Raw genomic sequence first — 420,000 nt, 5'->3', positions numbered from 1 at the left:
GTACAAGGGAACCCTGAAGTCCACCACATGCTTCCTCCGACACATGTGGAGACAGCCAGTGGCTCTCTTCTCACCTGGCAGCGAGGACTCTCATTGGTGAAGCGTAACGCGTGGGAGGTCACGCTGCCTTCACCATTTCCTGCCTTTCGCTGAGCAGGCGCCCAGACCTGACCTGTAGGCGTCGCTGTCCACAATGCCAGATTACCACCCACGACTTCCCTCCACCTAACTCAGCCAAACGAGTTAGTATGACGACCGGCCCAAGCCGTAGGGCAATGCTGACTCCGGGAGTCGAGACCGCAGCCTCTTGCATTGGTGACGAGCGCAATTTCCGCTACGCCACCCGACCGCGAGCAGTAGACTTTCTGAGTGAAATTCCACCTTCAGAAAGTCTAGTGCTGTTACTATACCACTGTTTCTATTGTTTTTGTTCTGTTATAATATATATAATTTTTTTTTTGATCAAATTTTTTATTATTATTCACATGAAACAAGACAACACATTAAACACAATCACAATACATAATAACTTCACAAGAAAATAACAAAAACAATAATAATACAGAATAACAATTTATATAGACAAAAAGAAAAGAAAACAGAGTTCAACCTTCTCATTTCTAAATCCAAGGGGTACTATCTAATAAATGGTCTTTCCCAGTGTTCAGCCCCGATTCCCGGCCGTGTGACCTTATATTAATAAAACGTACATCTCCAATTCACCACAAGGACCACTTTTTGAGAACACGACCCGAAAACAGAGCAATGAACCTTCATGAAAAAACAAAAACCTGTAGAGGTGTTCCATAGACTCACAGAGACCGTGTAAAAGTGACCAAACAGTGAAGAAATAGTTAAATAGCTGCCCCCCCATTAAATCCCCAGCTAAACTCAAGAGGACAAGACAAAAGACAAGACAGACAAAACATTTCCTCCTCCCCCTCCCAAGAGACCGCCGGACCCCCCCGATCAAGCACCCCAACCCCGCTCAGCCGCACACGGCGGTCCTTACCTTCTCAGCTGCTGCGAACCACAGGTCAATGCCAGCCTGTCCTACCCCAATCACCCGCGCCGTGGATATCTCAAGATAAATCACATCCAATAGTGTTAGGGACCAGTTAATCACTGTAAGCTTCTCAGGCTCCTTCCATCTCATTGCTATTAGCTTCTTCGCTGCTGTGACACCCGCCAGGACAACCCTTTTTAGTTGAACGGACGCAGGTAGTGTCGTTATATCGTTCAGGAGTAGCGTAACAGCTGTGAATGGGATAGTTAAGCCACACAGGTCTGAAAGTTTGTCCGTTATTGACCTCCAGAAGCGGGCCACTGGTGGGCAATCCCAATACATATGCATATAAGTGCCAGTGGCCTTTTGAGAGCACAAAGTGCACCGAGAGTCGGTTATCAGGCCCATAGCAAATAGCTTCCTAGGTGTAAGATAGGTCCTATGAATATAATAAAAATTAATTTGCTGGTGATTGGGGTTGCGGGAAGATAATGCCACATTTGCCCAAACATCATCCCAGTCAAACTCTGGGTCCAACTCCGGGATATCCACACGCCAGATTGTATCCAATGATACATTTTTATACGTGGACTGAATTAAGAGCATATAAAAGTCTGAGACAAACCCTCTGGATGTCGTCCTGTCCACTATGAGCCTGAGGAAGGGGTGTGGGTGCAAAGCTTGAGCCCACGGCACGCCATGCGCCCTCAGTGCTGACCTTAGTTGAAGGTAAAGAAAGAAGGACTCGCCGGGAAGATCATAAAATTCTCTTAAGTCCTGAAACGCACGGAGGCCGTTCTTATCATAAATATCCTCCAGAGTATGCACTCCCCTCCTTTGCCATTGAGGAATATTAACCGGCTTGTGCCCAACAAGTAATTGCTGGTTATTAAAAATTGGAGAGTCCAGGTGCCATGGGCATTTAACCCCACACGACCTCTGTACATTACGCCACGTTTGGATCACGTGAGTTATGATCGGTCCATACCTCAGCCGGCATTTCGAAATAGAGACAGTGGAGTACACTACATCCTGCAATCTTAGCGGTGAGACCGCCGCCGCTTCTAAGGAGCGCCACGATACAGCCTCTACAGGGTCTAGCCAGCACATCAGAGGTCTCTGTGAAAAGGACCAGAAATAAAGCTTAAAATCAGGGATTGCGAGGCCCCCATCTTGTTTTCTACGTTGAGTAGTAGCCCTTTTGATTCTCGGGCGTTTGTTATTCCAGATAAACTTAGATACCATCGATTGTACCTTGCGCCAGTGGTCTATTGGAGGGGGCAGGGGGAGCATTGAGCTAACAAAATGTATCCTAGGCAGAACGTTCATATTGATTATGGAAGCTCGGGCTTGAAGGGAGTTAGGAAGGGACGACCATCTGTCTAGATCCTGGCGTATTTTATCATAAGTACCCGTGAAGTTGTACTTAGTAGTTTGATTCAGCGTGGGGAATATCTCTATGCCCAAGTATTTAAAATGTTCTACTATGAAGGCGGTTAGGTGGCCGAGCGGAGATTGCATTCGTCACCAGCCCCGGAGCTGTGAGCTCGATTCGCCTGTTCGAATCCAGCTCACAGCTCCGGGGTTGTCACCAGCTTGGCTGGCCGTCTGCACTGATACAATTGGCTGTATCAGAGGGTGGGAGAAGCTGGCGGGGTGGGTCCGGGTCGTTGTAAACAGCGACTCCTACAGTTCGGTCGGGGCGCCTGCTAAGTGCGGATTGGACGTGAGGGGGATAGTGTGGTCCTCCCACACGCTACGCCCTCTCAATGAGAATCCGCGCTGCCAGGTGAAAAGAAGCTGTGATTGGCTGGACGTGTGTCGGAGGAAGCACGTGGTAGCCTCCACTCTCCCAGATGATCTGACTGTGGGGGGTAAGTGCGCAGCGATCAGGAAGGGACTGGGAATTGGCATACGACTAACATTGGGATGGGAGAAAATCGGAGGAAAATGGAGGGGGAAAAAGACCAATAAAAAAAATAAAAATAAAAATGTTCTACTATGGGGATATCAGCTGGTAGTCGTACCGCCTTGGCCAGCTCATTAAGAGGTAGGCAGGCTGATTTGTTCCAGTTAATCTTAAAGCCTGACATTTTATCAAAGTCGTCGATTATTCTCAATAATTTTGTGGCCGACCGGGAGGGGTCGTCCATAAAAATCAGCAGGTCATCCGCATAGAGAGCAATTTTGTGTGGAGTATTATTGACCATTATGGGGACGATGTCCTCCGATTGCCTAATAAATTGGGCCAAAGGTTAGAGGGAAAGCGCGAACAGTCCTGGGCTCAGAGGACAACCCTGTCTAGAAGATCTGGAGACTGGAAAGAGTGTGGAACAGTTTTTGCCTGTCAGTATAATCGCAGACGGCGAGGCATACAGGACTTTAATCATATGAATAAAACTCTTCCCAAGACCCATGACCTCAAGTACCTTCCACAGGTATGACCACTCAAGTCTGTCAAACGCCTTCATGGCATCCAAAGACAGAACTGTGGACGGAGTTGTATTGTCTTTACTGTTATCGATTACATGCAACAGCCTCCTAAGATTATCTGCAGCCAGACGCCCCAGGATAAAACCAGTTTGATCGCAGTGTACCAATACCGTCATAAATCTCTGCAGGCGGCGGGCCAGCACCTTGGCAAACACTTTTAAATCGGCCCGAGAAGACTCAAGGGCCTATAGCTACCACAATCATTGGGATCTTTGTCCTTCTTGAGAAGTAAGGAAATCAACGCCATGTTGACATCTCTTGAGAACTCCCCTTGCTCGATAGCATAATTGATCATATCGAGCATCAATGGACCCAGTTGGTCCCAAAAAGCTAAATACACCTCGGGTGGAATACCATCCCATCCTGGTGCCTTGCCCCTCTGCATTTCAGCAATCGTCTCCCTCAACTCCATAAGAGTGATCGGTTTCCCCAGTTCCTTGGCCTCTTCCTCAGAAATGTGGGGTATCTCAAGCCCGCCAAAGAACGATTCAAATTTAGAGTCGTCGAGATTAACCTCTGAGCTAACTGTGAGTAAAACTCTTTAAAAGTGTCGTTGATCTTTTTCGAATCAGTAGTGATTGTACCCTGTCGCGTCTTGATCGAGGGGATATCCGAGAAATGATCATTCAAGCGTATTTTCATTGCCAATAGATGGCTAGGCCTAGAGCCGTGAAAGTAGTAATTTTGCCTTGTCCTATGTATCAAGAACTCAGACTGTTGTTTAAGTATGGAGTTTATTTCCTTCTTGACTATCTTACGTTGTGTGTTTAGTCGATCACTATAGTTAGTTTGCAAAGATGCGTATAGATCCTTATATAATGTTTCCAGTCCTTCTAGTTTTTTTGACCGGGATTTACGTAAGTTGGAGGCGAAAAGTGTGACATGACCCCTGATAAATCCTTTCAATGCGTTCCATAGGACCCTGGGGTCATCGACCGTGCCAACATTGATCTGCAAGAATTCAGCTAGTTTACTCCTGAACTCAGAGCAGAAATCATCGTTCTTTAATAAGGTTGAGTTAAAACGCCACCTGGGAGCTCTCGTGGAGAGCCTGCCAAAGGTTGCCACAAGGAAAATCCCCTTGTGGTCCAAGAGAGCCAGGGGAACCAATGAGACGTCGAAACTATCAAACAAATTAGGGGATGCGAATCAGGCCATGTGAGCGGCGCGGCGCGGGCGGTTTTGACGTGAGCGAGGAGTGGGTTTTAAAATGAGTCGGCGCGACGTCCGGAGCGAGAGTTCTCCTCCGCTCCAATCCACTCCAGGCCGCTCACAGTGGTTTAACACTGTTGATGTAATATATACATGCAGTACAATGCCAAAGCAACAGATGACGATGTACAAACATGAAGGCCATTTTCAACCAATGAGAAGGGTGAACCTGTGATATCCTGTTCAGGCTTTGTCACTGTAGAGACGCCCACACTCACTCCTGTTAAAAAAGTATCGACGCCATTGTTGTTGACGTTAGCTTACATGCTAACGTTAATGGCAGCGACCATAGCATTGTGGCTCGGCTAGCCTATCATTGCTTAATAGAGCTAGTGAATGGATAAACAACGTTATTTAACATTGCAGAATGGCTACAATTACAATGCGGCTCAATACAAACAATTGTTAAGGGGCCCAGGGGGTGTAGACTGTTGTAGTTTGAGCTAATTTACACCATGCTCCAAAAAAAAAAGAAAAAAAACTGCCGAGCGATCTGGCGCGGGGAGCGGGGAGCGCTCGATTCAAGGTGAGCGGGGAGCATGCGGAGAGCGACTTGGGGGCGGGGTCAACATGAGCGATTAGCGGAGCGGACCAAGCTTTAAAGAGCGAAGAGCGGATTTCTCGGCCGCGCCGATCCGCTCACGTGGCCTGATGCGAATGCATAGTCTATTCGAGAGAAGGTTTTGTGTCTGGCAGACAGGTGAGAGTAATCCTTGAGGGTGGGATTGGATAAGCGCCATAGGTCTGCGAGCCCAGTGTCCTGGGCCCACATCCTGAGGGCCTTAGATGACTGTTTTTGGTCGCTAGTTTCAGAGGATCCGGACCTATCCATCTCCGTATCCCAGCACGCATTAAAATCGCCACCCACAATGAGAGCGTATCCAGTAAGTTCCAACATATTCTTCGTGATTGTATTATAGAACGCTGAATCAAATGTGTTAGGGGCATACAATGCTATTATTGCCATCTTCCTATGAGAGAACTCAACTTTTGCTATAGTAATCCTTCCCTCCGTGTCCGACCACACATCCAGGACTTTGATATCAAGGTTACGTCTTGTAACTATGACGACTCCTTTCGTCTTATCATCGGCTGAGGATGAGGAGATAACGTGATATTGTCGATTTGCTAGCCTTGACACATCACCCACCAATAAATGAGTCTCACTAAGGAGAGCAATGTCAATATTTCTTCTCTTCAATAACCAAAGGACACTGGCACGTTTGTGTGGGGCGTTAAGACCTCCTGCGTTCCAAATTAAGATATTCAGTTTAGCCATGGTCGAGTTTGTCTAAATGCGTAGAGAACATACCAGTGCAGCCAGGCTGAGTACACAGGCGCTGATCCAGGCGGGCCCAGACGGTCAATCCCAGGAGTTCAGAGGAGGAACAATTACACACATATAAGACAACAGCACATAAAACATAAAAATACCACCCCAGTTACAACCCCCCCTCCTTCTACTCTAAACCCTAACCCACCCGTCCTATTATAAGCCCTCCTATACCCACTCTCCAATCCCCACCCTATGCCCCATCCACTAAGGATGGTCATCTTCCTATCATTTCCCACTGGAGTCATGGATCCAATAAGACGCTCCCCACTCCAACCCCCCTCTAGATAAACCCCTGATTAAACCCCCACTAGTCCAATAAACACAAATAATAATAAAAATAAAGTTCAATAAAGATATCGGTCGAAAACCACCTGAGCCTTGGCCCTAACATGAGATAACCATAATGGAAAAAATAGCCATTATTATATAATAACTCAACATCACACCTGCAACCATCTATTTCCGAGTCTGCGCTTCAACGTCGCAATGTTATAGCACAAATGGATAAAGGAAAATTCAAAACAAAATTAAATTAAAGCATACCAGCCGATAGTCTAAGGCAGGATCGGGTCACAGGTAAATTGTGCAAAATTGTGCAAACAGATGTCATTTAAACAACGACAATAATAAGAAAGGGAAAAAAGGGGGTTATGGTCAAAGCACACCTGTAACAGCCCCTCTGATCAGGCACAACGGCTGAAATGACATAACCTATGTAAGAATAGAATTAAACACATTCATTAATCCGGGGATGGTAATAGGCAATACCTGACACAACCTGTTATCATATATTGTTTCAATAAAGATATCGGTCGAAAACCACTGTGAGCCTTGGCCCTAACATGAGATAACTATAATGGAAAAAAAAGTCATTATTATATAACAACTCAACATCAACCCTGCAACCATCTATTTCCGAGTCTGCGCATCAACGTCGCAATGTTATAGCACAAATGGATAAAGGAAAATTCAAAACAAAATTAAATTAGAGCATACCAGCAGATAGTCTAAGGTAGGATCGGATCCCAGGTAAATTGTGCAAACAAATGTCATTTAAACAACGACAATAATAAGAAGGGGAAAAGGGGGTTATGGTCAAAGTGCACATCTGTAACAGCCCCTCTGATCAGGCACAACGGCTGAAATGACATAACCTATGTAAGAATAGAATTAAACACATTCAATAACCCGGGGATGGTAATAGGCAATACCTGACACAACCTGTTATCATATATTGTTTCAATAAAGATATCGGTCGAAAACCACCGTGAGCCTTGGCCCTAACATGAGATAACTATAATGGAAAAAAAAATAGTCATTATTATATAACAACTCAACATCAACCCTGCAACCATCTATTTCCGAGTCTGCGCATCAACGTCGCAATGTTATAGCACAATTGGATAAAGGAAAATTCAAAACAAAATTAAATTAGAGCATACCAGCATATAGTCTAAGGTAGGATCGGATTCCAGGTAAATTGTGCAAACAAATGTAATTTAAACAACGACAATATTATAAGAAGGGGAAAAGGGGGTTATGATCAAAGTGCACATCTGTAACAGCCCCTCTGATCAGGCACCACGGCTGGAATGACATAACCTATGTAAGAATAGAATTAAACACATTCATTAACCCGGGGATGGTAAAAAGCAATACCTGACACAACCTGTTATCATATCTTGTTTATATATATATTCAACCGATCTTCTCCTACCGGAGCCCAAAGCTCAAAACAGCCTGGATATAAAAATAAAAGCATACAAGAAGTTAGTTAAGGACCCGATCACCGTTGAATTGTGCGAGCCGATTACACTTAAACAGCAACAACAACCAAAGTGCGTAAATATTAACGGGTCTCGAATGTCTCAGCGCAGACGATAGACGCAGCCCGCTAGCTAGCCCGAGGCTAGCGCGATGAATCCGGATAGCACGTTAGAGTCTGTTATGCACATTGTTCAGCTAGCTCGCTAGCTTCCATAGAGGCGACGCACAAGTACGACCATGAGGTCAGCATTAGCAAGTAACAGAAGACATTGGGAAGCCCCGCTAGTTGGATGGGCAGTGGGCAGTTAACATGTCTGGGCATGACAGCAAGTGTTGTGAATAGCCGGCCCTAACAATGTATTCAGGCCCACATCGCCAAGTCACTCACCCGATATAGTTATCAAGCTACAGTCTCGGGTATCCCCTCGAGATATTCCTTCGCTTTAGCCAACGACCAAAATGAACGCCGACCATCGACCTTATCCAACACAGATAATTTCGCGGGAGCGAAAAGCGTGGGCCTCAGGCCTAGTTTCCATAGCTTGGACAGGACCACTTTGTATTCGCCTCTCTGTGCTTGAACCTCCGGTGTAAAGTCTTCGAAAATGGCCACTTTGTGATCGCCAAGCCTCAGATTACCCCTTCTGGCACGAGCCGACCGCATGATGAGTTCCCTCTGCTGAAGCCTGTTCAGCTTGACTATGATGGGCCTCGGCTCCTTGTTCACGCCAGGAGTGGTCCTGCCCGCTCTGTAGGCCGATTCACAGACGGGAGGGTTGGGGAAGACGTCATTCCCCAGTATTTTTTGCAGCAATTCCGGCATGGTCTCAGAGAGACGGCCTTCCCCGTTGCCCTCCGGTACTCCAACAATCCTGATGTTGTAGCGTCTCTCCCGGGACTGTATTTCCACAATCACTGACTGTAGTTTGGTAACTTCAGCCTGCCTAGCCAGCAGGGAGGACTCGAGATCCGCCATCTTCACGCCCTGTAATGATACCTCCGTCGTTAGCTCGGCTAATTCGATAGCATTAGCCGAGGAGACAGCGTGCAGCGACTCCATCTTGTCTATCAGTGGGACGACCGCCAACCTTATTTCTTCTGATATCTCTCGATGAAGGTTAACACAAAAATCCGCCAGCACTTTCTTTTGTGTTTCAGCGAAGCGTGTCTCAGATTCTGCATGGAGCTTGGTCATGATCGAGAGCACAGCTTCGCTTATCTCCCCGACACCGGGCGATGGTGCGGCCAGGCCCGGTGGTGGTTTGCTGGCTGGGGCGCTCATGGATCTGGTTTCCACCACCGACATCGCAGAAAGTCGAAAAAAGTCGACGACAGTAGTTGAAACACGACGACTTAGCAACCAGACAAAAAACAAATAAAAATAAAATAAAGACTAATGGGGAGAAACGTATATTCTGCACGGTAGAAGGGAGCTCACGTGAAACACGTCTACTCCATGATCGCTCAGCTCCGCCCCCCCTTATAATATATATAATATAATGTCATTTCTATAACAGCGTTCATATATATATGGACCTGTCCCTTTTCTATTGTTATAGTCTATGTCAAAGAAGACATTGCAGCATATCAGCATATATCTATAATGTGAATAACTTCATTCAGTGGGCTGATCAAACTGTAAGAGGTCCATACTGTATAGGCTGAGCTTAAATCTTAAAATATAGTATACTGGTGATAAATAACTCAAAATAGACATTAGTTTCTAGATGAATATTTTCAATTTGCAGCATAATACAGGTATCATTCATTAGATCGGTGCTCTATGTAATGGCAATGGTGTGAACTACAGTTTTATTTCATTCACAAATATCAAGCAGCTTAATTTCTTTTACGATGAACAGGGCTCTTATAGGAATTTCGAACAACCCCCTTCTTATTGAGACTTACAGGTGGTAAAAAAAAACGCTCAGGAAGAATAGATTGGGAAGACAGCGTTCCCTGACCTCATCTTGTGGGATACATCTGCGCCATAGAAGACCGAACACACATTCTCCCAGTAACATCTTACCAGGAGATACATTTAAGTCAATGATAATGGTCACAGCATCTTATCGCTGATTGATGTATCATTGAATGGCAGTCTTAACAGTTCTATGTATGTCTTTGTGAAGGCCAACCCTAGCCTCAGGTGAAGATAGAAATGCACAGTTCCTTTACTACAGTAAAAGTAGAAATACCAGATAGTACTCTCGTAAAAGTAAAAGTTCTCCATAAAAAATTTGAGAAGTATTCATTGATTGATTGATTGATTGATTGATTGATTGATTGATTGATTGATTGATTGATAGATATTGAATGTACTTAAAGGAATACGCCAACATTATGGGTGCTTACTGTCTTCTCCTAGATACCAATTTCCTCTCTGTGCGTTCAGTAGAAAGTTATCCTCCAGCAGCTATTTAGCTATTCCTGCTGCAAGCTATAGCCTAGCTTAGAACAAATGAATGGAAGCGGATACTGACTATAGCCTAGCTTAAAACTTCAGGAGAGGTGTTTTTGGCCAACAGCTAGGCTGGCTAATCTCACAAACATCCAAAAACTCTAAACAATTTTGCACACATGAATTTAGTTTTACAGTTATTGAGAGTAAATTAGTTTGAATAGTTTGATGTCATCGGGACATTGAATCATTGTGTTAATTACAGCTCAATGAAATGATAAGGTAGCAGTCCCTATAAGACAATATATTGCTATTTTTCGTCATGGTGCTGTAGTTTTTTTTTTTTATTATTTATTATCTTTCTTCCCCTCCTTTTTCCCGATTTTTCTCCCATCCCACCCTTTCCTGGTTGTTGCGTACTTTCCCCTACTGTTGGTCCGGGAGACCGGAGACTGTCACATGCTTTCCTCCGACGCATGTGCAGCCTGGGGCAGGCCAACCTGGCCGCGCAGGTTCTCACCGGGGAGAGTGTAGCGTGTGGGAGGCCACACTATCTCTCCTCAGTTCCAACCCTCGCTGAGCAGGCGCCCCGACCGAACTGTAGGGGTCGCTGTCCACAACGCCCAGGACCCACCCTTCAGCTTTCCCACCCCCTGATACAGCCAATTGTATCAGTGTGAGAGGCCAGCCAAGCTGATAGCAACGCCGGGAACTGGATTCGAACAGGCGAATCCTAGTGTCTCCCGGTGTTGGTGACGAACGTAATCTCCGTGCGCCACCTGCCCCCCCCCATGGTGCTGTAGTTAACACAACACAAGGTTTCAATGTCCCTGATGACATCATTGTTGGCCTTATTCAAACTAAGGCCCAGTCCACACGAGCGCTGGATTTAATATAACCATGATAGTATGTGCGCAGTTGCACTGTTCGGCCACACACAATCGGGGATTTGCTACACTGCAACCCCGGTCTTTGAAAACCGGAGTCCAGGGTGAAGTTTTGCGGTTTTGCGGTTGCATGTGGGCATAGCAACCAAGGTTATTCCCAGTGTTTACAGCAGAGCTGTCGCAATTATTTCCCATGTTCACGGCAGACTGTCAAACAACAATAGCAAGTTAGCAACCGAGCGCGGGGTAGAGAGATTAGAGCAGAGCCAGCTACACCAGTGTTTACAGCAGAGCTGTCCCAAGTAGCGTTATATGAAAATGATTGTAACAAACTGTTCGAAACGTATCGTCTGTGTTGAAGAGTGTTGTGATCGACTGATGTCTGTTGTCGCATTCCTGACCTGATGCTCAGAGTAAACATGTAGCTGCGGCTAAACTAAACTCATGTGTTGTCAAGTTATTGTTATAAGGAACCCAGTCCAGACTGCACCCCCTTAACAATTGTTTGTATTGAGCCGTATTGTATTGTACCCATTCTGCAATGTGTTAAATAACGTTTGCATCCATTCATAGCGGTAACGTTACCACATTACGTTAGCATTTACGCTATATACTATACATAGATATAGCCATTCACATTAGCATGTAGCTAACAACACCGGCAGTCTTTTGTGAGACTAAACTATCCGCTCTTGGTGGTAAATTGTGTTGCTGTTGGTTTTGTTTCATCAACAAATGAGAGGCAGAACACACAGTGAATGTATCCATTTGTGTTTGTTGTCCGTTTTGGCATTGTACTACATGTATCGGTTGCTGGTTTTTCCAGCCGCCGTGGGTACGCAATTATATGCGGTTGTTCACCTGTGTGGACAGAGGTTTATTTTTTTCAAACTTCGGTCACATTAAATCCAGCGCTCGTGTGGACAGGGCCTAATTTACTCTAAATAACTGTCACACTAAATTAATGTGTGCAAAACTGTTTAGAGTTTGTAGATGTGTGTGAGATTATGTGCAAAATAAATCTGCATTGTTTTTTCGGTGAAGTGCCCCTTTAAGACAACTGTGGAAACATTACTTCATACTACATACAACTGCCTAATTAACCTGTGTCCAACACAAAGAACCTCTAGGCAAAATAGCCCATCTTTACACTTTCTTGTTTTGATCTAATGTGTGGGCTGGAGTTGAGTGGGGATAGGGGAGGGGTAGGAGTTGAGTGGGGATAGAGGATAGGGGAGGGGTAGGAGTTGAGTGGGGATAGGGGAGGGGTAGGAGTTGAGTGGGGATAGGGGAGGGGTAAGAGTTAAGTGGGGATAGGGGAGGGGTAGGAGTTGAGTGGGGATAGGGGAGGGGTAGGAGTTGAGTGGGATTGGGGAGGGGTAGGAGTTGAGTGGGGATATGGGAGGGGTAGGAGTTGAGTGGGGATAGGGGAGGGGTAGGAGTTAAGTGGGGATAGGGGAGGGGTAGGAGTTGAGTGGAAATAGGGGATAGGGGAGGGGTAGGAGTTGAGTGGGGATAGGGGAGGGGTAGGAGTTGAGTGGGGATAGGGGAGGGGTAGGAGTTGAGTGGGGATAGGGGATAGGGGAGGGGTAGGAGTTGAGTGGGGATAGGGGAGGGGTAGGAGTTGAGTGGGGATAGAGGAGGGGTAGGAGTTGAGTGAAGATAGGGGATAGGGGAGGGGTAGGAGTTGAGTGGGGATGGGAGAGGGGTAGGAGTTGAGTGGGGATGGGGGAGGGGTAGCAGTTGAGTGGATATATAGGGGATAGGGGAGGGGTAGGAGTTGAGTGGGGATAGGGGAGGGGTAGGAGTTGAGTGGGGATAGGGGAGGGGTAAGAGTTAAGTGGGGATAGGGGAGGGGTAGGAGTTGAGTGGGGATAGAGGAGGGGTAGGAGTTGAGTGAAGATAGGGGATAGGGGAGGGGTAAGAGTTAAGTGGGGATAGGGGAGGGGTAGGAGTTGAGTGGGGATAGAGGAGGGGTAGGAGTTGAGTGAAGATAGGGGATAGGGGAGGGGTAGGAGTTGAGTGGGGATGGGGGAGGGGTAGCAGTTGAGTGGAGATAGGGGATAGGGGAGGGGTAGGAGTTGAGTGGGGATAGGGGAGGGGTAGGAGTTGAGTGGGGATAGGGGAGGGGTAAGAGTTAAGTGGGGATAGGGGAGGGGTAGGAGTTGAGTGGGGATAGGGGAGGGGTAGGAGTTGAGTGGGGATAGGGGATAGGGGAGGGGTAGGAGTTGAGTGGGGATAGGGGATAGGGGAGGGGTAGGAGTAGGAGTTGAGTGGGGATAGGGGAGGGGTAGGAGTTCAGTGGGGATAGGGGAGGGGTAGGAGTTGAGTGGGGATAGGGGATAGGGGAGGGGTAGGAGTTGAGTGGGGATAGGGGAGGGGTAGGAGTTGAGTGGGGATAGGGGAGGGGTAGGAGTTGAGTGGGGATAGGGGAGGGGTAGGAGTTGAGTGGGGATAGGGGAGGGGTAGGAGTTGAGTGGGGATAGGGGAGGGGTAAGAGTTAAGTGGGGATAGGGGAGGGGTAGGAGTTGAGTGGGGATAGGGGAAGGGTAGGAGTTGAGTGGGGATAGGGGAGGGGTAAGAGTTAAGTGGGGTTAGGGGAGGGGTAGGAGTTGCTGTTGTTGGATATGTACAGATAGTCACTTGACTTTATACTGACACTCACCTGATCGTTTATAGATCCAGATTTTGCTAATTAGATTTAATTGTATTGTCATTGCACAGCACTAGTACAGGACAACAAAATTAAATTGGCGTCTAACCAGAGTACAAAGTAACAAAGTAGAGTGCACAGCAAACAAATAAACATGAACGCTAGTTGAACATCTACAGAAATGTCTATTGAGATTCGACTGATACACAGAGACACTCACTCATAGTCAGCCGATATTAAAGGGGAACTATCTTATAAATGGCCTTTTTGAGTGTTTAGCATTGTTTCCTAGCTATGTGAACTTATATTAATATGATCTATGTCTCAAAATTCTCATATTGGCGCATTCTTCCAATTCTCCTCTCACAATATTCACCCTCACTGAACTGAGTCATTTGAAAATGTGCGCGATATGTGATGTCAGAAAGACACCGCTGCATGTTAATGGAGAGGTGCATGATGAGCTGCACACAGTTCTGCTGCCCAGGCTCAAAACGGCTCGAGATCTTGAGGTAGAAAAATGCTGTTTTTGAGGACTTGATTAGAAATACAAAACAATGAATAAAAAAAATATATATATTACAGAGGTGTTCCATAGACTCACAGGAATTGTGTAAAAGTGCCCAAATAGTGAAAGAAATAGTAAAATAGTTCCCCTTTAAGTTGTGTGTCAACACTGGACAATAATGCTTTGGTGACAATCAAAGGGGTGTATGATTGTCAACAGACGGTTGAGACGTAGCTTACACGATGTGTTGTTGCAAAAAAGTAGATATGTTCTGCCAGTCATGTTACATAAAGTTGGTAATCTGTAGATGCTTAGTAAGTACACTCATGTTGAGTGTCATATTTTATATACAGTAGTTGATGTGCTATTGAGGTGCAAAAATGCACCAGACAAGTGAAACTTAGCTGAACATCTACATCGTTTGAGATTCAACTGATGCGCAGTTGACTTTATGGTGACACTCAACTGATAGTCAGTGTCAAAATTGGACTATATTCAAATAAAGTGTTACCATATTTTCGTTGAAATGTAGTGGAGTAAAAGTACAAAGTTCCACAAAATGAAAAGACTCAAGTAAAGTACAAATACCTTGAAATGACTTTTCCGCCTCCATTGGCCATATAATCCCAGCCAAATATACGAGCATGTCAGGATGGCGTTATATATGTACAGTGTCTTCACCTACAGGAGGCAGCGATATGGCTTGAGGTTCAGACAGGCTGTACTCCAGACTGTGTTCTCTGAAAGAGGCATGAGGCAGTCGTAAATCTGAATGGACTGACGCAGAGCTGAAATGGAATGGATTGGTACAACGTTAGTACGGTTGCAGTGGTGCCTGGGGGAGAGAGAAGGATGGGAGAGTTCTGTAGATACGGCTGTGGGGAATGTGCTTTTTCACGTTTTACACGGTGGAAAAAAAGTGGTGGGACTCGATTAAAAATGTTCATCAAATTAATTCAAGACTTTATAGTTAATTAATCAAAATTAATCACATTTTAATCAATATTTGATGCGAAAAGCAAAAAAATTCAATTCAAATGAATTTTGGTATACGAGTGAATCAATGAATATACATTATACGTTTAAGCAGCAAAATCCTGTATTAGCTATACTACACAGACCAACAGATCAATGCAAATTCAAGCACTTTCGAGGTAAAAGTAAAACGCAGTACTTTCAAGTACATTCCAGAACAGTTGACCATTGGAAAAAAAACTCTTGATTGATTTAAATTTCTCTTATTTAATTCTTTTTTAATGAACAAACCAGACTAAGAAAAAAAGTTATTTGCGATTTATTATACTTTATACTTATAGCACATGCATGAGTCTGGTCTCCTTTGAAAGGTATAACATTCCTACACAATAAAGAAAAATCATCATGCGATTAAATGCATACATTTTTTTAACTTTTCATTCTTTCTGTAGTTAATTAGTTCAAGTTCTTTAATAGTTGTCATACAGAAGTACAGAATACTTTCATACAAAATGCTTCTTACTGTTACGCTCCAGAGACTGTGCTAGACAAGATAGTATCAAATAACATAATAACATAATATAGCATGAATTTAGAAGAAGAAAATGAGGTCACAGTGTTCGGTATGGACATATGTACAATGTTCTGAGTTACCATATAATATACAATACACAATACTATGCAGTGTACTAATGTACAGTACTATCTAGTGCAAAGCAGAAATGGGATGAGGTACAATTTTAGGTACAATTTACAGTAAGGTGTACGAGTTGTAGTGCAATCCTTCATCCATAAATATAAAGTGTGGGGAGTGGGTGCTACAGTGTGTTTGTTTAAAGTGGGTGTGTGCTATAAGTGTGTGGAGTGGGTGCTACAGTGTGTTTGTTTAAAGTGAGTGTGTGCGTGTGGATGTGTGTGCTATGTGCGTTTGGTGGTTGTTGTTGTGTAGTGTTCATTCATTGTTCGTTTAGCAGCCTGATGGCCTGGGGATAGAAGCTTCTTCTGAGTCTTTCTGTGCTCGCCTTGAGACTCCTGTATCGCTTGCCTGACCGCAGCAGTTCAAAGAGGCAGTTGTTCGGGTGACTGGAGTCTTTAATGATTCTCTTAGCCTTGCCCTTGCAACGCTTGTAGTAAATGTTCTGGAGGGTGGGGAGCCCCCCTCCAATTGTGCGTTCGGCTGAACGTGTCACTCTTTGTAGTCTGCTTTGGTCTTGTGCAGTGCTATTCCCAAACCAGGAGGTGATGTTGCCGGTCAAGATGCTCTCTATTGTACATGAGTAGAAGTTCTTAAGGATCTTCTGGCTGACTTGGAACTTCCTTAGGCGCCTGAGGAAGTAGAGGCGTTGTCGTGCCTTCTTCACAACACTGTTAATGTGTGTGGTCCATGTCAAGTCCTCGGATATGTAGGCTCCGAGGTACTTAAAGCTGTTGACTCTCTCAACCGGTGCCCCGTCGATGCTGAGGGGGCTGTAGTCCTTGACCCCCGACCTCCTGAAGTCCACAATCATCTCCTTTGTTTTGCTGACGTTCAGGGAGAGGCTGTTTTCCTGGCACCATCCCGCCAGGACCTTGACCTCTTCCAGGTAGGCCCTCTCGTCGTTGGCAGAGATCAGGCCCACCACCACTGTGTCGTCAGCAAATTTGACGATTGTATTGCTACTCCGCTGAGCCACACAGTCGTGTGTGTACAGGGAGTAGAGGAGGGGACTCAGAACACAGCCCTGGGGGGCCCCTATGTTGAGGGTGATGGATGAGGAGGTGCAGTTGCCTGCTCTCACCACCTGGGGTCTGCCAGTCAGGAAGTCCAAGACCCACTGGCAGAGGTCATAGCCCAAGCCCAGGTCCCTGAGCTTGGCTATGAGTATGGAGGGGACTATGGTATTGAATGCCGAGCTGTAGTCGATGAATAGCATTCTCACATAGTTCCCCTGCCTCTTGTCCAGGTGTGATGCTGCTGTGTGCAGCACATGGGATATGGCGTCCTCCGTGGACCTGTTGGGGCGGTATGCAAATTGCAGGGGGTCCATGTTGATGGGGAGGGAGGAGCAGATGTAGCCCTTTACTAGCTTCTCGAAGCACTTCATGGCTATGGAGGTGAGAGCTACAGGGCGGTAGTCGTTGAGGCAAGCAGGCTTGGATTTTTTGGGTACAGGGATAATAGTGGACTTCTTCAGGCAGGTGGGGATGACAGCCTGTTCTAAGGACAGGTTAAATATGTCAGTGAATACTGACTGCGATAAAGTCCCAGCCCTATAATGTGTGTCAAACTAAATGAATGTGTGCAAAACTGTTTAGAGTTTTTAGATGTGTGTGTGAGATTATGTGCAAAATAAATCAGCATTGTTTATTTTTTTTTTGATGAAGTGCCCCTTTAACTTAAGACAACTGTGGAAACATTAATATGTGTGTGTGTGTGTGTGTGTGTGTGCGTGTGTGTGTGTGTGTGTGTGTGTGTGTGTGTGTGTGTGTGTGTGTGTGTGTGTGTGTGTGTGTGTGTGTGTGTGTGTGTGTGTGTGTGTGTGTGTGTGTGTGTGTGTGTGTGTGTGTGTGTGTGTGGGTGGGGGGGGGGGGTACATCACACAACCACTTGTGCAGCTTTGGTATATAGCCGAGGTGGTAATCTTGATGAAAGTTATATGGCGACGTCTATGATCATGATTCATGATGATGATGAGACAGAGGTGGATGAGAACAAGGACAGTGATGACGGAGGATAATGATAATTGTGATGTTATTGCAGTGCAGAACATGTAGACTGCAGTGAACAACCATGGATAAAACATGTATTACTCAGTGACTGAGTGAACAACCATGGATAAAACATGTATTACTCAGTGACTGAGTGAACAACCATGGATAAAACATGTATTACTCAGTGACTGAGTGAACAACCATGGATAAAACATGTATTACTCAGTGACTGAGTGAACAATCATGGATAAAACATGTATTACTCTGTGACTGAGTGAACAACCATGGATAAAACATGTATTACTCAGTGACTGAGTGAACAATCATGGATAAAACATGTATTACTCAGTGACTGAGTGAACAACCATGGATAAAACATGTTTTACTCAGTGACTGAGTGAACAATCATGGATAAAACATGTATTACTCAGTGACTGAGTGAACAATCATGGATAAAACATGTATTACTCAGTGACTGAGTGAACAATCATACATGGATAAAACATGTATTACTCAGTGACTGAGTGAACAACCATGGATAAAACATGTATTACTCAGTGACTGAGTGAACAATCATGGATAAAACATGTATTACTCAGTGCATTAAAACGGAAGTTGATTCCAGAGGCCATTGAGTATAAGTGGCACCATCTACGATGATGGAATGCAACTGACCTGAGGTTGACTTTCAGAATAAGCTTTTAAACCATTGACTCTCTCTTGCCTGAGTGAGGCCCCCCCCCCCCCCACTGCACACACACATACACATACAGTGTATTGATTGCTGTATTGTGCCTGCTTCACCAGACAAGCAGCAAGAATCTATCTTGAGCTCTGTTATGTGTCCTGTGGAGATACGTCGAGGCCCGTGTTCCATACCTCAAGCCTCCCAACAATCTTCTTTTCCCTTTATCCTGGTCAAGGTTGTGTGTTGGGTGTGTGGGATATTTGTGGATATCCTGAAGAAGAATGTTCTCAGTCAACCGAGGTCAAGATAATATGGTTTATTATCCAGACAGATAGAAATATACATAGTACAAGAGAGAGAATGGCTGAGGGCTTCGCCCCAGGTGATCAGCTGAAATGACCCAGGTGAGAAGACCTGGATTGATCTCGGGAGGAGATGTGGTCCCATTTGATAGGTCAAATGGGGGGGGGGGGGATACAGGTTTGGGGAGAGGGGCACAGGATTGGGGAGAAAGGGGGGGGGGGGCACAGGATTGGGGAGAAAGGGGAGGGGAATGTCTTATTCCACAGAGGGGGGGGGGCACAGGTAAGGGGACACAGGGGGGGGGGGGATATCTTTACATGAGGACATTATATTATACCACAATACTCACTTTTCTCTATTATAATGTGGGTGAGATTAATGTATAATATACCAGGATTGTTTGGAACAGGTAAAAGTGAATAGGTATGGTAAAAGAATGGGACCGATGTAATCCATCGGTTATCAGAATGAATAAAATAGAAAACAATTAAAATAATGAAAATTTTGGCCAATGTGATCTGTTGGTTGGCATAACAGTTTAAAATAGTATTATTTATATACATGATTCATGACATGATCGACTGGACTGCGGTCTGTGTTATTTTAATATCAGAGATGTGGGAATAGATATCACCCTTTTCTTTTATTAATCTCAAAATACCTATATCAATGATTGGTCCTCAACTCTGATATCAAACAACAAATAACATAATCATTAGAGGCTATAGCTGTGCACATATCTTGGCATACCTTCAGTCGTTCATGTCGTGACTCAGGGGAGCTAATGTCATGGTTGTGCATACAGGCATAGTAATAAACCAATTAAATACATGTGAACACTGTCTCTGTGTGGTCAGAGTGCACAGGGTGAAAAAACAAAATCGTGTGCATAATTATTAGGAATAGGATTTACACATAAGCATTAACCTAGTGGCTAATGTGTACAAAAACATTTTAACAACCGTTAACCTAGTGGTTAATAAAACTGATATAAAAGGTGATTATGATAATCGTTATGCATTGTTCTGTGGTGCATACTATCAATGGTCAAAACAAACTTGGTGTCTTGGAACAACCCAACTGGTTCTGCCCTGTTTAACAATACCATTTTGCAATGTGACTCTGTGATCATTTCTCATTGCCATTATAAAATTGGTTAATGCAATCTTACTGATTGTATTTCATCATATTCCTAGTCAATAATTTTCCAGATACATATGAACTCTGTGAAACAGTTCTTGTTTGTGAATCTGACAGTTAGTTAATGTAATCTTACTGATTGTATTTCATCATATTCCTAGTCAATAATTTTCCAGATACATATGAACTCTGTGAAACAGTTCTTGTTTGTGAATCTGACAGTTGCTGTGTCGTGTTGATCATCTGTTCTCGGTCTGTCGTGTGGCAGGGCCAAACAGTAACACAGTCAAAATTAAATACATACATAACAATGTGGACAATGTGTGTTCAGACGTCTCTTGGTCCACAGGTCTCTGATGATGTGTCTCTTCTTGACGATGCAGTCGGGAACATTCACTGGTCGCCGTCCATTCCCTGTCAAGGGTCACCTGTAGCAGTGGGGCGGTCAACTATAGTGGCCTTGCAGACTCTTTCCCTGGAGTCTATGTTGTTCTTCACCACCATCACATGTCTGCCACTGTGCTCACGCTTGACCTTTATCAGGCCTAGAGACATGGCTGTAGGGTGGTCTTGAACGTGCTGTGTGGTGGTTGGTCCCCCCGTTCCTCATCATCGCGGTACTAGAGGGGCGAGGGTTTGCTGGTGTAGCGGCCTGTCTGTAGGATGCTCTCTCTCACATGGATGGCAATCTGGTCATGGAAGTCCACCTTGATGGTCGGGGCTCCATCTCCTTTCTGTAGGTGATGGGTTTGGTCTGCCGTGTTCTGCAGTGCCGGGGTGGCGCAGCAGGCGCAATCTCGTTGATGGTGATTACTCTGAACTCGTAGGTGTCTTCTCTCAGGCCGTCAAAGGTTGATCTCCTCTTCGTCAGTGTCTCCTTGGTCAGTCTCCTTTGTGGTCCTCTGCTCCACTTCCTTGGGGATGGCGTCCCTGGGTGGGCTGGGTTGGATGGCGGCTCTCTCAGGTTGTGTCGTCGCCCTGGTTGTGCTCCCCTTCGTTTGGTCTGCCATGGGCCGCATGCCGTTCGTGGTTCAGGTCACGCGTCGTCTCACTCCTTCTGTCCTCTCACCAATTTGTGATCTGAGGATGATAAAATTGCCTTAGAAAATTCTTCACATAAATGATTCACCGCCTTTCTGCTAAAGAAGAAAATCATTTAGGGTTCATTCAATTCATTGTGTAATACCATCATGCATTTGATATCGTTTGGATCCGATCTTTGCATGGAATCAGAAACATTTCTTTTTATCTTTATAATCTGTGATGTCAAATTGAAGTTGACCTTACCTCAGGCCGCGTACGATGGTGTGCTTCTTCAAGATACTTACCTCGCCATGACTTCTCGGTTGTTCTTCACGTCTCAGTGTGGCTCGTCATAATTTAGCATGGGGAAAAACATAAAATCTAGGCAGCCAGTTAATTTTGCATGAAAAACAATCATTCGTTTTGTCATCTAACCCTAACTAACCTTACTGTCATGCACTCGTCCTAATAGAACTACCCTACACTGTGGCACTCAACACTTTGATGAATTGTTGCTCAGCTGATAGAGTTGTGCTCTTCCTGATGTCCTGTCGCACAGAATCTGTGAGTCGTTTTGGATAAAAGTGTCAGCTAAATGATCAATGTACGTGTATACCTTGTACATTTAGATAATTGTGCTCCAATTTTGATGGTTGATATTTGCAGTCATGGAAAGACTTGAAATTGCAAGGAGTTAGTGGTTGTAAGCAGAGGATAGAAGGAGGATATTGCAAGTGAAGTTGTTTTCATCATTAATCTTTCATCTCGGGCACTTCTACTTTGTCTGGTTTTATTCAGAATTCATATCTCTAATTCGTGTGCCTCTTGAAAAGAGATGATGAAAACAACTGGTTAGTAATTGTTAGTATGGGAATTAGGTAGACTTTCATGACTGCAACATCATCACCTGTGTTTATACTATAATAAGTTGAGTCTCTAGGTGTGGTCAGAGTCCTCTCTGGCTATTTGCATTGTCAGGTGAGTCCACCAAGCCTGTGGTCAGAGTGCAGGCATTTGCATTGCTTTATCATCAAATCACTTTAAAAACTATAAAAAGGGTCTCTCACTGATCAACGTTTGATTCATATGCAGTCCAGCTGTCTGGGTCATAGCCAACTGACTAACCATTCTTCACTGTTCTCTGACGAAACTCAGTGGAGTAGAGGCTATATTTTAGACCGGCATGCCACAGATTAGATAGCCTATGGGAGAACGGAAAAGGCATATTAAATAATTAAATATGGAAAATATAATATTTAATATTTAATATTCAAATATTAAATACGAAAAATGTAATAATTATGTGTCCAACATATTCAACATTTGAGGCTGTTAAACTATAGGTGACAGCAAGACAAGCAGGATTTGGCAGTAGGCTAGATTTGATGGGAAATATTTGTTGTCTGCTTGTTGTTGAGTACGTTGCACACCCGCCTAGACCAAATGATTACAAGTTTCAAGTTCAAGTTTTGTTTAATTGGACAGATATAATGTACATTACAGTGAAACGCTTGGTTCTGTATGAGCCCCCTGAGATACAGTAAAAAAGTAAAAAGAATAAAGGCAAAACACTATACAAAATATACAATGTACAAACTAAAGTACAACGTGAAGTACAAAATGCAAACAATAAAGTACAAATGCAAGCTTTTTAAAATGCTAGTTTTTTTTAAATGCAAAAAATGCAAGAATGAGGTAAGGATGTCGTGCAATTTTTTTTTAATAAATAGATATAAAATATGGATACACGGTGACGGAATAAGCCGATTTACTGGGTGTGCAGTTGTAGTTGTTTTTTATGATGATGATGGTGATGATGATGATGTCTAATAATAAGATTGTATTGTAATATCCGGGGGCTGGTCCAGAGTTGAGTGGGAGTGTCGTCCGCTTTCCCAACAGGAAAACGCTGGAAGAGAAACACGGTGCCACACAACCGCAGCAGAGAGGAGGGTACGCGTCCTTCACAGCGGCTACATGAGGATTGATGAGGAATATGACAGCTTGTTCACGCGCAGATGGACGCTTAAATCGCCATAGAAGAAGCATGGATACTGCAAATGTTTTGCTTTTGATTTAGGTCGGCAGACACATACATCGCACTGTTTTACCACTTATGTTCTAGCGAAATCGTCCTACTGTGCTGCCCCTGATCCATCAATCCCCCTCCGCCGTCCCGTCGGCAGAATGGACAAGGCACCACTCTGCAGTCCTCCGCATCCCGGGACGAACAACAGAACCAACTCCGTCTCTCTTCCTTCGGAAAGGGGGAATTCAACGAGGAAGATCGGGCGGACGGGGTCGCACAGCCCCGGGTCAGCCTCCCTGGGCAGCTCGGTTGGAGCTGGAGGGATCAACCGGGGAGGTTTGTTGGGGAACAGTATGAATTTGCAGCAAGCGCACAAACGCCAGTTGGAAGGAGTGCTGAGCAAATACACCAACCTAATTCAAGGCTGGCAATACAGGTAAGCTACTACTGGATGGAAACTGGAAAACTCACACACCATTTCTGCCATCACATCAGATGTCAATTGCTGCGTGTTATTATTATGTGCCCTGTCCACGTTGCACTTCTAACCACGTCACTGGGGGGGGGGGGGGGAGACAGACAATCATACACAAACACTACCACACACATTCTTGTGTAGGCCCTTTTCACTGACAACGACCTTGTTTTTTGTGTGTCTTTTTATGATGGTTGATGTTGGTTTTTGATAACATCTTATTTTAATAACGGGACCAACATGGCTATTTTACTGTAACATGTTCTGTAGTCACTGTGTGGAGTAGCTCAGCTGAGAGTGTCAGCAGACACAGCATTATTGTGCAACCATGATCACGCAGGAGTTCTAGCTGTCATTATATCATTACAACACTGAACACTCATTTCCTGTCTTGTTCTTTGGATCCATTCCGTCACCCAGAAGAAGACACTGGACGAATTGTGAATTTCCTCTTTAATTAAGGTGACACGAGTGAAAGAGGGCTGTTGTTTTGGGGTGAAACATCTGGAGGTGGTTTCCAAAGTCTTCATATCGGTATGAGAGGCTAATTGTTGCCAATTTCACCCCCCAGTCGCCAGATAGACCAGGCTGTGTCAGTTAGCATAAATTATACAGGCATTGCATTGCACGCACACACACACCATGCATACACATACATAACACACAAACCCTCACGCATACACACACACACCCACACAGGCATACATACATACACACATACATACTCGTTTGCAGGGTGAAACTGACAGATGGTGTCCTATTGTAGTCATATATTGTAGCAGTGAAGAGGTGACGTGAGACAGAGCGCCGCTAGGGACAACATGCCCTCACTGGGCCCACAAGGCCGCACGTCATCACACTTTTAACCTTGGAAGTAGTTTAAAAACACTATCCCTAACCTTAATAACCACTCCCACTACCTACAAATAAAAAATGAATGTAAACATTTTCTTGTGAGCCGTGGGTTTGCAGGCCCATTGAACGTGCCGGGGCAAACAGTGTGGCCTGGGCAGGAGGCCAGTGTATATGTGGGATGATGCTGAGAAGGAGAGGGCGAGGCAGCAGCCAGACAAACAGAAACAGATATAGCTTTGCTGTTTTTCTGCTGTCCTCGGCCTCTCCTGCACCAACCTCAACCTGCAACAGCCTGATAGGCTGGCAATCCTGCCTGACACACACACACACACACACATACACACACACACACATACACACACACACACACATATGTCGTAAATTGTGCACAAGGCAGGTAGCAATGCCAGGTACTGATGGCCATTTAACTTATTTTTTTACAAAGTTAAATGCATCAATCTGGTCCACTTTGAGAGCAAAATAAAGAGGCTAGATCTATGATGAACTTTGTGCTCAAAACACAAAATCAACTAGACTCAGGGTTCCCACGGTACCTGGAAAACATTGAAAACATGGGATTCATTTTTTCATTTTCCAGGTATGGAAAGGCATGGAAACTGAGCAAAAGTGACCAATTACATGGAAATAGAAACAGTTGTCCTGGAAAATTTTATTGGATGATGTGTAATAAAATTTAACTATTGAGCACAGAATTAACATGAGTTTATAAAAACCCTTTACATGTGAACAGCTTTTACTGTAGATAGAAATGGATGATCCCATGTTGTAGAGCATGCTCTTGGCATCCTATATGGTATATTGGATGTTGGAATTTGATGCAGGCAACTTGGTGAGCCAAGGGAGCCTTGGCATCTACAGTGAAACTTGAGTGAAACTTCTTATGCAAGTTTATCCTCAAATGTAAGTAGTTGTGTTTTAACTGTGTGGTAAACCTGGGTTTATCAACGTTAGTTAGTAAGCAGTGCAATCTTGCTAACTAGCTAGCCAACGTTAGCTCTCATAACGAGCCAGTTAGCCAGCGCCAGGTACAGTAGCTAGCCAACGTTAGCTCTCATAACGAGCCAGTTAGCCAGCGCCAGGTACAGTAGCTAGCCAACGTTAGCTCTCATAACGAGCCAGTTAGCCAGCGCCAGGTACAGTAGCTAGCCAACGTTAGCTCTCATAACGAGCCAGTTAGCCAGCGCCAGGTACAGTAGCTAGCCAACGTTAGCTCTCATAACGAGCCAGTTAGCCAGTGCCAGGTACAGTAGCTAGCCAACGTTGTGGGGCGGCGTGGCTCAGGGGTAGAGCTTGTCCAATGATCGAAGGGTTGGTGGTTCGAATCCCGCTCAAGCCCATGTCCATCCCACTGCCGTTGTGTCCTTGGGCAAGACACTTAACCTACTTGCCTCGTATGAATGTGTATGCATGTGAATGAATGTTGGTGGTGGTCGGAGGGGCCGTAGGCGATGATTATTTGCCACGCTTCCGTGAGTCTGCCTCAGGGCAGCTCTGGCTGCAATTGTAGCTTACGTTACCACCACTGGTATAACTGTGTGTAAACGAATAATGGACTCTGTAAGCGCTCTGGGGTCACTGGGGTGTCACGAAGAGCGCTATATAAATCCAATCCATTATTATTATTATTATAGCTCTCATAACGAGCCAGTTAGCCAGCGCCAGGTACAGTAGCTACCAACGTTAGCTCTCATAACGATAGCCAGTTAGCCAGCGCCGGGTACAGTAGCTAGCCAACGTTAGCTCTCATAACGAGCCAGTTAGCCAGGAAGAGAAGAGGCCGCGAAGATGGAAGAGGAGGATGACAGAGGAAAAGGGAGAACAGTGGAGAGGAGTTGAGAAGAGTAGGAAGAGAAGACAGGAGCGGACACGAGGGGAGGTGTGGAGAGAAGAGGACAGGATGAGATAGGAGAGGAGTGGAAGAGAGAACATATATCAATCCCAGTGCTCATGTGTTCCAGTTCAATAAATTGTTGTTCATCTACAGCTTGTTGCATTATTTCATGCATTGATATTATCAATAAGACATAATCTCTAAGCATTTACAATGTAGACTTGACTGGCACATCTTTTAAATCAAGTAAGTAGTCTGGTGTCCTAGGGGGTTGTGTGTGTGTGAGGGGGGCCTATAGATCATCACTTAATATGGTACCTGGAAAATCAGGAGGTAGTATGGAAAAAAAATGTCAAGGCAAGCGTGGGAACCCTGAGACTGCAGTGCTTTCTCCCTGCAGCCTTTTCCTCCGGTCAGTCTTTTACATTAAGCACCCCCCACAGCCCAAATGAAATGATAATAAAAAAAAATAAAAAAAATAATAATATTAAATTTATTTTATTTTATTTACATTTTTTTTTAATTGTCTAGCGCCGCTGCTGAATACATATAGGGGAAACACTGAATAGCAATCCAAGCAAATGGTGATATAGGGATTTGGATGTTTTGCACTCATATGTGTGTGCACTGCAGACACACACACACATAAATTGTTATTGGTATGTGACTGGACTTTCAGGAAGTATCTGAAACAGCACCTTAGGGTTGATAATACCTGTCCTGATTCTGTTAGAAAGTGTGTGTGTGTGTGTGAGAGTGTGTGTGTGTGAGAGTGAGAGAGAGGGAGAGAGAGTGGGAGTGAAAGCGAAATATACATACTTGTAAATGTTGTTTTGCCAGCCTTTCTATTCTAGACCAGCCTCTGAAAGCAATGAAAATAAAGCTTAACTCTGAGGTCATCCTATTAATGCTTTTACAGAGGGATACTTTGCATTTCATTGGTGTGTCCCTGGATGTAGAAAGTCAAACCTATCTTTGCTAGACTACTATAGTATAGGCCTAGACTCCCCCCCCCCCCCCCCTATATCACAATATCTGAAAGTCTGGAAGGTATTGAAGGTCACATTTTGTTTGATAATCCAATTGATATTCACCATTGGACTGTAAGTGTGATACAGTATCGTAATGAAAAACATTTTTAATTGGCGTTCTCTAATATTTCAAAAATACCTTTGTGAGAAATCTGACCTAATGTTTACTTATTATCATTAATTTATACAACCAAGATAAGTCACTTAATTAAATGCTCAATAGTGAGTTTTACTTGCTTGCCAGCAATAATTCTACAAGAGTAGATATTAGCCAACATGTTTCTAATGGTTGATAATGTAATTTGAGAATTAAACCCTTTGTATGCCCGCTGCTTTTTCTCAGCTCTGAAGTGCTGTAATTCACCTAGTAAAGCATAGCTATCGGCAAGAATGAAACAATAGCTAGGTCTATGTATAGCCTGGTTTGTATTAACCCTGCAGAGCCCAAATATAGAAAAACATTAGCAATTTTTTTTGACCTTATATGTTGTTGTAGGAGGCCTCTGATGCAGAAATGAAAGGGTTTTCAAACATTTTACATTTTCGTACGTTTTTAGGGAAATGTTGTAACATGGCAACATTGGTCCTAGCTGACAGCAGAATTTCTGTATTTGTACTCACATTGTCTGAACAAATATACAGAACAACTAAAGGTTATTTTGCAGGGTTGATTGCTTACTTAGCCCCATAACAGTATTTAACATGAATAATAAACACACATCAGTCATATATTTTTATGAATAGACATTTATTAAAAAAAAAAAAACGGGATAAGATTGTATTTACAAAACAGAATTGTGTCTTAGCCATGTTCTAGCCTACTAGCCTCATTCGTGTGGGTGCACACCCTATTGTAATCTATACTATTTATTTATTGTTTATTCCGCAGATTTTTGTCCAGTAACTCCTGCCAGAGCTTTCACACCACACACAAGTGTAAGGTATCAAAACGATCGGCTTGGTCCAACTCAAGTTGCTATTACTTTTTGGAAAGTTTCACTGCACCGTTTGACTTTAAACAGGACATTTTGGTCCATAAGGAATGAATGGCAGAACATTCTAGAACATTTGTGGTTACAGTATGATGTCATAATAGAACATTCTAGAACATTTGTGATGTCACAGTATGATGTCATCATTGATCACAGCGAGGATGATGGTGTGCCAAAAGATGTACATGTACCAGCGGCGTGATTTCATGGCAAACTTAAAACGAGTCCAACAAATCCACCCCCCCCCCCATGAATTTGTTGTAGGCACCCACAATGTAAGGCCTCTCAACCTCAATGTAGGTTTTGTTGGCTTTGTCCCAGCGTTGAATCTTCTGCACAGCTTCTGGTCCAACAAAGGATGACACAAGTGTGACCGCCCTGTTGTCATGCCATTTGACAGCACAGATGTTGTGTTCCCCCTCCACTCTGTTATCAAAGCTTCCTCTCCCCTTTTTTTCAAGCTCTTGTCGTCTTCAATATCCAGACCAGAGAAATCAGTATTGGGACTGATAAAATCTTTTTTCAGCCAGCGATACCGGTCACGGGACACTGTGTGTTTCTTTGGTTGGGGCTCGATGTCCACATAATCATCGGCTGGGCAGTCAGTGGGTTGTTGATTTTCTTTGTCCACTTTTCCACAGGCATCTTTATCTGCTTCTTCATCACTTGTGTCTGATTCCATCTCAAAATCACTCTCTCCATTTTGGATGGCAGCAATCACATCCTGCACACTGTATTGAGGCCCTCTCTGTGGCATTCTGAAATGGAAAAAGTAGAAATAAATAGATAGAAATAATACACATGCTTATTATATTGCAGTAGAAATAACTATAGTACTAGTAGGAACCAGATATATTCCAGCCACACAATGTCTGGCTTTGCATCAAGCATCCACATTATATTTACACATTCCACATTCACACCTATTTACACCACAAAAGAATGCATGCCCCATTCACCCAGTGCCCCAATCTACACATTTACATCTCTTTACACAAATTATCATACTAAAAGGATACATGCATTCACTATTCACAAACATTCAAAAAATGACCAGAGCAAATTAAATAAGTTTAAGTTATTTATTTTTAAACTCATAAGATATAGATAGTTTGCTATAGATAGTTTCAAATAATTCTACCAGAAATAATGTATTAATTTATGAAATGCTCGCCTTAACTCAAAATCTTAACAGAGAAAACACATTTAGAACTTGGCTATAGTGAATTATCAAAGACATTCTATTTCTATTAATATTTTCTTTGTGTGCAATTTCCCCATGTAATGTGTAAGGTGCATGTTATTTTTACTATAACTTTCAACCAATGTTGTGTAATTGCAACAGAGACAAAACAAGCTCAAAATCAAATGTATTCCACAATAACTAAATATATACACGTTCTAGACAGTGTAATAATCACATTTTTTTTTAAATTTAAGGCATTTTACTTACTTGATTCTGACAGATCCAGTCCAATAAAACAGAGAGGTGTTGCTTGCATGGAGACTTGGCAGTTGTGTGACTTTGGAGGCCAGAGGGTGGGACCTATAAACATATTTACTATCCAATAGCATTGTGAGGCTGAACAACACGACCCATTGACTATGTAAATGTATTAAAAAAAGAAAAAGAAATGTACAAGACTTTTTTTTAACTAGCTAAAGGTGATGTTGTCATATTGCAGCTGAGGGTGTTACAGGGTTAAGAGGCACTGGAATACTGATGTGTGCCTGAGCTTGGAAAAACAACAAACTAATTGCTAATCTCGGATAGTCTGTGGTATTATATTTATCTCCCCCCCCCCCCCCCCCCCCTGAAGTGCAGGTTGAGATCCTATTGTCATGACATTCTTCCTATGTTTTGCCTAACGTAACTGGTCAATGAAAGAGGTCAGGTTGTCTGACAATCCATAGGCTGCCATGTCATACAACAAAGGGGAACATCACCCCATTTTAATAATTCATACATGTTATTGCTATGGTCTAAGACGGTTAAAAAAATATTAGTGGACAAGAACAACTCTCTCCCAAATACAAAAACGAGTGTGACCTCAAATTTGTGATATCAGGTATAAAGGTTGGCACTGCTCCATAGACAATGACTTGTGAATGTGACACTGAGAGTACCCAGTAGGGATGGGACTTTCTAGATTTTTTTTTTGTAATATACATTTAATTTTTTTTTGACCGACAATAAATCAAAATGACACCATTCACCATTGTAGCCCATAATAACAGCATTGCATTGGCCTATCAACCGGCTTTAATAAACAAACAGAAACAGTAGCATGTGCATCTTTTTGATCAATTAGGCTATGAAAATTAGGCTGCCTCTAAATATAAAAAGGAATTAAATAAGTGTTTGCTTAAAAAAAAAAGCATTTTATATAAAAAAAAATATATATTTATTATTATTATTTTTTTTACAAATGAATATTCGATTGTAATAACAGAAACGACTATTCGAATTTTCGAATATTCTGTCCCATCCCTAGTACCCAGGGGAATCTTATGTGTATAAAAGGTTATTTGCTTATAAAAATCTGTCTCCCATTCATTGTCTATAGTGCAACTCCAGACTTTATACCTGTTTGAGTTTGAGTCTTACTTATCTGGTTTCTGGCTTTTGAAGAGAGTAGCCCATTTTCACAAATATTAATTGAACTTTCCTTGACCATGGACATAATATATTTAAATTTCTAAAGAGGTATTTCATCTATTTGTAACCTGAAAGGAGAGATTTCCATGCACATGCCTCACTTTATTTAGAGCTTTTGGTCTATATGCTCCGCTGGTGGTCTGATACCGACCGCTCAAAATGAAGTGTGCGGAAATCTCTTCCTTCAGTTTGGACTCATCGATGTTTCCGGCACCTGGGGCAAAGATTTAGCCCGGTGGAGCGCTGGTCATCCTGCAGATTTCTAACCGGATATATATATCGTTTTGCTGTGAGGACAACATGATAATTGGACGTAAAACGTACCAAACTGTTCTGTGCCTCGAGAGTTCGGCCGCATAGCCCCCCTATTTGCTCAATTCTTTCTTCCCAAGTTCCCTGGAGTTTGGCCTACTGTACTACTGTACGTACTACAGTTGAAAATAGTTGAGGAAATAGTGTCTGCAGTTCCCTAGCGGTCTGCCAGTTTGTTGACGTGCCGGTTGCGTCCAAGCTCTCGAACACGTTTCTTTATGTCCCATTATCACATGTCCTCCTCACAACAGAACCATGTGATTAACCCTTTCACTACCACACTACAAAGGGTTAACTATCACTACCGCACTACAAAACCCTTTCACTACCACACTACAAAGGGTTAAAACTTTCACTACCGCACTACAAAAGGTTAACCCTTTCACTACCACACTACAACGGGTTAACACGTTCACTACCACACTACAGAATGTTAACCCTTTCACTACCACAGTACAAAGGGTTAACACTTTCACTGCCTACCACACTACAGAAGGTTAACCCTTTCACTACCGCACTACAAAAGGTTAACCCTTTCACTACCACACTACAAGGGGTTAACGCTATCACTACCACACTACAGAAGGTTAACCCTTTCACTACCACACTACAAGGGGTTAACGCTATCACTACCACACTACAGAATGTTAACCCTTTCACTACCACACTACAACGGGTTAACGCGTTCACTACCACACTACAGAATGTTAACCCTTTCACTACCACACTACAAAGGGTTAACACATTCACTACCTACCACACTACAGAAGGTTAACCCTTTCACTACCACACTACAGAAGGTTAACCCTTTCACTACCACACTACACATGGTTAACCCTTTCACTACCACACTACAGAAGGTTAACCCTTTCACTACCACACTACAAGGGGTTAACGCTATCACTACCACACTACAGAATGTTAACCCTTTCACTACCACACTACAACGGGTTAACGCGTTCACTACCACACTACAGAATGTTAACCCTTTCACTACCACACTACAAAGGGTTAAAACTTTCACTACCGCACTACAAACGGTTAACCCTTTCACTACCACACTACAACGGGTTAACACGTTCACTACCACACTACAGAATGTTAACCCTTTCACTACCACAGTACAAAGGGTTAACACTTTCACTACCTACCACACTACAGAAGGTTAACCCTTTCACTACCGCACTACAAAATGTTAACCCTTTCACTACCACACTACAACGGGTTAACACGTTCACTACCACACTACAGAATGTTAACCCTTTCACTACCACAGTACAAAGGGTTAACACATTCACTACCTACCACACGACAGAAGGTTAACCCTTTCACTACCACACTACAGAAGGTTAACCCTTTCACTACCACACTACACATGGTTAACCCTTTCACTACCACACTACACAGGGTTAACGCTATCACTACTACACTACAAGGGGTTAACGCTATCACTACCACACTACAGAAGGTTAACTTGTCACTACACCACTGGGTTAACCTTCTACAGTGTGGTAGTGAAAGGGTGATGGTTGAAAAAGTGTCCTTTTAACACTTTGGTCGCCAGGCTTATATTCAGAATAAACCATCCCACGCCAGCTCTATTTGTCTATGGAGAAGTTCCCCTTCTTTGCAGGGCTATAACTTTTTAAATTGTATTGCTAAATTGACATTACTATGGCCCATTCAACATCAAGTATCTATTGTTCAGGGTGTAGCAACGTTATACTTTTTCATTCACATATTCATACTAAAATACGGTCTAAAGTACAAGTGTTTTTATCGTTTTCTGCAGCTTTCTCCAGAACGTGATTTATAGCCCTAAATGCATTATATTGATGATTGTATACAGTTTGATAGCAATCGGCGCAAGATAAAAAATTTCAAATGGACATGCTTCTAGAAGTTACTACTTATCATCTGATGTTGACCGGATGGGGGGGGGGGTCGTTTATAATTCCGTGGCCAACGTTAGATGATTCATCTAGTGTGGGTGATATGATCATTAGAGCAGTTTGTATCGAACACGTTAAAAAAATAACGCTGAAACTTACCGTAGCTTCCTCGTAGCGTTGGGCGATGAGCGTGGAGCAGAAATATTCCTATTATGGGATGTAGAAATATGCGATCCATCTCCAGGTTGTATAATAGTATATACGTCCAAATCATGTTGTTTATCGGTAACGGATTGCTATCCATTGTGTCTAGCTCGAGTCCTGGGACTATTAGCGAGTGATCGGACCGAATTGGAATGAGCACCAGCTTCCGTTTCCTGTTTCCGGTTTGAGCGATCCGCCGATCGGCCACCAGATGGCGCTCTTGAACCGTTGGAGAGTTGAGAGGGGATCAACAGTAGATCTCAAGTCTCCGGGGGAGAAATATGATTGCGATCACAGATTTTTTAAATATTGATATCAAAGACGTGGTACGGCATCTTTGGCAGAATGAGCATGGCGGGGAATGACGTGGCAAGGCGTTTTTGGCGACCATAGTGTTAATTTGAGTGGTGTGTTCCCCTTGAGCTATTCAGTCACTCACTATGCCTCCAGTGTTCCAGATCCAGAATGTAAAAGATTGAGGGAGGAGGGGCTTTCAGTGGGAGACGAGGTTGGGAGTAATTACATGGCCTGTCGATCACATTTCAATGCTAATCCTATGAAAAGACACAAACATTTTGTGTATCTGGCTGGCTGTGTTGTGTGTTACAGTAAGGACCATACTATGCTAATGTGCAGGTGGCCATGGGCCAATATAAAGGGCTGTTTCATTCTGTATAGTTGTTGTGTGTGTTTGTGAGTGTGATATTTTCCAGCATTCATTTCACACACACACACACACACACACACACACACACACACACACACACACACACACACACACACACACACACACTTATGTACGAGTGCCCACCTGCTTAGTGCTTATGCACCAGAAGACATGCACTTGAGTCTATTTCAGGATGAATGGGTTGGTTGGCGGGGCTCTCTACATTATACAACCTCCAGGTTCCCTGGCTGAACAGTCGGAGACCACAAAGTGCATTTTTAGACACATGCACGCACACTCACACACACAGGCAGGCGCACACGCACTTACGCGTGCACCTCGATGACTATGGATTTATCCCTGCATCACCGTGGGACTTATTACCGGCAGGATTCATGACGTGTATAAGTGTGTGTACCGCTGACCTGTGCTGACCCCCAGACCTCGCAATGCATAGAGCTGCAGGTGACAAGGTTCTCCTGAATTGATATGCTGTAGTGTTATACACAGAACTGCAACGTCGGAAGGGGAAGGACTGGGACTCTCTGGCTTCTGTCCAATTAGCTGCTAACCGGGATGCGTGATAGAACTAGGCGTTAGCTAGCTAGCAGGCTGTTAGAGGCATAACTAGGCGTAACGCGATTGGCGCAGAGAGAAACGTCAGTGGCCAATCAGATCGCGGAACCCGAACGCGGAAGTGAAAGTCTGTTAGGGAAAATAATACACGCAACCGGGATCAGACACAGAGTTGATGGATGAACTGTCCAATCAGCTGCAGGACCCATACTGTGTGTGTGTCTGTGTCCACGTGCTGCATGCATGTGTGTGTATTTGACTTTTTTTTACCGTGATATAACATACTGTCTGAGCAGTGCATGTTTTGGAGTCAGAAAAAGTGGAGCTTTTCTTGGGGTCAGTGTGTTCCCTCAGCTCAAAATGAAGATACTGCGTGAAGAGAGGTAGAGCAAAGCGTTGTGAGTGTGGAGTGTCTGGCTTAAAGGGATATTTCACTTGAGCAGTCTTACCTCTATGTAAAGTAATCTACAAGTAAACCAGAGACCACTGCTGTTCCTGTCGTCCGCTGGGTCAACACCACCATTCCTCCCAGGTGTCAGGCTCCTCGTCATTTTTGGGACATACGTTTTTTTTTTTTTTTATCTACTTTTTTCCTCCCATTTTCTATTTTTCTCCCATCCCAATTTCGTATCCTCCAATTCTACCCTCCCCTGTCTCGAACGCTGTTAGGCCATGCCTCCCACAGGCCGGCTGCAATGTGGACGAAGCCTTGCATCACGTGTCCCCTCCGGTACTCGAGGAAGCAGCCGTTGCATCTTTTCACCTGCACAGCGCGATCTCTCAGCGGCGGGGGTCTGCGTGGGAGGGACACGCCGCCCCCGTCGCTTCCTGATTCTGCTGCGCAGGCGTACCAACCGACCTGTAGGAGTCGCTGTCCACAACGTCCGATCCCCACCCATCAGCTTTCCCACCCCTAACACTGCCAATTGTGTTAGTATGAACGACCAGCCAAGCTGATAGCAATGCGGAGAGCTGGGCTCGAACCCAGCGTCTCCTTCATTGGTGGCGAGCGCCTTGCCCACTACACCACCTAGCCGCCATTTTTGGGACATAAGTCTAAAGAATAAAAAAAAAACGACTGCTTCAATAAATCAGACAATTCTGAATCAAAGGGATGTGTTTGTTTTGGCATTTGGTGTGTGTTTACAGATTTATTAGCTTTGAAAAACTAAAGCAGTCAGTTTGTTGTGGGTTTGAGTGTGCTGTGTATCTTTGCCTTGCATGGAATGTTGGGGGAGTAGTTTTTGTTCCATGTTTATTTAGGATCCCCATTAGTCATTGCCTTAGAACTATTCCACACAAGAGACACAATAAAATATAACCATCACATTCACATACACAGTACATTTTGTAGAGTAAATTTTACTCTAACTGAGTACATTTTACTCAAACTGAGTAAAATGTTACTCAGTTACAATTTACTCTGCGAAACTTACTGTGTACATAGCTTACTTACCATGGTTTCATTCTGCCAGAAGTTGGTCAAAGTACACCTAAAATAAAATAAATTGTTCCTATACTTGAAAATGGCAACATTAGCTCCAAAAGAACAGGTACCTTTGACTCAAGGTACTCAAAATATATTGCACAGAATAATATTTCTGTATTGTTTGTTCATAATTCAGAAGTATGATATTTAGATTTGTAACAGTGTAACTGAATTGCTCCTACTGACCAAGGCAAGCAGCTTCGCAAATAAACTCATAATCGGGTTATTAATACCATCCGTTTCAACCCAGTCTCTGACCTGTACGGTTAAAAAAAAAAGGCCACCACAGTCCTCAAAATGAATGGAAGTGAATTAGGGAGGAACAGTGGTGTTCTACTAAAGTGAAATATCAAGTTTGGTTTCCAAGGTGATGGCAGAGAGGATTTAGCTAGTAGTTTTAAAACCATAATGGTGGAAGAAATGTTTTCCATTGCACTTCTTGGACTGAGATTCTTTTTCAAATTGCAATGATTTAAAAGGACAGGTTTAATTAAAATCAGTCCGACATGTTGCAGGCCATCATTTCACTGATTTATGTGCTTTATATAGTATTGGAGAAACTCCAATACACTTCAATGGGGCAAGTGTTTTAGCCTTCAAAAGCCATGATAGGTGTCCTTCCTTTTCCAAAATAAGAACCTTGTTAGAGTATCACTAATAACTAAAAATTAACCTTGTCTTTTCAGTTTAAGGAATCCATACCTTTTATGGCTGCATTCATCGTTGTTTCCATGGCCTCAGTGAATAAACGAAGCTGAACAAATGGCAGTTTAACTTTTTTTTCAATTAATTTGCTTTCTTGTTTATAAAAGAGACAAAAGAAAATGTGGGGGGAACAATAATATAATATTATTTATTCAATATGTTAAAGGAAAATAATACAAGTAAAGGTAGCACCGTTTAGTTTACTATGTGCTTGGGCTGAGATCATCATTTTATTTATTCGTACATGGAATTGTTACAGTCCAACAGTACATATAGTTCACTTAATATGCTCCACTAAATTCCATGGCCGAAAGGAACAGGGAGAAGAAAATTCTTATTGTACCTGCCCCTACACACATACAGTACACTGATAGACTAAGTGCAATGTTTACCAAACCAAACAAAATGTACATACATATTTTGCAGAAATGGAAACATCAACACAATTAAATTAACATAAATAAATACATTTAGTGTATCGGTTAAATTGAATAATTTAGGTTCATTCAGATGTTTGACAGTGGAACGAGGTATGGTTTCATGTACCAGATAGTATACAAATAACTGGACAACTTATAGCACAGAGCCTATGAGACTCATTATAATGTTTGATACGATGGATGGTTGCGCAACCATTTCCTCAGTAGAACATATGAATATACTGTGAGCTTCCTATTTTGGATTTAGGTTTATACCGTATTTTCAATAATGTGATCATTCTTTGCATTTGACTGGAGTTGGACACAGATTGGGCACTGTTATGCTTATCATAATACTCTATCTACTGATTCAGAGCGCTATCTAATGGGATATTTAGGTCGCTTTCACATATAGTTCGGTGGACTCTGTGCGATTAAAGTGGACCAAGCCGCTCGGGTGTGAATGAGACCTTACAATTCTGGACGTCTGTACCATTCTCCCATCAATTCAGGGGAAGCTGCGAGAGAGCGTGGTCTGTGCCTAAGGCCCCATCCACACGAGCGCTGGTTTTAATATAACCATGATTGTATGTGCGCAGTTGCACTGTTCGGCCACACACAACCGGGGATTTGCTACACTGCAACCGCGGTCTTTGAAACCGGTGCCCAGGGTGAAGTTTTGCGGTTTTGCAGTTGCGTGTGGGCATAGCAACCGAGGTTATTCCCAGTGTTTACAGCAGAGCTGTCGCAATTATTTCCCATGTTCACGGCAGACCGCGGGGTAGAGAGATTAGAGCAGAGCCAGCTACACCAGTGTTTACAGCAGAGCTGTCCCAAGTAGCGTTATATGAAAATGATTGTAACAAACTTTTGTTCAAAACGTATCGTCTGTGTTGAAGAGTGTTGTGATCGACTGATGTCTGTTGACGCTCAGAGAAAACATGTAGCTGCAGCTAAACTAAACTCATGTGTTGTCAAGTTATTGTTATAAGGAACCCAGTCCAGACTGCATCCCCTTAACAATTGTTTGTATTGAGCCGTATTGTATTGTACTACCCATTCTGCAATGTGTTAAATAACGTTTGCATCCATTTCATATCGGTAACGTTACCACATTACGTTAGCATTTAAGCTATATACTATACATGGATATAGCCATTCACATTAGCATGTAGCTAACAACACCGGCGGTCTTTTGTGAGACTAAACTATCCTCTCTTGGTGGTAAATTGTGTTGCTGATGGTTTTGTTTCATCAACAAAATGAGAGGCAGAACACACAGTGAATGTATCCGTTTGTTTATTGCAGTTTCTTTCTTTGCTGAAAATATATGTTCCGTTGGCAAAATACTCATAGGGTCCAGCTGTGTTTCTAAACAGGAAGTTTAGTGAGTGTTCAGCCTTTTCTGATTGGTTGAAATGGCCTTCATGTCTGAACAACATCACCGCCTACTGTTTTGGCATTGTACTACAAGTAACGGTTGCTGGTGCCGTGGGTACGCAGTTATACATGGTTGTTCACCTGTGTTCACCTGTGTGGACGGAGTTTATTTTTTTCAAACTTCGGTTATATTAAATCCAAACGCTCGTGTGGACAGGGCAAGTCTCCCACAGCACTGACAGCAGCCAGGCAGGGAGTATGTCTGTGAGGCATGAATCATTTCACTGCAGATGTGCCCAGTGGAAAGGAGACGTGCTGCGCTCCATTGATCAAAGCTGTGTGAGTCGGGGGTAAATGCACTGTGGTGGGTGGGTGGGTGTCTGCTTTGGCAGAGAAAGTAAGGAAAGTACCACAGTCCCTTAAGTAGCTCTGCTTTTTAGCTGCAACCAGCAGCTCTATAGGTAACTCTGTCTGTTGGTTGGTCGGTCGGTTGGTTGGTTGGTTGGTCAGTCCACAAAACTTCCCCACCCTCTAGCGGCCACGGGTTTCGCCCTAGGAGGCTGACATTTGGAGATCAAGTGTGTGTGTATGTGTGTGTGTGTTCATGCCAATTGGCTAAAAAGGGGGCATGGCAATGGGAGTGGCCAATTGCAAAAAGGTTGCAGCTATTGCGAATTTGCGATTGTTCGTAAATAAAGAACACCCATGTCCAATTAGGCCTTTTCTGGCCATCATCAGGAATTGTGATTCATTCTAGTTTGTTTGTTTGTTTATTTATACATATAAAAACAATTACATATATAATACAATATAATCCACAAGGGATGTGTAGGAGATATGCAGTGTGCAGGCAGAGATTAGAGTGCTCCGCGGGGGAGGGGGCGCGAGGAGAGGCGAGCAGCATGCTGCTGGTGAAAGATTTACCTCCTCCCTCCTCCACCTCACACTGGTGTCAACCGTGTCACAGCAGCTGCAACACGGATAATTTTGATTGGTGCCGCCCCCCTCGGCTCCTCGCTGAGCTCGCTCTGCTTGGGAGGGGCTGGTGGTTGAGTAAACAGCGCTCGTCTCTTCAGATTATACCCGGAAAAAGGTGTACTGTATCCCCGCTAGAAATATTACCAATAACTAGTGCTTACTAACGTTAGCGTCTTGGCTATTTCTGACCAAATGAGTCAATTATTTGTCTACACCAGGACAGTAGCTTATTCACAAGGACTTTGCGCTGGTTTCCCACGCTGGACTATGGGGTCGAAAACTTATATAAATATAAAAAATATGCCGTTTTGTGCCTTTTTTTTGTCATAAAAAGGCAGTTACTATCAAACAAACGGGAATATAAGTGGTTATAATTAGGAAATATTTGTAATCTTTTATAGATATCTTGAGGTTAGGGTCTTAGTGGTGGTCGTGGGATTTTTTTTTTTTTTTTAATATTAAAAATAAAAAATTATATGACCTTGAACTTGATGCACACTTTCATGCTTTAAGCATCATGAGCTCATCATGTAGTAAGGAAGGCACAAGGTTAATTGCAACATTAAGCTATTCATCCTACTTTCAGTACCCGTTCCTACAGGTCAGGGAATTTCTTGGAATATCAGGGTAATTTGGTGTATTCCAGACAGTAAAAGTGAGGGCAATTTCATAAATTCTTAAAGGGGACATATTATGTCTCTTTTCAACTATTTTTTTTTCATAACATACATGAAACATAAAACACAGTGGTGTAATGGTTAACACTCGCCTCACAGCTAGAAGGTCCTGTCTTCGATTCCAACTTGGGGACCAGGTTGCTGTGTTGCCAGTTACCCAGGTGGGGTATCTCCCGGGCCTTTCTGTGTGGAGTTTGCATGTTCTCCCCATGCTCGCAAGAGTTTCCCCTCCCAATAAGATAAAACATGGAAAAACATGCTGAACAGATCGCTGTCGCGTCCCTGACGAAGACTGACAGGAGCACTTGGATTGGTCCCAGACTCCCCGGGCACGGCCCCACACCGCAGCCCATGTCTGCTCCCGGCTGCGTGAACACTTTAGGCAACCAACATGCGCTTCCGCGTTGCTCTGAATTGCTCTGATTGGCCGAGCGCGCACATGAGCCGCGACGCGCTCCTCAGAGGCAGGAATACTACGCTCCCCCTTAAGCTCCAGGAGAGAGGAGAGAGGCTGAAAACCCGCAGTTCTTGCCCGACTGATGGGAGCCGAATAGGGTTGGGCACCGAAAACCGGTTCTAATAGGAACCGGTTCCTAACTTCCGGTTCTGGAACCGGAAGTAACATATTTGAATTTCGGTTCTAAATTTTTTTTTTTTTTTTTTTTTTTTTTACTTTAATACCCTAGTTACAGTACAGCAACCAAATTAAACTGTATCAAGTCAACTGAAAATGTGAATAGTATGATTTTCTTTTTGAAAAAAAAAAAAAAAAAAAACTCCTTCGAAATAAGCTGTGACCTGTTTTGACCTGCACCTCAAAGAATCGGAATCGAGAATCGTTTAGAACAGGAATCGATATGGAGAATCGGAATCGGAACCGGAATCGTTCAAATCCAAACGATGCCCAACCCTAGAGCCGAATCCCGGATCCGATTTTTCTGATGAATACCCCCAAAACATGGAGGTCCCGAACGCATGGAAGTATTGATTGTGCCGTAACGAATCATTAAAAAAATATACCGTTAACTGGAATATGTTGTGCCTTTACACATATGTTGGATTATGTAATTAGTTTGTCATGACAAACTAATAAAAAATCGCGATTTACCCGGTGGCTACAACAACACACAGTGACTACTAGCCCCTTACGTGACTGCGGTTTGCAAGTCACTGTGTGTTGTTGTAGCCACCGGGTAAATCGCGATTTTTTTTATTAGTTTGTCATGACAAACCAATTACATAAAAATCGGATCCGGGATTCGGCTCCCATCAGTCAGGCAAGAACTGTGGGTTTTCAGCCTCTCTCCTCTCTCCTCTCTCCTGGAGCTTAAGGGGGAGCCGCGCTCGGCCAATCAGAGAAACGCGGAAGGCGCTCGGCCAATCAGAGAAACGCAGAAGCGCATGTTGGTTGCCTAAAGTGTTCACGCCTCCCGGCTGCCCTTGGGGGGGGCAGCGACTTACAAGTTCTGTACGACAAGTCATCAGGAAGGGAACAACTCTATCAGCTGAGTAACAATGTTCATCAAAGTGTTGAGTGCTACAGTGTAGGTTAGTATATTTAGGACAAGTGCATGACAGTAAGGTTAGTTAGGGTTAGATTTCTTTTTAATATATATATATATATATATATTATATTTATAGATTATATATATTTGGGTGTCTGTATGCGAGATTGGTGTAATGGCATGTGTTTCATCACAAGGAGCGATAATCCAAGTGCAGAGAGACATTTCATCGGGTCACCCATCTTGCATGTGAAAGACTTCTTCAAGAGAGCACTTCTGCACATCTTGTTTAGGCTCGATAATCTGCACACCACACAACAAGGGCTCCATGAGTCCATTATGTCAAGTCAAGTAATTTATTTATAAAGCACGTTTAAAAGCTCAAGAGCCAACCAAAGTGCTGTACAATCAAAGCATAAAATCAATGTCCTAATATAAAATACACAAATACAAAAAGGCACAACAGGACAAGACGGTACATTCAGAAAATAGGACAACAGTAGGCCCACAAGCGGATAGGGGAGCACAAAGTACAGTATAGCACACAGGGGACAGAGGAGCACAAGAAGAGATACAAGAGGGAGGGGGCAGGATAAAATTGCATGGGAGTGTGTGAGTTAGGGTTTGGGAGAATCGGGGTTAATCGAAGGCTAGGGAATAAAAGTGGGGTTTTAGACAGGCCTTAAATGTCTCCAGCGAGGGGGCAGATCGGATCTCCAGGGGAAGCTGGTTCCACAGTTTGGGGGCCACAGCCTTGAAGAAGCGATCGCCTCTCTTTTTGAGTCTGGTGTGGGGGGGGGGGGACCGAGCCTGGTTGGAGGATCTTAGTGACCTGGATGCGTGTAGTCTTTTACCAACGGAGTTGCAGTTTTCCGCTATCTGATTGGCCACTGACGTTTCTCTCAGCGCCAATCGCGTGATGCCTAGTTTTCTATCCCTGGTTAAGCTTGGCGACTCTTTCGAAGTTGGTTAGAGTTTGTCTTAGAGCAGGGCGATAGACCACCAGCCTTGATTCCAAACTCTAACCTTAACCAACTTCGAAAGAGTCGCCAAGCTTAACCAGTGATAGAACTAGGCGTTAGCTAGCTAGCAGGCTGTTAGAGGCAGAAATAGGCGTAACGTGATTGGCACAGAGACAAACGTCAGTGGCCAATCAGATCACATAACCCGAACGCGGAACTGCAACTCTGTTGGTAAAAGACTACACGCGACCTGGATGTCACTTTGCTCCTCCAACAACACCTACATAATATTCCAGGCTACTAAATCCATACACACATGTGACATGTCCCCTTTACCATAACATGCCCCCTCAACAGTACTTTCAACACAGATTGCAAATCCGCCAACAACCCATAATGCTTTTGCTACCTTCACTGTAACATGCAGGTAAACCTTCTCAGATTGCTAGTGTGCCTATTATCTCTTTATAATATCACCATTGAGATTATAAAAGCAACACTTGGTAGGTTGTAGTAGGTGGTTTGTTGTGGCCATATTGGTTGCGACTTATCCCTGAATGCTCAACCTTTCTTGGAGTGTTATTCGCTAGTGCCTGCCAAATCCCTGGGAGGAGACCAAAATTCTGCTGATGTGCTCAGCAGAGTCGATGGTAATACCATTAGGAAATGGCAGCGTGTCTGTTGAGGTGTGTGTGTGTGTGTGTGCTCACTGCTCAGCTGCAGTAAGCACTTTCTTATTGTTTTATTATTGTCATAAAAGTTGATAGTTTGATAATAGTATTATCATAGTGTGTCATAGCGCACAGGCAGAGGAGTGGACCTAAATTCTAGTGTCTTGCTCCATTCCTTCAGGAATAACATGTGTAGACTAATAAAAATTTTCATAGTAGGTGTACATTACCCTACTAGGATGGAACAGAACAGAATGGTGCTTTGCTTTTGTGACTTGCGAGTCTGTTTGTATTTTAAGGAGGGGTGGGGGGTGGGGTACAGAAAATGAGACCGCATAATGTAAACAGCGGATTCTCCACCACCAATGCTTTTAAAGCAACCACATGTTTTCAATTGTCCTGTCATTTTCATGTACGTTCATCAACACCAGAGCCGCTATGAGTTTTTGTTTGCACACTGAGAAAGAAACAAGTGTTAGACATGCACGGTAGACATAATTAACAAACATAAATCCCCACTGGCATGTATCCTGCTTCAATAGGCTTATCTAGTCTTGCTTTTCTTTCATATTTGAAAGTGGTACTGGTACATTACTGATGACACAGAATTGGTTAATTTGGTCAGAAACAAACATTTTGTGTCAGAAAGATGCCCTTTTTCCTCAACAGCTTCTGTATGTAGAATAGAATAGAATATAAATACTTTATTCATCCCGAGGGAAATTTGGTACTACAAATCGTTCACAGTAAACGGTAAACATTTAGGTAGACAAAAGGAAAGTCACGAATAAGAATAACAATAAGCCTAAGAATAAAATATGGTCCAGGATATTCATTTCCTATGTTACATAAAATATACAGTAAAAATATACAGAAATATACAGTAAGTGTAAATTTGTACTATGTCGGTTTAAAAGTAAAGTAAAAGTCCAGGAAGATAGTACTGTCACCCAGTGCTCAGTGATGCAGTGAGGCACAGTGATGCATTATAAAGTCTGATGGCTGTCGGAATGAAGGACTTCCTGTGCCGTTCAGTGCTACATCTTGGGAGTCTTAGTCTAGCACTGAACATGCTCCTTCTGTCAGCCAAGTCTGTGTATAGTGGGTGGGAGGGGTTGTCCCTGATGGCATGCAGCTTAGCAAAGCTCCTCCTCTCTCCGCCACCACCGCTAGGGAGTCCAGCTCCACCCCTACCACGTTACTGGCCTTCCTGACCAGCTTATCCAGCCTGTTTGCGTCCCCCACTCTCAGTCCGCTGCCCCAGCAGGTCACAGCGTACAAGAAGGCGCCCGCCACCACCGACCAGTAGAACATCCTCAACATCATTGTACAGACGTTGAAGAATCTCAGCCTTCTGAGGAAGTAGAGTCTGTTCTGGCCCTTCTTGTAGAGTGCCTCTGCGTGTTTTGACCCGTTCGTTTAAATTTTTTTATTATTATTTATTTTAGCATTTTTACAGCTTTTATTCTGGTCAGACATGACCGACAGAGAGCAGAGGAGAGGAAGGACGGGAGAAGATATGGGGGGAGGACATGCGGCAAATGTACGTCCGGGATTGGGAGACTAACCCGGGTCGACCGTGTAGGTCTGCAGCGCAGTAACGTGGTGCGCCACTCGGGCACCCCTGACCCGTTCAGTTTATTGTCGATGTGTACACCGAGGTATTTGTAATCCTCAACCGTGTCCACATTGACTCCCCTGATGTAGGGCTGGGCGATATGGCCTAAAAATAAAATCTCAGATTTTCTTTTTTTTTATCCGATTTACGATTTTAATCGATTTTTTTCTCTTGAAAACTAGAAACGCCAAGGAAATCATTCAAATAACCTGTGTTTTTATTTGACAAAAAAAAATCAAACCAAGATGAATTTCCCTATTGGGATTGAAGTGCAAACCTAACTTTCACCAATCTTCACTTACAAAAATAATAATAATTATATATATATATTACTCTTGATCAAACAAAGATGAATGTCCCTATTGGGATTAATAGTGCAATAACTAGCTTTTTCACCAAACTTCACTTAAAACAAATAAAAGGTGCCTCTTGATCATCAAACAATAATGAATTTCCCTATTGGGATTAATAAAGTGCAAATCTAACTTTCACCAAACATCACTTTTTGTAAAATAAAAGGTGACTATTTAAATTATTATTATTTTTTTTTAATCGTCCTAAATCATTCATTCGAATTAATCGATTAAATCGATTAATCGCCCCCAGCCCTACCCTGATGGAAACGGGGGTCACAGATCCACAACCAGTTCCCTGGTCTTCGTCACATTTAGCTGCACATGGTTTTTATCGCACCATGTGACAAAGTCCACCACCAGTGCCCGGTATTCCTCCTCATCACCGTCTTTAATACATCCCACTATCACAGAGTCATCAGAAAACTTCTGAAGGTGGCAGGACTCTGACCGATAGTGGAAGTTGTTGGTGTAGACTGTGAAGAGGAAGGGAGAGAGGACTGTCCCCTCCGGGGCCCCAGTGTTGCTGACCACTCTGTCCGACACACAGCTCTGTAGGCACACATACTGTGGTCTGCCTGTCAGATAATCAACAACCCAGGACACCAGGGGGCCTCTACTTGCATCGCCTCCAACTTCTCACCCAGCAGCCCAGGCTGTATGGTATCAAAAGCACTGGAGAAGTAAAGTACCCCCAGTCGGGGCTGGTAGGCGAACTGGGGTGGGTCTAGGTGGGGTTTGATCACCGGGCGGAGTTGCTCCAGGACTAACCTAACCAGTTGGGGGGAGGGAGGGGGTTGCTCCAGGACTAACCTAACCAGTTGGGGGGAGGGAGGGACTCAGGGGCCGCTGTGTCAAACCTGTCTATGTCTCCATCCACTCCCTATATAGTGGCTTCTGCCACAGAGACCTCTGCATGATTCCCAGCTTTTTAAAAACATCTTTAAAACTCACATTTCACCTAAGAATGCGGCAAATCATAATATTACTCAACATAAAATCACATTTAATTATTTTCTCTGAATGTGTTTGTTTTGTAGCAAGCAGTTTCGTCGTCACCGCCATCTTTAGTAGTTACGTATATCTCCAGTTTCTAATCTGTGATGTCATACTGATAATTAGCCTGCAGCTGCACTTGTACAACCAAGTAATATTATCACACAGTGCTATCGGCTCCTAACTGGATCAATGCACCCTATACACAAGGGCGATATGGTGTAATTATTATCTCTTGGTCGGATAATTACACCATATCCGTTATCTTGTCATTCATTTCATTTTGTCATTTAGCTGACGCTTTTATCCAAAGCGACTTACAAGTTCTGTATGACAAGTCATCAGCTGAGTAACAATGTTCATCAAAGTGTTGAGTGCTACAGTGTAGGTTAGTATATTTAGGACAAGTGCATGACAGTAAGGTTAGTTAGGGTTAGATTTCTTTTTAATATATATATATATTTATATACAACTGTACAAACTGTACAAACAACACTGTACATTGGTTTATTGACAAGACCATACTTGGTAATTTACTGTACATTGGCGGGGGTTGTGTTCGGACATTTACAGGGGCCAGTTTCGAGTTGCAGTCTCCCTTAGGTGTTTTTTGAGAGTGTTTTTGAAAGTGGGTAGTGATTCGCATTCCTTTACAGCTTTGGGTAGGGCGTTCCACATTGATGTGGCATAATTGCGAAACGTGTTTAGTCCCTTGTTTGAGCCGAATCTGGGTTTAACATGATTTGTGGAGCTCCCTCTGGTGTTGTGATCGTGGTATTCACTGACCTTTGGGAAGTATTTAGTCATGTACATGGGTACCTTGGTCGTGTAGTGTATCTTGTAGACCAGGCCCATTGCAAGTTGCTGTACTCTGTCGTCTACTCTAAGCCATCCTAGGTTGTCAAAGTGGGCAGGGGTGAGGTGGGTTCTAGGAGTAAGGTCAAGCAGTAGTCTGACCAGTTTGTTTTGAGATGTTTGTAATTTTGTTTTTAGCGCCTTTGAGGTGCTTTGGTACCATGAGGTGCAAGCATAGTCGTAGTACCCTTGAATGAGTGCTCCTGCTAGAGTCTTCAGGGTATTCTTGTTTACCAGTGAGGAGATCCGGTACAAGAAACGAGTTCGTTGGTTGACTTTTTTTATTACATTGGCATGTGTTTCATCACAAGGAGCGATAATCCAAGTCATTGAGGTGCTAGTACATGCTAGTTACACCACACCATCACAAGTCAAGTCATGTAATTCTGATGCAAATAAAAGTTGTTCTCCCCCTCTAAAGTACTATACTGTGTAAATTTGATACCCGTCTGGCTTGTTTTTCCTGTTCAGTACTTTGTACGGTGGATCTCAAGGGGGAGGAAGATATATCAGCTGAGTAACAATGTTCATCAAAGTGTTGAGTGCTACAGTGTAGGTTAGTATATTGTATATATAGTATAGTATATATATTTTTTTATTTTTAGATAATGGTTGAAGAAGTGTGTCTTTAGTCGATGGCGAAAGATTGGACGGGTTTCGGCTGTCCTAACTGGTGGGAAGTTCGTTCCACCATTGTGGGGCAATGATTGAGAATGGGCGGCTTCTCCTTGATGACCCTCCCGGAGCTCGGATAGGAGTGGGTCTGAGGCGGCCAGAAGATGCAGAGCGTAGGGGTCTTGAGTGTGTGTAGTTAGAGACCATTGACCGGAGATAGGCGGGAGCAGTTCCCTTTGCCGCACAGTATGCCAGGTAAGAGGGCCTTGAAGCGGATTCGTGCGGCAATGGTGAGTCAGTGCAGGTCCCTAAGAAGTGGGGTGACATGGGCTGACTTCGGTAGGTTTGAGATCAGGCGGGCCGATGCGTTCTGAATGAGTTGAAGAGGCTTGGTGGCAGTGGCCGGAAGGCCAGCAAGCAGTGTGTTGCAGTAGTCGAGGCGGGAGATGACTGTTGATTGGACGAGGAGTTGGGTGGCTTCTTTTGTCAGGAAGGAGCGGATCCTTAGGTTCTGGTTGTCGCTGCGATGTGACCGGAGAAGTTCAACTGGTCATCGAAGACAACACCAAGGTTCTTGGCGGTCGGGGACGCGGTCACAGCTGCATTCTTGACTGTGATGGAAAAGTCGGTCAGGGGGGGATTTGGCCGGCAAGTGTTCTATTCTGTTTCGCTTAGATTCAGTTTGAGGTGGTTGGTAGTCATCCTTTGTCATATTCGTCTTGAGGTGTGGTAAATGTCTGTGGCAGTATTTTGAGCTTCTACCCTATAGGGAGGATATACAAAGTCCAGCGGTTCAGTAAGAACAGATCCTGGGTCTGATTTGTTCCCTCTGGGAAGGAGATACAAAGAAGTCCAGCGGTTCAGTGGAGGCTAGAGCCAAACAACTACAGCTAGGGATGGTCCACAAGATTTTAAACAGGAGAGCCCCAACATATTTTAACAACCACCTTGAAATGATTGCACACACACACAACACAAGAGGAAGCCTGAGAAATGTAGTCCCATGTAAACACAACAGGAAGATAGGTCAAATGTCATTTAGATATAGAGGTGCAGTGGAGTGGAACAAACTACCACTCACTATCAAGGAAACCGAGAGTGCTGCAGTGTTCAAATCAAGGATAAGGGAGCAGCTGTTTAGCAACCTGCCACTGTAATGTTGGTGCGACTGTATTATGTGTTGAACCTCTGGTGAACGATGAGTAATGTGTCTATGCACTTTATTGAGGAAAATAATTATTGTTTTTAATGCACCAATGAACATGAATGATGCTTTTTATACATTAAAAAAAACTGAAACATTAATACTACTACGAATGCACTTTAGATTATGCAGTAAGAATGCTCGATGCACTTCAGATGCCATCGTGCCACTTGCAACCAGTAACAACCGGGACAATGATGGAAATAAGTCCTGGACTTTTCGTTTTATCCCTGACGAGGCAAATACAAATGTTGATCTGCAATGTTGTTATGTTTATTGTCAATAAAATCAAATCTAATCATTCAGTAAGAACGGATCCTGGGTCGGCTTTGTTCCCTCAGCCATCAGACTTTTTCTCTCTCTCTCTCTCTCTCTCTCTCTCTCTCTCTCTCTCTCTCTTGTCTCTCTCTCTCTCTCTCCTGTGTGACCCTCTTGTATAGATGGGTTTCTTGTTTATATACATACCGTGTTTGCAATCAGCAATACCCGCTGAATCACATGTGACATGACTGAGTTGCCTCCGACTGTACCTGCGTGAGCTGCTTTGCTAAAAAAGTGGGACTCTATGGAGAACCCTTGGCACTCCCCTGACTAAAAGTAGTTTCTAACTAAAATGGCTGGATGTCATTTTGCCAAATCAGCATGGCTGGTGAGTGTGAGGCTGCGGTTACACCTTAGTTTCGTTTTCTGATGAGTTTCGCTTTTCCAGGTCGCAACGTAGCGGTAGCCGAGTGAGACATACGTTTTGCAACCTGAGTACAGTGATGTAGTACACTGCCAAAGGTCAGTGAATACCACGATCACAACACCAGGGGGAGCTCCACAAATCATGTTAAACCCAGATTCGGCTCAAACAAGGGACTAAACACGTTTCGCAATTATGCCACATCAATGTGGAACGCCCTGCCTAAAGCTGTAAAGGAATGTGAATCACTACCCACTTTCAAAAACACTCTCAAAAAACACCTACGGGAGACTGCAATTCGAAACTGGCCCCTACAAATGTCCTAACCTAGTTGTACAGTAAATGACCAAGTATGGCTTTGTCAGTATTCCAATGTACAGTGTACAATGTGTGTGTCCCCCCTACCCAACCCCCCCCCCCACCTCCAATGTACAGCCCCCACCCACCCACCCTTTTGTATCACAAACAGTACTGTATTTGCAAATCTGATATGTCATAAATGTATAGATGTAGCAGTACTGTCTATCTGTATGTCATGTATGTCATATATGTTATGATGAATTGAAAATGGGGGACCCTGATGTAAACAAGACGAAAGTCTTTCTCTGGTCTGCATCCCCTTAACAATTGTATGTATTGAGCTGTACTGTACTGTACCCATTCTGCAATCTGTTAATAAACTTTTCAATCAATTCAATCAATCAATCAAAGCAGTAGGTGGCGAACATGAAGGCAATTTTCAACCAATCAGAACTTTAATGTGCCAATACACTTCCTGCAAAGAAAATGTCAACAAGGCGGGCGCCGCCATCTTTAAATGCCTATTTACCCAATGCAGCACTTATTTTTCAGCAAAATGTAATAAAAGTGCAATAAACAAAACGGATACATTCACTGTGTTCTGCCTCTCATTTGTTGAGAAAACAAAACTTTTTTGAGAAAACAAAACGTTTCTTGCAGAATGCAATTTTTTTTAAGGAAACCCAATACAATACATTGCTTTTGGGAAATATCTTGCAGACAGTCTGAATAGGTGCAGATGTTTCATCATCCAAAGTGAAATCAGAAAATCCCAAATTTTGCAGATAGGAGGTTTTGCGTTTCAGCCATCGATATGTAGCTGGATTGATTGTTTAGATCGCTAGCATGGCTAACAAATGCAAATATATTTTCCTGAATTTCCCCAAGGTGATCAATAAAGGAATATCTTATCTTATCTTATATTGTAGTCTGCCCCATTGTACTTACCCGTCTATATCAATGAATGTTTATGTTTTGTGTCTATGTAGCCTACTCCAGTTACCCGAACAACTGCCTCTTTGAACTGCTGCGGTCAGGCAAGCGATACAGGAGTCTCAAGGCGAGCACAGAAAGACTCAGAAGAAGCTTCTATCCCCAGGCCATCAGGCTGCTAAACGAACAATGAATGAACACTACACAACAACAACCACCAAACGCACATAGCACACACATCCACACGCACACACTCACTTTAAACAAACACACTGTAGCACCCACTCCACACACTTATAGCACACACCCACTTTAAACAAACACACTGTAGCACCCACTCCCCACACTTTATATTTATGGATGAAGGATTGCACTACAACTCGTACACCTTACTGTAAATTGTACCTAAAATTGTACCTCATCCCATTTCTGCTTTGCACTAGATAGTACTGTACATTAGTACACTGCATAGTATTGTGTATTGTATATTATATGGTAACTCAGAACATTGTACATATGTCTATACCGAACACTGTGACCTCATTTTCTTCTTCTAAATTCATGCTATATTATGTTATTATGTTATTTGATACTATCTTGTCTAGCACAGTCTCTGGAGCGTAACAGTAAGAAGCATTTTGTATGAAAGTATTCTGTACTTCTGTATGACAACTATTAAAGAACTTGAACTTGAACTTGAACTTGTGTGTGTGTAATTTGTATGCTGACCTCACAAAAGTAATTCCCATGGAAATGGATAACAAATGTATCGTATTGTTTTGTAATCCTGTCGAGTTCATACATAGGTCTGCCTCCTACAGCTGAAGTGATTCCTGAAGTTTAGTGCAAACTGCTAAAAAAAGCTTACCTAATAAAAATGTATTGCCTGTCAAGTATGTGGATGCTTAGTGTGGAAGTTCCTTTCAAGGCCTTTTGTTCACACCTCCCCCTCCCCCTGTATCCTCTTTTTCCTCTCCCCTCACCTGGTCGTCCCTCCCCCTGTATCCTCTTTTTCCTCTCCCCTCACCTGGTCGTCCCTCCCCCCTGTATCCTCTTTTTCCTCTCCCCTCACCTGGTCGTCCCTCCCCCCTGTATCCTCTTTTTCCTCTCCCCTCACCTGGTCGTCCCTCCCCCTGTATCCTCTTTTTCCTCTCTCCTCACCTGGTCGTCCCTCCCCACTGTTGATTGACAGATTGCAGAATGGGTACAATACAGTTGCAGAATGGGTACAATACAGTATGGCTCAATACAAACAGAGGATGCAGACCGGGGCACCCAACGAACCATGTAACGTGCTGCGTTGCGAAGCGGCTGACCCGGGTTCGATTCCCGGACCCAGCGTCCTTTGCCGAATGGTTTCCCCCCGCTCTATCTCCCGTTCTCTCTCTCTCTCTCTCTCTACCGGACTGCCGGTAGTAAAAACAATAATAAAAAAAAAAAAAGAGGATGCAGACCAGAAAAAGACTTTCGTCTTTTGTATCCTCCTTTCCTCTCCCCTCACCTGGTCGTCCCTCCCCCGCCCCCTTTTCTTCCAGGTGGTTAAAAGGCAAATTCCTGGCCAGAGAAAGTCAAGTTCCCTACTGAACTCCTAACCTAAATTGTATTTGATTAGCCATGTTTTAACAATGAATTTGTATAGGCGGCTGGGTGGCGCAGCGGTCAAGAGACACCGGTATCGAATCCGGCTGTCAGCGTTGCCTCCGGCTTGGGCCGGCCGTCATACTGACTCAATTGGCAGAGTCAGTGGGAGGGGAGTCGATGGGTGGTAATCTGGACGTTGTGGACAGCGACTTTTACAGGTCGGTCAGGGCGCCTGCACAGCAAAGACTGAAATGGTGGGGGCAGTGTGAGCCTCCCACACGTTACACCTCGCCAATGAGAGTCCACGCTGGCAGGTGAAAAGAAGTGACTGGCTGCCTCCACACATGTATTGGAGGGGACATGTGATGAGCTTCTATCCTCCCTACGACCGACCAGTGGGGGGCACATGCGAGCAACGATCACGACAGGGGAGGGAGAATTGGCACGAGAGGAAATTGGGATGGGAGAAAAATCACAGAAAAGGAGGAGAAAAAAGTAGGTAAAAAAAAACAATGAAGGCGCTCCAGTAGCGCACCACATAGCGCGCTGAGTCGCGAAGCGGTCGCCCTGGGTTCGATTCCTGACCCGGTGGCCATATGCCGCATGTCTTCCCCTCCCGTTTCACTCTCTCTCCTCTATCGGTCCTGCGTGGCCGCTGTCGGTCTTGCATGGCCAAAAGGTCCTGCGTTGACCTAAAAAGCAGAAAATGCTATAAATAAAATATATATTAAAAAAAATTAAAAATAAACAATGAATTTGTATCAACCATGAATATTTGACCATGCGCATGATTAACCTCTCCGGTTCCATCACAGATAGGCAGTAGATAGCCTGTCAGTCTGACTCTGTAGATGAGTGGCCCTCCTAGGTGGTTAATAGCTTGAGCTAGTGTATCAATTTCATTACCAGGCACGCGCCACTAATAATGTTACATGTAAATAATCACACATCTGGAAAACCGTACATCATTTGTCTCTGTGACCCACCTGTGTTTGGAGAGTATTTTATTTCTTGGCATAGGCTGCACAGGATATTTCTTTTTCATTATGCCTACGAGTAGTTCAGTTTTTATAGACTAAGGCTGTCATTTATTTAATTAGATTATTGCACATTTTGTAGCCAATTAAATGTCAATGAAGAGGAAAAGCCTTGAAGTCCAATTTTGTCTAATTATAGCATGCGATAAAGATTTAACCTCTTAACTGGCGCCCAGAAAAGTGGCAATTTTTTTACTTGAACTTGAGGACTTTATTCTTATAGCACATGCATAAGCCTGGTCTCTTTTGAAAGATAACATGCTGAAGTTTCAGATACAATAAGAAGAAAGAAAGAACAAGAAACAAAGAAAGATCACTTTTAGTGCTAATGAATGAGTAACATCGGTTTGAACTTGAGTTGTAGAAAAACTGTAGTTCTGTAGTAGTTGCAATATCCAAATATAGTATTTCCCCCAAAATTGGTATGAGCTGCTGGGTCCATAGCCTGAAGTCGTATGTAGCACATGTCCAAATTTCATAAAAATCCGTTCAGAAATGAGTACATTTTGGTGAACAGCTAAAAAATAGAAGAAAAAAAAAGATCTCCAGTAAACCTCATTGACTTTTTCTCTTCCTGTTTTCGCTTGTGACTTTTCACCTAGATCCCTGATGTGCAGATCCCCACGTCGGGTATCATTGGAAAGCCACACTCATTGGCTACAACCCTTTCCAATAATCGCCAAATGATTGACGGAGCTAGAGCCCCGGGAGTCGGGGTGGTAATTGGGGAAAAAAATAAGCTCTGCCGTGTACTTTGGGCGCACGCCTCACATATCGGCATGTAACTCGAGAACCGCTGCATGGATATTGTTGTCTGAAAGGGAAATCGACAGGCAACAAATAGGGCTTTAATTATATATATATTGTATAAAAAATGCAGAGGTCAGCAAAGTGGCGTCTTCAAAAGGTCCCGGGGCCGGGTCGGTGCCAGTTAAGAGTTTCATTAATAATAACAGCAGGTTCTCCAGCGACTCGACACCTAAGAACAAAAATAAATACAAGAAATATACAAATAAACAAACTAATATTATTAGGATATGTAAGAAGGAATATTATAATAAGTTATTAGATAAAAATATAAATAATATTAAAGGAACATGGAACATACTGAACAGCATCATTAGAAACATAAAAACTGACCTAAACTACCCAGATCATTTCTTAGACAAAGACAGGAAAACTTTTATTATGAACGAGGTGGTGGAGGGATTTAACAGCTTCTTTGTAGATGTGGGCCCTAGACTGGCTGCTGAAATAAACAATACTGGTACGGTACACCTTCGTGTACTGAGCACAAAGGTGGAGAGAAAATTGCAGAATCAATGTCTTTGGGAACTGTGGAAAAAAGGAAATGATTGAAATAGTAAACAAATTTAAGAATAACACATTTACACACATATGCAACCTGTCATTCAAAACGGGAACATTTCCACAGAAAATGAAGATAGCTAAAGTCATTCCAATATTTAAAGCCGGAGATAAACACCTATTCACCAATTATAGACCAGTATCCTTGTTGCCACAGTTCTCAAAGATTCTTGAAAAGCTATATGATGAAAGACTGGACAATTTCATTGAAAAACTAAATATTCTTATGGAAAGTCAATATGTTTTTAGATCCGCTAGAATCCACCTCCATGGCATTGATGGAGCTAGTCGAGGAAATAACGTGCAGAGAGAAAAAAATATGCACTAGGAATATTCATTGATTTAAAAAAAGCTTTCGACACAATTGATGACACAATTTTACTTGGGAAAATGGAAAGGTATGGTGTCAGAGGGGTACCCCTTGACTGGATAAGAAGCTACACTAGCAATAGACAACAATTTGTTCAGATGGGTCAGCACAAGTCAGGCTGCTCAAACATGATCTGTGGGGTCCCTCAAGGGTCAGTTTTAGGACTCAAATTATTCATCTTATACATCATCTTATACATCAACGATATCTGCAAAGTGTCTAAATTACTGAAATGTATTGTCTTCGCGGATGATACAAATATCTTATGCTCTGGGGTTGACCTGCAACAGCTATTAGAGGTAGCCAATACAGAAAGATATCCAGAAGTGTTGGATTATTGGGTAAAACAAGACAGTTTTTGAACCAGAGGGCACTTTACACCTTATACTGCACACTTATTGTACCTTGCTTACATGTCATATTGTATTGAAGATTGGGGAAACACCTACAAAACCAACCTACAAAAGATCTGCACGTTACAGAAAAGAGCGATAAGAATAGTCCATCATGCCGGTTATCGAGATCACACTAACCTTCTGTTTTTAAAGAATCAAACTTTGAAATTCACTGACCTGGTTAAATTCAAAACAGCGCAAATTATGTTTAAAGTAATCAATAATACAGTGCCTAGTAACATTCAGAAGATTTTCACAGGCAAAGATGCTCTTAAAACACCCTAGCAAATGGAAGCAAATGGGCATCTCGGTCTGTGGGTTGTCACTTTGGAACAGCCTGCATGAGACATAAAGAAATTGTAAAAATATTAGAAAATGTTTAAGCGGTTACAAACATTCTTAAACAAATACATGAAAGAGGAAAATCTAGAGTAGTACTGTTACTTCTTATGATTATGACATATTCTATTCCTTGCATACTCTTTTCTTCTCTCAGTTTTACATATTTTTTTTATCATTTACTATAGATAGAGAGCAAGAATCTGTAAATTGTGTGATGTAAGGAAGGGGCAAGACTAGATAAGCACTGCTTCTTTCTGCCCCTTCTCGAACCAAATTCTATGTTTTGGTTTCTTTTTATTTGTATGCGAGTGTGTTTGTGTGTATGTAGATATATGTATGTATGTATATTGTTTTTGCTTTTATCAATTTGTTGTGATAGTTATGTGTGTTGGTTCAAGATAAATAAAAATAAATCAATCAATCAAAAGCCTGGGTAAGAATTCTATCTGCATAGCTCACGACAGACCATGCTACATGGTTATTATATCACAGCTAAGGGCGGTAGTCCATCTGACAGCCCCTTAGCTGTGATATAATAACCATACGCTATTATGCCATGGCCGGAAGTGAGCTATTGCTTTTCTAAAATGGTTACCAAGTAGGCTATGGCAATATGAAAGTAACACATATTCATATTATCATCGTGAGGTTACCTATCGTAACCGATCGTCCTGCTATATTCCTTTATCTGTAATGTATCAGTCTCCCCAGTTAGTAACTAGATAAAAAAGAATTTGTGGAAGTGTCAATAATCAAATAATCTGGATAAAACCATTGCTTTATCCATCTGATTCAGATGACGCTAACGGACATTTTGAGCTACCCATTTCAACATGTGGTTTATACCATGGCGGGGTGAATATTATTTTTCTGAAACCATTTAATGGACACGTAATTCGGCTCAAGATGAATCACTGTTCTAAATTCATCCACTACCCAACCAGTAACCCATAGCTGGCTTGCTAGCTTGATTGATAGTTATTGGGCCCCAAATCAATAACCTTTTTCCACGTCATATGTGTCGTAGCTATATCAGTCGACTCGTAGCCTTAAAACATTAATTGTTACAAATTGAATTGCAAGAAGGACGGGATGTATGTATATGTAACCTAGTAGCCTAATCTATCTAATGTTATTAATATACAATAGTATATTAGACTACCTCTGGTATAGTGTCTCTGGGACAAGGTTTGCAACAATCTTGCTGACCAGGTAAGATCTGCTACATGTCGCTGTTCAGTCGAATGTGTTCTGGTAACAATTTGCTTACATCAAACACTGTATAGTTATTCTGCAATTACGCATGCAGTATTATTATATTATTACAATATTATATTATTCCAAGATAAGAGCTAGCAAAGCAGATTGGTATGTGGAGAGGCAATTTATTCCCTTCACTTATCATGGCACATACCTCCCGCATCCTAACTGTTCCCAAGCAAGTTCAGTTCAAAGACTCAAAATGTCTCCATCTCAAAGATGACGGAGCATAAATATGCAGCAGCATCCCCTGTTGGGGTAGGGACTTTCATTCATAATTTTTGTATTTATGCATGTTTTACAAGGGAACATATAAAGGTTTCATACTCCTTGCTTTTTTGCAGAGGCTGTCAGTAGCACTGATGATGGAGCTAACATTACAGAGGCTGTCAGTGGACCCTGTCAGTAGCACTGATGATGGAGCTAACGTTACAGAGGCTGTCAGTGGACCCTGTCAGTAGCACTGATGATGGAGCTAACGTTACAGAGGCTGTCAGTGGACCCTGTCAGTAGCACTGATGATGGAGCTAACGTTACAGAGGCTGTCATTGGACCCTGTCAGTAGCACTGATGATGGAGCTAACGTTACAGAGGCTGTCAGTGGACCCTGTCAGTAGCACTGATGATGGAGCTAACGTTACAGAGGCTGTCAGTGGACCCTGTCAGTAGCACTGATGATGGAGCTAACGTTACAGAGGCTGTCATTGGACCCTGTCAGTAGCACTGATGATGGAGCTAACGTTACAGAGGCTGTCAGTGGATCCTGTCAGTAGCACTGATGATGGGAGCTAACACACTTTATCACACTTTGAACTGCAATTTCTGTATGAAAAGTGCTATACAAATAAAGTTATTATTATTATTACATTTATTTGGGGACGAGATGTCTGGTAAGCAAGCCAACCTTTTTGTCAAACATACTATCAGATCATATGAACTGTTTGTTAACCACAGGCAAACTTATTGACAGAAAGGCTTACTAGCATAAAGTTAGCTTTCTGGGTCATTGTCACTGGCATCAAGTGACAGGTGGTTGTCAAGCAGTTGCTAAGGTGGCACAGAGGGACTATAATGAAACTCAGCAGTGATCAAAGAATAAATAAAATATTTCTTTATAGTTTAAATGTTGAAAGATTATTGTCTTTGGCAAATGGCCATGGTATACGTGTAATCAACATGTGCTTATACTGTTTTTTCTTCACCTCCACGTCATGCCTTGAAACGGTTTAAGGCACACCTACTCATTATTTATCCTTTACATAATTGAATAGGCCTATATAATCAACAAATGCCAGCCTCATGTCATGGTGGAATTAAAACAAAACAATCTGCGTTTTTGTTGATCGTTGGCTTTGCTATGGTTACTAATTTGTTCACAGCTATTGCACACTATTGGTGGAGTGACTCCTGTTGCTCGTACACACACACACACGCACACGCACACACACACACACACACACACAGAGCCTCTCCTCTGTTCAAGTGTGGGGGGCGACAGTAGCTCAGGATGTAGAGCGGTCGTCTGGTAATCCAAAGGTTCACGGTTCGATTCCCGGTCCTCCTGTGCAGCATGTCAAAGTGTCCTTGAGCAAGACACTTAACCCCTAATTGCTCCCGATGAGCACGTTGGCACCTTGCATAGTTGCCTCCGCCGTCGGTGTGTGAATGTGTGAGTGAACAACAAAATTGTAAAGTGCTTCGGATAAAAGCGCTATATAAATGCACCATTTAAAATGTTTGGTAAATGGTTTATTTACCATTTTTATGTACCATAAATATACGCACTCTCCTTTATAACTTTGGTTGTTGTTACCTAGTTGTTACCTAGCTGTTACCTGGTTGTTGCTACCCGAAACTGCTAGTATGTATGTGGTCCGTGCGCCCAGACACCCCTGCCTCCCTGTTATCAGCAGTGACAGGAGAGGCTGTATATATGAGGCCTGAGGTTACCCATCCAGCACTATCCATCACGTTTAAGACCCGTGTTTTAACCTGCACTAACTGGACTCTGCCTCCAAGGGTCAGCGGTAAAGCCATGCTCGTGATAAGAGCTGGTGCGTGTGTGTGTTTGAGCATATGGGTGTGCAAGGTATAAGAACTGACGCAGGCACAAAGTTCCTTGGCTGACCGTAGCCCACATAAATCACACTCTACTGTAAACAGCACTATTTGGTGTAGGCTCTCTCTCTAGGGAAATCCTTAGGGTTCATGGGAAAATGCCTGATGTGAAGGATGCAGGAGGAGTTCTTTGTTTGTCCTCTTGTCGCCCCCTGGATCAGTGGAATGCTACAAAGCATGTACAGTACACACACACGCACGCGCTCACGCTCACAAACGCATGCACACACACTCACACACAGAATCTAAGACCATGCAATCTGCTGTTCCTTGAATATTTCCATTTTGAAATGTGACATACTTGCTGGCTGTGTTATTTTGTTAGACCTAAATTGTAGATTAGACCAATACTACTTGTCTATTGGTATTGTCTAGCATTACAGACGGAATGAAACAGGATACCGTTCAGTGCTGATAGATCAAAGTGTTACCACAATACTAAAACTGAAAGTGGACTTTTGTTACAAGACGACAAAACGACAAAACTACACGTATGAGCGATCAAAATGGACCATTGTCATCTGGTGTAGGCGGTTGGTCTGTGATTCATAGAAGAAGCACCATCTTTATATAATGGAAGGGCTAGTCATGGAGTTATTGACCCTTGCGATCCCACAGGCACAGTCAATATGGCAGCTTCTCTATCGCTCATCATGGGAAGAGGACATTGATCTGCAGCTCAGAGAGGTTCTTGGGGAGAAAATCACCCCAGGCTGTACAGAATCGTAGGACAGGACAAAAGCTGTCACCTTGGGGCACCATACGTACGTACACACACTACACAGCCATGGAAAGACGAGCTTAATACTATTTAGCTAACACAAACCTCTGCACCTTGGGCGGTGTAGAATCCTAGAACCAGGACAAAGTGGACAGTGGCAGACCGGTCCTTATAGTTCAGACTAGGGCTGAACGGTTTGGAAAACATATTTTAATATTTAAAACATATATGAATAATTGTGATTATTTTGACTGATATTGCAATTGCGATATCATTCGCGATATTATAGAGGGAAGATCATTTTTGCGTCATTATTTTCATTTTCATTGAAAAACATTATGAAAATGATGGTGGTGTGATCTTTGCAGGGATCTGTTTATTTTTTTTAATATTTCTACAGCCCCAGTTCACCACCTATTAAACAGACTGATATCATGGCCACATAAATGAAGGAGGATGAATGTTTATATTGTGAGTATGTATTCTAGGGCTGTGTGATATGGAAGAAATGTATATTACGATAATCATAAGAAACCCCCCCCCCCCCCCCCCCCCATTGTTATCGAGATATTGCAATATCTGCTTACGAATGCAAAATGGCATGTTAAATAATATTCCAAATTATATTAATTTAATTGGATTGAACTGCATGTTAATGTAAAGTTTGAGATCAAGCCAAAACTCACACATTTGAGTGTTTTTGTAATTATTAATTTACAAATTGGTGTGCCACAATATGAAAATGGCTTAATTATTAGGGATGTTCGATATTGGCTTTTTTACCGATACCGATATACCGATATTGTCCAACTCTTAATTTCCGATACCGATATCAACCGATACCGATATATGCAGGGTTTCCCCCCCAAAAAAAGGAATAATTTCAGGTAATTAACATGACATCTCTTGTCGTGGAATTAACACAACATTATGCATACTTTGACAATAAATAAAATAATAATTTGTTCTTACTTGCTTGCCTGGGTAAATAAAGGTAAAATACATTTTTGAAATCCGATATAAAATATTTATGCCAATATCGGACATCCCTAATTATAAGGATTAATTATTTCCAAGCCCTAGTGTGGTTTAGTTAGTGGGTATACACCCTCTGGCTTTACTACCATATATGATCTTGATTGATAAGACAGTCATTCAATATCTGCCAATATCACAGTTTTTGCTACAATACAATTCACGCCAGACCCGATGATAGTCGGGTTAACTCGCCGACCATTCAGCGACAATCACGAGTATAGTCAGGTTTTAATCGTTATTTCTTTTATTAGCGATATCCATTCATTTTCATCCATCCAGCCTGATGTTATCGTTGGGAATGGGTCTGAGCTCGCAAAAGGGCAAATACCGCCCCCTACACCTTCCAGCTGGTATTGCACTCCACTGGGAATGGTATAGGTTTTTTTTCTGGGACGATCCAAGCCGTGCGGGCGTGGTTTAAATAATCAGGCGAGGTAACCTGATTTCAACGATACATCTGCAACGCTTTCTCTGGAATTACTAGAAATCACCAAAACTAGACTTATATTCAAAACGGTATAAAAGGGAAATGTACAGATGAAAAAACAATCCGTTTTGTACATGTTGACTGCAAGCAACTCACTGATAATCGACGAGTGTATTAGACCCATAGCCATAATTTAAGATATATTTTTAAGCACTTGCAAATCTCCCACTCCTCCCATTGATTAAAGTGGTGGCGCTCTGGCGCACTTAAGCGGTGGCGTCCAATGAGTTAAGCATTGACTGAACACACCCTGAAGCACTCTTTGAATGTGAAAATAAATTAAATAAATAATCACTGAACTTCCTTCCTAACGGCCTTAATCGATATCTGTACATTGCATGGATTTAATTAGTTTAGATTGTTGCCTTTTGAATTGACGTATTGGCAGTGGTGGAAGAGGTACACAGATACTCAGATAAATAAGTACTCTGGTAAAAGTAAAATTCAAGTAAAAGTATGCATTCTACATGTTTGTGTATTCCAGTGCTAGGGAGCATTCAGTCTGATCCATTGACCTCTAAAGGTTATGTTAAAGTGATATGTGGTCCAGCTGTGCTGCTCTGATTATAGGTTACTTTAAACGTGATATGTGGTCCAGTTATGCTGCTCTGATTAAATGTTATGTTAAAGTGATATGAGGTCCAGCTATGCTGCTCTGATTATAGGTTACTTTAAAGTGATATGTGGTCCAGTTATGCTGCTCTGATTAAATGTTATGTTAAAGTGATATGTGGTCCAGTTATGCTGCTCTGATTAAAGGTTATGTTAAAGTGATATGTGGTCCAGCTATGCTGCTCTGATTATAGGTTATGTTAAAGTGATATGTGGTCCAGCTATGCTGCTCTGATTATAGGTTACTTTAAAGTGATATGTGGTCCAGCTATGCTGCTCTGATTATAGGTTATGTTAAAGTGATATGTGGTCCAGCTATGCTGCTCTGATTATAGGTTACTTTAAAGTGATATGTGGTCCAGCTATGCTGCTCTGATTATAGGTTATGTTAAAGTGATATGTGGTCCAGCTATGCTGCTCTGATTATGCTTCTCTGATTATAGGTTACTTTAAAGTGATATGTGGTCCAGCTATGCTGCTCTGATTATGCTTCTCTGATTATAGGTTATGTTAAAGTGATATGTGGTCCAGCTATGCTGCTCTGATTATAGGTTACTTTAAAGTGATATGTGGTCCAGTTATGCTGCTCTGATTATGCTTCTCTGATTATAGGTTACTTTAAAGTGATATGTGGTCCAGTTATGCTGCTCTGATTAAATGTTATGTTAAAGTGGTATGTGGTCCAGTTATGCTGCTCTGATTATGCTTCTCTGATGATTATAGGTTACTTTAAAGTGATATGTGGTCCAGTTATGCTGCTCTGATTATGCTTCTCTGATTATAGGTTACTTTAAAGTGATATGTGGTCCAGTTATGCTGCTCCGAGCCTCCGATTATGTCCTCTTGAAGTTTGCAGACTTCAAATGTGAAAGTATCATTTTCATAAATCTTTGCCATGTTTTTTATGCAAAATCTTTTTCTTCAAAGTAACCAGTAACTGATGGGTTCGGATAAATGTAGTGGAGTAAAAAGTACAATATTTCCTTTGAAATGTAGTGGAGTAAAAGTATAAAGTTCTCTAAAATGAAAATACATGTGTAAGGTACAAGTAGCTCGAAAATCGTACTTAAGTACAGTACTTGTGTAAAAATACTTAGTTACTTTCCACCACTGCGTATTGATCGAAGTTGATGTATTGTTACACCCCTAGTGTGTGTGTGTGTGTGTGTGTGTGTTGCAGGCCAGGATGAGAGGCGGTTGAGAGAGAACAGAAGAGAGATTAAATTATGCAGTGATTGAATGTGATTCATCAAGGAAGGTTAAAGCGCAGGTGGTTTTAATATTCTCGCCTTGAGCAGTGGGCTCTGCCGCCACACTAATGGGTACCTTGGATAATTTGGCATTAACCCCTTTCACTGCCACACTACGGAAGGTTAACCTTCTGTAGTGTGGTTGTGAAAGGGTTAACCCTTTGTCGTGTCACAGTGAAAGGGTTAACCAGTTAACAGTGAACAGGCCATGGTAATGAGAACATAAAACAAAATGATAACATTAACACTGTTCCTATCTCCCTTTTTTCCTGTCTTTCTCTCTGCCCCATTACATTCATTACTCCCCCCCCCCCCTCTCTCCCTTTCTCTCTCTCTCTCTCTCTCTCTCTCTCTCTCTCTCTCTCTCTCTCTCTCTCTCTCTCTCTCTCTCTCTCTCTCTCTCTCTCTCGCTCTCTCCAGGTACTTTGTGTTAGATCCTGAGCTGGGGCAACTGCAGTACTTTGTGAACGAGCAGGGAAAGACCCAGAAGCCTCGAGGGTCCCTGCCCCTGATTGGTGCTTCGGTAACCCCGAGCGACGAGGCTCCGCACATGTTCACCGTAAACTCTGTCAATGGAGAGCTGTACAAACTCAGAGGTATGACCTCACAGTGGCCTCGGCTGCCCTTATTTGGTCACAGCGACAAACACACGGATGAGGGCCACATGTTGGAGTGACTGCGATCTGAAGTATGTAGTGTACTGGGATGTTGTAAAATGGGGATTATGGAGTTTACATGGTGGGCGTTTGAGGTTGCAACATAAAGCATTGACCCCCAAGCAGCTTAAACGGTGCACTCTCCTTGTCATGAAAAGAGTATTTTTTGTCCTTTTTTTATTATCTTTTCCCCCCTTCTTTTTCCGTTTTTCTCCCATCCCAATGTTAGTCGTTATGCCAATTCCCAATCCCCTTCCTGGTCGGTGCGCACCGCACTCTACCCCCTACCGTCGGTCTGGGAGGGCGGAGACTATCGCATGCTTTCTCCGACACATGTGTAGCCAGCCCACCGCTTCTTTTCACCTGGCAGCGTGGACTCTCACTGGGAGGGTGTAACGTGTGGAAGGTCACACTACCTCTCCCAGATCCTTCCCTTGCTGTGCAGGCGCCCCGACCGAACTGTAGGAGTCGCTGTCTACAACGACCAGGACCCACCTACGCCGGCTTCCCACCCGCTAACACTGCCAATTGTGTTAGTATGGACGGTCGGCCAAGCCGGAGGCACCACAGCCGGATTCGATCCCACTGGCTCTGTGGTGGTAGACAGACGCTTAGTCCGCTGCGCTACCCGGCCGCCCCTGAAAAGAGTCTTAATAGAAATTAATTGGCAGTGTTTCGTCTGTTAAAATCTTTAAGAAGATTTAGAGACGCATTGCATTGCAATGTTCATTAAACTTATTGTAATGAGGCTTCCTCAGATGGCTTTAGAGTTGCTATTGTAATTAGTCGCTCTATTGCACTCCTTGTATCACAATTATTAGCTTGTCCAATTTCCCATAGCCCTCTAGTCAGTGGCATACATTTCACTTGAAGTTGTCAGAAGTAACAGTTACCTTACCTCATAACATCAGTCATAGTAAACAAAGCTTGTGTGTCGTTTCATAGCTGTGAGTAATGACATTGCACTTCTTGAGTCTGATTTAGTTTTAGTTTTATCAAATGCTACAATCAAATGGTAACTGCACTGTCTACATTGTGTGCTACTTAAAGGAACACACCAACATTATGGGACATGCACTTGCCATCTTCTCTAGGGTCAAACAAGAAGATAGATACCAATTTCCTCTCTGTGCGTTCATTAGAAAGCTATCCGGCTGCAAGCTAGTCTAGTTTAGCACAATGAATGGAAGTGGATACATAATATTGGTGTGTTCCTTTTAAAGGTAGAATCTGTAATGCTGTCAAACCGCGACCTCTAGACAAAAGAGCCTCAATTAGTATTGCGCTTTGTTTACTCTTTATTTTGTTGTTTTGATGTGTGGGTTGGAGACTGGAGTTTAGTAACTTTATTATTCTGTGAATTTCTCCACACCTCTCTTGGTAGAGCCTGAGGAACCCAAACTCCTGAACCTGAATTTGGCAATGCTTTAACAATACATTTGTATCAACCATTAAGATTTTACCATGCGCTTAATTAACCTCTCCGGTTCCACCACAGAACCCAAAACATTTTTATAAAGTAATAATTTTTTCAATTGGTTATATTTACATTTCACATATTACAGATATAAATACTGTTTAGTTATGGGTCACCCTATCCGCTAACAACACACGATTACATGTTGTTCACTGTTTTGTTACCAAAACCTTTGACATGGTTGGTGGATAAAATTAGCGTACTGAAGTGAAACGCATTGTTGTTTTTTAGTAACTGTTGATTATGGATTTTCAGTGTGAAATCTTTGCTTTGCTTCCTATAGCAATCAAGCTAAGGGTAGAGATTCAGTAGCCACAGTTGCTTTAGTGAAATAGTCTCGTTTCCCCGCTCTGCTGTCCACTTTCCGCTATTACGATTGCTAGCGGACTGTAGGGCTTAGCTTGCCTGTTCACTGTGCTAGCGGCTCGCCCTGCCAGTGACCTGTATGCACTGAGGCGAGACTCCCTGCTCCGGTCTCTGGAATGTCCACTTACATTCCCCATGGGGGATATCAGAATAACTTGGCCTATATTCCATGAATGACTCAGTGATCCACGCAGTATTGAGCCGAGAGGAAACGATAATCCCACAAGAGAACAAGTCGGGGGTTTGTAGCGGGCAGACGGAGGGGAGGTGAACGTTGCTCACAGAGAGGCGACTTGGAACCGACCAGATGAGAAACGTTAATAAATCCAGTCAATGAGTCTGAAGGCTTCTGGAAACCCATTGAGAGAAATCTGAATGAGCCTAGATGAAACCCAGACCTGTCTAGGAGTTTGACTGATGCTGGGAAAGCCCTGAGATCGATACTAGTATCTGATATGGGGTGGATACTGGGAGGATTTCCCCAGTTCTAAAATCCGATACCAAGAGCCTTGTGTAACATGTCAGGAATCAACGCAAAGAGAATACATTGTATGTTTACATTTTCATGACGTTACATGTTGGATATCTCATCTCTAAAATGTATTACTTTTATTAATATATATATATATTTTTTTTATCTACTTTTTCTCCCCATTTTCTATTTTTCTCTCATCCCAATTTCGTATTATCCAATTCTACCCTCCCCTGTTTTGGACGTTGTTAGACCATGCCTCCCACTGGTCGGCTGCAATGTGGACCAAGCCTTGCATCACGTGTCCCCTCCGGTACACGAGGAGGCAGCTGTCGCATCTTTTCACCTGCACAGCGCGATCTCTCAGCGGCGAGGGCCTGCGTGGGAGGCTCACGCTGCCCCCGTTGCTTCCTGATTCTGCTGTACAGGCGCACCAACCGACCTGTAGGAGTCGCTGTCCACAACGTCCAATCCCCACCCACCGGCTTTCCCACCCCCTAATACTGCCAATTGTATTAGTATGAACGACCAGCCAAGCCGGAAGCAATGCCGAGAGCTGGGCTCGAACCCAGCATCTCCTGCGTTAGTGGCAAGCGCCTTGCCCACTGCGCCACTTAGCCCCCTTTTATTAATATATCTTAATAATTCTTTGTCCAACCTCCAACTAACGGTCTAAGTCTATACCGTTCAGTAAAAGTAATTGATTGGACCAGTGCTTGGTATCGGCTGATAAGATGCGATAAGACTGTACTCACAGACGCCAGTGAAAAAGTGGTTTTGGCGCATTCCTTAATACCCAAAACAACACACAGCCCATTGACCATTATTCACACGGCAGACAGCTCTTATGTCAGGCTCAGGTTGGGTTCCTTTCCACCCTGTTCCCACCTTGAACCTCTTACTTTAAGTGGTTACTTTTTTCTTTTCTTTTTTTTTAATTTCTTTTTACGTCAAGCTTCAATTTGTTCAAACAGCAGGGAACAAAGGGCCTCACATGTTTCTCTTCAACAGTTGCTGATTAAGATTAGTAGGTAGGCTTGGATTGCACATCGGTTACTATGGGAACCCCCCCAGGCTTTTTGTGGGGGAAGGAGGTAGTTCAAGGTTCAAGCAAGAGCCAGTTTCCAGTTTGGCAAGCCTAGCTGGCAACATTAACCCCACAGCAAGGTATCGCTTTACTGGTGGTCTCTATTCAAGCTTTCAATGTGGCCTTTATTCTCACTGCTGTGTGTCTCCTTTGTTGTCAACTGACCAGCAAGGTGTAGTGAGGTAGGAGATGCACATTCTGCCATACAGAAGCTTTTATGAGATGTTGCTGATCTTGACTTGTAATGGCAATTTTCCAATGTAAAAATGGCTATTTTGTAAGCCAGCCAAGGGTGCAGAAGACAATTAGCTAGAGTAGTGGAATATAAAGAGTGTTTTATGTTCCATGGTAAGACCAGGCTGTGTATGTGTATTGAGCAGAGGAGAGGGAGAGCACTGAGCACAGCAGTCTGAACGATCAAACGGCAAATTAAGCTATTTTTATTTTCACTTGATTGACTTCATTGACACAAGTAAGGGGTCAAGTAATTTTAAACGGGCTGATTAAATTAAATTTAGCTATTGTCTTTATCTGAATAATAAAAGAAAAACATTTATATCAGTAGGGTTTTACTGTAGAGATCTATTCTAGCTAATGATCATTAAGTCTCTGTGGCTTGACGACGCCCTCCGCGCAATCTTTCTCATGTCTCAGTCTCACAGTAAAAATAGCTCTGTGCATTGACCTCCGTCAGCTGTGAAGTACACGGCCAGTATTCCCCTGTCATGTTCTCCCTTCAGGCCTTCATCACATCTCTCAGATCATAAGCAGATATAATTGAGAAAAAAAACATCAGCACTTTAGAGGAACAATTTCCACATTTTTGGAAATGAGCTTATTTGCCATCTACCCTGGAGTTCGACAAGAAGATGCATACCTTTTTCTTCTCTGTGCATGCAGTAGGAGTAGGAAGACGTGCACCGTTAGCCTAGCTTAGCGTCAGTCACTGGAAGTAGGTTCCTCCATTAGCCTAGTTCCCAACGTCTTCCTACTCCTACTGCATGCACAGAGAAGAAAAAGGTACGTATCTTATTGTCTAACTCCAGGGTAGATGGCAAATAAGCTAATTTCCCAAAATGTTGGAGTGTTCCTTTAAAGTGGCAATAATGATTTTCTGACCACTAGGGGGCCGCCAGTCGCCACCATAAACAAACTCCAGTTTCCCAAAACAAACGCCACTTTACGTATCAAGATAAAAAAAATGCCTTATTGGCACAATCTTGTTGTAACTAAGAGATTTGCTGATTTTTTTTTTTTTTTTTTGTGTATGAATTACAAGATTTCAACTACAATGTACAATGCAAACTACAATGTAACATTTTCTGGTTGTTAAACAAGGTAAATACTGTTCAGACAGCACAATATTGATTTAATTAAGATATGTGCTGAAAAGAATACGTTTTAAATGCATAGGTTTATAAATTAGACAGACTTTTTAATTTAATTTGATTTATTCTGCTGAATTCCTATTAGATGGGATGCTGCAAAGTCTGTATAAACAGTTCACTCTGCCTCCATCTTGATGATGGGGACTAACAAGACCAGACCCCTATCTCTTTGAATGGGGAGTCATCCTTATTTAAACATCTGTCATACATGTCATTGTTTTTCTTTTTCATAGTTGAAGTCACTGGTAAATTACTTAAACACAAAAGTAAAGGGAACCTATTGTGAAAATCTATTCCAGCTAATGATCATTAAGTGGCTTGACGACGCCCTCCACGCAATCTTTCTCACGTCTCACAGTAAAAATAGCTCTGTGCATTGACCTCCGTCAGCTGTGAAGTACGCGGCCAGTATTCCCCTGTCATGTTCTCCCTTCACGCCTTCATCACATCTCCCCATCAGGGCCATGTCATTACCACCAACACAACTTTCTTCTCCGTCACTATAATTAGCATCTCTGTAATTACATGATGCTGCTGCTGCTGCTGCCACCCTCTACTGGGAATTAAGTGATAAAAGGTTTCTGTCTCTCTCTCTCCTCTCTCTCTCTCTGTCTCTGTCTCTCTCTGTATCTCTCTCGCTCTCTCTCTGTCTCTGTGTCTCTCTCTCTGTCTCTGTCTCTCTCTGTATCTCTCTCGCTCTCTCTCTGTCTCTGTGTCTCTCTCTCTCTCTCTCTCTCTCTCTCTCTCTCTCTCTCTCTCTCTCTCTCTCTCTCTCTCTCTGTATTTCTCTCGCTCTCTCTCTGTCTCTGTATCTCTCTCGCTCTCTCCGTCTCTCTGTCTCTGTCTCTCTCTGTCTCTCTCTCTCTCTGTCTCTCTCTCTCTCTCTCTCTCTGTCTCTCTCTCTCTCTCTGTCTCTGTATCTCTCTCGCTCTCTCTCTCTCTCTCTCTCTCTCTCTCTCTCTCTCTCTCTCTCTCTCTCTGTGTATCTCTCTCTCTCTCTCTCTCTCTCTCTCTCTCTCTCTCTCTCTCTGTGTATCTCTCTCGCTCTCGCTCTCTCTCTCTCTCTCTCTCTCTCTCTCTCTCTCTCTCTCTCTCTGTATCTCTCTGTATCGCTCTCTCTGTGTGTGTGTCTCTCTCTCTCTCCCTTTCTTTGTTTTTTCACTTGTGTTTTTGTCCTATCTATGCAAATGTATTTTTTTCCCTTTGATATATATTTGGACCTGTTTAAACGTACTTGTAATCTCGACAGCATTGCAAATGAGGGTAAAACCTCAATGTCCATTTTGAGAATAAATCATTCAATCTCTCTCTCGCGCTGTCTGTCCATCCATTATCTATCGATCGATCGATCAATGATATCCATTAACATTTGCATACCATTCATACACCTCTCTGGGAGGAATATTGTCATTAAAATGGACAATGTGTATTGTTGCTTATTGTCAACAGGCAGAAGGACCCAGTGCTCTCTGGTGTTTCGTTGTTAGTCTTATCCCTTTAATCAATAGAATTGCCACCTCTGTGTCCATGGCCCTTGTGACAAAATAACACCTTTTGAATGTTTCATTTAATTATAATCCTATTCCCAGGATGAAACCACGAATAACCCGGTCAGAACTAAGTAACAATTAGTGTGTGTGGAGCTCGCTCGCTACAGATTGCTAATCATCTTTAATCACGGCGAAGCTCGTACTCTTCATGGAGGATGTCGCTCATTTAGACGCTGGCTCGTCCTCAAGCTGAGTGTGCTTTTAACTCATTGAGTGCCATGCCCTTTCCCCATCTGTACTGCCTGGCGGCAGATATTTTTTTACCATTTTCACGATATTTCACGATCTTTGCGGAGCTATTGTATATTCTATATTATAGCTATGGAGACAATAGTATGGCTCATTTGACGAACACTATTTATAGTCCAACATGTAAAAAAGCGCTCGTTTCTACATACCCTTGTCCGTTCACAATCCCAAGATAAACATTGCCCTGTTTAAAATAATCCAGGCTGGTTTTCTAGATCGTGAGATAATGTGTGTTTTGTGCAGCGTATGCGCAAATCTTGCGGCTGCTCGCTTGAAACCTATATTATTGCCAGGTCAAAGGTAAACACATGAGGGGGGGGGGGGGGGGGGGGGCGGCGCGTTTATCCGACGTTACGAACATATAAACGCATGTTTTATGATGGAGTTTTGGTAAAGTACACGTAAAATAGACGTTACCTTTGGTTTAGAGGTACTCCATTTCTCACTTCGAGTCCAAAAGTGTCTTGAATCAGAACAGGATCAATACATATAACGTTAGGTAGCCCTCATCCATCTTCTTCATCTGCTCGGGCCAGACTATAGACGGAGCCGAATAGGTTTCCTCATCTGTCGGTTTATTATAGTTTTTTATAGTCCAACATCATAGTCTGGTGGAAACGCACCTTATCATCCATAATCATCATCCATATAATACGTTTAGTCTTCTTCATAATATCCAATAGTTCGCTCGCCATTGCAGGTTACCATTGTGTGCTCGGGCCAGACTATACCACGGAGCCGAATAGGTTTCCACTTTCCTCATCGGTCGGTTTGATTATAGTTGTTTTACGTTTTACCAGTAGTGCTTAGTCCAACATAGTCTGGTGGAAAACGCACCTTATCATCCATAATCATCATCCATATAATCTATTTAGTCTTTTTCATAATATTCAATAGTTCGCTCTAGGCGATCGCGATTGTCGAATGTGTCGATGAGTCCCTAGTTGTTTGGGGCTGTGGGGGCTGGCACTAACACACTAATAGCTGGCCAATGCATGTTCATACGGTAGGCGATACTGCCACCTGGCGATATTTGATCGTCATTGCAATTCCAACGTAGGCAGATATGCCAGAGAGCTCTGGCTGAGTGTTTAGAACGGGGATCAAAGGAAATATCAAAGGATCCAAAAACTAGTATACTCGTTATTGGCACTCAGCGATTGGCGGCGAAACACGAGTATACTCGTTATTGGCGCTCAATGAGTTAAAGGAACACGCCAACATTTTGGAAAATTTGCTTACCGTCCTCTCTGTGCGTTCAGTAGAAAGCTATCTGGCTGCATGTTAGCCTAGCTTAGCACAATGAATGGAAGCGGACATGACCGGTTAGCCTAGGCATTGTCCAACTAACACCTCTCCCGAAGGCTAACCAGTCATGTCCGCTTCCATTCATTGTGCTAAGCTAGGCTAACATGCAGCCAGATAGCTTTCTACTGAACGCACAGAGAGGAAACTGGTATCTATCTTCTTGTCTCTCTCTGGAGAATATGGTAAACTAATTTCCCTAAATGTTGGTGTTCCTTTAAGGAGAGGATTTGTGTGGTTGATGACGGGAAGGGATGAGTCTCAAGTCAGACAGGGGGGTCTTTACCGACTGGCGGTTTGGTACAGGTGTGTAGCTCTTCCTAGTGGGAGAGCATGTCTTATGCACGGCATTTGACAGGAGTTTTACAAGTGTCTCATTTTGCTAGAGTCTCCTCTGAACTCTCGTTTCAAAGTGTTCCCTTGACTGCTTCGGCTGTAGGCTACGCACATGATTGACAAGAGAACATTTTATTCTCTCACTGCTTAAAGGACTCATCAGTATTCCAGGAGAATGTATTACGTTTAATCGAAACACATCTTAATAGATTCAGCAGCCATCCAGTACTAGGAACCTTTAAGAGCACGGCCATTCATTTTCTTTTACTAATAGAATTTAATGTTATTAGAATTTAATTTTTTTTGATCTGCAACGTCTAGTTTGAGAGTTTGATCTGAATTTGAAGGTACAGGCTCGTGCACCACTGCTAGATGTATGATAATTATTGTATTTGTATAGAGCTGCCGCGATAACCGCATTACCGCGGTATCGCTGTTGCATCACGCTCACCGCAGAGTTAGGCTGAATAATGCGTCACCGCTGTTTTTTATCATAATAATAAAGTTGGCTTGCGGCTTTGCAGATATACCCTACTCGGTTCCAAGCGACCCTATTGGGTAGAAGTGGTACCAGAAAAGTCATGTGAAACATTGCAGACCACTGACTGGTCAGAAGAGAGACGCGTCACAGTTTGGAGGCTCTGAACAAAAACAGAACGCCGCCATCTTTACTGCCTCGCTAAGGATGCATTTCATTCAGGATTTGTTTGCGACAGAACCAAGTGCAATAAACAAAAAAGAATGGATTCACTGTGTATTCTGCCTTATTTATTGATGAAACAAAACCGACATCAACCCAATTTACCACCGAGCGGAGAGTTTAGTGTCACAACAAGATCGCTGATGTGTTAAGTTTGTTGTTGTTATTAGCCTAATACTACCGTCAGCCGATATACACGAGAGGTAACGTTAAACCCGGGTTGCTTGGTAGAATACACAATGAGAGGTAACGTTAGCTTTGGCAGAATAGACGCAACGAGAGTATGGTTAATGTTGTTATTGGTTGATTGATTGATTTAAACTGTGTTAAACTCTGGCTTGCTGCAAGCCCTCGGACATGGCTAATTGGCTATGCCCACGGAGCTTTCAGTGTACACAAGCGAGCGGCACCGCCTGCATCCCCACACGGAGACAAACGGAGTAGTACCTGGCTGCAGTGGAAAAGGAACGAAGTACCAGGTGCCTAAAGCGGGTCGAGTCGAGTAGGTACTATGCAGTGGAAAAGCGCCATTAGACTAGAGGCAGGCTATAAGAGTAGACTACTAAAAAAAAAAAAAAATGCATTCAAATTTTTTTTTTTTTTGTGCGCACTTTTTTGTGCGCACTGTGCGGTAATAACCGCAGCGGTAGGAAATATTTCGCAAATTTGTGCGGTAAGGAATATATCAATACCGCGGCAGCTCTATATTTGTATAATAAAAGCAGTTAGCTCGTTACAGGCACAGAAACAGCCCATTGAGAACATGACTGAAACAGAGGGGTATAGAGGCTGCTAGAACGCATAATCTGAGTGGGGGTTTTTTCTGCAGAAAATTTAAAAGACATGTTTAGGGTACGTCAAAGACATGTAAACATTTATTTCACACACTGACGGCGGAGGCGACCATGCAAGGTGCCAACCTGCTCATCGGGAGCAATTGGGTGTCTCGCTCCAGGACACTTCGACGAGGAGCCGGAATCGAACCGGGAAGCTTTTGATTACCAGAAGACCGACCGACCAGACTAAAATACTGTATGTCCACTTTAATTCAACAGTTTCATTGGTCAAAAAGGACAATTTTGTGATAGAAAAATGGCTTTTCCCCCCACTTAGACCAGCTTCTACTCATGCACCATGTGGTCGAATGTCTCCTGTTACTTCGAGTAAAGACATCATTTTCCACAAAGGTCAAGAGTACAGAAATGTAATGTTTTTTTGGTGCTAGGACAATAATCTGAATGTTTGCACAGAGCAGACAGCAATATTTCTCAAAGTACAGTCATTATTGATACAGTTTATATGAGTAAAGAATAGGCGTGGGAATTCCTTAAGCACTTAAGGCACTATCATTGATTGAGACTATGAGCATATCCTAATTTGGCCATACTACACACACGCACGCACGCACGCACCTACGCACGTGCACACACACACACACACACACACACACACACACACACACACACAGCCTATGTGTTGCAGAAGAATTTTTCAGATGTGGTTTGGCAATTTCAACAGATATAGCCTGCCATTAGTGCAAGATAAGAAATGCAGGAATAAAACTATTTAGAGCTGTTGCATGAACTTTGGACTTCACTTCAGCCATCCAGTATAGTTTCTGTCACAGAGTCATTAGTTACCTTGGCAAACACTCACTGTGGGATTCCCAGCCTTTTGGCAGAGATCATTATTAATTTGAAGCATCTTTAAAACTCACATTCACCTCAAGATGCAGTAAATTATAATGTACTAAATTAAATCACATTTAATTTATCTTTTCAGAATATGTTTATTTTGCAGTAAGTAGATACTTTGTTGCCACCATCTGTAGTGTTATGGATTTCCCCATTCAGAACTACCACAGTGAACCTTCTCATTATATTTCTTATTGAAATTAGCTAAATGTCCCGAATCTTAACTTCCCATGGAAAATCCCCCGCAAAGTTTCAGAACCCTTTGCAACCCTAGTTCCCATGGAGACGGGGTTCTTTTTTACTGTCTAGTGTCTGTCTACTACTGTACGATCTTTCTACGTGTGACCTTGAGAGCATATTTAAATGTATTTTGTGGAAATAACTGAGGGGTAATGCAGTGTTACCATGCCTTTCTAAATAAATTGAAAATCTTTTTTGCCTACATACTTTATTCCCATCTCCCCAATTTAGTTGTTATGTCAATTCCCCCCTGGTCGGATTCTACTCGAATTCTACCCTACTGGGCCAGTCTGGGGAGGGTGTAGACTACAACGTACTGTACCCTCCTACCATACATGTGGAGTCACCAGCCGCTTCTTTCACAGCTATGACTTTTCCCCCCTCTCCCAACCCCCATTTAGTCGTTATGCCAATTCCCTTCCTGGTCGTTGCGTGCATTGCCCCCCTCCGATACATTCTTCTCACCTGACAGCGAGGAGTTTCACTGGGGGAACGTAACGCGTACAGAGGTTCACACTATTTCCCCCAGATCCCCTCCCTTCTGAACAGGCGCTCCGACCGACCCAGGTCTCTGTGGTGGTTGAAGAGTGCTTAGACCTCCCCTAAACACGTTGGAAATATATGTGAATTACAGTTGATTAATAACATATTCAAGGTTGTGCAATATCGTGGTTATTGGCACCAATGCAGCCATAGTGCCAATAGGCCTGGTGGCCTGATGATTACCTCACCAACAGACCACAGTACGTCAGACGTCAGTTTTCACAACTCATCCTATCCTTCCTAGCTTCTATGAGAATCCAATAGAGGCAGACGCCAACCCGTTTTTCAAAGCGGTCTTATTAACTAAAGCCTCTTTCCGTAGCTAGTGCTTTGCAAGAGGTAGGTCATTGGTTCCATAGAACTCCTGCCGTATACAAAAATGAGTTTCGCCCCATAGAACTCTTGAACCTGTGTGGAATTATATCTGTCTGGCTGCTTCTCGTGGAGTAAGTGTGAGTCTCACTCACCCAACTAAAGTAACTGACCAGATATGCAGGGACTGTAGCAGTCTTTATTTTAAAGGTCAGCCCCAACTTAATCTGAGCCACTCTCTTTTCCACTGGTAACCAGTTCAGACCATCAAAGTGTGAGTCATTGAGATGTGTATGGGGGTGAAGTTTAAGCACAGTCTATTTTGAGATGTCTGTAATCTATGCTTTATTTGTTTTGGTGAGCAACTATACCAGGATGTACACCGTCGCGCATAGTCAAAGTGACACTGCATCTGGCATCTGCTAATGTCTTCAGTGTGTTTGAATTGAGCAGATATTATTTTCTTGCTAAGAATATTTTTTTTTGTTTATTTTGGTCAGAGCCTTTAACACATTGGCGACCGCTGGGACCCGTCTAATATAGTGGTTGAGGACCAGCTTTTCTAAACAGACCTGTGTCTTTTTGTAGAGCTAAATCTATACTTTATAGTATTACTATCTGTCCATTCTCATTGTCAATTGAGTTCATAAACCGTCCCTTCAAAATGGCTTAAAGAAAAAAAAATGCATCAATAGGTTGTCATTTTATAGCGCCGTGAATATAAGCATTATAGCGGATTTTGTCTCGTATATTTTCTGGAAGGCTAGATAAATGGCTAATAGCTGCTAACGTTATATCCAAAGGCATTTCCGTTTTATAGATGCTAAAGAAATAACTCAAACTGCATATCATCGGGACTGTCCCAAAGCATGTATGCATCAAAGGGGGGGGGGCGGGGGACGTCGTTTATTATTATTGATTACCAATACCAGTGTTCGTGTAACTAGCCACATACGCTGCTCGGCTGGTTGCGTATCATAGCAAGCTCTGATCCGGCTTTAATTTATGTGAAAAAGATCTTACCATGAGCCGGTGGGATACCCCCGAGCATTTCCCTGTTATCGATCGGCATCTGGTAGATCGATATGTCCATTGGCTGATGATAAATCCCCTTATTCCATGGTGAAATCGGCGATTCGAAACGTAATCCACGGTAGAGAATGCTGATTCAGAATCCGGGTACTAAATCTCCATTGAAAGGGGGGAAAAAAAACGTCATCCGTTCGCCCACAGGGCACATTGCAGTAGCGCGATGGCGCCCCTAAGAGGATCTGGCCGGTATTGCATCTTCTCGAATTCACAGACTAGGGAATATATGCAGTGCCGCTCCGCGACCTTGACCCGGTTATTAAAATGGAATAAAAGCAATAACAACTTGCCACGGCTATATACGTGATTCTGTCCACAACGCATGGATTCGAAACCCGTATAAACTCGTGGTCGGGCGGCAAAGTGTTAAGGCCATATTCTTCCCTGACAAAGACTTGTCCAAGATGCAGCCTAAGTAATTTACAGAATCCTTTGCAGTAATGATAAAATCCCCTACCTTCACTTCCAAGGCTGAAAGTATTTTTAGATAACAAATAAAATAATCTCTGCCCCCTTATCTTAAGCATTATGTTCACTGAAAACAGGGCAGGGTATCAATGGAATTCTTTCTTATAAATAACTTGCTTTTGTTCATATTGGCCATTTCCACTCGGATAGACCGTTTTCTGTAAAGTTGTTCTATAATCAACAAAGCTGAATACATTTCCAGACCATTTGCCAAGTCCTATCTCAACTGTTTTCTCTGCACCTGCATTGTTATTGCCGTGTTAAGTTTCACTTTCAGTTTGGCAAAGCTGTAATGAGTCAGAACTCTTCCTTTGATTGACAGGCAGTTAGCTTGTTAGGGAGATTGTGTAGACTAATCAATTTGAAGCACAAGTGCTCACATGCCTACAGTGCACACGTCACTGCCTGTGCCTGTGGCGTGGCGTGCAGATTGTTCCAGATTAGAGTTTGGTACAAAACTCTCAGCACTACAACAGTGGCTGAACTATTCACACTGGACTAGTATTACGTGGGGACCTGTGGTACTAGAAAATGACCCCTGACCTCTGATATATTACAAATATATGTTTGGTGTCCTGAGATTGAATTTGACACGTCCACAGTTTTGACTGCTTGCGTGTGTGATGATCAATACATCAGTACATCAATGATAAATCACATCTATGACAATCCAGCAGGAGAGAAATAATGAACTGGATAATGGTAAACAGTATGTGCACCTACTTTGGATGGAAATATATTTCTCAAGAAGGGACTGTGTAGCAACCACCTATCGATCTCCACATCTTTACTTTACAAATGATGGACATGGCAGATTGGCACAGGATTACGATCCGACGTCTTCCGCAATTATTACAAATTACCGAGGTCCCCGCCGGGTAACGCCAGTCAATGTCGTCTGCTCATGAAATGTAAATCAATTTGTGTGAGGAGTGATCATTTGTGCCTCCTGCTGGCCTTGCACACAAGCGATGCCTCGGACACCAAGTTCTCCGGGTAAGAACTGCAGGCTATCATTTCAAACGTTCGTCTGTGTGCGGGGCAAATGGAATGCACAATGCTGTTGTAAAAGACACTGATTGGTAGTCATGAATGGGATTCAGTAGTGATTCAGTATAGTAATACTTTCTAATTAGATGATGATGGTGGTTATGGGAAGCAAGCCTTTGATGTCTTTGCTTCCTGTGTGTTTGTCTTTGCAGCGTGCGACGCCAAGGAGCAGCAGTTCTGGATGAATCAACTCCAAGCCTGTGCCAGACGACACTCTGACAGCAGTGCCAAGGTTTGTACAACAAGGCATGGTCACGTGCACGGATGCAAGCATGTGTATATTCTTACTTTACACACGCGTACGCACACATGCACACGTACACACACACACACACGTACACACACACACACACCTGGTGCACACTAGTACAATGCCGTTATAAATGACAGGTATGAGGGTTTCATAGAGGTCAAACTGAGATCATATTGATCAGTTGCAATCTAAACCAAAAGCGATTTTCAACACTTGCACACGCACACGCACACACGCACACACGCACACACGCACACACACACACACAGACTAGATGGATGTCCCTTTCTCTGTGTGTGTTTACTAATGCCAGTGAGGCTGTCTCTCACTTCTGTAAACACTGCCCAGGAGTTAGGCATCCGTAACAAAATCATCTGAAATGACATTTGGCTGTCAAGCTCATTTCAGTTGTTCTGAATTAATCAGGATCTCTGCTCGTTGGCCAATGACTCTGTGGCAGAAAGCGTTGGATGGAGCGTAGGGAAGCTGGTAAAAAGTAAAAAAGACAATTGACCCAATGAACCCTTCCATGTTGTCAGTAATTTACCAGTGACTTTAAATATGAAAGAAAAAGGGGCGGCTACGTGGCGTAGTGGGCAAGGCGCTCGCCACGAATGACGGAGACGCTGGGCTTGCCTGTTCGAGCCCAGCGCTCCACATTGCTTTCAGTTTAGCTGGTCGTTCATACTAATACACATTGGCCGTATTAGGGGGTGGGAAACTGATGGGTGGGGATCGGGCGTTGTGGACAGCGACTCCTACAGGTCGGTTGGTGCGCCTGCGCAGTAGAATCAGGAAGTGTCGGGGGCAGCGTGAGCCTCCCACGCGTTACTCCTGGCCACTGAGAGATCGAGCTGCGCAGGTGAAAAGATGCGACTGCTGTTACCTCAAGTACCGGAGGAGACTTGTGCTATGTATGACTTAGTCCACATTGCAGCCGGCTTGTGGGAGGCAAGAAACAGCGTTCGTGACAGGGGAGGGTTGAATTGGATGATACGAAATTGGGATGGGAGAAAATGTAGAAAATGGGAGAAAAAGTGGATCAAAACAAAAAAAATATGAAAGAACGATGTACAAGAGATTCTTAGAACCGATGACTCCCCGTTCAAAGAGAGATAGTATAGAAGATTCACCACATTGTTTCAGAAGATGCATTATCCCACTAAAGGGTTTATTTTTGTGAGTATTTCTTGTTCAGGAGTACACCAGTGCCTCACAGTGAATTGGGCTGTTTGCTTCTATAAAGGCTTTGAAGCAGCATCGAAACTAAACCTGCTGTGTCTCTCTCTCTCTCTCTCTCTCTCTCTCTCTCTCTCTCTCTCTCTCTCTCTCTCTCTCTCTCTATGCTATGCACCCTTCTATTTCCTCCACTGCTTCAGAGTGCAGTACTGTAGCTCCCATAAATAGTGTTTCAGCTTACTTTACAGCTGCCCACCCCCACCACTCTTACGAGAGATAAGAAAACGTGAGCTAAGCTTCCCTTTCCAACATGGAAAGTTGTCATGTGAAAGCGCTGCTTTGCTATTCTGATCCACGACCATTTTAAGTACTTTCCACTGACGGTAGACTAGAGGGATTTAGGGAAACATGCTAATCGGCCACCTCGGTTCTACACTGTGATGAGATGGGAGCAGACTGTCAGTCCAAGGCCCTGTTGGGATCCATGTAGCCTAAACTCTGAAGGATGTATGTTTTACATGTTGGTTGTCGCCATGGATACACATCATTAATATGTAAAGCATACGTGTTTGACTACCTGTCCCCCGTAATCCAAACAATATTCAAGTGGGAACTGGGCCTGTTTTTGATCTTATTTTATCTTGTTTTTTTTATCGTGTGTTATTCTATCTCTTTTAATTGTATACTCGACGTCACTGTAAATGAGGGGGAAACCTTGGTGTCCCTCGAGTTTAAATAAAGGTTGAATGGTAAAGGTTTCAGGGAATTAATGGCGGTGCAATTGTCATTTTGGCCTGGGGTTTAGGTGGATTAGAGTCGTTGGTCCATGTGTATCCGTATCTTTAGTGGGGCGTATCTCCCCCCCCCCCCCCCAATATAACTGAGCCTGTGGAGTGTTATGCTTGTTATGTAGCTCCTTGTGGAGCCCTGACTGTAGGCATCGACAGTCTGGAAGTCAGCGATTTGTGAAGGAAAAGGAGGAAACTAAACTTGGGAACAAACTGTAGAAATCAAAGTTGGTGTTATAGATACACATGAGAGGGCTGTCGAATGGTCTTCAGTGTGTCAAATGCTTGTGTTGTTGTATATGAACGGAGTTACATTCCCTACTGTTAACATTTTGTACCTAGTAGTGTGTAATAGGGAGGCACGAATATCAACTCTGAGTATCGCAATTCTGTTCATAGTATTCGATCTCTGGCATCTTGGTCGTCTTGGGGATTGTAATCAAGTAGCAGGTGATTGTCATTAAATGACAACTGTGGCCAATAAGCTGTGTAAAAACACGAGATGAAACTATGAAAAGGCAATATAATTGTTTTTGCGATGCTGTGCATCAATTTTCTGAACACTGGACTGATTTTTTATTAGGCTATAACAATATGCTGTGATAAAAGATCACTGTAGTGGTTCATTGTGTTGTGTTTAAAGTAACCCATGACTGCTAGGTTGTAGTATTGTAATCTTGGATCGTCAAGAATTCACCCTCCAACTTAATCACATAAATAATGCAGTGGCCAATATCTTTATTACAATGTCTCACATTTTAACATAATAAAATCTCAACATACGGCAGTGTTTATAGTATGCTGACATGTCATTGAATCATGACCCCTGTATCGTAATATGTATCGCATTCATTGCCAGATTCTTGCCAACACACAGACCTACTTTAGTGTACATTACAATGATGTATGTGTGTTTGTACTGAGTACCTGCTGTATGTCCGTGTTTGGTCTCAGGTGAGGAAGCTGAAGGGTTCAGATGAGCACCTGAGCACAGAGAGGACAGCAGGAGGCCAGGAGGGGCTGGTGAGTCAACACACACACACACACACACACACACACACACGCACACACACACACGCACACGCACACGCACACACACACACACACCCCCTGGGCTGCTGTACACTTGATCTTACTTCCACAATTTCGACGCCACAGCTGGTGAAACTTTAGATCCATATTAGATCCATGTCCTCCTGGTGATTATTGGCTACTGAATGGTTTGATCATCTCTGCCTTCATGTGGCTCTTTACACAATCCTTTCATACGACCTAATTGCCAAAATTGCACACTCAAAAGATATTCGCCCACTTCAAAATACCGCACGGCTGGGTAGACAGAAGAGCCCCAATTATTCTGCCACACTTTGACCTGGAAAACTCCCAAAAGATGAGAAAAGATGCTGAATATTCATGTATGATATGTTTCCCTTGGCTCTGGCAGAACACATTTATTTTCCTATCCTTTGTTACTATAGCATGGAGCATTGCTACAGCAGTAGGTGCTATTACAGTACTTTCTTTATTGCCACACGTCTGTAGTGTAATCCTCCCCTAAGCTTGGCAGTCTGGCTCTCAGATTGTGGTCACAGCTACAGTGGTGGTGGTTGTAGCGGTGGTAGTAGTGGTGTTGTTGGTGATGATGGTAGTGGTAGGGGTGGACGGTATAAACGGTATACGGTATAAGGGCGTTTATTTGATTTTGGGCACTTTTGGGAAAATCTATTTATCAAAAATAAAATTGCATAAAACCTTAAATGATCAATTAAGCTTTATAGTCATTTTGTCAGGAATCATAATATGAACATTGTTGTAAACATCACTTTATGGAATTTAATATATTTAACACTTTTCCTAGAATGTCAGAGAACATTGTCATTACCATCACGTTACCAAATAACTTTTTAAAATGTAAAAGAAAAAGTAAAACATTTGTGCTTTTAAGGCATTTATGTAACATTATACCTTACTTCTGATGTATTAGTGGTTTGAAATATTTTACTTGAATTTAAACATGCTTTAGATCTTTAGATATGCAGCCTTTTAAATATATTGCTAGATCCTGTCAAGAAAGATACAATTACTACAACAACAGGTCCATGATTCTTGTTTTTCATACATAAAATGTTAAGGGGGGGGCTTGTAATATAGGAAAACATGTAGGAAAATGTCAGATTTAAACTATTTGTTACAAATTTGTTAAGAAATATGTCATGTGTTGGTAATGACGTACTGTTGTGGTAATGACGAAATGTGATGGGAATGACATTTAGATAGATTTATTGAATTCATTCATGGATACAGTAACACAACATCAGAATCATAGGTATTATCAACAACTGTTACAACAGGATAGGAACATCTAAGAAACCATCTAAAAAAAACACTGACAACCTTTATGGTTTCAAACAACATACTTTAACAGTAAGAGGTTTGTTCTTTTAACATGCCTACATCTTCTTCTCCATGAGGGAGCATACTTGTTTCCAGACAGAGGCATTGAGCATATGTCTTTTAGTAATCAGTTGGGGCTCTGGGACCAGCACAATTTCCATTCTATACCATATTAGGGGAGAACGGGGGACGTTGTCACACTTTTTACTCTAGTGTGAATTGCTCATAATCAAAACATCTTTCAATAGTCATTCCTACATTAAATTGAAGCTTAAGATGTTGGCTTGAAATGTGTATCCCTCTCATTTTCCAAAGTATTGTAACACAGAGTTAATCACCTATCAAAGACACTCTGACACATTGTGACAACCAACCCCATCATGGGGATGGTTGTCACACACTATGGGGTTGGTTGTCACCATGTGTTTTAAAACTTTTAATGGGAAAATCTTAAAAAGAAGACAAGATTTAGATTTCAGATAATGATTGAAGAAGTGCGTCTTTAGTCGACGGCGAAAGATTGGATGGGTTTCGGCTGTCCTAACTGGGGTGGGTAGTTCATTCCAACATTGTGGGGCAAGGACTGAGAATAGACAAGAAGGCAGAACTAAATTTGAAAGTTTAATTGCATTGACAAGTTGACAAATACATAACTTAATGCATCTTAATGAACATAAACAGGAAACACATCTTTAGGCCATCCTATATAACAAAATAAGAACACAATAAATCGGCCTAACAATAATAGCCTACACAACATGTCTAGTAAAGTACCTGCACAGCAGGATGTCTGGCAACACCACATTAGAATAGTATACACAAATATACTAGTATAATATAATAGTATACGCAAAAAACCCAAATATCGGTTATCGAATATCGATAATATAACAACCAAATATCAGTTATTCGATAGTTGCCCTTTATCTGGCACTATTTAAAAGTTTCACTGAGATCGGAATAAAGGAGTTTTTAAACCTATTTAGTCTAGAGCGTGGAACTCTAAACCTTCTCCCATAGGGCAGTAGCTCATACTCGGCATGTAAGACATGGGAGGGGTCCGAGACTATTCTATTGGCTTGCCTTAGAGTAGCCTGTTAAAAAATAGACTGCAGGGATGGGTGACCTTTCACCCCTATGATCTTCCATGCAGTCTGCATCAGACGGACCAGTTTGGACTTTAATTGTACAGACAGGTTACCAAACCAAGCTGTAATACCGTATCTGATGAGACTCTCTAATACAGATTGGTAGAAAAGTAAATTTTTTTTTTATCTACACCATGAACTCTAAGGCGACGTAGAAAGTGCAGTCGTTGTTGTAGTCTGCTACACAGGCTATCTACATGGGTGTTCCAGGTTAGTGTGTTATCGACAAAAATCACAAGATATTTATATGAAGAGACCGGCGAGATGGACTGTGTGTGGATGGGGTCAAACACCATCTCCTCAGTCTTAACTGATTGAAAATGTTATTAACAGATTGCAGAATGGGTACAATACAGTAAGGCTCAATACACACAATTGTTAAGGGGATGCAGACCAGAGAAAGACTTTCGTCTTGTTTACACCAGGTCCCCCATTTTCTATTTATAATGAATTGTAAGTAGGGTGCAACTAGCACTGTGCAATCCATTCTTTTAGGATCTAGCCCTTAATGTTGCTAGTCTTTAGCACTTTGTGATGGAGCAGTTTGTCAGCCATCAGTTGAGTGTTTGCATGTGTCCCTATCACGGACGGTTGGCCTCACTATCCAAAATGGGCAGGTTTTCCATAACTTACTATAGGAAATCTTGAGCTGTGGATGTTCATTCTTGAATTTCCGCCAAAGACTGTACGTTTCATTCAGAAAGCGCTTTTGCATTTTCACTTTCTTCTGCGTCAATGTGTCTCTCTTCCCTGTTGTTGCCCGTGAGTTATCATCACGTTCCAGAAACTCTTTGACTTTTGTCCTGGTAGAGAGAGGCAATGCATTTGCATGTTTCTTCTGAAGTCCAGTTCCTCTTCTGTATTTCCGCATCATCTTTGCAGAGAATCCAAGTTCCTTTTGAGCCAGATACACCAACTTGTACTTTTTCAGAATTCCCCCCCTTAGAATCTTTGAAATTACTTGCTTCTCTTTAGTGTTGGTGTCTCTCAGCTCTGACACTAGAGTATTGTGGAACAATATAGTGTCTTCCTGAGATCACATTTCTTTGACTTCATTTGTTGTTTTGATTTTGATCGTGGCGATTCTTGTGGTTTGAGCTCTTTCATATCGTTTTTTATATTTCTCCATATTTCGTTTAGCTCTCTCCAACATCAGGTTGGCTTCACACAGATCTCTGTAGACTTTACTTCTGTTTCTGTTCACCTTTTTTCGTCCTCTTTGTTGTGGGGTTTCTTGTGGTGTAGGCTGATTGGGACTTTCACATCTGGCAATAGGGACAGGGACAGCATTGTGTTGCTCAGGTTGTTGTGTTGGTGACACTGGTGGCCTATTCACTGTTAGGTAGTCATCCATATTTCATATTTGCTTATCGTTTGTTCTTTTGTTTCTTTGATTGATTCGCCATTGATGCCTTTTATATCTTTGTGTGCATTTGGGCAGCTGAGATATGCATTGCAGCTTACCCGTCTCTTTTCTCTTTTTATACCGCTCTTTTTCTTTTTGAACGTATCTTTGATATTGTTCTGGATCATCTTTAAGTCTGTCTCTGTATGATTTTGACCTTTGGCCTGTTGATTTAGGTGCCATGGTGAAGACACTAGCATAAACAAATACAAAAACCAATAAATAAATAAATAACAATAAATATCAGTTATAAATGAGACACAACATATATTTACATATACATATACATACAAGTAATGTTATCAAAAAAAAAGAGCTATAAACGGATATCTTTGTCATTACCACCACACGTTGTCATTACCACCACACTTCATTGTGTGGCGGTAATGACCGTGATGGTAATGACATTTTCTTACTTTTAAGCTAACAGCTAGCATAACATCAAACTTGCTTATATTCAATTCTTAGCTAGCTAGCAATGTACTCAATGTACCTACAAATATGAAGAAGTTTGACTAAGATTCAAAAGCATTATCAAATTATAGTGTGTTTGGTAATGACACACAATAAACATATTCTGTAGTATGAGTAAGTAAATGTGAAAATATCTTACATTCCTGGTGATCAAAATGTAAGTCTTCCACTCTGACAGCCATGTGCTCCACTGTCACTACAGGTTGTAATGGGTACCAAAGCAAGGGGCGTAGCCAACACTTCATTGTATTGCAAATAGTTCAACGTGATGGTAATGACACAGATATTAAGGGACAAACCTATTTTGATATTTTTTTTTCACATATTGTACTTAAGTTAAATATTTGGCAGAGAATCATTGATTCAAATGTAGTTATAGTAATATATACCTAAAAGTATTGTTTTTTAATAGTTTTTTTCTAGAGAAATACAAGACCAAACGTTAAAACTCTGGATTGGGACAAGGTGAAAATGGTCAAATTCCAACATTAAACAACAAAAAATAAGATAAAAAATGTATGTTTTAAATTGAATAATTAAGTCTAGGTAAGTAATTAATTATACTAATCAATGATAGCATAAAGAATCTGGAAATATTTTTTTTTCTTTCAAATATATCCCAGGGACATGAAAATGCCCAAAATCAAATAATCACCCATAAACGGTATGAATTTGCTCTACGGTATGGATTTTGCCTATACCGTGTAACCGGTAGTGCAGCTCTAAAATAGCAATGACGTCATGTAACCACAGCGCGACTATTTCACTCGCATTTGCCCCTAAAAATAGATAGAATTAGTCATAGATAATAGATATGTGCGAACTGGAAAAAGTTATTTAGGAGGCTTCGCGCAGTGGGCGTGCCAGCCCCTCCCGCACGCATGTAAACACGGGTCTACTAGTCTAGTAGTCTAGTGGGACAGGACGTCTCCCTGAGCTAACGTTAGCTTAGCTACCGTTACAAAATGACCCAGTCAACTATTCACTTTTAGTTTAATACATGATGAGGCATTGTCTAACCGAACGGTATCTAGTCGGCCAGCTACCGATAGCTCCTGACATCAACAAACGCTCCATCAAGTCTAGTAGAGAGTAGACGTGTATGATAGCTCCGTTAGCCGTTAGCTCACGTTAACGCAAGTTGGTTCACCGTTCAAAACGAAATGTCCCATTGAACTAAATAATTCACTGAGGCGTTGTATTAACGTTATATATCCGGCTAGCAGTAGCTACAGATAGCTCCTGATATCAATGTCTTATAACACTGATTCGATGCGTATTCGAGCTGAGGGCTTGTGAATGTGATTTAACGTTATACCAATACTAGGGCCCAGCTGCAGCGCCGGTGAATCCTGGCCGTAGCTCGAGGCTACTCGAGTATAGGTCCAGCTGCAGCTCCGGAGAATACTGGCCGTAGCTGGAGGCTACTAATGTACACACAGACAGTGGAGCTTGTTGCGTGGTGGCGATGTCTCGCAGATAATACAAGTACAAGTCTAATTATATAATATATATATTTTATATAAAAAAAAAATAATTATATAAAATTAAAAAAAATTTTTTTATCAAAAACGATGATACCGTGATATATACCGTTACCGTCTATGCTTCAAATTATACCGTGATATAAATTTTAGACCATACCGTCCACCCCTAGTAGTGGTAGTGGTGGTGGTGGTGATGATGATGATGGTTTTAGTGGTGGTGTTGGTGATGTTGTTTGTGGTAGTTAGTGGTAGTGATGGTGGGGTTGGTAGTGGTGGTGATGGTGGTAGGGGTAGTGATAGTGATGGTGGTGATGGTAGTAGTGATGGTGGGGTTGGTGGTAATGATGGTGGTGTTGGTGATGTTGGTGGTAGTGGTAGTGGTAGTGTTAGTGGTGGTGTTGGTGATGTTGGTGGTAGTGGTAGTGTTAGTGGTGGTGTTAGTGGTGGTGTTGGTGGTATTGGTGGTGATGGTGGTAGTGGTAGTGATACATCTCTGGCGCACTGTGTTTTATAGCTGGATCACAAACAGAAGGTTAGGAGGAACTGGCTTTCATTGTTTACAACACAGGGATATCAAGAACAAGATGTACTATAGCGTAAAAGGACAGTAATTATTTTAATTTATTTTTATGTTTTTGTAGATTTTTATTGTTTTTACTACCGGGCAGTCCGGTAGAGAGAGAGAGAGGAACAACGGGAGACAGAGCGGGGGGGGGGGAGACATTCTGCAAAGAACGCCGGGTCCGGGAATCGAACCCGGGTCGGCCGCTTCGCGGCGCAGCGTGTTACATGGTTCGCCACTTGGGCACCCCAAAGGACAGTAATTCTGCTCTCAATCTTCCCATCAGTAGGTAAACAAAAGCAGTCACATGATGTATTATTGTTGAGTAGGTGGAACAAACAACATATCTGCAGAGGCCTCGCTATGTTCAGTTTCCCCTGTGAGCACACTGATACATTTAATGCTAGTAGATCAATCTCTCTTATTTTTCATGACTACTCGATTAGTTAATTTAATCGACAAATCTGTGCATGAAAAGCACCTCTTTAAATCTCATACTTAACCAGAGATGATCATTTCTCAGGAAGTAACTCATTCAGTATGGAAACCCCCCCCACAGAAATCAACTAATCGACAGACAATTCTTGGTCAACTAACACCAAAACCAACCGATAAATCAGTCATGAGGGTTTGATTGATTGATTTTTATTGTGGAGTAAAAGACAGCATCCAAGGGATAAAAACATGAGAGTGCAAGCACTTATTTCCATCATGGTCCCTGATTTTGGACATGGACAGACATCATAAAACATACTAAAACAGAGCATCATAATAAAACATACTAAAACAGAGCATCATAATAAAACATAGAGCATCATAATAAAACATAGAGCATCATAATAAAACATAGAGCATCATAATAAAACATAGATCATCATAATAAAAAAAAGAGAATAAAACAAATAGCCATTTCTTTGTGGCACGTCTAAAACTCCCCCCCTCTTCGATGTTTTTCAGGGCCACTGGAAGCTTGTTCCACTCCAGTGCTGCAGAATATAAAAAAGTATTTGTGCCCATTAGGGAGTAAAATTTTGGCAGAATAAAATCCGTACTGCTCCTTCTAGTGGAGTATGAATGATTGTCACGGAATCGATTAAAATAATTAGATAGATATTTCGGACCTGTATTTTGAACTATCTTGTGATCTTTTGTCGTGTGGCAGTGAAAGGGTTAAACTTAAACTGGTGTGGGTTTATTTCCATCACCCACTTTGTAGCCATCGAGTCGGGAGCAGAGCCATATACCCTGTGACTCTCTTGGGGCACATGTTAGTCCTCCGCAGTAAAAGGCTTGTGAAAAATAAACCACAAAAGTGAGTGAGATTCCCCCCAAAAGATCCATCCAGGCCCCTGGATACACCGCTTGCAGCTCTTCATGGGGTCCCTCCAGGCCCCTTGAAGGTTGGATTTGATGTTGCTCTGCTGGTGGTCTCAGCTGGTGGCTCAGCCAGACAGAGTCTGATGCCTCTCCTGAGTCCCAGCTGAGCTCCATGGATGGCTGGTCACAGTGCAGTACTGTCTGTGGGAAAGCAGGCATTAGGAAAGGAATGAAAGCTATACATAGTGCAATGCCTCAGGTACCTCAGGTAGTTTTACATTTTGTAGTTACTGTACAGCACTTTGAGCTTTTAAATGTGCTATATAAATAAATGACTTGACTTGACTTGATTGTTGTTACCCTGTCAATTATCTGTGTAGTTCTATAGTGTATGTATATGTGATTGGGACTATATACCTACACAAACAATTATTCACTAACTAGCTAACTAGTCAAGTTTCAAGTTTTGTTTTATTTGTCACATATAAGGTGCATGTACATTATAGTGAAATGCTTGGTTCTGTATGACCCTCATAAGAGTGTGCTTCATACAGTAAAGAGTAAAGGAGTAAAATACCTAACACACAATATACAAAACTAAATAAACGGATGCAAAGATGCACGAGGTAGAAGAGGTAGTGCAAATGTGTAAGTAACTAATTAACTAACTAACTAACTAACTAACTAACTAACTAACTAACTAACTAACTAACTAACTAACTAACTAACTAACTAACTAACTAACTAACTAACTAACTAACTAACTAACTAACTAACTAACTAACTAACTAACTAACTAACTAGACTATCCTGACATCTGACCATTGTACTCTCCACCCACACTCTCTGACACAGGGCTTTTTGAAATAATGATGAAGTAGCAGGAATGAGAGAATGCAACTGTGCATCACGATTAATTGCGCTGCACCACTTAGTCCAGCATTTACGGTTGAAATGGAAGTAGATTAAGCAGACCCTCTCAGTGTCCGCCTCCGCTGATTAGTATGTGATGTCTGTATCCTCGCGGCTGTCCTCAAGACACTTTCTAGTCCTAGTTCTTCTGCATAGGAACACATGAAGTAGTGTGCACTTGTTTCTTTTTGTAAACACTTTATTTTCACTTTTTCGAAATGATGTCCGAGCACAAGTGATATACCTGTAACATACAGTGATATATAATAACATACAGTGATATAAACTTGATAATATTTTTTTTTAAAGGGTGGCTCTTATGAAAATATAATAATTAACATACGATTAATAATAAATAGGTTAATACATTTTACAACTTGTGTAATTTTACAAGTAGTGGACTTATGGCTTAATATGACCTCTGCACATGACAAAACCACGCCATAACCTCCCCCCTCACGGTTTCACTCTGATAGGTAGTTTATTGTGTCGTCATCACTCTTCCATTCCTCTCTCCCTTCCTTTCTGCTTCCTCTTCTCAGCTCTTCCCGTACTCTCTCTCTCTCTCTCTCTCTCTCTCTCTCTCTCTCTCTCTCTCTCTCTCTCTCCCCTGTTAACTTGCTCACTCTTTCACTCACTCACTCATTCTCTCATGTTGCCTCTCTCTCACATGTTGTCTCTCTCTCTCTCTCACATGTTGCCTCTCTCTCTCTCTCTCTCTCTCTCTCTTTCTCTCTCTCTCTCTCTCACACATGTTGCCTCTCTCTCCCTCTCACATGTTGCCTCTCTCTCCCTCTCACATGTTGCCTCTCTCCCTCTCCCATGTTGCCTCAAGATCTAGGGACATTTATGGAATGTATTCCCAGTGTCAGAAATATTGTGTCTGTTACTATGCTTGAGTAAATTGTAATGAACCAAAGGAGAATAAAAAATATTATTATACAAAATAAAATTCCACCTTTTGATGGTGAATAACACCATGCTAACATTGACCAGAGGTGAGAAATTGTCACTGAGCTCATTCAGCACCTTCTTGAGATCAAGTGTACTAAAATCTAAGCAAATGAATAAAGGGTAGATGATTTTCAGGTTTTTTTGTAGATACAGTACTGAATTTTGCCATCCGGACACATGCAATTTTAAATATGAATATAGAATCGAATATCAGGTCTATATATGACCTTATTATGGCCAAGTCATACATCTATGGATCAGGCCATTGGAGCCAAATCTCCTCTTTCCAGAGTTGAATCTGGATTTAGTACCACCATGCGCCCGTTACAGGGCAGCAAAGACTGAATGAAATCTACTGTAAGTACAGTTACTTTTGTATAATGGCCATAGCTCCGCAATTTTTCACCAGATTGCGACACATTTTCTAGATGTTCACAGAAAGGTAAAGAAACAATATACGTTGTATTTTATGGCAATAACATTCAGGTTTGTTCGACCCGTGAGATATAATCACGAAAATAACGCCAATATTTTCTTTTCACGTTAGCCGGCTGCAGCTTTGACTGGTGTGAGCTGGGTAGTGCAGTTTTATGAAATTTCTACATCAATCGAAAAAGCCCTCGTCTTCTCTTTCTTAGGACTACAACAATTTCATGACGCCGTAATTTCCTCACGTCTAAATCATCCGGTTTCTGATGCAATGCACGGAGATTTATATAAGATCATATTTACCTAATAACACTTCAAATCATTGGTAAACAAACGTAGTGCTGAAAATATACACTTTGACTGCTGTTTTGATAGGGTTACGGTCTTTACTCTTGGCTACATTTGAAAAAGAAACTCAATGTTAATTACTATGGACTGTATTGATCTATTTATTACGTGAAATAAATCTCAACCTGATCAGGCATAAGGGGTTAATGAGACGCCTGGAGCTCTGAATCTGTTTTGCACTCCGAGTCCTAAACGCTCTTTTCTTTTCTGCTTACTCACTGCTCACAGCTGAGCTCGCACAATACAATACTGCACAGTCTACTCTCCATGGCCGGGGACACACAGGACACCGAAGTGCCGCGAAGCATCAATTCTCGAGCAAGCAGGATCCTGGCTGTTCACAACACAAGAGCAGGATCCTGGCTGTTCACAACACAAGAGCAGGATCCTGGCTGTTCACAACACAAGAGCAGCAGCCTGGCTGTTCACACCAGAAGAGCAGCAGCCTGGCTGTTCACACCAGAAGAGCAGGAGCCTGGCTGTTCACACCAGAGGAGCAGGAGCCTGGCTGTTCACACCAGAAGAGCAGCAGCCTGGCTGTTCACACCAGAAGAGCAGCAGCCTGGCTGTTCACACCAGAAGAGCAGCAGCCTGGCTGTTCACACCAGAAGAGCAGCAGTCTGGCTGTTCACACCAGAAGAGCAGGAGCCTGGCTGTTCACACCAGAAGAGCAGCAGCCTGGCTGTTCACACCAGAAGAGCAGGATCCTGGCTGTTCACACCAGAAGAGCAGGAGCCTGGCTGTTCACACCAGAGGCCAACCAATTAATATACATCTACAAATGGATTCACCCTACCCAACAATACAACCCCTGGGATGACATTGAGAAGGACATGTACATGGAAATCTCACCACAAGATCTGCCATTCTTTAGCACAAGCATAAAACATCACTATTGTTTTAGGAATACAGTCATTTCCACAACTCTGACAGCCTGGTGGAAAGCCAACAAAATCACTGGTAACACACTAACCCCCTGTAAATACACACCAATCTGGCACAACCCTGACTTTCAACTCGGCAAATCACCCATATACTTCCCAGCTTGGAAACAAAAAGGCATTACTCATCTTCACCACATCTTCACAGACAACAGCCTAATCACTTATCAAGATTTGACTGAAGGATATGGCATTGGGACAGACCAACACTTCCAATTTCTACAGCTGAAATCAATTTTGAAATAAAAAATTAACACTACACAGAATGATCTTGAACCACCTCCAATTATATTAGCAATGAATAAAATAACATCACAGAGGAAAATATTTTCAAAAATATACAAAATACTGGCAAGCGCAGACACTACATTCCATCTCCCCTTCACAAAATGGGAACAGGACTTGGCTTTCTCTCCCAATGCCGTATCCTGGGAACAAATTTGCACCAACACATTCACAATGACTAACAACACTAACCTTCAATTAATCCAATATAAGGTGTTACACAGAGTACATATCACACAGCACAGGATGTTTCAAATGGGATTTGCAAGCACAGATGTATGCTCCCATTGCACCCTCAACACCCCAGACAACTATTTCCATGCCACCTGGCTCTGCCCACCTGTTCTAGACTTCTGGAATTCCGTCATCAATACACTATCCCGGGTCATGAGCTGCAGCATTCCTCTCTCCCCCTCCCTCTGCCTACTTGGGGATACTACTGCTATCAATTTATTAGTCCAGAACACCAAACCCCTACTCGTTTCTCTAGCTGTTGCCAAGAAAACTATCCTCTTAAACTGGAAGACAAGAAAAAAGGTGAATACTGGCCAATGGTTAGGCCTTCTCTCAAATTACATATCACAGGAAACGATCTCAACCGTGGATCACATCGAAGTCTCACAATTTAATAACATCTGGAAATTGCTTGTGGATAATCTAGGCTCCTAATCATAGGAGATTGACCTGTGAGCCATCCACTCCATAACCCACCCATCTCTCAATCCCCCTCTACTTTACTTACTCCCCTCTCTGCCCCCCCCTTTCCCTTGTCATGTGTATTCGTTGTTGTCCTTCATTGTCCTTAGTTGTAATTTGTTTGTCAATATCTAGTCTGAGATCCCCCCCTCCGAGAGGGCAATGAAATATATATTTTTTTATTTTTTTATTATTTTACTACACTTTTTATTTAATTTTGTACTGTAAATAATTAAAACGTATAATAAATAATAAAGTTGTCCCCCGAAGAGGGGGGGGGGGGGTGGATGGAGTGCCCTCAAAAAAGGGCAGAGAAAAAAGCTAAAAAAAAAAAAAAAGCCATTTCTCTGTGCCGGTCAACGACAGATTCTGCCTCCTCTGCTCCGATCACATGTGGCAGCGCTCGAGGAGCAAACACACCAGATACTGGAACTATCGCTGAAGGTTGCGAGGCGTAGCTTGTATGAACGGTCCAATCAGTTAACATGGACACCAAAGGGAAACTTGGCTGCTCTTCCCGGTGCTTCGATGTCCGGTGTGTCTTTAAAGCTGATTTCCAATATTCCCTTTTCAATGGGTAACACAAGGACCCCCCCCCCCCAAACACACGCACATTTAGTTAATTTATTTACCATAGTTTGTTTATTATCTGACTGCAAGGAAAAACATGATCTCCGTTTGTCATAGCTACACAAAAGGAGTATGTTGACGGGGGAAAGACTTTGCATGGTGAACTATGCTAAAGCTAGCAGTGCACAGAATGTTTCTCTCCTCCTAGTTATTTTAGTGGGTATTGTACTTGTGTCAGGAGGTGATCTCATGGCAGTCGCGGAACTAAAGCCTCCGAGACAGGATGTCAGATTCAGGTTCTCTGCAGGGTAAAGTAAGTCTATGTTCTATATGGGTGATCTTGGAGAATAGTCTCCCTGACAAAACATTGCATTTTGAATTATGTCTAAAGCGTCTTTGAGCGCCTGGAAAAGTGCTATATAAAATAGATGTATTATTATTATTATTATTATTATTATTATTATTATTATTATGTCTGTTTTACAAACTTGCTAGAAACACTGCTGAATGGCAGCCGCTCCTCTTGTTTCCGCTGTGCCGCCATGCCGTGCTACACTGGTCTCTCTCTGTTGCCCCGGGCGGGAGGCCTATAGCAGGGTTCACACGAGGTCCTTGACTTAAAGTGCTTGATAAAAAAAAAAAAAAATCAAGGCCTGGAATTCCTTAAACAGCCAATTATTTTTAACAAGGTGCTTAAAATGTCCTTGAAATTAAAATCAACCATTTGCATTGAATGTTCTTTATTTATTTTTAATTTTTTTTGTGTTTATCGCTTTATACTACTGGGCAGTCCAGTAGAGAGAGAGAGAGGAGGAACGGGAGACAGAGTGGGCGGAAGACATTCGGCACATAACGACCCGGGTCGGCCGTGCCGCGACTCAGCGTATTATTTGGCTTGCCACTGGGGCGCCCCTGCATTGAATGTTTTGTTCATCCATGATCAAATTGTTCTGAATCAAGAAATCGTTTTTTTTTGTTCCGGTTTTAATAAAATCCGACGAGTTGCTGTCTCACGCGCTCTCCAACTGCTTTCCCTCATTTCTCCGTGTGTGATGCTCTAGCTCGCTCTAGTTGGCAAGCAGGCCAAGAAGATGCTTAAAAAAAACACATTTAAAAGTGAACTGTATCCTTCGAGTGACATCCTTGAAAATGAAAAATAGTGCTTGGAATTCATTTTGCAATGTCTGCGGGAACCCTGCTATAGGCTATACTTGTTGTGAGAAGCGCTGTTGTTTATCCTTCAGTGCTTAGGAAGGAGAGATGTGTTTATTTGATTCATGATGCAGGTAGAAAGGAGTGATGTAGACTGATGATGCAGGTAGAGAGGAGTGATGTAGACTGATGATGCAGGTAGAGAGGAGTGATGTAGACTGATGCAGGTAGAGAGGAGTGATGTAGACTGATGCAGGTAGAGAGGAGTGATGTAGACTGATGATGCAGGTAGAGAGGAGTGATGTAGACTGATGCAGGTAGAAAGGAGTGATGTAGACTGATGATGCAGGTAGAGAGGAGTGATGTAGACTGATGATGCAGGTAGAGAGGAGTGATGTAGACTGATGATGCAGGTAGATAGGAGTGATGTAGACTGATGATGCAGGTAGAGAGGAGTGATGTAGACTGATGCAGGTAGAGAGGAGTGATGTAGACTGATGATGCAGGTAGATAGGAGTGATGTAGACTGATGATGCAGGTAGAGAGGAGTGATGTAGACTGATGCAGGTAGAGAGGAGTGATGTAGACTGATGATGCAGGTAGAGAGGAGTGATGTAGACTGATGATGCAGGTAGAGAGGAGTGATGTAGACTGATGCAGGTAGAAAGGAGTGATGTAGACTGATGATGCAGGTAGAGAGGAGTGATGTAGACTGATGATGCAGGTAGAGAGGAGTGATGTAGACTGATGCAGGTAGAGAGGAGTGATATAGACTGATGATGCAGGTAGAGAGGAGTGATGTAGACTGATGATGCAGGTAGAGAGGAGTGATGTAGACTGATGCAGGTAGAGAGGAGTGATGTAGACTGATGATGAGCGCGTTACGTGGTTTGCCACTTGGGCGCAGAGAGAAAGTGTGTGTGTGTGTGTGTGTGTGTGTGTGTGTGTGTGTGTGTGTGTGTGTGTGTGTGTGTGTGTGTGTGTGTGTGTGTGTGAGAATGAAGATTGGAGGTTTATTTATCTCTTACATCACTGAGACTGGCTGCAGCATGTGTGCTCCTTTTGGTCTGTCAGCTTTGAAGGAGCTCCATGAGGTAGATATTCAGTCAGAGATGAGTCGCCTGGCAAGGTTGTAGCTTTGCCTGAGGTCATAAATGAGCCTCTTAATGTACTTACTAGGAGGTGTCCATTTACTAATGAGCACGTTGATGGACAACTAAATTCTCTGAGGTACAGATACATATCTCTCACTCACTCACTCTCTCTCTCCCCCCCCCCTCTCTCTCTCTCTCTCTCTCTATCTCTCCCTCTCTCTCTCCCCCTCTCTCTCACTCACCCCCCCTCTCTCTCTCTCTCTCTCTCTCTCTCTCTCACACTCACACCCCCCCCATCTCCCTCTCTCTCACCCTCTCCCTCTCTATCTCTCCCTCTCGCTCTCTTTCTCTCCCTCTCTCTCACCCTCTCCCTCTCTATCTCTCTATCTCTCTCTCTCACCCTCTCCCTCTCTCTCTCTCACTCACCCCCTCTCTCCCCCAGCAGGACTCCTCATCCTCTGGTCGCACCCGTAGCTCCTCTCTTCTCCCTCACCTCCCGCCGTCATCCTCCCCGGTTTCCCAGAGGCACCTGGGCCCCGTGTCCACCCCCGGCCACATCGTCACCGTCACCCACCACAAGTCGCCGGCCGCTGCCCGACGGGCCAGGAACCAGTACCCCGGACGTCTGCTGGAGGTCAAAGAGGTAGGTGTCGTCATGACGACGACCCTCGTTAGATTCAGTCGCTTTTAGACGTACAAGGGCTCAGATCCCTTGCATCCATGTCTTTGACATTGACACAGTGGTAGAGGTAGTGGAGAGGACACTTGATTAGGCATTAAATGGTATAAGTGTACTTCCAGAGCTCTGTGTGTGTGTGAATTGTGAGGGTTCTTCTCAACCACTACCTCATCTGTGGGTACGGGTCTACTCTCTCTGATGAATGATTCAGATGGACCCCAAAAAAAAACAGAGCTGACATTCTGTTCTTGCCGTGACGGTTCACTGCATTCTGTGTGGCCTTTGTATTCAGAGCCTCTCCCTGCCCGCGCCTGAGGTGCACCACTGGTGCAGTGAGTTCAGCAAATATTCCTGGCCTGCTGGTGGCCTGACCTCCTCGCTGACTGCAGTGCGCTCAATGTTTGTACATTCAGCCCGGTCGGCATTTTACTACATGCAAACTCGGGGGCCGTGGGTCCTGAGAAATCTCACAAAGTCACATTACTAATAAAAGGTCTTAAATATTTATGCTGTAAGCGGGTCCAAAATGGTAAATGGACTGTCTTTTATATAACGTCTTTTATCCAAAGCGTTTCACAACATGCTTTATGCCTCTCATTCACTCACACTTTGTCACTGTCCGTAGCAAAACTTGTTGTTCCTGCAAACACACAATTATGTTCGCTAGGTTCTAATTAAAAACAAACCAACGGACGGAAATACCTTCTGTCCTGTTTATCCGTTTTCTTCTTCTTTACATTTAAATGTGTATATGATTTTCCATAATAAACAAGCACATACGAAAAAATTATATGAGGGTTACATTTTATGTGTTCCTCTTTAACACGGAGTGTGTCCACTCACTCACTCAGTCACAGACGATCTGGCAGGGAAGTTTCGTTGGGACGCATTTTTGTCATTAAAAAATTCCTTTGGGTGAAAAATGTGCAGTGTTTTCCTTTCCTGTGTAGCAGTAAGTTTGACCTTGATACTGCCTGGGGGAAATTGCGCTTCACCAAAGGATTTTATGTTATGCTAACACTAAATGACGGATGTTGCAGAGAATGCACTGGTGACGTCAGGTGACCTGATCTGCAATGCTAAAGCTATTTTTGGCTATCGATTTTGACTGCCGCTTTGAAATTCAAAATACCCTGCCTCATCAGAGAGAGACATGTATATTAGAAGGCCATGTTCACGGGTACCACAGCCTGCACGAACCACAGACGGAGCTAGGAGTGATCTATTAATAGTAATTTTAGTAATTTTCCTATAACTCCCAGAGGATTTGGAGAGATTGGAGCAGCCGGAAATACGTCACACGTGAGAGGCCTATAACGTTTGACTGCATGCCTGGGGCAGCTACTTTTAAAATGTATTGTATTACTGAACCGTGGCTGCCTAGGGCTCCTATGAAACTACAATGAGTTTTTATCCAAAGCACTTTACCATGCAAGGTGCCAACCTGCTCATCAGGAGCAATTAGGGGTGTTACATTAAGTGTCTTGCTCAAGGACACTTCGACCCGCTGAGCGGGAATCAAACCGGGAACTTTCCGATTACCAGACGACCAATCTACCTCCTGAGCCACTGTCGCCCCGTATTAGTCTGCTGTTGCTCCCTTTCTCATGGAACCCCCGCCTCGCTGCATCTACACGTGCAGTACAGGTGGTCTGGACGGTGTTTGTGCTCGTTTGACCCTGTTGTCGAAATCATCATTAATTGTCTCTGCTCCAGTCGCTGGACTTGTCACTTGTAGTTAAAGCTGAGCCTTTGTCTTCTACGTCTCCATCGTCCTCACACGCTCCACACGCCATTGCAGCCGTTCATTTACTTTCTGCTTATCTGTTGAGAGACGGTATTCTTTTCCATCTCTCCCTAATAGTCTGTTTGCAGTTGGCCTTTTAGTGATTCATTGAGAAAGATTAGGCTTTCTGGCTGGGTTTGTGAGGAGTAAACGATTGATAAAGACTTGATTGTGTGCCTGCTTGGCACCCTTTGTGCAGAGCAGTCACTGCCACTGTTTCAAGTGTATTGTTCAGCCGTGGTCTTGTTCTTGTTCTGACTATTGCCAGGCAGCTGTGTACTTTGCTGCTGAATGATGTAGATATGACGACATGAATACATATTTGGAAAGACTTTCAGAAATGATGACCAAGCTTATTGTATCCATGGGGAAGGAGGGATATGAGAGGGAGGGAGAGAGAGAAGGGGAGATATAGAGGGAGAGAGAGGGGGAGAGAGGGTGAGGGGGGGAGAGAGGGAGAGAAAGAGGGGGAGAGCGAGAGAGGCAAAGAGAGAGAGAGGGGGGGGGAGAGGGAGAGAGAAAGAGTGAGAACCTGGATGGTGCAAAGCCTGTCATGTTAACACTTTGAGTGCCACGAGGTGGCGCCAGAGGTAGCGCTTCAATGCCAACATCGGCGCCAATGTTACGCTTAATATCGCCTAATCTATGTTTTAAATTATGGCTATGTGTCTAATCTGCCCGTCGCTTATCAAAGAATCCTTTTCCAGTCAGTGCTGTCAAGGCAGATTGGTTTTTTATCGATTCATTTCCGTTTGAGAGCATTTTGAAAAGCACCAGTTTTGAGGTAAAAAACAGTTCATTCTAGACCATTCTATGATAATCGTCTTATATATATTTTTTTTTTATCAATTTTTTTTTTTTTTTTTAGTATTTATAAGCTCCGACGTCATCGGTACTGCTATCGGTACTCGAGAAATTATGGAGGGTTTTTTTGAGGAATTTAAACGTCGCAAACTAATCTTGTTGGCCGTTGTCTATTATCTCTCCTGCCTCTGTCTCTGCCTGCGAGCGGGCTCCCTCCCACACACACACTCACTCACTCACTCACTCACTCACACACACACACACACACTCACTCACACGGGTGCTGCGCTGCCAACTCAGTACAGACAGCTCTGCTCTCATAATGGCGGAGAGAACGAAATGTTCAAAAGTCTGGGTCTATTTTACTAAAGTCGATGCTGACAATGCTCGTTGCCACAAGTGCAACAAGACATTTGCCAGTAATGTATAAGCGCTGGTACTTGTCAATGTGGCTGGCGGGGAGATAACGTTAGCTCCGAGTAGAGTAATGGCTGACAATCCGGAGGTAAATAAACGAACGAGAGCTTCTGATTGGTGGTAAGAAGAAGAGGTGGGTGCAAGCCGTGGGACGTAATTGGCAGATCGACTGTCTGTCTCCGAATGTAACGTGACTACGTCACAGCCAAGAAAGGGAGCGCTCGATTTGTGAAAAACTCCCTGTTCCTAAACCACACGCTATCAGTTTTACCACAGTACTGGCAAAACGGGAGGAGGCTATAATAAAAACAAGCGCCCTTCATCCAAATCCACCCACACCGGATTTCTTTTAACCAAAAAATGTATTATATGTTATCGGAGCTATCAATAACGTTATCGAGTTTATCGGGATGACGTCATAATTGCTGATATCGGCCCGATAATTATTGGCCCGATAATTATCGTGCATCCCTACTGGTATACATCTAATATCCATCCCTACTCGTCCCCACATACATATACAAGAAAAACAGTGATAATAGCAAATAAATTAAAAATTAAATAATAGAGAAAAAAAACAAAAAAATATAATAATAATAATAATAATAATAAGTAAAAAGGCTTGAATTTTCATTGTAGGTGTAGCTGTAGGCCTAAGAGGTGCTTCCCAACAATTGAGCAGTAGATCGAGACTTCACTGTTTCATGTTACTTAAAATCTTCCTCAAAGACTGATCTGTCTGTCATCTAGTACCCCTCCATAGTTTAAAGAGACCCCATCTTTTTCCCAGCATATTTTCATTCTTATTGATTTTGTAGGTTACCTTTTCCATATGTCCTCTACAGTTTCTAACCATTTGTTTACTTTCGGGGGTTCATACATACAATTGTTAAGGGGATGCAGACCAGAGAGACTTTCGTCTTGTTTACATCAGGGTCCCCCATTTTCAATTCATCATAACATATGACACACACGACATACAGACAGACAGTACTGCTGGTACAACTGCATGGTACAACCCCACATTGCTAGAAAACAATGCAAACCACTGGAAAAGGCCATTTATAAGATAGGGGTCGACCTTTTAAGGTTTTTTGATATTCATGTTTTTGGCAATGGCTGTTCTTCTGTGAAATCGTTCAGCTCTGTCAGCAAAATAGTGTCGAGCCGGTTTGTCTTTGACTGTGCTGCGTGGATACAGCACTGCATTGTTTAACAATGGAACATTATCCCCCGTTTAGTACACTGGCCTTTTGGATAAGCGGATGGCGGACATTGTGAGAACGGACATATTCCGTTAAATACTCAATAACCGACGTGTCTCCAGTAACACGGCGTACATGCCAACATAGATTACAAAGAGACAAAGACATTCCTTGTTTTCGCCCAGTGCCGACCTTGCCGCTCGCAGCTAAAGGACACCGCCGTAAGTGGAGTCCTCTCCACCTGACGCTGTCGGCACCCGCATACCAGAACTAACCCCTGGGAGAAGCTCTCGGCCCGCCTCTTTTCCGAGGACAATTTTGTATACGCTCAGACAGAGAATTCGAATAGGCCAGTGGTGAATAACACAAAGCTTAGCGAGCGGCCGATCATGTAATCAAAATGTCACGGTGGGATTTCAACAAATTGCATCACCGGGTCCCATCCGTCAAGAGCGGAAGAGTAAAATGGGAACCATCAGCGCCGCCGTGGCATCTCCCCCCCGTGGCCTGTGTCTTATTTGAACACTGGGCCGGCTGGTTATTGGTTATTCTTGAAAGAATATCAATATTTCATGTGAGGCTATTCTCTTTCACGCCTTTTCATTCTCACAGAAGAATGCGGCCGGCTGCAAATGCTGTGTTGTATACCCCCCCCCAATTCAGAGGCACCACACTGTGCGCTCTCTAGCCTCGCCTTGCCACGCTAAGAATAACTTAGAGAAGCTAGCCAACAGTGGGAGTTGAAGAACATTGTTCTCTCTCTCTCAGAAACCGAGAGAGTCTGATCTCGTCTCCCGGAGAGAAATCCAGGACAGTTGGAGTAAATATTGAGCAGATGGTCTGATCATTAAGCAGAACAAACGCTTCTTTCAGTCACTTTCTTTATTTTCTCCCACAGATGAGACTCCTGAAGTGGAGAAAACAAGAGGCCTCATTTTATTCTCTCTGTTTTATGTCTGGTTGTTGACCTGATTCATCTTCTCTTCTCTTCCTCTTCATCTTCCTCTTCCTCTTCAAGGTTGTTATACTACCTGTCCTATTCATGACAGCCATAAAGGCCCATAAACATGGATGGACCAGGCTGGCTTGGGGGCTAAGTGATTTTAAAGTACCAGATATTGAAGGGTGATTTACTGTACTGACTATATAAGAGCCGGAATGGCTGCCGTATTGCCGCCATGTCGTAGTGTGTACATGATAGGACTATGGCTTTAGGGATAAGGATGTTGTTCACGTTTACTTCTCCTTATGTGTTTTTTGTAGTTGTTGTTGTTTGAACTCTTGTTATATTCAAGGACAGATAAAATGATGATGATATTGCAAATTGGGATTAGCTTGTGTTGGATTAGCCTATTGAGAAAACTTGAGAGAAGTATTGGCTGAAAACACTCCTTCATCTATGGGACAGTAGTTTAGTCAGACCAGTCCTAGAGTCCTCAGAATACCCAGGAGTTGATTTCTCCCCTAATGGTGTACTTTGGTTTTCTGTCAAACTGTGACGGTTAGAGAGAGAAGTAGCTTTGAGTAACTCTTACTCTCCACATCATCCAGCACCTCCTGCGATGGATATCCTACCAGCACGCACTGAATCTGATCCAATACGTCCCATTACTGAACAGCATGGACTTAAGACCATTCGTTTTGGGCCTGTGACAAGCTACAGAGAGGCAGAGGTTTGAAATGACAGACCACGATCTTTTATCAACAAACACAAATGTACAAACAAATGTGACCTCAAATACCAGACCACAAACTGAAACACACCAAAAATCTATCTCCAGCCAATAGAGCACACCTGAGACACCTCCTCTTTGATGAGGCGCCCCAGGTGTGGCCAATGCCTCCTTAAGTCACTTGGCATTGGGAGACACCAGCTGACGAGACAAGTGTCTCTCTATTGGCTCTTCCACAGGGTCTTTGGACACAAATTATGGAAATATAATTACATTTTTCACCTTCAGAGAGATCTAACGTCTCTCTAAAAAATCCCATCCATCAGCCCAGAACACACCTATAGAGACAGACCACATGAGTGTCTCTCTACCCATCAGCCCAGAACACAACCTATAGAGACAGACCACATGAGTGTCTCTCTACCCATCAGCCCAGAACACGACCTATAGAGACAGACCACATGAGTGTCTCTCTACCCATCAGCCCAGAACACAACCTATAGAGACAGACCACATGAGTGTCTCTCTACCCATCAGCCCAGAACACGACCTATAGAGACAGACCACACGAGTGTCTCTCTACCCATCAGCCCAGAACACAACCTATAGAGACAGACCACATGAGTGTCTCTCTACCCATCAGCCCAGAACACGACCTATAGAGACAGACCACATGAGTGTCTCTCTACCCATCAGCCCAGAACACGACCTATAGAGACAGACCACATGAGTGTCTCTCTACCCATCAGCCCAGAACACGCCTATAGAGACAGACCACACGAGTGTCTCTCTACCCATCAGCCCAGAACACGACCTATAGAGACAGACCACACGAGTGTCTCTCTACCCATCAGCCCAGAACACGCCTATAGAGACAGACCACACGAGTGTCTCTCTACCCATCAGCCCAGAACACGCCTATAGAGACGGACCACACGAGTGTCTCTCTCTGCACAGCCGCCTGCCTGTCACTACTGGCTGATGTGTGAACCCATCAAACGCCTTGACTCTCAGTGGATTGCCATGACTGAGCCGGGCCACTGGGGTCAGGCTATTTCTGGAAGCATCGTTTGGCCCGGTTCGCTCCGGGGAGTGAGCAGGATCACGGAGAGACGGTGCCCCCCCCCCGCGCTTACATCTTACATGTTGGGAGGTGTAATTCCATGCCGCCTGCGGTTCTGTAATCGGTTTTCACATTCCCCCGGCCCCCGTGAAATATCCAAGTGGTTTCCCAGCGTTTCCCCAGCAAGCTGATGCAGAATCGGAGTTTCACTCTCCCTGCACCGGCTAGCACACATTAGCTCCACACTGGTGGCCATTTTGAATTCAATGAGAAATCTGATGTTTTTTTTTTTTTGTATCCACTTTTTCTCCTTATTTGAATTTTTTTTCTCCCATCCCAATTTCGCCTCGCCAATTCTCCCTTCAATTCTCCCCTCCCCTGTCTCGAACGTTGCTAGACTATGCCTCCCACTGGTCGGCTGCAGTGAGGACCAAGCCTTGCATCACGTGTCCCCTCCGGTATACGAGGAGGCAGCTGTTGCATCTTTTCACCTGAACAGCGCGATCTCTCAGTGGCGAGGAGTAGCACGTGGGAGGCTCACCCTGCCCCCGATACTTCCTGATTCTGCTGTACAGGCGCACCAACCGACCTGTAGGAGTCGCTGTCCACAACGTCCAATCCCCACCCACCAGCTTTCCCACCCTCTACCACTGCCAATTGTGGTAGTATGAACGACCGGCCAAGCTGGTAGCAATGCCGAGAGCTGGGCTCGATACCAGCATCTCCTGCGTTAGTGGCGAGCGCCTTGCCCACTGCGCCACTTGGCCGCCCTGAGATCTGATGGTTGTTAAAGATGAAGACATTTTTGTCTTCCGCTTCATTCATGTAAAACCTTTATCGCAGAGAACTGTGTTTGCATGTATGTGGGTGTGTGTGTGTGTGGTGTGCTTCTGTGAGGATCTATGGGTGTGTGTGTGTGTGTACATACATATGTATGTGTGTGTGTGTGTGTGTGTGTGTGTGTCACTGTGTTGCTAACTGTGGAGATATCTAGGTGGGGAAGGTGACCTGCTTGTAACACAGGTGTCTGCCTGGTGTCAGGTTTACAATAAGGACCCGTGCAGAGAAAGATGGGGAGGAGGGCTGTTGGCCTCATTCAGTCAGCTGGCTCTACAGAGAGAAGAGAGAAGACATTTTCTTTCTTTCTTTCTTTCTTTCTTTCTTTCTTTCTTTCTTTCTTTCTTTCTTTCTTTCTTTCTTTCTTTCTTTCTTTCTTTCTTTCTTTCTTTCTTTCTTTCTTTCTTTCTTTCTTTCTTTCTTTCTTTCTTTCTTTCTTTCTTTCTTTCTTTCTTTCTTTCTTTCTTTCTTTCTTTCTTTCTTTCTTTCTTTCTTTCTTTCTTTCTTTCTTTCTTTCTTTCTTTCTTTCTTTCTTTCTTTCTTTCTTTCTTTCTTTCTTTCTCTATCTCTCACGTGCCTTCTGCCCATCCTTTTTCTCACTCTAACTTTCGTAGACGGAATCAAACAGCTCTGCATTCTATACAACCCACGCAGTGCACCTCTCCCTCTAGACCTCCCAACTGCGAAGTGCCAGACTAATGGCTAATCAAGGATACTGTAATGAAGGGGGGGCCCAGGCTCCTCTCTGCCTCCCAGAGACTTATCTTTCCCTTCCTAACATTTTCTCTTCAGACTTTACTGCTGGTTCATTGTCAGTTTACACAAGGCAATTAAAGGTTTTTCATCCCGCATTTGTTTTATTTGTCACAGGTACATGCACATTACAATGAAATGATTGGTTCTGTATGACCCTCCAGAGATTGTGTTACATACAGTAAAAAAAAAGTTTAAAGAATAGAGATCAAACACTACAAAATATACAAATGTACAAAACTAGTACAAAATGCAAACAATGCAAAAATCCATACACAATCATCATTGTTTTAGTCTTTCCCTCTGTCTCCTTCTCGGTTGGGGGGACATATTCACCAGCAGTGTTTTATTTTCATGCTTGCGTGTCCTACGGGGCAGAGACACATTTTATATGGCGCCAGGAAACAAAAGCCGCTAGATGTTATTTTTGCCCATGACATGGAGAACTTTTAACACCTCTTAGACTATCCAGTTAACTTGCATTGTCGTCCTCTGGTGTCTCCGTTGCTTAAGATTTACTGTGGGAGTAGTATAATGTGAATATACCTTACTAGCCAACATAGGCGTTCATATTAGGTCTTTACTGTGCATTAGTCTCTTTCCAGGCTACATCTTGTGTGCATGTAACCACACAGTGAAGCCAGAGGGAGCGGGCTGCTGCACAGAGGTCCTTCTCAAGGTCTTAATGGGAGAGGTATGAGGTTTCTGTGTGAAACGATATGTCCTCCTCACAAAATGTCTCACCGTCACTATTGATTGTCAGGGATGCGCCGATTGTCCACTGCCCCTATCTGTGTCCTGAACTGACTCAGGCCATGGGGGTCATTGGACAAAAATAACAGTGATATTCAGCCTTTCCTCTGCTATCAGAGACATCTGACATGCTTCTGACGTGCCAAAAAGCTTCTCTGTTTTAATTTCCAACACGTTACACACATGCACATGTTATACACTCCTGTTGTCAAATTAGCCTGGTATCGGACTGACATACTGTACACTAATATTCTGGTATCAGTATTGACGTATTGAAGGACAGTGGTGTATGTTGTAGGACTGCAGCGATTGGATTTCAATGTGTTTCAGTGCTAATTTTATAGATGGCGGAGGCTTCCTGGCCATTTTTACACTCTTTTTAAGTGATTCATACAGGAATGACACAACATTCTGTGTGCGTGTGTGTGGAAGGGGGTGGATTGTTTTAAAATCAGTATATTTTCTTATATTTCAATTTCCTATTCATATTATTCCTATTTCTTTCCCTCTGTCTGGAGCTGAGGGCTGTGTGTCAGTTCCTGTCTGTTTACTCAGAGTTGTGTTGAGGTCAGTAGATTTTGAACCCTGGGACTCTGCCCCCCCCCCCCCCCACCACGACAACACAGACAGATATGATATGATAACTGTCTACCGTGCAGGATTGTACATAATGTCAAATATGATTTGATAACCGTCTACAGTGCAGGATTGTACATAATATCAGATATGATATGATACCATCTACAGTGCAGGATTGTACATAATATCAGATATGATATGATACCGTCTACAGTGCGGGATTGTACATAATGTCAGATATGATATGATAACCGTCTACAGCCCCCTCAGCATTGACAGGGCACTGGTTGAAAGAGTGAACAGTTTTAAGTACCTCGGAGTCCACATATCCGAGGACTTGACATGGACCACACACATTGACAGTGTTATCAAGAAGGCACGACAACGCCTCTACTTCCTCAGGTGCCTAAGGAAGTTCAAAGTGAGTCAGAAGATCCTCAAGAACTTCTACTCATGCACAATAGAGAGCATCCTGACTGGCAATATCACCTCCTGGTTTGGGAATAGCACTGCACAAGACCGTAGCAGACTACAGAGAGTGGCCCGTTCAGCCGAACGCACAATTGGAGGGGGACTTCCCACTCTCCTGGACATTTACAACAAGCGCTGCATGGGTAAGGCCAAGAGAATAATCAAAGACCCCAGCCACCCAAACAACTGCCTCTTTGAACTGCTGCGGTCAGGAAAGCGATACCGGAGTCTCATGGCAAGCACAGAGAGACTCAGAAGGAGCTTCTATCCCCAGGCCATCAGGAGGCTCAATGAACAATAACAAACCATCAAATACACCCACAACACACACATCCACACGCACACACTCACTTTAAATAAACAACACACTGTAGCACCCACTTTACCCACTTTAGACACTTAACACAATTTATATTTATTGGCATCAATCTTATGCACCTCATTGCACCTCACCACCACAAGGTGGCACCACAAGCTAAGCTATACCTCACCATTTCTACACTGTACTGTATCTGCATTGTATAGACTGTACATATACTGTATATATGTATATTGAACATTTTTGTTTTGTTTACACTTGTTTACGTACTTGACTTCCTATTTTATACTTATATTATACTATTTTATACTATCTTGTTATTTTATCTAGCACACTCTCAGGAGCAAAACAGAAAGAAGCATTTCATGCAAAAGTATTCTGTATTTCTGTATGACAACTAATAAAGAAACTTGAAACTTGTCTATTTGTCTCCCTCCTCTGCGTATCCACATTTATAATTTTTAATGATGTGTCATTATTATCCATCCAAAAACTGGGACTCAATTCTGTTCTATCCCTTTGGACATTATGTAGCCTAATGATTGTTGATACTGTATACATTGGGTCAATATTATTTGTCGACTAGGAAATTAAGATTTTTAGAGGAGGCCTTTTTGTCTTTGTGATTAGATTTTGAGTGGCATTTCTTCAGTTTTTATGGTGCAGTATAATCAAAATCCTTGTTTAACACTCTGTTCGTATGATACTGTAACCACATTATCCCTTTGTTCCTATTGGGGACATTTATTTTAGCCATTATCCCTTCTTCTCTGGGCAGGTCATGAACCCTCAGGGGTGATCTTTGCCTTTCCTGCCCTGATCTGATCCTAGTCGCCCTAACGGTGCCTTTCTGTTCCCCCTCAGATGATGTCCCAAGCGGAGGGCCAACAGAAGAGCCTGGCGCAGTCCATCGAGTCCTTACCTGCCAGGGGCCCCATCTCCTGCTTGGACCAGGACCTGCTGCTGCTCAAAGCCACGTCGGCCGCCACCCTCAGCTGCCTGGGAGAGTGCCTGAACATCCTCCAGAAGACGCAGAGCCGCAGCCAGACCCAGACCCAGGTCCAGGCCGCCCAGCCCAACCACGCCATCCACGATCCCCTCTCCGGTGAGTCCGCCCCGGGCCCAGTTCCAGTCCTGCTGCTGGAGCCCCCGACCCCCACATCTTCCACATTCCCCCTGTCCCCTCCTCCAGAGCTCGACTCCAGCGGCAAGGACCCGCTGGCGGAGCTAGACTGTGGTCCTTGTCCCTATCTGACGGGAGCCATGAACTTGAATGTTTGCAGTAAATGTTGTTGAATGTTGCATTTGGCTGTTTTTTCTTCTTTTGAATGTTTTGTTCCATTCACTTTTTTTCTAGGGATGTACATTTTTTCATGGTAAATTATTTGGTGGGTGGTCTGAACGAATAACCAAATATTCGGTCCGTGCCCACATTCACAAAGGCTAGAATAGATGATCGGTAAAAAAGAAAATTCTGGTGCGTTTGGGTAGTGTAGAGGTCTAAGCTCTCGCCTACCACCACAGAGACCGGTTAGGAGTCGGTTAGGGCACCTGTTCAGCAGGGAGGGGATCTGGGGGAGATGGCGTGAACCTCTGCATGCATTACACTCTCCCAGTGAAACTCCTAGCTGTCTCCTAGCCTAGGTGAAAAGAAGCAGCTGGCGACTCCACATATATCGGAGGAGACATGTGGTAGTCTTACACCCTCCCCAGACCAACAATATGGCAGCACAATGACCAGGAAGGGAATTGGCATAACAACTAAATAAGGGGATGGGAGAAAATTATAAAAGACAAAATAATATATATATATAATTCTTACCGTGGCTTCTGACACTCTTCCATGGAACTTATGCTCATCATGCTAGGCTAATTTTAGTAGCTAGGTCCATCGTCCTCTACTTGTTGCATAACGTTAAACAGATCTATGTATTTTTATTGATGAGTGGATATTGTGCCTCAACATCTCCGGTCCACATATCCCACAAAAAGAGTTTAATAAAATGTTCAGCCAGCTACTACTGTGCCAAGGAAGAATAACAACACAGCAGCATAGCGCAGGCAGGCCAGAGGGCAGGCAGGAAGCGCTCCAAGCTCAAGTTAATGACACACTGCCTCCTAGTGGCTGAAATAGTATTTTTTTCTGTCAACACTGTTCCACCAATGAAATTCTCAATAACCTGCATGTTAACTCATTGATCGCCGGGGATTAGCCGGGCCCCGTTCTAGCACTGCCACGCTTTAAAAGATAGTGCATCACCTTGTTTCTAGAGCTATAACTATATTCTATATTATAGCTATGGATACAATACTATGGCCCATTTGACATCACCCATCTATCGTTCAATATGTGAAAAAGAATTAATTTCTTCATCCATACGTTCCCGTGTTATACCGTGGTGAATATAAGTATAATTATAGCGTGGTCTGGGGTAATTCCCGAAGGGCTGAGTAATAGCCTTATACGTAAATTCTACTATAAACGTTGCCGTTTCTTGCCTGTACACGCTATTATTCCCAAATCAAATCTATATCATAGGTATTATGTTTCATCATGAATGCATGAAGGGGGGGGGGGGGGGGGGGGGGGGTCGTTTTTTTATGCTTTGATCGTCACCAACGGCATACGTTGTGGAGTAACGTTACACAGACATGTTGCGATCGGGGTGAAGACATGGTTGGATCAACGCAGGATTGATAGCATATAGCCCTTACCTTCACTAGGATGTACCCCAAAAAGAATATTCCAATTATCTGATCACGAGTCCTAGTATTGGTGTCGATCGTGTCGTCAACATAATCCACCACACATCATGCATCGGGAGCATTCAACGCTTCTCAATCGGATCGTTATAACCGCTCCATTCGCCCGACAAAGAAAACTGAGCCCGGTGACATTTGACCGTTGCACAGGCCAAGATACAAGGTTTCAAAGGGTGCTCGATACCGCCGTCTAGCTGGATGTGGCCGGTATTGCACTTTGGCAATCTCAGACTAATTCCCTATGGTAACACCAAGGTCCCTGGATGAATAATGAATAAAACTATCAAATAACGAGTATACTCGTTGTTGGCATTCAAGCGTCGGCTCCCAATAACGAGTAAACTCGTTGTTGGCGGGGAAAGTAAAATAACAACCACGTTACAAAAGTCAACTTTGATCCCCACGAACGATTATTTGGTTATTTGGTTTTTATGACCCATCCATAGTTTTCCCGTCCACAGTTTGTAGTGATTAGCCTTGTTCTTTGTTGTGGTTGTTTATGCTGTTGCTGTTGTAGTTGTTGTTGTTGTTTTGTTGTTTTGTTTTGTTTTTCATTCATAGTTGTGTTATGTCTCGTCTTCAAGTGCATTGAAACATTGATAATTTCTTCTCAATTCTGGTTCCATCGCCAGCACCAAATGTATGCATGAATGAAAGTGTGTGAAAGTGTATTTATGGTCAATATTGTTTACAAAAGGTATATGAAAGCATTTCAGACTTTCCCCTAAGTGCATGTAAGAAAAACAGTGGGGTTTGTATGTGTGAAGGAGACAACCTAAATACAATAACTATGCACTTTTAAATCTCCCCCATGGATTTCCTCTAAGTCTTTGCCAAAGAAATCCACATTGGTGCCTATACATCTCTCTCAGATCTCTCTGCCATGTTTGAACCATCTCTGTGCCAGATCTAAATTGATCCAATAAAGATCTTTCAATGCAACCCTTTTGCAGCCCAAGGGTGCTTCTGTGTTTGTTTAAGGTGCCCCTGGTTTGGGCCTGAAGAGAAGTGTGGTGGATTTGAGAAGGTGACCGGTCTAATGGTGGTAGGTAGACCTCAAGTCCTGGACAAGAATCAGCTCTGCCTCACGAGTCGTTAAATTCCCTGGACTAGTTCTTATAACTTTTATACTGGTCCAGGGTCTTTGATAGATGACCGTACTGTACATACAACTGTGTCTTTCGACAGGGTGGGATCTGATTCGGGGACCAGCTGATACGGTCCACCTCCCATCTGTGGCTCTCGCTAAGCGATTGTGGGTATAGGGCTCTGGGTTGGGATGGTGCTGCAGTGGGTCCAGTCAGTCCTCATACCCTGTTGGTGTGTTCTGTTCCGTTTGTGCCAACAGTCACCCCGCCCTGTACCTGTTCCTCAGACAGGGGGTGGTGCGGAGTCAGACCGCCGGGCTGCAAGTACAAACCACTTTCCTTCCGCTGCCTGGCTGACCGGTCTTGCCGGGGTCCGGCTGCTCCCCGTCTCCGGCATGTACCCCCCCTACCTACGCCCCTAGTTACAGAGTTTCAGGGTTCTCCGTTTGACAGAGTAACGTGTAGTATGGCACACCGGCATGGACAGAATCCAGATTGGATGTGGCTGATAAGTGGAGCGATTGGTTGGCTGGCTGGCTGGCTGGCTGGCTGGCCTCTCCCACTATGGACAGCCTTGCCACAGTGCCACCACTGCATGGGTGAGAGGTCACACTCCAGTGAGCGAGCCGAGCATGAGGTCGGACCGAGGCTGGCTGGCACGGTGGTCCCTCCAGGCTCCTGACTGACGCAAAATAACGTGCGCCCAGGGGCCGCTGAGCCTGATGTTGGTCATGTGAGTGAGTATGTGGCTGGAGCTTGGTGGTCTTTGTGAACTCCCACAAACAACCTGCCAGTCTGAAACCAAGGCCACATATGAGCTGATGTCATAGAGGGTTTAGGCTGCTCGCTCACGCCCTCTGGGTTCCCCTCCTCCCTCACCTCCCACCAAAACAGCTTGCTGAAAGCCCCCTTACACACACACACACACACACACACACACACACACACACACACACACACACACACACACACACACACACACACACACACACACACACACACACCCACACACCCACACACCCACACACACCCACACGCTCATGTAGCGTTTTCCTTTAAAGGAAAGCCCTGTTGTCTTTCAAAAAACAACAGGGCTTTTGAGGTGATGAAATCACTGCGCCCAGGCAGCAGTGGTTCTGCACAAAAAAAAACGAGTATATATCTGCTTAGAGAAATGTAAAAAAATAAAAATCTCCACGTGGTAAATACACAGGTCACAACATGTTTACAGGAAAGTTTTGGAGTTGTATTTGGAGTGTATTTCGTCACTGTTGGGAACTAGGCTACACTGGCACACCTACTTCCAGTGAATGACGCTAAGCTAGGCTAGGCTGTTCCCTAAGCCTAATGCATGCACAGAGAAGAAAAGGGTATGTATCTGCTTGTCTAACTCCAGGGTAGATGGCAAAAAAGTTTGCGTGTTCCTTTAAGGAGTTGAATATCCATAAAGGAATGATGTGCCTTGCCACAACTTTTTAGAACCTATTCCCCGGCACCTCGACAGGGTGAGAAAACAATCAGATGAGTTGAAAGGTGAATGGCATGTCGGAATGAAGAGACTTTCACTGTCTGTGTGTGTGTGTGTGTGTGTGTGTGTGTGTGTGTGTGTGTGTGTGTGTGTGTGTGTGTGTGTGTGTGTGTGTGTGTGTGTGTGTGTGCGAGAGAGTGAGAGAGAGCTAGAGAGAGATTGTGTTGGGCAGGAGGTGGGTATTGGTTCAGAATTGGATGTAACAGCAGCACTAAACGTGGAACATTGATGGCACAGCCCAGAAATGGAAGGTAAAGCCATTGGAAACACATGATGCATGATGTGTTTGTCCACCTTTCCTTCTGCACCAGCTCCTCTCACCTGCATGCTTCTATCCAATGGCATAAACCACTCCTCTCTTGAGTGCTTCTACTTCTGGTGCTTCATCATGGCATTTCACACAACAATCACTCAAAAAAGAGATTTTAATTTTCGATCTCAGGAAAGATGAATTGCAACTATGCTAGCCAATTGCTCCCTCCGTTAATTCTCAATTATTTTCTGTGTGAAAATAATTTTTCAAAAGATTTCTAAACCAACTCACAATCCATATTTGTTACTCTCTGCGTCTCAAGTAAAAACCACCGCTCTTCCCGCAGCGCTTCCTTCAGCTCGTACGCATCCCGTTGGCAGACGCATAACAGGCGGATACCGTCAGAGCCCTCTAACGTTTCCGCCAGTCTGTCTGTCTGTCTGTCTGTGTCTGTCTGTCTGTCTGTCAGTTGACCAGAGGAGAGGTTTGGCCTGGAGGGATTTGTTAGAACAGGCACCACTCCAAATCCAAGCCAATTCAGTACAGCCTGCTTCTCTATAGTGGATATCAAAGACTCGAGTACGGTTGGTATGGCATATTAAAAGAACACAACAACATTTTTGGAAATGAGCTTACCGTCTTCTCCAGAGAGAGACAAGAAGATAGATACCCCGTTTCCTCTCTGTGCGTTCAGTAGAAAGCTATCTGGCTGCATGTTAGCCTAGCAGTAGCTTAGCACAATGAATGGAAGCAGACATGACCGGTTAGCCTTCGGGAGAGGTATTAGTTGGACAATGCCTAGGCTAACCGGTCATGTCCGCTTCCATTCATTGTGCTAAGCTAGGCTAACATGCAGCCAGATAGCTATCTACTGAACGCACAGAGAGGAAACTGGTATCTATCTTCTTGTCTCTCCCTGGAGAAGATGGCAAGCTAATTTCCCAAAATGTTGCTGTGTCCTTTAAAAAAAAGTCCTTTAAGACTTTTAAAGAGTAACTAAACACAGGTATTTATGCTGGCATTCTTGCTGCCCTAGTGGTTGATATTTTCACCGTTCAACAGCTTAATCTGCTCCACCCCAATCTGTGATGTAAGAGTACCTGTTTGGAGCAAGGGGAAAATATCAACCACCAGGGCAGCAAAATGGCCTTGTGTTTAGTTACTCATTATCCAGATTTCTTTAGGCTTGGCGAGCCAGAGAGGGCCCTGGGTATCGCGTCCGTTACATTGCCTCCATTAGCCGTTTCATTTGGTACTTCTGAGGTCTAGAAGGGTGGATGCGTTACGCCGGCTGCATCGAATGCAGAGCTACTATGATTCTGTCAGTCCTGGCCCAGAGCCAAAGGGTGGGATTGTCATTCCAGTCAGTCCTGTGTATTTCACCTGTTCTCCAGTGTATTGCAACAGAACCGAACATAATACTAAACAAAAGATAATCAGATTACACACATACACAGACCCGTGCGTCGTGTGCTCATACACTAACAAACACACACACTCTCAATTTCCTGTGTTATTTGATGTGTCGGATAGACCCGCCTAGTTCAGCCTCATATCTTGTCACCGTCAACATTTCAGTTGATCTGATATTAATGTACAGCAGGACGGAGTGAGATATGAGATAACGTGTTCTCCCCGGTTCCTGCCTTTTTTTTTTTTTTTTTTTTTAACTATTCCTCCATAACCGCCTCTAATATAAATCATAAACTAAAACCGCAGATAATAATTAATATAGACGAACCAGATCAATACCGTTCGTATAATGTTCAATCACATTGCCAATCAGCAGTTGCCTTTCTCAAAAAAAAAAAAAAACATGCCCTCTTCCCAACCGCCCTGTAGATGGTTGTGACCCTCCCGTGCTGCTGTCCCCTTACAGGTGGTGTTCCTGTGTGGACTGTACCAAAGTCACCCTCGGGGGAGCGCCTGAAGAATGGAGGCCTGACCCCTCTGCGATCGGCCGAGCCCTCCCCCCCGGCCCTCAGGAGAAAGAGTCTAACCCGCTGTGCTGAGGTGAGTGGAGACTGTTGTTCTGGGACTGAATGTCTCCATTTCTCTTCTTCTTGTGTCAACCCTTTCACTGCGACAATACAGAAGGTTAACCCTTTCACTGCGACAATACAGAAGGTTAACACTTCCACTGCCACACGACAAAGGGTTTAACCCTTTCACAACCACACTACATAAGGTTAACCCTTTCACTACCACACTACAGACTGTTAACCGTCTGTTAGTGTGGTAGTGAAAGGTTAACCCTCTGTAGTGTGGTAGTGAAAGGTTAACCCTCTGTAGTGTGGTAGTGAAAGGGTTAACACATCTCCTCTAACACGTTCGATCGTCATCACTGGTTTCATAGCTTATTCTTTTGTGCTGGTGGCTGGTGTCATCATGGATGCCGGAGGAAATAATTCGCTGGTCAATAGTTGGTTGTTACAAATGTTTTAGGTTCTTAACAGGAGATTGGCTTCAGAAGACCCGACCGGAAGTCCTGGCCTGAGGACCCCGGAAATGGGCTCCCAGATTTATGTTGTACGTCGATCTTTATACATGATAAAAGGGGTGGGGTTAACCAGGTGAGAGGGAGGATAGGACCACCATGAGACATGGGGGGCCGGAAGGGGGGAGGAGGGGGATACACAAAGGAATGGCTAGAAGATGGGACCGGAAGGGGAATGGTAAAGGTACAAGAAGGTGGTGGGGGAGGTGTTATTCCACTACAATGGCAGGGGTGCGTTAGATATACCATACACTGTCGGCTGTGGAAAAAACACTGTGCATACCCTTCAAGCACTTTTAATATGTTACTGCTTTGATTTTGGTATTTGTGTTGTTGTTGGGTCTATCTGGTGTTGTGATGGGCTGCCACAAATGCATCTACCGGTATGTATGGGACACGCTGATGAGAATGTGTAAAGTATGTTGGAATAAGGTGTTTTTGCCTCTGTGGTGATGTGACTTGTCCTGAGATCAGTCCTCCTGTTGGCTTCATGAGAAAAAGGGCCCTGGACTCTTAAAGGGGACATGTCTTGCTAGTCCTTTCACTATTTGGGCAGCTTTACACAATTCCTGTGAGTCTATGGAACACATCTGTAAAGTTTTTTTTCAAAAATATTCATTGTTTTGTATTTTTTCTTTTTTTTATCCACTTTTTCTCCCATTTTTCTATATTTTCTCCCATCCCAATTTCGTATCATCCAATTCAACCCTCCCCTGTCACAAACGCTGTTTCTTGCCTCCCACAAGCCGGCTGCAATGTGGACTAAGTCATACATAGCACAAGTCCCCTCCGGTACTTGAGGTAACAGCAGTCGCATCTTTTCACCTGCGCAGCTCGATCTCTCAGTGGCGAGGAGTAACGTGTGGGAGGCTCACGCTGCCCCCGACACTTCCTGATTCTACTGCGCAGGCGCACCAACCGACCTGTAGGAGTCGCTGTCCACAACGCCCGATCCCCACCCATCAGTTTCCCACCCCCTAATACGGCCAATGTGTATTAGTATGAACGACCAGCTAAACTGAAAGCAATGTGGAGCGCTGGGCTCGAACAGGCAAGCCCAGCGTCTCCGTCATTCGTGGCGAGCGCCTTGCCCACTACGCCACGTAGCCGCCCCTTGTATTTCTAATCAAAATTTTTCCACTTCAAGATTTCAAGCAGTTTTTGGCTTGGCTCCGCCCATAAGCGCTTTGAGTGACAGTCACCCACAGTCTGCGACTGGCAGACAGAGAGAGAGATAGAGATAGAGGAGGGGGATAATAATTGATTTCGCCGCGGGGGGTGAATGAATGAATGACTTTATTTGACAATATAAAAATAACATGTGACAGAAAGCACAGTCAGGAGATACTGCCAAGGATGAACACAAAAAAGCTCAGAGCTTATTTCCATTGTGGTCCTTGTAGGGGGGTAGGGGAATGAGATGCTTAGACATGCATCATACAGACATGACATCACAACACATCACATATACCATTTACCATTTATATACATAACAGACTCATAAACATGCAAGGGTGCCTTTTTGCTGAGTGTCTAGGTTAATTATAGTCCCTTTTGAGCCATGTCTTCAGGCTGGACTTGAATCTAACAGCATTGACTACGATTTTCAGGTCACTGGGCAGACTGTTCCAAAAGACAGCTGCTGAATACAAAAATGACTCCTTCCCCATACAACTCCTGAATCTGACTGGCACAAAGTCAGTTGAGCTACGCCTAGTTGGGTATGCATGGGTGTCCCTGATTCGGTTGAAGTAGTTGTTGAAGTACACTAGCACTACCCTGTGCACGATTCTGTGAACTAGGCACATCCCTATTTGGTTGACTCTGTCTTCCACCTTTAGCCATCTCATGTTCTCAAAGTGTGATGGGTCAAGGTGGGTTCGGGCAGGTAGCCTGAGTATTACCCTGATTAGCTTGTTTTGTGATGTCTGTAGTTTTATTTTCTGACTTTTGGGGGCGCTGTTGTACCAGGAGCCACACGCATAGTCATAGTGACACTGTATGAGTGCTCCAGCAAGAATTTCCATCGCTGACTGATCTAAAAAATTTGAGATCCTGGCTAGGTATCTAGTCCTGTTATTGATCTTTGTAAGTGCTTGTTGAGCCATGCTTTCCCCTGATAAGCTGTTTTCCAGGACGCAACCAAGATATTTCACAGATGTTTTGTTGTGAGAACAGTATCTCCTATTCTAATGTTAAAACCTGGCGATTTTCTGAGCCTGACCTTTGACCCGAATAGGATAGACTCAGTCTTCCCCACGTGGAGGGACAGCTTGTTGTAGCCTAGCCAGTCACTAACCTTCTCTAGTTCTGCACTCAATATCTGCTCAACCACTTGTTTGTCTTTATGAGACAATAGTAAGGAGTCATCCGCATATAAAAAAAGGTCACATGAGCAAGCTGCTTTCAGGTCATTAATATACAGGAGAAATAGGAGCGGATCCAATACACTCCATACTCCATTTATATCTACCACCTGTTGTCTCCCTGTTAGGTAGGAATTAGGGATGTCCAGATCCGATCACGTGATCGGGATCGGGGCCGATCACGTGATTTTCCGAAGATCAGGGCCCTCATTTATCAAATTGACGTACGCACAGATATGTGCGTAACCCGTGCGTACGATCATTTCTAAGCAAAGTGTGGGATTCATCAATTTGAACTTGTGCTTGACTTTGTGCGTATATTTAAGCACAGGTCGGACCATGCGTAGTTGGCGCCCGGTGGTAGAATATTTTTACAACGCGGAAATAAGCACTGACTGCGCTCCGCGTAACTCAACTCGTTATTATTTTGCGCATATATTGCAGAAATACGGGAACGTTTTGATTATATTTAAAAGGCTTTGCCATTGTTAAACGTAATAAGTGGAACCCCGAAGCTGTAAGCAGAATACAAGTCATATGAACACCCACGATATAAACGTGCATTGCAACGAGCACAGACAGAGGTTATTTGTTGAGTGTATGTGTATACAGAACCCTTGCAATAAATGTGTCTTAAATGAATGAAAAGCATACATGCTCTGGACACAGAGCATATATCGTGTGGGTGATATCATGACTTGTATTCTGTGTCGAAGCCTAAATCAAAACGTCCCCGTATTTCTGCAATCTATGCGCAAAATAATAACGAGTTGAGTTCTAACAAAGAACGTATTACATGCTGGTAGGCTGATAGAGTAAACTATGATATGAATATGAATATGATATGATCATGTAAATACTGGTCCGTCCGCGAGGATATCGACGACTCGGATAGCCATTAAGCAATTTGAGAATATAGGCGGCCTATAGCCTATACATATTATTTAATGTTTTCATAAGCGTAAAGATACAACAGCTAGATTAATGATCAAGTTAGTTTACTGTATGCAGGCTTTGCAGGGCTGTGTGTTATATATGCGCAAGTTACTGTTGCATAATGTAGGCTGGCTGCTATTATATGTAATTCATAGGCTACCTAATACCAACAACAAAATAGATTGTATCATATGCCTCTACACACATTATATTATACACATCATATTATATCTTGGTTCGGCAGCGCCTCTGTGAACAATCTCTCAGAGTTTGCTCCATCAATAAACGCGCATTTTGGCTGATAATGTGCCGGTGGCCGGAGTCTCATTCAGGCCTAATTATATTTAATACAATTGTAATGTTATTACTGGGGTATCTAAAACATCACAATGTAGATCAGGGTTATCCACTGAAGCCATAATGACTGATCAGAACCACGGGCTCATGACGAGCGCACACAATAGGCATTGTAGAGCACAGAGTTGGCGTGCTGAAATTGATTTAATTTCAGTCATTACAGTGCTTAATGTCGGGTCATCTCTTGTCATTTATTTCTGTCAATGTGCTGGTTCTGTAGCAGGACTGGGTCAGTCAACATCCTTGGCTCCCGGCGCACCGAAGATTATACGTTCAAGTTGTTGGTTGGACCTCTTTGATCAATCTCGCTCTCAGTGAAGTCTCTCAGAGTTCGCTTGGGTTAGTCCACTTTTCCACATTTCATGGGGGTGTTCCATTACCGTATATGGTTAATCTGGGCGGTTCTGGTATGCAAATACGTGAAAGTGTGCACGAGCCTCGGCGTAGGACCAAGGTGATATTTATCATGACAGGTGTGCGTAGGACCTGTGTACGCACGTGTGATGAATCCCATTTTTTTTGTGCATGCACACATTCTAAATTCTGTGCTTAAGTATGGAAATAGAACATTTTCTACGTCACGTTGATGAATGAGGGCCCAGGATTGGCCAAAAAAAAATGCATTTTTTTTTTTTCAACAAATATGACCATGTTCACGTCTTAAACTCATACTGAGGCCTTAGTTTTGGTTTTAAATTGCATATCATCATTCATTTATTTATTGTCACACAGAGCAGAAGAATTTTGCCAAAACAAACCAATAGTATCCAGCTGCAGAACGGTAGACCAGCCACACTTCAGACCCAAATTAAAATTATTATTATTTTTATTTATTTTTTTAATCCCAATTTCTCACATTACATTCACCCTGAATGTTGACGTTATCCAGATGAAAAGTTAACTTCATAAATCATTTGATGTATAATTAAATCAAAGGAAATGCGTTTGGGTCTGAGAGTGTGGCTGGTCTGCAGCTGGATACTATTGGTTTGTTTTGGCAAAATTCTTCTGCTCTGTGTGACAATAAATAAATGAATGATGATATGCAATTTAAAACCAAAACTAAGGCCTCAGTATGAGTTTAAGACGTGAATATGGTCATGTTTGTTGAATACATTTTTTTTTTTTTTTTAATATATATAATACATATATAAATATAAAAATCAAAATCACATGATCGGGATCGGATCGGGAGCAAAAAAACGTGATCGGGACATCCCTAGTAGGAATCAATACATTTCAGAGCTGCCTCATTAAAGCCTAGAGCCCTAAGCTTCATTAACAGGATGTTGTGATCCACTGAATCAAATGCCTTCTGGAGGTCTAACATTACCATTCCACAGAACTTTCCCCTCATCTACGGATGTAATCTGTGAGGAACAGCAGGCAGGTGTCTGTGGAGTGGGACCTCCTGAAACCAGATTGGTATTTGTACATTAGGTTATTAGTGGAGAAATACATGTCTATTTGCTCATATACAAGCCTCTCAATGGTTTTTGATAGGACGCCCAGAATGGAAATAGGTCTGTAGTTGTAACTGAGGGGTACAATTCCCTGACTGTATTGAAGAGTATGGTATATTAAACCACTACTAGTTATGTACTTTAATTACTGGCCATACAGTACATGAATATATATGGTGAACACCCACACAAGAATACGGCAATGACACATAAAGTACTATTTAGAGGGTATTTATTATTATCAAAGCAACGTTAGGTTACAGATTGAGAATTATGCTTGCGCTTGTATGGCGAAGAACACACGTAAAGTAAGTCAAGAGCGTAAGTCAATGAGAATAGTATGAATACTAAGATGGGTCTAAACTGACACCACCTGTGGCATAGCAATTACATAGGGCACACTAGTACCAGCTGGAGACACTGGGGGGTTCCCTCCGGGGTGTAAGGCCGGCCGGGTAGAGGAATGTTCGGGTACAAAGTCTGGGTCAACGAGGAATAACGAGGTTCCAGATACAGGAGCCAGTGCAGTACTCCCTTGATCAGTAGACAAAGCAACAGCTATAATCCAGTATGCTCGACAGCATGGAAGACAGCTAGCCAGCCTCTTCCTAGAGGCGGGCTCGAGTGATGATCCTCACGGGGGGTAGATCCCAAACGATAGTGGGGTCGACGGTTCTCTGCTCCAGCAGTCACGGTACCAAAGCAATATAATCCAACCAGAAAAGGTTCTGCAGTCGCCGGTGTAGGTTCTCCAGTGTACATATCCAACGGTTCTCGTCTAGGACTCCTCGGGTGGGGGCACGAGTTTAGGCCGCCCAGCCTGGATAAGTGCACTAGCTATATACACGACGAACCGGTGGTAATGCTGGTCACTGAAGAACGGTAGCCGCACGATACACTATAAATGATAGACTATTACTTCACATTAGAATAAGTCGAACTCAACGGTACTGCGTTAAACTCTGACACTTTAGCAATCTATTCGCACGCGGTTCTCAAGGCTCTATTCAGAGGCAAAGTTGCTCACTTCACTGCACGTTGTCTCGTGGTGAAGGCATCAAGGTTTAGAAGACAAGTCCTAAGTGCTGCTGTTTCCACCTGCGCCGTATTTATACGTAAGGTGAATTATCTAGTGCCAACTAGTGCACTGCAACCTTGCCCAGGCCCGACGGGGCCCGGCCCGGCCCGGCGGGTTCGGGCTGGGTAGGGCTTTTTTTTTAATAAATAATTCGGGCTCGGCCGGGCCCGGGCACCGCCGTTTTTTTTTTTTTTTTTCGTTCTTTTTGCGTTTTTTTCTTTTTTTTTTTTTTTTTTTTCATATAACTAGGGTTATATGATAACCTTCGTTTTAAGATTCGCTTTCTCTTTTGCGCCAGAGAAACATTTGGATGTAATTACTGCAGCGCGCAGAGAGAACTCAGGGGACAAGTTCAACTCGATTGGTTGTGTTGGAATATAGCCAGTTGGCGAACGTTTTAATTTGTTCTTGGGATGTATGTAGCCGGTTTTGTTAACGGTGTTCAGCGCGTTGCTGACGTCTGGTGAGTGATGTTTACTATTTGCTGGGTCACGACTGCTACTTGTTTTGTTGTGATTTTCATTACGTTGCTCTGCTCGAAATCTGATTTCTGTTTTCTGTTTGTTTGTTTGACTGAGTAGGCTATTGTGTGTCGTGTGTGTGTGTGTGTGCGTGTGTCAAAGAAGATTCTATAGCCTTCAATACGTTTTACGAGGCTGATGTGTGACAGTGTGAGTCAGTCTATATAAGCGAGCACTGGGAGAGACGGCATTTTACGAAACAGGCTATGTAAATGCTTCTTAGTTTTGTTTATTTATTACGTTCATATAAAACCGTGTTTCGAATATTTAAAACAAATACAAAAAAATTTATATTTTAATAATAATAATAATAATAATTTTTTTCGGGTTTTCACACGGGCTAGGGCTTAAAATATTATTTACAGTCGGGCTTATTTTCGGGCAGGGCCTTGAGTTCAAGGGCTCGGGCAGGGCTCTGGCTTTATTTCAAGGCCCTTGCAGACCACTAGTGCCAACCTCAGTTCTGTCTCGTATTACTGCGCAGACCCTGGACATGTTGAGACATGCCCGGAGTTGCCTTTGAACTTGCCGTTGGGGGCTTGGTCGCTGGCGCCTAGGGGTCGCTGTCCAATAGGAGAGCGAATATTATGGTCTGGTTTGTACCCAGGTAAAGGGATATTCCGTGTATATATACAAATAATATACAAGGGATATCAAACGATATACAAATATTATACAAGGGATCTCAAGCAATAAATATATATATTCGGTTTAATCTGACCCTTTGTAACAGTAGTTACCCGCTTCCAATTTGTTTCCCTTTTTGTGGAGAGGATTAACTTGCGCCGATTTAATTTCGCTTGGAAATGTTCCTGTATCTATGGCTAGGTTGGCAATGTGAGCTACACATGGGGCAATGATTCCTTCAGCATCCTGCAAAAATTTACCAGGGATGTTATCTAATCCAGTAGCCCTTGAGGTGTCAAGTTGTTTAAGCTTTTCCTGGACCTCCATCTCAGTCACTTTCCCGAAGGAAAAAGCATCTGCTTTAACCCCTGATCTAGGTAGAATTTCTGGACTTCACTCATAATCCCACGGGACAATGCATTGGTAACTTGTTTTCGAATGACAATATATACCCCTGTGAATATTATTGCACGGATCGGAATATGGGCGCGCGTGTGGGAGTCAAAGATATTTTGACAGTGATATGCGAGTGAAGACCCATACCAGCCCTGTGCGCCGGTCGAGGTTGTGTGTGTGTAAATGCGTGTATTTCCCCGCGCGCCGGTCGAGGTTGTGTGTGTGTAAATGCGTGTGTGTTTCCCAGCTCGCCGGTCGAGGTTGTGTGTGTGTAAATGTGTGTGTGTGTGTTTCCCCGCGCGCCGGTCGAGGTTGTGTGTGTGTAAATGTGTGTTTCCCCGCGCGCCGGTCGAGGTTGTGTGTGTGTAAATGTGTGTTTCCCCGCGCGCCGGTCGAGGTTGTGTGTGTGTAAATGCGTGTGTGTTTCCCCGCGCGCCGGTCGAGGTTGTGTGTATAAATGTGTGTGTGTGTGTTTCCCCGCGCGCCGGTCGAGGTTGTGTGTGTGTAAATGCGTGTGTTTCCCCGTGCGCCGGTCGAGGTTGTGTGTGTGTAAATGCGTGTGTTTCCCCGACAGAAGCTCCTGTCCCTCTCTATCTCTCTCTCTCTCTCTCTCTCCCTCTCTCTTTCTCCCTCTATCTCTCTCTCTCCCTCTCTCTTGCTCGCTCGTTCTCTGCCTCTCTGTCAAAACCCGCTTGAGGAAGTGTCAGGTATTTCTACTCGCTCTGTTGTTGAGCGAATGGTTGCCCTACAACCAGGGACCGAAACTAAAGCCTGCCGCCCGCCAGGGGCGCTCAGTTTTTACCTTTGGCGCTTGACACTTAGAGGGCTGCCCGCCGTGTGGCGTGTAGACGTGTAGTTCATATCGATACTCTTATTTTGATTGTGCGAGTACAGATTATAGCCTCTCTCGTCTTTTTTTTCTCCGCCGCGAGATCGTTAAAAAACTACAAGTCTCACATTGCACTCAAGTCAACGGTCCAATCACAGTAGAGTGACGTGACTGGTTTCATGAGAAAGAAAGCAAATGACCAATCGGAAGCTCTCATTTGGCTTGTTTACTTCCTGAAACGCCACCATTGCGATATGCGGGCAGTCTGTTCTAGTCTATATCGGACCTCCATGAGCTACCGTTACTGTTTAAACAATGACCCAGTCAACTATTCACTTTTAGTTTAATACATGACGAGGCATTGTCTAACGGTATCTAGCTGGCTAGCTACTGATAGCTGCTGATATCAACAAATGCTCCAGCAATAGTCGACTCGAGTGCATAATACCTCCGTTCCCTCGTTAGCTAGCTCACGTTAGCTAGCTCACATTAGATCTATCTGTCCCAGTAAACTAAATTGTCTTAACGTTATCTACCGGGCTAGCAGTAGCTACAGATAGCTCCTGATATCAATGTCTTATAACATTGATTGAATGCATATTCTAGCTGAGGGCATGTTGAATGTGATTTGACAAAACAACCGTAACGTTATACCAATAGGGTCCAGCTGCATCGCCGGAGAATCCTTGCATGCTGAATGTAGGGTCTAGCTGAATATAGGGTCTAGCTGCAGGGCCGGAGAATCCTTGCTGGAGCTGGAGGCTACTCAAGTATACACACAGACAGTGGAGCTGTTTGCAGATAGCGAGCATTTTGACTTATTGCGTGGTGGCGATGTCTCGCAGATAATACAACTACAAGTATGATTATATAATATATATTTTATTTAAAAACATTTTTTTTATATAAAATATATATATATATATTTTTTTAATCGAAAGAAATTTGGCAGGTAAGAAATATGCTTGGCGGGTAGATTCTTCCCATCTACCCGCCACTGGCCGGTGAGTCAAAAAGTTAATTTCGCTCCCTGCCTACAACCTTAGAGGGGGCGTTACTGCAGATCAGCTCCTTGCTACGTAGCCAAGCGAGTCAGAATCAGAATGACCTAGTTCACTGGGGGAGGAGATTGTCTCAACTGAATTAGAGCAATCCGCCAAAATGAGGATTAGAGAAACAGACCCATTGATACAAACCCCCATTGCTATAAAACAATGCTAAACACTGGAAAAGGCCATTTATAAGACACGGGACCTTTAACACCGCTCTGTGGCTTTGATTCTAAACCTCCTTTGTTGTTCTCCTCGCATCCTGTGTAAATCTTGATGGTAGAAACGGGTCATTGATTGTTTATTAGGTCCATGTTTGGAGACATTTACCATATAATTTCTAGAACTTTCAGAGCCGCTGGGCTCTGAAATACACACCTGGTGGTCATACTGAGAAAGGCGGCGATGAATTTGTCTTCACATTCTTCCACTCTGCTGCGTTGCCTGTGCTACCCAGAGAGAGGGAGGCACTCAGGGCTTCTGAAAGGTTTAACACTGCTGCCTGCTGTCAAATAAGTGGGTCACAGGGAGGAGGAGGAGGAGGAGGAGGAGGAGGAGGAGGAGGAGGAGGAGGAGGAGGAGGAGGAGGAGGAGGAGGAGGAGGAGGAGGAGGAGGAGGAGGAGGAGGAGGAGGAGGAGGAGGAGGAGGAGGAGGAGGAGGAGGAGGAGGAGGAGGAGGAGGAGGAGGAGGAGGAGGAGGAGGAGGAGGAGGAGGAGGAGGAGGAGGAGGAGGAGGAGGAGGAGGAGGAGGAGGAGGAGGAGGAGGAGGAGGAGGAGGAGGAGGAGGAGGAGGAGGAGGAGGAGGAGGAGGAGGAGGAGGAGGAGGAGGAGGAGGAGGAGGAGGAGGAGGAGGAGGGACTGCCTCATACCCCCAGTCTAGACTGACCTGTATCAATGACAGGAAACAGATGACAGGTTGGACTAAAGAGAATATGTGTGTGTGTGTTGCAGGTTTTTCTGGGGGGGGGGGGTATACGGTATGTTGGGTTATGTGTAAAACTGTGCACATAACATGGTCATTCCCTCATCAAGCAGATCACATTTATCTATGAGTCTGACATCGTATTATACAAACATCAAAGCATAATGGAATTCTCTGCCATGAATAACAAGGCCAAGATTAATGGCGGGGACTGTCATCTCAACATTTACTGTCATGGCCACTCATAATTCCCCATTTTCCAGTGTTATGACTCGCATCATTACTTGTCCTGATTCTGTGTCAAGAAATCTAAACATTAAACACCTGTGTCAGATCCTATATCACGCCCTACATCCATACCGACCTCTAATTTCAGCCTGAATACACAATGAAGGGTTGGAAGGGTGGGGGTTGACATTTTGCTCTTGAAGCAGCGAATGAGCAACCCAGACCAACATGCCACATGGGAGGTTACCAGCAGTTTTCTTATAACCCGCAGTGATTAAAAAAAACGGCAGACATGTAATTAAGAGCCAACAGGGGGATGTAATCAGTCATGTAAATGATACCTTTCTTTTTGACAAATGACTGAATTATGGCCGACTGTGGCTTCGTGCAACTGCTCTGACAGACTGTCTGACAGCTAATAGTCAAGCTGTTCAAAAACATCCATCCGCAGAAGTGGAAGTGGGGGAGAGGAGTGTGTGGGTTGAGTTGGCTCCTATTATAATCATTAGTGTGGCTGCCAGTTGGCTGTCACTGCGGTGTAGAGTTCAGCGGGGTGTCGGCTGAGGGGAAGAAGCTGTTCCTGAACCTGCTGGTCCTGGACCTCCGGTTCCTATAGCGCCTTCCAGAGGGGAGATGGGCAAACAGTCTGTGGTTGGCCATGCATCCACACTACTATCATCTCGCATCTATCTTTATATCCGCCAACATTTTGGGGCGCTGCTCCTCCCAGAGTTGTTGCACCAGGTACACGGGCAATATCTAAAAATCAAACTCCTTGATTGGGAATGGTGGGCTATTGTTTTGTGGAAAGTTTTGGTGCACAAAGCACATGGTGTGGTAATTATTGGACTTTTTGTGGGTAATTAAAATAATCAATACTTCTGAACAGCTCGTGACTCTCTGGGCAAGGAGTGCCTGTTTAATTTTCCTCCAGTGCCTAAGTAGCATTTCAAATGTCCAAATCCACACCAAGACGAGGCAAAACACATTGTACATTGTGGGTGTAAAAAGTACCCAGAAATTATACTTAAGTGAAAGTATGGGTACCATCTCAAAATCGTACTCAAGTAAAAGTCGAGTATCTGGCTAAAAACACACTTGAGTAAAAGTCCAAAAGTTTCTACTTTTAAATGTACTTAAACTAAAAAGTAAAAGTACTATAATGGCACCGTATTATTTTTACTTTCATTTTATAATTTTTTATCTTATTTCTCATTCTTTTTAAGATTGTTTGATTTATTTCACCACCATTATTACTTACCTAAGCTAAATGTGTTTTTCATTCCCTCAATACACAACTATGATTGCATCTAAACTGTAACTTACTAACTTTACTTTTATATCATTATTATAACTTTTATTTCTTAAATCTGTCTTTGTTTCAAAACTTACTGGTGGTTTTCATCCACTGTATATTCTGTTTTATCTGTGTTTATGTTTCCCCCACACCCCCTCCCCTTCTCCAAGCATAGCTGTCTATTAATGATACAGTACAGGCATGCTGGTAATTGAGAATGTGTTGTAAAAGGTATTTGTATATCTGTACTGTCTCAATTTGTAGGTCTGCATTTTAAATGTAAGGAGTAAAAAGTAGGTTTTTTTTCTCTGAAATGTAATTGAGTAAAAGTGCAAGTATACAAACCTAATAATACTCGAATAAAGTACAAATCCCCCAAAACAGTACTTAAGTATTGTAACGAAGTACAATTACTCCAGTACTTTACACCCCTGATTTTTCATAATGAGATCTTTAACATCTCTGGCCAAACCTATTCATTGTTGTGATCTGGGGAACCAACTGAACAAACCCACCTCAGTCAACCAACTGAACAAACCCACCTCAGTCAACCAACTGAACAACCCCACCTCAGTCAACCAACTGAACAACCCCACCGCAGTCAACCAACTGAACAAACCCACCTCAGTCAACCAACTGAACAACCCCACCGCAGTCAACCAACTGAACAACCCCACTGCAGTCAACCAACTGAACAACCCCACCGCAGTCAACCAACTGAACAACCCCCACCGCAGTCAACCAACTGAACAACCCCACCTCAGTCAACCAACTGAACAACCCCACCGCAGTCAACCAACTGAACAACCCCACCGCAGTCAACCAACTGAACAACCCCACCGCAGTCAACCAACTGAACAACCCCACCGCAGTCAACCAACTGAACAACCCCACTGCAGTCAACCAACTGAACAACCCCACCGCAGTCAACCAACTGAACAACCCCACCTCAGTCAACCAACTGAACAACCCCACCGCAGTCAACCAACTGAACAACCCCACTGCAGTCAACCAACTGAACAACCCCAGCGCAGTCAACCAACTGAACAACCCCAGCGCAGCCAGTAACGCACTGAGACTGTGTGGTGTATCTCTCACTCCGGGGTACTATAGGGACGCTAAGAATTCTGGGTCTCACAAGCTCTGACTCTGGGCATCATATGCTTTAATCTTGGGCAGTGTCTGCCCTCCCAACCCCGCATCACACTTGGGGCCCTTCAATGATCCCTACCTTGCTGTTCTCCTGCTCCTCCCTTTGTCTGCGACTGATCCACACTCTCTTTATTCTGCAGCGTGGACCAGATGTCATTAGTGTTCTTGAGCTAGTCTGGCCTGGAACAGGGCAGAAAGTGAGAGAGCGATGGAGATAGGAGATGCCAATGCTCATTAGTCAAGCATGACATAGATGCTTATTCATCGTCTAATGATATCCGACACCCTCGTCTTCACACCCTCGTCTCCTCCCGGTCCTCCATTCTTCTGATTACTCTACGTCCAATCAGAGTGTGAGCGGATGTTTGTCCTCGTCTCGCCTCTCCTGCTGCAAAGGATTATTGAGGACTATTGAGGAGTGTGAGGGGCTGAGATTTCCTCCCGAGTTGATGGTCTTGTTCTTATTTTCCCCCTGGTGATTGTTAGAGACAGAGCTGAGATCACTTACGACTGGGATTGTTTTTGTGATTGAGGTGACAGTTTAGAAGACGTCTTGTCTACTTGTCAGTGCAACAGAGGTGAGAGATAAAAGTCTGGAAGATGGTAAGCTTGCCATCTTGTGGGCGTTGAGATGTACTGCAAGTGGAATCAGAAGATGGGAGATATGGGGATTTCATAGAGATCAGGGGTTGCCTCTGGTTTAAAAGAACAATCGTTATTTTGTTCCTCTTAACTGTTAATCTATCGGTTTGATGTCAGTGTGACATGATGGAGCCCACAGGCAGCGTCCAGGGCATCTCAAACTCTGATGGTAACCCAGATGGAACATTTAGTCGGGCATTAGAGTACAGGCACTCCTGAGCTCAAAGAGTCAAATATTGAATATCAGTACCAGGATAAATGGCTTTTCCCCCTGAATCATTCAGTGGCTCCGAGGCCGAACTGGAAGGACGCCGCTTGGTATGCGCTGTTATGCAGCCCGCCGGGGGGAAGTACTTGCTCTTTTTCCCCCCCATCATCATCATCATCATCAGGCACGGGGCCAACGCACGGCTGTGGGAAAACGGGGAGTGAAAAGTGCTTGAGTTTGCAGAAAATCTGTGTGGGTTTATGCATTCCAATAGTGCTATGGTGTCCGCCCCCCCCCCCCCCCCCCCCCCCCCCCCCCCCCCCCCCATACAGCTATTAGACTAGAACACAGTATCACTCTGGATGCTGCTGGCCGTAGTAGGGAGAGTTAACGATGGCCATTCAGTCAGCTCTGTAACACCAAAGAAACAGGGGAAATGGAAATGTTGCTGTCAAACAGTCGAGTTATGGTTCCCAAAATAATAGTTTTATTTATTTTTAAATCAAATAAAAACAATACCGGTCTGTCTCCTCGCCTGAGAGTGTGTGTCCCCTCCCTATTTCCTCACTTTCCTCAACACGTGCATCCCGTCGTGATTGGCTAGCTGGTCTTATGATGGCCTACTAGCTGCAGGTGCGCCTGGAAGTGGAAGCCCAAATATGGGCAGAGCCAAGCCACGCTCTACACAATCACCAAGCCCAGTGGTTGCTTGGGGTTGCCACAATACCTATACAGACAGGTGTCATTAGAAGAGCCATTTATTTCTGATGCTGACCACTTTGATTTGTAAAACCAGTGTACTGTCATCATGCCACTCCCACTGCTGCAGTTACGTATCATTGCGTGCCTTCAATCATTGTGTGATCATGTGTTTCCAGCAGAGGGCAGCAGAGGACTCTGCCGTCTTACTGTGCTGTGATTTATTATCACTTTCTGATTAGTGTCCACGACATGACATAACATAGCCTTTTCTATCGCTCCCTACCTCAGTCATCACACTGTAAGTTCAAGTTTTGTTTTATTTGTCACATATAAGGTACATGTTCATTATAGTGAAATGCTTGGTTCTGTATATATGACGCTCCTGAGATTGTGCTTCATACAGTAAGAGTAAAGATATACAATATACATATAATATATAATATACGACGCTTCCTTTCAGGATGTGTGGGCCCCACTATTGGACTACTTTCCTGCTACAATTTCTCAGATCCTTCTAAAGGCCCAATGCCCCATTGTATGGACAGACTTTGGATAGAAAAAAATTATATATGTATATATATGTATGCCTACATGTGAATGGGCTCGAGGCAAGTGCAGTACTGTGCAGTGCCTGTCTGGGTTAGATTTCCTTTTTTTGCTTGTTTTTCTTTTTGATCTGTTTTTGCTGGCATGACGGCATAGATGAACTGGAGGAACCCCCCCCCCCTTCTGTCCCAATGTGTGTTTTGTAATGTAAGTAACTGTATGTGAAAACTCTTTTAAAAAACCAATAAAAATATCAAAAGATACAATATACAAAACTAAAATGCAAAATGCAAAAATGAGGTAGATATAGTAGTGCTATATAGCAATGCTTATATTCTCAACACTTTGAGTGCCGCACTGTTTGGTTAATTTACCTTTAGAATGCCAGCCTTTCTAGTCGTTTGCATGGGAAGCTGTGTTTGTGTTCTGTATTATAGCTGTAGAGACACGGTGTGGCCCATTTCGACAAACATTACTTGTAGTCCAGCATGGGAATAATAGTTTGTTTCCACACACTGTAGTTTGTAGTTTATTACACGCTAAACATCACACATTTCCAAGATAATACATAGATTTCATAGATTGCGAGATAAAGCGCATTATGTGCCCAATAAGCCCAAACTGTTCTGGCTGATCCCCTGAAACCCTGAATACTCCCAAATCACAGGTATATGTTTTAACTCAAAACTATGATCGCGTTTGCCGAGCATCCGGTGATCGTTAGGAAACACGTTTCAGATTCGGTAAAATAGACATAGAATGTACCTTACCTTAGCCAGAAGGTATTCCAAAAGAATAATTCCAAGTGATCGCATCGCCATCGCGATTACCAGTGTATATGTCTATACACGTTTCGATGGTCAAATACGCTTATGCAACGGAATCCCGAGGCGAGGACTGTGAATTTCTGTCCCAGGAGAAGGAGGGGCCACTCGCGAGGAGAAACTGAAAATGAAGCTGACTATCAGTCCAGAGCCCCATGCAGTTCAGACACGGGACGATACTGCCACCTGGTGATAGTCGATCAGAATGCAGTTCCAATGTGTCGGGACGTGCCTAAATGATGCAGATCGCTCTGGGCAACTGTGTAGAGCGGGGATCAAAGTAAAAAGATCAAACGATCCAAAAACGTATTCTTACGCTTATGGCACTCAACGGTCGGCGGCCAAACGCGTAAAAAGCCGTTTTTGGCACGGAGTGTGTTAATAGGTTAGTCTGATACTGACATTAACCTGGAACTCATACTGAGGATGTATTGACTCAACATACCTGCATTGCTATTGTACAATGAAAGACACGCGTACTGGAGATATAATACCGTTCTCCTGTTCACAATATGGAGCATCAAGCAGCGGACAGAGTTTTATTAATAGAAAAATCCTGTCATAGGTATAGGCAACTCCTTTCAGTTACCCTGCAAAAACACATAAAATAATGAACAACCACCATCACTATCACCACCACCACCACCGTATTTCGGTTGCAGGGTAGGTAGGCGGGAGAGATCAATGTGGGAAAGATCAACTAATGACTCATGCTCTTGTGACTGAGCCCCACTCACTTTATTGAGCGGTTTGCTCCAGGCTGGAAGACATACGTAGATATGACGCCTGCCAATTAGAGGCGGGTTCTCTCACTTCAAATGTCTCTTACTATAAAGCAGTATATATTTAGAAATACTGCGTTACATTGCCAAATATATATATTTTGTCATTATTTGCTTTGGCAAATGTAATGCAGTATTCCATGCCAATAAGGCCTGTTTGAATTTGATAGTGTCGATACTAGTGATAACTTCTATTCGCTGTAATGACACATAATGATGTACGACTTCATACCTTTATCATGTACTGTCAAGTATTGTGACATGTTTGTCAACAGGCGCATCATATCATGGATCATATCATAATCCATCACATCCAATCCACACTAATCGAACTGGCGGCATGATGACTCCACTCCTATTGGTACAATAACTAACAGTACTATATAAAACACATAATTCTGAACACTATTAATTTGTGTGTGTGTGCATGTGCGTGTGTGTGTGAGCCAAGCAGCAGCTGTATTCATATCCTCTCATTAGATGTTTCCCAGATGAAACGGCTCATTATAATTTTAAACATGAAGCTCTGAGAACTCCCAGCCCTACGTGCCTCATTTCCTAAAGAACATGGAGACCAGCGTCTGGGAGATATGGGAGGTCTGATCCACACCCCGGTCACAGTTGGGATACTTTTCTAACCTTGTGACCCCCGCCGACTATCCGACTTTCTCCGTGGTCTGTTTGCGCACCTCGTCGTCCTCCTCTGATCCACTGATCATATCCGTTGGACTACATCCAGATGTTTGTATATAAATAAGAACGATATTCCATTTGTTCCATCCAGTTTAATAAAGGAAGATAACAATATACAAACAAGTCTCGGACGACTGCAGGTGTATTTACAAATAGCGTCTCAGCTTCCTGTTCCGGTCGCTGCGCTACTGCGCAGGACCGTCTGTTATAGAGGCGGCGCTGTATAGCATATTCTCTAGCCTTGCCTCCGGCTTGGGCCGGCCGTCATACTAACTCAATTGGCAGAGTTAGCGGGTGGGAAGTCGAAGGATGGTAATCTGGACGTTGTAAACAGCGACCCCTACAGGTCGGTTGGGGCACCTGCACAGCAAAGTCAGGAAAAATGGCGGGGGCAGTGTGAGCCTCCTACACGTTACTCCTCGCCAAATGAGAGTCTGCGCTGGCAGGTGAAAAGATGTGACAGGCTGCCTCCACATGTATCGGAGGGGACATGTGATGCAAGGCTTCTATCCTCCCTACAACCGGCCAGTGGGGGGGCATATGCGAGCAACGATCAGGACAGGGGAGGGAGAATTGGCACGAGAGGTAAATTGGGATGGGGAGAAAAAATCACAGAAAAAGGAGGAGAAAAAAGTAGATTAAAAAAAATATATATATAATTCCAAGTGATCGCATCGCATTATGTAGTAGTCTTACCCCAAAAAAGCATTAGAAAAAGCCTTGTTTATGACCGGTAAAGTAAGCCACTGTGATCGTTACATAAACATGTTTCACGTTCGGTAAAATAGACATAGGGGGTCCTTACCTCAGCCAGAAGGTAATCCAAAAATAATAATTCCAATGATCCCATCGGCGATCGCGATTACCCGTTTAGATGTAATTACGCGTGTCTACGGGACACTATAGGTTCCGAGGCGATCAGATCCGCCAGCGATTGCTTTGGAAGAGCTCCTCCCCCACAGAGCGAGCCTCGATCGTCCGGTGCATTCACTGACTATCCTGTTGCCTTTCTATCCGCGTTCAAAAGGTAGGCGATACTGCCACCTAGTGATATTCGATCGGCATTGCAATTCCAACGTATATAAACGACCCATGGACAGCTAGAATGACCCGGATGATGATTTAGATTGGGGATCAGAGGAAAAATATCAAAGGATCTAAAAACATTATATTACGTGATTGCCGCAGAATGAGTTAATGTGTTACCGTATCAAGGTGTGAATTCACACTGGTGATTCATGTCACCCGTCAGTGGCCAAGTGGAGCAGGACAGGACAGCGTAACACACACTACGCAGAGCTGCCTCTACGTCACAGCCTGCTAAACAACTCTGCCCAATAGAGCCAAAACTGCAACCAAATCCGGACATTCACGACCAAATTGGTTTGAAAGAAAATGTGGCTACCTTGAATCGGGTGTATGCAGAGTATCACAAATAACCAAAGAATTAAGAGTAAAGTAAGTAAACAGATTATCTTTTCTGCATAAGGAAATCATACTGTACCTGTATGGCTGCATTCATCGTTGTTTCCATGAACACAGTGAATAAACAAGGCTGCACAGATTCAATAAAATTATTAAACTTTTTTCAGTTTTTCATAAAATGTATAAAAGAGACAAGAATGATGGGGGGGGGGGCAGAGATGTTTACTTCCTGTTTGGGCAGAGATGTTTACTTCCTGTTTTGGCAGATATGTTTACTTCCTGTTTGGGCAGAGATGTTTACTTCCTGTTTGGGCAGAGAGGTGTGAGAGCACAGCAGCTCTCTTGGTGACCTTTAACACTCCCGCAATTTCATACTTTTTATTGGCTTTATATAACCTGGGACATTTTTATTATATATATATATATATATATATATATTTCTTTCTTTTTATTTTATACAACTTACTCAGGCTCTGGTAAAAAGCAGAGCCCCTAGATTTCAGCTCAAGGATCGAAATCATTAAGATGAACATTATTACCAAGGTTATTATACCTATTTCAGCCTTTACCTATATTAATACCACAAAAACAATTCAGGGAATGGGATAGACAGATATCAATATTAAGACCAAGGATCAGATATGTGACTCTACAACTACCAAAGGAGAAAGGAGGAATGACAGTACCCAGTTTACTATTACTATGCAGCACAGCTCAGGACAGTAGCATGCTGGTGCAATGTGAATTATGAAGTCAAATGGAAAGATATAGAAACCAAAAGAGATGGATTCAAAGTGCAGGCACTAATAGGAGATAGGGAGCTGTTCAGAAGACAGGAACAACTACTAGACCCAATTACCAAATTCACTATACATATGGAACACAATAGTAAAGAAATACAAGCTAGAAAAAGAATCCAAGATACTGAGATGGATAACACATGACAACAAATTCAAACCAGGGATAGACGACCATGGGTTCAAAAGATGGGTGGGGGCGGGGGGGGGGGGGGGGGGGTGTAACAGCAATATGTACAATGATAGAAGGAGGGGAGGAGATGCAGACTCTACAAAGTTTTTAAGAAAGATTCGGACTAGAGAATAGAGACCACTTTAGATATTTACAGATTAGAGATTACTATAACAAAGAAATAAAACAAGACGGAGACAAAGAAGAGAATGGGGTAATTAAGATAATGGTAAAATCATATGAAGGAAGGAAGGGGAGGGTTATATCAGCACTATATCAGGCAATAATGGACAGTAAGGGAATTACAACCTTGTATATAAAAGAAAAGTGGGAGAAAGAGTTAGAAATAGAGATAACAGAGGAGGAATGGTATAACACATGTAAGATACAACAATCAACCACAGGATCAAGGATATGGAGGGAGTTTGGGTGGAAAAACATAATTAGATTCTTTATAACACCAGAAATACAGGGCAATTACACACCTGCACAGAAACCATGTTGGAGAAAATGTGGAAGAAGTAGCGAACCACACACGCATATTCTGGGGATGTCAGAAAATAAGAAACTATTGGGAAGAGATAGGAGAGATAATAAATGAAATAGTAGGATACGAAATACCCCAGGCAGGCCAAGTATTGTATCTGGGGAACCTATCACAGGAAGGAATTCAGGGGGAAGACAAATACTTGATTAAGATACTATTAGTAGCAGCCAAGAAAGCTTTGACTAAACTGTGGTACAGAGTAGAAGCACAGACGAAGGAACAATGGACAGAGATAATAGAGGGGATACAGGAAATGGAGAGAATCACACATATTCTGAGGCTGCAAGGAGACATTTTTGTCAAAATGGGAAAAGTGGGAGGAATATAGGAAGAAAAGGAACGACATCACAGAAGAATGAAAAGGAAACAAGAAAATAAATGGAAATGTAAATAAACAATGTAAATATAGAATGGACCGAATGACCTATGTCACCCTTTTTTCTTTTCTCATTTTTGTCCATTTGTTTTTTATTTTTATTTCTTTTTGATATTATGTCTTTATAGTTTTGTATGTTGAAATGTATTGTCTATGTTGTTGAAAAAATGAAAATAAAAAAATTTAAGTTTAAAAAAAGAAAAGAGGGTGGGATTTGAAGTAGGTCAATAGCCTGATGGAGGCCCTCTCTAGCCAATACAAGCTCTGCAGTTCTCACACAACCTCCACTCTCCCCCGGTTCCCATAGGGATGGAGGGATGACGGGGAGAGAACGGAGAGCATAGATGGGGGGGTGCAGCGGAGGAGTGATGAGGAAGAGGGCGATGATGGGTTGTGAATGTGATGAAGAAGGAGGGTGGGGGGGGCTGGAGGAGATGGGCTGTTGGAGTCGAAGAGGAAGAGAGAGTTCTGCCTTTGAAGTCTCTGAAGGCGCGAGGAGATCCCCTCCTCATCTGACTCATCCAGCACCCACACTCTACCCCCACTAATGAGAGAGAGAGAGAGAGAGAGAGATGATTATGAGAGAGGGTGAATGAAACAATCATAGCAATGATGATGATGAGTGTGAGAAAGAGATTGGGGCAAGAAACAGCAATGAATCAAAAGAGAAATGTGAATCAATGAAGAAGGGGGGAGCGGAAGACATGAAGAAGACTGTATGAGACATAAAGATAGAGATCCAGACAGACGTAAAGATACGGTAGAGAAACAGACACAAAGATACGGTAGAGAAACAGACATAAAGATAGAGAAACAGACATAAAGATAGAGAAACAGACATAAAGATAGAGATCCAGATAGAGATAAAGATACGGTAGAGAATAGAAATATGGATGTAAAGATAGACAGAGATACAGACAAACATGGTAAAAATAGACAGACAGAGAAAGTGAAGAGAGATAAAGCGTAGTTGAGAGCAGCCGCCCACTGCTTCCAGCTGTGGAGGAACTGGCGTCCCAGGAACTGGCTACTGTAATGAAGCTCCCTGATCCACACCCACTGCAGCCACACTGACCAGCGAGAGAGAGTCATTGTGTGTGTGTGTGTGGGGGTGTGGGTGTGTGGTTCAGAAGATGAGGAGGAATACCTCTGTGGAAAAGCTTTTTATTCAAAATACATCAAGATTCTTAGAAGTATTCAGTGGTAATTTTAAGTCAGGGCATTTAAATGGTGAATTGTTGTATGGTAGCCTACCATATGTTTTTACTACACAGTAATACATTGTATCACACTTTGTATTATACATGTTATAATTGATATTTGTAATACACAATATGTGTATTATATAGTATAGTATATATTATATACATGGAAGTGTAATACATAGTATAATTAAATGTGTTGTGTGAGACATGGAAACCATATGTGGAATATATGACGTATACAACTTCAATAGGAATGTGGCTATAATCATGTAAACAATCAGTGTGAAACTGGCCACATGTGTACTGATGTTGTAAAACCTTTACCTGGTGAGAGAGAGGGAGAGGAGAGAGGCTTAGGGAACGGGCAAGGGGAGAATGAGCCGGAGGAGACGGAGGGGTAGAGAAATACAAATTGACGGAGAAGGTATGGATGCTGGGAGGGAGGGATGAGGGGGGAGTGGGAGGAGGTAAAGAGTAGGGAAACACGTGGAGAGATGAAGGGAGGATGAGAGGGGGAGGAGGGGGGGAGTTCAGCGTCACTGGGACTCTCCCTCCACTCTTCCTCTTTCTCCTCCACTCTCTGAGTGGGTGGCAGGCAACGAGAGAGGCTCGGCTGCTCTGTGGCGTATCTCTCTCTCTCTCTCCCTCTGCCTCTCTCTCTCTCTCTCTCCCTCTGCCTCTCTCTCTCTCTCTCTCTCTCTCTCTCTCTCTCTCTCTCTCTCTCTCTCACGCTCTCTCTCTGTGTCACGCACTGGGGCTCACCTCCTCAACTCTGCCCACGTTGCATGTCTCTGTGACGGGACTCCAGGGCTCCAGAGGACACTGGAAACGCCTCTCTCGGATGACGGAGAGGCCTGCTCGTTTTCTCTGCAGAGGAAAGTCTTTTAGAACTTGGAGCTCTTCAAGTGAAGGTTTTATTTTACATTTTTGGTCAATAGAAGACCATTTAGTTAGCTTTTTCTTCTTTTTCTTCTTCTCAGTTTTTCCTTTTTTGAGTGTGACCGGTCACTCTTGGCGGATATTACTCCAGCTGGACAGCTTTGCTGTAGTGGGCTTCCTTCATGTGGAGGTACGGAACACCATACCAGCTCTCCAGTGGGCACAGCTGTAACTTCTCTGCCCCAGGACTTGGCGGTGGATAGTGTTGGCGTGTTGGACCTGAGGCTGCATCTTTTTTTAATCCTCGACACCACTGAGATTGTATCGGAGATGAGATCCAGCTGTACTCAGGGCAAGCCTGTAGCCTCCCAACCATACCACGTAAGTGTTTGTGAGCGGGAGTGAGCGAGCGAGCATGTATGTGCGTGTGTATAATCTCATATGTACACCCACATGTGTGTGTGTGTGTGTGTGTGATGCTTTTGCAAGTTAGAGATATTCAAGGTGAACAATGGAGTGCACAGGCACGAGCGTCATCCAACTTGCTTCCTTTTTCAGCTGTAAACATTACTGCAATATTAACACTTTGGTTGCCTTGGGTTAAATTCATGATATACCATAGGTTGCCGGCTCTATTTGTCTATGGAGAAGTACCCCTTCTTTGCATGGCTATAACTTTTTAAATTCTATTGCTACATTGCCATTATTAGGGCCCATTCAAAGTCCTATATGTATTGTTCATTGTGTAGCAACGTTAAACTTTTTCATTCACATATTCATAGTAAAGTATGGTCTAATGTATAAGTATGTTTTCATCTCTTTCTGCAGCTTTCTCCAGAACGTGATCTATAGCCCCAAATGCATTATATTGATGATGCAATACAGTTTTATGGCAATCAGCGCGATATAAAAAATTCCAACTAGACGTACTTCTAGAAGTTACTACACGTCATCTGATGTTGACCGGATGGGCTAGGGGGCGTTTATAATTCCGTGGGCAGCGTTATACCAATCATCTAATGTGGGTCAAATGTTGATAATAGCAGTTACTATCGAAGACGGTAACGTTACACGCTAAAACTCACCCCAGTCTCCGCGCGCCGTTGGGCGATCATCGTAGAGTAGAAATCTTATCATTATGGGATGTAAATTTACCCGGTCCATCTCCAGCTTGTATAATGGTATATACGTCCAAATCATGTTGTTTATCGAGTTATTGGCAATCGATCACTGTGTAGCGTGACGAGCCAGAGTCCCGGGACCTATAGCGAGTGCCCGGAAGTAATACGGACGTCTAGCACAACCTCTATGGCACATCCTGTTAAGCGATTGCGCCGATCGGCCACCAGATGGCGCTCCTGAACCGCCAGAGAGCTCAGTGGGTCCTGCTGGTGGATCTCAGGCCAGCGGAGGGGACATATGAATCCGATCGCAGATTTTTGAAATATTGATATAAGGACGCTGTACAGCGTCCTCCGGCAACTTGAGCATGGCCGGCAATGACGTCTAAAGACGTTTCATGGCAGCCAAAGTGTTAAGCCTTATTTGCCACTGAGAGTGAGAGAGCCTCTGTTGACTTCATCAATAATGGAAGGAGCCGGGCCATGCTCCGTTGGTAAACTGGAGAATTATGCTGCGCTTTGCACATTTCCCTGCACCCTTGGAAGTTGTTTAAAATGTTTTATGAAAAAGGAGGGTGGCGCCCGGTGTATTTGTCTGTAAATCGTTTCACGAGTTGTCGTTGTTGTGAAAGTGTGTTACCACATAAAACAACAGGCTGACTGGTGCATCATTTTCAATGCCCTTTCAAGACTGACAAATATACATCCAGTATCCATCATATTTGTACTACTGTAAGTAGACTTTTACACGTCTGTCCCTTTCAGGTTGTACAATCTCAGTTGTGAGATTGGACATATTGAGAATTGAACGTTCTAATTATGATATCGCTATGGGTCCTGGCCGTTTAAACCCATGGAGTTCTGATATATAAATCAGAGGAAACCTTCCAAATATGAACATCTGAAAGGGTTGAAATCAGCGTTGTGGCTGTTAGCAGTGGATCGGGCAGGAAACGAGCTGTGTATCCTCCTCCTCTCCTTTAACCGAACCTGACCCAGAATAAGGTCCGTGCACTAATGAGGAGTGGGCTCTCTGTTGATTCGCCAACCGTCGGGACCTATAATAGGCAGAGATATGTTACACAGACTTATGTGTCTGCTGAAATGCTGCATTATATGCAATGTAACTGGACGTTGGGTTAACATCGAACCCATTTATTCCAGTCTGAGCCTTTATTGACTGACACAGATTGTACAGTAGCATCTGAATAAAGACACTCCCTCTGTTGCATAATAATAATAACGCGTCGTGAAATTAATTTACATATTATGCTGTTTACTTGTGTGTGTAATCGGAAGTCCGGACACTTAAAAAAAGAAAGAGAAGAGAACAAACCATGTTTAATTTAACATGTGCAAGGTATTATCTACTCTTCAGATAAGTGGTTGAAGAACCTAAATGAGCTCCAGTATGTCCACAGTATCCACTCCAGGCCACGGTAGAGCTGTTCGGACCTCTGCAGCAGCAGCTTCCTGTCGTTATCAAGAGCCTCTTTAATTAGTTAGTAGCTCGTCTCACAACAGACTTCCCTCTACCTCCCTCTCTCCCTCTCTCCCTCTCTCCCCCTCTCTCTCCTGTTCCTCCTCTATTTATATCGCTCCTACAGCCTACCAGCTCATGGGACTCTCTGTGAGTGTGTGTGTGCGTGCACGTCTTTTGTGTACAGATGTGTGCATAATGCAAATGTTGAAGTGGGTACAGCGCAGTGTGTCATGCATAATGTGAATGAGTGTGACTAAGTGTGTGTGTGTGCGTGCGTGTGTGCTCTGCACACAGAGATGTGCGGAACGTGGCCTGTGGCATGCATGCAATTAAATATTCAGGTGGCAGGCGGGCACATTCCTACTTGAGATCTCTCTCTCTCTTCTTCTCCTCAGTTTCCCTCCCTCTCTCCAGGCACAGCCATGCCAGGGGGCCATTTTGAGAGGCTGTTTCTGGCCTCTTCTCAACAGAAGTGGAAGAGATGCTCATGTTCCAGTGTATATCAAGGCTTTTAGCGAAGGCCCGCTGTTCACTGTGTGGAAGACTTCTATAAAGAGCCTCTGTTTTTTTTGGCTTATGACTTAATTCTGTCTCACTCCACACTGGTTTCTGTTGTGAAATTCACTTTTGGTGCCGGCCTACAGCAATGATTCTCAACACGGGGTCCGGCACCCCCAGGGCTCCTTGAAGGGGTTCCAGGGGGTCCCCAGAAAAATGGGAAATATTTAAAGAAAGAAGCCTAACGAGAGAACATCCCATAATAGATTCATAATTTCACACCCTCTACCGTTATCTCCTCAACTACAGTATAGACAGCTATGGAATTCTGGACTCTATCATCAAAACAATTCTCGAATCGGGGTCCGCGACCTTTAGCGTCTTGTCAATTGGGCGGAATCCTCGACGTGGAAAAGGTCGTGAAGCGCTGGCCTACGGGAGTGCACACACGCCACATGCACAAAGCAGAGCCGTACAATGCGCGGGTTAGAGAGCAAGTGAAAGAGATGAATAGAGAGAGAGAGAGAGAGAGAGAGGGAGAATAAAGAACAGAGAGAGATAGAGAGGGAGAATAAAGAAGAGAGAGAGAGAGGTAGGGAAGCTGAGAGAGAGTTTTTGTTGCCTGCAGGCCCAGGAGCACTTCCTTGCATTATATATCAGCCCCCCCCCCTGCCCTCCTCTCCGCCCCGAGTCATTGCAGGAGATATCAAAGACATTAGCTCTTCTTTAACCCAGATCGGATCTACTTCCAGCCGAATGCTGGAATACGAATGGAGGACTCTACCCCCCCCCCCCCCCACCCCCCTGTCCACGTTTACCACTGTGCTGCATATCAAAGGCTCCGTGTCGAGGCATTGTGTGGAGGTCTGAGCCGTACGGTGGGTGGGATCAGTCAAAGCGGATGCTGCTCGCGGTACAGAGGCGCTGCCGTGTCTGTGTTCCCCTTACGATGCAAGCTCCTGTCTGCCGCCGAGCCTTCATCATCGCAATCTGTTTGAAAAGCTTGAGAAGCCGGGTGGAGGAGGGAGACGGTGATGGATGGGATATGGACAGCTCGGAGTGAATGAGGTGGTGATCCCGTGGTATTTATGGCTTGTATCTGGCTCCATCCATACAGGCTATAATAGGTCCTTTAGCGTCCTTCAAGTGAGCCGCCCAACCTTATCCTCAGCTCAGATATGACCAGTTGAAAGTGGGCAGGAGTAAAGGACTTCCTCTTCTCTGGTTCACCTGCCGGCGTTGAGACTGAAGGGTGTCACCGTATGTCACTGGGTCGCCAGTAGGCTGGACAAGATATGCCTCCTAACGTGTCTAAACGGAAGTACAGGAAGTACAGGCTACAGGCATTCCGGTTTCGACAAAACAATTATAGAAACGTGTGAAGTGCACAATATTTCCTCGTTTAAGCCACTGCAACGGCTTTGCCTGAAGAATTTACCACATGACCGGGACGTTCTAGCTTGTTTGCCGACAGGATTCGGGAAAAGTTTGGTCCGTTCGGAGGCAGCTTCCAGGGGAAGTACATACACTGGAAATTCTACCCCATAGACACTTTCGGCAGTAGTTCTTTACCAGGCTTTATCTCACGGAGATACAACTGTGAACGAGGTTAGGTAACCAGAGACCTGCCGATGCCATACTATCACGACAATGATACCGTGATGCAACTGTTGTGTGATTCCGTTGTTCCTTCATTTCACTGCAGCAAGCGATTAATATCGCTTAAACGTCAGATGTCTGAACCAGTTACAGTGAGTAACTGACATCAATCAATAACTTGATCAAATTCAAGGCCCTTCAACTGCTCAAGCAAAGAGGGATTTGTCCCGCCTTCAAGAACACAATTTGATAGAATAATACCCCCCCCCCCCTGCCTTGTATTGTCAATAATAATAATAATACTGTATTTAAAGACATTTGGATTTGAATTTCCAAATGTTTTATTGATTTATCTGTATATGCTCAGTGAGACAGTCCACAGAACCTGGTCCAAACCCACTGGACCAAATGCCTCGGACAATCAATGGGAAGATCTTTCTGTTTTTCTTTAATCCTGATGGGCGGTGTTCTTCTTGTCCCTCCAGCAGCACCCAGGGCTGGAGGACATCAGCCCCGGCGAGGAGGTGACGGACAGGGAGGACAATGAGGAGGAGGACCTGGGTGTCCTGGACGACCAGCGGAGCATCATCCTCCACCTGCTCTCCCAGCTCAAGCTGGGCATGGACCTCACGAGGGTGAGACGCCGCAGATCATCTGAGACCATGCTGTGTTCCCCCCCCCCATGTGTAGCGTCATCACCCATTACACCAGAAGTAATATGTAATAATATGTGATAATAAGTGATATACAAGAAAACACACCGGTTGAACTAATGATTGATAGTATTAAACTGGAAAGGGTATTTGAGAATACATTTCTGGGTGTAATAATAGACCACAAACTCGACTGGAAACCTCAAGTCAAATATGTCGGGACTAAATGTAGGACTTATGTAAGATAAGACACATTCTAAACCAAAAAACACTGTATACACTGTACTGTACACTCTTCCTACCATATATGAACTACTGTGCGGAGGTGTGGGGTAATACCTACAAAAGCACTCTACAGCCAATATGCACCATGCAAAAAAAAAAGCAATAAGAATAATCAACAATGTAGGATATTATGAACACACCAATAACTTATTTATAAGCTTAGCTTCCCTCTACTCCTTTTTTGGACATGTCTGCTAACTAAATGCATTGCTCTTGACTTTTTGTTTATAATTCCTTTATTTTGCGGCTACGTGGTGCAATGGGCAAGGCGCTCACCACGAATACTGGAGACGCTGGGTTCGCCTGTTCGAGCCCAGCGCTCCACATTGCTTTCAGTTTAGCTGGTCGTCCGTACTAATATACATTGGCAGTATTAGGGGGTGGGAAACTGAGGGGTGGGGATCGGGCGTTGTGGACAGCGACTCCTACAGGTCGGTTGGTGCGCCTGCGCAGTAGAATCAGGAAGCGATGGGGGCGGCGCCCCTCCAAAGCGCAGACCCCTGACGCTGAAAGATCGCGCCGCGCAGGTGAAAAGATGCGACTGCTGTTACCTCGAGTATCGGAGGGGACTCGTGCTATGTATGACTTAGTCCATATTGCAGCCGGCTTGTGGGAGGCAAGAAACAGCGTTCGAGACAGGGGAGGGTTGAATTGGATGATACGAAATTGGGATGGGAGAAAAATAGAAATGGGAGAAAAAGTGGATAAAAAAAAAAAATCCTTTATTTTAATGTTTTTTTTTAATGTTTTTTAATTTAACACTTTGACTGTCGGAAAACGCTTTACAGCGTCATTCCCGGCCGGCCATGCTCAAGTTGCCGGAGGACGCTGTACAGCGTCCTTATATCAATATTTCAAAAATCTGCGATCGGATTCATATTTCCCCTCCGCTGGCCTGAGATCCACCAGGAGGACCCACTGAGCTCTCTGGCGGTTCAGGAGCGCCATCTGGTGGCCGATCGGCGCAATCGCCAAACAGCAAGTGCTATGGAGGTTGTGCTGGTCGACCATATTACTTCCGGGCACTCTGTTTGGCTCACGGGACTCGATCTCGACACAATACATAGCGATCGATTGCCAATAACTCGATAAACAACATGATTTGGACATATATACTATTATACAAGCTGGAAATGGACCCGATATTTCTACATACCATAATAGGTAAATGACTGTTCCACGCTCATCGCCCAACGGCGCGAGGAGGATACGGTAAGATTCAGCGTTATTTTTGATCGTATTCCATATAAACTGTTATGATGAACATATCACCCACACTAGATGAATGATATAACGCTGCCCACGGAATTATAAACGATCCCCCGCCCATCCGGTCATCATCAGATCATACGTAGATCATTCTAGAAGTACGTCCAATTTAAATTTTTTATATCACCCCGATTGCCATCAAACTGTATTTCATCATCAATATAATGCATTTGGGGCTATATATCACGTTCTGGAGAAAGCTGCAGAAAGAGATGAAAACATACTTATACATTAGACCATACTTGAAAAAGTTTAACGTTGCTACACAATGAACAATACATATAGGACTTTGAATGGGCCCTAATAATGGCAATGTAGCAATAGAATTTAAAAAGTTATAGCCATGCAAAGAAGGGGTACTTCTCCATAGACAAATAGAGCCGGCAACCTATGGTATATAATGAATTTAACCCATGGCACCCAAAGTGTTAAGAAAACATGTTCAAAAATAAACTTTTTCATTCATTCATTCATTCATTCATTCATTCATTCATTCATTCATTCATTCATTCATTCATTCATTCATTCATTCATTCATTCATTCATTCATTCATTCATTCATATGAAAACAACAATGGCCTGTGTAACAAGCAGCCTTTTAGGTCTGGTAAGAACTTGGGGCGACAGCGGCTCAGGAGGTAGAGTGGTCGTCTGGTAATCGGAAGGTTCCCGGTTCGATTCCCTCTCCTCCCGGGCAGCATGTCGAAATGTCCTTGAGCGAGACACTTAACCCCTAATTGCTCCCGATGAGCAGGTTGGCACCTAGCACTCTGTCGGTGTGATTTTGATTTGAAATCTTTATTTCGAACATGCAATGAATACAAACAAACAATAACAAAAGCAAAACACAACTCAATCTGCATGTTCGAAAAGGAGTAGGAAGAAGTATACACTTATTTAATCCTACCCCTTTTCCACTACTCAAATGAGTGTACTATTTTAAAACATAAAAAGAAATATATATATGCAAAAAAGAAAACGATATATGTAAAACATGAAAGAAATAAAATAAAAATGTAAACACCCGTGAATATCAAGTCCCTTCCTCATCCCTATACCTTGTGAACATCATTTCCTTATACATCAGTTTGAATTGTCTCATGTTAGGACATTGCTTGGTGTGTGAGTGATGTGTGAAATGTGAGGTACAAATATTGTAAAGCGCTATATAAATGCACCATTTACCATTTAACTGAATCATTATCAAAGACCAGCTTTAGCCTAACTAGCCTCCTAATCTCAACCTACAATTGCATATATGAGATAAGGATATGTTTATGGTAGGTCAGATGGGATGGGGTTCCCACAAACTCCCCTACTACATTACAGGGGGTTGTACTCTCTTCTCGCAACCAGTTAGGGAAATTTAATCGGGCGAAACACTACTACAATATAGTCTTTGTTCCAGACACGGTCCATCAGGGGTTGGAAAGGCCTCATTAGGACCCGGTTGACACTATAAATTTCAAATGAAATTCTCTGAAACAACATGTGCGCCCGGTGAGAGTAAATTGTCCTGTCGAAACCAAGACTAATGGATTCTTCCAGACAGATCGTGTCAGGGTGACTCATCCTGTCTGTTGAGCGGCAGGGCAAACCCTGCAGCAGCCACTATTCCTACACTACACTACAGTATACTTTCCCCAACATGTCTGTTGTGATGCTTTTGGGGGATTTGACCATATTCACACGGTGGCCATTTTGTTCTTGTGTGAATATTTGCTTGCGTGAATATGGTCCAAATTTGTGACCGATTCAAGAGATCTGGCTTGTACAGTCGGGTAGCATGAAACACAGGCCCAGAGGAAGGATATAATAATAATAATTCAAATTCAATAAAAGAATGTTCAAGAACAAAATGCACACCGCCAACGCACACAGTCATTCTGAGTGATCCTTTAAATGGTAGCTTGCCCCAGACATTTGAGGTGACATGATATCAGCTTCTCAAGACCGATATAAGATTCTCACAACACGGGGCGCCTCGGTGGCGCACCACGTAGCTGCGATTGCAGCGTAATCGCAACGTCCTGGATTCGAATCCGGACCAGGACTTGTGTTGCATGTCCTCCCCCATATCTTCACCCAATTTCCTCTCCGACTGTCCTATCCACAATAAAGCAGAAAATGCCATAAAAGATATCGAAAAAATAAATAAAATATTCTCACAACACAAATATAATGGGTGGCTGTGATGCAGCCATAAGCACATGGTCCAAGAACCACTCAGTGCCGCATGCCTGGCAGAAACCCAGTGGTTCTTAGTGTGACCATGATGCAATTAATTGTCTAGGACATCCTGTATTTGTGCTCTTGCTTCTAGGTGGTACTGCCGACCTTCATCTTGGAGAAGCGCTCGTTGCTGGAGATGTATGCCAACTTCATGGCCCACCCGGACATGTTCCTGTCCATCACGGCCGGTGCCACGGCGGAGGACCGCATCGTCCGCTTCGTGGAGTACTACCTGACCGCCTTCCACGAGGGACGCAAGGGCGCCGTGGCCAAGAAGCCTTACAACCCGGCACTGGCCGAGACCTTCCACTGCTCCTGGGAGGTGCCCCGGGACAAGGTGAAGCCGCCAGTGAGGTCTAATCAGGGGTCCGCCAGGGGCCCCAACAACGCTCAACAGAACGAGCGGGACGATCCCTCCGGAGGCTGCTACAGGGTGCGCTTCGTCGCCGAGCAGGTCTCCCACCACCCGCCGGTCTCGGGGTTCTACTGCGAGTGCCGGGAGAGAAGCATGTGCATCAACGCCCACGTCTGGACCAAGAGCAAGTTCATGGGCATGTCCATAGGGGTGTCCATGGTAGGGGAAGGTACGTGGAGACATGGAATAGAACTGCTGCTACAAGCTAATGGTGTCTGTGGACGCTAATGTTTAAAAAGGTAGCAAATGACCAACGCTGCTGCCTGATAGTTGTACTGACTTGGTTAAAGATGCACTAAGTGATATTTTCGATCATATGGAATGAGGATTGTGTGGAATCAACCACGTTTAGTTATGTGGAATAAGCACACAATTCAGTGGTTCAGTCCAAGATACTCATTGCCACCCTGACCACTAAACTGCTTATTCTACATAACTTTTTTTTTTTTGATCCACTTTTTCTCCCATTTTTCTATATTTTCTCCCATCCCAATTTCGTATCATCCAATTCAACCCTCCCCTGTCACGAACGCTGTTTCTTGCCTCCCACAAGCCGGCTGCAATGTGGACTAAGTCATACATAGCACAAGTCCCCTCCGGTACTTGAGGTAACAGCAGTCGCATCTTTTCACCTGCGCAGCTCGATCTCTCAGTGTCGAGGAGTAACGCGTGGGAGGCTCACGCTGCCCCCGACACTTCCTGATTCTACTGCGCAGGCGCACCAACCGACTTGTAGGAGTCGCTTGTTCACAACGTTCGATCCCCACCCTTCAGTTTTTCCCTCCCCGTAATACGGCCAATGTGTATTACTGCGGACGACCAGCCAAACTGAAAAACAATGTGGAGAGCTGGATTCGAACACGCGAATCCTAGCGTCTCCACACTGGTGGCGAGTGCCTTAGACCACTACACCACCTAGCCGCCCTGCTTATTCTACATAACTATACATGGTTCAGGTAAATTACCAAAAGTTTTACTGCATCTTTAAGCTCCTGATATATATGTATATATAATGTACGTTTCATCTTCGATAAAGACACTCATAGCGTGTTAACTGAATAACACCATCATTAAAAGGCATATCGCTCGATCATAGGATTTCTCCACTCTGGCAAAAGTTTTAATACTGAGTGGGACCACGTCTGTCACAGTGTCCTGCCCTATGAAAAGATACGAGAGTCCACTCCGATGACTTTCAATGAGCCGGCCCTCTCCGTCATCACCAGTACACTACGTAGGCTGTTCTGGATGACGCACTCTGGGTGGCAAGGCGTCCTTGAACTCAATCCACTGACTCTGACGTAGCGTGACCTGATTCAGCCAGACCGTCCAATTTTCTCAGCCTCACCTTTAAATGCCGGGGGGCTATGAGTCATGCTGCTGAATATTGAGCGGCCCGACCCTGTCGGGAACACGGTGACACTCGCTTCACAGAGGTTCTAATGGTTTGGTATTTCTATGACTAATGCTTTCCTAATGGTAGTTGATAGTTTACATAGTCAATGGCTGGGAGACCATTGATTGGCAGTGAGTATTCCCAGCCCCTAGACTATGGAATCGCCTTCCCTCTTCCATCAGACTCTCCCCATCTGTCGATTCTTTCAAGTCTCGGCTTAAAATGTACTTCTATTCACCTGCGTTTTAATCTTCTTAATGGGTTTTGCGCTGCTTGCATGTATATATCTCTTCTATGTACTGATCTTTGTATGCCTGCTTTAACTCATTGACCGCCACGCTTAAGTGCGCCAGAGGGCGCTAGAGCGCCACCGCTTTATCAATGGGAGGAGTGGGAGATTTGCGAGTGCTTAAAATATATCTTAAATTATGGCTATGGGTCTAATACACTCTCGATTATCAGTGAGTTGCTTGCAGTCAACATGTACAAAACAGATTGTTTTTTCATCTGTACATTTCCGTTTTATACCGTTTTGAATACGAGTATAGTTTTGGTGATTTCTAGTAATTCCAGAGAAAGACGCGATAATAGCCCTTTAGTGGAATACACAAAACACGTTGTCATTTTTCGGCTGATTATCGAATCTTCCTGAAATCAATGCTAGATCATAATTATTATCCTTCCTCGTGCACGCATGCAATGTTGTTTAGACCGGCGCGCCGCTCCCCCCCAACGGAGAAAACAGCCACACATACACACACAGATACAGTGTCGATCGGGTAGAAATACATATCAGATCAACGATCAAATTTATATATAATGTTCTTACCTTGTATCTGATGTAATGCAAAAGAAATAATCCAATTACCTGATCGCCATTTGAAGTACTGGCCGCGGAGGTCCGTAATAATAATAATTGTTAGACTAGAAGTCTTTATTTGTCATGCAGTTTTAACCGTACCACGTTCAACAGCATTGCATATGGGGGGGGGGGGGGGGGGGGGGCAGCCTCGCAGATCTATCGTTGAAATCAGGTTACCTCACCTGATTATTTAAACCACGCCCGCACGGCTTGGATCGTCCCAGACTATACCATTCCCAGTGGAGTGCAATACCAGCCGGAAGGCGTAGGGGGCGGTATTTTGCCCTTTTGCGAGCTCAGACCCATTCCCAACGATAACATCAGGCTGGATGGATGAAAATGAATGGATATCGCTAATAAAAGATAACGATTAAAACCCGACTATACTCGTGATTGTCGCTGAACGGTCGGCGAGTTAACCCGACTATCAACGGGTCTGGCGTCCAATAAGTTAATGTATGTTAATGTCTTATTTGTTTTAAGGCATTGTACAGCACTTTAGTCAACTCATGCTTAAACGTGCTTCATAAATGAAGTTGACTTGACTAGACTTGAGTATGGAAAAAGGCGGGACAACCGGTTAGTATCTGCTCTTGTTGCTTTGACAAACTTGTCGGGCCTTGTTATTTTAACAAAATGTCGGCCTATTCATCAGTGACATAAAATAGAGACTGCACTATGTGTACAGAATGTGAAGGTAAAGATTATATGGCAGACTGGCACATAGGAAATGTCTCAAGCTTAATTCCATGTGATTAGGTCTAAAAGCCAGTCTAGACCGCAACAGTCATGTGGAGACCACCCTAGATTGGATGTATCCACTTGGCAGTAATGGTCGCTAATTACACGACACATGCAGTCTTTTAACAAGGTACATCCCTCTTCACATTGGAAGCAAATGCTTGCCATTATGTGATTATGGATGCGAGCATCTCTGTGCATGTCTCCACTACTGTGCTCTTATACGGTTCACAATAGCACTAGATCATATACAATTGTGGGCATTTTGTAAGGAAACATAATCTAATGATAATCTCATGGTATGCTGCTCACATGTGTGTCATTGTCATATCATGAAGCAGACTTAAAAGAACATGCCAACATTTTGGGAAATTAGCTCACCGTCTTCTCCAGAGAGAGACAAGAATATAGATACCAGTTTCCTCTCTGTGCGTTCTGTAGAAAGCACGTTAGCCTAGCTTAGCACAATGAATGGAAGCGGACATGGCCGGTTAGCCTAGGCATTGTCCAACTAACACCTCTCCCGAAGGCTAACCGGTCATGTCCGCTTCCATTCATTGTGCTAAGCTAGGCTAACATGCAGCCAGATAGCTTTCTGAACACACATAGAGGAAACTGGTATCTATCTTCTTGTCTCTCTCTGGAGAAGACGGTAAGCTAATTTCCCAAAATGTTGACGTGTTCCTTTAAGTAATGTAGCGATTGACTGATGCAGATTAGATGCAGAATGAACTCCTTTGAGGGAATCTCTTCATACCAAGAAAACAACACAAATGAACCATCAGTGGGTTTACATGGTTCGTCACAGTGGGAGGTCATTAAACTGACTGCATTATGAGGGGGAAAATACCATATTCGTATTGGCTAATGACGCACATCATTAATTTTGCTAATGAGTTTTACATCAACACACCGTTGACGAACACCAAGGGACCAGTAGCCTTGTTTATTCTCAATTCCAACATTAATTAAGATCGAAGGTGCCTACAGTAGGTATGTCGTTTTGAGTGTGTGAAAACATTTCTTCTCGTTGGGCATCAATCATACCTTGAATACCTCAAGAACAAGATTATTTATCGCCTTTGCCGGATTTCTTTAGCTTGGCCCCTATCCATTAGAGAAGTTGCAGAAGACCTCTGTGGGCATGTCATTAATCTGTGACAGGCACTAGTGCATTAGGACCCGTAACCAACTTACAGGGACTTTGAGCTCCGTCCACAAACCAAGCCCAATCATTTGATCCAATTACTGGTTGCGACTCTCAGCATGTGTTTAGACAAAGACGCACAGTGTGTGGTGAGAGTGGCCCGGCGAGACCCAAATGCGTACGGGAGGAGAAGTGGTTTAGTGGTTCTCCAGCTGCCTCTTCGGGTTTCCTTCCTGTGAGAACAATGGTGCCGTCTCCTCCAAATTTGAATCCCAAAGTTATTTAATTAGATTCTCAGCTCTTCTTTTATTTTTGTGGCCAAAACATTTCATATTTAATATCCTGAAAAGACAGATGAAACATGAAGAGACTGTTGTGCCTTGCAATGAATGGAAGCGGACATGACTGGTTGTTAGCCTTTGGGAGAGGTGTTATTTGGACAATGCCTAGGCTAACCGGTCATGTCCGCTTCCATTCATTGTGCTAAGCTAGGCTAACATGCAGCCAGATAGCTTTCTACTGAACGCACAGAGAGGAAACTGGTATCTATCTCCTTGTCTCTCTCTGGAGAAGACGGTACGCTAATTTCCCCAAATGTTGGCATGTTCTTTTAACCCCTAACTGCTCCTGATGAGCAGTTTAGCACCTTGCATGGTTGCCTCCGCCATCGGTGTGTGAATGTGTGAGTGAATGGGTCAAATGTTTTCTTTTGTGATAAATTTTTTTTTCCATGATGGAAATCAACAATAATAATACTGACAAGACAATAAGAAATAAATACAGGTTAACACTTAACTAATACATACAAAATACCAAATACAAAATACAAATGACAAAATATACCAAGTAGAAAATAAAAACACAGCAGACGATACAAAAGACATAAATGGATTTGATTAAACGTATATAAAAATCGGAGACAAACCCTCTTGTGGTTGCCCTGTCACTGATAAGCCCGACAAGTTTGTGGGTGCAACGCCTGAGCCCACGGTACACCGTGGGCCCTGAGTGCCGACCTTAATTGAAGGTAAAGGAAGAATGATTCGCCAGCTATATCATAAAACTCTTTTAGGTCCTGAAACACTCTAAGACCGTTTTTATCGTATATATCTTCCAGAGAATATGAACTCCCCTCTTCTCCCATTGAAGAATATTAACAGGTTTGTGCCCAACAAGCTGGTTATGAAAAATTGGAGTCGAGGTGCCAGCGGCATTTAACCGCACAGGACCTTTCAACATTACGACACGTTTGAATCATGTGGGATATAATTGGTCCATATTTTAGTTGGCATTTTGATAAAGGAATGGTGGAGTATACTACATCCTGTAGTCTTTGTGGTGAGACCGCTGCTGCTTCTAAGGAGCGCCATGACACAGCAATTTCAGGGTCCAGCCAGTTTATCAAGGGCCTCAGCAAGAAGGACCAGAAATATAACTTAAAATCGGGGATTGCCAAGCCCCCATCCTGTTTCCTACGCTGAGTAGTAGTTATTTTGATTCTCAGGCGTTTATTGTTCCAAATTAATTTGGATATCATAGCTTACGCCAGTGGTCTATTGGAGGAGGAAGGGGAAGCATTGAGCTGACAAAATTGATCCTAGGTAGTATGTACATTTTAATTATGGATGCTCGGGCCTGTAACGAATTAGGAAGGCATGACCATCTATCTAGGTCCTGATGTATTTTATTATATGTGCCTGTGAAGTTAAATTTAGTTGTCTGATTCAATGTGGGAAAGATCTCTATGCCCAAGTACTTAAAATGTTCAACTATGGGGATGTCAGCCGGTAGTTGCACCACTTTGGCCAACTCATTAACACTTTGGACGCCACACGCCACAGCCATATGCGTGATGTGTTGTTAAAAGGCTGACGCGCTAAAATTTAGGAATATGTGGCGGTGTTTGCAGGGCTATAACTATATTCTATATTATAGCTATGGATACAATACTATGGCCCATTTGACATCGACTATCTATCGTTCAATAATATCTGTTAAAGAAATAATTTTTTCATCCATACATTCCCGTTTTATACCATGGTGAATATGACTATAGTTTTAGAGTAATCCTGTCTAATCCCAGAAAATGACGCTATGCAGCAATACGCGCAATTCACTAAAAACGTTGCCATTTCTCGCCTGTACACGCTACTATTTCGAGATCACATCTATATTATCGGTATTATGTTTCATCATGAATGCATGAAAGAGTGGGGGGGGGGGGGGGGTCGTTTTTTGATTCTTTGATCGTCACCAACGGCACACGTTGTGGAGTAAAATACACACATATATTGTGATCGAAGTGAAATCGTGGTTGGATCACAGCAGGATTGATACCAAATAGGCCTTACCTTCACTAGGATGTACCCCAAAAAGAATATTCGAATTATCTGATTGCGAGTCCCAGTATTGGTGTCGATCGTGTCGCCAACATAATCCGCCACACATCATGCACTGGGAGCAATTCACGCTTCTCAATCTGACCGTTATAACCATCCCCCTTGCCCGACCAATAGAAATCCAACCGGAGATTTTTGATTGACCCACAGGCCAAGATATAATGATTCAAAGGGTGCTCGATACTGCCATCTGGGTGGATGCGGCCGGTATTGCACTTTTGCATTCTCAGGATGATTCCCCATGTTAACCCAGATGTCCGTGTGCCTGCAATGAATGGAAATATCGAATAAAAGAAATAACGATGAAAACCCGACTATACTCGGGTTTTCGGGGGTCCTGGCGCTCAACGCATGGCGAGATAACCCGACTATCATCGGGTCTGGCGTTAAGAGGTAGACAAGCTGATTTGGGCCAAATAATCTTGAAGCCGGATAATTTGCCAAAGTCATTGATTATATTAAGTAACTTTGGGGCCGATTGGGAGGGGTCTTCCATGAAAATGGCAATAGGTCATCCGCATATAGAGCAACTTTGTGTGGTGTCTTATTGATTATTATAGGGGCGATTTCTTCTGATTGTCTAATGAATTGGGCCAGTGGTTCAAGCGAAAGCGTGAATAGTCCAGGGCTCAGAGGACAACCCTGTCTAGAAGATCTAGACACCAGGAAGAGTGTGGAGCATAGTTTGCCTGTCATTATCATTGCTGATGGTGAGGCATAGAGAACCTTGATCATGTGTTGAATGGGTCAAATGTGAGGAACAAAATTGTAAAGCGCTTATGGATAAAAGCGCTACATAAATGCACCCTTTTATTTCTCGCCTTCCTCCTCCCAGGGGTCCTTTGCCTTCTGGAGCACGACGAGGAGTACGTCTTCACGCTGCCCTGTGCCTACGCCCGCTCCATACTCACCGTGCCCTGGGTGGAGCTGGGGGGGAAGGTCTCCATCAACTGTGCCAAGAGTGGCTACTCTGCCACGGTCACCTTCCACACCAAGCCTTTCTACGGTGGGAAGGTACACAGGTGGGTCTCTCTCTCTCTCTCGTCTCTGGTTTACCATTATTGGGATGTATTGATGCTGATACTGGGGGGCGACAGTGGCTCAGGAGGTAGAGCGGTCGTCTGGTAATCTGGAGGTTCCCGGGTTCGATTCCCGCTCCTCCTGGGCAGCGTGTTGATGTGTCCTTGAGCAAGACACTTAACCCCCTAATTGCTCCCAATGTGCAGGTCCAGCACCTGGCATGGTTGCGTCCGCCATCGGTCTGTGAATGTGTGAGTGAATGGGCGAATGTGAGGAACAAAAATTGTAAAGTGCTTTGGATAAAAGTGCACCATTTACTGTTTACCATTGGATGCTGGTATTGGATACTGGCTCGCTACCAGGGTAAACCAGTGTATTGGTAACAGAGAATAGCCATGAGTGATGTCCATGTCAGAAATGCAAGCAAAGTGACTTGACTTTTTTGCATTTTTGACACATAGAAGCATGTTAGAGCTCTGTAATGGAAAATGATATCTCAATTATTGTTGTCCAATTACCCCAAAAGAAATGGTCTACATCTACGCAGGTCAGTGAAAGTAATAGATCCTATCGGTATTTGCTATCAGCCGATACTTAAAAGGTGCTGTAAGTGGTATTTTGGTTGTGGTTCGTTAAATTAAGTGGTCTACATGTTAAAATAATAGCTCTACATTCCGACAGCCATGTCTGGTCAGTAGCATGAGTCTCCCAGTCCCTCCACTGCAGTAAACATAAATCACATTTTCGGGTATTCCAAGAATCTACCGGTGCAGTAAGCAAACTTGGCTTGGCAAGATGTCTTGAAATAAGTCAAAATATGTAGGGTTCTCTCTCCTGATTGGATAACGTGGGAAGGGATACCAGAACATTTATTTTGTGTTTACTGCAGAGCAGGAAGGACTGTGATACCCATGTTACTGACACTATCAGTGATGGATGTTGGAATGTAGAGCTACAGTATTTAACACTTGTTTTAACAGAAATATACCACTTACTTAGCTCCTTTTAAAAGTCCCAGTAAGGTGTGTCAGCAGTGAGAAGGTGGTATTGTGCTTCCCCACTGCATTCATCTCATTCTAAGAACAAAGCAGACAGGAATGCTGCCAACATCACACTTCTTGACATGGTTTCACCGAATGCCTCTCTTCAGAGTGACAGCAGAAGTGAAACACAACCCAACCAACACCATCGTGTGCAAGGCCCAGGGGGAGTGGAATGGAATGTTAGAGTTCACCTATAGCAGCGGAGAAACCAAGGTGATTGACACAACCAAACTACCTGTCATCAAGAAGAAACTACGGCCTATGGAGAAACAGGGGCGGACAGAATCCAGGTAAAACAAATTTGGGATTGCCTTTTATGGGATTTTACAATATATTTCTAAATAGGCCAATCTGGGGACAGTGGCAGTATAATTTGTGTGTGACTTTAATTGCTTATAATTGTAATCTGTGTGTGTGTTATGTTGGTAGGCGGTTGTGGCAGCATGTGACCAAAGCACTGAAGGAGGGGAAAATCGATGAGGCCACAGAACACAAGCATCGACTGGAAGAACGCCAGAGAGGAGAGGAGAGGCAGAGAGCTGCTGATAACACACCCTGGGCGCCTAAATACTTCACTAAAGAGGTACAAGTCTACACCCTGGACACCTAAATACTTCACTAAAGAGGTATAGGAGATAGATAACACACCCTGGACACCTAAATACTTCACTAAAGAGGTACAAGTCTACACCCTGGACACCTAAATACTTCACTAAAGAGGTACAACTCAGTATAGGAGATAGATAACACCCTGGATGCCTAAATACTTTACTAAAGAGGTACAAGTCTACACCCTGGACACCTAAATACTTCACTGAAGAGGTAAAAGTCAATATAGGAGATACCGTATATAACACACCCTGGATGCCTAAATACTTCACTGAAGAGGTACAAGTCAATATAGGAGATAGATAACACACCCTGGATGCCTAAGTACTTCACTAAATAGGTACAATACAGTATAGGACATAGATAACATACCCTGGATGCCTAAATACATCAATAAAGAGGTAACGGACAGTATTATCAATGTCATCTTGCAGGCAAACCTCTTCTCTTCTTCCGGAACCAAAATACACACAAATCCTTTGGGGGAGAGACTCGTTGGATGCCACATGGTTTCCTTCAGACTGCAGCAGTGCCCTGGAGTCTCTCCCCTAAAGATGTGCGCACGGTTTCGTTTCGGAAGGGGAGTTTAGCCTACAAATGTCATCACTGTTTACAAACGGTAAACAGGTCTATTAGATAACACACCCTGGATAATACCCAGATACTTCACTAAAGAAGAGCCATATGCCATAGTTGTCATTTACTGATAATCACCTGCTATTTCGTTACAGTCACCTGTTGTTTTGCGTCCAAGATGTCTGTGATCATGAATAGGAGACAGATAACCTAGCCTGACCGTAATAGTAGTAATGATTCAGATTCCTTTATAGTCACGTATTTTCAGTACCTTACAGCAAAGAAAGAGTGAAATTCAATTTGTTGTGGTCCCTCGACCATATCAGCTTCCAATAATATAAATACAATAAAATTAGCATAGAATAAGAATAAAATAAGATAAAATATGACTATATACAGGTCTAAAATGTGTGCAGTGCAGATAACAGGATGTAGATATTATACTATGTACAATTTAAATAACAATGGGTCTCATTCTCCAACGGACTTACGACAAAAAGGGCTTTCTCTTAGGGCCATTTGAGACCTTTTCGGGCAAGACAATATATTATAATATAATATTAATTATACAAGATACAAGAGTTTTATTTGTCACGGCATACAAGTATACAATGAAATGCGGGGGGTCTTGCCCGCAACGATGTGCATAATTACAATAGTAATATATAATAAGAATCCAATAGAATGACATTGTGCATTAACAAGTAACAAAGTAGGGCATATCGGTATCTGTACATGAGTTATTTACAGAGCATGGTAGGACATGCTAGGTCCTGTGGTAGTGCAATATACTGTTAGCTACGGATGAGGCACTGGGTCTTATGTTTTATTGGGACGGTTGGTGAATCCCAAAATCGGCCCGAAAAGGTCTCAAATGGCCCTAAGAGAAAGCCCTTTTTGTCGTAAGTCCTTGGAGAATGAGACCCAATGGCTATGTACAGCTCCAAAAATGTTTTGTGTGATGTGCAGAATCATATGGTTGAACAGAAGCTCCTTCTTGGAAAAACTGTACTTGAAAGCAGTGTGCGGGATTCTCCTACACATGGTCATTTAGATTTTCCTTGGCAATAAGATAACGTTTCCCCTCCTGTTTTGTTGTTGTCCTTGCTTGTTTAGGGGGAAGGTTGGATCTACAACAATTCACTGTGGAAGTCTCCCTGACACCAGGACCATAGACTATTCTAATGGACACTTAACTTCCTGCCCAAAGGAAGGACCAATGCCTGGGGGACCCCCCGCACCCCCACCACAGACCTGAGCGACAGGCTCTTAATGACACTAGAGAGAGAGAGACACACACAGCGAAGGAGCAAGGTGCCAAAGAGGTCTCCGCTCTAATAACCAAGACGGGGTTGGGAGTCTTATTGGGATAAATACAGTATATTATAAATTTTCTATGATAGTATTACTATTCAAGTTAGAGTATTTCTATTTTTCACTTTGCCAAGGCCTTTTTTGTTAATCAAGTAACCACTGGTGTTCTTTATTTTCTAATTGTTTCTTTTTTTCACGCATTTTCATTTTATGTTCTTTTTCATGCCAAAGCCTTTAGTTGTCACACAGCGTTTAGAATGAGGAGAACTGACCGAATCTCCAGGAACACAAATATACATTACGTTTATAAACGGTTAGAGTTGAGCTACAATATCGCAAGCTGGTTCCTAGAAGACTGTTCCATCTGATGGGAAACGGGGAGGCGTCCCGTTTGCATTATGAATGTTTCCGCTCACATTATAAGAGTATACAACTTTGTATTGATCTCGTACTGTGATTTTAGTCATTGAGTTGCATCACTTTACTGTACCGTTGTCCAGTCGTCCTCTGAACATCTATTTTGTCCACTGATTGAAATGTCTCTGCTACACATAACTACACTACTAACTACACTCACCCACGCTTACATCATCCACTCGTCTGTCACTGTCTTGTCCTCCATTTCTTTACACAGCCAGCAGGAGGTGCTAGTTTGCTGAGTAGGGGTCTTATTCTGTTCTTCTTGAGGCATGGGTGTCCTTAGTGGGACACTGGTGTAATTACAGTAAGACATCTGCTGTGCCCAGCTCATGTCTCCTGATGTTAATGTATGTAATGTACAGTAGGTTTGTCCAGGGTACTAAATATGGATAAGGCACTGTATAAGAAACCACAACCCCGTTCACACAGAGGGCTGAGGGAAGATCGACTCTCTGAAGATGATTATCATCCCCCAGGATTAAAATAACATGGAACGGGGGGTAGCCAGCCTGCTGCATAATGGAGGAAATATACTGTATATAATGCAACTGAAACACTGTGCAGTACAGTACAAATTCCTTGTGGGTAGGGCTGGTAGGTATATTGTCATGGATCCATGCAAAGGTATGGATTTTTACTATAATATATATATTGTATATTTTTAAGCTAATCAGATGTTTTTCCCCTTGCAGCAGTATTTTAAAAAGAAAGAAAATAGACCATTTTGAATACAATAACACTGTGACAATTGCATTTTAAGATAATGTCAAATGTTTACTGGGAAACTAAATACAGCCGGAAACTGTTATATCGTCAAAGCTACAAAGAATAATGGTGATATATTTTGTCAATCACCCAGCCCTACTTGTTGGCATACAGTGTAGCTGCCAAAATGTCAGACGTAATCAGTATTTTAACAGTAGCTTTTGGTTTTCTTTTCTTTAAAAAAGCGAACGCTAAGAGTCATTTTATATCCCCCCTCATGCTAGTCTCAGAAAAGTGATCAATGCTATAGATCAACCTACAGTATGCCTTGCAGTTGGTGAGCTACATGTCCAATTATCACATGTCCTCACAACAGAATGATGGGATTAAAGTTGAAAACCGGCGACGTGCTCATTAAGTATATTTCTACTCACTCACCCCATATCAGCTCTCTGGGTAATTGCTTTATTTAAGTGTAATTTTCACACGCTGGCGTTTCCAGCTGGGCAATTTTACACCACATGCCAATAATATCCGATGACACACATTATAATACAGACCTGTTACCAGGAGACCACTATCTAACCCACTTCAAACCACTCAACATTATTGTCTACGACACTGGCCTTATTCAAAACTAATGAGCTCTCGTATAAAAATACTGTGGTCCACCCCCCCCCCCCCCCCTTGTACCTGTATCCACCCAAGATATCCTGAATGTATGTTCATTATTGTGTAGCGTGTCCTGCAATGTATCCAAGTGCTGAATCATGATCCAAACTACTCATTCACTTTGCATAGGTGCGACGCCCTATGCAACACCTCATCTGTTCTACTACATGCTGACGGAGGTAGACCGGAGACCGTTTAATATAATTGCTTTGTTCCAATAATAAATGTGCCATGGCAATTACTGTGTCTCTCGTCTTCACAGAACGGTTTTCTGGAGGCTTCATGAAGTCTCTGCTGGAGGCTACTATGTATTAATAATGGCACTCAGTGAGCAGGCGTCATTATTCAAAGGCCAGTGCTGCCATCAAGTGGTTAATTTCCTCTACTGTAAGCAGACATGTACTGTAGCCCAAGAAAAAAAGAAAGTGATGAACTAAAAGAAAAGTTGGTTAAAAACTTGATGTTTTGGTATGTATTATGTAACCTGATCGCCTTTGAGGGCTGAAACATGTCTAATCAATTCAGTTTTTTTAGTGTCACAGCCCTTCTTGGATAGTATGCATGTGACAACAAGAGTATAATTGACATATCTCCAACGCCACCCCCTTTGGAAATATGTTGCACCCCCCCCCCGATCCTGTTGCTTTGTCCAAGGAAAGCAACAGTTGTGATTGGGAGGATCAAGAGAAGAGGGCAGGTTTTAGATGGGTGTATGGTTTGGTTTGTACACTTGCACTCAATATATTTCTGTGTCCAAACGATAATTGAAGAAAAAAAGATCATGGATAACCGTTAAGATGATGCTCTGGTCTAAACCTGGATCACATTAAAAACACCTCACACAAAACATACCTCACACAAATCAGAAAAATAAACCCACAAGAACTTTTACACAAACTTGAACTTTTTTTTATTCCGTCTACATTTAAACATGACTGAACTGAACAACAATGTAAAAATGTAAACTTGGAAGGCGAGGGGAAACAAGCGGTTAGGGGTTGCATAACACAAACTGAATGCAGTGGTGATGACGGTGGTGGTGTGGGGGGAGGGGCAGAGAGGAAAGAAAGTACTGCACGAGTGAAAGAATGACCCAAACCCAGAAGAGCAAGAAAATTATAATAGTAATAATAACAAAGAGGGCAAACAATCTGTACACTCTCTACGTCACATTAAGGCTTATTCCAAACCCCTTTGTCTTCTCATGTGGCGGGATGAGAAACAAAACGACTAATGATGAAAATTTGATGTGTTGTGAAGTTGTAAATAAAGACGAGTGGCGTTCTGCGGTAGAGGGGCCTGTAGCAGAGATATGAGACATGCACACGGAAAGAGAAAAACTAGGGGAAAGCAAAGGAAAAACCACACGGTTAATACAAATAAGAGTCCTTCCCTGTGAAGTGACTAAGAGATGATAAAATGATAAAGATGAAGCCCTGTGTGTTTCTATGATGTGTATGTAGACTCGAGCCTTTGTGTCACTTACACTCCTATATATATAAATAAAGACTCAATGTTAACTTTCAACATGGTATCTCTAGAACCCAATAGAGCTCAGGACAAGACAGGTATCTAGAACCCAATAGAGCTCAGGACAACACAGGTATCTAGAACCCAATAGAGCTCAGGACAACACAGGTATCTAGAACCCAATAGAGCTCAGGACAACACAGCTCCCTGTAGGTGACGAAATTCATAGGGTGCGGCTTGACCGAGACGTATAAACAGGTCCCGTCGATTTCAATTAGCCTGCGTCTTCTACAAATTCCTATGACGGTGCCGTGCAGACATGTAGCCCTGTGTGACTGTACCAAACTGTCCCCTTCACTCCACTCCCTGGCAGCCATCTTGAAAATGTCAAACCGCTAGTGTCCTGATGACCTCAGTGTTTCCCTTATGTTAGGTTTATTTGTGGCGTGCCCGCCACAATATCAAAAAGACCCACCGCAAATAAATGTCCCAAACTGGAACTATAAACATATTGATAAACGTCTCGCACGTGTACACACAGTTCTTTCCACTGCTCCAGCTGTGATATCGACCGTCCACAGCTTGCCACCACCACAAACGACCCAAGAACCAGTGGGGGGAACTGCCTCAAGGTATGATCCATGCATCAGAACGGCGGTTATTATTGTATTAAATGAATGGGGAAAAAAAGATATTATTGAAGAGAAGACAGAGGGACAAACTAATGTGGTGACGACCTACAAATGAGGCACTAGGCTTTGCTCACTGCACTAGAGAGAGCGCCCCCTGCAGTGAGGGAGTCCCTAATTTATAATCACTACTTTACATTAGAATTACTTCCATTTTTTGTTTTCTTAAACCCTAGCAGCAGAATATACAATCTAAGCAATTTCTGAAGGGGGCGGGTGGGAGAGCGTAATAAAAATTCACATTCATTCTTTCAACAAAAAAAATCTCAAGACCCTCCAAACGAGAATTATTGCATTCACTGTTCTATCCTAGTAGCCCTAGAATGGCTGATATTCCATACATTGCATGTATTTCCACATATGTGGAATACATGTGGAATACATGCAAATGTATGGAATATCAGCCGTTCTAGGGCTTTCTATCCGCTGCCATAAAAAAAAAGAAAAAACAACAATCACGACTGAGAAAAACAGAAAACAAAATCATCTGCATATTTAAAAATCACCACAATAATCCAATATATTATGACCCTTTTTAGACATTTTCTTTACATAACATATTTACAAATTAGGCCATTTTTCTAAAGAATTGTTCCAAAAGAAAAAGATTGACAAATTAAGAGCCAGGCAGACAAAGAGAGAATGATAATAATAATAAAAAAAAACAAAAAACCAGGTCATTATTACCGATGACGGGATGTGCCTAGACAGTAGCGTTCCTCCACGCCGCGTACCGTCCGCTGTACACGCGTCAGTAACAAGTCCTCAGCTTGAGCTCCAGTGCTCCCTCGCTCTCTCACGAAGGTAACAAGTTTCCATGTGCCACGGAGCAGGTCGAGGGCTCTTTGGTGCAAATGCTCCCAGCCTCCTCTCGTTCTTTTTTTTGCTTTTGTTTTGTTCTCCGGTGTCCCTCCCCTCACTCCCACCCCCTATCCCTATCCCAATAGCAGTTAATTAATGTACCACAAATTTTTATTTTTAATCAATTGACGCTGAACCCGTATCAGCAGCTCTGCGCCTTGCCACACATTCAAGTAAAAAAAAAAAAGGAAAAAAGGGACCAAAAATACGGGAGAGAAAAAAAACAAGAGCAAGACATAGGTCATCGGGATAAAACGGACGACAGTTCTGGAGCTAGCCAGATATGACACTTCAACCTCCCCACCACATGGGGGCACTTGGAAGCAGCGCTAAACACTAAGCGCTAAGATTCCACAATGGCCACTGTGTTCTTCTTCATTGGTTGTTAGAGGTTTCTTTGCGAGTTTGCACTTTTCAATTTTTTTTCTTTTTAATTTTTTCTGAATTTTTTTGTATGTAGTAGAGTTCATCTTCATTATTTCTTGTTGTTTAGCTTCTTGCCTTTCTTCAGTGCCAGCTTGTTCTTGATGTGTCCTCGCTTCCTCTTGGCAGTCTGTACAGAAGGAAATACAGTTACAAGCCGGCATACTGGATAAATCCTATATCTACAACATACATCACTATAAGACAACATTTAACTACAGTATATATGTAATACATTTCCATTTGACTGCTTAAAGGGGTACATCAATCAATTGAATAATTAATTGACTGTCCAAATTATATTAGTGAACATGAACTACTCTCCCACATCCAAATGCCAAAGCTCAAACTTGTCATCAGGTATAAAGTCTGGAGCTGCTCCATAGACGGTGAGTTGTGAATGATGGTAGAGGTGACACTGAAAACACCCAGGTTGAATGTTCTGGGTACAGGGATGAACTTAATCTAATCATTAGATAAATAAAGATCAAATCCAATCACACGTTCTCTTTCAGAACACCACTGTAGAATAAAGCTTATATAAACCTTCTGTGGGTTCACAAAAACTGTCTCATTAATTGTCAATGCAGCAGCTCTGGACTTTATACCCGATTACATCACAAGTTTGACCGTCACTGTAAGAGAGAGTAGCTCCTGTTCAAAGATACTGATTGAACTTTCCCAGGAAACAACATGTTAAGAGTTCTTGATTTGGGTGTTCTTCCTCTTTTAGACGACAAGATAACCACGCATCAAGTCAGCACACCTGGGGTAAGCAACATATTTTATGGGTAATGGGAAATGTCACAAGACTAGAATGTGACGATTTAATAATTTGCATATTTAATACGTTTTAAATAGGTCAACGTATAAAAAAAAAAAAAAAAAAAAGTATGCCTTATAATAAGCAGGTTATCTCAAAATGACTCCTCAAATATGGTAAATGGCTGCTTTTTTATATAGCGCTTTTATCCAACTCACGTTACTCACATTTGACCCATTCACGCACACATTCACACACCGACGGCGGAGGCAACCATGTAAGGTGCCAAGCTGCCTAGGGGTTAAGTGTCTTGCTCAAGGACACATCGACACACTGCCCGGGAATCGAACCGGGAACCTCCGGATTGCCAGACGACTGCTCTACCTCCCGAGCCACTGTCGCCCCCTAAATATAATTTTGCATGAAAATTGTCCTTAACATCCCTCTCTGGAACGTCGTGAAAGATGAAGCAGAATTCTCTGGAGGGCCACATGTGATGCCTGGCAGCCCTGCACTACACAACGGGCCTCAGGCAAGAACATTCTCTTAAATACGGTCGAGAGAATTGCGTATGAGAAATCGGTGGCAGGATCAAAGGACTGCAAAATAATCACCATCTTAACTGTATTAAAAACAATAGATTGTTTTTCATTTAAATGTCTGGAAGAGCTCAAAAATAAAAATGTCAAATGATATTTCCGTTGCCTTTTTTGAGTTGATCTAAATGTTACTGATTGTGTTAAATGGGCATATAATATCGTCTCATATCGATCGCAGGCACCTGAATCTAATCGTATCGTGGCAGACTTTGTGATATCGGCAAATATCGTATCGTTGTCCAAAGAATCGATATCGTATCGTGATGAAACTGGTGATTCCCACCCCTAATAAAAAATAAGAAAGAAATGCATAAAATAAAAAATACAAAGGGTTCAATATGACACTAGACTTCAGGAGTTACAGCGACTCGAGTGCCACATGTCAATCATAACAGCAACGGTAGGGAGAGGTCTCATCTATGATAATAAAACACTGTATGGTAAAACACTATAATAAAACACTGTATGGTCTTTTGACATCGATCAAAGCTGATGCATGGCTACAGTCTCATGTCTGATGGTAATCTATTCTAAAACACCCTGTTGTACCTTCCTCCCACATGTATAGGCCATGTTATCTACTAAAGTACCAAATAGGGAACAACTTACTCTAATCCCCAACACATGGGTTCTCCCAGCTGGTCCCCGGCTGTATGTGTAACGCCACGCTAGCTACATATCACGGCCAGACGAATGAACACAGGGTGAGATGAACTTAAGATCTTTGGGGCGACGGTAGGTTATGTCATGTTATTTTACTCACTCGGAAGCATTCTATAAATTACCTAAGCATAGATCTTTCACTCAAAGTTACTCAAAGTTAATTTTGTATTACTACATTATATCTATTTGTATGTATTGATACTTTTTTCTAAGTTCAGCATAGGTTAGGCGCAAGGTTGTTTTAAATTAACCGGATATTTTTTATTTTTTTTATTTATTGATCTTTTTTCCCCTCCATTTTCCTCCGATTTTCTCCCATCCCAATGTTAGTCGTATGCCAATTCCCAGTCCCTTCCTGGTCGCTGCGCACTTACCCCCCACAGTCAGATCATCTGGGAGAGTGGAGGCTACCACATGCTTCCTCCGACACACGTCCAGCCAATCACCGCTTCTTTTCACCTGGCAGCGCGGATTCTCATCGAGAGGGCGTAGCGTGTGGGAGGACCACACTATCCCCCTCAAGTCCTATCCGCGCTTAGCAGGCGCCCCGACCGAACTGTAGGAGTCGCTGTTTACAACGACCCGGACCCACCCCGCCAGCTTCTCCCACCCTCTAATACAGCCAATTGTATTAGTGCAGACGGCCAGCCAAGCTGGTGACAACTCCGGAGCTGTGAGCTGGATTCGAACAGGCGAATCCAGCTCACAGCTCCGGGGTTGGTGACGAACGCAATCTCCGCTCGGCCACCTAACCGCCGCTTAACCGGATATTCTTAATGGTTAACTGGATTATTTTTAGGGGTGGGAATCACCAGTTTCATCATGATACGATACGATATCGATTCTTTGGACAACGATACGATATTTGCCGATATCACAAAGTCTCTCACGATACAATACGGTTAGATTAGATTCAGGTGCCTGCAATCGATATGAGATGATATCATATGCCCATTTAACACAATCAGTAACATTTAGATCAACTAAAAAAAGGTAATGAAAATATCATTTGACATTTGTATTTTTGAGCTCTTCCAGACATTTAAAGGGAAATCAATCTATTGTTTTTAATACAAATAGACCTCCTGTTCACTGTAAAGTGCCACGTTTTGATATATTGAGCTTTAAACTTTAAGCTCCATTTTTTGGAACTCAAAACTCGCAACCTAAAACCCCTCCCTACCTCCCTCTCCCAAACCGTTCCTACAACAATTTGTTGATGTTGCATGATCATGTATAGGCCTACATTTATTATGTATTATATTGTTTATGTTTAAATAACATTTAAACATCAAACTCCTCTGACCTCATCTGGTCTTTCCAAAGACACGCACACACACACAGAAAGGGAGAATGCTATGCTGTAACGTCTACACACACGGAGCTACTGCTGTTGTTCTTGGGCGGATATGAGACTCGCCACAGGATTTTCAAAATAAGAGTATCGATATGAATCGATCTTATTACATTGCATCGATCCGATTCGATCGTTGATAATTACATCGATGTATCGATCTGGATCGATGTATCGTCCCACCCCTAATTATTTTTTCCCCCATTCTATAGGGTGAATGTGTAAACATTTTAAATAAAGATGTTAATGTTAAATAAAACACATGAGATGCTAATAAGTGAACGAGCAAGGTCTAGACCATTTCCTGCTCGCTGCCAGTGTAAAGAAACAGCTCAGGCAAAATGAAAAGATTTAGATGCTTGGTTGATTCATTTGATCTCGCCCCGAGAGGCGGTGCGTTCTCACTCTCACTCTTAACATGAGCTTCCAGTGCTTCCAGAGCACCAGTGCTCTCAATGTTCTCTGTAGACGCTCTAGAAGAATTTATTAATAATAATTCAAATAGAAAAGACACATTGTCGCTTTAAATTGTTCACACATAATATAAGATATCTGTGCGAACACACATAATATAAGGCCATATATGTGCGTACATGCATAATATAAGATCATGTCTGTGCTTACACATAATATAAGATAATATTAAATTAAATTGTTGTGATTAAAACAGTGTAACGGTACCTTTTTGGACGTGTACTTCTGCTTGGAGACTATACTCCGCAGCTTGTGGTCCAGGGGTTCCCTGTTCTCCAGCTTCTTCACCTTGTAGATCCTGACCAGCCAGTGCTCCGAGGTGAAGGCCTCCTCTAGGTGCTTGAATGAGATGTCCTTGTTGCCGATCTCGGCGTTGCGCGTCCGGTCGAAGCCCGGTGGCGTCCGGAAGTCCAGCTGAGGGACAAAGCAGCAGGCGTGGGGGAAGGACATTCGTGACTGAGGTTTAAAAGGCCACCCAGTTTAAGAATTCAGTTTCCCCCCTCTGTTCCCCAGGAGAGTTCAGTTAGTACTTGTGAACACGGACCAGTGGACCACTCTCTCCTAAAGATCAGAGAGACCCCTGCATTTGTGGCGTCACCTGGATGTCAAATCGGGGGCTGCTCCCTAGACAATGAATGGGGCTCTGACTTTGTGGGCCTGTGAAATCTGTGGTTGACATTCTGGTTAAATTCCGTTTAGGGTAAACAGATGTCCCAATTAAATTCCAACTTGTTTATTTTGGATTTCATGGTGGCTTTTTTTGTTCTTGATTTATTGTGATGTTTCTTCTTGACTTGTTTAAAGAAGACTTTACAAATTAATTTTATTTGATCTGTAGGGAGATAAGAGAGGAGAGGGAGTATGGGGGAGTTTATATGTAAGGAAACCCTGATACCTGAAGTCTATTCTAGTCTACTCTAGCCTTTAACCGGTATAGTATTACCCGTTTATTCTGTGCGAGCGCTCTATACTCTGTTACCTGTATGACTGTGTATGAACGAATAATGGACTCTGTAAGCGCTCTGGGGTCACTGGGGTGTCATGAAGAGCGCTATATAAATCCAATCCATTATTATTATTATTACCCGCCATATACTTGGAGCCCCCTCCCCCATCACTGTCTTTTACATGCCGTCTTCCAAGCTTCTGTTCTTGCCCTTGGAGCTTCCCTTTCTGGATGTAGAATCTGATCACCTGGATGTAAAATCTGGGGCTGCTCCATAGACAATGAATGGAGCTTTGACTTTGTGGGCCTGTGAAATCTGTGTGTGAACTTTTGTACCCAAACAGGGTTGAAATTCTGGTTAAATCCTGTTTATGGTGAACAGACATCCCAATTAAATAGGAACAGTCCCTGTTGGGACGCCGTTTGTCTTGATAATTAAACGACAGCTGAAAGTAAACTTCTGAAACTAAGCACTGTGAATCGTTCCCTCTATAAACTGGGGAGTCACATCTTTAATGTGTATTAAAAGAGATGTGCAGTTCAGTCCGGTATTGAATAGTTTTCTGCGGCGCATGGCTACGGCGCTGCTGCCAATTCTGAATGGGCTCAGAATGTTTTGTGAGGGAAATGCTGAAGAAGGGAGGAGAGGAAAGTTAAGTTAAACCATTATTAATCCCCTTGAGGAAATCCATCCTCCGCATCCGAGTCATCCTAATTAGAGCAGTGGGGCAGCCACACAGTGCGGCGCCCGGGGACCAGCTCCAGTTGTAATGCCAGTACAGGGCCAATGGCAGGAAACTGAACATGTCTTTTAGTGTGTGAGAAAACAGCGGGAGTACCCGGAGGAAACCCACACAAACCAGGGAGAACATGCAAACTCCACACAGAAAGGGCCCCCTGCTGGGGTTTGAACGCAAGACTGCGAGGCAACAGCGCTAACCACTGAGCCACTGACGTAGGGGTATGAGGACTCTGGAGGTACAGAAGAAAGACTTGTGAATGTATCAACGCTTCTTACAAGTCATTGAAGCTTTCTGCTAAATCTGCAGGAGTGGATTCAGTCAAATGTTCAGCAATGCTTTATTATTCAGTAGTGTGATAGTATTGTTTTTACTGTTATAAAATAGCGTGGATACACTTAATGAGCTATAATCTTTTTCCCTGCCCCTACCTAGTCTCCAGGTTATCCCGATCTATATGGTCACCCTAGACCCGCTTTACTGACCCTAGACCTGTTAGCATACAGGGTCAAGGGTAACATTAGCATAGAAACCGAATTTGGGTGCAAGAAGTAAACATTGCATGGCTATAATGGGTGTCATTCCAATCCAATCCAGTGCTCCAATCCAATGTGCACATTTGAACTATTTGAACTGTACATAATAAAGAAAGACATAAAAAGGTTAAGACTGTAGACCCAACAGTGATGGAACAAAAAGCGAGGTAACCGGTTGATTTGGAGTTCCTTCAGACTAATGATCCTAAACCCTCCGAGGAGAGTATGGCGTCATGCAGACGCTGCTCTCCTCGTGAAGGCCCTCCGTTTCTTCCAGGTCAGCTTCCCCCATTGCTCTTGTGCTGATTTTCTCCACCTCTTTATTCCGTCTCTTTCATTCTGGCGCCCTTCTAGCTTCTCATCTCACCCTTTCCTTTTTTGCAAAAACAAAAACAAATCCCCCCCCCTCCCATGCCTTGGGTTTCCCCTCCATCTCTCATGCTTCCTTTGCATCCCAGTTTCCCTCCCTCCCTCCGTCTGTCTCTGCATTATCTCCACACCGTCAGACTACTTAAGAGAGAAGCGGAGAGCATTGCTCATTATAGCTAATTAGTAGTTGGTGACATGTAGGGAGATACGAGAAGAGAGGCGAGTGTATTAAGGAAACCCTGATACCTCTGAAGTCTATTCTAGCAATTGTGCGATAATAGTATTACCCGTTTATTCTGTGCGAGCGCTCTATACTCCGTTACCTGCCATATGCCCCTCCCTCCTTCACTGTCTTTTACACGCCGTCTTCCAAGCTTCTGTTTTTGCCCTTGGAACTTCCCTTTCTGCAAACAACTATTTTCCTTTATCGGCTTCTGTCCCTTTATCTCCCGCTACTTTTACTCGTACTCATAGTATATATATTCAGATTACAATGTGTAAGGGCAACCGAACAACAAAAAGATGCCAGTGAGGGAATATGGTACGAAGCTCTTTCCAACGCGTGGTGCTTGTTGATAGTAAACCAGGTCCTCTCCTTGAGTGCATTTAACGAGTTTTATTTTCTCTTGCAAGGTCTACTTCACATCTCTCTACTATTACCATACCTATACCTCCCCTCCCCCCTCCCGGTATGATGCCTCATTTTTCACCATAAAGACGTATGCATGACTGTATTCAAGTACAACAATATGGGAAACTGAGTTCATTATTAAATGGACAAGAGTAGATAAAAATTCGATTAATCAGTCGATCAAGGATTTCTCACGTCGAGCACAGTCCCGGTACTTGGTAGTTTTGCACCGACGGCAGGGGCAGGGATGGTGGCAGGGAGGGGGGCAGGGAGGGGGACCAGCTCACCTGCATTTCACCAAAGCGGTAGTAAGACATCTTGTACATGAGACAGTTGAGCAGCGTCGGGGAGCCGGCCTTGTCCACTCTGAACTCTCCCTGAGGCGTGAAGTAATCACTTTCCTGAAGGACACAAGAGGGGGGGAAGGATGTAAGTAAGTGGAACAGGGATTTGGGATACACCCCACCAGGGACCGAAAGTAGCTCAGAGTAAACGTAACTGCTCCCTGGGATTCAATGTATCGACTCTCATCCAGTGAAGGGTCTGTTTGAGCCAAGCTCGTGTTTTAGCTCAGTTCAACATTGCATGTGGTTTTACACGCATCGATTCAATCAATATCTTTGGGTTTGAGCCCATTCAAGGATGGTTCCCGCTGGCAAAAATAACAGAAGTAACTGCACGTATGTACGAGGTTCCCGACTTTTCCCCAACTTTTGAAACCGACAAACATCGGAGTACGATGCTATCCTTGGACTTGCCGACCGGCGCTCCAGAACAGTCTCTTCCTGGGTGTTTACACAAGGTGATCACCAGAACAAAGGGATTGTACATCAGTGGTGTCCTTGACAACAGAACTATTAGTGCGGTTAAAATTGGCTGTTTCATCACGTTGGGCTGCAGCATCATCCAACACACACACACGCGGACGCACCCTGATGTCCTTGGGGTGCTCTCCCTCCGCTATCCGCACCATCCACAGGAACTTGTTGATGTCATCCCCCGAGTAGCCAATCACACCTCCGAAAATGATCAGCACATAGTCCACATCCAGCGAGCGCATGATTTCGTAGGCGGCGCTCTCGTTGGACGACATGGCTTTGCCCACCTGGGTGGGGAGGGAGAGGGAGAGTGAGAGAGAGGATGTGAGGAGGCAGTTAAATGTAAAACAGCTGTGAAATACATCAAGCTTACCAGGGATCCATCACTCATTATCCGTAACTACACCCCCCGCCAAAAAAAGTTAAACAGATGGCGAACACAGAGACCGGAAGAGAGAGAGGGAACTAGGAAAACTGAAAGGAGTATAAAGATGTGACTTCATGAAGCAAGAAAGAAAAGCATTTTTCTGACACCGGAGGGCAAAAAAGAAATCAATCAAACGAAGGATCTCACAGCGATTAAGCTCCAAAACAAAACTCTGAATTCAGTGGCAGCAAATACAGTGGAGGTTATCCACCCTGCTGGAGGCCAGTTAGACAAGGGGGCAGTTGTATAAAACACAACGAGAGATATGGTGAGTGTGTGTGTGTGTGCGTGCGTGCGTGCGTGCGTGTGTGTGTGAGAGAGAAACAGACAGAGAGACACAGAAAGAGGGAAATGAATGAGAGAGGAAGAGAGTTAGAGAATCATAGTTACAATAGAGTTACAGTAGAGTAACAATAGAGTTACAGTAGAGACCATCCTCACCAGTGCTATGTGACTGTTGTTCCATGTGTTGTTATCTACCAGTGTCGTCCGGTTGGCCATACCCGCTATCTGGTAGCCATAGTCCCACCATGACATCACCCGCACATGCGCCTCTGTGTTCTGTCTCAGCCAATAGTAGGCCTCCCTGAAGTCATCCAGGATGTTACGGGTACTGTGGAGGCAGATCATTTGTTAATGCCATCTCTGCTTTAGATATGGTAACAGGGGGTCACAGGAAAGATGGGAGAGAGAGAGAAGGTATGGCGAGGAAAAGGTCAAGAATCAGACTGAATTAGGAGCAGGTATGTGAGATATGTGCCTTAGCTAACAGAGGCATTAGGATTCCCCAGGGGTAGCATGTTTAATGTTTAACAGCTTTTATTTCTGTACTGCTTTCTCCTGGACTCATAGCACTTATATGAGATGTATTAGGAATGACTGAGGATATTTCTATTAGGATTCATAGTATGAATTAGAGTGGTATAACATAGTAGTAATGTAGTATATGTAAGAGCCTTTAATGCAACTTGTGTAAAATGCTTTACATACTTTATTAAGCCAGCCAAGCAACCAGCCAGCGAGCCAGCTAAGCAACAAGCCAGACAGCCATCCAAGAAACCAGCCAGCAAGCCAAGAAACCAGCCAGCAAGCCAGCTAAGCAACCAGTGAACTAATACACCTAGGGCTAGATCCACAAAGAATACATTGAACGGTGCTAATTGCACCCTTACTTACAATTCATTATGAATTGAAAATGGGGGACCCTAATGTAAACAAGACAAACGTCTTTCTCTGGTCTGCATCCCCTTAACAATTGTGTGTATTGAGCCGTACTGTATTGTACCCATTCTGCAATCTGTTAATAAAATGTTCATTCAATCAATCAATGCGCAATGAATTGTAAGTAAGGGTGCAATTAGCACCGTGCAATCCATTCTTTGTGGATCTAGCCCCTAGAAACACTAGGGGGCGAATTCACAAAGGGATTGCGCAGCTTTTTCTAATGCTATGCCTGTGTAAATAACTCCAAAACAAACCCTGCTATTCACAAAGCACTCGCAAAGGGTGAAATACCGTGCCAACTGCGTTGCCATCATCATTGCGTCTCTGCGTGTCTGTGGTATTTGCGGGTATTTAAATTGGGTAATATGGGCAGAGAATGTGCCCCTTTCTATGCAAATGAGCCTCATTGCAAAAACACTCCAATTCACAAAGATCTGTGCTAATTGCCACAAGCACTTAAAAGTGAAGTTATTTATGTCTTCAGATAGTTGGTAACTAAGCGCATTTATAAGGGGTGTCATGGTCAGCGTCTCCGGTGATCCTGGCAGCAGTGATTGTAGCCAGGGTTAGGTAATAAGCACAATAAAGATAATAGAACCTGCACACTCATATGCTCCAGAATAAACTTTTAATTTATAACGTTTCGTCTGGTCCATGAGGAGTAGACGCTGGAAACACGGTCAATGAAAAGTTTATTCTGGAGTATATGAGAATGTGGGTTATATTCTCTTAACATTAAATACAACTTAATTTCTCATTCTAAAAATATTTCTAAATCTGAAAATATTTTCACTGGCACACGGTGCCTAACTTCGGCCTAAAGATTCAGCACCATGGACAGGTCTGCTCAAACTAATTTATTTTGGGGTGACATGACAAACAAAGGTCACAAGATGGTGACAAAAACAAAGGATGCAATTGTGTCGTGAAAATACAAATTAAGAAAGCTCTATACATTATGAAATAAACAAAATACAAATGGTGAAAAATACTGTTATGTCTATCTGTTATAGAAATTAAGAGCCATTGATTCGTCAGGACTTCCAATTCGCGATCAGCAAATCAAAGCATTCGCTTTCTGTCTGCCATTGTCCTAGGACATGCATACTGTTGTATGGGCAGTATTTATACTATTTTACCATACCAGGAGCAAATTGCACTCAGCTGCAACACCGTATGGGCGTGTTTGCACTAGTATATCATTCGGGCAATATATTTTTCGGAGCACATAGCGAGCACAAATCCCACGCAGTTAAGGGTGCTATTACCGGCCACTAGGGGTGTAACGGTACACAAAAACCACGGTACGGTACGTACCTCGGTTTTGAAGTCAAGGTTCTGTACGGTTTTCGGTACAGTGGGGGAAAGTTTGGCTTTCCATGTTCCACTCAGGGCCGGTAATGTAGTGTGCAGTAACTAATTGTACTTGTAGGGCTGTCAACGAATATTCTATATTGAAATTAATAATAGACTTGTAATAAAGAAATTATAATAATTATACTAGATTGTGAAAAAAAATAGCCCCCGGTCGTTAGTGGTTAACATACCGTTGTATTCGTTCGGTACACTACACAGCCGTTCGGTACGGTACGGTACACACTGAAACTTGTTCGGTTCGGTACGGATACGTGTAGCTTTACACCCCTACCGGCCGCAATCCATTCTTTGTGAATTCGCCCCTAGGTCTATATACCTAATACACTAGGGGTGGGAATCACCAGTTTCATCACGATACGATACGATATCGATTCTTTGGACAACGATACGATATTTGCCGATATCACAAAGTCTGCCACGATACGATACGATACGATTCGATTCAGGTGCCTGCGATCGATATGAGGCGATATTATGTGCCCATTTAACACAATCAGTCACATTTAGATCAACTAAAAAAAGGCTACGGAAATATCAATTGATGTTTTTATTTTTGAGCTCTTCCAGACATTTAAATGAAAAACAATCTATTGTTTTTAATACAAATAGACCTGTTAACTTTTTATATATTGAGCTTTAAACTTTAAGTAAAATGTTTTGGAACTCACAACACGCAAGCTAAAACCCTTTCCTCTCCCAAACTTCCTACAATTGTTTTATGTTGCATGATGATCATGAATACATATATTATGTATTCATGTTTAAATATCAACATTATCTGTCCATCCTCAGTAACACACACACACACACAGAATGCCCCTCACGCAACCCAGTCCCCCACAGAAAGGTAGACTGCCCAGTGCCCCCACCCTTGCTCTTTCCCAAGTCCCCTCTCCTCTCTCCTCTCCTCTCATGGTTAGCTGCAGTGCTTAGCATAGTTAGCTCACGCTAACGCAACGTTAATTTCGGTATTTAACGCGACATATTGGGCATAAAGGAATGGAGAGGATGGAAAGCATGTTAGATGCATTTAACCCCTTGTGGGGAAAAAACAACAGGCACTTATTTCGGGCAAAATAGGCGGACTCTGAAGCAATGCTGTCTAACGTCTACACACGCTGAGCTGCGCTGAGCTACTGTTGTTGCAGCCGGGCGGATATGCTCACGAGGGGATTTTCAAAATAAGAGTATCGCAATATGAATCGATCTTTTTACGTTGCATCGATCCTATTTGATTATTGATAATAGATCGATATATCGATCTGGATCGATGTATCGTCCCACCCCTATAATACACCTAGACACACTAGGTCTATACTGTATATAACTAATACACATAGAAACACTAGGTCTATAACTAATACACCTAGCAACACTATGTCTATATATAACTAATACACCTAGAAACACTATGTCTATATATATATAACTAATACACATAGAAACACTAGGTCTATAACTAATACACCTAGCAACACTAGGTCTATATATATATATATATATATATATATATATATATATATATATATATATATATATAACTAATACACATAGAAACACTAGGTCTATAACTAATACACCTAGCAACACTAGGTCTATATATAACTAATACACCTAGAAACACTATGTCTATATATATATATAACTAATACACCTAGAAACACTATGTCTATATATATATATATATAACTAATACACATAGAAACACTAGGTCTATAACTAATACACCTAGCAACACTAGGTCTATATATAACTAATACACCTAGAAACACTATATATATATATATATATATATATATATATATATATATATATATATATATATATATATATATATATATATATAACTAATACACATAGAAACCCTAGGTATAACTAATACATAGACCTATGTATATACATGATTGACATAGATACATGCAAATGCAATACCTGCTAAAATACTCAATATATTCCTCTATAGTATATATTTGCCTCCATATGGTTCAGTGTGCATGTTAAGTGAGACCCGAGTTGACATAAGCCACAAGTAGTGGCAGCACTACGCCTCTCTGGGAGCCGGCTGCACTTTCATTCATATGCATTAACTCCTTGAGAGCCTGAGTCCACTGTTTAAGAACAGAGCCTTCGATATTTCATCTTTAATGTTTGATGGAAATTGTATTCTGCAAAAGACCACAGACACACACCCTCTCACAGGGCGTAGTACATTAGCTACTCGTAAATCCTAATATATGGGATGCATAATACAATAAGAAGTTACACAGTCATTACAGAGGGCTTAAGGGCGCGTACTTAACAAACATTTTTACAACCTCCTCGTAAAATAAACACATGTGTGCCTCTGACCCGTTGTGCTGTGTGCATTTGCGTGTGCGTACACATGTGAACCATAGCGCACGCAGAGCATTATTAATTATGACAGGTGGGAGGGGAGGGGGTGGACCATACCTCTCTCCTTGTTACTTCTAAGGAGTAAAAGTGCACCACACTGGACCTCAAGTAGTGGTGTTTTGTCACACTATTTGTGTGTGTGTGTGTGTGTGTGTGCGTGCGCATGCGTGTGCGCGCCCTCACCCGTCGTTGTTGTAGGAGGCCAGCACGACGCTGGGACTGGAGTAGGCGTTGCTGGTGACCCAGGTACAGTGGACGGCGAACATCATCAGCAGCATCAGCATCAACATGGTGACGATGGACTTGATGTTTGGCCCCAGGCCTTCCTCCGCCTTCTCCTGCTCCGACACGTGTTTGCGCACCTTCCCGGCCTACAGGGGGGGAGACGAGACGGACGGTGTCACCGCAAAGCCCCGGTGAGGGGGTTCCACACATCCCAGTCACCGCAAAGCCCAGGTGAGGGGGTTCCACACATCCCAGTCACCGCAAAGCCCCGGTGAGGGGGTTCCACACATCCACGTCACCGCAAAGCCCCGGTGAGGGGGTTCCACACATCCACGTCACCGCAAAGCCCCGGTGAGGGGGTTCCACACATCCCCGTCACCGCAACGCCCCGGTGAGGGGGTTCCACACACCCCCGTCACAGCAAAGCCCCAGTGAGGGGGTTCCACACACCCCCGTCACCGCAACGCCCCGGTGAGGGGGTTCCACACACATCCATCAATTATAGAGGACCATGAATTATTGAGTGGATCGGGAGCGTTTTCTAAAAGTGCCCCGCTGTGTTCGCTGGAGACGTCCCGTCTAGTATCTAGTTCATATTATTTCAGACTGACAGCGGTGCCTTATATAAAAAACAGCTGTAGTGAGCAAGACATTTCAGTAACATCGATGATTAATTATATTTTATTATGTAATATAAACAGTCCCAAACGTAAAGTGCAGGAAAGAGACTGATACGGTCGTAACACTGTCCAGCACTGACATGTTAACCAGAGTTCAGCAGATTTTTACCGCCAGTATAACTCCTACTCTGATCCCTGACCTCTAGCCATGGCCTCTGGAGCTCAAGTTAGAAGTGCCCTTGGGCAAGGCAGTAGAGTTCTAACTACACTGGGATGATCACATTGCTGGTGACTTTTCAGGTCCAACTTCTGTTGTTTACGACATGTTTGTTAAACTACAGTAGAACCCGAGGTAGTGGAAGGACAACTAAACACTAAAATGGATCCTCCACACACAGCAAACAGACCAATTAGCACCTTAAATACTTTCAGTTGCAACGGTGCGGTTTACACACGAATCAATAGAATAGATTTTCTGCATTGCTGAATTTTATGCTCATCATGTCCATTTTAGGTCAGGATAAATAGGTTAAAGTCTTAGTCTGTCTCTCTCCCTCTCCCCCTCTCCCTCACTCTCTTTTTTTAGCGACCTTGTCGTAGAGGTTCCCCGCGCTCCTCTTGTCGTCCTCGTCGCTGCTGTCCTCGGCCGGGGGGCTCTCGCGCTTCATGTCGTCCCCCAGGTAGTGCTCGAACACGCTGGAGAACGCCACGGCCGACAGCATGCACACCACCGGGGTCAGCGTGAGCATCAGGCGCACCATCACGCCCGCAAAGTACACAGCGCTGATGGCATACAGCGCCACTGGAGGGCAGCAGAGAGGAGGGGAAGGGATAGGGGGGCAGAGAGGGAGGGTTTGAGGCAGATGGGAAGCACCAGAAAGGGGGCAGAGTGAGAGAGAAAGAGAGAAAATGAGATGTTAGATTAATACGACGTAATCAATCTAAGCCAGCAGTGTACAACATGAACCCTAAAAGGAAGAGAACGTTAACTACGAGTCGTCCTTGAAGATGGCAGCCTTGACCGAACAGGTGCAGAGGTAATCAATAGCCTTAATTTGTTCATTATGTTCAGGGGGACAAATTGACTTGCTGGAGCATCGACGTGGCGTCCCGGAGTGCTCAGAAGTTCTCTGCCCTTCATTCTGCCTTTTGCACACATCCTTCTGATTAGCATGTCTCATGCTGTGACTGCAGAGCCCATGGAATGCCCTTCAGAACAGAGTCTCTTCTTCTGTGGTTTTGACGTGCTTCTGAATGAATGAAACGTGACGCCGAGGTGGGACACGCGTCCTCTCACCAGGCTGCAATATGTATGCAAGCTGTATATGTCGTATTAAAAGTTATGATATCATATGCCAGTCACGCGTGTAAACTGGCCAACTTCCGACAGCACAAGGCCTATGAAAGTCCTTTTTTGTTTTGATCTTTTCCCCCCTCGTTTTTTCTCCCATCCCAATGTTAGTCGTTATGCCAATTCCCAATCCCCTTCCTGGTCGCTGCGCACCTACCCCCTACGGTCGGTCTGGGAGAGTGGAGGCTATCACATGCTTCCTCCGACACATGTGTAGCCAATCAACCGCTTCTTTTCACCTGGCAGCGCGGACTCTCACTGAGAGGGTGTAACGTGTGGAAGGTCACACTACCCCCCTTAGATCCTTTCCTCGCTGAGCAGGCGCCCCGACCGAACTGTAGGAGTCGCTGTTTACAACGACCAGGACCCACCCACCAGCTTTCCCACCCCTAACACTGCCAATTGTGTTAGTATGAACGACCAGCCAAGCTGGTAGCAATGCCGAGAGCTGGGCTCGAACCCAGCATCTCCTGCACTAGTGGCGAGTGCCTTGCCCACTGCGCCACTTAGCCGCCTATGAAAGTCCTTCTAATGTGTATTATTATATGTGCGGTTTGCAACGGTTTAGAACATATGAAGACACATCTGATTACACTGAGCTTCCTATTTTGTAAAAGGACATGTATCATGGTTTTAAAGGACATGTATCTTGGTTTTAAAGGACATGTATCTTGGTTTTAAAGGACATGTATCATGGTTTACTTTTAAAGGGCATGTATCATGGCTTTAAAGGACATGTATTATGGTTTTAAAGGACATGTATCTTGGTTTTAAAGGACATGTATATTGGTTTTAAAGGACATGTATCTTGGTTTTAAAGGCCATGTATCTTGGCTTTAAAGGACATGTATTATGGTTTTAAAGGACATGTATCATGGTTTTAAAGGACATGTATCATGGTTTTATTAAAGGACATGTATCTTGGTTTTAAAGGACATATATCTTGGTTTTAAAGGACATGTATCTTGGTTTTAAAGGCCATGTATCTTGGCTTTAAAGGACATGTATTATGGTTTTAAAGGACATGTATCATGGTTTTAAAGGACATGTATCATGGTTTTATTAAAGGACATGTATCTTGGTTTTAAAGGACATGTATCTTGGTTTTATTAAAGGACATGTATCTTGGTTTTAAAGGACATGTATCATGGTATCTTGGTTTTATTAAAGGACATGTATCTTGGTTTTATTAAAGGACATTTATCTTGGTTTTAAAGGACATATATCATGGTTTTAAAAGACATATATCATGGTTTTAAAGGACATGTATCAAGGTATTTGAAGGCTAAAAACACTTGCCCCATTGGATTAGAGCCTGGTGAGAGGACGCAGCACACTAGATTTCTCAATACTAAAGCGATAAGAGAAATGATGGCCTGTACTAGACAACAATGTTCTAATCTAGACCATGTTTGAAGAGGGTCCGGGATAAAAAGAAGCAAACCCGCCCTTTAACGTTGGGAGATTCCCCCCCCCCCATGGATGTGGACAAACTGGAACAAAGCTTAGGGCGGGAAGTGTAACTATTTTTAAATAGATGATCATATTTTTATTGTATGTATGCATCAAAGTACAGGATGAGACAGAGAAAAATAAATGGTATTTAGATATGAAAATATGAGAAATCTAATTTTGGGGCATGTGTTGGTACACAGCAGGAAAGTATACGGAGGAAACAAGATGCCAAAGTAATTATTCACCTCGCGCGACAAACACATTGCTTGCATAAAATTGCATAATTTGCAATTTACTTCCGTCAAGGGCAGATAAATGACAGAAATCACGTAGGTACCTGAAATACAATGGCAAAGGTTGCCAAAGGGATTATCCCGGGTTAAAAGGATTAAAACGTTGAATAAATGGCACAGTTTTAAGCTTAAATTGAAAGCTAGCGATTACAAGTTTAAAATTACATAATAAATTACATAAAAATAATAATATAAATCGCCGTACCAAAGACTCGCTCGTCATTGACATTCTTGATACAGAACCAGAGGCCTGCTGGGAAGGTGCAGACCAGGATGTGTAGGTCGAAGAAGAAGGAGACCCAGGTGGTGGGCTGGTGCTCCGACACGGACGCTATGATGGGGATGTGGATCTTGGCGTAGCTGGAGGGAGAGATGTTACCAAGATGATGTTACCAGGGTGATGTTACCAGGGTGGAAATCAAGTCAGGTCACCTTTATTTATAGAGCACTTTAAAACATGTTGACAATCGATCCGTTTATGCAGATGGTGGTGGCGACGATGACGACGACCATCATTGAGAAACGAGACCAGACATCGTCTGGTAACTTGGATGAGTCTTTTATGCTGCCGCAAAGCAGAGCCTAGGCTGGGTCTCCCCACACAGCAGTTCATTTGGGGAAATTAGCTTATTTGCCATCTACCCTGGGCCCTAGTCCCCGTACCTGGTTCAACTAAATCGATCAAAAGTCCCATTAGCCAGATTCAATTAACCACTTTGCATGCAACAGTTAGCGTTAGCTTTGTTTTAGTTCAGGTGGAATAAGATAACGTTTATGAAAGGGCTGCCCCCCGCCCCCCTCAATTCAATAGTATCCAAGAGAGACAGAGAGAGGGGGGGGGGGGTGGAGAGAGGAAGACAGAGAGACAAAGAGTGTGAGAGATTAGTGGAGAGTGATTTATAGGAAGGGAGGAGACGGCTGGCCACCCGCCTTGTTAACACAGATTATGCGACGCATCGCCCCCCCAATTAAACTGATAATTTAAATACAACTGAGAGAAGAGGGGGAGAAAACAACACTTTAACAACCGCCAGTGTCCTCCTTATTAATGAACAAGTCTACTGTAGCGTCTAGGACCTTTGAGCAGCGTGAAGGAAGATAAGAGCAACATATGGACACATCAGGCGGCAGGAAGAAACAGCTTCTTGGAGAGAGAAGGGAAAAGAAAAAACTACGGCAAACTGCTGGCGTCAGCAAACGCAGCGAGAAAGGTAGGATTGATCACGGCCTGGTGGTGAAATCCAACACACGCACAACGTTAAAAACACACGGTAGCTAGCCTGCCGGGCGCCGGTTGAAATGAAGACATTGTCCAGCCGCTTTGCCCCCCCCCCCCCCCCCCCTCTTGGAGAAGACACGGCGGATTGAACAAGTGTTCGATCGACGGTAAAAGTGTGAATATCAGCGGAGCTTACCCAGTGTCCCAGAGAGAGTAGAACCGCCCACTCCACGGCGCAATGTAACCTAAATGAAAGAAGAAGAGGAAAAAACACAATCAATAAACAGAGAGAGAGAGAGAGAGAGAGAGAGAGAGAGAGAGAGAGAGAGTGAGACGGAGCTGGGGGCCTGTTCGTCTCGTCTGCCAAGTGTCGAACACTACAGCATTACAGGATATAATGACCGTCTAGAGTAGAGAGGTCCAAGAAAGGGTGTGGGTGTTTGTCTGTGTGTTTCAGTGTAGGGCTGTACCGAAAGCTTCGAAGCTTCGATCATAATGTTGACATTCGAATTTAAAATTTGTAATACATTTGTTTTTCCTGTCTATTCAATCTGTTTAAACCAATGGGGGTTTTCTTCACAGTTGCAGTTAAAGATTAGGCTACACTAATATTATACTATAAGACGTTACCACCATCACTTTCATACCAACCGTGCCCTTATTGGATTATTTATGTTGACAAAACTGATAAAGAAAGTTGATTTAATAAAAGAAAAATACTCATTTAATCAGATTAATCACTTTATTCAAATTGAGGATTTAGTTTAAAAAAAATTATTAAAAAGATATATATTTATGAATATATTTCTTTTATAGACATTCGAAGCTTCGTTCGAATACTTCAATAGAAGCTTCGAATTCGGTACAGCCCTATTTTAGTGTATGTACAATGAGTAAATTATACTAATATAAATTATATACATTAAATATAAATTATACTAATATATATGTCATACCAGAATGACATGGTGTTCTGCGCAGGGACATACAACAAGTCACATTCTAACAGAACGACACAGGACAAAGGACAAAGCTTAAACTATACAATGAACGTATCATATATACAATATATATAGGCTGTGTACACACACAAATAATTACACGTAAAAGTTCGGCAATGCCATCAAACATCGACCTCTAGGCAAAAGAGCCCCGCTTGGTATCGCATTTTTGGGTTGGAATTGATTGAGTGTGGATACTGTAGGTTATTATGGATGGCTATTGCTGGCCACACCTCCGTCTGCCAAGAGAGGTCTGGAGGAATGCACAGTATAATAAATACTAAAGTCCTACATCAGACCAAAACAAAAGAGTAAAGTGCAGGGGGTCAAGGAGGGTGTCGATTACATCATCATCACGGACATCTTGGTGGGCAAACGGCAGGTGGCTAATCAAACGAGCTGCGATCGCACCCATATTGGTGGTAAATGCATGACGCGTCATGGGAAGACTGGCGCGCACGTCATGTCATGAGACTGGTGCGCAGGTCATGAGACTGGTGCGCACGTCAAGTCATGAGACTGGCACGTCAAGTCATGAGACTGGCACGTCAAGTCATGAGACGGGCGCGCAGGTCAAGACATGAGACGGGCGCGCAGGTCAAGACATGAGACGGGCGCGCAGGTCAAGACATGAGACGGGCAGGTCAAGACATGAGACGGGCAGGTCAAGACATGAGACGGGCAGGTCAAGACATGAGACTGGCGCGCAGGTCAAGACATGAGACTGGCGCGCAGGTCAAGTCATGACACTGGTGCGCAGGTCAAGACATGAGACTGGGATGAGACTGGTGCGCAGGTCAAGACATGAGACTGGGATGAGACTGGTGCGCAGGTCAAGACATGAGACTGGCGCGCAGGTCAAGACATGAGACTGGCACGCAGGTCAAGACATGAGACTGGCGTGCAGGTCAAGACATGAGACTGGCGCGCAGGTCAAGACATGAGACTGGCGCGCAGGTCAAGACATGAGACTGGCGCGCAGGTCAAGACATGAGACTGGTGCGCAGGTCAAGACATGAGACTGGGATGAGACTGGTGAGCAGGTCAAGACATGAGACGGGCAGGTCAAGAGATGAGACTGGCACGCAGGTCAAGACATGAGACTGGCACGCAGGTCAATACATGAGACTGGCACGCAGGTCAAGACATGAGACTGGCAGGTCAAGTCATGAGACTGGTGCACAGGTCAAGACATGAGACTGGCACGCAGGTCAAGACATGAGACTGGCACGCAGGTCAAGACATGAGACTGGCACGCAGGTCAAGACATGAGACGGGCAGGTCAAGTCACTCGTACAACCTTGATAGTCCACTGAGCCGAGTGATCTGGTGAATGAGCGCAGCGGCGAGAAAGAAACGCGTCGATACAAATGACATTTCACTGATTGTGTCTAATTAGTCTAAAAGCATTTAAAAACTCCAATGACACGGCAGAGCGCTTCAGAACATCTACTTTAAATGTATTACTTTGGAAACACCATTCACTTTAATGACCTTCGGTAGCCTATTGGTTTGGATTCACAAGGTTCTTCAGGCGTCCAGGCCAGGTAGTGTCTGTATAGCGGTGTGGTTGAGCACGTAAACTATCCTCGGTCTACGAGTGTGATATTTACAAGTCGAGTTTTTCCCAGCGATACACAAGAGCGATTTATCCAAATGAAATATCCCAGGGAGCTGGAACGAAAGAGAGGCAGAATATACTGCACTGCACTACGCATCTCTCCCGTCTCGTATCACAAATATGACAGTGCCGATTCCATCAACGGATTTGTATCACAGCACACATGTGAGGTGTGTAGAGAGAGAGATGAGGAGAGAGGAGAGAGAGAGAGAGAGGACTGACCCGTGTATGTGAGATAGATGACGGTGAGGAAGACCACCCCAGCGGCCAGCGAGACCCCCAGGAGGAAGAGGGTCTGGAACTCCTGCTTGGTCAGCCGGTCCTTCAAGTACTGCAGGAAGGCGTAGGCCTGCAGCAACGCAAACACACCTGGGGCGAAGAGAGACAAGGCAAACACAGGATATTTGAGTAAAGCACTGATCCATCCATTCCCCACTCCCCCGGGGTATCCCAGCTCAGGGAACGGAACAGAGTAGACGCCGCGAAATAAAAACCCCACTGGCTGCGGATGCCGTCGCGGGACGCGCGCTGCGTTACGGGCCGTAATTCAAACGCCTGAGGTAAGCCAGCGTGGATAAGTCTACCTCGTTCTCCCTCGCTCTCGGTTTGTGAATAGTGTTGCTATTTAAACGGCTGGTTTAATTGCTCCCGTTGCCATCCGTCCCCTGACTTTATCAAAACCACAGAGGAGTCTCCTAACTGCTCCCCCGCTACGCCGCCTGCTGCTGCTGCTGCCGTCAGTCCTTCTCCAAGGTCACGCCATTCTCATGCCTCCTGGAGAGCGGCCAGGCTGCTAACCGGCTCATGTGCCTCTCTCTCTCTATATATATGTCAAACTGCCTCAGGTGGCAAACATCTCCACAGTTACCCCCCACGTCTCGCCACCACCAGATGTTCCACGCAGCTGCCGGCTGCCCCGTCACCAGACAACACGCCATCCGTTGAGAGGATGGAGAAAAGGCAGCAGACAGTGGTGGTGTTGGTGCGTTCCTCTCCAAGCCTCCTGTCTGGCTGGCTGCGCTCCACACACACACACACACTCCCTCCCTCCCTCCCTCCCTCCGTGCTACCGATACTGCCCGTTTGTCTCTTCACTTCCTGCATCTTAATGAACAAACCACACACTCTGTCCTGAGCAGATGGGCCCAGCCGGGAGGAAGGATACTGTGTGAGTGCTTTATATATATATATATACACTGTATATACACAGTATATAAACACAAGACCAATTGCCTGTTCTTGAAAGGATATTTTTCACATTATTGGAAAATCTCATCTCTTCTAGTAGAATATCCCCATAATAGAAAGTCAGCCCCCAATATCTGTCAAACCCCAAGTACAGATGTCTAACTTCCAGGCAAAGTACAGCAATGTGTCAGGTAGTGTGTGTGTGTGTGTGTGTGTTCTGCTCTGTATTGAAGTTTTGTGTTGCCTCCTTACAATTACTGATCGATAAGAGAGAAAGAAAGAAAAATGCTGCTGGTGGCAGTTATGAATTATGAAGTAGTGAGGCAGAGTGAAACAGCCCTTAAAGTAGCACATGACAGATTACCGGCAGTACAGTTACGGCATGGGAGACATGCGGGGGGGGGGGGGGTGGGGGCGGGACTTACCAGCCGCAGCCATGTGTTCACTGGTCCTGATTGGTTGGAAGCCCACGAAGGGGATCTGCATCGATAGCACAAGGCCCACGATGTAGAAGGTGCTGTAGGCTGTGGAACAGAGGAGAGAGAGGAGGCGGCGAGAGAGAGAGAGATAGAAGAGAGAGAGGAGGTGAGGAGACGGAGAAGAGAGATAGAAGAGAGAGAGGAGGTGAGGAGACGGAGAAGAGAGATAGAAGAGAGAGGAGGTGAGGAGATGGAGAAGAGAGAGAGAGAGAGGAGACGGAGAAGAGAGAGAGAGAGAGGAGGTGAGGAGACGGAGAAGAGAGATAGAAGAGAGAGAGGAGGTGAGGAGACAAAGAAGAGAGATAGAAGAGAGAGAGAGGAGGTGAGGAGACGGAGAAGAGAGAGAGAGAGATGAGAAGCCAAACAAACAAACAGCTCGTACCAAACCTAACGAGCACGTACCCTACCCTTCTCCAGTCACGTCCGCGTGAGCTCTGCAGAGGAAAACCATCTACTCACAAGGTATTTAAAGCCTATTGATTTTCACCGCTGCATTTCAGAGGGAGTAAATACAAAGCCCCTTCTAAGGTCATTCACTGGGAAAATGGGAGCTCACAACGGGGGGGGGGGGGGGGGGGGGCGTCTGTCGTGCATTGGAACCCTACGACTCTCACCTGCAACGGGAACATGTTTTTTTTCTCTCACTGTATTATTTTTTTTAAAGGCATGCGGCTCCGACAGGGATGTTGAAGACGGAGAGGCTGCTGAGAACTGGCACGATGTGAACCACTTTGAACCTTCTGTCCAAAACAGGCCATAAATATCCCAGAAGAAACCTGGGGGGGGGGGGGAGAAGAGAAACCGCCCTGTTCGTCGGAACGGGAGTTCCATTGTTGGGAGAAATACTATGGGTGGCGGCGAGCCGAAGGTCAAGGACGTCGTCCATCTTTGTGGGTAGTGGTTATGGCGAGTAATACGACCCTGCTGGGCGCAGCCGGTGATTCACGCCGTATAGTTAATTTCGACTTCAACCAGTCTGTGACACGGTGCTCGTGTGGTTTGGCTGACCGTGCACTACGGGTGGGCCGGGCAGCGACAAGAGATGAGACTAGGGAGTGAAATGGTTACACGACTTCTCTAGGCGACCGATTGGCGTTTTAGAAATACTGGTCAGGTGATAAATGGTGAATGGCTGCATTTATAATAGAGCTTTTATCCAAAGCGCTTTACAATTTTGAACGCATTGGATCGAAAACCGGATGAATTAAGACGCAAATAAAGGAAGCCGTCATGAAACCAGGAAAGAGGAGACCCGGGGCTTTCGAGGAACGTCGAGATTTCATAAAACTACACTAACCAGCTCACACCAGCCCCTGTCTAAGCTGGAGGGGCTGACGTGAACATTTTTATTGAATGTTATTTTCATGATTATATCTCACCAAACTTGAATGATATTGCCATAAAATATAACGTATATTGTTTCTATACATTTCTGTTAACGTCTACAAAAAAAACATGTTGCAATCTGGTGAAAAATGCAGGAGCTATGGACATTAAAAAAGTAACTGTACTGCACTTACAGTAGATTTCATTCACAGTCTTTGCTGCCCTGTAACGGGCACCTACCTGGTGGTACTAAATCCAGATTTAAGAGGAGATTTGGCCCTATCCATAGATGTATGACTTAAGGTCATAATAAGGTATAGACCTGATATTCTATATTCATATTTCAAATTGCATGTGTCCGGATGGCAAAATTCGGTACTGTATCTACCAAAAACCCCTGTAAATCATCTGCCCTTTATTCATTTGCTTAGATTTCTTGTACACTTGATCTCAATAAGGTGCTGAATGAGCTCAGTGGCAATTTATCATGTCTGGTCAATGTTAGCAAGCATGGTGTTATTCACCGTCAAAGTTGAAAAATAAATAAAAATAATTTATATTCTCCTTTGGTTCATTTCAATTTACTCAAGCATAGTAACAGACACAATATTTCTGTTACTGGGAATACATTCCCTGAGGTCCATAGATGTCCCTAGATACCAAGAACATGCAAATGAACCTTGTAGAAGTGGAGCAAACTTCCATTTACTTGGGTTAAGAGGTTAATATTTACATTGGCAAATCGCATATATAATTATATAGGGAACTGTTCTGCCCACAGCTGCAAATCACTGGCAACAGACTCCCGGCCATCAAGGACATCTCTCATCATCGGTACCTTGCGGGAAAGGCACACAGCATCATCAAGGACCACAGCCACTCAAAACAGACAGTTCTCCCTGTAACCGACAGACTGCGGAGCAGGGCTGCACGTACCACCAGACTCAAGGACAGTTTATACCACAAGGACATCAGGCTTCTCAACTCATGAACCTAAATATTTGACTTTGCATATCTGCAAACCTGCTGTCTGCACTGTTTACGTAAAAATGTATGACTGCTGCTATTGATCCTGGACTGTTACACAATGTGCAACACTGTTATATACGCTTGTCACTATTACTTTTTCACACAAATCTTCATCCAGAATGTATAGTTTTAAGTTTTATTTATTTCATTCTATTCTCTCATATCTAATTCCATTTGTGCTGTATACTTGTCACTTTTACACACAAATCCTCATCTTCATATTTCTATATAGTGTTACATTTTACTTGTGTAATAAAACATTTACTTTTTTATTTGGTCATATGACCAATAAAGAAACTTTGATTTGAGGAATATGAATCAAGTCATCAACCATTGTTCAAGTTGTACAGAGGTTGATTTTGACACCACACAATAGAAGGACATTGTCTCTTTTTGCGTATCCTGTTTTTAGACTTGCTGATTAGTCTATTACAATCATCACAGTAGTTGGACTATGATACAATCTTAATTGTATGCAATACCAAAATTGGCGTTCAATGCTGTGATATATTGCGATTTCACTTTGTTTTTCACATTTGACTGCAGCGAAAACACTGAAACAATATCCTGCAAGGAAACAACATTGTCAAAATCAATTATGAGTACGAACTACGAAGCCATGAACTAATTAATAGATAAAAACCCTGTGCCTTCCAGACTTTCAATCAAGTAAACTATTTTAATTTCATTTCCATCATCATTTGACAGAACCACCTTGTGTTCATTAAAAGCCTTCAAATTGTACTGTTAAAATAATAATAGTAGGTGTGGGTCCGTGTGTTGATACAAAATGGGGACAATGTCTATTTAATGTCTAGAATACTATTCTGTATCAATATGTCTCTCCAGCCCTCAAGCAACATGAAGGATTGAGCCCCATGTTCTCCAAGACAAACATTTTATGTCAAAGACCCCCCCAAAAAAGATCCACATTAAGCTACAGACCTCCATTTGGGAAGATTTTCTCCCAGGCACCCCCACCTTTCTTACTATAGCTATTATTGCTAAGGACATGTCTTACTGTAGCTAATGCTATTATTGCTGAGAACATGTCTTACTGTAGCTATTAGGCTATTACTGAGAACACTTTTTACTGTAGCTAGTATTGCTGAGAACATTTCTTACTGTAGCTATTATTACTGAGAACATTTCTTACTGTAGCTATTATTACTGAGAACATTTCTTACTGTAGCTATTATTACTGAGGACATTTCTTACTGTAGCTATTATTACTGAGAACACTTCTTACTGTAGCTATTATTACTGAGAACATGTTTTACTGTAGCTGTTATTACTGAGAACATTTCTTACTGTAGCTATTATTACTGAGAACATGTCTTACTGTAGCTATTATTACTGAGAACATTTCTTACTGTAGCTAGCCCAGAATTCAATGACTGAGAAACAACATTAAAGAGATCGAAACCAATGATCAGAATAGTCTGGTCATTCTCGCACGTTCCCTCGTTCCCAGAGACTCTGGGATCGAATCCAGCTGTCAGCGGTACCTCCGGCTTGGTCAGTCGTCCCTACTAACACAATTAGCAGTGTTAGCGGGTGGGAAGCCGGCGGGGTATGTGTGTGTCCTGGTCGCGTAAAGATTTTCCCTAACGCACTTTCAGTTCCACGTTCGGGTTCCGCGATCTGATTTGCCACTGGCGTTTCTCTCAGCGCCAATCGTGTTACGCCTAGTTCTATCACTGGTTAAGCTTGGCGACTCTTTCGAAGTTGGTTAAGGTTAGAGTTTGGTTTAGAGCAGGGCGATAGACCACCAGCCCTGATTCCAAAATCTAACCTTAACCAACTTCGAAAGAGTCGCCAAGCTTAACCAGTGATAGAACTAGGCATTAGCTAGCTAGCAGGCTGTTAGAGCCTGAACTAGGCGTAACGCGATTGGCGCTGAGAGAAACGTCAGTGGCCAATCAGATCGCGGAACCCGAACGCGGAACTGAAAGTGCGTTAGGGAAAATCTTTACGCCTCCCGGTCGTTGTAAACTGCGGTTCCTACTGGTCGGTCGGGGCGCCTGTTCAGCAGGGAGAGGATCGGGGGGAAATAGCGTGAACCTCTGCACGCGTTACATTCCCCCAGTGAGAGTCCTCGCTGTCAGGTGAAAAGAAGCGGCTGGCTGACTCCACATGTATCGGAGGAGGCATGTGGTAGTTCTACACCCTCCCTAGGCCGACAGTGGGGAAATGTGCGAAACAACCAGGAAGGGAATTGGCCTAACGACTAAATTGGGATGGGAGCAAAATACAGAAAAACATTAAAAAAATATATACCGGTATATACCGTATATAAAAAAAATTATCTAGGGATGTCCCGATTGGAACGGAGACTATCACAGCATATTTTAATTGATTGGTATTGATCGGCATTGGGTAAGCCCAATTAAGCCCAATCAAATTCAGATATTTTTTTGTTAAAAAGATTAATGAAAAATATTAAAGGTGACATGCATTATAAATGGCTTTTTTCAGTGTCTAGCATTGTATTATAGTAATAGTAGTTAGTATCAATGTGTCTGTGTCTCTAAATACCATATTGGCGGATTGCTCTCATTCAGGTCCGACCATTTCCTACTCGATTTAATTAGGTCATTCTGATTTGACTCGCAACGTGATGTCACGATGCGAGGATGGAGCGGATAGTGATCCGATTGGCTCTGTGGTTGGAGCCAATGCCCGCCCACAACCTAGGCAGCCCACACAGCGATAGCAGAGTGAGTGGAAAACTTCCTCAAACAGGGAGGCAGATAGTGTTACCCGACACCTCGACTGCACTCTGCGAGGGAGAGAGAGATAGAGAGAGCAGCGTTTGTTTGTTTAGAGAGAGAGAGAGGGAGCACTGAGAGAGAGAAGGGGACTTGGTTATCTCACACACGCAGCTGTTTACACAGGTCTCTCTCTCTCTCTCTCTCTCTCTCTCTCCTTGTACTTGATTAGAAATATAAAACAATGCATTTTTTTAATAAAACCTTACAGAGGTGTTCCATACTCACAGGAATTGTGTAAAGTTGCCCAAATAGTGCTAGGAATAGCAATGCATGTCGCCTTTAAGAGAAAGCTGTGATGTAGGCAATTTTTTTCTTTAAGCAGAGCTATTCAATTACAAAGCATATCTTACCTACATTGAAATGGTTTACTAACTTTAATATAACTTGAAGTGAGCACTGTGTATTATCTAGGAAAATAGAAATATTGATGGCAACAAAACCCCCTATGTGCAAAAAAAACTCATATCTGCACTTTGCTAGGCACTAATACCTGGTCTGTATTGTAACAAATAATATAGTAATATAGTCCAAAAACTGTTTGTATCCTTAAAAAGTTGCATTCTGCAAGAAAACACGAAAACAACACTTTCTCAAATCTTTCAGATTAGAGGTTTTGTTCTTCGGCCATCCATATGGGATCGGGAGTCGTTATCGGCAGATACTCAATATTAAATTACTCTGATTGGGTGGGGACGTACCCATCTATAAACCCTGGCCTGGGGGTCCCTGGAGAGATTTCAATAAACGAGAACAATATGACTTTCCTCTCCTTCACTTTCCGCTACATGTGGGTGGTGTTTTTTCTTTCTTCCCGGCAAGTTCGGCAACATGTCATGAATATAAGCAAGGTGCTTGAGGTCGTTTTCTGGGGTCAAAATGCTTGTTGCGGCCAGGTCTCTGACAGGGGGTAGACGGGGGAGTTTGGCATCAGTGGTGTGTGTGTGTGTCTTACCGATATAGAGTCTTTTACTGTAGCGTTGCATCAGCAGCAGAGCAAACACATGCAGAGGGATTAGGTTGATGATGAACACGTAGCCTCCCCAAGCAGACACCTGGAATACAAACAAGACACCATGTCAGCCAAGCTGGAGCCTGAAACACACATCACTGCATGGACACGAGCACGCACACACGCACGCACATGCACACACACAATTTCTAACACGACTCTATTAGAATCATACTGCATGGCTGTAAACTAGGGATACTACTGTGCCTGTCATTGTGCGTGGTGGTGGACTTTTCTCGTCAATGGCGCCCAATGAGTTAAGTACAATGGAAAAAGCACTCATTATGCCACTACCATGTAGAGCTGACCTTCGGTTATTTTTTTGGAATTCAAAGCTTCGGGGCCGAGATTCGATTTTAATTCGAAGCTTCGAGAAAAAAAAAAAAAAAAAAAATCATAATACATTTACATTTTTTTTTTATTATATATATATATTTTTTAATGTTGTGGGACTTGTACAGCACTTTGTTCAACTTTGTCAGTGCTGTAAAGTTTAAACCTTTTTAAATCTCAGACAAACAAAACACTTTGCTTTCATGAAATATTGTAAACAGTCATTTATTTGAGCAGCACAATGAACACAAATCTGTCAATGCCGAGTCCGACCTCATCTTAAATAACAAACAGCATTGCTTGTTGTAATTAACAAAGAGAGGCAGAGTTGATTTTGCACAAAAAAAAATCATCTTTTTCCTTTTATACAATCGAATTTTATTTTCATATTCTAATCCCATGCCCATCGAACGAAGCTTCTGAGATGGAGAGAGAGAGAGGAGAGATGAGAGAGATAGGACAGAGAGGCAGAGAGAGAGGAGAGAGAAGAGAAGAGAAAGGAGAGAAAGAAAGGGGAGAGGAGAGAAAGAAAGGGGAGAGAGGAGAGAAAGAAAGGAGAAAGAGAGAGGAGAAAGAGAGAGGAGAAAGAGAGAGGAGAGAAGAGAAAGGAGAGAAAGAAGGGGGAGAAAGAGAGAAGAGAGAGCCGCGAGAACAACAAATAAAGTTCTTCCAAAGGGCAGTTAGGGGCCATTATCTTTCGGCAGTCATTTGCATCAGTGCTGGTGTCAGCTAATCAGCAGCATTTGAACCGTAACTTGAATGAATACAAGAGATTACTTCAATTTAAGGAAGATTTTCGGTGTTGACAGAGAGGCGGCTGCTTGACCCTCACTGAGTGGCTGAGAGCTAATTGAAAATTATTTTCGCTGTTAAAACGTAGAGAGGAAGGTGTCAGGCAGGAAAACAGAGAGAGAGGGAGGGATAGAGAGAGGGATAGAGATACAGATAGAGATAGACAGAGAGCGAGATAGATGGAAAGATAAATGGAGGGATAGATAGATGCAGAGATGGATAGAGATAGAGAGATAGATTGTGAGACAAACAGAGACAGAGGTGTGCACATGTGGATGTGTGTATAGCAGTACAGACATCGAGTCGATTGTGAAACTTTTAATCTAAAGCCCCACCACAGCGCTCTGCAACTGAAACTATTCAAAGCATCAAAGCGTAGCGGCAACACAGTAAACCCACCCAGACCCTCAGGGGCTCGACATTGAGCGGAGTGGTCAGCCTGGGTCCAAGGACACCCCGCATACCACAGCGAAGCTCAGGGCTTCAAAAGAGACTAAGGCTACCAGATCGGTACATACGGTACGTTCTCGAGAGCTACGTCTGTATCAATAGAAAGCAAACAGTGATTAGAAAGCATTTCTCTGCGAGAGCCTGAATAAAAAGCCTCCTTGAAACATTGATCTCGTCTGTGTGAGGCTCCTTGATTTCAATGAAACGGATAATTGACTCCTATGTCTTGAGTAAACAACATCTCAGTCTCTCCCCTCTGCACCTCCGCCGGTGATGAACTGAGTCGCTCTGAACTAAATAAAGCGATCCACTCTCTCTCCTTCAAAATGCCGGAGTAAACGGAATAAAAGTTTGTGTCCACACTTTCTAAGCAAAGTTAACTTTCAACGACGTAATATAAGTAAGGGATAATGTATAGCTACGAAGTCATTGTCGCAAAATAATTGACCGACGCAGAGTTTAAAATACCGAGCCGCCTCGGCGAGGTGTTTTAAACGTCAGTGAAGGTCAATTATTTTGCGACAATGATAGAGTATAGCTATACATTATCCCGCTTATTACATGGCTAACTTACTAACAATATACCTAATTCATTTTACATCGACTCAGTCAACACTGGTTCTGGCTGCGTTCTGGCTCCGCTCGTCGCTCCGCCCCCTGTCATCGGCGGCAGCAGAACACCGGCAGTCAGTGGGCTTGATTGCGAACAGCGGTCATTATTGTCCCATTATTGTCTGATAATGACCGCTGTCGGGGGGCTATTGACCAATCACAAGCAAGCATTTCGGCGAATGTGAAAACGCCATGTAATAATGGCCATTAAATGCTCTGGCTAATTATGCTCCGTATAATTTTGTGCTATGGACGGCGCTTCACATCGTCGGGGAATTCACCCGGATCAAAAGATGTACTCAGACAAATGTAGACGTAGTCAAACACAGGTGTATTTAGCTTACAACCCAGGAGAATTGGCTTGAGAGACACAGCTGTGGGGTATCATAAACGGGTTCCCTGAGACAAGGGAAACGCTGATCTATAATAGTCAGAGAAAATGGGCTACGCCCAGGTGAGAGGGACGATTCGATTGGAGGTGTCAAGGGGGGAGGGGGGAGTTAGGACGAGGAGGGGGGGAAACATGGGTTGGGGGAGGCTGGAGAGGGTTGAAGGTGAGAGAGAAAAGGTGACTGGATGGGGGAGGGTAATGGGAGGGGGGTTGGAAATGACAGGGAGATTGTTTGAGGGGGAGGGGATCATTATTCCACACCATGCAGGTCAGTTCAAACACTTTCTGCTAACCTGATGTCGGCACAACGATTACAACAAGCACCTGGGTAGACAAGCAAGTGATGTTGATCACGGATTCAGGAGCATCACTCGTAGAAGGGAAATCGGCTTCACGCGTGTATCGCACAGTCACGTCACAGCAAATGCAATAATTAATACACACACATACTGAAATAAACAACATTTAGAAGATCCATCTAGACACTTTTCGTTAAAAGTATCCTCCATGAAAGCGTTCCACATGCACCGATTTCTTATTCTATAGGTCATGTCTCGAGGGCAGAGGTTCCATATTATTTGGATTCCCTCAAAGAAACGTCATAAATGTAAGTCATTGAAAATGTCATTACATTTAAGTAAATCAACACAGTTTGATAGTACAACAGTGTGGACAGTGTATGTTCCTCATATGTAAGCTAGATAGACATTTGTTCTAGGGCTGGGCGATATGGTCAAACATTTTATCACGCTAACAATTTTCACATCGTTTGATATAGATAATAAAGACAAGTCTGTTCACCGTCTGTTTATTTTGTATTGTATCCACTGCATCGAGAGTGTGGGATGGGAAGCTCAAGGTTCTCATTAAACAGGAGCTATACCTGGACCTCGTCAAGCTACAGCACCTCAATCCCCCCAGAGAGGACTGGAACTTTCAGACTCGGTTGTGGTTGTGTGGTGAAACTTTCAGGTGGACGATCTCACAAGCGGCCTGTCAACTGCCTGCTGGTGTTCGCTGTGAAGGACTGGAGAACGTGGCAAGGAAAATGCTCCTATATGTCATGTATGTCCCTATGTCATAAATGTCATGATGTCATATATGTTGTGTATGTCATAAATGTCACTATGAATTGAAAATGGGGGACCCTGATGTAAACAAGACAAACGTCTTTCTCTGGTCTGCATCCCCTTAACAATTGTGTGTATTGAGCCGTACTGTATTGTACCCATTCTGCAATCTGTTAAATAAAGTTTTCATTCATTCATTCACACTCTAACAGAAGATTTCCTGTGAGCATTAACATCAGACGGTTTCCTGTGAGCACTAAGATTTCCTGTGAGCACTAATGTCAGGTTTCCTGTGAGCACTAATGTCAGGTTTCCTGTGAGCACTAATGTCAGAAGGTTTCCTGTGAGCACTAATGTCAGAAGGTTTCCTGTGAGCACTAATGTCAGGTTTCCTGTGAGCACTAATGTCAGGTTTCCTGTGAGCACTAATGTCAGAAGGTTTCCTGTGAGCACTAATGTCAGAAGGTTTCCTGTGAGCGCTAATGTCGGAAGGTTTCCTGTGAGCACTAATGTCGGAAGGTTTCCTGTGAGCACTAATGTCAGGTTTCCTGTGAGCACTAATGTCAGAAGGTTTCCTGTGAGCACTTATGTCAGGTTTCCTGTGAGCACTAATGTCAAAAGATTACCTACTATGACCACTAACATCAGAAGTTTTCCTATGGCCACTAACATCAGATTTCCTGGATTGGCATGCTCCCCTGCTTTGGCTGCTTGGTAGTTACTTCTAGATTCCAGCTGTGTTCAAGATACCGAGTAGGGCTGGTCTGTGATGTAGTGTTGTTACTTGTTGATGATGAATTGTGGTTCTGATCTATTTTTTATTAGAACTATTGCATAATATGTAATATTATGTAGACATTCGTTCTATGCCCTGCCCTTTGCCCACTGGGTCAACAGTCTGCCTGAAGTATCTACAAACCAATCAATCACTATGGTCACACTTAACCTCTTAACACTTTAAGGACCAGCCACGAGTTCATACGTGTTACGGTGCCATGCGTTGTGGACCAGAGCCACGAGTTAACTCGTGGCGAGTTGTTATTGTTTTATTCCATATTAATAACGCTATTATCGTCCCCGATCGACTTGCAGGACCTACCCGAATATTTGATTTCCGAAACATGCAATATCGGCCAGATCCGCTTAGGGGCGCCATCGCTCCACTGCAGTATCATTGATGGCGATTGGAAAAAAAACATTTTTTACTGTCTGTGGGCGTTTCATATGAGCCTCGATCCCAGCCGAACATACTCCATCTTTGATCACGTTACCGAAACGCAGATTTCAGCCTGGAATAATGGGATTTATGATCAGCCAATGGACATATTGATCTACCAGATTCCGATGACTAATGACGAAATGCTGCCGGCGATCACATGGGCTGACGGTAGGATACTATCCCCCCAAATTACAGCTGGATTGGACATCGTTTTAAAACGCAACTTGATCGATCAGTGAAAATGGCTACTTGAACGCACACTGTATTGCTAATCAATAATAGTAATCGGCGTCCCCCGCCGCCCCCATTTCATCCATAGATGCTCAGTAATAGTCCGGATGCTACGCAGTTTGTTTTATTTCATTCGTATATATACAACAGAAATGGCGTTTGAAATAACGTGACTAGCCTTTAGCCTATTATCTAGCTCCCCAGAAAAAAGACGAGGCGAAAACTGCGAAAAATCTTATATTCACGGCGCTATAAAATGACAACCAACTGATGGATTTTTATTTTCTTTAAGCCATTATGAAGGCACGGTTTATGCACTCAAGTGACAATGAGAATGGACAGATGGCAATACTATAAAGTATATATATAGCTGTTAGAAAGTACATCGGTTGTTGACAAAGCTCGGTCCTCTGGACTATAAATCGCCGCGGGACATTGGTCGCCAAAGTGTTAACACATTGAGTGCCACGCCCCTTCCGGGAAGTGACTACTTCCGTGCCGCCCATTAAACCCATGTAAACGTAGTTGTAGTTTGTAGAACTAAACCTACATTTTATAGTATCGCTTACTTACTTTACTTACGCCTTTTACAATTGTTTGGGGCATAGGCCGTCAACAAGGGTTCTCCAAGTATCCCGATCCTGAGCCAACCTCTCAAGCTGGCCCCAGGTGTGTCCCATCTTCTTGGCATCATCTTCCAAGTCTCGGCTCCAGGTGTTTCGTGGTCGGCCTCGCTTTCTTTTCCCTTGGGGGTTCCACCTGAGAGATTGTCTTGTGATGCTCAGGGATGGTTTACAGAGTGTATGACCAATCCATCTCCAACGCCGTTGGAGAATCTCCCTCTGCTGGCTGTTGTGTTCGTTGCCACAGGTCTTTATTGCTGATGGTGTTAGGCCAGCGAATCTGGAGGATTCGGCGCAGACAGGTGTTTAGGAAAACTTGTAGTTAATTGGTTGTTGTGACAGTGGTCCTCCAGGTCTCAGCGCCATAGAGTAGGACTGACTTCACGTTGGTGTTAAATATCCTGATCTTGGTTGTGATGGAAATGTCTCTTGAGCTCCAGATGTTTTTTAGTTGGAGAAAGGCTCCTCTGGCCTTGCCAATCCTATAGTATCGCTAATAACGCCGTCGAGTCTCATTGAGCTACTTCTGGTCAACGTGAAAAAACATTATTTTTTCATCCATACATTTCCGTTTGATACAGTTTTGAATATGAACATAGTCCGGCCGCTTCTGAGCAATTCCAGGGAAAATACACGAAAACAGCGTTTTTGTGTAATTCAAAAAACACGTCGTCATTTTTCGCCAGATTATCGGATCTTCCTGAAATCAACGCTAGATCATCACTATTATCCTTTGTGGTGCACGCATGCAATGTGGTTTAGACCGGCGCGCCCCCCCGCTGCATCCCAACGGCAGAACAGCCAGACACATAAACACATATATCTTCAATCGCAGTAGAAATGAATATCAGATCAACGCAAGCTTTCATATATAGTGTCTTTACTTGGTCTCTGAAGTAATGCAAAAAAAATTATCCAATAATCTCATCGCCATTCCAGTTATCCACAGCGATCGTCCCTCCGACGTTATTGGGCATTGCTCTTCAACGGGCGGGCGGGGTCAGTTGTCCAAGCCATCCCTATAAGCGTGTGTTTAGGACCCGCCCCCACGCCGCAGCTCGGTATAGAAAATAAACAAACCCATTTCTAACCGGGTGCATTACTGGCCGAAGGCGTTAGAGGGAGGTATAATACAGTCTGCCAGCTTAGACACACTCAGAACAGTATGCACAAGGTGTCCCGCTGAATTATGAATAGATATAGAATAAAAGAAATACCGTGACAGAAACGTAGATCTACGTTTCCGGCACTTAACGATCGGATGACAGAACCGTAGCTCTACGTGAACGGCACTCAAAGTGTTAAGCCCGAGTGGCCCGGGACGAGATTGATATCACACCATAAATTCATCTCTACAGAATGTATGAATTAATGTTGCGTTTTCTTTTCAAATGTAGCCAAGAGTAAAGACCCTAACCCTGTCAAAACAGCAGTCAACGTGTATATTTCCAGCACTAAGTTTGTTTACCAATGATTTTAAGTGTCATTAGTGAAATATGAGTTTATAGAAATCTCAGGGCATCGAGTCGGAAAAAGGCGCAACCTAACTTGAGTGTAGAGTGTAGAGAAGAGACCCATGGGTTTCGTTGGGCTTTCGAATAAAAAAAAGAAACTACACTTCCCAGCTCACGCCAGCCCTGGTCAATCATCAGACTTCTTTATTTTTTTCCTCTTTATTTTCAGGATCATATATCATGGGTGGAACAAACCTGAACGTTATTGCCATAAATTAGAACGTAGTTCGTTTCTCTACCTTTCTGAAAAACGGCGTTGCAATCTGATTAAAAATGCCGGAGAAATGTAAAAAAGTAACTGTACTTACAGTAGATTTCATTCACGGTTTTTGTCAGGGGCGCTTGGTGGTACTAAATCCAGATTGAACTCTGCCATTGGAAAGGGGAGATTTGGCCCGATCCATAGATATGCGACTTGGTGGGCGGCTACGTGGCGTAGTGGGCAAGGCGCTCGCCACGAATGCGGAGACGCTGGGCTCGCCTGTTCGAGCCCAGCGCTCCACATTGCTTTCAGTTTAGCTGGTCGTTCATACTAATACACATTGGCCGTATTAGGGGGTGGGAAACTGATGGGTGGGGATCGGGCGTTGTGGACAGCGACTCCTACAGGTCGGTTGGTGCGCATGCGCAGTAGAATCAGGAAGTGTCAGGGGCAGTGTGAGCCTCCCACGCGTTACTCCTTGCCACTGAGAGATCGAGCTGCGCAGGTGAAAAGATGCGACTGCTGTTACCTCAAGTACCGGAGGGGACTTGTGCTATGTATGACTTAGTCCACATTGCAGCCGGCTTGTGGGAGGCAAGAAACAGCGTTCGTGACAGGGGAGGGTTGAATTGGATGATACGAAATTGGGATGGGAGAAAATATAGAAAATGGGAGAAAAAGTGGATAAAAAAAAAAAGGATATGCGACTTGGCCATAATAAGGTAATTTATAGGCCTGATATTCTATAATCATACTTCAAATTGCATGTGTCCGGATGGCAGAATTCAGTACCGTTATCTACTAGGGGTGCACGATAGATTTTTTGACCCCGATATCGATGCCGATAACTTTCTGCTCCTCAAGGTCGATACCGATATATATATATATTTATTGTATTTATTTATTTTTATGTATATTCCTGTAGTTTTGACCTAACCAGATTTATCATGACATGAGCGTTACTACTATGAACAAAACAAAGCCAAGAGAACAGTTTTGACTCTTCAAATAAATATTTATTTCAATTTGTCAATCACAAAATTCACAATCCATCAATGTCATTAACAATGTGTTTCCCTGAACAATGAGTGAACTAAAAACCAACAGGTATTGTGTTTTGTCAGTAGGGATGGGTACCGTTCACATTTGAACCGATACGGTACCGGGTACCTGTGAATCGATACCCAATGGTACCTTTTTTCTGTACTTTAGTCTCTAAAAATGTAATCTACCTACCTCAGTTGTAACATTTAATTTTTTTTAATCCAAACTTCAAATAACCACATTTTCGACTGTTTTCGGCTTGCCATTGCCCCGACTGCCTTGTTGTTGAATCAAGTCAAATCCTAAGTAAGCATATATTGTGCGTGTGAACGTTGACATGAAAAGAAAAAAGTAAAAACATCAATAATTGTATCGGGTTTATCGGGATGACGTCATAATTGCTGATATCGACCCGATAATTATCGTGCTAGTACTGTACACGTGATCTCAAGAAGGTGCTGAATGAGCTCAGTGGCAATTCTTCATGTCTGGTAAATTTTAGCATGGTGTTATTCACAGTCAAAAGAAAAATTAAAAGAAATTGTATTATATTCTCCTTTGGTTCATTACAATTTACTCAAGCCTAGTAACAGACACAATATCTCTGATACTGGGAATACATTCCCTGAGATCCATAGATGTCCCTAGATACCAAGAACATGCAAATGGCCTTGTAGAAGCGGAGCAATCTTCCATTTACTTATGTATTTTTTGTTGAGTTTTCTGAAAATATGGCAAGGGCTTAAGAGGTTAAGAGCGCATACTCACCACTAAATTGGGGAGAAAGGCAATTTCTTTTATAATAAAATTATTACTAAAATTCCAGCTTGACAGACCAACGACCTGCAGCTGTATGAGAGGTCTAGGTCACTAGGCCAGGGATTCTTAAAACCTTTCCAGCATGTGACACAAACAGAGTGAATCAGTCTCACCCTGGGCTGCCTGGGACCTAGTAGTCACATTAAAACAGACCGAGACAGTCCCCCGTGACCCATTTTGTTTTCATAGTTTCAGAAACCTTGTACTAGGTTTTAGAACCGCTGGTTGTGAGCAGGATGGATGAAGCAGGCGATCTCTTAAAGGAAAACTCCAACATTTTGGGAAATTAGCTTATTTAACATCTTCCCTGGAGTTAGACAAGAAGATACATACCTTTTTTGTCTCTGTGCGTGCATTTTAGCTTTGGGAATAGACGCTCCGTTAGCATAGCTTAGCTTCATCACTGGAAGTGAGTAGGGGCCGGAGCCTTACAGTGCCTTACAGTGTATTGCAAGGTCTGACATTGACCAAACTTGATATGCATGACCTTGGTGGGCTCTAGGTCAACTCCTGAAAAGGGGGTCAATGTCAGACTTTGCAATCAAAAGTTAGGGGGCTAATAAACCTTGCCATAATTTCAGTGTGCCCCTAACTTTTGATTGCAAGGTCTGACATTGACCCCCTTTTCAGGAGTTGACCTAGAGCCCACCAAGGTCATGCATATCAAGTTTGGTCAATGTCAGACCTTGCAATACACTGTAAGGCACTGTAAGGCTCCGGCCCCTACTCACTTCCAGTGATGAAGCTAAGCTATGCTAACGGAGCGTCTATTCCCAAAGCTAAAATGCACGCACAGAGACAAAAAAGGTATGTATCTTCTTGTCTAACTCCAGGGAAGATGTTAAATAAGCTAATTTCCCAAAATGTTGGAGTTCCCCTTTAACACAATGGAGGCCAAACCCGAGATAAGTCGGGTTAACTCGCCAGCGGTTGGGCGCCAGACCAGCGATTTCTCTGGTTTTGGTCGTTATTTCTTTTATTCGATATTCCCATTCATAATCCATCGAGGGAGCCTGTGTTATGATTGGGAATGAGTCTGAGATTGCAAACGTCCAATACCGCCGCCTGCCGCCTTGCAGCCGGTATTGCACATCATTTGAAACTCTGTCTTGAGTTGTGCATCGATCTAAGTGTCGGGCGGGGTTTTCCTGGTCCGGCAGGACAAGCGTTTATAACGCATGGATTGAGGAGAATAAAGCACTCCTGGTTCATGTTCTTTGGTGGATTATGTTGGCAACACGATCGACATCAATACTTGGAATAGCGGTCAGATAATTGGAATATTCTTTTTGGAGTACATCCTAGTCAAGGTAAGGGCTATATGGTAATCAATCTGGCGTTGATCCAAGAATCCATTCACTGCGATCCGAGCGTATGCGTGTAATGTGTGTGTGTAACGTATTCCGTTGGTGACGATCAAAGCATAGAAAAACTACCCCCCCCCCACACACCCTTTCATGCATTCATGATGAAACATAATACTGATAATATAGCGTTGATTTCAGATTGATTGTTGATACAGGTGAGAAACGCCATGGTTTCTAGTGAAATGCACGTATTGCTGCATAGTGTCGTTTTCTGGGATTAGACAGGATTACTCTAAAACTATACTCATACCACGGTATAAAACTGGAATGTATGGCTGAATTATCTTTTTTATTTTTTTTTACAAATTGAACGATAGATACTCTATGTCAAATGGGCAATAGTATTATATCCATAGCTATGATATATAATATAGTTTGAGCCCTGCAAACACAGCCATGTATTCCTATACTTTAAAGCAGTGGCCTTCTTACCACACGGTACACAGCGCCCTCTGGCGCTGAAAGTGTTAACAATGCAGCACCAAACAATGATTTATGTCCATGGCAAAAACTAGACATATGAGTGTAATTGAACATGCCCCATCTCAAACTTGGTTCAGCCTTTTGGACCCAAAATGGCCAACGCTAGCTGAGCCACTAAGAGCCCAGGGTGGGGAGTCTCTCACACCCCATGTGGGGCAATGTCTTTTTGCTACCATCGCTCTATCTTCGCACTCCATACTGGCCTTATCTGATGCCCACAGGGCAGGCCACCATGACAAGAGAAGCGAACAGAGGTCACAGCAGCAGCACAGGGAAAAGGCTTTTTGTTGTGTATGTGTACGTGCGCTGCAAGCATGCAGTGACTTTCTTTGCTCATCGAGGGCCTGGACAGAGACAGATAGGCCATTCTGGGAGACCTGCTGGCTAGGAGGTGTGGGTGGGGGGGGGGGGAGGGAGAGAGAGAGAGAGAGAGAGAGAGAGAGAGAGAGAGAGAGAGAGAGAGAGAGTAAAGATGAGAGAGAGCGAGAGAGTAAAGATGAGAGTAAAGATGAGAGAGAGTAAAGATGAGAGTAAAGCGGCCTTCAGATGAAATTAGCTCCATCTAGTTGACCGTCATCACAGGAGTTTTAAGAGTACAAACAAAAACAAAAAATTGCAAAGATTGTGGGCAGCTTTAATGTAGTGTTACAGTGCAGGCACACCAAGCGTGCATGTTGTGCGTGTGCATGCACGGAATTTACTACTTGCGTAATAGACGGTTGTTGTACCGGCTACACCAGGCACGCGGGTGTGTGCGCCGTGGGCTTGCTTGCTCTAAAATTGGAACAGTCTTATTTTTCCCCCTGACACACACATGTACTGTATACTGTGTCCAAAAATATATATAATTTGTTAATAGTTTATAGTAATATCCACTTATTTTCATAATATATTCAACAAAAAGATGAATTTCAACATATTTTATCAAAGCAAAAGAATTTCCAATTCAGCTAATAAATTGTGAGCCGTCCAAGCACCGTTTGGCCACCTGCCAGCCTACTATTGACGACCGTCTGCTAATTCACGAGGTTGAAAACCAAAGGCTAGTCTTGTATGTGCTCCAAGAGAGCTGGAGTACAAAGAGAAGGCGCTGAGGGAGAAGACATGGGAAAGCATTGCAATTACCCTCAGAGAAAGAGAGAAAATGTTGTTTCAGCCACTGCACTCCTCAAAAGAAAGTTCACTTTGGTGCGGCTGGGTAGCGTAGAGGTCTAAGCACTCACCTACCACCGCAGAGACTCTGGGTTCGAATCCAGCTGTCGGTGGTACCTCCGGCTTGGCAGGGGTGTAAAGTACTTGAGTAATTGTACTTCGTTACAATAGTTTTTGGGGATTTGTACTTTACTATCTAGAGTATTATTAGGTTTTGGTATACTTGTACTTTTACTCAATTACATTTCAGAGGGGGAAAAAACATTCTCAAAGTACAAATCGCACAGGTCCAACACTTTTAATGAGTCTATTTGTTTCTCTGGCCGAACTAACGTTATAAATCCTTCGGCCGCAGTTTATTTAAAAACAGCCAATCAAATCCCCAACAATGGAAAATTAAGCCGCCCATACCCATGCTGATTGGTCCTTGTGCAAGACTAGAAAGTGAGGATCTTTGATTAAACACCTGCTATCAGAAGAATAGACGGTCAGAAAAGAAATTTTTAATAAGTAGATTTTTTTTTTACTTTTACTCTAGTGTGTTTTTAGCCAGATACTCTGACTTTTACCTTTTACTTGAGTAAGATTTTGAGACAGTACCCATACTTTCACTTAAGTATAATTTCTGGACCAAGCTACATTGCAAATTCTCTAGTCAACTATGTGCCTCCTAGAACATTGCGATCATCTACTACTGGTCTATTGAAGGTTCCAAGCCACAGTCTAAGGAAAATCGGGGACGCAGCCTTTGCAAACTATGCACCAAGGTTATGGAACACACTACCTATGGACATTAGGGAAGCTAGATCTCTTAATATTTTCAAAAATAAGCTAAAAACGTACCTCTTCACCAGTGTTGGGCAAGTTACTTTTAAAAAGTAACTAGTTACAGTTACTAGTTACTTCTTCCAAAAAGTAACTAAATTACTTACTCAGTTACAAATTATAAAAGTAGCTAGTTACTTCAGAAAGTAACTATTGCGTTACTTTCAATATATATATTTCTTTACATAAACAACATACACAAATCTAAACTATTTTAATGTTGCTGTGGGACAAAGTGAGACTAGCCTCCAATCAAATGCCATGTATAATAATAACTTTATTTGTATAGCACTTTTCATACAGAGGTTGCAGTTCAAAGTGCTTCACAACAGCAAAAAATACAGGCATAAGCGAGCATAAAAAGATAGACAGGTAGAATCACAGTGTTTCACATTAGGATCTAGCATCCCAATAGGCTCTCCGCTTACAGTTTTCAGTAACACAAATAGTAAAAATAGTTTAAAATGATTCAGTTTAAAAATAGTCAAAAAATTATAAAATAGAACGGACATAAAAAATACAGGCATGAGCGAGCATAGCAAGATATGGCAAATCACAGTGTTTCACATTAGGATCTAGCATCCTAATAGGCTCTCTATTCAGTAATACTCCTGTAATTCATGAACAAATAATCACAGTGTTTCACATTTGGATCTAGCAAATAATAAGAATAAAATGATTCAGTTTAAAAATAGTCATAAATAATCAGTGTTTCACATTTGGATCTAGCAAATAATAAGAATAGTTTAAAATGATTCAGTTTAAAAATAGTCATCAGTAAGAAGTAAAAAGTGCAATAACCGACACATGAATTTGATAGGCAGTGTAAAAGAGTAGGCAGGGTAAGAATAGATACAAGTTGTGTCAGGATATCCCTGATGTTTCCTCTTGCCACTAGGTGGTAGCAGATATCTATCAGTGAAATGCCTGAGCAAAGAGATAGGTTTTAAGCTGTCTGTTTTCGTCACTTTGCTAATATGAGAATTGAAGTTCAGTTCTGAATCTATGATAACCCCAAGACTAGTGACCTCAGATTTGATCCAAGGGGTTAGTCCCCCCAGGTTCTTTATTAATGTTTCTTTTTTAGTTTTGGAGCCGATAATTAGAATTTCAGTTTTGTTCTCGTTTAGTTTCAGGAAGTTCTTACTCATCCATTTATTTATTGCCAGTAAGCAGTCTGTAATGGAGCTAATCGCTGTATCATTTGGTTCAGCAGATATGTACAGTTGTGTATCATCTGCATAGCTATGGAAATCTACATTATGTTCTCTGATGATATCACCCAGCGGTAACATGTAAAGGGAGAAGAGTAAAGGACCTAAGCAACTCCCTTGTGCAACTCCATAGTTGTTGTCGTATATATCAGACATGTGATCTCCTAGTTTAACATAGAATTTCCTCCCTCTGATGTATGTTTTAAACCAGCCCAGCACATGTTCTGAGAAACCGACATGGTTTTCAAGACGATCGATTTGAATATCGTGATCGATTGTATCAAATGCTGCACTGAGATCTAACAGGATAAGGATGGAGATCTTATTCTCGTCAGAGTTTAGTCTGAGGTCACTGATTATTTTGGTGAGGGCAGTTTCAGTGCTATGATATTTTCTGAATCCTGACTGAAATTCTTCTAAGATGTTGTTTTCTTCAAGAAAGGAATTTATTTGAACTGAAACTATCTTTTCAAGTACTTTACTAATGAATGGTAGGTTGGATATTGGACGATAATTTGCCATTTCATTACTATCCAAGTTAGGTTTTTTTAGTAATGGCTTTACAACTGCTGTTTTAAAGGCATCCGGGAAAATACCAGTCCTAAGGGAAGTGTTTATGATATCTAGCACAGGACTTGAAACACTATTAAATACCCGTTTGAAGAAAGCTGTAGGTATAGGGTCAATGTCTGAGGTGGAGGAGTTACATTCTGAGACAGTTTTGCAGAGTACATCTAATGTGATGCATGTGAAACTTCTCATGGTTACATTGCACGGTTTTCCGCAATCAACTTTATTTCCATCATGAGTAATGCTGGCCCTGATCAAGGTTATTTTGTTGTTAAAGAATAGTGCAAGTTCTTCACACTTAACCGTTGATGACTGAGGAGGTGTAGGGGCAGTGTTGAGTAGTACATTAATAGTGGAAAAGAGGATTCTGGAGTTTCCAGCATTTTCTGTAATGATTTTAGAGAAGTAATCTTTCCTTGCTAAGCGGATGGTTTTATTATAAGCAGTTAAAGCATCTTTGTATATATCACAGCATATGGTGGTTTTTGTTTTTCTCCATTTTCGCTCCGCTGCACGTATGTAGATATTATAATTACTATGTTTATATATTAGTGGATCATACAAATACAATAGATGTTTTGGAACTTTTGATATGTATTGCCCCTCAACAGGCCACAACTGGGCAACATTAAATTATGCTTGTTAAGCACTATACCAAAAATAAATAACAAATATATACTGATTGATTGAACATTTTAATTAACAGATTGCAGAATGGGTACAATACAGTACGGCTCAATACACACAATTGTTAAGGGGATGCAGATCAGAGAAAGACTTTCGTCTTGTTTACATCAGGGTCCCCCATTTTCAATTCATGACATACACAACATACAGATATAAGAATCTAATCGAATCATTCTAAACCAATCTAATCATGACATTTAAGACATGCATGACATACAGATATATATCTCTGCGCACCAGACTGTGCTATTAAACCAGGAAGTGCAGCACTATGTTGAGCCCATAGATATATATCTATGGTTGAGCCTGTCAGCAGTAAAGCCACTACTGCCCTGCGCTGCAACACAAGAGTGAACCGCTGTCTCACGCTGACTGCTCGCTTATTATGTTGTTCCGTTGGATTCGTTTTAGATTATTTGTACACTACACAGACCCGCGGTCTCCGCTGACTGAATCGCTTGTGTTGTGGCTCAGACTCTCGATGCGTTAGACCCGCCCACCTCTACCTTTGATTGGCTTACCATGACATTTTACTCAGCCTCAGCCAATCGTCAGCATGTATGCTTGGCTCGCACACTGCCCACTAAACAAGGAAGAACATATTATTGCCTCTCGGCGCAGAGATCTGTCTGATGAAAGAAACAGGTTAATTCATGGTAACGCGCCGCATTTTTTTGCAGTAACGATAACGGCGTTATTAAGATTGGAAGAGTAATCCGTTAGATTACTCGTTACTGAAAAAACTAATGCCGTTAGTAACGCCATTACTTATAGCGCCGTTATTCCCATCACTGCTCTTCACCATAGCCTTCTAATACACTCCGCTGTTGATTGTACTGTAGCACCATTTTACTCTGTCCATTCTATTGCATAATTTTACTATCTATTCTACTATTCTATTATTGCACTGTATTATTTTACTCTGTCTATTGCTTTTTATTACAGGTTCAAAACTGTCAGGTATTACACTGTGTGGGTTTCAAACAAGAGACTGTCAGGCTTTAAAACTGTGTAGGACCCAGGCCTAGAACTGCACCCTGAGAGGGAGGTTTGCCCTGGGTGGGAGGTTCAAAAGGTCAAAGTGGGTATAAAACAGGAGGGAAGACTGTCAAGTTTTAAACTGTGGATACCAAACAGAGAAGGTAAAGATGACTTTGAACTGTTGAACAGTAATCCAGAACTATTTTATTGCACTGTAAAATATATATATATTTTAATCTATTCTATTCTACAATTTTATTGCACTGCACTATTGCACTATCCACCCTGCCTTCATCTCTGCTTCGGTCTGTTCTTCTCCTAAATGGAGAGACCGTCGCAAATCTAAAACAAGTGGGGATTCTTCAGCTCCCGTCCATTAGCAACACTTCTCCTCTAACCCTCTCCTCTCCTTCTCACTCCTCTCTGCTCATCTCCCTCCTCTCGCTGCTCCTGTCCCTGTCCTACTCATCTCCCTCACTTCTTCCTACTCCTCTCCCTCATCTATCCTCTCTGCTAGTCTCCCTCCCTCCTCCTTTCCTCTCTCCTTCTACTCCTCTCCCCGTCTGTCTCCATAACCGATGTCACTTTCTATTAGGCCCCATGGGTGGATACAGTATATCCTGTTAAATCACTGGTTTATACATCCTGTTAAATCACTGGTTTATATATCCTGTTAAATCACTGATATATATATATCCTCACCTATATCCTGTTAAATCACTGGTTTATACATCCTGTTAAATAACTGATTTATATATCCTCACTTATATCCTGTTAAATAACTGGTTTATATATCCCAGGGGTCAGCAACCTTTTTGACATGGAGTGCCTGTTTGAAATATAGTTGTAACTAGTGTGCCTCAACAATATTCCATGCATCGTAATTTTTTTTCTCATAATCAGGTCTTTTTAATGATAATTTTTTACATTATTACATCATTATTGTTATTGTTATTATTAACAATATTATTATGATGGTTGTATCAACCCTAAATCTGAGTTGGGGGGGGGGGGATGCAATGCAGACAAACAGCTGCATACAGTGCGACCATTTCACTCACATTTGCACATTCATTTTTGGACACATCACACACCATCGGTGTGTGTACTGTACGTGTGCTGTCATAGCTCCACCTACAGGCCTAATGGAGAACACCAGGATGTGAATAGAGGGTGAATGTGAGGTATATCGTGTAAATAAGTTTTGATTGATCGCAAGACTACACTGTAAAAAAATAAATAATAATAAGTTACCAGAACTTAAAAATATTGAGTTCAGTTACTGTGCATTACGGTTTTCAGTTTTCAATCCATAATAAGTTAACAGAAAAATAAGTACACAACCACATTATTTCAACCTAATAAAACTATGTTTATTGTCATTGTTTTAAGAACACAAATTGACTTGGTAATACTCACATTTTGAGTAAAAAAATGGCTTTTAACATGTGCAATGTTCAATGAAATAGAAAAATAAATAATAAAATGTGTTGATTAATCCCACTGGTCACAATGGTGACTGTAATAATGTTTTTGTTATAAGGCTCTGCAAATGTTACTGAATGATGTAGCAATGTATTTCCAGCTAAATTGAAATAATAAACAAATAAAGGTTCTCAATTAAATATGTGGTAGTAAAAAGAACCTGTGGGAGGATTTCAACAAGATAAATGTGACAACAGTGCAAAATATTTCACTATAATATTTCAAAGCAAAAAAAATATATCTATAATATATATATTTTTTTATGCTGCCCCCTGTGCCTATGAAAATGCCCGCGTGCCTAGGGTAGAGCCATATGAAATCAGTTTTATTTTTTTCCAAATTCCATTTTATTTTTTTCCAAATTCCGTTTTTTCCGTTTTAATATTTCAGAATTCTGTATTTTGCTTTGTACGCTCATTTTACCATCAGAAATAGTGTCTAATAAGTGGGAATGAATAAATGTCCACAATTTAATAAGATATAACAGTGCATTTAATAGGGCTGTCTTAAATACTTCAAAGCTTCATTCGATGGGCATGGGATTCGAATATGAAAATAAAATTCGATTAAAAATAAAAATTATATATATTTTTGCAAAATCAACTCTGCCTCTCTTTGTTAACTACAACAAGCAATGCTGTTTGTTATTTAAGATGAGGTCGGACTCGGCACTGACAGATGTGTTCATTGTGCTGCTTTTATAAAGCCTCAAATGACGGCTTACAATATTTCATGAAAGTAAAGTGTTTTGTTTGTCTAAGATTTAAAAAGGTTTAAACTTTACAGCACTGACAAAGTTGAACAAAGTGCTGTACAAGTCCCACAAGATAAAAAAAAAAAAATTAATACATTTTTTTATTTTTATTTTTTTTTATAGTCGATTCCATTTTTATTGCTCAATTCCGCGTTTCTGTGATCGCGGATTCCATATGGCTCTAGCCTAGGGTTGCCTACCCCGGATATATCCTGTTAAATAACTGGTTTATATATCCTGTTAATATGGCTGTACCGAATGCTTTGAAGCTTCGATCATAATGTTGACATTCGAATTCTAAATCAACATTCGAATTTTTTATTTTTAATAAAATAAAAAAAAAAAAATCTCTTTTTTTTTTTGTATCTATTCAATCTGTTTAAACCAATGGGGGTTTTCTTCACAGTTGCAGTTAAAGATTAGGCTACACTAATATTATACTATAAGACGTCACTTTCATACCAACCGTGCGCCTTATTGGATTATTTATGTTGATGAAACTGATGTTATATTCATTAAAGAACATTGATTTAATAAAAGAAAAAGACTAATTTAATCAGATTAATCACTTTATTCAAATTAAGGATTCAGTAAATTTTTTATTTTTTTTGTATAGACATTCGAAGCTTCGTTCGAATACTTCAATTGAAGCTTTGAATGTTAAAAAATGACATTCGGTACCTGTAAATCACTGGTTTATATATCCTCACCTATATCCTGTTAAATAACTGGTTTATATATCCTCACCTATATCCTGTTAAATCACTGATTTAAATTAGGGATGCACCGATATGAAAATGTGCCGCCGATACCGATTGTTCAACTAACATAATCGGCAGATACCGATAATTGTGGGGGGGGGGGGGGAAGAAAAAAAATTTATACATTTTTTAAATTTTAATATTCTTTTTTTTGTTTTTTGTTGTTGAAACTACTGTATATTTGTATGTCTCTAAATGTTTTGATGAATTGAAAATGGAGGACCCTTATGTAAAAAAGCCGAACGTCTTTTTCTGGTCTTCATCCTCCAGTCCACTGTTGTATTGAGCTGTACTGTATTGTACCCATTCTGCAATCTGTTAATAAAGTTTTCAATCAATCAATCTGACAAATGTATAGAAAAGCTTTTATTATAACCGTAACAAAAAATTATATTGTTTATGAAAATGTTTTAGCCCTATGCTTGACTATTCTTTTAGGCATGGCAACAAATATAATAATAATAATAATAATAAAATGAATAAATAAATAAATAGGCTACACGTCTCTCTTTTTGTGTTATAAATTGTGCTCACCGATATGAACATAGGCCTCTTTACTTACTTAAAAAAAGGAAACATCAAGAAATATGTTTATGGTATTCTACCATGCCATGTGTGTTTTTATTTTATAATGCTCATGAGTCATGATTATTGCTGAAGTCTGAGTCATACAATACTCACTGGCTTTCATAACCTAACAGACTAACTTGTCTTGCTCAAGACTTGTTTATGAGTTTTTTTTTTTTTTTTTTTTGGTCTTTTTCCCCCTCCATTTTTCCTCTGATTTTCTCCCATCCCAATGTTAGTCGTATGCCAATTCCCAGTCCCTTCCTGGTCGCTGCGCTTTACCCCCCACAGTCAGATCATTTGGGAGAGTGGAGGCTACCACGTGCTTCCTCCGACACACGTCCAGCCAATCACCGCTTCTTTTCACCTGGCAGCGCGGATTCTCATTGAGAGGGCGTAGCGTGTGGGAGGACCACACTATCCCCCTCACGTCCAATCCGCGCTTAGCAGGCGCCCCGACCGAACTGTAGGAGTCGCTGTTTACAACGACCCGGACCCACCCCGCCAGCTTCTCCCACCCTCTGATACAGCCAATTGTATCAGTGCAGACGGCCAGCCAAGCTGGTGACAACCCCGGAGCTGTGAGCTGGATTCGAACAGGCGAACCAAGCTCACAGCTCCGGGGCTGGTGACGAACGCAATCTCCGCTCGACCACCTAACCGCCCCTGTTTATGAGTTTTAATAAGAGAGCACTATCTCTCTCAACCAAAGCAATGCAGGTAGACTGCAACAGAACAATTTTGATTGACAGTTGATTCTGCCAATTACGTCACACCGCTTGCACCCGCCTTTGTTGTTCTTACCAATCGGCAAGCGCTTATTCGTTTTTTACTTCCGGGAAGTCCGCCATTGATTTACACGAGAGATCAACAACAAACATACTGTAGCTAATAACGTTAGCTCCCCGCCGGCCACGAGTAGACTACCAGCGCTCCGCAGGAGTACCAAACGAGGCATAATGATTTTACTGCAACGAATGTTATAATAAAAGCTTTTCTATACATTTGTCTGATTGAAAACTTTATTAACAGATTACAGAATGGGTACAATTCAGTACAGGCTCTCTGAGCAAAGGAAGGAACTGAGATATGAATGACCAACAATGCTATATGGTCGAGTAAATATGCTTATGTTATTGAAAGTGTAACTATATGCAACGTTAATTAATGCCACAAAACGAATGCCTTTGTTAATCATAAGTAACTTTGATGCAGTAGCGTGTGGGTGTGTGGGGTTGTGCAGGTCGCTTGACTGAAACTTTTTTCAAAGTTTGAACGTGTGGACCAGATTGATGAGACACAAATTGACGTATATTTATCGGCCACTGCCATCGGCAAATCTGAGCTTATCGGCCGATAGGCCGATGGCAGTCAACAAGGCACTTATCGGCCGATACCGATACCCGACCGATATATCGGTGCACCCCTAATTTATATATCCTCACCTATATCCTGTTAAATCACTGGTTTATATATCCTGTTAAATAACTGATTTATATATCCTGTTAAATCACTGGTTTATACAGCCAGTTAAATCACTGGTGGATATATCCTCACCTATATCCTGTTAAATCACTGGTGGATATATATCCTGTTAAATCACTGGTGGATATGTCCTCACCTATATCCTGTTAAATCACTGGTGGATATGTCCTCACCTATATCCTGTTAAATCACTGGTGGATATGTCCTCACCTATATCTGTTAAATCACTGGGGGATATGTCCTCACCTATATCCTGTTAAATCACTGGTGGATATGTCCTCACCTATATCCTGTTAAATAACTGGTGGATATGTCCTCACCTATATCCTGTTAAATAACTGGTGGATATGTCCTCACCTATATCCTGTTAAATCACTGGTGGATATGTCCTCACCTATATCCTGTTAAATCACTGGTGGATATGTCCTCACCTATATCCTGTTAAATAACTGATGGATATGTCCTCACCTATATCCTGTTAAATAACTGGTGGATATGTCCTCACCTATATCCTGTTAAATCACTGGTGGATATATCCTCACCTATATCCTGTTAAATCACTGCAGATAAAAGACACAGGGAGGAGAAACGAAAGGAAGGATAGATGTTCGCACAGCCTGCGTCTAGGACAGCAACAGCACGCATAGAGAGATTCAGGAGAGGGAGGGAGAGCAAGAGATTCAGGAGAGGGAGAGTGAGCGAGAGAGAGATGTGATGCAGATAGAATGAAAGACATGCAGCTTATTCATTGCTGTGCTTCTTCTGGGCTGAAAATCATAGTCATTAGTGGACTAGTCTCTCTTTCTCTCTCTCTCTCACACTGTTTCTTTCTCTGTTCTCCCTGTCATCTACCCATCACCCTCTCTCCATATACCCCCCCCCCCCCCCCCTCCCTCCTGCTCAAGCTCAGATGCAGGGGCCCAGTGTGATCGATGTGGCTGGATTTTAGTAATCCGGTCTCCCAGGCGGCCGAGGAGATTTACCTGGGAAAGAGCTGGAATATTCACAAATGTGCATGCAGCGCACATACACACACACACACATACAGACACACACACACACTCGTCTATGTTCATCTTTCATGTTATCGTCCTCGTCGACCCCCGCCCCCGGTGGGCCAGGGGTGAATTCATGAACACCGTCTAACACCCCTCCTCACACAGCCCCTGCTCAACGCTTCAGCCATGATATCTCACAGCAGGGCTATCTTAATGCAATCATGACTTGCAATTCCCATCACCAAAGACAGAGTGGAGCCTGGTGGAATAGGGAAATTATTCCATCGCCGGCGGCGGCTTATTGCCTGTGTGTTCTTTCCCCCTCAGGTCCTGTAACAGATCATCTCTCTATACATACATACATAGGCTATTGTGTGTTGCACAGGTGTGTGCTGTGTGTGTCTGACTGTTCTCACCATGTAGAAGTAGGAGAGGCAGCAGCCGATGGTCCAGAACACTGAGCCGGTCTTCACCGCTTTCACCTGAGGAGGGAAAGAAAGAAAGGGGGAAAAAAAGAGAGAAAATAAAGAGAGAGAGAGACTGTCAGTCAGGTCCTCTTTGGGTTTCGGTAGATGCATTTCTAAATACACGTTCTAGTGCGCAAGAGGGCGGAGCCACATGGCTCAGAACAATGCCACAAAACGTCACAAAATATCACAAATATTTGTCACAAGTCATCAACACCAGGGACGATATAAATCACCACATCATCATCAGCTGCCAGATGTGCCTCCAAGTCATTAACAGTGACTTTAAAGACTCATTGCGATGAGACGAGCTCCCCGAGAACCAGATCCTCTTTCAACTGATCCCAAGCAGAGGGAGCGGCGCGCAACACATCCTAGTAGTGGAAGGAGACGGTGTCGCTGCTTCCCTACTGGATGCAGTCTGTCCCCTTTTCCTTTACAATAATTATACCGTTAGGACTAGTGTAATAATTACAGCTGAGCAGATCAGCCCACTGGTGGGAGTGGGGGAGAGAGGGGGGGGGGGGGGGGGGGAGATCTAGATGAGGGGTGGATATACCTATGGGTGGGGGGAAATGTGTAGAGGGAGGAAGGGGGAGGGAGAGGTAGAGGGAGAGAGAGAGCGAGAGGGAGAGAGAGATAGAGAGGGGTGGATATACCTAGGGGTGGGGGGAAATGTGTAGAGGGAGGAAGGGGGAGGGAGAGAGAGGGAGAGGGGTGGATATACCTAGGGGTGGGGGGACATGTGTAGACGGAGAATGAGGGAGGGAGAGAGAGAGAGGGTTAGAGAGGGTTAGAGAGAGAGACCGAGACCCAGATGACGAGGGGTGGCAGGTTGTCACGAGGCGGCTGTCGACTGCTTGTAAACCTGCTGGCAGATAAGGCACACAGGCACACGTTCCACAGCCCTGACCTGCCCCCCCACTGGGCTAGTGAGGGCTAGTGAGAGGGAGGGGGGGTACGCCGCAGGGACGGGATCATATGGAGCGCCATCTGAGCGACACGTCACACCTCACTTCACCTGCCTCCAGGGAGCGCCAGCGTGAGGTGGCCGGCAGAATACCTGCTCCCAAGGTAGTCCCAAGAGAGCACACACACACACACACCTGACAAACATTGGTTTGATGATCCACCACCAGAAATGCACACACACAAACCTTCCGAAAGTCAACACCTCCATAATGGTGGAAGTAAGCCACGTCAAACGGTGATGTGCTGACCTGCTTAACAACGGTCTCTATATACTGTACTGGAACCTATGCTGAACGTGGGGGAAAAAAATAATTGGCCACCAAAAAGCCTCAGTTGACACATTTTCTTCAGCGTTCGTCCCGCGGAGCCTTCGCTCTGTTCTGGGTATTTTTCTCCTCACGAGGAGCGCGGAGCAGAGGCCTCATCTCCTTATTGGAAGGCTGCGGAGAGAGAGCTGGGCTGACGAGAGATGTAGGCCACTGCGGAAAAATGCAGACACCGCTCTCTCTCTCTTTCCCCACAAGACAATTAGTGAGCTCTAGCTTAGCAGCCAGTGTGCGCGGTCTTGTGACTGCCATTCAAAGCATGTGCAAGTCCTGTTAGGTGTCGCGCACCCCCCCCCCCCCCCCCCACACACACAACCCCCCTTCCCCTCCTGCCACCCTCACAAAAACCACACAGTCATGCAGTGATACGCGCGTCCACTAATTAAATGTGAGTCAAGACAAACTGTGGAATTATTGGTGCAACAATGTAGGCATGGTTCAGGGGGGAGAGAACAAGTGTTCTCCGTGTGTGTGTGTGTGTGTGTGCGTGCGTTGTGTGGAGAAGTGGTGTTAAAAAGGCCAGCTCTCTGGTGGTGTGCGAGGATTCAATTATAGATTAGGGAGGGGATGAGGGGGGGCAACACAGGGAGATTAAGCGACTACTAGAGTTGAATGGGTTATTAGGGGATCAAATGAAGGAGCTGGATAATGAAGATTGGGCTGAGGCTTGAGAGAGGTGAGGAGACTAGAGGAAAGGAGACTAGAGGAGAGGAGTAATGAGTTGGAGAGACAAAGGGGGGGAAAAGAGGCAGAGAAAAGAGGGTGAAAAAGAAAGGGAGAGAAAGAGACAGGGAGTGAGAGGAAGGAAGAGAGGAGAGAGACAGAGAGAGAAGGAGAGACGGAGAGAGAGAGAGAATAGATATAACGAGAATGTAAGAAAGGGAGAAGAAAGCGCTGAGACAAACGTGGGTAAATGAGAGCGATAATGGGGAGCAGTGGTGCGTGGTCAGGATGATTGTTTTTCAGGGCTCTTGGCAAATTGAAGGGAGTGTGCAAGCTTTTCATTTTTCTTTAATGGCAGTCTTGTTGACGACGCACCACTTTGAGAGCCGTCGATGAGAGCATTCGGAGAGCACCACCTGCTTCACCTGAAGACGGATGGTCCACACAGTAAAACAAGAGGGTCCTTAAAAGCTGCAAACGCCAACAGCTGCTCCTCCAGCCAGTTCTAATCTAGATTTCCTGCTGTGAAATAAAGATGATGACGGGCTTAGAGACAATTCCTCAGGCAGCCGAATGAGTTAGACGGCCCCTTAGGAGATACAGATGATTGTAATTGGCCCTTCGTGATGTAAGACTATTTTAGACGGCTCCTCGGGAGATGGCGATGGTCGGCTCCTCGAGAGATAACGATAATTTTAGACGGCTCCTCGAGAGATAGCGATGATTTTAAGATGGCTCCTTGGGGGGATAAAGCTGATTTTATATGGCTCCTCAAGTGATGGCGATGATTTCAGACGCCTCCTTAGGAAGGAAGAAATCACCTCAACTGGAACCGGCCTCGGAGGAGATTAATCAATGCTCTCTCATTAGCATTACACAGGATCCCTTCAGAGAGATGCAGCATCATCTGATGGAGGAGATGTGCTCCCTTTTCAGGCAACCAGTATTGGCCATGTATTACATGTCAAGTCCAAACCACAACAAACGGGCTGCTGTGGTACTAGGATATCCTTGAGTCTAGAGGGAGTTCATGTTTTGACTATGGAACATTGTGTGTGTTGGTTTGACCTACAACATGGTGGCAGCCATCACACAAAACAATATCGGGTAAATTCAACACCTGGGTGCTTCAGGTGGAATTACACCAGCTTGAGGAATTCTTCCTGCTCAGTCGCACACCGCTGAGCGGACATGCCGCTGTGACACGGAGCCACTCGCAGAGGACCGCAGCTCCATCCCTGTACCCAAAAAATCCAAGCCTGCTTGCCTCAACGACTACCGCCCTGTAGCTCTCACCTCCATAGCCATGAAGTGCTTTGAGAAGCTAGTGAAGGGCTACATCTGTTCCTCCCTCCCCATTAGGGATGGGTACCGAATTCTGTAATAAAAAAAAAAGGTACCTACCGAAACACGCCGGTACTACAGAGTATCGATTCACGTGAGATCCGCCGGTGCCAACTTTCGGTACAATGAGAAAAAAAAAGAAAAAAGTCTGATGACGTCACGTTTTGTTGACCGCAAAAACGAAGCCGCACGTTAAGGCACAATACATGTTTCTCTTTGGGTGTTTGCAATTCATGGGGACTGGGGAGTATATGTCTCTGATATCTATCTTGGTAGTGGGCAGGTTGTTAGAAAGTGTAGCTCAGTTTCCACATCTGCTCTGTCTGACATGGCTGTTAGCCTAGCCACAGAGCGTCTTTAGAAGAGAGGCTTCGATTGAATCCGGGACACAATGGGCCACTGGCTCTGTTCATGGTCACGAATGGATTCCAGCTTCATTTATTTACTACAGATGACAAACGTGTTGTTTCCGTTTTTCTTTTTGACATACTGTACTTGCGCCACACGGAACAACTGATCACTACAGCCCAGCATCATATTACTGTAGCCAGTTTCTTGAAACACCACTATCTCCAAACTTCCACTCCTCTCGAAAGGTTCTTTTGCTATATGCTTGCGCTGCCGCGGTGGGTTTTATTTTTAGCGGTCGGCTTACTCCTTCCATAGTTTCACATATTTGTAACCCATTTGACGTTCTTAAGCTGACGTTAGCTAAGCTAACCGTCGGACATAACGTTAGCTCCTAGGGCTACAGTGCAAGCCGGCACAACTCAGGACAGAAGAGTAGAGGATGTGACGTCGGTAAACAAGCCACACACACCGCAGAGCGGGTCTTCTCCAAAGCGGGGGTGGAGCAAAAATAACTGCTAGAATACTCAATCAGCAGCAGAGTAGTTCATTGCTCCTAGATTGTTTGTTTGTTTAATCAGTTGTAAAATACTTTACATCAGTAAGATGAAAATAATAATAAAGTAATAATAATTAGAGTTGTTCCGATACCGATACCAGTATTGGAAATGCCGCAGATACTGCCTAAAATGCTGGTATCGGCGAGTACCCTCTAATTCTGCGCTCCGATACCATATGACGTAATTTATCAACAACACTGCGGTCTGCCGAGTGAGCATTATAAAACAAACGTGTACTTCTTAACCGACGTGAATTAAAGTGTCAATGCCGTTTGTCATTTTAACAGCAGATACTTTCTTAAATGCCATTCTCCCGACAGAGCGGTGTTGACGGGGAGCTCTGATGGGTTCGCTTGGTGGTGTTATTAGCATTGAACAGCTAACCGAAAGCTAGCGTACGTTACCTTGGCTAAAGTTGGGGCTATTCATAATCCAGCAATAATGGCTGCAGACCTGCAAGCAAAGTACAGCAAGTTGGCAAAGGAGTATTCATTTCACATTTTCACCAGTAACGTTACAGTCTTTCCATCTACCGGTAGCTCATGCTAGCTAACCTAGCTCACGTTAACCGTCACTGATCAACCACCTCGCGTACACAATTATCGGTGACAATGTTTAGCTTTTAGTGCCAAATGATAAGACTCTGAGGTAGGGCTGGGCGATAAAACGATAACGATAACTATTGCGATAAATTATTTCCTCGAAATAAACATGAAACGTGGTCGCAAAGTTTCGATATATCGATTTTCCAAGCTTGGCTCCGTTCAGCCTCGGCTCAGCACTCACTAACAACAACCAACGTTACGTGATGACGTGTTTACGCACAACAGCTAACAACCAATCAGTGAAGGAGATGGCCGAGAGCGAATTATACCCGGAAGGAGGTAGGACTCACTCAACAACAAGGCTTGCTAGGCTAATTAGCTTGCACGGCGATGTTTTATATATTTACGTGCCGAGTATGTGTGTGACGTGAATTCTGAGGCCACGTTTATAGTAGTGGGGTTATACAGTGGACGTCGTTTCAATATATTGTGGCGGAAGAGAGTATTTTAGTGTAATATTTAGCACATTGTCATGGAATACAACGCTTAGATACTACAGGCTTGCTAGGCTAATTAGCTTGCACGGCGATGTTTTATATATTTATGTGCCGAGTATGTGTGTGTTTTGAATTCTGAGGCCACGTTTATAGTAGTGTGGGGTATACAGTTTGTTTCAATATATTGTGGCGGAAGAGAGTATTTTAGTGTCATATTTATTGTCATGAGATACTCCGCTTGTCGGCTAACTATTAACGTGCGCGGACTGATGACGACATCAACTCGACTTGAGACATTCGCAGCCATAGATATATATAGATATCTATGTTCGCAGCAGCATAAGAAGTTAATTAAACTTGACGGACATTATATCGACGATAATTATCGATATCGAATTATATGAAAATAATTTTATAATTTTATCGCGATAACGTTTTTGGTCATATCGCCCAGCCCTACTCTGAGGCAGAGTCTCAAAAGAGAATGTTGAATATTTATTGTGCAAAAATCACAACATAGCCTCTGCTACTTAAACGGAGCCTTGTGGAAGCAAGTGCAGCAACGAATAATGTCCGTGTGGAACTAATGTGTCAACAACCTTTCCGTGGGTGAACTCATTGAGATAGTTTTCAATTACTGATACTAATCTATACAATCACCTGTTGAATAAATACCATTACTTTATAGTTATTACTAAAAAAAAACTGTATATATAAAACAGTAGCTGTATAAAAAAAAAAATTTTTTTTTAAAAATTTAATGTATGCACTGGTATCGGATCAGTATCGGTATCGGCCGATACCCAAAGCTTAGGTATCGGAATCGGATCGGGAAGGAAAAAATGGTATCGGAACATCTCTAATAATAATACATTATTTATTTATTAAATATTAAGTTTGGATTTTTTGTTTACAACTGAGGTAGGTAGATACAAAAATTTGAGACTAAAGTACCGGAAAAAAGGTACCGTTGGGTACCGGTATCGATTCACAGGTACCGGTTCAAATGTGAAAGGTACCCATCCCTACTCCCCATCAACCTGGACCCCCTGCAATTTGCATACCACCCCAACAGGTCCACGGAGGACGCCATAGCCCATGTGCTGCACACAGATGCATCACACCTGGACAAGAGGCAGGGGAACTATGCGAGAATGCTATTAATCGACTACAGCTCAGCATTCAATACCAGGCATAGTCCCCTCCAAACTCATAGCCAAGCTCAGGGACCTGGGCTTGAACTATGACCTCTGCCAGTGGGTCTTGGACTTCCTGACGGGCAGACCCCAGGTGGTGAGAGCAGGCAACTGCACCTCCTCATCCATCACTCTCAACATAGGGGCCCCCCAGGGCTGTGTTCTGACTCCCCTCCTCTACTCCCTGTACACACATGACTGTGTGGCACAGCGGAACAACAACACAATCATCAAATTTGCTGACGACACAGGGCCTGGGCCTGATCTCTGCAAACGACGAGAGGGCCTACCTGGAAGAGGTAAAGGTTCTAACGGGATGGTGTCAAGAGAACAGCCTCTCCCTGAACGTCAGCAAAACAAAGGAGATGATTGTGGACTTTAGGAGGTCGGGGGTCAGGGACTACAGCCCCCTCAGCATCGACGGGGCACCGGTTGAGAGAGTTAACAGTTTTAAGTACCTTGGAGTCCACATATCCGAGGACTTGACATGGACCACACACATTGACAGTGTTATCAAGAAGGCACGACAACGCCGCTACTTCCTTAGGCGCCTAAGGAAGTTCAAAGTGAGTCAGAAGATGCTCAAGAACTTCTACTCATGCACAATAGAGAGCATCCTGACTGGCAATATCACCTCCTGGTTTGGGAATAGCACTGCACAAGACCGTAGCAGACTACAGAGAGTGGCCCGTTCAGCCGAACGCACAATTGGAGGGGGGCTTCCCACTCTCCAAGACATTTACAACAAGCGCTGCATGGGTAAGGCTAAGAGAATAATCAAAGACCCCAGCCACCCAAACAACTGCCTCTTTGAACTGCTGCGGTCAGGCAAGCGATACCGGAGTCTCATGGCAAGCACAGAGAGACTCAGAAGGAGCTTCTATCCCCAGGCCATCACAGGATGCTCAATGAACAATAACAGACCATCAAATACACCCACAACACACACATCCACACGCACACACTCACTTTAAATAAACAACACACTAGGGCTGTCTTAAATACTTCGAAGCTTCGTTCGATGGCACAAGCTTCGAACATAAAAAAAAAATCGAAGTTTAAAAAAAAAAAAAAAAAAACATTTTTTTTTCAATTTTTTTTTTTTACTTCGATTTGTGTGTGCGTGCGTGCGTGCGTGCGTGTGTGTGAGAACTACCCATCCCAGTTAGGACAGCCGAATCCCGTCCAATCTTTCGCCGTCGACTAAAGACTCACTTCTTCAACCATTATCTGAAATGATTAAAAAAAAAAAAAAATCTAAACGTGACTAACCTTACTGTCATGCACTTTTCCTAATAAACTAACCTACACTGTAACACGCAACACTTTGATAAACATTGTTACTCAGCTGATAGAGTTGTACCCTTCTTGCTGTCTTGTCGTACAGAACTTGTAAGTCGCTTTGGATAAAAGAGTCAGCTAAATGACTAAATGTAAGTGTGTGTGTGTGTGTGTGTGTGTGTGTGTGTGTGTGTGTGTGTGTGTGTGTGTGTGTGTGTGTGTGTGTGTGTGTGTGTGTGTGTGTGTGTGTGTGTGTGTGTGTGTGTGTGTGCGCGCGCGCGCGCGCGCGGGGCCATTGGGTGGGGCCGGGGGACAAATACACTGGAGGAAAGTAACCCAGCTCAGCACTGCCCAAATTATATCATCACTATTGCCTGTTTGAAGGATATCATCCTCAAATACATATACACCTACATGCCTTGTAGAATTCCACACATAAGAAAGAAAGATACTGGGATGAATAAACAAAATAGGAAAAAATTTTTAGATAAGGTGCTACTGAGATGTTTTGGTGAGTTCTTTGTGGAAGTTGCCCTTCTTAAAAATGCATGAACATTCACTGATAATTGGTCTGTAGTGGAGTCTACAAGGTCTACATTGCCGGACCATGTAGAATCCGGACCTTGTAGACTGACATAATTCTGTGCATAGTTTAGTCTACACAGGCCATATTTCAAATAATCAAAATCTTACTTCATTCATCTTAAACATTCTTGATTTGGGAGATTGGTAGTTCCCATGAAATCTGAAGTTGTTCAAATGACAACAGCGATCCACCTTGAATTAAATCACACAGCCGAGTGAAACCTTGTCACGAAAGGGGCTACGAACACAACATAAGATAAAAAAAAATTAAAAATATTTTTTTTTCTCTCTCGAAGCTTCGAATTAAAATCGAAGCTCGGCACCGAAGCTTCGATTGCCAAAAAAAGCTTCGAAGGTCAGCCCTACAACACACTGTAGCACCCACTTTACCAACTAACACACTTTATATTTATTGACATCAATCTCATGCACCTCACCACCACAAGGTGGCACCACAAGCTAAGCTATACCTCACCATTTCTACACTGTACTGTATCTGCATTGTATATACTGTATATGTCAGGGTTAGAAATAAAAAAAAAAATTCAAGTTTTTTTTTTTTTTATTTCGGGGGCACTGAATTTTTATGATAAACGGTAGGGGTGGGACGGTTCACAAAATGGACGGTTTGGTTCGTATCACGATTTTGGGGTCACGGTTTTCAGTTCTATATACGTTAATTTTTATTAAAAAAAATTCAACACTCAAATCTAAACATGCTTCTCATTTATTAAAAATAAAATAAAAGGTTTACAGTGTTTACAGCCTTAAATAATGTTTGGCACACAAAGACCGAACTGACTGAAAAATATAGGCTACATTTGTCAAAGTATTAACTTAGTGCAAACAAACAATATGCTCAGCCAGCACTAGACTTTCCTTTCTTTAATATAAACACACAAAAACAATGTCAACCATGTTTAAATTCCCTGATTGTCAGTTATTATTATGTTTCTGTCTACATTTATTTAGACTAATATTATTTAAATATTGAGTGCAACTAGGGCGGTTAGGTGGCCGAGCGGAGATTGCGTTCGTCACCAGCCCCGGAGCTGAGCTGGATTTGCCTGTTCGAATCCAGCTCACAGCTCCGGGGTTGTCACCAGCTTGGCTGGCCGTCTGCACTGATACAATTGGCTGTATCAGAGGGTGGGAGAAGCTGGCGGGGTGGGTCCGGGTCGTTGTAAACAGCGACTCCTACAGTTCGGTCGGGGCGCCTGCTAAGCGCGGATTGGACGTGAGGGGGATAGTGTGGTCCTCCCACACGCTACGCCCTCTCAATGAGAATCCGCGCTGCCAGGTGAAAAGAAGCGGTGATTGGCTGGACGTGTGTCGGAGGAAGCACGTGGTAGCCTCCACTCTCCCAGATGATCTGACTGTGGGGGGTAAGTGCGCAGCGACCAGGAAGGGACTGGGAATTGGCATACGACTAACATTGGGATGGGAGAAAATCGGAGGAAAAATGGAGGGGGAAAAAGACCAAAGAGAAAAAAAAAATATTGAGTGCAACTGTGGTGGATTACATAATTCGGTGAGTTGGAACTATCTATGGGTTGGCGCGGGTCCCCACGGACATTTTAGCGTGTGGCACCTTCAGCTCCGGTAACGTAACGTTAGGAGGAGTTCATAACATCAACATGCAGTGGGACAGCGGTAATAGTCCCGGTTGGAGTTAGTAAAACACAGTTGTATGTTAGCCTTCTTGGATGTTGAATAAACGCCTATCATTGTCTTTAAACACCCCGCCTCTCAGACTCCCATTTCCTCCTCTGCTACAGTAGCTAGTAGTAGCTACGGTGACATTTCATTGACTGTACAGTATTAGCTTGCGGGCTGCGTCGGGCTACCATAGTTAAAACGTGCATTGTTTTGTTCAAACTGCTAACGCTATGGCAAGATGTGTGTATGCCTATGTAATGTTAATGGCTATGTTTTTAAAGTCGTAATGAAGATTGATTTATATTGTGCGTGCCATTTTTACACAAACTGACGACTAGCACCTGGCTGCAGCTGGACCCTATTTGGCTGCAGTGCTGCTGCTGCTGCCTGCAGCCAGTGCAGAACACCGGCTCCGCCAAATGATTTTTTTTTAATTTGCGAGTCATTTGAACCGTACGATACACAGACGCTCCATTACCGGATAAATATATATATATAATTAGTAAACTGTCGGGGGCATTAAGTGCCCCCCTTAACTGATTTTCGAGGGCATTTTGTCCATTTTCAAGGGCATTATGCCCCAAGCCCCCGTTAATTTCTAACCCTGGTATATGTATATTGAAATCTTTTGTTTTGAACACTTATTTACATACTTTACTTTCTATTTTATACTTATATTATACTATTTTATACCATCTTGTTATTTTATCTAGCACACTCTCAGGAGCAAAACAGAAAGAAGCATTTCATGCAAAAGTATTATGTATTTCTGTATGACAACTAATAAAGAAACTTGAAACTTTAAGTCCCAGCCACCTGGATGCTACAGGCCGGGGTTCCTACCTCAGATCAGTGACCGGGTTCAAAAAGGAAGCATATAGTCGGGTCCAAGCTGGTTTGAGACCAGCGATTTGTGTCGAGACAAACCGCAGACACACTCCCATGTGTGATTCGACACAGTCACACACCCAACACAAACCGAGCAGCAGGGGGGGCCTTTGGGAGTCGGACAAAAGGTCCCTTCTAGCGCCTGGCAGCACCGTCCCGAGCATGCGCTATGGGGTGACATGCAGCTGGTGAAGCGTGTCGGGACAGGGTCACGACTGTGTACCTGCACGTACACTCTTCCCTCAGCGCCATCGTGCCCTTGGGAGCGGGTTGAAGTGGAGGACACGGCCTCTGAGGCATATACAAACTGAACAAACAGCCTTCGAGCTACTATTACTTACGCAGAGAAGACTGGTGGCATACAGAGTGGGGATGGTCCTTTCTGAAGCAGCCTTGAAGAGGGACCGGGCTCAGACGAGCTGTTCTGAGCCATTATCTGTCAGCCTGTCTGAGATGGGCTTCTGACACAAGGCCATATTAACGAGGGGAGGTGATACTTTACGAGGCAGGCCGGCTGGCTGGCCGATGTCCCATCAAGGTCGTCATATCGGATAATGACGGGGGTGAGGAATGCGGATGAACGCTACATTTTGGTGAATTTGCAATGCAGCACTTTCGTCTGGCCACGTTGGTGCGTGTTCATTTGCATGTGGCTCGGAGGTGATGGGATGGGGGTGGGGGGGCAAGGTAGGGGTGGGGTGCAGCTGTTGAACCTTTTAACATGTAACGCATCCATTAGTCAGAGCGTGGCCAAGCACACACATATACGGACAGACAGAAAGAAAGACAGGAAGCAAGGTGGACAGACAGACAACCACGCACACTCAGGAAGGCTGCTGGCCATTAATGGAGAGATTGCCATTAATGTAATTAAAATAACAGGGCACGCCAAGGGTGAGCAGTGTGGAAAGAATATATATTATGTTAACTGTTGAGTTACTTCACCTTGAACACCATTCCATTTCAGCACAACTTTCTCTAACGAGCTGCCTGCTGATTTCAGGGTGGTAACCTTTACCCATCATCTGTGTAATTGCTTCTTCAACCAAGGTCTATTTTTGCAGATCTGGGATATAGGCTTGGGCGATATTGAAATGCCCTTACTGAGGATATTGCTTTAAGAAAAAAAAATAAAAACCCGGAGCAGAAGGTTTTTGTTTTCGGTAAAACACAGGCTGCTTGATTGACACATTGACTACAAAGCTACAGGCCCTTTTGGGAAATTTATATTTCTTGCTAAACTGCGCTGCTTAGAGCCTTCTGACGAAGAAGATCTTGGCATGTCGGAAAGAAATTAGCTTAGACTTGAATCTCGCTCTTCATAAGATCCATGCTGCATCAAATTCTCTGGTCCGTTCACGCATCTGCAGAGGCCAGTGAAAGTGAAAGTGCTGGGCTGTAGCTCACAGTAGAGCAGCTTCTTGGAGAGAGGAGGCTGTAGCTCACAGTAGAGCAGCTTCTTGGAGAGAGGAGGCTGTAGCTCACAGTAGAGCAGCTTCTTGGAGAGAGGAGGCTGTAGCTCACAGTAGAGCAGCTTCTTGGAGAGAGGAGGTTGTAGCTCACAGTAGAGTAGCTTCTTGGAGAGAGGAGGCTGTAGCTCACAGTAGAGCAGCTTCTTGGAGAGAGGAGGCTGTAGCTCACAGTAGAGCAGCTTCTTGGAGAGAGGAGGCACTCGCAAGCAGGGAGACGCTGGTGTGTAGGCTGCTGACAATGTTGAGAAATCCTTATATTTAATTCAATGCAAGAATGACTCTTATATAGACTACCAGAAGGAGGGATAAATCATATTCCCACTGGCGATAAAAATGAATGACGAGCGGTAGGGACATGAAAAGCAGAGGTAGGGACACACAATCCCCCCGGCAAATCTCATCCTGCATGGCATGTACTGTACCTCTCCCTCAGACCTGTCAAATTGACAGCATCTTGTTCACATTTAGAATCATGGCTTTGGTTTTACAAACATTTATGATGATCTGATGTTAGTTAGACTATTACCTTGTTTACTGCAATTACTGTTAGTATTTTCTCACATTCACCCGTCCTACTTTCCCTGCCATCATTTTCTTCCTAAAGTAGACTTTTATTTAGCCAGCCATGATAAAAATCTGCAAGGTTTATATTAAAAAAAAATAAAAAAACAATTTGAGTTAACGTTAGCAAACGTTCTTTTCGCTACGGTTGTTCTCCTTTAATTGAACTCCCTACACTGTCCAACATTAGCTAGCATGCCTCGGGAGCCAGGAATCTGGGTTTAGGTTCGAGGTTTAAATCTCTGTGGTGATAATCTAATAGCGAAGCTTCTTCAGCTTAGTTCCAGTCTTAAACCAAGCTACAAGAAACTCCATGGATTGCTTTGTTGGGTGTACTGCTCGTGTCTTTAATGGCGTAGCTGCCTCGTCCTTCAGACTGCCTAACGCTACTTCCAGTCAGATAGAGCTGCAGCGCCACACTGCATTAAGGTCAAAGAAACGGTGGTGGAGTTGTGTTATATAGCGTCACAGACAGTTACTACAGACATTGAGCATGTTTGGCCCGAGGCGGCCGCAGGGGGAAAACCCCGGACTGCCATTGAATAGCCGTTTCTGTACCGTTCTTGGTAAGCCCTAGTTTCTGTACCGTTCTTGGTAAGCCCTAGTTTCTGTAACGGAACGTAGACCAAATGCGGCCAAATTTTTATAGGATTCTATCACATTTTCATAACAATAGCACCCTGCGCCGTTTTCATTGAGGTTTCTTACAAATTAACGATGCTTTGTGTTGTCCTTTATATGCAGATTATCATTCAAATCTTAAATTGTACCATATGTCCCCCTTTAGACAACATATGTAACGCTACCAGCGCACTTAATTCGTTTACCATTCGCGGTCGCTATACCGAGGTCGCAGTAATAGTTTACGGCTGTTCAGATCACGTCGAAGAATATAGACACATCCCAGTGACCTGCGACCTGTGCTAACGCTCTTGGGAAATGCAGTGTTGCAGTTTTCAACATTTTCACCTTTTAATTTTAAACCAATGCTGCCATCTACTGACAACAGAAAGTGTTGTCTAATCGTCACCTTGAGAGCCACTTCCGTATTCAGCGTCGCCCCAAACCCATTCTAGAGATTCCCACTTTTTACTGGGAGTGGGGCGTGGCCGTATTTGGTCCCAGACAATAAGAGTGGCTGCGATTGGTCACTGTGACGTTACCGTTCTTGGTGCCCTGGACATTGTCGTGGTCAGCGGTATCCGGCAGTGACAAATTCATACCACACGTACTTGTTAGTCCATACTTGTTAGTCCATACTTGTTTAGTGCATTCCAACCTTCAATCAAAGAGTCGCTTGATGCCTCGCTCCCCGCTTTGCGTAATAGACCACAGCAACATGACTCACTATAGCAGGAACACACATTCTATGTGAACAGGGAGTTGTACATCAAAAGACTGGCAACCGAGTGTATATCAGATGTCAACTTGTTGAAGAGTTCGGACCGTCGACCATGTGACGGAAAGTTCATGGCATAAGAAAGAGAAAGTGCGCGCCGTGTTCAAGGGAGTTCCGACATTAATTCAGGAATGAAAGGTAAATAAAGCCGGTCAACCTTTAACCCGAAAACCTTTCCAACTACAGTCTTAAAAGGTCACAGGGATGTGAAGGCTTTACAGAGCAAGATGCTGTATCCTGGACAACGATTGGCTGGGATGAATGCCGCCCTTTGAAGATAAATAATTGAACAGGCCCAAGCAGACATTAGGAATAGTTCTACTCTTTAGACCGCATGCCAGCATTTCTGATAAAAGAATGCATCCATGAAATGAATGGAGGTGGAGAGGTGGGTGTAGTAGAAGCCTAGAACAACCTGGCCTGGGCTATAACTGATTCCGGTGTCCCATAATGTAATCACACTAAAAATAACATTAAGTTCCAAAAAGGTGGCTTGTATGGTTTGTGGCCTTGCATGCTCCCCCACAAAACTATTTAGCTCTCTTTCTTCCTTCTCCCCTTTCTGCCCAAAAAGAGACAGTCAGGCACTGTTTTGTGAAATAATCAAATCATATAGAGACAAAATGTACCAGAGGAGCGTAAAGGATGCCTGTCGTTTTATTGACGTGACGTTCTTACAGTAGCTGTCTCTTACACTCTCTCTCTCTCTCTCTCTCTCTCTCTCTCTCTCTCTCTACTACAAACTATCCAAACCAAATCAATGCCACTAAAGGGGTCCCAATTATGCCGTTTGGGTTTTTCCCTTTCCTTTAGTGTGTTATATAGCTGGAGGAGAGTTATTCTCTCAGACAGAAAACACTGCTCCTGGACTGCCTGAACCGCCTCGTTTGTAGTCAAGCCTTTTCTTCCTGAGATGCCTCGTTTGTAGGGCTGGGCGATTAATCGATTTTATCTATTAATTCAAACAAATGATTTAGGAAGATTTTCAAAAATGAAAATCGATTAAAAAATATAAATATTAAAAAAATATTTAAATGTATGTCACCTTTTATTTTACAAAAAGTGATGTTTGGTGAAAGTTAGATTTGCACTCTATTAATCCTAATAGGGTAATTCATTGTTGTTTGATTATCAAGAGGCACCTTTTATTTGTTTTAAGTGAAGTTTGGTGAAAAATAGCCCCTTACGTGACTGCGATCTGCAAGCCAGGGGCTTTTTGTATCCGCAGTCACTCTCAGCTATGCCGCTACCAGGCTCGTATTAAGCACCAAGCACTGCTTCTGAGCTGGGGGTGGGTCAAAAATATATCAGATATGAATTTCAAAGATACCCAGCATACAATATGGGTTTAACACAGCGAGGCGCTGGGGTCTGAAAGCTCGGAGTTGCTAATAAACAGTTTAAATCATTGTTACAAAATGATACGTGATGAAAGAGTAACATCGACTCTGATATTGGCCGAATGGAGAAACAGTGAGCGAGAGGCTGAGCCCTCTCTCTCTCTCTTAACTATTTGAGGATTAATTTCACAAGGTAGTAGGTACCTACCCAGAGGTAGTAGGTGAACTGCAAGGCGAAGATGGCAATGCCCTCGTTGTCGAAGGAGCCCGCCACGGAGCGGGAGATGTAGCCGGGGACGATGGCAATGAAGCAGGCCGCCAGCAGCCCTGCGCCCTGGTTCCACAGCTCCCGGGTCAACAGGAAGGTAGAGATGGAGGTCAGGCCACTGAAGACGGGCGCCAGGAACACGCACACGTCCCGGATGTGCACGGTGATGTGGAGCAGGTTGAGTATGTAGTGGATAAGACCCGCAGTGACCATCAACCCTGGATATACCTGGGGGTGGGGGAGAGAGGGGGAGGGAGAGAGAGAAAGGGACCTCTTTAACAAAAATCTATAAAACTGTAGGCCCCGACTTTATAGGCCCTTTTCACAGTGGCCATTTTGACATGTCATCGCAGGGTAAACACAGGTGTAATAAATAACATTGATTAGGCTTCTCTTCCCTTTAGGTGTGGCAGAGATGCAATGGATTAATGTTATTAATTACACCTGTGGTTAGTACCCTGCAATTACATGTCAAAATGGCCACTGTGAAAAGGGCCCATCGTGGGCTCAATAGCACTGCATTAGTGTGCAAGATCCCAAAAATCATGATGATTCTACTGAATTCCCATTAAATGTGATGCAGGAAATGACCTGTACGTGTGACCGAGGAGTGCACTGCACATTGAACGCACAGTGCAGGGATGCGATTCAACTGAACTAAATGGGGATATTCTAACCAAAACATGCCACAAGAACCTAGTATTGTTCCATTACTGTATGTGTATTTTACCCCAAAAACAAGTTCACTATCATAAACTAAGATTTATTTGATTGAAATTGGGTAAAATTTCCCAGATTTCCCCTGGAGTTTCCAATCAAATCCACTTTATTTATACAGCACATTTAAAAACAACAAAGTTGACCAAAGTGCTGTACAAGTCCCACAACATAAGATAAAACGATAAAAGCACACAATATGTTAGGGCTGGGCGATATAACGATAATTATCGCGATATATTTTAATAATCGATATCGGGGAAAAAATATATCGATAATTTTTTTTTTGTGACCTGCAACAGGGCAGTTTTAAAACCAGAGACAGTGGACAGATTTGTCTTTCTTGCAACTTAAAGTAATGGCTTTGCTTGTCCAAATGACAATACTGACCAAATTGAGATTTATTTTTCTCGTCTATTTATTTTGTTTGCCTTCTAATTTAAAATACAGTTTGAAACCGTCTGTACACAGTAGGCTAGGTGTGCTAGCAGAGCTAGACTCCAGTCACAAGTGGAGTTTTGGTTTGTCCACCAAAAAAGTACCAAAAGATAGAAAAGAAACTAGCAGAGCCAGAACTGTTCAACTCCACTGGAGCCACAGCCAGCAGAGAAGCCGGTGTACTTTCGCTTTCAAACCAGCTGCAGCCTGAGAACTGGAGTGTGAGGGGATGTAACACTAAAGATGGCGGCAACGACAAAGAATTGCTGCAAAATAAACATACATATGTTGTTAAATTTTTTTTTTAAATAATGTAATTTTATCACAATATCATTTTTGGCCATATCGCCCAGCCCTACAATATGTCACATGAAAAAAAAGGCAGGTCTCAAACTTTTTAAAAACCAAAGCAAATGAGTTTTGAGGCGTGATTTAAACACCTGCAGAGTAGGAGGTTGCCAACCATGCAATGGCAGCTCATTCCAGAGCTTTGGGGCTGCCACAGCGAAAGCACGGCCCCCCCTAAGCTTCAGCCTGGAGCAGGTCCGAGAGGTAGCCCGGTGCCAAGCCGTTCAGGCATTTAAAAGCAAACCGTAAAACCTTAAAATAAATCCTAAAACGCACAGGAAGCCAGTGGAGGGAAGCCAGCCAGTACAGGGGAAATGTGCTCTCGCGTACGTGTTCCAGTTAGCAGACGAGCAGCAGCGTTCTGGACTAACTGCAAGCGAGAGACTGACGCCAACATAATAAGCCATTGCAATAGTCAAGGCGAGAGGTCATAAAAGCATGGATAACAGTTTCAAAAACACTACGGGATTAAAAAAAGGTTCGACCTTGGACAGTTTCCTCCCCTTTGCAACCGAATTCACATCCGATTGTCACAACATTGGGGGGCACTGTAGATACTCTTCCTTCAGTCACCACTGGTATCACATGTAGATATATGTAGATGAGCTACGTCATGGCACGCAAACGATTTGAGTCGTTTCAGCCCTAGACAGATGCAACTTACCATCTGAAAGGGCCATTTCAATTCCCCATTAATATCCTGGTTGGATATAAATGATAAATAGCTGAGATTTTAATGACCAACCGCAACCACATTAAACAGCCCATAGAGCCACTGGAGCTGTTGGATCACAATCCGAGGAAAGGAGCCATGTCAAACATGTTCTCCGGCCCACCTCTTTGACACAGCACTAGAGTCAAGCTAATTGAATCCTGTCGTGGCTCAGGGCCAACACTCGGCAGTGCCAGGTAAGGTGATCTTCGACGGTAAGTTTAGGGGAGGGCTGTGTCTAAAGTGTGAATGATGCCCCTGGTGTGCGTGTGTCTGTGTGTGTGTGTGTGTGTTAGCCGCAGCCCTGACACTTTGGCTAGTCTCTGCTCCGCTGTGTTCATCGCATTTGTAATTAACCGCAGCCTGGGGGGGGGGGGGGGGGGTCTAAAAATCCATCACCCAGAAGTGGTATTGCACCTCTCCCATATATCCCCTAGATTGGGCCGAGCCCGACGGAACGCCGCTTTGAGTCCGTACAATCTAAAGCTCAATTTATACTTCTGCGGAAACGCAGCGGCTCTCTTTTCCTTGTGAAGAAACAGAATGAGGGGCTCGGACGTCCCCGAAGGTCCAACAGACTTTCAGCTTCAAGGAGCTCAGCAGCAGAGGACGGTAGATATGAGAAAGGCTTTTCACCTGAGCACTTCAAAACAGACCCAAAGAAAAACACTGGAGCACTCGTGGAGTGGGGTGACTTGACGTTTCCACAAGCGACTTCCTCAGAGTCGACTCAAGGGGCTTTGTCAGTGTATTTCGTTTAAAGTTGAAATTTTTTGAAATTGGAAACCTTGCAGTGTCCTTGTTGCCTAGAAACGAGGTGAATGTCTGCTTTCCTGGTGGCACGCCGTTATGAAAGACAAGTGCATGAGGTGACGCACAAGACCAAGGGTATACATTTGGCATAACCCCCGCTTCAAAGAAATAAATACATAAATACATAACATTTCTGAGAATGAGATGATAAGCCGTTTTTGAGCTGCGACCCGGGCCTCGGTCTCCAGAACAACAGACCTACGCTCCTGCTCTTCATCATATCTCACCACGCAGCTCAGAGCACCGGCCTGATGGATTAAGAAATTAACCCGAGGCCATTGTCCTCATGGCAACAAAGAGCGGTTTATTGGTCCGACAGTGCCCCATTGTTAAACGGTGTCACATTAATGCATCATTCATTTCTTATCCGTGGCTTTGGAGAAGGAGCAACTGTCAAGAGAGGAGGGAGGGTCGGACGGGAGGCTGAGGAAGGGGGGAGGACGGACGGGAACAGGAACGGGCTAAGCAGAAAGGTCACATTAACCGATATGGGCTCATCCGTCTTGAAAGCGGTGTGACCCGTCCAGGTGCTCAGAGACGTAACGTCATCGTGCACAATTAATGAGGACTGTCAGGATCATCCTCTGCAGGTAGAATAAAGGAGGAGATGGGAGTAGATGAGGAGGAGGACTGGAGCTATGAACAATGGAGTGTGTGTGTGTGTGTGGGCTGTAAAAGTGAGGAGGTGTCGGAGGTGGAGAGCGACAGAGTGCAGGTCAGTGTTCTTAGACATTTTCTTTATATAAATTAGGGCTGCAACGATTAGTCGACATAATCGACGACGTCGATCATAAAAACTCGTTGACGCCGAATTTTAGCGTCGATGCGTCATAATTTTTTTTTTTTGCACTACCTATCTTTGTGAAAGTGGCTTCTCAGCTCTGTGCAGCTGAAGATAAAGCAGAGGAACAGATTGAACATTGAGCATGACCTCAGAGTTGCTTTGTCTACCATCACCCCAGACTTTGAGACTCTTGTCAGGAGCAAACAACATCCCCAGTTATCCCATTAGTTCCCTGGGATGTTAAGCTAAGAAGTCTGCTAAGAAGGATATATTATTTATTATTATTATTTTATTTCATTGTGTTTTAGCCCTAGTTGCACTTTTGTTGCAACCCCAGTTATCCCATTAGTTCCCCCAAACTTACTGTCGGTCTGTTATGTTAAGCTAAGAAGTCTGCTAAGAGCCCGGAAAAGGAGCCGCGCCCACAGGAAGCAGAGATGGAGGGTGACAGAAATAATCGTTAGATTAGTAGACTAATCGAAAAAATAATCGGCAGATTAGTCGACTACCAAAATAATCGTTAGTTGCAGCCCCAATATAAATAAAACCCATTTTGTTCATTTTCGCATATCAGTGCCCACGTTCATCAAAAAAAGTGTTATCAATACATATTCGAGACAACATTATGAACTGACCGTGTCTGCACAGAGTCGAAGTACAGAGTAGCTTACGTTTCACTTGCACTTCTAGAGTAGATTGTAGTGAGACAAATTTCACCATCTGTGACTTATTTTTAAGGGCTTTCAGTGTTTCCCGTACCAACGGGACCCCCTGCACCTCATGAAAGCTTAAAAAAATAAAATAAATTGAAATATTTTATAAATGTATTTGTTTTTAATTATATATATATATTATATATTATTCTTTATTTATTAAAAATGATTCAAAGCGGTGGCGCGGCACGGTCTACGGAGACGCAAAAAAAAAGCTACCAAATCCATTCCGAGACAACAGAGCACACGGCATGCTCCGCAAGTCACTGAGTCTCAGTCTCTCTCTCTCTCTCTCTCTCTCTCCTTCAAGTAGCCAAACGTTACACTATAAAAACAAACTGGATAGTTGATTTAACGATATTCTAAAATCATTAAGTCTGCTTAATGACTTCATGACCTCCATAGACTTCAGATGGTCCAAAACTCAGCTGCTCGCCTCCTCACAAACACCCGTGACCACATCACTCTCTCCACTGGCTCCCAATTAAGCAACGTATCCAGTTCAAACTATCACACCTCAACTTCAAAGTGCTGCATAGCCTGCCTGCCTGCCCCCCCCCCCCCCACCCCCCTACCTGACTGACCTTCTCCCTTACCGCCCCACCGGTCCTCTTCCACCGCTTCAATGTCCCATCATCCAAACTCAAGTTTTGGTGATGGGGCCTTCTCACGCGCTGCACCCCGACTCTGGAACACCCTCCCTCTGACCATCAGAGACTGTCCCTCCCTCTCCACCTTCAAATCCTGTCTCAAAACCTACTTGTTGTCCCTAGCATTACCCTTCCCTACCCATACCCACCCTCCTCCAACCTGTCGCCCCCCTTTTCCCCTCCCCTCTCTGCTTCTCCTCCCCTACTGGCTCCTGTATTTTTGTTATCCGTTACTGTGGCTCTAATGTTCCTGTATATTCATATTGTTTCCAGTTTCCCTGTGGTTCTATGTTTTTGTTTTTGTTTTTTCTTTTTGCCCACTGTCAGCGACTTCGGGTTATTGAGAACCGCTTTATAAAATACATTTATTATTAAAAACCAGATGAGGTCAGAGGATTTTGATAGTATTTACTGAGGATGGCCAGATAATGTTGATATTTAAACTTAGACAATTATTATACAGAGAGAAGATTCAGCAAGTACAAACCGCTGCTGACTGACAAAAGAGAATCCCTCTGAGGAAAACACAAAGGCCTAAGCATCATGTGTCACAATGGTTTGTTTGTTTGTTTGTTTGTTTATTTACACATAAAAACAATTACATATATAATACAATATAATCCACAAGGGATGTGTAGGAGAATTGCCTAAAAACCCTCAAGGGGCTTGCATGTGGCATTCACCAGGAAGCAAAATTACATTATATCAAGATAAAATATAACCCCCCCCCCCCCCCCCCTCCAAACAAACAAACACACACAAGCAGGCCTACATAGACACCGAAGCAGGCACCCATGACATACGATTTCTGGTAGAGAAAACAATTAATGACAGGAAGAATATATAATAAAACGAAAATGCAATAACAAAATACAACAAGTATTGGTGATCTAGGAGATGAGATTTCAGTGCTCTTTTGAATTTCAGAAAAGAAAATTCCAAAATATGTGGAGGCAAAGAGTTCCACAACTTTGACCCTCGGTAGAGCAAACAAAACTGAGATTGGGAAGTGCGGGAAAAGGGTGGTCTAAGCAAACAGGAACTACGTGTGGGGTAATTATGAATTTGGTGATTGTGGGCAAACATGTCATGAAAAAAGGGGGAAGGGCTCCGTTTAAAGAACTATGCACAAATAAACCAGTCTGAAGATGATTCACTTGATAAACACTGAGTATACCTAACTTATGGAATAGAGGCTGAGAAGAATGACTTCGTTGAACACAGCTGATTATTTTTAGAGCTCGTTTCTGCAGACGGTATATGGGCTCAAGTTTGGTCTGATGAGTACTACCCCAAACTAAATTACAGTAATTGATATATGGGTAAACCATAGAGTAATATAACATTGTGGCAACCTCGGTGCTCAGCAAGTGACGTGTTTTTTTTCAAGAATACCAATACTCTTTCATTCATATCCGAAAACCGGAAAAGATAAAAATGGATAGTTACGGTGAGTTAATAAATTCACTCTGAAAATCTGCTCTGATAAACAGACTCTTCGGTCAGAGCGTCAAGTGTGCACTCTGAGCCAGAGTGTTGTATGCATAGATATCTATAGAACACTAGATAGCTTAAGGCGGAGTCACCAGCGTCACTGAACCGCCGCCATCTTGCTCCAGTCAGCCTTGAGTGAGAGTGAGTGAGCTGCACAGACAAAAATACTCATAACTCGCTGAAATATTGACGGATTTACAAACGGGTTGGTTTGCTATAAACATCAAAGATGTAGTTATGATACTGCATACTTATGAAAATTTAAGATGTTTTTTTTTTTACAAACCGCTTGAATCATAGCCACGTTAATAATGCTTGTAATAAACCAAACCGTTTGTAAATCCGTCAATATTTCAGCGAGTTATGAGTATTTTTGTCTGTGCAGCTCACTCACTCTCTCAAGGCTGACTGGAGCAAGATGGCGGCGGTTCAGTGACGTCGCTCTCCATTGGCCGGCAGCGCGGGCAAGCTATCTAGTGTTCTATATATATCTATGGTTGTATGTGCCTCCCTGTATTGTAAATAGTTCATATGTGTGTTGTCACTCACTACTGTATGTATAATTGTAAATAAGTTAATTTGTGTTGTAAACAAATATTGTTAATTACCTAATTTATGTGCAATCGTTTCATTTCAGCTCAGTGTAGAGAAATGCACCGATACTAACAACCGCCTTACTGCGCGCGTCTATGACGACACTTGACACCACGTACCCGTGACACGCACGCCCTGCGACAAAATAATCCTAGGGGAAAGTTAAACACTGGCTTTTTCTTAACATTGGAGCAATGCAGCACCAACTGTTGTTGTATGGTAGATGAGATTTTAACACTTTCAATGCCAACGACGAGATATCTCGTTTCTTTTTTTATTAGCGATTTTAATTCATATTTCATCAATCTAGTCTAACGTTAGTGCTGCAAACTCTCTCTGAGCTCCATTGGGAAAATACCACCCCCTATCGTCTCTCCCTGTGGTACTGCACCCATTTGGAATGGATTGAATGAAACGCATGGGGGGGGGGGGGAAATCCAGCTTCCTCATTTTACTTCTCGGGCAAGTCACCCGAGAGGATCAGATTCATTGCCGAGCCCCAGAACAGCGTGGAATACATATTTCCAGTACCCAGCGTTGGATCAATAAACGCGATCGATATTTGGAATGGTGATCAGGAATTGGAATAATCTTTTTGGAGAACATCTGATCTGAGGTAAGAAATCTATTTTACCAGTCTTAGGGCACACATTGATATCTCTGTGAAAAAAGCTCTGATTATCCTATGTGTGTGTGCGTGTGTGCTGATCAGGAAATGATAATCGATTTTTCAGCTCGCTTCTATAGCGTGCATAAGTACACATACTATCGATAATCTAGTGTTTATTTGAAAACGATTCATAAATAGGCAGAAAAATTACTTGTGTATTCCAGAATATTCCAGTAAAGGGCGATTATCACAGAATCTTTATATTTTCCTGAAAATTAGCGTTTTTCTAAATGGTATAAAACGGAAATGAACAGATTAAAAAACAATCCGTTTCGACAATGTTGACTGCAAACAAGTCATTGATAAGCGACGGCCAGATTAGACACATAGCCATAATTTAAGACATAGTTTATGCGTTTGCAAATATGAGAGCTCTATCGTTGAAGTGGGTGGTGGCATTCAAGGGGGGTAAGGCGCACCGCATGGCTGGCAATGAAAGTGTTAAGTGTGACAGATATGACTTGAATTTAAATATCATATGATGAGGGAACAATTTGATTTACGTGGGCACATTCACCCCTGTATATTTCCAGCATTGAGAGGGACTGTAGATGACTACAGAAACCTGAGTCTGCTCTTTCGGAAAAACAATACGGGGCCAAACTAAACTCCCTCATTCATAAGCTCTATATCAAGATCTGGGGGGTGTGAAATTATTATTGCTGCTGAAACAGACTGTGTGGGCCGTTGATCAACGAGCTCAAAGACTTGCACTCCCCCCGGCGTGATTTAAAAGCACAGGTCGACGTAATCATAGGGCTCTCTCACGCACTCATTCCACACAGCCATGTGGGAGTAAATTCTATTCAGACATTAACTTACTAGCCCTCTATAATCAGCTCCGCCACACCACACAGGTGTGATTCAGACGACTCGTCTACAAGAACGTACTGCATCACTCGGAATGAATGACCTTTTGATTAAAAGGTATCCGATGGAGTTTTCGACCGCTAGCGGATAAAACTGGCACTTGCAGAGCGCAGTGGGAGAAGAGGGGTCCCTGAAATTGTGCAATAGGTGTTCGTCCTCAGCTGTACGCGAGGACAGCACAGACACGTGGGCGACATAGAACACAAACAGATTGCACTTCAAATTGATTGGTCTATACGATCTCCCTTGAAGTGTGTGAATTGGAGGACGTCGGACTCGCTGGGAGAGATGACATGCTCTACTGGGGCCAGCCTACCCAGGATGCCTTGCGGTCCACCAAAGAGCGAGCACCTGTCGGGATGCTTTTTAACACAGGCGACCTACGGTCATAGACCCTCTTAGTGATTGTACTAGACACTTGGCTAATAACAATGAGCTACCATTAACACTTTAAGTGCCAGAAAACGCTTTCCAGCGTCCTTCCCGGCCATGCTCAAGTTGCCGAAGACGCTTTACAGCGTCTTTGATATCAATATTTCAAAAATCTGTGATCGGATTCATATTTCCCCTCCGCTGGCCTGAGATCCACCAGGAGGACCCACTGAGCTCTCTGGCGGTTCAGGAGCGCCATCTGGTGGCCGATCGGCGCAATCGCCAAACAGGAAGTGCTGTGGAGGTTGTGCTGTTCGGCCATATTACTTCCGGGCACTCGGTTTGTCTCCCGGCACTCTGGCTCGTCACAATACATAGCGATCCATTGCCAATAACTCGATAAACAACATGATTTGGACGTATATACCATTATACAACCTGGAAATGGACCGGGTAAATCGACATCCCATAATGGTCAAATGTCTACTCTACGATGATCGCCCAACGGCGCGAGGACACTGGGGTGAGTTTTAGCGTGTAGTATTACCGTCTTCGATTCTAACTGCTATGATCAACATTTGACCCACATTAGATGATTGGTATAACGCTGCCCACGGAATTATAAACGGCCCCTCGCCCATCCGGTCAACATCAGATGACGTGTAGTAACTTCTAGAAGTACGTCTAGTTGGAATTTTTTATATCGCGCCGATTGCCATCAAGCTGTATTGCATCATCAATATAATGCATTTGGGGCTATAGATCACGTTCTGGAGAAAGCTGCAGAAAGAGATGAAAACATACTTATACATTAGACCATACTTTAGTATGAATATGTGAATGAAAAAGTTTAACGTTGCTTCACCCTGAACAATACATATAGGACTTTGAATGGGCCCTAATAATGGCAATCTAGCAATATGATTTAAAAAGTTATAGCCCTGCAAAGAAGGGGAACTTATCCATGTTAAATATAGCTGGCAATCCACAGTCATTTTCCGGATTTCTGGCCGGCACCCAAAGTGTTAACTAATTGCTAACTTAATGGCACATCTGAAAATATTAATCTGAAAGTAGGCTAGGCTGTATTACAGAGTTGTCTTACTATACGTCTCTTGCGGGTCTCAAACTGTTATAACTTATGTCACTTTATGTCAGCCGGTCAGGACTAGAAGCATATGATTCAAGTGAAGCTATCTACCTAGCCACAAGCATTACATTTGATACAACACAGTACGGAACCGAGTGGTAACGTTAGCAACTAGCATGCTACATTGCTACAGTTAAAGTGGGTCTATTTCACTAGCATGCTACTAGCTCTAGCAACGTTACAACCACCGAGGAACTATGACCGTAGTAGGCATGTGTTAAAAGCGTCCCGACGGGTGCTCCGTCTTAGTCAGCCCGCAAGGCATCCTGGGTAGGCAGGCCCCAGTAGGGCATGTAGTCTCTCCCCGGACTGGTTCCAACTTCACCAAAAGTGAAACCTAAGGAGGATGTAAACATTGCGAGAGCAAAGAAAACTGTGGAAGTGGCCTTTGCAAAGGTTATACGAGGTAGGAAATGCATTCGGCATTTAGATTTATAGGACAACAACGGAAAATGTGAATATAAACAACAGCAAGTTGTTTACAAGAAAAACTTAGTTGGAGGCATTTAAAAGAGACAGGCGTGCAGTGCAGCGTGCAATCCGTGCGCGCGAGCATCCGCTGCGAGAAAGAGCGTAGGGCCGTAGGCTCATTGCACATTCAGCTTCCTGTGCCCTTCAGCGTCAGGACAACCCTTGAATAATGTGATGACGTGGCGTAGCGACTTCTCAGCCCGGCCAGGTGGTTTGACACCGCAGTGGCTCCTCTGCATCTCCTCTACAGCCGTCCCCTCCGGGCCCTGCCTCGCTTTGCCTACATTTGCATGTTATAGGTGGGAATTTGCATTCCATACGGCCATCCAAATGACCCACCCACCTGCTCTCGAGGTGCCTCAGTCTGCCACCCTTTCGAGGCGGCGTGTGTGCAGGTGGCGACGGCGCACTAAACCTCCCTGTGTGGAGGATTAAGAGTCCGGCACGTTATGGTTTGATGCATCACTGCCTCCACTCTCCTGCCGTTTTTCCGCAAATGCCTTAGTAAGCTTTTTCACGTTGGATTCAATTGGCCTATTTCCCCGGGATGTTACTATGTAAACAGAATGCATAACGCCGTAGCGTGAGTAAGGGGGGGGGGGGGACGGGACACTGCTTGTTCTCAATGAAAACTGGAGCTATGTTGAAATTACATTTGCAAACTGGCAGATTAAACAAATTATACTGCCAGATTATCCCTTTAATTTAATTTGTAATGATTGTGAAACCTCCTGGTAGAAATTCCGTCCAAGCCTGGTCTCTTCATTTACCGAACAGCTGCTGCATTAGCCTCCCCCCACCCCCGACATTCTGTTTGCATAGCAATGTTGTGTTACAGTGAAATAGGGACATTGACCCGTCTCGAACTCTGCCCTCTTTTCTCGATCGAGAAGTTTGAGGTCGTTTAAGATCTGGTATGCAGAATCTCATGGGTGATGACAGCCCATTGGCTCCAGTGAATAACGTTACCAACAGATGCAGCCTCGCTGGAGACTGTATTAAGTTACAGCTTCCAATAACCATAAATTAGGCTCATTGTTGGGAATGTTGTGATCTCTTTGGTGCAATATATCCCGTTATTTACACAGTTATGAGGGCTGCTTCGTGGAGTATGGAGAGTATGGAGTTACACAGCCTCCAATAGCTATGAGCTAGGTTAGTCACTGACAACGTTATAGGCTCTAATGTTTCCTAATAACACACACAGCCTCTAAAGATCAGCCCCTCTCCTCTCCTCTCCATTCCAGAGCACAAAGCAGCTCGGCTCACTTTCAAGTGCCGACTATTTAACAAGTTAGTCCAGCCAGAGGGTAGTTTGTCAAACTAATTAAATATTCAAAATAATATTAATTCATTTCCTGAACATTGCTCGTCTTCTCCCGACTGGCGAGCGATTCGAGCTATGGCTATAATCCACTTCAAATGAACCGTGCGTACAGTACATTTTAAGTCCATTTATGATATGGTATAGCACTTCTGCCCTCCAAAGGCACAAAGGAGCTGTGCTTATTTGCATGCATTACTTGCACCACTGTCGCCAGCCATCACATTATTACATTTACCTGAGTTCTATATGTTCTCTCTCTCCCCTCCCCTCCCCCCCCCCGAGTTCAATTCCAAGTCCAATCATGAGCTTCCTCCCTGAACACCCTTCCTCCCTAATTCATGTCCAGCATGATCGGCACACCTGCCAGTTATAATAATAATCACCAACAGACGAGGTTGACTGCCTAACGCGAGTATATAACAAATCTGTGTTGATGAATGCGACGGGTCGCCAGTCCCTGCTGCAGGACAGCCACAGCTCTGGCCGTGAACCATCTGCTCGCAGCAGTAAATGATAACGGCATACAATAGCGACGCACAACGGCCCACACGTCTGCCTGGCTGTCTCCACTGCTCAGCGCTGCAGAGAACCTAGTGGGAGAAACCTAGGAGGGAGGGAGAGAGAGAAACAGAGAGGAGATGGGTGGTGAGAGATACCGAGGGAGAGGACCGAGGCAGCGAGATGGAGGGACAGAGAGGAGGAGGAAGGAGGAATAATGGAGCTAGAGAGAGACTACAGATGCCAGACATCAGCATCATGGTCTCCCAACACACAAGTTATTTTGGTTTACACTACTGTAGCACCAAAGGAGCTGTCGTGTTGTCCTGTTGCACCATTAGCTACAGCGATTACAGCTCATAGCGTAACGCCGGCCAGCCACAGGAGCATGGGGGGGGGGGGGGGGGAGAGAGAGAGAGAGAAAGAGAGAAAGAGAAGAGAGAAAGAGAAAGAGAGAGAGAGAGGACAAAAGCGACTTTATAGGAGGTTGCATCTTGTTCACACGGCAACCAGATTACTGGGAGGGGTTCGAGAAGATGAATCTGCAGCGCAGCAGAGAGGAGGAAGGGAGCGATAAATGACGGGGGATCGGCAGGTAGTCATTCAAGGCTGAAAAGGGCCGTGCTTTCACAACATCTGCCGCCGTCGGTAAACAGCGCGGCCGCGGTGGCGGGGATCCGTCAAGTTAACTGCTCACGGCTCCCTGTGGCTAGAGCGTGACTGAGGAGATCCAAGAAGAGTCTCTACTACAGGCCGGGAACTGCCTTGCCTTATCCAACACCCATTTCATACGTCACGCACACAAGTGTCCTTTTGGTGGAAGTTGCCTATGAGCGCTGCCGACTAGCAGATGAGCTTTCCCCGACCCTCTTTCCCTAATTACCTTCAATCTAGTTTTTTGGTCGTTATTTTTTGCACTGCATAACTCACCCCAGATAAGTGTCAGAGTAATTTCACCCCCACGTGCGTTCAGATGGAACATATTGTACCGTTTGTTTATACGAAAAGACATGTTTGCCCCCTCCATGCTTATTTTTTTGTCTTGGAGATGCACAGTGCGCTGGTGGCTTATGAGAAAATGAGCCGCTTTTCCTGTGTTCATTTTCCAGCCTGGGAGGATTAAGCACAGCTGGGCTTGTGTTTGAGAGAGAGAGGAGAGAGAGAGAAAGACAGAGAGAGAGAAAAACAGACAGACAGAGAGCGAGAGAGGGAGAAAAAGAGAGAGGGAGAGAAAGAGGGGGATGGTGGAAGAGGACAAAAGGGACTTTATAGGAGGTTGTATCTTGTTCACATGGCCACACACGCACGGCCACCAGATTACTGGGAGGGGTTCGAAAAGATGAATCCGAGGCGCGGCAGAGAGGAGGAAGAGCGAGATAAATGGCGGGGGATCGGCAGGTAGTAATTCAGCGCTAAAAAGGGCCGTGCTTTCACAACATCTGCCGCCGTCGTGGCCGTGCTGTTTACAGAGGGCGGCGGGGGGGATCCGTCAAGTTAACTGCTCGCTGCTACTAGAGCGTGACTGAGGAGATCCAAGCTGCCCAGAAGGAAGCTTAAGGAGTCTTGAATACAGTAGCCCAGTAACTGCCTTATCAAACACCCCATCCATACACACACAGGTGTCCTCAGTGTGGAAGTTGGCACTGCTGACTACAGATCAGTCTTTTTGTTTGTCTGATAAGATCTACACAGGGACCGCTCTAACAGTGTATGATGATGTGTGCTAAATGGATCATGCCCCTAAATTATCCTTTAATCCCCTAACCCCTAGTGTTGTATTAGAAGCATTGCAAGCCATTGGTACCAGGCGTTCAACTGGGGAGAATAAATTGGATTCCTTTAAAAAAATATATATATTAAAAAAAAAAGATTTATATAAAAAATATCTGCTCCAATTATTGCAGAACAATTAACTCATATTTAAACTTTCCATCTTAGGAGGTAGTTTCCAGAATTTTTTTAAACAGTGCATGTCATGCCTTCATATAAAAGGTGGAGGATCTAAACAACTTGACCAATTTCTAAATGACCCTGTTTAGCTAAAGTCATGGAATCATTAGTGAACAACCAACTCAAGGCTTTTCTCTCAATTCATTCAGTTTTAAGCCTGCACCAATCCGGTTTTAGAGCAAATGCTAGTACTATATAAGCTACACCTTAGTCAATAATGATTTAGATAATAGAAAACACTGCTATTCTCTTTGCTGACCTGTCTAAAGCGTTTGACAGTGTTGAGTTGACCATCATCCGCTACTGCAAATACTAGGTAATATTAGTCTTGATAGAGTGGCTCATGACTAGGGGTGGGGGAAAGAATCGATACGTAGTAGTATCGCGATACTTTGCGTGGCGATACTGTATCGATACAGGGACGCCAAGTATCGATATTTAATTATTCATAAAAATTTAAAATTTAAAGATTTTTGTATAAGGAAGTTGCATTGTTCATTTCAATACCTGTAATAGTACAGTAGTCCACACACATGTGCATTCAGTTCAGTTGGAATATGACTGTAATACAAACAGTTCAGTTTGTCAGGTACATGCAACACAGATTACAGTGTTTACATCTGTCTGCTTGAGAAAATACCATGTTCTGCAATAAAAATTATTGAAGTGAGATGAACAGACTGAACTTTATTTTATTAGATAAAACATGTTGACAGTTTTACTTTGCAGTTGAAAAAAGGTAATAAATTAAATTTGATCAAATGTATTTTTCTTTTCAGCAATACTCAGCGTATCGCGATATACATTTACATTCAGTCATTTAGCTGACGCTTTCATCCAAAGCGACTTACAAGTTCTGTATGACAAGTTGAGTAACAATGTAACAATGTTCATCAAAGTGTTGAGTGCTACAGTGTAGGTTAGTTTATTAGGACAAGTGCATGACAGTAAGGTTAGTTAGGGTTATATATATATATATATATATATATATATATATATATATATTCTTTTTTAAATTCAGATAATGGTTGAAGAAGTGTGTCTTTAGTCGACGGCGAAAGATTGGACGGGTTTCTGCTGTCCTAACTGTGGTGGGCAGTTCATTGCACCATTGTGGGGCAAGGACTGAGAATAGGCGACTTCTTTGATGACCCTCCTCCCGGAGCTCGGATAGGAGTAGGTCTGAGACGGCCAGAAGATGCAGAGCGTAGGGGTCTTGAGGGTGTGTAGTTAGAGACCATTGACCGGAGGTAGGCGGGAGCGGTTCCCTTTGCCGCACGATATGCTAGGTCGAGGGCCTTGAAGCGGATTCGTGCAGCAATGGGGAGCCAGTGCAGGTCCCTAAGATATATTTAGTATCGCGATACTATCGTATCGTGACGCAAGTATCGCGATAGTATCGTATCGTGAGGTCTCCGGCAATTCCCACCCCTACTCATGACTGGTTCCGTGACTATTTGAATGGGAGGCGTCAGTGTGTGAAAACGGATGATGAATAGTTTTTGCAGATAAAGGGTGTTCTGCAAGGTTACATTTTGGGCACAATCCTCTTCACCATTTATGTTAATGATAGTCAAATCAAAATCTAATTTATTTGTAAAGCCCAAAATCACAAAGTAATGTACCCTGTACAAGTCTTCTTTAACCCGTTCACTGCCACACGACAGAAGGTTAACCCTTTACCATCACACAACCGACGGTCGCCGTGTGTTCTGTGTGTTGTCGCAGTGAAAGGGTTAACCGTTTTGGTAGTGCAGCAGTGAAAGGGTTAAACAAGTCAAGAAGAAATTATGGTGATTAACTGTATAGACATGCTGCCCCTTGCACTCTTTTACCCCTAGACATGGTCCATCATTCTGCTCTTAGATTAATTACTGGTGATGATGGTTACGACACTCATCCTTGCATCCTGTATGATAAGGTGGGTTGGTCTTCTCTATCAGAGAGGCGAAATATACATTGGTATCCGTTTTGATGCACCAGCTTCCTGGAATGATCTTCAACTCGCACTAAAAATCAATACTCCTGGGCGGCCGGGTAGCGCAGCGTACTAAGCGTCTGTCTACCACCACAGAGCCAGTGGGATCGAATCTGGCTGTGGTGCCTCCGGCTTGGCCGACCGTCTATACTAACACAATTGGCAGTGTTAGCGGGTGGGAAGCCGGCGTGGGTGGGTCCTGGTCGTTGTAAACAGCGATTCTTACAGTTCGGTCGGGGCGCCTGCACAACAAGGGAAGGATCTTCTGGGAGAGGTAGTGTGACCTTCCACACGTTACACTCTCCCAGTGAGAGTCCGCGCTGCCAGGTGAAAAGAAGCAGTGGGCTGGAAGGAAGCATGTCGGAGGAAGCATGCGATAGTCTCCGCCCTCCCAGACCGACGGTAGGGGGTAGAGTGCGCAACGACCAGGAAGGGGAGTGGGAATTGGCATAACGACTAACATTGGGATGGGAGTTTTTTTTTTTTATAAAAAATCAATACTCCACTATCATATGGACAATTTACAAACATGATCACAAACCTCCCTGCCTAAGTATGTAACTTGTTTTAAAAATTGTATTTCTCCTTCTTTGTTTTTTTTCTTTTCATCTGTTTTTGTCCTATTTATGCAAATGTTTTTTCCCTTTTATGCGTATTATTAACGGTTTGAACTTACGTGTAATCTCGACGGCATTGCAAATGAGGGTAACAACTCCATGTCCGTAAATAAAGATTTCAATCAACCCTCCCCCAAAGAAACATTCCCCAATTAACCATTCTTATTGTTTTGTTTGTTATTTTTTTCACTGCAAAGCTCACCCCAGAGAAGTGTCTCGAGTAATTTCACCCTCACTCCCACATGCTTTCAGATGGAACATAATTGTTCTGTTGTTTATATTCCTGCCTCCATGCTTATGTTCTAGTCTTGGAGACGCACACTGCACTGACTTATATACGAGAGAAATGAGCCGCTTGTCCTTTGCGTTTCATTTTCCAGCCTGGGATGAAGCTCACGCAGCGGGGCTCGTGTTCAACTCACCGTGCCCCCCACGATCCTGCCCAAGGGGTACCAGGCCCTCTCGTCAAACCAGTTGAGGAACTCGTAGAAGCCGTTGGTGGTGAGATGATGCGTTGCTCTGTAGTTGAACCTGGAGAGAGAGAGAGAGAGAATTTAAATAATAGCCACATACTGAGCAGCACGGGGGGAAAAAGAAAAAGAAAACTCAATTAGCCCTTTATGCATTATACATGCCGCTTAAACTTTCTTTTTCGGCTGCTGAGCGGCCAGAAACCGTGCGATAAAAGAATTGCACATTTCATTTTCAGATTTTTCTGAAGGCAGGCCTCGTTGGAGAGATAATGTGAACAATCCCATTCACCACATCAGCCTTTTTGTACCAACGCCAGAACACCGGCGGGTCAGCAGGGGACCTCGTACACAGCTGGAGCATTCTCCTCCACAGGCACTCCATTCTATTCAAGAGGACTTCCAATCAGCCTTCCCATTCCAACCACACTGACGCGTGTCCTAAGTGACAAAGACAGAAACGTGCCCAGGTCCTTCCGAGGGGCGGGCGGATACAGTTCACACTCTATAGCCGTGTGAACGTGTGAATGTGTGAGTGAACGGGTGAATGTTTGTTTATTAAAAAGGATCACCATTAGCTGATGCCAATGGCACCAGCTAGTCTTCCTGGGGTCCGAACGTCCCACATATCAATATATAGACATACAAATATACACACACACATATATATATACATGTGTACACGTATACATAGATAAATATACATACATACACACTATATATACATATACACATATTCAGTATATACACAATACAACAATCTAACTTATTACAATCATCTAAAAAAAGACATCATACAGAAAGAAAAAAAACAATATTGCACATGAAAGATGAAGAGCTAGTGCTTGCCTGTAAATGGCATCATTACCATCTTCAGCTTGTCACAGTTAAGAAAATAATAAGAACAAATAATTCTGTAACAAATAACATTAATAAGTAAGGGATAATGTATAGCTACGAGGTCATTGTCGCAAAATAATTGACCGACACGGAGTTTAGAATACCGAGGCGCCTCGCAGAGGTGTTTTAAACGTAGTGAAGGTCAATTATTTTGCGACAATGACCGAGTATAGCTATACATTATCCCGCTTATTACATGGCTAACTTACTAACAATATACCTAATTCATTTTACACCATCGACAAGACAAGATCAAATGCAGACGCAGTTGTTCTGTGGCTCCGTCCGCTGTCAGCCCAAATAAAGTTATTATTATCGCCGGCAGGTGTGTGGACTGATTGCACCGCTGCAGTGTGTCAGTGGGCTTGATTGCGAACAGCTGCGAACAGCAGCCATTATTGCTCGGCAGAGGTCCGTTATAGAGTAATAACGGACCTCTGACGAGCGCTATTGACCAATCACAATCAAGCATTTCAGCAAATGTTAAAACGCCATGTAATAACAACAAATAATGTAAGGCATACATCGTAAAGCACTTTGGATAAAAAAGCGTTATATATATAAATATAATAAATTGGCCATATGGAGTCCATTTACATTCAGTGGAAAAAGGATATATACCTGAGAGAATCATCGGGCACAAAGAACCTACAGAAGAGGTAGTGTGTCGCTTAAGGACATTTACCTGTTCTGGCCGACACGAATGGAGAGCTACAGCAGAAAAGCCGCGAGAGAGACCCTCATCTCAGCGTGGCTAATCAGCCCTCTCTCTCGCACAGCAGGCCCCATGATTCACACGGCTCCTCTGAGCCAACCAGAGCAAGGTTAGGAGGCAGCACAGCTAATAAGATGTCACTTTACAAAGCCATTCAACCAGATTTAACGGTATGCGCTGTTCCAATATCCCTTTCCCCTGTGTACCCTCTCCGGCTGTTTGCCCTGTAAAAAAATAATAAAAAAAATGAAAAATAGAAGGTAATAATATGCAGTGCCTATGGGCTGGAGTTGTGCCAGCCGTACTTTTTTTAATTTTATTTGTACTAGTAGTAGAGTAAGAAAATACTTTATCATTGCACTATTCACACTGGACTAGTATTACCGGCATCTGGGGGAATTCTTGGGGAAAGAGAATTACCTCAACCTCTACTGTAGATGCACATTCATTCAGGATTATGTTTTCTACCAACATGGCAAAGTGTGAAAATGTAATATGATCACTGATAAATCAAATGTATGACAATCCAGCAGGGTCAAATAAATTCACTGGATACATTCCTACTAAGAGATGGAAAAGAATTGTTCACGAAGGAGCAGTATTGTTGCGAGGTGCAATAGCTCTGGAGTTTGTAGGGCCGGCCCGAAACGCTGGTCCACCACGTTTTCATTGGTAAAGAGCATTTCGAGGGTAAGGTCTTGGGGTTGTCCTTTACTTCACACAAGAAGGTGACGTGCAAACTCTGCGAGAACTCTGCAGGCAAATGTTCACCTAACATACGTCCACCTCAAACATACCCCGGCCTTAGTATGGTGGGCGGCCGCTGTAACATTAGATATTAGAAATATATTGTCATAGGCGGCTACGTGGCGTAGTGGGCAAGGCGCTCGCCACGAATGCTGGAGACGCTGGGCTCGCCTGTTCGAGCCCAGCGCTCCACATTGCTTTCAGTTTAGCTGGTCGTTCATACTAATACACATTGGCCGTATTAGGGGGTGGGAAACTGATGGGTGGGGATTGGGCGTTGTGGACAGCGACTCCTACAGGTCGGTTGGTGCGCCTGCGCAGTAGAATCAGGAAGTGTCGGGGGCAGCGTGAGCCTCCCACGCGTTACTCCTCGCCACTGAGAGATCGAGCTGCGCAGGTGAAAAGATGCGACTGCTGTTACCTCAGGTACCGGAGGGGACTTGTGCTATGTATGACTTAGTCCACATTGCAGCCGGCTTGTGGGAGGCAAGAAACAGCGGTCGTGACAGGGGAGGGTTGAATTGGATGATACGAAATTGGGATGGGAGAAAATATAGAAAATGGGAGAAAAAGTGGATACAAAAAAAATATATATATTGTCATAATGCACTATTAGGCTTATCCAAGTTTCTAGGGACTGGGGAAGCTAAATGACCGTGCTTACTGCACGTTTAACTTAATGTGCATTTCTCTCCATCTCTATTCTTTCTATACTGTAGCTCTCATTTCTCTCCATCTCTATTCTTTCTATAGCTCTCATTTCTCTCCTTGCTGCTTGTTCAGACACATTCAGAACCATTACCACTTCTGCCGGTGTCGTTAACAGTTGGCTCGCTTCGTGTGTGCACACTTGTGAATATTCTAATGGCTCAATTTAAACACATTGTTACGGTTTTGTATTTCTCTGTAATGTAGCACATTAACAATTTTACTAATAACATTCTTTCTCAGCCCTGGAACTCATACTTTTCTGATGCCGCAATAGAAATATTATATTTAATAATTATTATTATTAAAACTTTTATTAATTTTTTAAGTGCTAGACTCGTCGACTAATGACTTGAACTGACTTGAATTGGTCGACCAGGAAAATCAGGGGAAGAGTTTGCATCAAAAATCTTCCTGTATTGATGCAGTTACTTGCAAAAGCAAATGAGGGCTAAAATGACAGAGGTTAGATTCCCACTGGATTAGTATTATCGCTAGTGATGCACCGATGTGAAAATTGTGGCCGATACCGATATTAATATTGCTGTTCTGGCCGATACCGATATTTACTGATGTCGATATCTCTGTATAGAAAGCACTTTTTTATGATAATCAAATATTTTCCAAAACGTTTTTTTTTTTTAAACTTTGTTAGTTATTTTCAGAAATTACATATTTTTTAACTATTTAAGGCCAAAACATGTAAAAAGGAGATATTTAGAAACAATTTAAGGCCAAAACATGTAAAAAGGAATTATTTTTTATTTATTTTTTAATATCGGCCCATATCGGACATATCTTGATATCGGACCGATACCGATGTGTAAAAAAAAAAATCCCATATCGGCCGATATATTATATCGGCAGCCGATATATCGTGCATCACTAATTATCGCCTAATGTGTTTCCACATTACAGGGAAACGTGGGTTAGGATCAGGTCTATAAACAACTTATTTAGGTGAAAAGAGACTGTGTCAAAGCCTAGTATATGGGTGGACATGGACAGTGTATGGTCAATCTTCGGAATTGTGGCCAATTCCACTTCCGCGTTTACCAGTGACGTCGTTGGTCGCCTGATCCAGCGTCCCAATCGTGTAACTTCATCACTCAGCGACTGCCGTTAGTGAGCAGCGGTGTGTGTGTGCCTACGACAGTGACATATACTAGGTGCTGCACACACACACCGCTGCCCAACCGCCTATTGCTTATTAACAGCGGAGGAGTGCTGCAGAGTGCTTCCGCGTTTTCCCTGATTGGCTGCGACACGCCCTGCGGCAGGCGCGGCAGCCGCAGAGCGGAGCGGCAGAGCTTGCGGCATTATGTAGCCGTAATCCGCCATGATTTTCATTCGAAGCTTAGCTCACCTGGCAGCGCTGCGGTCCGTTGGTGACAAGTTCGAATACCATACATTTTTTTTTTTTAACGTGTATTCTTTCGCTGGTTAAGGTTAGGCATGGTTAAGGTTAAGGTTAAGGTTAGGCATTGTTTCGGAGTTGGTTAAGGTTAGAAGGGTTAAGTTTAGGCGCTGTTAAGGAGCTGGTTAAGGTTAGCGTTTGTCTTAGAGAATGGCAATAGACAGCCTATTTCCGCACTGCCGCTCTCTCGCGCTGCCGCGGTCACATTGTCACATTCTTGCACTCCTCCGCTGTTAAAAAGCAACACGCTGCCCAACCGCCCCGCCTCCTCCTGTCACAGTGCTGCTCAGCTCTCACCTCCTCTGCAGTCTTGAAAACAGTTTGCAGTTACTGTTAGCTTGTTAAATATTGCAAAAGCAAAGCCTCCAAGCCTCCAGACCGTGTGCGTTTATGATTCTGCACACAGTTGATAGCTTTCTCTCTAAAGACAGTGAAAACAAACAGGAGTGCCGTTTGTAAATGTTTTGTATTTGAGGTGAATGCCTCCGATAGTCTCACACACACACACACAGTCTGTCATACACAGTCACACACAGTCACACACAGTCTCTCACACACGCGCGCCTCCTCCCACTCAGTACACACAGAGCTGATAGCTTCCGCTCTAAAAACAGCTGTGTTTTGGTGCTATACCGGAAGCTGCGGGCGACGAAAGACTCCCGTGACCCACTGTGACGTAGCCTGAAAAAGAGAATGTTTGGCCACAGTTGGAGGACTACGATGCTCTGATCTAGCGCACCAGGTTCACATCTAAAAGTACATCTGTAGCACTCGCCCCCGCCGGTGCAGCCAAAAAGATGTGTTATCAGGGGACCTGGGAGATCAAATTATGGTCGGTAAGTCGAGTGTATGTGAATTTTTTTCTGTGAGAGGGAGAGACGAGAGAGTAAAGCGCTGTGCCAAAGTAAGTCTCATCTAAGCCGCGGCTGACGTGAGGGATTGTGAGAAACATCAAGATGTCCACGATACGTTTAAAAAGTGGATCGTTAATGAACTGTACCCGATATTTATTTAATATAGTCATATCGCCCACCCCTAACATGGTACATCGCTCCTCATGTTAAGTAAGCCCCTGATGGTCATCAACAGGCTAGTGCTTTCAGAGTGAAGGGGTCAACTAGGCATGTTTATCCCTGTGGCTCCCTGGGTATTCAGCCCACAGTACTGCCCCACCTGAAGCCAGTGGTGGGCCTGGGGGACCCGACACTGGACAGACCAGGCAGGATGACCAGCATCCAACCAGAGCACAAGTGACTGAGACGTTAGCAGACAGAAAACACTGCCTTTTCCCTGAGACGATAGCAGACAGAAAACACTGCCTTTTCCCTGAGACGATAGCAGACAGAAAGCACTGCCTTTTTCCTGAGACGATAGCAGACAGAAAGCACTGCCTTTTCCCTGAGACGATAGCAGACAGAAAACACTGCCTTTTCCCTGTGAGTCCTTCCTACTGGCTAACAAAAACCTGTTTTCCACAGCAACTCAGTCTTTTTCCAGACAGAAAACTTCTGCCCACTTTCCTGCAGATCATTCCGACTGCAACATGGTGCGGCAGAAACCTTTTCATTCTTTTCTTGGGGAGTCTTCTCTCCCTCCTCTACTCTGAAATGCAGAAAGGGCATATATAGCCGAGCAGAAGGCAGCCAGGTGGGCGGGTCTCTCCGGCAGAGGTCTTTCCACCACAAGTCGAGCCGGCCTGCCACTCAGCTGTCAAAGCACTGGGGCAGAGATACAGAAACCACAGAAAGCACTCTGAAGAAGAAACTCTGCCGGCCACGTTGCCATATCAACAAAACCCATTTCCCAACTATCTCATGGACAGCAGAGCAGAGTGTTTTATCCCTGCGCTTGTCACTTTGATGGCGCGGATAATGTAGCCCCGCTAAGCGCATTAGCAATTTAATGCATAACTGCCGATTTAGTCCCAGCCCACAGCGCTGCTGCACCACCAAGTAGGTGAGCTTTATGCACCCTCCTCTTGATGCCACTTAAAATCCCTCATGGCTTTGGTTGGAGGCCGGGAAATGATGCAGGGAGAACACCCCCCCCCCCCCCGCTACCCAAAGCCATGGCGGAGGCGATATCTCTCACGGTGGAAATATAAATGAAAAGTAACATCCAATGCACTTCACACTTGAGGACGGCCGCAGGTGGCACAACTAATTCTGATCAAGGCCCCTCTTCCTGATCTCCAGTTTCCTGTTGTGGCCGAGCGCTCATCCCTGGCGTGTGGGAATAGGATCCGTCGTGGTTCATGAGCCGGTAATACCTCCGCTGCATATTAGCCATAGGGGTGGGGGGGAAATCTATATGTAGTAGTATCGCGATACTTTGCGTGGCGATACTGTATCGATACAGGGACGCCAAGTAACGATATTTAATTATTCATAAAAAAAAATAAAAATAAAAAAAAATATTTGTTTGTATAAGGAAGTTGCATTGTTCATTTCAATACCTGTAATAGTACAGTAGTCCACACACATGTGCACTCAGTTAAGTTGGAATTGGAATATTTAAGAAAATACCATGTTCTGCAATAAAAATTATTGAAGTGAGATGAACAGACTGAACTTTATTTTATTAGATAAAACATGGACTGTTTTACTTTTCAGTTGAAAAAAGGTAATAAATAAAATGTGATAATTAAAAAAAAAATATTCGTAATACTCAGCGTATCGCGATATATTTTGTATCGCAATACTATCGTATCGTGACGCAAGTATCGCAATAGTAACGTATCGTGAGGTCTCTGGCGATTTCCACCCCTATTAGCCACATAATCAAATGCATCATCGGCCTTTCCCTACCGCCTCGCTCGCGCTGTATGCTGAGTGTCCATGTGGACTCTTGTTCCTGGGGAGCGCCTTGACTAATTAGCTAGCTCTGCTAACGCTCCCCGGAAAGATCACCTGTAGATGTGAGAGCTCGGGGACTCGGAAGGGGTGCGCTAAAGCAGCTTGAGCCGGGAAACGCCACCTGCTACCCATCGTTTACAGCGGCACAAATGCTGCACAAAAGACTCAACACATCACACGGTTTCTTTCTCACCACACAACGCATTGCAGTTTGTTTCTTTTGTGACAATGACAGAATTTTACGAGGGCATAAACTAAAGACTCACAGGTTGAGGACAGAGTGTTGACCTTTTCTGAACAGCTTGTTGCAACAAATGCCTCTGGCTCTGCCCGTGGTTGTGTTAATTGAAGTAGTGTATTGTGCCGAACAGAACTTGTTTTTTCCCTAGAAATAGGGGCGTTGTCTTATTTTCAGGGTCTAGACTTTTAAATACAATCACCTGTTCCACAAGATGTGAAAATCCGCATAAAATATAGACCTAGGCAAATGGAATATTGCTCCACTTCTACAAGGGCTATTTGCATATTCTTGGTATCTAGGTACATCTATGGACCTCAGGGAATGTATTCACAGTGTGAGAAATATTGTGTCTATTACTAGGCTTGCTTAAATTGTGATTAAACAAAGAGAATATGAATTATGATTTTTCTTTGCATCTTTGACAGTGAATAACACCATGATAATAATGACCAAACTTAAAAAACTGCCACTGATCTCGTTCAGTACCCTCTTGAGATCATGTGTACAAAAAAAATCGAAGGAAATTAATAAAGGGAAGATGATAAAAACGAAGGTTCTGTAGATACAGTACTGAATTCTCCCATCCGGACCAATGCAATTTGAAATATTATTATAGAATATGATGCATATAATTACCTTATTATAGCCAATTCGCACATTTATATATATATATATTATCTTTCAAATGCCCGAGTTCAATTTGGATTTAGTATCACCAGGCGTGCATAAGAACAGATAATGATCTACTGTAATCTAGTGTACTTTTTTATTTTCACCAGTGCAACCGTTTTGAAACTAATTTCAGATCCAATTGTTGCTACATGCTAACAATGAGGAGAAACTAACTGTGTTTCAATATTTGTCAAAAACTTTACCTTTTGTGGCTTATTATCGCGAATCATAACAGTTATTGATATGATTCATTCAGAACGCTGAACTTTGAACCCCCACAGTATGTGACAGGAAGTGTAGTTCGGAAAAGTTCCAACACTGGTCGACAGCTATGCATGTCCTCTACAAAATGGCCGCAAAAAGACTACAATTCCCATGGTTCAAAATTTCCATTTCGGTCTTGGAATGGACGATCGAAAATCGAAAACTTAAAACTATCTAATGGCACTTTTAACCTATTGCTAAACTAACGTATTGATGATAATATACATTCTACATGCTTTTGTGACATGTTAGTGATGTTAATACTTGAAAACATTTGATGAAAAAAAATCGCAAAAAATATGCAACACAAAATATTGATTTATGACCATAATGTCATTTTGGGGTCGGTACCGACCCTAAGGGGTGGAACAGGTTAATGATGCAGCCGTGTGGCGTGAGGTTGAGAACAAGCGTTGGTGGAGGCCGAAGCTGCTCTCTCCTCTGACCAGGGACCTGATGCACCATCACAAAGCTAGAGCCTTGGAGCAGTAAATTAATCTTTGAAGAATTTCTATGAAGTTGTGTAACCTGCAAAGGTGCAGCGACCTTGATGCTCTCCAGGCAAGGTGGCCCACTTGAGTAACAGGATTACAACTTCACTTGATACACATTCCATGACTTCCCTGTTAATAAGTCACTCGGCAGGATGTTCCAGTTGGATTACCAGAGAGTTGAGACATTACGGAGGGCCGTTTGCGGGTGGAGGACCCCGTAAGGGCTTAGCTGAGCTGCTGTGACTCAATGAAACACTGTTAGGATACACACTACAACCCCCCCTCCCCTACCTAATATTAATATGACTGCACTGTGGTGGCAAAAAAAGGGTGACATTGACTGGCTCACTGGACGACTGCCAAAGCTATTCTTAAAATAGTGTCCAGCACATACTCAGCGGCCATCACCAGGACAAGATGATTCTTCCTGGCATATCATCTGGAGGGCTGCACCGCCACAAGCCGTGATGGGGGTGGTTAGGTTAAATTGTGAGGGCTGCTCGCTCAACGACCCCGGCTGGCTAATTGCATTCTATGGATGACGCGCGCAACAACAGCAGTGTTGTGCAGATGCTACAGGAAATGTGAATAATTCTGGACTTAATTGTTGGCTGTAATTGCTCGATCACTCGGTGTTCAGGCTCGATGAGAGGCCGTCTGGGCTGATGGAAGGGTGTTTGTATGAGCTGGAGCAGTAAAGAGAAACTAAACCCCGAATACCATCAGTACACGATGAATACCAAACACAGAGCTAATGATTCTGCCAACTCAACCATTTCCTGTATTACAGAGGGAGCAATAAAACATTTTCACTCATAATAATTTCAGTTTGTAAACACTTGCTGAGGCAGCAGAGAGACTTGCATCTGATCAAGTGGACAGCTCATCTCTTGAGATGAAATTGCATCCAAGAAAAGCTGTTTAATCTTATTGCCGTGAAAATTCTGCTGTCAGATTACCAATGAAGCTCATTCATTCCCCTGCATTAGGGTCTAATTCAAAGTCAGATGGCAGCAGTTGTTGAGGAAACAGAACCAGATGGTTACTGCATCCCTTCCTAGGTGAGACATACTGCCATCATGTCGATAAGGAAACAGAACCACTTCACTTCCTAGGTGGGACATACATACTGCCATCATGTCAATAAGGAAACAACCACTTCACTTCCTAGGTGGGACATACTGCCATCATGTCAATAAGGAAACAACCACTTCACTTCCTAGGTGGGACATACTGCCATCATGTCGATAAGGAAACAGAACCACAAGTTCCGTCGGGGAATAGTGAGACGTAATAATCAAAGAAACACCAATTCAGAAACCTCAGTATATAATGCATTGACAAACAAATGCTCAGACCCACCCCCCCCCCCCCCCCCCTCCCCCCCAAACACACACAATAAGCAACAAGCAGGAAATCAATGACTCGTATGCGCGGTACTGTTCTGTGCAGGCTTTAGCCAGGCTTAGCCAGGGAGGCGGAACACTATAAACCAGCCCTGTTTATTTGCTCAACATGGGTCCACATTTTGACAGAATGAAGATAAAGAATCATCCATAAAACACAGTTTGGGCTGTAAAAAAGCTGCCGGGAGCAGAGTGCTCCAATTTTTTTAAAGTAGAGCACAGCCCGATAAAGACTTATCTGAACATAGAGCCCTACAGTATGCGGTGCATTGAACTGACAGACACCCAGGGCATACAGGGAGGTTAGGGACGTGAGCTTTGTTCTGTGAGGACATACACACGGATGGCACACAATGCCCTTTGAATCCAATTACCCTGTAAGCCCTAGAGATTCTCCTGACATCTATTCATTGAGAGCAGTATCACCAGTGATATTGATGTCCCAATTAGCTTTTCACAGTTGTGTAGGAAGTTAGGAACTTACTCTCACCTGTGCAAACAGCAATGAATAGCCATCATAATGACAGTGAGAAGGGGTTGAATGAATTGGACAAAACAAAACTTGAAGTATTTCTTAAAAGGCATAATGAGTAGGATTCAGCCACTAGATGTCACTAGGATACGCTGTACCATCAAGTTCAGATCAAACTGTCAAACTAGGCGTTGCAGATCAAATACGAGTCAAGATCCAGCAATTGCATGGCCTATTTCTTGCATAAAAGTTAGGGATGCCCCGATCGATCGGCCACCGATCGTTATCGGCCGATAATCAGTATAAATATGCGATCGGTGATAATGCTTTATTTTCGCCGATCGTCAAACACAATCTCACTCGCTGTCGCTGAGTTCTGTCTCAGACACCGGGGGCTGCGGCGTCTGCTCATCCCTCCAGCCCCTCCCGCACGCATGTAAACACAGGTCTACTCTAGTGAGACGGGACACGGGAGGATGGCGTCTCCCTGAGCTAACGTTAGCTTAGCTACTGTTACAAAATGACCCAGTCAACTATTCACTTTTAGTTTAATACATGATGAGGCATTGTCTAACCGAACGGTATCTAGCCGGCCAGCTACCGATAGCTCCTGACATCAACAAACTCTCCAGCAAGTATAGTAGAGATGTGTATGATACCTGTTAGCTCGCGTTAGTTCACTGTTCAAAACGAAATGTCCCATTGAACTAAATAATTCACTGAGGCGTTGTATTAACGTTATATATCCGGCTAGCAGTAGCTACAGATAGCTCCCGATATCAATAATAATAATAATGGATTGGATTTATATAGCGCTCTTCTCTGACTGACTGTTGCTCTGACTCAGTCTTATAACACTGATTCGATGCGTATTCGAGCTGAGGGCTTGCTGAGCACAGTTAAGTAACGTTATACCAATAGGGTCTAGGTGCAGCGCCGGAGAATCCTGGCCGTAGCTCGAGGCTACTCGAGTATAGGTCCAGCTGCAGCTCCGGAGAATCCTGGCCATAGCTGGAGGCTACTAGAGTACACACAGACAGTGGAGCTTGTTGCGTGGTGGCGATGTCTCGCAGATAATACAAGTACAAGTCTAATTATATAATATATATATTTTATAAAAAAATAAAATAAAATTAATTTCTTTTAATCAAAAACGATCGGTATCGGATCGGTATCGGCCGATATGGCTCACGACGATTGGTGATTGGTATCGATGGCAAAAAACGTGATCGGGGCATCCCTAATAAAATTAGTCAGAAACATATTTTAGGTTAAACTTTAGGTAGAAAAAGGGAAAGTAGAACGAAGACAGAGACACACAGGGAGAGTGCCCCGGTGGCGAGCAATCTGTGGGCTAAGCCGAAGGAGTTCGAAAGACTCAACAACAAAAATTAAAAGCAGCCTCTATACCACTCTGTCCTGTTCTTTTTTTTTAAAACTTTGACCAGTCAGCTGGTTCTTTTAGCGTTTATCGCTTTTTCTGGTCAAGTATGACCGACAGAGACAGGTTGAATGGGGTATAGATCGGGGGAAAGACACTGAGAAAATACGGCGAGTCCGGGAGTCAAACTCGTGTACCCCAGATCTGTGACGCGCACGGTTGTCCCCGACGCCGAAATAGCGTCCGGGGTACGCGGTGAGCTACTGGAGCTCCCCCACACTCTGTCCTGTTCTAAATGGGCTGTTTCTGTGCCTGTAACTTTTATCGTATGAATATGATAATTCTCGTTCATCTAGCACAGGGGTCGGGAACCTATGGCTCGCGAGCCATATATGGCTCTTCTGGTGACAGCATATGGCTCCCAGAATTTTTTGAGTAAAAATTTTTTTTTTTTTTTTTTTTTTTTTTTTTTTTTAATACTTGTGATATTTCTTAATAATACTGTGTCATTTAAAAGTAAACAGAAATTAGTTTTGAAGATACAGCTAATAGTATCTGTAGCTGAAGATATAGCGAGCAGAGCTGGCGAGTGGACAGAAATTAAAAATCTTCAACCTGAAGACCAGCTGATTCTTAAAACTTGGAACGAGCTTCCTGTGACATACCACACAATGCAGCATGAGTATTGCCATATATTGACCATGTTTGGCTCTACATATGCATGTGGGCAGTCATTCTTGCATATGAGGAACATTAAGACCAACCTACGCTCACGTTTAACTGATGGAAGCCTCAACGCCTGCATGAAGCTCAACCTCACCACGTATGAACCAGATTACAAGGCCATCAGCAAAACCATGCAGCACCAGAAGTCGCATTAAAAGTAAGACATATTTAATTCATTATACGTTAAAAATACTATATGGCTCTCAATGAAATATATTTAGAAATATTTGGCTTTTATGGCTATCCCAGTCAAAAAGGTTCCTGACCCCTGATCTAGCAGTTGTGCACAAGGCCGTACAGTCAAATAAAATTCAGATCAAATTCTCAAACTAGACACTGCAGATCGAATATGACTCAAGATCCAGCAATATCAAACATACCATTAGAAATGTTGTCAGAGAAGTTGTCCCAGAGCTGTCGAACGCAGGGCTGAATACTGAATAGCTAGATGTCATAGCTTCTCAAATTGAAGGTCACGTTGATTTAACGTGAATGGGTACTCTGTAGGGCTGGGCGATTCTTGCTAAAATGTTAATCATGATTTTTCTCTCCAAGAATTGAGATCACGATTCTCTCACGATTCTTATTTTTTCAATAAAATTGTTTAAAAAGTAAAGTAAAAAGTAAAATACAAATAAAAAAATAATAATTTAATATAATTTATTAAAAAAAATCATCATAACTTAGAAATTAGATTGTATAGGTCTATGAATCGAGATCGCGATTTCTTTTCGATTAATTGCCCAGCCCTAGTACTCGGCAGTAACGACGTAATTCTGTCGGTACCCTTAAAAGCACAGAGTTCGGTACCGAACCCTAAACTGCGATGATTCAAGAGTATGACCAAATTCATTTTGCTCAGTGGCCGATTCTGATGCAAAGATCTGACTCATTCTCCATCTGGCTGCTGTTCACACTTCCAGCTCAGTCATGAGTCCTACACAGTAGGGGTGGACGGTATGGTCTAAAATTTATATCACGGTATAATTTGAAGCATAGACGGTAACAGTATATATCACGGTATCAGTGTTTCTGTTAGAATAATTTTTTTTGCCTGATAGGCAGGCTATATAAAGAATGACATCCTCAAGGCATGTAGATTTATAATATTTTAACTTAAAACTAGGCTACTTTTGCGTATAAAGTCATTATATTCCAAATAAAATAAGTCCCGAGTCGAGACTCCTGCTCCCATTGCAAACAGCGGGGCTGGATGCTGGATTTTGCTAGAAGCATAAGTAGCTGCAGAGCCGCAGAGCCAGGGGCTGAATTGGAGTATTGCACAGTGCAATACTCCAATTCAGCCATTGGCAATTCAGCCGTTGGGTGGGGGGGCGCTGTTTGACGGACCTGTAACCAGACCTGAAAGAGGCCCTGGCTCTGCGGCTCTGCAGCTGCATGCTATTCGCACATCCACTGCTGCAGCCGTCCTCCCGCTGCAGCCGTCGTTATCATAACACTACACATATCGTAATGTTTACAGCAAACTGTAGTTGATCACCAGGTATGTTTTATTAACGTAGAATAATTCATATAAGAAAAACGATAGGGAAATATCTTACCTTTCTCCACTGGTTAAAAATGCCAGGAACTGAAATTGAAACTTGCTGTGCGCCGCGGTGATATGTGTTTATTATGAAATGACAATTGCGTGTTGACACGCCCACTGCGCGAAGCATCCTAAATAACTTTTTCCAGTTTGCACATATCTATTATCTATGACTAATTCTATCTATTTTTAGGGGCAAATGCGATTGAAATAGTCACGCTGTGGTTACATGACGTCATTGCTATTTTAGAGCTGCTCTACCGGTTACACAGTATAGTCAAAATCCATACCGTAGAGCAAATTAATACCGTTTATACCGTATATCGTTTATACCGTCCACCCCTACTACACAGGCTTGGGACGGTTCATTTCCATGCCAAATCCTTTACAGATTACCTGCTTGAAATCCTAATCTAGAAGAAGAAGAAGTAGAATATGGACAATGTAGGCCTAACCCAATTTAAAGAGTATTTGAATAGTGTCATCTGCAAATGTGATGAGCCATTATTTCACATTGTATTTAAATCATGCTCACGGTATGATTATAGCCTAGGTTGTTCTCACAACTGAGTATTCCAACAAGAAATCGCCTATTTGTTTTCAAAAGTGTTTACAATCTGATAACATACCAATTTTTCAGTAACTGTAACAAGTTAAGATAAAAGAAAATATATATATACATATCAGATTACTGTAATCCTGTCACATATATTCCATTACTCAGCCCTACACAGAATATTTGCCCTATAAGAAGAGACCATGGAGGGGAAGGGTAGACTGCGCTGACTCAAGCATCCTCAATTTACCCATCTCAAGCCCAGCCCCCATTTCTTGATCATCCAATCACAACTGTTGAAGCATCGATAAGAATACTCTGCTGTGCCAGAGAAAACATTACATGTGTACACACACAAACATCTGACAAAGACAAAAGGCTGAGTGTTTACCTCCTGGTACAAGGATGTTGGACTGCCGCTGCTGCCAGTGGTGGGCACTGGCAGAGTTGTGGAGCTCTATTATAAAAAACTAAAAACAAAAAGTCCATTTACACTCCATAGGATGCAGTTTTTTTCTGGTACCAAACAGAACTATAAGGGGATTAGTGCCGAAAGGTCTGGATTATTACATATCTCGATGTGATTTATCAAGAAATATCTACAGCTAGAATTTTGGGTCTCAATGAATCCAAAATGACAATGTGGTTAGAAGTGGTGGAGATAATAAAAGCTAGCATATAATGGTAGTGTCTGGTTAGGAGCGAGGTATAATGGATGGATTATCCAATGGGGGGTCCAGGAGGGGGGGGGGTACGAGCTAGAGCATATGTGTGTAGGGTATTAGATAGCAGGTATTGAGGGTATATCCTGTATAAGACATTTAACTATAAGGTGATTTCATTGGATGTGCACTGTTAATAATGCTTGTATATCTTATCGTGTGTTGTCATAGGGCTGGGCGATATAACGATAACGATAACTATCGCGATAAATTATTTCCTCGAAATAAACATGAAACGTGGTCGCAAAGTTTCGATATATCGATTTTCCAAGCTTGGCTATGATGAGCACACGCACTAACAACCAATCAGTGAAGGAGATGGCCGACAGTGAAGGAGACCCGCGGTGCACCTCTGGGTAGAGAGGTAGGACTCTAGTAGTAAACAAGGCTGGCTAGGATAACTAGCTTGCACGGCGCTTTTTTATATATTTACGTGCCGAGTATGTGTGTGGCGTGAATTCTGAGGCCACGTTTATAGTAGTGTGGGGTATACAGTGGACGTTGTTTCAATATATTGGGGCGGAAGAGAGTATTTTAGGGTAATATTTAGTACATTGTCATGGAATACACCGCTTAGAAACAGGCTGGCTAGGATAACTAGCTTGCACGGCGCTATTTTATATATTTACGTGCCGAGTATGTGTGTGGCGTGAATTCTGAGGCCACGTTTATAGTAGTGTGGGGTATACAGTGGACGTCGTTTCAATATATTGGGGCGGAAGAGAGTATTTTAGGGTAATATTTAGTACATTGTCATGAGATACTCCGCTTGTCGGCTAACTGCTAACGTGCGCGGACTGATGACGACATCAACATTCGCAGCAGCAAAACAAGTCTATTATATATATCTATGCTATTAATAGCCCGTCCATCGCCGCCGGGCATAAGAAGTTAATTAAACTTGACAGACATTATATCGACGATAATTATCGATATCGAGTTATATGAAAATAATTTTATAATTTTATCGCGATAACGTTTTTGGCCATATCGCCCAGCCCTATGTTGTCATGTTTGTCTATATGTTTGTTTAAAAAAAATAAAAAAAATAACACAAAAAAGGGGATTAGTGCGCTGAACAAAGCAGTTGCTAAGTGCGCCTTTTTGTAGCAGAAGAAATTGAGCAATGTGACTGTTCAACCGAGTTGGATGGTGCCATGTTGTCTGGAGTGTGTCTCCAAAGGCTGTTCAGAGCTGGGGATCAGGCACGTGCACACATAGAGGCCAAGGGGTGCTTGAGCACCTGCCTTTTTGAGCCTCATCAAAAAAGTGCCCTTTTTTTTTTTACCGTTACGCATATAGACTGCCCTTTCAACTGAAAAATTTCAGGATAGAATCAAAATATTAGGTAAAGAGAGAGAGAGATGCCCCGTATTCCATTGCAGTTTGCACGGCCTCCTCAGCGTGCCTCTCCGCGGACCTATATATTTTATGCATAGCGTGGGTGATGATGATGATGATAGAAACCGCTGTGGCGCATACAGTTGAATGCTGGTATTATACTCACTGAGGGACACGAAGAAGTCAAGTCCGATGGGATTTGGGAATCTCAAATACAAATCGGGATTGGAATAAAAAATGCATTTATATTAAACAATACAGAATATACAGCACTTCTTGGGGTCTGTAGGGTAAGCACTTATTCCCTCCGCCCTGAACATTTATGGAGATGTATGGGCCTTTTAAGTCAATGATAAAAGTGTCTTTCAAGGATAAGTGAGCTCCTGCACTGATTATTATAGTTCAATATTCAATATTTGATCACCAAAACCCCCCAAAAAGCATAAAAAGGGGGCCCCAGCCCGAAAAGGGCCCTTAAAACTCGCGCTGGCGCGCTAGGATAATATATACACACAAGTGTAGTGCCGTTTTCAGCCTTTGAGCACCTGCCCCTCTAAAGTCCTGTGCACGTCCCTGCTGGGGATATCTTAGGCCTGCTTTATGGAGAGACTCTTCATGAAGCTTAGGCTCTCAATCACCGTTAACTATGCTGTTCCAACAAGAGGCCGTCTACAGCTCCATACGTCACTGTTCCAACAAGATGCTGTGAACAGCTCCATACATCAACACTGTTCCAACAAGATGTTGTCTACAGTTCCATACATCAACACTGTTCCAACAAGATGCTGTCTACAGCTCCATACGTCAACACTGTTCCAACAAGATGCTGTGAACAGCTCCATACGTCAACACTGTTCCAACAAGATGCTGTGAACAGCTCCATACATCAACACTGTTCCAACCAGACGCTGTGAACAGCTCCATACGTCACTGTTCCAACAAGATGCTGTGAACAGCTCCATACATCAACACTGTTCCAACAAGATGCTGTGAACAGCTCCATACATCAACACTGTTCCAACCAGATGCTGTCTACAGCTCCATACATCAACACTGGCCAATAAATAAATAAAATAATATTTTAAGTTATCTAATAAAGGCTAATCTCATTTTTATATTCTTTAATAACAATATATAGGCCTACATTCTGTCCTTCATAACAGATGTTGTTCTTTATGTTTCCCCCATGGTTTCTATACGAGTTGTTAAAGCACTTCCCCTCCTCTGCCCACAGTGCCCAGCGGCACAGAAGTCACTCATAGGCAAAACAAGCAGAGCAGCGAGGAGGGGGATTATAAACCTTCCTGATCTCAGCAGCCACACCCATCAGAAAATAGATACCGAATGCAGTGAAGGAAGCCTTTGCTCACACATATCGCATTCTGGGCGAACCCAAGCAGTCTGGGGGCCTGATAAATAAATAATGAAGTGTTTGGTTGAGGGTTTTTTATTGCAGTGTACAGTATCGAGGCAGACAGCAGCATTGCAATACAAATCTGCTCCAACGCTCACCTTTTGGGATATTAAAATGCGTGAAGAACTATGGAAAGGCTTTATGCTGATCGCTTCCAATTACCTTTTTTATGTTCAACAATCCATTGTCAAGATTGAATAATTCCGTTTAAAAACTTTTCCACACAGATCTCCAAGTGGGGTGAAACGAGGCTTAATAGAAAATGACTGCCATTCCTGTTTTATTTTATTAAATTTTTATAGAAAATAACACTCCACACCAACGCAAGAGACACCGGGTTCGACTCCGGCTGTCAACGTTGCCTCCGGCTTGGGCCAGTCGTCATACTAACTCAATTGGCAGAGTTAGCGGACCACGTGAAGTCGATGGGTGGTAACCTGGATGTTGTGGACAGCGACTCCTACAGGTCGGTTGGGGATGCCTGCACAGCAGAGACAGGAAATGGCGGGGGTAGTAGTGTGAGCCTCCCACACGTTACACCTCGGCACTGAGAGTCCGCACTGGCAGGTGAAAAGATGCGACAGGATGCCTCTCCTCGTGTATCGGAGGGGACACGTTATGCAAGGCTTCTATCCTCCCTACAACCGGCCAGTGGGGGGCATATGCGAGCAACGTTCAAAACAGGGGAGGGGAGAATTGGCACAACAGAATTGGGATGGGAGAAAAATAGAAAAAGTGGAAAAAAAAAAAGAAAATAAGACTCCACACACACTTGAGGAATCTCATGCAATCGCATGCAAGGACCATCGCATGCCTCAATGTCAAGGTTCAGTATTAAAACTAGTGAGAGAGCGGTTCCCGGTTTGATTCTGGCTCCTCCCAGCAACATGAGCAAGACACTTGACCCCTAACTGGTCCCGATGAGCAGGTTTGTGTCTTGCCTGCCATTGGTGTGGAAGTGAATGGGTGAATGTGATGTATTACATTGTAAAGCACTTTGGATAAAAGCGCTATAATAAATGCAGTCCATTTACCATTTCAAGCCTCGACGCCCGAGCGTGTGGTGAGGGTGAGCAGGAGGCGAGTTTGGTTCAGATTCAAAGCCCTAACAATAGGTTCTAATAACAAAAGAAGTCCAATGGACATGGAGTTTATCAGCACTTGCAGACCTGTAGGCCGATGGTCATGTAATCCATCAATGACAAAACCATTAGGCTATCAATATCACCATGAGGTGCTAACATACAATTAGCCAACAGGAGCTAGTATTGATTAGTAATAACGATACAGTGGGAGATACCAGTGGTGCTGCATGGCTAGAAGCAACGGTTTAACATGGAAGCCAATAACCTACAACTATCTACAGAAGGCCTGGGTATGGGTATAACAAGATGAAGCTGGGTATGGATATAACAAGATGAAGCTGGGTATGGCCCGATAGCCGGAGAATGTACACCTGAGGTCATGTGTGTAACGCAACTATAGAGGGCAGGCCACCCACTGAAGGGATGTGACATTTCAACAAAGCGTGGGGTGAAATAACAGATTTCACAGACTCCTCCAAATAAGGAACACACCTGAGGCACTAACGAGTTGGTGATAAAACCATAACTGACCCGTGGCAGGACATTTGGACATACCGTACTTTGCGGACTATAAGCCGCGGCTTTTTCCCCCTTTTTTTCGACCCTGCGGCTTATATAACGGTGCGGCTTATATGTGGACAAAACCCGAAAATCGAAATATTGCTTTTTTTACTGCATTGAAATGTTATTTATCTGTTCCCTTATTTGCTAAACTTAATACAACTTGTAAATGAGTTAATGTTATTTGTCCGACAGTATTGTGTCCCAATGGGAGTCATTCTCTGTAGAGGTGGGAACTTAAAGCTCAATATAAGAACGGCCATGCACCACCACTCACAGAATCGAGAAAGAGCAATCAATCTGTCAATCCTTTCCGTGTCCGGGCCGGGTGAGGTTTCCCGTGTTGAGTCAAATTAAGCCGCAGGCTCCACTCCTTACATATGGTAATTAAACATTAAAACACATGCATCTTATAGTCCAGTGCGGCTTATATATGTACACATCATTCAATTTAGCTGCTGCGGCTTATAGTCAGGTGCGGCTTATAGTGCGAAAAGTACGGTAATATGGCAGAACTCCTTAGGAGAACCACTATTTTAATAAGAAAGAAAAAAGATAAAAGAAGCAGCAAATATGTGGCTATTTTGAACTTATAACTTATTTTGAGCGAATAACGTTATGTTGAAAAATCATGAATTTGGAAATATACGAGAAATACTGCCTAATCAGCTTCATTAAATGCCCAATGTTCTTGTCTTTTCCTGCTTTTGGTGTGGTTGCTTTCACACCTCAAACAAACCGTATTAACAAACCATTCCGCTGTGTAGCACAGCGGAACAACAACACAATCATCAAATTTGCTGACGACACAGTAGTGGTGGGCCTGATCTCTGCAAACGATGAGAGGGCCTACCTGGAAGAGGTAGAGGTTCTGGCGGGATGGTGTCAGGAGAACAGCCTCTCCCTGAACGTCAGCAAAACAAAAGAGATGATTGTGGACTTTAGGAGGTCGGGGGTCAGGGACTACAGCCCCCTCAGCATCGACGGGGGCTGACCGGTCGAGAGAGTGAACAGTTTTAAGTACCTCGGAGTCCACATATCCGAGGACTTGACATGGACCACACACAGGCAAGACAACGCCTCAACTTCCTTAGGCGCCTAAGGAAGTTCAACGTGAGTCAGAAGATCCTTAAGAACTTCTACTCATGCACAATAGAGAGCATCCTGACTGGCAATATCACCTCCTGGTTTGGGAATAGCACCACACAAGACCGTAGCAGACTACAGAGAGTGGCCCGTTCAGCCGAACGCACAATTGGAGGTGGGCTTCCCACTCTCCAGAACATTTACAACAAGTGTTGCATGGGTAAGGCTAAGAGAATAATTAAAGACTCTAGCCACCCAAACAACTGCCTCTTTGAACTGCTGCAGTCAGGCAAGCGATACCGGAGTCTCATGGCAAGCACAGAGACTCAGAAGGAGCTTCTATCCCCAGGCCATCAGGATGCTCAATGACAATAACACTGTAGCAAACCATCAAATACACTCACAGCACAAACATCCACACGTACACACTCACGTTAAATAAACAACTCACTGTAGCACCCACTTTACAAACTTTAGACACTTTAACACACTTTATATTTATTGGCAAAGAGATTGCACTAAAACTCATAATTGCACCTCAAGCTAAGTTGTACCTCATCTGCATCAATTTCTGCATTGTACTACTGTATATTGTATTTTAATTGTACTCAGTTACCTTCTCTACTCTGCATTGTATATTGTATATTGAACATTTGTTTTGTTTACACTTGTTACATACTTGACTTTCTATTTTATACTTAGTTATTTCATACTTATATATTTTATCTAGCACACTCAGGAGCAAAACAGAAAGAAGCATTTGATACAAAAGTATTCTGTATGACAACTAATAAATAAACTTGAAGAGTCTGACTGTTTGAGCAAAGATATTGGCTGCAGCACTGTGTCGTTACGTTGGAGGCTGAATGGCTGATGATACAAGATTACAATTAATAGCATGCTGCAAACTAGCGTTCAGGGTTTTAAACAACACATTAAACTACTATGTTCTTTAACCACAACTAATCTAGTACGGATTCAAAATTTATACATTTTTCGGTATTGTCAAAAATAGAAGTACATCAATATGTATATATATATATAAAAATGGGTTCTTATTTGCCTTTATATTATATTTTGTTATCTTATTCACAAATTATCAAAGTATAAATGATACCATTAGCTCCCAGTGGTCTTGTTAACTATCCAGTCAAGACTGAGTGGCCGGTTAATTAGGTCCATTCTCTCAAGTCAGATGATCTTACAAGTTCCTTTCCATCCATACAATTGCAAGATCATCTGAATTATGGGGTTAAAAGATCTACCTACTGTAATAAGGGGGGGGATCCTTTAATTGCTCCCATGATCAATAATGAATGAGACTGAACGTAGCTTTAGGCATAGTTCATGTTTCTCAAAGTACATCACCATTTAAACCTACAGGCCAGATCACTTTCTGCATTTCAACACATAATTCACTGTTGCCAGGTAAGGTAATTATGTTCTACATCTTCCAAGACAAAAGGGATATGAAAGAAACAAAAAGATGAGTGCAATTGTATAGTGAGGAAGATAAAAAAAAAATTAACATCAACAAACAAGACAAAGTAATAACGCTGTGGCTTCCATGTGCAATCTTCAGCTATGGCTAGTTAGCTTGGATATTAACATACGTTGCTAATGTTGCGTAACATTATCGTTGTATGCTAGCATTGAGAATGTTAGCATAGCTAACGTACATTGCTAATATTGCATAACACTAGCTTGGCTAACGGACGTTGGTAACATGTTACCTTGTGGTCGCTGTATTAGGTACTTTTTGATCCACTTTTTTCTCCCATTTTTCTATTTTTTCTCCCATCCCAATTTCGTATCATCAAATTCAACCCTCCCCTGTCACGAACGCTGTTTCTTGCCTCCCACAAGCCGGCTGCAATGTGGACTAAGTCATACATAGCACAAGTCCCCTCCGGTACTTGAGGTAACAGCAGTCGCATCTTTTCACCTGCGCAGCTCGATCTCTCAGTGGCGAGGAGTAACGCGTGGGAGGCTCACGCTGCCCCCGACACTTCCTGATTCTACTGCGCAGGCGCACCAACCGACCTGTAGGAGTCGCTGTCCACAACGCCCGATCCCCACCCATCAGTTTCCCACCCCCTAATATGGCCAATGTGTATTAGTATGAACGACCAGCTAAACTGAAAGCAATGTGGAGCGCTGGGCTCGAACAGGCAAGCCCAGCGTCTCCGTCATTCGTGGCGAGTGCCTTGCCCACTACGCCACGTAGCCGCCCCTGAATTAGGTACTTTTAAGGGTACCGAGTCGACTGAATCACGTCGGTACTAAAGAGTACCGATTCACATTCAAATCTTTTTAAATAGCTTTTTTTTTTTTTTTTAAACGAAACCTATTAAGTGTGCCGCACGTTCACACGCACAATATACACTTACATAGGATTTGACTTGATTCAACAACAAAGCAGTCGGGCCAATGGCAAGCCGAAAACGGTCGCAAGTAGGGATGCTCGATATTGGCTTTTTTACCGATATACCGATATTGTCCAACTCTTAATTTCCGATACCGATATGCATTTTATCCACTTTTTCTCCTCTTTTTCTATTTTTCTCCCATCCCAAGTCCGCTGTGCCAATTCTCCCATCCCCTGTCTTGAACATTGCTCGCATATGCCCCCCACTGGCCGGTTGTAGGGAGGATAGAAGCCTTGCATCACATGTCCCCTCCGATACATGAGGAGGCAGCCTGTCACATCTTTTCACCTGCCAGCGCGGTCTCATTGGTGAGGTGTAACGTGTGGGAGGCTCACACTACCCCCGCCATTTCCTGTGTCTGCTGTGCAGGCGTCCCCAACCGACCTGTAGGAGTCGCTGTCCACAACGTCCAGATTACCACCCATCGACTTCCACCCGCTAACTCTGCCAATTAGTATTAGAGTTAGTATGACGGCTGGCCCAAGCCGGAGGCAACGCCGACAGCCGGACCCGGTGTCTCTTGCGTTGGTGACGAGCGCAATGTCCGCTGCGCCACCCAGCCGCACCTAATATTATATATGATAATAAATTATTTGAAGTTTGGATTTTTTCTTTTTTACAACTGGGGTAGGTAGATTACATTTTTAGAGACTAAAGTACCAAAAAAAGGTACCGTTGGGTACCGGTATCGTTTCACAGGTACCAGTTCAAATGTGAAAGGTACCCAACCCTAATGCACATACTGTAGCAGTGTGAGCTGTGATTGGTCTACTGTTGTGAGGACAGACCGAGAGAAACACAGATGCCAATACAATAAAGACTCGCAACCAGCGCCACACCATAAAGAAACCGTGTTCCCAAAAGCCACATAGCCATTGAATTTGAAAACAGCAGTGTGTGAATCAAAGGGAGTAGATGATTCCACATTTAACCAACAAGTCCACCAGGGCACGGATCTCGCTCTTTTATCAAAACCCACTATTACCCATAAACAGGAGTGGCACTGGGAGAACCGGGAGGGAATGGCAGGCACTACTGAATGCAGTGGCAGCGATATGGAGTAATTACCTTCAAACAAAGAGCTTTGCTGTCATAATAGCCTGCTCACCATCAATGGATATCGCCAACACAAACAGCAATAATTACAGCCAAGCACACTCATCAGACTGACAAACAATAAGCATTTGAATGCTGCATGATTTCAATGCTTCATCATGATTTCAATGCTTCATCAGGACTCTGATAGAGAACAATACAGCTCCGCTCACAATTATTTAACTGGCCTAACTACCAACGCCTGGCTGCACAGAACACAATTAACATGCACACACTCCGCTGGTCTCCTGATGCCATACTTGGTCTGGACGGTGAGGCTGGCCATGAGCGTGAAGGACTGCAACTTCGCGTTGGTGCAAGTTAGCAGAATGCCGCTAAATGCTTTGAAACCAGTGGAGCGACACACACGTAAACAACGTGACATTGTGAGAGATAGGCTGACATTCCTGCGATGAGGGAAAACGGACGCCAGTTACCTGCAACCAGGGAGCGAAATTAACTTTTTGACTCACCGGCCAGTGGCGGGTAGATGGGAAGAATCTACCCGCCAAGCATATTTCTTACCTGCCAACTTTTTTTTTGATACATTTTTTTTTTATTATTATTTTATATAATTTTTTTTTTAATAAAATATATATTATATAATCATACTTGTGATTGTGTTATCTGCAAGACATCGCCACCTCGCTGTCTGCAAACAGCTCCACTGTCTGTGTGTATACTAGAGTGGCCTCCAGCAAGGATTCTCCGGCGCTGCAGCTGGGCCCTAAAGGCTACATTCAGCATGCAAAAGGATTCTCCTGAGCTACAGCTGGACCCTATTCAGCAGCCCTCACTCATGCGATGTAAGCCAGGGACTCGAATACGCATGTTGTTGTAGGACATTGATGTCAGGAGCTATCTGTAGCTACTGCTGGATGGCGTTGGGACAACGCCTCAGTGAACTATTTAGTTTACTGCGACATTTCGTAGTGACTAGTGAGCTACCTAGCCAACGGAGGTATTATGCACTGGACTATTGCTGGAGGATTTGTTGATGTCGGGAGCTATCCGTAGCTAGCCGGCTGGATAACGTTACACAATGCCTCATGTATTAAACTAAGTGAATAGTTGACTGGGTCATTTTGTAACGGTAGCTAACGTTATCTCACGAAGGTCCCACACTGACTAGACTAACGTCACGGTGAGGCAATAGCCTCTGTTTACATGCAGGCATACAGGGGTAGGAGAAGCAGCAGCAGTGCGCGGTGCGCTGCATGTCTGTGCTGAGACAGCGAGTGAGAACTCCGCTAAAGAATTGGATCATGATTTTCGGTTTTCACAAAAGTAAAAACTGAGCGCCAATGGCGCTTGGCGCTCTCTAGTTTCGGTCCCTGCCTGCAACCCTGCAGCAGACATTAGTCTCACCTAGGGTTGGGTGCTGAACTCTGTACTTTTGGGTATATGCAATAGTCAGGCGTGTTATGCTAAACAAACTAGCCACATTTTTTGCCTGATGGATAGATTAAGTACAGAAAAAAAGGTACCGTTGGTAGGGCTGTAGCTGTACCGAATGCTTCGATCATAATGTTGACATTCAAATTTTTATAAAATTATTATTATTATTATATATTTTCTTTTTATTCAATCCGTTTAAAGTACCGATGGGGGTTTTCTTCACAGTTGCAGTTAAAGATTAGGCTACACTAATATTATAATCACTTTCATACCAACCGTGCCCTTATTGGATTATTTATGTTGACAAAACTGATGAGTTATATTCATTAAAGAAAGTTGATTTAATAAAAGAAAAAGACTAATTTAATCAGATTAATCACTTTATTCAAATTGAGGATTTAGTTAAAAAAATAAGTATTTTTATCTTTTATTTTTTTTAAGCATTTTTTTGTAATTTTTAATAGACATTCGAAGCTTCGTTCAAATACTTCAATCGAAGCTTCGAATGTTAAAAAATGACATTCGGTACAGCCCTAACCGTTGGGTACCGATAGCGAATTCCAGGAACTGGTACCGCCGGTTCAAATGTGAACCATACCCAACCCTAGTCTCACCTCCTCTTCCCTCCCATCCACCTGCCGAGAGGGGGTAGGCTGCTGGGAGAGAGCCTTCTGTTGCCCCCCCCCCCCCCGCAGCAGGCAGGACAACATCATAAGACAGGAAGGTATAAACACAGCTGTGAACAATTATGAGTCTTCGTTATTGTGTGTTTGTGAGCATAATGACTAGCCTCTCAGGTTGTGGGAGACGCGGCACGATAGCAGGGAAGCCTTGTAAAAGACATCCACGCCTCGTTCGCTCGAAGCATCAAGCAAGGTGGGGCGTTCATAGAGCTCCAGTGATAATATGGCACATACATATACACGCACAGCCCCTCTCTCTTTCCGCAAACGCGCTAATCATTAAGATGGCACGCCTACATCATAACGCAAGTTATCATTGCCCCAGAGCTGCAGTATCTGGATGAATGGACTCTGTGATCCTGATGGATCAGAGAATTTACTGCCAGGGTCCAGTAATTATACACCATCTTCTGTGCCACCGAGCCCCCTTCGTCATTACTTCCAAACACATGGCTACCGCTGCCCTTCCATATTCTACGGCTGGGAGATAATGGCGGAGGGGGCGGGCGGGGGGGGAAAATGTCTTTCTTTCTCTCTCCATCTCCATGGTGTTGTGCGGGAAAGATGTTTTATTCTCCCCCGGGAGTCTTTTTAGCAGGCGTAATTAAATCCCCAGTCTATGGCCTCCCTGGCCAAACTACGATGGCCTAGGGTTGGGCGAATAATCGAATAATTCGATTGAATGATTTGACGATTTTGATAAATGATTTTTTTTTTTCAAAAACAAATTAAAAGAATTCTTACATACTTATTTGACAAAAAGTGATGTTTGGTGAAAGTTAGATTTGCACTTATCCCAATAGGGAAATTCATTCTTGTTTGATGATCAAGAGGCACCTTTTATTTGTTTTAAGTGAAGTTTGGTGAAAAAGCTAGTTATTGCACTATTAATCCCAATAGGGGCATTCATCTTTGTTTGATCAAGAGTAACCTTTTATATATATAAGTGAAGATTGGTGAAAGTTAGGTTTGCACTTCAATCCCAATAGGGAAATTCATCTTTGTGTCAAATAAAAACAAAGCTTATTTGAATGATTTTCTTGGCGTTTCTAGTTTTCAAGAGAAAAGAAATCTATTAAAATCGTAAATGGGATGTGGTGTGAAAAAATCTGAGATTTAGGCCATATCGCCCAGCCCTACGGTGGCCCCGATTGTATTTCACACTCAACCTATTTGGTTCTTGGCAGGCTCCCTCTCTCATTAAGCAAATACTCACCCTAATAATGACGCTGGCCAAAAAATTAAGATAGTCTGGTGGGATGGACGGATAGACAGACGAGTGTGGACTTCAAATGCCGAAAGAAAGAAACCCATATATATATATATATATATATATATATATATATATATATATATATATATATATATATATATATATATATATATAAAGGGTTTCTTTCTTTCTTATATATATATCTCAAGTAGTATAATCAATGTTTCCCTTTAAGGCTTTCCGAAGGCAGCCATTGCTTGTTGAGCTCCATGTGACTAGAGTCATTAAAGGGGCCATAAGCAATATTGGCATTTTGGCTAACTTCCTGTGAAACTAGGATGTTGCAGATCAAATATGAATTAAGGCAATTGCATATCCTATTTCTTGCCTAAAATGTTGTAAAAAAAACATATGAAACGTTTAGGTGGAAAAAGACAACATTTACGAGAAAGCAGTCATGTTTTTTCCTGCCACCGACGCCCCATTTTGCGGAGTTTTCTGTCCCGATTGGATTAAGTGGGAACGGGATACCAGAAAATTTATTTTCTGTTTACCGCAGAGCGCAGGGACTGGGAGACCCATGTTGCTGACCAAACACTAAGGCTTGACTCTTATTTTAGTCTCCCACACCAGCTTCTCATGCTGATTTAAAATGTCCTCACTGAGAGGGTCCAGCAGGTCTTTGTCAATGGGCAGATGTCCAACAGATGTCCAACATGGGGCGGCGTGGCTCAGGGGTAGAGCGGGTCGTCCAATGATCGAAGGGTTGGTGGTTCGAATCCCGCTCAAGCCCATGTCCATCCCACTGCCGTTGTGTCCTTGGGCAAGACACTTAACCTACTTGCCTCGTATGAATGTGTATGCATGTGAATGAATGTTGGTGGTGGTCGGAGGGGCCGTAGGCGTTGATTATTCGCCACGCTTCCGTGAGTCTGCCTCAGGGCAGCTCTGGCTGCAATTGTAGCTTACCACCACCGGTATGACTGTGTATGAACGAATAATGGACTCTGTGAAGCGCTCTGGGTGCCATGAAGAGCGCTATATAAATCCAAGTCATTATTATTATTATGTCGATTTCCAACACTGGCTCCCCCCAAGGTTGCGTTTTGTCTCCCCTTTTATTTATTATGTACAAGGACAGCTGCCGATCGCTTCATGACCAAAGGCATCTGGTTATGTTTTCAGATGACACTGTCCTGGTATCCCTACTGCAGCGCTCCAAAACTGATCATGGACCTGTACTTCACAACTTTGTGAATTGGTGTGATGAGAATTACTTCCTCAATGTCTCTAAGACTAAGGACATGATAATTGACTTCAGACTAGGGCTGCAACTAATGACTATTTTGGTAGTCGACTAATATGTCGATTAATCGAAAAACAATTATATAAAAAACATAAAATACAAAAAAGAAAATTATTTTTATTTATTTTTTGCACTACCTATCTTTGTGAAAGTGGCTTCTCAGCTCTGGTCCAGCTGAAGACAGAGCAGAGGAACAGATTGGACATTGAGCATGACCTCAGAGTTGCTTTGAGACTTGTCAGGACCAAACAACATCCCCAGTTATCCCATTAGTTCCCCCAAACTTACTGTCGGTCTGTTATGTTAAGCTAAGAAGTCTTCAGCTGGCTGGACCAGAGCTGAGAAGCCACTTTCACAAAGATAGGTAGTGCAAAAAAAAATTATAATATTTGTATTTTTATTTTTTAATGACTAATCGACGCAACAATTCCTCGTTGACGATTTTTTATGATCGACATCGTCGATTATGTCGACAAATCGTTGCAGCCCTACTTCAGACACAACCCCAATCATCAAGCCAGTGTAGCTAGTGTAATTCACGATGAGGACGTCCAGATTGTTGAATCGTACAAATACCTGGGAACTGTGTTTGACTGTAAACTGAAGTTTAACTTAAATACAGAGTCTATTGTTAAAAAAGGTCAGCAGAGGATCTACCTGCTGAGAAAGCTGAACTCTTTTAATGTTAGTGCGAAGATCCTAAGCACTTTTTATAGTTCTTTTATTGAAAGCCTCCTAACTTTCTTTTATCTGCTGGTTCAGTGGCCTGTCTATTAAAGATAGGAACAGCCTACAGTTACAGTACATAGTGAAAGTGTGCTCCAAAATAATTGGGAGTAAAACAGAGAGACCTATGTTCTCACTGGACGGACCAGGTGGTCAAGAAGGGGACGAGCATCACTACTCAACCCCTCCATGCTCTGTCTCAGCGGTTTTCACTGTTGCCTTCTGGCCGCCGTTATGACGTCCCACCCAGCGTTTCCGTTAGCCGGTAATTACCGGTATTTGACCGGCAAAATCTGTTGAAGTCCGACATATTTAATCTCTCCGGTCTTAATGTCCGGTGAAAATAATTCCCTGAGTCTAAGCACAATTTGATTATTTGAATTGTATTAAAATAGGCTAAAATTAAATAGCCTATGCGATGAACGAAACAATCATTACATTTGTTTCATCGTTGCTTCTAATAATGACAACGACGTTGTCAGCGAGAGCTTAGTGCTGGGTGTGCGAACCTTTGTGAAGCTGCAGAGCCGGAGCAGCAGCAGCACAATGCAGTACTCCAGCAGTACTCCAATTCAGCCATTTTCAATTCAATGTTGGGTGGGGGGCGCTGCTGTGCGGTCCCCAGAAAAGAGCCAATAACAGCTGAATCTGCTGCTCTGCATCGACATACTCTCGCAAATAAGTCATTGGGAGGTGGAGAGAGAGAGAGTCGTCACGCAAACCCACGATAATGTTGCCGTCTCTCTCTGCCAAATTTCTCAGTTCTTCGCTTGATATAATTAATACAAATGTCCAATATAACGGAATTCGTTAGCTCATAAAAATGTGATTATAACAGACTGTTTATTAATGTCGGGCGACTGCCCACAGACACCTATTTGATTTAAAGTCGGCAGCAGCACGAGTCTCGGGACTTATTTTATTTGGAATATAATGACTTTATACGCAAAAGTAGCCTAGTTTTAAGTAAAAATATTATAAATCTACATGCCTTGATGATGTCATTCTTTTGTTTTGTTGTCATTCTTTTGCCTATCAATTGTTTTTAAGCTCAATAAACTCTGACCGGAATTTCTCTCATTTGACCGGTAGATTGAAATCTACCGGACACTGAGGCCGGCAAGTACCAACCGCTACGCCAAATCTTTTGTCCCCTCGGCTATCAGACTTTTAAACACAGACAGTAGTCACTTTAAGTAGCCTTTTGCACTTGGTTGTCCGTTTTTACTTTTACTTTGCTGGATTGTGTATCACATGGAGTGTTTCGCTCTCTTTTTTTTTTGCCGTGCTGTCGTTGAGATGTTTTGTTGTTCGTTTGTCTGTGTTGCTCGTTGGTGAAGCTGCAAATATGAATTGCCCCACGCGGGATCAATAAAGTTGTCGAATCTGAATCACTCCTCTTATCAGTGATGGCTGTCGGAATGTAGAGCTACTTAACACTTATTAAATATATATAATATCACCTTTAAGTCTGAAAAAGGATGGAATTATAAATAAGAATGTGAATTAAAATGTATGGTTGAAGATAAAGCGGGCCACAAATGATAAAACACAACATCCCAGTTGAGAGAGCAGTGCAAGCATAATAATAGCATTAAACGTCCAAACAGCAGCTGTGCAAGGCAAGCAGTTGGCGAGGACTGGGAGTTCAACTCTTCGCTGAACCCCTTCAATGTTTTAACACCATCTAGCATCTACTATCAAAAAGAAATTAGACTCCTTCGTCTTCGTCCAACGTTCCAATAAACATGAATGAGTGGCTCCAATTACAGTGTAAGAATTAAATATTCAGTTTCCAAAAAAACAATATACCAGCATTAAACTCACCACGACATAAAGCACTTACTGTGAATATTTTTTTCAGCTAGTTAGATAGTAAATTATATTGACCTATTTGTTTACACTGCCTGTGTTATTTTTACTACCTGTACCACCCCCCTTCCCCCATGCTGCTATGATGCCTGAATTTCCCCAAGGGGATCAATAAAGGAATATCGTATCTTGAAGAGTTCATCCAAACCAAGAGCTATACTAGACTTCAAAAGTATTCTGCTGACAGACAGATTCCCACAAGTATCTTTTTCTTTATCAGTCAAGTCTCAAGTCTTTTGGTCACAAGTCCAAGTCAAGTCTTAAAGTATCCTATGGTTGTAAAAAAGTATTTAGACTAATGGCACTCAGGGTAACAGGAAAATATAGCTAACATTATTAGTCATGCAATAATAACTGTAACCTATTTTTCAATAACAGTTAAGAGTACAACCGTATTGTATAATTACATCGAGTCTCCAACTAATGACAGTTTATAATCTACTGTAAATGAATACCACATCCCTCTAGCCTCTCAATCCCAGTGAAATGGTAACCTAATAAGCCAGTCGCATTACATGGCCAACAATAAACCTGTAACCTGCCTGTAGCCAACGTTAATAATTAACATGGTCTTCCTTTCAGCAGATGGTGGCAGCAGAACGTGGATAATTACCTGAAAATGTTTATGGTCATGCTATGACAAAAACTAGCAGTTTATGCAAAAAAGTGTGGCAAACAAAGACTAACTCATATTTTCAAAATATTCAGCAAACACCGGTCTAATCAAGTTAACCTCCCTTAGCTAGAAAGCTAGTATTAAGCTAATATTAGATAGCCGATGCTAACATGTTTGCTAAATGTCCATAGGTGCCAACCTTTCACATTACCAAGCGACCGACCTATCCGAGAGCATTTTCAGGTGCCCGATAAAGTTTGATGTGGTCAATCCAGCATCCGTTATTTTGATATCGCAGACGTTGCATTTAGAAATGATTCAGTTTGGGCCTTGTGTGGAGTTATTATAGCCTGAGGTTAAGACAAATGGCACAGCGGCTGCAGGTGTGCTCATGATTTCAGCACAACTGGACAGCTCCCTCCAATCATGGTGTTGTTAGTCATCTGTGGCCGTGAGCACCAGATGATAAGGGTGGGAATGACGTTCCCTTAATGTTAATGCACAGATTTCTATTTTATAAATAAAGATAGTTCACAAGTCTTTTGAGGATGAGTCCTAGTCAAGTCTCAAGTCATGTGTGTGCGAATTAGTCCCCATCTCAGTCCCCAGAGTGAAGACCGGTGTGTGGTACAATATAACAAACGACTTCCTGTGCAGAGCAGTGGCGTTCTGTCAGGTGCTACTTAGAAGAGCAGAAATGATCTGCCGTCTAACGTATTAATATTAGTAATAATAGTACTGAGATCAGTAGGCTATATGCCACGCAGCTAGTATAAACAATGCTCTAATCCCAGGTTGGCCCTTTTGAAGGCTAACCAGTTCTTGATGTCCTTTGTGTTTAGTCAGAACCATTAACAGTCTACAGCTTTGAATATTAACACCCGGCTAAGCTTGGAAATGGCTGAGTTTTTCTGCTAGCGTAGCGGCATTGCATTCTGTTTGAAGAAGCAGTAAGGTGACTGAGGCCTACAGTATAATTGGCAGACAGCTTGAATGTTCTGCGCATATCTGTTCCGAGCTCTTTGCTGGTAGAGCCCACATAAACGTCTGACAGAATACATTACTCACTCTCTCGCTCACACACAAAAGTTGTCGCAATGAATTTGCTGCAATTCTGCAAATGGGCGTAAACAACCATTTGATCAATTAAAAGTGGTTTATTTGGGTGGGGAAACTGGGAACTATGTAAATTGCCGTCTGCAGCATTGTTCTGAATGTTAAACATCCCGAGCAAATCACCTTCCATTAGCCATATGACACAAATACCTCATTTAATTCCCCCCCAAAAAAGCCTGCTATGTTCAAAGGGCTTCAAAAGACCTCCTCATCAATAACAATTGCAATGTTAGGCGTCCTCTGTAGCAGCTGGAGGGGGAGATAGCGGCTGAAGTCTTGGCCAAAGGTCCGCCTGCCTGGCTGGGATGACAGAGACTGCATGCAGACTACAGGAGCGTTTGTTTGATGTAGCAGCTTCTAATGATCCATGCGATCTAATGAGTAACCGCACCGAATACAAAAATCCCCACGGGGGGGGGGGGGGGGGGGGGGGGGTTCCTGACTTTGTAAAACACAGAAAAGTGCAGTTCCCTCTTAATAGGGAATGTGACTCTGCATGCGTAATTAGGCCGGAGATGCCTAATATAAGTTTAAGGTTATATTTGGGGGCTAAATTTGCAGCGTTCTACTTCCGAGGAAAGACGATGGGCTTTTTGTTGAGTCTTTCAATTAAATGCCCAGAGACACGGGGACACACTTCAGGGAATGCGAATGGAGGGGATGGAAGGATTGCTCCGAGGCTCACAGTGGGAAGGAGTTTTTTTCGTCTCATCGCCAAGATCTGCGTTGAAATCCAAGACAGTGGAGCAACGATGAGGTCACTGGCAGTGCTCAGTAAAGCCTGAGGATATGGGACAGAAAAATTATAAAAAGGATATTCAGGAGGACTTTCCTTTATATTAATATCACGCTTTTAGGTACGGGAAACCCCATGTTGGATAACCAAACCAATGTCCATGGTATACTATAATGGGAAGTAGGGCTGGGCGATTAATTGAGTTTCAATTACGATTTTGGCCGTTTCCCACGGCCATGAAAACAAGATCGAGATAAAACGATGCCGCACGCCACGTTGCTCTCATTTCGTCTCGTGTTGTAAATGCGCACCGTTCCTTCAACGAGATGTGCTCCCCTCGCAAGTCCAAGCGGTAGTTTCTTCTTTTTTTTTTTTTATGTTTTTTGGTAGATTTTTTTTTATCGCTTTTCTCCAGGCAGTCTGGCAGAGAGAGAGAGTAAGTATGGGAGATAGATGGGGGAAGACATTCGGCAAAGGTCGCCGGGTCGGGGAGTCGAACCCGGGACGGCCGTGGTGCGCCACCCTGGCGCCCCAAGCGGTAGTTTCTGTATTTCTCAGTATACCGGAGTAGTGTCTGTGTATGCGTCACAGTAGGGATGTGTTTTACGTTAACCAGCAATGATTGGTTGATTTGTCAAGAGTCCAGAGCAAAAGAGAAGAGGGGAACGACAGTAGTGACTGGGTGAAATGGTGGAAAAACCTACGATGCGTCCAAGAAAGGTTTATCTAGATTGGATGCTCCAGATAAAAAAGAAACTGCATTCAGAGGAAGGAATAAAGTTTAAAAAATAATAATAAAGTGATCGGCGGCGAGGGCAATGGCGCCGTTTGTGTAATTACTCTCACTGCCAGTAGATGGAAACAAAAGCACTGCACTGCAGTTTTAATGTTCGCTTTTTAGAATTTATTTAGACAACATAATTGTGTCACATTTCACAATATCACAAAAACAAGGACAGTGTCCAAGCATTCTCACAGGTCTGAACTGGTCTGACACAAAGTGCCAGGCCAATGAGTAGTCACTAGGGAGTGGCTGTGAGTGAGTGAGTGAGTGAGTTAGTGAGTGAGTGAGTGAGTGAGTGAGTGAGTGAGTGAGTGAGTGAGTGAGTGAGTGAGTGACATTGCCCATCTTTGAGGTGCATCTGAAAGTATTAAAAAAAAAAAAAAAAAAAAAAAGACAGGGACATAGAATATAAATATCAATATATAGCCCAGCCCTAAGATGCCATATGACTAGGGTTTTGTGAAATGTTTGTAATATTCAAAGGCGGAATTAATGTAACTACATGGAAATATAGGAGCCATTTACACAGGCTTTATTTACGATGCCATATGCAAATAGAAACATAAACCTGTGTGGCTCCACTGAGCCTAATGATAATCCCAAGACTGTATAATATACAGAATATATACAACAGACGGTGTGTCAGCAAAGCCTGCAGGATTATCAAAGACCCTAACCACCCCAACAACAAACTGTTTCAGCGGATGCCATCCAGCAAATGGTACGGCAGCCCCAGGGCCGGGACCAGCAGGCAGTTCTTTCCCCCAGGCAGTAAAACTCATGATCAAATAACTCAACAGCCTGCTGCCTGTCTGCCTGCCCACTACCCACTCACTGTACCGAGTCACAATACTGTATTCATTGTATTACAATTTAGTGCCATTTGATCTCGTCTCTACTGGGATTATTATACTGTGACTATTATATTATAATGTGGTGCTACTTTATCGTTGTCTGCTGCTGCTACTCTGCACACCCTACATAGACTGTGGTGCTGTAATCCAGTGCTATATTTAATCGCCATTTCTGCTGCCGATTTGCACACACTACACCCATGCTGTGATCGTTATGCTATAGTCTAGTGCTATTTTATCATCGATTCTGCTGCCACTTTGGACACTACATCCAAAATGTGATTACACTAATTATTGTATTGTAAATTAGTGCCGTTTTATAGTTGTCTATGCTACTAGTTTATACTTCTATTGTTTAATTTTTTTGTCCTATTTTGCTGCTGTGAGGCAGAGGTCCCGTTGAGAGACTGACTTGTCGCTAAACCTTCAACCAATTCTGCTCATAGCTGCCTGTTCTGGCCTCACATGTTTTACAAATTACGAGCTTTGCATCTTCACTGAGTGAAGAACTTCCACACCGATGACATGTGTGTTTGTCTGTGATGCTGCTGTCTGTGATGCTGCCGTCTGTGATGCTGCCGTCTGTGATGCTGCAGTCTGTGATGCTGCCGTCTGTGATGCTGCCGTCTGTGATGCTGCCGTCTGTGATGCTGCCGTCTGTGATGCTGCCGTCTGTGATGCTGTATGAACGATGTGCAGCGCATGTGTGTGAATTTGACTGGCACGGAATCGGTTGTACTGAGACTCTTCAGTCGGTCACTGGTCATGGCCAACTAAGCGCCACCGGCCCTGATCGATCGCTGCACCCCTAGTACTAAACTGCGCTAATGCCTCGATTGATCGGTGCACCCCTAGTTAGGGCTGGGCTGGGCGATAAAACGATATATTTTTCCTTTTTTATTATTGTGACCTGCAGCAGGGCAGCTTTAAAACCAGAGACAGTGGACAGACTTGTCTTTCTTGCCTGCAACTTAAAGTAATGGCTTTGCTTGTCCAAATGACAATACTGAATAGAAATTGAGATTTCTTTTTCTCTTGTCCATTTATTTAGTTTGCTTTCTAATTTAGTCACGGTGCATGTGTGCAGTGGTTTGTCCACCAAAAAAGCACCAAAAGATAGAAAAGAAACTAGCAGAGCCAGAACTGTTCAACTCCCCTGGAGCCACAGCCAGCAAAGAAGCTTTTTTGTTTACTTTCGCTTTTAAAATGTTTGGCCATATCGCCCATCCCTACCCCTAGTACTAAACTGCACTAATGTCTCGATCGATCGGTGCACCCCTAATACTAAGCTGCACTAATGCCTTGATCGATCGCTGCACCCCTAGTACTAAACTGCCCTAATGCTTCGATCGATCGGTGCACCCCTAGTACTAAACTGCCCTAATGCCTCAATCGATCGGTGCACCCCTAGTACTAAACTGTGCGAATGCCTCACAGATTGTTCATTGGTATCAACAAGGCATACAAAAAGTAGGGCGGCTGATTGGCGCAGTGGGCAAGGCGCTCGCCACTAACGCAGGAGACGCTGGGTTCGAGCCCAGCTCTCGGCGTTGCTACCGGCTGGCCGGTCGTTCATACTAACACAATTGGCAAGTGTTAGAGGGTGGGAAAGCCGGTGGGTGGGGATTAGACGTTGTGGACAGCGACTCCTACAGGTTGGTTTGGTGACGCCGGTGCGACGGAAGCAGGAAGTAGCAGGGGCAGTGTGAGCCTCCCACGCGTTACTCCTCGCCACTGAGAGTTCGAGTTGCTGCGGTGAAAAGATGACAGGCTGCCTCCTCGTGTACCGGAGGGGACACGTGATGCAAGGCTTCTGTCCTCACTACAACCGACCAGTGGGAGGCATAGTCTAGCAACGTTCAAGACAGGGGAGGGAAGAATTGGATAATACGAAATTGGGAAGGGAGAAAAATAGAAAATGGGGAGAAAAAGTGGATAAAAAAAAACAAGGCATACAAAAAATTATGAAACTCATCACTTATGTGACCAGGCAAGCTGCCAGTATTAGCCTGGTCTGACACACCCGCCTGCATAAACTAGGAAGTGAACAGAAATCTAAGCATGTGCCGAAACACTCGCCAAAACACACTTTCCCCTGGCTCTACGTGAAATAGTGATAATATCTTAGCGTAAGAAATAACATATTAGGGCTACAACGTGTTCATCCTGGATGACTAAAGACTCCTCTGCCCCGCATCGTGTAGAATTGGGAGTAGATACGCTCCCCTTCTCCCTCTCTGTATGGGAAGCAAATCCCCAAATCCCAGCCAGAGGGGGAGGCAGATCTGGCAGCCCATTACGGGGGAGCCTGAGAGATGGGGTTGGGGTTCATTCGCAGCCCGGTTCAGCTTCTGTCTGACGGGGCTCATCAAATAGGGCCAAGCCTTGGCTCAGAGTGCTGCAATGATATTATGCCAGCGCTGTGCTGCAGCAAAAGCTGGGGTGACGAGGGGTGGGGGTGAGAGAGTGAGATAGAAAAGGCGTGAGATGGATAACTCCCTCAGCCCTCATCGCCCGATTGAAACGAAGCCCAGAAAAACAAGACAGGGGGAAATCTTCCCTCTGTGAATGATGCGTCTGCCGATAGCAAAACAAACGTTACAAGTGGCACAGCCAGCATCGTTAAAAAGAAACTAGCTTTGCGACTCCATTTGTCAAGTAGGATGACATCAGTCTTCATGAGGATACCGTCATCAGCATTCAGAGGGAATGTTAAGCAGGAATGGTAAAAAGGCAAGAGGCCTATTATTTCTTAGTTGGAAACACTTAGTCCAAGGGAAACGATCAACGACTCAACCGGACGAACATAGTTTCAGGGCAAAAATGTCAACCTGGTTGTTGACAATTAGTTTTCCCTCTGAACAATGCATTCAGATATTCCATTTGTTAACACAATTACTTGAAATATTATAAAAGTCAATACTGCATTAAAATGTTCAACCTTTAATTTTCTTCCCTTGTTGCCATTGTATTTTAACTTTAATCTAATGAGTTCTGTATTTTGCATTTGAACTGAAAATTGGGAGATAATGAAAGGTGCTGTCCAAACAGGGCTATGTGCCGAGTATGTAAGGCTCCATTTTTATTGAATCAAAGTGTGCCAACAATGCACCCATGGCTAAGCCGACACAAGTCATTTAATTGGCATATTGATATAATGATAAAGAAAGTCCTGGCTGGCTCCATTAGAAGATCCAGTGCTGTCCAATTATGAATGAATGGAAATGTCATCCAGTCATACCCCTATATACCATGGTGGATGTGGTCCATCATATGGGATTATATAGGCCTACTTCTTACTAATTAAAATGTTTTATATGGACCGTATTTATATGATTTTAATTTTTATTGGAGCGGAGTGAGAGGCGGAGTCACAGAGTTGGAGAGAAGAAGTGGGGACAGAATGGGTTGGAGAGTGATAAAGGCAGCCTTCGGAACGAAGAAGCCACCTGATGATGACGTACTGGTATAATTTTGGGTTCTCACCAATAGCAGAGATTGTCCACGTCTTTAATAACATGTTCGTAGGTATATAGTGTGTATTAGCCGATATCAGCTGAGCTTACCATACTAAACCTCATTCAAACCACCAATGATGTTGAAAGGGGCTGGAAAATACTCCATGAGACTTGAAAGTTGTTTTAAAGTTGCTAGGCATGCAAACCTCTGAAAACCACAGTTGTACTTTTGCCACCACTCTAATAGAAGCCCCGCATCTCAAAATGCACTTAGAGTGCGCAGCGCTTGTTATTAACTCCCAGGTGCTCACGATTGCTGGAAGAATTTAAATAGCTTGTATGTGATATTATCACAATATATTACCTTTTTTCAACTGCAAATGATTAACTTTGTTATAACATCTGCAATACAAATATATACAGTATACTAGGGCTGACCTTCGAATATTTTTTTGGCCATCGAAGCTTCTGGGCCCAAGATTCGATTTTAATTCGAAGCTTCGACAATAAAAAAAATAATAATAAGAAAAGAAAATAAAGCCAACAACATTACATTACATAATTATGTTGCAACCTTCGTCTATAAAGCAAACAATTATATAAATATTTATATGTAGTTAATAGAGACAAAGGCAGAATTCGACTTAATTAAGCACGTTTTATTAAGACATGTTTGTATATGGGTCGGGACACTGCTGCTGTCTTATCAAACACAGGTAAAACAAAAAAATACTATAGAGAATTGTCAGTGCTGTAAAGTTTAAACCTTTTTAAATCTTAGACAAACGAAACACTTTGCTTTTATGAAATATTGTAAGTCGTCATTTGAGGCTTTATAAAAGCAGCTAGTTGTATTCAACACAGGAGTTAATGAGGAATCTCAAGTCAAGTCAAGAGTTTTATTTGTCACGGCATACAAGTATACAATGAAATGCGGGTGGTCTTGCCCGCAACGATGTGCAATAACATATAATAGAATCCAATAGAACAACATTGTGCAATAAATGTGATTGTTGTAGTTAACAAAGAGAGGCGGAGTTAATGAGGCGTATGACGTCCGTTGCATTGGAGGCACAAGATTTTGCAGGTGAAAAAAGAAAATATATATATGTTTTTCTTTTTTTTATATTAAAACTTTATTCTCCCGTTCGAATCCCATGCCCATCGAACAAAGCTTCAAAGTATTTAAGACAGCCCTACAGTATACATCATCTCAAGGGCAAGTCATGAAATTACAAAACTGCCACGGGCAAAAAATATTCCCCTTGCACCTGACGGAATTGCCAATTTGCCAGCCAAGGCGAGTGCACCGGTAAAAAACACATTTTCTCACGTATTAGAAATTAATCCAATACAACTTTGACCATTTTCGTGCAGGCTAACCTAACAATCCATCAATTGGACTAATTAATTTCTTTCTTACCTCACAAACCCCATCTACTGAATTATAGTACCCTAACTGGTCCCAATCTAATATGAAACATCAACGTAATTGTGATTGTCATCCAAAATACGCTGCAGTCTGATTAGGTAAGGTTGGGTTGATAATCTAATGGTGGCCTGCATGTAAGCATAGCCATTGCCTTGCCATTGATGTGTAATAGGAAATTCAGTTAGATGGTTGCCTTGGATGAATGCAAAGTGCAATTCATAGATATTCCGTCTCTACCTTCTTTATCAATGTGTCGTGCATCAAGCTTATCTCAGTGCATTAATCTAAGCTTTTTTGCTGACTGCAAAATAAAAGGCATAATTCAAAACAATTACAAAAATTGCAGCTTCAGAACTCAACGCCACATGGATTTGAGGGTTAACTCCATAATGTAAAAACCCTTTGTATTATGGAGTATAATGTAAAACCCTTTGATTAGCTTCAAGGTCTCTCCGGTGGTGCGAGGCAGTCTAGGTGGCTGCAGTGAGGCACTATAATCTGAGAGTAGCTAGAATCACATGCTGAGCAAACAATAAGGTTCAAAGGTTGTCATTTATTACGCACTGATTTCATGAAATTGAGGGGTGTAACAGGCGGGAGCCGTTCCATATCAACGCAGCGAAGGGAACGGCTCCTGCCTACCTGTCAGTGGTCTCTAACTAACACACCCTCAAGACCCCTCTGCTCTACATCTTCTGGCCGCCTGAGACCCACTCCTATCAGAGCTCCGGAAGGGTCATCAAAGAGAAGCTGGCTATTCTCGGTCCTTGCTCCACAACGGTGGAACGAACTTCCCACCAGTTAGGACAGCCGAAACCCTGACTAATCTTTCACAGTCGACTAAAAACACACTTTTTCAATCAATATCTGAAATTAAGGAAAAAAAATTAAAAAAAAACCTTCGTACCGTCTTCTACTATTATGCACTTTCCCACTAAATAACCTTCCTTGCCTGTATTACTACCTACTATACTAATATCTCTACTACTACTACTATATGCACTCAACACTGCCGCGCCCAAGTTTCAACACTGATGAAGATTGTTACTCAGCTGAAAAAGTTCCTGCTGACCGGTCGAGAGAGTGAACTATTTCAAGTACCTCAGAGTCCACATATCCAAGGACTTGACCACACAGACAGTGTAGTGAAGAAGGCACGGCAGCGCCTCTCCTTCCTTTGGCGCCTAAGGAAGTTCAAACTTCAAAGTGAGTCAGAAGATCTTAAAGAACTTCTATTCATACACAATAGAGAGCATCCTGACTGGTAACATCACCTCCTGGTTTGGGAATAGCACTGCACACGACCGCAGCAGACTGCAGAGAGTGGCTCGATCAGCCGAACGCACAATTTGAGGTGGGCTTCCCACTCTCCAGGACATTTACACCAGGCGTTGCAGGGCCAAGGCTAAGAGAATAGTCAAAGGCTCTAGCCACCCAAACAACTGCCTCTTTGGACTGCTGCGGTCAGACAAGCGCTACCCGAGTCGCATGGTCAGTACAGAGACTCAAAAGGAGCTTCTCTTTTAACACTACACCATGTTTTATTTTATTTATTACAAAGATTTGCACTACAGCAGCCATACCCAATTTCTGCATTTAAAAATAAATAAATGTTAGCATTTTGTACCCCATTGTTTGCATTTTGTACTTTAGGTTGTGTATTGTATATTTTGTATAGTGTGTTTGGACTTTATTCTTTTAACTTTTTTTTACTGTATGAAGCACATTCTTGTCGTACAGAACTTGTAAGTCGCTTTGGATAAAAGAGTCAGCTAAATGTCTAAATGTAAATAAAGCAACTCCTCTACAGCTCAGGGCAAAATTATTTCATGGGTCTACAGAGGGGTTATTTTCTATGCGGTTCCAACATAGAGAACACCCTAGTAGCAAGGGCAAACGTTGTTCGTGAGTTCCAATACAAACGTCCTAATATGTGCGAGTCACATCGCAAAATAATTCAAGTAAATAATAATAATCATCATCCTGTGCTCGGTCAAGTGAAATTATTTTTTTTAAACTCCCGACATTCAGCCGATTTCTCTTCCATAAAGCAAACTCCAAAATATCAAGCCTTTCAGCAGTACACATTTGCCATTTCAGAAGCCGAAAGACAATAGCTGCAAAAGCTTAGTAAAGACAAGGAGGATTATGGAACAGCATTGCCAGCATATTTCCATGGGAATTTCTTAACATCAGATGACGTGCCAGTCGGTGACGCCCGGTGACGCCCCCCAGGCACCACAATACGGGAGACACTTCCTCCACGGTCCCACTGCCAGTCAGAATGTTGCCGCAAACCGTCTGGGGAGCCATTGTCTGGAGGCAACGGCCTCCAGAACTGAAGTCAGGCACAAATACACACAAATCTGGGAAGACGTGAACACACACACACACCACTGGCATGACAGGTGACGGAGCAATAAAGAGCTGTCACAATCTCACTTCTGGCACACTGGAAGGACCAGATGGGTGTTGGATCACAGTCCCAGAGCAGGGCTTAGGTTTGGACCAGTTCTAATAAAGGCATGTTCTTGGGAAGTTAAAAGCAAGTGAGCAACAGATTGGCTAATATGAATATAGAACAGACCGAAGAGGGGAGCGAAAAGAGAGACAGAGAGCGAGCGAGCGAGAATAGCTACTCTCAAGAACATTAGTCATTTGGGATATGTTTCAAGATCAAGATAAGCAGTCATGGTGAATGAAAGTCTAATGACTGTGGTAATTGCTAAATGACTGGCAGTATGTCGTAAGGGAAATGTAGAAGTCTGAGGTCACTTATCTGAGAGCACATACAGAGTGATCTCCCTTCATAATATTCTAATGACACATTGGATGTGCTTTTCCAATGGAAGGGGTGCCGTCATCAGAGGAGCTCCATTGGGGGGCTGCAACATCTCCCTTGATCTCTCACAGGAGCCGCGTCTAATTCACAGGAAATGCGCTTTGAAGGTCGCGGCTCGAGATTAAAACTTTTTGGCAGGGAGGATCGCACCGCCACGAAGGCCCCGCTTCGCTTCTCAGCCTTTAGTTTGAGGCGACGGCCCAGGGAGCGATTGCAAGAGGAAGGTGGCTGTGTGTCACAAACACTGCCGACAGAAATAGGATGAAAGCAAAACGCCGCCATAAATGGAAGCCTGGTTTGTGTATGACTGACATAAAGTTATGATCAGGCGGTTGCGATCAATGTTGCCAAAATGTAGACATTTCATAATATCTCAAAATGCAGTAGTCCAAGAGGTCAGCAGTACATGATAGGGCTGTGGCAATTTCCTTTTTTTGTTTAGCATTTTCTTTTTCTTTTTTGCTGGTGAGTGCATATGGTGTGCGATATGAAACAAATGATCATATAACCGCAATAATCATTGCTTAGTTATCCATTTCAATACACCCTATGATTTCTACTCCGTATCCATTTAATACATTGTTACCGACCTCAGCAATACTCCTGCCGAGCGCGAAGTTGATCGGCTGAGCGGTTCTCGGGATACGCAAAGGACATATCCGTCTCATGCAGACAGAGATCACCCCCTTCATAGCTGGATTAGATAAAGGCTGTTCAATAAACCATGAAGCTCCAACTAACAGTTGTCGTGAAAGAGTAGCCAAGCTAGCCTGAAGCAGTAGCTGGCACCCGTGTCAGAAGTCACCAAAAAGCCAGCCTTGAAATTAGCCCTCAGGAGACTGTGCCGATTTGTTAACAGACTCGGCAGAGAGAGTGCCATGGTCTCCACGATGGACTTCTCCCATTCAGCTGTAGGGCTTCAGGACTCCCTCTCTCTCGCCATCTTGTTTGTCTTTACTGGAGGCCCAGCGGCTTGACAGCTTGGCCTCTAGGGTGATCAAATTAATACAGGCTCCCGCCTGGTGAAGGCGATGCATTGGTTAAGACAGGCATAGCCTACACATATCGCCTCCATGAAATACCATAAAAGTAAATGCTGCAAACAATGACTTCTTTAAAAAAAGACCATACTGGTCTAAATATGGGTTCTCTCTCATTTACTATATATTTTACATTACGCCCGAACATTTTCCTGAACATGGATCGATTTTAGATTTTGTACTTTGTCTACCTTTAAAAATAAAAAATAATTTACGGTATGGTGACTTTAGGATTATATAGTCCTGCTAGCAAAGTGGTAGCTCCTTAGAAAAGATCTCTCTCTCGCTCTGTGTGCATGTACGTCCTTGTTTACATCAAGGAGGGGATGATGTCACCAGAGATCATCAAAGATGTCATCAAACTCACAGTTTTGGCTACATTTCCATCAATTTGGTCCCCAAACACTCCACACGCGCAATCTGAGCATGCACCCGATACCCACCATACCCCCCATCTCCCATTGGATGGCTGACTCGCGACTTAGCCTCGGTTCATCTTCTTGAACTCGCCTCTTTCCGTAGCGACTTTCGGGTCCAAAGCGTTCAGCGGTTTCCTTGACAAGAGGCTACCAAAATGTTAGCGTGACCAGGAGATCAATTTAATGTAGGTTCATCATTTTACTGGCATGGTCCGTTAAAATTATTCTGTTGGCGCAGACTAATTTCTTCTGTTCTTTTACAGAGAACACTAAATTATAGCATATTATTACAGAATTGAAAGCCGTTCTATTTTCACTAGTTGTATCCAGTGCACACATCCTCGGCTGAAAGAGGACGTTACTTGCGACAGATCTTCGCCCGCTTGAAGCTGCTCTCTTGTGAAAGTGGAGCAGGACGGTGTTCTTCTCACAAACCGCAGAACCGTGTTCCTGGGACATCTGCCCTGTGGTCCCCAGATGTGGAGCAGTAGCACGTGCGGGGCCAGTAATGACTGACATAAGCTCCAGATATAATGGCCTGAATCGTTTGCCAGCTGTTGTTTAGCTTAACGAACCCTCCCGCTTTCCCGTTCCCAGTTGGGACGGAGATTTCACGAGGACCAGCGGTGGATTGATGGTGCACACATTCAATCTATGGGCAGGGGGCGACAGTGGCTCGGGAGGTAGAGCAGTCGTCTGGTAATCCAAGGTTCCCGGTTCGAATCCTGCTCCTACCGAGCAGCGTGTCCAAGTGTCCTTGAGCAAGACACTTAACCCCTAACGGCTCCCAATGAGCAGGTTGGCATCTTGCATGGTTGCCTTCACCGTCTGTGTGTGAATCTGTGAGTGAATAATGGGTCAAATGTGAGGAAGACATTGTAAAGCGCTTTGGATAAAAGTGCTACATTAATGCACCATTTATGTTCTTTCTGGGGTTGGAGCCGATCACAGCATATTTTAATTGATCTGTAATGATTGGTATTGGGTATATAAAGCCCAATGTGATGTAAGCAATTTTTTTTTGTTTAAGCAGAACTATCCAATTACAGAGCGTATATTACCTACATTGAAATGGATCTACTAACTTTAATATACTTGAAGTGTGCACTGGCCTGCCATCTAGGACAATACAAATATCGCATTGGGACTCGGTATCGGCAGATATTATTAAATTACTATTATCATCAGGAGCAGAAACACTTGACATAGCAAACTAGAGGAGGAAGTGATGCGTTATATATCACAGTGACCTCCATAAGTGAGTCAAACTATCGAGTTGAACTGCAAAGCTCTTACGTGACTCAACAGCAACAATAATCATTCCAGTTCATGGTGGCCTTCCTCTCCCCTGGCCGAGGCCAGAAAAACAAGCTTGGAAAGATGTCAACTCAGCAGAGTGAGAGAGATAGAGAGAAATACTGAGGATGAAAAGAAACAACCCTAGGCTAAGGCGGGGGACACAAACCTGCCAAGCGACAGAGTCAGCCCGTCCTGTGGTTACAAAGTGTGAAAAGGGATCAGGTCAGACAAGAGGGATTATGAATCTTGGGACATTGATTATGTCCTCTTCCACAGAGCTACACACCTCAAGGACAAATTTAATTGAAGAGCTGTGTGTGTGTGGAGGGGGTCCTTTTATTTATTTCAGAAAATTCTGTTCTGGAAACTTGCTGGACAGGGGGAGGTGTGACAACACAGTCAGGATGCATGGGTAAGGTATAGAGTGTGTTCCTGGCCGCCAGCCTAGAGGCCTAGAGTGGAATAACAGTCTAGAGGCCTAGAGTGGAATAACAGTCTAGAGCCCTAGAGTGGAATAACAGTCTAGAGCCCTAGAGTGGAATAACAGTCTAGAGGCCTAGAGTGGAATAACAGTATAGAGGCCTAGAGTGGAATAACAGTCTAGAGCCCTAGAGTGGAATAACAGTCTAGAGCCCTAGAGTGGAATAACAGTCTCTAGAGCCCTAGAGTGGAATAACAGTCTCTAGAGCCCTAGAGTGGAATAACAGTCTAGAGCCCTAGAGTGGAATAACACGTCTAGAGCCCTAGAGTGGAATAACAGTCTAGAGCCCTAGAGTGGAATAACAGTCTAGAGCCCTAGAGTGGAATAACAGTCTAGAGCCCTAGAGTGGAATAACACGTCTAGAGCCCTAGAGTGGAATAACAGTCTAGAGTCCTAGAGTGGAATAACAGTCTAGAGCCCTAGAGTGGAATAACAGTCTAGAGCCCTAGAGTGGAATAACAGTCTAGAGCCCTAGAGTGGAATAACAGTCTAGAGCCCTAGAGTGGAATAACAGTCTAGAGCCCTAGAGTGGAATAACAGTCTAGAGCCCTAGAGTGGAATAACAGTCTAGAGCCCTAGAGTGGAATAACAGTCTAGAGCCCTAGAGTGGAATAACAGTATAGAGCCCTAGAGTGGAATAACAGTCTAGAGCCCTAGAGTGGAATCACAGTATAGAGCCCAAGAGTGGAATCACTAAGATGCCGTGGGATACTCGTACATCATACAGTGCTTTAAATACTTTAGATGCCAATGCTCGATGTGTTGAACGGTCACAAAGCGTATTAAACAGGAATTAAATACATTAAAATTAGGCTTTACATTCAATTATTTCCCTTTGAATAAAGTGAGCTTGTATGTGATAACATGCTACTATGTCTAGATTTCTAAAAGACACGGGCCCTTTAATCATATAATTATACAAAGAGGTTATATGGGCACTTTATCTTTCATCCTTTTGTGACTCCCGACAATCCAATTAACCGAGAAACCCATCCAAGGACACAATAGCGTTGCAGTAGCGTTTCATCCATTTACATGCAGGTGACACGGTTCTGAAGCTCCCTGGGTTCTGTATCGTGCTGCCTTTACGACGACCCTGAACCGTGTGTTGAATCAATGAATCCATGACCAAAGTCAGGTGGTTTTGTAGGGAGGTCTCCTACAGAAGACCTGTAGCCTCCGTTGCCATGACAAACATGACTGGTTCCTCACCTCGTGCAAGTCCAGCGCCTCTTGTGGTCATTTTCCATATCGTCAGGTTATTTACGCACATCCTTATGAGATGTAATAATAGAATGGAAATGTATTATTTAGAGTCAGTGGCCTTGGTAGGAAGATTACACCACCGCACTGAGTGTTCCGTTTAGACATAGCCGTCACTCACTATATTTATATAGGGCATAGAGCATACAGATCCTCATCTGCACCTTTACTTACAATGTTTATTGTTCGCTTGTTTTTATATTTAGATCTAATTCTATTGCCTATATTTGTCTTTCTACTATTACCCTGCACCTCCCCTCCATCCTCCCTTATGCTGCTATCACGTCCGAATTTCCCCAAGGGGATCAATAAAGGAATATCTTATAATATAAGATGTATATAATGTAAAAAAGAAAAAACATAATAAAATAAGATAATTTTATCGTTCACCTCCTCCAGGGTGGTGGTCAGATGGAGATGTAAATCTGTCTAAGTAACCAGGCACCATCTCCATCACCTACAGTATGCCCACATGGCCTTTTTCATTGCATTGTTGATGTGAGATTTTGCAGCATAAAGAGCGTCATGGTTCTTGGACGCCGCCACGACAGGACCCTCCAGCTGGTGACAAAGGTTTCTTCTGCGTTTTGGCTCGTTGTTTCAGTCTCTCTGTCATGAGAGCGATTATGAGCTGCTTATTTCCGATTGCTGGCTGAATGGGAATCGATTTTAATGAAGTCATTTGCTATTATTTCATTAGGATATTGCCTAATGATTATTCAACACCTATATTCTACCTTGTGAGATCCACAAGTAAAGGCAAGGCTGTTTTAAAGAGAGCGAGGGAGACATAAACCATTGAAAATGCTATTCCCCAAAACCTCCCCAAGAAACAAAATATTTACATATTTCTGGTGCACTAGAGATACGTTCAGAGATAAGCACACAGGGTGTCTACAAGTATCTGAAAGTTACATTTAAGACCTTTTAATGCCAGTTTAATTACATTTAGCTATTAAAATAAGCAATTGTTTTATAAGCCCATATGGGCTGGGCTTCAATTGAATCATGACACCTTAAGGAATACATTTATAAAATCATGTAAGTTACGTTTAAGATTTTCTAAGACCTTTTAATGCCACAGTTTAATTACATTTATGGTCGATTTTGCAATAAGAATAAGCACCCAATGTGAAAATAGTCAAGTCACTGGCAACAGACTCACGGACATCCATTGTATCTTTCCTCAGCGATGACCGTGGAAGGCACACAGAATTATCAAGGATGATACAGGATAGGCCTGCCGCGATAAGCAATAAATCGATTAATTGCCGCGATAATTAAAATGAATGCAATGATTTTGACGGGCGCGATTAATTGCTATTTGCGTGTTTGTTTGAGTCGGAACCAGTGCCCCTTGTCAGTCACTGTCCGTGTTGGGAGGCGGGCCGCTGGCTTTACTACCGAGCACAGCACAGGAGCTCCGTGGGGCTAACGTTACCCCTCATTGTGTCTATTCTACTAGCATTAACGTTACTCATACAAACAATCAATAGCGAGTTATATTGATCACGCTATGTACGATAGCCATGCTAAAACGCTAGCACAACATTAGCACCTAACCTAACAACAAGCCTTAACAAGTCAGCAATCTTTTTGCGAGACTAAACTCTCCGCTCGGTGGCAAATTGTGTTGATGTCGGTTTTGTTTAATCAATAAATGAGGCAGAATACACAGTGACTGTATCCTTTGTTTATTGCACTTGTGCCTGCTGCAAACATAATGATTATGAAATCCTATGCGAGACATTAAAGATGGCGGCGTTCTGTTTTCGTTCAGACTCCCTCAGACTCTCCAATGAGTGACGTGTCTCTATTCTGACTAATCAGTGGTCTGCAGTGTTTCACGTGACTTTTCTGGTACCACTTCTACCAATAAGATGCATGCATCTCACTTCTACTCGCTTGGAACCACGACAGAGCAGGGACTAAAAAAGTACCTGATAATCACAACAATACTTCCGGTCCGGTCGGTGGGCTTCAAAATAAAAGTCTAAAACACCGGAAAAGACGGAGCGGTGGGCTTCAAAATAAAAGTTTTGGGAAATACATTTCTCCAAAAAAAATTCTCTAACCGGTCGCAATAATATCGCTTATCGCGATATTTTCGGGGGCAATTAATCGCCCAGCAAAATGTGTTATCGTGGCAGGCCTAATACAGGACCACAGCCACCCAGCACAGACTGTTCTCCCCGTTACCCTCTGGCAGACCATACAGGACCACATCCACCCAGCACAGACTGTTCTCCCTGTTACCCTCTGGCAGACCATACAGGACCACAGCCACCCAGCACAGACTGTTCTCCCTGTTACCCTCTGGCAGACCATACAGGACCACAGCCACCCAGCAGACTGTTCTCCCTGTTACCGTCTGGCAGACCATACAGGACCACAGCCACCCAGCACAGACTGTTCTCCCTGTTACCCTCTGGCAGACCATACAGGACCACAGCCACCCAGCAGACTGTTCTCCCTGTTACCCTCTGGCAGACCATACAGGACCACAGCCACCCAGCAGACTGTTCTCCCTGTTACCGTCTGGCAGACCATACAGGACCACAGCCACCCAGCACAGACTGTTCTCCCTGTTACCCTCTGTCAGACCATACAGGACCACAGCCACCCAGCAGACTGTTCTCCCTGTTACCGTCTGGCAGACCATACAGGACCACAGCCACCCAGCACAGACTGTTCTCCCTGTTACCCTCTGGCAGACCATACAGGACCACAGCCACCCAGCACAGACCGTTCTCCCTGTTACCCTCTGGCAGACCATACAGGAGCTTGGCTGCACGTACCACTTAAGGAGTTATAACCAGCCAGAACATCAGGCATCTCAACTCATGAACCTAAATCAACCATGACTGCTGCTATTAAACCTAGACTACACATACCAATGTGAAATAAGTGTTGTACACACTTGTCACTTTCACACACAATCCTCGTTGTCATACATGTATATAGTGTTATATTTTATTAGGATTTCACAAATCTTAATTTTCATATTCGTTTACAGCATTATCTTTTTTACTATGGTATTCCATTTGCATTTACTTTTTTACGTTATCTTTATACAACGGATGCTCTAACGAGTCTAGTGCTCCTACTGCTGAGCTGAGCTGTTCCTGTTCAACACATTTCATTGACCTTGTGTTAACATACAGTATATATAACAATAAAGAAACTGCATATTGTAAATTGTAAATATGCATAATGAAAATTCTAAATGATCAGTAAGGTCAAAATGACAGTGATTTAACTGGTTGAGTTAAAATAATATTTGTCTAATTAATGTGAAAGAACGCTCCGAAATACGAGATTAAGGGAAGACATGGCTAAATGAAAGCACAGGGAGTGTTAGCTAACTAGCTAGCTATAAAATAATTCTGTGGTCGACCTAGAACTTTTCCATTAGAACTGGGCAGACTTTGCTTTTAAACGGTGATGACATGTCTTGGGGTTCAAACCAGCTGCTTACCTAACGCCTGGGAGAGCATCGACGCCTGCTGTGGGAAGTCTCAGGTCACACGGGTGAGTCATGCTATTTATTCTCCAAGAAATCCCTAGGCTTTACAGCCGCAAAAGCCACTACCATTAATTCACACATATTCCGCCTCTGAGGGGGAACCTGTCCTCAGCTAGCACTCAGTGTACCGTTTACCTTCTCTTGTGAGAGGGATGGAGATTGTAGCCAAAGGTGGATGTTAAAGCGGACATATTTTAGTCCTTTGCCTCTGAGGTCCCCTAAACACATGTCTTTGAAGTTTCTATCTGAAGAAAGCCACTTTCTTCCACTGATGCATTCTAGCAGCCTCTATACCCCTCTCCGTTTCAGTCCTGTTCTCATTCTAGCAGCCTCTATACCCCTCTCTGTTTCAGTCCTGTTCTCATTCTAGCAGCCTCTATACCCCTCTCTGTTTCAGTCCTGTTCTCATTCTAGCAGCCTCTATACCCCTCTCCGTTGCAGTCCTGTTCTCATTCTAGCAGCCTCTATAGCACTCCGTTTCAGTCCTGTTCTCATTCTAGCAGCCTCTATACCCCTCTCCGTTTCAGTCCTATTCTCATTCTAGCAGCCTCTATACCCCTCTCCGTTTCAGTCCTATTCTCATTCTAGCAGCCTCTATAGCACTCTGTTTCAGTCCTGTTCTCATTCTAGCAGCCTCTATACCCCTCTGTTTCAGTCCTGTTCTCATTCTAGCAGCCTCTATACCCCTCTGTTTCAGTCCTGTTCTCATTCTAGCAGCCTCTATACCCCTCTGTTTCAGTCCTGTTCTCATTCTAGCAGCCTCTATACCCCTCTCTGTTTCAGTCCTGTTCTCATTCTAGCAGCCTCTATACCCCTCTCTATTTCAGTCCTGTTCTCATTCTAGCAGCCTCTATAAAGTATTTATAAAAAAAAAGTATTATTTAATTTTCTTTACATATGCAAATATATCGATATGTGACGCCAATTATCGATATCACGCAGTTATCGATAATTATCGATATATCAATAAGTGGTCTCAGCCTTACTTATAAATGAGCAAGACTTCAACATGTCAGGCATAAGTTCCCTTTTTGTCAATCACGCCGCAAGTGTCAATTGATTATTTATGTTGTTTGAAATAAAGAAAATAAAGGTATTTTTGTGTCTCATTTGTTATTATCAAATTGTATTTTTGATCAGATGCAAAAAAGAAATTATATCTGCATTATATTGGGCGTCAGTCACCTTGCACTCTAAATATCGATATCGGTCAACCACTAATTGCAATGCAGATTAGACTGCCTGAAATTTTTTACTACCGTATATCCTTGCAGGTATTAAAATCAAACAATGCATCCAAATTGGATATTAAATAGGCTTTAATGGATTTCAGAGGGGGCACAGCTCAGCTTTCTTCATTAATTAATTGCCGGTGATTTATTTCCATGTCCTCTCGTCTCCCACTTCCTGTTCAAGCTTCACGGGCCGGAGAACCAAAACTACAGACAAACGCAAACATACAAGGATGGGTGGGGGGGGGCTAAGATGGGCGGGCTAAGAGAAGGATGGGTGGGCGGGGCTAAGAGAAGGATGTATGGGCGGGGCTAAGAGAAGGATGGATGGGCGGGGCTGAGAGAAGGGGGCGGGGCTGATAGAAGGCAGTGGAAAATACCTCCTCTCCCCCTCACCAACCCTCTCGGTCCCTCAGATCCACCTCCTTCCTCTCCATCCCCAAGTCCAACCTTTGCAGAGTCCTACTAGCGTGTTGAGCACAGGTAAGCCAAAGGTGACCTTTTGGTCCAAAATAGTATGTCAGGGGGGGTAGGCCAAGATCACAATGGTCTCCGTCTCTCAAAGAGGGCCCACTCTGATTGGGCCTTGGTCTGTCGGCTCTGCACAGCTAGCTGGCCAGAGTCAGGACTACCTGCTACGCTTGATAACCGAGCTGATTTGACAGAGAGCCTGACGGGCTTGTCTTCTTCAGCTCGTCACAGACTGACAACCTATTAAAGCTGTCATTCTTGCAGGCAGGTGCAACACCCCTCATTTGTCACTTTGCTCGCTGCCGTCTTCTACTACCTTCCCCTCCCACCTCCGCCCTTCACTCCTCTCCCCTGCACTCCTCCCCCCTGCACAGGGTGGACAGGCAGTCGGGGTGGACAGACAGGCAGGCAGGCCAGACAGGCAGGCAGGACAGGCAGGCGGGGTGGGAAAGCGGGCGCTGGTGATGACAGTGAAGTCATGCCTCGTCAACGGGGCGATGGGGATGAGCATCAACATGCTGCCTAAACAATGGCAGCATCTGCATCAGCAACAGGCAAACACAGGGGGCTGAGCCAGAGTGAGCGGAGGATGGTGACTGTGAGGTGCAGAGTGTCTACAGAGAGAGAGAGAGGGTCCTGTGAGGTGCAGAGTGTCTACAGAGAGAGAGAGAGGGTCCTGTGGGGTGCAGAGTGTCTACAGAGAGAGAGAGAGAGGGTCCTGTGAGGTGCAGAGTGTCTACAGAGAGAGAGAGAGAGAGAGGGTCCTGTGAGGTGCAGAGTGTCTACAGAGAGAGAGAGAGAGAGAGAGAGAGGGTCCTGTGAGGTGCAGAGTGTCTACAGAGAGAGAGAGAGGGGGTCCTGTGAGGTGCAGAGTGTCTACAGAGAGAGAGAGGGAGAGGGTCCTGTGAGGTGCAGAGTGTCTACAGAGAGAGAGAGAGAGAGAGGGTCCTGTGAGGTGCAGAGTGTCTACAGAGAGAGAGAGAGAGGGTCCTGTGAGGTGCAGAGTGTGTACAGAGAGAGAGAGAGAGAGAGAGAGGGTCCTGTGAGGTGCAGAGTGTCTACAGAGAGAGAGAGAGGGGGTCCTGTGAGGTGCAGAGTGTCTACAGAGAGAGAGAGGGTCCTGTGAGGTGCAGAGTGTCTACAGAGAGAGAGAGAGAGGGTCCTGTGAGGTGCAGAGTGTCTACAGAGAGAGAGAGGGTCCTGTGAGGTGCAGAGTGTCTACAGAGAGAGAGAGAGAGAGAGAGAGAGAGGGTCCTGTGAGGTGCAGAGTGTCTACAGAGAGAGAGAGAGGGGGTCCTGTGAGGTGCAGAGTGTCTACAGAGAGAGAGAGGGTCCTGTGAGGTGCAGAGTGTCTACAGAGAGAGAGAGAGAGGGTCCTGTGAGGTGCAGAGTGTCTACAGAGAGAGAGAGGGTCCTGTGAGGTGCAGAGTGTCTACAGAGAGAGAGAGAGAGAGAGAGAGAGAGGGTCCTGTGAGGTGCAGAGTGTCTACAGAGAGAGAGAGAGGGGGTCCTGTGAGGTGCAGAGTGTCTACAGAGAGAGAGAGGGTCCTGTGAGGTGCAGAGTGTCTACAGAGAGAGAGAGAGAGGGTCCTGTGAGGTGCAGAGTGTCTACAGAGAGAGAGAGAGGGTCCTGTGAGGTGCAGAGTGTCTACAGAGAGAGAGAGAGAGGGTCCTGTGAGGTGCAGAGTGTCTACAGAGAGAGAGAGAGAGGGTCCTGTGGGGTGCAGAGTGTCTACAGAGAGAGAGAGAGGGTCCTGTGAGGTGCAGAGTGTCTACAGAGAGAGAGAGAGAGGGTCCTGTGAGGTGCAGAGTGTCTACAGAGAGAGAGAGAGAGAGAGAGAGGGAGGGTCCTGTGTAGGGTTGGGCACCGAAAACCGGTTCTAATAGGAACCGGTTCCTAACTTCCGGTTCTGGAACCGGAAGTAACATATTTGAATTTCTATTCTAAATTTCGATTTTTTTTTTTTACTTTTTTTTACTTTTTTTTTTTTTTTTAACTTTAATACCCTAGTTACAGTACAGCAACCAAATGAAACTATCAAGTCAACTGAAAATGTGAATAGTATGATTTTCTTTTTGAAATAAAAAAAAAATAAAAAATCTCCTTCGAAATAAGCTGTGACCTGTTTTGACCTGCACCTCAAAGAATCGGAATCGAGAATCGTTTAGAACAGGAATCGATATGGAGAATCGGAATCGGAACCGGAATCGTTCAAATCCAAACGATGCCCAACCCTAGTCCTGTGAGGTGCAGAGTGTCTACAGAGAGAGAGAGAGGGTCCTGTGAGGTGCAGAGTGTCTACAGAGAGAGAGAGAGGGTCCTGTGAGGTGCAGAGTGTCTACAGAGAGAGAGAGAGAGGGTCCTGTGAGGTGCAGAGTGTCTACAGAGAGAGAGAGGGTCCTGTGAGGTGCAGTGTCTACAGAGAGAGAGAGGGTCCTGTGAGGTGCAGAGTGTCTACAGAGAGAGAGGGTCCTGTGAGGTGCAGAGTGTCTACAGAGAGAGAGAGAGGGTCCTGTGAGGTGCAGAGTGTCTACAGAGAGAGAGAGGGTCCTGTGAGGTGCAGAGTGTCTACAGAGAGAGAGAGGGTCCTGTGAGGTGCAGAGTGTCTACAGAGAGAGAGAGGGTCCTGTGAGCACAGCAGCAGACGGAGAGCACAAGCAGCTCCCATCCTCCATGACATTATTCCCTCCTTGCTTCGCCCACTCTCCTCTGGAGGAGGCAGTGGGACCCAGAAATGCCAAACAGACAGCTGGCCAGTCACCTCACCAGGCAACACGGCAGAACATGCCGCATAATCACCGCACTGAGTGGAGATCCCAGCCACCGTGCAGAGGATTGTTCCAGGCAGCAGGCGACGCAGGGCGACTGTATTGGCCCCTCAGTGAATCCTAATACCGCTAACGTTGCTTCAAGAAAAGGTTGGCAAAATAATTGCCAACGACGTTATATACGCTTATGTAGTCAGATGAGTTTGTTAAAATTATTTCTCCAAGAAGTGAAAGATGCCTGACGATGAGGAAGATAGGCAGGTAACTTTAGTTAGGGAGGGGCTCAAGATTCTTAGCTGTGACCCAATGTTTTGAAGAGAAAGTAATGCCTTCCAGTTCTAAAATACGATATTCTAATATGTATGATGAAATATTTGTGATGCGAGAGAATTATCGTCCGAACGTTACTCATTCTCAAATTGTGACCTAATTAGACAAGTAGACAGGCAGGAGTAGGAGAGCAGAGAGGAGCAGGAGAGCAGAGAGGAGCAGGAGAGCAGAGAGGAGCAGGAGAGCAGAGAGGAGCAGGAGAGCAGAGAGCAGAGAGGAGCAGGAGAGCAGAGAGGAGCAGGAGAGCAGAGAGGAGCAGGAGTAGGAGAGCAGAGAGGAGCAGGAGAGCAGAGAGGAGCAGGAGAGCAGAGAGGAGCAGGAGAGCAGAGAGGAGCAGGAGAGCAGAGAGGAGCAGGAGAGCAGAGAGCAGAGAGGAGCAGGAGAGCAGAGAGGAGCAGGAGAGCAGAGAGCAGAGAGGAGCAGGAGAGCAGAGAGGAGCAGGAGAGCAGAGAGGAGCAGGAGAGCAGAGGGGAGCAGGAGAGCAGAGAGGAGCAGGAGAGCAGAGAGCAGAGAGGAGCAGGAGAGCAGAGAGGAGCAGGAGAGCAGAGAGGAGCAGGAGAGCAGAGAGGAGCAGGAGAGCAGAGAGGAGCAGGAGAGCAGAGAGGAGCAGGAGAGCAGAGAGCAGTAGGAGAGCAGAGAGCAGTAGGAGAGCAGAGAGGAGCAGGAGAGCAGAGAGGAGCAGGAGAGCAGAGAGCAGAGAGGAGCAGGAGAGCAGAGAGGAGCAGGAGAGCAGAGAGGAGCAGGAGAGCAGAGAGCAGTAGGAGAGCAGAGAGCAGAGAGGAGCAGGAGAGCAGAGAGGAGCAGGAGAGCAGAGAGGAGCAGGAGAGCAGAGAGCAGTAGGAGAGAGAGGAGCAGGAGAGCAGAGAGGAGCAGGAGAGCAGAGAGGAGCAGGAGAGCAGAGAGCAGAGAGGAGCAGAGAGCAGAGAGCAGCAGGAGAGCAGAGAGGAGCAGGAGAGCAGAGAGGAGCAGAGAGCAGTAGGAGAGCAGAGAGGAGCAGGAGAGCAGAGAGGAGCAGGAGAGCAGAGAGCAGAGAGCAGCAGGAGAGCGGAGAAGAGCAGAGAGCAGTGTTTCAAACATCACCATCACCCAATATATACTGTACTATCTGCCCATTTTTGCTCATCGGACCGATATCGTTATATGAAGATAATTACTGATACCGAAATGGTCACAGACGATATCGTGCATCCCTAAAATCTTTAAATTACCTGATTGCAATCGACAATACGGCCGGCACGCACACGCGTCCTCTACCCAGGTACACCCCCCCCCCCCCCCCCTCCTAGAGAAAACACTGCAGTAGCGTCCTTCTTCACATCCCTTTGAGTTAGACGGCTCTTATCTTCCCTGTTCAGTTAACTGCTGACGCAGAGCCGTCCTGGAGAGCTGCAGAGGAGTTTTGGTGGATTAAAGGGGAAATTACTCAGAGCCCAGTTGAGCTATCCAGTGGAGATGCTCTAAGCGCTTGATCTTGTTAAATAGGCTCAGCTCTAAAGACGTCTATCAGACATACAAGAAATTCAATTTAAATTGAGGCTGGGACTGAAAATAATAACTACCGTAATTCCTCTAATAGTAACCGGTATTCAATTAAAAACCGGGTCTCTATTAATGACCGGGTGCGCTGTTGAGCTAAGCAATTATAAGCCGGCCTCCTAATACAAGCCGGGTTTCATGTATATTAGAGGAATTACGGTATTTCCCTCAACGGATTTACCATAGGCAATATATTTAGTTATTGTTGTTATATGCTGGCCTGGCTGTGCAATAAATACCATATAATGGTATGGTGTTAATGTTTACCAAGAGAGTAAGCCTACCTCAGAATTGTATAAAACGAAGTTATTATTATTATACCAGTATTGATATTTTACTTTATTTAACTTTTTTTGACCACCTGTAATTGCACTATTTACTACCGTATTTCATACAGTACTTGGTTTCAATAAATGAACCCAGTACATTTGACTGGGTTCAAACTGACACAAAATGTTGATTTATTCATTATGATCCGTTTGAAAATTTGAAATATAGGCCTCTCTCTTATACATGCCTCCTCCTAATACAAGCCTGGTATCCGCTACAGTTGAAACAAATACAAGCCGGGGTTACTATTAGAGGAATTACGGTAACCTCCTATCAAATAAAATAGAACACTGTATGCACGCACACGCACAACAAACCCATAATGCCCATAATACAATCACAACCTCCATCCGATTGGTCGGATTGTTTTCTCTCCAGCCATTCTTCCCTTCACGTCTCCTCTGTCTCACCCCCCCCCCACAGAGCTGCATGCTGACTACTAGGAGGCCAGGGTGTGCCATAATCAAAAAGGTCCCCTAAATAAAATATATATTATATAATCATACTTGTAGTTGTATTATCTGCGAGACATCGCCACCACGCAATAAGTCAAAATGCTCGCTATCTGCAAACAGCTCCACTGTCTGTGTGTATACTTGAGTAGCCTCCAGCTCCAGCAAGGATTCTCCGGCCCTGCAGCTAGACCCTATATTCAGCTAGACCCTACATTCAGCATGCACGGATTCTCCGGCGATGCAGCTGGACCCTATTGGTATAACGTTACGGTTGTTTTGTCAAATCACATTCAACATGCCCTCAGCTAGAATACGCATTCAATCAATGTTATAAGACATTGATATCAGGAGCTATCTGTAGCTACTGCTAGCCCGGTAGATAACGTTAAGACAATTTAGTTTACTGGGACAGATAGATCTAATGTGAGCTAGCTAACGTGAGCTAGCTAACGAGGGAACGGAGGTATTATGCACTCGAGTCGACTATTGCTGGAGCATTTGTTGATATCAGCAGCTATCAGTAGCTAGCCAGCTAGATACCGTTAGACAATGCCTCGTCATGTATTAAACTAAAAGTGAATAGTTGACTGGGTCATTGTTTAAACAGTAACGGTAGCTCATGGAGGTCCGATATAGACTAGAGCAGACTGCCCGCATATCGCAATGGTGGCGTTTCAGGAAGTAAACAAGCCAAATGAGAGCTTCCGATTGGTCATTTGCTTTCTTTCTCATGAAACCAGTCACGTCACTCTACTGTGATTGGACCGTTGACTTGAGTGCAATGTGGGACTTGTAGTTTTTTAACGATCTCGCGGCGGAGAAAAAAAATACGAGAGAGGCTATAATCTGTACTCGCACAATCAAAATAAGAGTATCGTTATGAACTACACGTCTACACGCCACACGGCGGGCAGCCCTCTAAGTGTCAAGCGCCAAAGGTAAAAACTGAGCGCCCCTGGCGGGCGGCGGGCTTTAGTTTCGGTCCCTGTGAGCGGAGCAACCCGTTAAGTGCGTTTTTCGCTCTGGGTGAGGCTGAGCCGATCAGTTGCTTAGCAGTAAACACACCCTGTATCTCCCCTCTCACACGCAGCCTGCAGTGACAGGTGCAGGAGAAACAGACAGACACACACACACGCAATGGGCGCCTGGAGAGATGGGGAGACAGTGACTCAGGTCGGGGCAAGTTAACAAACGACCAATTTTAAGATCATGGTGATCAATGGAGCAGAGTCATCGAACAACTGTTGAGCAGCCAAGAAATAATGGTGTGATGTTGGAAGACGGTGAACAAAAAGATTGCATTAGCAATGCAAACAGTCAGAGAAAAGCTTACTTTCAAATAAAAAAAATTTCTATAAAAAAAGCAAGATTTGGTCTTCAAAAAAAGTTTACAAAAATCTTATAAATCAGGGTCGTTTTATATTCTGACCAATATATGGTACTTTTGCTTGAATGGAAACAGTGTAGTCTAGTCTGAAGCACTGGGCATACTGTGAATAATGACCTTGTGCCAATAATCACCAGTATTGATTCTGGAGGCCATTTATAGGCCGAATCCTAATGTAACCCTTGTACTGAAGAACCACAGCCCATGGGACTGTATTTGCAGTTGTAAAATCAATCCAAATTCACTTGATAGTGTGAATGTGATACAAGTGCTCAGCCTCTATTGTCTTTAACTATGAATGAACACAATAGTTTAGATAATAACGTTTGAAAACATTGTTCCTCTGAAAACGTCAAACGGACTTGTATGTTTCTTTGTCTGAGTGGTACTCAATTATTGGACAAATATTTAGTTATTTCCTGAAAAATACCTTTTTATTACTATAATACTTTCATCAATCCGATATTACTTACAGTAGGCTACCATATTCAATATTATGAATTTCAATTTTCAAATCATTAAAATGTTGGCTAAAGCAGTCAATTTAATGTAGGTGGGTTTACCCTCCTCCACCCAGTCCCTCTCTTTAGGATAACCTTTAGGAAGTCTTGTAGGCAGAACTTGTTTAGACCCCAATCGTTTTCTCAAGGTTCACAGCTGTTGTTTTGCAAAGGAAAAGGCAAATAATGGCCTCATAAAATGTGAACTGTAACCTCAATATGACCATTCAGATATTCCATTCCAATAAATGGGTCGAGAATGATCATCTTATAGATCAGATCTTGACGATTTAGGTTGCTACTTTCTGAAGCTTCTCCTCGTCACCGACTCAGGTGAACCAGGGATGCACGAAGGAACGCACATCAGCTAGCCTAGTCGTTAACCATCAATGATACATCCTGTAAGATACGAGAGAAATGACAACATGGGAGCACAGCGGGAGAAAGGCTTAAAACAAATGTTGAAAGCAGGTAGGAGAGAGAGAGTTGTCATTCATTCACTCTTGATTTCAGTGGGGATCTGAGAGATACTATACAACCCATTACCAGAGTAGTGCAGTTGACGAGTCGGCTTTGTTTGAATTTGCCGATAAGAGTTTCATATTCAGAATATTATCCACACTGAGAATATGAAGGAGAATAACAAGTGGAGAGAGAGGGAATGATAGAGACTGACACAGAGACCAGGCAGTGCTTGTGGCATGGGAAAAAGATTGACTTAGTTTGAGGACCAGACAGACTCGTCCGTCTTTTCTCCTGGTGAAAGATCTACCTAGAGCCGGACGGAATCGCGGAATTGAGCAATAAAAATGGAATCAACTATTTATATAAAAAAAAAAAAAAAAAAATTTACTTTTTTATGTTGTGGGACTTGTACAGCACTTTGTTCAACTTTGTCAGTGCTGTAAAGTTTAAACCTTTTTAAATCTTAGACAAACAAAACACTTTGCTTTCATGAAATATTGTAAGCCGTCATTTGAGGCTTTATAAAAAAAATAAAACGGATTTCATATGGCTCTAGATCTACCCCCACGTCGCTGACCATGCCATGCACTGTGAAACCACGACAACTTCAAGAATGTAGTGTGTGCGTTTTAGTTCCGCTCTCTACCGTTAACAAAGTCGGAATATTCTTGAAGGTTATTTTTTTGCTTGAGAAGTTCATATCAGCTACATGCTGCATTCACATTAAGACAAACGAATGATGTAAGGTGCTAGATTCAGATTTTCTGATTTCTATGAGGTTTTGAGTTGCGGTAACACATGTATCATTGTCAGGGCTTAAACAATGGTATAGGGGTGCAGCGCCACCATGTGTTTTTTTTATTTATTATTTTTTTGCAGTGAAAGTTTGGGGCCAGCTTAACACTTTGACTGCCATGAAACGTGTTTTGACGTCATTGCTGGCCATGCTCAAGTTGCCGGGGGACGCTGTACAGCGTCCTTATATCAATATTTCAAAAATCTGCGATCGGATTCATATGTCCCCTCCGCTGGCCTGAGATCCACCAGCAGGACCCACTGAGCTCTCTGGCGGTTCAGGAGCGCCATCTGGTGGCCGATCGGCGCAATCGCTTTAACAGGAAGTGGCATAGAGGTTGTGCTACGTCCGTAGTACTTCCGGGCGCTCGTTATAGGTCCCGCGACTCTGGCTCGTCACGCTACACAGTGATCGATTGCCAATAACTCGATAAACAACATGATTTGGACGTATATACCATTATACAAGCTGGAGATGGACCGGGTAAATTTACATCCCATAATGATAAGATTTCAACTCTACGATGATCGCCCGACGGCGCGCGGAGACTGGGGTGAGTTTCAGCGTGTAACGTTACCGTCTTCGATACTAACTGCTATTATCAACATTTGACCCACATTAGATGATTGGTATAACGCTGCCCACGGAATTATAAACGGCCCCTAGCCCATCCGGTCAACATCAGATGACGTGTAGTAACTTCTAGAAGTACGTCTAGTTGTAATTTTTTATATCGCGCTGATTGCCATAAAACTGTATTGCATCATCAATATAATGTATTTGGGGCTATAGATCACGTTCTGGAGAAAGCTGCAGAAAGAGATGAAAACACTTATACATTAGACCATACTTTACTATGAATATGTGAATGAAAAAGTTTAACGTTGCTACACAATGAACAATACATATAGGACTTTGAATGGGCCCTAATAATGGCAATGTAGCAATAGAATTTAAAAAGTTATAGCCCTGCAAAGAAGGGGACTTTCTCCATAGACAAATAGCGCTGGCAATCTATGGTATATCATGAATTTAACCTTAGGCAACCAAAGTGTTAAAAACAGACACATCATTGTCTAATACGTGATTGCTTGGTCCTCTGTTCCACTGCGTTTGTGTGTCGTGTAGGGGTGGGAATCACCAGTTTAATCACGATACGATATCGATTCTTTGGACGATACGATATTATCCGATATCACACAGTCTGCCACGATACGATACGATTCGATTCAGGTGCCTGCGATCGATATGAGACGATATCAGGGTTCGAAATTAACGGGGGCTTGGGGCAAAATGCCCTCGAAAATTGACCAAATGCCCTCGAAAATCAGTTAAGGGGGGCTAAAAAAGCCCCCGACAGTTTACTAATTATATATATAATTATATATATGCTCTACCATGCGAGCATTTCCCTCGTATTTGCCCCTAATAATATGTGTGTGTGCAAACCGGAAAAATCATTTACTTGCAGTGTGCGAGACAGACGAGTGATTGTGAAGATTACAAAACAGCTCCGCTGTTAATAGTTCAGATTGAAACTGGACTGAAATTCAGTTTTTGGGTGGAATGTTTGTTCCAAGGAGGAGGGAGGCGGGGCCCGCTGCGTGTTACAGGCACTTGAGAGGTGCTGCGAACACAGAGAGCGCTCTGCTCTCATCAAGCATTACACTGCTATCTTAACGTTAGCAAGCTAAGCATCTGCATAGCGCGACATGTGTAACGTTAAGTAACTTGTGTTCGGCGGGGAAAGACCGTTCCATTTGTAACACAACTACAAAGAATAACATCCAAATCCGATCCCGATGCGCATTTCCTTCATTCCACAGCGCTGAGCGCGCAACGTATTTCATTGATCGATCTGGCCAGAGCCTATACTCACAAACGTTGCGTGTGTGGGGTTTTTCATCAATTTGAAACAAGCCTCTTGACTGTTGGAATTAGGGATGTTAAAAATAAAATATCTAATAATATTATTCAATATTAGACATTCATTGATCCAGAGGCAACCGGTTATTCGTCTGCTATTTGTAGATGTATCAAGAAAACAACACAACTTGCCCTCAGGGACAATAATATTTAATCTATTTAGATAGAGTATGTATGTATTATTTACAGATAATTGAAGGTACGTACCTCAAAACATGAAACCAAGCCATGATGTCACACATCGTGTGTGTGTGTGTGTTACTTGAACAATTGTCACTGTGCTCCTAAATTTCTGTGTGCTCCTAAATTTGTATTTAGATTTTATTTATTAACATTTTATTTAGGAGCACATGTGCTCCTTGGGAAAAAGGTTAGCGTAGAGCCCTATATATGGAGACATTAACATTACGTTATCAAACATAGGGACGAAGACTGTAAAAAAAAGTGTCAACAATGTTTTATAATCTTTGTTAATTTTCATTATAAAAATGTTGTGCCCCCGAAATACAAAAAAAAGCCCCCGAAAAGCAATTAAGGGGGGCAAAAAAAGCCCTTGAAAAAAAATGTTAATTTCTAACCCTGGACGATATTATGTGCCCATTTAATACAATCAGTAACATTTAAATCAACAAACAAAAAAGGCAATGGAAATATCATGACATTTTAATTTTTGAGCTCTTCCAGACATTTAAATGAAAAACAATCTATTGTTTTTAATACAAATAGACCTCCTGTTCACTGTTTTTGGTTCATTTCTTTTTTTCTCGATATTAATATCCTATTCACTGTCACAGAGCTGTATTTTGGCTGGAAAAGCATATTGGGAGTCCCAAGGTGCAGTACCGGCCAGATCCTGTTAGTGGGGCTATCCCCGAGAATGCACCCTCCCAGTCCCCACTTCTCTCTGCCTATGGCTCTGAGTTAGCTTGTTAGCTCACGCTAAAGTAACGTTATCTTCGATCTTTAACGCGACGTGGGCATAATGGAGTGACGAGGATTGCAAAGCAGGTTAGATGCATTGGACCCGTTGTGGAATAAAACAGCAGGGACATGTTTTGGGTCACAGAATAGGCACACTAGTCTTGCTCTAGTAGTGACGCTCTAGACGCTACTGGCAGCTGTTGATGTTAAACGGAGTTTGAGTTTCACAACACTGGGCGCGGGGCGATGACGTCGCCGGATTTTCAAAATAAGAGTATCGCAATATGAATCGATCTTTTTACGTGGCATCGATCCTATTTGATTATTGATAATAGATCGATATATCGATCTGGATCGATGTATCGTCCCACCCCTAGTGTGTGTTTTCGCTTTCAACGTTGTGCAACCTTATACACTGTACTTAAATAAATAACTTATTTGAAACGTATCCTTTTTTTTGCTATTTTATTGAAATTATTATTAGGTAAAGTAAGGCCAGGTGCAGGTAAAGTAAGGCCAGGTGCAGGTAAAGTAAGGCCAGGTGCAGGTAAAGTGAGGGAAGGAGAATTCAGTCATAGAGCATCTTTAACAGCGGCAGATGAGGAATGCTACTTTTTGCGCATGTAAATGGTAAATGGCTGCATTTATATAGTGCTTTTATCCAAATCGCTTTACAATTTGTTCCTAACATTTTACCCATTCACTCGCACGATGGCAGAGGAGACAATGCAAGGTGCCAACCTGCTCACCGGGAGCAATTAGGGGTTAAGTGTCTTGCTCAAGGACACTTCGACAAGCTGCCTGGAAGGAGCGGGAATCAAACCTGGAACCTCTGGATTACCAGACGACTGCTCTACCTCCTGATTTGTGTGCCTGATTTCCAAAATTGCTGCCAGCCTTTACTGAATTTGCCTTAAGGGAAAATCCACCCTAAACTATTAACTACTAACTACTATCTATTAACCGTTTGCATATACACAAAGAATGGCAAATGTTGCCGCGGCAACCTGATCTTAATGACCGACTTTCGAGGGCCTGTACAAGAGCTACGTGTTCCCTATCAGGGGGGGAAGCAACCAGTCAGGATCTCTCTAGGCTGCAAATCTACATCTACATTAGTCTGATTCAACACTATAACTGAACCTCCAGTGCAAAGTAGGCTACATCTCAAGATCACACAAACGTGTTGAACACAGACAAACAGAACATTAGGACACTCTAGGGTGACACCTCTGAGGGTGAGTGATTATTTCCAGCGGAGAGTGAAATTAATGCCCATCACGGCAAAACCAAAAAAGGGGTCATGCTTCTTCCACCTTTAGCCATCAGTAGATTAAGCCCCGTTAAGACCAGCTTCACCCAACCTGGATTCTTTCATTTGTCTGAGCTGGAGGACTGGAGGGAAGAGGGCGGGGGTTGAGGGGGAGTGCCGACAGTTGGCCAGGCAGGCATGCGCTCAAACCACTGACGACACACACACACTCAGAAGTGCTGTCAATTACAGCGGGGCATCTGTCTCCGAATTGCTCGATGGATGGGTTCCACCGGCTGGTCGGTCATGGAACAACAGCCCCATCAATGTGCCGGTGGGGTGGACAGACGGAAGGAAAAGCTAGACGGCAAAACATCCCCATTCTGCACCCTGCAAGGTGGGAGTATATTGCATAAAGCCCCATCGAAGGGAAAAGCTACTCTAAGCTACAGTAGATTGAAGTAACAAGTGCTTGAAGTACACCGATGCTTTGCAGGTTCCCGGCTGTATATGTACCGCTACGCTTTGCTCGCTTCATATATGATATATCACAGCCGGGCGAATGAACATAAGCTGAGAGGAACTTTACATCTCCCGGGCGACGCTACGTCATGTGATTTCATTTTACTTACTCAGAAGCATTTTATATTACCTGAACATAAAATCCGGGCCAGTTATTTGTCAAGCGCTTAACCCTGAAGTCGTTGAAATGGTCCAGCTTCTCAAACGTTCAATGGAGAGTCTGTCTGTTCACTGGATGAATCGAATGCAATTTTACGTTATAATCAAGATGTCAACCCCCCCAGTAAACACTCTCCATTGAAATGTTGTTTCAACAACTTCAGGGTAAGTCTTTGCCAAATAAGTGACAAATAACCAGTAAACCGATGCTATGATTGAAAGCAGGGTAGGAAGCGTTCGGGAGCAACGGCTAAATTGGTCACACCGATTAAATATTGCCCCCAAATTTGAACAGACAGGGGGAAAAGAAAGAGAAAGCCATCTCTCTCTCTCTCTCTCTCTCTCTCTCGCAAATTTTTTTTTAAATCCCGACATTGCCTGGGATGGGATACTTATCTTCTTCAAGTATACACACTTAAACAAATAACCAAGGTCTCTGGAGGCATAGCAATAGCAATGAATCACTAACAACAACGCAGGCTCCTCCTCTGTGCCGCTGTCCTCCGGCACAGATGGCCGTGGAACACGTGGCCTCCAGGCTGCCTGCTGGCAGGAGGCGCCGCTCGTCACGCGGCTGCCGCACAAGAAGACGTTCACCACCACGCCAACAAATCGGCGGACGCCGGACGGACAATTAATTTGGGGAGAAACAATCAGGGTTGCCAACGAACCTCATTAGAACACCTAAATGACTACCTCACAAGTCATGCACTTGAAAAGGCTCACGTTTGGAATGATTTACATGGGTTTTACTTTTTGTAGATAGAGTACTGAATTTTGCCATCCGGACACATGCAATATGAATATAGAATAATAGAATATTAGTAGGGATGTCCCGATCCGATCACGTGATTTTCCAAAGATCGGGATCGGCAAAGAAATTAAATAAAAATCTGGATTTTTTTTTCTCTTTATTCAACAAACATGACCATGTTCACGTCTTAAACTCATACTGAGGCCTTAGTTTTGGTTTTAAATTGCATATCATTCATTTATTTATTGTCACACAGAGCAGAAGAATTTTGCCAAAACAAACCAATAGTATCCAGCTGCAGAACGGCAGACCAGCCACAATCTCAGACCCAAACGCATTTCCTTTGATTTAATTATACATCAAATGATTTATGTCAAGGATTGCAATGCCTCGCTTGAATGAAGTTAACTTTTCACCTGGATAACGTCAACATTCATTAATTTTTTTTTATTTATTTTTTTTAAATCGGATCGGGAAAGATCGGTATCGGTAGATACTCAAAATCACATGATCGGGATCGGATCAGGAGCAAAAAAACATGATCGGGACATCCCTAAATATAAGGCCTATAAATGACCTTGTTATGAGCCAAGTCATACATCTATGGATCGGACCAAATCGCCTCTTTCCATTGACAGAGTTAAATCTGGATTTAGTACCACCAGGCGCCCGGTACAGGGCTGCAGCAAAAACTGTGAATGAAATCTACTGTAAGTACAGTTACTTTTGTATAATGTCCATAGCTCCGCCATTTTTAACCGGATTGAGACGCGTTTTTTTCCTAGACGTTCACAGAAAGGTAAAGAAACAATATAAGGTGTATTTTATGGCAACAACGTTGAGGTTTGATCGATCCGTGAGATATAAACACGACATTAAAGAAATGGTTGGCCTAACTGTCTGCGGTTGGTGTGAGCTGGGTTGTGTAGTTTTATGAAATGTAGACGTCCATCGAAAGCCCTGGGTCTCCTCTTTCTTAGGACTACAACAATTTCATGACAGTGTCTAAATCACCCGGTTTCCGATGCAATGCACGGAGATTTTTATAAACTCATATTTCGCTAATAATACTTAAAATCATTGCTAAACAAATGTACTGCTGAAAATATACACTTTGACTGCTGTTTGATAGGATTAGGGTCTTTACTCTTGGCTATATTTTTTAAATAAACACATCACTTAATACGTACTGTATTGATCTATTTGTGACGTGAAATAAATCTCGGCCCTGTACCGGCCGATCGGGCTTAACACATCGAGTGCCACGCCCCTTCCGGGAAGTGCATCTGGCCTTGCCGTCCATTAACCCCATGTAAACGCTCACCTTGTTTGTAGAGCTAAACCTATATTTTATATTATAGCTATGGGTCTAATAACGCCGTCGATTGTCAGTGAGTTGCTTCCAGTCAACGTGCAAGAAACAGATTATTTTCTCATCCATACATTTCCGTTTTATACCGTTTTGAATATGAATATAGTTTGGGTGCTTCAGAGTAATTCCAGGAAAAAGACGCGAAAATAGCGTTTTAGTGGAATGCACTTATCAGTCACGTTGTCATTTTTCGCCTGATTATAGAATCTTCCTGAAATCAATGATAGATTATCATTATTATGTATCCTCGTGCATACATGAAATGGGCCCTGGAGCGCGGTGCACTACTACTACTAGTCTATTATAGGCTAAAGGATAAATGAATCGGCTACAGGCCTAATAGTAGCGGTCAATGGTCTTTCTGGGCGGAACACAAGAAGCATTAACGTTATACAGATCAAGCTATGAACGCTTTGCTTGATAACTCGCAAGCCACGCTCAAGTCCTCAAATCTGGATCCATAGGAGAACGAGGTGGGATGGGGATAAGCTCTGAATCAACAGCTGCAGACGAAAGGATATTGTGCAATACAGTACCTAGTGTCAATATGGTACCCGTTAGTGCACTGCAACCTTGCCCAGGCCCGACGGGGCCCGGCGGGTTCGGGCTGGGTAGGGCTTTTTTTTTAATAAATTATTCGGGCTCGGCCGGGCCGCGTGTTGCTTTTTAACAGCGGAGGAGTGCAAGAATGTGACAATGTGACAATGTGACCATGTGACCACGGCAGCGCGAGAGAGCGGCAGTGCGGAAATAGGCTGTCTATTGCCATTCTCTAAGACAAACGCTAACCTTAACCAGCTCCTTAACAGCGCCTAAACTTAACCCTTCTAACCTTAACCAACTCCGAAACAATGCCTAACCTTAACCTTAACCATGCCTAACCTTAACCATAGAAAGAATATTGCCATTCTCTAAGACAAACTCTAACCTTAACCAGCTCCTTAACAGCGCCTAAACTTAACCCTTCTAACCTTAACTAACTCCGAAACAATGCCTAACCTTAACCTTAACCATGCCTAACCTTAACCGGCGAAAGAATACACGTAAAAAAAAAAGAAAAAAATTGATGGGATTCGAACGTCACCAACAGGATCGCAGGACCGCAGCGCTGCCAGGTGAGCTAAGCTTCGAATGAAAATCATGGCGGATTACGGCTACATAATGCCGCAAGCTCTGCGGCCGCCGCGCCTGCCGCAGGGCGTGTCGCAGCCAATCAGGGAAAACGCGGAAGCACTCGGCAGCACTCCTCCGCTGTTAATAAGCAATAGGCGGCCGGGCCCGGGCACCGCCGTTTTTCCTTTTTTTATTGAGTCTTTTTTTTCTTTTTTTTCTCCTTCATATAACTAGGGTTATAGGATAACCTTCGTTAAGATTCATTTTCTCTTTTGCGCCAGAGAAACATTTGGATATAATTACCGCAGCGCGCCGCGCAGGGAGAACTCAGGGGACAAGTTCAACTCGATTGGTTGTGTTGGAATATAGCCAGTTGGCGAACGTTTTAATTTGTTCTTGGGATGTATGTAGCTGGTTGGCGAAGTTTTGTTAACGGTGTTCAACGCGTTGCTGACGTCGTGGTGAGTGATGTTTATTATTTGCTGGGTGCTACCTGTTTTGTTGTGCTTTTCATTATGTTGCGCTCTGCTCGAAATCTGATTTCTGTTTTCTGTTTGTAGGCTATTGTGTGTCGTGTGTGTGTGTGTGTGTGTCAAAGAAGATTCTATAGCCTTCAATACGTTTTACGAGGCTGATGTGTGAGTCAGTCTATAAGCGAGCACTGGGAGAGACGGCATTCTAATAAGAGAGAAACAGGCTATGTAAATGCTTCTTAGTTTTGTTTATTTATTACGTTCATATAAAACCGTGTTTCGAATATTTAAAACAAATACAAAAAAAATTATATTTTAATAATAATAATAATAATTTTTTTCTGGGTTTTTTTCGGGTTTTTTCGGGCTTAAAATATTATTTACAGTCGGGCTTATTTTCGGGCAGGGCCTGAAGTTCACGGGCTCGGGCTTTATTTCAAGGCCCTTGCAGACCACTAGTACCCGTCAATACGGTACCTAGTGTCAATACGGTACCTAGTGTCAATACGGTACCTAGTGTCAATACGGTACCTAGTGTCAATAGGGTACCTAGTGGCAATACGGTACCTAGTGTCAATACGGTACCTAGTGTCAATACGGTACCTAGTGTCAATACGGTACCTAGTGTCAATAGTCAATACGGTACCTAGTGTCAATAGGGTACCTAGTGTCAATACGGTACCTAGTGTCAATACGGTACCTAGTGTCAATAGTCAATACGGTACCTAGTGTCAATACGGTACCTAGTGTCAATAGTCAATACGGTACCTAGTGTCAATAGTCAATACGGTACCTAGTGTCAATGCTTCAACTGTTGTTATGGCAGAGGACAAAGGGGGGAGGAGCTGTTGTTATGGGGAGACAGACTCTAGGACTCTACTCCAAATGTTAAGGGCTAATGTGTCCTCCTGTGTGTGTGACATGCCGTGTCTCAGGCCTATGTGTGAGGACTGAAACCAGAAGGTTTGTATGCTATGCAAACAGTTATTTTTTTATCAAGCTCCCCTGGGCTCTGGACCCCCGCCAGAACCGGCTCAGCTCCAACTCCGTGGTGCAGGTGCCCGGGGATGGATTTGTCACACATGCCACACATTCTGGCCACATATGCACCCCCCCCACGCTCGGCGGTACCACCCTCTGGGAGGCCCGGTCGGGAAATGGCAGTTAATCATCAGGGGCTTAGCATCAATTCCCTTGATTGAGGAGAAGACGGAAAGTAAAGAAATGTATCAAAAGTGCAAACAGGGAGAATAAGAAGCATGCGTGCTGTTGTGTGTGTGCGTGTGTGTCGTCATCTGATATGAACACTGTGGCTGACAGGAGGCCTGGTCTCTGTGTTGTCTGGAGTGGAGAGATGAAGGAGAGCTAGAGCCAAAATGCAATCATTGCCTCTTTGGCACCATAACCCGTCTGCTGCAAAATGATGAGCACCGACCGAAGAGCTTAAGCGAAGTTCAATTATGCAACAGACCGGTCTTGTTTAGAGGGCATCAATACCCAGTTACGTTTTTGCAGATTTGCTAAAATGTTAAAAATAATTGTTTATATGAAAAACACTTGATGTCTAGCAGCATCTTCTTATGCATATCTCAGTCTGAGATTAAAACCCTCATAGATGGATATGGAAACAATTGTTAAATCCTCGCCTGGGCTAATCCGGGTCTAGAAAAATCAACCGTTAATGCCCTCTGTAGATCTTTTCGACAGCGTGCAATTTGACACCATCTCCCCACATGAATATTTCATTAGCTGTTGAGACAGTCACAGACTTTTCTGCAGATCACCTCTTAAACTGCCTGGTAGAAAGATCAAGTACCAACTGTTGTTACCCTATAGGCCTAGGGGTGGGAGGGAAATCGATACGTAGTAGTATCACAATACTTTGCGTGGCGATACAGGGACGGCAAGTATCGATATTTAATTATTCATTTTTTGCATTGTTCATTTCAATACCTGTAATAGTACAGTAGTCCACACACACACATGTGCATTCAGTTAAGTTGGAATATGACTGTAATACAAACAGTTCAGTTTGTCAGGTACATGCAACACAGATTACAGTGTTTACATCTGTCTGTTTGAGAAAATACCATGTTCTGCAATAAAAATTATTGAAGTGAGATGAACAGACTGAACTTTATTTTATTAGATAAAACATGTTGACAGTTTTACTTTGCAGTTGAAAAAAGGTAATAAATTAAATGTGAAAAAAAACTAAAAAAAATTATAATAATATTTCGCAATACTCAGCGTATCGCGATATATTTCGTATCGCAATACTATCGTATCGTGACGCAAGTATCGCAATAGTAATCGTATCGTGAGGTCTCTGGTGATTCCCACCCCTATATAGGCCTATGCTAGCCTACAGTGTCTGTTACCCTATACTACTGCACTAGCCTACAGTCTGTTACCTATACTACTGCACTAGCCTACAGTCTGTTACCTATACTACTGCACTAGCCTACAGTCTGTTACCTATACTACTGCACTAGCCTACAGTCTGTTACCTATACTACTGCACTAGCCTACAGTCTGTTACCCTATACTACTGCACTAGCCTACAGTCTGTTACCCTATACTACTGCACTAGCCTACAGTCTGTTACCCTATACTACTGCACTAGCCTACAGTCTGTTACCTATACTACTGCACTAGCCTACAGTCTGTTACCCTATACTACTGCACTAGCCTACAGTCTGTTACCTATACTACTGCACTAGCCTACAGTCTGTTACCTATACTACTGCACTAGCCTACAGTCTGTTACCTATACTACTGCACTAGCCTACAGTCTGTTACCTATACTACTGCACTAGCCTACAGTCTGTTACCTATACTACTGCACTAGCCTACAGTCTGTTACCCTATACTACTGCACTAGCCTACAGTCTGTTACCCTATACTACTGCACTAGCCTACAGTCTGTTACCCTATACTACTGCACTAGCCTACAGTCTGTTACCTATACTACTGCACTAGCCTACAGTCTGTTACCTATACTACTGCACTAGCCTACAGTCTGTTACCCTATACTACTGCACTAGCCTAGTCTGTTATCCTATACTACTGCACTAGCCTACAGTCTGTTACCTATACTACTGCACTAGCCTAGTCTGTTATCCTATACTACTGCACTAGCCTAGTCTGTTACCTATACTACTGCACTAGCCTACAGTCTGTTACCTATACTACTGCACTAGCCTACAGTCTGTTACCTATACTACTGCACTAGCCTACAGTCTGTTACCCTATACTACTGCACTAGCCTACAGTCTGTTACCTATACTACTGCACTAGCCTACAGTCTGTTACCTATACTACTGCACTAGCCTACAGTCTGTTACCTATACTACTGCACTAGCCTACAGTCTGTTACCCTATACTACTGCACTAGCCTACAGTCTGTTACCCTATACTACTGCACTAGCCTACAGTCTGTTACCCTATACTACTGCACTAGCCTACAGTCTGTTACCTATACTACTGCACTAGCCTACAGTCTGTTACCTATACTACTGCACTAGCCTACAGTCTGTTACCTATACTACTGCACTAGCCTACAGTCTGTTACCCTATACTACTGCACTAGCCTACAGTATGTTACCTATACTACTGCACTAGCCTACAGTCTGTTACCCTATACTACTGCACTAGCCTACAGTCTGTTACCCTATACTACTGCACTAGCCTACAGAGTGCTGCACTTGCAGCCACTCTTGGGTTGGAGTAATCCACTTTGATTTAGGATTGATGTTTTATAGAGAGAGGAGAGGGGGGAGAGAGAGAGACAGAGTGTGGGTGGGTGGGTGGGTGAGCATTCCACCATCTCCACTACTATAATACTAGAAACTTTTAGAAAAACACAAGGTGGTAAAATCGCCTGCGGTTTTATAGATGTAATGTTAGTGGTGGCAGGGATGGAACATTTCTGCCTCTCTTAAGCACTTAACATCCCTGAGGGGCCCTGAGCCAAAGAAAGCTATTATTGAAAGTGATTCGGAAGCCTTTTGCAGGGAAAGAAAAGAACACAATAGCTTTCTGATGTTCACACATTTTTCTTCAGATGGACACTTTGGTGGCCTGCCTATAATTTTTAGCACTGTGAAAACATCTCTGACAACTAAGATATTGGATGTTTTGTTTTTTTACAGACCGTTTATCAAAGTTAAAACATCAAATCCAGGTCTTACAAGAACAGTTTAACGTTAAGTAAGAACCTTCTACAGAGGTACACCCGAGGGCATGCTGACTGGATGCATCACTGCCTGGTATGGAAACTGCTCTGCCCTCACCACAAAGCGCTACAGAGGGTTGTGACTCGTGAGGACAGCCCAGAACATCAGTGGAGCAAGCTTCCCTCCATCCAGGAGATATACAACGGAACGTATGTCAACAAATCCTGCAGGATCATCAAAGACCCCAAACACCCCAACCACAAACTGTTCACCCGATGCTGCACAGAAAACAGTACTACAGCATCACGGCCTGGACCAGCAGACTCCCGGACAGTTTTTTCCACACAGGCAATCAAACTCATTAACATTAACACATTGTCTGCCAGGCATTATGCCCATCCTTATGCGCAGTCTGCCAGTGCTGTAACCCTATGGAGATTAGGGATGTCCCGATCCGATCACTTGATCGGGGCCGATCACTAGGGATGGGTACCGAATTCGGTTATTTTGAGGTACTGAACCGAAACACGTCGGTACTACCGAGTATCGATTCAAGTGAGATACCGGGGGGATTTTTTTTTTTTTTTTTTTACCTTTTTTATTTTCATGTCAACGTTCACACGCACAATATATGCTTACCTAGGATTTGACTTGATTCAACAACAAAGCAGTTGGAGCAATGGCAAGCCGAAAACGGTCGAAATTGTAGTTATTTGAAGTTAGGATTTTTTTTAGACTAAAGTACCGAAAAAAGGTACCGTTGGGTACCGGTATCGATTCACAGGTACCGGTACCGTATCGGTTCAAATGTGAAAGGTACCCATCCCTACCGATCACGTGATTTTCAGAGGATCGGGATTTTATTTAATTAAAAAAATATATATATCGGGAGTAAAAAAAATATTATTCAACAAACATGACCATGGCATGTTCACATCTTAAACTCATACTGAGGCCTTCGTTTTGGTTTTAAATTACATATCATTCATTTATTTATTGTCACAGAGCAGAAGAAGTTTCCTCATTTTACTTTTCCGTCAAGGCCAACTGAAGAAACCATTGTGCTCGCCAGCCCGGAAAACACGTGGATTATGTATTTACAGTAACCAACACTAATAAATAAGCGTGATCGATATTTGGAATGGCGATCAGGAATTGGAATAATCTTTTTGGATAACATCTGATCTGAGGTAAGGAATTTATTTTACCAGTCTTAGGATAATCAGAGCTATTTTCACAGAGATATAAGCATTTGCCCTATGCGTGTGTGTGGCTGTGATCGCTTATGAGGAAATGAGAGAATCGATTTTTCAGCCCGCTTCTATAGCGTGCATAACTACACATATACTATCGATAATCTAGCGTTTATTTGAAAACGATTCATAAATAGGCCGAAAAATGACAACGTGTTTGTGTATGCCAGAATATTCCAGTAAATGCCTTTTATCACGGAATCTTTATATTTTCCTTGAAAACGAGGGCTTTTCAAAATGCTATAAAACGGAAATGAAGCGATTAAAAAACAATCCGTTTCGACAATGTTGACTGCAAACAAGTCATTGATAATCAACGGGCAGATTAGACACATAGCCATAATTTAAGACAGAGATTATGCGTTCACAACGCCATCATTGAAGTGGGTGGTGGCATTTAACCATGCTTTACCATGTTAATGGCCGGCACTGAAAGTGTTAATAAACCAGCTAACATTAGCTAGCAATCTTTCTTTACCACAATATCATTTTGTTCTTTACCTGTAACGTTATTTCACACTTTTTTCATCAGTCTCTTGTTGTGAAACTGAACTACGATTACGAGTATAAATATGCGATCGGTGATCGGTGATAATGCTTTATTTTCGCCGATCGTCAAAACCGATCTCACTCGCTGAGTTCTGTCTCAGACACCGGGAGCTGCACTCACTCCCACACAGTGGTGCGGCGTCTGCTCCTCCCTCCAGCCCCTTCCGCGCGCATGTAAACACGGGTCTAGTCTAGTGGGACGGGAGGACGGCGTCTCCCTGAGCCAACGTTAGCTACCGTTACAAAATGACCCAGTCAACCATTCACTTCCAGTCCAATACATGAGGCATTGTCTAACCGAACGGTATCTAGCCGGCCAGCTACCGATAGCTCCTGACATCAACAAACGCTCCAGCAAGTCTAGTAGAGACGTGTATGATACCTCAGCTAGCTCACGTTAGCTGACGCCAGCTCACTGTTCAAAACGAAATGTCCCACTTAACTAAATAGTTCACCGAGGCGCTGTATCAACGTTATATAGCCGGCCAGCAGTAGCCAGATAGCTCCTGATATCAATGTTTTATAACACTCATTCGATGCGTATTCGAGCTGAGAGATTTATATATATATATATATATAATTTTTTATTAATTTTTTTATCAAAAACGATCGGTATCGGATCGGCCGATATGGCTCACGACGATCGGTGGCAAAAAACGTGATCGGGGCATCCCTAATGATCGGTATACATTATGCTTCATCATGCGTGAAGGAAAGGGGGGGGGGGGTCATTTATAATTCCTTGATCGTCAGTAACGGCTTTATTTAGTATGGGTTGATATGTTGATCCGATGGATTGCTGTGAAATTAATAAACAATCGGGCTGAAGATAACGTTATATTCCTCTTACCGTTCGCCGATGAGACTGGAGGAAAAATATTCCAATTATTTGACGTCGATCTGCTAGATCCATTTCCCGTTTGTATGACGCAATAAACGCTGAAATCATATTGATTATTGCGTTTCGAAAGCGATCCCATGCACTCGAGTGTGTATCTAGACAGGGTCCAGCTGCAGTCCCGGAGGGAGGCTGGATGAATTATGAATGCCATGGCGAAAAAAAAATGAAATATTGATCCCAAAAACGAGTTAACTAGTTTCTGGTGCACAACGCATGCCAGGCGGGCAATAATGAGTATACTAGTTTTTGGCGTCCAATGTGTTAACGGCCTGCTACCCATCTGTGTTGGCAAAATTAAAACAAAAAATTATCTCACTATATTATCTAGGTATATGCGATGAGACTAAAATATTCTAATTCTGATGATTAGAAACACCAAGTAACCCATATAATAATCTCATGTGTGTGTGATCTTCTCCTGTCCATAAGCCAAACTTCTCTCAGACTTCTAGTTGCTTTGACAGCCAATAAAGGGTTAATGAACGTGGTCCTGGGGGAACTACTATATGAGTGGGACCTGGCCGCCTGGCAAACATTCCACCACGCACACATCCCGCTCTCTCGTCTTGTGCCTCCGAGGACTTTGCCAATAAAATACCCAAGGAGTAACTGTGTGTGCAGCACACGTTAAGCACTGCATGATTCTGACAGAAGTCAAAGCACTTTGATTGCTAAATTAATTGATATACACACACAGCCAAATTAATTGATATACACACAGCCATTACTACATCGTGTATTAATTAGTACTTGAAAGACTTGTCAAATATTCTGCAGGATGAGATACTAATGCTTAGCAACAACTTGAATACAAGCAATGACTTGTATTTAACACTTTGATTGCCATGGTTAAATTCATGATATACCATCCCTTGCCAGCTCTATTTAACATGGAGAAGTTCCCCTTCTTTGCAGGGCTATAACTTTTTTAATTCTATTGCTAGATTGCCATTATTAGGGCCCATTCAATGTCCTATATGTATTGTTCATGGTGTAGCAACGTTAAACTTTTTCATTCACATATTCATACTAAAATATGGTCTAAAGTATAAGTATGTTTTCATCTCTTTCTGCAGCTTTCTCCAGAACGTGATTTATAGCCCCAAATGCATTATATTGATGATCAAATACAGTTTGGTAGGAATCTGTGCGAGATCAACAATTTCAACTGGACGTACTTCTAAAATTTACTACACGTCATCTGATGTTGACCGGATGGGCGAGGGGGCGTTTATAATTCCGTGGGCAACGTTATACGATTCATCTAATGTGGGTCATATGTTCATCATAGCAGTTTATATCGAACACGGTAATACTACACGCTAAAACTCACCCCAGTCTCCTCGGGCCGTTGGGCGATCAGCGTGGAGAAGACAGTTTTCAATTATGGGATGTTGAAATGCCCGATCTATTTCCAGGGTGTATAATAGTATATACGTCCAAATCATGTTTTTTCGAGTTATTTCCACCGATCGATGTTCACTGTGTGAAGAGAGAGTCTCTCTAACATTAGCGAGTGCCCGGACCACATAAGGAGTGAGTCCTGCCGGTTCAAAGGTTGACATCCGGTTTCGATCTGCCGATCGGCCACCAGATGGCGCTCTTGAACCGCTAGAGGGTTGAGAGGAGATCAGCACTGTGTGTCAAGGCTGCGGAGGGGAAATATGATTTCGATCACAGATTTTTGAAATATTGATATCAAAGACGAGTTACGGCGTCCTCTGCAACTTGAGCATGGCGGGGAATGACGAGTTCCGGCGTTTTCGGCAGTTAAAGTGTTAAGTGGAACTTGATTTGTCGAAAATCTCTTGCTTTGGAACCTCACTGTGGCACGGCTCCCTGGTTGGAAATGGTGGGCTTGAAAATCGCAGTTGTCAATATTGGGATGCAAAAAAGATCTTGTTAATTATGCAGTTCTTGCACACGTGTGCGCTTACAGGGCTGTACCACGCTAAGCTTTTTCACTAGGGGCACACCTGCCCCTAAATGAGAAATTTAGGGACAAAAAATATTTTTTAGGGGCAAATTTTTAAATAACAATTTTACCATTATTAAAAAAATATGTTCCTCCTGCCTCATTACTGTGGTCCTTTTATTTAACATTTAAGTGCGTTTGTTTTCAGGTTTGTATCTTTTATAATGAACCAACTGAGAAAGTGTGTAAATCACTAATAGAACAAAAACAACAAACTGTGTGTGTGTGTGTGTGTGTGTGTGTGCGCGCGCTTGTGTGGTGCTCCTTGAATGAGATCACCACAACACACACACACCATTAATCAGGAGGACAAGAAACTCTGCATAAATTTGTTTCACAATGAAAAGTGCTTTAGAAATCAAATGAATTATTATTATTGTAAATAACCCCATGAAAGTTTTATTATTTGTATGGGTAATTACCTGCTACTGGTTTCAGTGTGTGCCTAAAGTGATCAATGTGTTGGGCCGTTTATAGAGATCTATGCCAATTAATGTTTATGTATATCCGGGACTTTTTTTTATAAGAATTGAGAGGTATTTGTATATGTGACCTTTATTTTGAAAACTGTTGCAACGCAACCTTATTTACATTTGCGCTTTTGACAGTGAAATGATCAGTCCAACTTAGCTCGAAGGAAAGACTAATAAAAAAGGTTTAATTGACCCGTATGAGGCTCTTACGGTAGGACTTTGTTTATAGAAGTGGAATGTAATGTGTGTGTTTAAAAAATAATAAAAAAAATAAAATACAAAGAAGTGGAATGTAATACTATGCAATACGAGAAATAAACAGTGATTTTACCAGCAGTAAAGTTGCAAGCCACTTTCATTTCATATATGGGGAACCGACAATTATTAGTATTATCTTATTTGCATATTGTCTCATTATTAGATAGATAGGATAGATAAGATAGATAGATAGATACTTTATTGATCCGCGGTGTCAATTTAAGTAGACAGTATTTCACGTCCTAATAGTGGGGTACTCACGTAATGCATGGCTGAACGTTAGAAGTTTCCGTGTCCCCGTCAATCAATCATCACATCAATCATCATCATCTTATCATCTCTCCACATCGGACGTGGTTGTCATAAAATGGACTGATATCCATTATCCACTCCGTTGTTCTTGCGGAGCAAGAGCCATATTATATTATTGAAAGGAAGCGGCCACATTCAGTTTCGTTTCGCTAGGAATTATGAGATTTGGTGTTGGATGTATAGACTACGCAGACAGGGACATGGTCTTTAATCGCATGATAGACTACAAGTACCAAGTATATAGCGTGACCCAGATTCACTTCACGCAAATCTTTTTTTCACTCAGGCTATCGCAGTAAGTTCATTCATTGCCGACAGATTCTTTCATAGCACCACGACATTGTGTCGCACTGTACAGCCTTGGTTGTAGGCTAATGTTTTAAATATTTTTTATCCAATTTGTATGGATTAATTTAGGAGTGAAATGGGAATGAAGGGTTGAAATCTCTACTCGCAACGTTGCTACCAGATATAATATTTCAATCGCAACGGCCAAATTAAGGGGCAATTTGCGACGATTTCGTCGCACTGTACAGCCCTGGCTTCCTTAGGACCCAGCTCAGTATCTTCCCATCAGAGAGAGACAGAGTGGGTTTTATTACCCGACAGAACAGAGGTTGGATAACTTGACAGGTTCCATGTAGCAATGCTGGTCCAACGCACACGTGCACACCCCACATGTACCTCTCCATACAGCCTGCCCTGCACACTGGTCAATAGCTGGGCAGATGTTACAGTGGACATGGAATATAATCAACACTGGGAGTCGTATTGAAAGTCTCTTCCTCCAAGGAGCAGCAAAAGCAGCTTCAGCAAATATTGAACAACAGGGATACATGCGAGAGGGAGAGTCCAGTGTGCAGCCACAGTAACACCCTGTGCTGAAACCATTGACCGACTTATTGACTACCGGTGGTGAGGTTTTGTCTGACGATAAGTGAGGGAGGTGGTTTCGGAAACCGCCAATCAATTTTAAGTGGAGAAACAAGTTTGGATGCAATGACAACAACCTGCGCTACGTTTTGCATGGATGAGATTAGGAAAATGTCAAGTTCATTGCCATGGACAAACATGGACCTTGTTATACCATTTAATATACCAAATATTAGGAGAGCAAAATGAGAAGAGCCGGATAAACAAGTCACTCATGCTAGGTGCGTGGCTGCAAATCGTTTTTGGCAATGTTTGCTTTATTGTTATGCTTGACATTTTTCTCCACAGATAAATTCAATCCCAGGTCTTCCAAACGACCCGCTTGTTAAACGCAATGGTTAGCTGCAGATAACACAAGACTCTACGCCAAGCAATAGCAATAGCAGCAAAGATGCCATATCTCTCATCATGACAATACACAGAAGTGAATGTAAAAAATTGTATTAAAAGAAGTTATTTTAAAAAGGAATGCTTTGAGAGAAAAACACTTCCGAGTGGTAAGCAGGACAAACACTTGTTTAACCCTTTCAGTGCCACACTACCAAACGGTTAACCCTTTCACGGCGACAATACACAGAAGGTTAACCCTTTCAAGGGTTAATCTGAAGTGAAGACCCTGGTCACAGAACAGCTCCCACAGTCCTCGTGTTACAGGGCATGTAGTAGAACGTTACCATACACCTCCACAGAACTCCCATAGAGGAATGAATGAAAACTTTATTTAACAGATTGCAGAATGGGTACAATACAGTACGGCTCAATACACACAATTGTTAAGGGGATGCAGACCAGAGAAATATGTTTGTCTTGTTTACATCAGGGTCCCCCATTTTCAATTCATAGTGAAATGCCTTAACCCTTTCACTACCAAAGGGTTAACCCTTTCACTGGGACAATATAGAAGGTTAACCCTTTCACTACCACACTACAGACTGTGAACCGTCTGTAGTGTGGTAGTGAAAGGTTAACCTTCTGTAGTGTGGTAGTGAAAGGGTTAAAGAGTGTGATCAGTCAGTGACGCTGACCACCCAGGAAGTTAATCAGATATGAAGGCGGTGGGAAAGAAAATACAGATTCCAAAGGTTGAAAGGCAACATTTGCACCCAAAGCCGGGTGCCTCATTAACATTGTTAGTAACGTGCATTTCTTTTAGCATAATTCAATCACAAAATCAGGTGCATGCTATTGAAACGTGTTGAACTGGAGATCCTTGAGCAAGAATAAGGACGTTTGAATGAGTGACTGTAGTTAGTAGTGTGACAATGGCGACTAGGTAGACGACTGACGACTCCTTATGAAACTCTGACCTAGACTCGGAGCAGAAATGATTTCACTCATGCATGCAGTGCAGCCAGTATGAATGGGAATGAGTAGAAAGAACAGTTACTATTCTGAATAACCATAGATGACCGACCAGGTCAGACCGTTATTATTAGCTTCCGGGTTTTAATCCCTTTGCCGTCATCATACGAAGCGCATCTGCCACTTTATTTATGTGTTTATGCATGACTGGAAATCAGTCCAGTTTTATCCGAACTAGAAACGCACGGATCGGATCGCTAAAACATTATATTACGTTATAATGTTTTTTGTAATGCTAAACATCTCAAGTACTCTTATTATTATTATAATGTCGGGAGCCAGATTGTCATGGTGACGTGTAAAGCCATCTTCCGCATTATTACCAGCATGTTGGATATATTTGAACTTCACTTGACGTTTGAATTGAATAACTTCCCCCTAAATTCCAAGTACGGAAGTGGCAATATAAACATCAAAATAGGTGATGTATCGGGCGCCAATCATTCCCGTGTGTGCAGTTATGTGAACCTGATGATGCTCACAGACGTTATTATTATTTTCCTAATCTAAATCAGGTTTGAACCACAATGTGATGATAGATAGCTAGTAGCAGCGGATCACGAGGAAGCAGCCAGCAGCATGACAGACAGGCAGCTCCAACGGTTAGCTAGCCGACCCCCCTATAGCACCACTTTGTTGCTCGCCTGATAGCATCATTAGTTAGTGCTTTTTTGGGTGACCGGTTACCGGAGCAGCTTGCAGGTTGACTCGTCGCTATATAGCTTACCATGGATCAAACTCGTGGATGATGCTCTCGAACCGGATGACTGCGAACAGTCTGGCGCTGAACCCTGCCAGCCAGGCCAGGAACAGAATGGTGAAGGAGAGTAAAGACTGCCATCCCGCCGGCTGTGTCAGTCCACCAACAGAGAGGCCTACTTTGCTGCCCCCTCCTCCTCCTCCTCCCGCCGCGCTCGGTCGGCTGGTTCCTCCATGCTGCACCAAGCTAGTCGCGGCACTCGGGGACGCCGCTTTGTGCTGCTTGCTGCCGTCGCCGGCTGCGTGGAGCTCCGCCATTTCTGCCCGCTGTGTCACGCGCTGTCAGTGGATCCGCTAGAGCGCCCTCCTCCTCCTGCTGCCACGCGCTCCTCCTCCCGTCTCCTTCTCGCTGCTCCGTCCCGACCGCGCGGCTCCTCCTTGGTTTAACCTCCTCGTTTCCTTTCTATGTCCCCCCCTGTCCAGGGTTTTTATTCTAAAACGCGTCGCTAGAGCGAAGAACAACCGTTACTTTTACATCCCAAACGCACACTCATGCCCGAGATAGAAAGCCCTGCGAAACTCTCCGCTATCCTCCGCTTGAATGCGTGGAGGTTGAATGCCGGCGGGTGGGGAGGGAGGGGTGGGGTGGGCGGGCCGATAGGAAGCGCTGTCAGCCTCTCACAGAACGACAGGTACGAGAGGGCGGAGCCAAAGACGCCGAACGGATGGGTGTTCGGTAGCCAATGTGGGACAAGAGAGGGTTGATAGACGGACTATTTCGCCAATGAGAGTATTACACCAAATTCAGATTGAAATCCCCCTATTTTATATGAAAATGAAAACATTCGGATGTCCATTCTATATAAAAATCCGTATTAGCCAGTTTTATAGACTTCAATAACGCATGTTGTTACAAAGAGAAAATAAAGTACACAGACAGGTCCATAGGAGGGTGAAATTTCCTTAAATGCAGACGGGAAAAAACCATAGGCTGCTGTGTGAAGATAAATGTTCTTCATGAGTGTAATATTTCTGTTGCCCTTGGATGTTCCGGGCAGAGAGATGGGTGATAATAAAGATTGATGTCTTTTCATCATTATTTTGCCCCCCGCCCCCCCCCCCCCCCCCCCAAGACAAGAGCACAGCATTCATCATTCTGTGAAAGTCAGCCTGTCTGTAGCAAAGCACATCATGAGGATATCTATGAAAATTGGAATGCTACATATGTAAATTTGTTTGTATTATTATTTCAAATAAATTAAATAAGAGTTGATTGATTGCTATTCATTTCATGTCCGCAATAACCAATTTATTCTAAACTACGAGATAAGAACGAGGAAATGTTATGATATATGTGTGGAAGGTGTGATGCTTAACGAGGAGAAGTTTACTAACAATATCAGAATACAAAACAAACGAAAGGACCTAGGACTACTAATACAACGAAGGAAAACAAGAAAACGACAGGGAAGGCAGGTACAACACAGGGAAAACAAGGAGACAGTGACGCCACAAAGATCCCAACAAACCACAAGCAATAAATACAGACACTAATTAACACTGATTACAATGGAAAACACCTGGGGGAAGAAGACACTAGAACAAATACAATAAACAACAATCCCGAACAAGGACTAAACTAAAACAACACACAGAATCAAAATGCCAACACAGAGAAAACCTAAACAAACAACACTTCTAACATAGACACTAATTGCCAGAATAAAATATGATTAATCTGAGCAAGCAGGGTCAATGTTGACTGCAGCTTCTGCAGATGACCGCTAGATGGCGGCATGACCCTGGGGCATTGAACCTCCCAGACCTGAGCAGGTCTGGGCGTGTAACACATGCCTACTGTCACCATGGACCTTGTTATAACATTTAACACTTTAAGTGCCGAAAACGTGTTTAGGCGTCTTTCCTAGCCATGCTCAAGTTGCCTAGGACGCCGTAACTCGTCTTTGATATCAATATTTCAAAAATCTGTGATCGGAATCATATTTTCCCTCTGCAGCCTTCACACACAGTTCTGATCTCCTCTCAATCCTCTAGCGGTTCAAGAGCGCCATCTGGTGGCCGATCGGCAGATCGCCCAAACAGGAAGTCATGTGGATGGAGTGGTGATCACCCATATTACTTCCGGGCACTCGCTATAGGTCCCGGGACTCGAGCTCGACACAATACATAGCGATCCGTTGCCAATAACTCGATAAACAACATGATTTGGACGTATATACTATTATACAACCTGGAAATGGACCGGGTATTTCGACATCCCATAATGGAAAACTGTCTACCCCACACTGATCGCCCAACGGCGCGAGGAACATACGGTAAGATCCAGCGTTATTTTCTAACGTATTCCATATAAACTGCTATGATGAACATATGACCCACTCTGGATGAATCATCTAACGCTGCCCACGGAATTATAAACGATCCCCCGCCCATCCGGTCATCATCAGATCATACGTAGATCATTCTAGAAGTACGTCCAGTTGAAATTTTTTATATCGCGCCGATTGCTATCAAACTGTATTTCATCATCAATATAATGCATTTGGGGCTATAGATCAATCAATTCCGGTTTAGCTGCAACATGTAGCGCACGCATTTGGCAATAGCTCCGCTCCCGTCAACGTTAATTTCGTTTAAAAACCTTATTTGGACAATACCAAAAGAGATTAGACCACATCGTATGTATTGATAAGACCTTCTACTAACTATATCAAAAGACAACATGGTTAAGGATAGGGAAAGGACGGGAAAGAAACAAGAAACGGCAACTTCAGCGGCGCAGATTGAAACACGATCAAGAAGAAACGTTCAAGGCGACGCGGATACAGATCCGTTGGCGACAAGCCCCGACGAGGAGAATAAAGAGGAGAATACACCGAGACCATCGACTATTGTCCCCGACAGGGAGACAATAGTTGTCAACATAACAGGAGCGACAGGAACAAGCTCCGTGAGAGATATAGCAGTTGATTTTGAGAAGATAATAGCAGACAAATCCATCGGCATCGTCACTGCACCTATACCACCAACTGACACAAGCAGTACAATCACACCACCCGATTTCAACTCATTGACTAACCTGATGAAAGAACAGATGGTCGCTTTCAGATTACACATCGAGGAACTCAAAGATGAATTCAAAGCACACGTCGATGCTAAACTCGAACACATCGATGCTAAATTAGAAGAAGTTAAGAAAGCGGTCGCTGTACAGTCCGAGCGAATCACGACAGTGGAGAATACGGTGATAGATATTACACGGGCAGTCAAAGTGAACGAGAACACCATCTGCATTGGCATGACAGAGGTGACAAAAGAGATAGAAAGGGTGGAAGAAGCATGCCGGAGGAAAATACAAGAGGTTAAAGATGAAGCGATGGAGAGGCTACTCGAAACCCAACGCTACCACAGGCGAAATAACATCCGCATTGTAGGACTTGATGAAGCAGTCAATTGCGCAGACGACAACTTTCCAACAGTGCTATCAGTGATTTTGGGTAACAACTTTCTAAACACAGTACCGAAAGTGGACCAAGCTTACAGAATCGGTTCTCGGGAGCAAAGAAACAACGGGCCAAGAGTCATCATTGTTACTCTGCGGAAGACATCAATAAGAGATGACATCATCAAAATTGCTCGCATCCAACGTGGGAAGCTGAAACATGGTGATCATTCAATATTTATCTACGAGGATCTAAGCAAAGACGCCATCGCTCGACGTCTACCATACAAGGAGGTGATGCAAAATTTTTTCAAGTCTGGCCTCAGACCAAGGCTAACATACCCGGCGCTGTTATCGATCGTGGGCAGGGACGGCCGTAGGATTGGATTACACACACCTAAAGAGGCTGAGGAATATTGGAATCGATATGGAGCAGATCCCCCAAGGCAGAACGACACTGTCTGAAAACAGATAAGCCGATTCATCTCCCTCTTTCTCTGTGTATATCAGTATTATAATGACTTTTATTGTGTTCATCAAAAGTAGCAGATGATATGCAGGCCGTCTACACCAATGCGTATTGTGTATAATACGATTCGTAATACATTATAATTTCAGACCTCTGGTCTCCGGGGAGACAAGAACATATCATTGGCAATAAGATCAATCTGGAATATTCTGGGTTTATCGCTCGACTGCCCTGGGTCACTTAGATCATTCTGGAACACACCAACAGTCTATTAGTACTAGTGTATTCTACAACCTTCTAGAATATAATGCACCATGACAACGAAGGCTTGCAACTCTAACATTAAACATCCGGTGTGTATAAACATAGCATATAATCAATTGACTGAAGTTCAATCAGACCTTAATAATACTTAAAAAAATCAACCACACCTAAACGTATGAACACAACAAGGTTATTCTAACAATTTAAGTAATCACTCCACTGATGAAGAGACTGGCACACTGAAGCTCTAAAAGGCTCTGTTTTTCTATTTTATCTAATCACTCAATTCGGTTCTAGTGGCTTCTCCACGTTGAGTATTATTCTATCTCTCACTCCTTATCTTTATCTTTTTTTTATTATTTCTATTTTTTCTCTCTTTCTTTTATCTTACATTGTTCTTTTCCACTGTTCTTCACATTAAGGTGTCAATATTTCTCTACAATCTTTTCCTTTTTCCTGGTGTTTCCTACATATGTTAGTAGAGGGTTCAAATGAATATGTCGATGAAAGTTTATTCTCTTTTTTTTCATTTTTCACAATATTTCATTACAGTAAGGGAAGGTGCAAGACCAAAAGCGACATTCTATTGTATTAGAATGAAAATGTTAGATCCTATGGCAATTAGCATAGGAAGATTAGGATTACAATGCTCAGTTTGGGCAATCCGGTGGACTAAGGGAGAAAGTCATACGCGGAGGATGTGTTTTTGGAACACAGGCCTGTACGACTCTCTGGGTGAGGGGAAAATAGGGGATTTTTATTTGTATATATATATGTTTTTAAGCTCGGCTCTCAACGGGACCTCAATAATTGGATGTACATCTATTGTAGCTTCGCACTCCAGAAGCATTACCAAAAACTACACAAAAACATGCATAGATTATGGCTAGTTTGAATATAATGATATGGAACACTGGTGGGATAAACAAACAACACAAACGCAAAAGCGTGCTCACACTGATGAAAAAAGAACATGTGGACGTGGCTCTACTAAGCGAAACGCACATTTTAGAGGAAGACATAGATACGTTAGCGGATAACACATACCATAATATTAGTCACTCTTCTTTTGGTACGAGAACTCGAGGTGTAGCCATAGTCGTCAGACGTAAATTAAATATCGAATTAAAAGGGGTATGGTCGGATGCTGAGGGGCGTATAACTATAGCTAGGATTGTACATAATAACAGGAAAATAGCGTTGGCAGCGGTATATGCCCCAAATTTGTACGAAGTGGGTTTCTTCACTTCACTAACCGATGAAATGTTAAACCATCCCAAGTACTCATTTATAATAGGTGCGGATTTTAATGCCATTTGGAATCCAAGGATGGACAAATCTTACCTCGCCTTTTCCAGCGAACAAAAAAATTCATCTAAAGCATTAAAAGATTGGTCAAAGACTACAGGGGTAATTGATTTATGGCGTTCACTTAATCCCACGACCCGAAAGTACTCCTGTCGATCGGCGAGACATAACACATTATCCAGAATTGATTATGTCTTTGCATCCCCGAGACTATTTGATAAATATGAAGTGGAAATGATACCCAATGCGCTTTCAGATCACTGTTATTTAATCCTAAAAGCAACATTTGGTATACTATCTTCCCGGGCCCCAAGATGGCGTTTTAATACTATGCTGCTTAACAACAAGGAATTCATTACACAACTCAAAGAAGCTCTCACAGTATTCCTACGGGAGAATGCAAACGCGGTGCAAGACCCCAGAATAATATGGATGTCGGTAAAGGGTATGATCAAGGATTTCACGGATAGATTTTCCTCCATATTGCGCAAAAATCAATGCACAAAACTGTCTGAACTGGAACTGCCATTAGAAAACAACAAGTACTTGTAACAGACCCCAAAATAATAAACGATACATTCAAAGAATTCTACTCCGACTTATATAATTCAGAAACGACCTTTGATCAAAACAAATTGGACACATATCTTAATCAAATTATTCTCCCTAAACTTTCGGAGGACGACGCTAAACAGTTAGAAGCACCGATCACATTAGAGGAACTCAAGAAGGCCATATCCGAAATGAAAAATGGTAAGGCTCCTGGAAGAGACGGTATCCCATCAGAAATGTACCTTTCTTGTTGGGACATATTTGGACCCTTATTACTAAATATGATCTTATACTCAGTCAAGGAGGGGAGCTTCCATAAACACCACAATATCGCACTCATTTCAGTCCTTCTCAAAAAAGACAAAGACCCCACCGAGTGCGGTAGTTACAGACCTTTAAGCCTCCTCGGACCGATGTCAAACTGTACTCTAAGGTATTGGCCATCAGATTGCAAAAGCATATGACGTCTTTAGTTCATCCGGACCAAACTGGCTTCATAAGAGGTCGCCTGATCAATGATAACATAAGACGAATACTGCACGTACTAGATGCAGACAAAGAGGACACCACACCTAAGGCGATGCTATCCCTGGATGCTATGAAAGCATTTGACAGGCTGGAATGGTCGTTTCTATGGGCAGTATTAGAAAGGATGGGGTTAGGAAAAGGATTCATTGATATGATTAAAGTATTATACAAGGACCCATCGGCCATGATTACAACAGGCACATTCATCTCCGAAATCTTTCCGGTATCACGCTCAGCCAGACAGGGTTGCCCTCTTAGTCCCGGACTATTCGATCTATCATTAGAGCCTTTAGCACAATATATAAGACAATCCCAATACATAGAACCAATCGTAATCAAGGGCACACAACATAAAATTAGTTTATATGCGGACAACGTAATATTGTTCATGCAAAGCCCCAACACCACATTGCCTCATCTACTCAAGTTGATAGAGAACTTTGGTGATTTATCGGGATTTAAAATAAATTGGCCGAAGTCGGCTTTCCTTCCACTTAACATCCATGCAAAAAAAGACACAACCCTCCCAGGTGCGATACCCATGGTAAAACATTTTAGATGCTTGGGTGTGGAAATATTTCCCACCATAAGACAAACGGTGAAGCACAATTACACAAAAATACAGAACAAAATCAAAGACGACCTGGACAGGTGGGCAAAACTTAAAAACTCAGTACAGGCAAGGGTATCAATAGTTAAGATGGATGTATTACCAAGAATCAACTTCATCAGCTCAATGCTACCGTTACCCCCTCCAGAGGGCTACTGGAAAAGATTACACTCCTCCACATACAAATTTATTTGGAATAACAAACCACCTCGCATAAAAAGATCCACCGCACAGAGAAATAAAGCAGACGGTGGCATGGCAGTTCCAGATTTTTTACAATATTTTAAGGCTTTCACATTAAGACCATTGACAATATGGTTTGATCCCCAGGCTTTGGTATCTTGGAGAGAATTGGAAGAAAACATAGTAGCCCCACAGAGACTGAAGGACATAGCACACACTAAACTTCCAATCAAGCACTGTGAGCGGAAATTTGGCCCCATAATTACCCATGCAATCCGAACATGGCGGGAAACACAAAAAAAATATCCTAACCCTCAAAAATGGCATAATCACACTCCCATATTCAATAACAATGCACTCTTAATGGGAAAACGTCCTATAAGATTCCCTATATGGGAAGAGCAAGGCATACACTCATTAGGGGATATTTTTAATAACCAGGGCTTCTGTAGTTATGGAGAAATATGCACAAAGTTTAACCTCACCGAGTCCACATGGCTTTTTTACATACATATTATGTTGAGACAATGAACACACGACCGTGTGGTTTCATTACTTTATTCGACTGACTCTTAGGTTACAAACACCAGCCCTACCTCGAGCGCTAACCACGCCCATCTATTAAAGGCACAGTAGCCTACAATGTAACTGCTAGTATGTCACAACCTATACGTAGCATAACAGGACATAACATTCCCCCCCCCCCTTCCCTCTTGCAACAGCAATAGAACATTCCAGTCCATGAACAGAAACTGAACACTTCAGTCCACCAACCCGTGGCATTTACCCAGTAACATAGTCCCCATGCCAAGCGGGTGGAGCCCTCACCCTCTGAGGGCGAGCAGGCTGGGGAGCAGGGTCTGGTGTTTGTGGTGGGTTACCTCCCACCCTGGTTGCTTCCAAGCGGGGCTGCCAACTGCGGGTTGCAGCTTGGCTCATGGATGATGCAGGCAGTGTCGGGGCACCCACCTTATGCAGGCGGTTTGAGTGCCAGCGAGAACCATCATCTAGTCTGTAGGTGGCCGGACCCAGTTGACGGGTCACTCGGAGGGGTGCTGACCAGTATGAGCTCAGCTTGTTCTTGCGGTTGGCGTGTTTAATCCTGACCCAATCCCCTGCTGACATAGTGGGAGTCTGTACTCTGTGAGAGGCATCATACCTCCGTTTCATCTGAGCCTGTGAGCTTTGGACCTGATCTCTGGCCTTCTCGAGCCCAGGGCTCTCGCATTCAGGGGCCGGTTCAGCTCTCAAGCAGTCTAGTGGTTGTTTCATTTCTCGCCCAATCATGAGCAGAGCCGGAGAGACCCCTGTGGTGGAGTGCTTGGATGCCCGGATGGTCAGGAGAGTTTGGGTGAGTGCAGCGCTGAAGGTTTTCCCCTCCTCCAGGCAGGCTCTGATTCCATTCTTCAGAGATTTGTTTAGGCGTTCAACGCCGCCGTTACTTTCAGGATGGTAGACCGACGTCCTGATGTGCCTGATGGACCTCAGTGACAGGAACTCAGAGAACTCTGCCGAGATGAATTGAGGCCCATTGTCTGTGGTGACGACACTGGGCAGGCCCCAGCGCCCAAACAGCTTGACGAGGTTGTCGGTGATGCTCTGTGTGGTGATGGAGCTGAGTTCGATGGCCTCTGGCCACTTCGAGTGTAGGTCACGCACGACCATCAGGTAGCGGGCATGTGCCGGGGCCCCATGAAGCTCTCCGCATAGGTCAACCTGAATGTGCTCCCACGGCGCGGACGGCCACGGGGTCGGGGTGAGGGGTGCTGTAGCCGGCTGGCCCGTTTTCCCACTCAGCAGGCAGCAGGTACAGTTGCGCACCAGCTCCTCTACGTCGCCGTCTATGTGAGGCCACCACACTGTGTCTCTGCAGCGTTGTTTCAACTTAACCACCCCCAGGTGGCCGTCGTGCGCCATGTGCAATACCCTGGCCCTCAGCGCCTCTGGTATAATAGCGCGGTGACCGCGGGCGAGGCACACCTCCCCCCAGCAGGAGAGCTCGTCGCGGACTCGGCGGTAGGGGAGCAGTCTGTCCTCCACCGTGGCTGGCCAGCCGTCCTGGATATAGGCACGGAGATTTGTAAATGTCTCATCTTCAGCCGCAGCCTGCTGCAGCTCAGCCAGCGTGACTACTGCGCTGAGCGGTCCATGCAGCATGTGGACCCAGTCCACGTCGTCCTCCTGTTCAGGACTCGCCTCACCCGCCCCTTTTGTCGTAGAGACGGCTCTTGAAAGAAGGTCAGCTACCGTGTTAGAGCGCCCCGGCATAAACTCGAGTCCGAAGTTGTACTGATTCAGCCTATCAGCCCACCTCAGTAGCCTCATAGGCTTGTGCCCCGCCCCTCGGGTCGCCAGCAGCGCTGTCAGAGACTGATGATCTGTGCGAATGGTGAACGCCCTGCCATACAGGTAGACATGCCAGCGTTCGCAGGCCCACAGACAGGCGAGGGCCTCCCTTTCCCCCACCGAGTATTTCTGCTCGGCTGGTGTGAGGGCCCGAGAGGCAAAAGCCACTGGACGCTCTACCCCTCCATAAACCTGGGATAGCACGGCGCCGAGCGCCACCCCAGAGGCGTCACAGGTGACCAAGGTGGGCGCGGTCAGGCTGAAATGCGCCAGTGTTGGCGGGGACGTGAGCTGCCGTTTGATGACGCGCACAGCCTCCCGGCAGGCCGGGGTCCAGTCCCATACCGCATCCTTGCGTAACAGCTGGCGCAGAGGGGCCGTCGAGTCAGAATAGTGTGGCATGAACCGGAGGTAGTAGGCAGCCATGCCCAGAAAAGAAGACAGCTTGGACGGCGACTGCAGGTCCGGCAGGGACAGGATTGCTTCGGTGTGGGACATGATCGGGGTGATACCCTCCCTGGAGAGCCTGAACCCCAGGAACTCGACCTCAGTAGCTCCAAATGTACACTTCTCCGCGTTGAGTGTGACCCCGTTTTGCTTGAAGCGCTGGAAGACCTGCTCCAGGCGAGCGTCGTGGAGTGCAGCGGTGGGCGCATGCACCACCACATCATCCAAGTAGATGCTGACCCCCTGGATGCCAGCCAAAATGAGCGACATTATTTTCTGAAAACAGCTTGGGGCTGATGACAGGCCAAAAGCCATGCGCTTGTACCTGAAAACCCCCACATGTGTGACAAACGCTGTGAGGTCCATACTGCCCGGTGCCAGGGGAACCTGCAGGTAGCCGTGACGTAAATCCATTTTACTGAAAATCGTGGAGCCATGGAAATGGCTAGTCAGCTCCTCCGCTGTGGGGAGGGGATACTTGTCAGGGATGATGGCTTTGTTTACGTCTGTCAGATCGACGCATAGACGCAGTCCGCGCCCCCCCCGTTTCTTGGCTATCACCAGGTTGGACACCCAGGGAGAGGCGTTGATCGGTTCTATGACGTCCTCCTTCACCAGATGACGAATCTCCTCCTCCACCGCATCATGGAGGGCCAAGGGAATGCGCCGCAGCGGCTGAATGACGGGTCGGACAGACGTGTCCACCGAGGGCTGGTGCACAAATCCAGTCATACAGCCCAGGCCTTCGAACAGTGTCGGGTGATGGTCAGGCCAGGACGCGGTGACCTGCAGGACGCGTAGACCCCCAGCGTCGGTCAATGTGAAGTCCAGAGCATGAAACAGGTCTAGCCCCATGATGTTAGCCCCTCTCCGTGTGATGTAGAACTCGGTGTCAGGGATGTGTCTCTTTTTGTACTCCACAGGTAGGCAGGCTACCCCTAAAGTGGTGATCGGGGCGTGGCCATACCCCGACAGGGCGTTTGCTGCTGTAGTCAACGGCACGTGACTGAAGAGCCGGTCATAAGTGGACTTATTCAGGAGCGACACTTTAGCCCCTGTGTCCACGAGGAGTGGTATGGAGGCCCCACCCACACATGTGCAATGACTGAATGAGGCCTGTGGGCTTTGTACTGTATTGATGGGAACAGCCCCAGACTGTGCGTGATCAGGAGGAGAGCGACACCAGCGCGCAAAATGGTTAACCCTGTTGCAGTTACGGCAGCGCTTGCCTAGAGCAGGGCAGGACAGGTCCCTGGTTGCATGCTTAGGGGAGCCACAGTTACCACAACGCCTTTGTCCATTCTCCCTCTCCCTCGGCGCCCTGTCTGCCACTCTCTGCACATCGAAGTTGTCACCGTCTGCGCCAGCTGTCTCCTGGGCCACGTTCTGAACTCCGTGTGGAGGTGACGTCACAGGCTCATGCACCGCGCGGGAAAACTTGCGCGCCTCAGAGATAGCTGTCTCCAACTGTTTTCCAATCACTACTGCATCAGCTAGTGTCATGGCGTCCGGCTCTAATAACAGTCTCTCCCTCAGTTGAGCACACAATGTTCTTTCAATCAGCTGGTCGACTATGAGTCCATCCTCCAAGTTCCTAAAATCACAATGCTTGGCTAGCTCCCGCAGGGCAGACACATATTGCGAAACAGTCTCACCAGACCTCTGTGCTCTCTGGCGGAACTCAAACCGGTACATCCGACGGCTTCTTCCCGAGCTAAAATGCGACTTCAGAGCCTCGGTAGCAGTAGAGTACTGATCGTCGGCTAATGTAAGCGTAGCATAAATCCGTTGCCCCTCCTGTCCGAGGCAGTGTCGCAGAAGTGCGCACTTCCTAGCTTCTTCCAGATCCTCCAGTCCCAACGCCAATAAATAGTCCTCCAATGACGTTAGCCATCTAACCCATGGAACCGCTGGGTCACCGGGAACAGGTAGAAACGGTGGTGGCGGTGGTAAAACGAAATCAGCCATCCTCGTTCGCCAATTATTATGTTGAGACAATGAACACACGACCGTGTGGTTTCATTACTTTATTCGACTGACTCTTAGGTTACAAACACCAGCCCTACCTCGAGCGCTAACCACGCCCGTCTATTAAAGGCACAGTAGCCTACAATGTAACTGCTAGTATGTCACAACCTATACGTAGCATAACAGGACATAACAATACAGTTACGCCTATGTTTGAAGTCTCACGGTGTTCCATTACACATACCAGTTGAACACCACAGATACCACAAATTTTTCTATGAAAGAGAAACATTGGGAGGTTTTGTATCAGGTTTTTATTATCAATTACTAACGTCCTCGTATGAAACCCTTCAACTAGACACTGTCTGGAGGAGGGATATTCCAGACCTGGAAAGTGACTTTGATTGGCAAGAAGCATGGGCAAATGTCCGTCTTACATCAAGGAACCCGGACCATCAACAAATCAATCTTAACTATATTCACAGGACATACTTGACTCCTATAAGACTGAACAGAATGGGCCTGAAACAGGACTCAAAATGCTCCCAATGTACAAATGGAGACGAAGGGACATTTATGCACATGTATTGGGACTGCCCACCAGTTAAGGCATTCTGGAAAGATGTGACCCATCAATTATCAAAACTCGTATCTTGGAATATACCAGTACACCCCTCTGTATTGCTTTTGAATGATGTTTTTGAGTTTGCAGTAAATCCACAGCTAAAGAGATTGGTCTTATCGGGTATCACAGTAGCTAAAAAACTGATCGCATCACGCTGGTTTCAACCGGAAAAAATGTGCCGGAAAGTTTGGTCTCTTACATATCTCGATGTGATATATCAAGAAATATCTACAGCAAGAATTCTGGGTCTCAACGAATCCAAAATGTCAATGTGGGTAGAAGTGGTGGAGAGAATAAAAGCTAGCTTATAATGGTAGTGTCTGGTTAGGAGTGAGGGATAATGGAGGTACTATCCAAGGAGGGGTCCGGGAGGGGGGGGTTCGAGCTGGAGCATATGTGTGTAGGGTTTTAGAAAATAGGTATTAGGGGTATGTCCTATATAAGCATTTGTATAATTGTTAATTTCGCTGGATATACACTGTATACGGTTAAAATATTATTATAGACTTTTTTTTTGTCTTTTTTCTGTACTTGCATGTAATTTTAACCACCTTGACTGTTAGTTTCATTATGCATTATGTGTTGAGTACTGACTTTTAATAATTTCTGTTTTGCAATAATAAAAAAAAAAAAAAAAAAAAAAGATCACGTTCTGGAGAAAGCTGCAGAAAAAGATAAAAACATACTTATACTTTAGATCATATTTTAGTATGAATATGTGAATGAAAAAGTTTAACGTTCATACACCCTGAACAATACATATAGGACATTGAATGGGCCCTAATAATGGCAATCTAGCAATAGAATTTAAAAAGTTATAGCCCTGCAAAGAAGGGGAACTTCTCCATAGACAAATAGAGCTGGCAACGGATGGTATAATTTAACCTTAGGCAATCAAAGTGTTAATATACCAAATATTAGGAGAGCAAAATGAGAAGAGCCGGATAAACAAGTCACTCATGCTAGGCGCGTGGCTGCAAATCGTTTTTTGCAATGTTTGCTCATTTGTTATGCTTGACATTTTTCTCCACAGATAAATTCAATCCCAGGTCTTCCAAACGACGCAATGGTTAGCTGCAGATAACACAAGACTCTACGCCAAGCAATAGCAATAGCAGCAAAGATGCCATATCTCTCATCATGACAATACACAGAAGTGAATGTAAAATACAAATACACTACAAAAAAGGTCACTTTAAAAACACAACTGTATATTTGTATATTAAAGCATTACATCACGCGCAGGAGTGGGTTGTGAGAATTAGACCATGCCTAGGGGTGGTCGTTAGACCCCCCTAGGCATGGTCTAATTCTCACAACCCACGACTGCACGTGGTGTAATTAAGCATTACATCACGCGCAGGAGTGGGTTGTGACAATTAGACCATGCCTAGGGGTGGAAGCAGCTCGGAAGTGCATCCAACTGTTCTCAGTAGGACATCCAACAAACTAACACATCCAACTATCTCTCAACTAAGACATCCAACAAACTAAGACATCCAACTGTCTTTCAACTAGGCATCCAACAAACTAAGACATCCAACTGTCTTTCACCTAGACATCCAACAAACTAAGACATCCAACTGACTTTCAACTAGACATCCAGCAAACTAACACATCCAACTTTATTCTTAGATGCTTCTATAGAAAGCAGGTAAAACAAAGTTAAAAAAAGTTTTCTTTGCCCTATAGGGACATTTTCTTTTTCTTTTTTTTAACCTACTTTCTATAGAAGCAGCTGGGAGGTGCACTGTTTTAAGTGAGCATGGGTTATTGAATTGATTGATTGATTGATTGATTGCTAATTTTATTACTGTCTGCCTTGTTTCCAACTGGTTAAGTTTAGGCCCTCTTTCGAAGTTGGTTAAGGTTAGAGTTTGGAATCAGGGCTGGTGGTCTATCGCCCTGCTCTAAAGACAAACTCTAACCTTAACCAACTTCGAAAGAGGGCCTAAACTTAACCAGTTGGAAACAAGGCGGACAGTAATAAAATTAGCAATCAATCAATCAATCAATTCAATAGTCCACGCTCACTTAAAACAGCGCACCTCCCAGCTGCTTCTATAGAAAGTAGGTACATTTTTTTTTATTAATCAATCAATCAATCAATTCGCGCAATTTTTATTTTGTTCCACAATGACTCATGACCCATCAATTACATCATCCAACATTGTTTAAGAAACGAACACATTCGCCGTGACAGAATCATTTTTCATTTAGTCTTTATGACCCTATCACCATTATCCTTTCGTAATGTTTCCTATCCGGCTTGTCCGCCATCTTGCTTTCATTCCTAAAACCACAAACGCGCATTGATAGTAATGCGGTTGTGGGCGGGTCCTGGGACCAAGAGCGTTGGGTTATGAAAAATACCCACGTGTAAGTTGACTGTTTCAGCCAATCAGAATCGAGAAATTTGCATGCCGTTGTATAATGGCTTGTATACAACTGGCGCATTCATCCAACTTTATTGCTATACAATAAACACACATTAATTGAAGATTTATTGAAAAAACCATCCGCAGAAAAAGTAGTTCCCCAAAAAAATAAGAGAAGTTGCCTCCATGTGGAAGCAGCTCGAAAGTGCATCCAACTGTTCTCACTGTCTCTCAACTAAGACATCCAACAAACTAACACATCCAACTGTCTTTCAACTAAGACATCCAACAAACTAACACATCCAACTGTCTTTCAACTAGACATCCAACAAACTAACACATCCAACTTTTCTTTTGTTTTGAACCTACTTTCTATAGAACTTCATTCTTAGATGCTTCTATAGAAAGTAGGTAAAACAAATAAAAAAAAGTTTTCTTTGCCCTATATAGGGGGGGGGGGGGAGTTTTCTTTGCCCTATAAGAGGGGATTTTTTTTTTAAACCTACTTTCTATAGAAGCAGCTGGGAGGTGCGCTGTTTTAAGTGAGCGTGATTTTTTTTTTTTTTATCCACTTTTTCTCCCATTTTTCTATTTTTCTCCCATCCCAATTTCGTATCATCCAATTCAACCCTCCCCTGTCTCGAACGCTGTTTCTTGCCTCCCACAAGCCGGCTGCAATGTGGACTAAGTCATACATAGCACGAGTCCCCTCCGATACTCGAGGTAACAGCAGTCGCATCTTTTCACCTGCGTGGCCCGATCTTTCAGCGTCAGGGGTCTGCGCTTTGGAGGGCGCCGCCCCCATCGCTTCCTGATTCTACTGCGCAGGCGCACCAACCGACCTGTAGGAGTCGCTGTCCACAACGCCCGATCCCCACCCATCAGTTTCCCACCCCCTAATACTGCCAATGTGTATTAGTACGGACGACCAGCTAAACTGAAAGCAATGTGGAGCGCTGGGCTCGAACAGGCGAACCCAGCATCTCCAGTATTCGTGGTGAGCGCCTTGCCCACTGCACCACGTAGCCGCCCTAAGTGTGCGTGGATTATTGAATTGATTGATTGATTGATTGCTAATTTTATTACTGTCCGCCTTGTTTCCAACTGGTTAAGTTTAGGCACTCTTTCGAAGTCGCTCTCTTTCGAAGTTGGTTAAGGTTAGAGTTTGGAATCAGGGCTGGTGGTCTATCGCCCTGCTCTAAAGACAAACTCTAACCTTAACCAACTTCGAAAGAGAGCAACTTCGAAAGAGTGCCTAAACTTAACCAGTTGGAAACAAGGCGGACAGTAATAAAATTAGCAATCAATCAATCAGCTAATTTTATTACTGTCCGCCTTGTTTCCAACTGGTTAAGTTTAGGCACTCTTTCGATGTCGCTCTCTTTCGAAGTTGGTTAAGGTTAGAGTTTGGAATCAGGGCTGGTGGTCTATCGCCCTGCTCTAAAGACAAACTCTAACCTTAACTAACTTTGAAAGAGAGCGACTTCGAAAGAGTGCCTAAACTTAACCAGTTGGAAACAAGGCGGACAGTAATAAAATTAGCAATCAATCAATTCAATAATCCACGCTCACTTAAAACAGCGCACCTCCCAGCTGCTTCTATAGAAAGTAGGTAAAAAAAATAAAAATACATTTGCAATTAATCAATCAATCAATCAATTCGCGCGATTTTTATTTTGTTCCACAATGACTCATGACCCATCAATTACATCATCCAACATTGTTTAAGAAACTAACACATTCGCCGTGACAGAATCGTTTTTCATTTAGTCTTTATGACCCTATCACCATATCCTTTCGTAACGTTTACTGTCCGCCATCTTGCTTGCATTTCTAAAAACTCGCACGGCGGAGTGATAGTAATTCGATTGTGGGCGGGTCCTGGGACCAAGAGCGTGGGGTTATTACAAATACTCATGTGTAACTTGACTGTTTCAGCCAATCAGAATCGAGAAATTTGCATGCCGTTGTATAATATTGTATATAGTACTCATTACCTTTATTTCTTTAGCTTAGCATTGTATTTTATTCTTATTACTTTTTATCATGTCTATTCTTATTATCTATTCTATTTTATTATTTGTATTTTTGCACAATCGAGGCAGGCATGGCCACCTTCATTTCACTACATGTCTCGTGTATGTATGTCACAAATAAAACTCTTGAATCTTGGATTGTAATTTGAGATGTTAGCCACCACATAACACATAACTATATGTCCCACATGCCCTCGCAGAACGCACAAAAGTAATGGCACTTTGCGAGCGTCTAGCGGCTCGGGCTGCATTTTTCACCAAACATATAAATTACCCTTCAAAAGGTCTATTTGTTGCCGTTTGAACGCCACCTCACTCGACCAAATCTGTGCCTCGGTACTCGAGTTACATGATGATATGTCAGGCGAGCGTCTTGCGCGTCAGATGACCACCCCGGAACTGCCAATCATCCGCTGATGGCGAAAATTATTGGTCAGCGTTGTAGCCAAATAAGCCAATGAGTGTACCTTTCCAACGATACCCCATGTGTGTGTGGGGGGGGGGGGGGGGTGGGCGGTGCGAATAAGGGATCTAGGTGAAAGTTGACGAGCGAAAACCAGAAGTCAATCAGAAGAGCTTTTTTGGAGAGTTTTTTTTTTACGCCGGTTATACTCGGACGTCTCTCAGAGACCTATTTCTGAACGGATATTTATAAAATTTGGACCTGTACTACATAAGACTTCAGGCTATGGAACCGTTGTCTTTCCCAGCTTATACCTCTATGCTGGAATATTGGAATATGGAATATTGCAACCACTACAGAAAAATGAGAGTACACAAGTTCAAGTTCTTTTTTTAAAACTTTGACCAGTCAGCTGGTTCTTTTAGCGTTTATCGCTTTTTCTGGTCAAGCATGACCGACAGAAACAGGTTGAATGGGGTATAGATCGGGGGAAAGACACTCTGAGAAAATACGGCGAGTCCGGGAGTCGAACTCGTGTACCCCAGATCCGTGACGCGCACGGTTGTCCCCGACGCCGAAATAGCGTCCGAGGTACGCAGTGAGCTACTGGAGCTCCCCCACAAGTTCAAGTTCAACTCAAGTTCAGACCTCTGTTACTCTATTTCATTAGCACTAAAAGTGATTTACCTTTTTTGCATTAGTAACTTCAGAATGTTATCTTTCAAAAGGGACCAGGCTATAACGTATATAAAGTATAGGCTATAAAGTATAAAGCTACGCTTTGCAAAAAAAGTATTAACTTTAAAGTTAAAGTAAGTACTTTTGTCCCTCCCCTCTCTCCGAAAATGTTACTCTGCTAATACCAAATATATGCTAGCATCATATTTGAAACTATCACTAGTCTCTGGATAGCTCTAAAATATTACATACGTTCAGGTTTCTAGCTGTTTCTCTGCCAAAACAAATCAGATCAGGTTGATTCTTGACTGGGGACTAGGAAATACCTCATATTGACTTCACTGAATGTCCCTGGCCTCTATTTTACCTGAAAAAAGGCTGGTCCCCCCTATGCTTAGTTCAATCCCAGAGTGAGAGAAAAAACTAAAAACTACCCGCTAAGTAACTAAGTTACTTACAGACCACTTCATATTCAATTGATAGTGAGGAAAAGCGGAATCCTTGACACGTTGCATCAAAGGAACATTTGTTGCATATTTTCTATCATTTATAGAGTTCAAAATTGCAGCGAGGTTACCCTGGATGCGTTGTGACCTTCTCTGTGACCTTCAAGAACACAATTATAAATTCAGATAACAAATAGTTTGAGAATATTACAAGACCACGTATGCTACTTTGTATCATTTTGTGGTGGTACATCAAATACCATGAATACCAAGTGATACAATACAATAAAATGCATGCCAAAATGGAATATTCATTGATGCATTTATATAGTGCTTCATTTATATAGTGCTTTTATCCAAAATGATACCTTACATTCACTCACGTCACGGTGGAGGCAACCATGCAAGGTGTCAACCTGCTCATCAGGAACAGTTATGGGTTAAGTGTCTTGCTCAAGGACAGCTTGACACACTGCTGGAAGGAACCAGAATCAAACTGGTAACCTTGTTTTTACCAGACGACTGCTCTACCTCCTGAACCAGTCTCCCCATCTTAAAGGGCCAATCCAGGTTTTTACATATTAATTTATTTACTTGACTATATCTTATGTGGGATATATTCATATTTAGTAGATGGAAAATAAACTATTTGGAACTTTCATTATAAATACTTACACTTACAAATATTACCAATGTAAACAAACATTTTACAGCCACAAAACACAGCAAATACAATTCAAAATCCAGAGTTACCTGCTGTTTCGTGTAGGTCTGTGTATCAATAGCTCAGTCACCCGAATGAAAACATGTGTCTATTGTTATTTCCTATTTTTTTGTCATTTGAATCACGGATTTGGGCTACGGATGGGAAGACGGGGGGGGGCAGATCTAAGAATGGAGATAAGAATGCAGAGAGATGGAGGATATGAATTGAGTCCGAATAAAAGTAGAGTCATGAATATGGATAAGCATCATGGTGGAGAACGACTGGATGGAGTGGGGGAACTGGGTCTGGGTAAGGTTGTGAGTTTATGTTTATTTAGGATCTCCATTGGTCGCTGCCTTAGAAAAAACCATTCTTCCTGGGGTCTACACAAATTACAAAATAACCATCACATGATTTACATTCACACAGTTACAATTATCAATAAAAAGAAAAAGAAAAAAAATATATAAAAAAGGATATAGGAAATTCTCGCACCAGAATAACATTTTAATGTATAGTTAAGCATCACAATTATAGTCAGCCATCACCTCAGAGAATATCACATAATATGTAGTCTCCAAACCCACACCATGCACCTGCAGACACGCGCCCCCACATGCACACACCTGCAGACACGCGCCCCCACACGCACACACCTGCAGACACGCGCCCCCACACGCACACACCTGCAGACACGCGCCCCCACATGCACACACCTGCAGACACGCGCCCCCACATGCAGACACGCGCCCCCACACGCACACACCTGCAGACACGCGCCCCCACACGCACACACCTGCAGACACGCGCCCCCACATGCACGCACCTGCAGACACGCGACCCCACACGCACACACCTGCAGACACGCGCCCCCACATGCACGCACCTGCAGACACGCGACCCCACACGCACACACCTGCAGACACGCGCCCCCACACACACACACCTGCAGACACGCGCCCCCACATGCACACATCTGCAGACACACGGCCCCACACGCACACACCTGCAGACACGCGCCCCCACACGCACGCACCTGCAGACACACGGCCCCACACGCACACACCTGCAGACACGCGCCCCCACACGCACGCACCTGCAGACACACGCCCCCACACGCACACACCTGCACGCGCCCCCACATGCACACACCTGCAGACACACGGCCCCACACGCACACACCTGCAGACACGCGCCCCCACATGCACACACCTGCAGACACGCGCCCCCACACGCACACACCTGCAGACACGCGCCCCCACACGCACGCACCTGCAGACACGCGCCCCCACATGCACACACCTGCAGACACGCGGCCATACGCACACAACTGCAGACACGCGCCCCCACATGCACACACCTGCAGACACGCGCCCCCACACGCACACACCTGCAGACACGCGCCCCCACACGCACGCACCTGCAGACACGCGCCCCCACATGCACACACCTGCAGACACGCGGCCATACGCACACACCTGCAGACACGCGGCCATACGCACACACCTGCAGACACACGGCCATACGCACACACCTGCAGACACACGGCCATACGCACACACCTGCAGACATGCTCCCCCCACACGCACGCACCGTGCCTCTCATTCATCAAGGCCTGTTTATGCCAAGATGAGCTCTCTAACCCTCCACCTCTTTCCCGCTACCTCCCACATCCTGAGTGTGTGACCTTTGAGGAATATGGAAATGGAGGCTGTGAAGATTGTTCCAATCGTATCTGCTGTCAAAAGGCCAAGCCCAGATGAAAGCCCGGCCCAGACGAGGGCAGTTGCAGGAACGGGTATCTCCAGGGAGGCACACTTGAGTTTGTTTTCATTCTTTTCATTCTTTGGTTCTCCCTGTTCACCAGAGCTTATCTGAGGACATTAAAACCTCAGGGAGTATTCTAGGCATTCTTTAAGTACCTACGTTGCCAAGGTCGAAACAAACACTCTGGATGGCTCTCTATCTCTACTCCTTTGACTTTTTGTTTGTGTGTGTGTGTCTGTTAGAGAGAAGGGTATGATCAGACACCATGTCATTCTGCAGCATAATTGTCTGTCTGTATTGATGGGTCCTTGAGATGGATTGATCCTGAGAGTCTTGGATGGTGTAGACATCTGCCTCGTGCACACATTATCCAGTGGCTCCTGCACCCTCCCCGGGGGCGTACAATCATCTGAAATCACTCTCTCTCTCTCTCTCTCTCTCTCTTCTCTCTTTCTCTCTCTCTCTCTCTCTCTCTCTCTCTCTCTCTCTCTCTCTCTCTCTCTCTCTCTCTCTCTCTCTCTCTCTCTCTCTCTCTCTCTCTCTCTCTCTCTCTCTCTCTCTCTCTCTCTCTCTCTCTCTCGTGGCACCCCCTATTATGTATGCATGTGGAACAAAGCAGGCAACCCTCTCCGACTCCCCCAGCTCTCTCCGACAAAAGCAAAGTCGTAATGAAATATGTAATATTTCACGGAATTTCAGAGAATGGCAGAGCAGGATGAAATCTGGCGGCACAATCTGTTGTTTTATTTTGGTTGGCATTCAAGAAGAGGGAGAGAGTTCTCGATAGCATACCATTCTTAGGTATGGATTATGATTTGATTGGAATCCCCATTAGCTGGTGCAGAACATCAGCTATACTATTCCTGGGGTCAAACACATAACATATAAACATGACAATCGATATTTCTAGACAAAACAACCAAGTGGTATTATCCTTTCTCTCAAACATATTACTATACATACCATATTTCTAATCATATAATCATACATATATGTTACAATACATATTACAGTATATATTAATATGCACTAAATTCACAAGCAGTCAGATACCATAAACATACATACAATACAGTACATATACTACAATATTTTACCTTGATTCATAGTGTCACAAACAAAGGTCTAATAATTACCTGGACAGGGTCGTTGTGAAGCCAATCCGTCCAGTGAGTGCATTGAGCACAGGTCCCGGCAGGAAGAAATAATAAGCATTTTCCAAAGTATATGATATTTATTAAACAAATGGGAGGAATGAAACCCACAACAATATTTAACACAAGGGAAGATGAGAACAAACAGGGATATACTATAAGACAAACACACACTAAACAAACAAGGTAAACACTAAACAAACAGTAAGTAATATAGAGTGTCACAGGACACAAGCCAACAAGGTGCTAAAGGCTGGCTGTCACAAAACAGTCACATCTAGAGACCTCAAAACCTACTCTAGCGAGGCCTTTAACCTTGAACTGGAGAGTCTGGACTGGTCAGATGAACTCAATGGTACACTGGTTGAAGAAACTTGGCTTGGCTTCAAAACCAAATTTTCATCAATACTAAACAACATGGCCCCCCTAAGAACCACCAGGGTAAAAAATCGCGCTGAGCCATGGATGCACACTGAAATACTGACCGCTATGAAAGCCAGAGACAAAAAATGCTCTGAGTTTCGTAAAAGTCAGTCAAAGCTTACCAAAAGCACGAGCAGTGAACTCCAAGACCACGTGACTGAACTCAAACTAGAAAGAAACAGACTAAGAAATGACGTAAACTCCATGATCAAAACTGCTAAAAAAAATTTCATCAATGACAAAACCGAGGAAAACAAAAATAAACCACGTGAACTTTGGAAATTACTCAACAATCAACTAGGCTGCAGTAAAAAACTCAAAACCAGGTTCTCAAACATAAACATAAAGACGGACAACACGCTCATCACAGACAAGCTGGATGTAGCCAATTACTTAAACACTTTCTTCACAAACATAGCCACAACACTGGTAAACAAACTACCCTCCCACTCAGGGCAGTATGGGGTAGAACACATAGTAGCATACTACAAGAACCTAGGCGTCCACAAAGACGACTTCAAACTGGAAATAGTAACTACAGATGAGGTACTCAAAAAACTGAGCGCCCTCCAACCAAACAAGGCCACTGGCCATGACAACATCCCCTCCAAATTCCTCAGAGACTCAGCAGCAGCCATCACCCCAGTCATCACACACATAATAAACCTCTCCATAAAACAGGGACACGTCCCCAAGGACTTCAAAATTGCGAGAGTAACACCCCTGCACAAAAAGGGCAGCAAATTAGACCCGGGTAACTACCGCCCTGTTTCTATCCTTACATCCATCTCGAAAGTCATGGAAAAAATAGTATACGAACAGATCGAAAAGTACCTCGCGGAAAAAAATCTAATCTACGAATTCCAATCTGGCTTCAGAACATCCCACTCCACTGACACATGCCTTCTCTACTTGAACGACCACATCAAACAAGAGGTGGACGCGGGCAAATACTGCGGCATGGTCATGCTGGACCTACAAAAGGCCTTCGACACTGTCAATCACACCATTCTGATTGACAAGCTAAAAGCAATTGGTTTTGATAGTTTATCAGTGAGCTGGATACAATCCTACCTGGAGGGGAGGGAACAGATGGTGGAAGTAAACGGTACACTATCCCCCCCCCTCACAGTGAGCTGTGGTGTTCCACAAGGAAGCATACTAGGACCGCTACTATTCCTAATTTATGCAAATGACATGTCGTCAGCTTGTGACTGCAACTTGTTCCTGTTTGCGGACGACTCAGCCCTGCTGGTCTCTGACAAGAACAAGTTACAGGTTGAAAAAGCCCTCAGCTCGGAACTAGGCAAAATCTGCATATGGCTCGCCGACAACAAACTATCATTACACATGGGCAAAACAGAGTCCATTCTCTTCGGTTCAAATAACAAACTCAGCAAGACCGACGGCTTCTCGGTTACAGTGGGTGACAATATTATCACAAGGAAAGATGAAATTACCTACCTGGGTTCCATCCTAGAGGCTAATCTTTCCTGTGACAAAATGGCATCCAATGTAATAAAAAAAGTCAACCAACGAACGCGATTCTTGTACCGGATCTCCTCTCTGGTAAACAAGAATACCCTGAAGACTCTAGCAGGAGCACTCATTCAAGGGTACTACGACTATGCTTGCACCTCATGGTACCAAAGCACCTCAAAGGCACTAAAAAACAAATTACAAACATCTCAAAACAAGCTAGTCAGACTACTACTTGACCTGACTCCTAGAACCCACCTCACCCCTGCCCACTTTGACAACCTAGGATGGCTTAGAGTAGACGACAGAGTACAGCAACTTGCAATGGGCCTGGTCTACAAGATACACTACGCGACCAAGGTACCCATGTACATGTCAAAATACTTCCCAAAGGTCAGTGAATACCACGATCACAACACCAGAGGGAGCTCCACAAATCATGTAAAACCCAGATTCGGATCAAACAAGGGACTAAACACGTTTCGCAATTATGCCACATCAATGTGGAACGCCCTGCCTAAAGCTGTAAAGGAATGTGAATCACTACCCACCTTCAAAAACACTCTCAAAAAACACCTACGTGAGACTGCAATTCGAAACTGGCCCCTACAAATGTCCTAACCTAGTTGTACAGTAAATGACCAAGTAAGGCTTTGTCAATATTCAAATGTACAGTGTAAAATGTGTGTGTGTCCCCTTCCCAACCCCCCCCCCCCCCCCCCCCCCACCTCCAATGTACAGCCCTCACCCAACCCACCCAACCCCACCCCACCCAACCAACCTCCTCCAATGTACAGTTTCTATGCCAAATGTATATACACTCCTTTTCTGGACACTTTTGTATCACAAACAGTACTGTATTTGCAAATCTGATATGTCATAAATGTATAGATGTAGCAGTACTGTCTATCTGTATGTCATGTATGTCATATATGTTATGATGAATTGAAAATGGGGGACCCTGATGTAAACAAGTCGAAAGTCTTTCTCTGGTCTGCATCCCCTTAACAATTGTATGTATTGAGCTGTACTGTACTGTACCCATTCTGCAATCTGTTAATAAACTTTTCAATCAATCAATCAATCAACAAGCCACATGGTTGGCACTCTGGGAACCACCCAGCAATAATATACCCATGATAAGGCTATTCAAAAACAGACAGGTGTGAACCCACGGTTGACGGTGTGACGCACACACTCCATATACAAATAAACACAATATTACTTACCTATACTAACCTGTTCACATGGTGTTATAAATACAGCAAGAATGGTAATGACCAACCCACCTACGTCACAATAGGCAGTGGATATACATACAAAATAAACTCTCATTTGTATAGGCTATTGATAGTCCTATCACTAAAACAAAAGTAAAATAACATTTAAAAAGTAATCATATGTGTGTGTGTGTGTGTGTGTGTGTGTGTGTGTGTGTGTGTGTGTGTGTGTGTGTGTGTGTGTGTGTGTGTGTGTGTGTGTGTGTGTGTGTGTGTGTGTGTGTGTGTGTGTGTGTGTGTGTGTCTAAATGTACAGAATGTGTTTACAGGCAAATTTGAAGGTATACCATCATGGATTTATGCAAAGATATGGAAAAAGGTAATCCAAATGGAAGATTGCTTGCAGGGTATTAAAAATAGACAATTTTGAATGAAATAGGACCATGACAATTGTATTACAAGATAAAGACATTACAAAAAAAGATCTCGTATGACATATTGCCAAACCCTAGGCATTCTATTGGATTTATCTATTTCCCGGAACACACAATACCAGCATGGCATAGGATTGATCTATTCCCTGGAACACACAACTGCATTACAATAGAGGCTCAACGTTGGCAAAGAAAAAGTCAAGTGATAAACATGGTGACAAAATCAAGATAACGTCTCCTGCGCATTCTACTTAGACATTGCGTCTAATCCTTGGCATGGTCTGTAAATACATACAGTAGCTATTGTGCCTAAACGCCTATTGTGGGCCTATTGCTTCACTGTGAAAAGCTGCTTCCTTATCTGCTTGTGCATCATCCGCATACAATAAGGGAAATATGCATTGTGTTGCATAAGCAGAGGCGGAACAAAAGTGTGTTTTATTGAGTTTACGTGAGGGTAGAGCGTTTTAGAGACCGTCGCTGATCAACACTGATTAACCGCTGCTCGGGGAGCTGTGCGCCACACAGTGATCTGCACCACAATCATTAAAAATGAAACCACTTAAAGAAAAGAGCTTAGCATTCCAGTGAGGTGCAATATCCATCTGCCATGGACATTTATTTGTTTGCGGGCATATGGCGGTTTCTGTGTGTGTGTTTGTCACACAGTTTGATCAACCATGCTACAAAAGCCCAGAGCTACTGAACGGCTCACCACAATGACGAGCGCTAGGCCGCGTTCAATGTGGCGCGGAAAAGAAACCCCTAATTGCTTTCAGAACAAAAATGCCCTCGAATCTAAGCAGGTTTCTTTGACAACAGAGTTTCATGTGATACAGCAAAGCTCTATTCGAGCACAAACACATTCGATATCAAGTGCGAGAGGCTGAGGAAACAGGACGTAGACAAATGAAGATAAATTACACCATAATGTCAAGCCAACCCCTCTTCCCGGCTATACAGAATGTGAGGAGAAACTGTCAATCAGGCCCAGTCTCCTTGACAACGTGGGTGTCTCCCTGAGAGCCCGGGGTCACCTGCTCTTCCCCTCTCATCAGTGACACACCATTTCACACTGAACACGCCTCATTACTCCAGCCAGCCATATGGGCACGAACCCAAACAGCTTCCAGGTGTGAGCAGGGACCTTCTGAGACCCCGGGCTCCATTGTCAACCACTCCTGGCTGACACTATACTGTGGGTGACCGGAGCATTAGTCGACGGTGATTGACGGTGTGTCCGCCGGCAGCCCAGTGTGTACACTCCATGGGTTTCACCTTGTAACGACGGGATGATTGTGTTGATAATGTCGTCGGTGACCCCCACTGTACCGCGGCGACCTGGCACTGCATTGCCCCCGGGGGGGGGGGGGTAATTCACAATCAAGGCCAGCTCATCTGTCTGGAGGAACAGCGCAGAACACGTGATGAAGTGTGATACTATATTATGTGATATCATGTGGTGCCATCAATCATCTTTTCGCTCGCTTTACGGCGCCGCACACCTGCCTACACCTTCTACAGTCGTCTCGGAGGAAATCTTACATTCTTCATATCGAGATAAATTCCTGGGCTCGGTTTTGAATCATAGACACAATCAGTAAAGAGAATTGGATTGGATTCTGATTGGAAAGCTATTCTATTTTTTTTTTTTTTATTTATTTAAATGTCCTATTGTATATTCTTCTGCCACAGAACAAGTGAATGGAACAATAATTTCTCAGAGAACCTTCAATCACCAGGAAGGAAATTATTGCAGAAGGTACCATTATATTAATGATAAATGCTCTTGAATCTATCTTCTTATAATTTGTTTCTTTTTGAGCCAACAATGTGTTTTGAAAGAATAATAGAAGCAGGAATTTTTTATCTGAGTTTACATGTCACATTGACCTATTTCTGTTCCACACATCATGACATTCAGGCAATAGCCTCATGGTTCCATTTTCCATTCCATATTACACAAAAATATAGAGGGAGTAGATAATTGTGAGGATTCGGTGTTGGTGTGGACCCAATAGCAATCACAGGAACGAGGAAGAGAGACAGGCAGGACACAACGGGATGTAGTTGAACAAAGGCTTTACTTGTATTTTACACAAGGCTTAACTACAAAACAAGAATAGTACCTCAGCATAAGCTGGCAGATTACACGTTACGAAACTCGATAACAAAGGGTACAAACGTGGAAAGCACGGAAGGGTGCTGCGTGGAATCACAAACAAGATATGATAACAATGATAACGAACCGACAGGGGAGTAACAGGAAGGACAGAATATATAGGGAGACTATTTACAACGAGTAACACCTGGACAGACAACACATGCTGACAAACAATGACACCAATATATAACATGACAGGACTGAATAACAATACATACAATTACCAGAGACAACACACTAGACCAGACCAGGGAACAGAGTGGGCAACATAAACACGACGGAGAATACATTAAACATTAAAACACTTGGAAGATACACATATGCATTGCCACTAACAGAGGCAGTAGGGGGAGTAGCGGGAAAAGTCCACTAGAGGAGGGTGCAGGGCAGGCTCTCTGGACTGGAGGGGGAATGTGGCCAGGCTGGGCAGCTGGAGGGGGAATGGGACCAGGCTGGGCAGACGGATCCTGACAATAATGATAATAATTATTATTATTATTGGGGCGGCTGGGTAGCGCAGCGGACTAAGCGCTCGCCTACCACCGCAGAGCGGTACCTCCGGCTTGGTCAGTCGTCCCTACTAACACAATTGGCAGTGTTAGCGGGTGGGAAGCCAGTGGGATATGTATCCTGGTCGCGTGTATATGTCGCGTGTATATTTTCCCTAACGCACTTTCACTTCCGCGTTCGGGTATTTCATTGTATACTTGTATGCTGTGACAAATAAAACCCTTGACTTGACTTGACTTGGGTTCCGCGATCTGATTGGCCACTGACGTTTCTCTCAGCGCCAATCGCGTTACGCCTAGTTCTATCACTGGTTAAGCTTGGCGACTCTTTCGAAGTTGGTTAAAGGGGAACAATTTTACTATTTCTTTCACTATTTGGGCACTTTTACACAATTCCTGTGAGTTTATGGAACACCTCTGTAATTATATATTTTTTTTAATTCATTGTTTTGTATTTCTAATCAAGTCTTCAAAAACAGCATTTTTCTACCTCAAGATCTTAAGCCGTTTTGAGCCTGGGCTCCAACCACAATGGTAAACCACTGCGGGACATGATGATTATCATGCAGCGGTGTCTTTCTGACATCACAAATCATCACATTTTCAGATGACTCAGTTCAGTGAGGGTGAATATTGTGAGAGGAGAATTGGAAGAATGCGCCAATATGAGAATTAGAGACATAGATCATATTAATATAAGTCCACATAGCTAGGAAACAATGCTAAACACTGAAAAAGGCCATTTATAAGATAGTTCCCGTTTAAGGTTAGAGTTTTGTTTAGAGCAGGGCGATAGACCACCAGCCCTGATTCCAAACTCTAACCTTAACCAACTTCGAAAGAGTCGCCAAGCTTAACCAGTGATAGAACTAGGCGTTAGCTAGCTAGCAGGCTGTTAGAGGCATAACTAGGCGTAACGCGATTGCCGCTGAGAGAAACATCAGTGGCCAATCAGATCGTGGAACCCGAACGCGGAAGTGAAAGTGCGTTAGGGAAAATATACACGCATCCTGGTCGTTGTAAACAGCGACTCCTACTGGTCGGTCGGGGGACCTGTTCAGCAGGGAAAGGATCTGGGGGAGAAAAAAGGGGGGAGAAAAAGTAGATAAAAAAAAAATAATAATAATAATAATAATAATTATTATTATAATAACAACCAGTTGTAGTGCTCTTTCTGGAAGTGGGGCAGCGCACCTACCTACTCTCTGACTGTTAGGGTGGCGTCTAGGTTGGAACCCAAGAGCAGAACACAAGGCACAGGAGAATGAGGCGGTTTAGGGTGTTTAATTAGGTACCAGGCATTGACAAGGCAGATAGTGAAATGTACAGAGGTAGGTCACTGCATGTGATCCCAGGGAACATCCAGGCTGGTGACGTTCACGGGGTGGGGGGTAGGCCGGGGGTGTGCAATCCTACACACAGAGAGAGCAAGGTTAGAACAATGCAGGTTCAGAGACAGAGGAAGCATACAGGTTAGAGTCCTAGTACCACGGTAGGTGAAGCAACAGTCAGAGTGGCAGGAGTGCAGGCCTCATATCCAGGCTCTGTGATGACGTGATGAGTCTCAGGTGTGTAGGATGACACAGGTAGACAGCGTGGGGAAGAGGAGACAGGAAGCAGCCCATATAAGGGCATGGAGACATGCTGCCAGACAGGAGAGAGGGAGACCCTGGCTGTGGCTGTAACAAGACCCCCCCCCTCTACGGGTGCCTCCTGGCGACCCTCCAGGCTTGCCAGGGTTGTTCCGGTGGAAATCCCGGATGAGGGTAGGATCCAGGATCAGCTGGCGGGAGACCCAGCTGCGTCCTTCCGGACCATAGCCTTTCCAGTCCACCAGATACAGGAATCCACGCCCGCGGCGGCGCACATCCAACAACTGCCAGACGGTGTAGGCGGGGTGCTCATCTATGATCCGGGGGGGAGGAGAAACCGGAGCTGGGGGGGATAGAGGGCTAGAGACCACTGGTTTCAACTGCGACACATGAAATGAAGGATGAATTCTCATTTGAATCTGACTACTGAGGGGTTAATGACAGACAGGATTTCATAAGGACCAACGAAACGGGGTCCTGTGGCGGTCTGCAAAGCGGCGATTACGGTCAGCAGAGCGGAGAAGTGTGGCCCTAGTGTCCTTCCATATCCTCCTGCAGCGGCGGAGGTGAACCTGGACAGAGGTTACAGCTATCTCCTCTTCCTGTGCTGGGAACAGTGGGGGTTGATAGCCCAGAGAGGACTCAAAGGGAGACTGACCTGTGGCCGTGGTGGAAAGGGAGTTGTGGGCGTATTCAATCCACGGCAGGCGGAGGGGTTCCGGGCCGTGACACAGCAGAGAGCTGCCCCCAGGTCTTGGTTGGGCCGCTCAGACTGCCCATTGGTCTGCGGGTGGTACCCGGAGGAGAGACTGACAGAGGCCCCCAGGGCTTGACAGAAGGCCTTCCAGACCTGGGAGATTAACTGTCAGAAACGATGTCCACCGGGATTCCATGAAGATGGAAGACATGGACCACCATCAGATCTGCGGTCTCTGAAGCAGAGGGAAGTTTGGGGAGAGCAACGAAATGGACAGCCTTGGAGAATCTGTCAACTATGGTTAGTATGACTGTGTTACCATGTGAGGGGGGGAGCCCGGTGACGAAGTCCAGGGCGATGTGAGACCATGGTCACCCTGGGACTGGTAGCGGGCGGAGTAGCCCGGCAGGAGGTCGGTGGGAGGACTTCCCACGAGCACAGACAGTGCAGGCCAGGATGAAGGCGCGGGTATCCTCCCTCATGGTGGACCACCAGAAATGACACTTCAGCAGGGACAGGATTCGGTTGATCCCAGGATGACAGGCGAACCGGGAGGTGTGGATCCACTGGAGGACCTGAAAGCAGACAACATTGAGGACAAAAAGCTAGGTTAGTAGGGCCGTTACCTGGGTCTGGCTGGATACGTTGGGCCTCCCTGACAACAGACTCAATCTCCCAGGTAGCAGAGGCCAACATGAAGGTGGGAGGGAGTATGGTGTCGGTGTGAGCAGGACCCTCTTTGGGGACAAATTGATGGGAGAGGGCATCTGGCTTGAGGTTCTTGGAGCCGGGTCTGTAGGTCAAAGTAAAGTTAAAGCGGCCGAAGAACAGAGGAACAGCAAGTCAATGGCACAGTCGTACAGACGATGGGGTGGCAGGGAGAGGGCATGCTGTTTACTAAAAAAAGCTTCTAAATCATGATAAACAGGAGGGATAGTGGAGAGGTCAAGGGGTTCATTAGCAATGAGAGAATCTGCAACCTCTACTGGGGGGCGAGCAGACTGCAGGCAGGCGGCGTGACAGTGGGGGCTCCAACTAGTGACCGAACAAGTTGGCCAGTTAATGACGGGATTGTGTAGTCTTAACCAGGGCTGGCCGAGGACTATCTGTGTATGGGGGGAGAGGATGACGTGGAACCGGATGATTTCGCTGTGATTACCCGAAAGTAATAGGTGGAGTGGTTTGGTGCGGTGAATCACTCGAGCAAGTAGGCTCCCATTCAGGCCATTGGCGTCGAGGGGTACGGCCAGAGAATCGGTGCAAATTCGGGCTTGGGAGACCAGATTGGTGTCTATGAAGTTTTCGTCTGCACCAGAATCAACCAGGGCGGACAAGGGAAGCGACTGGTCACTCCAACTAAGAGTGGCATCGAATTGCATACTAGGGTCGGGGAATGGAAGAGGTACTCTGGCTCGTTAATGTTCCCACTTTCATAGACGAGCCCAGCGTTTTTTGGGCGCACAGGGTAGGTATCCCGGAAGTGACCCTGCCGGCCGCAGTACAGACACGCACCAGACTCGAGTCTTCGGTGCCGCTCGTCGGGGGAGAGGTGAGCCCGACCCAGGTTCACGGGCTCGGGGGCCGAAGAGGGCGGGGGAGAGCGTGGAGCGGCACGGGAGAAATAATGTTAAGGACGAAATCTGATGGGGTGAACGGAGGGGGAAGAACGGGGTGATTCCGCCACCGTGGGATGGCTAACACTAGCTCTCTCACGACGGCGCTTGCGGAGACGAGTGTCCAGACTCCTGGCTAGATTAATTAGCGCATCCAAGGAATCTGACGTCTCTATAGCAGCTAATTCGTCCTTGAGGATGTCACTGAGTCCATGTCGGAATATCCCTTTTAACGCTTTATCGTTCCATCCGGAGTCGGCAGCCAGGATACGGAATTCAATGGAGTATTCGCTAACACTATGGTGGCCCTGACGGATGGCTAAAAGTCCAGCAGACCCAGCGGTACCACAGAGGGGATGGTCAAAAAGTTTTGCAACTCAGCAGTAAAATCGACAAAAGATGAACAGAGGGGTGACCCACTATGCTGATGAGTGCTGATGCCCATGCTAACGCATCTCCTTTGAGCAGGCCCATCAGGTAAGCGATTTTAGATTTATCACTTTGGTAGGTGAGGGGCTGTTGAGTGCACATTGAAAAAGAAAAGGGCGACACTTTGTGATGTCCCCGTCATAACGTTGGGGTGCTGGAACATGAGGCTTCCTATATAGAGACTGGGGTGGTTCGGGGGCAGGTGCCGGTGTATGGCCCTGGGCTGGCGAGGCAGAGAGGTGAGCGGCGATCAGACCTAATTGGTTATCTTGGTAAGCAGAGCTGGCAGCGAGTGCTTGGAGTGAGGCAGAATGCTCCTGGAGCATGTGTGTGTGTGTGTTGGTTTACCAGTCCTCCTTGGTTGGTGAGGGCACGCTGGAGCCGATCCATTTCTCCTGAGTCCTGTGGTGCTGGGTCTGACATTGGTCTGAGTGTTCTGTTAACATTCTCCAAAACCATTACTAATGTCAAAGCTTCTTTCTTTCACCATAGGATCGAGGCCTCTGCCAAGAATCTTCGCAAACTGCATACTACCATGTCCTCCCTCCTCACTCCCCCCCCACCCCCCCTCCCTCATCTTTCTCTGCCGAAGACTTCACGATCTTCTTTGAGGAAAAAGTGGAGAACATCCGCAGCTCCTTCTCCCAACCCCCACCCATTCCAAATGCTGAATCAAGAACCTCATCCTTCACTTTGTCATCTTTCTCTCCCATTACAGAAGCCGAGACCCTGACACTGGTAACGTCGAACCGTCCGACTACATGCCAGCTGGACCAGCTACCCTCCCCACTCCTCCAGACCATAGCACCAGACATCCTCCCATTCCTAACTGCAACCATCAACTCCTCACTCAACTCGGGGGTGGCTGGCTCTGCGCTGACATGGCTGACATCATACCTCAATGACCGCTCCTACCAAGTGTCATGGAGAGGGACCCTGTCGGCCACCCACCCCCTGGGGACGGGTGTCCCCCAGGGCTCGGTTTTAGGACCCCTTCTCTTCTCCCTCTACACTAAATCACTGGGTAACATTATCACGTCTCATGGCTTCTCCTACAATTGTTATGCTGACGATACTCAACTCTTCCTCTCCTTCCCTCCCTCAGATATCCACGTCTCTGAGCGGATCTCGGCCTGTCTGTCCGACATCTCCGCCTGTATGACGACCAACCACCTCAAACTGAACCTAAGCAAAACAGAATTGCTCCACCTGCCGGCCAAATCCGCCCCCCTGACCGACCTTTCCATCACAGTCGAGAATGCAGCTGTGACCACGTCCCCGACCGCCAAGAACCTTGGTGTTGTCCTCGACGACCAGTTGAATTTCTCTGCTCACATCGCAGCGACAACCAGAACCTGCCGATTCCTCCTGAGCAACGTCAGAAGGATCCGCCCCTTCCTGACAAAAGAAGCCACCCAACTCCTCGTCCAATCAACAGTCATCTCCCGCCTCGACTACTGCAACGCACTGCTCGCTGGCCTCCTGGCCACTGCCACTAAGCCTATTCAACTCATTCAGAATGCAGCGGCCCGCCTGATCTCAAACCTACCGAAGTCGGCCCATGTCACCCCACTTCTTAGGGACCTGCACTGGCTCCCCATTGCTGCACGAATCCGCTTCAAGGCCCTCGACCTAGCATACCATGCGGCAAAGGGAACCGCTCCCGCCTACCTCCGGTCAATGGTCTCTAACTACACACCCTCAAGACCCCTACGCTCTGCATCTTCTGGCCGCCTCAGACCTACTCCTATCCAAGCTCCCGGAGGGTCATCAAAGAGAAGCCGCCTATTCTCAGTCCTTGCCCCACAATGGTGGAATGAACTACCCATCCCAGTTAGGACAGCCGAAACCCGTCCAACTGCACAACAGTTTATAAAGGGGTCAACAGGCCAGAAAGCTTGTAAAGGCTAAATTCGTGGTGATATGGTTCTTGTCTTGTGGTTCTAGTTAGAAGCCTTGTTGCGGAATTCTGCATAATCTGGAGCCGTTCCATGAAAGTAGTAATCATTTTCATATAAATAAATGTGTATTTGCCACTCTCTTTTGGCAATTGATATGATGTGATATTGATATGTTCTAAACACTGGTGTCTGGTAGAACATTTCCGGCACACAGGAAGTGATGTGTTTTATGTCACCAGCAGCAACAGCAGTTTGTTTGGAATGAATAGAAGATTAACTCAGTAGTTAGTATGAATTTTCAAGATGGAAAGCAAGTACAAAATGCAACAGCAATGACTGCTTATCACCAATAGATGTCACCAAAACGAACAGAACATCTTGCAGATTACCACTTTAAGGCAGGTAGACAATGAATTACAGTAATCGAGGTGAAATTGAATAAAAGCATGAATGATCATTATTGCAAAAATTCACGTCCAATCAAATGTTTGCAATGTTCCTGCACTAGCTATTTAGCATTGCTCAAGATTTACATTTGGAGTTAAAGTAACATACAATTTTGGAAGCAGACTTAGCATTGTGGTTAGAAGGACCAAGGATGACTTTCCAGGATACTAACAAGAACCTCAGTTATGTCTGCATTTAGACCACTAGACAGCTAGACAGTCAATGTATAGGCAAACTTACTTGGGTCATTGTTTTTTACTGACAGATATACAGCTGGGTATAATCAGCATAACAATGAAAAGAGATGCAGCGTCTACAAATAATGTGGCCATGAGGGAGAATATAGTGAGAACAAAAATGGTTCCAGAATTTAACCTTGTGGCACACCGTACAGAATGTGATAAAGCATAGGCCTAATCATGCATTTCATGTGAGCATTTACTTGTTGATAAGCAGACGGCATTGGCAAAATGAACGTTAAATGTCTTGTTAAATACTAAACCTACAAACGTAAGACTGTTCTGACAGCACACTATTGATGTACAGTAACTAAGAAGAAAGCAAAAAATAAATAATTGTGCATAGATCCCTAGATTTATCCATCCTAATATGCACTCTGCCCATCATTCTTCTAATGTTACTAATCTTCTCTGTATCGTTCCAATGTTATCATATGATGTAACTGCTGTAAAGTAAACTGTGCTGTCGTTAATAATCAGCTCCCCAAGGAGGTATTATATTTGGCCACTGGACGGTACAAGCAGCAAAGTAAATGCTTTGTCGCCAATAATCAGGCACAACGGTAAGGACAAAGGCTAGACCATGGCCCTTAAAATGATGAACTAAGAGTGAAACCAGTCCAGGGCAGCTCCAGAAATGCCAACACAGCATCCGAGTCTGTCAATAAGGATGCCAGAATCAGCTGCGTCGAATGCAGCCCTTATATGTTCAGCAGCACTAAAACAGAGCACTCACCGGCGTCTGCATTCATCAGCAGTTCAGACTCATTAGTGACCCTGAGTGGAGGGCAGTTTCTGTGCTCTGCTGTTGACAGAAGCTTATACATATTCAGAAATATTGTTTCCTTTCACCTCTTCAATACGTTTGTTTGATACAACTTTCTCCAGAATCTTGGAGAAATGAAAGGACATTTTGAGATAGACCTATAATTACTGTGGACCGCTGCATCAAGACCAGGTTTATTCAGGAGAGGGTGATGAACACATTTAGAAATAGTCAGGAACACAGCCAGATGACAGAGAGCTGTTGATGATCGAGAGCAAGAAGGGTCCCGTTGTCGTGCCAAAATCCTACTCCCTGCCACGATTTGAGTGCCTCACTCATATTGTGGTAGGGGCTAGGCAGGGGCTAATACCCCCCTAACTTTTGATTGCAAAGTCTGACATTGACCAAATTTGATATTCCTGCACCTGGTGGGCTCTCGGTCAACTCCTGAAAAAGGGGTCAATGTCAGACTTTGCAATCAAAAGTTAGAGGGGCACTCATATTGTGGCAGGGGCTAATACCCCCCTAACTTTTGATAGCAAAGTCTGACATTGACCCCCTTTTCAGGAGTTGACCGAGAGCCCACCAGGTGCAGGAATATCAAATTTGGTCAATGTCAGACTTTGCAATAAAAAGTTAGGGGGGTATTAGCCCCTGCCTAGCCCCTACCACAATATGAGTGAGGCACTCAAATCGTGGCAGGGAGTAGGATTTTGGCACAACACTGTGACTTCCGTGACTTCAACTTGACCAGGGGAATGCTTCATCTGTGATAAAGTGTCCTGAAGTTCCTGCAGAGAGATCTCTGCAGAGAAGTTCCTGCAGAGAATATTATCTACTTTGTCACCAAATAAGGCGTTGGAAACGGAAACACCAGAAGGATTAACAACACGATCAATGGTAGGCTACTAAATAAAAACCTAGGATTAAGTCTGGGAAATATTCAGCCCTTGCATCTTTAACTGTTTGATTGTAAAGACGTCAATAGATCCTTCATATACAAATAGTGGACCTGAAGTTGAATGCTTTCACCTGACCTTCATATCCTTTTCTGACTTTGGACACTTTCATTAATGCACAGAGAAGAAGAAACCGAAATCCCCGGATCTAGATTTAATAAGAGCATTGACATTTAACGTAGATTGGCATAGACTGTTAAAGCCATTTAGAAAATTATTTGTATGAGAGGAAGTAGCCAATTCGTTGCTAGGGATTTCAAACAGGGATGAAAATTGCACTGCTTTTAATGTCATGTCCGGTGCTATGCTATATAAGATACTATGCTACAGTATGTAAGATAATCTAATACACAGAGGTATCCAAAACAGACGTATCTTGCAGGACAAAGGAGGTTATACTCCTTTAACTAACTAAATTGAATGTGTTGCCCATGGTTATGAGTCGGGCCAGAGACACAAGTTAAAGGTATTGGTTATATTTAGAAATTCAATGGCACGGCCATTAGATGAATCATCAATATGGATGATGAAATCACCAGCAATAACAATTTGCACAACAGAAGATATATATATTCAGAGAATTCAGGAAGGAACATTCAGGTTATTTTGTGTGTGTGTGTGTGTGTGGGGGGGGGGGGGTCTGACAACTACACATGGAACAGGGTCTGACAACATAATTGAAACATGAATACCTCAGAGAAAGAGAAATGATAAGATGTAACAGGGGCAGATCTAGAAGACAACCCCACGGCCATCATAGCTCTAGCGTTGTGATCGCCAGCTTCAGTCAAGTCTCAAGGACAGAAAGTCACTGGGAGGGGGGGGGGGGGGGGGGGGGGTAGAGTACCGTTTACCTCCACCATCTGTTCTCTCCCCTCCAGGTAGGATTGCATCCAGCTCACTGATAGACTATCAAAACCAATTGCTTTTAGCTTGTCAATCAGAATGGTGTGATTGACAGTGTCGAAGGCCTTTTGTAGGTCCAGCATGACCATGCCGCAGTATTTGCCCGCGTCCACCTCTTGTTTGATGTGGTCGTTCAAATAGAGAAGGCATGTGTCAGTGGAGTGGGATGTTCTGAAGCCAGATTGGAATTCGTAGATTAGATTTTTTCCTGCAAGGTACTTTTCGATCTGTTCGTATACTATTTTTTCCATGACTTTCGAGATGGATGTAAGGATAGAAACAGGGCGGTAGTTGCCTGGGTCTAATTTGCTGCCCTTTTTGTGCAGGGGTGTTACTCTCGCAATTTTGAAGTCCTTGGGGACGTGTCCCTGTTTTATGGAGAGGTTTATTATGTGTGTGATGACTGGGGTGATGGCAGCTGCTGAGTCTCTGAGGAATTTGGAGGGGATGTTGTCATGGCCAGTGGCCTTGTTCGGTTGGAGGGCGCTCAGTTTTTTGAGTACCTCATCTGTAGTTACCATTTCCAGTTTGAAGTCGTCTTTGTGGACGCCTAGGTTCTTGTAGTATGCTACTATGTGTTCTACCCCATACTGCCCTGAGTGGGAGGGTAGTTTGTTTACCAGTGTTGTGGCTATGTTTGTGAAGAAAGTGTTTAAGTAATTGGCTACATCCAGCTTGTCTGTGATGAGCGTGTTGTCCGTCTTTATGTTTATGTTTGAGAACCTGGTTTTACATTTTTTACTGCAGCCTAGTTGATTGTTGAGTAATTTCCAAAGTTCACATGGTTTATTTTTGTTTTCCTCAGTTTTGTCATTGATGAATTTTTTTTTAGCAGTTTTGATCATGGAGTTTACGTCATTTCTTAGTCTGTTTCTTTCTAGTTTGAGTTCAGTCACGTGGTCTTGGAGTTCACTGCTCGTGCTTTTGGTAAGCTTTGACTGACTTTTACGAAACTCAGAGCATTTTTTCGGTCAGTATTTCAGTGTGCATCCATGGCTCAGCGCAAGCCAGGTTTCTTCAACCAGTGTACCATTGAGTTCATCTGACCAGTCCAGACTCTCCAGTTCAAGGTTAAAGGCCTCGCTAGAGTAGAGTGGCAATAATGTCAGCAATAAGTTAGATCGATTATGCCAGATTGCTATGGTGTAGAGGTGATGTGTTTTCCATTGTCCCAGACAGATGGGAGTTGAAGAGCAAAGCTGAGATGAATCCTTTAGATGAAGAACCACGTAGGTCCATTAAAAATATATATGTTTTTTGCAACCCTCAGTACTCATCCTCTACTGTCTTTAATTATGAATGTACACAACACTCCAACTTACCATAGATAATCAGGTTTGAAAACACTGTTTACCTGAAAACCTCAAACAAAGGAACACGCCAAGATTATGGGAATTACTTGCATTGTTAGCCTTAATCTATAGCCATATTCCATAATTAGATTATATAAATAGTTACATTTTATCACATGGGGTATTTAATGACCAGGAATCCGCAATATACATAAAGAAATAAAGAAAAAGGTCAGGGCGGACAAGAGATGCTACTATGAAGAGCCTGCTACACAAGCAGAAGAAGCAGCGGGACAGAGAAACATGAGAGAGGTATACAACATCACCAGGAAGCTCTCGGGGAGAAGGATGAGATCAGAGAAGCCCATAAAAGACAAGGCATGAAACACACTATCCACAAAGGAAGAACAAACAAGGAGATGGGTAGAACATTTCACAGAGCTGCTCAACAGAGCACCAGCGAGCATCCCAGCAGATATACAAGCAGCAACAGACACACTCCCACTGAAAATGAACCCCCCAACAAAAGAAGAAACTAGGAAAGCAATATCACAATTGAGAGATAGGAAAGCAGCAGGACCAGACACCATTCCGAGTGAAGCATTCAAGACCGACATCACTACAAGCATCAAAGCACTCCATCCCCTCATGAGGAAAATTTGGCAAGAAGAAAGGTTACCCAAAGATTGGAAAGAAGGCTACATAGTAAAGATACCAAAGAAAGGGGACCTTGCACTATGCAAGAACTACCGGGGGATCACGCTACTTTCAACCGCCAGCAAAGTCTTCAACCGGATAATTCTAGATAGGATGAAGACTCCTCAGAGACCATCAAGCAGGATTCCGGAAAGAAAGGTCATGCATAGACCAGATCGCCACACTGAGGATCATCATCGAACAGTCCCTGGAATGGAACAGCTCCTTATACATCAACTTTATCGATTTCGAACAGGCTTTTGACAGTCTAGATAGGAACAGTCTGTGGCACCTGATGGAGCACTATGGAATCCCACCGAAGTACATCAACATCATCAGAGGATCATATGACGGGATGACAAGTAGGGTACTGCACAGAGGGGAGCCCTCAAACCCGTTCGAGATAAAGACCAGAGTGAGACAAGGCTGCCTGCTGTCCCCCTTCTTGTTCCTGCTGGCCATTGATTGGACCATGAAGAAGACAACCGAAGGAGCCAGAAACGGCATCCAGTGGACACTGATGCACCAGCTTGAAGACCTCGATTTTGCAGATGACCTAGCTCTCTTATCACACAGTCACCAGAAAATGCAACAAAAGACCAACAAACTAAAGGAAACAGCCTCAACTCTAGGAATGAAGATCAATAGGGTAAAAACCAAGATTATGAAGATCAACACAAAGTGCCAGCAAAACATTGAACTACTAGAGGGAGAGGCCATCGAAAAAAACTAACTCCTTTACCTACCTTGGGAGCGTAGTAGATACAGCGGGTGGCACAGAAGAAGACATCAGAGTGCGAATCGGAAAAGCAAGAATGGCATACAACCTACTTGGTCGAGTATGGAGGTCTCGCGAAATAAAAACCAACACAAAGCTGAGGATCTTTAACTCCAATGTTAAATCAGTCCTCCTGTATGGCTCGGAGACCTGGAAGACAACCGTAGGGCTGAAGCAGAAAGTACAGTCCTTCATAAATTCCTGCCTCCGCCGCATTCTAAGAGTGAGATGGCCAAATGTCATTACAAATCTGGACCTGTGGGAGCGCACAAAACAACTACCCCCGCCAGAAGAAATAAAGAAGAGAAAGTGGATGTGGATAGGCCATACCCTGAGAAAGGAAGACACAAACATCACCCGGCAAGCCCTACGATGGAACCCACCTGGAAAGAGGAAACGCGGCAGGCCTCGAAACACCTGCCGCCGTTCTTGGGAAGGGGAAATGAAAGAGGCTGGACTGGGATGGCACAACATCGTTCGGGAGGCCAAAAACCGTGCAACATGGAAAGAAATCGTCAGTGGCCTATGCTCCGCAGGGAGTGCAAAGGCTTAAGTCAAGTGAGTCAATCCGCAATATAATCAGATTTATCACCTATTTGTTTTTATTTAAACTATTTTGTCATTAATTCATATATACCAATATATATATATATATATATATATATATATATATATATATATATATATATATATATAAGCCTAAAAGTAAATATATATGTTCTTATTACTTTTAGGCTTTGATTAATTATTCCTATTACACAGAAATATAAATAATATGACACAGTATTATATATATTGTGTTGTATGTTGTACTGCTGTCCGAGTGCTTGTGGTGTTCAGCCGATGAATGAACTTCTTATCCTTGCAGCAATGCAGCAGGACTCTGTATTACAAATACCTGATATTCTGTTCTATTCTTTGTCATTTGAGGTATCCAATGCTCTGTGTCTGGGCCACTGGCGGGGCAACAACCAGACACGTTGGGCCAGGATGGGCGCAGGAGGGCTCTCTAATTGGATGTGGTGCGGGGGAGCCTAGTGGGATCATTCTGTCCTGTGCACAGGCACTACACATGGCAGCCCTGTTTTATATAATCATTAACAAGTCAGCAGGAAGGGTACAACTCTTTCAGATGAGTAACAATGCTCATCAAGCAGTGTTGAAACTTGGGGTGCTGCAGTGTTGAGTGCATAGTAGTAGATATATTAGTATAGTAGGTAGGTAATATAGGCAAGGAATATTATTTAGTTTATTATTATTTTTTCTTCTTTCATTTCAGATATTGATTGAAGAAGTGTGTTTTTAGTCAATGGGTTTCGGCTGTCTATCCTAACTGTGGTGGGAAGTTCGTTCCACCATTGTGGGGCAAGGACAGAGAATAGGCGGCTTCTTTTTGATGACCCTCCCGGAGCTCGGATAGGAGTGGGTACAAAAATCACATGAGTTTTGTAATTGACAGAACTAAAGGCTTGTTAGTAATTTATTTACAGTAACAAATACGTTCTCTGTACCAAGTTGACAGCCGGAAAGGTTGCTTTTATGGTCAAGATGACCTGCACATGCCCTCTGATTGTTGCAAATATAATCTAATCATCTGTATGACTGGACAAACAATACAAATTCTCAGACGTGATGTGCAGGTAAATTATTCCAGAATTGTTTCTAGAGTACTTTACTTACTAAAGACATATTTAGTAAAGAACCCATTGGACTCACTACTAAATACCCATGGTTCTTATACTGTACTTAGAGGTGCTGTAGGTGGTATTATAGCTCTACACTCCGACAGCCATCACTGATATAGATTGTCTGGTCAGTAACATGGGTCTCCTAGTCCATCCACTCCATACATTTTCTCATATTGCATTCTCACTTTATCCAATCAGAAGAGAAAACTCCACACTGCAAAAATAATAAATAAAGACTAGTTGTAAGTAAATGTGTCCTTGAAACAAGTAATCTACCAGTGCATATTTGTCTTGGCAAGACAAGTCAAACATATCTAGGGTTCTCTCTCCTGATTGGATGAAGTGGGAAGGGATACCAGAAAATGTATTGTGTGTTTACTCAACTGCAGAGTGGACTGTGATACCAGTATTGTGTGTATTGAGCTGTACTGTATTGTACCCATTCTGCAATCTGTTAATACAATTTTCAATCAATCCCGTTACTGACCAGACAATCTATATCAGTAATGTAGAGCTATTTAACACAAAAAAACAAAACAATTACAGCACTTTGAATTAGGGCTGGGCGATATAACGATAACGATAATTTATTTTATTTTTTTACCTGCAACAAGGCAGTTTTAAAACCAGAGACAGTGGACAGACTTGTCTTTCTTGCCTGCAACTTAAAGTAATAGCTTTGCTTGTCCAAATGACAATACTGACCAAATTGAGATTTATTTTTCTCTTGTCCATTTATTTTGTTTGCTTTCTAATTTAAAATACAGTTTGAAACCGTCTGTGCACTGTAGGCTATGTGTGCTAGCAGCGCTGGACTCCAGTCACGAGTCATGGTGCACATGTGCGGTGGTTTGTCCACCAAAAAAGCGCCAAAAGATAGAAAAGAAACTAGCAGAGCCAGAACTGTTCAACTCCCCTGGAGCCACAGCCAGCAGAGAAGCCGGTTTACTTTCGCTTTTAAACCAGCTGCAGCCTGAGAACTGGAGTGTGAGGGGATGTAACACTAAATATGGCGGCAACGACAAAGAATTGCTGCAAAATAAACATACATCTGTTGTTTAAAAAAAATATAGAATTTTTTATTTTTTTACTTATAACAATTTCGATAATTATCGATATCGAGTGATATGATAATATTATCATGTCGTTATCGCGATATGATTTTTTGCCATATCGCCCAGCCCTACTTTGAATCACTATATATGTGCTGCCCAAAGTAAAGTATTACCCTTAAAATAGCAGGTTCTGTATGTGCTGGGCAGAGCAGATTGTCACAGAAAGTATTTTGACATGTCTGACTGATACATTTTCCTCCAAGACCTTAAAACATTCTTTATTTGATCTCCAGTCTAGATTTCTCTCTATATTCTGAAATGTGTAATCATATATGATTAATTTGAAAACTGATCACATTTCTGGCTCATCAACTGTAGTAGATTTGTAGACAACAATGTACAACCATCTGTAAACTATAATACAATGTAAAAAACAAGAGAAAGTGTAAATAGCAGCGGTGTGTGTGTGTGTGTGTTTGATTGATTGAATTGATTGAAAACTTTATTAACAGATTGCAGAATGGGTACTGTTGTGAAGGGCCAGATTAAACCGAATATATATATTTATTTATATATATATATTTAATTGTATTTGTATATTCTCTAATATTCCCTGATATCCCTTGTATATTCCTTGTACAATATGCATTGAATATCCATTCTAGCCTACTGAACATCCCATAATAGTCTCCATTCTACTATTGGTCGAGACCTTGGTGCCAGGCTGCCATACCCCTCAGACCCAGTTCAAACGTACCGCTCCACATGTACGAACAAGTCCTAGTTCCGCGTAGGAATCTGACTACCGCACCACTAATGGGACTATTTGTTCATAGTGCGTATATATACTGCGCTACTAAAGTAGGACTTCCTTTTCAGTCCAGTTTCTTACCCTCCAATAGAGTCACAGACGTAAAGCCTCCCCGCGACGCCACGTGTGGGAGTAAGGCCAAGTTCGCCTACCATCGGTATTGAGACATCGTGTATATTAATATTTGAATAGTCATATTTGGCACTATATCGTCGAGTTGGACGTAGTCTATTAAGCTAATAATAGTCTGTTAATATATAGTGCTTCGTGCGGTGAGAATACTACCGTAGTCAGTACCCCATCGTTTCGGGCAGAGAACTGGCTGCTTACCCAGGGTGGTTGACCCCACGTGAAGCTGCACCCGAGGAGCCCCAGAGCCGACGAGCGAGTGGACCTGTATACCGGATTATTCTACCGACGACAGCCCGCCTTCCCAGGCACGGATTATGCTTTGTATACATTGATTATTCCATGGATAAAGACCCCCGACACTGCCGTGTGTTGGAACCCCCCCCCTGGAGAGGACGCAAGGTGAGGAGACGCTCTGCAAGACGAGGTCGCTTCACGTCTCTCCTCCGTGGACCGGATGACGCCGGCCCACAAAGAGTCCACCTGCTTTCATCTGTGGTCCAAGGATCGCCGGCGCATTGAACGGCACTACAGTGTGTTCACCTGGGATACCCTTGGCCGGATGAGGCAGTCGGATTCTACCCCCCCCCCCTTCCTACTCCTGTCGGCTTACAAGCGACCGGATTAACCCCCTCTAGTGTATCCAGTATATAATCATTAAAGTATCATTGCTGTTATTCCTTAAACTATTCCAGGTCGTATATGTACCACCTGCGCCTTCAGAGATTGGACATTCTCTATTGATATACCGACGAATACTCTTGCCATAAAAGTGCATACTAATTCCATTCATAAATGTGATTGATTTGATTAAGTGCTTGCTCTACACACCATCGCTGTGTAGAAATAAAGACCTATTTCTAATTCGTACATTTGTGTTGGATCCGTTTCATCTACGTGACAGTGTTCATCATAATATATTTATGCCGTGTACTGGGTGGCCGAATATTAAGTACAAAGGTAGTGGTAGTAAGTATCATATCTAGTAATACAGTCAGGGAATTGTACCCCTCAGTTACAATTGGTCCTTCGAGCCGGATGGGTAATTAGTGTAATATTAATATAGTGTTATTAATATTGAAATGGCCTATGATGAACACTCCACGAAACGATCCTCCTAACCAACGCCCGCAGCGCGAACGACGGCTCCCTCAGTACTTAGAGGCCTACGCTGTCAGTCAACAACCTAGTCTTCTACTAACAGTAAACGCGGTAAAACTAGAAAGTAAAAGTATGTCTAACCCCAACGCCCAGACTACCCCGACCATAGAGGCCCCTACGGGCTCTAATGTAACTGACCAAGTTCACGGTGGGGACCAGTGGGAACCAGACATGACTTCACACCCCGCCAGTACTGAAGAAGTAGTCCCCGATGAGTCCCGGGAGGAATACAACGCTACCGAGAGAGAACTCGGCACGGAAGAAGACGGGGAGAGCACCGTGGAGATAGAGCTCCAAGGCTCCGCAAGGAGTACCCCGAGGGAAGGCTCCCCTATACAACCGCCTTCTCCCAGCGAGGCAGAGAGGACCCTACAGCAGGCCTTCCTCATCAGCCTGAACGCCGCTGCTGAACGCGACCGACTGCAGATCCAGCAGCGAAGCGAACACGAGCAGATACGTCTAGAAATAAGACGCATTCAGATGGAAGAGAATGTGGCCCGAGAACGAGCCGGTGCTCAACGGGACGCAGCGCGCGACAGACAGCAGTCGCAACTAATAGAACAGCTGATCAGACGGACAACACCCTCTCCCTCCGCCAGAGGCTCCAGGAACTCGTCTAGACACACCTCCAGGGCGGCATCCCCTAGCCGAGTAAACAACCCTGAACTTGACCAACAGACGAGGTCTATACCCCCCACAGACCACCTCCCCCCACCGGTCCAAGCGAGACCTAGCAACCGGGAAGGAGCAGCATATCCTGTGGAGAGGCTAAACCAGAGACTACAAGCACTGGATGACCTAACTGAAGACGAAGAGGAAGAGGAGGAGAACCACGCCCGAAGACAGCACAGTACTCTACCGGACCAGGAGGTCCGGTACAGCCCAGGCTATACTCCCGCGGAGCTGCGCTACAGACCCCCGACTCTATACACGGGTGAGCACGACGCACGACCCGCACCGAGGAACAGCACCTGGACAAGCGGGCCATGGTACACTGCCGGTACCAGCCCATACCAAGGAGCGGGAGGAGACTCGCCTAGGAGGCCTCTCCCCCAACGCTCGCCGATGTATCCACAGTCAGCGTCATACATTGGCACGCCTATGGTACCCGACTTCACCCAAGAGAACCGGGCCCAGTATACAGAACTCCGCATGTGTCTGGAGACCATGTTGGTGGATGTATTGGATGAACGCCACAAATACGCCATCCTACTGAAGCACTTAAAGGTGCCCCGCGCACATAATATAGCGCTCGCCTACGCGACTTCCACCACCCCATACACAGCAGCGCTGGTAGCATTGGACCAGAGGTATGGGCGCATATGGGATTACGTGATCCAGGAGATCCGACACATCGACCGCTTACCCCCAGCAATAGACAATCGAGCACTGGACGACCTGTCCATCAGAGTGCAGTCCCTGGTAGGGATGTTGGGAGCGCAAAGAGAGAAGGGGAGGCATGAACTTTACGCCAACTCAAATGTGGAAAGGATTCTGGAGAAGCTGCCGCCCGCTCGTCAGGAGCGCTTTAGGCGGCAGAGGGACCACAGAGACCCGAATGGCCCCGAACCGAACCTCCTCGATCTAGCAGACTTCCTGGCGAGAGAAGTCAGCAGCCTACGGCTAGATACATTCGGACGGAGCACCCCTGGCTCCAGAGAAGGAACCAGACGACTAAATGATGGAAGAAGATCGGTGACCGTGATGCACCAATCTGAGTCAGTACCGAGCAGCAGGAGCCACAGTACCCCCTCCAGAACGGAGAAGTGGAAGATAGTGTGCCCCTACTGTGAGAAAGAACACTGGCTAGCGCAATGTGACTCCTTCCCCAAGCTGAACGCGGAGGAAGCCAGTCAATGGATAAAGTCCAACAAGCGCTGCTTTCGCTGTGCGCGCTCACACATGGCAGCCGAATGCCGCTTAAAGAAAAGGTGCACCAAGTGCGATGGAGCCCATCTGGACATACTTCACGACAGTAACAGACGGCGCCCTTCACCCGCACCATCCAGCCGCAAAGCGAGCGTCATGTACATCGATCCCGCCAGCAGCAGTGGAGCCCGAGTACTCCTAAAAGTAGTGCGTGTGACACTAAGCTACCAGAATAAAGTCCTGGACACTTACGCCGTCCTCGATGACGGGTCAGAGAAGACCCTGCTGCTCGCCTCCGCTGCGGCCCAGCTAGGGCTGCGGGGAAGCGAAACCCAAATGACAATTCGGACAATAAGACGAGATTTGAAGACGATAAAGGGCGAGAATGTCTCATTCTCTATCGCAGCAAGCGGCCAGCCTGAGCGACGGTACCAGATTGCAGACGCTTTCACCAGCCAAGAAATAGGACTGTCGCGGTACACATACCCCGTCGCCAAGCTGATGGAGAAATATGCACATCTGCGCAAGTTACCGATCCCGCTCATAGACAATGCTATGCCGGGACTGTTGATAGGCTCCGACCATGCAGACCTCATTGTCCCGATAGACCGGGTTCATACCGGACCCCGAGGCTGTCCACCCGTTTGGGATGGACTCTCCAAGGCCCGCTCGCCAAATCTCTCAACCGAAGTACAGCCACTAGATGTCTCCACTCCCGAGTCACAGAGGGAGAAACCGCACTCCTGCAACACGTAGAGCGGCTATGGACCTTGGAACAAATGCCCTTTAAGAACGGAAAGAAAGACATTCGCTCTAAAGATGACATTTACGCCATTCACCTCCTCGAGACAGGGACCAAGAGAGTCCCGGTCAACGGCGTGTTGAGATACGCCACGCCACTCCTGCGGCGAGAAGGAATGCCTACTTTCCACGCCAAGACAGACGCCACAGAACGGTACCTGCTGAACACGGAGCGGCGCTTAGCCAAGAACCCCGCCCAAGAGAGTGTATACCGCGCTGAGATTGAGAAGCTCATCACAGCGGGACACGTCACAAAGATGGACATTAAAGAGGCTGACCAGACCACTGAATCGTGGTACGTGCCTCACCACAAGGTCCATCACAACGGTAAAGACCGCATAGTATTTAACTGCAGCTACCAGATCGGATCCCAAAATCTGAATAAAGAGTTACTGCCTGGTCCCACACTCGGCCCCTCCCTACTCGGCGTTCTACTCCGCTTCCGCCAGGAAAAGGTGGCCATCAGCGGGGACATTAAAGGAATGTTCCTGCAGGTGAGATTAGTAGAGGCGGACAAGCCCCTGTTACGGTTCCTATGGAGAGAGAAGCCAGGAGATGAGCACCCAGCCATCTACCAATGGGAAGTCCTCCCCTTCGGAACGACGTGCAGCCCCTGCTGTGCTACATTTGCACTACAGAAACATGTAGCAGAGGACCCAGCAGCGGACGAAGAGGTCCGACACAGCGTAAAGAACAGCTTCTACGTAGACAACTGTCTACAAAGCCTTTCAACCCAGGAAGAAGCCGAGGCTCTCCTGATTAAACTCCGCGCCTCATTGATCAAAGGCGGCTTTGATCTCAGGCAGTGGGCCAGCAGCGATCCGCAAGTACTGCGCAGCCTCTCCTCCGAGGACAAGGCAGCCAGCAGCGAGACCTGGATGGCTACAATCCCGGGAGAAGCCCAGGAGATGACCCTGGGATTGGTGTGGCGATTCAAAACAGATTCGCTTCACTACAGACACAAGCCCCTGACTACGGAGCAGGGAAGGCCGGCGGCGGCGCCGACCACCAGACGGAGTGTGTACACAACACTCGCCCGACAATATGACCCGCTAGGATGTATTCTACCGTACACCACCAGGGCAAAAATGATTGTACGAGCATTGTGGGACAAGGACCAGGGCTGGGACGACCCCATTCCCGCACACCTTGCATCCACCTGGAGAGAGTGGGAGATGGAGCTCCACTCACTCCCAGGCGTTAATATGCGCCGAAGCTACTTCCCACCCACGGTGAGGCCAGAGACATGTGAAATGGACTTACACGTCTTCAGTGACGCCTCAGAGGTCGCATACGGATCAGTAGCCTACTTGCGGGCCCAAGACCAGGGGGGAGAGATCTACACAGCATTTGTCCTCGCCCGCTCGAAAATAGCCCCACGCAAGCAACAATCTATCCCACGTCTAGAGCTCTGCGCAGCCCTAGCCGGAGCGCACCTAGCCACGCTCATCCAACGTGAGCTCACCATACCGGTGTCTAGAACAATCCTGTGGTCAGATTCCACGACGGTACTCGCCTGGATCAAATCGGACTCATGCAAGTACAAAGTCTTCGTGGGAGTCAGAGTCACCGAGATTCAAGACTTAACCGAAGAGTTAACCGGAGAAACAGAGTGGCGCTACGTTGATACAAAACAGAACCCAGCTGACGTCATCACCCGGGGGATGCCCCTGGATGACCTCACCCGTCGCAATATCTACAGTGACGGCCCCGCATTCCTAAGACTCCCGGAAGGACAGTGGCCCATGCCTACACCAAGGGAAGCAAGTCCAGAGGAGGTGGAAAATAAGAAGCCTGTGTTCTGTGGATTGAGCACTGTTATCTCCGCAGTTACCCCCAACACACTCCTGATGGGGCGGCTAGATCCTGCATTACCCCAGACAATGTACCGGCCTGAAGAAGCGAACGGCCGACGAATGTGGAGGTACAGCCAAGTATTAGCCGACAAGTTTTGGAACAGTTTCCTACTGCACTACCTACCGTCTCTACAGACCCGCCAGAAGTGGGTAAAGGAGAGAGACAATTTGACAGAAGGAACAGTCGTCATGATTATTGATCAATCACTGCCCAGAGCTATGTGGCCGGCCGGCCGCGTAAGCAAAGTGATCACCGGTGCCGACGGCAAGGTCCGAGCAGCTGAAGTGCTCGTCCAGGGTCGCACTTACACCCGTCCCGTGGCGAGGCTCATAGAACTGCCTCGACTCCCAGACACAATCGATGATGACCATGACCCTACAACCCTATGACTTTGTGAAGTTGACTGACCCCTACAGCAAACCCTTATGTGTAAATAGACAACGCGATTAATCTGTCTCTGTTTAACTGATTAGGTCTGGGACCAATCAGGGGGTGGCTGTTGTGAAGGGCCAGATTAAACCGAATATATATATTTATTTATATATATATATTTAATTGTATTTGTATATTCTCTAATATTCCCTGATATCCCTTGTATATTCCTTGTACAATATGCATTGAATATCCATTCTAGCCTACTGAACATCCCATAATAGTCTCCATTCTACTATTGGTCGAGACCTTGGTGCCAGGCTGCCATACCCCTCAGACCCAGTTCAAACGTACCGCTCCACATGTACGAACAAGTCCTAGTTCCGCGTAGGAATCTGACTACCGCACCACTAATGGGACTATTTGTTCATAGTGCGTATATATACTGCGCTACTAAAGTAGGACTTCCTTTTCAGTCCAGTTTTTTACCCTCCAATAGAGTCACAGACGTAAAGCCTCCCCGCGACGCCACGTGTGGGAGTAAGGCCAAGTTCGCCTACCATCGGTATTGAGACATCGTGTATATTAATATTTGAATAGTCATATTTGGCACTATATCGTCGAGTTGGACGTAGTCTATTAAGCTAATAATAGTCTGTTAATATATAGTGCTTCGTGCGGTGAGAATACTACCGTAGTCAGTACCCCATCGTTTCGGGCAGAGAACTGGCTGCTTACCCAGGGTGGTTGACCCCACGTGAAGCTGCACCCGAGGAGCCCCAGAGCCGACGAGCGAGTGGACCTGTATACCGGATTATTCTACCGACGACAGCCCGCCTTCCCAGGCACGGATTATGCTTTGTATACATTGATTATTCCATGGATAAAGACCCCCGACACTGCCGTGTGTTGGAACCCCCCCCCTGGAGAGGACGCAAGGTGAGGAGACGCTCTGCAAGACGAGGTCGCTTCACGTCTCTCCTCCGTGGACCGGATGACGCCGGCCCACAAAGAGTCCACCTGCTTTCATCTGTGGTCCAAGGATCGCCGGCGCATTGAACGGCACTACAGTGTGTTCACCTGGGATACCCTTGGCCGGATGAGGCAGTCGGATTCTACCCCCCCCCCTTCCTACTCCTGTCGGCTTACAAGCGACCGGATTAACCCCCTCTAGTGTATCCAGTATATAATCATTAAAGTATCATTGCTGTTATTCCTTAAACTATTCCAGGTCGTATATGTACCACCTGCGCCTTCAGAGATTGGACATTCTCTATTGATATACCGACGAATACTCTTGCCATAAAAGTGCATACTAATTCCATTCATAAATGTGATTGATTTGATTAAGTGCTTGCTCTACACACCATCGCTGTGTAGAAATAAAGACCTATTTCTAATTCGTACATTTGTGTTGGATCCGTTTCATCTACGTGACAGTGTTCATCATAATATATTTATGCCGTGTACTGGGTGGCCGAATATTAAGTACAAAGGTAGTGGTAGTAAGTATCATATCTAGTAATACAGTCAGGGAATTGTACCCCTCAGTTACAGGTACAATACAGTACAGCTCAATACCAAGGCCAGATTAAGAATTCAGAGGCCTCTGGGCCAGACTCTTGTGGAGGCCCCCACACACACATACACGTGCACAGTGGCGTTTTTATATGTAAAACATTGGTGGGGCAGCCACTAACCAAGGCTACATACCAGGCAAACTACAGTAATCAAAATGACAGTAATCGTTGTTCGCAAATTTCGCACCACATATCAGGCATAGGCTACAGGTAAACCTGCATTGTTAGTCGTGAAAGTAAATGAATGTGTCCACGCTGAATTAAACCCTCTATTTTCCTCAGACTTTCCTTTTTTTGGATTTATCCATGCATGGTTAGCTTACTGGGGGGTCGGAAACTCAAGATTAGCCACTTGCAGACGGCAGGGAGAGGCACGGGGTGTGACGTACTGTATATTTTAGTTGATGAAATATTTTTGTTGACTAAATATTTTAGTTGATGAAATATTTTTTCATTTCAGTGTCACAGTATGACATCGATCTCCAAAATAATAAAACAATTTAAAAAAAAAAGTAAAAAAAAAAATAATAATAAAAAAAGAAATTGGAGGCCCCTCGCCACGGGTCGTTAATCTGGCCCGTTAAGGGGATGCAGACCAGAGAAAGACTTTCGTCTTGTTTACATCAGGGTCCCCCATTTTCAATTCATCATAACATTATGACACACACAATTTAAAAGTGCTAAATGTACGCACTACCATGAGAAGACACTGCATCTCGATATGTGGAGTGAAACTGTGGAACAGTCTAAATGTGGTGCTAAAGCAATGTCCAAACATGAGACAATTCAAACTGATGTATAAGGAAATGATGTTCACAAGGTACAGGGATGAGTAAGGGACTTGATATTCATGGGTGTTTACATTTTTATTTTATTTCTTTCATGTTTTACATATATAGTTTTTGTTTTTTTGTTTTGCATATATACATATATATATATTTAAATTTTTTTATGTTTTAAAATAGTACACTCATTTGAGTAGTGGAAAAGGGGGAGGATTAAATAAGTGTATACTTCTTCCTACTCCTTTTCGAACATGTAGATTGAGTTGTGTTTTGCTTTTGTTATTGTTTGTTTGTATTCATTGCATGTTCGAAATAAAGATTTCAAATCAAATCAAATACACGACATACAGATAGACAGTACTGCTACATCTATAAATGTATGACATACCAGCTATTTAACACAAAAAAACAAGTGTGTGTGTAATAAGTGTGCTTGTGTGATGTGTTAGTCACTTAAGGTGCTTTTGTGTCTATGTGATAATTTTGAGTCTGTCCGTAGTCTGTTTGCCCGGTGGAAATAGCTGTTCAGTGTTCTTTTGGATGTGGACCTGTGACTGCGGTACCGACAGAATAATGACTGCCTTATCAATGGTGTCCTTGTTTTTGGTACGAGCTGCTCCTGTGTGATGTACCGGTATTTTATGCTTGATAGCTTCTGAGTGAAAGAAAAAGAAAAAGAAAACACGTCATCCAGGTTTTGAAGATGTAAGTGTCCTGCTGCCTCGGCTTGACAAATGGTCCTCATGTGCAACACTGGCTGTCTCAATTCAATAGACAGCAGATATATGTTGTTATCTATTGCCACAATAACAGCCATGAAATATTATGGCATATCGCCGGTTTCAAAAAACAATATCATTCTAAAAGGACCCAAATTGATTTCCTGTTTGCGATGCAACAACTGACAGGAAATACAATTGAGCCCAAACTAGCAGCAGAATTCGAGTGAAACTATTCAAAACAAGAGGAACAGATGAGAACAGCTGAAACATGTTGACGTGATGTAGTCATGGTTACGCAGTGGCCCCTTCCCATCATTTCAACGAGGACAAACAGTGTCATTCTCGCAGAAGTAATTGTTACGTAGATTGGACTGGTCTTACACAGAGTGTCATGCATGTGAGCCACCACTAAGGGCAGAGTGGCTAAGTGTGAGTAAATTACCAAATGAGTGAGATAGTGGGTGAGTGAGTTATTTATAAAATGTCATGCTCACATGCTTTTGTATTTAGCGACTGACATGATTGGATTGGGGTTCACTTTCAAAGTCATCCACTGTCTGCCCTAGCCTGGCATTCAGCCTGAATTCATCTTTCGCTTCGCCTCATCACGGATGGGTGGGTTATCTCTGCTGAGTTGGTGATGGAGGTTAAAGGAACGTCTGCCCTCTTTTCACTCTCCCAACATCCAAGTTAACGTTTCACTTCTTCAAGTCTGTTCATGCCTTTTGAGGGATAACTGCAACCATCAATTCCTCCCTCAACTCGGGATGGTTCCCACCTCCCTAAAACAAGCCAGAGTCACACCGCTCATAAAATACAACAACCATGAACCCCACCGTCATAGACAGCTATCGACCTGTCTCTCTTCTCTCCTTCCTTTCTAAATCACTTGATCTCTTACTAAATTACCTCCTAGACCTAGACCTTAATCAGTCAGGCTTCAGGACTGGTCACTCCACAGAGACAGCCCTCATAGCAGTCACAGAGGCTTAGCAAAAGCGAAGGGCCTCGCCTCTGTCATTGCTATGCCGATGATACTCAACTCTTCCTCTCCTTTCCTCCCTCAGATATCCATGTCTTTGAGCGGATCTCGGCATGCCTGTCCGACTTCTTCGCCTGGATGAAGATGAAGACCAACCACCTCAAACTGAACCTAAGCAAAACAGAATTGCTCCTACTGCCGGCCAAATCTTCCCCGCTGATCGACCTTTCCATCACAGTGGAGAACGTAGCTGTGGCCACCAAGAAACTTGGTGTTGTCCTTGACGACCGGCTGAACTTCTCCACTCACATCGCCGCAACAACCAGAACCTGCTGATTCCTCCTGAGCAACGTCAGAAGGATCCGCCCCTTCCTGACAAAAGAAGCCACCCAACTCCTCGTCCAATCAACATCTCTTGCCTCGACTTGTCAGGATCCGCGCCAGCCTGGTTCGATTCCTGCACAGGCTGGCCACACGATCCCTCCGCCTCAGAAGGCCTGCCCTGCAGCTCCCTCTAGCGGACTCAATGTGTTACTCCCTCTGTTAATCGGTTTCCATATGTTTAATCTCCTGTTGTCCTCAATGTTTACGTCAATGTTCAATGTGTGTATTGTATTCCTGTGTGTGTTGCCCACTCTGTTTCCCGGTCTGGTTTAGTGTTGTATTTGTATGTATCATTGTTGTTCCTTACTGTCATGTTAGATATTGTCGTCATTGTTTGTTCTGCCCAGGTGTGTCTTGTTAGTGATTAGTGTCCCTATATATTCTGTCTGTTCCTGTCACTCCCCTGTCGGTTCGTAAACGTTTCTTGTCACATCCGTTGTTATCCTTATCTGCCAGCTTATGCTGTGGTACTTATTATTTTGTTGTTGTAGTTGAAGCCAAGTAAAGCCTTTTTCCAACTACACCCTGTTGTGTCCTGCCTATCTATCTCTCTCGTTCCTGTTATTGCGATTGGGTCCACACCACCAACAACGAATCCTTACAGAACGAACCGACCTGAATTGGACCCAGCAAGCAGGACGAGGGAGACCTGGCACAACCTCTTCCACCGGCCTCACTTCCAGCACGACCGCCGTGGCCAGCGCCGCCTCCACCGCGGACATGGAGCTCCAGGGAGCGTTCCCCAGAGACCAGGCGTCGCCATGCCCGCTGAAGGGTCGTGCCTTCCGAGGAGCGCCCCAGCCCCAGGAGGAGACGGGGCTCCCGTCTCGACAGGTCCCCTTCGCTGCCCCCCTGGTGGGAGGACTATTATGCGGAGGCAACCCAGGGGGTTCCGGCTCCTTGGGTGGACTACGCCGAACCAGCCGCCAAACCAACTCGGGAGGAGGGTCCCTGTGTGGCCTACCATGCCGAGACAAAGGAGGAGCGTCCTGGTCCTGCCGCCTCCCCCGGTTCTGCTTCCACGTCGGGTCGACCCCGGTGGCGACACGCTGCAGGGCGCTCAACTCTTCCGCCGGCTGAGTCGGGGTCTCTGGTCCCAGCCCCGGATCCTGGGTTGTTGCCGCCATCCCCCCGCTCCGGTCCCTTCTCCTGGCCTCTGTTCCTGTCCCCGGCCCCCCTCACCGGGCCCCTGTCTCCGTCTCCCGCCCCCCCCCTTGCCCCGGCCTGATCCTGTTCCCGGTTTCTCCGAGGCTCTCCCAGTGTTCTCCCACTACTTCCCTGGGTCCCGGCCCCCCGCCTTTCCCGTGGCTGCCTCCCTTACGTCTGGAAGCCGTCCTTCGAGGCGGGGGTCCTGTCAGGATCCGCGCCAGCCTGGTTCGATTCCTGCACAGGCTGGCCACACGATCCCTCCGCCTCAGAAGGCCTGCCCTGCAGCTCCCTCTAGCGGACTCAATGTGTTACTCCCTCTGTTAATCGGTTTCCATATGTTTCCATATGTTGTCCTCAATGTTTACGTCAATGTTCAATGTGTGTATTGTATTCCTGTGTGTGTTGCCCACTCTGTTTCCCGGTCTGGTTTAGTGTTGTATTTGTATGTATCATTGTTGTTCCTTACTGTCATGTTAGATATTGTCGTCATTGTTTGTTCTGCCCAGGTGTGTCTTGTTAGTGATTAGTGTCCCTATATATTCTGTCTGTTCCTGTCACTCCCCTGTCGGTTCGTAAACGTTTCTTGTCACATCCGTTGTTATCCTTATCTGCCAGCTTATGCTGTGGTACTTATTATTTTGTTGTTGTAGTTGAAGCCAAGTAAAGCCTTTTTCCAACTACACCCGTTGTGTCCTGCCTATCTATCTCTCTCGTTCCTGTTATTGCGATTGGGTCCACACCACCAACAACGAATCCTTACACGACTACTGCAATGCACTGCAATGAGCTTGCTGGTCTACCGACCACTGTCACCACCAAGCCACTCCAACTCATTCAGAATGCAGCCGCCCGCCTGATCTCCAACCTACCAAAGTCACCCCATGTTACCCCACTTCTTAGGGACATGCACTGGCTCCCCATCGCCACACAAATCCGCTTCAAGGTCCTCGACCTGGCATATCGCACAGCGAAGAGAACGGCTCCCGCCTACCTCCGGTCAATGGTCTCTAACTACACACCCTCAAGACACCTCCACTCTACATCTTCTGGTCGCCTCAGACCCACTCCTATCCGAGCCCCGGGATGGTCATCAAAGAGAAGCCGCCTATTCTCAGTCCTCCTTACTCCACAATTTTTATACTTTTTATTTTATAAAGATAATCGAACCTTCTTATTGTCCTCTACTATCATGCACTCAACACTGCAGCACTCAAGTTTCAACACTTTGATGAACATTGTTACTCAGCTGATAGAGTTGTACTATTCCTGCTGACTTGTCATACAGATACTTGTAAGTCGCTTTGGATAAAAATAGCTAAATGACTAAATGTAAATGTAAATAAACCTATGGTACGAGTCGGTAAAAAGCATTCAGCAAAATGGGACTGAAAGGCGGCTGGGTAGCGCAGTGGAGAATGCACTCGCCTACCAGTGGCGGCTGCTGACCAAATTTCTTGGTGAAGCACAAAATTATTATATTATATTATATATTAAATTATATTTTTTAAACATCCCCAACGCTGCAACACCCCCATTCCTCCCAGGTGTCAGGCTCCTCATTCGCTTCCATTCATTTTGTGGACCATGTTTAAATATCATACTTCTGAAGTATAAACAAACTATACTGCTGTGACGATTTCAATAAAACAGACCATTCTGAGTCAATGGTACAGCAAAACTGTACATTGGAATATTGGTAAACATATCGGTCAATCCCATTGTCCCGTGGGATTATGCCCCCCCCCCCCCTCCCTGCGGCGATATTAATATTTGATTAGAAACGCAAGCAAGGCTTGCGGCGACTCATGTGGTCCTTGGGGGCTACCTAGTGCCCGCGAGAACAGTGTTGGTGTATTACACACGCAAGGCCACAGCGGGCCAAATTAATACATAATCACTGTAAAATATATATATATATATTTTAAATTCACTCACCACACAACAGCCAAAGCAGTGACCGATCTCATCTTCCATTGAATATTGCAGCTTCCTTCTTTCCTTCTCTATTGATATCTCCTCATCACATCTTGGGAATCATAAACATTCCTTCCTTCCTCACTTCCCTAAAGCGTCTTGTTACTCGCTCTGCTCTCGTCCCCCCGCCCCCCTCCTCCTCACGAGCTCCATGTAACGCGGAAGTGCAGTGGTCTATGCCATGTCTCGCAGCTCCTCTCTGATTGAGTCTCAGACCGTCGAGGGCTGTCAATCATTCAACCCGCATTCGTGAGTAGCGTGCGCAAAGTTGCACGGGCAGGGCTTAGATGACTCAAATAGCCTATTTTGATTGGATAATAGAATAAAAAGATCAACCCGTGCAGGGAAAGTTGCACTTGAGTGATTGACAGCTAGCCATTACTGACTGCAGGCCTGATCAGAGAGCTCAGAGCTGTCACTTTTGGCAATTTTTGAAGAAAAGAAAATTCACTGGCATTTCTTTTTACAGAGGAAAACATTTCTAATACATTTCTTTTAATAATAATTTAAAAAAATATATATGTAAATTAATAATAATTATGAATTCTGAGTAAATTTGTGTTTCACGTGTTGTCATGGAATAACCTCCACTGTCGCCTACCACCGCAGAGACTCTGGAATCGAATCCAGCTGTCAGCGGTACCTCCGGCTTGGTCAGTCGTCCCTACTAACACAATAGACCTATCGCTAAGCCACGCCCCCTTTGAAAACTCGGACACAAAGCCGACCGTGAATGACTCTCGTTGACGATGGCTGCAGGCAGCCCCTTTCCTGACTGTGATGCAAGCCTTGCTTCACAATCACGAAAGGGGCTAGGCCGCTGGAGATTTACCACAGCAGGTAATAGACCTGTTTTTTAAAGATAACACAAATATTTCATCTAGAAGCAGACAGAGGGTTACAATATGTAGTGGAAAAGTACGTTCATGAGATACACATTTACCTTAGACCTCCATGGTGATGCAAGCATTAGCTATAGACAACGTCTCAAGCATTACTTACAGTTGACTTGATTGAAGATTACAAGAACTATGACGATAATCCATGATTACTACTATTGCTGATACATTTAGTTTAGTGGTCCAACGCAGTATACGAGCTAGACCCGACAGTTGTGTCACTAGTCACTAGAATGAGGAAAAAAGTGAGAGCTGTCACTTGCCAACAATCCTTCTCCATAAAGGGGTGAGACGTCAGAGAATGGTATGCTGCACATTCTAGTGTACATCAGGTCAAATGATTGATTACACTAACTATAAATGTATAGTGATAGAGACCAAAGTAAAAATACCTAATAATAAAATAGACCTAGACCTAGACAGTGGCTTGGGAGTAGAGCAGTCGTCTGGTAATCCGGAGGTTCCCGGTTTGATTCTCGCTCCTCCCGGGCAGCGTGTCGAAGTGTCCTTGAGCAAGACACTGATGAGCAGGTTGGCACCTTGCATGGTTGCCTCCACCGTCGGTGTGTGAATGTGTGAGTGAATGGGTAAGATGTGAGAAACAAATTGTAAAGCGCTTTGGATAAAAGCGCTATATAAATACAGCCATTTACCATTTACCAAAATACCTGTAAATCACAGTAAATGGGTACAGGTCAGGACATAGCTTTTCTTATAACACTAAGTATAAGTTATATTTAATATAAATATAAATAAATGCATATACAACACATTCTCAAGATAGATCACTCTGATTAGAAAAGAAAACCCACAACTAAAGTGTACATAAATAGCCACTATTTTTAATATATACAATAAATATACATGAATTTACAGTTACACAAATGGATGTACGATATAAACTGGAATAGCGAACAATATCATGTGTTGTGATACATCTATGGTAATTTAACATTATATTCTTCTAGTACCTCCATTATGGATTAATAGCCTGGTCTGTTGACATTTGCAATATCAGCAACTGGTGATGAAGATTAAGTACTTTAACATTGTAAACCAGCAATCTGAGGGACACAGAGCAGCATAACTGGACCACTTTAACAACCTTCAGGTCGAGGGTTGAATGCACTGAAATACAAGAACACCATATAGAATATGTACTGTACTTTTACTTTTGAAACTTAATACAGTACTGTAGTGATTGTAATGGTACATAATTCACCCACAGACCTATTGTTAGGAACATTCTAGAAAATTAGTGCCGCCCGAACATTCTGGAACGTGTGTGATGATGTCATGGCAGTACATTCTAGAACCTTAGTTCTGCCCGATCATTCTGGAACGTTGGTGATGATGTCATAGTAGCACCTTCTAGAACCTCTAACATTCCTATTTAAGCATTCCGTTTAGCTTTCTAGTAATGTCCACCTTCCAATTTGGGGGAGCCTGTTGCCCACAGGCCGGCACAACTTATCTGGAGTAAGAGGGGAGGAGAGAGGGGTGATGGATAAGGAGAGAGGGGTGATGGATAAGGGGAGAGGGATGAGGGGGAGAGGTGAATGAGGAGAGAGGGATGAGGGAGAGAGGTGAATGAGGAGAGAGGGATATTATTCAGTTAATATTCAGTTCATCAATGACATGATTGTAAAGCTGCACACATTCCATGATGCTCATGTAGTGGAAAATGTATAAGTTTCTATATGATATTAGATCAGAATTACATCATTGCGATCGATCTCAGCCCTTCCACAGTATTCTGTAAAATATTAACTTTGACAGGCCTCTGTGAAGGGCTGTGTTTGTCTACACCAAACAAAGGCATAATGACAGGTCAGGATGGATGCTCATATGGTATGATGTTAGGGAGAAGGTACGCCTGTTTAAGCCTGTCATGCTGTCATGTGATAAACTGTTCTAGAATGTCTATAAAGGTCACTGTAAGGGGAGGGACCTGTCTCTTCTTCTCCTTCCTCCTTTCTGACCGGCGCCGGGTTTCATATCCATCTGGTTCTGTATTACTTCTGTATTACTCCTGTTCTGTTCTAAATCAATTCTGTATTCTCAAACCAATGCTTTAAGTTGAATAAACTTTCAGTTGATACGTGATTAAGACCAGCCTCGTCTGCTTTTCCTTTAAGAAGCCCATTCTCCTTCACTCACTTTAGTGCAAAAACATAAATCAGACCTCTTTCATTGTCACTCATGTCCTGTCTTGGGTTGACCTGTGTCATCTCTATGAGGGCAGTAACATCTCCAGCACACCTCATTCTGTGAAAAAAACACAAAAAGCTGAGTATTAGCTAAGCATAGACAGATAATAATAGTTCATTTATGGAGCATCTTTCATACATAAAATGCAGCTCAAAGTGGATTTTATTGACAACAAACATAACAACTTTGACAACATTTGTGTTTGCCTTGTCAAGTTGTCAGGGATAAAACGAAAAGTCCAGGACTTATTTACTGTTTACATCGTTGTCCCTGTTGTTACTGGTTTCAAGTGGCACTGGCATCTGAAGTGCATCGAGCATTCTTAGTGCATGTAGTAGTATTCATGTTATTAGTATTCTGTTGTCTGTTAGCCAGTTCTTTATACTATCAATGGTGGTCACTACATTAGATCTGGATGGATGTCGCAAAACTTTCTACTCCTTAATGCAGATAAAACTGAGATGTTAATTGTTGGCCCCCCAAACCACAGAGGCCTGTTTCAGGACATTTCCCTCAACTTTGATACCTGTCATGTATCCCAGAGCTCCACCATAAAAAACCTCTGAGTCATTTTTTATTCCTCCCTCTCATTTAATGCACATATAAAAAATTTCACCAAAATTGCATTCTTCCATCTTCGTAATATCGCAAAAATTCGCCCCATTTTACCTCTGGCTGATGCTGAAACCCTGATTCATGCTTTTGTCTCATCACGTCTGGACTACTGTAATGCACTTTTTTCAGGCCTACCTAATTCAAGCATCAAAAATCTTCAACTCGTGCAAAATGCGGCTGCACGGATACTAACTAGAACTAGAAAATTTGATCACATCACACCAGTTTTGTCCGCCCTACACTGGCTTCCTATTCAAGCCCGATCTGACTTTAAAGTGCTACTCCTCACCTACATTTTTTTAAATGGGCTTGCACCGCTCTATCTATCCGATCTCATCTCCCGATACTCACCCGCTCGTGCTCTGTGCTCACAAAATGCGGGGTTTCTATCGATTCCTAGGGTTAAAAAGAAATCCGCCGGCCACAGAGCCTTTGTCTACCGCGCTCCCTACCTGTGGAACAAATTACCTGCCGTCATCAGTGGCGCCTGCTCTGTCGAAGCTTTTAAATCCCTGCTTAAGACCCATCTTTTCTCTCTCTCCTTCAACCTACCCTGATCTCACCTGGTCGGGGACTGACCTTTAGATTAATCTGTCTAGTTTAGTTAGGAAGTTTATTTTCCCCCATGTCTGCTTTTTTGCAGCACCACAAACATGGGAACTCTCTAACTCCTCCCCCCCCTCCCCCCTTCCCTCCCCCATCTCTCTGAGTGCCTGTCTCCTAGTGCTGACTAAGGTGATGGATGCCTCGGGGTCTTGGCCAAGATTGCAGTTACTGCTCTACATGCACCACCGAGGCCATGGATCAGCGACTTACCGTCGTCTGTCCGTGGTCCTGTCAATTGGTGTGTCAACGCGGTTTCATTGCTGGGTTAAGTACTTCTATTCTATTCACATAATATGCTTACTTCATATATCTACTCTATTCACATATATGCTTACCACTTGTATCTATTGCTATGTCCGCCCACTACAATCACACAAGCTGTCTAACACCTGTCCCGTCTCCCTGTCCCCCTGTGAGTTGCTGTCCTGGAGTGCTGACCGGAGTGTCGGACGTCCCGTGATGAAGGCCGGGAGGATGCGACCCTCTCTGCGTGCCCTCCTGTCTCCGGAGGTCTCGTAGTGGTGACCGGAGTGCTGGACGTCCCGCGATGATGTCGGGGAGGTTGCGACCCTCTCTGCACCGCCCCCTATATCCCTGTCTCCGGCTGTCCCTGAGCAATGACCGGAGTGTTGAATGTCCCGTGATTAAGACGGGGAGGACGCGACCCTCTTTGCGCCGCCCCTGTGCCTCAAATAGATTCGCTATCAGCTCTATCTTCAATCTTTCAAAATGTTCAGTTGCTATCGCTATCAGCTCTATCTTTAATCTTTCAAAATGTTCAGTTGCTATTGCTTGCACTCATCTGTGTTTCACTACACACTTGAGTGCATGCTTACCAACTGTTAGTCTGCAACACTACTATCACCGACATCTAAGAAGGGAGATCCCCCCTTGAATGGCCCTTCTAAGGTTTCTCTCCTCCACACTGCCTGTGGAGCATTTTTCCCTATTGTTAGGTTTTAGTGAGTTTTTCCTTACCTTCGCGTTGGGGAGTGCTTGCATTCTTTCATTTATTTGCATTTATTTTAAATTTGTTGGACCTTATGGTGTTCTTATTCTGTTCTTGACTTATTGTTATGTTTTCTTCTTGACTTGTTTAAAGAAGACATGTACGGCCCATGGGGACATTAACGTGTGTTGTCGGGCCTTATAAATACATTTGATTTGATTTTGATTTAGATCTATAACTATAACTGTCCTTGTTGGTCATCATTTCCACTGTTATGCACCTGGCTTGCGGTAACGTTGCTGACGTTATGATGCAGAAAGCTAACCTTATGATACAGAAGGCTCACGTTATGATGCAGAAAGCTAACCTTATGATACAGAAGGCTCACGTTATGATGCAGAAAGCTAACCTTATGATACAGAAGGCTCACGTTATGATGCAGAAAGCTAACCTTATGATGCAGAAATATCTGCGGTATCGTTACATGTTGGCAGCTAACATTAGCTAGCTGCTAACGTTAGCTAACTGGGCTGGATATACGATAGCTAGTTCGCAGTCAAAGTCAAACGTTAGCAAACTAATAGTTTGGTCTACGTTTCTAATACATGCCGTCAAATATTACGTCTTTATGAATTGACCTTACCTTTGAGCAAACACATGTCCTTGGTAATGGTCTTCACATTCAGTTGTGTATGTGGTCGACGACACAACATAATCCATCGCTTGCATTTCTCTAGTTTTCGTTTGGGCTTCGGGAAAGGTATGAAATATACTCCTCCATCCAGTCTTTCAGGGTACCTGGTGTCCGAATTACAGGTACCGCACGCACAGCGTTTCACCATCGGATATTAGGTAGATAATAACATATAAACTGAACTCTTACACAGTGGTTTTGATCACAGCCGTCTGGTTTGATACAGCCCACAAACCGAGTTGACCGAGTTATCTGCAGCGAGGATTTTTGCTGTGATATGATTGGACAAATTCTATTTTGGGGCGTGGTTTAGCGACAGGTCTATTGGCAGTGTTAGCAGGTGGGAAGCCGGCGGGGTATGTGTCCTGGTCGTTGTAAACTGCGGTTCCTACTGGTCGGTCGGGGCGCCTGTTCAGCAGGGAGGGGATCCGCGGGAAATAGCGTGAACCTCCGCACGCGTTACGTTCGCCCAGTGAAACTCCTCGCTGTCAGGTGGAAATAAGCGGCTGGCTGACTCCACATGTATCGGAGGAGGCATGTGGTCGTTCTACACCCTCCCTAGGCTGACAGTGGGGCAATGCGTGCAACGACCAGGAAGGGAATTGGCACAATGACTAAATTGGGATGGGAGCAAAAATACAGAAAAAGTGAGAAAAAAATTTAATAAAAAATGGGACTGAAAACACAGTGGCCCCTTGGCCAGGATCATGTGTCCCTGTGCTCCGTCTGTGTCCAATCCATTCCCCCCTCCTGGTTACCCCGGCTCAGTCATCAGACACCATTCACGCCTCGAAAATGAATTTAAACTGAGCTGGCTCAGAGGAAGATGATGGTGTGGGAGAGGGGGAGGGATGTGAGGGGAGAGAGGGTGGTTCGGGCTGCTTGCCAACCCTTTGCTGGCTGTTTGGTAATGGTGATGTCATCATTGACCATGCCTCTGTGACACAATAGCGGAACAGAGACAGAGCTGTTTATCTAATACTACAGTTGTACCACTGAAAACATCAGTAGCTCTTAATGTTTCCATATTGTTTCCAGGCAGCAAACAACTTCCATTTACAGACAGTTTGACAGAGATTTGGCTTATATTGTTTAGCAACAAAATGTTGTTTCAGTAAAAAGCGTCCTCGGTATAGCCTTGAGTGGAGGTAGCCATGGTGCCTGCCTGGAGGTGCTGTCGGTCAGATACATGCTAGCAAGGACTATAGCTTCCTCTCCTAGGCTGAACACACCCAGTTTCAGAGCCGTGAATCCTGTGCCAGGCCAGCATGTAAGGCAGCCGCTCTACCGATCGAGCTAATACCAATATATAAATGGTAAATGGTGCATTTATATACTAGTGCTTTTATCCAAATCCACCCATTCACTCACACATTGACGGGAGAGGCAACCATGCAAGGTGCCGACCTGCTCATCGGGAGCAATTAGGGGTTAAGTGTCATCTTGCTCAGGACACTCTGCCCGGGAGGAGCGGGAATCAAACCGGGAACCTTCCGACTACCACTCTACCTGCAGGCAATTGTTAGTGACCTAGTACTTTAGATAGACTATAGATTATTGTTTCTTTCTGGGGGAGCTAAGCTATCCCCCTGGCACTCCCATCATTTGCACTATGCTTTTGGTCAGTGGGTGGGCTGCGTGCAGGTTAGAACTACTGTAGGTTACAGTGGTGGAGGTGCTACTGCTTAGATTAGATTAAAATGTATTGTCATCATACAGCACAAATACAGTACAATGAAATTAAATATATATACACATACTACTACTGAGTAGTAAAGATAATCAGATGTAGGTAGGTACAGTAGTATTATGTACAGTGATACAGGTATAAAATACTATGGTAGTAAGTCATACTGGCCAGTGGTATTACTGGCTTGACGACAATTATTTATTTAAAACTATTGCTGCTGTTGTTGCTATTGCTGCTGTTACTGTTGTTACTGTTGTTGCTATTGCTGCTTGACCTTACTCCTAGAACCCACCTTACCCCTGCCCACTTTGACAACCTAGGATGGCTTAGAGTAGATGACAGAGTACAGCAACTTGCAATCGGCCTGATCTACAAGATACACTACACGACCAAGGTACCCATGTACATGTCAAAATACTTCCCAAAGGTCAGTGAATACTACGATCACAACACCAGAGGGAGCTCCACAAATCATGTTAAACCCAGATTCGGCTCAAACAAGGGACTAAACACGTTTCGCAATTATGCCACATCAATGTGGAACGCCCTACCCAAAGCTGTAAAGGAATGTGAATCACTACCCACTTTCAAAACATATAATAATATAATAATAATTTAGGACCTGCTCCGAGGTCATCAATTGGCACACATGCGATGCATGCATGCAATTCGTATCTGCGATTAACCCATCCCGTCGTCCTTCCCCCCCCAAGGGCAGCCGGGAGCAGACAGGCGTCAACGTGAGCCGCGCCAGGGGACCAATCCAAGTGCTCCTGTCCGTCTTCGTCAAGGACGCCACAGCGTTAGCGATCTTGTTGTTGTGCATGTTTTTCCATTGGGTTTATCTTATCGGGGGGGAAACCCTTGCGAGCACGGGGAGAACATGCAAACTCCACACAGAAAGGCCTGGGAGATACCCCACCTGGGTAACTAGCATCATGGAAACCTGGTCCCCAAGCGGGAATCGAACCCTGGACCTTCTTGCTGTGAGGCGACAGTGTTAACCACTACACCACCGTGCCGTGTAAACCACTCTCAAGGGACACCTACGGGAGACTGCAATTCGAAACTGGCCCCTGTAAATGTCCTAACCCAACCCCCTCCAATGTACAGTAATTTACCTAGTATGGTTTTGTCAATATTCCAATGTACAGTTTTGCTTGTTTGTACAGTGTCTCCCCCCCTCCCCAATGTACAGTTTTGCTTGTTTGTACAGTGTCCCCCCCCAACCCCTTCCAATGTAAATTACCCAGTATGGTTGTCAATATCCCAATGTACCCAACCCCCCCCCACACAACCCCACCCAACCTCCTCCAATGTACAGTTTTTATGTCAAATGTATATACTCCCCTTTCTTGACTCTTTTTGTATCACAAACAGTACTGTATTTGCAAATCTGGTATGTCATAAATGTATAGATGTAGCAGTACTGTCTATCTGTCATATATGTCCTGATGAATTGAAAATGGGGGACCCTGATGTAAACAAGACAAAAGTCTTTCTCTGGTCTGCATCCCCTTAATTGTGTGTATTGAGCTGTACTGTATTGTACCCATTCTGCAATCTGTTAATAACGTTTTCAATCAATCAATCAATCAATCAATCAATCAATCAATGCTGTTACTGTTGTTTCTATTGCTGCTGTTGTTGCTATTGCTGCTGTTACTGTTGCTGCTGTTGCTACAGTATTGCTGCTGTTACTGTTGTTGCTATTGCTGCTGTTGTTACTGTTGTTGCTGTAGCTGCTGCTGTTGTTGCTATTACTGTTGTTGTTGTTGTTGTTGTTGTTGCTGCTATTGCTGTTGTTGCTATTGCTGCTGTTGTTGCTGTAGCTGCTGCTGTTGTTGCTATTGCTGTTGTTGCTGTTGTTGTTGCTATTGCTGCTGTTGTTGCTGTTGTTGCTGTAGCTGCTGCTGTTGTTGCTATTGCTGTTGTTGCTATTGCTGCTGCTGTTGTTGCTATTGCTGCTGCTGTTGTTGCTATTGCTGCTGCTGTTGTTGCTATTGCTGCTGCTGTTGAAACTGTTGTTGCTGTTGTTGCTGCTATTGCTGTTGTTGTTACTGTTGTTGCTGTAGCTGCTGCTATTACTGTTGTTGCTGCTGCTGTTGCTATAGCTGCTGTTGTTGCTGTAGCTGCTGTTGTTGTTGCTGCTGTTGTTATTGTTGTTGCTGGATGAGCACAGGCTCCAATGAGCATTGGAGATGATGGCTGTGGTATAAAAAGTGGATTATTTTTTACATAAAACAGTAAAATCACTTGAAATGTGGTTTGGTGTAAGGCCAGCACAAGTATAAGATTTCGAAGGGTAATGAATAATAAAAGGATGTCTTCACAGATGTGAATGAATGAATGAATGAAAACTTTATTTAACAGATTGCAGAATGGGTACAATACAGTACGGCTCAATACATACAATTGTTAAGGGGATGCAGACCTGAGAAAGACGTTTGTCTTGTTTCCATCAGGGTCCCCCATTTTCAATTCATATAGGTTGTCTCATATCATCCAGTTACCCAGGACAGAGTTGAGAGGATATGCGGTTCAATCAAGAGGTAATTTCCTTGTCTGCTCCTTACTTGAGCTCAAAATATTGTTTGTGTCTCTCACCAACGCATCCCACAGCAGCTTTGATTGATGTATGGAGCATCACCATGGCAACCTGTGTGCGGGAACAAAAAGTTACTTTGGCAGGAGAGTGTCTTCTTCTGTGAATTGGCTGGCTTGCCAATTCAATCCTAAAGAATATGTGTGTGTGTGTGTGTGTGTGTGTGTGTGTGTGTGTGTGTGTGTTATTAATCTCAAATGTATTCATCCTATCTGGTTCGTAATGCAAATAAAATGAATTCATGATCTTATCAAGATCCCAAATCCTAGACTACTGTAATTAGCATATTTCTACTGTCAACAGATCAAATAATGAAATGATTATAGAATCCAAGTATCTTGGCATCTGGCTCTGCGACAAATTTAGATTTAAAACACCACATGAGGAATCTTGCTGGCAAATAACGACAAAAGATTGGATTTGTATACAGAAATAAAACCAGGATGATTGTTGAATAAAATTTCCTAGCAATCTTGGATTATGGGATTGCATATTACAGACAAGCTGCTGCCTTCCCACTTAGGCCATTAGATTCTGTTCACCACTCAACCCCGACGTTTATTATCGGTGATACAATTATACAGGTGAACCAAAAATAGGAAACAAATGGCTTAGACCTGTTAGTGTGTGTGTGTGTGTGTGTGAGCATGCGTGAGTTTATGTGTCCTGCTCGCATTGATTATGTGTATGTATGTGTGTTTGCATATGTGTGTGTGTGTGTGTGTGTGTGCAGTAAGAGAGAGTGAAAGGATGTGAAAGATAGTGTGAGAAAGCGAGAACAAGAGAGAGAGAGAGAGAGAGAGAGAGAGAGAGAGAGAGAGAGAGAGAGAGTGAGAGAGAGAGAGAGAGAGAGAGAGAGAGAGAGAGAGAGAGAGAGAGAGAGAGAGAGAGAGAGAGAGAGAGAGAGAGAGAGAACGAGGTAGTGCGCTTGCCAACAGAGGCCATTAAATCCAATTAGGTCCTACCAGGATACAGGGTGCAGTGTGTGGCTGGCTGGTCAGGGGCCCATACTCTGACTGGCTGTAATGGGGAATGTGAGTCACATCTTGAGCTCACACCCTCAGTTTTCATAAATCATGAGACGCTGCCGGTGGGTAAACTCATGAAAGGTCCTGTATTATGGGCTTCTATAAAAAAGGTTACTGTTAATTTGTCTTGAAGCAGAAATGTGAATGCAATGAACGTAGACCCTGCTGTGTTTGAAAACAGCAGGCCAGCCTGACATAATTCACTGATAGTAGTATTTGTGTGTGTGTGTGTGTGTGTGTGTGCGTGTGTATGCATATAATAGCACCACTATGCCCTCTACTGGTTAAAAGACAAACTGCGCCTAAAGCTGTGAATGTTAGGCCTGTTGCTCTTCTCTGGGTTTCTGTGCTTTTTGTGAATCAAATCAAATCAAATACAATTTATTTGTAAGGCCCGACAACACACGTTAATGTCCCCATGGGCCGGACACGTCTTCTTTAAACAAGTCAAGAAGAAACATCACAATAAGTCAAGAACAAAACAAAACAAAACAAAAACACCATAAAGTCAATTAAAACAAATAAAAAATTGCATAAATGAAGCATCTTGTATTCAGAGATTAGGCCATCACCCATCACGTGCAACATCCAGGATACAAGGTCAGCATTGACTGATATCAAGTTTAAATTCTGTCAATTCAGATGAATCGACCACATAACCCCCAGCACAAAGATGTATAGCTAGCTATGCAATTTCAAATACAATTAATTGAAAAACAGAAATGATTTAGGCTCTCCACGGACATTTTGAATCTTTACCCATGAGTTGATTCAGTTGCAAACAGCCATCATATAAACTGCCATAGGGGGCTTGTCCTCAAAGACTGACAAACAAGCGGTTGATTGAATGTAGGAAGGAAGTGGAGGACACACAACCACAAACCAAGGGTGTTTCCTGCAAAACAGCTGCAAATATATGCCAGCTTTGTGGCACAAATCAGTCAAAGCTTTATTTGGAAATAGCATCAGACCCGAAGACATAGATCTCCACCCTTCTGACATAAACAAATGCTTTTGTTAACACAAAAAAGATCTGCCTCATCTCTTTAGACTTTTTTTTCATTTCTCTTTCCTTAGAGAATTTGAGTCAGTCGGCATCACGTTTATTCGATTGTGAAGAATGAACACTAGTGTTACCTCTGGCTTCCCGGTGGGACTTCATAATGAAACACAGTTAATCATTTGTCATCAGCGTGTATCGCCTCAGGCCTCGTCCAATTTGTCTGTTGTGCGGCTGCTCGCACTGCACGCCACACTGACACCAGTTATGGAAATAGACTGTGTAAACTGTAGGCAGGGATATGGAAATCTCCCTGTGAGGAAAGGGCTCAGCCCAGCGCAGATGATAAATCTCTTTCATGCCTCTGCCCAAGTGCATTAGCGTAACCGTCCATGCAGTGTCAGTAACACAACTACGAAGGACATGAAACCTATGTAGTATTTCTAATGGAATGTATGGCGCCTGGTTGCGACAGTTCCAACATGACTGTAATTGTATGGGGGTTGAGAACACAAGGACATCGTTACGCCAATCTCAATTTGGATCCGGAGAATAGAAAGTGTTATAATATTGCAGGTTTTATGCTAATATAAGACTATCCATAAAATTATCTACACACAGTATCTATAATCTACCATATCTATAAATTCTTACTATATCTATCTATTTATAAATTACATCTATTGTAAATGACTTAAACGTGCCTACAATGTACTTATCTACTGTGTTAAAACTGATTCTATGTGAATTGAATATATGACAGTGTGCCTATGTAAAACGTCATACATTCCTGTGGACCTATACAACAGGCACCAGAGAGTCTGTGTTCTAATAACGTTGAGAGCTCAGTTGTAGTGCAATCCTACCTAGCTGACCAATACCTGTTCCCTATGTGGTTTTGTGTCAGTCTTGTTTCTCTGATCCTATTTCTGAAGATGCATTTCCATTGGCTATTGGACGAGATATAAGTCACTTGTTACTTTCTGCTCTTAGCAGAACCTAGAATGTCTGCCGTTGAAAATGGCCACATTTCAATGTATTGTATACTGTACCTTTCTGTAACTTATGCTGATTCACTTCTTGGAATAAAATAATTGAAATATGTTCTACCTTTCATTATTGGATATGATTGACCATGACAATTTGGATGTTGAATATAGTCAGATATACCAGTCAAATTGGGTGAAGGCCCGACTGGATTATTTGACAATTTATAAGTGAGGATTATTTCACAATTTGGATGGAATACCTTACAAAAGCAAATTAACTCAAGTTTTTTTTTCTTAGATACACACTAATGCTTATGCACACACGTGCACAAGGACACTATCTCTATCTCTCTATCTCTCACTCACTCACTCACTCACTCACTCACTCACTCACTCACTCACTCACTCACTCACTCACACACACACACACACACACACACACACACACACACACACACACACACACACACACACGCACACCACACACACACACAGATGTATGTAAAAGTATTTCTATTCTATTCTATGGGCAAAAATACATTAAAATGTATCTTAGTTATCAAGTAATTTGTTTGGAGTATCAACGTTCTATTGAATAGCTGTAATAAGGGTTTCCCAAATATGCTTCCTGACACATTTGGTGAAGATTGGAGCAATTCATTCTTTCTAAATTATCTCAAAAACTATCCTGATGGTAATTGCATTGAGCATATGCAATAGATTTAGCGGGAGCATGTCTATGTTCCCCGGGTCCTTTTCCCCGGGTTCTATGTTCCCCGGTAGCGATAGATAGTCAGACCACCAGCCCTGATTCCAAACTAACCAACTTCGAAAGAGCTTAACCAGTTCGAAACAAGGCGGACATTAATAATTAATAAAATAATAAAAATTAATAAAAATGTCAATCAATCAATCAATCAATCAATCAATCAATCGGGGAACATAGGACCCGGGGAACATAGGGATGACGAGACCCGATTTAGCTTGATTATAATTTCTTTTACAAAAAATAAAATAAAGAAAAAATAATTTATGTTGATTTGTAGACCATTTGGAACAGGAATTATTGACCAGAACATAAAACTGCTTACTATATAGCGCTGCCATCAGACCTATTATTGTCATTCTTGAGTGGAGTGTAGTGTGGGGCATTTCAAAGAAGAAGAGAGTTCCAGCAACTGCTTAAAGTGACAATGTGCGCTTCTGCCCCCTGCTGGCCGCAAACAGTACTGTCTCTGTTTTCAATACATTTTCCATGAGCCTCTTTGCTCTGTTGCCTGTGTGCTTAAAAAAAATGTATGCAGACTTTTTGCAGAGTGAATTCTTGGTGTTCGAGGTGCGTGGCTGCGTGTTTGAGAGAGAACCCCTCTTTCAGTGCAGAAAGAAACGATTGTGTTTCTGTCGCAAGTCGAGACCTGGACTAGACTCCATAGGTTCCCAATACAGTAACACAACAAGAAAACAGATGCGAGTGTAACAGAGCAACATCTTTATTTGGAATACATTTTACTTACAATGGTGGCAAAAACACACAAGGGTTGGGGTGGGAAATCTCCTACTAGACCCCCCGCTTGCCAGCAGCCAATTGCCAGTTCGGACACGGCATTGAGACACCTAATGTGGCCGCAGCAGCCTATTGGAGGTTTAGGGGCAGTACACTGGCCTACCAGTACTGAGCGAGAGATAACAACTAAGCGACAGTCATGGAGGGATAATATAATATAATGCAGGACTTAACTCAGAAGTCTTTATTCGGGGACGGCTGAGTGGCGCAGTGGGCAAGGCGCTCGCCACTAACGCAGGAGATGCTGGTATCGAGCATAGCTCTCTGCGTTGCTACCGGCTTGGCCGGCCGTCATACTAACACAATTGGCAGTGTTGGAGGGTGGGAAAGCCGGTGGGTGGGGATTGGACGTTGTGGACAGCGACTCCTACAGGTCGGTTGGGTGACGCCGGTGCGGCGGAAACAGGAAGTATCATGAGCAGCGTGAGCCACCCACACGTTACTCCTCGCCACTGAGAGTTCGAGCTGTTGCGGTGAAAAGATGCGACAGGCTGCCTCCTCGTGTACCGGAGGGGGGGGGGGGGGGGGGGGACCCTTGCGAGCACGGGGAGAACATGCAAACTCCACACAGAAAGGCATGGGAAATACCCCACCTGGGTACCTGGCAACGTGGAAACCTGGTCCCCAAGCGGGAATCGAACCCTGGACCTTCTAGCTGTGAGGCGACAGTGTTAACCACTACACCACCGTGCCGCTGAGGGATCCTTTGACCCTAATGGGGCACCACATGAACCGTGCAAGCAGGTGAGCAGGCACACCACTAAGATACCCATGTACATGTCAAAATACTTCCCAAAGATCAGTGAATACCACGACCACAACACCAGAGGGAGTTCCACAAATCATGTTCAACCCAGATTAGGCTCAAACAAGGGACTAAACACATTTCGCAATTATGCCACATCAATGTGGAACGCCCTACCCACAGCTGTAAACATTTTTGAATCCCTAACCACATTCAAAACCGCTCTCAAAGAGCACCTACGGGAGGCTGCAATTAGAAACTGGCCCCCGTAAATGTCCAAACCCCCCCTTCCCTATGCTTGCACCTTGAAGTTGGGCAGCCCTTATAAAGCCCAGGCGGGTCTACATTCCCTCCTGGCGTACCTATGGGAGAGTGCGAGAGAGCTGGGGGAGGCGCCTGGAGATTGTCTGGAGAAGTGCCAACAGCTGTGTATACCATACCATCACATCATGCTCCATCTTGTCAGGCTTCAAGTTATGTGCTTGTGCCCGAGCCATAATCAATAACCTTAATCAATCAGCCTCCCAAGAGGAACTACTGGCAGCTACAGGTGTGGTTTTGGTGTGATGACAGTGAGCAGACGGCAAGTTTCGAATGTTACAAACCGTTTCAAAGGATGAATTCCCAGATGGTTCTGACAGACCATCTGGTGGGTCAGGTTAGCAGCTGCTGCTTGGACCCCTAACAAGCCAGCCAGCCAAACAGACAGACAGACGTCCAATTAGTGCAAGTTTCTTCCAATGTTTTGGACAAATTGACAAATATGGGTACATAAAGCACCGTCTCCACCACAGAAACAGGGACACGCACGCACACACACACACACACACACACACACACACACACACACACACACACACACACACACACACACACACACACACACACACACACACACACACACACACACACACACATTTTAATACTTTATTTGGTTCCACAAATTATATTACATAAACAGGGAATCAAATGTATCGGGGCCAAGCAGCACTGAACACTTAAGGGTACACATAGCACCTGCTTCTCCACGTGGCTAAGCTGCCAATAATAGCTGAGACAGAGCAATATTGGCAATTTGTTTGGCTTTTCTTTTAGACATTGCAGCAATTCTCAGACCGGTCATGGTGCATTTGTATACATGGCCAAGACTTCCGAACACAAGTACACTATATCTACACCTATACCCAAGGTCAGCCATCACACTGAGCAGTGGTTGGTATTTGATATACTTGCCCCGGAAGGCCTGGTCCATGTACAGATCAAAGGTACAGCCTACTTCTATGACCACACACACACACACACACACACACACACACACACACACACACACCACACACACACTCTTGTTTTTTCATCTCCTGTTTTACATTTATTTGTATTCTATGATACACGTTTTCTCTCTATTCTATGATTAACCCTTTCACTGCCACACGACAGAAGGTTAACCCTTTACTATCACACTGTGTGATAGTAAAGGGTTAACCTTCTGTCGTGTGGCAGTGAAAGGGTTAACCGGCTGTTGTGGGGCAGTGAAAGGGTTAACCTTCTGTGAATTGTCGCAGTGAAAGGGTTAACTGTTTTGGTAGTGCGGCAGTGAAAGGGTTAATTTTCTTTGTGATATATGTTTTTCTTATGTTCTATCGATGTATGTTATCTTGTTTATGTATGTTGTTGGACCCCAGGAAGACTAGCTGCCACTAAGGCGTCAGCTAATGGGGATCCGTTTTAAATAAACAAAACAACTCTGCTACTGGAAAGCTTTAGAGACTGCTCTATACAGACACCTCAACAATGAGAAATATGATAAGCATACACACAGGAAGGGATTAATCATCTCTTGGGCATCAGCCATTATTTTATAGTGTCCTGATTGTTGACATGTGGCCTGGCAATATATGTACATATCTACTGGTAATAACACAGGGAAACATTTGGAATGATCTGACGATAACAACAATGTCTTCGCTAACCAAGTCTGTGTGAGTGATTAACAGCTTGACAAACCCTCTGATGGTTTTCATTAGGTAGCTGTGGTTCTGACACTTGATTTGTGTTCCTGGCAGTTCCTGGTCGCCACAAATCAACTGTTACATTCGTGCACACACAAACATATGCACTTGCATGCACACAGACACACACATCTTTACCAGTGGAAAGCATTAGAACCATCTGTGTCTCTACAGACTTGGCAAAGAAAGATGACACACAGCACTCAAGTGGAGGGTTATTCATGTTTTGAACATCAAGATTGTATAGTGTCCTTGCAGTTAAAATGTGGTCCGACAATCATAAAGAATGCATTGCGTGTTTGTGAAGAAAGGGAGTGTGTGTGTGACTGCTTGCTTGGATATCTCACCGGTCTTTATGTATCCGTCTGTCCACGAGTCTGTGTTGGCGTCTCTATGTATTCCGGCAGGCGTCCTGGCGTGACCTGAGGCAGAGCCAGACTGTTGGACTGACAGTGTGTCAAGACCGGGACGCAATCACACTCCCTGCTCCGCTACGGGCCAGCGAGCCACTGATGAGGCCACCAGGATGATGATGGACTGATGGAAGCTGGCAACCTGCAGACCCTGGAATCTGTGACTGAGTGGTTGACTCAATGTGACACTTCAAAGGAATCTGCACAAGGCATTCAGACGGTGTATAATGTACATACATACATACATACATACATACATACATACATACATACATACATACATACATACATACATACATACATACATACATACATACATACATACATACATACATACATACATACATACATACATACATACATACATACATACAAGAGGACTGGATGTAACAAAACAAGCCTCAAGGTTGAATGGAGGTTAAAAGCAAGTGAACAAAGAGCTATGTACTGTATATATATATATATATATATACAATGACTTATTATTATTATTATTATTATTATTATTATTATTATTATTATTATTATTATTATTATTATTATTATTATTATTATTATTATTATTATTATTATTATTATTATTATTATATTTTTTTACATACACACACAAATGATTGCTTGCACGAGAGGAAAACTTGCTATGGAATTAGTTGTCCTGAGCCCCTTTTGCTTAGAATAGTGACATCGTACAGGAGTAATTAATATCATGTAATAATTAGGCCTAAAAAATAGCATCTCATAAATATTCATGTCAGGATAAATATGGAAAAGGGAAAAATACTACAAGAGACCCATCTTGAAAGATTGAATACTGGAAATCTTTTTAATTATGGCTTTGAACATTTATACACAGATGAGAAATCTTTAATGAGAATGGGGGGGGATCCCTTCCTTGTCACAAAATGTCAAGATTGAAGTCCAGCATTTTGTAGCCTCTTATCGCTGCGCTGGAACTGGCTGTACTTCCAGTTCAGTCGTTTAGAAGTGATATCTCTATTCCCTTCATCCTCCAGGGCCATTAAATAGACTTCTTTTATAGCTCTCGAGTCCTCCGAGTAATATATATGTATATTCCCTTTTTCCCTCTCTCAGGCTGCTTTGGCTGTCTTTATTTTACAGTTCATGGGCCTCGGGTTATAGATATCAATATTCCCTAAGCTTATTGCTTCAGAGGAATATTTCCTATTGCATAGCACAGGGTCGTTTTCATTTTGCAAAACGCAAACGAAAACCTACGTAGCACAGTCCCCCCCCACACCCCTGTTGTCATCCGACATCTGAATGCCTTTGAAGACGTCTGAGCAGCCTAAGTTTACGCCGAGGATGTTATTAGTGTCACAGGCCACCTTCATTCTCTTTTCCCTCCGGCTTCCCGTAACTGCACTGCATTGTCATCATAACCAATAAACAGGAAGTGAATATACGTTGTCTGGTATGCATAGATACGGATAAAGTGCAAACAGTATTTAATGACAAAAAAAGCTTGATACTGTGTTTTTGCCTCAATTTGTTCATGGCTTTGATCCAGTCTTTGGAGGCACTTAGGGTGAAAACAAATCTCGTCCATCGTCGATCGCTCTGCTCAGCTCCCTTTTCACATCCGTAACTTTCCCAGTGCATTCCTCCTCCTCCTCCTCCTCCTCCTCCTCCTCCTCCTCCTCCTCCTCTGCCACACATTCCGGAAAACCCAGAGCAAACATCCACTGGAGTCTCTTTCTCTCTCTCTCTCTCTCTCCCAGTTTCTTTGGTTGCAGTTTCTCAGCCGCCCCAGCGGGGGGCAGTGTTGCAGTTGAGCTCTATTTCTCATCTACCACGGAGATCTCCTCTGGGATCTTCTCCTCCGAGTCGGAGCTCTCCGACAGCGTGTCCAGGTGCTCCATGTCGTTGAAGCGCTCGGCGACGCACTGGGCCGTCAGACGGGCCTCTGGGTCGTGGTCCCAACACTCGTCTATGGTGCCGCACACCATCTGGATGCCCTGCAGGGGGCGCAGTGGAGCACAGAGAGCATCCGTCACTAATGCTACTACTGACTATTAGAGCCCTGACTGAGTCTGATTGAGATGGAGTATCATCATCAACTCTAACCACAACTGTGTGTGTGTGTGTGTGTGTGTGTGTGTGTGTGTGTGTGTGTGTGTGGGTGTGTGTGTGAGAGAGAGAGAGAAAGATAGAGAGAGAGAGAGAGAGAGAGAGAGAGAGAGAGAGAGAGAGAGAGAGAGAGAGAGAGAGAGAGAGAGAGAGGGGGGGGGGGGTCATAGGAGCTTCAATGTATATGTTTTGAGTGCAATTAAAAGAAGAAGAACCTTGTTTAACTAGATCCTACAGGAGCGGAGGTTATTTGGAAAAATAATACTATGTGCAGTGCATGCATTGTGAAAGGACCTGAACCATCTAGTTTGCTATTTCAACGGTTTTCACTACATTTGCACCAACGAGGTCATTCCAACAATTAAAGGGGAGTGCAATATGTATTTTATATATTTCTTGAGAGAGATATCAGAGAGAGAATATGCTGCTCCATAGACGATTAACAAGGCACTGACTTTGTGGAGCCATAAAATGTTGAGAGTTCTGGAACCCAAATGGAGGTTTATATTCTAGCGTGAGTTTAAACCTCATTTGGGAGATTAAATTAGTATAAGAATAGACAAAGAGATAAAAACACCACACACACACACACACACACACACACACACACACACACACACACACACACACACACACACACACACACACACACACACACACACACACACACACACACACACACACACACACACACACACACACACACACACACACACACACACACACACACACACACACACACACACACACACACACTTCATGGGCCAACAAAGTCTGAGCCCCATTAAATTGTCTTACAGATCAGCCCCCAGATTGTACATCCTGGCGACATCCCTGCTACTCCAGCTTATTGTGACTATTTGGTGGAGTGGTGCTGTTCAGAGGTGTGAGGTCTGGGTGAAGAAGCATCTATAGGGTGATAGTTACCGGGTGGTTCCGGTAAAGAAGGGTCTATAGGGTGATGGTTACCGGGTGGTTCCGGTACACAAGGATCTATAGGGTGATAGTTACCGGGTGGCTGATCCAGCTGTCGGGGATCTCCGGTCTGCCCCGGTCCCTGAGAACACTGTCCTTCATGCTCTCAACGCACGGGTGCTCCCTCACCTTCCCGAAGGGTGGCTCATACTCCTTGACCTCTGCGCACACACACACACACACACACACACACACACACACACACACACACACACACACACACACACACACACACACACACACACACACATGGAGGCATTTAAAGCTGAGGTCTGTGCGTTTTATTACCCTTGTGGTCAGTGGGTGAAACACAACATGCTGTCAACACTAAAAATACATTTACATCTCTTCAGCGCTGTTGAAAAAAAAGAGAGAACGTAAATTGAAGTGTATGTATGGCATCATGTGCCCTAATACCTAATTATATCATTCAAATAGAGACAAGACCACAGGCTGCAACTTTCAACAGTAACACCGCAGCACAATACCCCCTTGCACCGAAGAACCATATAACTCCGTTTTGACGTGTTTCTTTGGACAGCCCATGTTGTTTGCATTGTGTGCTTGTGTGCTTCAGGGGCAACAGGGGCTCAGGAAGTAGAGCGCTTGTCGGTTGTAGGTTCCGGCTCCTCCTGGCAGTATGTTGAAGTGTCCTTGAGCAAACACTTAACCCTTTCACTACCACACTACAGAAGGTTAACCTTTCACTACCACACTACAGACGGTTAACCGTGTGTAGTGTGGTAGTGAAAGGGTTAACCTTCTGTAGTGTGGTTGTGAAAGGGTTAACCCTTTGGTAGTGTGGTAGTGAAAGGGTTAACCCCTAACTGCTCCCGATGAGCAGGTCAGCAGCACCTTGCGTGGTCGCTGTTGGTGTGTGAATGTGAGACATACGGTGTGATATTGATAATATTGGCTGTATATGCAGTCCATTTACCATTTGCAGTCATTGAAGTCAATCCAAAACACTTGGGAGCGTGAATGTGATTCATCACATGAAAGTACTCGACCTCTACTGTTACTGTTGAGTATACGGTTCTTCATGTGAGGTACTCAAATGTCTATAGAATTCCATGTGACTGAGTGACTGAGGCTACAATGTAGGTGAGTCGAGGAGAATACGATCAAATACAATCACGTTTTCCCTTCAATGATCGATGTGCTTCCAACAACACGACAGCATGACAACACAGCGGTGCGCTGGTCTGGTGTCAGCGTTCTCACGCAAGAGCATCCAAAGTGCTTGTCAATGTACCATTCAAGGTTTAGTCATGGGCTGGCAAACAAATTCTAAGCGCTGGCACGGGGGAGGATCCAGTCTGAATATGCGGGGCAAGAGTTTTCCAAAGTGTTTTCAAAGCCTATTCCATCTTTCCACAGGGTCGAAACAACGGATCAAACTCAGATTATCTTTGAAGCGCCGGGTTCTTAACTAAAGAACACTTGAAGTATCCAATGGGTCCAAGGAGATAACGAGAGCAGACTGATGGAGGCAGCGTGTTTGCGTGGGAAGACGTAGTGGATTTACCATAATGTAACAGGAAGGGTGATAATGACATGATTTACTGTAGCAACGATTCAATCACTTCATACTGCAAAAATAACCTTTGCCACCGACAGGTGATAGAGCATCGCAAAGAGCTGAGAGGGTACATGGTTATTCTGGGGGTAGAAGTAAATCGATGATTTCAGTAATAGATTTCTCCACCAGACCAAAGACAACAGTGATTTCCTCATTTAGAGGGAAGCATGAGAATAAAAGTAGACGAAAACTCTGCAATCATTTCCCAATGATTTTAGAGTGGACTGTACCTTTAATTAACAGTGGGTAGTAGGCGGCTGAGTGGCGCAGTGGGCAAGGCGCTCGCCACTAACGCAGGATATGCTGGTATGGAGCCCAGCTCTCTGTGTTGCTACCGGCTTGGCCGGCCGTCATACTACCACAATTGGCAGTGTTAGAGGGTGGGAAAGCCGGTGGGTGGGGATTGGATGTTGTGGACAGTGACTCCTACAGGTCGGTTGGGTGACGCCGGTGCAGCGGAAACAGGAAGTATCGGGGGCAGCGTGAGCCTCCCACGCGTTACTCCTCGCCACTGAGAGTTCGAGCTGCTGCGGTGAAAAGATGCGACAGGCTGCCTCCTCGTGTACCGGAGGGGACACGTGATGCAAGGCTTCTATCCTCACTACAGCCGACCAGTGGGAGGCATAGTCTAGCAACGTTCAAGACAGGGGAGGGAAGAATTGGATAATACGAAATTGGGATGGGAGAAAAATAGAAAATGGGGAGAAAAAGTGGATAAAAAAAATAAAAATAAACAGTGGGTAGTAGAATGTATAGGAATTGAGAAAACACAAAAACTCTGGTCTGGAGAGAACAGTACGACATGATATACGACCTCTAGACTCTTCAGAGACATTTCAAAATGAAACCAAACTAAACTAGGTCGTTCTCACTTCCTGTAATTCGTTACATGAGCTACACAAGCATTGGTGGGCGTACTACTCCCCACTGCAGTGCCCACCTTAGGAGACTAGAGCAGGCACAGGCTCCACTCACCCCAGTGAGAGATGTAGACGTTTTGATTGAATATTTTCTTTTCTTTACCACAGAAATCAAGTTCATGTTCTGAACATTTTGATGCTAAATTTATGTTTTTCTGAGCTGTAGATCCGGTGCAAAACAAGTTCCTTTGAGACCCAGCGATGTCACCCGTTTTAACCAGCGATGTCACCCGTTTTAACCAGCGATGTCACCCGTTTTAACCAGCGATGTCACCCAGCGATGTCACCCGTTTTAACCAGCGATGTCACCCGTTTTAACCAGCGATGTCACCCGTTTTAACCAGCGATGTCACCCGTTTTAACCAGCGATGTCGCCAGTTTTAACCAGCGATGTCACCAGTTTTAACCAGCGATCTCACCCGTTTTAACCAGCGATGTCACCAGTTTTAACCAGCGATGTCACCAGTTTTAACCAGCGATCTCACCCGTTTTAACCAGCGATGTCACCAGTTTTAACCAGCGATCTCACCCGTTTTAACCAGCGATGTCACCAGTTTTAACCAGCTATGTCACCAGTTTTAACCAGCGATGTCACCTGTTTTAACCAGCAATGTCACCAGTTTTATTTTTTTTTTAAACTTTATTTTTTAGCGTTTATCGCTTTTCTGGTCAAGCATGACCGACAGTTGTAGGGTGAAACGGGAGAGAGAGCAGGGGGAGACATTCGGCAAATGACGGCGAGTCCGGGAATCGAACTCGGAGTCAACCAGATCCGTGACGCAGCACGGAGTCCCGCGACGCAGCGCGGTAACATGGTGTGCTACTGGAGCACCCCATGTCACCAGTTTTAACCAGCGATCTCACCTGTTTTAACCAGCGATGTCACCAGTTTTAACCAGCGATGTCACCCAGCGATGTCACCCGTTTTAACCAGCGATGTCACCAGTTTTAACCAGCGATGTCAACAGTTTTAACCAGCGATGTCACCAGTTTTAACCAGCGATCTCACCAGTTTTAACCAGCGATGTCACCAGTTTTAACCAGCGATGTCACCCGTTTTAACCAGCGATGTCACCCGTTTTAACCAGCGATGTCACCAGTTTTAACGATAGTGCTCGTGTAAACGTTCCGCCCACATAGGAGACGGGAACTGTTCCAGTTTCATGACACAAGTGTGAAACTCCCCACATAGGCTGAAATGTCCTTTTTTGTGAGAATACTTCCCTTATTTCAGTGTTTAAAGCTAAGATACACACCCCAACCCACCCCAATGTCAATATTTAAGAGACAGGGAAAGATATACAGTATCATCTTCTATCTACAGTTTTGAGGCGAGTGCAATAGCTGCATGCGAGACTGCATGACTGATTCGCAAACAGTTGTGAAATCTTGTTTATACTCTCAGTTCCAAACAATGGATCCCAAAATACGCCATATGAATGGCTAAGTCTGCTTACTGAGGCACTATGTGGTAGTAGAAATCTAAGTGGTGTTTTCCAAAAATGGAAACATTGGTCAACATTGGTCTAAGAGGAAAGTCTGTCTAAAGCAAGGCAAACCTTGAATTAAATTCTGAAATGGCAGAGGTTAGTGAAAAGACAACACAGAGCCAAGGAATGCTGTGGTTTGTAAAAGTTAAACAGCATAGTGACAACACTCCTGCAGAGGCACAGTATATAACAACAATCAACTATATGCTTTTGGAAGGCTGACCTGTGCTGATGAACTACCGTACTTTTCGGACTATAAGCCGCGGCTTCCCCCCCCCATTTTTCGACCCTGCGGCTTATATAACGGTGCGGCTTATATGTGACTCGACGTGACCAAACCCGAAAATGTAAAAATCTAAATATTGCTTTTTTGACTGCATTGAAATGTTATTTATCTGTTCCCTTATTTGCTAAACTTAATACAACTTGTAAATGAGTTAATTCTTGTTATTTGTCTGACTGTATTGTGTCCAATGCTAATTACATATGGTAATTAAACATTAAAACACCTGCGGCTTATAGTCCAGTGCGGCTTATATATGTACACATCATTCAATTTAGCTGCTGCGGCTTATATTCAGGTGCGGCTTATAGTGTGAAAATTACGGTATATGCTTTTGGAAGGCTGACCTGTGCTGATGAACTATATGCTTTTGGAAGGCTGACCTGTGCTGATGAACTATATGCTTTTGGAAGGCTGACCTGTGCTGATGAACTATATGCTTTTGGAAGGCTGACAAGTGCTGATGAACTACCGGTATATGCTTTTGGAAGGCTGACAAGTGCTGATGCGAGTCTCGTGACGCCGGGAGACATTGTTCACTGACTTTTCAATCCAACGCAGGGAGGCTTAGCTAGAGCGCTCTGGGAATTCTGGGTAGGAGAGATGTTATTGTTCGAAGTCGAGTCGTGAGGTCGAGGCAGCTGACTACCACCAGTAGTAAGACTACTGAATCACGTGAACGGCTTCCTGTCTGGCTCCGTTGAGCTTTGTGATGATGCGCGTGCAATTCTGGCAGCCCGGTCATATATCTGTAGATCGAGCCCGCACATGGCCAGACTGTTATGTCTATTAATGGATCAGTCTGAGGGCCTCACCTCACACAACCATCCCTCCTACAGTAGGTGGTTTCCATGTTCAACAACCCTGACCTGTTTGGGTTATAGCACATGTGTTTAGGTGCACTGCAGGGGCAGCTATTTGGAGAATGATTTTCAACAACTGTGGCTGATGTGGCAAAGAGGCAGTCTTAACCGTAGCTATGGCTGGTTGGTGTAAGCAAAACAAGACAGGGGAAGAGACAGACAATTTTCTACAGTAAATCGTCTCTGTGAATTTATTCATAAGCTTTTCACTTCCTCTGATGCGCCTAATCGGCATGTGTATTACCTGGAGCCACAGAGCTCTTTATAACGCAAACATTTACGCGCGCACACACACGCGCACACACACGCGCACACACACGCGCACACACACACACACACACACACACACACACACACACACACACACACACACACACACACACACTTCTACTGCATACACTCGGCTATGCCTCGGGCAATGCACAACCTCCACAGCAGGCATTTGAACTGCGTACAGTAGCTCCAGTTTACCCAGTAATCCATCGTTTATCATCACTTACACATATCTCTCTACACATCTCTCTGTACATTAGCACACATACATACTCATGAATCGTTTAGTTTATCCATTGTCTGCGTTCCTCTGTTTCAATTGTTTATGTTTTTAATTTTCTCTTTCTCTGTGGACTTGACTACGCTTGACTACAGTAATGTTGTAGACGTTCATGTTGTTCTACTACATACTTTCCAAATTAAATATTTTGTCTACAGTCTAGTCATAAATACCCCAAATGTGATTTGCTGTCAGCTAAATAATGCAGGGAAACAGTTCCTGAGAGTTTCAACACTCAAGCACTAGTAATGAATTAGTCATCAGGGCCTATATTCACAAATATTCTCATACTCTAATACTCAAGAGAGACCTTCTACTTCCTGCTTCAAACTTTAGTTCAAGAGTGATTTACAAGGCGGCTGGGTGGCGCAGCGGACTAAGCGCTCGTCACCAACACGAGAGACACTGGTATCGAATCCGGCTGTCAGCGTTGCCTCCGGCTTGGCCGGCCGTCATACTGGCTCAATTGGCAGAGTCAGCGGGAGGGAAGCCGGTGGGGTGGTATTCTGGTCGTTGTAAACAGCGACTTCTACAGGTCGGTTGGGGGACGCCTGCACAGCGAGGGAGGGATATGGCGAGGGTAGTGTGACCTCCCACACGTTACACCTCGCCAATGAGAGTCCGCACT

The 420,000-nt window shown here is 43.9% G+C and overlaps 3 protein-coding genes across 4 annotated transcripts in view; 1 reads left to right on the top strand and 2 right to left on the bottom strand.

The window, feature by feature from the left end:
- The first annotated feature begins 23,067 nt into the window (after nucleotides 1-23,067).
- Nucleotides 23,068-162,181, top strand: osbpl10a (oxysterol binding protein-like 10a). 2 transcript variants are annotated; one of them, XM_084313632.1, is made up of 13 exons: nucleotides 23,068-23,548; nucleotides 63,972-64,147; nucleotides 78,686-78,765; nucleotides 81,708-81,776; nucleotides 97,367-97,564; nucleotides 109,125-109,365; nucleotides 115,772-115,905; nucleotides 144,595-144,744; nucleotides 148,640-149,132; nucleotides 156,344-156,530; nucleotides 157,679-157,861; nucleotides 158,001-158,154; nucleotides 159,873-162,181. In XM_084313632.1, exons 1-13 carry the CDS (start codon nucleotides 23,271-23,273, stop codon nucleotides 159,915-159,917), a joined length of 2,388 nt encoding a protein of 795 aa, XP_084169758.1. In that variant the 5' UTR covers nucleotides 23,068-23,270; the 3' UTR covers nucleotides 159,918-162,181. The 2 variants fall into 2 exon arrangements, with proteins under 2 accessions (XP_084169758.1, XP_084169757.1); XM_084313631.1 differs by having other exon boundaries at nucleotides 97,364-97,564.
- A 2,784-nt stretch (nucleotides 162,182-164,965) lies between these two features.
- LOC311227415 (dolichyl-diphosphooligosaccharide--protein glycosyltransferase subunit STT3B) lies at nucleotides 164,966-334,997 on the bottom strand. The gene is made up of 16 exons (XM_084313049.1): nucleotides 334,436-334,997; nucleotides 250,804-250,912; nucleotides 233,156-233,443; nucleotides 217,261-217,326; nucleotides 194,159-194,258; nucleotides 188,024-188,122; nucleotides 186,633-186,779; nucleotides 183,985-184,033; nucleotides 182,775-182,929; nucleotides 180,061-180,272; nucleotides 178,809-178,996; nucleotides 174,072-174,243; nucleotides 173,317-173,490; nucleotides 172,673-172,786; nucleotides 169,371-169,577; nucleotides 164,966-165,440 (listed from the first exon to the last, which is right to left on the bottom strand). The coding sequence occupies exons 1-16, from the start codon at nucleotides 334,723-334,725 to the stop codon at nucleotides 165,363-165,365; spliced, it is 2,448 nt and encodes an 815-aa protein (XP_084169175.1). The 5' UTR covers nucleotides 334,726-334,997; the 3' UTR covers nucleotides 164,966-165,362.
- A 76,423-nt stretch (nucleotides 334,998-411,420) lies between these two features.
- Nucleotides 411,421-420,000, bottom strand: part of tgfbr2a (transforming growth factor beta receptor 2a) — a 37,549-nt gene continuing 28,969 nt past the window's right edge. The window contains exons 6-7 of the mRNA XM_084312344.1: nucleotides 413,718-413,842; nucleotides 411,421-412,594 (exon numbers count right to left, since the gene is read on the bottom strand). Coding sequence (XP_084168470.1) covers nucleotides 412,415-412,594; nucleotides 413,718-413,842 — 305 coding nt within the window. The 3' untranslated portion in view covers nucleotides 411,421-412,414. The remainder of the gene's footprint in view (nucleotides 412,595-413,717; nucleotides 413,843-420,000) is intronic.

This window comes from Notolepis coatsorum, assembly GCF_963971535.1.
Source record: "Notolepis coatsorum genome assembly, chromosome: 4".
Classification (NCBI taxonomy): domain Eukaryota; kingdom Metazoa; phylum Chordata; class Actinopteri; order Aulopiformes; family Paralepididae; genus Notolepis; species Notolepis coatsorum.
The sequence above is the reverse complement of the archived record's forward strand: the minus strand, read 5'-3'. Positions and strand labels throughout refer to the sequence as shown.

Excerpts from the sequence above, each read along its gene's own strand:
- osbpl10a (XM_084313631.1), top strand. The coding sequence starts at position 23,271 with ATGGACAAGGCACCACTCTGCAGTCCTCCGCATCCCGGGACGAACAAC. Across the intron at positions 81,777-97,363 it reads CAGGAGGCCAGGAGGGGCTG|CAGGACTCCTCATCCTCTGG; the intron begins GTGAGTCAACAC and ends TCTCTCCCCCAG. Across the intron at positions 144,745-148,639 it reads TGGGCATGGACCTCACGAGG|GTGGTACTGCCGACCTTCAT; the intron begins GTGAGACGCCGC and ends TCTTGCTTCTAG.
- LOC311227415 (XM_084313049.1), bottom strand. The coding sequence starts at position 334,725 with ATGGCGGAGCTCCACGCAGCCGGCGACGGCAGCAAGCAGCACAAAGCG. Across the intron at positions 250,913-334,435 it reads ATCCACGAGTTTGATCCATG|GTTCAACTACAGAGCAACGC; the intron begins GTAAGCTATATA and ends CTCTCTCTCCAG. Across the intron at positions 182,930-183,984 it reads TACTCTCTCTGGGACACTGG|CTACGCCAAGATCCACATCC; the intron begins GTAAGCTCCGCT and ends CTCTCCCTCCAG.